Here is a 441,219-nt window from a genome sequence, read left to right as displayed (position 1 = left end):
GTTGACCCCAATGGCACTGAAGGGGAAGATGCGTTGCAGGTCTCGTGGGTGCCAATCAATGTAGTGCATTTTACACTGGCCAGAGAATTCGGGCCAGTGAAAATGAATTGTCTTGATTGGAGCTGCATTCATCCTGGTCGAGCATAGTTCTGAATCATGCCAGGTTTTGAGTTGTCACTTGAGTCACTCTGCCTCTGTCTTGCTCTTGACTGGTCTCTGGTCAATTCTCTCCACTCAACTCAGAATGTTTTTAGTGGGGGGACTCAGCAATAGCAATGCCATGAAATGTCAGGGGTAGGTTGTCCCTCTCCGGTTGGAGCTGGTCTTTGGCACTTTCATATTCTCATCCCATACATGAATACTGTCCAAGTCAATGCAGCCATGCACTGCTTCATTCAATCATCTCTATACATGTCTTTATATTTCAACCAATTGCATGGCCATAAGTCAAAATATTTTTTTTACCAGGCATATACTTGTTTATTTAATTCTCTCAAATTCCTGCAGGTTTCTATAATCATCTCAGCAATCAATAATATAAATCGTACAATTTACCAGACTGTCCCTGCTACACATCTCTAAATTGTGTCTCTCTGGGTCAGAGTTGATTTACACTAGCTCAATGTCCAAACATCAGCATTTCATGCCATCTCTTAGTTTGACTGCCTTTTTTTCCTGTTTCCAATTTTTCTAGTCAACTTTTTCTTCTCTACTCAACTGTCTGCAGCATTCTTGTTGCTTTCTATTAAGATTCCTCTCACTTTAAACCTTTGCACTAGTCTCTCATTGCATTACACTTGCCTCTTTTCACTTTTGGACAAAGTTCTCATTGCGTTAAAACATATAATTTGGATATGGCAACAAATTAATAGATGTATTAGTCTAAAAGTGGGGTTATCTTCAAAAACACCATTGTATCAAAATTAGTTTTTTAAACTTTATTCATTCAAAAAAATATATGACATATACAACAATTAACCATAAATATGAACATTATTTTTTATATATTAAAAAAAAGAAGAAAAAAAAAGGAAAGAACCCCCCCCCCCCCCCCCACTTCAGCCAACTCTCCTCAGGAGAGCCATAAAGAAAGAAAAAATATTAAAGAAAAATTAAATATACATATTAAGATCTAATCAATGTAAATTAAAATGTAAATATTCTGAATATAACAACCACTTATTAATTTTAAAATTATAATTATCATGTGAAACATACATAATTTTTTCCATTATTAAACAATATTTCATCTCATTATGCCATCTATTAATATCAATCATATTTGTATCTTTCCACGTACTAGCAACACATTTTTTCGCTACAGATAAAGCTAAATACACAAAAGCAAGCTGAAACTTATCTAATCCCAAGCCTTTCAGAGGTTTCAAACTACCCAATAAAAATACTGTTGGATCTAAAACTATTTTAATCTTATACAGATATTCTAAAAATGATTGAATTTTCTTCCAAAAAGATTGTATATGTATACATGACGAAACAGCATGAAAAAAAGTTCCAGCCATATCACCACATCTAAAACACAAATCTGATTCATGAAAACCATACATTTTTAATTTTTCAGGTGTTAAGTATAATTGATATAAAAGATTATAGTTAATCATTGCATTACGTGCATTTATCAATCTAGTTACACTATCATAACAGATATCTAACCAATCATCTTTGGAAAAAATAAAACCAGTATCCGATTCCCATTTACTTTTAGATCTATCCCAACCCTTTTTATCCATACCATCCTGCAATATTTGATACAGAGATGAAATATAACCCTTCTCTGGTACCTTCATAAGAAAAATCTCAAATTTAGTCATTTCAGGTAAAATCATATCTCTACCAAACATACATTTTACCAAAGATCGAATTTGATAATAGAGAAACAAAGAGTTCTTATCAATACTAAAACTTTCCCTCATCTGATTAAAAGATAAAAATTTACCCTCTTTAAAACAATCTCCCAAATTTTTCACACCTTTAAATCTCCAATGCAATAAACCAATTATGTATTGAAAAAGAAATAAGTTAATTATTATACAATGGAGTCAAAGCCAATAATTTACCCCTAGAGCTTGTCATTTTATTTTTCTTTATCCATAACTTCATTAAATGTTTTAGTATAGGCACATTATATTGTTGTAACAAATTTATATTCCATCTAAACAAAAATTGATGTATTTCAAATTCAGAAATATTTGCCATGTCAATTTTGGCCCAACTAGGAGGCCGTACCAAATCCATCAATGAACTAATAAATTTAAGTTGGGCTGCTTCATAATAATTTTGAAAATGTGGTAAACATAATCCCCCTAACTCATATTTCCCAGTTATCAACATTAGTTAATACCAATTACATTAGGAAATAAAATCCCGGACTCTTGGCACTGTAAAGGGATCAAGTTTATGGAGCATTGTTATGAACAAGGACAATTTAATGAAGGCATGCTCAAACACCCCTTTTATTTTATGTTAGCAGTTGGGAGGGGGAAATTTGGGCAATCACATGAGTCTCTGTAATTTTAAAATACTATTTAAATGATGTATATAATAATGTTCTAGATGAGTTTGGGAAAAAATAAAATATTCAAATAAAAAGTTTTAATACCAAATGATTAAATAAAGAGGGATTGTCGTAATTGGGGCCATATGCATTAATCAATATGACCCTGTTCATATTCAGTTCACAATTAAATAAGTTTTCCATTCTTGACTTTACCTGTTGATAGTAGTTTAAACCTCAAATTTTTATTAATATGGCTATTTCCCTTGCTTTTGTGGTAAATGAAGAATAGTAAACATGTCCAACCCAATCCCTTTTTAACCCCTGGGTCAGAGGTGAGTCTCTTGAATAAACACTATACCAGTGGAATGTCTCTTTAAATATGTAAGTTTTTCCTCTTAATTGAAGAATTAGTCCCCCTTTCATTCAAGGAAATTATTTTAAGTTGACTAATCATTCCTTAAAGAAAGAAAATAGATACTTCAGAGCATAAAGATAGAGCGAGAACTATAAGTGAATTAAAAACAGAACCATACCGTACCCCATGTGAGACCCATCCATTAACAACCCCTAAACTAAACACCCCGAGGAGAGTAGGCTACTCTCTAAATATACAAGAGATCTCAACAGTTATTAAAAAAATTGTAATGAGCATTAAATCACATTAATTAAGAATACTAGATTCTACAACCGCCAAACAAGTACAATCAAGGCCTAGGAGCACTGTACGAGCCCAGAGGACCTCAAAACCCAACAGCAATAGATATTCACCAAGACAAATGGTTACTTAAACAAAAGTTTTTTTTCAATTATCTTTAAACATTAAAACAGAATCACACTTTAACATCACTATTGACTTAACTAACCTAACTTAACCAACCCCCTTCTAATTCTAAGCGCACGTGTATGTAATGTGTGTGTAAGTTCAGAAAAGTTCTTTGATTCTCAGACCAATCTCACTTCTCATTCCTCCAAGTTCACTGGTTGTAGGCAATTCTTATACTGTGTACAGAATTTAACATTTATAAAGTTCACCAGGTTTTGGTGCTCGAAAGGTAAATGGTTACTGGTCAGGAAGGTTCTTGTTGGTTTTCAGAGAGAGATTTGTTATATGCTAAACACCCAGCCACTTCAGTATCTTGCTGAAGAAACATGCCCCATCAGGGTTCTCCAGATGGTAACCTCTTTCTTTCAAGTCTCAGAGTTCCTTCTTGTTTCTCTTACTCCAAGCGAAACATTAGACAGCCAGTCCTCTCCTCTTGCATAAACCATAAGCGCCTTGACCAGGCTGAACTAAGCACTCACAACCCGTCTTCCAAATGGGGATTTTCCACAAGCTTGCCAGCTTGTCCTGTTCCAGTCCCAGCTGCTATTGCTGACTGTAACACTGCAAAAGTGATCTCTCTCTCTCTCTCTCTCTCTGAGAGAAAACCCTCTTTGACTCTCTCTGCTTGCAAAACCACATGACCCTCTTAGAAAAGCAAGTTCCTCTCCAGACAGAATGCAGCTCTGACAAGCTCTTTCATCTGTTGCCTTTTTGTAAACAATCCATTAGTGAAGACTCTTGGACACTCTCCAAAGCTTTTGCAAAGGCTCTGAGGCCCCAACATGTCTAGCATTAGCAGAGCTCCAGTATTTTACATAAGATCTGTTTTTAAGTGTTTGTATGTGACCTACACTAACAAACCCTGCCCCAATTTATCTCCCAAAAACATATCTATATTCTGTAACCGTATGTACATAAAACATGGTAAAGCAACATGAATAGAACTTAGATAATAACGTATGCAAATGTTTCGTAAAAGAAACATCACAAATCAAATATAACTTGTATTTGTTCAGTCAAACATTAAGGAGATGAATTTTCCATAATAGTCCATAGGAATCCTTGATGTGAAACTTACTCATGTCCTCACATCAGGATCACAGCAGTTCATCCAATGATCACTTAAGTAAATATCATCCAATATATATAGAATGCCTAAGAATCACCGGAGCAAGAAGACTGTCAGTCATTATTGTCAATAGTTTTTAAAAATTCCCCCACTGCAGCAGGAGTAACAAACCACTTGTGACTCCCTAATACATAACCCAAAGTTTAGCTGGATACTGCAGGAAATAATCGATTCCCCTCTCCTGTAGGCTCTCCTTGACCTCCTTAAACTTGTCCTTAAGGCATTGCAATCTCTGGCTACAGTCGATAAATATGTAAATCCTGTTATTTTCAAAGTGAATCTTTCCTTTTTGCCTGGCTAGGTGCATAATCTTCTCCATATTCTTAAAGATGAGGAGCTTCGCAATTATTGATCTCGGTCTCCATGAGTCGTCACCACTGGTGGGGAGGGGGGGGTTCCCAAGTGGGTGGGCCCTCTCACGGGTCATGGGACCAAATATTTTGGATAGGATTCATTCTAAAAATCCAGCTGCATCGCGACCTTCAGCTTTCTCAGGGAGATTAAGTATTTGATTCAGGGAGATTAAGTATTTGAATATTATTTTGCCTGCTCCTGTTTTCCAAGTCAACTGCCTTGTCTCTCAACTGCACATTTTTCGCCAATTCCTCGACGTGTGCAGTGACTTCTATTTATGTTGTTTTCATGGATATCGTCAATATCTCACTCCAGCAGGGCATGGTACTCACCTGTTTGAAACAGGTGTCAATCATACACGGTGCCCAAGAAGAGTGTAGTAACCTGCCTTAATGTCTATTGACCAGTAGCACTTACACCAACAGAGATGAAGTTTTTTGAAAGGTTGGTGATGAAGCACATCAGCTCCTATCTGGGCGGTGACATGGATCCATTCCAGTCCGCCTATTGCGGCAACAAATCTACGACAGATGTCATCTCACTGGACGTACACAAAGCACTGGAACACCTGGATAGCAAAGATGCATACAACAGGATGCTCTTTATTGACTACAATTTGGCATTTAATACTATCGATCAAGACCTGGGAGTTAACACCCACTGTGTAATTGGATCATGGATTTCCTCATCTCCAGACCACAATCAGATTGTGATAAGAACTTTTCCTCCACAATCTCCATTGATACTGGAGCACCACAGGGCTGTATTCTTAGCCCCCTGGTCTACTCACTTTACATGTAAGATTGTGTAGCTTGGTATGACAATAACACCATCTACAAATTCGCTGATGATACCACATGTATAATGGGTAGTATAAAGGGGATGAGTCTGCATGCAGGGTGGAGAATTAAAACTTTGCTAAATGGTGCACCAATAACCTTACATTAAGGAGCTGACTGTTGATTTCAGTAAAGCCAGAGGTATACAATACAGTGATCATTGGGGGAGCAGTGGTAGAGAAGGTGAGCACATTTACGTTCTTGGGAGTCACTAACTCGAAGGATCTTTCCTGGACTCCACACACTAATAGAATTGTGAAGAAAGCACGACAGAGCCTCTGTTTCCTCTGGAGTTTGTGGAAAATTTCTACAAATGTGTGGTGTAAAGTGTGCTGACTGGCTGATTCATGGTCTGGTATGGGAACATTTAATACCTCTGAATGTTAGGGCCTCCAAAAGGTAGGACATTATGGGCAAAAGCCTCCACACTATTGAGAACATCTACACAGGGTAATGCTGCCAGCAGAGGGCAGCATCAAAGACCCACACCACCCAGCACACGCTCTTCTCGTTGCTGCCAACAGGAAAGAGGTATAGGTCCCACAAGACTGGCAGCACCAGCTGCTTCCACTCTACCATCAGACTCCTCAACAACCAACTCAATCAGGGATTAATTTAAAGACTGACTTGTGCACTTTGATTCTCATTGCTCTCCCTGTCTTACAGTTTGTTTGCTTTTGTTATCTGAATAGTTCTTTAGTGTTCATTCTGCTGAACTTGCAGAAAAAAGGAATCTGAGAGTTATATCTGATGTCATGTACTCTGAATCTGAAATCTTCATTAGCCAATAAACCCCTCCATTTCCTTAACTTGGTCAGCTAATGCTGATAATGCAGATTCTATTGAATTAATGAGGACTGGATGTCCATTGTTTTAGTGTCAATTTGTGTTGACATATCTCGAGGGAGAAGGGTTCAGAGAGCTCATTGCTGTATCTGACCCGACCTTGTTGGTTTTCGTGCAGTTGGATAACCATGTTGAGGAACTTTGGGGGGCATCCGAGGCGCTCTAGTATTTGCCAAAGCCCTTTCCTGCTCACGGTGTCGAAGGCTTTGGTGAAGTCAACAAAGGTGATGTAGAGTCCTTTGTTTTGTTCTCTGCACTTTTCTTGGAGCTGTCTGAGGGCAAAGACCATGTCAGTAGTTCCTCTGTTTGCACGAAAGCCGCACTGTGATACTGAAAGAATATTCTCGGCGACACTAGGTATTATTCTATTTAGGAGAATCCTAGCGAAGATTTTGCCTGCAATGGAGAGCAGCGTGATTCCCCTGTAGTTTGAGCAGTCTGATTTCTAGCCTTTGTTTTTGTACAGGGTGATGATGGTGGCATCACGAAGGTCCTGAGGCAGCTTTCCTTGGTCCCAACAAAGCTTGAAAAACTCATGCAGTTTGACATGCAGAGTTTTGCCGCCAGCCTTCCAGACCTCTGGGGGGGATTCCATCCATACCTGCTGCTTTGCCACTTTTCAGTTGTTCGATTGCCTTATATGTCTCATCCTGGGTGAGGACCTCATCCAGCTCTAGCCTTAGGGGCTGTTGAGGGAGCTGGAGCAGGGCGGAATCTTGGACTGAGCGGTTGGCACTGAAAAGAGATTGGAAGTGTTCTGACCATCGGTTGAGGATGAAGATCTTGTCACTGAGGAGGACTTTACTGAGCTGTGCAGCGGGCTTTGGACTTGGGGTGAGGGGCCGTACACAGCCTTTAGAGCCTCGTAGAAACCCCTGAAGTCACCAATGTCCGCGCTGTGTTCTCGCACCAACCCTCTTTTCAATCTTCTTCAGCAAGCCATGAAAGACCTCAACAATGAAGACACTGTTTACATCCGGTACCGCATGGATGGCAGTCTCTTCAATCTGAGGTGCCTGCAAGCTCACACCAAGACACAAGAGAAACTTGTCCGTGAACTACTCTTTGCAGACGATGCCGCTTTAGTTGCCCATTCAGAGCCAGCTCTTCAGCGCTTGACGTCCTGTTTTGCGGAAACTGCCAAAATGTTTGGCCTGGATGTCAGCCTGAAGAAAACTGAGGTCCTCCATCAGCCAGCTCCCCACCATGACTACCAGCCCCCCCACATCTCCATCGGGCACACAAAACTCAAAACGGTCAACTAGTTTACCTATCTCGGCTGCACCATTTCATCAGATGCAAGGATCGACAACGAGATAGACAACAGACTCGCCAAGGCAAATAGCGCCTTTGGAAGACTACACAAAAGAGTCTGGAAAAACAACCAACTGAAAAACCTCACAAAGATAAGGGTATACAGAGCCGTTGTCATACCCACACTCCTGTTCGGCTCCGAATCATGGGTCCTCTACCGGCATCACCTATGGCTCCTAGAACGCTTCCACCAGCGTTGTCTCCGCTCCATCCTCAACATTCATTGGAGCGCTTTCATCCCTAACGTCGAAGTACTCGAGATGGCAGAGGTCGACAGCTGCTGAAGATCCAGCTGCGCTGGGTGGGTCACGTCTCCAGAATGGAGGACCATCGCCTTCCCAAGATCGTGTTATATGGTGAGCTCTCCACTGGCCACTGTGACAGAGGTGCACCAAAGAAAAGGTACAAGGACTGCCTAAAGAAATCTCTTGGTGCCTGCCACATTGACCACCGCCAGTGGGCTGATATCGCCTCAAACCGTGCATCTTGGCGCCTCACAGTTCGGCGGGCAGCAACCTCCTTTGAAGAAGACCGCAGAGCCCACCTCACTGACAAAAGGCAAAGGAGGAAAAACCCAACACCCAACCCCAACCAACCAATTTTCCCCTGCAGCGGCTGCAACCGTGTCTGCCTGTCCCGCATCGGACTTGTCAGCCACAAACGAGCCTGCAGCTGACGTGGACATTTACCCCCTCCATAAATCTTCGTCCGCGAAGCCAAGCCAAAGAAAGATCTCGAGGGAAAGCTTTCCCTCTTTTCCAGGGCTGGTTGCCTTGTTGCAAAATACGAAGGTCTGGTCTTCAGTTAGCATTAAAATGTCTTCCTTGCTTCTAAGGTTATATTGTGACATGCACCTGCAGCAGATAATTTTATTTTTTGTGAAATTTTAGCTAACTATTGAGAATCCAGTGAGCTCTTTTGCTTGTTGCTACGTCGATGCTTGCTTCACGATGACAGTAGTGTGTTGGGTCCAGGAAAGATCCATCGAGATAGCGATTTCCAGGGATTTAAAATTGCTCACTCTCTCCACATCAATGATCACTCACTGGTCATTCAGATCTCATTTTCTCTTCCTAGTCTACAATCAGCTCCTTGGTTTTGGTGACATTGAGCAAGCAGTTGTCGTTAGTATACCATTCAGCCAAGTTTTCAATCTTACTTATAAATGCTGGAATAATTTTTGATACAGCCCTCTACTGCAGTATGAGCAGCAAATGGTGTCATCATTACTGAGCCAGTCCGAAGGGTAAAGCAAGTAGAGCAGAGGTCTAAATCCACGCCCTAAATCATTGTTGAAGATACACCCCAACACAGAGCTGATGGAAAATCTGAAGAGAAATGTTCACTTGCCAAGTATGTGTTTCCTCTGGAGTGGCTCTTTTTAGGCACTTTCAGGAGGCCACTTGAAAGCGCTGGAGGCGAACTCCGTAACCCTCCTCTGGGAGGGATAATCGCCGCAGCAGTGAGGTCACCCCCTGCACATGAATGCAGCCGCCTGGAAGCGGCGGTTAAGGGGATGACAGTCAGCTGGTGAGCGCCCAACAACTCCCCTCCCAGCTGCCCCTGCCCCCCCCCCACCCCCAGTGTGGGGATGTCCCCACTGATGCCACGACCCCACTCTTCCAAAGGCCCGACGTGGGTCCCCACAGCGGGGGGGGGGGGCGCTGCGTGGGCTGCCAGTGTGAGGACATCCTGCGCGGGACGTCCCCATGCCGCTGCCCAGTTCTCCCAGCGGCCCGGCATGGGTCCCCGCACCCACTCTCCCAATGATCCAGCGTGGCTCCCCACGCCCACTCTCCCAGCAGCCCGACGGGAATACCTGCACTGTGAGGGGGCCGGTCAGTGTGGGGACGTCCCCATGCTGCTTGTTGCCCAGCTCTCCAGGCAGCCCGACATGAGCCCCCACACTGTGGGGCAGCCGATCAGTGTGGGAAAACCCCCATTATGGCTGTCGGCCAGACGTGGGTCTCCGCACTGCGGGATGTCCTGTTCGTGGCATCTCCATGCGGGCCGCCCCGCGGGGTGGGGGCTTACGTCAGGCTGTTGGGAGAGCGGGGCGGCGGTGTCAGTGTGGGGAAGTCCTCACGCTGTGAGCCTGCACCGGCTGTCCCAGCTCTGACAGCCCAAAGGGACAGGAGCCAGTGTGCTCAGAGGCGCATCCGGTGGAGCTGTCCCTTCAGGTGGACAGCGCTGCGCTTTTCGCGCTGCCACCTGAATGGCAATTCAAAGGGCCACTTCTGGGGGCACATTCTTGGCAGAGAATGCACCTTTTGTGTAAGTGGTGAAGCAGGGTCACCCTACACTAATTAAAAACCTTTTGTGCTTGTTAAATTGCTGGGATAAAGCAGGAGGTCAGAATCTGAATTACAATGCTTAAATTATGTACCAAGGAGTGTTACTTTTGGCTCATTTGGCTGCAGACGAGATTGTTTTGGCCACTGGTAGATGTGTTGAGTAAGAAATTGATGAGAAATAGGAAAGATGTGCAGCATATGAGAAAGGACCTGTAAGACATGTGAAATAAAATTGATGAGTGGAAATTGGATCAGAGGAAGTTTTGATTGGGAACAACCCTAACCCTAATGTGCAAATTATGTAAATACTGTAGGGATCAGTAAATAAGATTAAAATAAGTAATTTGTTTTGCCATGAATATCAATTAAGGTGTCATGTATGATTGGTGAGAAATGATGTCCCAGAAGAAATTCATTGTGGACCAGCAAGCAGTTCAGAATCATTAGTGTGTTAGGAGTTGGTGCTGAGAGAAAATATTTGGACATTAATTATTTGAGAGGGGAACATGCAGCAAGAAGGGAAAGAATGTGAGCAAGTTAGCAATAGTCCTAAGGATTGGTCAGGTGTTAGTAAGATAAAGTGCAGAGAACTGGTTCACAGTGAATGAAGAAAACAATACATTGAGAAAACAATGGACAAGCATAACATTGATGGCTGAAGATGGAAATAAGTGATTAATTAGTTGACGATAGGATAATATATTGCATGTGTAGAATGCTCACATCTCCTATCTAACATAAGTTTCCCCATCTCAGCAACCCCATTCAAAATTTCTGCGTTGTTAAAACAAGGCAATGAATGTAAGTTTTTCTGGGAATCTGCAGCCAATTTGCCATAGTGATATGGGGTAAACTTATCACTGCTCCTATCCATGTGGGATGAAATAAATGTTGGCTGAGACAATGGAGATTTTCCCCTGCTCATCTTGCAACAGAAAACATTGTTCTTTTGGGTGGGTATTTCATGAAAATGTTTAAAATCGCCTTAATTAGATATGGCTTGAAAAGTCAACACCCTGTATGTGGCAATCAGCATTACATTATTATAGCAACAGTGACCCAGGATCAAATCCAGCACTATAAGAAATTTATTCATCCTCTCCATGTCTCCGTGGGTTTCCTCTAATCCTAAAAAAATGCTCGGGGATTGCAAATTAACTGGGATATTTGGGCAGCACAGCCTCATACTGTATACCTAAACTTAAAAGTATTGGAAACAAAAGAAAATGTATTTAGGATTATTGTCTCAAGAACCAGAGGGTAAATAAATTTTAATTTTTAAGAAAAATTTAGACATGCAGACATATAGCACGGTGCAGGGCATTTCAGCCACGAGACTGTGCCACCCAATTTACCTACACCCACAGAATGTTTTGAACTGTGGGAGGAAACTGGAGCCCCCAGGGAAAACCCATGCAGATACAGGGAGAATGTACAAACTCTTAACAGACAGCATTGGATTTGAACCCTAGTCCCAGGAGCTGTAAAGGCATTGTGCTAACTGCTACACCAATCGTGCTGCCCCATTGTAGAAGGGTTTTCTCTGAAAGAATGGTGGAATTGGATTCAATAGCAAGTTCCTAAATAAGAAAGCTGCACATGCCAGAATCTTGAGCAAAGAATTGCTAGAGGAACTCAGGTCAGACAGCATTCACAGATAGGAATGGTCTGAAATCTTTATCAAGACTGGACTGTATAATTTGTATACAGTATATAGAAAGGGGAGGGGCCCATATTTCACCTCAAATGTTTCAAAAAATGGGAACATTTTCTATTGTCATCTCACACTGCCTCTAATCAGCAGGGCATCGTTTAATGGCACTCAATGGGTTGGAACAGAACATTTCTGTGTAATTCGGAGATCCTTTTGTCAGAACAATAAAAGAATCAAGCCACTAATGACAAAGGTGAATTCTCAAGTTATCACCTTGAAATTTTCTGGAAATTTCAAATAGTGAACATTTAAAAAAATGTAACCATTATTCGCTTTGAAAAACATGTACAGTATTTTAAAATGTTTTATTTTCCATACTTATTAATAAAATGAAAAGCTTAAGATCTTGGTCTCTCCTTTTTGCCTTTATACAGGGCCAACAAAGATACGTTGGCTACTTTAACCACCTTGAAGCGGACACCAGGAATATCACCAACGGCGTGTCCCTTACGACCAAAACCAGCAACCAGAACTTCATCATTTTCCTAAAGGAGACACAATTGCAATGATTAAATAGTTCAAACCATTTAAAAAAGGGAAGAAGGATGAATCAACTAGTTCACAATGTCAAGCTGCTTTTACCATGCAAAGTTCAAATGGAATCAAAAAAGACAGCTACTAAAGACTGGATTATACTCAAATCATATTCAGTATATTAACAGTTAATGGGGGTAGCTTTTTAAAAAAAAACATACAAGATTCTTAAGTTTATTCAATCTTTGATTTGTTGATGTAACAGGTTTATTGCCCAACCGTAATTACTCCTTCAGGACGACTGAGGAATATTTCAATAAGCAAAGACAAAGGAAGATCAAAATATTTCCAAGATAAGATGGTTTGCAAGACTGCAGGTGTTGAGTTTCCACATACTTGAAGAAGGGGTCAAATGTTTTGGACACATCACCTATGCCACAATTTGTATTAGTCAGAGGTACAAGGATGGATTGCAGGAAGAGGGAATGGGAGAATGCTGTAAGGGTAGCCACAACATCACAGCGTGTGCTTTTTACCTTTTTAGTTCAAAGCTAATTTATCAAATTGATGTAACAGCCCTTTAGCATTCTGAATTACATGGAAATCCATTACCTCCATTAAAACCTCCAGTTTTAAATTTGCACAATCATAAAATAGCAGAGGCCATTTGCCAATCTCCACACCAACTCCACCGCAGCAACTCTCTAATACCAACCATATATTTCTGTGTACAATAATATAGAACAGAAACCAAGTTGACCAAGGTCACAGATTTACACAATTGTCTGCAATTGAACTATTTGTCTCTAAACCTTTCCCATTCATATCCTTTCAACTTTTTTCACCAATATGCATTATATATTTAATGCCTTTGAGCTCACACCTTCAAAAGCAAGTTTACCCACCAGCTACTGTTTTGATGCCCAAAAACTGTCATATGCCTCACCCCTGTGTTAAGAAAAGTGTCTCGTCTATCCTCATGTCCAGTCCTTCACCCAGAAGCTATTCTTATAAATCTTTTCTGAATCTGCCTTAATGACTCGTATACTTCCTATAATGAAACTTTCAGCTGATCATGGTTTAAAAGTTCAGCATAAATTGTGTGCTTTTAAACTCTTTCCCTCTTTAAATAAAGCCAGAATTCTGAATGCTTTATTAATTGCTGTCTCCGCCTGTATTTTATTTTCATACTTATTATTTATATCAACATTGATCTAGTAATGTGCCAATGTTGGATTTAAAAACTTGATCATGACAGAATTTTGTGAAAGAAGGGACAGGATCAACACTGCCAGAATCTTGTTTGGGTCAGTAAGATTGGCTCTCTGGAATGTAGACAAGTACACATGCAAGAAGCAGAGTTGACAATTCAGTGTCTTTAGAGGCAGGATTTGAGGGGGAAAAATCGGAGAAACCAAGTTTTTTTAATATAAACTTTATTTAAAGATTTTATTACATGAATAAAGCAAAGAAATTACATTTAAATAAAAAATAAAAATGAAGTAATTATTGCAACACAACATTAACAACCTAACTTAAATCAATCTAACCCTCCCCATTTATACGACCACTAAAAAAAAAACTATATATATAAACCCCCCCCCCCCCAAAAATAAAGAGTGAAGGAGAAACCAGGTTTATCAAAATTACGCCTCAACAAAGTGAAATGTACTTAGAAATATACGTTATTTGCAACAAGTCCCAAAGTCAAAGACCTTCGGATAGGTGGAGATTATATAAAGTACTGAAAATTCAGATGAATGTAAAATATTTGAAAAGTTCAACAGCAGTTGAAGAATATTGTATAGATGGAATGCAATGGCTTCATTTCAAAATTAATATAGTGGTTAGCATAATGTTATATCCTTACAGCAACATGGATTCAAATCTGGCACCGTTTGTAAGCAGTTTATCAAATTTCCCCACTTTAAAAAAAATATACACTCCAGGGAATAAAGTCCTTACTTGTTTAATGTTTCCCTGTAACTCAGTTCCTGAAGTCCCAGCATAATCCCAGTAAATCTCTGCACTCTTTCAATCTTTTTGTTATCTTTCCTATAGTTAGGTGACCAAAATGGCACACAATACTCCAAATCTGGCATCACCAATTTAGAAGGCAGTAACCATACATTATAATTTAAATGTTTCTGGTCATAAGCTTACAGGGTGACACTATAAATGCAATTAATTCGCTTGCTCCTCCTCTCAACAGCAATGAAAATGGATAATGAAGAATACACAAAATAACTTTTAGAAATGATTCCATTTTATCTACACATATCTGGCATTCTAGAACTATTGTTCATTTCCATAGATTATTAGATAAAGCACAACTCCAAAATCAGTTTCTCTGAAATCCTCATTTATCCAAAAAAAAGTTTAAATTTCGGATGAGGATATCAGAAACAAATCAGAAATCCTCATTTATCTAAACTTTTTTTTCCCAGTCAAACTGACCTTACAGGTTGAAAAAGCTTCACCCAACATGAAATTAGAATGACAATTGTCCTCATTTCAGGTAACTCCCTCCTCTCATTTCTTATCTTTCCCTATGAATTTTCTCTCCAACTCTCCCTCTCGAACTGCATGCTACCATCTCCCAGCCGCAAGTAGTCAGAAGAATCCCTTGCCCTGGCATCATCAAGGACCTCAGTGGGGAGCTAGCGATGATCAGCACCCGCCAGAATTTTTATTGTGAGAATCAAACATTATTTTAATGCTTTAAAAAAAAAAAAAGACCAGTTGTCCGAAAAAATGTATATCTGACTTAGGCCCGGTCCCAACCATTTTGGATAATCAGAATTGTGCTGTATGTGGAAAGTATTTTTTGTGGCATCATTTTATTGAACAATTCTCCTTCATAGAAATGGCCCAAGAAAGTATTTCCTCTTAAAAGGCACATCTTAGAGACAAACAAGATTCAGAGAAATTACTTCATTTTCCATTTATAGAAATTAATTCAGTAATGAATTAACAAATAAACACAAATGCTTACCTCAATGAAATTCAAGCACCCATCATTTGGAACAAAAGCTGTGATTTTCTTGCCATTCTTAATAAGCTGCACTCGAACACATTTTCTGATAGCAGAATTGGGCTGCTTAGCCTCAACGCCACTATGAGAGAACAAACCGTTATTTCCCAGATTTCATACTATCTCCCTTCATTAATCTTTGCACCAATATAGACAAATCACGTTGGTATATTTTGCTTTAAAACAGCATAGAAATCGGGCAGTTTTCAATAAGTTTTACAGGTGGGTTCTTGTAAACCATCCATTCTCAACAGGGCTCCCATAGACCCCCAGCACATTTAAGTAAAAGTCTTGTTTTCTTTTCACTTCTCATAATATAAATTTATGTGATCTGTAGAAGAATGAAAAAAACCAAAATATGACTGCTTCACAGGTAAGGGCGGGCCCCATAAACTTTGAGCAGTGTCCTGGGGGGGGTGGCATAGCCAAAAAGGCTGAGAATAGGGATTATAAACAACTAGGTAAACTATTAAACTTACTTAAGTTATATATTAAAATGTTTCATATTTCCATTTGCAAGTCTCAAAATATAGCAAACACCAATGTCAAACTTTCCAAACAAGAGCTTATTTTTCTAAAAACTTTACAAAAGAAAAAGGAAAAGGTGTGTAATACAGAAATATGCCAAGTAACTAGCAGCTATAATACATCTTCTGTTTAAAACTACTTACACTTTTTCCAAGACTATCCCTTTGGCATGGGATGCACCCCCAAATGGATTGGCCTTTAAAGCTGTGCCCAAATGGGCCTTCTTGTACTGCTTGTCATGCCACTTCTGCTCACGTCGAAGGTTACGCAACTTTCTGGCTGTACGGAGACCACGACACTTACCTAAAGAAAAATTACAATCATGAAAAAATACAGCAAGTTCGATACATGGAGTAGGAACAAAAAGTCATCAGGAAAGGGATGAAGTCTGATTCTGAAATCTCATCTAGTTGCTGACTTCCATGGTGAAATATTGCGATACAAAATTTAACCTCAAGCGCTTATTCCACATTTCCTGTACTTGCAGCTGTTTTGAGCTTCTTGAAGACTTTATGCAAGCATTGAGAATTTGAAGTTGTAGGCCAAATTACTCAATATTATTCAATTATAACCCAATTACTCACTAAATCGGCACGTTTAGCGTAGTACTCATCGCATCATTATTACAGCACCAGTGATCAGGTTCAAATCTAGCGCTGACTCTAACTCTAAGGAGATTGTACATTCTTCCTGTGTCTGTGTGGATATCCTCTGGGCACTCAGGCTTCCTCCCATCTTTCAAAACGTACGGGGGTTGTAGGATAATTGGACTATTTGGGCAACACAAGAGCCTGTTACCATGCTGTATGTCTAAATTTAAATTATGTATCAAGGCTATCATTCATAAATCAACATTCCAAAGTGAATTTTAGGCCATCAATTTACTACTATTTTACGTCAAACAAATCCACTATATTCCACTCCCCAGACCTCCCACAATTTTCATATACTGTCTTTACTACTACAATCCATGTACCCAATAGTCACCATGACATTTCAGCAACTTTTGTCAATCACACAAACTGTTTCTCCCACTTGTCCTCTTCTCACCTTCTTCTAGTCTAAGAGCATCCTTATCGTCCCACATTCCAGGAACCAATGTGGCAAATCTCTTCCATCTCACCTATCCTTTCATTTGTTTATAACGTGCAGTACCCTTGCTGCATTAACACAGTTCCCGCAACATTGACACAATTCTCTGATTTTAACCATTTTCTCAATTTTTAATAAACCACACACACAAAACTTCATTTTCCTTGTATGCTTTGACAAAATGTCCCTTTATCAAGATAATACCTTTGAAACAATATTTTTAAGTAAAGCAGGAAAGCCTAGACACCCTTTCCATACCTTGATGAGGGGCTCAAGGCCGAAATTTTGATCATGTTACATAAAGCAAACTGTTTGCCCAGCTGAGTTTCTCCAGCAATTAGATCTATAAATTTTAATGCTTCCTCTGAACAACTTGGAGCAAAATCATGCAGGATCCTCGCATTTGACGGAAGGTGGGGGATTAACAAACCCCTTCAAAAGAGTAGCTTATAAAATCAGCGTCCCGAACTCATTTGCTCAACACTGAAGAGACTTTCGGAAATTATTCTACTTTAAGCTCCCTCCCCCCCACCCCTCTCGCTTCCCCTTCCCCCTTCCTTCCCCCCTCCCTCTCTCCCTTCCCCCTTCCTTCTCTCCCTTCCCCCTTCCCCCCTCCCTCTCTCCCTTCCCCCTTCCCCCCTCCCTCTCTCCCTTCCCCCTTCCCCCTCCCTCTCTCCCTTCCCCCTTCCCCCTCCCTTCCCCCCTCCCTCTCTCCCTTCCCCCTTCCCCCTCCCTTCCCCCCTCCCTCTCTCCCTTCCCCCTTCCCCCTCCATTCCCCCCTCCCTCTCTCCCTTCCCCCTTCCCTCTCTCCCTCTCCCGGTGTGTAAAATGAGGAGCTGCGAGGTGTGGTTTTCAGGGACTAGCAGTTGGAGCGGGTTTTCCACCAAGCCTTGGGCCTGGCGCCAACAACGTGACGCTGGCGCCTCGTGTCCAATCGCTCGGAAACGCTTCGACTTTAAAGCAGCGCCAACAGCCCCTTGAAAACGGCCGCGCCTTCGGCCGGTAGTGCGAGTGCCCGAGGAGGCCGGGCGCCGGGCTCCGCGGGCGGATTGAGCGCGGACGGCCCCGCACGTCCCACTCACCCATGGTCGCTCAGCAGAAAAAAGACCGGAGCGGCTCCGTGACGCGGCTCTTACCAGCGGCCAGGACCCAATGGGCGGCCCTCCTCCGCCTGCCAAAACATCGACGGAATTATAGCCTTTCACAACGCTAACCAACATCTGACCAAAAAAAAACAAACCAAATCTCTTTGTTCGAACTAAAATGATACACTCAGCGAAGTAATGGTCTTCCTGACTTTTAAAAAAAATAAAACGAATCCCGCCTCTCTGGTATCTAATTGGCTTACCGACTACATGCCCGTCGCTGATTGGGCACCATTGCTGTCAATCAGAGGGAATGCAATCCGCTGCTTGCAGATCGATGTGAATTTCTCTGGGAGCTTGAAGCTGTTCAAGGAAGTATTTATAAATGAAAGACTATCTGTAATCTTTCTTTCTTTTTCTTCTTCCTTCTTTGGCTTGGCTTCGCGGACGAAGATTTATGGAGGGGTAAATGTCCACATCAGCTGCAGGCTCGTTTGTGGCTGACAAGTCCGATGCGGGACAGGCAGACACGGTTGCAGCGGTTGCAGGGGAAAATTGGTTGGTTGGGGTTGGGTGTTGGGTTTTTCCTCCTTTGCCTTTTGTCAGTGAGGTGGGCTCTGCGGTCTTCTTCCAAGGAGGTTGCTGCCCGCCGAACTGTGAGGCGCCAAGATGCACGGTTTGAGGCGATATCAGTCCACTGGCGGTGGTCAATGTGGCAGGCACCAAGAGATTTCTTTAGGCAGTCCTTGTACCTCTTTGGTGCACCTCTGCCACGGTGGCCAGTGGCGAGCTCGCTATATAACACAATCTTGGGAAGGCGATGGTCCTCCATTCTGGAGACGCGACCCACCCAGCGCAGTTGGGTCTTCAGCAGCATGGATTCGATGCTTGCGGATTCTGCCAGCTCGAGTACTTCGATTTTGGTGATGAAGTCACTCCAATGAATGTTGAGGATGGAGCAGAGACACCGCTGATGGAAGCGTTCTAGGAGCTCTATCTGTAGTGATATGTACATTATTCCCTACCTGTGTGCTGTTGTAAGCATGAGGCTGGCCTGCCCACTAGTGCTCATCTCCTATGTCTGTCTCCTCCCCTTATGTCCTGGCCATAAAGGTTGACCTCCCCCTCCCCCCCCCCCCCCCCCCCAAACCTCCCTTCTGGCATTCCTGTTCCTGGATCCGGGCCAGCCAAAGTATCATGTTTATTAAAGCCTAGCATTCCCCAGCTCTCGACTTTGTGGTTATTGATAGAGTCTATCAATTTGATAAACACAAGCATCTCTCCGGTAATGGAGAAACTGTGGTGCCCCAATCGCCATGGAGTGGACCCCCAGCTACCAGGGGCCTCCGAGTACTACGAACGGTGAATCAGCTGCCTCAACAGCTTCCTCAAGGTCGCCACCAACCTTGTGGACTCTAACGACAAAAAGTCGTGCAAGCAAGGGTCGGTCAGAGAGCCTTCCAGACAATAAGAGGCTGCACTACTTACGTAGAGGAGATGACTGAACTCCATGCCCTCTACAAGCCTAAGCTCAACGAGGTGTACTCATGCTACCTCCTTGCACCCCGGAAACACCAGCCTGGTGAGTCGTTAGAAGAGTTCCTTCGTGCCCTGTTCATGTTGGGAAGAGACGGTTGGGGTAGTTCTCTAACTTCTAGGAATGAGATGATTCAAAGACAAGGTGGGGGGGGGGGTCCTGTTTTAAAGAAGGGGTGAATGTAGTGATATGTTTTCACCTTGTACATTATTCCCTTCCTGTGTGCTGTTGTATATATGAGGCTGGCCTGCCCACTAGTGAACTCATCTCCTGTGTCTTCTCCCCTTATGACTTGGCCATAAAAGTTGACCTCCCTCCTCCCTTCTGGCATTCCTGTACCTGGATCCGGACTAGCTAGTCTTGTGTTTATTAAAGCCTAGCATTCCTCTGCTCTCGACTTCATGGTTATTGATAAAGCCTATCACTATCTATGCTTCATATTTTCTCTTCTCGTTATGTTTTCAATTATGGATGATCAAATAGTGCCTGTTCTAATGTAGCCAACAGCAAACTTTTACAAGAAAAGTGAATTCCAAATATTTCATTTGTATATTTCTGCCTAATATCAATATGTTGAGAATAATCATTGATATTTACCATGATTATGCACCATATAATAAACACAATAGTGCCGAGTTTTATGAGAAATTGACAGAAAATTTACTAATATGTTGCTGGGGCTTGGGGAGCTGAGATATAGGGAAAGATTAAATAGGCTAGGACTTTATTCCCTGGAGCAGAGACGAACAAGGGGAGAATTGATAAAGGTATTTAAAATTATGAGGGGGATAAATAAAATGCAAATAGGCTCTTTTCTCCCACTGAGGTTGGGTGAGATACAAACCAGAGGACATGGGTTAAGGGAGAAAGGAGAAAAGTTTAGGGGGAACTTCTCACACAGAGTAGTGGGGGTGTGGAACGAGCTGCCAGATGAAGCTCAATATTAACATTTAAGAAAAATTTAGACAGGTACATGAATGGGAGGGCTATGGACTGGCTGCAGGTCAGTGGGAGAAGCAGAATCATAGTTCAGTGCAGACTAGAAGGGATGGAGGGTCTATTTCTATGGTGTAATACTATTAATAAAAAATATTTTTTAGTCCACTAACAATTTGCCTCTTAAGTAACCATTTATTGGACAGTTTATGAGTTTCATAAAATCAAAAATAAAACTGAAAACAGAAAGAAACTAGCTGTTTTGATTGTCAGTTATTGCATGTGTAAAGGGAAGTTGCTGGGAAATGTATTGCTAGCCGTAAGCATAAAGTTTAAATCACTTATTATTTTCTGTTCATATAAAGTTTATTTAAGTACGAGCTTGTTCTCCTGCTTCCTTGGTTCCAGGAGTAGCAGTTTTTAAATAAAACAGAAAATTATTCAAATACTCCAGTGACTAGATTTACACCAGAAATGTTCATCCTTTGAGGGAATCTTTGCGTATAGTGAATATTTTTTAAATTAAATTCCTAGTTCTAACATTTATTCTTTTGCTATTTCCTGTTTACAACTCAAGTTTATATCATCTTGAGAAATGCAAAAAATTATATGAAGTACTTGTCTGATTCTATTTTGAAACCTATCTCTGTATAGCATTCTAATTACAAATTTAATCTGGAAACCTTGTGGACCAGACAGATGGGATCTTGCTGATCATGAGGCTTATTGTAAACATGGGATTCTTTTAATCTTGTACAGGAGTATTACACATTTGGAAATGCTGTAATGAGTTTGTAGTCTTCCAAAGGCGCTATTTGCCTTGGCGAGTCTGTTGTCTATCTCATTGTCGATCCTTGCATCTGATGAAATGGTGCAGCCAAGATAGGTAAACTGGTTGACCGTTTTGAGTTTTGTGTGCCCGATGGAGATGTGGGGGGGCTGGTAGTCATGGTGGGGAGCTGGCTGATGGAGGACCTCAGTTTTCTTCAGGCTGACTTCCAGGCCAAACATTTTGGCAGTTTCCGCAAAGCAGGACGTCAAGCGCTGAAGAGCTGGCTCTGAATGGGCAACTAAAGCGGCATCGTCTGCAAAGAGTAGTTCACGGACAAGTTTCTCTTGTGTCTTGGTGTGAGCTTGCAGGCGCCTCAGATTGAAGAGACTGCCATCCGTGCGGTACCGGATGTAAACAGCGTCTTCATTGTTGGGGTCTTTCATGGCTTGGTTCAGCATCATGCTGAAGAAGATTGAAAAGAGGGTTGGTGCGAGAACACAGCCTTGCTTCACGCCATTGTTAATGGAGAAGGGTTCAGAGAGCTCATTGCTGTATCTGACCCGACCTTGTTGGTTTTCGTGCAGTTGGATAATCATGTTGAGGAACTTTGGGGGACATCCGATGCGCTCTAGTATTTGCCAAAGCCCTTTCCTGCTCACGGTGTCGAAGGCTTTGGTGAGGTCAACAAAGGTGATGTAGAGTCCTTTGTTTTGTTCTCTGCACTTTTCTTGGAGCTGTCTGAGGGCAAAGACCATGTCAGTAGTTCCTCTGTTTGCGCGAAAGCCGCACTGTGATTCTGGGAGAATATTCTCAGCGACACTAGGTATTATTCTATTTAGTAGAATCCTAGCGAAGAGTCTGGAAAAACAACCAACTGAAAAACCTCACAAAGATAAGCGTATACAGAGCCGTTGTCATACCCACACTCCTGTTCGGCTCCGAATCATGGGTCCTCTACCGGCATCACCTACGGCTCCTAGAACGCTTCCACCAGCGTTGTCTCCGCTCCATCCTCAACATCCATTGGAGCGCTTTCATCCCTAACGTCGAAGTACTCGAGATGGCAGAGGTCGACAGCATCGAGTCCACGCTGCTGAAGATCCAGCTGCGCTGGATGGGTCACGTCTCCAGAATGGAGGACCATCGCCTTCCCAAGATCGTGTTATATGGCGAGCTCTCCACTGGCCACCGTGACAGAGGTGCACCAAAGAAAAGGTACAAGGACTGCCTAAAGAAATCTCTTGGTGCCTGCCACATTGACCACCGCCAGTGGGCTGATATCGCCTCAAATTGTGCATCTTGGCGCCTCACAGTTTGGCGGGCAGCAACCTCCTTTGAAGAAGACCGCAGAGCCCACCTCACTGACAAAAGGCAAAGGAGGAAAAACCCAACACCCAACCCCAACCAACCAATTTTCCCCTGCAGCCGCTGCAACCGTGTCTGCCTGTCCCGCATCGGACTTGTCAGCCACAAACGAGCCTGCAGCTGACGTGGACTTTTACCCCCTCCATAAATCTTCGTCCGCGAAGCCAAGCCAAAGAAGAAAAAGAAAGAAAGAAAGAATGAGTTTGTGGCCCGACAATGTTAAACTTCCCTGGTTCTACGTTGCATTCTTCCAATTTCTTGTTTGTTACTCTCAAAGGTAAATGTCAATATCCAGCTTCAGTGCTCCATATAATACAGAACGAGATAGAGATATGAGATAGAGAATGCATATTTTGAGTGGTTTGGTCACCACTCACATGATTTTTTTTCCCCTTATTATCCATCCATGCACGCATTCTAATTGCAAGTTCTCTCCATAACTTCTACCTGAATATCTATTCTGTCCCTCTCACATTTTCTGATTTTAAGCATAATTTCTCAATATGTTGTGTCCTTTTGCACAGTACAATATATGTTTCAGATGTATTTGATTATTCAATAAATTAACACTTCACAAAAATCAAACTAAAAATATTCTGAGGATAAGATGTGTTTAATCTATGCTACTCCACTAACTATTGATTTCAATTGATACATTTGTAATTTGTTCAAATTTAACATTCTTAAACCACTCGCCATCTCACCAAATATATTGTGGATGATCTGTGATTTAACTGAATGAAGTACAATTTCTGCAGCAGTTCTTTAAGATGTCATTGCTGCTTTATATTTGATAATGCACGTCACATTGTTTTCTCACCTGCTCCTTATACTTCCTCGAAATTTCCTTCAGTATTTTCTAAGCCACTAAATTTGTAGCAAAGATAAGATAATAGTTAATATTGGAATTTTTCCCAGATGGCAGAATCTGAAAGTAAAGGACAGAGATTTAAGGTGAGGGGATACCTGAGAGGCACCATTTTCACACAGAGGTTAATGGGTATGTGGAAGGAGTTGCCAGAGGAAGTTGTAGAGGCAGGGACAATTGTAATGTTTAAAAGGCATTTGAACAGTACACGGAATTAAAAGTCTTGTAGAGATGCTGGCCTGATCCATGCAAATGGGACTAACGTACCATATGTAATAAGCAAATTTTGTGGACCAATTTTTTGGGTGAAATTTATGGGGTAAATTATTACACACATACTACTTTTGATTGTGTAAGTACCTGCATCATTCAGGACTTCGGGAACTCAGATCGGCGGGCAGATGGCCAGAACCGGCTGGTATGTCTCCCGCACGCAGCTGGGGTCTTGGCGAGAGATGGCAGTTGAGACATTGGGAACTCTGGCGGATGAACAGCCAGGACCAAAAATTGGTGGGGGGGGGGGGGGGGGGTATATGGAAAATGCCAGATTTTTGAGCCAAAAATAGGATGATCGGCCTTTTACGTGGTATCGACTATTATACATATGTATATGGTAGTAGACAACTTGGTTGGAATGGACAAATTGGGTTGAAGAGCCTGTTTCCCAGGTGTAAAATTCAATTACTCTAAACTTTAAACAGATGCAAGTATAATGGATAATGAAGTTACTGAATTTGAGACGTGAGTTAATCAGTCAGTTTTGATGTGCATCAAACATGCGAGGAGTACACTAAAGAATAGAAGAAACTCAACTGTATGTGATCCATTTGGAAAAGAGACGAGAATGTTTTGGTGTGGCGGAATGTTGGAAACCCTAACACTGAAACAACTCTTTACAAAAATTAACAGATTTATTTGACTATATATTTAGCAACTCCTGATGTTAATTTACCTTCCTAATCTAATTGAGCTTTGCAAATAAATAAAATGCTACTTATGCAGCAAATCATTTTATTGACAATAATATCCTGCTGCTTGATCCTACAATTATCTTCTGGATTTGTACTTTTTCTAAATTAAATTAAATTTACCTAGCAATTTCTGCCTGTCCTTAAAAAAACCCAACTGCAATACACAGGATTGTAAGAATCAATTGATTTCTATTTCTGGATTTCATGAGAATGTCTGATTTCCTTCCATTTAATATAGAGCCCTGTGAAAAACGGTGCACAACTTGAAAATAGATGATAGAAAAGATCAAGTAATTCATGCTTTGCACTAATTAAATCAGATTTACTTTCAAATTGAAATTCAAATGAAAATCAGAAACAATACCAATTATTCTAAATACCCTCATTGAATATTTAATAGATTCAAGAAAAGGTGAAAACACTTGAAAAAGCTATGCTCTGTAACTATGAGAAATACAATAAATATGAGGTTACGCATGATACAATATAATTGGTTACACAGACTATACATCACACCCCAAAAGTTAAATAAATGGGACCCAACAGTATCAGACAGATGTTTTCGCTGTAAAAAGGAAACGGGAACAACAATACATGCAATTTGGACATGTTAGAAAGTGAAAAGATTTTGGGAAGATCTAACCCAGATATTAAATAAAATCACAAAAAGCAATATACCAAAAAACCCAGAGATCTTCCTTCTAAGTAATATAAGAAATAAAGAATTTGAACTCGATTTGGATGGAGCACAAAAAAGATTTATTATGATAGCCTTAGCTGTAGCAAAAAAATGTATTATGTCAACCTGGAAATTAGAAGACAACTTGAGAATACAACAATGGTACATAGAAATAAATAAATGTATTCCATTAGAAAAAATAACATATAATTTAAGAAATAACATCACAATATTCGAACAAATATGGGAACCATACATGAAATACAATAGAGAAATCCTTCCACGGACCTCCACCACCTAAAATGACAGAAGGAGAAGACAACGAAATGAACTGACCCAGTATATAAAAGTAAAATATAAAAATTTCTTGTTTATTTTTATTAAGTGATGACATTATTTAACGGGTTTAATGTATCTTATAGATTGAACTTTGAATAAATGGGAAGGGGGAGAGGGAGGGAGGGAGGGAAGGGAGGGGGGAAAAGGGGAGAAAATGACACTATATCTTTGGCTTGGCTTCGCAGACGAAGATTTATGGAGGGGGTAAATGTCCATGTCAGCTGCAGGCTCGTTTGTGGCTGACAAGTCCGATGCGGGACAGGCAGACACGGTTGCAGCGGTTGCAGGGGAAAATTGGTTGGTTGGGGTTGGGTGTTGGGTTTTTCCTCCTTTGTCTTTTGTCAGTGAGGTGGGCTCTGCGGTCTTCTTCAAAGGAGGTTGCTGCCCACCGAACTGTTGGAGGAGATATCAGCCCACTGGCAGTGGTCAAAGTGGCAGGCACCAAGAGATTTCTTTAAGCAGTCCTTGTACCTCTTCTTTGGTGCACCTCTGTCACGGTGGCCAGTGGAGAGCTCGCCATATAACACGATCTTGGGAAGGCGATGGTCCTCCATTCTGGAGACGTGACCCACCCAGCGCAGCTGGATCTTCAGCAGCGTGGACTCGATGCTGTTGACCTCTGCCATCTCGAGTACTTCGACGTTAGGGATGAAGGCGCTCCAATGAATGTTGAGGATGGAGCGGAGACAACGCTGGTGGAAGCGTTATAGGAGCCGTAGGTGATGCCGGTAGAGGACCCATGATTCGGAGCCGAACAGGAGTGTGGGTATGACAACAGCTCTGTATACGCTTATCTTTGTGAGGCTTTTCAGCTGGTTGTTTTTCCAGACTCTTTTGTGTAGTCTTCCAAAGGCGCTATTTGCCTTGGCGAGTCTGTTGTCTATCTTGTTGTCGATCCTTGCATCTGATGAAATGGTGCAGCCAAGATAGGTAAACTGGTTGACCGTTTTGAGTTTTGTGTGCCCGATGGAGATGTGGGGGGGCTGGTAGTCATGGTGGGGAGCTGGCTGATGGAGGACCTCAGTTTTCTTCAGGCTGACTTCCAGGCCAAACATTTTGGCAGTTTCCGCAAACAGGACGTCAAGCGCTGAAGAGCTGGCTCTGAATGGGCAACTAAAGCGGCATCGTCTGCAAAGAGTAGTTCGCGGACAAGTTTCTCTTGTGTCTTGGTGTGAGCTTGCAGGCGCCTCAGATTGAAGAGACTGCCATCCGTGCGGTACCGGATGTAAACAGCGTCTTCATTGTTGAGGTCTTTCATGGCTTGGTTCAGCATCATGCTGAAGAAGATTGAAAAGAGGGTTGGTGCGAGAACACAGCCTTGCTTCACGCCATTGTTAATGGAGAAAGGTTCAGGGAGCTCATTGCTGTATTTGACCCGACCTTGTTGGTTTTCGTGCAGTTGGATAACCATGTTGAGGAACTTTGGGGGGCATCTGATGAGGAAAATGTCTGTATGTATTTTGGTCAGTGTGGTTTATAGCGTGAAAAATAAAAAAAAATAATAAAACACTTGATTCCGTTACTTTGAAAAACGGTGTCAATCGGGGGGCATGGCCATGCTGGGTGGCTGACACGTTTCTCTGAGCTCTCTAAGAAAATCCTATAAAAGACGACCAAAAAGTGGTTTTAATGAAAAATTTTCAACTACAAAAGTGTGGATACATGACTGGACGATCCCATGGGAGGAAGCCAAAATCCATGATGGAAAAAGCTCAACCTCAACAGAGAGTGCATGTGGAGATGCCACCTCCTCTCAATGAACATCAGACTTTGAAAGTCTGCTGCAAGAGATGGGAGGTCTGGATTAATGTTTTACAAGTGTGGAGAATGCCATTAACAAGCTTACCATGACAGTAAGAGATGTGGGTGAAGCTATTAATGATTCAAAGAGTGGCTAGAACCGAGAAAGATCTTGGCAAACACGATAAACAAGGCAAAGAACTAAAGAAACAAGCTGAACAATGGGTAACAGATAAGCAGCTTCTTTTGGACCAATTGGATCATATGGAGGTGTTCAGTAGGAGGAACAATGTGCGAATTGTTGGCCTGAGAGAAGGGGCAGGAGGCAGAGAGACTGTGAAATTCTTCGAGACTTGGATCCCTCAAGTCCTCTACACCAATGAACTCAGCGATCGAGTGCACATTGAATGCCCTCATCGAACTTTGGGACCAAGGAGACTGGGTGAAGAGCGCCCTTGGCCCGTTCTGGTGAGATTGCTGAGCTTCAAGGATAGAGAGACGACCCTAAGAGTTTGCTTATGAAAATACTCGAAACTCTGGATCTCCCTTGAAACGTGACATCATGTTCTTCCAGGACTTTAGTAACGTAGTGATTCAGAGAAGGAGACAATTTGACATGGTCAAGAGGCAACTCCAAGAGCTTTAAATATACGATGCTGTACCCAGCAACATTGAGAATGGACATTTCCAAAGGCAATAGAAGATATTTTAAATCAAAAGAAGAAAGTGGAAGAGTTTATTCGACAACTATGAAGAGGGACAGTGAAGCCAACAGTGAAAGACTGGTGTAAATCAGATATTTAAGGACAGAGTAAAGATTTATTTTTTTTCTTTTGTGTGGTGGTCATTTTAATTTTTATGGCGAAATGTCAAAATTTTATCCTATCTACGTCTCAGGGAGCTCGGAGAATGGAAAGAAGGTTCTGAAGGTACACCACGGTACAACACTGGCTCAAGGGGGGTAATGTCAATGGGGATAGAGTGTTTTCAAGATGGCACCTTAGAGTGGGGTTCTTGTTCTTTATCCCTGGAGGCTTTCGCGGGCTTTTTATCGTGGGCCTTGGGGACTTCCTGTATACGTCACCGCCAGGGTGGATGTTGCATGATTTTTAGGGCAAGGTCACAGATCATGAAATGGTTTACAGACTTTTATATTTGCACAGTTTTTTTTAAACTTTATTTAAAATTTTATGACATGAATAAAATAAAAATTACATTTAAAGAAATAATAAAAAATAAGATAATTAAAATTAGAATACTACATCATTAAACTACACAAATTAACCCCCCCAATAATTAAAACACAACATTAATCGTCTAATTTAAAATTAGTCCAACCCTCCCCCCAAAATAAAGTGAAGAATTACTTAACAATGTTGTAAATAAAATAGAAAAAACCCCACTTACAAAAAAAGGATAAAACTTAACAACAAAAAAAATTACTAACAACAAAAAAAAATCAATACTAAAATAATACCCTTAAACATATATTTAAATCAAACATAATACATGTATTTAACAAATGAAATCCACTTTAAAACTAAGTTCAAATATTAAAATCATATATCAACCACATATCTGTTATACAAAAAATCATAATACATAAATACAGAATTTCCATTAATACCAAGTTTCCTTTATAATTCTTCTTTGGCTTGGCTTCGCGGACGAAGATTTATGGAGGGGGTAAAAAGTCCACGTCAGCTGCAGGCTCGTTTGTGGCTGACAAGTCCGATGCGGGACAGGCAGACACGATTGCAGCGGTTGCAAGGGAAAATTGGTTGGTTGGGGTTGGGTGTTGGGTTTTTCCTCCTTTGCCTTTTGTCAGTGAGGTGGGCTCTGCGGTCTTCTTCAAAGGAGGTTGCTGCCCGCCAAACTGTGAGGCGCCAAGATGCACGGTTTGAGGCGTTATCAGCCCACTGGCGGTGGTCAATGTGGCAGGCACCAAGAGATTTCTTTAGGCAGTCCTTGTAATTCATCGAGAGAACAAAAACATCCCTTAGAAAAACAATCAGATAAACTTTTTATTCCCTTCCCCCCTTATATAAAAAAAAGAAAAAAAAGTTCAAACTCTTATAAAATTCTCCATATTCTTTATTTATATCATCTTCAAAATTCTCTATCGAAATTAACTTAATTTTATTAAACTCTTCCCCCTCAATGTATTTGTACTTGATTTTCTTCTTTTTCTTCTTATCACCTTTCCCCTCATCTTCCTCTTCATCTAATTCAACATCCTCAATTTTTGGCTTATTATCTTCTGTGACATCATCCTCTTAAAAAAGAGAGAAAAAAGAGAAAAAAAAACCCCAAAAAAAAGAAAAAAAGGAGAGAAAAAAAAACCTCCTAATTCCCTCTCAATTACAATCAGGAAACAAAAAAAATCAATACTAAAATAATACCCTTAAACATATATTTAAATCAAACATAATACATGTATTTAACAAATGAAATCCACTTTAAAACTAAGTTCAAATATTAAAATCATATATCAACCACATATCTGTTATACAAAAAATCATAATAATACATAAATACAGAATTTTTAAAAATTATTATTTTTTTTTTAATTTAAAAAAACCTTCACTTCTTAACCCAAAAATTAAAAAGAAAAAAAAACAGGTCGGAGGTCACGACTACCTCCTCCTGTTTAAACCGCCCAAAGCGGTAACTCCCCCAAAATATTGGGTGTGAGATAACTCACAGGTAGCTGATGACTTCTGGAAACTAGTGCCCACCCAGTTCCCTCTCCCAACTCCCATTTCATTAAACTATCATCATTATTTAAACTATTTAAACTCTTCTCAAAACAAAAGATAGAAGATTTATTTTTTTAAATCAACGTTACCACTTCGATCACCATTGCTTCCATTTCTTTTAAAAATCTGGATCCCACCTTACATCTCTACTCTCTTTGGAGACCTTAAAGGACTACATCGTTCCTGAAACTGCATGATTGGTAGAGACTGAGCAAAGTCCATAACCTACTTAGGATTGTCAAAGAACTTTGGCTGATTTCCATCCTGAAAAATCTTCAGTACCGCAGAATACCTGAATGTTGCCTTATGTCTTTTTTTCCACAACCGTTCTTTCACAGAATTAAATTCGCGTCGTTGAAACATAATTTCTTGACTCAAATCTTGATAGAAGAAAACAGGATTATTCTGAACCATCAAAGGAGATCTATTTTGCTGGGCATTTCTAATAGCCGTACGTAAAATACTCTCTCTGTCACAATAGTTTAAACAACAGATCAGAACAGGTCTTGGATTCTGTCCTGAAAAAGATTTTCTTCTTAAAACTCTATGAGCACGTTCCAGTATTAAACCTTCAGGGAATTTATCCTGTCCTAACACTCATGGAATCCATTCAGTAAAATATTTTCTTGGATCTGGTCCTTCTATGCCTTCTGGCAAACCAACAATTTTTACGTTGTTCCGTCTAGATTGATTCTCCAAATAATCAACCTTTTTTGCTAAATTTTTATTTTGGATCTGCAATGTTTCAATTATTCTATTTTCATCTTGCAGTTGATCCTGTACATCGACTAAACCTTGATCACACATTTCAAATCTTTCAATGGTTTCAAGCTTAAAAGCTCCATTAATGGCTTCCGCCATTGCATTAATCTTGGAAATAAACAGGTTCACAAAATTAGCTAAGTGACTCAATACAGAATACATCTTATCTTCAAGATCCTTAACAAACATTTCAACAGAAGTAGATTCAGGCATAATGGGGTCTTGCTGTTCCTTAGAGACCACGGGATCTTCTGTCTCTTCCCTTAATTTAGTATCTTTTCTAGCAGTTTAACTTCGTATAAAAATCCCTCTCAAAGTCCCTCCAGCAATGCCAGGAGACTGAAGATCAGGATTATCTTTAAGCCAAATCTCTTTAATCATTTTCACTGAATCGATGTCTGGAAAAACCGTTGTAATTGAAGATGCCTTTTGCAGCGCCACCACTGTAGCAGTCGAATGACAGCTCTTTAACTCTCCAGCTGGTGGCACCCCAGCTGATTCAACTGTCAAAGTCTCAGTAACAGCACTCACAGTGCCCGTTGTGTGAAATACTGGCACCCGACCAGCCCTTTGTTCTGAAAGCTGCTGAATGCGACCTTCAGAGAGCCTTAAAATGGAGTTTCAATGCCAAATTCTGTATGTCTTCTTCTGGATCCATTCTACGCTGAGTCCTGGCTTCTTGTAAACAAGCAGGCCCAGACAATTTCGGAAAATGTAGTTTTTTAACAGTCTGTTGATGTTTTCTTTTACCTTTTTTTTTGCATATAAACCACTAGGTACTGATCCAGCACCTCTTATTATTTATAAACTTTTAAAAGAACTTTAATGGGCACTTCCAGGTCTGGAAGGCACGTCTGTTCCCTACGCCATCTTGCCACGCCCCCCGCACAGAATTTTTAATATCTTATTTATGGATAAGTCATTGAAGTTTATGTTTTAATGTCAACGGTTTGAACAAGAGGGTAAAAATGAAAAGAATAAAAAAGATAAAAGCTGACATAGTATTTCTCCAAGAAACACATCTTACTGAAGTGGAACACGACAAATTGAGGTGATTGTGGAGGGGGCAGGTCTTCTCTTCTTCATTCAATTTGAAAGCAGCGGACATGGTAATTTTAATTAATAAAAACGTCCCGATTGCTGTAGAACATGTCTCCATAGACCAAGTGGGTAGATATGTAATGATAAATGGAAAACTACTCAGAATTAATGAATATTTATGCCTTGAACTATGATGATGAGGTCTTTATGAAGGACGTATTTTTAAAAGCTGCAAAGGGAAGGAAAAATACATTGATTGGAGGGGACTTTAATTTTTGTTTGGATCTGATTCTAGATAAATCGGCAAAAATGGTAACAAGAGCCAAGGCAGCTAAATTAACTCTCTCATATACGAAAGATTTAAATTTGTTGGATGCATGGAGGCAGTCTAATCCGAATGAGAGAGATTATTCATTTTATTCAAAAAATATGACTCACATACCATAATAGATTTATTTTTGCTATCGTCGAGTCTGAAAGATCGAGTAGTAAAAACTGAATACTTACCTAGGCTGCACTCAGATCACTTACCGCTAACCTTGGTAATACAGTTATTGGAGAAGCAGGAAAATAAATACAGATGGCGATTAATTATGATGTTACGAAAAAGGGAGGATTTTAAACAATTTATATGACAACAACTTTTTTGTGAAACTAATTTGGGATCAATGGATAATAGCTTTCCAATATGGGATATGTTAAAGGCATATTTGAGAAGACAAATTATTTCATATACAAAAAAGATTATAAGAGAATGTAATGTGGGAATAAATAAATTGAAGATGGAAATAGGAGAATTAGAAAAGGAATATCAAAGGATGAGAAATAAAGACAAATATAGATCACTGGAAAATAAGAAAATCCAATACAACACCTTGCAAATATATAGAATAAAAAATTGTATTAAATACAAAACAGAAATACTATGAATTGGGAGAAAGAGCACATAAAGTGTTATCATGGCAACTGAAGGCTGAAGAATCAGTGAGAGCTATAAATGCTATACAAAAGGAAAATGACACTATTACATACAATCAAAAAGAGATAAATGAAACATTTCAACAATATTACAAAAATTTATATAAATCTGACTCGCCGGGAGATGAGGCTGAAATCGACAAGTTCTTAGATGAAGTGAGACTCTTGAAGTTGAATGATGAAGACAGACAGGAATTAGCTTTATAATTTACCAGGGAAGAAATTTAAAAAAAACACTGGGGACACTTCAAGCTAACAAAGCCCTGGGTGAGGGTGGATTTGCAGTCGAATTTTATAAAGAATTTAAAGAGCTCTTAATGCCCCGGTTTATGGATGTAATAGAACAAGCAGAGTAAACCCAGAAATTACCGGATTCCTTCTCAACAGCAATAATTACTGTGTTGCCCAAAAAGAACAGAGATCCTATGAAAATTTCATCTTATCGAGCGATATCTGTTTTGAATGTAGATTACAAAATAATAGCAAAAGCATTAGCAAACAGATTGGGACAATTTTTACCTAAATTAATTCACGTCGATCAAGTAGGATTTGTTAAAGGGAGAAAAGCATCAAATAACTTGGCACGACTATCTAACATAATACACTTAGCTCAGTCACGGAAGGACCCCTATATAGTAGTATCCCTAGATGCAGAAAAGGCATTCGACAGACTTGTGTGCCTTTTTCCTTTGTTTAAAACATAGGAAAAGTTAGGTATTGGACAAGGATTTATAAATTGGGTTAAGACTCTATATCAAAATCCACAGGCAAAAATAATATCCAATAACCAGATATCAGGAATGTTCCCGTTAAGGCGTTCAAGCAGGCAGAGCTGCCCCCTTTCTCCAGAACTATTTGTTATGGTGTGATAGAATATGTTGTATTTGTGTTGTATATAGATACGTTTTAAAGGATAAATTGGGGCAAGGTTTTAGTGCAGGTCACATACTAACACGTCAAAACAGATCTCACTTAAAATACTGGAGCTCTGCTCAAGTTAGATAGGTTGGCTCCGAATACCTTTGCAAAAGCTTTGGGGAGTGCCCAAGAGACTTCACTAATGGATTGTTGTTTTGTAAAGCAACAGATGAAAGAACTCAAAGGAATAGGTTCAGAGCCGCAGACTGTCTGAGGGCTGCTTGCTGTTCTAAGAGGGTCGTGTGGTTTTGCAAGCAGAGGGAGAAAAACAGATTTTTCTTTGAGAGAGTTCAGTTCTGCAGTTTTACGGTCAGCAGCAGCATCTGGTACTGCAACAGGACAAGCTGGCATGCTTGTGGAAACCACCATTTTGAATATGGGTGTGAGTGCTTAGTTCAGCCTGGTCAAAGCCCTTGTGATCCATACAAGAGGAGAGGACTGGCTGCTTAATGTTTCACTTGAAATAAGGGAAACAAAAAGGAAGTCTATGGTGACCTGAAAGAAAGAGGTTATCATCTGGAAAACCCTGATGGGGCATGTTTCTTCGGCAAGACACTGAAGTGGCTGATTAAAAGGAATCAGTTGTGGGTGTTCAGTGAACAACAAATCTCTCTCTGAAAACTGACAAGAACCTTGAGCGGTAACCATTTACCTTTGAAGCATCAAAGCCTGGTGAAATTCATTAAATGTTAAACTCTGAGCACTGTATAAGAATTGCCTGCAACCAGTAAACTTGGAGGAGTGAGAAGTGAAATTAGACTGTGAATCAAATAACTTTTCTGTTGATTTAATGTTATTAATGTTGTGTTGCAATAATTACTTTATTTTTATTTTTTATTTAAATGTAATTTCTTTGTTTTATTCATGTAATAAAATCTTTAAATAAAGTTTCAAAAAAAAAAGAACTTTTCTGAACTTACATACTCATTACATACATGCGCTTAGAATTAGAAGGGGGTTAAGTTAGGTTAATTAAGTTAATAGTGATAAGTTCAAGTTTGATTCTGTTTCATCTTTAAAGATAATTAGAAGAAACTTTTGTTTAAGTAACCATTTGTCCTGGTGAATATCTATTACTGCTGGGTTTTGGGGTCCTCTGGGTTCGTAACAATGGCGATAGAACCTCTGGCAGAAATGATCAGGGGTGATCCTAAAATCAAAGGCTTCGAAGCTGGATAAGTTCAACATAAGATTAGTTTGTTTGTTGATGATATACTGCTGTATATGTCTGAACCCGAGAAATTACAGGAAATTTGTAATGGAGGATTTAGACTAGCTTATGAAAGAAGGGATGCAGTTGCATCAGAAGACATAATCTCAATTCCACTATGAGGCCCAGGATGTAGTTGAATAGGAAGACATTATCTAAATTACAGGAAATTTAAATAAAATCTGGGAGAGTATCAGGATATAAAATAAGTATGGAAAAAAGTGACATTTTACCAATAAGAAACCAAAATTAAGAGCGCTTTAAAGTAAATAGTATGCTTAAATGGAAAAATTATGGGATTAAATATTTAGGAATCATGCTCAATAACAATTTGAACAATCTATACAAATTATTGACAAAAGTAGAAAAAGATTTGCAGAAGTGGAAGGACCTGGCCCTGGCCTTAATAGGAAGGATTAACTGTATAAAAATGAAGATCATGCCAAAGATCCAATACTTGTTCCAATCAATACCAATATAAGTTTTTAAAATAATAAATGGTATGGTAAAGTCATTTTCATGGAACAATAAAGTGCTGAGGATAGTACTGAACAAATTGATGTGGGATTACAAATCAGGGGGTTTGAGGCTTCTGGATTTTAAGAGCTATCGCAGCTGAGGTTTTTGGCATTCTTTTTTAAATTGAATCACTGAATTTGGTACATATGATGCTACACAGGTTGGAGGAAGCATCACCCAATGATTTTATTTATAGGTGGAAACTAATTAAGAAAAAGTCTTCTAATTCTACATTGATTCATTTGATTAAAATATAGCAAGACACCAATGACATAATAGGGTTCCATTATGTAACAATCCAATGCAGCCAATGATAATGGGGAATGGGATTTTAAATATTTGGTCCCAGAAGGGGATTAGGTATATTGCAGATTGTTAAAAGAATGGAATTTTAATGTCATTTGAACAAATGAAGCAAATATATGATGTCCTGAATGGCACCTTTCTTTGCTATCTGCAATCAAGAGCTTTTTAAAGAGAAAGTTGGGGAAACAATACGACTCCTCCGGGGTCAAGTCAATTGGAACACATTTTATGGGTGGGTAATATACATAAGTTTACTCAAATTTATTTTACCTTCCAGACGGATGGGAAAAGGCTCAGAATTCATAGGTCCAGGGAAAGAATGGAAGCATATTTAACAGTGAACATATCAGAATAATCCTGGGCTGAATGTTGTAAAGAAGGGGTAACATTGATTATTAATGCGAGGTATGGTTTGGTGCAACACAATTTTCTTCATCAAGTATATTTGACTCCGCAAAGATTGCACAAATCAAAGCCTGAAATATCCGACAGATGTTTCTGATGTGGAATAGAAGAAGGAACACTTCTCCATTCCTTTTGGTCCTGTGTGAAAGTAAATGTTTTCTGGCAGGAAGTGTCAGAAGTGTTATCTAAGATTACAGGAGTCAGCTTCTGGCCATCTAGAATTATATTTGTTTGGGAATTTTATAGACATTAGTAATCATTTAACTGAGTTCCAAATCTCATTTACTAATATTGCATTGGCGATAGCTAAGAAATGTATGACCGGCACGTGGAAATCCGAAATACCGATTTCTCTGAAGAGATGGATATCAGAAATGGACAGTTGTATTCCTATGGAAAAGAATGTTTATAATTTAAGAAACAAACACAATACATCCCTGATAACCTGGCAACCGTATTTGAACTTTATTGGTGCACAAGTGTAATATTGCTGCTGTAAATACGTGTGTAAATACTAGTACTTTTACCTGTAAAATAGATTGTAAGTCTCAGCGGTGGACAAAAAGACTGTATCCATTTATCTTGTTTAATTTAAGCGGAAGGGGGTAATGAGGTGGGGGGGGGGATGTTTTTGTTTTGGAATTTTTATATTGGTTTGTTATATATATGTATGTAAATAGCACTTTTTGTATTTTTATAAGAAAAAAGAAAGAGCAGATCAATATATTTATTTGTAAGTGGTTTATAGATTATTTTGGTATATATATGTAAAGAATGTGTAAGTGATATGTGTTTCAAAAGCAAAAATATTAGAAAAACAGTGTCAATCATTCTGGCTATTTAAATTCCAGAAGGATTATATATTTAGTATTATTACAAAATTAGACATTGAAGATCTCCAATTTAATAGGAGGTAGTGTCATTGAAATTAATCTCTCGGAGACCTCGCGCATTATTTCACAGACTTTAGTACGCATGGTATATCATGGAGTGTTGGCAGCAGCCTCCACTGCTTGTCGAATCTAAAATCTGCAAGCACTGTATCTATGCAGAGAGACAAACAAGCTTTTACAGAAATTATGAATGCATCATTTAATTAAAAACTTTGCAAATAATATCCAGGTCTTGACGAGTTCTTTTTATTGAAACTTTAGTTTTGTCTAATTGTATGAGAACCTCATTATTAACTACAATTAGCATCCCTGACTACGTCAAAGCGACAACTTTACTTCAAATACTGTAATGCGTCTCACTGAACACAGTTAGTTTCAGCTGCTGTTTAAAAACAGGCTGTTTGCCAGCTAGGTTAATGTCAACATCTCTGCATGAAATTTTCTTCCCCGGATCCCTCCTTGTTAACCCTTTGGATTAATACGTCCAGCCTACTTTCACTTTTATTCACATTCCCTTGTCCTACCTTTTAAATTCTACAGGTTTATTTATGCTTTGTCGTGAAAAGGGGATCATCATCCACAGGGTATGGGGACATTGTTAGATCTCCTTCTTAATCACGACTATCTTCTGCTGCCTCATTCAAGTCATAGCATTACCTGCTTCTACTTCATTTTAGTCTGACTGTCACTTTAACAGTCAACAAATCAAGCTACAAACATGCATAGCTTTGGAGAGACTGGGGTGGCACCAACTTGTACAGCATGCACCGACTTCACTACTTTTGAAGAGTCATGTGAGTGAAAAACATTAAAGGAATAGCACTCTTTGCGATCAGCAGCCTTTTTAAAGTGTGACAGAATTGTGCTATTTTATTATATATATATATATATGTGTGTGTGTGTAGGTGGACAGGGAAAGACAAAGACATTTACACACAGAAACCATTTTGAGAGAAGACGTGTCTGCTAACTCATTGTCCAGTTGAAGCTGTTTTAACAACTATAAAAATCAGAAGTGATTCTCCATGGAAACTAAAGACAGACATTTACTCGGAGAAACACCTGCGTATACAAGAAAGCAATCCAGAACTTCAAACACTCAGAGAGAGACGCCTGTATAATCTGTATAATGTCCATGATGCTTTTGTAGAAATGAAACAGAAATGCACAACAGTCCTTCTCTTATAAAGGTGACTGCATCTCTAACTTCAGATGAAACTGGTGCAATATTAAAGATGCCTTCCTGCTGTCATAATCATATAAAGTGATGGCTTTCACATAAATCATGATACTGGGTTACACATTTCCCTCCATCAGTGGTTTCTGGCTACTTTTTGGGCTATTTCACACACAACTTGGGCATAATTTAGGGTAGCCTCATTTGATAAATTAGGGGTAACAGGAGCTTTAGATCCAATAGGCATGGGTCATCCCATCAATATCTCGTAAGAGGTTAACCCCTATTTTGCCTATTCCTTAATATGTACATTGCAATGGGCAGGCCCTCTGGTCAGCTAAGCTTATGGTGTAAACAAACCTTTGTTAATGCATCCATTCCAGTATTCTGGAGGATTGAGGCTGTTATGGGATATTCCACCTGAATCCCAAGGCTTAAGCCAGGCCTTTCACTAACATACTAGCAAAATGAGACCCCTGATTGCTGTTCATCCCCAAAGATATACAAAATCGTTGAGGATTCTGTTGGTAGAGGGGTAGCAGGTGTTCCTGAACTTGATGGTACGAGTCTGGTGCCACCTATGCCTCTTTCCTGATGGTAGCAGCAAGAACAGAGCATGTGCTGGGTGGTGTGGGTCCTTGATGATTGCTGCTGGTCTCTGACGGGGCAGCACTCCCTGTAGATTTACTCAATAGTGGAGTTTTGCCTGTAATGTCCTGGGCTATGTCCATTACCTTTTGGAGGGCTTTATGCTCAGACCATGATGCAGCCAGTGAGCACACTTTCCACCACACCTCTGTAGAAATTTGCCACGGTTTCTGGTATCATACCGAACCTCCACAAACTCCTGAGGAAGTCGAGGTGCTGATGTGTTTTTTTCACAACACCATTGGTGAGTTGGGTCCAGGAAAGATCCTCCGAGATAGTGACTCCTAAGAACTTAAATTTTCTCACTCTCTCCACCTCTGATGCCCCAATGATCTCTGGCTTTCCTTTCCTGAAATCAGCAATCAGCTCCTTAGTTTTGGTGACATTGAGTGCAAGGTTGTTGTGGGTGCACCATTCAGTCAAGTTTTCAATCTCCCTCCCTTTCCGTTATACAACCCACTACCATGGTATCGTCGGCAAATTTGTGGACAGTGTTATTGGCATACTGAGCTACACAGTTGTACGTGTGTAGGTAAATTTAGCACAACCTGTGAATCAAACTTCATTTTAACAATTTATTATTGTTGTGACTGCAGCATTATCATTCTCAGATACAATCTCACTTAATAAAAAGATTGAAATCATGAATCTTATTGGATACTTGGATGCTTTGACGAGCACTTCATGATATTTGATGATATTCACAATGTATCATCATCAAGAAGATTGGCTGCAGCACATGTCAGTTATTCTTAAGATTCTGCAAATCATAAATATAAGTGAATATTTTCTTACATCATGTATTCATCTTCTCTTTCTGCACTGAGGTAATTCAATGTACATTATTGGTTGTTTTACAACAAAAAGCACTCATTAAGCTGCAGTAAGTATTTCAGCGGCTGTGTACATTGTATCGTGTGTAACGGAAAAAAGAATCAATGCAGCGGAGATGTGGTTTCTCAGAAGAATACTATGCATATCATCATCCCCTTTCACACTGGCAAGTGGTCTCAGAAGTTAACGGCCAATCGGCCTAAAAAGGATCTAGTGTGAAAGGAAAATCTTCTCAATGCCGATATGAGATGACATAATCTCACACCGGGGATAGAATGCCTTGACCCTGAGTACAATCCCCGGCGTCTGCAGACACCGGCATTGCAATCAGGCAAGTGTAGAATGAGCAATTACATTATAGGACAGAAATGACCCAAGTTTTTGCATGAGTGCAGGAACATGAAGGAAGAAAAGATTAAAATAAAGGTATAAGTTTTGCGTAGTGAGAGAGAGAGAGGAAATAAATAGCAATAGTGGACAATTTTTAAACAGCGTGGGAAAGTTGGTAGCGCTATTGTGCACAATTTATAAAGTCCGTGGGGAAAAACCGATGGCGGACATGACTTCCCAGAATGCCATGGAGCAGTGCATACAGCCCTTTCTTTGCCACACAAAATTGTGGGGGGGGGGGGGGGCAGGTGCGCCATTGCTTTGTCCCACAGTAGTTCTATATTGTGCGCTATAACACTACCAACTTTCCCACGCTGCTTAAACTGTGCACGATTGCGCTACCAACTTGTCCAAGCTCTATAAATTGTACGTGATAGCGCGACCAACTTTCCCGCACTGTTTAAAAATTGTCCACTATTGCTATTTATTTCTAGCACTTTCCCACGGTCCCTTATAAAGGTTTCTGTAGGTCGGCACAACGACAATAGGAGCTGAAGGGCTTATTCTGTGCTGTACATAATATTGAGGCATGATGAATTTTGTTTAAATACAAGATCATAATACATTGATCAGTATTTAGGGCAGGTCCACCATCACTCAATGCGTCATGACGTCACCAGAAGGTAGGACAGTCCTAATCCCTGGGGATGGCTCCTTGCAAGTGTGAACAGTGCAGTGTCCCAGTTAAGAGTGGGACAGAATAACAAAAAAAAATAGTTCTACAAAGAACAAAAACAAAACGTACATCATTTAAAAGAATCAGGAAACTGCAATCAGAATTCTTTAGACAAATCACGCGAAGAGATACATTAAAACATTTAGTTACATCTGGAAAACGAAGCAGAGGCCGACAGAGAATGAATATGAGAGATGGTGAGAAACAGGGGAGGCAACAACTACAATTCGAAGGGACAGAGACTGTGATGGATGGAGAGACGAGAGGGGCCCACGGCAAACTGCAAAGCATCATGGGTAGGGCAATAAACTATCATAAGGCAGCCAACAAAAGAGGCCGTGGTTTCTGTCGTGATATGTTTTCTCCTCGTTCATTATTCCCTACCTGTGTGCTGCTGTATGTATGAGGCTGGCCCGCCCACTCGTGACTCATCTCCTCTATGTCTCTGCCCCTTATGAACTGGCCATCAAGTTGGAGCAGAGCTCAGGCGTGCCGGCGCCGCCCCCCCACGTGGTGTCTCCTCGCGCGCCGCCCCCCCACGTGGTGTCTCCGCGCGCGCCGCCCCCCCACGTGGCGTCGCCGTTGCCCCCCCCCTTCCGCTCGTGGCCGAGCAGGGGAAGCGCAGCTGCGAGCGGATGCTCGCCGCGTTGGGCCTCGCTCTCCGCTCCCTGCGCCGCCCAACCTCGTCAGGCCTCCGTGCGGCGCTCTCCCTGGCCGCAGGCCCGGGCATGCAGACGGCCGTCGTCCGCTGCGTCCCGGGCGACAGCAAGATGACCATCTCGTTTGAGCTGGACGGCGGCCACCGGCGCCTGGAGCGGGAGCAGCGCGAGTGCCTGCGGGCCGCGCTGGCTCGCATCGCCCACAATGTCCTCCGGGCACAGAACAAGCCGCGGAAAAGCCGGAGGGCGGCGGCGGCTCAGGCAGCGGAGCAACCCCAGGCCCCAGAGGTGGGCCTGTACGTGGGAGAGCAGGCCGTGGCCGGCGACACGAGCAACGCGGAGGCCTGGCAAGATGGCGCCGTGCTGCAGGTCGGGGGGACGCGGTACCAGGTGCTGCGGAACCCGCCCACCCTGACTCGCCTGGAGTTGCCCGCTGCCATCCTGGCCGGCTTTCCCGTCTGCCCCCGGGTGCAAGTCGAGTTCGGCGAGCCGGCCAAGTCGCGTTTCGAATGGCTGAAGGAGGCGGCCGGGGCCTGGGAGCCGGTGGCGAGCGGCAGGGTCTTCACCCCGGGCAACGGCCTGATCGGCTCCAAGCTCAAGGTGCGGTGCAGCCCGGGCAACGGGAGCAGGTTCGGGCCGGTGGCCGAGTTGGAGAGTGCGGGCGCCGTGGAGGCCGGACCGGGAGCCTGCACCTTCGACAGTCGTCACCCGTTCACCCGGGAGGCCGTGGCCGGAGCGCTCCTCCGAGTCGTTTCTTACAACATCCTGGCCGACGTGTACGCCCAGACCGAGCTCTCCAAGACCACCCTGTACCCGTACTGTGCTCCGTACGCGCTGCTCACCGATTACAGGCAGAACCTGATCAAGAAGGAGCTCCGTGGCTACCATGCCGACATCCTCTGTCTCCAGGAAGTGGACAAGTCAGTCTTCACCGATAGCCTGGCGCCTGCCCTGGATGTCTTCGGTTATCACGGGTTGTTTCGGATCAAGGAGAAGCAACACGAAGGGCTCGCCACCTTCTTTAGGACCTCCAAGTACAGGCTTCTAAGCCAACATGATGTAATCTTTAGTGAAGCTCTGGCTGGAAATCCTTCGCACGCCGAGCTCCTGCAGAAGATTTCTGCAAATCCAGTGCTCACAGATAAGGTGCTGCAAAGATCAACCGCTTTACAGGTACTGAAAACGTGTTTTAAAACTAAAGTATTACAAAAGCTTCCACACAGCTCTCGGGAGATCAGGAAACAATTCTGGAAATAAACAGTTGAAGTTTCCAGTTGAAAAGTTAACGAGTTAATCAGATTTCATTGTCACGAAATTCAATGTTTTGCAAAGGTACCACATTCCAAATATTTATATAAACCACCTTATAAAATAAAGACAAAGTAAGGCATTGTCTTTAGTTCATTCAGGCATGGCAGCAGGGCAGAAGCTGTCCTTGTGCTGCTGAGGGCTTGTCTTCAGGATTGTGTACCTTCACAGTGGTAGCAGTGTGAAGAGGGCATGACCCGGGAGGATAGAGGCTGCTTTCTTAAGGAACTTGCCTCTTATACAAGTCCTTTATGTCACAGGCCAAATTAACAACCCTCTGGAGTTTTTTTTTTCCTGTCCCAAGTGTTGGCACTTGCACACCTCAGTGATGCAGCCAGACAGAATGTTCTCCATGGTACACCTGTAAAAGTTTTTGAGAGTCTTTGATGACATACCAAATCTCATCAAATGCCTTCATGATTGCATCAACATGGAGTCTCCAGAACAGATCCTCAGAGATGTTGACACCCAGAAATTTTTAGTTCCTGACCTTCTCTACTGCTGACCCCTTGAGGACTGGTTCTCCTGATTTCCCTTTTTTGAAGTCCACAATCAGGCTTGAGTGGCCAAGTGGAGTTGATACTTTCTTGCACTCTCTCACTCTGTTCTTGTAAGGAATTAATCTATTCTCCCAGTGTTTATCTATTATAACCAGTCATATGATGAGATCTTTTCCTAACCCTGGCTTCCCCTCTACTATAATTGTTTGGGGTCTCGGTCTTCTGTTATCACTCTCCTTCCAGGCAGAACAAGGAAGGAGTTCTCTCTCACCAGCCTCCACATTAAACAAATCATCCTGCATTATTTCCATAATTTTAAACAAGATTTTCTTCCCCTTTCTGACTTCCTGGTCTGTTCTTTTCAACCCTACTTCACCGTCTCATTTTTCTGAAGCAGCTGTAGAAGTTGGAACACCTGCCCTTTTACCTTTTCTCTGCGTGTCATCCTGGGCTGTGTCCCTGTGAAGCAATTCATTTGCACTTCTAATTTAGTATATTCTAATTTGTATTGCCCTTTTCATTGGAGAAACTAAAGGCAGGTTGGATGATTGCTTTGAAGAACTGCTCCTATCAGTTTCCAAGAGGGGCCTAGAGCTTCCAGGTGTCTGTCACTTTAATCCTCTTGTTTTACATCTATTCTGACCTCTGTCAGCCTCTTCCTCTTGATGTACCTCTTGGGTCTGAATGTTGATTTCAACAATTTCAGGTCACTTGCCTTTCCTATTTGTGAAAATTAATGCATGATCATTCGCTTGTTACATTAACTCCTTTTTATCTCCACTGATGCTCCCTACTATTTTAAATTTATATCTTGCCTTCTCCCATTCTCTGCAAATCAAAACTTAATTTTTTTTTTCACTTTCGCACTGATTGGTAATGTTTTTCTCTCTCCATACATATTCCCTCAACTGCAGAATATCTCACATTTTTTTTTTATATAAATTTCAGCTCTTGTTTTGGAGAGTCCCGTTGTGGTATAATTCCACTTACCATTTCTTTGGCAACAATCCTTTATCCAGAACCCTTGGACAGTGTGTTCTGAATTTCGGATTTTTCCGGATTTCAGAAAGCCCACCTGAATTGTACTGCTGTATCCACCCCCAACCCCTTCCAGTTGCCCTGCCAGTCTCGCCCACGCGGCTCGTGCTGCCCCCTCTCTCCCCACTTGCTGGATTTTAGATGTTCAGAAAAGGATCATGTACCTGCATTGGAAAATTCTACTGAGGTGCTGCAAAGGAATGTGACTTCTCTTATTTAAATAATTGCAATTTTGTACTTTACAAATGGAATGATAGGATAATTAAACAATAGATCAGTACTGGATTTTTTAAAGTTCTCAATTACACAATGATCAGATTGCAGAAATTTTTCAAGACTGAACTAAACATTGGTTAACTAAAAATAATTAGCTTCTAAACTGCTGAAATGTCATCAATATTTTACTTTGTTTAAATATTGTATTTATTCAGAATTTTTATTATTTGAAACTTTTATTTAGGTTTGTGTACTTCAGTCTCTTGAAGATTCATCAAGGAAGGTGTGTATTGGTAATACTCATCTTTACTGGCACCCAAAAGGTAAATGTAACATTTAATGTGTTATAATGTTAAAACTATTTCTTTCACCCCACCCTTATGTTAAGAATGTATTTAATTTCTCAATTAAAAATAATTTACATATTGTGGATGTGTTAGCAATGACAGTTCAAAAATCTGTTTTGTGTAAAAGCTAAAAAGTAGTTATTTTATGTTTTATCGGTATGTAAAAGATACCCGACAAGTCACACAATCCAACACATTGTGTGGAACAAGAAAAGAAAATGCTGAAAACAAAGTTGAACTCTTTCTGTAAGGAAAGGAAAAATACAGTAAAACTGATCATTTGTGATCTCGCTATTTGCTTCATCTCTCAGATCAGGTGACATTTGCTATGCTGCTTGACCACTCACCAGGTCCCCGGTTCCCACACTTCCTGTCCGTAGATCATGAAGTCCAAGATAGAAAATTAAAGCAGCAGCCACGTGAAAATGCTCTAATTTAAAGTGAAACTGAATGACAGAGTTGAGCCTATATAAAACACTGGAACCCTTCAGGACCACAATTATTCATATTCGATAACAATGATTTTGGTTGATGTGACCCATTGTAACATTATCAAGTTTGAAAATGACATGGAAGTGGGAATGTGTGTTGTGATGCAAGGGGGCTTCAAAGGAATATGAGCAAGCATTAATGTTGCAGATGGAATACAATGTGGAATTCTCTATTTGATTTAAGTGAAGAATATATCCTCTTCTCGGGGGGGGGGGGGGTGGGAGAAACAAAGCAATGAAAGGGTATGGTTCCAATTTGATCTTCATAATCATTGATAAAGTTTGAAAAATCTTCCCAAATTTTTTCTAAATTAGGGCACTCCCAGAACATATGAATCAATGAAGCTTCAAAGATTTTGCGCATCGCAAAGTGGATTGACATTGCATAAAAATGAGATCATTTGATTTTAGACACATGTATCCTATGCACAACTTTAAACTGCAATATAACAATGTTGTGCACAAAATGAAGAGTCAGCCATCAAGTTAAGAGAGAAAATCCAATCTTGGTCTGAAAATGGTGTATTCAAATTGCATTCTGAATCTTTATGCCAGCATTGATACTTTTTAAATCTAATATTAATCCATGCTGGGAGAACTGCAAATCAAAAAGTAAATCAAGAATTTTTTTCTGAAATCAAAGCTTAGACTGAATTAAATGCTTAACTTGGAAAAAAATTTTTAAATTGTCTATTAGGAAGTTTAAATTTGGCTTTCAATTGATCAAAAGAAGCAAAATTATTTTGAATAAAAAGATCTTTATAACTTTTGATACCTAATCTAAACCATTCCTTAAAATCTGAAGGTTGTAAAGGAGGCTGTAAAAGTTGATTATCTGGCAAGAGAAAAACTAGCCCAAAAATTTCCAAAATTGTGTCTCAACCTTCTCAAGGTTATCAACTTTTTTCCTTATCGGATTTTGTGTCAATTTAGAAAAGGAAAGGGGTAAAAAGGAAACTAAAATTGCCAGCATAGATATTTTTAGAGAAATTCAATAACATTTCTACCCAAGGAAGGAGATTCACTGGTTTGAGTGAGACTCGCAATTTTAATGAAATGGAAAGATAATTCTCCATCCACTCATGCTTGATGGTTACATGATGTAATGTCCTACTTAAACTTGGAGAAAATTAGATAGAACGTTAAAGATATAAAGTTTCAATTTCACAAGCTGCGGGGCCCATTCATAAACCCCTTTCACACTTGCATCCCACTGAATTGGCTGTTCAGTATCCTGGGATAGAAATGGGGGTTTGGCTTTTCACACTTGACCACTCCTAACTGGGACACTGAACGCTTTCACACTTGCAAGGAGCTGTTCTACCTTCTACTGGTGAAGTCTAGATGCATTGAGTGATGGTGAATCTGCCCTAAATCAATGTATTATGATCTTATAATTGAACAAAATTAATCATGCATAATTATAACATAATTAACCTTTATGTACAGTATGAGCCCTTCAGCTCCTGTTGTTATGGTTCAGACCTATATAAAGTTTTATAAGGGACAGTGGGAAAGTGTGAGCAATAGCGGACAATTTTTAAACAGGGTGGGAAAGTTTGGTAGCACGATCACGTACAATTTAAACAGCTTAGGAAAGTTGGTAGCACAACAGGGTAGAATTTATAAATACCATGGGGGCAAAAGCAATGGCAGACCTGCCCTCCCAGAATGCCATGCGGCAGAGAAAGGGCTGTATGCCCAGCTGCATACATTGAGCATTCATAGAGGGTTTCTCTGCCACATGGAATTCTGTGAAGTCAGATCCGCCATTGCTTTTTCCCCCTGCGGTCTTTATAAATTGTACGTTATAGAGCTACCAATTTTCCAATGCTGTTTAAAAATTATCCACTATTGCTATTTATTTCTTCTCTCTCTCCCACTGCGACTTTCCCATGACAGAGTTTATACCTTCATTTTAATCTTCCTGCACTCGCGCAAAAACTTGGGTCGTTTCAATCCTTCAATGCAATTACCTCTTTCACATTTGCCTGATTTGCAACGCTGGCATCTGCAGACGATGGGGATTGTACTAGTTGTCGAAGCCGTAATCCCTGGCGTTGAGCTGTTTTTGCTTTCACACTTGCCATTTTAAAGGCCAATTGGCGTTTGATTCCTGGGGTCACTTGCAAGTGTGAAAGGGGCTATAGATTACTATTATAATTGCAAGATTAAACAACAAAAATAGTGGGCCTGAAGGAGGACGAAGAAGGGTCAGACATGAAGGAAGAATCCAAAGGTTTTGGGAATGACAGATTTGCATGAAGAAATAGAAAGAGCACAAGGGAAGATACAACAAAAAGAGAATTGGTGGACAAAAAATAAAATACGAAACACTATAAACGTACAAGGTGGAGAAGAACATAATGAAGACAAAACAGAAGTATTTTGAGCTAGGAGAAAAAACGCACAAAATACTAGCTTGGCAGCTTAAAACAGAACAAAGAACAGTATTGGCATCAAGGAAAAAGGACAAACAAATTACATATAACCCAACAGAGATCAATGAAAACTTCAAGGAGTTCTACGAGCAATTATATCGAACTGAGAACGAAAGGAAAGAAGACAAAATAGATGAGTTTCTAGCTAAAATTGAACTACCAAAATTGCAAGAAGAGGAGCAAAACAAATTGATAAAACCATTTGAAATAGAGGAAATACAAGATATATTAAAAAAGCTACCGAACAATAAAACGACTGGAGAGAACGTACTCCCAATAGATTTCTATAAAACATTTAAAGACTTATTAATTTCTCCTCTCCTGGAAGTAATGAACTAGATTGAAGAAATACAAAACATGCCAGATTCATGCAAAACAGCAATAATTACAGTAATACCAAAGACAGGGAAAGATCCACTAACACCAGCATCATATAGACCAATATCTCTACTCAACACAAAATATAAGATAATAGCTAAACTATTAGCAAACAGATTGACTGACTGTGCACCAAAAATAGTAAAACTAGATCAAATGGGATTTATTAAGATGAACAACGGACAATATCTGTAAGTTCATTAACTTAATCCATGCAGTACAAGGAAACAAGATGCCAACAGTGGTGGTTGCCTTAGATGCAGAAAAAGCCTTAATTATTTATTCAAAGGACTACAGAGGTTCAACCTACCAGAGAAATATATTAATTGGATTAAAGCATTATATAAGGGACCATTGGTGAAGGGGACAGTAAGTGGATATATATCAAACCAATTTAAATTAAGCAGGTCAACTAGGCAGGGATGTCCACTATCTCCCTCACTGTTCACGTTAGCTATAGTACCCATTGGCAGTACTGATAAGAACAAAATAAAATAAGAGGGATAAAAACAAAAGGAATATAAAATCAGTCTATTTTCAGATGATGTCATAGTATACTAACCAGAATTATCAAGAAAAGAATTACATAAGAAATTGAAGGAATATGGAGAAGTATCGGGGTACAAGATCAACACAAATAAAAGTGAAGCGATACCAATGAATAATGTGGATTTCACAAAGTTTAAGAAAGAATCACCATTTAAATGGCAAACACAAGCAATCCGATACCTAAGTATTCAACTAGATAATAATCTAGGCCACCTATACAAATTATCAGCCATTAATGAAGAAATTACAAGACGACTTAGAACATTGGAAAGATTTACCATTAACACTAATAGGAAGGGTAAACTGCATTAAAATGAATATCTTCCCAAGGATACAATACCTATTTCGATCATTACCAATTCACCTAACAGAGAAATTCTTCAAGGAGCTGAAGAAAATAATATGGAAAGGGGGGAAACCAAGGATAGCACTAGATAACCATATAAATTAACAGAATGGTACAAACAAGGGGGCTTACAGCAACCAAACTTTAAGAATTATTATAGAGCAGCACAATTTAGATACCTATCAGATTTTTATCAAACAAGGGAAAAACCAGATTAGAGCTAGATAAAATAGGAGAGAAGAGACTTGAACATATACTCTAATGTGGGATGAAAAGCTGGTGCAACAGGGGAATTCACTAGTACTGCACCATCTGCTCAACATTTGGAAGAAGATTCACGTAGAAAGGAAAAAACAAATTATCAACTACCAAAATTAATATTGATGCAAAATCAACTAATCCCTTTCACAATACATAACCTTTCCTTTAGAGAATGGGAGAGAAAAAAAGATCAAAAGAATAGAAAATTGTTTTTCGGGAAATAAATTACTATCTTTTGAACAAATGAAGTGCAAATATGGTATAACTCACGGTACAATGTTTGCATACCATCAACTGAAGAACTACTTGAAGGGCAAATTGGGAAGCAGGCTGAAGTTACCAGAAGGAAACAGTTTTGAATATGTGATTACAGACACAATGATAATTAAAAGATTTATAACAAACATGTACATCAAACTACAAGAGAAAGAGAACGATGAAATAAGTTGTAAACCCAAACAAAAGCAGGAACAAGATTTAAACATAAAGATAAAGAATGAAACATGGGAAAAGCTATGCTCCGGAACTATGAGAAATACAATAAACACGAGGTTACGCATGATACAATATAATTGGTTACACAGGCTATACACCTCGCCCCAAAAGTTAAATAAATGGGACCCAACAGTATCAGATAGAAGTTTTCGCTGTAAGAAGGAAACGGGAACAACAGTACATACAATTTGGGCATGTGAGAAAGTGAAAAAGTTTTGGGAAGATCTAAATCCGATATTAAATAAAATCACAAAAAGCAACATACCAAAAAATCCAGAGATCTTTCTTCTAAGTAATATAAGAAGGAAAGAACTTGGACTCGATTTGGATGAAGCACAAAAAAGATTTATTATGATAGCCTTAGCTGTAGCAAAAAAATGTATTACGTCAACCTGGAAATTAGAAGATAGCCTGAGAATACAGCAATGGTACATAGAAACGTATCAATGTATTCCATTGGAAAAAATAACATACAATTTAAGAAATAACATCACAGTATTCGAACAAATTTGGGAACCGTACATGGAACACAACAGAGAAGACCTCCACCACCTAAAATGACAGAATGAGAAGACGACGAAATGAACTGACCTAGTGTGTAAAAGTAGATGACACAATTTTCTTATTTTCATTGTGTGATGACATTGTTTAATGTATCATACATGTTGAGCATTGAGTGGGTGGGAGGGAAGGGAGGGGGAAAAGGGGAGAAAAATACACTGTATATTCAAGAGGGAAAAAAATGTTAAACAGAAATAATATTAGGAACAGAAATTTTCCTTGCTGACTAATATTTTCTACTGGTCACCAGACAGCATTTCTTAAAAATAAAAATTCAATTTCGGAAAAAAAAACCTAAAATGTGTAGATTTCATTAACGAGCAATAATACTTTGATAGATCTTTAGTTCTCTTAAAACTTTAACTCTGGCATGATAAATAGACTGGTAAACACAAAAGAGAAGTTTTTTTATATTCAGATCATTCTTGAGAGATTTCCTTTGTGTTAAAGTAGTTGATTAGTTGTGCAATTCATAAGAAAACAATAGGATTTGTCACATATTTATAATTTGCATTTTGGAATTTATTTTTCTTCATAACTGACAACTTTTCTAACACTTGTCGAAAGTGAGTATTTCTTGCACTTTTTTTTTTAAGGAGGACACATTCGTCTTATTCAGATAGCAATTGCATTGCAGCATCTTCAACAAATTACTTCAGAGATCTATCCTAATACACCAATAATCTTTTGTGGTGACTTTAATAGTACTCCAAATTCAGGATTGTATGATTTTGTTACCAAAGGAAATATTTCAACAGAACACCAAGACTGGATTTCAAATGGTGAAGAAGAAGAATGCAGAATGTCTCTCACTCACTCCTTAAAACTGAAAAGTGCTTGTGGAGAACCCGCTTACACTAATTACGTAGGAGGCTTCCAAGGTTGCTTGGATTACATTTTCATGGATGCGAATATGCTAGAGGTTGCTCAAGTTATTCCTTTACCAAGTCACGAGGAAATCACCTGCCATTTGGCCCTGCCAAGTGTTTCACATCCATCAGATCATATTGCACTTATCTGTGATCTGAAATGGAAATGAAAACTCTTGCATTCACTACTAATGTAAAAAAACCAAACTGGAACATGATTACCAATTGTATCTGACCGGATTTGTGATGAATGCAAAGAAGTTATTTGTAAGTAGAAACTTAAAGTAAATTTTAAGAACTGTATAATTTGGCTGATTTCACAACATGGCTAGAATTTACCTCTAAATATTGCTCTGGTCAAAATCCAACCACATGCCTACAGCTGATGAAGATATCAAATATGGAATCAGCATTTATGATTCAACACATTTATGAATACTCATATGGAAACTGAGATTCAAAATTGTCAGTGAAGTTTAACCTTCATATAATTTCCAAATTTATAGTGATTTAAATATAATGAATGTTTCTGGTTTATGCTGAGAATGTATTTTGGAATATCCAAAAAGCACAACAAATGATTGGGTGGCTAATAATAAAATTATTGCATTAAAATAAAGATTTCAAATACGGTACTATGTAATGATCCTAGACATTAGCAGGTAAATATGATTTGAGGAAGTGCAAAACATCAGATGGGTTACAGAAAATTAGCACTTTGTGTTTCAATTTTGTGGAAGAATGCCAAAAAAAATGGGGATACAATTTTGATCTAGTTTTAACAGGAATTTTTTTTTTAATAAATGGTACATGTACAAAATCTTTTATCTGAAAACCTAACATTTTTCCATGGATGTTGTCTGCACACCAAAGCTTACATTTGGTGCCAAACATAACAAGCAAAAAGAATAAAGTATCCAAATTTATGGATAAATCAATGCAGGAAATGAAACTTATGGATATATGGAGGAGACAGCACCCAAAAGAGAAGGAATATTCATATTACTCGAGCAGGCATAAAACATCCTCAAGGATTGATACATTTTTGTGTCGGCTCATATTCAAGGGAGAGTCAGGAAAACTGAGTATAAAGCTAGACTACTTTCAGATCATTCACCCCTGCTATTAGCAATAGAACTGGAGGACATCCCACCAAGAACATATAGATGGAGGTTAAACCCCATGCTACTTAAAAGGCAGGAATTTCTGTATTTTGGAATATCCAAAAATGCAGACACCTTCATTCCTATGTTCCTTGCTCTTTATTACTCAAACTCATCTCCAAGAGTTTCATTAAAACCTCTACATTCAACCAAGTTGCTCACTCTCATAGCACCCATTTAAGCTTGCTGCTAATTTTTTCTGGTTATGTTCCTGTCAAGTGACTGCAATTACCATAACGTGGAAATTATTGTCTGCACAAAACTTAGATTTTTAACAAATGGCACTTGGGTAGAATCTATATTTAAATTTTTAATTATGCATATTGTAATGTTGCAGACAAATTGAAACCCAGTAGTTTTCAAAAGCAAAGACAATAGGACCAGATTTAGAGGTACTAAACTTGTACATAATCAGCTTTGGGTTAGTGGTAGATTTTTTTTTAATATAAAAGTTCTTTATTTTTTCATTCAAAATGCCTGTGGATATTGTGCAAACTCAGCATGTTACACTTCTGTTGAGTGATGTCACTCAATGAGCCTAACCAGTTATACTTCACACTACAACTCATCTTTTGCAACAAGTCCAGAAGAAAAATCAAAGCATAATTTGTTTAAATGCCTTTGAAATGTCTATTAATTGTATCTTGCGCATCATCTTGAATATTAGATTATATTAAATTAATATTCAAATCAATTAAATTGACAATTTCATATAAACTTTTATTTCACAAGATTTATGTCAATAGATTGACATAATACTTTTCATTATCCAAATTTTGATTTTCCAGTTTCATTAAGACTTACCCATTCAAGGGCAAATAAACCAATGTTAATTATATTACACTGAATAACACCACACACTGATATCAAAAGCAACGTGCAACATTTAGAAAAGTTACAACTTTCAATTTAATATCACCCAAGTGATAGAAATGCTAACATGAAAGTAAGTATGCTGAAGAACTGTATTTATGTTGTTAAAAGTTACACTGCAATAATGTGCAGAACTTGTTACTTATCTATTAACAAAAAAACATTGTTTGCAGCGTGAAAAATACAAAATAATGGATGGATGTGGTCTACTGAAACTGGTTATACCTATATTGCCAAAATCAGGTGTCTAACTGTCTATTTTCACCAAGTTAAAAGACCTTCCATGTTGTTGCAACACCACACAACTGGAATGCTCTGGCCAGCATGTTGCACAGAACTATAAAGTCAAAGCAATTTTTGTGCAGTGAATTCTCTGTGAAAATATGCTTTTCCTGATTCCAAAATTTGTATTCACCACTACTCAAATAGTTTCAGAAACCACATCCAATATTACTAAAATTAAATTACCTGGCATTCATTTTCACAAAATTGAATGGCAGTAATACATTTTCCAGAAGTCCAAAAAGAGTAAAAAATGATAAAACAATTGATCATTAGATACAAATGCATTTGATGTTAGTTATGGAATAAAACTTGACTTCAACTGGAAGAAATGGAGGTTTTCACAAGATAATTTAATTATCTGTTTAAACTGGCAGAAATCCATCATGAATGTTGGCCATATTGAAGAGTTCAAAAGTCAAGCTGTGCTGCCCAAATAAAAGCTCCAGAAACCACATTATTTTAGAGTTGAAAACTAGTTAACAACCCAAGGTGAAATTACCAAAGAAGTCCCATTAAATAAAACAGTTGCAAATTAAATTGTGACGCCAGGCCTAGGATTTTGATAGTTCAGTTGACAGCCAGTTAAGTCCTTCATACAAGCCAGTTCCTTTTGTAGCACTAGTACCCTGAACGTACCACTGTTTAAAAAATAAAAAAAAAGGTATCAGATAATAACTAAAATGTAAATCTACTTATCAAATCTAATAGAAAAACATTTTAGAAATGGTAATTAATAGTTTTTTTCTACATTTCTTACAATTAAAGTTGAGAAAATACTTCACAAAATGGATTTATTTTGAACGAGCCAGAACAATAAATGTTACACTTAGAATATTGTAACTAGACATTTTCAAGCATAATAAATCATTGGTATTAAGATCAGGTAACAATATCTGGAATTGTTTTGTTCTTACAGATTAATTTAACCCAAATTGAAAACCTCTTGTATACAACTTTACACATCACCCACCTAAAATTCTTAAATTCATCTACTGAGAAATTGCTGACCATTTGAACTCTTATGTTCAGAGTGAAATGTTTCAAAAAATACACATTCATGACTGACACACCTTTGGCTTGCTAAAACACTAAAGCCAATAAGGCTCTTCAGATTCTACAAATATTGTTCATACTGCTTCATATTTCCAGTGTTTACATCTGTAAAAAGGAAACATCTTCATCCAAATATTTCTCCAAATCCATATTTTGATAAACCAGCTAAATCTGGATTTATGGACCCTTGCAACTAAATTAAATTTTCTTATCTATTGATATTGGTAAGATGTACAAGCAGCACATGATTAGATCACCTGAATGTTGCACCCTAGGAGTGAAAATTTTCCAACCAGTGTTTTGTCATCTTAAAATCTGCTATCGTCTTACAAGCTAGATGAAAGATGACATAGCAATTTATGAAAGCCATTGAGAGGATGGATAGCTAGTGCCTTTTTTTTCCCCCCAGGGCAAGAATAGCAAATACCAGAGGATATCTGTTAAAGATGAGTGCAGGAATATTTAGGGGGGAAACATCAGAAGCAAATTTTTTTTTTTAAATAAAAAATGAGTGCCTGGAATGTATTGCCAGGGGTGGTGATGGAAGGAAGGAATATTTTAAAACTTAGATAAACATATGGATGTAAAAAAAAAAGACTATGGGCTGCAAAGTTGGGAAAATTAGATTGATATGTGGAAGTTTATATAGGTTGTCACAAGGTTGTAGGCTGAAGGGCCCATATTGTGCTTTTAAAATTCTATATAATCACATTAAAGGAACATAGACCGTAAAAAGTTAAATAATACCTGCAACACATACCTTGAATGCTGAAATAATAATAAATACTAAATCATCTGTTAACAGCATGCAAAGTGTTAATTACTAATGTTTACAATCCCACAGTTCTATACAAATTTCTTACAGGATTGTTATGAAGGTTCCGGAGTCCTAATTTTTCTGTTACTTCACTGATGCTCAAGGCATTTGGCAAGTCCTGTTTATTGGCAAACACTAATAAAACTGTGTCTTTCAATTCATCTTCTAGAAACTAGAAAAAAAACAAGTGGATACAAAAATACAGGATGAATAATGAGATTTTACATTTGATAGGCTGCTTATACATCAAATTAAACCTCGGATGAACTAAACATTCGCCTTGGCTACTGAAAGTGCTCAATGCAAAAGTCTTACACTAACGGCCCTGTATCCGGCTGCATGATTCACCCTAATTTTTCCAGCTCCAAACTGAAATTCTTATTCAATTGAAACATCTGTTTCAAAAGTTAATTTAGCAGACTTGTTTGGTACCAAGTCATGACAATGATTTCTGAACAGCCAAATATAAAAGAAATACAAATTTAAGTTGTCTGTTTCATCATTGAGACTCTCTACTTTCCTGCCCAATCTGTATTTTCTATACAGTAAAAAAAAATCAAACCTTAATTACATTTAATGACTCCATATCAAGTGAGCTTACTAGCTGAAAATTCCAAAAGTTCTGAATCTCCCACAAGATGAATTTCCTGCTCATCCCAGTCTCAAGTACAGGCATCCCCAGGTTATGAATGAGCACTTTCCAGGGACTGTTCATAACCTGAAAATGTTGTAAGGTCATAAATGAACAAAAACTTGGAGAGGATCACAATGACAGCTGTGAGGGAAAAGCAGGAAGGTACAAGAAGAGCAACCAATAGTAGGCCTCGATGATACAGTAAGCAAACCAGTGAATCTACTCAACCATGCTCTGCCCGACCCAGCCCTGTTCGAAAGTGTTGAAATATATGTGTGCCTGCAGCAAGCATTTCATTTCACTGAATCAGTGTGTGTATGTATAATGATAAATTATAAACTATCATTTTTTTGAGAACTCTTGTTTCTTCCTCTCTTGAATGCCATTGTTATATTTGCTGTTTTCCAACAAATATTTACATTACTGGCACATGGCTTCAACTTTCCCACAACTCAAATGGAAATAACATTGAATATCTGTACAAATCAATTGAGATTTAATATTGTATCTACAAGAGTATTTATTTTAACAGATGAAAAGGTACCAAACATAAATGTCAATAGGTGCATACCATTTTTCTCAATTCTTCTGCTGCTTCCGGAATTCTTTCACGATCATTACTATCAACCACAAAAATAAGGCCCTGTCACGTTAGAAGAAATATGTATGAGATTTAGTTTGAAAAAAGAGAATAGAAATTCTTATAAATCATATTCACCTATGGGGCATGTGGCAGCACAGTTGGTGTAACTCCTTGACTGGGCCAGCGGTCAGAATCCCACCTCTGTAAGGAGTTTATACATTTTCCCCATTTCTGCAGGGGTTTCCCCCTGGGGGAGGAGTGGGTGGGATGGGGAGGTGATGCTTTGGTTTCCTACCACCATTCGGAAGTAGGTTAATTGGGTGTAAATTGGGCAGCAGACTCATGGGCCGAAATGGGCTGTTACCGTGCTACAGGTCTAATTTTTTTTTTACATTAAATTTAATTTTTAAAAAATCTTTGTACTTAAAACAGTTAAAATGTAACAACATGTTTTTCTTTAAAAAAAGTTAAACAAATTTGCCCACAATAAGCAACTATAATCTGGAGTCATTCATCATGGAACATGCCCTTCAGTCCAACTAGTCCATGCTAACCAATAAGGTAAACTGGGTTAATCCCTCTTGGTCTATATCCCTCCCATCCATAAATCTGTCCAAATGCCTTTTGAATGTTGTTACTATGCCCATTTCTACCAATTCCTCGATCTGCTCATTCCAGATGCAGTCCACATTCTGAGTGGGGAAAAAAAGCCTCTTGGATCCCTCCTACATCTCCCCACTCACATTAAACCCATCTAGTTCAGGAATCATCTACCCTTGGGAAAATTAAAACAGAGTATATACTTGTCTATTTCTCATGATTTTGAATGCCCATTAAGATCATCTCCCTTCACTCTTCTGAATAAAGACCTAGCCTATCTTGTCTCTTCCCACAACTCAACCCTTCCAGTCCTGCCAACATCCTGGTAAATCTCTTCTGGACCCCTCACAATTTATTGATGTCCTTCCTATAGCTTGGCAACTAGAATCCCACACTTTACTCTGTTGCTCACCAACACCTTGAACAGCAGAATCACGAGTTCCCAACTTTTGTACTCGATACCCTCTCCAAGAAGCCATTTTAACTATCTTATCTACCCAAGATAACCCTTTCAAGGAACTATTCACCTGAACCCCTATTCTGTTTTATAATACTCTCCAGGGCCCAACCATTCATTGTGCAAGTTCAACCTGATTTGGCTCAGCAAAGTGCAATGCCTCACACTTGTCACAGTTAAATCCCATTTACCCTCCTTGACCGAGATCTTGTTATTCATGAGACACAATCTGCCATGCTGACTGGACTATCCAAATGTTGACCAATCCTATCCCTTAGAAAACTCAAGCAATTTTTCAAATATTGACTAGCTTGTAGTTGCCTGGCTTGTCCTTGCTGCCTCTTTTAAAGAATGGTACAACAAGACCTCCAGTCTTCCACCAAAGGCCAAACATATTTCAGCAGGAGGCTCTGAAATTTCTCCCGCTCTTCCTACAAGAAGAGATTATAGACTTCATCAGTCCACTTTAATATGCTCCAAGGCTGCCAAGATCTCCCCAGTAGTTTTAATGTGATTCTGTACTTCGTCACTCACTTACTCCAATTCCTTGGCTTGACCTCCTTTCACAGTAAAGGCCGATGAGAAGTTCAAAAATCGCACACATCTCATCTGGCTCCACACCAAGGCGGCCATGCTGATCTTTATTGGCATCACTTTTCTCACTAGCCACCCTCTTTTTTTTAAGATATACCTGCAGAATCTTTTGGGATTCTCATTTGTTCACCAGCTCCATCCCTTACCTTCCTCATTTCCTTCTTAAGCATTTTTCTACATTTTGAACCCCTCCCCCATCCTCACCTACCACTCCACCAGCCTCTGCATACAAAATCATCCACTGGAATTTACAGTAGTTACCACAGAATCCCACCACTCGGCATTTTTCCTTCTCCCCTTTCGGCCTTCCGCAGGGACCAGTCCTTCCGCGATTTCCTCGTGCACACATCCCTCCCCACCCGTTGCACCCCCAGCACCTTCCCTTGCGCCCACAGGAGGTGCAACACTTGGGTCCATGCCTTCTCCATCTCCACAGTCTGGGGCCCCAAACAGGCCTTTCACATGAAGCAACACTTGTCCATCCAGAGAACTTTTTTTAAACTGCATCCAATGCACCCTTAATATTTTCTACATCGAAGAGACCTTTAACCCCTGGTGCATTTTGAAGGGTGGGAAGAAACCAGAGCCCCTGGGGAAAGCCCATGCAGACACAGGGAGAATATACAAACTCCTTAAAGACAGTGTGGGATTTGACACCCAGTCCCGACTGCTGTCACTGTACTAACCACCACACAACCATGCTGCCCCTATGATCTTATGATCTATCCAGTGATGAAATACCTGAGTGTTCTGGAAATAGTGCTTCCACAAGGACCTAATTTTGTCTTGGCCACCAACATCCCACACAGTGAAGCATGTGTTGCAATATTCCACAGTTTCTACATTAAATCCTAAAAAAAAAAGTTTCATAACTAAACTAAAATCATTCAGAATATTAACTAACAAATATCTTATATATTTTTTACTGATAATCAAGTTTGCATTAGCTACACTTTTAGACTTTTTAAAACTTGCATATGAGAAATAGCTCTGTACAAAGATATATTATTACAAGATTACATTGTTTCTTTGTAAATTTTATACATCTGTCAAGAAACATTGGCTCTGAATAAAATACCTCTTTTCAGTAACTGCATTAATCCTTTTATTTTGGCATATTAAAAGGAATAAAGCATTATAGTTCTTAATTCAAATGTTCCAGAAACCCAATATTTAACTTTAATTTAAATTACCAGCTATTTTCAGGATAATAATATTCTAAAACAACCAATTAATTTGATTAAGATCTTTTGGTGCAATCGAAGAATAGTCTAAATAACTAGCACTGGAAATAATTTTCGGTATGCTGAGAGTAATTTCATGTGTGATCTTCCTAATTTTCAATTTCCAATCTTTGAAATTTTAATTTCCTATCAACTGTTCTTATTTAAGAACTAAACTGTGTTCCAGCCAAGTTGCACATTAGTTTTCATGTCAAATCAGTTTCCATTAATCCAGTTTACATTCTTTCTATGAAATGATTGTGGTTATAGATTCTGATAGCTCTGGAGATCAGAAGCTGCCATATTTAACATCTTTCTCACTGTTAAAATTAACACTGAGTGCAGGGGCAGAGCCAAGTTATGCCGAGCTGAGAGATGGGATGCATTCCTTCATTCAATTTGTTCTCGAACAAATTTTGCCACATTTATTTTAACTAAACATGTTATGTGTGTATTTTTTTTTAAATCATTTTTGAATATTTAAATCCATCTCAACTATTGTTAAATATTTCCAAACTTTGCATCTAATCAATTCATCAGCTGGCATTAAAACTTTCTGTCGCTTACCAAGGAAATACATTAAACATCTGCCACATCACAGACATTATACTTGAAAGATATGTCACTGTTATCAATGAACAAATCCCATTTATTCTCCAGGGTTTTTATTTACTACTTTTGCCTTCCAACACCAAACTGCACACTCACCAATCTTCTTCCAATTAGTTTAAAAAAAAAGACCCAACACATGCCCAGCAGATTAATATGTCAAGATCTGTTAAAAACTTCCAATTACTGATCCACTCATCAAGCATCTTAGAAAAGTTCCCAATAAAAATATACAAGGGATTTTGATTGACTCAATAAGATCAATTTGATGAGAAGGGAAAAAAGTGAAGAGTCAACAAATAAAACTCCAATAATATTCAAGAGAAAATGCAAATATATTTTCTTAATAGGTTATTAACAACCTCATATAATTAATATTCCTATACAAAGTGGTGAATGGAGCTTAGAATATCACACAAACCTTCCTCCCCTTCCATCAACTTCATCTACACTTCCCAATACCTTGAAAAGGCAGCCAGCACACTGAAGGGGAAAAGGTTAGAGCATGAAATCACCTATTAACTGGTTCAAAGACAGCTTCTTCTCCCTGCACCCATCTAGCTCCAGAAAGAAGTTTACATGTCCCCAAGCTGCTCGTTATATACTCTTCCATCTTTTCATAGTAAAACTACAAAGTGGATGAACAAGAACCCATTTGTACTGCTGCATGTACGTGAGAGTTGACTTGGTGGATTGATCGCAAAACAAACTTTCATTGTACAAGGAAATGTGATAATAACTAGAACTTAATTCACACTTACCAATAGTTGGAATAGTTGTTACAACATCCCCTAGTTTCAGATTATACAAGATGGTTGTTTTGCCAGCTGCATCCAAACCAACTAGAACAAAAAAAACCAAATAAGTTTATTAAAAATATCATACCATGGTCGATAACAAAGCTGTTTTTTTTTGGTATGGGCCAAAGTGAGTATACCGACAGATTTCACGGAGATAGGTCAAGTCAATGAATGAGAGAACATTGTATATAATGCAGAAAAATGTGCAGTTATTCACTTTGTTGGAAAGGTCGGGCATTTTTTTTAAAAAGTACAAGATGTGTGGACAATCGGTCGGGAGTAATACTTGCAGAAGGCAGAAAGGGATGAGAAGAGGTAGATGTGGCTGGTGGTGGAGGTTGCAGCTTGTGTAAAATGGCAAAGGTTGATGTACTAAATGCAAACACTGATGGGACAAAAGGTGACACCTTATCCTTTTGCTGCATGGAAGGTTGGGTGAGGGAGAAGAGGCAAGAGCAGAATTCTGAAACAGAGGAACCACAGGAGACAGCTTCACTGACTACAGTGGAGGGTTAGCCAGATTCTCTGATAAAGCAGGACATTTCAGCTGTCCTGAAATTGAAGGCCTCATCTTGAGAACAGGTGTGATGGTACAGAAACTGAGAGAAAGGGGTGGCATCCTTACAGGAGACTAGGTGGGAGTCTAAGTAGCTGTGAGTTTGTAATAAATGTCAGTATATAGCTAGTCTACTGCAGTGGAGACCGTTGAGAAAGGGGAGAGAAAGAAAAAAAATTGTTTGTAAAAGTGCAGCCTTTCCCCAGAGGCAGCTAAACTGCAGTGGCTTATCTTTGGTAAAGAGCGTGTAAAGTAAATAAATGTGCCAAATATTCCTCCCTAAACCTGTTCTACCAGATTCATATTGAGTGAAAACTTTGTTGAAATGCTACATCTGAGATATAGGTAGGCTGGCCCAGCTCAATTTGATTCAGGGAAATGCAGCTGGTTGAGAATGAACAGGTCAGGTGTAGTCTGAGGCTTGACCGAGATGGGAGGGTATTACAATTTCAAAGATGACTCAACATCAGGCACAGAACTTGGATGAGAACCATTAAACTCCCCATTGCCTAACAATCTCCATTGTCTCTCAAGTTGCCGTCAGTAGCAATAGGGGAAATATTGTGTACTCTTAGTGCATTCTATAAATTTAAGTTTCAAGTTTACCTCAATGCTGTGCACCCTTGGGCATCATTGACATGTTTGGCTCAGTACAAGCTTGATGATCCAGAAGGGAATGCAGGGTTCACTTTGCCTTAGCCTGTGATGTACTATCTCAGTGTCTGTTCAAATTTGCCTTAATGCCACAAGTAGATAGTGATAATCAAACAGGGAACATTCAGCAAATGCTCCCCAGGATCAGTGAATATTATTGAGGTAGCATTGGAAGAGGTGGGCAAAGTTACAAAAGGCTACTTAGGTAATGGATGTCAAATCAGCATCACACAGAAGCATGATATTTACCATTAATCAAAACAATCAGAAGTATTCAGCCTTAGTTCTGACTTGTTCAGTCCTTAACAGCTCAGAGCAATCTTGTTGCTCCATTCATTTTTCCTTGTAATCTGTGCTTCACGGCAAGAAAAACATCAGGGAAGAAGGTAACAAGAGTTTGAATGGGCAAAGATTGTTCAGAATTGAAGTTTGAAGGCCTACTAACAAAAAAAAGATAGTGAGGAAAGAGCCTGGAGGTAAAAGTTTACACTACAGAAAAATTATGAAAAAAATGCAATACAAGCCAATGTATTTAGAAACTAAAAGTTCAGCCAGGAGTCAAATAGATTTTGAGTAATATGGTGGCAGACCAGTTAGTTTGAGTTTTATCCTGATTCGCGTGCTGCATATGTGGAATCTGCACTTTCACCCTTCCCATAATCGTTTGCAATACAAGTTTTTAAACCAGATTCTTTAGTCACCTCCCAGATCCCAAGGATACACATCTTAAAGACGCTTTGGCAAGTTGTGTGCCAACTGTAACTGACCACTGACCACCTAGTAATCAAGGGAGATCGTGGATACTCAAAATGAGTTTCGGGCCTGCAGGAAAGCATGGACAGTGGACTGATGCAATTGGGCAAGTGGGAGTGACATGGGCCTTTTGAAGCATAGTGCAAAAGATTTCAGAAAGTTAACATAGGAACTCAAGGTTCTGTCACTTTGTTACAGAAAAAATGGTTTAATTTTCCTTTCTTAGCTGGAATGATTTGAAAACTTGTTATAGACATACACAATTGATGAACAGATAGACAAAATAATGGCCACAATAAGAAATGAAGAGTTGGAGATTATGCAGAAAGAAATTACATCCATTGAGGGTATAGTTAATATTTTTATTTTTAAAAAGCACTAGTTTGTGGGTTAATTTTATGTCAGTTATTGCAGGAATAACAAGGGAACTAGGGCATCAGGATATTAATAGAAATGCAGTTGAAAGTGCATTAGGACAGCAAAGATGGGGGGAAAAATTAAGAAAAGCAAGGACCAATTATATGTAAAATTATTAAATTCTTGCAGTTTTTCACTACACAGGTTTGTAAAGTTGCAACTGAAATCAATGGCCAGCCGAAATATGTACAAACATTGTCACTGACAAAAAGTTAAAACTTGTGATCCATCCCAAGTGCAGTGAAAATGATCTCATTCCTCCTCTTTGATTAGTGAATATTTTAAAGGACTGTTAAGCACTTTTAAAGGGATCAAATCAAATACATGACAGCAAGTGGGGGGGGGGGGGGGAAACACTTACAGAAATTGACCAATTTCAGTAGATTTAATAAAAGGAGAGGTTGGCGTTTTGGAAGGGAAGTGGCGAATTAAGTGCGGTGATATATTACAGAATAGAGATCTTGACATCTTGCCAATTCGTAAAATAGCCCGTGGGTGAAGGGGTTTGGTGTGAAATGAGATATGGATCAGAGTTGGGAACGCTTCTCAAAACTCACTTCCACACCACATCTGAACTTTCGATATCTCAATTAAACACCCCTACCAGGACATTCCTGTATTTACTGATGCCTCTCCTGTCTTTAAAAAAAAAACCACACCCTCCTCACCATCGTCTTCATTCTGAGTTCCCATAGACAGAGACGGGAAATCATCCCATGAACACTAAAATTACCCGACTGGACTCCGAATGGGTCTTTGCACAGTCCAGGCTCTGAACACCGAACTCACCATCTCCAGGACAGGCGGGCAAGTTTATCCTCCTAAAACAGGCTGCCAGCCCAATGCACAGGACCTGAAAGTGGAGAGGGCAACGTGGGGTGGGGGGGGCGAGCCCGACCTCACACCAACTCTTCCTGACCTCACGTGAAACGCAGCGGGCCGGGCTCTCCAATCCTGGGCTGGGCAGAGTCAGTCGGCTTTGCCAGCCTTGGTCAAGCCGGCGCAGGAACACCTGAAGCAGCCAGAGGCGCCGCAGTCAGCCGAGCACCTGAACAATGGGGGCGCCGGGGCCTGTTAACCCCGCTCGCCTCTCCGCCAACACGATGCCAGTGACGCCGACAGCTCACCCATCAGTATCCTCATCTGCCTCTTGCCAAAGAGGTTCCTGAAAAGGCCGGAGAGAACGATACCCATGGCGGACCGATCAGCCGTTGCCTCCCGTCTGCTCTGCCACGTCGTCAGCGGTTACCACAACACTTCCAACGGGGACGCGGTGACGTCATGCCGCAAAGCGACTCCAGCGCGTCGTAAAGCAGGTGGTGGGGAGGGAGGGCAAGGCCCGCCCAATTTAACGGTCGTGTGGGTCGCACGTCGTCAGATCCTAACAGTTGAGGGGTCGCTGGAAAAGTTAAAGGAACTCTCGACTGGCTGAAATCCCAATGGCGGGTCTGAAGGGAAGAGTGCATCCCCCTCTGATGGGTCCTCCATTAACGGCCCCGAGAACCGCCCGGTTCGCTCAGTCGGTAGAGCATGGGACTCTTCATCCCAGGGTCGTGGGTTTGAGCCCCACGTTGGGCCGTGTCACTCGCAGGAGACCACATCCTCCACGAGGAAAACCATATCCTATTAAGGGGTTTGGCTTCAAAATGTCAACCCCCATTCCCATTGATGCTGCTTGTCCTGCTGAGGTCCTTCCCAGGAAAAATAAAAAGAATAGTTTACGAAACTTCACCGGGAGGCTGAAAATTGACTGAGAGAAAATTTAACAGACTCCCTTGTTTATTCATTTGGCGAGTTTACCTTTGATAAATTGAACACAAACATGCTGGCTTGAAAGGGCACTGAATGCCCATCTGCGAGGATGTGACTGAGCCGTCCTCTTCTTTAAGGCTGTGGATCGCAGAGCTCCCTCTGTGAACCTTTTGGAAGAAGAAATGTGAGCCTTCTTCACTGGGGTGACTCTGGATTAGATGATGGTCTTGTAGGTGCTCCAAAGTGAAGAGCGTGGCTTGCTGGATCTTCGCCTCTTGGAGTTCCTCTCTCACACTCACGCCTCTCGATTGCAGGCCAGTCTGGAGTTGGCTCAGTTTCTTCTGCCTCTGTCTTGCTCTCCAAACACCCTTGAGGATGAACCTCCTGGTAGTCTCTTTGAGCAGTCTGGCCTCAACCAGTTTGGCTGCAGCTGGGCTCCATCTGCACGGTTGCTGAAGGTGTCGCACAGCTGTGCATCCTTTACATCTCCAGGAGTCTGGAAGAGCTGTCCAGTGTGCTGTCAGCACTGCTGGATCATTCAGCCACATCTATAATGCAGTTGAAATCACCAGCCAGAACGACTGACCTGGATGTCACCAGCAATGGTGGGAGATGCTGGAAGACAGCCAGCCTCTCACTGCATAGGCAAGGGGAACACGATCAGCCAGAGTTGGGTGTTTCAGTACATGAAGTCCACCACGAGGAGACCTCCACAACCACCTCGGTTATTACAAAGTTGGATCCACGTAGCAAGATAGCCAGACCAGATGATCGACAACCCATTAGGTCACCATCATCACCACTTCCGATAGTGCCTGAGGTGTGGCAGTCCACAGTCTTGTATGAAAGTTACATCTACCTTGACTTTGGCAAAGTATTGCAAGGAATGTACATCTCGCTTAGTGGATTGTAAAGGATTTGTGGTTAATTAAGCATTATTTTGTGACATTGCAAAGAATTCTGGGAGTTTTTACATTATTACATTATTGCTAAGGATTATGGGATTGTAACTATAGATGAACTTTTTAACTAAAGTGAACCCTCTGGGTTCAGCCCTCATAGGGCTGTCACATAAACCAGTCGTAATGGCATTTGTACCAAGAAAGAAAAACATCCTTCATTTGTAGAAGACATTAGCTGTGTCAGGATTGAATGAATAATTGAAGCTCACGAGTAATTAAAGGTTTTGGCGACATCTCTGGCTAAAACAAAGAAATTCTAAGTCCATGAACAAAAGTGAAAGCTGTTTCCAATTAGTTAGAACATGTGAAGTCATACATAGGCATTGATCTAAATTTACTATATAAATTGACCCATTTCTGTATAAACTTTGAGACAGGGTAACAGCACATTAGGAATATCACTGATATTTCATAGTGTTGCCTCTCTCCCAGTGTTGTTATAATTGAAGTATTACAACTGGTAAAATTGGTTCTGTGGTTCTTTGCTGTGTTCTTTATTCACAGTTAAGTTTGCACTGCGGGCAGACTTCAACAGTGTTTGACACTGCGCACATTGAGGTTTGCTATTTTAATCTCCATTGTTGTTTCGTGGAGTCTCCAGTTCGCAATCCTAACAGTCCAATGTCAACTCGCCTAAGCCCTTATGCCCATCATTTTTGTGAACTGCAGCACTGATTTCAGGCTCAGGAACAGGATGTGATCTTTCTCTTAGAGTGGAGTCTCCTCAGACAAAACTGATGGTGTCACTGGGAGAGATCTGGATGTGCTCTTGCTCCTCTGACTCTTGGCTAGCTTGTATTCACCTTCTAGAGCTGGGGGGAGAGGGTGGTAGGAGGTAACTGCCTCTGCACTGCTCCCAATCTCATGGAACTGGGGATTGCTAGGTATTGTACATCCCACATTTGACTTAGTTGTAACACATTGTCCTTCTTTCTTTCCCCTTGGTGCTTCCTCTGCCTTCATCCGATGCACAGGCTGGCCTCATCCTCAGACAAGCAGTTTCTGGCTTATGTTTGTGTCTTGACACTTTCCTTCTCACTTGATTGCAGTATCTGTTGCCAGTTTCTGAAGATAATTAACCCCACCCCTCCCCCAAGTTTATAGATAAAGCCTGTGACCGGGATGACTCTTACTAAGCAGGGAAAAGGGGACACTTTAATCTTTTGGACCTTGTCCTTATTTTCAGCTGGTTCGTACTAGTGTTCATACTGTAGTTCACCCATGGGCCAAGTCCAGGGTATATATTATGAAAGGTTAAAAATGGCCAGAGTCCAAAAGGTTAAGTGTGTTACCTTTATGGCGAGTGACTGATGCAATTGCTGTTTCACACAACTTTATTCAAACAGCTGCTATGAGCAAAGCACAACCAAGGCACCGCTGGCTGAATATTTGCCCCCATCTTTACCAAAGATTTATGTTGTGGTCGGTGTACTGTGCAGCAAATGAAAGATAAAAAAAAACATATGGAAGCTGTGAGTGAGTTGAACCAACCAATCAACTTTACTGGAATTCTCTGAGAGCTTATCAGCATGACTCCCGTGATCACTTTGTGGCTCCCCAATCAGGACCATTGTGACATCAGCCCAGTGTGAGCCTGCACCTCTGTGACCCAGTTCGCTTGTGGATCAGTGCAGTCCATTACATGAGCCTTCCCCGCCCCCCCACCCCTGAACTGGTGTTCGGAGGTGCTGAGTCCACAGTTCATACATTTGGGAGGCTGACCTCTTCACCGCAGGGCTGGAACAGTTACAGGATAGTTGAGGTCAAGGTGTATCGGTTTGAGGTGGTCGACCGTAAACGTTTCCTGCCTACTCCCAATGTCCAAAAGGCACATAGTCCTGTTTTGTCTTGTATAGACCCTTGTATGGGTCCCAGGGCATCTGGTGTACGCCTCTCCTTAAGGAGACATAGTCCCAGTCTTCAAGATCCTTCAGGATGTAGGATGGAGCTGGACCGTGGCGTGAGGTTGTGACAGGGGCCCAGATGCCTATCTTCTCATGAAGTCACCTTAGCAGCTCCATAAATGTTTCCTCCTGGCTGTGACCCACTGGCATAAACTCTTTCAGGACTGTCAAAGGGGGCCCATAGACTAAATCAGCAGAGGACATGGCCAAATCCTCCTTCAGCGCTGTGCAAATGCCAAGGAGTACCCAAGGCAGCCTGTCCACCCAATCTGGGCCTCAGAGCCGTGCTGTGAGGTCGTCTTCAACTGCCGATGGAAACTTTCCATCAGGCCTTTAGACTGTGGGTGGTAGGCCATGGTGTGATGTAACTAGGTCCCAAGGAGCTGTGCTATCACTGCCCATAGGCCGGATGTGAACTGTACCCCCCCCTAGCCGACGTGATATTGGAAGGAAGGCCGAAATTGGCCATCCAGTTTGTGATGAGGGCCCTGGCACAGGATGTCGTGGTATTGTCCGAGAGCTTTACAGCTTCCACCATCGTGAACAGGTACATGGTGCCTCTAGAAACCGGCAGCAGCCCAACTATGCCCATGTGGACATGGTCAAATTGTCTGTGTGTCAGCAGGAAGGACTGAAGAAGGGCGTTCACGTGCCTCTACACCTTGGATATCTGACCATGCAAGCAGGTTCTGGCCCAATGGCTGTTTATACAGGCCATTCTACATGAATCTGTTGGGTTGTCACCCGGATGGATGGGTGGCCAACTCATGTAGTGTGTCGAAGATGCAATGCGATGGGAATGATGGGCCTAAGTTGGCCTGTAGACACATCACAGAGAAGTGTGGCTTCAGATGGCCCGAAATGTATGTCTTCCAGCTGTAGCCCTTAGACTGCAGTGTGGTTGGCTGTGGTGTCTTGCTATCCTGTCGCTGCGAGCACTGTATAGTTGATTCTGGGGGACAGGGAGTACATAGACAGGATGGACGTACGTGACAGAGCTTCAGCCATGAGGTTGTTCTTGCTGGAAATGTGCTTGATGGCCATCATGTACTTTGAGAAATCAGAGAGGTGATGCTGCTGCCATTCTGACCATGGGTCCAACACCTTGGTGAAGGCAAAAGTGAGGGGCTTGTAATCGGTGAAGTCCATGAAATCCCGCCCTTCGAGGAAATAGCAGAAATGACATACGGTGAGGTAGAGGGCTAGCAACTCCCAGTTGAACACACTATACTTCTGCTCTGGGCGTTTCAGGTGTCTGCTGAAGAAACCAAGTGGTCTCCAATGTCCACCAATCAGCTGCTCCAGCACGCCTACATTGACTGTGAGGACAGTGAGCACATTAATGCACAGATGCACTAGAAGGGTGGCATTAGCCAGAGCGTCTTTGGCCTGGTCGAAAGCTGCTGTAGACTCCATGTAGCTTGATAAAAGGTCGCATGATCCTGGCAACTGATGGCAGGAACCGATGGTAGAAGTTGACATTCCTAACGAACTCTTGCAAACCTTTGACAGTAGTTGGCTTGGCAAACTTACAAATGGCCTCAACCTTTAACGGAAGAGGGACCGCTCCGTGTCAATCGCTGCAGTGCTCAAGGAAATCGATGGCCATCAGGCTGAACTGACATTTCGTTGGGTTGATGGCTAGGCCAGTCACTCAGTCACTGGCAGAGCATCTGCAAATGTGTTAGGTGCTTCTGTTGCAAACTGGTGATGAGAATGTCATCTATGTAGATAAAAACAAAATGCAGGCCGCGACCCACGAAGTCCATGAAGCTCTTTAAAGTCTGCGCTGCAATTTTGAGGCCGAATGGCATGCGGAGGAAATCGTAAAGGCCAAATAGAGTGATGAGGGCTCTCTTGGGGACATCACTGGGGTGCACAGGGATCTGGTTGTACTCCCTGACCAGGTTGAATTTTGAGAAGATCCGCGCTCTGTGGAGATTAGCCATGAAGCCCTGGATGTGGGGAATTGGGTACCAGTTGGCTATTGGTGCATAATTGAGCTGGTGGCAGTTCCCACAAGTTCTCCATCTCCCAGAAGACTTCATCACCATATGTAGAGGAGAGGCCCAATCTGAGCACTGAATGATTCCCATCTCCTCCATCTTGCTGAATTCTTCCTGCTTGTTGGGAGGAGGCCTGCATGCTCGGGCCTGTAGTGGAGGTCCCTGCTTGGAATTATATTAAAACTGCTCCTTCCCATTGCAAAGAACACAGAACAGGTACAGCTAACTCTTTATTGGACACCAAGTTAATCTGAGAGAACCCTTACTGCTTTCAGCCTTGAAAGCAGTCTCCGGGAGTCTCCTGCGAAACAAAGGAATGCATCAACTTTTATGCACTCAAGTAAACAAGTCAATCTAAAAGATTACATCATTATTCTACATACAAGTTAAGTAACACCCTTTGTTGCCCCCCTCCCCTAAATCCCTGAATCAAGGTTGAATAATATATTGTTTCAGAACATAGAGCAAAACCACACATCCCTTATCTACAATGCCTGCATTCCAAAGCCATCTGACGAAAGTCATATCAGTCTGTAACACATTCACGGTGCTCCCCTTGATCTTTCAAGCATCAGGCCTCCATTTTGCATTTTAATATTCACTTTAATACTGCATTCCTTCCTTTTATCATGATAACTACTAAAAGTACAGTGGAGGATACTTGGACAGTATAGAAACAGTAAGCAAATCATTGTGAAAATGGATAGATGTGATGGTAAGGCATTTTGTATCAATTTCTCGTGAGTCCTTTATCTCTATTTTTGCATGTGCTTTATTCAGAGCTGTTTCTTCAGTAGCCTTGACTTATAATCGTACAGGTCTCCCCCCAACTAGCCAAAATAGTCAGGGTCCATTGGGTTCTGGATTGTCACTATATGGATGGCAACCATCTCTGCTGATAGCATCTTCCCAGCTGCTTGGAACCCCTTAGCCCAGGGGTGTCAAACTCAAATTCACGGAGGGCCAAAATTAAAAACTTGGACTAAGTCGAGGGCCAAACTAAATATTTATTGAAAATTTTCAACAACATCTGCATGTTTTCTCTTCTTTCAACATATGTAATGTTAAACTTTAGGATATAACTTTAGGAGGATAATGTTACAGGTCAGGAGTAGGTAGCTCAAGTTCACCCTTTGCTTGACCTGAGGGAAACCTATTTGGTCCCTGTGGAGATGTAGTCAGCATTCACAGGCTGTGTCCATTTTGGCCTGCATCAGGACTCAGCATTTCCTGCTCACTCCTCAAGCTCTAGGCCTCTATTCACCCTCGACCCACCATCCCTCTACCTGACCAGTCCTTTACCCAACCTTTACCCCTCACTCCACTCGCTCTGCCTCTACCCACCCCATCCTATACACACCCCTCTACTGCCTCTCCCCTCAACCTGTTCCTCCCTCTAACCGTCTCTCACCCTCTAATCACCCCTCCCCTACTCGCCCTGCCCCTCCCCTTTTACCTCTTCCCTATCCACCCCTCCTTCTACTCATCCCTCCCTCTAACTGCCCCTCGCACCACCATAACTTCCCCTGCCCATTACTCCTCACCTACACCCTCTGCCCACCCCTGCTTACCCACCCACTCAGGCCCAGCGCGCTGCCGATCAGCCTTTGCGGAACAGCGGGGGCCGTGCGCAGCCTGCCATGTCCGTCGCGCCGACAGGAAATCACAGGCGCTCGCCAATCCGCCGCACCGCTCGACAGGTGGGAGAAGTGACTGGTTGTGCGGGGAGCCTTCCAACTGGCTTGTCGGCTGATGACATCAACAGACTTCTTGTGTTACAATTTTGTTTTCTCCGTTCTCAAAGTTTGCACGGTCAACCTGCAACACTCTTGCTCCCTCCGCGTCCCGTGGATCTGATGCCCGGGTGTTGTTAGGATTCCCAGCAGAAGGTTTGTGGAACTTTACCATTCTGGATTCCTTTTTGAAAATATCTGGCCATCTTTTAAGGGGGGTGGTTTTAGGGGGGAGGGGATAGTTAGGGGGTGGGGAAGGATGTGCAGTGAAGGGGGAGGATGGTGGGGGTGACATTACCAAAAAACAGCATCGGCTCTTGCTGCAGGGCGGGCCACCTCTAATACATTTTTGAAATGATCTTGCGGGCCAAATATAATTATATCACGGGCCAAATTTGGCCCGCGGGCCAGAGTTTGACGTGTGCCTTAGCCATTTCATTAGCCAATAGCCCCAGCTTCTGAACAAGTGAATCAGCTCCTTTTCTTGTACCGTCAAAGGGCAACAGAATCATAAAGACCTGCTCCATCTTAGAGATAGCTCTCTTTGGGGTGTGGCAAGATGGCGTAAGGATCAGATGTGCCTTCCAGTCCTCTCCTGACTCTATCTTATTGTTTTGTCTAGAAATGCCCGTTAAAATTCTTTAAAAGTTTAGATCATTTCAGTGCTGTTAATTTAACTTATGATGGTACAATTGGTGGAAAAGAGCAAAAAAAAATGACAACAGATCATCAAAAAACTACATTTTCCAAAAGTTTTGGAGCCTACCTACAGGAAAGACACCGGGACTCAGCGTGAAATGGATCCCAGGAGAGAGGTACAGTGTTCGGATGTGGAGCTCTATGTTACATTGGTAGAACCCCCTAAAGAGGGCGCCAAACAGCCTTTAGAACAAAGAGTTACTCAAAGGCATTTGTCATCTGTAGAGGTGGCGCTGCAAACTGCATCTCTTGAGATACAAGAACCTATACAACTTGATGTACTGGGAGAATTTTACATATTATGGACTGGGGAAAACCCCGGCCAGCGTCCTCCAGTCATTGCTGGAGAGGCTGTGGCTGGGGTTTCCACACGCAGTCATACTACAAGGAAGGCAACCAGAATGAAGGAAGGAATAGAAGATCCTTTGGAGAAGAAGCAGGAATCTGTTGAGCCAAAATCTCTTCCAATTGAAAAGATTTTTGTGAATCTTGAATCTAAATGATCTTATACAATGCAGGGATTATTCAAGATTATGACTGAACTTGGTACTAGGTTTAATACTTTGGTGAAAATACATTCTCAACAGATGGCTGAGTTTGGAGCTTTTAAGCTTGCAGTGAGAGATAAATTTAATTCGTGTGAAGAAGATATAGACGAAATACGGGATCAAGTTTTTGATGTGACTAAAATGGTCAAAGACTTACAAACTCAAAATAAAAATTTGGTGAAAAAGATTGATTATTTGGAAAACCAATCCAGACGGAATAATATAAAGATTATTGGTTTTGCCGGAAGGTATGGAGGGACCAGACCCAAGAAAATTTTTTACTGAATGGATTCCGCAGGTGCTGGGTCAAGAACATTTCCCGGAAGGTATAATACTGGAACGTGCTCACAGAGCCTTGCATAGAAGACCTATTTCAGGTCAAAGTCCAAGACCTGTTTTGGTTCGTTGCTTGAATTATTACGACAGAGATATAATTTTACGAGTGGTTATTAGAAATGCACAACAGAGAAAATCACCCTTGATGATTCAAAATAATCGAGTTTTCTTCTATGCGGATTTGAGTCAAGAAGTTATGTTCCAACAACGGGAATTCAATCCTGCTAAAGAGTTGTTGTGGAAGAAAGGTTACAAGGCAACCTTTAGATATCCAGCTGTTTTGAAGGTTTTTCAAGATGGTTGCCAACCAAAGTTCTTTGATTCTCAAACATTTGCTCAAGAGCTGCCAATTACTCAGTTTCAACAGACATAGTCCGCCGCGATCTCTAAGGAGACAAGAGATGGAAGAAAAGAGCCGTGCTCCAAGAAGGAATGGTTGTAATTTTAATCAGTTGGAGCTGATTAAAAGAAGAGTTGTCCTTTTTTTTTTAATGTTTTTTTTTTAAAAAAGGGATATTAAATAATGAGGATGTTAGTTTAAGATGAAGTGAGAGTTGGGGGAGAGAACTGGATAGGCACTATTTCCTGAAAGTCATCTGCTACATGTGAGTTATCTCACACCCATTTTTTTTGGGGAGTTACCGCATTGCGCGGTTTAGACGGGAGGGGGTATTTTTAACCTCCTACCCGTTTATTTTTCCTTTTTTTTGTATTATTAGATTAAAGAGTGAAGGTTTTTTAAATATAAAAAAAAAAGCATAAGAAAGTATTTGATTGTTTAAAAAACTAAAAATTGATGTGGTTTTTTTTGGTAAAGTTTATTCAGTAGATAAGGAATATCTGAAATTTAAATGTGAATTGGATGGATAAGTTTTTTTTAATATTTTTTCTTTAACTTTAAGGTGAAAAGAGTGGTAATTCTGGTGTATATTATTTTGCTATTTTAGTTATAGAACGAAGGGAATAATGGTGAAAGTTATAAATTGAATTGTACAATTCTTAATGAGGCTTGAATTTTGTTTGTGGTTTATGCTCCATTTGTTGAAGATATAGATTTCGTTGTAGATGTGTTTTTATTATTTGGATATCTGAATTTTAATGTAATGATTGGGGATATTTAAATGTGGTATTGGAGCTTTTATTGGATAACTATTCAAGAGTAAAAGGGAAAAATGGTGGAAGAGTACTAAAATTGAATTGTACAATGCTTAATGAGGTTTGAATTTTGTTTTAAGATGGTGGTTTATGTGACTAATATGATGATAGATGTGAAGTTAGTTGATATTTGGTGAAGGTTTATCTCTATAGAGAAATTTTTTTTTCATGCTACAATTTTTTTAAGAATTGATTATTGTTTCATCTTAACTCAGTTTGTTAAATATATGCATTTAAGTTTGATTTAAATATGTTTTTTAAGTCTGATATCTTAGTATTAATTACTTTTTTTTGTTAGTATTTTAATCGGTTATGTTTTTTTTGTAAGTGGTTTTTTTTTCTCACATATATTATTAACTTTATTAATTCTTCACTCTTTATTTTGGGGGGAAGGGGGGGTTGGACTAATTTGAGTTGGGTTATTAATGTGTAATAATTATTGGGGAGGGAATAGTTTATTTAAATTACTGATATTGTATTGTAATTTTATTATTTTATTCTTAATTTTTTTAAATGTAATCCTATATGTTATTCATGTTATAAAATCTTAAATAAAGTTTTAAAAAAAAGAGATAGCTCTCTTTGTCCTGAACCTGGTTACATCTCGCCAATCAGGGTATTGGTGTAGTTTCTGTACATGATGTGTGTTATGAGCCCAGAGGATCCCTAAACCCAACAACAATAGATATTCACCAAGACAAATGGTTACTTAAACAAAAGTTGATTTTAATTATCTTTAAACATGAAAACAAAATCACACTTTAACTTATTGCTATTGACTTAACTAACCTAACTTAACCCCCTTCTAATTCTAAGCGCATATGTCTGTAATGAGTGTGTAAGTTTAGAAAATATCTTTGGTACACAGTCCAATCTCACTTCTCATTCCTCCAAGTTCACTGGTTGCAGGCAATTCTTATACTGTGCACAGAATTTAACATTTATAAAGTTCACCAGGTTTTGGTGCTTGAAAGGTAAATGGTTACCACTCAGGAAGGTTCTTGTCGGTTTTTAGATAAAGATTTGTTGTTCCAGGACATCTGCAACTGATGTACTTTCATCAGTTACTCAGTGTCTTGCTGACAAAACTTGCCCTGACAGGGTTCTATAGATGATAACCTCTTCCTTTCAGGTCACGACAAAGTTCTTTTTTATTCCAAGTGAAGCATTGGACAGCCAGTCCTCTCCTCTCATGAACCACAAGGGTTTTGACTAGGCCATCTTCCAAAAGGCTTTCCATAAGCTTGCCAGCTTGTCCTGTTCCAGTCCCAGCTGCTTCTGCTACTGTAACATTGTACAAGTGATCTCTATCTCTGTCTCTCTCTCTCTCTCTCTCTCTCTCTCTTTCTTTCTTTCTCTCTGACACAGAGAAAGAAAAGCCTGTTTGACTCCCTCTGCTTGCAAAACCACATGACCCTCCTAGAACAACATGTTCTCTTCTAGACAATCTGCGGCTCCAGCAAGATCTTTCATTTGTTGCCTTTTGTAAACATCAATTCATTAGTGAAGTCTCTTGAGCACTCTTCAAAGCTCTGAGGCCCCGATATGTCTAGCATTAGCAGAGCTCCAGTATTTAAAATAAAATTTGTTTTAAAGTGTTTGAATGTAACCTACTCTAACAAACCTTTCCCAATTGATCTCCCAAAAACATATCTATATACTCTGTAACAAGGGAACCACATATCCCAATTAAGAGGACCCCATCCAATTAGTAGTCAGCCACAGATATGCTTTATGTCAAAATAAATGTCTCATGGTATACATGAAGAGTCTTACATCAATGTTCTCCCAGCTTTAGTATGGGTATATGATTGGAGGTACCGTTAATAAAAGATGTCATGTTATATCCTGCTGTCCTTCACATATTTATATCCTTACTTGTCTGTGATCTGTTCTGTCTCAAAATCCATTCTATCATTTCCTATATGGGCCTTGAGGGGATACCTCCCGTTGAGTTGGTTAGAATATGGGAATAGATTCAACAGCTACAAACATTCATCTTATCATATAAGTAAGACGCTTTTAAAAAGATATTATGCTGCCATCCAAAATTCCTCTTTTCAGTCATGACTCCAGTATTCAGTTCAAATGTCATGGCGACAAAAAGGCATAACAAAGTTCTCATGTTGTAGGTGGCCTTTTGTTTCCTCAGTCTGTTATAATAAAAATCTGTATGTCTTAGCTGGTCCTTTTTCCTTAAGTCTGTTTAATGTATCTAGTGAGGATGTCCTTCAAGCTTTACTGTAGTTATTGTTATTAGCGGGACCTGGAATGAGTTCCCAAGTTCCCAATTTCTTCCAATCCTAATTCTTTACCAGAATGTAATTTTCAGTTTTGACATTAGGATATTCACCACTTCGATCTGTTGGATCACCCTTCAATAGGTGTGCTTGTTGAAACTGTGAATGCATCTCTCAAAAAAAATTTGTTAAAATACTCAAATATTTGCCATTGTCATTGCCTAATGATAATAAATCCATCCCTACGGGCAGTGTAGGCTTTGCTCCCCAAGATGTCCATAATGGCTGTACGTGGACCATCTCCACAGCAGGTAGCCTGACTTAGTCTGCTGTCACCTGCATTTTGAACAATGCTAGGGATATCACTTTTTTTCGCCAATTTTAGCCCTGTTTCCTCAGCCAATTTGGCCAGTTTAATTTTTTTGATGTTTCATTTGCACATTCCACTACTCCTGCTGCCTGGGGTTAATGGAACCACTGTCAGATCCAAAATTCCTTATACAATTCTTCATTTATCTTGGCTTCAAAATGAGGACCATTACCTGAACTCAGTGCCTCAGGCAGACCATAGCAGGAAATTATTTCTCTTAACAAAATTTAAAATTAACAGTCAAGGCTATGATTGAGCTTAAGAGTCTGCAGCTTAAAGAAAATTGGAGTGTTTAGGTCATCATGATGTATCTTCAGTGATTATCAAGCATTGTTCTACTTCAAAGCATGTAGTCACTGGGTTGGAGGAGGGGCACCTGTTTGCCACAAATGAGTTCCTCGGGATGTCTTTGTGTCTCTTACACCTGTGAGTGTTGGACAGACAGTGGTTTGGCTAGTTGCTGTACATAGGTGATCATTTTGTTAATTAATGCTTGTGAATTTGAAGTAACATCACATCAGTCTTAGGATTTAACCCTGTACTGCCTTACAGGGTTACACGCATTTCAAATAAATCTAACAGCAGTACCTTTATCCAATTCAACCCAGTTTCTGCTGGCAACTTAGCCAACTTATTCTTTAATGTCCAAGGCAAATCAACAATGACAATACTTATAGTTACATACTTAATTCTACAAAATCACTCTAAATAGACTCAAATTCATGTCCTTCCCTGAGGGAACTTAACTTCTTTATCAGGATTATTTTGTGGATAGATGATACATTCCTTCTTTTGGTAGGTCCCATTTTCTCAAATTAGTGACGTGCCATTCCTCCTTGGTCAAATATATTATTGCATGTTTATAGTTAGGTAGTACAGGTAAAATAATTGCATTAGGTACGCAGGGGTGGTTCATAATTTGATTTCTGGCACACCCCCTACTGTTTACAGAGCTCAAAGAAATTAAAATTAAATTATCAGGGCAGGAGCATTCCTCTGAAGTTATACTTCATTCCCATATCAGGCAAGACTTCTATTTTCAAGCAGTTCATCACTTTCTAAATAAACAGTGAATGGACCGTTTATAACAGCAGCTTTTGCAGTAGCACTGTGCGTATTTCCAAAGGTGACAGGGTTATGGTATGGGTATAAATATTCTTTTCCCTATCATGTAGGCTCTACTAAGGGAAAACAATTCAAATTGCTGGGAAAACTGGAATTAAAGAAGGCAGCCATCTTTATTGCTTCATTTCTGTATTTTTCACAATGGCATAACCTGCACAGTGTAGACCTCGATCTAATTTCACTGCAAACCATCATAATCTGGTTATTCAGGTTCGTCTGGAGGCGGGGTTAAAAAGGCTGTTAAGTTAACAGTAATACAGTCATGGAAGGTCAGATGAATTCACTAAGCGAAAGTTCATAATGGCTCAAAAGTGCTTGAGTCGCCTGTTTGATTAGATGTCAGGAGAGCTGCCACTGAATGCTGGATGTATTTGTAGTGTGCGTGGAAAGAACCAAAGACTTGTTGATCCAAACCAAGGCTTTTATTAACTAAAAGACTGGAGCATATCACAAGTAGGTCGACCAGTCCAGAATGACCTGTCTGGCTAAGAGGAATTCTTTAAGACCTGCCAGTAGGTGTGGCTACATTCTCTCAGCCAATCACAGTCATCCTACACTACCATCTGTACATATATACATATACACATTGGTGATAGAATCTGTACTATCACAGTATTTCACTCTGGGTTTCAAAGGTACCTCAGCTCTCTCTCTTTAATACTTGGTCCGAAGGTCATCACCGCTCTTCTAGGTTGTTCTTTGGTATTAGACCAGTTTCAATTAGTCTTAAACAATGTTGCAGTTTTTTTTTTCACTTATGTCAGGAGCATGGTAGGCTATTAGACGTTTCTTGTAGTTTTCAGAGTATATACTCTTTCTGTATAAGTTAGTAACCAAGAAACAAGGCAGGTGTGGAACACTATTTCTTAATTGTTACTTTTAAAGTTCAACAACTTGTGAAACTCCAGGTAGGTTTCAAATTACTGCAGATAACTTTCAGTTCTTTAACCCCTTCTTCCTCACAGTCTTACTACTGTGAATGAAGGTGGGAGGTAAATTTATCATCAATTTTACATCAAAATCTGAAACCTTCTTCTTGATCATAACTAGTGAGTCACAGGACTGGCCACTGTGGCCGCTAGGGTACATATGGGGGTGGGTTTTTTTTTCCATATAAAATATTTTTATTTATTCATTTAAAAAAGTAACTATACAATAATGAAATGTGCTCCAGAACCAGTAAAAAATAGTTACAGTAATGAGCACACGTAGAAATTCAGAAGTATGATAGCACAAACATAACGATACAATAGAACTGAACAAAAAAAGGATATATTCTAAACCCCTTCCCTTAATCAAGGTTGGAGGATGACATTGAAAAAATTCAAGTGGCATAATCTTGGAGGGAGACAACACCGTGCCAAAACTCCAAATCAACACGAACTCTTAACGTTATGCTTCTTTGGCTTGGCTTCGCGGACGAAGATTTATGGAGGGGGTAAAAAGTCCACGTCAGCTGCAGGCTCGTTTGTGGCTGACCAGTCCGATGCGGGACAGGCAGACACGATTGCAGCGGTTGCAAGGGAAAATTGGTTGGTTGGGGTTGGGTGTTGGGTTTTTCCTCCTTTGCCTTTTGTCAGTGAGGTGGGCTCTGCGGTCTTCTTCAAAGGAGGCTGCTGCCCGCCAAACTGTGAGGCGCCAAGATGCACGGTTTGAGGCGTTATCAGCCCACTGGCGGTGGTCAATGTGGCAGGCACCAAGAGATTTCTTTAGGCAGTCCTTGTACCTTTTCTTTGGTGCACCTCTGTCACGGTGGCCAGTGGAGAGCTCGCCATATAATACGATCTTGGGAAGGCGATGGTCCTCCATTCTGGAGACGTGACCCATCCAGCGCAGCTGGATCTTCAGCAGCGTGGACTCGATGCTGTCGACCTCTGCCATCTCGAGTACCTCGACGTTAGGGGTGTGAGCGCTCCAATGGATGTTGAGGATGGAGCGGAGACAACGCTGGTGGAAGCGTTCTAGGAGCCGTAGGTGGTGCCGGTAGAGGACCCATGATTCGGAGCCGAACAGGAGTGTGGGTATGACAACGGCTCTGTATACGCTTATCTTTGTGAGGTTTTTCAGTTGGTTGTTTTTCCAGACTCTTTTGTGTAGTCTTCCAAAGGCGCTATTTGCCTTGGCGAGTCTGTTGTCTATCTCATTGTCGATCCTTGCATCTGATGAAATGGTGCAGCCGAGATAGGTAAACTGGTTGACCGTTTTGAGTTTTGTGTGCCCGATGGAGATGTGGGGGGGCTGGTAGTCATGGTGGGGAGCTGGCTGATGGAGGACCTCAGTTTTCTTCAGGCTGACTTCCAGGCCAAACATTTTGGCAGTTTCCGCAAAGCAGGACGTCAAGCGCTGAAGAGCTGGCTCTGAATGGGCAACTAAAGCGGCATCATCTGCAAAGAGTAGTTCACGGACAAGTTTCTCTTGTGTCTTGGTGTGAGCTTGCAGGCGCCTCAGATTGAAGAGACTGCCATCCGTGCGGTACCGGATGTAAACAGCGTCTTCATTGTTGGGGTCTTTCATGGCTTGGTTCAGCATCATGCTGAAGAAGATTGAAAAGAGGGTTGGTGCGAGAACACAGCCTTGCTTCACGCCATTGTTAATGGAGAAGGGTTCAGAGAGCTCATTGCTGTATCTGACCCGACCTTGTTGGTTTTCGTGCAGTTGGATAATCATGTTGAGGAACTTTGGGGGACATCCGATGCGCTCTAGTATTTGCCAAAGCCCTTTCCTGCTCACGGTGTCGAAGGCTTTGGTGAGGTCAACAAAGGTGATGTAGAGTCCTTTGTTTTGTTCTCTACACTTTTCTTGGAGCTGTCTGAGGGCAAAGACCATGTCAGTGGTTCCTCTGTTAGCGCGAAAGCCGCACTGTGATTCTGGGAGAATATTCTCAGCGACACTAGGTATTATTCTATTTAGTAGAATCCTAGCGAAGATTTTGCCTGCAATGGAGAGCAACGTGATTCCCCTGTAGTTTGAGCAGTCTGATTTCTCGCCTTTGTTTTTGTACAGGGTGATGATGGTGGCATCACGAAGATCCTGAGGCAGTTTACCTTGGTCCCAACAAAGCTTGAAAAACTCATGCAGTTTGGCATGCAGAGTTTTGCCGCCAGCCTTCCAGACTTCTGGGGGGATTCCATCCATACCTGCTGCTTTGCCACTTTTCAGTTGTTCGATTGCCTTATATGTCTCATCCAGGGTGGGAACCTCATCCAGCTCTAGCCTTAGGGGCTGTTGAGGGAGCTGGAGCAGGGCGGAATCTTGGACTGAGCGGTTGGTACTGAAAAGAGATTGGAAGTGTTCTGACCATCGGTTGAGGATGGAGATCTTGTCGCTGAGGAGGACTTTGCCGTCTGAGCTGCGCAGCGGGCTTTGGACTTGGGGTGAGGGGCCGTACACAGCCTTTAGAGCCTCGTAGAAACCCCTGAAGTCGCCAATGTCCGCGCTGAGCTGTGTTCGTTTGGCGAGGCTAGTCCACCACTCATTTTGGATCTCCCGGAGTTTGCGCTGAAGATGGCTGCATGCGCGACGGAAGGCTTGTTTCTTCTCTGGACAGGACGGCTTTGTAAGGTGAGCCTGGTGGGCAGCTCGCTTCTTTGCCAGCAGCTCCTGGATTTCCTGGCTGTTTTCGTCAAACCAGTCCTTGTTTTTCCTGGAGGAGAAGCCCAGTACCTCTTCAGTGGATTGCAGTATGGTAGTCTTCAACTGATCCCAGAGGGTTTCAGGGGACGGGTCCGTGAGGCGGGTTGCAACGTCGAGCTTTGCTTTGAGGTTTGCCTGGAAGTTTCCTCTCGCTTCGTCTGACTGCAGTTTTCCAACATTGAACCTCTTTCTGGGGGCTTTATTGTTCCTGGGCTTTGGCTTGAAGTGAAGGTTGAGCTTGCAGCGAACCAGCCGGTGGTCAGTGTGGCATTCCGCGCTAGGCATGACCCTGGTGTGGAGCACATCTTGTTTGTCACTTTCTCGCACCAGGATGTAGTCCAGGAGGTGCCAGTGTTTGGATCGGGGATGCATCCAGGTGGTCTTAAGGCTGTCCCTCTGCTGAAAAAGGGTGTTTGTAATGACAAGCCGCTGTTCTGCGCAGAGCTCCAACAGGAGGCGCCCATTGTCGTTGCACTTGCCGACGCCATGCTTGCCCAGGATTCCTGGCCAGGTTTCTGAGTCTTTGCCGACACGAGCGTTGAAGTCGCCCAGGATGACAACCTTGTCGGCTGTAGGGGTACGTTGGATGAGGTTGCGCAGGTCGGTGTAGAACTTGTTCTTTTCTGCTGGTTCCGCCTATGCTAGTATAACTATGCTAGTTATGCTAGTAGTCCATAAAAGAGCCCCATATTGTTTGGAATTTGATGTTTGAATCAATGACAGCATATCTAATTTTTTTCCAGGTTTAAACGAGTAAGAATATCCCTTAGCCATTGTGCATGTGTAGGTGAAATATTGCCTTTCCATTTAATCAAAATTGCACGTCTGGCCATCAACAAAGAACAAGGATAAAATGCAACATTGAATTGAAGTTAGCCTAACATTATCATCACAAAGAATTCCAAAAAGAGCTACGAGAGGGTTAGGTTGGGGGCTTCTGCCTTGTCCTGCCTTTCAGGCAGTGAATTACAGAATTTCACCTTGCTCTTGAGAAAAATTCTCCTTGACTCTCCCGTCGATGGCATTTTATAAATAATTTTAAAAAATTTTCACACTGTGAACGATATCAACCAAAATATGTAGAAACGTATCTCATTAAATTTACGCAGTGGTCTTTTCTCCCCTTTTTTCCTCCCCCACCTTCCCTCCCTCCCCTCTACCCACCCCCCTCCAATACCCATAAATATTTAACATATACAATACAATAAAACCATAAAACAATATTTTCAAACAAAGGAAAATAAACAAGAAAAATGCGTCATCTATTTATTACACACTGATTCTAGTCATTTTGTCTTCTTATCATTTTCATTCTCAATTTAGGGGATGGAGGTCGTAGGCAAGCTCTCTCTGATATGTTCCATGTATGGTTCCCAAATTTGTTCAAACATTGTGACTTTATTTTTTAAATTATGTTATTTTTTCCCATGGAATACATTTATTCATTTCCATGTGCCATTTCTGTATACTCATGCTCTCTTCCATTTTCCAAGTTGACATTATACATTTTTTTGCTATCGCTAAGGCTATCATAATGAATTTTATTTGCACTTTATCCAATTTGAGGCCTAATTCTCCATTTCTTATGTTACTTAAAATAAATATCTCTGGGTTTTTTTTGGTATGTTATTTTTTTGTAATTTTATTTAGTATCTGATTTAATTCTTCCCAAAACGTATTTACTTTCGTACATGCCCAAGTTGCATGTACTGTTGTTCCCATTTCCTTCTTACAGCGAAAACATCTATCTGATAATGTTGAATCCCATTCTTTTAATTTTTGCGGAGTAATATATACCCTGTGTAACCAATTATACTGTATCATGCATAACTTCGTGTTTATTGTATTCTTCATAGTTCCAGAACATAACTTTTCTCATCCTTCATTTTTTATCTTTATGTTTAGATCCTTTTCTCACTTCTGTTTAGGTTTATAGTTTATTTCATTTTCCTTATCTTGCATCTTAATGTACATGTTGGTTATAAATCCTTTGATTATCATTGTGTCTGTAATCACATATTCAAAGCTGCTTCCTTCAGGTAATCTTAAACTGTTTCCCAATTTATCCTTTAAATAAGCTTTCAATTGATGTTATGCAAACATTGTACCATGAGTTATTCCATATTTGTACTTCAACTGTTCAAATGTTAATAAATTATTTCCCAAAAAACAATTTTCTATTCTTTTGATTCCTTTTCTCTCCCATTCTCTAAAGGAAAGGTTGTCTATTGTAAAAGGGATTAGCGGATTTTGCATCAATAGTAATTTTAGTATTTGATCATTCATTTTTTTCATTTCTAAGTGGATCTTCTTCCATGTATTAGGTAAATGATGCAGTACTGGTGAGTTTTTATATTGCACCAGTTTTTCATCCCACTTATAAAGTACATGTTCTGGTACCTTCTCCCCTATTTTATCTAGCTCTATCTTAGTCCAATCTGGTTTTTCCCTTGTCTGATAAAAATCTGATAAATACCTTAATTGTGTGGCTCTATAATAATTTTTTAAGTTTGGTAACTGCAAACCACCTTGGTTGTACCTCTCTGTTAATTTATTGAACGCTATCCTTGGTTTCCCCCCTTTCCACAAGAATTTCCTTATTATTCTCCTTAGTTCCTTAAAGAATTTTTCTGTTAAGGGAATTGGTAACGATTGAAATAAGTATTGTATCCTTGGGAACACGTTCATTTTAATGCAGTGTACACTCCCTATCAACGTTAGCAGTAATTCTTTCCATTGTTCTAAGTCTTCCTGCAATTTCTTTATTAGTGGCTGATAATTTAGTTTGTACAAGTGGCTTAAGTTATTATCTAACCTGATCCCTAGGTATCGGATTGCTTGTGCTTGCCATTTAAATGTTGATTCTGTGGCGGCTCACCACAAGGCAGGCAAACCGGCCCCGCTTGTAAGGCACGCAGTGGGGCAGCTGGCCAAAATGGCGCCGTCGGGTGTTTCCCTTCCTTCCAGCTCAGGCCTCAGAAAACCACACTTGGGGACCACGTGATGCCCAGGTGACGTCAGCACCCTTCAGCGCAGTTCTCAGACAGGTCCAGGCTGGGAGTATAAGTGCAGCCCAACAGCCTTCAATAAACTAGTCTGCTCACTGAGCTCAACCCATCTGGTTGCGTGTGTTATGGCAGGAGCAATGTAGCCGCCACTACAATTGGTGACCCCGACTGATTCAAACGTCTTTGAACCCATCATGAGCGAGTCTGGGATCAATGCTATAGCTGTGAAACTGCCCGAATTCTGGGTTCAGGAGCCGCAGACCAGGTTCGTCCACGTGGAGCTCCAGTTTCACCTCCGCCAGGTTTTGTCCGACATGACCAAATTCTACCATGTGGTCACTGCCCTGGACCAGGCCACCGCCAGATGCGTGCTGCACCTTGTTCAACACCCACCCGCTGAGGACAAGTACGAGACCATCAAGCGAGTGATTACCGGGTCCCTCGGACTATCCAGACACCAGTGTGCCGCTTGGGTGCTGCAACTCAATGCCCTGGGGGACAGGTCCCCAATGAAACTGATGGATGAGATGCTCGCGCTCATGGGTGAGCACACCAACTGTCCACTTTTCGAGCGCATCTTCCTCAAACATATGCCCGGGGACATCCGGCCACTGCTGGTTCGGGAGAGCTTCACTGACCCAAGGAAGGTCGACCAGAAGGCCCAAGAGCTATAGCTCGCACTATTCTTGGAAGGCTCAGTGGTCCAGCAGGTCACGAGGCATGGGCACGGGCACAACCATGCCAAGCCCGCCCCTAGTGCTGCGGTAGAGCACCCGGCCCCTGCAGGGGCCCCCAAGAGCATAACCAAGACCGCAGCATCCACTTCAGGTCTCTGCTTTTACCACAAGTGCTGGGGAACCAAGACCCGGAAGTGTCATCAGCCCTGCTCATTCCAGGGAAACAACCAGGCTGGCCACTGTTAATGGCTGTGGCGGCTGGCCAAGGACACAGCCTTCTCTACCTGTGGGACTCAGTCAGCGGCCTACGGTTCCTCATTGACACTGGAGCCCAGATCAGCGTCATCCTGGCCACAGCCATTGAATCCAGAAACCAACCTCGTGGACCTCCCCTCCGTGCGGCCAGCGCAATGGCAATCCAGATGTATGGAGACAAAGACAATCCACTTCCAGATCGGCCAACGGAATTTCGCGTGGAGGTTCACCATCTCGTCCTTCCCGACTGCCATCCTGGGTGCAGACTTCCTCCTCACACACAGGCTTCTGGTGGACATTCGAGGTAGGCATGTGGTAGATGCTTGTACTTTCCAGACTGTTTGTCTCGACGACGCCCGCTTGGAGCAACCGTAGATGGCCATGATCAGCTCGCCCAGAGACGAGTTCCAGCAGATCCTGGATGAGTTCCCGACTCTCCTCAAGCCACAGTTCTCCACTGCTTTGCCACGCAATGGGTTGTTCCACCACATCCCCACCCAGGGCCCGCCGGTTCATGCTAAGGCACGCCGGCTCCTGCCTTACAAGCTCCAGGTAGCAAAGGAGGAGTTTTCGCACCTGTTGGAGCTGGGGATCATTCGGCGGTCCGACAGCCTGTGGGCCTCACCCCTCTACCTGGTCCCGAAAGCCTCCGGTGACTGGCATCCCCGCGGAAACTATCGATGGCTCAACGAGGCAACCGTTCCTGACTGTTACCCCATCCCTCACATCCAGGACTTTACGGCCAACCTGCACGACGCGAGGGTCTTCTCTAAGGTTGACCTGGTGTGCAGATATCACCAGATCCTGATGCACCCTGAGGACATACTCAAGACGGCCATCATCACCCCTTTGGTTTGTTCGAATTCCTGCGCATTCCATTTGGGCTCAAGAACGCCGCTCAGACCATCCAGTGCCTCATGGTCTCTGTGGGCAGGGACTTGGATTTTGTCTTTATTTATTTGGACAACATCCTTGTTGCCAGCAAGTACTGGGTGCAATACAAGGCCCACCTGCGTGCCCTTTTCTCCCGGCTGGCCAACTTTGGCCTTACCATCAACCCGGCCAAGTGCCAGTTCGGGAAAGAGTCCATGCAGTTCCTGGGCCATACCATCACGGCCGAAGGAGCCACGCCCGTCGCTGCAAAGGTCGCCGCTATCAGGGAGTTCCCACACCCGGACAACCTCAAGGGGCTGCAGGAGTTCGCGGGAATGGTCAACTTTTACAACTGCTTCATCCCGGGAGCTGCGTGCATCATGCAGCTGCTGTTCGCCCTCATCGCAGCCAAGCACAAGACGCTCCCTTGGAACCCAGAAGCCTGCACCGCATTCGAGGCCACCAAGGATGCCCTGGTGAAGGCCGCCATGCTTGCCCACCCGCACACCGACCTGCATATGGCACTCTCTGTCGATGCCTCTGCCACAGCCATTGGTGCCATCCTGGAGCAGCAGGTGAATGGACATTGGAAGCTGCTGGCATTCTTCAGCCGCCTGCACCACCCGCCGGAACGCAAGTATAGTGCCTTCGACCGCCAATTACTGGGCATGTACCTGGCAATGCGGCATTTCCGCTATTTTTTTTGGAGGGGAGGACTTTTACCATTTTCACAGACCACAAACCTCTCACCCAGGCGCTTGCGATGGCAAAGGATCCCTGGTTGGCCCTCCATCAGCGTCACCTCTCCTTTGTGTCTGAGTTTACCACTGACATTCGGCACAAGGCGGGGAAGGACAATATGGTTGCCGATGCACTCTCGTGACCGGCCATCTGCGCGCTGATGCCCGGCCTCGACTTCAACCTACTCGCCCAGGACCAGGAAGGTGACGAGATGACGAGGGCCTTCAAGACCGCCATCACCAGCCTGCAGTTCCAAGACCTCCCGACTCCGAGCGGCAAAGGCATCTTCCTGTGCGACATCTCTTTGGGGACCCCGCGGCCAGTAGTTCCCCAGCAGTGGCGCAGGCAGGTCTTCCGTCACATTCACGACCTTTCACATCCGTCCATCAGGTCCACGGACCAGATGGTGGCAGAACGGTTCGTATGGCATGGGCTGCGGAAGCAGATCGCGGGCTGGGCCAGAACATGCACCCATTGCCAGACGTCCAAGGTGCACAAGTACACCAGGGCGCCCATACAGGAATTCGAGCACGTTTGGGAATGGTTCAGCCACATTCACGTGGATATCGTTGGGCCCTTATCCATTTCCTGGGGCAACCATTACCAGTTTACGGTGGTGGACTGCACCACTCACTGGCCTGAGGCAATCCCGATGCCAGACACCTCCACCGACTCCTGCTCCCGAGCCCTGTTGCATGATTGGGTCGACCGGTTCGGCGTCCCGGCTCACCTCACCAGCGATCGAGGCACCCAGTTCACATCTGCACTCAGGGCACAGCTCGCCAACAGGTTGGGGATATGCTACACTGCACCACAGCCTACCACCCACAGGCCAATGGACTGGTTGAACGTCTGCACCGCCACCTTAAGTCAGCGGCCCGCGTCACCGGTCCCAACTGGACGGACGAACTGCCTTGGGTGGTCCTGGGCATCCGCTCCACTCCTAAGGAAGATCTGCAGATGTCATCAGTTGAGCTGGTCGATGGTGTGCTGCTGGCACTACCTGGTGAGTTCGTCAACACATTTCACAATCCCCAGTGGTCGCCGCATAAACTACTTCCTCACCTCAGGGCACGCTTGGACTCCTTCGAACCCCCACTGCGTTCCAGGCATGGCACTCGCCCGTCTCCCATTCCTGGCGAGCTGCTTGCCACAGTGTTCTTTTTTGTTCAGCGCGGCACCTCTGCAGCGACCGTACGAGGAGCCGTACAGGGTTATACAGCATTCTGGCTTGACGTTCACGCTGGACTTGGGCGGCAGGCATGAGCTGTTTACCATGGACAGGCTAAAGCCAGTGCACCTCGATCCCACTGAGCCTGTGGTCGTTGCCCAGCCCAAGAAGCAAGGCTGCCCGGCAAAAAAGGACATTGGTGCTAGTTCGGGGGGTGGGGCTGTGTGGCGGCTTACCACAAGGCAGGCGAACTGGCCCCGCTTGTAAGCCACACGGCAGGGCAGACGGCCAAAATGGCGCTGTTGGGGGTTTCCCTTCCTTCCAGCTCAGGGCTCAGAAACCCGTGCTTGGGGACCACGTGACACCCGGGTGACGTCAACGCCCTCCAGTTTAGTTCTCAGCCAGGTCCGGGCTGGGAGTACTAGTGCAGCCCAGCAGCCTGCAATAAACTAGTCTGCTCACTGAGCTCAACCTGTCTGGTTGTGTGTATTATTATAGGAGAAGTGTAGCCGCCGCTACAATTCTTTTTAAAATTCTGTATAATCCGCATTACTCATTGGCATCGGTTCACTTTTAATTGTGTTGATCTTGTACCCCGATATTTCTCCATATTCCTTCAATTTCTTATGTAATTCTTTTACTGATACCTCTGGTTCTATTAGGTATACTATGATGTCATCTGCAAATAAACTGATTTTATGCTCCTTCTCCTTTATTTTTATCCCTTTTATTTTATTTTCTATTCTTATTAGTTCTGCCAAAGGTTCTATTGTTAAGGCGAACAGTAAGGAGGATAGTGGACATCCCTGTCTAGCTGACCTACTTAATTTAAAGTGACTCGCTACATATCCATTTACTGTTACCTTCACCAATGGTCCATTGTACAATCCTTTAATCCAATTTATATATTTTTCTGGTAGATTGAATTTCTGTAATACTTTAAATATGTAATTCCACTCTACTCTGTCAAAGGCTTTTTTTGCATCTAGAGCAACAGCCACTGTTGGGTTCTTATTTCCTTGAACTGCGTGAATTAGATTAATAAGTTTGCAGACATTGACCGCTGTTCGTCTTTTCTTAATAAATCCAGTTTGATCTTGTTTTACTATTTTTGGTACACAGTCAGCCAATCTGTTTGCTAATAATTTCGCTATTATTTTATAGTCTGAGTTAAGTAGAGATATTGGTCTATATGATGCTGGTGTTAGTGGATCCTCCCCTGTCTTTGGTATTACTGTAATTATTGCTGTCTTACATGAATCTGGCAAGTTTTATGTTTCTTCTATCTGGTTCATTACTTCCAGGAGAGGATGAATTAATAACTCTTTAAATGTTTTATAAAATTCTATTCGAAATTCATCCTCTCCTGGTGTTTTATTGTTTGGCAGCTTTTAAAATATATTCTGTACTTAGTCTATTTCAAATGATTTTATTAGTTTGTTTTGTTCCTCTTCTTGCAATTTTGGCAGTTCAATTTTAGCTAAAAGTTCCTCTATTTTATCATCTTTCCCCTTGTTCTCAGTTTGATACAATTGTTCATAAAATTCTTTAAAATTTTCATTAATCTCTGTTGGATTATATGTAATTTGTTTGTCCTTTTTTCTTGATGCCAGTACCGTTCTTTTAGCTTGTTCTATTTTAAGTTACCAGGCTAATATTTTATGTGTTTTTTCTCCCAGTTCGTAATACTTTTGCATTGTTCTCATTATGTTCTTCTCCACCTTATATGTTTGTAATGTTTCGTATTTAATTTTTTTGTCCACCAGTTCTCTCCTTTTCGTTATATCATCCCTTTTTACTAATTCCTTTTCTGTACTTACTATCTCCCTTTGCAACTGCTCTATTTCCCGTTTGTAATCCTTTTTCATCTTAGTCACATAACTTATTATCTGCCCTCTAATGAAGGCTTTCATTGCGTCCCATAATATAAATTTGTCTTTCACTGATCCTGTGTTTATTTCAAGATATGTTTTAATTTGGCATTCAATAAATTCCATAAATTCTTGTCTTTTAAGTAGCATGGAGTTTAACCTCCGTCTATATGTTCTTGGTGGGATGTCCTCCAGTTTTATTGCTAATAATAGGGGTGAATGATCTGATAGTAGTCTATCTTTGTATTCAGTTTTCCTAACTCTCCCTTGAATATGGGCTGACAACAAAAACATATCAATCCTTGAATAAGTTTTGTGCCTACTCAAATAATATTAAAATTCCTTCTCTCTTGGGTGTTGCCTCCTCCATATATCCATAAGTTTAATTTCCTGCATTGATTTAACCACAAATTTGGCTACTTTATTCTTTTTACTTGTCTTTTGTCCAGTTTTATCTAACATTGGGTCCAAATTAAGGTTAAAATCACCTCCTATCAATATATTTCCTTGTGTGTCTGCAATCTTCAAAAAAATATCCTGCATAAACATTTGCTCCTCCTCGTTAGATGTGTCTATATTGAGTAAATTCCAAAATTCTGGGTATATCTGACACTTTATCATTGCATACCTCCATGGTGGATCTTTATTTCCTCCTCTATTTTGATTGGTACAGTTTGCTTAACTAGTATGGCTGCACCTCTAGCTTTTGAATCATAGGATGCTGCCATTATGTGTCCTACCCAGTCTCTCTTTAGTTTGTTATGTTCCGCTTCAGTTAGATCTGTTTCCTGCATAAATGCTATATCTATTTTTTCCTTCGATAAATTTAGTAGCCTCTTCCTTTTAATTTAGTTATGTATTCCATTCATGTTTATAGTCATATAGTTCAACATGGCCATCTTATATCTTGCACACATCTCTTTTCTACTTCTTTGCCACCTCCATCCTCCTTTTCCCCATTTTCATCTCTTAGTTTTCTCTTATTACACTTAGTATACAACAACACATTTAAGACATAATGTACCCCCGCAGTTCCCACATCCACTAATATTTTAACTCCAAATGTTCCCCCATACCCCTTGCCAGGCAACCACAACTCCCCTTTTCATTTGGGTTGTGATCTTGTTCGCAGCATCAACTGATTTTTCAGTGACGATTATTCCCCCTCCACCCAGCCCTCTCCAGAAAACACTTTTTTTTAAAACACATATAACAAAGTTTATTTTTTCCCCCTTACTCCCTTCCTTCCCTTCTCTTTTCCCTCTTTAGTTCTTTACATATACATTGCTTTTACATCTTTATATATACTTTATTGCCGTTCTTCATTCTTGTTACATTTCTTCATCTCTCCTCCTGTCCTGCAAACGTTCTGCAAATTCTTGCACTTTCTCTGGATCTGAGAACAGTCTGTTTTGCTCTCTGGGTATAAATATTTTAAGCACGGCTGGATGTCTTAATATGAATTTTAACCTTTTTTCCATAAAGTTGATTTCGCTGTATTAAATTCCTTCCTCCTCTTTAAGAGTTCAAAACTTATGTCTGGGTAAAAAAATATTTTTTAACCCTTGTATTCCAATGGTTTATTATCTTCTCTAACTTTATTCCTTTCCCGTTCCAGTATATTTTCTCTTGTCGTGTATCTCAAAAATTTTACAAAGATAGATCTTGATTTTTGATGTGCCTGTGGTTTTGGAGCTAGTGCTCTGTGTACCCTTTCTATTTTCATTTCTTCCTGCATTTCTGTCATTTCCAGGACCTTCGGGATCCATCCTTTTATAAATTCCTTCATGTCTGTGCCTTCTTCACCCTCCTTCAGGCCCACTATTTTTATGTTGTTTCGCCTACTATAATTTTCGAACATAACAATTTTCTGAGATAACAACTCTTGTGTCTCTTTAATTTTTTTTGTCAGTTTCTTCCAATTTTTCTCTTAAGGCATTTACTTCCATTTCTACAGCCGTTTCCTGCTCTTCCACATTCTCTACTCTTTTCCCTATTTCTGTCGTTACCAGTTCTAACCTTTGCAGTCGGGAGAGGAGAGGACAGAGGACAGAAGACAGAAAAGAAAAGAGTCGGGGGCAGGTAGGAAAACTTTTTTTAAAAAGTCTCTTACCAGGGCCTGAGGGGAGGAGTCGGCGTTGGAGGCGGCCATTGGTCGGGAGGCCGTGCAGGTGAGCGTGTCGAGAAGGTAAGGCGTTTTAAAAAGGCTTTTACCGCGGACAGGGCCTAGCAGTCGGGAGAGGAGAGGACAGAGGACAGAAGAGAAAAGAGTCGGGGGCAGGTAGGAAAACTTTTTTTAAAAAGTCTCTTACCAGGGCCTGAGGGGAGGAGTCGGCGTTGGAGGAGGCCATTGGTCGGGAGGCCGTGCAGGTGAGCGTGTCGGGAAGGTAAGGCGTTTTAAAAAGGCTTTTACCGGGGACAGGGCCTAGCAGTCGGGAGAGGAGAGGACAGAGGACAGAAGACAGAAAAGAAAAGAGTCGGGGGCAGGTAGGAAAACTTTTTTTTAAAAAGTCTCTTACCAGGGCCTGAGGGGAGGAGTCGGCGTTGGAGGCGGCCATTGGTCGGGAGGCCGTGCAGGTGAGCGTGTCGGGAAGGTAAGGCGTTTTAAAAAGGCTTTTACCGGGGACAGGGCCTAGCAGTCGGGAGAGGAGAGGACAGAGGACAGAAGACAGAAAAGAAAAGAGTCGGGGGCAGGTAGGAAAACTTTTTTTTAAAAAGTCTCTTACCAGGGCCTGAGGGGAGGAGTCAGCGTTGGAGGCGGCCATTGGTCGGGAGGCCGTGCAAGTGAGCGTGTCGGGGTTAATTGGGTAAAAGGCAGATAAATAAGAGGCCCAGCGCGTGAGTGGCCCAGCGCGTGAGTGGCCCAGCGAAGGAGTGGGACTTCCAGGCTTTGGCTCATCAGGCTTCGGCGAAAGCAGGCATAGAGAAAGACCTTCCTAGGTAAAGTGCATTGTGAGTACCCTACCATTAAAAGGCTGAGCCATGTCCATGGGGTTGGTGCTATGCTCAAGTTGCCAGATGTGGGAGCCATGGGTGATCTCCACCCTCCCAAAAGACCATATCTGTGCCAGGTGCAAGGAGGTGGGGTTCCTTAGGGGCCGAGTTGAGGTACTGGAGCTCCAACTAGATGACCTTAGGCTTACCAGAGAGTGTGAGGAGGTTGGTGACAAGACCATAAACATTTCCACAGGACATACCTGCAGGGGATGTAATGAGACACAAGCATTTAGGAAAAAAAATTAAAGAAATGGAGATGCAGCTAGATGATCTGAGGATAATCAGAGAGAGCGAGGAATTTATTGATTCAACACTCAGGGAAGTGCTTATCCCTGGATTGGGGGGGTCAGGAAAGTGGACTACTGTCAGGAGTGGGGCAAAAGTTGCTAGCTCTGTGGAGAGCACCCCAGTGGCTACAGATCTTAGCAACAAATATACAGTATTGGATGAAGTAGGGGAAGATAACCTGCCAGAGGTAGCGCCAAAGGAGACAGTGGTACGGAAGGAGAAGAAGGGGAACAAGGTGGTCATTGGGGACTCCATCGTTAGGGGAACGGACAGAAGATTCTGCGAACCTGACAAGTGTTCCCGTATGGTGTGTTGCCTCCCAGGAGCCAGGGTACGTGACGTCTCGGATAGGTTCAGAGTATCCTGGGGGGGGAAGGAGACCGGCCAGAGGTCCTGATACACGTGGGCACAAATGACGTAGATAGATTGAAGGAGGAGATCCTGAAGAGAGACTACCGTGAGCTCGGAAGGAGGTTGAGAAGCAGGACCTCCAGGATTGTAATCTCGGGGCTGCTTCCTGTACTGTGCGAGGGTGGGGGCAAGAATAATAAAATCAAGAGGTTAAACGTGTGGCTGAGGGAATGGTGCAGAGTGCAGGGATTCAGGTTCATTGACCATTGGGATCTCTTCTGGGGAAGACGGGACCTATACAGGAGGGATGGTTTACACCTGAATGCAAAGGGGGCCAATATACTGGCAGTTAGGTTTAATAAAGCTGTCGGAGCTGATTTAAACTAATTTGGCAGGGGGAAGGGAACAGGACTGATAGGGAAGTAGATAGGAGAGAGAATGTAGGGGTGGTTCCGATAGACGGTGAAACAATAAGGAATAAGGGAGCTAAAAATGATAGGAGAATAAGAACGAATGCACCAAGAACCAAGGTGGAGGGAGAAAGGAGGTATGGCATCAAGGTATTGTGTATGAATGCAAGGAGTGTAAGGAATAAAATGGATGAGCTTGAGGCGCAAATGACGATGGGAGGTTATGACATTGTCGGAATAACGGAGACATGGCTGCGGGAAGGGCAGGATTGGGAAATAAGTGTTCCAGGGTACACGTCCTTTAGAAAGGACAGAAAGTTAAGAAGAGGAGGTGGGGTAGCTCTCTTGGTAAGAAATGAGATTCAGGCGTTTGAAAGGAAGGACATTGAAACAGGTGAGGTAGAGTCTGTTTGGATTGAATTAAGAAATTGCAAGGGCAAGAGGAATATAATGGGGGTCATTTACAGGCCTCCGAAAAGTAGCTCAGATATCGGTAGTAGTATAAATCAGGAATTAAGAGTGGCATGTCAAAGTGGTAGCAATACGGTAGTTATGGGGGACTTCAACATGAAGGTGGACTGGGATAATCAGACGGGGGCAGGAACACAAGAGAGTGAGTTTATAGAATGTCTACGAGATACTTTCTTGGAACAGCTAGTGGAGGAACCTACCAGGGGGAAGTCGATTCTGGACTGGGTGCTGTGCAGCGACACAGACTTAATAAGTGACCTTGATGTAGGGGAGCCATTAGGGAATAGTGACCATGGTATGGTTACTTTTAAGCTGCAATTAGAAAGGGAAATGGAAAGGAAGTCGGAAGCATCTGTACTTCAGTTAAATAAAGGGAATTTTGCAGCTATGAGGGAGGAGCTATCCAAAATAAAATGGGAAGATACACTAGCTGGGAGGACAACTGGGGAAAAATGGCAGGTTTTTATGGACATTTTTCACAGGATTCAGGACAAATTTATTCCAAAGTGGAGGAAAGGCTCTAGGAGATGCAAATGGCAGCCCTGGCTAACTAAGGAAATCAAGTGCATTATCAAGTCCAAAGGGAGTAATTATAAGATAGCGAAGCGGAGTGGGAAATTAGAGGATTGGGAAACCTTCAAAGAACATCAGAGGGTAACTAAGAAAGCCATAAGAGACGGGAAAATGAAGTACGAGAGGAAATTAGCAGATAATATTGCGGAGGATAGCAAAAGCTTTTTTAAGTATGTGAAGAGGAAGAAATTGGTTCGGTCTAAAATTGGCCCTTTGAAAATGGGCAAGGGTGAAATTATTACCGGAAACAAGGAGATGGCAGAGGAATTTAACAAATACTTTGCAACTGTCTTCACCAAGGAAGATATAGGTTATAGTCAGTTAGGGAGTAGTGGTCATGCGGTACCAAGAGACTTGGGGAACTTTACTGGGGAGGTAGGGGATCTAATGGATATCCGGATCCAGAAGCAGGAGGTTATGAGTAAATTGTTGGGACTGAGGGCTGATAAATCCCCATGGCCTGATGGGCTGCATCCTAGGGTGCTTAAAGAGGTGGTTATGGAAATTGTGGAGGCACTGGTCGACATTTTCCAAAGTTCCATTGATCCGGGGAGGTCCCTGAGGATTGGAGAGTGGCTGATGTGGTGCTGCTTTTTAAGAAAGGAGGGAGGGAGAAAACGGGAAATTATAGACCGGTTAGCCTGACATCAGTGGTGGGGAAGATATTGGAGTCCATCATAAAAGGAGAAATAGCAGAACACTTAGTCAGTAATAATAGTATAAGGGCTAGTCAGCATGGATTCCTTAAGGGTAAGTCATGCTTGAATAACCTTCTGGAATTTTTTGAGGATGTGACAAAGAGGGTGGACTCGGGAGAGCCAGTGGATGTGGTGTATTTGGACTTCCAGAAGGCCTTTGATAAGGTACCGCACGGGAGTCTAGTGGGCAAGATCAGGGAGCATGGTATTGGAGGTAAGGTGCTGACATGGATAGGAAATTGGTTCAGAGATAGGAAACAAAGGGTTGGAGTAAATGGGTCTTTTTCAGAATGGCAGGATGTGACGAGTGGAGTGCCTCAGGGATCGGTGTTGGGTCCTCAGTTGTTTGTAATTTATGTTAATGATTTGGATGAGGGGATTATAAATAACATGAGCAAATTTGCAGATGACACTAAACTGGGTGGCGGTGTGGGGTGTGAGGAGGATGTAAGGAAAATGCAGAGGGACTTGGACAGGCTGGAGGAGTGGGCGGTTAAATGGAAGATGAATTTCAATGTGAACAAATGTGAGGTTATTCATTTTGGGGGATGTAATAGGAAAGCTGAGTATTATTTAAATGGAGACAAGCTAGGGAGTGGGGAAGTGCAAATGGATCTGGGTGTACTTGTTCACCAGTCACTGAAGGCTAGCATGCAGGTTCAGAAAGCTGTGAAGAAGGCAAATGGAATGTTGGCTTTCATAAAGAGGGGATTGGAGTATAGGAACAGAGACGCCCTTCTGCAGTTATACAGGGCCCTGGTGAGACCCCACCTGGAGTATTGCGTCCAGTTCTGGTCTCCAAACTTGAGGAAGGACATACTAGCTATAGAGGGTGTGCAGTGCAGATTTACAAGGTTAGTTCCAGGGATGGCAGGGTTGTCATATGCAGCAAGGCTAGAAAAACTGGACTTGTATCCATTGGAGTTTAGAAGGATGAGGGGGGACATGATTGAGGTATACAAAATCATCAGGGGGATAGACAAGGTGAAGTCGGATTACTTGTTCCCAATGATGGGGGAGACGAGGACTAGAGGGCATAGTTTAAGAATACAGGGTAGGCCCTTTAGGACGGAGATGAGAAAGCATTTTTTTACCCAGAGAAGTGTGAATCTGTGGAATGCTCTGCCACAGAGAGTGGTAGAGGCGGATTCGCTGACTATGTTCAAAAGAGAGTTAAATAAGACTCTTGTGGGTAACGGAGTTAAGGGTTATGGGGATAAGGCTGGAAAGGGGTACTGATGGTAATGATCAGCCATGATCTAAAATGGCGGTGCTGGCCCGACGGGCCAAATGGGCTGCTCCAGCTCCTATTGTCTAATGTCTATTGTTCTTTTCAATTTCCTTTTAATTGGATTAAATTCTTTTAGTGATCTCATTTGTTCTTCAAAAAAGAATTTATCTATCTTCTGTTCATCAGTTTTACCTTTTATTTCTCTTTGACTATCAGTTTTACCTTCTATTGCTCTTTGAAGATCTTGGCTTCTTCCTCTTCTGTGTCGGTATCTGTGTTTGTGTCTTCTTCTCTTTGTGTCTGTGTCTCTCTCGTGTTTTTCCTGATGAGCTGCTTGTATCTCTTTGTTGTGCCTCTTCTTGCTAGGCCTCTTGTTGCTGTTCCTCCCCTCTTGGGCTGCTCATCAGTTGTGCTTCTTGACATTGGTCTTCTTGTCGATCTTCCCTTATCTGTCTTCCACGTCTGTTTCATCGCACCCTCTTCTCCTGTCTTCCTTATCCTCCAGCTGAGAGCCCTGGTGTCGGGCATCTCTCAGCTGCTCAGTCTGTGACAGCCCGCTTCTCTGCTGAGCCCCCCTCCTGTTGGTGTCCTCTTTCTCCTCTGATTGCGCCGTTGCGCACTTTTGTTTGGTTCTGAGAGCCATTTTTTTAGTGTACCGGCTGGTGGGTCATGACTCTGCAGGGCAGGTACTGACCTCAAGGGTCGAGCTCTCCTCGTCACCACAGCGTCCTGTTCATTCCTGCAGGTGGGGCCTTCTTCCTTCTTCTCCGGTGACTTTTTAACTTCTTTTTTTCCAGCTGTTCTTACTTTCTCCTTCTGGGAAGCCATCTTCTTTCTCTTCTCTCTATCTTTATCTTCTATTTCTTGTACTTTATTTCTGTTATGCTTTGCTTTTTCCTGATTTTTTTTTCTATTTTCCTGGAGAGGGCTGGCTTTCCCGACCAGCCACTTCTCCATCACATGACTCCTCCTCGGGTTGGTCTTCTCATTCCCATTCTCATTATTCTGTAAGAATAGGGTCACCATGCCTGACATTGGGGCCCCAGGGTTTTCTTCTTTTACCTTCTGTTTGTTAACCATTTGGCACCCCATTTCTTTCCTCACATTCAGCCTGCTGGACTTCAGTTTATTTTTCCTTTTTCTACACTTCTCCGACCCTGTTAATCCCTTTGTTTCTTTTCTCTCTTGTTCTTTATTTTTGGAAAAAAAAGATTATTGGCTTGGCTTAGTCCATAACATGTTTTATCTTTGAGGAGTTTCAAGTTGAACATTTAACGTGAACTCAGTGCTGTTTTGAAAAATTAGCAGAGCAGAGGGTTAAGTCAGTCACGAATGGATAGCAGAGAAAAAAAATCTCTATAGGTCTGTGGGCAGGAGAATGTGCTAGCATTTTAATCGTAAATGTGATATCTTTAATCTGAAATGCTAAATCACTTTCACATTCTGTAGTTGGTGCTGGTCTATTCCTTATTTAAATTTTAGCCATTTGTGATCTGCAAACATTGCATTTAATTTTTATTACCTGGAGAAAAGTTTAATTTCAGCCTTAAAAATATACTGCGCAGACAGCTGCCAATCATTATTAATTTTACTTTGATTACTAAGCAATATGCCGGACATGTAATTATCCTTTTTTTTATTTCCACATTAGTTGTTTTGCCTCGGCTATATTACTACCATTACGAGTTCTTCCTCCTGCTCCATGTAATTGTAATTGAAACAGTTCTAGTAAGCTAGACATGGATGGGACAGGTCCCTTTTCTGATATATCATTACCTTTTTAAACTCTATTACAAATATACCCGGCCAGCCTTTTTCTGGCCTCCTGCTCAATTCCTACACTTTTTTTTGTGATGTCCCACTCGCTGTCCAATTTAAATTTCTACCCTTAAGCTTTACCATACTTCAGATACAAATAACACATTGGCTGTCCCAGGGTCCCCACATCACTCATTTCCAACATTTTACCCAAAGGAATGTTTACTCCCGATTTATCACACGCTTGTCCCATGTTGTCCTTTTGTTCCTCTGTGCCCACTTCAGGGTCCTAACTTTCGCATGGGGGATTTCCCCTTTCAACAACCAGTCTAAAACTGGGCATCAGAATGAGGACATGTTGAACAGCACTTTTATTTCCTTCCCTTTGGTGAAACCTCAAACCCTTATTTTTCTCTTCCCATGGGCGAATCCTCGAGCCCTACCATCTCTGGGCAAATCTTCGAACCCTACTTTCTGTGTTCTTGGGATGCAACACTCTTGCTTTGCCTGCCGCCTGTCAGTTCGTCTGGACTCCATCAGAGTTATGCTATAGGGAGGGAGGGATCAGTTGATCTAACACCTTAAGAGAAGAACCGGGAAAGTGTTCAGTGGGTCTGTTCTTTAGTCTCAGCTGGTCACTGACACTATCCAGTAAGCTTTCCTCAATCTCGTACTCCTGGCTGGCTCACCAAATGTTGTATTGAAACTGGCTGCTTCCCATTGCAAAGAACAACATCCAGAACACAACTGGTTTCAGCCTTGAAAGCAGTATCTGGGGGTTTCCTGCTAAACAAAGGGATGCATCAACTTTTATACACTCGAGTAAACAAGGTGGAGCAAAAGATTACATCATTATTCTTTTTTTTTCTTTGGCTTGGCTTCGCGGACGAAGATTTATGGAGGGGGTAAATGTCCACGTCAGCTGCAGGCTCGTTTGTGGCTGACAAGTCCGATGCGGGACAGGCAGACACGGTTGCAGCGGTTGCAGGGGAAAATTGGTTGGTTGGGGTTGGGTGTTGGGTTTTTCCTCCTTTGCCTTTTGTCAGTGAGGTGGGCTCTGCGGTCTTCTTCAAAGGAGGTTGCTGCCCGCCGAACTGTGAGGCGCCAAGATGCACGGTTTGAGGCGATATCAGCCCACTGGCGGTGGTCAATGTGGCAGGCACCAAGAGATTTCTTTAGGCAGTCCTTGTACCTTATCTTTGGTGCACCTCTGTCACGGTGGCCAGTGGAGAGCTCGCCATATAACACGATCTTGGGAAGGCGATGGTCCTCCATTCTGGAGACGTGACCCACCCAGCGCAGCTGGATCTTCAGCAGCGTGGACTCGATGCTGTCGACCTCTGCTATCTCGAGTACTTCGACGTTAGGGATGAAAGCGCTCCAATGAATGTTGAGGATGGAGCGGAGACAACGCTGGTGGAAGCGTTCTAGGAGCCGTAGGTGATGCCGGTAGAGGACCCATGATTCGGAGCCGAACAGGAGTGTGGGTATTCTACATTTCAGGTAACACCCCTTGTTGCCCCCTTCTCTATATCCATGAATCAAGGTTGAATGATATATTGTTTCAGAACATGGAGCAAAAACACACATCCCTTATCTTCATTTCCTGCATTCCAAAGCCATCTGCTGGCACCTCGCAATAGTCATACCAGTCTGTAACACATTCCAGGTGCACCCCCCCCACCTTAATCTTTCAAGTATCCAGTTTCCATTTTGTGTTTTAATTCACTTTAATACTAGAGTGCTGGATGCCACGTTTTGGGATCACGGTGGAGAACTGTGGTACTATAATAGCTGGGAATCCGACCAGGATTCTGGCAAACTCGTTGCCCCATAAGGTGGAGGGGCTGGGAACTTGGCCTCTCAAAGGGTGAAGGTCCTGGAATTATTATGCACCAAGTAGGGGCTGAGACATATCAGCTAAAGTGAAGAACCAGATAAAACAGCAGGAGCTGAATTTGAGTGGGATGCACCCCATCCGTGCATTTGGCGGCAGTGAGGCACGGTCCTGATATCCCTGCGCAGGTGTCTCAGTTTGAGAGGGGGAAGACGCTGACCTCCACCTCTGTCCACAAGTAAACACCGCCCTGAGTGCCGGTCCCATAAATAAAGGAGGCCGTCTTGGTGGCTGACTGTTGTGGCCCTCAGTGACCACCAACCCTGGTGTTTACTAGATGGAAGCAAGGCGGACAGTAGCAGCGGACTCCAGAACCCCATTTCTGATGGTAGAAGCATCACTGCTCCAAGTTTGAGTCTCCAGGTGCTGTGGCTGTCACTGGCCTCCACAGTGGATGGGGAGAGAAATGAGTTGCTGGGTGTGACGCAGCAACTAGGTCAACGGACATCACACCAAATTGCATGGTGTGCCACAGGACATCTGCACGGACTGCTAACCGTCGTCCATGAGGAGTAGGAGGATGTCTTCTGGCATCTGTTTGAGAAATGTCTGCTCAACAGTAAGCAGGGCCTGTGGCTGTCCAATAACACCAGCATATCGTTCATAAGGGAGGATGGTGTGCGGTCACCTAGGTTGTCTATGTAGAGCAGCCATACTGCTCGTTCACAGCCAGAAAGGTCGAATGTGCAGTTAAGGAGCACCTTAATTGCCTCTTACCTGTCGGCAGCTGGCAGTTGATACAAGAAGTCAATAATTCATTTGGCAATTTCCTGGTCTAATGAACTGACCATGTAGTAATATTTTTTTGAAGTCTGTGGTGATCTGCCTGGCCTGAAATTTGGCATCAGCCTGTTTGAATCAGACTAGTGGTTGTGAGGTCTAACGGTCAGCAGCTTCAGCAAGACTGCATTCTGTGCGCTCGTGTCTTTCATCAGTGGGTCCAAAATGGACTGTCGAGGTCACCACTGTGGTCTGTGTGCTATGCAGTGAGCGTAAGAAAAAAAAACAAAGAAGCCGTGAGTGAGCTGAACCAACCAACTGACTTTACTGGAACTCTCCGAGAGCACGACTCCCATGATCCTTCCCCCCCCCCCCCCCCTTCCCCTAGGACCATTGTGATGTCAGCCCAGTGCAAGCCTACACCTCTGTGACCCCGTTCGCTTGCGGATCAGTGCAGCCTGCTACACTGTGTTACTTCAGAGAACATTTACTTTTACAATTTTAAACAAAGGTATTTTTCCCTATTATTTTATTCTTATGTATTTATTTTTAAAATTTATTTTCCAAGATTTTTTTGCTGGTTGCTTGAGGCCACCATTTGCATGAATTCTAGACACAAGGTGTTTTACTGTAATGTACATCATTAAAATATTTAAGATTCTCAAAATTGACATAATGGGCTTGCAAACCCAGGCTTAAATTTTACCTCAAGAAAACAAACAAAATGTATTAAAATAGTGCAAAGTTTATTAGAAATTCTGTCAGGTTGACTTGGTGCTTTGGTAAAACAAAGCTTGGCCAAAGAATGCTTGTGAATATTCTAATTTCATTCTTAAAAGTTAAACTTCATTTAAATACAAATAGTCATTTTTCAACAAATTAGTTCAGTATTATTAATTTGTATGAGAATAAACCTTTATATAAAAGTGTAAGCAAACTAAAATATGCATTTCCAGATTACCAGCAATTGGTCTTTGCACAGCTTCTATACGAATACATAATTTGCATTACAAACATTGATTACAAAACTACCTCTCTTGTTTTGCACTGGTAGTACATTACAAACACCAAGCTTGCCGGTATTTGGCACCATACTGTGAAACTTGATTTGTAAAATAATCAGTTATTTCATACACAAACATACTCAGTTTAAACAGTGATTTGATAGTTTGTCCTACTTCTTTGTCATTCCATGCAATCATACTAGTACTGATGAATCTTCTGGAAAGGTTACGTAATAGTTCACAGTCTTTCCATTTTACAATATATTGCTGTTTATTTTTCTTCCACTGTTCTTTTTTTCCAGTACTGTTCTGGAATGTGTTATGTTAGTGAAATACCTTCAAGACAAACAGTACAAAGATCACGTGGTGCTGTTTTTTAGTAGGATGCCTTGCAGGTCTTCTGGCAATGAGAAAATTATTGCTTCAATGTGCATTTTCAATTTCTTCAATGTGTCTTTTTTTACAGGAAGGCAATGTTGTTTGGCCTGGAGCTTAAAATATACATGAAAATCTCATTATTTTACAAACATATAGCAGACATATTGTATACAAAGCAATAAACCAAAGAATATTTCATGGGAGCAATTAATTTCCTGTTACATGGTGTTTTACACTGTTCCATCTTAATCCACAAGCATTTAATGTGTAATTCAGCTCTTCCTGATTTAATTTCCAAATAGAGCTTTGTATTTTGTAATCCAACTGAAAAAAAAGTGTGGCTCAGAAGCTGATTTGTATAGAAAGTTCTTCATGGGTGGGAAAGAAAATCACGGATTTAAAGAAAATAATTGACAGGAAATGTGAAAAATCTAGCATTTGTTTTCCTTTCTGAACAGTCTTTCACAAGCAGCGGAGAGAAATTTTCTTCTTACTGGTTAAATCATCCTGGTGAAGGTACTGCCACAACAGAACAGATTTGTGGTTTCAGGATTTAGAATCAATGACAATGAGACGGACCACTATATTTACAGACTGGGGCAATGCACAACCAGAGGAGAACCTTCACACTTAATTATAAATGGATATAGTTAGCCCAATGTATAACTGCAGTAAATTTTGTAATCGTACAACCTGCGGGGATGTATACCGGAGTTAGAGGGAATGAAATTTTAGGATGGTGTGCCAATTAAGTGGTAGATGGTAGTGTTCATTTTCAGATAAAAGACATTTATCAAAACTAAGTAAAGAGAAAAACAAAAACGACCTATATTGCAGATATTTTTTTAAAAATTTCATTAGATTATTGATATCAACCTATTGATATAGGTATATTGGCCTCTGTAGACCATTTAATGTGGAGGGGAATGATAGAATCTGAGGGGACTTGATAGAAATGTGTGTAGAATTAAATAGGATTAGCATAATGGAAGCTTACTAGTCAGCACAGACTCAATAGGTTGAAAGGCATATTTCAGAGCTCTCTTTCATTGACTTATAAAGAACTGTCCGCCTTCAGTGATGAACACAATTAAATGTAAAATTCAGTGTCCTGTGAAGTAAATGGATGTCAATTGCCATCTATTTGTAGAAATTGGTGGAAACCTACACAATACCATGGACATGGAAAAAGATTATGTTTAATTGACCAAGTGCCATAGAGCAGTAGATAAAGCGATTGATCAGTAACAAGCAGATTATTTTGAGTTTCAAAATCATTTTACTGCCAGCATTTATGATGAGTTTAATAGCTTGAGTCTGCACTTTTCAGACCATTTTTTTTAAGCAGATTGAGTATTTCCCCATTTTTTTTGCCTGATATTATTTATCACTATAAATATTCATTCTTTTATCAGCGTCTCATGGTTTTAAATAGTTTAAAGTAAAATTATACAATATTACGCTTTAATGTACATTTTGCTGATTTTTTTCTTACCAATTTCTCTTTCAGTTTTAGTACTAAATCCACCACCTCAACTTCTGTGTGCTTCTGAATCCAAATCAGTAAATCCTAAGAAACAGGTCATATTCAAATTAATCAGTAAATCCTCATAAGAAACGGGTCATATTCAGTCTAATCTCCACAGGTGGTTTAATGATTTTCATGGACTGTCTCGACACAAGTAATCATGAGAGAAAATCAGGAGGCGTGAGGAATTCCTGCTGATACTTTATGATCAGCTCAACATTTTCAAATGGTCAGTCATATTCTCAACTGTAGACTCCTCTTTCCTGACAAAGAATATTTAGCCAACTGTTCTATCATTCCTGAGTTTACCTCTCCCACCTTTCTTAAATAAAGGAACAACACAAAAATACTGGAGGAACTCACCAGGTCTGGCAGCATCCACAGGAGGTAAAGATAGACCATATTTTCACTCATATAATGCACAGAACATCTTAAACTATGTAAAAAATATTCTCGTCTAGCACGCACAGGTGTAGTATTCTAAATTCCAACTCACAAGAACAATTTGCTATTACTTGGAACAGGAGACCATACACATTCCATAGTCTCACTATCTGCTACAGTCAATTTCCTGCGATTTACAATTTATTCAATTTCCCCCAGAGGTGTCAATTGCCCAATATATAGATGATATCCTCCTGCAAGGTCAATCTGAGACCACTGTCTTAGAGGCACTTGATATGTTAATCTCCCTCAGGGGACAGGTCTGGGCAATTAACATTGATAAGGTGTAGTGCCCTAGCCAGAAAATTGTGTTTCTTGGAAAACCATGGCACTCAGGCCAAAGAGATAATCTCAAGACTGAAAATTCAAAATCTTGAATGTTGTATGTGTGTGTATATTTTCCCACTTTTGTCTGTAAATTAAACGCCGCTATTACTTTCCCACACTCACTATGAATTGTGTGCATTGTTTATTGTCGATGCGACTTTCCCACACCTGCTATAAGTTGTGTGTGTTGTTTTATTGCTGCTAATACTTTCCCATGCTTGCTAATAAACTGTGTGTGTTATCCCCATCACCATTTTCCCCTCCACACCTGTCTTTTGTAAATAAAATCATTTATTACAAAACTGTTTTTTTTCCCCAATTGAACTGATTAAAAAATTAATTTTAATTTAGAACCAGTTGCTGCTAAATTAAGTTCAATTTTATATTAAAGATGCAAAATAAAAAAAAAATTCTTGTATGGCACTTTAATGCACTGTGGGTTACCCGGTTTGTAAACAACACATATAATGTGCATGAAATAAAGGAATAGGGCAAGATGGCATTCCAGATGAGATCTACAAAGTCTAAGACCAAATGCATTACAGGTGTTCCAAGACATCTGGATTACCAAGGAGATGCATTGTTACAAGGCACTAAACACTGATTCGATACAGTTTGTTCCCTTTAGTTGTACTTACTGCATCACACAAAGCCTCCAGGTGCAAAGCCTCCAATTTCTGAGTCATTTCCTTCCACCTTGATCTAAACCATCCATCAAAGTTTGGCGATTTCAGGAACTGCCTTAATGGAATGAGACATTTAAAAACACAAAAAGCATTGGATGGATATTGTTATACACGTTGGATATATTTCAATATTATTTTGTCAACCACAAACTTGACAGGAATATAACATTGTTGATTCTTGGTGAGCATGGTGTGCTGCAGCTGTATGGTGGTGCAATGTTTAGAAATAAAGAAACAGGAGTAAGGCTTTAGCTCTTGAACTCATCCTGTCCTTCAGTGAAGTCACAGAATACGATTGTGGTTGATTAGTAAAATCTCACTGTTCTTTCTTTGCCCCAAACTCTAATATTTCAAAGTTAACAATACATGTAACATCAGCTATGATCGGTGAGAGTTGAAACTTCTAACTCCCATTGCATGTAGCATTGTTCACATCTACATCCCTGATAAGCCTGGCTAAATTGTTTACGCTATATTTCCCAATATTAGACTCATTAACATAGTATCAATTTCTCTCTGCTTATCCTATATCGGGACCCCCTCATACTTGGGAAAACTGTGGTCAATTCACCCCACAACGCCAACAAATAGAATCCAAGTTCATGTAATCTCCTCATACTTCCACTCTTGGTGTCTTGGTATCATGTTGGTAAATCTCTGCTGCAAAGTGTACATCTTTCACAATTGGAAGGAATTACATTTTGCCCTTTTCGTAACCCAAAAAACATGCAGACCTCCATTATTGAAAATCATATGTCAGTTACGCTTATTCAATAAATCTACTGATACCTTTCGTTCAGAAGAGCAATGGCTCCCAAATTGGAAGAGTTATGGAAGAACATGGTTAGGGTACCCACAAAAAACATTCAAACTTGCTTCCTAGAAAACTCTTATGTTGAAAATATTGGAGGATTTAGTTCATTACCAATACTTTGTTTACATTGAAGTACTTGCATAATTCAATGGACATTACCTGGAATGTCCAGAATGCTGTTCCTCTATTGGAACAACTGACACAAAGTGATCATTAAACATCTGAAGAAGGGTTATTGAGTGCCACCTTAACAAATTTCTCTTTCCACAGTTACTGCTCGACTGCTTGCGTACTCCTGGAATTTCTGCTTTCTTTAATTTTTAAACTTGTCTTCCAATTCCTTGGTTATCAGTTTTCAAGAGGCACGTATCCCAAACAAAATTTTAAAATAGATTTGTGGATTTAAAAAAAAAACCCACAAATTTCACGTTTCCTTCTGAGTTCCAATTTCAGTAAAACTGTTAATTCAGCTTGGTCAGAACTTACGTGGTGTCAGTTTAGTTTGCCAGACTATTGAATGTTGTTTCTCTTAACACTCCAACAGACTTTTCAGATATTAAACAAATGACCGTTAAGAAGTAAAAATAGATGGGTTTAATTGTGGTTTATTATGGATCATAACATTAAATAAGATGCAAATTACCTACGGCTCCTAGAACGCTTCCACCAGCGTTGTCTCCGCTCCATCCTCAACATCCATTGGAGCGCTTACATCCCTAACGTCGAAGTACTCGAGATGGCAGAGGTCGACAGCATCGAGTCCACGCTGCTGAAGATCCAGCTGCGCTGGATGCGTCACGTCTCCAGAATGGAGGACCATGGCCTTCCCAAGATCGTGTTATATGGCGAGCTCTCCACTGGCCACCGTGACAGAGGTGCACCAAAGAAAAGGTACAAGGACTGCCTAAAGAAATCTCTTGGTGCCTGCCACATTGACCACCGCCAGTGGGCTGATATCGCCTCAAACCGTGCATCTTGGCGCCTCACAGTTTGGCGGGCAGCAACCTCCTTTGAAGAAGACCGCAGAGCCTACCTCACTGACAAAAGGCAAAGGAGGAAAAACCCAACACCCAACCCCAACCCACCAATTTTCCCCTGCAACCGCTGCAATCGTGTCTGCCTGTCCCGCATCGGACTTGTCAGCCACAAACGAGCCTGCAGCTGACGTGGACTTTTTACCCCCTCCATAAATCTTCGTCCGCGAAGCCAAGCCAAAGAAATTATGGATCATATCATTAAATAAGATGCAAATTACCTTTTGTTTTGTACAAAGGGATTATATCTTTATTCTATCCAAGATCAATTTAGGATATATTACGAGGAATGGATTAATTGTTAATTATCACAATTATAGAATTCAATGTCTTGACATAAGTTATTTAAACATTATGGGTAGGCTTTTGATTTATAATATGTGATATGTGTAAGATATGATCCATTATGTTATGACCAGACAACTATGTATATAGGAGTTATATATTAAGCTCAATAAAAATATTTTAAAAAAGAAAGACATAAAATATGGAAATGTTTCATGCAGAACAGTCAACAATTATGGATATTGATTCTTTAGAATTTTCGTGTTCTTGAATTATTCATGCAAAATCCCCTTCCTGAACTAGAACTTCATATCTTAAACACATAGAGCTCGAAAAAATTATTTAAAAAATATAAATTTAGACATACAGCCCTTTTGGCCCACGAGCCTGCGCAGCCCAATTGACTTGCAACCCACAGTTCACTTTGAAGGGTGGGAGGAAACAGGAGCCCCCAGGGAAAACCCACACAGACATAGGGAGAACAATCCTGGCTCAATCGGGATTGTAACACTGTTGGCCAACCACTATATACTAATGGTACTGCCTAAAACTAATGGGGTACTGGGGTTTAGGTGATGTGTTAAAAAAAATTCAGATGAATTAATTTCTGGAAACATGATCCAAATTATACATTCAGTGGGAGAAAGGAGCTATGGGAGGAACTGGATGCAAAATAAAGAGATGACGAAGGTTTAATCTATTTAATCTGGAGTCACTTTACTAAATACAAATCTTCTTTCCACATTAGAGAACCATCAACATTCAAAATTAGAAGTGTAAGTATATTTACATTAGGTATTAACAGTTTAAGTAATTGGAGTAGACTACAAACAACAAATATTCAGCTTCAACACAAAATCAAATCTGGCATGAGAACTAAATTATGCTACAAAGAAAAAGCAGGAGGAAATGTTAGCAAAGGAAAAAATGGGACAGAAGAAAAATTGTCCAAGACGATCAAAACCTTTGTACAATTTCATGGATTATATTTTAACATTTGGTCACAATTTTAAATAGATCTCAACTCAGTCATTTTCTTTGGACATTTTAAGAAGAAAAATAGAAACATGGTAGGACCATGTGGGTCTTTGCCCATTTACATGATTCCCTCATCTCCAGTTCAGAGGTCCTGGCAACTGTGAAGAATATGTAGTTCAAGTTCCCTGTGCTAAATACACTTGGTTTGGACCTTATAAACCACATCTATTCCATCATTTTCTTTTGAAGTGCTAAATTCTATTCCTACTGTGTAAGAGTACATGATTAGTGAAGCACAGGTTCAACACCACTTATTGGCTATTTAATTTTAAAAGGTTGAACTTTCCCCACAGTACTTTACTCTCCATTGTTCATGTGGTTTAAAAAGGTTAGTTCCATATACCTGCCTAATGTTCTCATAAAAGATCCTATTGTACACTCCCTGGTCCAACTTCTCCAGGGTCAGCGCCAAGGTGGGGTGGGGGGAATTCATGGACATTGCCCCCCTCAAACAAGGCATTGTGACCCCCCCCACACGCTCGTGGCTATCGCTCCCCCTAAAATGAGGTATTGTAACCCCCTGTGACCCCAGACCACCATCAGACCCATTTGCATCCACTAACTATGGTCATATCCACCCCTGCCACTAGCGTGTCAAGCATCACTAGTGTCCAGCTTGATACACACTAGTGACACTACACATAATATAAGCAGCGCGCTCATTTGCTACATCTCAGGGATGGAGGATGTCCATGTTTGGTAATTAGGCACCACCTCCCTTCCCCCACTGAGCAAGTTTTTGAGTGTTAGACCATGTCGCCGTTACCCTAATGCCCCCACTATGACTTGTTCTGGTGCCAACCCTGCACTTGTCCCTGGTAGATCATTCCCCCCTCAACAACAAGTACTGGTATCCGCTTCTTAAAGTCCAATCGCATATACGTTCGTCATCCGTGGTTCCATAAGGTTATAACAGAGTTCAGAAATCCCGATCGGAGAACGGGACATAACTGGACGTACACAACGTGTGCATCTCATGTCTTATGTATACAAAGGTTTATGCATGGAGGTACTGACTGTACTTTCTATCATTGCTCCCAAATGCTGCAAAACCAGTGATGGCAGCAGCAGGAGGCAAAGGAGAAGTATCAGTTTGGAAGTGAAACAAACAAAAGGTTATTAAACAACATAAAGGCGGGAAAACAGTGAACGCTATTGCTCACGATTTAGGCATGTCTCACTCAACAATATTGACAGTCCTCAAAGACAAAGAAAAAAATTCTCCAAGCTGTTAAAGGATCAGGTCCACCGAAACCTACAAGGTTAACGAAAATGCAAGAGGGACCTACATCAGATATGGAGAAATTGCAAATGACGTGGATTGAGAACCAAACACAAACGTGAGTCCCTCTCAGCACGTGGACAATCACTGCTAAGGCATGAAGCTTGTTCCAGATGCTTAAATAAAAAGCAGGACCAGACGATGAAATCGAGTTCAGTGCTCACTCTGGGTGGTTCAGGGGCTTCAAACAATGCTTTTCACTGCATAATGTGAGAGTGAGTGGTGGGTCTGCGAGTGGTGAGGCAGCAGAAGAATTTGTTGAAACCTTGGGTAAACTAATTGTCGAGGGAGGTTATTTGCCCCAGCAAATTTTTAATATGGATGAAACCTCCTTATTTTGGAAGTGAATGCCTGAAAGGATCTTTGGATGAAGAGAGCTGTTGTCGAAAGAACAACCTGAATGAACCTAGACGTAGATGATGAAGAACTCCTAGAGGTGGTTCCTGAGGAACTAACAAATGAAGTGTTGCTGGAGCTAGAGCAAGAGTGAATAGCTAAAGAAGAGGCAAGGGGAAAGGAAACTGCAGAAGGAGAAGAAGAACAGGTGCAGGAGGTTCACAGTTAAGGGGTTGGCCACATTCTTTACAGACCTTAACAGCTTTCTGAAAAGGGCTGACGAGATGGACCTAAACACTGAACGATTTTCATTGATAGAGAGTGTTATAGATAGAGAATTTAGGTTAAAAAGGGCTTAAGTTAAAATGTGATGATTAATCATAAAAGGGGAAGCCAGAATAGACAGGGAGCTTACCATAAAAGTTCAGCTAGACAATGTTATAACAAACAGAGATTTTCATGGTCACAGAGAGACATGTAGGAGCCAAAGATTGATAAAAAGAGTGAGAAACAGAATTTAGTGTGTGTAGAGTTCGTAGTGTACGTGACAAACATGATAATTACAAATGCAAGTGTACTTAGGATGATTTTGCAAAAACTAACCAATTAAAACAGTGTTAAAAAGAAGGGGAAGGACAAACAAAAAAAGGTATAAAAATCAATGCACTGTATGTATCGGGGCTTGACTTGGCGAGAAGCCAGTTGAGTCCAACTCTGCAGACTTGTAAATAAAGCTTGTCGTGTCATCAATTTTAAAGAGACTCGTGTGAGAATTTGTACTTCTGACAGAGAGGAAAGCTCAAACAGAGTTTGCTGCATAAAAAGACACTTATGAAGAAAAGAAAAAGCAAACGAGGCAAACAACACGGGACATATTCCTGAAGAAGGCAACCCCTCCCCAAGAGGAGCCTCAGCCAGGTCCTTCAGGCATCACAGAGTGACAGTTCATCATGGAGATTATTTGACCTGAAACTCCTCCAGTGGAACACTACGAAGGAGTTGAGGACAGTGACGTGGATGATCCTAATCCTCTTTGCTAAATGGTGTGTGATTTTGGCCAAGAAAGTGTTTACAAGGAAGTTTAAAAAGTGAAAAAAAATTAAACTTTAATTTAGCGCAAGTTCAGTATCCCAATGTCCACATCGGATAACGGCCAATTTCATAGAATGTTTCATGGACATTAAGCAGTGCATATCTGTACACCATTGTGCATACTGTTGGGGTGGCGGGGGTGGGGGAATGAACTACCAGGGACAAGTTGTAGTGATCAGATCTCTGGCACAGAGTCTGCCCCTTTGGCAAGAACGGAAGGGGGGTGAAGAGGAAAACTGTAGTCATTGGAGATTTCATAATTTGGCAAATATATGGGAGGTTCTGTGAACAAGATCGAGACTCCCAGATGGTATGCTGCCTCCCATTTTCCAGTGGCAGGGACATCTCAGATCGAGTCCACAGGACTCTGAAGTGAGAGGGTGAGCAGCTGGATGTTGGTACCAATGACAGATAGGAGTAGGGATGAGATCCAGAAGAGGGAATGAAGGGAGGTTGGAAGGAAGCTGAAAAGCAGGACCTCAAGGATTGTAATCTCAGGATTGCTGCCTGTGTTTCATGCCAGTGAGGATAGGAATAGTAAGTTGTGGCAGATGAATGCGTGGCTGAAGAGAGTTGTGCAGAGGGCAGGGGTTCAGATTTGTGGATCTTTGGTATCTCTTCTGCACAGAAAGTACAGGTTGTACCTGAACTGGAGAGGGACCAATATCTTGGAGGGGCAGGTTTGCTTGAGCTGTTGGAGAGAATTTAAACAATATTGGCAGAGGGATGGGAACCAAAATTTGATGGCAGAAGATAGAGCAGAAGGTGGAAAATGATGCAATGTGTTGTGGGTTTGTGAGGAAGAACAGGTAGGGGAGGAAGGATAAATGCAGTCAGTTGGGGGGTTTGAAATGTGTTCATTTCAATGCACGGGGTATTAGGAATAAAAGGAGGTGAACGGAGCGTGGATCAGTATGTGGATTTATGATGTTGTGGCCATTACATAGACTTGGCTGGCAGAAGAACAGGATTGGCTGATGGAGGTACTGGGGTTTAGGTGTTTTAAAAGGAACAGGATGGGAGGTCAGAGGGTGGGGGTGGTCAGGGATAGTATCATTGCTGCAGAAAGAGAGGACATTGTGGAGGGATTGTCTATTGAGTCCATATGGTCAGAAATAGAACAGGAGCAATCACTGTGCAGTCAAAGTCCACAAGTCCGAAAGCCAGAAATACAGACCACCTGAGAATCCAGACTTTTAAATTTAGTGGGCTTTTGCTTTTTTGATAATATTTTATTTATTATTTGAATATATTTAACAATCAGCAATCGTACCGAACACAAAACATCAAGAGAACCTCTCCCTCCACCCCTCCCCTCTATACAAGTCATTTTAAACAGAGAAAGAACGAAGAAACAAAAAAAAGAGCATCCCATTGTCAGTGCGTATAGTAAAATATATGGAGACACAATAATACCACAGTGTTAACATTTTTAGAGGTCTACTGGCTAGCCACTAGATATAACCCTACATTGGTGCCAGTGAGGTACCCATATAGTAAATAAGGTTGCCATATTTCTTATCACAAAGAAATACATTTGTATCCTGCATTTTTCTTTAACAATGTTCAGTTTTAAACAATTTTAAGCCTTAAAATTTTTTTCACTACAAAAAATGTGTATGTTTACATTTTTGTCCAATGTTGACTTTATTTTTCTTTAAAACTGCTCATTTTGATAAATGAAGCATGCTGTATTTGCTAATGAATAAACTATCAACATTTACCTGTTTATCTCTTGCTTATTCCTCCTTAGATTTAAATTTTAAAAGTACTGCCTGAGAATCTAGAAAATTCAAAAGTCTGTACAATCCCAATCTCCGAGGAGTCCAGATTGTAGGACTTTTACTGTATTGGGAGAAGTCTATAGGCCCACTAGAGATCCTGGAATGGTGTAGAAATAACAGGGTTGTTGTTATGGGAGACTTCAACTTCCCAAATATTGACTGGCACCTCCTGACTTCAAGAGGGATTGATAGGGCAGAATTTGTCAGGTGTGTCCAGAAGGATTCCTGATATAGAGCAGAGGACATACGGGATCTTGTAATGGGTAATGAACCTGGACAGACCACTGTGTCGGGGAGCATTCTGGTGTAGGCGACCACAACTCCCTGAGCTTTAGCGTAACTCTGGACAAGGACAAAAGCAGACAAAATAGTTGTGTTGAATTGGGGAAAAGTACAACATTGGAAACAAATGTTCTCAGGAGAAAGCACAGAAGTAATGTGGAGGATGTTTAGGGACTACTGTGCAGGGTTTTGGATAGAGACAGGGAAAAGATGGTAGGAAAAGGGAATAGTGGTTGACAAAACAGTTGAAGCAGCTAGTTAAGTGGAAGAAAGAAGGGTACATTGAATTTAGGAAGCAAAAAACAGGAAGGGCTCATGAGAATTCTATGGTAGCCAGGAAGAAAATTAAGAAAGGACTTGGGGCAACTAGAAGGGACATGAGAAGGCCTTGGCAAGTAGGGTTAAGGAAAACCTTAAGGCATTCTATGAAGCACAGAGGTTAATGAGAGTGAAGGTAGGGGTGCTTAAGGATAAAGAAGGCAACATGTGCCTGAGGGCAGAGCAGATTTGGCGGGGGCGGGGGGTGGGTGTAAGGTTCTGAATGAATATCTGGCTTCAGTCCTCACCAGAGAATAGGACCTTTACAAGGCGAGGCCAGAATAGAACAAGTGTATGTGCTGGACCGTGCTGACATTAAGAAAGAGGAAGTGCTGGATCTTCTTAAAAACATTAGGATTGATAAATCCCTGGGACCAGATGAGATATACCCCAGGATGCATTGGGAAGGGAGAGAAGAGCTTGCTGGGGCATTGGCAATGATCTATACATCCTCCTTGGCCACAGCAGAGGTGCTGGATGATTGGAGAATGACAAATGTGGTCCCTTGTTTAAAAAAGGTAATAGGGAGAATCCTGAGAATTATAGACCAGTGAGTCTTACATCACTGGTGGGCAAACTATTGGAGAGGATTCTTAAGGACAGGATTTACAAGCATTTAGAGAAATACAGTCTTCTCAGGGATATCATGGCTTTGTGAGGGGAAGGTTGTGGCTCATTAGTCTAATTGAGTTTTTTGAGGAGGTAACTAAAGAAATTGATGAAGATAGGCTGGTAGGTGTGGTGTATATGGATTTTATCAAGGCATCTGACAAGGTCCCTCATAGGAGATTCCTTCACAAAGTCATGAGGTATGGGATTCACAGAACCTTGACTGTGGATTCAGAATTAGTTTGCCTAGAGAAAGCAGAGAGTGGTAGTGGATGGGAAGTATTCTGCCTGGTGGTCAGTGACTAATGGAGTTCTGCAGGGATCTGTCCAGGAATCCTACTCTGTGATTTTTATAAATGACCTGGACAAATAAGTAGAGGGATAGGTCCGTGAGTTTTTGGATTATACAAAGGTTGGAGGTGTTGTGGATAGTACTCTGTCACAGGTTATAACATGATATAGACAGAATGCAGGGTTGGGCAGAAAAGTGGCAGAGTTCAATCTGGACAAGTGTAAGGCGTTGCAATTTGGTAGGTCAAACTTGAGGGCAAAGTACTTGGTTAATGGTAAGATATTTAACAGTGTGGAAGTACAGGGGGACCTTGGGGTCCAAATCCATAGATCTCTCAAGGTGGCCGCATGGGTTGATAGGATAGTTAAGAAGGCCTATGGTATGCTGGGCTTCATTAGTCAAGAGATTGAGTTCAGGAGTCATGAGGTAATGACTTTAGAAATATCTGCTGTGATGACACTTAGCATATTGTGTTCAGTTCTAGTCACCTCATTATAGGAAGGATGTGGAAGCATTGGAGAGGGTGCAGAGGAGATTTACCAGCATTTACCATGACTGGAAAATGTGTCTTATGAGGCAAGATTAGCAGAACTAGGGCTTTCTAGTTCTGCTAGAAATGATGAAGGATGAGAGGTGACTTAATAGAGGTTGACAAGATTATGGGAGGCATAGATAAGGTAGACAGTCAGTACCCTTTTCCCAGGGTGGGAGGCGCAAACACCAGAGGACATCTGTACAAAGTGAAGGGAGAAAGGTTTCAGGGATACATCAACGGTATTTGTTTTAAATAAATGTAGAGAGTGAGGAGTCACGTGATGGAGTAGTGGCCGGACGGTGAACTCCAGCCCTCTCCAGAAAAGTCGGGAAAAACAAGAGAAAATACAAAGGCACAGAAATACAAGTTAAAGAAAAGTGAGTATAAAGGTGGAAAGAAGATGGAGACAAAAGGAGAAAAAACAAAATCAACGGAAAGAAGAGAGGAAGAGAAGACAACGGAGGAAAAAGGTGAAGGCCTTACCTGTCCGAAGAGGCCCGCTGTGGAGAGAAGACCCCACTACCTCAGGTCGGTAGAAAGAGAACTACAACAATGGCTCACAGAGCCGAGTAAAAGTGCGCAACCGCGCATGCGCGACTCCTCGCGCATGCGCGATGCGCATACAAAAAAACACACCGACGGGAGGGGGGACCAGCTGGGGAGTCGATCTCCACAGCCGGCAACGACAGCTGCAGAACACCTGCAGCAAGAAGAGACCACAGAAGACAATAGAAACAAGAAAGAAGAGGAGGAAAGGGCAGCAAAGAAACAACAGATGGTCAACCTAGAGGAAGAAGAAGAGGAAGAGGAAGAGTACAGGGAAATAGAAGAAGAAAAGATAGGCAAGGTAAAGGAGGTACTTGCTCTTGTTAGAGGATACATGGAGTCATTTAAAGAATGGCAAACACAGGAATTCAATGATTTAAGAAGAAGAATAAACAACACAGAAAAGAAAATAAATAAAATGGATATGACCTTAACAGAAATGGGGAAAAAAATGGACAAGATGGAAGAACGGGCAATAGCAGCAGAAATGGAGGTAGAAGACTTAAAAAAGAAATTGGAGGAATCTAATAAAAAAACTAAAGAGACACAAGAATTACTAGCCCAAAAAATAGATATAATGGAAAATTATAACAGAAGAAATAACATAAAGATAGTGGGCCTCAAGGAAGATGTAGAAGGCAAGAATATGAGGGAGTTTATAAAAGAATGGATCCCTAAGGCCCTAGGATGTCCAGAACTACAGCAAGAAATGGAAATAGAAAGGGCACATAGAGCATTGGCCCCTAAACCACAACCACAACAAAAACCAAGATCTATTGTAGTAAAATTCCTAAGATATACTACAAGAGAAAAGGTACTGGAGAAGACAATGGAAAAAGTAAGAGAGGGCAACAAACCACTGGAGTATAAAGGGCAAAAAATCTTCATTTATCCAGATATAAGCTTTGAACTCCTAAAGAAGAGAAAAGAGTTCAATGCAGCAAAAGCGATTTTATGGAAGAAAGGATATAAATTTACACTGAAGCATCCTGCGGTATTGAAAATATTTATTCCAGGACAACAAAACAGACTATTCTCGGATCCAGAAGAAGCACGAAAATTTGCAGAACAATTACAAAAATAGACTGAGGGATGAAGACGGGTAATGAGAGCAAAAATTATCACGATTGATATGTATGTGGGTAAAGACAAAAATAGACTGAGGGATGAAGACGGGTAAGGAGGGTAAAAATGACCACGATTGATATGTATGCGGGTAAAGAGGTATAAGAGTGAATAGAGACAATGGGCATATGTGAAAGTATCTGTAATTAGAGGAAAACATAGAAAGTATAGACAAGAATTAATAAGGGAAGGTAATGGAATAGAGAGAATAAGGAGGGAACTAAAAGAGTGACCTTTGTGACATATAAAAAACGAAATCTTTTCTGGGGGGGGCTGGGTGGGGGGAAAAGAGCGGTCACTGCAAAATCAGTTGACGCTTGCGAGTGGATTCGCAAATCCAAATGGAGAGGGGAGATGTGGTTGTCCGACAAGGGATAAAGGGCAACTCAGGAGGGGAAGGGGAGATTGGGGATAAAGAAGATAGAAATAGGAGAATAAGGAAAATGTTGGATGTTGTAGGAATGTTGTCTGGTAAAGAGTTGAAAATAAGAAAACAGAAATGGAAAAGGAGGAAAGGTAATGAAGGAAAAACGGAAAGAGAAGATAAACAAAATATAAAATGGCTACGCTGAACTATATGACTCTAAATATTAATGGAATACATAACCAAATTAAAAGGAAGAAACTACTAAATTTACTGAAAAAGGAAAAAATAGATATAGCATTTGTCCAAGAAACACATTTAACTGAATTGGAGCACAAGAAATTAAAGAGAGATTGGGTAGGACATGTAACAGCAGCATCGTATAATTCAAAAGCAAGAGGAGTGGCTATATTAATTAGCAAAAATGTGCCATTTAAAATAGAAGAGGAAATAATAGATCCAGCAGGGAGATATGTTATGATAAAATGTCAGATATATTCAGAGCTTTGGAATCTACTTAATATATATTCACCTAACGAAGAAGATCAAAAGTTTATGCAAGATATCTTTTTGAAGGTAGCTAATACGCAAGGGAACATACTAATAGGAGGGGATTTCAATCTGAATTTGGATCCAAATATGGATAAAACGGGGAAAAAAATTAACAGGAAGAACAAAGTAACCAAATTTATAATTAAATCAATGCAAGAAATGAAACTTGTGGACATATGGAGGAAACAAAACCCAAAAGAAAAGGAATACTCATACTACTCGACTAGACATAAAACATACTCAAGGATAGACCTATTCCTGTTATCAGCCCACATACAAGGGAGAGTTAGGAAAACGGAATATAAAGCTAGACTATTATCGGACCACTCACCCCTGTTATTGGCAATAGAGCTAGAAGACATCCCTCCAAGAATGTATAGATGGAGATTAAACCCCATGCTACTTAAAAGACAGGATTTTAGAGAATTTATTGAAAAACAATTAAAAATGTACTTTGAAGTAAATACGGAATCAGTGGAAGATAAGTTTATACTATGGGACGCAATGAAAGCATTCATTAGAGGGCAAATAATAAGTTATGCAACCAAGATGAAGAAGGACTATAATCAGGAAACAGAGCAGTTGGGAGGGAAATAATAAACATAGAAAAAAAATTAGCAATAAAGGAAGATACAACCAAAAGAAGAGAATTGGCGGATAAAAAAATAAAATATGAAACATTACAAACATATAAGGTGGAGAAGAATATAATGAAGACAAAACAGAAATATTATGAACTAGGGGAAAAAACACACAAAATCCTAGCATGGCAGCTTAAGACAGAGCAAACTAAGAAAATGGTATTGGCAACAAGGAAAAAAGACAAACAAATTACATATAATCCAAAAGAAATTAAGGAAAACTTCAGAGAATTCTATGAACAATTATACCGAACCGAAAACGAAGGGAAAGAAGGGAAAATAGATGAATTTTTGACTAAAATTGAACTACCAAAACTACAAATAGAGGAACAAAATAAATTAACAGAACCATTTGAAACAGTAGAAATACAAGAGATAATAAAAAATTTACCAAAGAATAAGACACCAGGAGAGGATGGACTCCCAATAGAATTCTACAAAACATTTAAAGACCTAATAATACCGCCCCTCCTGGATGTAATCAACCAGATTGATGAGACACAAAACTTACCAGATTCATGTAAAACAGCAATAATTACAGTGATACTAAAACAAGGGAAAGATCCACTCTCACCAGCGTCATATAGACCAATATCTTTGCTAAACACAGATTATAAGATAATAGCTAAACTATTAGCGAACAGATTAGCAGAACAGGTACCGAAAATGGTAAATTTAGACCAAACTGGATTTATCAAAAAAAGACGCACAACAGACAATATTTGTAAATTTATTAACTTAATTCATGCAGTAGAAGGAAATAAAGCACCGGCAGTAGCAATTGCTTTAGACGCAGAGAAGGCCTTCGACAGAGTAGAATGGAATTACTTGTTCAAAGTATTGCAAAAATTCAGTTTACCGGAGAAGTATATTAATTGGATTAAAGCATTATATAAGGGACCGTTAGCGAAAGTGACAGTAAATGGACATGTATCAAAGCAATTTAACTTAAGCAGGTCAACGCGGCAGGGATGCCCACTATCACCATTATTGTTTGCGCTAGCTATAGAACCACTAGCAGAAGCGATAAGAAGAGATAATAATATAAAAGGAATAAAAATAAAAGACAGGGAATATAAAATCAGTCTGTTTGCGGATGATGTGATAGTGTACTTAACAGAACCAGAACTATCAATAAAAGAACTATATAAGAAATTGAAGGAATATGGAGAAGTGTCGGGATACAAGATAAACGTAAATAAAAGTGAAGCAATGCCTATGAATAACGCGGATTTCTCAAAATTTAAGGAGGAATCCCCATTCAGATGGCAAACGCAGGCAATAAGATACCTAGGTGTGCAAATAAACAAAAATCTAGGCCAATTATATAAACTCAATTACAATCCACTAATGAAAAAATTACAGGACGATTTAGAGCATTGGAAAGAGCTACCACTAACACTGATAGGAAGGATAAACTGTATTAAAATGAACATTTTTCCAAGGATACTATACTTATTTCAGGCATTGCCAATACAACTGACAGAAAAATTCTTCAAAGAGTTAAAGAAAATAATAAGGAGATTTTTATGGAGAGGGGGGAAACCGAGGATAGCACTAGACAAATTAACAGAATGGTATAAACAAGGAGGCTTACAATTGCCAAACTTCAAAAATTATTATAGAGCCGCACAATTAAGGTACCTATCAGATTTTTATCAAACAAGGGAAAAACCAGACTGGACGAGACTAGAATTAGATAAAATAGGGGAAAAGATACCTGAACACATATTATATAAATGGGACGAAAAATTGGTACAACATAGAACTTCTCCAGTATTACACCATCTCCTCAATATATGGAAGAAGATTCATGTAGAAAGAAATAAAATAAATTACCAAATACCAAAACTAATATTGACGCAAAATAAGCTACTCCCTTTTACAATAGACAACCTTGCCTTTAGAAAATGGGAAAAAAAAGGGATTAAAAGAATAGAAAATTGTTTTTCAGGAAGTAGATTCTTATCCTTTGAACAAATGAGAGATAAATACAATATAACGGGAGATACAGCGCTGGCATATTACCAACTGAGATCCTACTTGAAAGATAAATTAGGAAGCAACTTGAGTTTACCAGAGGGAAGTAACCTTGAATATGTGATTAAAGATACAATGTTAATCAAAAGATTTATAAAAAATATGTATATTAAACTGCAAGAAAAGGAAAATGAGGAAACAAATGGTAAAACTAAACAAAAATGGGAACAAGATTTAAATATAAAGATAAAAAAGGAAACATGGGAGAAGTTATGCTCTGGAACGATGAGAAATACAATAAATACGAGGCTGCGTATGATACAATATAATTGGTTACACAGACTATACATTACACCGCAAAAGTTAAATAAATGGGACCCAACAGTATCTGATAGATGTTTTCGATGTAAAAAAGAAAGGGGAACAACAATTCATGCAATCTGGACATGTGAGAGAGTAGAAAAATTTTGGGATGATCTCAATCAGATATTAAATAAAATAACAGAAAACAATATACCAAAGAATCCAGAGATCTTTCTCCTAAGTAACATAAAAAATAAAGAATTTGGAATTGACTTGGAGGATGCACAAAAAAGATTTGTTAAGATAGCCCTAGCTGTAGCAAAAAAATGTATTATGTCAACCTGGAAATTGGAAGATAATTTGAAAATACAACAATGGTATATAGAAATGAATAAATGTATTCCATTAGAAAAAATAACATATAGTTTAAGAAATAATATTGAAATATTCGAACAAGTATGGGAGCCTTACATTAAATACAATAGCGAAAACCTACCGGGAACAAACATTACCTAAGTTGATGGAAGGAGAAGAGAAGAAAAGAATGGACTCAGTAGAATTTCTGGTGTATTTTTGTTGAATGACAACATTGTCTAACTGAATTAATGCAACCTAGATTGTATAACTAAAATGGATGAGAGGGGGGGGGGATGGGGGGGTGGCTTGGGAGGAGGGAGGGGGGAGGGAGAAAAAGTCACTGTAAATGTGTGGAAAAGAAAAAGTGTATATCATGGCTATTGTGATTTATGGTGTGAAAAATAAAAAATTTAAAAAAAAAAAAAAAAAAAAATAAATGTAGAGAGTTGTGAGTGCCAGGAATGCATTGCAGGGGTGGTAGTGGAGACTGGAACAGTCAAGGCATTTAAGAGACTCTTAGAAAGGTACATGGGTGAAAGAAAAACAGAGGGTTAAGATTTAAGGAGGGTTTATTTTTTTAAAGTAGGTATATAGAGGTCAGCACATCATAGGGGCCAAAGGACCTGTATTATGCTGTAATATTCTTTGTACCTGGCTCCACCACTGTTGCTGGCTGCACATTCCATGAACCCACCATTTTCTAGGTGAAAAACGCACCTCTTTCATTCCCCCATACTTCGTCAAAAGTACCTTAAAACTATGCCCCCTTGTGCTAGCCATTTTAGCCCTAGGAAAAATCCTCTTGCTATCCACACAATCAATACCCCTCATGATCTTTTGCACCTCTATGAGGTCACCCCTTATTCTCCATAACTCCAAGGAAAAAAGATTAAATTCACTTAACCATGCTCTCCAATTCAGACAAAATCCTTGTAAATCTCCTCTGCATCCTTTCACTTGCAACCACATCCTTTCTGTGGTGAGGTAAACCGAACTGAAGACATTGTTCTTCTCCCATAACCTACTTGTGATTTAGCAGTTAAGTAATTCACAGGGTTGTGACCTAGATTTACACTTTCATACTGTATTATTTAATGTTTAGGCCACGGTTGAAAACTTAGAAAGTGAGGGATGTGACCATGTGAAGGACCAAGACAGATGTGTTTTGGTTGAGCTCTCCATAAAGAGTATTAAATAGATAGTCAATACTTAAAAATCAAGATTTATTTAATCAAAAATGGATAAAACTAGCATGAAGAAACCAAGGCAGTCGAGAATAAAGTCTGAAGAAGCTCCTATTTAACCGGGAACATTGGGTGAAAGTCCGAAAGGGAGTGGTGTAAAAATGAGCAATGGGACAGGCAGAACCAGATAAAACTGGGGAGTCGTCAAGAACTGAGCATCATCCTGGAAAAAATGGAGAATTTGAGTAACCGATTAATATGTGTTAAAACAGTGATGAGAGATATGACAGAGAAAATGATTGAAATAAAAGAAATTGCTGAAGACCTGATAGAATGGGTTGAGGCAGAGACTGAATTGATGAAAACACACGAAAAACTCAAAGCTTTGGCAGGGGGAGCCAAAGAATGGGAATCAGATAAACGAGGACTGCTTGACAAAATTAACCTTATGGAGAACTTTAGTCAACGAAACAACATTCGAATTATTGGACTAAAGGAAGGAATCAAGGGAAGACACCCGGTGAACATTTTTCATAAATGGATCCCACAAGTATCGGGAGAAGGCAAATTTGGAGAAAAATTGCACACCAAACACCCGGACCCAGAAGAGCTGGAGATCAGAGACCAAGACCAGTTCCGGTGAGACTTTTAAGCTATCAAGAACGGGAGATAATTCTGGGAGCAGCATATGATACTCTAAGCAGAATAATGGCCTGCCTGAAGTTGATTTTGAAAAGGTACTATTTTTTCAAGACCTTGATTAAACAAAGAAATGAATTTGAAGATGTGAAAAGAGAACTATGTGCTAAAAACTTGAAATACTCAATGATGCATCCTGCAACTTTGACAGTTGAAGTAGCAGAAGGGAACCAGTGATTTTTCAAGAACAAGAACGGGTTGGAAGATTTTCTTTGAAGTATATAAAGGAAAAAAAAGATCAAGGTTGCTGAGGGAGAAGATTGTGAAAATATTTTTAATGGAACTAAGTAAAAGTAGTATTTTTTTTATTTTTACAAAACCGTCTTGTATTTATTGTTTAAAAGTAATAGTGTATAGAAATGTTTTCAGAGAACTCATTATGGGGAAAAGAATTTTGGAAAAGTAGTAGCAAGGTGGAGACTCCGGACAAAGGGGGAGAATGGCACCTGGAAAGGAGTAGCAAAAAAAAGGGAGGGGTTCATCTTCCTTGAGAGATTCCGCAAGTTTTATTGCGGACTATTTGGGCTCTGCGTATACATCACCATTGGGAAAGGGCAGGGACATTGTGAGTTTTTCTTAAAGGGAAAGATCACTATTATTCAAAAAGCCAAAGTGATTTTACTGCTAAAAACTATTGTTTTAAAGATTATGGATAGAGCATTAAAATATTAGTTTTAATGTTAATGGAATTAACAGAACGGTGAAGAGAAAACAGGTCTGGGCATACCTAAAAAAATTAAAGGCAGATATAGTCATTTTACAAGAAATACATCTTACCAAATTGGAACATGCAAAATTCAAGAGGTTGGGTGGGATAAGTTATATTGTATTAATTTGGGTCAAAAGCAAGAGGCATAGAGATTTTAATTAATAAAAATACACCAATAACAATAGAAGAGACTTTAACCAATCAGGCTGGAAGATTTGTAATGGCACACTATAAAATTTATGCAGAATTATGGATGTTTATGAATATTTACACCTCAAATTATGATGATGATGTATTTATGAAAGATATCTTTTTAAAAACCGCAGGGGGAAGATAAAACATATTGATTGGAGATTTCAATTTTTATTTAGATCTGATATTGGATAAATTGGCAAGAAGAGTATCAAGGCCAAAAGCTGAAAAACCAACAATGTAATTTATGAAGGATTTATATTTAATTGATAAGGACTCAACCCCTTAGAAAGAAACTACTCTTTCAATTCACGGGTATATGATTCACATGCAAAGACTGACTTATTTTTAATGTCTGCCCGACTACAAAGTAGAGTGGTAAAAACAGTATTTGGCAAGACTTTTATCAGACCACTCGCTGTTAACTTTAATTATTACTGTAATATAAAAGCAACAAAGTATGTATAGATGGCACCTTAATGCTACCTTACTAAAGAGGAAGGACTTTAGTTCATTTATTAAGAGAGGAGATTGAAATATTTTGTGAAAGCATTCTTCCTTTCACTGATAATAGCTTAACTGAGGGAACAAATATTTCTTATTCTAAAAATCTTAAGCGAGAATATATAAGAGATTTGAAAGGTTTAGAGAAGAATATAACAAAATTGGAAAAAGAATATCAGATATCAGGAACACAAGGAAAATATAGAATATTAGAGAACAAAAAGTTACAATATTATACACTATAAAATATAGAATGCAAAAAATGATTTTAAAATCTCAGGCACATCAGGTGTTATCTTGGCAGGTTAAAGCAGAAGAGTCATCCAGGATGATAAATTCAATAAAACAGAAACTGACATTATAACATATAATCAAAAAGAAATAAATAATACATTTAGACAATACTATATAAAACTATATAAATCAGAATCAGGAGATGAAAATGAGATGGAAGAATTTTTACCAAATATTGAACTTTTAAAACTAGAAAAGAGAGGAAAAAAATGACTTTGATGCACCTTTTACAAGGGAAGAAATAGAGAAAGCTCTGGATACTTTACAAGCTAATAAGTCCCTGGGGGAAGATGGGTTGCTTCACAAGTTCTAAAGATTTGTTGATGCCCGTTGAGGGATGTGTTAGACCAGGCGGTGGAGACCCAGATCCTTCAGGAAACTTTTTCAACTGCTACAATTACAGTGTTACTGAAGAAAGGTAGAGACCATTAAAAACCTCATCATATAGAACAATATCACTCCTGAATGCAGATTCTAAAATCCTAGCAAAGGCATTAGCTAACAGATTGGGATGAGTATTTACCAAAATTAATACATCCAGATCAGGTAGGGTTTGTTAAAGGAAGGCATTCTTCAAATAGTCTAGGCAGATTATAAGATACAGAAAAGGCATTTGACTGACTAGAATGCTCTTTCTAATATAAAATGCTTTAAAAAAAATTGGTATAGGTAGGAAATGTATAAATTGGATAAAATCTTTATTATAAACCATGAGGTAAAATTATAACTAATAACCAAATGTCATCTATATTTCCCTTGAGTAGATCGAGTAGACAGGGTGTCCCCTATCACCAGCATTATTCATCTTAGCTATTGAACCTCTGGCAGAGATTATAAGAAGAGATCTGGATATTAAGGGCTTCAAAGTTGGTCAGGAAGAACATAAAATTAGCTCATTTGCTGAATCACTGATAAGATTACAAATATAGAAGAATATCAGGATATAAAATAAATTTGGATAAAAATGAGATAATGTCATTGCAGAATTCTGATTATGAAAGATATCAAAACGGTAGTACAGTAGATTTAAATGGAAGAAAGATGGAATTAAATACTTCGGAATAATGACGGTTAATAATTTACAGAATTTATATAAGCTTAATTATACCCCTCTATTAGAAAAAATAGAAAAAGATTTGCAGAAGTGGAAAGATCTTCTGATTATATTAATAGGAAGGGTAAATTGTATAAAAATGAAGGTAATGCCAAGACTACAGTATCTCTTTCAATCGCTGCCTATTGCACTAACTAAAAATGTCTTTATTACATGACTGCATAAGACAATTCCTATGGAATAACAAAAACCAAGAATCGCTCTGGAAAAGTTAACATGGGATTATAAATTGGGAGGATTTAGACTCCTGGAGATGAAGAAATATTATCTATCAGCACAAACAAGATTTCTATCATCTTTCTTTGAAGAAAATAGTCCCCCTTCATGGATTCGAATGGGACTGAATTCAATAAAGGAGCAGACAATAAGGACTTTATTTATAAGTGGAATGTCAAGTCAATACAAAAAAAAAGAATAATTCTATACTAATACATATGAGTAGAATATGAGAAGAAATAAATGAATGTATCGGGGAAAAAAGCAGGTATATCAATGAAGACCCCATTATGTAAAAATGTGGTACTGCCTATGAATCTGGGTAACAAAATATTGAATTCATGGTATGATAAAGGAATAAGATATATTGAGGATTGCTACAGGGAAGGATCTCTTATGTCTTTTGAACAATTAAGCAATAAGTATGGAGGAGCTAATGGGACATTCTTCTGCTTTCTCCAGTTAAGATCATTCATAAGAGAAAGATGGGGACCAAACTTGGACTCGCCTAAAATTAGTGAGATGGAATGAACGATTTGGCTGGAGAACATACCTAAATTTATATCAAATATGTACTTTGCTCCCCACAATGAAAGTGCGAAACCACTTTTACAGAGATCGAGAGATGGGAGTCGGATTTAGGAGTTGAAATAATGGAAAATTGCTGTTCTGACTGGTGCTTGGATAGCATGATGTCAGTTATAAATGCAAGATATGGATTAGTTCAATATAATTTTCCACATCAATTATACCTCACCCACAGAAATTACATAAATTAAAATCAGAAATATCAGAGATGTGCTTTAGATGTGGAACAGAAATAGGAATATTTGTACATGCTACATGATCATGTGTGAAGGTGAGGCCTTTCTGGCAGGATATTACTGAAGTACTAACAAGAATAACGGGTGACCTTTGCGGATGACCCGGAGCTTTTTCTTTCGGGTAATTTTCTTGAAATAAGTAACAAACACCCCCCCCCCCCTACAGATTGCAGAATGGAAGACAGAGATGAACAGTTGTATACCTATGGGAAAAAAAAAATCACATAATTTAAAGAACAAATATAATGTATTTATAAAAATATGGCAACCATATTTGGACTATATAGGGGCACAAATATAAATAAAAAGAAAAAAAGTGCTATAATTATAAACATTTAAGTAATCTCCCCAATGTAGATATCTTTTCTTAACTCAACTGTAAGCCCTGATGGAGTTCGGTTTTATACTATGAAGGGAATTGTTGTATTTTGTTTTGTAAGAAAAAGTTATATCTATAACTATCTCTCTCTTAACCATGGAAATTTTTGATATCTATATTTATGGAAAAAAACAAAAGAATTCAAAAAGAAACTTATGAAGTTTCTTGAAGATATACATGATCTCAGCTCCAGAAGGATTTATTCATGCCACTACTTACCTGTAGAGACCTATCCAATCTCCCTTTAACCGAGAGGTGAGTTGAGGTCCTGCTTTTTCCAAAGTTTTCATGAACTCTTCTTCACTGAATGGCTTTAATTGTGGAGGGCTCTGTAAACCAGCAATTTAAAAAAGAGAATTACAGGTTGTTAAAGTATGAGGACATTTTTCTGAAAAATGTAGAATGTTTAAGAAACAGGGCGCAAGTGAAGATATTATATCTATATATTATAAATATATACATGTATGCCCTGCTTTACATATACTCCAATTATGAAAATTTGCTTTAACAGCTGCGTTGACTTTTATGAAAGTTTTTATTTTGCTTTTACAAAAAAGCAGCCGGTAGTGTGTGACCAGCGGGGCGGTCAGCGCGCTGCAGTCAAAACTCTGTCATCCTGATTGTGGTAAATGAAAGTACACTGTAAAAGCATTATTTCTACCATGAGCTCAACTTTATGTAGGCTGTGTATTTATCATATTATTGATGCTGTAACTAAATGTTAGTGTTAATGTAGGTTTTATGTGTTATTTGGAGAACACACACACCCACCCAAAAATGCATATCAATGACTACTTCCTCAGAAGACCAAGAAAATTTAGCATGTCCCCAATATCTCTAACCGATTTTTATAGATGCACCATAGAAACTATCCTGTTCAGATGTCTCACAGCTTGGTACAGGAATTGTTCTGCCAAAAACCACAAGAAACTGCAGGATATCGTGAAAGCAACTCTGGACAGAGAATAAACCAACCTTCTTTCTAGCTTCAGAAAGCTATCTATACATTAAAGGACACATCCCACCTTGGTTGCCCTCTTCCCTCCTTCCACCGGGAAGGTCGATTATCTTGAAAATATGAACCTCCAGATTTAAGGAGAGATTATTTCCTGCTGTCATCAGATTCTTGAATGGACCTCACTGTTAATCTGGATTTTCTTCATTTCCTGGACTATGGCTGGTAACATTCTAACTTTCATCTTAAGACCACATAAATTTTGTTTTAAAATTGCCCTACCTGTGGGTTGACTCACCTGCATAGGAAGCAAAACAAAGCTTTTCACATGACAATAAACAATTACATTTAAAAATTTTAACTTAAAAGTCCTCACTTACTTTCCACGGTGAAATGCTCTTTTGTAAAGGCATCAAACTGGCTACATATCGTTCCTGAAATTAAATTTGTACAGTGCATCAGTAAGAAATTATATTACTGCTTAAGTATCTAGTTCTAAGATGTTCGTCCAAATTATTTTCTTCCTCATGCGTGACATTAAATAGATGTAAACCCATTTCTCCAAGATGTGGGCTGGTTAACTTTCTGCAATACAGAAATAATTTCAATGCACAATAGGTACTAATCATTTACAAGATCCAATAATAACAAACGATCTGACATCCATTTGTAAAACCTCGTCAGAAAGCGGTAGTTAGGGGTCCAAGATTTCATTCTGCGTTATAGCCGAGTCGCAGAACAGCTGCATATAGGTCATGATTCAGAAAGTAGGAAAACAGAATACTGTGACTCAAACCCTATAAGACCTTTATACTCCACATATTAACAATACACATCTTGTAAACGAGTTTTTGACTGTTAGCCACTGTTAGCCCGGCATCCTAAAATCAACGTTTGGGTCCACAGATACCCGCGCTATAAGCGATTCCGCGGATTAACAAATCACGTTCTAACGAGGTTTCACTGTACCAGATTTATTCCCAGGTTTGTTCAATTCAGTACTAAGTTATCTGATGAACAAGAAACAGCTTTCAAGTTCCACACTCTGGAAGTAGGGAAAGGAGATACATTAAATGAGGTGCCAGTTTTCCAGCTTGGCTTCGTGTTTTCAAAAGTTCACAATTGTAGACATTTACAAACAAATCTCTGTTTTGACAAGACACTGGAAAGCTATTGTTAATACCATCAGTTGGGGATCAGAAAGGAGTTAAATGGGAAAGTAAAAATGAAGACCAATTCCAATTGGAAAGATGGCACAGCTCATGGCATTGCCTCACAACACCAGAGTCCCAGGTACAATTTGATCTCTGGCACGGTCTCTCTCAAGTTTGTAGCTTCTGTGTCTACACGAGTTTCTCAGGGCGCTCTAGTTTCCTCCCACATCTCAAAGATATATGGGTGGGTAGGTTAAATGGCTACTGTATCTCTCACCTGGAGTGTATACAAGTTGGTAAATCTAGACAAAGTGATGAGAATATGGGGAGGAGAAGAAGTGAGATTTATGTAAGATTAGTGTAAATAGTTGGCACAAATTTGTTGGACCTGTTCTGTGCTGTACAATTGTCTGACTGAAAGGACGCAAGTAGTCTCATATAAACTTGATTAAAATTCCAATGTGGAAGATTGTGCCAGTCAAATATTTCGTTATCATTTGAGATATCGTTGGCAGATAAAGGAGAAACCAAAAAAATTCAGTGTAAAATAAGAGCAAAAAGTCAACTCGAGAGAGAATAGGTCCCCTTGTGCATCAGTGTGGTCTTCAATGCATAGAGCCATGGGAGATGAGTGAAATCTTAAATGCTTCTTTATTGTATTTACTATGGAAGTTAGGGAATTCAGGGAAGAGAACACTGATGTTTGTAAATTATTGACATATCAAAAAAGGAAGTGATGGCAGTCTTGAGCACCAAGGTGGATAAATCCCTAGGGACTGGCAAGTGCATCTTGGATGCTGTGGGAAGCAGAGGAAGAAACTACTGGAGCAATGGCAGAGATTTTTGCATCTTCCTCAGCCACAGGTGAAGTACTGGCAGACTAGATGGAAGCTAAATAATATGCCTTCATACAAGAAAGTCTGCAAGGATAACCCATGGAACTATGGGGCAATGAGCCTGTCATCACTGGTAGGAAAGTAACTGGAGGGGATTCTAACTGATTTAGGATACTCAGCACGGCATTGTGTTTGACAATCATGTCTCATGATTGTTCTTTGAAAAGGTGACCAAAAAGATTAATGAGGGCCGGACAGCAGATGTTATTTGCATGGACTTTAGCCACACCTTTGACTGAGCCCTGCATGGTGGGCTGGTTTGGAAGGACAGATTGCACATAATCCAGGGTGAACTGCCCCAGTGCTTACAAAATTGGCTGGTGGTACAAGTTAGAGGATGGTAGTGGAGGGCTGATTTGTCAAAATAGAGGCCTGTAAGCAGTGGCTTGCCACATGGATTTGTGCTGGGTCCTGTTTGTCAAGCACATTAAATGATTTGGATTGGAATGTAGATGGGATGATTCCTAAGTTTTCAGATGACTTCAAAATTGGTGTGACAATGGAATGAAGAAGGTCATCCAAAGTAACAAATGGAAAGTGGGAAATGGAATGCTGGAAAGAAATTTAACTCGGACAAGTTCAAAGAGGTGCGTTTTGGTCAGTTAAATATCTGCAAGTCTTGCACTGCAAATATAATATAATATAATATAACAATTACAGCACGGAAACAGGCCATTAGGCCCTTCTAGTCCGCACCGAACCAAACACTCCTCTCTAGTCCCACCTACCTGCACAATGACCATAACCCTCCACCTTCTTCTCATCCATATACCTGTCCAACTTTTTCTTAAATAATAAAATTGATGTTGCCGCCACTATTTCTCCCAGAAGCTCATTCCACACCGCTACCACTCTCTGAGTAAAGAAATTCCCCCTCATGTTACCTCTAAACCTCTGCCCCTATACTCTTAACTCATGTCCTCTTGTTTCAATCTCTCCTACTCTTAACGGAAATAGTCTATCCACATCCACTCTGTCTATCCCTTTCATAATCTTAAATACCTCTATCAAATCCCCTCTCAACCTTCTACGCTCCAAAGAATAAAGACCTAATCTGCCCAATCTCTCCCTGTACTCTAGATGCTTAAACCCAGGTAACATTCTGGTAAATCTTCTCTGCACTCTCTCCACTCTGTTTATATCCTTCCTATAATTAGGCGACCAGAACTGCACACAGAACTCCAAATTAGGCCGCACCAACGTCTTATACAATCTCAACATCACCTCCCAACTCCTATATTCCTTGCAATGATTGATAAAGGCCAGCATACTAAAAGCCTTCTTCACTACCCTATTCACATGAGTTTCTACCTTCAGGGAACGATGTACCGTTACTCCTAAATCTTTCTGCTCTTCTGTATTCATCAATGCTCTCCCATTTACTACGTATGTCCTGTTCTGATTCTTCTTACCAAAATGAAGCACCTCACACTTATCAGCATTAAATTCCATCTGCCATTTTTCAGCCCACTTTTCTAAGCAGTCCAAATCCCTCTGCAATCCTTGAAAACCTTCTTCATTATCCACTATTCCACCTATCTTAGTATTGTCTGCATATTTACTAATCCAATTCACCACCCCATCATCTAGATCATTAATGTATATAACGAATAACAATGAGCCCAATACAGATCCCTGAGGCACACCACTGGTCACCGGCCTCCAACCTGACAGACAATTATCCACTACCACTCTCTGGCCTCTCCCCTTCAGCCAATGTTCAATCCATTTGACTATCTCAAAATTTATACCTAAAGACTGCACCTTCCTAACTAACCTTCCATGTGGTACCTTATCGAAGACCTTACTGAAGTCCATATAGACAACATCCACCGTGCTACCCTCATCCACATTCCTAGTCACCTCTTCAAAAAATTCAATCAGATTGGTCAAACAGGACCTTCCGCCCACAAATCCGTGTTGAGTGCTCTTGATCAGACCCTGTCTATCCAGATATTTATAAGTACTATCTCTAAGAACTTTCTCCATTAATTTACCTACCACAGACGTCAAACTTACAGGCTGATAATTGCCAGGTTTCCTCCTTGAACCCTTTTTAAATAATGGAACCACATGCGCAATACGCCAATCCTCCGGCACTATCCCCATCTCTAATGACATTTGGAAAATTACCATCAGAGCCTCTGCTATTTCCTCCTTTACTTCTCTCAATGTCCTGGGGAAGATCCTGTCTGGTCCCGGAGACTTATCCACCTTTATATTCCTCAAAAGCCCTAACACTACATCTTTCGTAATCACGATATTCTCCATATTTACCCAATTTGCTTTTTTTTAATCTCACATATCCCAATATCCTTCTCCTTGGTGAATACCGAAGAAAAGAAACTGTTCAATATCTCCCCCATTTCTCTAGGCTCCACACACAGTTTTCCGCTCTGATTCTCTAAGGGACCAATTTTGTCTCTCGCTTTCCTTTTACCATTAACATATTTGTAAAACCCTTTTGGATTAATTTTCACCCTGCTTGCTATAGTCTCCTCGTACCTTCTTTTAGCTTTCCTAATTCCTCTCTTAAGATTCCTCTTACATTCAATGTATTTTTCAAGCATCTCCTTAATTCCATGCTTCTTATACCTAATGTACGCCTCCCTTTTTCTTCGAACCAAGTTTCCAATATTCCTTTAAAACCACGGCTCTCTCAAACCTTTTGTCCCTCCTTTTAACCTAACAGGAACATAAAGTTTTTGCACTCTCAAAATCTGATCTTTAAAAGACTTCCATCTCTCTACTACATCCTGCCCATAAAACAAATTGTCCCAATGCACACCCTGCAAGTCCTTTCGCATCTGCTCAAATCTAGCTTTTCCCCAATCAAAAACCTCAACCCTTGGCCCTGACTTCTCTCTTTCCATAATGACATTGAAGCTGATGGCATTATGATCACTGGACCCGAAGTGCTCGCCAACACTAACCTCCGTCACTTGACCCATCCCTTTTGCCAACAGTAGATCTAACACTGCTCCTTTTCTGGTCGGCACCTCTACATATTGTTGTAAAAAACTATCTTGCACACATTTCACAAACTCTAACCCATCCAGCCCTTTCACAGAATGTGTTTCCCAATCTATTTGTGGAAAATTAAAATCTCCCATAATTACAACCCTGTGCTTATCACAAATATCCACTATCTCCCTACAGATTTGTTCCTCTAGGTCTCGGTCCCCTCCGGGTGGTCTATAATACACCCCTACAAGTGTAACCTCTCCTTTCCCACTCCTCAGTTCCACCCAAATAGCCTCCGTGGATGAGCCCTCTAATCTATCCTGCCTAAGCACCGCTGTAATATTCTCCCTGACAAACAATGCAACACCACCTCCTCTTGCCCCTCCGACTCTATCACACCTAAAGCAACAACGAAACCCAGGGATATTCAGCTGCCAATCACATCCCTCCTGCAACCATGTCTCACTAATCGCTACCACATCATACTTCCAAGTATCAATCCACACCTTCAGCTCATCCACCTTTTTTACAATACTCCTGGCATTAAAATATATGAATTTCAGAGATTTCCCAATTTTTAATCCCTGTTTTCCCTCATCTTTAATAACATTATTTTCTTTTCCTGCCAATTGCCCTTCATCTTCTTCCAGAGCATTTCCTTTCTTTATCACCTGCCCATCCATATTCAAATACTTACTACAAACTTTCTTTGTTTGCATTCTAACCTTCTCCTTACTGCTCTGTACTATTTTGCTCCCTCCCCCCAACCATTCTAGTTTAAAGGATCCTGAGTAGCCCTAGCAAATACCCCTGCCAGGATTCTGGTCCCCCTGGGATTTAAGTGTAACCCGTCCTTACTGTACAGGTCACATCTTCCCCAAAAAAAGGTCCCAGTGATCCAGAAACTTGAAACCCTGCCCCTTACTCCACCCCTTCAGCCACGTGTTAATCCTCCACCTCATTCTATTTCTATTCTCACTGTCACGTGGCACAGGGAGTAATCCAGAGATTACCCCCTTTGCGGCCCTTCTTTTTAACTCACTTTTTAGGACCTCTTCTCTATTCCTCCCTATGTCATTGGTACCTACATGTACCACGACCTCTGGCTCCTGTCCCTCCCACTTTAGGATATCCGGGACACGAGCAGCAACATCCCGGACCCTGGTACCAGGGAGGCAAATCACCATCCGGTTCTCCTTGCTGCGTCCACAGAATCCCCTATCTGTCCTCTTAACTATGGAGTCCCCTACCACTATTGCCCTCCTCTTCCTTTCCCTACCTTTCTGAGCTACAGGGGTTGACCCCGTGCCAGAGGCACAGCCACTGCTGCTCCCCCCAACTTTGATGTCCTCCTCAACAGTACTCAAAGAGGCGTACTTATTTCTGAGGGTTACAGTCATAGGGCTCCTCTCTGGCACCTTACGTTTTTCTGTCCCTCTCCTAACTGTTACCCACCTTTCCTCCTCCCGTGGCCCTGGCGTGACCACCTGGCTGTAACTCCTGTCTATGACTTCCTCTGTTTCCCTAACCAGCCTGAGGTCATCGAGCTGCAGCTCTAGTTCCCTAACACGGTCCCTAAGAATCTGCAGCTCGACACACCTAGTGCAGATATGGACATCCGGGAGTCTGGAAGACTCTAGGACCTCCCACATCTGGCACTCCCAACAACACACAGCCCTAACACTCATCCTTTACCCTAATGAAGTAGTAATAAAGACTATCTTACCCTAATGTGCAGTGACTCGTCCTCAACCTGTGCTCCCACTCACTCGCTTGGGCCGCTCACTCGCTGCCGCTCCCAAAAGCCTTTCCTTTACTTTAATACACTACCCAATGTGACCACAAGCACTGTCAGAGCAACTTAGGAATACAGGTACATAGTTCCCTGAAAGCAGCCACACAGTTGGGCATGGTGGTGAAAAAGACATCTGGCATACTTGCCTTCATCGGTTGGAACACTGAGTACAGTAGTTGAGATGCCGTGTTACAGCTGTGAATCAGTGAGACCACATAGAGTATTGTGTGTAGTTCAGGTCACCATGGTAGAGGAAGAATGCGATTAATCTTGAGCTGATGCAGAAAAGATTGACAAGGATGCTATTGGAATTGAAGGGCTTGAGATACAAAGAGAGGCTGGGACTGTTTTCTCTGGAGTGAAGGAAGATGAGGGGTGACCTTCTAGAGTTTATCAAATCATGAGGCATAGTAAAAGGAGAGTTACAAGTCTTTTTCCCTGGGTAGAGAAGTCTAAAACTAGTTTCTTCCTCCCAAAGAGAAAGTAGTGGGTATATGGAACAAGGTACCAGAGGAATCGGTAGAAGCTGGTACAATTACAATGTTTAAAATATATTTAGACAGAGACTTGTATAAAGGCTTAGAGGTTATATAGACCAAATGCAATTAGCTCAAAATGGCACTAGTTGGGGCAAATTTATCAGAAGGGCCTTTTTCGCTGCTGTAAACTCTATGACATTTTGAAGAAATTAACATACTAATGGAATGATGAAGCTTTGAGTCAGCTCCAAGAAGTAACGCTTAAGAATCACGCTCTGTGCTTCTGAAGGACGCTTTTGTTGAATACCCTAAAGGGAGGCAAATAAAGTATATTACTAATGAGCATCATTGAAAGATTTCCACTTCAAAGTACAATTGCAAATTTTTGTCGGCATTGTTTGATTTTAAACTGAGATTTACTTACACCTCCTAGGATAATAAACAGCTTTCAAGGTACATCTAAAGACTGCATCATTTAGGGAACATCTAAGTGAGGCATGCTGATGTGAATTATGCACAATTTTTTTTAAATCATTGCTTGATATCGAGAATTTGTATCAGATTTTAAAAACTGTATTTTTTTTCCTGTGTCTGTCCTTGATTTTTCACATTTAAATTTACAATGAATTGCACACATTATAAAGTATTTTTAACTTTGCCATCTGGGGTGGAATCCGGGTCACTTCAAAAGGAACACATTATTGTCCCCATATTAAAAATTGTACATAATTAGTCTAGGCAATCTCAATATATTTTTAAACAACACCAGACTGGTATTTCCACTCTGCATCTGGACTTGTGCCATTATGAGCATTTCATGAGGCAAATACAGGAAATTACCCAACTTCTCAACATGTTGTCCATGCAATAGCTCGTGAAAAGTCACCAAGAAAAGAGATTAGATGATTTGCCATTTAATCTTTACCTTCTGTAGTTGTTTTATTATCTCCTCATCTCTATTCAGGTATGTTTTATAGGAAGTGTAAACACCTGAAGAAACAAAATGCAATAATGTTTTCTTTAGTGATATCAGAAATGTTACGCTATTAATAAAGACATTTTCAAATAGTTATCAAGAGAAAGCAAGCATGTGCATTTTTCTAATTTAAAAAAATCTTTTACCCCCACCATTGTATTACTTGGTAGTTCATGGTTGAAGTTTATTTGATTTGAAGCATCATTTATTTCGTAGCAAATAACTCAGGAATTAAAGGAAACTAACATCATTCCACCAATCAAAATCTGGACCATTTTCTTGGTCACAGATTTAAGGTTAGTTCAAAAATGTAAACATTTAACATTACGATGTGAATCCTGGCTGCAGTGGTATATTTATTTAATATTAATATTACTGTAAGTAATATAAAGTAATTAATTAGCCAATGGAGAGTGTGTGAACGACTTAAAAGCTTGAGCATTGGTCTGAAACAACAGAGCAAAAATACTTTGATTTTCCTTGTGGGTTTTCCTTAGTTTTTCAGTTAAATATTTTGGATTACTTGTAACTCTGCACATCCGTGATCATAATTTACAGACATTTTTTTCAAACTCCAAATGTTTTAGCAACCAGAGTGAATTTTTGGCCGCTTTCCAACTTTTTATATCAATCACAGATTCATAAATAAATCATACTGTTTTAGGAATCATACTACTCATATTTCAGATATCTTCTTTGGCTTGGCTTCGCGGACGAAGATTTATGGAGGGGGTAAAAGTCCACGTCAGCTGCAGGCTCGTTTGTGGCTGACAAGTCCGATGCGGGACAGGCAGACACGGTTGCAGCGGCTGCAGGGGAAAATTGGTTGGTTGGGGTTGGGTGTTGGGTTTTTCCTCCTTTGCCTTTTGTCAGTGAGGTGGGCTCTGCGGTCTTCTTCAAAGGAGGTTGCTGCCCGCCAAACTGTGAGGCGCCAAGATGCACGGTTTGAGGCGATATCAGCCCACTGGCGGTGGTCAATGTGGCAGGCACCAAGAGATTTCTTTAGGCAGTCCTTGTACCTTTTCTTTGGTGCACCTCTGTCACGGTGGCCAGTGGAGAGCTCGCCATATAACACGATTTCAGATAGATCTTTTTATATTAACCAATATTATGGAAATATTGCAATAACAGCCTGAAAATGTGCCATTAAAAACAAATTCTTAGAAATAATGAAGTCAGGCTGCAATTGTGAAAAAAATTGCAAGGCCCATGTCAGGAGTGAGATGAAATACTCTTGTACTGGACAAGTTTACAAAAGGACAACTCTCAAGAAGCTTGACCCCATCTATGATAAGGAAGCCATCTCTACTGGCATTCCATTAGGATGCGAACTATCCATTCCTTGCACTTAAGTTGTACAGTGGCTTGATGTGCAGAAAACAAAAAATGCATAACAATTGTTCCCCCAAGCAGCTCTGAGAGCACCTACCAAACGCCACATGGAAACAGCAGCACCTACAAACTTCACTCCCATGGTACAGCATCTTCCTATGGAATTATACATCACCGGACCTTTGTTATCACTGTGTACATGCTGGAGTAATGCACAAAATACTGGCAGATTTCAACAGCATCTACTCTAAATTCTGGAACTCCGGACTCAAAAGCATTGTGAAAATATCTTCGCCCAAGGACAGCGACTCTCAAGGGCAATTGGTGACAGGCAATACATGGTGTATTCCATACATGAGTATTATAGGAAACCGATGAGCTATGTCATTTTCATATTTAACTTTGGAGCACAAATGATCAAATAATTAAGTGAACAATTGATTACTTGCTGAACAAAACAATTATAATCATTACCAGGTTTAGAGTCCAAAGTCTTCAGATTTTTCAGTTTTTTCACTTTGACCTGCTTTGGAACATCACCTGAAACAGAACATTTTAAAACAAAAAGAGTTCAGTTCCGTTCAGGGAGCGGAAAAATAGTGCAGGGAGAATGAAATGGGGAAAAAAAAATAATCCAGAGGGACACTTATTATTTTCTCCAAATACAGGCAGCCACGTTACAAACAGAGAACTCATACTTATGAAATGACTGTTCCCCCAGTTTGCACAAATGCATAATTGTGTCCCAATTCGCAATATGCAATAGCAGGAAGTGATATCATCTTCTGTACAATGGTGGACATCAGACAGGTCGTTTTGGACATCCTGAAAATGTGTGAATCTATCACCTGACAGTCAGGTCTTGTCAGCCTCCATGTCTGCAAGTTAGTTCAAACAATAACGGAGCCTAATCTAAGGATTTTATTGATATATTGCGGATAACCTGGGAACGATCCGAGGAGAGTCAGGCTGTGCTGAGAAGCCATTGGAGGAAATGCCTGGTTATAATGTGATAGTTTGAAAAGCTACATAGTAGCAGAAGAATGTAGAAGAGGGAGAGACCTCAGGGACCTGTGTTCTGGAACAAAGTCTGGATAAATACAATGATGAACAGCAATGATGGTGAGAATCTTAGAATATGTCCTGGTACTTTAGATTTTATGGCGGGGATCCTCGAGCCGCAGCTGAGGTGCAAAATCACCAACTGCTGAAAGCCACTGGAGCCTTGGATCAGACTTACAATAGCTTAGTGGTGGTATGCCACTCCTTGTGAGTATCAATCCATCAGTGGTCTGTTCAATGTGGGTATCTCCACTGCATTCATGGTGGTGAGGCAAGTGACTGTTGCAGTGAAAAAGCTCCTCATTAAACATTTCATTGAGCTGCCGAGCGGAGATCTTCAGGAGACAATCGATGCATTTGAAGAAAAGGGGTGGATATCCAATGTGTGCTGATGCCAACAATGCCACGAATATTCTCATTATTGCCCTAAATGACGATCCATTTTCCTACTACAAGGGTGGTACTCCATTCTTCTGCAACTTTTTGATCACAACTGCTGGCAAGGAAGATGAATCCATTAATAGCAGTTGTCCTCACTTAATAATGTAAGCCTTAAAACTCTATACATTGTTCTTTTGTGTTTCCAGGTTGGCCTGGTTGCACCCATGATGGTCGAATTCGTATCAACTCCCCCATTTACAGAATGGTTGAGGATGCAGATAGTTATCTATTTCCTGTGATGCAAGTGAATATTATAGTACATAATGAGGCTTTTAACATGTAATCTTCCAAAGGCCTAAAGTATTTTCTTCTATGCTAATCAGTGTGTAGCTATGCAGAACCTTGCTTTGTACCACGGCCCATGATGAATGAGAGTTCGGACTGTTTCTAATGCCTTGTATTATGAGTAACTCATACCTTCGCATTACTTTGTCCACAGGTTTCCAAAAGCGTTGATAGAGTGGAAATCCCTGCACATTTGATCGGGGACCTGGCCTACCGACTCAAAAAATGGCTGAAGAAAGGGTTCACAACATCATACCATCAATCACTGCAAGCGTAGATTCAACTATGAGCTAAGCTCTTCGTGAATGGTTGTGGAAAATGCCTTTGGGCGCCTCAAAGGCTGCTGGAGGTGCCTGTCTAAATGAATGGATATTAACACCACCTTTGTGTCAGACGTTGTTGTTGCTTACTGTGTCTTACATAACATATGTGAGATTAACAAAGAACACTTCCTGGAAGAGTGGAAGACTGTTGAATCAGATCTCCCTCCACCAGAGAGGGTTCCTTATGAGGATCCAGTAGGCCGGGGTCACCAGGCTATATGTGAGGCTATTAGGACTGTTCTGTGTGGACGTGAAGAAGTCAATTGAGACACGACACCTAAATGTCAATAAAATTTTATTGCGCATCTTAGAACGTTGTGCAACGACAACTTCTTAAAGTCTAAGAATGAAGTTTTGAATGACCATAGGAAAGTCATGTATAACGTGTAAACATTAACATAAAATATCAATAAAAGCAGTGCATCTATAATTTCTGGAATTAACACAAAAGTCAGTGAGCACAGTGTTTGCAACTTGCAATCCCTGAAGTCTGTACGCACATTTAAAAGTAATGAACACAATATCATGTAACTTTAAATTCTAAAACTTTGTAGTGCACATGTCTAAGTCAAGAATAAAGAAATTTAACATATTGAACTGCTCACCAATGATTAGAACTATGAACAAATGTAAACATTCTGACCTTGCAATTAAACATCTGATTACCTAGCAGATCATGTGCAACTTTTTGCTTGGGATTCTCAACCCTCATCCTCTTCCTCCAGAAAAAGGATGTAAGAGGGGAAATGGGAAATGAGAGTCAACTGCCAAACCCTCATCACCACTCTGAAGAGGCTGTGCCCCTCTTGAGGGGTTTATGGTGGTGTGCACGTAGGTGGGGTTCATCATAGGTGCAGGAAGATGGCAGTGGGAGGTGGAGGGATTTTTGAAGGGGCAGGTTGTGGAAGGAGAATTGTATGGGAACAGCTGATGGTGGCTAGAGGATGGAGGGCTATTAAATGAGGCATGTGGTTGCAAGGAAGAGGAAGCTGGTTGGAGGGAAGATCAGGAGGCTGGCCAATGGTGGAAGGAGACTGGATGGCGGAGGGATACGGGCAATTACATCCATCAATGAGGCCAGGTTCCTCACCAAGCCAGTCTGGGCCTGCATCTCCTGCTGAATCCCATTGATCAGGTGTGTAAATCCCTATTGGTGTTTCATTCCTGACTCTCTGCCTGCATCAGCCCCTGCACTATCTCCGCATGCCTTTCCCTACGCTGAGATTGTCAATCCTGGTCCACCAGGTTTATATCACGTCGGCGCCCTTGGATTTCCGTCGTTGTCTCCTGCCTTTTCGTGGGCTTCCTACATTTCTTCTCCTCCTTTTGGTCCCTGGATAACAGTGCAACACATATGAGATTTAGATGCCACGTCACGTGGATGAACTCAAACAAAAAAGTGATAATGAACAGTTTAAATACGATTCTTACCTGCTTCCAGCGAAACGTCAAATGAGGTCCCTCTTTTCTGGGCAGTTGAGATTTGGACAGTTGAGGTCTGCTGGGTGGCTGAGGTAACTGGCAGTGAATGAGGTAGAAAACTGGGTTTAGGATATTGTGCAGCAGGACCTCTCGAGGCTCCAGGTTGGATATCAGGGAGAGGGGCTCAGCTTGCTTGTTGGTTCCGCAGATATTATATGCCTCGTTGAAATAAAGTCAGTCCAAATGGTCCTTCCCACTCCTCCTGATGTGGTCCATAAACAGATCAAACCTCTTCCGAAGTGTCTTCAGCTTATTTTTGACCTGGGATGTGTCCATATTAAACCCCATTGCCTGAGCTTTGATGCTATCTGCCCCTAAAATAGGCCATCAAATTATATCAAACAGCCTCCTCCAACCTCAGTGAGAGGAGCTCTTGCACCTCCCTATCCCCCAGTTTACAGCCATAATTTAAAGATAGTTTTGAATCTAAACTTTTTATACGCACACTGAATTTTTAAACTGCAAACTTTTAAATGACACGCCCAATTGAGGAGAGGATGAGCCACTGTCTGCCTTATCTCAGGACTCCAGCAGACGACTTCATTCAACATGTCGTTAAATGTGCTCACGCAAAAACATGCGGCATTTTTGTCCTGGGATACAACTTGTCCTTTTCACACTGGGTTAAATCAGCCTATTGGTTTCAGCTGATGCCAGGGATGTGAGTAGGGGGTTGAGGCTATCAATCCCTGGCGAGATTTGGCACCGGGATGCCAATTGATTCGCTTCACACTGGACCCTTAGCCAGTAAATTAGCCATCAATTCCACAGACAAGGTGCTAGTGTGAAATGGACTATCTACAAATTCGACTTAAAGACAGACTTAGGAATGGAACTCATTCGTAACCTGGGGACTGCCTGTATACTAAATTTCAATGCAGTTGGGCAAACAGCAGCCTGGCTTTTAAAGTTTTAGTTTGATTCCTTAAATTAGAAAGAGGAACCTTGTTTAAATAGATAATAAATCATCTTTGTTACATTCCATAATGATTGCAATTGATTTCTTTGTGAAAACTGGAAAGTTGAGGGGGAAGCCCAACTTTTTCCTGAAACCAAAAGTAAAAACACAATGCTAGAGAAACTCAACAGGTCCAACAGTGTGCTTTATGTAGCAAAGATAATGTTTTGTGTTTGACATCAGAAACAGTCTGAACTCTCATTCATCATGGACTGTGGTACAAAGTAAGGGTCTGCATAGCTACACACTGATTAGCATAAAAGAAAATACTTGAGGCCTTTAGATGATTACACGTTAAAAGCCTCATCGTGCACTATAATATGGACAAAATGTAGGCAGGCATCCGAACAAAATGGTAATTCATAGATGGGGATGGAGGTCACACCAGCAAACAGGGTGAGGAGGAGCATTTGTTGACTGAACGGAAAGGGAAGGAGTGGAGAGCTGGAGAAAAGAAGAGAGGGATGAGGGAAGAAAGGGAGGACAGGGAGCGGTCTAGCAGAAACTGGAGAAGTCAAGAGAGTATCCAGTAAGAAAATTAGGTGTTGCTCTTCCAATTTATGGGTGGTTTTTTGGTTTGACAGGCCATGGACAGACACGTCAGCATGGGAATGGGGCATAGAATGAAAGTAGTTGGCCATTGAGAGATCCCGGTCATTGATGCAGACGGAGCGAAGGTGATCAGTGAAGCGATCTCCCAATCTGCATCCAGTCTCTCTGATGTAAAGAAGGCCACAATGGGAGCACCAGATGCAGCGGATGGCTCCCTCAGATTCAAGTGTTGCTTCATTTGGAAGGGCTATTTTGGGCCAAAATCATGGTGAGAGAGGTGTGAGCAGGTGCATCTGCAGGGAAAGGTGCCAAGAAAGGGTGAGTGGATCAATCCCTATGGAAGGCAGAGAGTGGAGGAGAGGGGAGATATGTCTGGTGGTGGGACCACAAAAGAGGTGAACAAAATTACGGAGTATAATGCGTTGGATGCGGAGGTTGGTGGGATGATAGGTGAGGATAAGGGGAATCCTGTATTTGTTGTGTCTGGGGACAGAGGAGGCCAGGGCAGGTGTTCCCATTGTGACCTTCTCTACATCGGTGAGACTGGACGCAGACTGGGAGATAGCTTCGCAGAATATTTTCACTCTGTCCGCATCAAGGGAGATTCCAGGGGTCAACTATTGGAATTCTGTGCTCCACTCCCGTGCTGACATGTCTGTCCATGACCCTCTACTTTAAATTAAGATCACCCATAAATAGGAGCTCCAACACCTAATTTTCTGTCTCTCTCCAACCAGAAGGCATTAACATAGACCTCTGGTTTCAGCTAGCCTACTTCCCATTCTCCCTCTCTTTCCCCCAGCTCTCCACCCCCCTTCCCTCTCCATTCACAGAGCCACCCCCCTCCCTCTGTTTGTTGGTGTGCCCTCTCTCATCGACCCATTACCTCCAGCCTGTTGGACTGTGCTCTTCCGCCCCCCCCCCCCCCCAACCCCCCAACCAATTTGTTCAGGCACCAGCCTACATTTGGCTCATTCTTTTACAAAGGGCTCAAGCACAAAACGTATCTTTATTATTATTCTAAAAAGTACACTGTTTGATCTGCTGAGTTTCCCCAGCAATGCATTTTTACTTCAATCATGGTATCTGCAGACTTTTGTGTGTTACTCTTTGTTCTGAAGCTGCTTTCTAAGAGAGATTATCAGTACTTCACAACGTGAGATTTTTTTTTGTGTTGTTATGTTCCTCCTTTCTGGGTCAATTCAACAGAAAGAAAGAGTTCTCAACTTTGAATACTGATTATTTGCAAGCAAAATGTGCAGACAACCTAGGATGCATGTCCATAAAATTGGACTCACCAAAATATTGAAAAAAAAACCTGAGGTGTTGCACTGTGAGCACTGATTAGAAAACTTTACAGCTTTAAGGAGTTACATGCCAAAAAATGGAAGCCCAAAAAAATATGCTTTGCAAAAAAGAAAATATTATTTTTATATATACACACATACATACACTAAACAGATGATACTCTTGCTTCTCCATTGATATTTGTACCAATTAGTATATCACAAAATACAATCAAATATTTATATGGAAACATCTTTATATATTTTCAACATTACTGAGTTTGAAGCATAATAAACAGGTAATGCAACTTGATTAAGCACCCAATTGACACCAGATCATGTTATGGATGTGTCAAATGAAGGCCCACTGCTTCTCTTTTAATTCAAGCCCGTAGGGATGAAAAAGCAAGAAAACACCCATGTCCATCGCAGCTCCGACACATAAAACAGCAGTGCACAGGGTAAAATGCACGACATGAGACATGAATGCCTTGCAATACCTTGCCAAATTAAGGTACATGTGACTTTCAATCTTGACTGTGGGCTGCCACACCTCAGAAGCTATCAGGGGTGGTCATGAAGGTGGCCCTATGGGTTGTCTTTATAGTCAGGGGGTGGGGTATACAACTGCCGCACATCTAGTATGGGTATTTAGCTGCAGTGCACCATCTTTACAATCAGAGGTTACTAAGATGGTTGGAGAGAGGGTGTCTCCTTGTGGTGGACCTAACGTACTGTGACACCCCACTCCAACTAACCAAATTGAACAGCTCACCTGTGGAGGTGGCCATCTAAGCTAGTCATTCTGGCCAGGATGACTCTAAATACATCATCAATGTGACTGGATGGTTCGCAGTTGTTCAGAGAACAAGACAGAGGCACAAGGAACTGAGTCAATTCTAGAACAACTCACAGCAGGCTCCTCATTCTGTAGTCGAGAGAAGTGGTTGTGAGTGAGTGAGTGAATCCAAGTGGTAAAGGTCCAGCAAGTCGTGCTATCTACCTCAGAATCCTCCAAGTTCATCTTCTGATCCAGAATCCGCACTATGGAGCAGGATGAGACGTGCTCACCCTTCCTTCTTTCAAAAGGCTCACCGAGGGAGCTTTATGGTCCATAGCCTTCAGGAAGAGGACAGTTCAGTCACATCCTCCCAGATGGGTACATAGAGGATCAGTAAACACTTTTACGCCAAACTGCAAGTCAGAATGGCCTCTCATAATTTCCTGTCCTCTATCGCAGAATTTTTAGACAAAAGGGAGAGTCTAGACTAGCCAATTACCCTGGGGGAGCTGATGTACTCCATTCATTCCTTTGGGTTGATTAAAACTCCCAGGGTTTATCGCCAGAATTGTACATGGCTCTGTGGGACTGGGTGGGCCCGGACCTGTTGGAAGTATACACCATTATGTTTCTGGCAGGTAGCATGTCAGATTTCATGAGGAAGAGCATCATCTCACTCATCTTCAAATAGAAGGGGGAGGAGGATATCAGGAATTGGAGACCCATATCATTTAAAAAAATATATTTTATATTTGATTTTCCAAGACGGACACAAATCCAAAATAACAATACAATTTCTCAACAATGATATATCCAACATTCAGAGTCTACTTTTGCCCTGCCAACCCCTCTCCCTTCCCTCCTATACCTTAATACCACAAGGAAATTATTATGTAAATTAAACAAACAAAAATCCTTACAGGAATTAAATACAAACTCAAAGTAACATAAAATAGAATGAAAAAGATACGCAGAAAGAGCATATCATCTGCGCCACGACTCACTTCATTTATCTCAGTGGTTCCACCATTAGTACGGATTTTTACCTTTCTTCTATTTAGAAGGGATGTAATTATATCTGCGTACCTGGATGTTGCAGATAAGGCTACTGCACCCTAACAAATATGTTGTAGCGGCAGCTACAATGACAAACACACCACAGGTCCGTACAGGTTTCAGTTGAACTGGTTTATTTGAATCTTAACGCGCGCGCCCTTTAAGGCTGGTGTGAGCTCCACCCTGCGCTGGCGGTGACATCACCACACTGCATAGAGGCACGCGCTGTGGCCTAAGCCACAAGGCACTGTTGAACCCCCGACAGTGCCATCTTCACGTGGCTGCTCCACTAGCGTGTCATTACACGCGAAGCCGGTTCTCCAACAATCGATGTGCACCTTGACGTAGCAATGAACCTTGGAAGTTTGGCACTGAGTGCAGTTAGGTGCCATCTGGGTGACCTGTTTTTTTTTTAAGGCCATGCCACACGAATCGCTCCGCCACCATGTGCACCAAGGTTTTGATGGATGGGTGCGCGAGGTTGTGGACCATTTTGAAAGCTTGCTATCTCCTCTGTTGCGGTACTACTGGATGTGGCATGTTGGTGGAGACGTCACAATAGTGTGTTGGGGCTGTCCGGTAGCTTTAGGTCATCGAGGTGGAGGCCCAGGATGGAGGTTCGGAACGCCTGAGTCTCATCATCCCACTTTTGTGCCTGCGCTAGCTGGGCATAGTTCAGGCCAGGGGCCAGGTTGTGGATCGTGGCCATGAGAGTGCATCAGCAACGACATTGTCCTTACCCGGCAGGTGCCAGATATCAGTGGTGAACTCGGACATGTAGGACAGATGTCGTTGCCGGCGCGCTGACCAGGGACCTTTGGCCAAGGTGAAGGCTTGGGTTAGCGGCTTGTGGTCGGTAAACATGGTGAATGGTCTGCCCTCCAGGAAGTACCGGAAAAGTCTGATGGCCAGATATATAAACACAAAATCCAGGTCCCTGCCCACTGCACCCATCAAGTGCTTGAATGTCTGAGCCGCGTTCTTGAGGCCAAAGAGCATTCGGAGGAACTCAAAAAGGCCGAATGGGGTAATGATGGCTGTCTTACCAGTGTTGTTTGGGTGGACCAGGATTTGATGGTAGTGCTGTACCAGATCGACCTTGGAAAAGACCCTCGTGCCATGCAGGTTGGCCGTGAAGTCCTGAATATGCGGGATGGGGTAGCGGTCCGGTGTGGTCGCGTTGTTCAGGGGGCAATAGACTCCACACGGGCGCCAGCCCCAGAGGCCTTGGGGACCATGTGTAAGGGGGGGATGCCCAGGGGCTAGCCAATCTGCAGACAATTCTTTGGCCAACTGGAGTTTGTCGGAGGGCAGCCTTCTGGCCTTGGTGTGGAGCAGGGGGCCCTGGGTAGAGATCTGGTGCCATATGCCATGTTGGGGCATGGCAGAGGTAAACTGTGGCCATAGGATGTTGGGGAACTCGTTAAGGATGGAGGTGTATTCATCCTTGGGGGTGATGATGGGAGCTACACCTGGGTCGCAAGTGCTGGTGGCCTCGAGGCAGACTATTTGGAAGGTGCATGCATTCACTAGATGCTTGCCTTTCAGGTCAACCAGCAGGCTGTGCGCTTGGAGGAAGTCAGCCTCCAGGATTGCTGTACCCATCGTGGCCAGTATGAACCGCCAATGGAACTTCTCTCTGCCGAGCTGGATTTGCACGTTATGTGTGCCGAAGGTTCTGATCTCCTTTCAGTTGGCCACGCGCAGTGTGGGATCTCATGATCGGGTGCGGGACTCCAGGGCGGTCAGAGGGAGCACACTCAACTCGGCACCAGTGTCTACCAGGAAATATCGGCCACTTGATTTGTTGGTCACGTGGAGGAGACTTTTGGCATGGCCAGCCGTTGCAGCCATCAGTGGTGGCTGGCCAGGTCATTTCCCTGGAAGGAGCAGGGTTGTCTGCACTTGCGAGCTTGGGGCCCCCAGCCCTGGTGGTAGAAGCACCAGGTGTTGTGTGGGTCCTCAGTCTTGTGCTTGGGGACAGTCTGCAGCTGGTTGGGTCTGGGAGGGGGGGGGGGTCACCTGACTCACGGCGGCCTCATTTTCCTGCTTCGAGCGCCATAGTATGTCAATGCGGGCTGCGACCCTGCGTGGGTCAGAGAAGTCCTTGTCTGCCAGTAGGAGCTGGATGTCATCTGGCATTTGCTTGAAGAATGCCTGTTTGAACATCCTTGGGGGTGATGATGGGAGCTACACCTGGGTCGCAAGTGCTGGCATGGTTTATGACCCTCTGCCAGCATGAGCATCTCATCTATGCGGGCGGATGGGGCTCTGTCTCTCAAAGTCCAGGTGCATGGGCCTGGTGGCACGTTGTCATCGGGAGAGGCCGAACGCACTGAGGAGGTGCTTGAGCGCGAGGTATTTACCCTCCTCCGCTGGATCGTGGATCAGGTCATCTACTCTGGTGCCAGTCTCCTGATCAAGGGTGCTCACGACGTGGTAGAACATCATGGAGCCTGAAGTTATCTGCCGGAGGTGAAACTGTGCTTCCACTTGCCCGAACCATGTGCGTGGGCGAAGTGTCCAGAAGGCGGGGAAGTTTCACCGTGATCGCAATGACGGCTGCCATGTCCATGGTTATGAGGCCAGAAAACATCTGCACTCGTTGGGGGTCACCAATGTAGCGGCAGCTACAACGCCTGAAATGCACCACAGGTCAGTACAGGTTTCAGTTGAACTGCTTTATTTGAATCTCATGCGCACCCTTTAAGGGTCGTCATGAGGTCCGCCCCGAGCTGATGGTGATGTCATCATGCTGCCTAGAGGCGCGTGCCGTGGCCTAAGCTACAAGGTGCTGTTGACCCCCCCCCCACCCCCAACGGCTCCATTTTCACGCAGCTGCTCCACTAGCGTGGCATTACTCGCGGAGCCAGTTCACCAGCGATCGATGTGCACTGCCACAGTGTCATATTTTCTCCTTAAATTTACGTGATTTTCTCCAGGGGAATACAACTCTACCTCTGTGTACCATATTGTAATATTTAGTTGGGGGTTGGACGTCCACGTAACCGCTATACATTTCCTGGCTACTGACAAGGCGACCTTCACAAACTGAATTTGATATCTGGACAGTTTAAGACTCATGTCCATGTTTCCCACAAGGAACAATTCCAGATCCTGTGGAAAATCCACTTGTGTAGATTTTTTTCATAAAGTCTCCCAGGTCCTCCCAGAAGGATCTCACTTTTGTACACAGCCAGGTTGAATAGATAAAGGTTCCAATCTCCACACCACATCTGAAGCACATTTCCAAAATTTCTGGGTTTCGATTTAAATAGTTTTTATAGTGCGAGGTACAGTTAATGCAGAAAATTGTATTGCACCAACCTGTACCTGGCATTATTGACTGCAGTGATGCTGTCCAGGCATATCTGACCAGCACTGCTCATGGATTGTTGTGCCCAAGTCCATCTCCCACCTCTCCCTTGACTTGTACAAGCCCAGCTTCGGGCCCTCACTTTGGGATAGGAAATACATCAAAGAGATGAACTTGCATGTATTTCCCTTTCAAATTAGAATCTCCATGGCAATACACATGGGCAAGGCCAGAGACTATCTCAAATTATCCCTTAAGAAAGATCTTAGCTGGAAATAGCAAAAGTCTTATTAAACAAATCATATTTATTTCTTAGTTGTTTGAATGACATAAGCTGCCCTTGCTCATAACAATCCTCGATACACCTGATCCCCTTCCGGCACTAGGTGGCCAGGACTTTATTATCCAGAGTCATAGGTATTAATTTATTCTAGGTCAAAGGCACTTTAGGAGATATCCCCCACCTTTATTCCAATATATGGATTTATTTTTTGCCATGTTTGAATTACATGTTTTAATATGGGGTTATCAGCCCACCTCACTGACAAAAGGCAAAGGAGGAAAAACCCAACACCCAACCCCAACCAACCAATTTTCCCCTGCAACCGCTGCAACCGTGTCTGCCTGTCCCGCATCGGACTTGTCAGCCACAAACGAGCCTGCAGCTGACGTGGACTTTTTACCCCCTCCATAAATCTTTGTCCGCGAAGCCAAGCCAAAGAATCAGTTTTCTTCAATATCAATTTTGTGTCCCATTTACGTATGAACTTTTCTGCTATCTTTTCTTCTACTGTATGTAACCCAATGTGTGTCTAGGAGAGGGCACCACCCCACTTAAAGAGTGAGGTGATAAACCTTGACTGAGAGGCTCAATAACATTTTTTTAAATCTGGCAATTTCAGGCCTCCCAATTTATAGATCCAAGTCAATTCCATTCTATAAGAGGTAGATCTAAATATCACAAATGATGAGAAAAGATTTTTCCCCCACACCTTGATAAAGGGCTCAAGCCCGAAACAGTGGTGAGGCATCTTCACCGTTGCCTCATAAAGGCACTGTTCGACCTGCTGAGTTTCTCAAGCATTTGTGTGTTTTTTCAGAAGAGATGGTCAGATCTTTGTTGCGATTGTATGACAAGCATTATAAATGTAAGGTATAGATTAGATCAATATAATTACCTGCATGAATTATATTTAATGCTGCAAAAGTTGCATGAAATCAGACTTAACAGATAAATGTTTTAGATGTGGTGAAGAAACAGGGACCTTTTTTTTACATTCTACTAGGTCATGTTCTAAAGTAAGGACTTTTTGATTGGACTTGAATTTTTTCTTTTAAAAAGAGCAAATTACAGGTACCGTATTTCCACAAAATCCATACTTATTTTTATTGGGAAATATAGAAGGAATAAGACTCAAGTTGAAAACATCAATATACCAAACAAAATTTATCAAAATAGCATTAGCAATGGCAAGGAAGAGTATTGTAGGAAATCAGACGCATATTTCAGTATAGAGAGATGGAATGCAGAAATTTAAAGTTGTATTTTGGAGAAAATTACGTACAATTTAAGAAATAAATATGCTATCTTTTTGCAAATTTGGAGCCCATTTCTGCAAAGTTTAGGGGTAAATATGTACAAATGTACTTTCAGCCTCTTAAGACCTGTGTTAATCTTATTCCCGAAAATTACCATACAAATACTGTAAGATCCCAGAGTATGAACCAATCCTTTGTGCCATCCAGGAAATTCTCTCTTTTTTTTTCTATACTTCCTAGAACTATATATCTCATTTATATTTTTTGTGTGTTGGGTATAGGGAGGGAGGGATTGGAGGGTAAGGGTGGGGTAAAAATTATTATGTCACCACTGTAATTTAAAAAAAATTAATCCTTACTGCTTTATTTAAAAGCTTATTAATTACATGCAAGGAAAATTTTTAATAAAATATTCAAAAATGATATATAAACCTGAATTCCTGCATGTTAAGATCAAGATAAGATAAAATCAAGAACAGATCTTTCTTTCCACCCCCTCACCAATCAGGTTTTTGAACCTCCCCTTATGACTCTCAGCATGAAATTCCAAGACGACACAAAGATCTATCTCCATTATAAACGACTGCCCCCCCCCCCCACCCCCACACTGAATTTTTATTTATCTAACCCTTTCTTCCTTTCTATCTATCTTTTTCTGAACAGGAGTAATTCAATGTATACTATGGTTTTTTTTAAATAAAATGTACCTGTTTGACAATAAACTCAACATCATTATTATCAGATGTGCAAGTATTGAAATACAAATCTCTGTCTGGGATTTTCACATACTGCGGAAATACCAGCCAATGTTCACAATCTTCCAGTGGCTAATTCAGAAATGTGAGACAAATAGAACAAATTCATGAAATCATCTGACTCCATATCAAATTTGCAATACACATTTATTCTTCTGCCCACTTAACAAATTAGAAATTTATTATAATGTCCACAGATGATTTAATTATTAAAATCGACCATTTTCAGAAATGAGAAAAGCCGCAGTGAATGAAATGGAGAAAAATCACAATTTCACAATTGAAATCACAAGCTACTTAAGAGTTTAAAAGTAATGTAATCTGGATTAATGAATATTGAAATCTCAATGAGGATTGTGAAAATAAGAATATTCCACCAAGATTACCTGCTGGCTTCATGTCCCCTATTCGGATAATGTGGGGCCAGTGTTGTAATGTTTTGGCAAAGAAAGGATTGGTGACTCCAAGAACAACAGATGGTCTATGCAACAAGAACAAATAAAACAGATTTTTAATTCATTAAAACCATTGCTATGCAATTTATTGACATTGAACATATATGCACTCAAATATTTAGAACAATGAAATTTACAAGAAAATGCACTTACGGGGCCTGTGTTCGGGTGGTGTACTCTTTGAATTCACTGTCGTGAATAGTAAAGTATGGCCTGAAATCGCTGCAGTATTTCAATGGCAAAATACAGCTATGAATATCAAAAGAGAGACCATCATGTGAACTTTCCAGAAGGATATTTGTTCTTGAACAAATTGCAGGATTCTATCAGCATCAGTATGCAAAAAAGAACTTGGTCATTTGAAATCTCAACATGTTGTTGACCATTTCTGGAGAGCACTTTATTAACCACAAAACAATTTGTGGCAGCTCAAAATTAAATATTTCATTTTATTTTAAATGAAAAAAATTAATGGCATTAACTTTCTTCATCTGAAGGAAGAGATTGCCAATACAATTTATGGAAATTGCAAATAGTAAATAGTTTGCAAGTTTTGCAGAGTATTACAAATTTAGATTGGCTGTTCCTCCTGAACAAAAGAATGAGTTAGCGAAAAATCGAAGAATTTCAATGTATAATGTAATGTGTCCAAGTGGAAGACAAGAGCTGTTTTACAATTCTCAAGCCACAGAAAGCTGGTGAGTTAAAGCCGGGTGGAGAATTAAGTGGCAGGAACTGAAGTTCACCAACTTGTTTTCTTTATCAGTTCTGACAAAGGGTCTCAGACCTGAAATGTTAACTATTTCCCTTTACACTGACGTTGCCAGACCTGAGTGTTTCAAGCATTTTTTTTGAGGAGATTAAAGTTTTTATAAAAAGCATCATTTATGAAATACATTCTTTGTTTGGGTAACGCAACAAATGAAATTTTGGAAAAATTGCTTTAATAATTTTTCCTTTATTCAAAAAATCTACTTAAACATACTCAAACTGATCAGGATCTATGGATTAACAAGCAGCATCAGTAGGATAACAAAATTGGTTGATAACTCTTCATGAGGACTGAGGAAAGTTCATAGAGAAACAGTGTAAAAAGAACAGAGTGGGAAGGATGAGGCAGGAGCCCCATATGTGAGTGGCCAAACAGGCAGAGATGAAATATGACAGACAAGCAGTGAAGGATTGGGAGTTGATAGATAAAGGATGTGAGAGGCAAAATATAATAAATAGGTTAGGCGGAGAAAGATAAGATACATGTTGGAGTTGGTGATCAAAAAACAAAGGCTGCCAGTTTGGGAATCTGTTTAGTAGAGGAGGCAAGAATGGTGGACTAAAGAGAGACCAGATGGAATCAAAGGTATGGAAGTGGGGGAGGGGGAGAAGAAGAAAGAAGAGAGAGGATGAATGTATGGTAGGCTAATCATTTGAAATTAGAAAATTTTGTATTCCTACCATTGGGCTGTAGATTGCCCAGATGGAAAATAAAAGGGTGTTCCTCCAGTTTGCATTGGGCCTCACTGTGTCAGTGGAGAAGGCCCAGGACAGACAGGTCAGTGTGGGGACAGGAGTTACAGTGGCATGTATCCAGGAGCTCAGGATAGCCATTGTGGACAAAGCATAGGATAGGAAAAGATTGGAGTTGCGACTTCGGCCAGTGCCATCATGGGCATCAGTCTTTACTCCATCAAAAACATCTACAAGAGGGCGGCAGTGTCTGAAGAAAGCAGCCTCCATTCCCAAGCACTTTCATCACCAAGACCATGACCTCTTTACAGTGTTACCATTATGAAAGAGGTACAGAAGCCTTAGGATGAACACCCAACGGCACAGCTTCTTCCCTTCTGGCATCAAATTTCTGAATGCGCAATGAACCATATACACTACCTCACTTTCTCTTCTTTCACATTAATTAATTAATTAAAAAGTAATTCAAAGCAATATTTGCACCTGTAATGCTGCCAAAAAAAAACAATAAATTTTGTGGCATGTTCATGATAATAAATTCTGATTCTCTTCTCTGTCCCTCTTCTCGATCCCAGGTCTGCATTTGGTCTCACTGATGTAGAGGAGGGTACATTGGGAGCAGTGAATGCAGTAGATGAGCTTAGAAAAGGTGCATGTGAATCTTTGCCTCATGTGGAAGGGTAGTTTGGAAGCCTGGATTGTGATGATGGATGAGGTGCAAGAGCAAGTGTTGTATTTCCTGCGGTTTTGGAAGACCAAGTTCTTCATTTAAGTTCAGCTCCACATGCAGAAAGCCATCCATTATCCACCATCTGCTAACAGACTCTTACAATATCCAAAAATTGCAAATGACCATTTTATCTTTGAAATTATATTATCTTACTTGTAATTTTAACTTTCCAACAATGCACATACATATGTAATGAACAGAATGGCATCATTTAAAGGCAGGTTTGGAAAATGTATACATTCCTCATTGGATCAGAAAATCACTCTGAAGAGATTCAAATTCTAATTACTATCACTCAAGATTGCATACACTGATGTGGATGTTTATTAACATTTACTACATTTTGATAATATACCATATGAACAAGTGCTATAATTTAAAATATTTAACTCAGTGGTTCTCAAGCTTTTTCTTTCCACTCACATACCACTTTAAGTAATCCCTATACCATCAGTGCTCTGTGATTAGTAAGGGATTGCTTAAGGTGGTATGTGAGTTGGAGAGGAAGGTTGAAAATCACTGCTCCAGACCCAATTGTTAATGAAATATTTTGTTTGAGAAAAATTGTCAGTGGCCCATTTCCTTTGGAGTTATGAAACCGTGCACATAACGAGTCAATGAGGCATGATTAAAACAGTGGTTTTCAAACGTTTTCTTCCCACCCACATACCACCTCAAGCAATCCCTTACTAATCACAGAGCACCTATGGCATAGGGAATACTTAAAGTGATATGTGAATGGAAAGAAAAAGGTTGAGAACCACTGATTCAACTGAAGGTTCTTTAAAACTAGTTATAGCTGCATGAATGTATGTTGAATCCACTTGTCAAAGTAATGCAAAATGATTGTGGCTTATTTTGAGAAAAAAAGTACATTATATTGCAAAGCTATACTGTAGATTTAATTTTAAAAATGTACTACTTTACCAAACCAAGGCCAGAACAGTTTCAGATGACTCAGCTGGTGATGGTGCCATGACAACAATAGGCTCCCCAAGTAATACCAGCTCCCAAAGCATCTGAATGTGGAAGAATATTGGACAAAAACACCTGCAAAAAGAAATATAAAAAAATAACATGTGGGTCAACCTTCTCAAAGATTTAGGTATGATCCAAGATGATACAGCAGTTGGCATTGCTGCTCCTAGTTCCAGAGACCTGGATTCAATCCCATCTTCAATTTGGAGTATGATTACTGCATTCTTCTCGTAATCTCTTGGATTTCCTACTACATCCAAAAAGTGTGCTGCTTGGTTTAATGGTCACTGCAGATCAGTAACATCTTCTCCTAACAGACAATCAACACCAACGCACCTCAAGGATGTGTGCTTGCCCACTGCTCTACTCTCCTTGCATCCATCACAATTCGCCAATGACACGACTGTTGCCGGCAGAATCATAGAATAGTAGAGCACAGAAACAGGCCCTTTGGCCCATCTCGTCTGTGCCAATCTATTACCTTGCTTAGTTCCAATGACTGCTCCATTTGAAGGTATCCTTCCAGTATCATGATCACAATTGATAATAAGCCAACTTAACTTTCGATTATTGGATTGATTCCAGCTCACATTTACAGACAGCAATGAGGAAGAATACAGGAGATTGATCAACCTTGCACTCAATGTTAGCCAGGAAGGGGAAATCAGGAGAACACAAACTAGTCCTCATTGAGGAGTCAGCAGTGGAGAGGGTAAATAACTTCAAATTCCAGGGTGTCATCTTCTGTGAAGAAGATCGATCCTGGGACAATCATGTTGACTCAATCATGAAGAAGGTCTGCCAGCAGCTATATTTTGTTAGGAGTTTGAGGAGATTTGGAATGTCATCAAAGACTGGCATTTTTTTTTATATATATATAATTGTATCTGGAAAGCATTTTGACTGGTTGCATTACTGTCTGGAATGGAGGTGCTACTGAACAGGACAGGAAAAGGCTACAAAGAGTTGTTATCACAGCTAGCACCATCATGGGCATTGGTCTTCACTCCATTAGGAGGTGGTATCTCAAGAAAGTGCCTCTATCGTCAAGAACCCTCACCACCTCGGCCATGCCCTTTCCTCACTGCTACCATTAGGAAGGTGGTACAGGAGCTTGAAGACACATACCCAATGTTTCAAAAACAGTTTCTTGCTCTCCGCCATCAGATCTCTGAATGGTCAATGAACTTACCGACACTACCGAACTTTTTTTCTCTTTTGCACTTAATATTTATTTTTAAATATTGTATTTATGGAACCATAATTTAGTGCAGTTTTGTACCTGTAAAGCACAATACTGCTGCCACAAAACAACAAATTTTGTGACACATATTCATGACAATAAACCTGATTCTGCTAATTGGTGCTTAGTAAAGAACTTCGCATAGAACAGCACTCTTTTTGGACATGGGGATAATGTGACGACCAGGATGCCAAATTAAACTAATCCCATTTCCTGAACATGAATGGTGTGTGGAGTTGAAATAGTTGACAAACAGCAAGGATAAAACAACATTTCACTTGTGAATCTGTTAAGGTCATTTACTTCATCTGGGGCTTCCAAAGTAACATCCTCAACATCAGGGAGACTAGAAGCAGAATTGAAGATCGTTGCATGGAGCACCTTGACTCTGTCCACTGTAAAAGCAAGGACCTCCCAGAGGTCAATAATTTCAATTCCACACAGCACTGCCACATGGATACATCTGTATATGACTCATGTAATGCAAAACCGAGGCCACCTGCAAATTGGAGGAACAATACTTTATATTCTAACTAGATGGCATTATCATCAACTTCCCAATTTTCATTGCCCCCCCTCCCCCCATGTCTCTTCCTTTCCTCCAGCTTACCACCCCCTTCCCTTCCTTCTATCACAGAACTACTTTTTGTCCTCTTCCCTCATCGCTACTCAGCTTTTTTCTCTTCTACTCTCCCACCTGTATCCATCCCTTACCTCTTAACTGTACCCCTTCCACCTGCCTCTCAACCCCCTCCACCTTTTTACTCAGGTGTCTGGCATCTTTTTTTGCTTCTACTTCACAAAGAGCCCAGGCTGGAAGCGTTGGGGGTTACCTTTTACTTTCTATGGATGCTGCCTGACCTGCTGAGTTTCTCCAACACATTTGTGCATTACATCATTACCCATACACTTTTTTCTCATTTTTTTTCCCCAATGCTCCATTTCACTTTCAGCTAACCTTCAGAAATAATGGGAAATGATACAACAGATTCAAGATCACCTCAACCTCGTTAGACAGGCTGCACTATGCAGATAATGTGCAAGTTTCGGCTTGTTTAGAAGCCGAGCTTTAAGACACTGATGAATTGCTTTGTGAAGCAAATAAAATAGGTTATTCCCAGGGTCACATGCAGAGACAGACATCCAGAATTGCTGCAAGACCATTAACTCAGTGAAAAACATCCTTCGGTCTGCACAAATCATGTTGGTCTTTCAGCACATCGAAATGTCAGTAATAGAATGCAACTGAATGGCACATTCCAGACTACAGGAGTACGTGCTGAGGAACGCACTGACACTTGGTGCAGCCAACACGAGGGCGCTGTGGGGAAGGAGCATAATTGAGAGTCCTTCTGTCACTGGGCATTGAGGGGTTGAGACTGAGGGGAAGTCTCTCAAACAGAGGGGGTAATAAGGACAATGTGCCACAGTGATGGTAATGGTGCAATTAGAAAACATGTAACAATGTACATTGATAGTAATGTATGGATAGGATACAAAGGATATAAAAAGACTATGAACAGTTTTCTGTTTTGTAAATAATCTATTGTGTATAAATTCTATTTTTCAAAAAAAAAATGAAAGGAAGGGCTTTGCACTCAACAACTGCAAGATTAAAAAAACTTCTAACAACTGTCCCTCTGTGCAACACAGCCCTACAACAATAAATATTCATGGGAAAACCATTTCTCATACGTCAGCATCCACCTCTCAGTTAAGGCAGATATTGAGGAGTTTATCAATGTAAAACCTCAAGACTCATATCTTTCATAAACCTCATGGTCAACCAGGTAGTGGTATTCCCTGCCATCTTATCTTCTCCCAAGACCTGGACTACTTGCAGCAGGCACATCAAATCACTTGGAAGAATCCACCAATGATATCTCCACAGATCCTCCAAATTCACTAAAAGTTAACTAACTTGGCCAATATACCCGGCATTGAGGCTCTAATTATACTTGAGTTGGGTTTACTGGATAGACCACATTGACCTCATGCCCAACACCAGACTCTCAAAACAAACATTCTATTCCTTGGTTAAATTCTATTCTTGCAGTTAAATAAAGGGGATTATGCAGCTATGAGGGAGGAGCTAGCCAAAATAAAATGGAAAGATACACTAGCTGGGAGGACAACTGGGGAAAAATGGCAGGTATTTTTGGACATTTTTCACAGGTTTCAGGACAAATTTATTCCAAAGTGGAGGAAAGGCTCTAGGAGATGCAAATGGCAGCCGTGACTAACTAATGAAATCAAGTGTAATATCAAATCCAAAGGGAGTAAGTATAGGATAGCGAAGCGGAGTGGGAAGTTAGAGGATTGGGAAACCTTCAAAGAGCATCAGAGGGTAACTAAGAAAGTCATAAGAGTGGGGAAAATTAAGTACGAGAGGAAATTAGCAAATAATGTAATGGAGGATAGCAAAAGCTTTTTTAAATATGTGAAGAGGAAGAAATTGGTTCGGTCCAAAATTGGTCCATTAAGAATGGAAAAGGGTGAAATTATTACCGGAAACAAGGAGATGGCTGAGGAATTTAACAAATACTTTGCAACTGTCTTCACCAAGGAGGATATAGGTTAGGGTCAGTTAGGGGGTAATGGTCAAGCGGTGTCAAGAGACTTGGGGAACTTTCCTGGGGAAGTAGGGGATCTAATGGATATCCGGATCCAGAAACAGGAGGTTGTGAGTAAATTGTTGGAACTGAGGGCTGATAAATCCCTAGGGCCTGATGGGCTGCATCCCAGGGTGCTTAAAGAAGTTGCTATGGAAATTGTGGAAGCACTGGTCGACATTTTCCAAAGTTCCATAGATTCGGGGGAGGTCCCTAAGGATTGGAGAGTGGCTGATGTGGTGCCGATTTTTAAGAAGGGAGGGAGGGAGAAAATGGGAAATTATAGACCGGTCAGCCTGACGTCGGTGGTGGGGAAGATATTGGAGTCAATCATAAAAGGAGTAATAGCAGAACACTTAGGCAGAAATAATAGTATAAGGGCTAGTCAGCATGGATTCCTTAAGGGTAAGTCATGCTTGACTAACCTTCTGGAATTTTTCGAGGATGTGACAAAGAGGGTGGACTTGGGAGAGCCTGTGGATGTGGTGTATTTGGACTTCCAGAAGGCCTTTGATAAGGTACCGCACGGGAGACTAGTGGGCAAGATCAGGGAGCATGGTATTGGAGGTAAGGTGCTGACATGGATAGGAAATTGGTTAAGAAATAGGAAACAAAGGGTTGGGGTAAGCGGGTCTTTTTCAGGATTGCAGGATGTGACGAGTGGAGTGCCGCAGGGATCGGTATTGGGTCCTCAGTTGTTTGTAATTTATGTAAATGATTTGGATGAGGGGATTATTAATAACTTGAGCAAATTTGCAGATGACACGAAACTGGGTGGCGGTGTGGGGTGTGAGGAGGATGTCAGGAAAATGCAGAGGGACTTGGTCAGGTTGGGGGAGTGGGCTGCTGAATGGAAGATGACGTTCAATGTAAGCAAATGTGAGGTTATCCATTTTGGGGGCAATAATAGGAAAGCTGAGTATTATTTAAATGGAGACAAGCTAGGGAGTGGGGAGGAGCAAATGGATCTGGGAGTACTTGTTCACCGGTCACTGAAGACTAGCATGCAGGTTCAGAAAGCTGTGAAGAAGGCTAATAGCATGTTGGCTTTCATAAAGAGGGGATTGGAGTATAGGAACAGAGACGCCCTTCTGCAGTTGTACAGGGCCCTGGTGAGACCCCACCTGGAGTATTGCGTCCAGTTCTGGTCTCCAATTTTGAGGAAGGACATACTAGCTATAGAGGGTGTGCAGCGCAGATTTACAAGGTTAGTTCCAGGGATGGCAGGGTTGACATGTGCTGAAAGGCTAGAAAAACTGGACTTGTATCCGATGGTTTAGAAGGATGAGGGGGGACATGATTGAGGTATACAAAATTATCAGGGGGAATAGACAGGGTGAAGTCGGATTACTTGTTCCCAATGATGGGGGAGACGAGGACTAGAGGGCATAGTTTAAGAATACAGGGTAGGCCCTTTAGGACGGAGATGAGAAAACATTTTTTACCCAGAGAAGTGTGAATCTGTGGAATGCTTTGCCACAGAGGGTGGTAGAGGCAGATTTGCTGATTATGTTCAAAAGAGAGTTAGATAAGACTCTAGTGGGCAAAGGAGTTAAGGGTTATGGGGATAAGGCTGGAAAGGGGTACTGATGGTAGTGATCAGCCATGATCTGTAAAATGGCGGTGCTGGCTCGACGGGCCGAAGGGCCTACTCCAGCTCCTATTGTCTATTGGTTTATTATGGAATGACATTACCATACAGACATAGAATTAAGAGTCATTTATGCATTCAAGTCTCTTGGGGTGGGTGGCAGGGGGGTGGGAGTGCAATATTTCCCTTGCTTCTGGGTTATGACTTCTCATTGTGGAGAAGCAGCTTTCTAAATGGTTTTGAGAACTTCAAGTCAATGCATCAAGAGCACAGAGGAGTGCACCATTTGAAAAACTATCCACCTGTCCCATCCTGTCAGACAGCTCTTTTCCCAGCTATGGGAAAGTCTGCTGTTCCCTCGATGGCTCATCAATTATTTCAGAATAGAAGCAAGCCATTGCCAGTCCTGAGGGAGTGCCCAACAAGATCCAAATAAATGAAAGGAGCAATGATTTTGTGCCACATTGCAACAAAATATTGTGAAAAATCAACTCTTTAGCTTGTAAAAGTAGTAATTGCTAAATATGGAATGATAGCATACGATATAGGAAGATTGTTTAATTCTACTGAATGTAAATGTCACAAATTCCAGTGCGATTGTGTTTGCAGAAATAAAAGGGCCTCAAATTTGCATTACGATTTTTAAAATACTAATCTCATCTTGTGTCTAGTAAGTGCAAAAACAGATCATGGGTCACTCTCAATCTGATTTAAAGAGGACTTTTTAATTTGGTTGTTCTCATTTATCAAATTCCTAAGTACATACCTGAACAAATCTACTTCATGAACAGTAGGAAGTGCAAAAGAGACTTGCAATTCAGTCTAAAATAAAACAAAAATATGAATGTTGGTATATTTCATTGCATATTGCAAATCAGTGCTATTATATAGTGGCCTGAACAGCCTGCGAGCATCCCAACACACTGAATAATTTGTTAAAAATCATTAATTTATACAAGTACAGAGGAAATACAGAAATTTTAGTGAAGAGCTCAAATTCTCCAAAGAAAATAGTAATTTAATAGAATGGAATATTTTGGAGTTATTTATTTCATAAAAATGTATATTTTTAAATTTAAATTCAAACCCAGTTCAATGCTGCTGTAATAATGTTGCGCTAACCACTACACTAACCATGCTACCTGCCACCCTGGGCTAACCAAGCCATAAATTTCTTTAAATATTTACAGCAAGAGTTAGAATTCCACCTACCACATACTTGTTAATGAAATCCTTTGAAGCAGGCATTTATGTCAGAGGACTGCCAGTTAGTTACCCTTTGGCAGCAAGGAGGAGATCCTAACTTTCAGATACTGTGATTAAAAATGTTAATTTATTGCCCTTTAGGGTATAAATTCAATTTAATCTCAAGGTTAAAAAAGAAAGAGCACCTGTCAATATGAACACAAACTATAGTAGAATTAATCCTCCTGAATTCCTGTGCCTTCTTAATCTTATGTATGTTCCATTAAAATTGTTTCTTTTACTGTGTACAACTAATTTTACTTAAAATTTCCAAGGTTGTTTAACTTCAAGAGACATCCAGATTTCTTTTGTACATTTGGATTACATGAAAGAGAAAGTAGTTTGAGTGGTACTACATCCGGCGTCAGGGTTTTGGAGGAAAAATAAAATTCAACACATTGTTCAGTGGTTCAAAATACAAATCAGTGGACATAGCAACCAAGCCATCAAAAGGATTAAGCTTACTTGTGACATCCCTACAGTTTTGAATAATAGTGATAATTCAACAAAATGCTAGGATGCAACAGCCACATTGAATTAAAGCCCAAAGTGTCACAAGGAGAAGAAACTCATTTGGCACAAAGCAGCAAAATATTCCAAAATATTTCTTTTTACAAATGTCTCTCACCTCATTTCCAGACTGTATAATCTGTGTACCCCCAGGTTTGTCTTGCCCAGTAGGGATTCTAATCTATTGCATATTAAACAAAACAAACATTTTTTGTGATTGGATTGAAAGTCTACACATTTTATAATGATCTAGATCTTCCGATATTCTCTGTGTAAATCTCAAGAACATTGGGACATCATTGAATGTAGATGACCAGAATGTTCCAAGATGAGTTCCTTAATACCTTACTTATTGATTTTAGATTTATTGACAGAGCACTTACATGGCATCACACACAACCCTGAGATTCTTTTTATTGCGGGTGAGGCAGAATTACCACTTACTGGCATTGCAAAAAACTGTACATAGTGTATACATGTAAACAAAGAATTGCAACAGAAAATGAATGTAAACTGTGCAAAACAGAGAGAATAAAAAAAAATCAATGAAGTACAAAAGTAAGGGTCCTTAAATTAGTCCTTGATTGAGTTTGTTGTTGAAGAGTCTGATGGTGGAGGGGGAGCAGCTGTTCCTGAACCTAGTGGGTGTCAGTCTTGTGGCACCTACACCTCTTTCTTGATGGCAGCAGCAAGAACAGACCATGTGCTGGGTGATGTGGATCCTTGATGATTGCTGCTGCTTTCCAATGGCAGTGTTCCCTGTAGATATTCTTGATTGTGGGGAGGGTTTTGCCTGCAATGTCCTGGGCTGTGCCCATTACATTTTGGAAAGCTTTATGCTCGAGGGTATTTGTGTCCCCATACCAGTCCATGATGTAGCCGGTCAGCACATTTTCCACCATACAATCTGTCAAAATTTTCCAGGGTTTCTGGAGTCGTACCAAACCTCCGCAAACTCCAGAGGAAGTAGAGGCACTGACGTGCTTTCTTCACAATGCTATTGGTCTGTTGGGTCCAGGAAAGATCCTCCAATATAGTGACTCCCAAGAATTTAAATTTGCTCACTCCCTCCACCTATGATCCCCTAATAATCATTGAATTGTACACCTCTGGCTTTCCTTTCCTGGTCAACAATCAGCTCCTTAGTTCTGGTGACATTGAATGCAAGGTTATTGTTGGTGCACCATTCAGCCAAGTTTTCAATCTACCTCCTATACACTGACTCATCATCTCTCTTTATACAACCCACTACTTTGGTATCATTGTGAAATATGTAGATGGTGTTATTGTTTTACTGAGCCACACAGGTGTAAAGTGAGTGGAACAGGGGGCTAAGAACGCAGCTTTGTGGTGCTCTTGTACTGATGGAGATTGTGGAGGAGATGTTCTTACCAATCCTCACTGATTGTGGTCTGGAGGTGAGGAAATCCATGATCGAATTACACAGTGGGGTGTTGAGTCCTAGGTCTTGGAGTTTGCTGATCAGTTTTGAGGGTTTGCTGGTGTTAAATGCTGAACTATAGTTGATAAAAGAGTATCTTGATGAATGCATCATTACTGTTCAGATGTTCCAGAGCTTCACTCCAATGCACTGCAATGTTGAATATCTCATGGAAGTACACAGGTGAAATAACAAATTCCTCTAGCTTCCTCTAGAGATGGAATTGTAAAGAAGACCTATCCATGCTTGCCTTCATTGGACAAGACTTCAAGTATAAGAACAAGGAAGGCATTTAGGAGCTATATAATGCTTTGGTTAAGCTTAGAGTATTTCATGCAATTTTGGTCCCCATGAAGGACTTAAAAGTAGAGGCCTTAAAAAGGGTTTAGAATTACCAGAATGTTGCCTGGATTAAAAGGTATGAGCTACAAGGAGAGCTTGAGCAAACTGGGATGCTTCCTTTGGAGCATTAGAGGTTGAGTAAAGACCTAATACAAATCTATAATATTTTGAGAGACATAGATAGGATAGACAAGACAAAATCCTTGGGTAAAAATGTTTCAGGCAAAAGGAAAAGTTTAAAAAAGATGCAAAATGGCAAATTTATTTTAGAAATATGGAGTGGTAGGTGCTTGGAAGAGACAGTCAGGATAGCCGTGGAACTAGATAAGCTCTCATGACCATGGAATAGTGTCAAACATGAGAAAAACAATGAAGGACCAGTCAAACGAAGGACTACGAAGTACATTTGCATCACATGGATTGCTGATTGAACTAGTTTCTGATAATGGCCTATAGTTTGTATTGGAGGCTTTTAAAGAATTCCTGTGCAATAACAGTATTCGACACATCATGACAGTACCCCACCACCCAAGCACAAATGGGGAAGCAGAGCATTTTGAACAAACCTTCAAAAGGACAATGAAAACCAAGAAATACTCAAATGCATCATGGAACCTCAAAATTGCAGATTTTCTGTTGAGCTATAGAAACATGCCTCATTCTACTATCAAGAGAATACCAGCTGAATTGCTGTTTGGACACAACCTAAGACTTTCTACAGTCCACTTAAACATTGGCCTTCAAATGAAACAATCAATGTCTTCCAGTAAACCTACCAGATCTCTAATCCTTAAAAAAAACCCTATCCTTCTTCTTACTCCATACTGGTGGGAACTAAAATATGGAAACAGCACATCGACCACTTGAGGCAGTGGTTGATCCTATGGCCTCGCCCATTGCTCACAACCCAGATGAGATTCCAGGACCTACTGTCAACGTTCCAGAAATATCTTTGGAAAGCAAGTCTCCTTCAACATTGAGCCCTCAACTGAGTCCTACCCAACAGTGCACTCTTATGCAAAGTCTCAAAGGGTTTGCTAAAGATCAAGTTCACAGTCCTTACCACCAAAGGAGGCGTCACCCCAGAAGGCAAAGGGCGTGGAAAAATCAGAAAGTACCCCAACAGCTTCTACCTCTCTACGGCGATCCAAGAGAGAGAGACATCCTCCAGAATGACTGAAGGACTATGTCAGTCTATCCTTTCATTCTTGTTATTCTGCAATTGTAATCCTCACCATTTGTCTAGGGGCACCATGTAGTTATTGTAGTTTAGTTTTAGTGTTGCCCACATTATTTTACAGAGCATTTATTTTGGGGGGAGGGGGCAGGAAAGTGTTCAGTATATACGCCTGCGTGCATAGGACGTTCACGCTGACTATAATGACGTTGTCACTCATATATACTGTGTACTGGGGAACCATCTTTAACTTTTATTAAATCATGAGATAAGCATCTCGTCTCTGTGTACTATGTATTACTAAATCACAAATACATAACAAATCCCATTTCAATTGTCCCTTTTGCCTTATCCAGGATTCTATTATCAGTCCAAACTTATAGACCATGCCATTAACAAGAACTTGTGAAAAACAGTGGGTTCAGTAATGATTCCAATTACTTTTGGTAAATAGTCCCCATTCAAAACCATCACCAAACTGTTTATTAAGCAAATTTTTTCAACAATGATCAAGTGTATAAGGGAAGTTGACAACTCAGCTTGGCAACTTTTCATCAGAATGACCCTGTGAGATGAATTTGTCAGAGTGGAGCACTGTCTCAATTTCTTATTTTCCAAATGTGACCTCAGCTGCCAAATGTTCCTAGAGTATCAACAGTAATCAGAGGAGCCATGATCTTATTCAATGGCAGAACAGTCTTTACAGCCACATGAACTTCTATGTCTTATGTACTTAGTTAATAGTGCAAGCAACTTTTGAAAAATCCAAAATTTATCTGCTCCCTATATATACACTAACAGATATTAGTTTGTGACATTTACTAATTTCTTTTTAACAATTTATGTCTATCATACCATCTAGGCATGTTATACTCAAGATACCTTTATTGCCATTCAACAAAACAGGTAAAATTATACACAAAATTTGCTTTTTCTACCCTAAGGCAGACAGATTGGCCATTGACAGAAATTGCCAGGCGGCTTTAACAAAGAAGAGGACCCCCCCCCCACCCACTCCCCATGAGTCAATGAGTGTCCATGGATTCGCCTCCAGCGTTCCCAAAGCCTCTGCCGCCACACAGACTCCCTTTTGTCCCATTGGCAACCCGAGATTCAGACCTGAATCTCTGACATGATCAGGAAGTCTTCAGTGCCCTTGGCATCTTCTCAGGTTTCCAACCTGATGCAAGTCCTTTGACCGCAGTTGCCAGCAGCCTATGGGTGGGTTCCCTCGCCTTGAGTAACCAACAACTTGCTACATGTTCTTCAGTTGCAGAGCCCTTCACTGGTCCGCCACTATTGTCACCATCGCATAGGGTCATCTCTTCTGCTTCTCCTTCTCAAAGAGTGGGGTGGGGGTGGTCTCCCCGTTTTCTGGTACCTTGCATCATTCCTCTGTTTCTCTGGATTCTGTAACCCCTCGAGGCCACTGCCAGGGACAGGCTCTGCCATCTTGGACCTATACCAATAGGTCGCAGGATTTTAAAATAAAACAGTCATCAGCTCCTTTAAAAAGCCATTTAAAGCCTGTAGGTAGCCGCCAGTAATTGGACTGGATGGTAGAACCCAGTGAAGCAGCGCCGCCGTCTCTCCTCCTTGCTCGCCGCACGTCCGCACCAGCACTGTCGACGCAGCAGGTCCAGCAATGCTAGTCATCATTCAACAAACTTAGTAAGATTGGAACTTCTCCAGGGGCATGGTCACTGATTAGTATCACTCACAATCGCATGCCCATCTCGCTTGGGATCATTTTCAAATTGTATTATAGAATAATTTTGGTTGGAGAGGGATGTTCATTTATGTGAGAAAGATTAATTGATCACATCCTTTGGTCTTTTTGGGATTGTCAACATTTTAAAACAAATTAGAATAACTTTTCTTTCTGTTTATGTTCCTCTTGTTGACCACATATTGAATCAAGACAACAAACGGATTGATTACCAAAGCAAATGACTAACAGAGTGAAATACAACCACGCATGGTTGTATATCTCTCTCTCTCTCTCTCTCGACTGATCAGAGTCAGTAGATTTCTAGATGAGATCATCAAGAATTTAAACACCCTTAAGAAACAAAACAATTAAAAAAAAGGGAACCCTATTCAATTACATTTAAGATTTATGGAACTAACCCATGGTTAATACCAAATAACTTTTGAAAACTGTACCTTGATAACAACCCCCATTGTGGGAAGGTTTAGAGTTCTTCCTGGAATTGGTGCAGGCCAATGATCTAGATCATGACAAACTGGAGAAAACGAAAATTTAAAATAAATTATTGATTTTTTTTTTAAAATAAGTGAGTGTTTGTGAATATGAATAATGAAAAATATTAAGATACATTGCTGCAATGAATTTTGCTAGTTGTAAAAAGAATGTGCTAGTCAAACTAGCTGTTAATACATTCTCCAATCACAATGAGCAAGTACAGGTATAACGAAAATGCAAATATTGAAGGTTCGTCTGGATTGTTGGCACTTGGATTCAGTGAAAATACAGTGAAATCATGATTATTGATGCAGTATTAATGGAAAAAAGCAAATAAGGGGATTGAGTGCTTTCCAAGAGGATTCAGCTGCACTTCCTAGAAGACAGTCGCAGGAAAAAAACGGAGTGAAACACGACAGTCCGCAGCTGCTGAGATTGTAATAGAAGCACAAATGCAGGAGAAACTTAGCAGGACACACAGCATTCATAGATAAGGTATGAAACCGATGCTTCGGGCCTGAGCCCTTCTTCAAGGTAGAAGTGAAAAACAGGCAGGCGCCCACATTAAAAAGCTGGGGATAAGGAAAGAACAGGTAGGGGGAGAACACAGACCATCAGGCAAAAGGTAAGCATTGGCCATGGATAGGACATGAGGAAATACGAGAAGAGATCGGGGGAGGAGACATAGAAAAAAGCAAAGAGAGAGAGACAGAACTAGAGGAAAGGAGAAATACAGTTTGATTGGGGGAGGAGGGGTGGCTAACAGAAACCAAGTCAATGTTAATGCCATCTGGTTGGAGGAACCGGAATACACCCAGAAGGAATACGAGGTGTAGTTCCTCCAGTTTGCAGTTGGTCTCCATCTCATTCTGGCAGTGCATGAGACTATGGACAGATATGTTGGTAATGATTTGTGGAGAATGCAAAAGACCGTGCTTTTTAAAAAAAAATCTAATTTTCTCTCATAGCATACTTTCCTCTGGGTATGATACAAGCCAGGAAGACACTTGCTTATATATTGGGTTCTCCAGGCAGATATTTGCTGCTTCAGCTCTGAAAATTGCTCAATTGTGAAGTTAATTTGCAAGTCATCACTGGATGTAATAATAGTAAATGCAGGAAGAGCTCAGCAAGTTTAAACTCAAATACTACATTCAATGCACAAACAAATAACAATACTCACCAGCTTCCAGAAAAGGCTCATTTTTGTCAAAATATTCTGGAGCAATCAACTTCAACAGGAAATGGAAAAAATTAACATATGGAAGTTTACTGATCAACACCAGAGACTGCAAGAGGGGGAGAAAACAGTGTTAGCAATTGCATTAGTAATAGTTATTGTACTTTATAAAGTCAAAGAAAATCAATTTTCCCCCTAAAATTTGGATTTCACAATACACGTTTAAAATATAGATAAAAATGCATTAGCTTCTAAGTTAAAGTAAATACAAAAGACATTTGAATTACATAAAATCCCTACATCTTATTGAAACATATTTAATCAGATGAGAAAATGTAAACAACCATTTTCTATTGTTTGTCATAACTTTGGCAATTATCATACAAGATAATGAGAATAAATTTGTTTGTCAATCAAAATTATGAAGGTTATAAAACAGTTTTACTACAGGGATAACAGTTTGGGAGACCCAAATCCAACCCTAAAACACACAGCTTCAAATCTTCAGTTGGATAGAGAACTTAATATCCACAAACTATTTTTATCACTGATATCATGAATGGTGCACTTACCTTAAAGTAACTTGTGGACATCATCCCTTTTGAATCAAAATCATGTAAATGCTAATATAGGAGCAGCACCTTCAAATGCTTTTATAGAACTCCCCAACCCATTTTGAACACTAGTTTAACTTTCACTTCATAATACCATGAATAGTTTTTTTTTTTAAATTGAAGAAGCTATCCAGCTATTTCTATTCTTGTCAGATTTCTTTTATCATTTTCAAATTTTTGTTACATTATCTTAGATTCTGCTAACCAGCATTTCTCAAAGAGAAATCCACATTCTACCAACATTATGTAATCACCACGAACTGAACTAGACTATCAATTCCCAACCCTATTATTCAAGAAGGGAGTTCAGTTGGGAACTTCAAGGTGGTGCACCTCTAATTTGAAAATCTAAGGATTTTTTTTTCTTAAATTACCTTTTCAGAATTCCTCATTATTTTGAGTACTTCTCAGAAAGCACGTTGCTCTTTGTCCTAGTGTAAAATTTAAGTCATGTCTACATTGACCTTGTTTTGCAAGACAATAAGGATAAAAATCCCAAGAAATACCAAGTACTACGATGTGACAAATATATGAAGGACTGAGCAAAGGTTGGTTTGCTGGATTAAGTTTTCTTTGCAAAATGGAATAACTTCATCTTCAACAGTCAACAGTCAGTCATCAAGTGTTTTCGTCAGGTTAGTCAATGTTTACCAATATAGAAAATAAAAATACTGCAGTTGTCAGAAATCTGAAATACAATAGAAAATGCACTGAATTCCAAGACCAGCGGCATCTGCAGTAATGCTGCATAGCCAGCAGGTGAAAAATCACAATTACTTTAAAAAAATCTAGTTATCCATCATCTTTCAAAACATACCCAAGACTGTTTCTTACCCCTTACTAAAATAACCAAAAATTGTGCTTTTTAAATGCAAGAGCAACATGAAGAACCTGAATGATTTTATCTTTCATTGCAAATGCAGTCTTCCTTAAAACAATACTTTTGTAGCATTACTAAAGAAACTACACCTGGAAGAATCAGTTTTAATTTCCAAACCTGCTCTATAACTATCAAACTTGTCTCAGCTTGAAACCATTTGTACTTAATAAACGAAGAAATTTTTGGATTAACAGCATGGTTTGAGAATTGTTTTGAAGAGACAGAAAAAGCATGGGATCAGTGAGATAACCACAAAGATGACTTTTACCCCAAGTATCAATCATCTAAATCAATAATTAAATGTCATTTTTCCAGGGCTATAAGGAGGATAAAAAAAAGGCCTCAAGGGGACATCAAATAACTAAGTTAGTGGGTGTGACAATAATAGTTGGAACATGATATGGAAAATTGTAAAGTCATCCACTTTGGTGCAGAAGGGAAAAGCAAAGCAATTTTTAAATGGTAACATAGTGGGAAATGTTGATGTTCACAAGAGACACAGAAAAAAAGCATATTGAACCTTGCGCAAACAATGTGAAGCTGGAAGGGGTCAGCAGGTCAGACAGCACCCTTGGAGAGAAACAGAGAAAGGGACTTTTGGGGGAAAGTCCAGAGCTCCCTAAAACTGCCAACTTCTTCAACCAGATATCTGCAAACGTTCTTTAAATGTGTCCACGTTACCATGCAAAAGAACAGATCGGGTTGGGGTTCTTGCAAATTTGTTCTTCTGCAAATAGCATCATGTATCTAAGACATGCTGTCTCTTTCTGGTCAGGGAGGAAAAGTAATGTTAAAAGAGACACCATGTTATCATTTTACATCCCTAATATATTTCAAAATTCAGTTATTTCTGAATAATGTAATTTTATATGGATTGGTCAGGATCAATGCAAAGCTACAACTAACCATTTCAGAACTGTATATTGCAGATTGCAAATATACATCCTCCAAGCCAGCTGATTTCCCCATCAATACAATAAACTGATATAAATACCTCTCATGACACTAAGCATCAGCTTGGCATATTAGTGGCGCTAATCTGCGATGTCCCAACCCAGTACTCAACACATATTTGAGGATAATACTGATGACATATAATTAAGACTTGAACATCAAAATCCAACCTTCCATTCAGCTGCACAGCAGCATTTTTCAGATGGCATTTTTTTCCTCCTTCTGACATTGATATATTAACAATTATTTTGTTGTCGTTAAATGGAGAAAAAAAAACTCCATGAAAGGAAACATTCACCTTTTGAAAGTAACCCCTTTTTAAGGATTTGTCACGGACTTGTCTAAAGTAAACATAGCCATAGTAATGTGCAGAATCCTTCTGTAAGATAAAGAAACATAAGAATTAAGAAGGCTAACAGATGCAAACTCTTTGAAAGCAAATTATTTCACATGAATATAGATTTTATTTGCTTTCTTGTTTGGAGGGTCACTGATTTGCAACCGTAAACTTAACAGTGTTGCAGCATAGACTTACAAAGAACAATTCAATGAAATTGTTCTCTCTATGCTCATATATTCACATTCAACCCCAACACTCATGAATCCAATACATACTGGGGACGAGGAGAGTTGTGTCTTTCATACCAACTCACTTTTCCATCGTCCCCACTGACAAATATCATTACAGGCCTTTTATGGAAAAAAAAAGTGAATGTGAATAGAGAAATTCTCCATCTTTACATCGCTGCACTCACCTCCAAATAAAGTCCAGAGGTGAATGGATTGTAGGGAATACACCCAGCTCCAATTTGGCTGGGGGGGTGGTGTAAACTTCAAGGTAGAGCATCGTGCTCCAGCTCCTCCATAAAATGAAAGTGCTGCAAAGGGGAGGGCTGATGACATCATCAATCCGCAACCCAAGCGTGAATTTTAAAGCTCTTGGTGTGTTCAGATACAGGCCAATAGCAACCTGCGTTTTGTCTCTAAAGGATCATTATTCATATGAGCGATGGTTAAAGTTTTTTGTTCTTTTGGGTGGGAGGGAATGTCTATATTAATTTTTCTCTTGCCGGCGTGTATGTTTGACATTCCAGTGATGGGTGGTGCTACTGCACCCCTTGCCCCACCTCCCTCAGCTCCAGAAGACTACTCCCAACTCTGGCCTCCGTAAAGCCAACAATGGATCCGCATTAGAGGTGGCCACCATAAAAAGTAAATTCACCTTTTTTTTTCCTCCTTGAGCCAGCTTTAATGATCATCAAGTTACAGCAAGCTGACAATGCTTGTGATTGTTCATACCAAGGATAGGTTTCAAACTATTGGTGACATCTTCACTAAAATGGATAAGCTGTGCACTCCGCACGAAATGCCTGGAAGACACAGTTCCTTCAAAAATCTATCCCTGATGCACAACATGGCATCACAACAAGTCAAAATACATCACTTCCCATTTCGCAGTGCCTTCAGCTGCCCAAGAAAGAGTATGTGAGGAACATAACCTCAAATCCAGCACCAAATGTTTATCTACCCTCCATGGTTTGCAAAAATGGACAATTTACACTAGTTACTTTAAATGGAGAAGTGCGACTTGAATGGTGAACAAAAAAATCCTCCAGATCTCTCAGAAGGATATGGAAATCAATAGCAGTGACCCTCACCAACTTGTATACTTTTCATTTAACAAATCACTCTGCTTATCAAGTACTTTTCTTTACAGGACAGAGGATGTCTTTGACTAATTCTGAAAGTGAATTTTTACAGAGGGTTTCAGTTTACATATCCAGTGATTCCTCTGACCCTAACCCTCTATTTTTCTTACATCCATGTGAAAACCCAAGTTTTTTCAATGTGCTTATTGTACCAATCTCCATCCTTGTCAATGTATTCCATGCACCCACCAAGCTGTGTGTAAAAAAAAAACCCTACCTCCGCCAACTCCTCTAAATATTCCTCCACTCACCTCGAAGAGATATCCTTTGGTATTTGCAACTGTGCCCCCAGGAAAAAGGTGCTGGCTGACCACACTATTTAAGCCCCTCATAATCTTGTATACCTCTATGAAGTCACCCCTCATCCTTCGTCTCTTCAAATAGTAGCTGACATTTGTGATCTATCCAAAAAGGATGCTGTTTTTCTGCCAACTTTCCACTACATGTTGAGCTTGGCAGCTGCTATGCCTCTTTTATTTAGTGGAATTGAAGAAACCATATTGCAATCTTGGCTTGGTCTGGGAACGTGATATGTGAAGTGAAATGGTTTAATGCAATTACTATTCACTTCAGAGCTGACAAAAAAAAAATAAAATTTCAACTCTCTGCTAACATTTAATATGCATTAACTATCGAACTTTCCAAGGTGACATCCATGATTTTTATAAATATTTTTAATCATGGACTGTAGTAAATTGTATCTGATTAGTGTAATTAATAGCTTGGTCAAATTCAGGATGTTCCAATGCTCAGAGTAGAGATTTTTTTTAAATGGTAGCGCTGCTGGCGCTGCTGTGTATCAGGGAGAACGGGGTGCAGAGACACAGTGCTGCTCCACAGGGTCGTAGAGCACAGTTGAGTTACTGATGGCTATGTACAGGCTTTAAAGAGCCTGTTAAAGGAGCTGACCGTGCTTTATTTTAAAATCCTGCAACCACGTTGGTCTGCACCCAAGATGGAATCACCTGAGCTGCCCATGAAGGATACAGAATCCAGGAGAGCTGTGAACCAGCACAGGGTACCATGAATGATGAGAACACCTCTGTCAAGAAGCAGCATAGGAGATTCCACAGAAATTTGGCCACGACAGCAGACCGAAGAGGGGCTCAGTGGCTGAAGGACCCACACAGGCTGGATGCAGGCTGTTGAAGACTGGCTCATGGGAATCAGGTATCGGAACCAGAATTCAAGAGGGTATTGAAGACAAGAAAGGACTCCCGAAGGGCCTAAGGCAGGGGTGTCAAATTCAAATTCACGGAGGGCCAAAATTAAAAACTTGGACTAAGTCGAGGGCCGAACTAAATATTTATTGAAAATTTTCAACAACATCTGTATGTTTTCTCTTCTTTCAACATATGTAATGTTAAACTTTTTCTTATTAAAATAAATGTTTACTAATAGTTTTGGATAAACTCTTTCATTGTCATTGGCCTATTTCCTTTAGCGTCTGAAACCGTGCACATGACGAGTCAATGAGGGATGATTAAAGCAGTGGTCTTCAAACTTTTTCTTTCCACCCACAGACCACCTTAAGCAATCTCTTACTAATCAGAGCACCAATGGCACAGGGACACGAGTGGAAAGAAAAAGGTTGAGAACTGTTGTATTGTGGTAACTCCACATCTGATTAGGTTAATTGTTAGGCAAGTGGTCAGAGAAGGACCCCCACCCCAAGAAAGACTTAAATCACAGGAACAAAATAAGCTTCCGTCTCACTGCTCCCAATCTTACACACAGTCCTGATGTGGAATGTGGGGTCGCAGCTCCACGTTCACCTGAGTTCAGGTGCTGTCTGTGTGGAGTTTGTACGCTCTCCCCTTGTCTTGGACCAACAGGTCGGTCGCCTGACGAAGGCACCCAAACCCCCCATTGAAACTCCGGCGTCCGGGGTGGTGGAGGAATTGGCTGAGAAGAGCGCGTTGCTCCCACCCCCCTCCCATGGTTGGAGAGGGATTAAACTGCGATCTCACGGCGCCGGGCTCGTCTCCAACAAAAGGAGCGGGAGGCAGGGTCTGCTGCGCACGGAGAGAGGGGGAAGGCATCACCAACGAGACGTTCGGTCCGGCGTCGCCGCTGAAGCGCAGACCCAGTGAGGATGGTCCCCAACTCCAGCTGCATCTGTGTGTCCGGGAGCCGGGCGGGCTGAGTGCGGCGCTCCGATCCCCGGGATTCGGGACTCTGAGATCCCTCCACACCTCTGGCGTCTTCATTTTCACCTTCAGTGTGCATGCACTATACTGGCGCGGCGGCCAGCGGGCCAACTCTAATATATATTTAATATGATCTTGCGGGCCAAATATAATTATATTGCGGGCCAAATTGACATGTGTGGCCTAAGGCACCGAAAGCTTACTGATCACATCAGAGGTTTGGACTTAGAGCTCAGCCCAATGATATGAACAGGAGTCTGTGAGACTGAAGAATGCAGGAATGCTGGAGTCGAATCCACAGATACTCGGCAAGTTTGATGGAACTCACTATTTTCTTCTCTTTCTCTTATTGTTAGGGGTGCTGAGCAATCCTCATTGTGTCTCTTTTGTTTGTCTTATGGCCAAAAAAATTGGTATATTATGCATGTTATATTTTTATCTATTATAATAAAAGGATGACTTGTTGAAACTAGGAATAGGGTTTAAAAGCAGTTTTTTTTAAAAAAATGCAGACAGAAATATCTTCTTTTCCTCAGTTACATCCCTGAGATGCCAAACTGCTGAAGCATAAATGGAATTTTCTGTTACTTGAAATGAAGGGTCCTGTTGCAGGAGAAAACTCGCATTTCATCAACTTATTATCCTTAATACTGAAAAAGGGCGGACAACTTCTGTAAAAAGTTGGCAGTTTTTGATAAAAATTCCCAGCTTCTAGCTTCACGACTGTGTGAAAGTTCTGGATCACTGCACAAATATGTACAGTGACAAACTCTGAATTTCCTCGGAAGCACAAAATGATTAAACCATGAAAGAGGAATATTCAGCCTTTAAAAGCACGATTGTCACAATGGAAGGCAACACAGTCCCATTCACTCAACCTTTCCTCACAACCCTGCAAATCTTTTCCTTTCAGATATTTAACCTGCTTCTTAATGCTTTGGTACAAGAAAGATAATGTGATAAATGCTCGGTTAATACATCAGCCATGCTCTCTGCCAAGAAGAAATATTTTCTTTATGGATTTTGATAAATCCCAGAACCACTTTTGCAACCCTTTTCACATTCATATTTGGGATATACAGTTCCCTCCATAATGTATGGGACAAAGACACATTTTCCCCCTTTTTTAAAAAACCTCTGTACTCCACAGTTTTAAATTTGTAATGAAACAATTCACATGTAATTAAAGTGCACAATCCAGATTTTATTCAAGGGTATTTGTGTACATTTTGATTTGACCATGTAGAAATTACAGCACTTTTTGTACATAGTCCACTCATTTCAAGGTACCCTAATATTTGGGACATAACAATGTGTGCATATTAAAGTTATCGTGTTTAGTACCCGTGATGATGAAATGGGGGGGTCCTATTATACTGATCACTTGCTATTGGCTTTGTCTGTAGAGATACTCCACTCTACTGGTATAACTGATGGAGATGCTTTTCCCACTGGCCAGTTAGAGATGGTTTTAGTCTGTTAATAAAAGCCCTGTATTGGTATAATTCTTGACTGATCCGACATGGCATATCAGTACCTTGCTGCATGTTCCTTGCATGCAATGACTGCTTGAAGTCTGTGATTCATAGACATCACCAGGTGCTGAGTATTTTCTCTGGTGATGTTCTGCCAGGCCTCTACTGCAGCCAGGAGAGGAGGCAGCAGAGGAAAGAAGAGGCCAGAAGGTAAGAAATATTTATTAAGGGCATTTACTTGGGGCCTCATGTAAAAGTCGGAGAGGAGTAAAGAGGAGGGAAGGTAAGGAGTCTTTTTTTTTTAAAAAGGCACTTACCTGGAGGCTTGCTGATCAAATCGGGAGGGGAAAGGAGTCTGAGGTGACCGTTGGAGGAGCAAAGAGGAGAGGGTGTCGGGAAGGTAAGGCATATAAAAGGGCATTTACTGGGGCCTGGTCAAACAGGCAGGAGAGGAGGCAGCGGGTTAATCAGTTTTTTTTTTAATTAAAAAAAAAATTAATTGATTAGTTAGGTGATTGGTTAGTAGGCTAATAAATAGGAGGGGAGGGACAGAGAGTGGCCAGCCAGGAGCAGCCCAGGCGAGTAAGTGGCGCAGCGAAGGAGTGGGACTTCCAGGCTTTAGCTCATCAGGCTTCAGCGAAAGCCGACGAGGAGAAAGCGCCTACGTCGAGCAGGGCTGAGGAGAACTGCTGCTGAAATCAAGTTAAGTAGAAAAGGTAAGGATACTCAGTGTGCAATTATATAAGCTAATGGAGTCAGCTTGGGCTGTAGATTGCTGTAGGTGTGGGATGTGGGAAATCTGGAATTGTATACTTGTCCCAGTTAACCACACCTGTACAAAGTGCACTCAGCTCCGGCTCCTTACAGACAAGAGTTCGGGAAATGGAGCTGGATGAATTGTGGGTTATTCAGGAGGCTGAGGAGGTAATTGAGAGAAACTACAGGGAGGTAGTCATCCCCAAATAGACAGGAAGCAGAGACATGGGTGACTGTCAGGCGGGGTAAAAGGAAGGGACCAGTGATGCAGAGCATTCCTGTGGACATTCCCACCAGTAATAGGTATGTTGTTTTGGATACTGCTTGTGGGGACGATCTACCAGGGACCAGTCGAAGCGGTCAAGTCTCTGGCACCTCAGCTCAGGGACTCATTGGTTAGGAGGATAGACAGAAAGTTTTCTGGAATGCATCGTGACTCCCAATTGGTGTGTTGCCTCCCAGGTGCCAGGGTCAGGGATGTCAACAGCTGGATGTTAAGGTCCACGTGGGGACCAATGACATAAGTAGAGGTAGAGAAGAGTTCCTGAAGAAGGAATATAGGGGGTTAGATAGAAAGTTAAAAGATAGAACTTCAAGGGTGGTAATCTCCAGATTGCTGTCTGTGCCACGCGCTAGACAGGGTACTAATAGGAAGATATGGCTGATGAATGCATGGCTAAGGAGTTGGTGCAGGGGGCTTCAGATTCCTAGATCATTTGGATCGCTTCTGGGGAAGGTCAGACCTCTATAACAAGGAAGGGGACCAATATCCTGGCAGGAGAGCTTGCTAGAGCTGTTGGAGAGGGAATTCAAAATAAGAGTGCAGAGAATAGGAAAGTAGTGAGACAGGGAATTACAACAGGGAGAGAAATAAATGGTGAAGAGTTACTCAATAACAACATAAAGAGAAGGCAGGTGAACAGGCAGGAGAAAGTGCTGTTCAAAAAGAATACGGAACAAACAATATCGGTATCAGGTTTAAGGGCATTATATTTAAATGTACGTAGCATTAGAAACAAAGTGAATGTCCTGATTGCTCAGATTCAACTGAAAAAGTATGACATTGTAGCCATTACTGAAACATGGCTCAATAAGGGGTGCGATTAGGAGCTCAATATCCAAGATTACACAGTCTATTGGAAAGATAGGCAGGTGGATAGAGGAAGAGGGGTGGCTCTGATGACAAGTAATGTGTGATAGAATATTTGTAGATGTATTTGGGAGAAATTGGTAAAATTAGAGTAGTTTAATACAAACACACACTTTAAAACAGATCTTATTTGAAATTTTGAAGAATTCATATTTAGTAACTTTACAGAAACTATGGAGAATGCTGTGCACATTTCAAAGTAGGTGCTAATTGAAACGCATCATCTGGCTGTTAAAAGCTCTTTGCAAGGGTTTTGACAGAGTGCTCAGAAAGGTTGCTCCTGGGTTTTTGTTTACCTACAGACAACAGCTTGACCAAGAAGATTAACTCCTATTGTTTGCTGGAGAAGGTCAGGGGTTTTGCAAGTGAGAGTCACATGGGCCTTCTGGCAGTTGGTATCATTAGTTGGAGAGAGAGAGAGAGAGAGAGAGAGAGAGAGAGAGGGGTGAAACAAGCTCTCACAGCCAATGTGTGTGACACTGAAAGCAGCTGAACAGTGCAAGCCAGGAAGCTTGCTGGAACTGAAACTGAAAACTCCAGAGTGGTAGATGGCTGGAAGTGCTATCTGTCTGATATTTCTCTTGGAATAAGTGGAACAGAAAGGAACTCTGTGGTAGCATGAAAGAAAGAGGTTATCATCTGGAGAAACCTAATGGGGCAAGTTTCATTAGCAAGACAGTGAGGTGATTAATGGTGGTACCTCAGTTGTGGAAATCTGGAACATCACATCTCTCTCTGCAAACCCTATGAGAATCTTCTTAGCGGTAAACATTTACCTTTCAAGCACCAAAGCATGTGAACTTTATACACGTTAAATTCTGTGCACAGTATGAGAATTGCCTGCAACCAGAGAACTTGGAAGAATGAGAAGTCAGATTGAACTGTGAACCAAAGAACTTTTCTTACATTTACACACACATAACTTATACGTGCGCTTAGAATTAGAAAGGGGTTAAGTTAAAGGGGTTAAGTTGGGTTTAGTTAAGTTAATAGAGATAAGTTAAAAGTTTGATTCTGTTTTCATGTTTAAGTAACTACTTGTCTTGGTGAATGTCTATTGCTGCTGGGTTTTGGGGTCCTTTGGGCTCGTAACAAATGACATTAAACCAATAGAAAGAAGGGACATAGGGTCAAAAGAAAGAGAATCATTATGGGCTGAATTAAGACATGTCAAGGGTAAAAAGACCACATTAGCAGTTATATACAGGCCCCCAAACAGTAGCCAGGAAGTGGATAATGAGATACAGCAGGAAATACAAAGGGCATGCCACAAGGATAATATCAAAATAATTATGGGGGATTTTAACATGGCAGGGGATTAGGAAAGACAGGAAAATACTGGAAGCAGGAGAGAGAGTTTGTAGAAAACCCAAGAGATAGCTTTTTTTGAACAGCTTGTTGAGAAGCCCACCAGGGGATCTGAAGTTCTGGATTGGCTCATGTCCAATGAACTCAAGGTTGTTGGGGAGTTAAAAGGTCATAGAACCTCTAGGAAGCAGCGATCACAACATGGTTGCATTTAATTTAACATTTAAAAAGGGAAAAAAAAAATATCAGATGTATCAATTTTTCAATGAAATTACAGTGGAATGAGAAAGGAACTGGCTCAAGTAAACTGGGAAAGCAAACTAATTGGAGGATCAGAGCAGGACTGGAAGATATTTTTGCAAGTAATTAAAGGCATGTAGGATAGATATATTCAAAAGGAAAAAGAAATTTCTCCAAGGAAAGATGGTACCAATGTGGCTAACAAAAGAGATGAAAGGCAAAGGAGAGGGCATATAAGGAAGCTAAAATTAGTGGGAAATCAGACGACTGGGATTCCTTTCTACACTTACAGAAAGAGACAAAGAAAGTCATTAGGAAAGAAAAGATGAATTATGAAAGGAGATTAGTGAACAATATTAAAAACTATACTGTTTTTTCAAATATACAAGGAATAAAAGAGTGACACATGTTGACAGGACCGATAGAAAACTATTCTGGGGAAATAGTAATTGGTTATAAACAGATGGCAGAGGAACTTAATCAATTTTTATGTCTGTCTGTGGAAGACATTAGTAATATCCCGAACAGTCTGAGGCTTCAGGGAGTAGAGTTAGATTCAGTTAGAGAAATTGTGCTAGGCAAACTAAATGGATTAAAGATTGATCAATCTCCCAGACTGGATGAGGTGCATCTGCAGGTTTTGAAAGAGGTGGCTTTGGAGATTGTAGATCCATTGGTGATGATCTTCCAGAAATCGATAGACTGGAGAGATTCCAGAAGATTGAAAGGTCGCAAACGTGGTTCCGCTGTTTAAGAAAGGTGGGAAACAGAAAAAAGGAAACTATAGGCCAATTAGTCTGACGTTGGTGGTTGGGAAGATATTAGAGTTGATCCTCAAGGATGAGGTGATTAAATATCTGGAGATGCATGACAGGATAGTCCAAGTCAGCATGGTTTTTTAAAGGGTAGTTCCTGCCTGACCAACCTATTAGTTTTTTGAAGAAATCTCAAGTAGGATAGACAATGGAGAGGCTGTGGATGTTATCGATTTAGATTTTCAAAAGTCTTTCGATAAGGTGCCACATCTTACGCTGCTAAACAAGATGAGGGCCCATGGAATTACAGGGAAGTTATTAAACTGGATAGAAAAGTGGCTGATAGGCAGGAAGTAAAGGGTTGAAATTAAGGGTTCCCATTCTGGATGGCTGCCTGTAACTAGTGGTGTTCCGCAGGGGTCTGTATTGGGGCCGCTGCTGTTTACAATTAATGATTTGGATTGTGATATGAATGGTTTTGTGGCCAAATTTGTGGATGACACCAAGGTAGGTGGCAGAGTAGGAAGTGTAGTTGAAACTGTAAAGTTGCAGAAGGATATAGACAGATTAGGAAACTGGGCAAAATTTAACATAGAGAAATTTACAGTTGTACACTTTGGTAGTGGAAATAAACAGGCAGAATACTATTTGGATGGGGTGAAAATTCAGACCTCGGATGTGCAAAGGGACCTGGGTGTCCATGTGCAGGGAAACCTATAAGTTAATGACCAGGTGAGATTGATAGTGAAGAAAGCGAATACCATGTTGGCATTCAATTCAAGAGGAATAGTGAAGAAGAGTAAAGATGTGTTGATGAGGCTCTATGGGGCACTGATGAAACCTCATTTGGAGTACTGTGTCCAGTTTTAGGCCCCTTTTCTTAAAAAGGATGCGATGTTGTTGGAGAGGGTGCAGAGATTTACTAGGATAATTCCCGGAATGCAAGGGCTAACGTTTGAGGAGTGTTTGGCAGCTCTTGGGTTGTATTCAATGGAGTATAGGAGAGTGAGAGGATATCTCATAGAGGCATTTCGTATTTTGAAACGTTTAGATCGGGTGGATGTGGGTAAGAGGTTTCCCTTGGTGGGTGAATTGAGGACAAGGGGTCATAGTTTGAAAATTAGAGGTTATCCATATAAAACAGAGATTACGAAGAACTTCTTTAGCCAGAGGGTTGTGGATCTGTGGAACTCACTGCTACACACAGCACTGGAAGCCAGATCACTGGGAGTATTTAAAAAAGAAATAGACAAGTATCTCATTAGTGAGGGCATCAAGGGATATGGGGAAAAGGCTGGAAATTGGAACTAGTGTAGAGTAGCTTAGTGTAGATTTACGGAACAGACTCGATGGGCCTAGTGGCCACCTTCTGTTTCTTTGTCTTGTGGTCTTGAGCTCCTGCTTGCTTTGGGGGATTGCCCCCTTAAATTTTCACTTCAACACATGGAAGGCATGCTCAATTGGATTTAGATTTGGTGACTGACTTGGCCATTCAATAATTTTCCAGATTTTAGCTTTGAAAAATTCCTTTGTTGTTTTAGCAGTATGTTTGGGATCATTGCCTTGCTATAGGATGAAGCGGTAACAAATGAGTTTGGAGATATTTGCTCCAACATGAGCAGATAATATGTTTCTATACACCTCAGAATTCATTTTGCCACTGACATGAACGGTTACATCAGTGAAGACAGTGCACCAGTACCTGCCCAGGCCATCACACCCCCACCACCATGTTTCACATGAGGTGGTATGCTTCAGATCTTCACGTTTCCACATTTTGCTCTTGCCATCACTGATATAGGTTCATCTCGGTCTCATCTATCCACAATACATTTTTCCAGAATTCTGCAAGCTCCTTTAAATAAAATACTTCTAGCAAACTATAATCTGATCATCCTGTTTCTGTGGCAAACTAGTAGTTTGCATCTTGCAGTGTATCGTCTGTATTTCTGCTGACCTAGTCATTGACACATCCACACCTGCCTCCTAAAGAGTATTTCTGATCTGTTAGACAATGCGTTTGGGGATTTTTCTTCATTATGATGAGAATCCTTCAGACATCAGCAATGGAAGTCATCCTTGGAATACCAGACCCCTTGCGACTACTGAGCTCACCAGCTCACTCTTTCTCCTTAATGATGTTCCAAACTGTTGATTTTGATAATCCTCAGGTTTGGGCGATGTCTCTTACTGTTTTATTCTTATTTTTCAGCCTCATAATGGCTTCTTTGACTTTAATTTCCACATCTGGTCCTTGTGTTGAAAAATTGCAAGGTGATCAAAATCTGAGAAGCAAGCCTAGCTGTCTTATACCTGCATCTATGAAGCCAAACGTCTCAAACATTATGATGCCCTGAAATGAAGGGACTAGGTATAAAAAGTGCCATAATTTCTACATGGTCAAACCAAAATGAATAAAAATAATCTTGAATAAAATTTGGAATGTGCATTTTAATCATATATGAATTGTTTGATTACAAATTTAAAACTGTAGAGCACAGGGGAAAATAAAGGATAGAAAAAAAGTCTCTTTGTTTCAAGCATTACGGAGGGCAATATTCAACAAAATTTGCGCCAGAGGGATTTTGGCAAGATTAGTAAGTTAGAATTTTCCAATCACTAATTATGATGTGTTTTCCTTTATCTTTTATCACTTATTTTTGTTCAAACAAGAAAAAAACATCAACTATTTATGATAAGTGGAATCATTTCTAACCTTCAAGTATACTGGAGCATCTCCATCATAAAGGAAGTCAAGGGAGTTCTTCTTGCTAGCTGATTGACGAAATCTGAAACAAAACTGTGTATCTCCAAGGCAACCTAATAAAAACAAATGAAAACAGATTTAATCCCTTTTCTCCCTCACACAGAATTGTGCACTCCCATCACTCTCTGTATGAAGAGGTTCTCCCTTATATTCCCTCTAAATTTTTCTCCTTTCACCCTTAACCCGTGTCAACTGGTTTGTATCTCATCTACCCTCAGCAGAAAAAGCCGACCTGCATTTATTCTATATATATCGACAGCATCGAGTCCACGCTGCTGAAGATCCAGCTGCGCTGGATGGGTCACGTCTCCAGAATGGAGGACCATCGCCTTCCCAAGATCGTATTATATGGCGAGCTCTCCACTGGCCACCGTGACAGAGGTGCACCAAAGAAAAGGTACAAGGACTGCCTAAAGAAATCTCTTGGTGCCTGCCACATTGACCACCGCCAGTGGGCTGATAACGCCTCAAACCGTGCATCTTGGCGCCTCACAGTTTGGCGGGCAGCAGCCTCCTTTGAAGAAGACCGCAGAGCCCACCTCACTGACAAAAGGCAAAGGAGGAAAAACCCAACACCCAACCCCAACCAACCAATTTTCCCTTGCAACCGCTGCAATCGTGTCTGCCTGTCCCGCATCGGACTGGTCAGCCACAAACGAGCCTGCAGCTGACGTGGACTTTTTACCCCCTCCATAAATCTTCGTCCGCGAAGCCAAGCCAAAGAAGGAAGGATACCTCATAATTCTAAATACCTCGACAAAATTCCCCTCATTCTTCTGCGCTCCAGGGAATAAAATCCTTACCTGCTTAACTTTTCCCTGTAACTTAAATCCAAGAAATATCTTAGTAAATCTTTTCTGTACTCTTTCAAAAGTATTGATATTTTTCTTGAAGTTAGATGACCATCTACTTGTGACTCCACTTTCAGGGAATTATGTATCTGTATTCCTGGATCCCTCTGTTCTACCACATTCCTTAGTGCCCCATCACTTGCCACATGTCCTTCCAAAATGCAACACCTCACACTTGACTGCATTGAACTGCACCTGCCATTTTTCATCCCATTTTTCCAGCTGGTCCAGATGCCTCTGCAAGCTTTGAGAACCTTTCGTGCTATGCACACCTCCAATCTTTGTGCCATCTGCAAGCTTGCTGATCCAATTTACAACATTACCATTCAGATCAATGATAGACTGTAGATGACAAAAAAACAATGGTTCCAGTACCGCTCATCAAGGCACTCCACTAGTCACAAGCCTCCAGTCTCCGAAGCAATCATCCACTACCACTCTTTGGCTTCTCCCCTTGAGCTAATGTCGATTCCAGTTTACTACCTCACCATGAATATCGTGCGTCTGAATCTTCCTTACTAATGTCCCATGTGAGACCTTGTCGAAAGCCTTACTAAAATCTATGTAGACAACATCCATAGCCTTTCCTTCATCAACTTGCCTGATGACCTCAATAAACTCTACCGGTTTGGTTAAAGCCAACCTACCATGCACAAAGCCATGGTGACTATCACCCAAATATTTGATTATCCGATCTCTTAGAATGTCTTCCAATAATTTGCCTACTATTGTCGTCAGGCTCACCGACCTACAATTTCTTCTGCTACTTTTGGAGCCTTTTTTCAGCAACAGAGCAGCATTTGCTACCCTCCAATCCTCTGGCACGGCACCTCTGGCCAAGGACTTTTTAACTATTTCGACAAGAGCCCCTGCCATTTCTATGATCTCCTCCCTCAAGGCCCGAGGAACTATCTTGCCAGGTCCTGGGGATTTATCCACTTTTATTTGCTCTGTGCAAATAAGTACACTTATTTAACTGACAAGGACAATGCAAAGGCTCTGCTTTGAAAAAGCAGGTACATGTGCTAGGTGGATATAAACTGTTAAAAGTTTTACATCTCAGTTTATTGCCAAAATTAATATCCTTGCTGAAGTTTGAAAAATTAGAAGTGTCTTCACTGAGATACAGTAAAACTCTCCAGTTATTTAGAAAATCCAAGCAGGAAAAAGGTACTGAATATAGCTATTATCCATTATTATATTGAATGGTGAAGCAGACTTGAAAGGGCAATCCTATTCCCAGTTCATGGGTGGCCAAACTAAGGTCCCCAGGCAGACTACAGCTTGTTAGCCATTTTTAAGTGGCCCAGGATGAATTTTATAAATAAAATGGAAAATGGCCTGTGAGCACATAGACTCCCAATAAATTGCACTGTATGGACATTGTACTTCAAAGTTCCAACACTGTTTAAGGCATTGGTGAGGCCTGGTTTGGAGTACTGTGTTCAGTTCTGGTCTCCAAATTATAGAAAGGATATAGATAAGGTGGAGGGGTGCAGAGAAGGTTTACAAAGATGTTGCCTGGCTTACAGCATCTGGATTACAGGGAGAGATTAAGGAGACTGGGATATATTCATTGGAACGTAGACGACTGAGAGGGGACTTGATAGAGGTATTTAAAATTATGAAAGGAATAGAGAGACTCTTTCCCCTGAGGGCAGGGGAGGATGGAATAAGAGGGCATGAGTTAAGGGTAAGGGGACAAAACTTTAGGAGAAATACTAGTGGATGTTTTTTCACTCAGCGAGTGGTGGCAGAATGGAATGATCTTCCAAAAGAGCGTCCCTTCTGTCATTTAAGAGAAGGTTGGATGTGTACATGGAGGTGAGGGGGTTGGAGGATTATGGGCAGAGAGTGGGAGGGTTGAGCTAGTGGGGTTGTTCAAGTGAACCGGTGCGGACTCGAAGGGCTGTCATGGCCTGTTTCCGCGCTGTAAACGGTTATATGGTTATAGATGTCAATGGTATTTTGAACAACTACCAGACCAGTGGTTCTCAAGCTTTCCCCCCACCCCCACTCATACCACCTCAAGTAATCTCTTACTAACCACAGAGCATCAATGTGGTAAGTAAGTGGGGAAAAAAAAAGCTTGAGAACCACTCTACTGGACTGACCATTGCAATGTAACTAATATTTGAAAACATTTACCTCAGTTTAAAAAAAAAGCACGAATCTCAGTTGATTAAACATGGCGGAACCAAAAAGACAGAAAACAGCAAGGAGGTGCTGAAAATTTCTGACATGGTCTGAAAATGAATACATTTTCACAGATGTCAAGGGGATTGAGTTTATTTGATTTGTGAGGAATCTATTAATTTTAATAGCCTATCTACAGACATACACATTGCATCGTAATCATTCAGATGATGAACTGTATTCACTGAGAGCTGTGGAGGAATGTTGGAGACTGCCGTGTCCCTTTCTTGATCTTTTCTCCTGTTCTCCCAGCTTTTCATTTTGCCCTGCTTTTTGAATGAGAGTTTTATTGTATTCATTTAAATAAAATCTAAGCGCAGCATAGAGAGAAATGTCTACTGTAATGTGTGAATACATCAATAAACTACTGTAATGTCACAGTTAAATTGTTCAGTAGTGTCATAGAGTTTCTTTGATAGAAAATGAAGTTTCAATGGCACAGAGGTTTTCTGGTCGAAAAACAATTTTCCTTGCAGTATAACTCAGTGAAAGCTGCTGAGCTTAACATTGTTTGGCCTGTGACTCTTTATATTTTTCTGTATTTGGCCAACAACCAAAACAGCTTGGCCACCCCTGCCCTAATTTCTACATTTCCATTAGAATGACAGAGTAGTTCCAAGGGACATTTGGCCTAATCATGTTCCTAATTCTGATATTGTGTTTTAATATTGGATTTAAAAATACTCTTCAAATATATAATCCAGCTATCATCATTCTTGAAATGAAAACATCCTTCAATAATGTGTAGTTCCCTGTATATTTAACAAAATATCATGTCCAGTCATGACTGGAATATTGCTCACTTAGCTCAAATAACATCAATTCCAATGAGACATTAATATAATACATTACATTTATGTATCGCATGTCACCACTACAAATTATTGTTCTATGATTAAATAATTTAATATCTTGTACTATACAAGCTGTTGCAAGTCAGATTTAATGTAGTTTATTTTGAGACAAATGCACAAATATTTGCATCTTGAATCAAATTTGCCCGGACCAAATGTAAAATCACAAATCATTTAAATGAAAAACAAAATTATCCCACAGTAAAAAAAAAAGAAACTTAATAGTTTATTTCTCAAGTGTGTCATAAATTAGACCTTGTGGTAGCTCACGCACACAACAGGCGAACTGGCTCACGAAGTCATGGGCAAGTTCACAGCAGATCTGACTGTGAGAGCTCCAGGTCCAAGGCAAGCCCACAGCCTGGCGGCTGACGTGGTAAAGGTCCCGGGAGTCGCACACATCATCCAAGGGAGTTAAGCACACGTGAGAGTTCTATTAAAGTCAGTTGGTTCAACTCACTTTTGACTGTGTGGTTCTTTCACTCGCAGCGGGCCTAGTGGAACTATATTGGTGACCCCGGTGGTCCAACAACATTTGGACCCAATGATGACCGACCAAGCCCGGAGAATGCAGTTTCACTGAAACTGCTGACATTCTGGCCTCACAGCCGTGGGTCTGGTTTGAAGAGGCTAAAGCCCAATTCCAGGTCAGGTAAATCATCTCAGATGCCACAAAGTACTACTATGTGGTCGGTTCACTCGACCAGGAAACAGCAGACTGAATTATTGACTTCCTACACGAGCGACCAGTTGTGGAGAGGTATGAAAAATCAAGGTGTTCCTGATCTGTGCTTTTGGCCTCTCCCGACGTGATCCACATGGACATCCAAAGTGACCGCACACCATCGGCTTTAATGAATGAGATGCCGGCACTAGCAGACAGCCATAAGCCATGTTTACTGTTCAAACAAATCTTTATCGAGCAGATGGCAGAAGATATCCGCCTCCTCATTGCTGACAACTATTTCAGTGACCCAGGCAAAGTAGTGGCCCACACAGATATCCTGTGGAACACCAAGAAGCATGATGGGGCCTCCATCGACCAAGTTGCTGCATCACACTTTAAGGCCTGGGCCTTCCCCACACCACCAACAAAGCTGGTGACGCCTGCCGAAGGGAGCGACCCCAGTTAGAATTGTTGGTGTTTTTAACCACCAAAAGTGGGGTTCAGGAGCCCACTGTTGCCACTCACCCTGCGACCCCAGGAGCTAAAATAGGGTGCCTTCGACAGGGAGCTGCTAGCCCTCTACCTCACTATCCAGCACTTTTGGTATTTCTTTGAAGGATGGGAGTTCATGGTCTTCACAGACCAAAAAGCCCTCACCTTCGCATTTGCCAAAGTATTGGATCCATGGTCGGCGTAGCAGAAAGCCACCTGTCATACATCACCATCATCAAACGCATCTCCAGGGAAAACAATGTCGTGGCTAACCCACTGTCTCGCACCTCCATTCACTCAGTGCATTCCCTGACCCCAGGATTGGACTACAGAGCAATTGTCGAGGCACAGCAGCTGAATGAAGAATTGCCAACCTACCGCATCACAGTCTTGGGCCTGCAACTTGAGGACATCTCCATTGGCCCAACTGGCAGCAACCTCCTCTGTGACGTGTCCACCCGTCGTTCCAGCCACTTGGAGGCGTCGTGCTTTTGAGGCACTACATGGTTTGGCCCACCTGTCCATTCAGGCAACCATCCAACTGGGCGGATAGATTTGCTTGGCAAGGCCTACGCATGCAAGCAGGTCGGGCACTACATGTGAAGGGTCCCCTTCAACCATTCCAGCTGACACACAGGAAGTTTGAGCATGTCCATATGGACATTGTCGTTTCGCTACCAGTCTCCCAGATGGCAAGGTACCTGTTCACTTTGGTCAACAGGTTTATCAAGTGGCCAGAAGTCATACTGCTTGCTGACATGTCCATGGCATCCTGTGCCAGAGACCTCATTGCAAGCTGGGTAGCATTTTTTGACCTACCTGCCAACACCACCTCAGACAGTGCAGGGAGTTGTGTCGCAGTTCACATCCAGCCTATGGTCAGCGCTGGCTCAACTACTTGGGACCCAGCTGCACACACCATAGCCCACCATCCGTAGTACAATGGACTGGTAGAGTGAAGTGCCAGTTGATGAAGTAGACAAAAACGATGTGGTCAAACAATAATCATGGCTTTTATTAGCAGGAACTCATGGTACAATAATGAAAGACAATAGGTGCATGCACAGTTATACCCAAGGGGAGTGTCCTTAACAGTAGAGATAATGCACTGCCAATATTAGTACAGCAAGGCTCACCAGAGGGGAGATAGGTAGCTTGGCAGACATTCACCATATAGAGCTATTCCATCAGCACCTGAAATCAGTTCTGATGACGCACCTCCAAGGCTTGGATTAGGTGGACGAGCTTCCATGGATGCTTCTTGGCATCCGCATGCTCCAAAAGAAGATTTAGCCACACCTTCCACAGAGTTGGTATATAGTGCGCCAGTGACAGTTCCAGGTGAGTGTTGTACAAAGGAGACACCCATGGCAGTGCTCACAAGAATCCGAGATAAGGTAGGAACACTAGCTCTTGTCCCAACCTCATGCCATGGCCCAACACCTTCCTTTTCCCCCAAGGACCTCTGGGACTGCGACTAAGTCTTCGTCTGCAGGGGAATGCACCAGACACAACTCCGTACAAGGTGGTGATCAGAATGGAACCATGCGCGTCCTTGACGTAAGCAGCCATGAGGAGACCTTCACCACTAACCACTTCAAGCTGGCGCACCTAAAACTGGAACACCTTGTGACTGTGCCTTCCCCATGCTGATGAGAACACACCTAAACTTGTATCAAAGATGTACTTTGCTCTCCACAATGAAAGTGCAAAATCAGGTTTACAGAGATTGAGAGCAAGATGGGAGTTGGATTTAGGAGTTGCAATGATGGAAAGATACTGGTCTGACTGGTGTTTGAATAACACGACTTCAATTATTGTATAATATAATTTTCTACACCAATTATACCTCACCCCACAGAAATTACACAAATCAAAAATTGGAAATATTAGAGATGTGTTTTAGACGTGGAATAGAAATAGGCATGTTTGAACATGCTACGTGGTTGTGTGTGAAGGTGAGATCTTTCTGGCAGGTTATTACTGAAATACTAACAACTCCGGACAACCCGGAGTTTTATCTTTTGGGCAATTTTATTGAAATAAGTAACAAACTAACGAAATTCCAAATTTCATTTATTAAAGTAGCTTTAGCTGTGGCTAAGAAATGTATTGTGATTACTTGGAAATCTGACTCGCTTCGATAGCTAGCATGAAGGAAGACAGATACGAAGACTGCAGAGCCCACCTCACTGACAAAAGACAAAGGAGGAAAAACCCAACACCCAACCCCAACCAACCAATTTTCCCTTGCAACCGCTGCAACCGTGTCTGCCTGTCCTGCCTGTCCCGCATCGGACTTGTCAGCCACAAACGAGCCTGCAGCTGACTTGGACATTACCCCTCCATAAATCTTTGTCCGTGAAGCCAAGCCAAAGAAGAAGAAGAAGATTTTAAACAAAGATATTCACATGCATTTAGCAAATGTGATCGTACAGATTCTATCACCAATGTGTATATGTACATATGTACAGATTGTAGTGTAGGATGACTGTGATTGGCTGAGAGTGTAGCCATACCTACTGGCAGGTCTTAAAGGATTGCTCCTTGCCAGACCAGGTCATTCTAGACTGGTCGACTTACTTGTGATATGCTCCAGTCTTTTAGTTAATAAAAGCCTTGGTTTGGATCAACAAGTCTTTGGTTCTTTCGACGCGCACTACAATTTTTTAAATAAAAAGTTTTGAAGGGATGGAGCGTATGCTACGGCTGGAATGCCTTGATATCGACCCACAGTCAGCTACTGCCTCGAATGACTTTAAGCACCGGGTGAGATGCTTCGAAACATACTTACAGCTCTCTGATCCTGCCGTGATAGAGGACAACCATCGACTACTAATATTGATGACTATGGTGTCCCTGAGAGTCTACCAGAGTGTCCAGGACGCGACCACTTACGCCGCAGACAAGAAGGTGCTGAAAGGGCTCTACGAGTGACTGGTGAACAGGGTCTATGCTCGGTACAAACTTGCGACAAGGAGTCAACAGCCCGGTGAGTCCTGTAGAGCTTATATTCAGGCACCAAGGGCAATGGGCAGGGAGTGTGCCTGCACAGACAGAACTGCTGCGGAGACCACAGATGATCTGATTCGGGATGCCTATGTGGCCGGGTTCGATTGAATGAGGTGATGCAGCGCCTGCTAGAGCACGGGGGAGAAAACCTAGAGGACATGATCCGGATCACAGACACGATGGAGGCTGCCGTCTTAAGTATGGACATGTACTCTTGGGGCTGGACCCCACACTCTGATGTGAGTAGGATGCCCTCCCTCTACCCTACTACTGCCGCTACGCTGCCCAATGCAACCCCAAAGTGTTATTTCTGCAGGAGGAACAAGCACAGCAGGTCCCAGTGCCCAGCGAGAAAAGCCAGGAGTCAGGTCCCTTAAAAACAGCCACTTTGCTGTAGTCTGCCGCTCCAAAATGCCCGCCGTTAAACACAGTGCCTTGCATGAAGTCCAATCACCACTCTCCATTTCAAACACTTCTTCCCCAGAGCTCTTGTTCAATCAGAGCGAGGTCTCCACCGCGCGGCAGCGCCTGACGTCACAGGGCAGACGCTGAGCGCGCAAGGTAGAACCCACCCTCGCCACAATGACATTCACCCGACCTCACGAGGCAATGTCCGACCAGGCCCCAGCCCCGACCTCAACGGCTGCGGCTGACTGGGGACCCGCGGCCGACTGGGGACCCGCCGCTGAAACAACCCAGTACATACCGACGCTGCTGACCAGGGACCCACCACCGCTGACCGCCCCACCGCCGACGGCAAGCAGCGACCCCCAACACTTATTGTCGACTGCAGGCAGCAACCCCAACTCCTCGACACTGTCTTTTCAGGCCCAACTGTTTGCGTGACGTCATCATGCATACGTTGCGTGACGTCATCACACAGGACTCCACTGTCCCCACTACAAGTCTCTGCATCAGTAACCCTCGACCAGGACTTCCCCCAACCCCTCACAAAAGCAATGGAACTGATTAAAGTTCATGGACGCTATACTAATTTCTTATTTGGTATAAGCTTATTTGGGTCAACTGACAGTTTTATCCACCCAGACCTGGCCCACCATTGCGGACTGGCTATTCTCCCCACTGAACAGAGGATTTCATTGGCGACCAGATTGCACTCGACTGGAGTAAAGGGGTACTGCTTGGCGACCCGGAAAGTCCAGGGCATCACGAACAGACTTCAAATTATTAGTCCTTCCCCAATTGTGTGCCCCTGCACTGCTGGGACTGGATTTTCAGTGTCAGTTTCAAACTGTTTCCCAGCACTTTGGTGGGGCCTCACGCTCCGCTTTCCGTCTGTAACCACTCCACCCCAGGAACCTCCTGCCAGCAGCAGTCCGTGCCACCCGCCCCCGCACCCCACCTGTAGTCTCTCCACCCTCCGAGTTGCTCCGCCAGTGCTTTTCGCAAATCTCACCCCTGGCTGGAAGCCTGTGGCCACCAAAAGCTAGCAATATAGTTATGAACACAGGAAATTTATCACAAGCGAGGTGCGCAGACTGCTGGATGAGGGCATTATCGAAATTAGCTCGAGTCCATGGTTGTTAAAAACGGGGAGAAGCCATGGATGGTGGTGGACTACAGCCAGATAATCAACCGCTTCATGCTTCTGGATGCGTACCCCACTTCCACAGATCAGGGATGTGGTGAGTCAGATCGCCCAATACCGTGTATTTTCCACCATGGACTTACGTTCGGCCTATCATCAGCTCCCGATCCGCCGAGAAGACCGACCCTTCATGGCCTTCGAAGCGAATGGGCAGCTGTATCAATTCCTCAGGGTACCCTTTGGGGTCACAAATGGCATCGCGGTCATCCAGCAGGAAATGGGCCGGATGGTGGACCAGAATGGGCTGACTGCTACTTTCCCATATCTGGACAACGTCACCATCTGCAGCCATGACACGGAGGATCATGATGCGAAGCTTGAGAAATTTTTTCAGACTGCAACTCGGCTGCACTTGACCTACAATTTCGACAAATGTGTCTTCCGGACCACTCGACTCGCAATTCTGGGTTGTGTGGTGAAGAACGGGGTGGTCATGCTGGACCCTGACCACATATGTCCCCTCATAGACTCCTCCTCTCCCCCATCTCCACCCCCCCCCCCCCCCCCCCCTGCCACAACACACCCAGAAGGCACTCAGACGCTGCCTGGGCTTTTTCTCTTACTATGCCCAATGGGTTCCACACTATGCCGACAAGGCATGGCCACTCATCAAGACCACCTCCTTCCCCCTGTCAACCGAAGCCAGAGCGGCCTTCGACCGCATCAAATCGGACATCACTGCTGCAACGCTGCACGCTATCGAATCCATTCCATTCCAAGTCAAGAGGGATGCATCCAACTTTGCAATGGCAGCCACTTTGAACCAGGCCGGCCGTCGGTAGCCTTCTTCTCCAGAACCCTCCAGGGACCTGAGAGCCGACACTCCTCTGTCAAGAAGGAGGCCCAGGCCATAGTTGAAGCAGTACGTCATTGGAGACACTTCCTCACTGGCAGGCGCTTTACGCTGCTGACCGACCAACGCGGGGTCTCCTTCATGTTTAGCAATACCCAGCGAGATAAGATCAAGAATGACAAAATCGCTAGGTGGAGAATCGAGCTCTCCACCTTTAATTATGACATACTGTATCGGCCAGGTAAATTCAACGACCTGCCAGATGCGCTCTCCAGGGGGACGTGCCAACATACAACTGGACAGGCTGCAGAAACTCCACGGGAGCTCTGTCATCCAGGGGTCATTAAGTTCGCGCACTTTGTCAAAGCTCGCAACCTGCCCAACAAGGTCAAGGAGATCCACTCCATGACCCGAGCCTGCTTGGTGTGCGCTGAGTGCAAGCCCCACTTCTTCCGTCTGGAGAACACCCACATCATCAAAGCCACCCGCCCCTTTGAGCGTCTCAGCGTAGACTTCAAGGGGCCCCTACCGTCGACCATCCGTAACACTGACATCCTTATGGCCATCGTCAAGTACTCCCGCTTCCCGTTTGCTGTTCCCTGCTCGGACATGACTGCCTCCTCAGTTATAGAGGCCCTGCACAGCATCTTCGCCATCTTCGGGTACCCCAGTTACATCCACAGTGACGGGGGTCCTTTTTTATGAGCACAGAGCTGCGGCAGTACCTTCTGGAGTGTGGTATTGCATCAAGCTGGACCACCAGCTATAACCCATGCCGTAATGGGCAAGTCGAAAGAGAAAATGCCATCGTCTGGAAAGCGGTTACGCTTGCCCTCCGGTCCAAAGGTCTCCCCACCTCTCGCTGGCAGGACGTGTAGTGACCTACACTCCATCCGCTCCCTCCTGTGCACCGCGACCAATGCCACCACACATGAAAGGATGTTCTCTTTCCCGAGGATATCAGAGTCGGGTACGACCATACCGGCGTGGCTCATGGTTTCCGGTCCTCTTCGACACCATGTCCGGTACTCAAAAAACGACCCCTTGGTTGACCGAGTGACTCTGCTCCATGCGAACCCGCATTATGCCTACGTTGAATACCCGGACGGGTGGGAGGACACAGTCTCGGTAAGGGACCTAGCCTAGGCTGGATCAGGCGCAGCAGTGCCTTTAACCCAACCTCCCCCTATTCCTTCTCCCTCAGGTCATGTGCTTGAACAGAGGGACCAGCACCACCCCACCAGCTCAGGCCAGACTGTTGACTACGCCAATGGGGAATTGAGCGAAGCAGTGGCCGCACCCTACGGGCCTGCTGGTGACACGACTCCGGTGACCCCAATCCCGGCACCATAAAGATCACTCCAGATGGTCAGGCCCCCTGACTGGTACAGCCCCTAACCTCCATCCACCCTGCTATCGGTTCTCAAAGAAGGACTGAATGTGATAGTACAGATTCCATCACCAATGTGTATATATACATATGTACAGATGGTAGTGTAGGATGACTGTGATTGGTTGAGAGTGTAGCCACACCTACTAGCAGGTCCTAAAGGATTGCTCCTAGCCAGACCAGGTCATTCTGGACTGGTCGACCTACTTGTGATATGCTCCAGTCTTTTAGTTAATAAAAGCCTTGGTTTGGATCAACAAGTCTTTGGTTCTTTTGACGCGCACTACAGCAGACAAACTTGATATGTTTTAGTATTGCTTTTTTTGTTTGCAGATCTACAAACATGCTGTCTGGCCAAGGAATCTTGAACTCACAAATCCCATTTTTTTTCCCCTCAATAACTTCCCTTGGATCCAATTAAAAATAAAATATCTAAATATTAAGTTATATCTATTTACCTTTTTAATACTGATTTTTTTTGTCATTTAAATGAACAGCATTTAGTGCCCAGTATTTTGGAGAAGCATCAATTAATATGTGGAATAGAGAAATAATAAAATTACCTGAATTAGAATCTGGAAAGGATAAATAACAAATGTTCGTTTTCTGTAATAAAAAGAAATGCAGTTTATGGCAATACCACAGTGGTTTCAAATAAGTAAAAATCATATTCCACGTCTTTCTATACTAACCTCTTTGTCTGATAGTTTAGCATGGGAAGGATATATTACCTAAGAAAAATAAACATACAAGTGATATTAACATCTTCACACAATGCACTGAAGTTGCCAAAATGCTTCAATTACCTTATCCTACCGATAGCCTATATTTCATGAAAACCAAGACATTAAATTACAAAATTATCCTGAAAAAAAGTTGCACAACAAAAGACTCATTGAATGCTTCCTCTCATAGTTAACATCCAAAAATCAAGCTATACAGCAGTCAAAAAGCATTATCATTTAGAGGTATGAACTGGCAATTTACCTAATCAGCTATCTGAATGATGTGCAAAATTGATATCAAGGACTTGGATTTTGAGGTCAGGAGCAAATGTGTGAGGTGATTTTTTTAAAAAATCTACCGCATTGTTGCAACCTCCAGGAGATCCAGGACCTGAGTGAATATGGTACAAATTGCTTCTCTGCCAATTATACCGAAGAATCTGATTGAATCTCCCAGACTCTGAAGAAGGAATTGAAAATTAAAATATTTAATTCACTACAAATCATGAACAAAATCAAAATTCAAAACAGAAAAAAAGATGGTAATAAGAAAAATACAAATAAAAATTAAAATCCACTAATCTGAATTCTTAACTTTAAAATGTGAAAGGTGTTCTAAGAAATCAGATATACAATTATTTGGATAGCCAGAAACTGATTGGGGATAGTCAACATGGCTTTGCATGTGGTAGGTCATGTTTAACCAATCTTAGAGTTTTTGTTTAAAAAAAAGGTTACCAGGATAATGGATGAAGGAAAGGCTATGGATGTTGTCCACATGGACTTTGACAAGGTCTCACATGGAAGGTTAATCAGGAAAGTTCAGATGCTAGGTATTCATGGTGAAGTAGTGAATTGGATTCGAAAATGGCCAGATGGGAGAAGCCAAAGAGTAGAGTAAATAGTTGCTTCTCAGATTGGAGGCCTGTGACGAGTGGTGTGTCTCAGGGATCAGTACTGGGATCGTTGTTGTTTGTCATCTATAAGCAATGATCTGGATGATAATGTAAATTGGATCAGCAAATTTGCAGATGAGACTAAGACTGGAGGTGTTATTCGACAGTTTGCAAAGGGATCTGGACCAGCTAGAAAATGGGCTGAAAAATGGCAGCAGGAATTTAATGTAGACAAGTGTAAAGTGTTGCAAACCATGAAAGGACATGCATTGTAAATAATAGGGTACTGAGGAGGTCGAAAGAACAGAGGGATCTGGAAATACAGATACATACTTCCCTGAAAGTGGCATCGCAGGTGGATAAGGTTGTAAAGAGAACTTTTAGCATATTGGCTTTCATAAATCAAACTACTGAGTATAGGAGCTGGGATGTTATGTTAATGTTGTACAAGACATTGGTGAGTCCAAATTTAGAGTATTATGTGCATTTTTAGTCATCTAACTACAGGAAACATCAATAAGATAGTGTTACAAGATCAAACCAGCAACAACAAAGAAGGCATATCACCAAGGTTAAAGATGAACAATTACTTTATTAACAAAAAAACTCACCTTCAAACTTCAATTCAAAATCCCCCCTTTTATAACAATGCCCACTGGTTACTATGCAAATTTCTATAACAGTGTAAAACTAATAAATTCCCCAGCCAAAATAGAACATATATCATTAAAGTCTAAGCTATATTTCCAACCAGCCCACAGTAAGGAGAGAGAGAGAGTGCACAAAATTTGAAGCTGTCTTCTTGTGTTGCTTGCAGAGAGAGGAACAACTGGCTTGGTCCAGATCCTTCTGGCTGCCTTCGGAATGTTCATCCTTTTTTAAGTCCCAACATTCTAAACTGTCCACCAGACCATGACTCATGCTCTGGGCCTTCTACCACTCCACGGCACCACCCAATGGAGATTTATCGTCAAAGTCCAGAATTGTTTTTCATTTTCTGCACATGCTCAGTCTGTCTCCCACTCTCTCAGCAGGCCACTTTCACCTTGGCTCTCTCAGGCAAACTGTCACTTTTTAAACATAAAACCACACAACACAGGCCAATACACAACATAGAACTCTGTAACACCTCCCCTGCTAAAAAAAAACAATTTGGCCCACAAGAACAAATTTTAACAATTAATGGAAGTATTACATAAATAAAATAAAAACTCAATTTTTTTAAAAACTAAGTATGTGATTAGATTCATATCTACCCAGATTAACATCTTGACAAACAATCTGCTATTACATTATCCGTCCCCTTTATGTGTGTAATAATTAAATCATACTTTTGTAATAGTAAGCTCCAATTCAATAACCATCTGTTCTTATTTTTCATTTTAGACAGAAAAACTAATGGATTATGATCAGTATATATTATTAACGGTTTTTGAGCAGTACAAATATACACATTAAAACGTTGCAACGCTAAAACAAGCACTAATAACTCTTTCTCAATGGTTGAATAATTTTATTGATGGTCGTTAAACTTTTTTGAGAAGTACGAAATTGGATGTTCTTCTCCATCACCATCTTTCTTCTGTAACAGAACAGCACCAACTGCTTCGTCACTGGCGTCCATGGCTAAAGAGAATGGTTTTTCAAAGTTCGGGGACAAAAGTACAGGCTGATGGCATAAAATGACCTTTAACTTCAGAAACGCTTCCTGGCATGCATCTGAAGAGTTCAATTTTTCTTTCTTTCCAAGTAGTTTTGTCAATGGGAGTGCAATTTCTGCAAAGTTTTTACAAAATCTACAATAGTAGCCAATCATACCTAGAAATCTCTGAAAAGCTTTCTTATCACCAGGGATAGGGAATGCAGTGATAGCCAATACTTTCACTCCAACCAGTGCCACCTGTCCCTGTCCTAACACATAACCCAGATAAATTACAATGGCATGTCCAAACTCATTCTTGTGCAAATTCACTATGAGGTGTGCTTCCACCAGTCTCTGAAATAACAGCTCTAATTCAAGCATGTGTTTTTCCCATGTATCCGTATTAATTACTAAATCATCAATGTAGGCTCCTGTGTGCTCTAAACCCAGAATTACTGCATTAATCATTCTCTGAAATGTTCCAGGTGTATTTTCATCCTGTAAGGCATAACATTATATACACATACAATCACGAAGGTGTAATAAATGGAGAAATCTCCCTGCCTTTCTCCTTCAAAGGAATACACCAGTATCCTTTTAAGAGATCAATCTTTGGAAGAAACTTAGCCTTCCCCATCTTATCTATACAATCATCTATTCTGAGAATAGGGAACGCATCAGTCTTTGTCACCATGTTTACCTTTCGATAATCTGTACAAAACCTAATTGAGCCATCTGGCTTAGGCACCAGAACACAGGGTGAACTCCAATTTGAAGTTGATTTTCAGATGATGTCATCTTTGAGCATTAAATCCACCTCTTGATCCAACAATCTGCTCTTTTCCTGATTAACTCGGTAAGGATGCTGCTTAATAGGCTTAGCATCACTGACCTCCACATCATGACAAGCCACAGTAATTCTTCTTGGAACATCTGGGAATATATCCTTAAATTTCATAAGTAATGTTTTCATTTCTTCCCTTTCTGATTTAGTCAAATGCATTAACTTGGTGTCTACGTTTTGCAAAACTATAGAATTTTCCAGCCTGGGGCTTATCACTTTCTGTGCTCCATGACCTTCCACAAAACTTATCTCCTCCTTACTTTCCTCTATAACTAGCACCTTGGTTGGAATCCTAGTCTCCTCTTCAGTCATTTTCTCAAAATAAGGTTTAAGCATGTTCACATGACAGACCTGTGTCTCTCTTCGACGATCAGGCATCTCAATGACATAGGTGACCTGGTTAATTTTTGATTTCACCTTATATGGTCCTGAAAACTGAGCTCTCAAAAGATTTGACTGCATTGCAAACAAAACCAATACTTTGTCACCAGGTTTAATGTCCCTAATTTTTGCTTTTTGATCATACTGAATTTTCATTTATCCCTGAGCAGTTTTTAAATTTTTCCTTGCCATCTCGCAAGCCTGATGTAATCTGTTTTTAAATCTGAAAACATAATCCAACAGATTTAATTGTATATCATTATGTATCCACTGTTCCTTCAACAATAGTAATGGACCCCTGACTTCATGACCAAACATCAACTCAAATCGACTAAAGCCAAGAGACTCCTGAGTTGCCTCTCTAACAGCAAACAATAACAAATGGATTCCTTCATCCCAATCCTTTTTATTTTCCACGCAATAAGCCCTCATCATATTTTTCACAGTTAAATGGAACCTTTCCAAGGCCCCTTGACTTTTAGGATGATAGGCAGACAACACAATTTGATGGGCTCCCAATTCATACACCACCTGTTGAAATATTCCAGACATATAATTACTCCCTTGGTCCGATTGAATTTTCCTTGGAAGGCCAAACAGTTTGAAAATTTTAGCATAGCCTTCACAATCGTCTTCACTTTTAATGTTTCTCAGGAGAATAGCCTCTGGAAACCGTGAAAACGTACACAGGAGTGTTAACAAATATTCATTTCCTGCTTTGGTTTTTGGCAATGGGCGAACACAATCCACTATCACCTTTGAGAAGGGCTCCCCAAAAGCAGGGATGGGTTGTAAAGGTGCCACTGTTGGTCCTTGATTAGGCTTGCCCACCAATTGACAAACGTGACATGTTCTACTAAAGTTCACAACATCCTTTCTTAATTTCGGCCAATAAAACTGTTTCCTTATCTTTTCTGCCATCTCCTTCACTCCAAGATGACCTCCCAAAGGTGTACTCTGAGCCAACTTTTATATTTCATTCCTGTACGTTTTGGGAATTACAACTTGCCTTACTACCGCCCAGTTTTCACTGGCAGGTATCACTTGTGGTCTCCACTTGCTCATCAATATTCCATCTTGAACAAAGTAACCTATAGGCACAGTTTCAATTTCCTGGTTAGACAGAATCTTATCTCTTCTCCCAGCAAGATCAGGTTCATGCTTTTGTCTGGCTATTACTTCTTCTCTTGACAAAAGCAAAGCTGGATCCTTAGGTTTGTCTTCAATGCTTGCCTCCACTACAGGATCATCACAGACTTTCTCTACCTCTCCCGTTTTTCTCAACATGGCTCTAGTAATGGCACACGCAGGGTAGATTTCCAAATCCTTTTCAGACTCATAAATCAATGAGTTACTTGTGAATTTCACCCCAGGTATGACTTTTTTGCTAAATCATTCCCTAACAAAAGAGAAACTCTATCCACCAGCAGACTTGATCTTATCCCTATCATAACCAGGCCATTAACTAAGTCTGATTTCCTCACTATTCTATGTAAAGGTATAGGCTCTGCTTCACCACCAATGCCTTTAATTAAATTCACATCTCCAGTATCGGTCTCCTCACCAAAATTCAAAACATTGCTTAATTCAAGCGATTGGGCTGCTCCAGTGTCCTGCAGGATTTTAGCTGGAACTTGATTGGATCCTTCTTTAACCGAAATGAAACCTTCAGTCATGAATGGTTTGAAAATATCCCTAACTTTCTCACTCTGAACACAGGCAGTTGGTACCACCCCTTTCTCTTTCTTCCTTTTCAGTACAGGACAATTTGCTATTATGTGCCCTGGCTTCTTACAATAGTGGCAAATAACACTTGAAAATTTTTCCTTCACCCATTTCTCTTCCTCTCTTCCTTTAACCTCACTTCTAGATTTTCTTTCTACTCTACTTGGATTATCAGCAGTATTCCTTTGAAAGGTTTTCTCTTGTGTCCACTTCGACGTGGGTTAAAGCTTATTCCTCTGTGGATTTAGCCAATTCTTGCCAAGCTTTTATATTTTTCTCTGCCAAGTACACTTGAATATCGTCAAGAACACAATTTTTAATCTCCTCAATCAGAATGATTTCCCTCAATAAATCAAAGTTATTTTCTACTTTCATTGCGGCATACCACCGATCAAAACACACAACCTTCCTATAAGCAAAATTCAGGTAAGATTGGGTTGCTGCTTTTTTTAAACTCCTGAACTTTTATCTATAAGCCTCTGGGACTAGTTCATAAGATCGGAGTATAGCCTGCTTTACAAATTCGTAATCAGCTGCTTGTTGTGCCGTGAGACACGAATACACCTGTTGGGCTTTCCCTTTAAGAACACTTTGTAGCAGGAGTGACCACTGGTCTGATGGCCATTTTAAATTTACAGCTACTTTCTCAAAATGCTGAAAATACTGGTCTATTTCAGCTTCCTCAAGTGGAGGAACTCAGCAGTCTACCTTTACCTTGGCTCTCTCAGGCAAACTGTCACTTTTTAACATAAAAATCACACAACACATAGGCCAATATACCACACAGAACTCTGTAACAATAGAACGAGTACAGAGAAGGTTCACTAGAATGTTGCCTGGACTTCAGGAACCGAGTTAGAGTGAAAGCTTAAACAGGTCATGACTTTATTCCTTGGAACGTAGAAAAATGAGGGGAGGTTTGGTAGAGCTATTTAAAATTATGAGGGGGATAGACGGAGTAAATGTTGATATGCTTTTTCCACTGAGGGTAGGTGAGATACAAACCAGAGGACATGGGTTCAGAGTGAAAGGGGAAAAATATAGGGGAATAGGAGGGGGAACTTCACACAGAATGGTGGGATTGTGGAAAGAACTGCCAGCTGATGTGGTGAATGCAGAGTCAACTTTAACATTTAAGTATTTGGACAGGTACATGGATGGGAGAGGAATGGAAGGCTATGGACTGAGTGCAGGTCAGTGGAAATATGCAAAAAATGGTTCATTGCAGACTTGAAGCTCCAAAAGATTCTGACTCTGTGGTTCTATTTAAATCTGAATATGCTGAAGATTATGTTTTAATTAGTGATGGACAAGGTTGCAAGTAAATTGCCAGATATTTTGCTGTTACTTTACCAACCATAATTAAGATTGTCCTGGATAATTTTACGAATGTAAAGAAGTACCAAGAAATCAAGAGCAGCCAAGTTTAATGACACAACTGGAAGTGATCACCCTTACCACGCTTATTGTTCAACAGTTTTGCTGCGGAGCATCATCTGTTACCCTTTACACGGAGAACCCTTAACATTCTGTCTTTAATACCAATGAAACAAGAGCTCAAGACAGACACAAGATGACAACCTTCTTCTTTCTTTCTTTTCTTTGGCTTGGCTTCGCGGACGAAGATTTATGGAGGGTTATGTCCAGGTCTGCTGCAGACTCATTGGTGACTGACAAGTCCGATGTGGGACAGGCAGGCACGGTTGCAAGGGAAAATTGGTTGGTTGGGATTGGGTTTTTCCTCCTTTGTCTTTGGTTAGTGAGGTGGGCTCTGCGGTCTTCTTCAAAGGAGGTTGCAGCCCGCCAAACTGTGAGGCGCCAAGATGCACGGTTTGAGGCAATATCAGCCCACTGGCGGTGGTCAATGTGGCAGGCACCAAGAGATTTCTTTAAGCAGTCCTTGTAACCTCTTCTTTGGTGCACCTCTGTCTCGGTGGCCAGTGGAGAGCTCGCCATAGAAAACGATCTTGGGAAGGCAATGGTCCTCCATTCTGGAGACGTGACCCACCCAGCGCAGTTGGGTCTTCAGCAACGTGGATTCGATGCTTGCGGATTCTGCCAGCTCGAGTACTTCGATGTTGGTGATGAAGTCACTCCAATGAATGTTGAGGATGGAACGGAGACAACGCTGGTGGAACCGTTCTAGGAGCCGTAGGTGGTGCCGGTAGACGACCCATGATTCGGAGATGAACAGGAGCGTGGGTATGACAACGGCTCCGTACATGCTGATCTTTGTGTGTTTCTTCAGGCGATTGTTTTTCCAGACTCTTTTGTGTAGTCTTCCAAAGGCGCTATTTGCCTTGGCGAGTCTGTTGTCTATCTCATTGTCGATCCTTGCATCAGATGAAATGGCATAGCCGAGGTAGGTAAACTGGTTGACCGTTTTGAGTTCTGTGTGCGCGATGGAGATGTGGGGGGGCTGGTGGTCATGGTGGGGAGCTGGCTGATGGAGGACCTCAGTTTTCTTCAGGCTGACTTCCAGGCCAAACATTTTGGTAGTTTCCGCAAAACAGGACGTCATGCGCTGGAGAGCTGGCTCTGAATGGGCAACTAAAACTGAATTTGACAACCTTCAAATGCCTTGTAAACACACCAGAGGCAGAATCATTTGTCCAAAGCATCGCCCTAATAACATTCCCCAGTTGAACGTTCCGCCCTTCAGAATCAGTCTCATCCTTCGAATGGCATTACAGCGATATTACACAAATTGCACGTTATTGTTCCATAATAAAGTCTGTAATCCTCCGATTATACTGAACACTCAAAGACACAGAAAATTAGAGGTAGCCCATGCGCGGGGGAACAAAAGACCTCGGATAATGCAATCGACACGTTAATTATAAAGCTACTGTAAACGATGGCATTTTGATGTTTTCACATCTTTGAAATCCTCAAGTTATTAGGTTTTGAACCAATCCAACACCCCACCCCCTCGCCCCCCGCCCTTGCAGCGGTCCCGGGTTTCCTTCCCAGAAAAAATGGCCCTGTAACAAAGAGCGGCCCCGCTGCCCTCACATCATTCAGTACCGATCTCAAGACGACGGCAGCAAGACTGAACCGCGGCATTGACTGCAGCTGAAGGAGCCGGGAACAACTCCAGCAAACAAACTCTGTCACTGCGATCAACTCACTTCAACAGCCTGCCCCAGCTCCAGGTCAAAGCCCACGACGCACAGACAGTGAACCCAAGCGTTGAACCTATCCCAGGGCAGGGCGGGAGACCGGTCGGCATCGCGCGGATAATCTTTGTCGAGAAGCGTGCCATCCAACAGGTCCTCCAGATCGTCCCCATCGCCTGTCAGCCCCCGCAGAGCCATGTTCCTCTCCTCTCCCCGCCGCCCCCCCCCTCCCTCCCTCCCTCCCCAACAACGCGGGCCGGAGGACCCACGTCGACGTCAACGCGCTGACGCACCTGTTTGCCAAACGCGTGACGCAATCCAAGGTGTGCGGCATGCTGTCGCACTTCCTCTTCACATGAATTTCTGAACCAAGGGACGTTCAGCGAAGGTGGTGGTCGTAACAAAGACGTGATTCTACATAACTAGCATTAAATGACGACAGTTTCATCTTTGCTCTCTTCAATAAACTTGCAGCAGATTGACAGAACAGCTCCCCACCTTGTGGTCACTCATCCCACCCTCGAGCTCCTGATAGGTTGAACCGGATCACGTGGCTATGACCAGGCTCATTGGCTTAGATGCACGTCAATTGACACCGCAGAGTGGCGTCAATCGAGACCCGCCTCCACGCTCTGATTGGCAGTCCCTTGCCCGCCTATTCGCTGCGTCGGGTGTCAATCGGACGGAGCCGGTGTTTCCGCCATCAAGTTGTTGCCGATGCGGTGAAACGATGGCGGTGGGAGTGATTCGGGGAGGACGTGTTACAGGCTCGGGCTCGGCGGAGAGCGACCGTGCGTGCGAAGCGTAGTTCCTGTTCCGTCTTCCAGCCGTCACGACGGCAGGTGTTGGGCGAGCGCGCCTTGCATTCGCCCGGGCTCGTGTGCGGAAGGCGAGGCTTTCCCCGCTCCCCACCCCCTCTGTGGATTGGTACTGGCTCGGATCCTGGTGTCTGATCGAAAGGATTTGTTTTGATTTCGGGTCACAAGTTCACGACTTTGGACTCGGCTCTCGGGATCGAATCGAGCCTGCGGCCTAGCGCTGGGGTCCGCTTCTCTGCGCACGGGGGGGGCCAGGAGAAAGGCTCACAAAGAGAGGACGACGTCGAGGGCCGTCTCCGTTGCCCAAGCGGAGGGCTGGCGATGTGCGAGTTGTTGCTGTGAGGCCAGCCTTTTTAAAAAAGAAAAGCGTGTTCCCAGCGAGTCAAATGCGGTGATAACCTTGTCCTGCAAAGTAGGGGCAAAACCACTCAGCCTGACTGCACAACGACCGTTCTGTCTGCGGCTGGATGATCAATTTTCTCATGTATTTATTGTGTCGTTTCAAAAGCTAAATGACGGTAAATAAACTCCGACCCGATGGAATAATCAGACGGATCTGCAAGCAAAGACAAGAGATGCGTCGAATTGCTACTGATTTATTGAAATGGATGTGTTAACACATGAAAGATGAGTCTTTCGTTTTGTACAGAAATCGTTCGTGGACGTTGTGTGCAAATATTTTCCCCCTAATATATAAATCCGGGCTGGTTATCATTTTCTAATCTTCAACGACGTTATCACTCTGGATCAGGAAGTGGCTCGGCTCAAGGCGAGTTCCCTCTCTTCACGTTAACTGAGGCTTGTCACCAGTCCCATATGCCTTCGGCACTCGCCATCTTTACCTGTCGGCCAAACTCTCACCCTTTTCAGGAACGCCATGTCTACCTGGACGAGCCTGTCAAAATCGGTCGATCGGTGGCACGCTGTCGACCAGCCCAGAATAACGCCACTTTCGACTGCAAAGTGCTTTCCAGAAACCATGCTCTTATCTGGTTCGACCATAAAACGGGAAAGGTAATGGTTGGGGGGGGGGGGGGGGGGGGGGGGGGGGTGGAGGACAGGACAGTTTTTTGTGCTGCGGTCAATTACTTTGAGAGTTGTTCGCAGAACTATTGAGATGTGGTTGCATCCATTTGTCACGTTTCTTTTTCATGTTGAGCCTTACATTATATGTCGGATATTTGACACGAACGTTGACTCCTTTAACTGTTAAATGTTGTCAGTATAATTTGCCAAATTAGGTTTCACTAAAACCTATAAAGGCAGCATTTCTCAATGCCCATTTTGATACTACACAGCAGGGTAATATTAAGTGTAGAAATTACCTCTATCGTACAAATGTTGACTTTTGGATTACATTCCTTTTGTGTATTATTTTCCATTAGATTTTAAAAGTAGATAAAACAACTCAAAATGTTAGAGTTTGAAATCCAGAAAATGCTGTGAATCTTGGCACATTGGACACCATGAGAAGAGAATTAATGTTTTGGTTCAGTCATCTTTATTTTAAATTGTTCTGATAAGTTATCTATCTAATACATGAACTCTTTCACTGCAGATTATGTGTGACCTGTGAAGGGTTTCCGCATCTACTTTTGAGTTGGTCGAGGGAAGCTATTTTACGGTTTGAAATGTTCAGATGCACCAAAATTCTTGCTTTATTACACCCATTCGTGTATAGAAGATGCACCAACAGTACGAATTAAATTCCCACAATGTGCCACGAGACAAAAATAATTAATAGAAAGGAGAGATAAATGTTAACAGTTGGAGACAATGCTGAAAAAAAAGTGATGTTTCATAACTGCAGGCATTTATTTTGATGGTACTGGACTAGTTTATGGTTGGCTAGTACAGAAAGTTTCACAAGCCTGAGAGTTGTTGGAATAAACTGATCTTGAACCTAGAGGTGCTGAGTGAAAATAGCAAGCAAGATGGGATCGAGAGCAGGGTGATGGGGAACCTTAATGACGTTGGCTCTCTTCTTGAGGCAGCACCTCTTGTGTTTAATGTAATTTACAGATTGCTCCAGGGATGGGCTGTGACAGTAAGTACATTGGCCTTGGTTTCTGGCATAAAATACAATAGCTTCACAATTATGACCTTGACTTTGTTTTTGGACTTCTCAGTGGTCAACATTTTCAATTTCACACCCACTGGGCTGCCATCTAATGGCATGATAGATAGAGTGTGGATATGGCATCCAAGGCAGAGGAATACTCTTGCAGGATGTGGGTTGTCAGGGAAGCCAACAATATCCCTGACGACTTCGACTATGCATGCAGCTGCAGCTCTTGACAAACTGAATTAAGGAATTGGAGTTGGATGAACTTTGGATCATTCGGGAAGCAGACGGTGTGATTGACAGGTGTTACAGGACACTATCACACCTAGAAGGCAGAAGAAGGGTAGGAGGGTGACAGTCAGGAGAGGGAAAGTGAACAGGCAGACAATGAAGGGCATCCCTGTGGGTGTTCCCCTGAATAACAAGTATACCATTTTGGATACTGTTGAGGGAGCCATGGTGATCAGGTCTCTGGCAGAGTCTGGACCTGTGGCTAAGAAGGGAAGGGAAGAAAGAGAGAAGCTGTCGTGAAAGGGGATTCCATAGTCAGGGGACAGTTAAGAGGTTCTGTGGAAGATGTAGAGTATCCCAGATGGTGTGTTGCCCTCCTGGTGCAATCTCTCATTGAGTTCATGGCATTCTCAGGAGGGAGGGAATGTAGGGATCAATGATGTGGGTAGGAAGGGTGAGAAGATCCTACAAGAAGTGTTTCAGGGAGTTGGGTGCTAGGTTGAAGGGCAGGACCTCCAGGGTAGTGATCTCAGGATTGTTTCCTGTGCTACGTACTGGTGGGGTTAGAAATTCCGTCCAATACGACGGCGTGGCTGAAGCCTGCAGTAGCTTCTCCGGAGGTCTGAGTGTTACTGGAACCCCACCCCCAATTAGGTGCTGTGCTCAATCCTTGAGCTGATGAGGATGGAGTCGGACGTTGAAATTTGGGGAACGCCAAGCAAGAGCAGACCTCTGAAAGAGGCCGTGGAGTGTACAGACACGACTACCAGGGATGGAGCTTACATTGTGGACTCGAAAGACTGAGGGGATCGAGGCCTTTGCTGGGGCGATGTGGTCTTCAGTGCTGGAATTGATGTTGCCTGTTGCTGGGTGGTTGTGGAGAAGTATCCCAAGGTGTTCGAAGTGGTGAAACCGGACAGACAAGGTGTACGGAATGGTAGGGTCATGGGTTTGGTTTGGAGGTCCTGAATATGCGTATTCAGGATCGCGGAGTTGCGGTGGCTTCAACCTTGAGAGACGGCAAACTGTTAGTGATTTTTTTTTTCCCTTTTTTTAAAAAAAAAGACAATTTAACATTCAGAGTCCAGCAGATGCTGGGGAACCTGGCCTTGATGGCAGCATGGTAGTATCCTGCAGCGGCCTCTTCAGATAGGGTGATAGTCTCTAGTGGACATTTTAAAACCTAAAGGCACATTTCAACTGGTCTCTTCTGGAACTACCTCTGAAAATCAGTGGATGGTGGCACTGCTTTTTAATATACATTTTAGGTAGTTGTGTGTAATTGGAGATGTGTCTGTCAGAGAGTTTAATTCTGTGATATTTCACTGTGGATAATGGATATAGTGGTGGTTAAGGGCCAAGATGGTGGTGCAGCAGTCGCTCACAGCGGGCACTTGGGGCCTGGTCCTTCTGTTTCTGTGCTGTTTGTAGTTGCGTTGTTTTTATGTAGCACTGCAGGTTCGGGGAAACGTCTTTTTTTTTTCCTAAAGCAACGTATAAAGCAAACTACTACTACTACTACTAGATAGAAGGATAATGCAGCTTAACTTGTGACTGAAGACCTGGTGTTGGAGGAGGGAGTGCTTCAGGTTTCTGGATCATTGGGCTCCCTTCCAGGAAAGGTGGAACATGTTCTGTCGGGACGCTTTGCATCTGAACTGAAAGGGGACTAATATCCTTGCAGGCAGATTTACTAGTTCTGCTCCGTTCCGGTAGGCTTAAGTTAGATTTACAGGGGAGGAGGAACCAGAGTGCCAGAGCCGGTAGATGATTGGAGGAGAGAAAAGATGATGTGAAAATTGCGTGCACCGGTAGAAGCAAGGAGTGTGGAAGGAAAGGCAGGAGAACTTAGAGTGTGGATTGGCATGTAGAATTACAACATTGTGGCTGAAGCAGGGGCAGACTGGCAGCTCCATGTTCTGGGCTTCTGTTGCTTTAGATGCAATAGAACAGGGGTGGGGGGAATGAAAGGGGGAGGAGTGGCATTGCTCATCAGTAAAAATATCACAGCTGTGCTCAGGCAGGACAGGGCTCGTCTACTGAGGCTATGTGGGTGGAGGTGAGGAACGGAAAAGATATGACCACACTCATGGGATTGTTTTATAGGCCATCGAATAGTCAGTGAGAATTGGAGGAGCAACCCTGTAGAGAGATGGCAGACAGCAGCAAGAAACAAAGTTGTGATAGGAGATATTAACATTTTGTATATTGACCTGGACTCCCATACTGTGAAAGGGCTGGATGGCTTAAAGTTTGTCAAATGTGTTCAGGAAAGTTTTCTAAATCAATATACAGAGGGACCAACCAGAGAGAGTGCAGTAATGGATCTTGCATTGGGGAACAAGACCGGACAGGTGACAGAGTTATGTGTAGGGAAATATTTTGGGTCCAGTGATCATAACGCCATTAGCTTCACATTAATTATGAAGTCTGGGCCTCAGGTTGAGATTCTAAATTGGAGGTAGGCGAATTTTGAAGAAATGAGAAAGGATCTAGAATGTGTGGTTTGGGATAGAATGTTTTCCGGCAAGGGTGTGCGAGGTAAGTGGAGGACTTTCAAAGGTCAAATTTTGAGAGTATGGAGTTTGTATATTCCTGTCAGGATCAAATGCAAAGTTAGAAGGTATAGGGAACCTTGGTTTTCAAGGGATATTGAGGATCTGGTTCAGAAGAGGAGAGAGGTTAATAGCAGGTTTTGGCAACTTGGAGCAACTAAGGTACTTGTGCATTTTTTTTTTTAAAAATGCAAGTGAAACCTCAAGAAATAAATCGGGAAGGCTAAGAGAAGACATGAGGTTGCTTTGACAAACAATGTGAAGAGAAGTCCTAAGGGTCTACAGGTATATTCAGAGCAAATGGATAGTAAGGATTTAAAATGTCCTTAGCCACTGGTGTGGTGTCAGAGAATTGGAGGGTAGTTTACGTTGTTCAATTGCTTAAAAAAGGCTCTAAAAGTAACCCTGGAAATTATAGGCCAGTGAGCCTGATGTCAGTTGTAGGTAAATTATTGCAAGGTGTCCTAAGGGATCAGATTATACAATTATTTGGATAGCCAGGGAATGATTAGGGATAATCAACATGGCTTTGTGCATGGAAGGTCTTGTTTAACCAATCTTAGTTTTTTGAGGCCATGGACTTCAGTGAGGCCTTTGACAAGGTCCCACATGCTAGGTTAGTCAGGACGGTACAGACATTAGGTATTCATGGTGAAGTAGTGAACTGGATTCATCAATGGCTGAACGAGAGAAGCTGGAAAGTAGTGGTGAAAGATTGCTTCTCAGATTGGAGGCCTGTGACCAGTGGTGTGTCTCAGGGACTGGTACTGGAATCATTGTTGTTTGTCATCTATAGCAATGATCTGAAAATGTGATAATTGGATCAGCAAATTTGCAAGATGAGACTAAGACTGGAGGTATTATAGACAGCTTGCAGAGGGATCTGGACCAGCTGGTAAAATGGACTGAAAAATGGCAGAGTTTAATGCAGACAAGTGTGAGGTGTTGCATTTTGAGAGGACAAACCAAGAAAGGACATACACAGTAAATGGTTGAGTGCTAAGGAGTGTGGTACAACAGAGGGATCTGGGAATACAGATACACAATTCCTTGAAAGTGGCATCACAGGTGGATAGGGTTGTAAAGAGAACTTTTGGCATGTTGGCCTTCATCAATCAGTATTGAGTACAGGAGTTTAGATGTTATGTTAAAGTTGTACAAGATATTGGTGAGGCCAAATTTGTAGTTTTATGTGCAGTTTTGGTCATGTAACTACAGGAAAGATATCAGTAAGATGGAAAGAGTGCAGAGAGGATTTACGAGGATAAGGCTGGACTTCAGGAACTGAGTTACAGGAAAAGATTAAACAGGTTAGGACTTTATTCCCTGGAGGGTAGAAGAATGAGGGGGGATTTGATAGAGTATTTAAATTCATGAGGGGGATAAGACAGTAAATGTAGATTGGCTTTTTTCAACTGAGGGTAGGAACCAGAGGACATGGGTGAAGAGTGATAAAGGTGAACTTCTTCACACAGAGAGAGTGGAACAAGCTTCGAGCTGGTTGTAAATATGGGCTCAATTTTAACATTTAAGAAGAATTTGGACAAGTACATGGATGGGAGAGGTATGGGTTGGGTGCAGTCAGTGGGACAAGGGGGGAAAAAAAATGGTTTGGCACAGACTAGAGGGGCCGAGGTGGCCTGTTTCAGTGCTATAATTGTTCCATGGTTCAATGGGTCACCCCATTCTCATGACAACATGTCTGTTCATGGCCCCCTGCACTGCCAAACTGATACCACCTTAAAATTGGAAGAACACCACATAATATTCTTCTTTCTCTGTCTCTCCCTCTCTCCAAAGCTATCTCCTCCCCTTTTTTCTCTCCTTCCCTCCTATTGCCAATTTTGACCTATGCTCCTTCTCCCTGCCCTTCTTTCCTCCTCCCCATACCTTTTCATTCCAGACTACCTGCTTTCTGCTCATCCTTCATGAAGGACTCGAGGCCTGAAATGTTGGATATATACATTTGCTTCCTGTGGACATGATGCAACATGTTTAACAGCACTTGTTAATAACTTTGCTGATGTCATTGTAGTTTCAGACATGATGACAGCCTTGACTTAAACAGGGCCATGGAGTTAAATTCCAGAGAGGAGAGCATCTGTCCTTGACATTTGACTGTGAGTGACATTTAGGACCCCAAAATTAAATTGCTCTCAAGGTTAACACCTCAATGGTAGGTCCCATCCTGTCAAGGAAAGTTTGAAGTGGTTGTCGCTGATTCAGCCTTCTTCAGCTGCTCAATCTCTGACTATCCTTCGAAAGTAGCAAACATCCCACTTCGGATTTTACAACGTTCAGTTCTTTACGTGGGTACTTGGCAAAATAACCAAGTGTACAGCAGACCCTGTGAAGGGGCTAATACGTGGCAATAATCATTAGTGCCAGAAAAGCAATGGCTGTCCCCAGTTAGTACAAGTATAATTAAAAATAAAAACAATATTGGAGAAACTGCAGGTCAAACAGTGTCCTTTATATAGCAAAAATAAAAAAATACATAACCCGAGTAAAATGGAAGTAAAGTCTACTTTTGATATTCATTGGCATTAACATAGCTGCATTTCCCATCACTGACCTCCTTAAAGTCCCTGTTGATCCAAAACTCATCAATACCAGTTGCATGCATACTTTGTTTGCCAGAGCAGAGGTTTTACATCTCACAGAAAAAGATCCACTTTTAATACCACAAACCAGCCAAGCATCTGCAAGGTACACAGTGTTGGAATGGTGTTATTTGCTTTTGCATGCACAACTTCAAGAACATCATTCAAAACACAGCAGCCTGCTTGATTGGCATTCTATCAACTCCCTTGTACTTTATGTTGTACTTCCACACTGGTGCTGTGTTTGCAGGCATTTGCTTGCCTGGGCTACTCACCAGCATGTCCCAAAATCACAACCTCTGCTACCAGGAATGATAAGACCTCCAGTGTACGGAAACACCACCAAATCAAGGATTGTTCCAAGACTTATTCCATTGTGACCTTGGAATATTTTGCAGTTCCTTCATTAAAGAATGTAAATTGTGGAATCCCCATTGAACAGAATTGTGAATGTGTTCACCATGTCAATTCAAGAGGATGGCTTGCCCTAATCTTTCAAAAACAGTTGGAGATGGGCATTAAATGCTCCGCTGACCAGTGCCAGCCTCTGAAAAATGATTTTTTAAAAAATGCCAGAGTTTATCGCTTTCTTTAGCCGCTTTCAGGTGGAATAGCGAGGAGAATGTGGCTCCGAAGCCGGCTGCAGGTGTGTGTGAAGTGACATTCAGGTGGCAGTGCTGAACGTGCTGTTCTGGCACCTGAAAGGTTCGCAGCGGGGAGAGGCACCGCGGAGCAAACACCGGCTCCCGTCAACTGTGGCTGTAGTCCCGCTGCTTTCAGGTGCCTAGGGGGACCGCTCGGAAGCAGAGAATACACCTACCTGAGGAGGGTTGGGTAAGTACTCCTCGGATCAGGGTTCTCTGCTTTCAGGTGGCCTCCCAACAGCTGCATTCAGGTATTTTAGGCAGCTTTACATTGGGGTATTCTGGCCACCCGAAAGCGGCTTTTAAACAAACTCAGAATCCGCTATTGGTGTAATCAAGGCAATAATTCATTCTCTGTCTCTTTGGTCTCGTTGCAAACTGTATCTTCCTGTTGAGCCAAGAAAAGCAAGTATTGAGGATGGGAGCTGCAATTAACACAACGGTAGCTGAAAGAACAGATAACAGCTGAACAGTTTGGGGTTTTGCGATTAATGTTTTTTCATCAGCAGAAAGATGTTATTTGTCTTATGGTATTTTATTACTTGGTGTAGTGAAGTGTAAAGTCTAAATATGATCCTTGCAGGTAGTATGCGATGTGCGCAGGTCTAAATGTAACCATATTAGAACATTCAGCAGAAGTCCGAGATTTCATAATTTCATGAGAACAGCAATATTATGCCATGTTTAAACAACTTGTTACCTTGTAAAATGCAACGTAATCTTTAAGGTGGTAAAAATGTACCTAATAAGTAAACACTTTTTTTAGTTAAAAAAATTACTTTTGCTGGTCTGAGAGGTTTATACATTATAAATCGCGTCCTTCCATTCTATGAATAGCATTTGATAAAGGGATAAATATGTATAAGTGCAGTTTATTTTATGTATAATATTTTTAAAAATATGGTTGTCAAACAAGTTTTGAGGTTATGAACATTGGCTAATTATTTCTAATTTACAAAACTTTTGGTCAGAGCATGGAAAATAGTCACCAAATGAAATGTTGTCTCTAACAGTTAAGCAGTTTAAACAAAGTGTACAAGAGCTTGAAAATATTGACCCAGTTCTCCAACCATCTCAACTCAATGGCAGAATAATTTCATGTGCAGGGTTCATACCTCCAGCCAGGGATCAATTTTTAAACAAATGTCTATATTGTTCAGAATACTAGTAGATGATTTCATTTCAGAAAATCCATTTAATTAAAGACTGCAATGCTGTCAAGGAATTAGGCTATCGAGGATATGTTGAGGAATGTTGTTGAGGATTTTTTGCATCAATATCTTGGTATTTCAAAAAGAAAAATCTTTTGCACCAACCCTAACTTTTTCTTTGGTGTATTCATACCACAACTTCATCTCTTCTGATATTTTGCTGAGGTATCTCTGGACTTAACCCACTCCACTCACTGCTCTTGCACCCTCTTCCCTCCCAGTAGGACAGGGTTTCTCTGCCGTCCCAATGTACCATACCCTTTAATTTCTACCATCTTCAAAATGACGCTATCATGAGTTGCATCTTGCTCTGGCTCATTTTTCAATCAGTGCAGACATTTCACGTCCAATTACAGATGATGCAACACATCCTTTTTTTAATACCATCCAGAGATTTGCTCATCCCTTCCCTTGCATTTCACATTTTCAAATTAATTAACCGCATTTGATATTGATGTTTTATTAAAAAAGCAAATGCACACACTTTGAAGGACTCTCCCTTTCAATCGGCTAGGATGACTTTATTTTTCCAACTCCTTTCCTCTTTGAACTCTCTTTTACGTTGATGATGTTCATAATCTTGACTAGCTGCATCTCGTTTTCCACATTACAATCTTCAGGTCCTCACATTAAGTTCAACAATTTCAGATAATGTTTGCGTCAGAACTGGTCACTTCTGATAAAAGGTCATTTTTCTATTTGTGCTGTTTTACCCCTCACCTGTTTAAATATTACCAGCTTTTATATAGTTTAGCACTTGCAGATTTACTACTCCAGTGCTCTGCATCCCACAAATCAGGCATTCCTATTTTCACTGCTTTCATTCACCTATTTTCAAATCCTCTTGACATAATTTGTGCTTAATAAGCCTTCATCCAGTCTCAACCAGAACCATTGCTGTGTGTGATCCATTTTTTTTGTAACTGCCTTCTCACAGTCATACTCATGATCTCTACCACTCCCTTTCCCCTGCAACTTGAAACATGTTTGATTTTTAACCTTTCACAATTCTGATAAAAGGTCCTAGTTTTAAAGCATTTAACTCAATTTCTCTTTCCACAAATACTGGTCAATTTGCTGAATATTTGCAGTATTTTTTAAACTTTCTTTTGTCTCTTTTCCATTTTCTGGATTTCCCAAAGTACCTCTGAGCCCACAATGAAATAAGTACTTTTTTCCCCCTAGAGTATTGTTCTAGTGTGAGATTCAATGCTGCCAATTGAACCAAATCTCTGCACAGCAGACATTGAGATTTCAAATTAGTCAAGAGGTGAACACAAATTGGAAGCTCTGAAAGCTGAAAGTAATAATTGTTGCAATAAAATTCTCATTCTAGATTAGCCCTAATCTTGCAACTTTGAAGGCTGTGCATGCTATTATCACTTCATTAGGTAATTGCATAGATTCAGTGTTCAGAATTGCATTTTAAACCATGATTGTGCTTTCATCTTCTTTCCACATTTTTCTCAGCAGTTCCAGGATTTAAAAAAAAGATTGGGCATGCTTTTACAATATTTTGTGATTCCTAAGAAAACGCCAATATTTTGTCATAAAACCCGCTCTTCGTGTATTGATAAATTGCTTGACTGTTGAGGACATCAGAATTTGTTTCCATTCCAAATGGCAAGAGATGAGTAGGTTTACTGAAATAGAGTGGAATTCCTGGTTATCCTATGCCATTTGTTACTTTGATGCTGTTAAACATTTTTGGGAATGTTGGATATCCTGAGTTGTAAAAATATTACGGTACTTATTTCATTTTCAGGCTGTGGGCAGATGGAGATACTTCCACACCACTTCTGTTCTTGGCTTTCCAAGTGATAGAAATCAAGGTGCAGGATGTGATATTGAAGATGCCTTGGTAAATTACTGAGAGTATTTTGAGAATTAAAATTGTTGTAGCCACAGAACATTGGCAGTGAAGGAGAAGGTTAGGGTAGAAGATTGGGCATCCATTGTATTGCAGTTTTATCCTAGGTGGGTGGCATGGTTAGTGTAGTGGTTAGTGCAACACTATTACAGCCCCAACAACCTGTCTATGAGGAGTTTGTACATTCTCCCCAAGTCTCCGTGGTTTGCCTCCAGGTGCTCCAGTTTCCTTCCCACCTGGAAAACTGTGGGAGTTGTTGGTTAATTTGTGGATTTGGTGGGGACCAGAAAGGTAGTTACTATGTTGTATTAAAAATTTAAAATTTGGATTTTATTGAAGCTGAATTCTCCCAGGTAAATACACAACATTCTATTGCATTCTAGGTCTGCATCTTTGCAGATGCAGGAATACCTTTAGGAAGACGGGAGGAGAGTTATTATTCCAACCTTTGATCTCTTATTACCATTGGTATTGGTTGGTTCATTTGAGTTTCTGTTAGGTGTGAACTAAGAAATTGAGGGGAGATTTCAGCTTGATAAGAGGCTAACAATTTTGCATGTAGAGATTATGAGTACATTGTTGAAATGAAATGAGATTTTTCCAGCAGAAGAAGGTGAGCAATATTGATTACTCTGGTGTCTGACTTGTTTTGCATGATTGCCCTCTTGAATTGAAGGAACGTTCCAGATTTTATTTTCCAAATCTTGGTGAAGAACGATGTGTTTCCTGCAAATCCTTTGATTATCCTTTGATCTGGTGCAATTGATGATGTTTGTTGATGGTATCAAACTGGGTTGGCAGAGGCATGATAGAGAAGATGATCTTTCTTTGGTCCTTTTTCAGCAATATGTGATCTGACAATATGCACTGTTCTTGTAATTTTTCCACAGACCACTTTTTTTTGGAGCACTGTTCATCTTGTACAAATCTGAAGCAGTATGGTGTGGTGGAGTAAAGATGGCTAATCATTTACAAATGACTACCTGTTGGATAAAACTTTGACTATTCTGGATTATGAGCCTCTTAAAACATGGCAAATTTATGAATTGGTCACAGAGGTTGCTTTTTGAATGTGCATCTGATCAATTTGTCAAGTTGCAGCGGTATTGGCTTGGAGAATCAACTTGTTGGGCCTGGGTATGGTTCATTCAAGGATTCTAATCCAGAGAAAATTATCAGAAGCTGGTTTAAAATCATTAAAACTGGTTGATTTATCTAATTTTTCAGCCTATTAATAACAGTACATTTTTCCAGCTCCTGTTCACAATGTAAAATTTTCTGTTACATCATGAACCCCTCAGTACAATTTTATTTTTCATTATTCTCTTAAATGAACTGTCTTGATCGTTGTGGTTTCATGCACACTGGAAGCATTCTTGTTTTTGGCCAGATTACTGTCATATGTACAACATATGGATATAGTAATAGTTGATCTTGGAGTTTCATGCAACAGAGCTTGGTTCTATCTTTACCTGGTGTACATAGCTGGCTTGTACTGATTCTTGGAGTTTGGAGGTGCTTGGGACTGCAAATGCAGGGTAGAATGTAAGGCATAAAAGAAAAACTGCTGGAAGAACTCAGCGAGTCAAGTAACCTTCCATCTTGACAAATTTTGGATATACTGTGCTGGAATCTATTTGCTTGTTAAACACCTCAGAATTTATTGTTGTGAACCAGTCTGAAATTCGTTGTTTTGTGGCAGCATCACAGTGCAAACATTCATATAAACCAGCTTACAAAAATTGTACACAAAGTCAAAGTAGGAAAGTGTCTTTGGTTCATTGATTATTCAGGAATCTGATGGCAATGGGAAGAAGCTGATCTTGTGCTATTAAGTGCTTGTCTTTCGGCTCCTGTACCTTTTTCCCGATGGTAGCAGAGTGAAGAGGGCATGGCCTGGGTGGTGGAGGGTCTTTGAGGATAGAGGCTGCTTTCTTAAGACACCGCCTCTTGTAGATCTCCTCCATGGAGTGAAGTCTGGTGCCTATAATGTCACAGGCCGAGTTAACAAACTCTCTGGAGATTTTTCTTTTCCTGAGTGTTGGCACCTCCAAACCAGGCAGTGATGCAATCAGCCAGAATGCTCTTCACTGTACACCTGTAGAAGTTTGAGAGTCTTCAGTGACATAATCTCCTCAAACACCTTACAAACTATAGATGCCGGTGAGCCTTTTTGGTGATTGCAATCAGGACAGATCCACTGAGATGTTGACATGCAGGAATTTGAAGTCCCTGACCCTCTCACGACTGAGCTCCTGATGAGGACTGGTTCATGTTCTCCTGACTTCCTCCTGAAATCCGCAATCATCTCCTTGGTTTTGCTAATGTTGTTGGTCTGACACCACTCAATGAGCTGATTTATTTCCCTCCTGTATGCTTCATCATTGCCATTTGTGTTTCCACAATAATGGGGCCAGAGATTGAACAAGATTTGAAGGCAACAAGACCAGTTTGACTCTCCCATTACTGCATCAGATTGCATTAGCTCTCTGTTCATAGTTAATGATTGAGAAAATATTGAATTTATTCAGTGGGGGAGGGGGCGTGGCAAGATGGCGTAGAGTCTAGACGTGTGATCTCGACCTCTCTGGCTGGACTTTTAAGTTCTTGTTTTTAACCCCTTGTTTTCAAGTTTAAACTTTTAAAATTTTAGTTTAAAGTATTGAGGAACTGTTATGGCCATTAATGGTAAGAAGATTAAACCTCAAGTGGAGAAGAAGTTACATTTTCGAAGTGTTGAAGATTTGGGGCCTAAACAACTTGCTACAGCTTCAGGTTTAACTTCCTTAGTGCCGAAACCACAAAGATTGCCTGTGGGAGCTGAAAAAAAAATGTCTACTACTCACCAAATGAAGGACAGCGCTGGAATTACTCATTCTCTGGAGGAAGGTCCGTGAGCTTTTCTGAGCTACAATGTAAACAGTTAAATGATGTCATCCAGCCTATAATGAATGAGATGGCTTAAATGATAAGTTCAGAATTGAATAGTTAAAGCAACTGTGAAGCGTCTTGTGAAGATTTAAAAAATATTCAGTCTGCATTTTTGGAATGTAAACAGCAAGTGGCTTCTAATACAGAAAAAGTGTTGAAGGTTGAAAAATTCGTTATAGAATTGCAAGAACGTGAGAAGGAATTAAATAGACTACTTGGAGAATCGAAGCAGAAGGAATAATGTGAAAATTCTTGGTTTGCCAGAAGGTATGGAAGGACAAGATCCTCTTCAATTTTTTAAAGACTGAATCCCACAAGTACTCGGGCAAGAATTTTTTTCTGGAGGCTTGGTATTGGAAAGAGCTAATAGAGCTTTAAGAAGAACACCTTTACCTGGTCAACCACCGAGACCTGTAATAATTCAATGTTTGAATTATTTGGACAGAGAAGCAATACTTCGTCTAGCAGTGCAAAATGTGAGTCGACAAACTCCGTTAATGATTCAGAATAGCAGAGTTTTTTTAAATCCCGATTTGAGTCAAGAGGTCATTCAACGTCGACGTCGATTTAATCCAGTTAAAGAAGTTTTGTGGCGTAAAGGCTATAAGTCTACTTTTTGCTATCCGGCAGTGTTGAACATGTCTTCTGGAGACTATCAATCTCTGTTTTTTGAGAATGATCGTGAAGCAGTGATTTTTGCTGATTCATTGCCAGATGTAAGAGGACAAAGACATAGTCCACCATTGTCTCCTAAAGAAAAATCTGGTTGTTCTGGAAACAGAAGAAATGGCAGAAATGGGAAAAACAGGAATGGAAAGAGTCCAACTTCTCTTGAAATGGGGTCTCCAAGTTTGGATCTCTTGGATGAATAGAAGAATTTTCTTATTCTTATTTTATTTTTTATGTTATTATGATATTTTGATGTTATTCTTTGCTCGGCTGGGGAGGGAGAGATTTCCTCTAAGTTCTATTAGTCATCAGCCTCTGGTAGGTGATCCACACCCAAATTTTGTTTAGGGATTACTACCCTTTGGTAGTTTTTTTTTTGGGGGGGGGGGTTTGATTATTTTTTTAATTATTTTCTTTTTAATTTTTATTTTATCTAGCCTTTAATTTGTGATTTTTTTTTTCCTCCTATTGGAGGGCCTATTTATGTTGATTTGAGCTTTTATATAAAGATATTATTAGTTCTTAGTAATATTAGTAGATATGTCAAAGTTGAGGTTTGCTTCTTTTAATGTTCGAGGTTTAAACAGTCCGATTAAGCGTAAGCAAATTTTGGCGTATATTAAGAAAATGAAAATTGATGTGGCTTTTTTACAAGAAACACATTTGAATGTCAAAGAAAGTATGAAATTGAAGAGGGACTGGGTAGGGCATGGATATTCTTCTTCATTTAATTCCAAGGCGGGAGGTGTAGCAATTTTGATACATAAGAATTTATCCTGAATTACAATCAATGGAGGAAAAGGCAGGATGTATTCTTAAATTGAATTGTAAGATTTTTAGTGAATTTTGGACTTTACTTAATATTTTTGCCGCAAATGTAGATGATGAAATATTTATTTCAGATGCATTTTTATATTTGGGTCAGGCTAATGATAATGTTTTAGTTGGTGGTGATTTTAATTGTATTTTGGAACCTTTATTAGATAAACTTCCAAAGAAAGTTAAGAAATCTAAAATGGCAGTTCAGATTCATGCCCTGATGAAAGATCTTAATTTAGTAGATATTTGGAGACGTCTTAATCCAACAGAGAAAGATTTCTCCTTTTACTCATCTAGACATGAATCGTTTTCAAGGATTGACTTCTTTTTAGTATCGGCACATTTACAAGGGAAAATACAACAAGCGGAATACAAAAGTCGAGTGATTTCAGATAATTCTTTGTTATACTTTACATATGCAACCTCTGAGAAAATTCAAGTGGCCTATCATTGGAGGTTCAATACAATGTTATTTAAAAAATACGAAATTTATTGATTTTTTTTGCAAAAACAAATTTTTTTTGAAAGAAAATTCTAACTCTGTTCAAAGTAAGTTTGTATTATGGGATGCTATGAAAGCTTATTTGAGAGGATAAATAATTAGTTATGCTTCTAAATAAAAAAGAATCGATTAAATCGGAGTCTTGAATTAGAGAAACAGATTGATGAGTTAGAAAATGAATTTCAGAAAGATGCTACAGAAGATCAGAAAATAGAATTATCTAGGTTGAAACTGGAATATAATACTTTGCAATCTTATCAATTTGAATGTATGATTAATAGGACTAAACAACGGTATTATGAATGGGGAGAGAAAGCACATAAGGTACTGGCATGGCAATTAAAGAAAGAACAGGTTTTGAGGACTATTAATGCTGTTAGACGGAATTCTTTTATCACTTATAAACCTCGTGAGATTAATGATGAATTTTGTAAAAAGTTATTTGCATCTGAAGGAAAACAAGAAAATGGATCGATTGATCTTTTTTTTTAAAAATCACAGTTGAATTTACCGACATTTGAGGATGCAGATATACGGGAGTTGGAAGCACCATTTACTGATTTGGAAATTAAAATGGCTATGATGGAAATGCCGAACGGTAAATCGCCTGGGGACGATGGATTTTCGGTTGAATTTTATTAAAAAAATTTATGATGATCCCTCTACAGTGTTTGGAGATGTATTGCGTCAAGTTGGAGGACATTATGAATTGCATGAGTCTTGTTCTAGTGCTTTAATTACAGAAATTCCAAAAAAAGATAGAGATGCTTTGAAAGTATCTTCATATAGACCAATTTCATTGTTAAAATAATAGCTAAAATCTTAGCGAATAGATTGGCTAAACTTTTACCTAAGTTGATCCATATGGATCAGACGGGTTTTATAAAGAATAGATATGCCTCAGATAATATTCTGCGTGTGATTAGTTTGATTAATAGATTTCAACAATTTTTAGATCACCCGATGGTGATATCTTTAGATGCAGAAAAAGCATTTGATAGAGTTGAGTGGAATTTTTTGTTTAAAGTTTTGGAGAAATTCAAGTTTGGTCCTATCTTTATTGGTTGGATTAAGGCTTTATATAGTAAACCGGTAGCTAGAGTATTGATGAATGATTTGATTTCGGAACCGTTTAAATTGACTCGATCAACTCGTCGAGGTTGTCCTTTATCACCAGCTTTGTTTGCGTTAGTGATCGAACCTTTAGCACAGCTGATAAGACAAAATACATAGATACAAGGAATGAAAGTTTTAAATGAGGAATATAAAATTAATTTATTTGCCGATGATGTATTGGTGTATTTAACAAATCCAGCTCAATCACTTTTGCACTTGAAGGAGTGTCTGATACAATATGGATGTCTTTCTGGATATAAAGTTAATTGGGGAAAAAAATGAAATATTACCGGTAAGTGAAGGAGATTATTCAGTTTATATGAATATTATTAATTTGAAATGGACTGATCGAATTAAGTATTTGGGTATAATTTTGAATGTTAATTATCAATCTTTATATAAATTAAATTATGTTCCATTAATTAAAAAAATTAAAGCTGATTTGATTAAGTGGAAATATTTACCTATTAATTTATTGGGTAGGATAAATACAATTAAGATGAATATTTTTCCACGTATGCAATATTTGTTTCAATCTATTCCATATTTACTTGATATTTTTTTTTGAGATTTGAATAAAATGGTTAGGGAGTTTTTATGGAGAGGTAAATTTTCAAGAGTAGCCTTGAATAAATTAACTTGGAAATATGAGTTAATAATTTTCAAAATTATTATGAAGCAGCCCAACTTAAATTTATTAGTTCATTGATGGATTTGGAACAGCCCCCTCGTTGGGCCAAAATTGAGATGGCAAATATTTCTGAATTTGAAATACATCAATTTTTGTTTAGATGGAATATAAATCTGTTACAGCAGCATAATGTACCTATATTAAAACATTTAATGAAGTTATGGAGAAAGAAAAAGAAAATGATAGGTTTTAGGGGTGAATTATCGGCTTTGACTCCGTTGTATAATAATCAACTTATTTCTTTTTCAATACACAATTGAAGTTTATTACATTGGAGATTTAAAGGTGTGGAAAATTTGGGAGATTGTTTTAAAGAAGGTAAATTTTTATCTTTTAATTAGATGAGGGACAGTTATGGTATTGATCGGAACTCTTTGTTTCTTTATTATCAAATTCGATCTTTGGTAAAACATGTGTTTGGTAGAGATATGATTTTACCTGAAATGACTAAATTTGAGACTTTTCTTATGAAGGTACCAGAGAAGGGTTATATTTCATCTATGTATCAAATATTACAGGATGGTATGGATAAAAAGGGTTGAGATAAATCTAAAAGTAAATGGGAAGTGGACATTGGTTTTATTTTTTCTGAGGATGATTGGTTAGATATTTGTTATGATAGTGTAATTAGACTGATAAATGCATGCTATGCAATGATTAATTATAATTTTTTACATCAATTATACTTAACACCTGAAAAACTAAAAAAAAGTATGGTTTTTATGAATCAGATTTGTGTTTTAGATGCGGTAATTCTGTTGGAACTTTTTTTTCATGCTGTCTGGTCATGTACATTTTATAATCTTTTTGGAAGAAAATTCAATTATTTTTAGAATACCTGTATAAGATTAAAATACCTTTAGATCCGACAGTATTTTTATTGGGTAGTTTGCAACCTCTGAAAGGTTTGGGGTTGGATAAATTTCAACTTGCTTTTGTATATTTAGCATTATCTGTAGCGAAAAAATGTATTGCTAGTACGTGGAAAGATAGAAATATGATTGATATTAATAGATGGCATAATGAGATGAAATGTTGTTTAATAATGTAAAAAATTATGTATGTTTTGCGTGATAATTATAGTTTTTTATTAAGTGGTTGTTATATTCAGAATATTTACATTTCAATTTAAATTGATTAGATTTTAATATGTATGCTTAATTTTTTCTTAATATTTTTTCTTTTTTCTTTATAGCTCTCCTTAGGAGAGTTGGCTGAAGGGGGGAGGGGGTTTTCTTTTTTTTCGTATATATATTAAAAATATCATTCATGTTTAGAGTTACTTGTTGTATGTCAGGTACTAATTGTTTTCTGAATGACATAAATAAAGTTTTTAAAAAAAAAAAGAATTTATTCAGTTCCCCATGAGCATGCCATAGGCCAATTGAAAGTCATAAATATGTCTGTATGAACTGCAAATTCTTACTTGCCAGAGAGCAAATTAGTTTGTTACTAAAAATAATTTATTTCAATTGCATTGTACTCTCAAAATTATTTTTGAAACCTCAAAGTTGATTTGCAAAGATCAACAAATTATTAAATGAGCCAGCCTCCCATACCTACTGGTATATCAATTCACGGCCCAGCTGAGGGACTATTACTTCGTTAAAAGGAAGTGAAGAAATGGCAACATGAAGAAGTTTAGAGAGTGTTGTGCTTTCTGAGTGAAGGTTAAAGCTGTTGGGAGAGTAAGTTGATTAGTTAAAATAAATAATGAAAGCTAGTCTATTATATTGCTGTTTCTGGGACTTTTACTGTTCATTGTTTGGCAGCTGTGTTCTCATTAGCTGTAGGTCCATTGAAGGGATACAGTGAAATTTCACCAGACTGGTTTCTGGGATGGCGGGATTTTAGAAAGACTTGAAGAGACTAGGATTATACTCGTTGAAATTTAGAAGAATTAAAGGGGATCTCATTGAGACATAAAAAAATTCTGACAAGATTAGACAGGTTAGATTGCAGGAAGAACGTTCCTGATATTGAGTAAGTCCAGAACAAAAGGTCACAGTCTTAGGATAAGGGGTAAGCCATTCAAGACAAGATGAGTAGATTTTTTTTCCACTTGGAGTTGTGAACTTGTGGAACTTTCAACCACAGAAAGTTGTTGAAGCCAATTCATTAGATTTGGATCAAGTTGGCCCTATTGATGAAAGGGATCAAAGGGTATGGAGAGAAACCAGGAAAAAGGTTCGAAGGAGCTATCATCAGCTATGGTTGTATTGAATGAAGGAGCAGGCTCAAAAGCTTGAATGGCCTTCTAATTCTATGTGTAGTACATTTATTCAACCCCCTCCAAAGTGGTGAATCTCAATTGGATTACTCAAATCTACAATGTCAAAGAAATGCAAGCCTAATCCAGTCAATAAAAATTTATTCACTTGTCACAACTGGCCAAACCAGAAAAACAATCAAGGTGTGACTGGTAACTTTTGTACTTTGCAGCACCTGTGTGAGAATAGAACATTTACTTTGGCTTGCTGTGCCATGACGAATGTACAGTAACCCCCTGCATTATTGGTAGGGGGGTGGGTGAGAGAAAAGAGTTTTTTTCCATAACATGAGGCTGTGTCATTTGTGCTAGTGTCAAGAGATGGGAGTGGAGGAAAATTTGATTTGTGGCACAGTTTAGTGGTTTGCACAAAACTGATACCATGCCATCAATTGGGATTGGGCTCGTGGGCCAAAAGGGCCTGTTACCATGCTGGCTGTCTAAATAGAGAAAAAAATAATAGTTTTTTCCCCTACTGCTAAATGAAAGTAAATTTTCTTCTATAGCTCCTTATTTTTAAATTTTGCTATGTGAATTCTTTAAGGCCAAATTTGTGTGGCCCATATGACTGTAACACTGGTCACCTGTACTGAATTCTTAAGTCAGAAACAACGTGAAAATGTAATCTCACAGTTTTATTAATTGTAATTTTAATTTGCTGTTTACTGCTTAGAATTTGGATGATATCTGGAGTTGAATTGTATTATTTTGCCTCATCTTACTTAACATCCCTCTCTGTAACTGGATCCTGGACTTCCTAATGAAAAGACCACAGTCTGACCAGGTTGTAGCAGAATATCGAGCATAGTCCATACGAAGCACTGATGCACCTCAGGGGTGTATACTCAGGCCGCTACTTTTCATGCTTTTGACCCACAATCGCATCACCAGATCCAGCTCGAACAGTGTCATCAAGTTTGCAGATGACATCATCAACGATGTCATACTGCAGAGAAGAGGTGGAAAATCTCGTGAAATGATGCGAGAGTAGCAACCTGACAACCTGAGACTCAATGTGAACAAGATGAAAGAGATGATCACAGACTTCATTAGCAATTCTGTAGTAGAGAGTCTGGAGTACACTTAGCTAGTGGCCTATTGTGGACACTCAGCAGCTCATCACTTGTCAGGAAGGCACAACAGTGACTGCACTTCCTGAGAAGACTGAAGCAGGTAAAGCTACCAGCCACCATTATGTTACCCTTCTATATGAACTCGATCAAGAGCATGCTGTCTGGCTGCATCGCAGTGTGGTATGGTGGCTGCGGAGAAATGGATGGGAAGTCAATCCACAGAACCATAAAAGTGGCAGAGAGGATCACTGTCGTCTCCCTCCCCAACCATCCCCCTCCCCTCAGCATGATCTACCAGGATCGTTGTCGGAAGAGGGTGCACAACATCATTGAGGAGCCGTTCAACCCTGCACACATCATCTTTCAGCTGCTCCCGTGGGGGGAAGAGTAAGAGCAATGCTGGAGAAACTCAGCAGATCACAGCATAACTTTATAGCAAAGGTAAAAATATATAAATGACGTTTCGGGCTTGAGCCCTCCATCAAGTTATAGGAAAATGTCAGCAGGTATCTGAACAAAAGAATTGGAGGGTATATTTGTAAAGGCAGGAGGTAATAGGTGGAGAAAGGAGGGAGAGGACTGCAGTGAACAAGGGGAGGAGGAACAGCTTGGTGAATAGAGAGGGAAGATGGGAGGAGAGATTGAAGGGAGAAGGAAAGGCGGCGGAGGGGGGGAGGGGGAAGAGCAGGTTAACTGAAATCAGAAAAGTCGATGTAATTCCATCTGGCTGGAGTGTGCCCAGACAGAAAATTAGGTGTTGTTCCTTCAATTTACAGGTGGTCTTGGTGGGATAGTACACAAGACCATGGACAAACATGAGTATGGGAGTGTGTCTTCCAGAAAGGATGTAGTTAAGTGCATTTGAAGATATAGTGACTTCTATTCAAATAAATTTCCAAGGTTAATTATACTTGCCATTTTTTTAAAGGAATTACATGGCTGTTCACTTTCTAATAGAGGTTTTTCTTTTGTAGAATGGAGTGTAATTATTCTGATGACTTATTGATGTTTATTTGTATCAATGTAAGTAAATACATGATTGAAAATTAGAAGAAAAATTAAATCAAAGAGCAATATTTTAAAAAAAATGAATTGTATTTCAAGACTTTTTTTTCTCATCTTTTCAAACAATCTAATGAAATGTTTTGCACTTTGTTTGATAGAAAAGCTGCCTGTCGTTTACCACCTTGTTTAACAGTAATGCATTGCTAAATACCCCACCATCCTCTTGGTGACCTTTCAGCAGGAAGTCATCTGATGGCTGCAATACAGAGCCAGGGATGATGTTTATGTAGTTGAGCCAACGTCTCTCTTCTTCCTTAGACTTGAAATGGTCCACTTGATTAAGATCTCAGCTACTCGTCTAGGATTCTACTTTTGCCAATAATTTCAGCAAGGTCCGATCTCAGGAATGAAACTAATCACCAACCAGCTCCAGTGTGACAACCCAGTCATTGTTGTTGTGGCAAAAAGATTAGAAGATCAACTGCAGTGATCCTTATGTTCTTGAATTCTTCAGACCACTGTAGGGTGTCACTGACATTTTATCTGCAACAAAGTCTAAATCCACTGACTGGATAAATGACCCAGTGTAGGAATCCCTTTCCATTTGACATTGGTAGCATTGCTCTGCTGGTTCATTTGGGCAGGCCACATCATTTGGTTCTTGGCACAATTACTTTCAGGATACTGTTCGTAGATTATTGGATTCTTCATCTTGCTTGTGGGAATTTCTAAGTATTGTTTTAATAGAAGAGCATTGTATTTGAGATTTGGCTGCCAAAATTAATTTTTAGTCAGACAAAATATTTTAGGATAATTTGCTGAATAGGATTATTGAAATCATCCCTGGCTCTGCAAGTTTTAAGCATTGTGTTTTTAAGACACTGATGAACAAAATTTTCACTCCAGAATTCCAGCTGCAGACCCACTTAAATTTCTTGTATTGTTTCCTTTTTTTAAATAACAAAAGTATGTTCGATAAACTCAGTTTCTACTTGCTGCACAAAATCACCTACTAAATGGAAATTTAGTGAAGATTCTTTTTTAAATAACTTGAGAAATTGCTCAATTTTCTATTAAATTCTTTTAGAACAAGAAAGGGAGACTTGCTGTAGGATGCAAGAATAGGCAGTAAATGTTTACCAGCATAGACTTCTTAATTTGATAGAGAATGAAATATTTTTTCCAAAATGCATTTTATAATATTTTAAAATGTAACTGAACATTCAAAGCAATATTTTCATCAAAAGTGTGATTCCAATCACTTAAAACATAAGAATGAAATCAATTATCATTTACACAGAACCCTTTAGCAATCATTTCAGGGAGTTTTAATACAGCCTTCAGCCACTTAGTCCCTAAACTGTAAATCTTTCCTCTGAAAGATTTCTTCTCTTCCCAACCACCCCCCCCCCCCCCCAACCCACAGCTCACCTTTTAGGTATTCTTTTGGATATTGAACACCATCTCCATCTATAGTAAACCAATATGCAACAGAAATCTGCAGACCATGGGTTGAGATATACAGCTAGAATCTTTGCAGTGTATGTGCCTGTGTGCCTAACTTCAACAAATCCCTAACACATTCATGCAAGCTTGCTGCACTCATTCATTGATAACACCAGACATTGGAAGACCAACAAATTTCTTGTTGTTCTTTAGTTGTGGGATGGTGTGCAACAGTTTGTGGTTATGCCTTACAGCTCCTCTGTTTGATTACAGCTTAAGTGTCCTTGGTTTGATCATGGGGTGCTGCCTGTGGAGTTTGCATGTCTCAAGTGCTCAGGTTTCCTTTCAGAAATAGTTTTGGCTTAAAATGATGACCATTCTTTTTCTGCCACCCATGCTGCTAGACTTGCTCCAGCAGATTGTTTAGTCCTACAGACATGCTAATAGGTTAAAGGGCAAAATTATAGTAAGTGGCAAAATAATCAGGAGGAGGGGATATTGGGCACTTGGGAGAGGACGATTACAGGGGTTTAAGAAAATGCAGACAAAGAGAATGAGGCTATTCTGCTAGAAGGTGCCTAGACTAGATTGGCTGTTGTGATTAACAAGGGACATTGATGCAAAACACATGGGCGTCTCTGGAAGTAGCCTATACAACAATACCTTGTTTGTTGCTGTTCAAAGAATATTGCTCATTATTTTTCAGAGCTTCACAGCAGAAGGATCTCCGAGAAATAATGCAGTTTTTTAATAATTTCCAATCCAATTGTCAAACACTATGGCAAGGTATTGCCAAAACTTAACTACTTTTCTGAGCAGACAGTGGGTGTTTCTCACTACCAGGTGCTTATTGGGAAGTTCTTGTCATGAGTCATCCTGCTTGAGAAACCATCCAACAGAATAACCACCTTCTGTTTCCACATTAGTCTGAAGTATTTCATACAGACCTCTGCCAGATTAATTGATTTGTGATATGAATTGTTTTGTGAAGGACAGGTGGTGTGGTATGGTCCAGACCGATCCTTTGCATCACTGGGTACAGATAGCTCAGCACTTTGAGTTTTCATATCAATGGCCTATGCACATCTTGATGCAGTAAATCAAAAGGTAGTCATCAGATTGACAGCCATGTTGGGTATTGTATTTTAAACCCTTGGAAATTTTTACACTGAGGTTCTGCAGACTCGATCTTTGTGACTTTCAGATTCAGATGAACAGAGATTTTACAATTTTACATAAACGTCACCGTGCAAGAGCAGCTAGATCTTGATGTTACATGAGATTTAAGTCCGGTTCATTGGGTTCACAGAGAAGCGAGTCCAGACACACAGGCTAACAAACAAGGGATGATCTTCATCAGAATTTATTGTCATGACATTCGATGTTTTGCGGCAGCATATCATAGAGCAAATATTCATATTATAACTATCTTATGACATTCATTGAATATTCAGGAATCTGATGGCAGCGGGGAAGAAGCCGTCCTTGTGCCGCCGAGTGCTCGTCTTTAGGCTCCTGTACCCTTTTTTCTCCCGATGGTAGCAGAGTGAAGAGAGCATGGCCTGGGTGGTGGAGGTCTTTGAAGATGGAGGCTGCTTTTTTTAAAGACACGACCTCATGTAGTTGTCCTCATTGGAGTGAAGTCTGGTGCCTGTGATGTTGCAGGCCAAGTTAACAACCCTCTGGAATTTATTCTTGTCCTGAGAGCTAGTGCCTCAATACCAGGCAGCTATGCAACCAGCCAGAATGCTCTCCACGGTACACCTGTACAAGTTTCTGACAGTTTTCGGTGACATATTGAATCTCCTCAGACACCTCATAAAGTATAGCCGCTGGCGAGCCTTCTTTGCAATTGGATGATCATGGAGGCTCCAGAACCGATCCTTGGAGATGTTGACACCTAGAAATTTGAAATTCTTGACCCTCTCCGCAACTGAGCCCTCAATGAGGACTGGGATGTGTTCCCCTGACTTCCTTCTAAAGTCCACAATCATCTTGGCTTTGCTAACGTTGAGCGTAAGGTTGTAAGTGTGACATCACTCACCGAGCTGATCCATCTCCCTCCTGTACGCTTCCTCAATGCTGTCTGTGATTCTGCCAATAACTGTGGTGCAGATGACACTGGAATTGTGCCTGGCCCCACAGTCATGGTGTTTAATGAGTAGAGCAGTGGGCTAAGCACACATCCTTGGGTGCACCTGTGTTGATAATCTGTGAGGAGGAGACGTTGTTTCCAAATTGTATTGACAGTGGTTTTCCTATGAGAAAGTCGAGCATCAGGTTGCAGAGTGGGGTTCAGAGGCCTAGAGTTTGTAGCTTCTTGACTAGCACTGGGGGAATAATGGTATTGAAGGCTAAGCTGTCATCAATGAAAATCAGCTTACGTATGACTTCCGTTTTAGAAGTGATCCAGAGCTGAGTGGAGAGTCTGCTGTGGGGAAATTGTAATGATGGGCAAAGTGCAGCAAATCCAGATCTTTGCCTCGGTATGTGCTAATTCTGGCCATGACCAGCCTCTCGAAGCATTTCAGCACAGAAGAAGTTTGTGCAACTGGGCAGTAGTCATTGAGGCACCTCACACTACTCTTCTTGGTGACCGGGATGATCGATGATGCCCTTTTGAAGCAGGTGGGAACCTCTGACTGCAGCAATGAGAGGTTGAAAATGTCTGTGAATACTGTGGCTAATTGGTTGGTATAGGTTTTCTGTACCCTGCTAGGTACACCATCAGGGGCTGATGGCACACACGGGGAAATTGGAACAGGGAAGACAAAGCAACTCAATACTAAAACTATATAGGCATTCACATCAGATACAGTGATCTACAGTGGCCGCCTACTCTCTCACTTTATTACACATGTGCTGTAATATTCAGTAACTAGCACACTCTTACAAGACAGAGACGTCAACACACACTCCAGATTCCCACACAATGCTATTGAACCCCTCTAAGTGTAGTGCACACCTTACCAATGACTCCTCCAGCGATGTTCACAGTTGTGACCCGGCATAGAGAAGTGCTCATAGTCAGGACCAAGGAGCTATATGTGGTGGGCTTTTAAAGTGCAGTAAGGTGGGAAGTCTGACCCAGATAATCACTAATAGGTGGGCAGAGTCCAACCTTGATTGGCTGGAGATGTGATGTCCAAAGAGGTTTCAGACGGAGAGCCCGCATGACCTTCCACAATCAACACTACATTTCACCCCTTGGAAGTCACACCACTTGCCAATAATCTATAAACATGATCAACAACATTATGTATAATGGATAACAGAAAGAAAAATCTTCAGCTGATAGGTTAAAATACATATAAAATGACGTACATAAACCATGCAAATCAAAATATACAATAGTAACACAAGTGCCCTTAAAATGAGGGACATGACACATTGCAGGGGAAGGTAATGTTTCTAGAAATGACAACACTCTACAAGCTCTCCCTCTGACTGAACAGGGTTGTTTTGTTCCCGATGGAGCAGAGTGCTATGTGAATTGCTCCCCAGTGTGAGAGGAGAGTTATTGACTCGCATACGTGGTCTCTCCAACTTGTCTGCCATGTATGTGCACCTTTGCCACCAACATCAGCACCAATACCACCTCCATTTGAGAGCAGGCAATGCAATGCCATCCTTCAAGTGTCATAGCCTTCCTTGGCCAACGCCTCCCACACATTGGTCATCAATCCGGGCATTCCCCTGTCATTGTGAGGCAGACAAACTAGATATCCACTGGTATGCCAGCCCATGGGGAAGCAGGGTTTGGCCCAGCAGGTGTACATAGAGGGTTTGCCGGTACCTCCCTGTGAGTCTCCCCATTTCCTGGGTTACTGTCTGGCACCAGGGTGCTGTTTCTGCTTGCGTGGACCACATATAGGGCTTACTGAAATAGGTGCCACATATTACCTGCCTTGTGTATTGTGTGATTTAAGTTTTATTTTTAAAAAGGTTCCTGAAGCACGCCCCATGGGGAGTTATTGGGAGTGGTGTTATTGGCGGGGTGTTGGGAGGGAAGTGGAGGAACACTGGCATTACAGAAAGGTTGTATTGGAAAAAGGGTTTATACAGACTGCTCCTGCTGCTGCCATCAACTGATGGTGATAGGTGGAAGATTTTCAAAGAGCACAGCAGTCAGGAGTGATGGTGCTGCAGGTGTCTCAATGTTGTCTTCTGTAGTGCTGAGCTTGATGTCTAGTTGGCCTGCAGGGTAGGTGCATGAAAGTATTTCGCTCTCTTTTGGAGAGTGTATTAGTGCGTTGGCATGGCCATGGCGTTTCTCCCAGGAATGCAACCCATCATGTGTCTCCTGGTCCACGTGCAATTACTTTTCTCTTTTTGGGTGGACCTTGTGGCTGCTGCACCCACACCCTACCAGGCACCTCAGGGTTCTGTGGGTTGATTGCGTCTGTTTTTTGTCGGTCTAAAGTGGTCAAAATGTGGTGAAAGTGGGACCCCCCCCCCCACCTCCCTTTTGTGCAGTGGGACACCAGTTTAACTGGTCCACCATTACTTGCAGCACGCTGAGCCACCTCTTCATTGTCTGGTTGAGTGTCATAACACAGAGCATGCTCTGGTTTTGTTTGAGGAGACCATTCCTCTTTTCAATGAGTCCTCATGCCTGATTTGTTTACATCGATGATATTCTGGTTGCAAGTGTGGATGAAAAGGAGCACAAATGCCAACTTATCTCATTGTTCCAGAGGCTTGATGAGTTTGGTATTGTGATCAATCCCAGTAAATGTGTTTTTGGCACCACTGATCATGTATGTAGTTTTGATTGTTGTATTTTGCCTCATGACTCGAAAGTGTAAGAGATTAAAATTTCCTACATCCATTACATTTGGCCTGTTACGATGTTTTTTAGGCACGATGAATTTTTAATCGCTGATTCCAGCTGAATATTACAGCATTATCCCTTAATGAACTGCTGAAAGGATCCAATAAGTTTGTGTATTTTTTTAAAACTATTAACTTTGTGTGTGCTTTCAACGATGTGAAGTCTGTGCTTGTGAAGGCCGCGAGGCTTGTATGTCAAAAGCCCATCACCTTGCTCTCTCTTACCACAGATGCATGTCAGTGTTGTGGGAGCAGTGAAAGCAGAACAAGTCCGTGGGCAATTGGAATGTCTTGCGTTTTTCAGCCAAGCTGTCACCAGCTCAGGCAAATGTTTGGTCAAGAACTCTTGGCCATCTACCTTGCAGTGAAATATTTCAGCTTTTTATTGGAAGATCGACCTTTCACCATTTACACAGACCACTAGCCTCTTGCGCATACTGTGAGTAAAAGTCCACTCGTTTTCACCGGACATACAGTACATCGACTGCTTATCATTCGCACGTCAGTGACCTCGATGAGCATTTTCATCAACCGTCGAAGGCAGCATCAACAGCAGGTGGTGATGCAATTACATGGAGCAAACGTTTGCCCGGTTCGCCTTGGAGTGCGTACTGCTGTTAAGGCAGATCTTGGATGCTCAGTGGGAGAGCTAATATATGGCACGTTAACCTTGGCAGGTGAGTTTGTGAATCCAAGTCCCAGCACAACGCTCTACGGTCCTGCTACTCATGCTGATCATCTTCAGGAAAACGTGAGATTACTCCAACCTACTCCTACGCGGCAGGCGTCACCCGCAGTGTATGTGCCGAATAATTTACAACGTTGTACTCGCATGTTCCTCCGGCATGACGCTGTTGGCAAAGCACTTCAGCCCATATACAATGGTCCTTTTCAGGTCTTATGATGAGACTTTTGTGATCGACAGGAATGGGAAGAGTTGACACAGTTTCCATCGACAGGTTGAACTGTTATATTGACAGTCCATGTTCTGCATCAGAATCAGAGAACGAGTTAAACCCTTGCCGGTTGGACTGTGCATCGCTTGTCTTGCACTATTGTACAAAGTCGGGCTGAAGTGTCAGCCCTTCAGACAGTTACGTACTGGGACAGTTCCAATCAGCTGGCTCCTTGCATGGCTCAGGGGCTTGGGTGGGGGGGGGGGGGGTGGTGGGGGAGGTACTGTCGTGGTCATACCTCCGTCAGGAGCAGTGCCGGATGCTGTTGATGACGTAGGCGATGTTAATTGCAGGGGTGGGTTAAGCGTCAGTGTACAAGTGATGAATCTCAGATACAGGAGGAGAGTGAGTGTCAGGATTACCCATGTGGCAGTGAGCCAATGAGAAGGTCAGAGGAGTTTAGCGGGGTGGTGTTTGGGGAGTTGAAGAATGCAATGTTGTCGAGTGAATAATAAGAGAGTCTACCTCATGGTGTGCTGAAAGAAACATGAGAGTCCCCACACCCCCCCCCCCCCCCCTCCTCGCAATGCTCCTGCCACCATGTGATGGAGGTGGAGTTATCATGGATGCAGGCACGATCCATGCCAGCAGGTCCAGCAGGTGACCGGGCAAAGTACATTTCCCAGCGGGTTAGCGGGAAACCTCCTTGTGGTCCTCATCATTCATCCACCATTCTCTTTCCCCCACCCTCCCACTCACCCTCCACCCTGACTACACACTGCCCTCTCCTCCATTCTTAACAATGGCCCTTAATGAGATCGTCCTCCCAGCTGGATGGGCGGGCTGCCTGCAGCTTTGGCCATTCAGCAGCCAGCCTCAGTATATTTGGCTTCAAGGCTGCCGATGGGTGCCCAAGTAGTGTCCGATGGCTCCTGCAGGGAGCCATAGTGGTGCTTCAGGGACTCAATCTGTTTGTCTTTCCGAGCATCTTGTTTTGTTAAATTCTGAGTGATATCCCACTGGGGCCTCATCAGGGATATCAGCAACAATAGGGCTCCCCCACAACTCCTGGGTTTAGGAAATCCTGAATCCTCCAAGAGGGAGGCCACAGGTTAACAAACAAGGGATGATGTTTATTGTACAGATGGAGACACAAAACAACTCTAGACTAAAACTATATAGACATTCACATCAGATATAGCAATCTCTGATACCAGTGACTACCCACTCTCTCTTTCTTTATTACGCATGTACAGTAATATTTGATAACTAGCACACTCTACAAGACAGGGACTTCAATCTGCACTCACAATTTCCTGCACCAAGGAGGTGCGGCTCAATGCTAAGTAGGCCCCCCTCATCTCCCAACTGAAGCAGCACATGATTAGGTGTTCGCCTGACCACTGGTGGTATTGATCTCCTCCCCAGTTAGCTCCTTAGCAGAGTAATCCCAGGGTTCCATTATCTCACCATGACCTCATGTGTGCCCACCTAATGTCCCCCCATTTTTGGCTACCTTGCTTTGGAGGGTTGGCAACTTGACCTCGTGGCAGACCTGGGACTGTGGTCACTGGTTGGGCTTATATAGGCTCAGGCACGCAGAGAGCAGGAAGTTTGTTATGGGACTCAGTTTTCCTCATGGTCATCACCATCCATCCACACATACCCATTCCCCAACCACATGTTGATCCCCTCCCCTGCTGGGCAATGACTTGGACATTTCCTGAGTCGAGCTGTGAGCCAGACCAGCGAGTTGCTTGCAGCTGCTGTGTTTCAATTAGCTTGGAAGTGGCCTCCATGACTTTAATTTCTAGGTTGGCCACTTGTCCTTGGGCAATCTGCTCTGCCTCTTGCAGGGCACAGCAGTGATGCTGCAGGGATTCTATCTCTCTACTTTTTTGAGCGCCTGATTACATAACTTGGATGTGATATCCAACTGGCACCTAAGTAGGGATATCAGTAACCATAGGGTTCCTCCACAACTGCCCCGGCCTCGGGGAAACCCCAGTAACTCCAGGTGGGAGACCACGTGGTGCCATATCTTCTCTCCGTGGGGTTCCAACCTGTTGATTCAATCGAATGGCATGCTACCAAATGGCTGAACCCTGATGGTCATCATTCCACCTGGGGATTTTATAATCTGACCCCGGGGTCCCTTCCTTATCTGTGGGTCACCTCCAACTGTCCCCGTTGGTGAGTAGGTACACAAACACAAATGCACCCAACAGGACCCCCACACATGCACTCTTTAATATGATCTCCCAAATTATTAGTATGATCTTCCTCTCCCACAGGGTTAAGACTGCATGTGTGTCTAGCTGAAATACTTTGAATCCTGCTCGTGTTGGGAAGAATGTTAGGTTCGGTGGGTTCACAGAGAGACGAGTCTGGGCACAAGTGTTACAACTGGACGTAACTTTAATTAACACATGGGAGACAAACCGGGAGAACGGTACTCAAGATGACTATTTCACTTAAACAACGATATAGACATTCACCTCCAACAATAGTGAACCTATACTTGACATGCCCACACAGTTGAGTACACACACTGCAAACAGGGACTCTTACATACACCTGGTTCCCTGTACCAATGGGGCTATGGCTGTCTGCCAGTGATGTCCACAGCAGTGACCTAGTGTGGAGTGATGGCCGGGTCTTGGACCATGAGGCAGAGACAGAGAATGTGCTGTGCATTGGTGTATGAAGTGCTAATCTGTGCTCTAGCCAATAATGTCCCTAAGTGATTTAAATTAGTCAACAGCAAAGTGTTCAATCATGGGTGGCTGGAGTCCAACCTTGATTGACAGGAGATACGACTTCCAAATGTGTTTCAGGCAGGGAGGGCACGTGGACACCGACAATACCCACATTCCAGACAGGCAAGGAGGCCAAGTTTCCTCCACATATAACAGATGGGAAGTTCTGAGTGGAAGGATTTGGAGATTTCTAATGTGTCAGTTTCAAGTAATCGACTGAATGTTGCTCTTCCGCAAACAGTGAATAATGGCCAGAAAACTTGACTGCCTAGTGATCAAGCATGGATTACCAGTAAATATGTGTGAGAAACACTGTATTTCTAGAGACTGTTCAAAAATTCACTAATCTTCCTCCCAGCTTAGTTTTGGATACTCTGTAAATCTTTGGAGTGGAATTAGGATATTTGGCATATCAAATCTGCTCTGCCATTCAAATCATGGCTGATGTATTTTTCCTTTCAACCTCATCCTCTTTCACCAATAACCTTTGAAACCCTTACTAATCAAGAACCTATCAACCTTTGTTTTAATTATTTCCAATGATTTGGCCTCCACCCCCATCTATGGCAACCTATTTCACAGATTCACCACCCTCTCTCTGGCTGAAGAAGTTTCTCCTTGTGTCTGTCCAAACAGACATCCTTTGTGTCCTCTGATCCAAGACGCCCACTACTGGAAACACCTTGGCCATGTCCTCTCTATCTCCTCTCACCTCACCCCCCACCCCCATCCACTAACAAAAACTGCCCTGTGGCAATTAGTCTTGCATGTTCATTGCAGAATTTTGTTTCTGTCAATTGAAAGTGTCTCATTCTTCAAAACTGAAGAATAATGTCAAAATTTCTCCAATTCCCCCTTTTACAGTTAATCCACTCTTTCCAAGAATTATCTTGTCAATGTCCATTTGTCACTTTATGGTCAGGAGATAACTGGAAATTGAGACCAAAATTATACATGTTCTTGTGAACGTGGTATCACCAATGCCCCATAACATTTATGCAAAATATTTTTTTTTGCTTTGACTCTCAAGTATACCACATGCTTAATTGTTTGCTGTCGTTCACAATCACACTCGCAGTACAGAACAAAACCATCCAGTACATTCTGGCTTCATGTAGTCCACCTCGTCCTTCTTTCCTGACTTGCAAGTTTATTTTTCCTTTCAAAATACTTCACCAAATGTTTTGAATGTCACGATTAAATCTTCCTTAATGTATCTCTTGGCAATGTGTTCCAGATCCTAAAAGGGGTCTGAAATTTTCTTGGCCATTCCAAGTTTGGCATCTACCATCCAATCCCAGATTCGCCTGCTTCTGCAGTAGTGTCTGTAAACTTTCAGACATGATCTAAATATTGGGGCCATCTATCTAATCATGCTGTTAACATTATTGATTTTACTTTGAGAAATGTATATGTTTCTTTCCCACACTAGTTAAAAGGAACATTCCAAGGAAACACATGCTGACAAGAAAATTGCTTTGTATAATTTGTATTGTAACTTTTGACCATACTTGTAAGTGTTCTAGTATCCATTTAAAATTGAATACAAAGCCAAATCTAATGTGAATTCAGAAACAAAACATCAGTTAATTATTACATTCTGGTTCACTGCTACATTGAATGTTGTGACTTCTGAATTAAGGCACACTTTGAAGTTGTCAAAACTTTCTCGAGCACAAATATATCTCTGCAAGTGAGAGAACTGTGTTCATGGAGTGTTTTTCGAAAGTGATTCATGTGATTTTTGTTATGCGAAGCTTTGGCATGGCTTTGGAAAGCGTGGCAAATTTCTTCGGATTTATGGTGGAAAGTGTGCTGACTGGCTGCATCAGTCTGGTATGGGGACACCAATACCACTGAGCATAAAGCCCTCCAAAAGATAGTCGACAGAGGCCAGGACATCTCATGCAAAATCTTCCCAATCATTGAGAACATTCACAGGAAACACTGTCGTCAGAGAGCTCAGGAATCATCAAGGATCCACATCACCCAGCATACTATCTGTTCTCACTGCTACCATCAGGTAAGAGGTCTAGGTGCCACAAGACTCGCACCACCAGGTCTAGGAACTGCTGCCGCCTCTCCACCATCAGTCTCCTCAACAACAAACTCAATCAGAGGCTCATTTAAGGACTCTTGCTTTTGCACATTATTGAGATTTTTAAATTCTGTCTGTATTACACTGTTTGTTTACATTTCTTTATTTATTTACATGTGTAGAATACAGTTAATTTTTTGCACTACCATTAAGTGGTAATTCTTCCTCGCCTGGAGGAAAAAGAATCTCAGGGTTGTATGTGATGTCATGTGTGTACTCTAACCATAAATCGGAAATGTGAACCTAGATGCTCTTCCTTCTGCCAACAGACTTTGAACAACTTTTTCAGTATACTTAAAGCATAATAAGGAATTGATCGAATGAACGAAGCAAGGATTGTGTGCGGATTCTATTGGATGAGCCACAGATTATTGTGATAGTCGTATATTTCATCTATACCCAAAAAGAATTGTTTGGAAAAAGTGTAGTAAATTTATTTTGGTCTTCTAAAGTGAATTATTAACAGCATTATAAACCACACTCAAATTCTTGACAAATTTTGGACTAGTATTTGATTGAAAATATTTTTGCCTAGTGCAGTTTCTTCAGGGACTACTTCAGTTGGTGCATTGAGCATACAATGAACAGATTGTAATCCTTAGTAACAACCCATGGTTCAATTATTTCTCTCAAGTTAATGGGTGTGTTGAAAATCTGATTCAGATACCATTGAGCTTTTTAATATTTTATTTAAGTTTTCCATATTTATATATTTATGTCAAAATACAAAGTGTAATAGTCAATTAACTATAGCTAATCCATTATATACCCCCCGCTTAAAGCCCACCAACCCCCTCCCCCTCAAATAATAACCCCATGAAAAGCAGTGAAAGAAGAAAGAAAAAAGGAGGCAATAAAAGGAAAAAGAAGCAGACCTGGCTGTTCAATTCTAACTTTTTCATATCCATCTATTTATTTATTTATTTGTTTATTTATTTAGCCAATAGCTCCCCTCTTCTGAGTCGGCAAGCCAGCTTTTTTAATGCCTTTCATACCGTCAAAGGGCAACAAAATTATAAAGGGCTGCTCCATCTTAGAGATACCTCTTTTTGTACTGAACCTCCTTTCATCTGGCCAATCAGGGTATTGGTGTAGCTTCTGTACATGATGTGTAGAGGGAACCACATATCCCAATGAGCACAACCTCATCGAATTAGTAGTCAGCCACAGATGTGCCTTATGTAAAAAAAGTCTCAATGTATTCAGAAAGAATTTTACATCAACTTTCTCCCATCTTTGGTATGGTTTTTTTTTCCTCCCACTTCACTTCCCACCTCCTCTTTCCACTCTCTAATTCTGTTTTTCCATTTATTTGATGCCACTTTTTTTTTCCCCACATTAGTTCTGCCTCGGCTGTAGTACTAGTATTCTAAGTTATTCTTCATGCTGGCTACACTTCACTTGTTAGGGTCACACTTAATGTTCTTAAATTCTTTTCATCTCCGAGTGCATTGCCTTCACCAAAGAACCTATTCAACTCTATCCTATACTCACCATAAATTTACCTGGCCAGCCCTTTTCTGACCTCCTGCTCAATTCCTACCCTTTTTTTCCCCACTGAGTGGCACAACTCGCTGTCCAATTTAAATTTATACCTTAATCTTTACCATACTTCAGATGCAAATAACACATTGGCTGTCCTGGGGTCCCCACATTGCTCATTTCTGACACTACCTAAAGGAGAGTTTACTCGCGATTTATCACATATTTGTGCCCGTTATCCTTTTGTTCCTCTGTGCCCACTTCAGGATCCTGACCTTCGCATGGCAGATTTCCCCTTTTAACAACCAGTCTAAGGTAGGGTGTCAGAACTAGGACAACACTTTTATCCCTTCCCTGAGCAAATCCTCAAGCCTTTATTTTCCCCAGAGCAAACCCTCAAACTCTTACTTTTTTATTTTCCCCTGCGCGAATCCTCAAGCCCCACCTTGTTTTCTGTCAGTGAATCCTCAAGCCGACCTTCTCCGGGCAAATCCTCAAACTCTACATTCTGTGTGCTTGGAATGAAACACTTTCTGTTCATCTGGAGCCCGACAGAGTAATGTGCCATCAGAGGACGATCAACTGGACTGACCTCTCAAGAGGAGAATCGGGAAAGTGTCCATTGGGGCCGTTCTCTAGTCTTTGGATGGCGGCTCAGTTGGTCACTTACACTGTCTTGATTAGGCTCCGAGCTGGCTTGCCGAATGTTGTAGTGGGTTTCTGTTCCCAATGCAATCAAGTACAGCACACAGAAATCTCTTTGTTAGCTCTTTATTAGGTAGCTGCCTGGAAGAGCCCTCTACTGCTATCAAACTAGAAGCAGTCTCGTAGGGTCTCCATCCAACAAAAGGGATGCATCAAATATTTATTCATTCAAGCAAGTTAGAAAAAGGTTATATCAGTCACAAACACACGTGATCTCAAAATAAAGCATTACATATAGTAATGTCGGCACTCCTCCCTTCCCCCCCAAAGCCTGCAGCACCATACATTGTAATACAAGGTTTTTAGGACAAGACAGTTTATAATTCTTCAAACTCAACGAAACTAGGTCTTCGCACATTCCTGTACCATCTGCTTTGACTCCCCCAGGCACCCCAAGGTTGTTCCAGTCATCACCAGTGTGAGAACAGCACAAACACATAGCAATGTTTTAACCTTTTACCCTCCCCCCAATACACTGAGTCTCCACAAGCTCCCAAGGGTCTCAATATTCACTTCCATACATCAGGTCCTCTTGTTCTCATGAATTTTTTGTATTTTAAATCGCTTTTAATTGTGTAACTTTTTCACTCAACTTGTAATTCTGTATGAAAAACAGTTAGTATTTTTAGAAGATTCTGAGCAGCTGCTGTCTGCATAACTTATATCTGGTGCCCACCCAATGTCCCTCTGAATATACATGCATAAAGTCGTGGAGTGATTGACTTTGGCTTACAAGATTTAATCTGCATATTTAGGTTACCTTTCCAGGAACTTGTTTTCATTGACTGCTTTTCTGTATGTATTTAAGTTTATGTGCTTGTTCGTTCTTGTTCCATTGTTTTTCCTTCATTCCCCCAAATGCCTACCCCTTCAAAGGCATTTCCTTCCTATTCTTGAATTATCTTCAACTGCCCTCCCTATCCCCACCTCAACTCTCACAATTTACCACTTGCTTGAGCACTGGCTTGTGTTTTTGAGCACTTTCCTGATGCTTTCTCCACGTTGCTCCACGTAGATTAAGTAAATTCCAAATTTTTTTTACTTTCTGAAGATTGACCCTGTGAAGCTTAAAAAAATTTGTGCTGCAAATCTGACTTGTAATGAACTTTATTTAATTTAATAGCAATGCCTTTGCACCTTTACCCTCTTCCCTTGGATATTACTTCGCTTTCCTCTTGAGACCACTTCTAAATATTAAGTAATATCTAATATATATTTGTTCATGTATGTCAGTTTGTTTGTCTGTTCTCCATGCAAATCAATATAAAGCATTCAAGAAAGGTCCAAGGCTCAGTTGGGGTAACATTTGATGCTGAATGTCATGACCACATTGAATTTTACCTTTTATGGTCATATGAAGTTCAAAAATTCCAACAAAAATAAATTTGATCTTGCACCAGGGAAATCTCAATTAGTCACAGTGCTGTGCATCAATGTACATTCAGAATAAAAACAAGTGGGCAAATCCAATTCAATCTGGGCCCAAAAAAGCGAAGCAACATTGGCAGAAGCTCTTCACCAGCCCGTAGAGTTAGACAAAGGGTAAAGCGAGAGACAGCAGAGAAACATCAGTCTCACCCCTCACTGTCAATGTTTCCAGGCGTGCAAGGAGCAGTGCTGATGCCGCCAGGCATTCCATGAGCAGACAATAAGAGTCTGCTGAGGAAGAACAAGCAATATGACCAAAAGCCACCAGTCGAAGGGCAGCACCATTTACTACAGCCAACCTGTTAAATGCTGCATTCATTTACTCAGTTGACATTGAGTATTCTTCCATTAATGCAGTTGTAATTGGCTCCATGATAGAGGCATGCCATTAATATGTTGTTCCAATGGAAAACTTAGCATTGAAAATCCTGCTGCTCACCACCACTGCAGAGTCCAAACATTTCCTAAAGATGTTCCGAGCCTACAACTCAGCATTTCAGATGACATCTTTTGGAGCCAACAGATAAAGTCCCAAGGATAAAAAGTTTTCTGGGTATTTTGTTTCAACCATGCAGTCAACCACAGAGTGTTTTATTTCCCGGTCAATGTGAATCCTGCTAGTTAATAACAAAGATTAAGTAAATTCCAAATTTTTTTTTAACTTTCTGAAGATTGACTCTGTGCAGCTTAAACAAAATTGTGCTGCAAATCTGACTTGTAATGAACTTTATTTAATTTAATAGCAATGCCTTTGCACCTTTACCCTCTTCCCTCTTTATCAACCTCTGACATCTCTTGGATATGACTTCACTTTCCTCTTGAGACCACTTCTAAATATTAATGAACTTTATTTAATTTAATAGCAATGCCTTTGCACCTTTACCCTCTTCCCTCTTTATCAACCTCTGACATCGCTTGGATATGACTTCACTTTCCTCTTGAGACCACTTCTAAATATTAATGAACTTTATTTAATTTAATAGCAATGAATAAAATAAGAGACCTTTTAAAATGTATGATTTGAAAGTAGAATTTTGATTGTCAATTTTTGGAAACAAGCAAGTAGTGTAACCTAGTTTAAGGCCATTAATATTTAAATTGAGAATTATGGATGAGCTGGGGTATTTGATTTATATGGCAACCATTTTGACTTGAAATTAATTGTTGAACTGCTGGTTATATTTTGTCGTACTGTCAAAGCAAATTCTATAATTTACCAGAGGAAGTTTAATTCCTTGATTGCCAAATCATTATCACCTGGTGCTGTGAAATTTTAAGTGACAGGTTCATAGATTGAATTAAATGCAAAAGCAAGTTTGACATTGTTATTATGATTTCCGATATTGGGATAGGAAATTAACATCATTTGAGCTCTTCAGAACAAGGTGTGCTTTATAATTTTATGATGACAATGGATATTAATTCCAAGAAAAATGTCTAGTCCATTTTCTGGATTGTGCTAATGGGAAGAGCTCTTGGTTAAGCCTTCTTGTGCAAGAACTTCATGGAATTCAGAGAATTGGTATTGTTATTGCATTCTGGCACTGATTTTGTTTGATTTTTCACTTGTTGATTGTTTTTAGAGCTGCTTCGTCACCTTTGAGTGCATTATTTATTCCTGATCTCAGATTGCCCTTGAGATGCAAATCCCATTTCCATCCTTGATGGCCAGTTTGACAATGCGCAGCTTTTGCATAACATTAAAATATTTAAAGTAGCTGGTTTACGTGATATTTTATATCAAAGAATTTTGCTTGTGAATTCAGCAATATATCTTTGAATCACCTTCAAGCATTTTTGTGTTCCCCTTGTTACTCAATGTGGCTAAATAATTTTCCAACGTTTTTAGAATTTGTCCTATATCATATTTATTATTTAGTGAGGTAATGCATGATTCACCTTTGTCATTTGAAGAACAAGAAGAGGTTATGTTTTTTTAAATTTTGGCTGGCAGGTGGAGTGTCTCAACACTAAACATTGACAAAGAGACCTGTACCTTGTCACAAATTAGTAATGATTGAAGACGCTGCTGTAGCTTGATATTTTTCAGCCAAGATGCGCACACAACTTGACAGGATACTCCTCCTATCATGACATCTTTCTTCAATATGTTATTTCTGAAAGTTGATGCTGCTTTTTCTATCCAAAGAGTATTTTTTTGGAAAAGAAAATGCAAAAAGATTGTTAACTACTTTTGTAGTTTTAAAATAAAATGGGGGCAAGTTTAATACAGATAATATACACCACTTTAAATGCTTTGATTCCTGAAGTAGCATTTTCTTTTGTTTCTATGGTTACAGCCTAAGCTTGTGCAAATATGTTTTCACCAAAGCCTTGAACAAACTCAGCAAGACTTATCTTTGCACTCCCAAGTCCTTGCAATGAAGGCTAACATACTGCTTGCTCTCCTGTGTGCTCTTGTGAAAACAGCATACAGTGATTATTTGCTTGAATATTGCTTTAATTTTTCAAAAAAAGCTATTCTGCTTTAATATTCTGCCCACCAGAGTACACAATCTCATGTTCTTGTGTTCCAGTGCCACTTGTTGGCCATTCTCTTAACCTCTGCAGACTCTGCCATTTGCTGTCCATAAGCTCCAAAATACACAGTGATTGAAATAAGCCAAAAGCTTCTTCTAGATTAAAACATCTGTTTACTGAAAGATCTTTCAAATTATTATACTTTCTTTCACAACATGCATTTCATTTGGTCTACATTGAGGATGCCAACTTGTAGGAAGTATTCTTGTGGACTGAAAGTGTGTCCCAAACCTCTGTTTATCTGCCTCTTTAATTATGCATTCCCTCCCATACAACCTACTACATTTGAATGCTCAGTAGAATCTTGTGTTGCTTGGAGGGACTTGTGCCAAAGTTATTTGTATTGAATCAGCAGTGTTTTGTCAGTGAATTGTAGCATGTGTTTAAGTTTCCTGGAAGAATTATACCTGGGAGGATTATTTGGAGGTAAGATTCATAATTATTGCAGAGGTGACTGGCTTACTGTAAAAGAATGGCCAGGTAATTCAAAGTCCAACCCCCCCCCCCTCTAAATCACTCATCTCAAAGCAGTTCCCAGACACGATCTCTTTGGGTCAGCTGCTTGAGTCAAGAAATTCTATTGGAAAATGTGTGCCTCCAATGGCATTGCATGGAATAACCAATTTTTTTTAAGAATGTGACATCATGTCCAACATCATCCCTTTCCTTTACCTTCTCATTACTGCAGTCAAATGTTATTCTATAACAACTTTGACATGCAGACAATTTATGGCACTAGCTGTTATGGGCAGGCCATATGAAGGAATCGTCTCAGCTGATACAATCATTACTTTTTTTTTCTAGTCAGCTAATGTGTGTTGTAGACATAATGGTTAAATATGACTGAAATCACAAAATTTCATGCTGGTCTACATCTGTGAACAAACCAGATTTAAAATAATTGAAAATGACTTTATAAAAGTTGTATGGAAGTATTTTTTTGCTTCCTTTGGTGAATGCAAATTACATTGAAATTTGAAACAAATTTAACGTGTCAATTGTTGCCATGGCACTGAAATAAAACTTTAATTTTCAGAGCTGCCTTGAAGAACTCGTTTACTCCATCATAGATTGACCAAGCTTGATTTGTTTCAGTGACAACTTGTGAGGAACATTTGTGAAACCTTTGTTATTGCTTGGCACCATTTTGGCCACAACCAGCAGGAACTCTTCCTCAGCTCTCGGACTTGAATTCCTGATTTCTTAACATTTTTTTAACCATGAGCCATAACCCCTCTAAGAAATATTGGAGTAAGCAAAAAATGGTATATTTGTTTGAGTTAACACCAAAGCAATAAATGCATCATACAGTTCTATTCAGAGAAATAGAGCTATTTCTAAAATTGTAGTATTCAGCAGGAGCAGGAATATTACAGTTTTACTGGAGCCAATTGATTTAGAAAAGCAGGAAAGCTCATTGAGTTGCAAAATTTGTTTTTGTTTAATATTATCAGTTGGTGTTTTTTTTGTTCAAAATGAAGTTTTGAGCCCGTAAGAATGATATAATGGATGAGTTTTCATAATAACATGATCTTACTCACTTGACTGATCATAATTTTTTTTGTATCAGCAATCATGGTGAGAGCAAATCTGATTAATGACCTTTAAAGTGAATATTGAATTGTAGCCTTTCAATCTTTGGAATTAATTGATTAACACAGAGAAAATCAGCCAGGTACATACAGTAATTCTTGAAACAAATGAAAAATAATTTTAATGCATAATAAAGCGTTGCCACTGAATTGTCTAATTCGAAAATAATGCATTTATGGTTTTGGTTTTTTTTTGAAAGATCACAAATCTATTTAATTCTGAAGATGAATGAAATATTTTGCGATTAGCATAATAGGATTCACTAAAATTACTCATTTTGTTTTTTTATTCAGTTCTATTTACAGGACACTAAAAGTAGTAATGGTACGTTTATTAACAGTCAGCGATTAAGTCGAGGATCAGAGGAAAGCCCACCATGTGAACTCCTGTCAGGGGACATCATTCAATTTGGTGTCGATGTGACTGAGAATACTAGGAAAGGTAAGAGCAAGAATCCAATATGATATTACAGCACACTAGCCCAATAGCACCCATGTCTTCATCCAAAGAAAGCTTATCCAGAAGATGTAGATGTGTAAGGGACTTCAGATGCTGGAATCTGAAGCAAACTGGAGGGACTTGGTGATTCTAACAGCATTAGGTGAAAGCAAAGAATGCTTTGTCTTTAACTAATGATATTCAACTTGCTAAGTTTCTCCAGCAGATTTTGTTTATAGAAAACACGCCTCTGTAGCGACTCACCAGAGGCTTAATCGAACCAGCTGGGAGGTTTCAAATGACATCAAGATGTCACAATACGTTGGCGTCATTTGGAATGCACAGGGTTTCAAAAAGCTGGAGGTGACTTTTGAGTAAATGACTTTTACTGAACTTCCCCTTGACTATGTTTGATCATTTTCTCGTTCTTCATTTTTCGCATGGTGACACAGTTGCTACATTTGTGACGCTGACGGGCCCAAACGGATTTTGGACCCAACGTGGACGTCACAGTGGTTTTGCTCAAACTGCCTGTCTTTTGAATGTCAGACTTCAAAAAAATATTGGGCAACTCATTCGAGATACATTGCCTCCCTCTTTCAGGGAGGAGGTGTACCATCCTGGGCACAAATTGATCTGCACTTGGTGGGCGAGAAGATAGCAGAGGATTTAATTTACAAATGGGAAGCCAAATTGCTGTTAGGGAAGAAGAGCAGCCCCATACTAAAACAAGTGATTAGTATTGGGACCAAAACTAACCAGTATCTGAACACTAAAGTGGAGCTGTCACCAAAAACGCCCCTGATCCTATTAATGGTAGATAACTAGATCATGGATATCTGGTGCTGTAATGGCATCAGGTACATCGAGAACTGTTACGAGCAGGGGCAATTAATGTCATTTGAGTAGCTAAAAAATAAATATGCTTCGCCAAATCAGACATTCCACTGCTATCTTTTCTATTATGTCCAAGTATGGCCCTACCTCAATGCAGTAACATAGAGGGCTTGATTTGAAGGGTGAGTGGTAAGAAATGTTTTTCAGCAATGTATTGCCTGCTCCAGTCGGAGGGACCAAAACTGGGCCTTCATAGGTTGAGAGAAAGATGGGAGTCTGACTTGGGCATTGCAATTGATGAGAGATGCTGGTCCGACTTGTGCCGGGAAAGTATGACCACGGTCATCAATGCAAGGTACAAGTTGGTGCAGTATAACTTTTTGCACCAGCTGTATCTAACGCCACAGAAAATAAAAAGGTCAAAACTGGAAATCTCTGACCAATGCTTCAGATGAGGCATTGCGACTGGGACGTTCATGCACGCAACCTGGTCAAATACCAATTTGAGGTCCTTTTGGGTAGATCTAGGCCAAATCCTGGAGAAGATTATAGGCAAGCGATTCCCACAGGACCCAGAGTTGTTCCTGTTGGGAAGCATAATGGACATAAGGCTTACCATGAAGCTGTCCATGTTTCAAATCCAATTTGCGTTAATTGCATTGGTAGTGGCCAGGAAGTACATTGTGGTGACTTGGAAGTCCAACTCTAATCTTAGTATCGAACGAAAGAAAAAGGAAATGCAGAGCTACGTTCCCCTGGAGAAAGTAACTTGTAACCTGAGAAACAAATACAGTACCTTTCGTAAGATCTGGCAGCCATATATGCACTACATAGGCGCAAGGCAGAGATTGGTTTCCCCGCTCCTTGCTGCAGCTTCCTCTCCCTTGCACTGATCCCGATCAAGAAAAGTCAGGAATGAATAATGGCTCAGGGCTGCCCACTGAGCTGCGACAATCCCTGACCCTTGTTTATTAATTATTTTACTGGTGTTAAGGTTTTGTTGTTGTTGGTTGAAGTTTGAGTGAGTAGTCTTGTTTTATGTGTGGGGGGAGGAAGGGGGTGGTTGGTAGAAACACAGGCTTGTATACACAGTCATAAAGAAAATGTATATTTGAATGTGAACTGCCATTGTTGGCATGACATTGTATATGGCTGTACAAGCTTGTGTGAAAATATAAATAAAATATTCAAAAAAAAACTGCCTGTCTTTTCGACCACTTAACCTGAAGTTTGGTTTGGGCAGGCTGAGGCACAGTTCCACATTCACAAGATAGAAGTGGATGCCACTGAGTACTATCATGTGGGAGGCGTCTTCAACCAGGACACGGCCAGTCGAGTAGTGGATTTCCTTTTGGATCCACCAGCTCTCGGCAAGTACGAAGCCTTAAAAGCCCTCCTTCTCCGGATTTACGGTCTTGTGACGCAAGCGAGATGCACAGCTTCTCCATATCGATGGCCTGGGGGACTGTGCCCCTTCGGAGTTAATAAAAGACATGTTGGCAGTGGTAGACGGCCTTCGACTTTGTTTGCTCTTCAAGCAGTTGTTTTTAGAGCATGTGCCAAAAGACATCTGCCTCATGTTGGCTGACGAGGACTTTGATAGCCCTCGAACAGCAGCCGCCCATGCAGATATTCTGTGATGCACGGAACACCAAGGCGCAAGGCCCACAGAAATTAGTGCTGTGTAACACCCATAGGCCCATGCTCCACGAGTACTGGCGACAAGGTTGCATGTTCCCCCAGACAAGCATGACTATGGCTATGGCGGATGGCCTTCGTAATAGCCTACTCTATGTCTGGGATGAACTCACCCAGCGCAAACTTTGATTTGACAAAGGTGTGGAGGTTAGTATCCTTCCTCCTTCAAGCTTTGACACCTATACCAGGAGCGCAGGTCTGGCACTCACTGCGATGAATAACAGTTCGATATGTATGTTCAACACACAGACTATACCCCTGAAATTTGGTGACTATAATTTCACATAGATGTTCATTCTTGCTGCTGTGTCCCAGCTGTTGCTGGGTGCTGACTTCCTAAGAGCCTACTCACTGTTGGTGGTCTTAAAAGGGCACTGGTTGGTGAACACCACAATGTTCCAGACTTTCCACCTCGGAAAAGTCATCTGGACACCATGGAGTACTCGAACAACGAATTCACCAAACTTCTTGCGGAGTTTACAGACATTGTCACTCCCAGTTCTCCACTGCCGTGCCCAAACATGGCTTCGCACACCACATCCTCCCCTAACAACCTCCTCTACAAGCCTGAGCCTGATACCTGCTGCCTGACAAGTTGCAGCTTGTAAAACAAGAGTTCCACAAAATGGAAGAACTTGGAATCATATGCAGGTCTGATAGCCCATGGGCTTTCCCACTACATATGGTTCCAAAAGCCACGGGATGCTAGAGACCTTGTGGGGATTACAGGCATCTCAATGACGCTACCACTGCAGACCGCTACCCTGTGCCCCATGTATAGGACTTTTCAGCTAATTTTCATGAGGCCAGGATATTTTCTAAAATTGATTTGGTTTGTGGGTACCACCAAATACCTGTAAACCTGGAAGATGTGCTCATGACTGCCATCATAACACCATTTGGCCTCTTTGAATTTTGAGAATGCCTTTTGGGCACAAACAGTCCAGCGACTAATTGGCGCAGTAGGGTGTGGCATGGACTTACTTTTCGTATACTTGGATGACATTCTCGTCGCCAGCCACTCCCACAAAGAGGAACTGCAACATCTGTGTTTACTCTGCCGCCGCCTATAGGAGTTTGAGCTAACCGTGAACCCTGCCAAATGCAAATTTGGGCAGTTCTCTATCGAGTTCTTGGGGCATCAGATCAGTAGCTGGGGTGTTGTTCTATTGCCAAACAAGGTGGAAGCCATCCTCAAATTCGCAAGGCCTGATACCATCAAAGGACTCAGGAATTTGTGGGGTCGCTTCCTACCTTCTGCAGCTCATATTATGAAACCCCTCTTCGACCTCGTGGCCAGTGATGCCAAAGAACTTGAGTGGACAAAGGAGATGACGGTAGCACTCCAGCAGGCCAAAGATGTCCTAGCGAAGGCAACCTTGCCGCTCCATCCACAAATGGATGCGCCAACCGCCTTGACAATAGACGCTTCCGACGTGCAGTAAGTGGAGACTTGGGACAGTGCACCACTGGAAAATGGAAACCTCTAGAGCAGGGGTGGCCAACCTTTTTAATTTAAAATTTTTAATTAAGACATACAGCACAATAACAGGCCATTTTGGCCTATGTGTCCGTGGCGCCCAATTAACCTACACTCCTGATACGTACACATGGCCTGAAATGGCCTGTTACCGTGCTGTATGTCTATATTAAAGATTAAAAATTAAAAGGTTGGCCAACCCTGTTCTAGAGTTTTTTAGTAGGCACCTCAACTATGAATGCAGGCTTGGTATTGGAGAACTGAAAGACTGCTAAAGTGACTTCTAAGTTGTTTCAGCAGATAGAAAGGGATGAAACCGATAAATTACAAGCCAGTCTTTGAAATTTTTTTTTTCAGCAAGTAATGAGGAAAATCTGAGTATATTTATTTACCAAAATAGTGAACAAGGTTCTGTTAAAGTAGACCTGAAGATGCTTTAAAGCAAACACGAATACAGTTACAAAAACAAACTTTAATCACTTTTCAAAGTCTAATAACTCAGTTACAGCAAGAAGCTAGTCCCACAACCTGAAAGTCCCCTCCTAGCTTACAAATCATATATTTTATACCTTCAGACACCTGGGTCTCCAGATCATTAGAACAGACTGTTCCATATAAGTACATATTCCTTAGAATTCTCGGGATTTGTTAATCAGGGTTGTGTCCTTTACTCTATAGTACTTTACCAAACATGGAGCTCCACCTGATAACAAGAAAGAATGGAATGCAGACAACTGCCTTCTAGTCAGTAGTTTAAAATTTACATTCTCAGTTCAACATGCAAGACTGTATTGAACTGCAAAATCCCTCTATAATGCAAGAAAACTGTCTAGCTGGATCTAAAATTAACTCCGCAAAAGTGGGGGAAAAAAGGGTAGTGGTTCATGAACATTTGGAGGCTTTGTGCACTGGTGCCCCACAGGACTTAGTGTTGACATATGCGTTCATGATGTATGTCAATGATCTGTTTTTTTAAAAAAAAAAATGGGAACGATTATTTTTTCACTTCTAGGTTGTAAGTATTATTGACAATGAAATGATTTACTATTTTAGAGGGGTAATGCTGAATGTTATGGTGAGCACAACTCTATTGCAGCACCAGTGTGACGGGTTCAAATCTGGCAATATCTGTAAAGAGTTTGTACTTTCTCCTCTTGTATGCATGGATTTCCTCTGTGGGCTCTGGCTTCCTCCTGTGTTCCAAAGTCAGATGGGTTAGTAAGTTAATTGGTCACATGGGTGTAATTGGGCGGCATGGGCTCATTGCCAGAAGGGCCTATTACTATGCCCCTATCTCTAAATTTAAACTTTTAAAAGTGATGGTATTGAGTTGGGAACTCCAGCAAAACATTTTCAGTGATAGATTCTGAAGTTCGTGAGATATGTCCCCAAGATCTCTCATCAATTTTTACAGATGTACCAGAGAAAGTATCCAATCTTGGATCCACCTTGAGAATGATGCCTCATACGCCAGGCTGTTGCACATTGACCAGCTTGGCATTTATCAATTTATACCTCAGTGAATGAACTGTCCTCACTGGGACTTGGTACCCCTCTCTACAACTCGATCCTGGATTTCTTGATTGAAAGACCAGTCACTATGGGTTGGAAGCCAAACTCTAAGCCTGATCACACGGAGCACTAACACACCTCAGGGCCGCGTGCTCAGCCCACTACTGTTCACGCTACTAACTTACAACTGTACTGCCAAGTTTAGCTTCAACGAGAACATTGAGTTTGCGGGTGACACAATGGTAGTTAGCCTGATCAGCCATGATGTTGAGTCTGCTGATGGAGAGGAGGTTGAGAGGCTTGTACAGTGCTGCAGGAACAACAACCTTTGTCCCAAAGTAGACAAACCAAAGGAGATGATTGTGGACTTCAGGAAAATTAAGGCGTCCATTTAAAGGACAATCTTTCCTGGATGTACATCAATGCCTAAACTTGCAAAGAAGGTTGAGGAAGGCAAATCTACCAGCCACCATCCAAACAACATTGCACAGCAGCACAATAGAGAGTATCCTTGCTGGCTGGCTACATTATTAGTGTGGAACGGTAGCTGCAAAGCAACAGATTGGAGGTCAATATGGAGGGTGATTAAAACTGCTAAGAAGATCACTGGAGTCTCCCTTTCCTTTATCGACAATATCTACAAGGATCGGTGCTTAAAGAGAGCTCAGTATCATTGAGTCTCGTTGTCATCCAGCCCGCAGTCTCTTTGAGACGTCACCTTCAAGGAAGCGGTTCAGAAGCATAAAAACTAGGACTGCCTGGCTGGAAAACTGCTTTTTCTCACAGGCAGAGACTATTGAACAATTTTAGAACCCTGTAAATTATTTTTATGTATATTTATTTTGGATGCCTATGTTTACATGCCATTTGTGTGTAGGTGCACTATGGTCTGGAAATGCACTGTTTTGTCAGGTTGTATATGTTCAATCACTGGACCATGAACTTGAACTTGTACCCACCAGGATTTGGTGCAAATTGCATTCATTCTTTAAGTGCTTGGGCATTTTTTTTTTATTGTTGAACTTTTGCTGCTTCATCTTCTCCCCCCACCCCCAGGTCAAAAATTAGCTGCTCTGCTGTCATGACAGGAAGGGGGGAAATGACAAGTCTTTGTAGCTAATGCAATGTAATAATGAAGAGGAAACAACTGTTACTTAATTTCAAAATTGTGTCAACTGCAAATGGCGTTACTTGAGGGAAAATTAACTTCATTGTCAATTTTAAGATGGTGCAATATCAAATAATATTTTGCCTAGAATATTTCAGGTGAGGTTTTAACATTTAGTTTGATGCACTGTCTTTTTTTATGTTTCTTCCTAGTTACACATGGGTGCATAGTGTCTACTGTCAAGCTGTTTATGCCAGATGGCATGGAGGGCCAGCGGAGATCTGAGTAAGTGTGCCTCCAGTTGAGTATGACTATATGCCTGGCCATAAATTAGTGGGTTTTTTATATATGCACTGGTAATATCATTATTTATAATTTAATAGAGCTGTTGGGGAAGAGCAAACTGAAAATAGAGCAGAAATTTTTAAAGACTTTTTACTTCCATGTTCAGGTATCTGCAATAATTTGTTTTCTGCTTCCCACCCCTCCAAAAAGAAACCATTAAATAATGCTAATATGATAGCATTTTTATTTTCTTAAGATGTTGCAAGTTCCCAAAGCAATATTAGTTAATTACCAATGCTTGCTGTTTTTAGAGAAGTGGTATACTTGAACATTATCTGGTCAAAGTAGCCTTCCAGTTCCGGACAGAATTTTTTTTAAATTAAAGGGTGGGGGAAAGAAATACTTTTTTTTTTGAGGAAGTTGTATTTTGTATTGTAAACCCATATTTAAAGTTAAGAGATATTCATCAGATATGATGCCCTAGCATTATCATTATTTAATGTTTTCAATAATTTTTGGCACCTGAAGTAAAATCGCACCTCTCTAATTTGATGGACTAACTGAAATTTCAGATGAATAAATTGTTGACATGACATTCAATGAAGTATCTCATTACCATATTTTAAATCCAAGATGAATATTTTCTTTACATATCATATTTTTAAGTTGAAATCAACAATTAGTTGAGAAGTGTATGTCTTGTGTGTTTCTATAGTACAGTAAAATCCCCTGTATCTGGTACCTACAGGAATTGCGGATGCTGGATATAAGAATTTTCAGGTTGCCTGAGACACAGACTTATGATGCTTAACTAATCCATCTATATTAAGAATAAACAGTTTAAAAGACAGTACAAAATGTAAAGTAATTTGAAAAGAAAATCGGTATTGTACTCCTTAATTATCACTTGAATCAGGTAATTCCCGTAATTTAAATTTGAACTCCAGTCACTGGCACTGTAGCATCATTGCACTAAACTAACCATGACTCCATCATAATTAACCCCCCTCTCCCCCATGTTCACAGATAAAGCCTTAGAAATATACTTGATAATATACTAATGAAGATAAAGACAGAGATAGAGAGAAACTTTGGGAGAGTCGCTCCAGCATCAGCCATCTCTTATCCTGGGCGCCACCATTTTATTCAGACACAACTTCATTGAAACTTTATTCAAACAGTTGCTGCGGTTGGGGCACGACCGGGGTGCTCCGCTGGCTGAACGTTTGCTCCCACCTTCACCAAGGGGTTGTGCGCTGCTTGGGAGAACCTTTGCTTTTACAATTTTGAACATTCATTAAAATTCTTATTTATTTTAATTTTAAACAAATCTATTTATTTCTTCAATTTTTGGGGGGGCCCGTTAGTTGGGTTGCCAGTTGCTGGAATTCCAGATACCAGAGATTTTACTGTATGCATCTGTCTTATCTAAGCGACTATTATATCCCACAGAATTGTCAGGTTTTTTTTAATGGAGCAGTCATAGATTTGTCTTTGAAATATGTTGAGGCCTCAGTTCCAACTTACCCCAAAGTCTCCTTGTTGCAGTTAAACGCTCCAGTTTCAGTAACATTCTTTTCTGTAGTTGGATGTTCTCTTCTGGTCATTCTCATCAAAATAAATCTGCTTCTTGGTGGAAAAGCCAATATTCTGTTTGTAGTGGCCAGTTACAATGGAACTAAGGGTAGTCCAGGTGCTGTGACACTCCTCTATCAGCTGGGAATCAACCAGTTACACGTGAGAAGAGCTATATTTGAGGGATTTTGACTACATTTTGGCAAGTCAAATCAGTTGGCTGTCCTCCTTCTGCCTTCCTACAGACAGCCTAAAAAAAAGCTCCAGAGATCAGAAATTCCAGAAGGTGGTCGCAAGAGGCTGAAGAATGGTCATAGGACTGCCTTGAGTCAGTGGTGTTCAAGAACTTAGCTGGGAATCTGAATGATTACATCAAGGTTGTTACAGATCGTAACAGCTGTGGATGAGTCTATTTCCATCAAATTGTTCAGGGTTTTCCCTAACCAGAAGCCCTCTGAGTGCCAGATTGCAGACATGCAAGTCCAGAAATGCAGAACATTGCAGAGAAGGTACGACTTGCGAAAAGCCATCTCACGGGTGATGTGGAGATACTGGACAAGAATGGAAACAACAAAGGATATCCAACAGTTGTGACAGGGCCTAAATGACCTAACCTACTCCAAAACCAAATCAGGTGCAGCAGGAGACAGCAAAGCTTCAATCCCAGATGATAGTTCAATGCCTTCCATGCTCGATTTGACCCCCAGAACATGGAAGAGACATTGCACACCCCCATGTTCTCTGATGATCCTCCTAGTATTAATATCCAAGAATGATGTGCAGGCTGCCTTCAGAAGAGTGAATTCAAGGCAAGCATCCAGTCTGGAAGGAGTACCCAGCTGAGGACTGAAAACCTGTGCTGACCAACTGGCCATTATATTCACGGATGTCTTCAACATCTCACTCTGTTTCAACGTGATACGCATCTATTTCAAACAGGCCTCAATCGTACCTGTTCCCAAGAGGGTGTGGTAACCTGCCTAAATGACTACCGACCAGTGGTGCTCACATTCACAGTGATGAAGTATTCTTATTTAAAATATTTTATTTAAAGTGATGAAGTGTTCTGAGAAGCTGATGTTGAAGCATATCAGCTCTTGTCTGAGTGGCGATGTAGATCAGTTCCAATTTGCCTACCGCAGCAGCAGGTGTATGGCAGATGCCATCACGCTAGCTCTGCACAAGCCCTGGAACACTTGATCAGCAAGACACATGCATCAGGATGCTCTACAGTTTGGAATTCAGCATCCCATCAAAATTAATCAGCAAACTCCCAAGACCTGGGCCTCAGTACCCCACTGTGTAATTGGTTCCTGAATTTCCTCTCCTCCAGACCACAATCAGTGAGGATTGATAAAAATATCTCCACAATCTCCATCATTACTGGGGCACCACAGGGCCCATTCTTGGCCACCTGCCCTACATAGCTTGGTATGACAATAATACCATATACAAATTTGTTTATGACACCACGGCAGTAAGTTGTATAAAAAGGGGTGATGAGTCAGCATACAGGAGGGAAATTGAAAACTTGGCTGAATGGTGTACTAACAACAACCGCACACCAAAACCAAGGAGCTGATTGTGGACTTAAGGAAGGGAAAACCAAAGGTGTATGATCTAGTGATTATTGGGGGATCAGAGCTGGAGAGGGGAGCAAATTCCTGTAAGTTTACTATCTCAGAGGGCCTTTCCTAAACCTAATCATGAATAAAACGCGTCAACATCTCTACTTTCTCAGGAGTTTGCAGAAGTTTGCAATGATATTGTAAACCTTGGCAAACTTCTACAGATGCGTAGTGCAAAGTTTATTAACCGGCTGAATCGTGGCTTGATTCTGAGTGGAAAAGCCTGCAAAAGATGGTAGATGCATCATAGGCAAAACAATAAGAAAATGTACATGGAATAAAGCTATCAGAGAGCATGGATCCACAGCACCCTGCTGCCATCAGGAAAGAAGTATAGATGCCACAAGGCTCATACCACTATGTTCAGGAACCCTCCACCATCAGACTTTTAAGCAACAAACTCAATCCGAGACCATTCAAAAAGCAGGATGTTTCTCCCAGAGAACTGATCTTCCCCTTATTCTGTTTCTTTGTTCATTTATAAGAGTACAGGAAAAGAAAATTTTTAAAAACCCCCCAGCATTTTGATGCTTTGCTTAATAGTTCTGCAATTGGTTGCAGTTGTCATACCAAGCTCTGTAGGGCAGGTGGCCAAATATTCCCAGTATGCTGTAATGATCACAAGATAGATTAGCATTAAAACATTTGGAACTAGTCTTAATAGTTTAATCCTTAAACTAAAAGCAAGCATACATACAGCTTTAAGTTCTCTGATCCTTGCAGAGTAAGTTATTAAATGGGGTAGTATAAGCAACCAAAAAAAAAAGTTTTTTCTTGGCTCCTTTCTAAAACTACAGTTTGACAAAAAAGCTCATTAGACTGCTATTGAGGACTTCACAATTGCTGCAGGACAACTTCTTCGGGGAAATGGTATTTGCGGTCCTTGAGCAGAGATGCAGTTGTTCAGTAATTTTAAAAAAAATTTTAACTCTTATTTTTTGGGTTTATCTATTGCATACTATTCGCCAGGATTAGCAATATAGGAATATATTTGAGATTCGATATTTTTACTGTATTATTTTGTGTTATGCATTTTGTCTTCCAGTGTTATTCAGGCTCCTCTCCCTCTTCCTATTGAAAAGGTGAGTGATTCGTTTATAATTAGTTTATTTATCAAATGTATTTATCATTCAGTACAACTTGATGAAACAGTGTTTTCCAGTCCACATTGCAAAACAGTGCAAACACACATACAGACACGACACATACAAGCAATAAATATACACAGTACATATATGAAATTAAATTTTTTACTAAACAGAGCAGTTCAACGGTCATTCAGCAATCTCTTTCTGATGGGAGTAGCCAGAATATGCTTCATGCATAGCGGTAGAGGTCCTTTCTGATATTTAAAGCTCTCCTTAAACAAAGCTCCTAGTAAATCATAGTGTCTTTTTTTTTGGGAGGAGGGGCACAAACCCCAGTGATCCTCTCTGCCGCTTTTATTTAAATTTAGACAAATAGCACGGTGACAGCTCCTTTCGACCCATGAGCCCGTGACGCCAAATTGACCTAAAACCCCCAGTATGTTTCAAACAGTGGGAGGAAACTGGAGCACCTTGAGGAAATCCATGCAGACACAGGGAGATCGTACAAATTCCTTACAGATAGCGTGGAATTCGAACCCTGGTTCCAATTGCTAGCGCTGTAACAGCGTTGCACTAACCACTATGCCAACCTTGATCTGATGCAACACTGTGATGTATCCACCCAGGATGCTCTCAAGAGAGCTCCTGTAGAAGGCTGACCAGGATGGTGACCGGTAGCCTTGCCTGCTTCAGCCTTCTAAAGAAGTGCAGTTGCTGTTGCGCCTTCCTGACAAGTGAGATGTTGTGCGTCCTGTATAGATCGCTTCTTAAGTATATGCCAAGGAACCTAGTGTGCTCCACTCTCTCCACTGCCAAGCAACTAATGTGTAGTGGAGGGTAGTTGGCCCTGATGCTCCTGAAGTCCACAAAAATCTTCTTTGTCTTGTCGTCACCGAGAATCGAGTTGTTACTCTTCCACCAGATCACGAGAGTTTCCACCTCTTCTCTGTTGTGCAACTCATTGTTGTTGCTGATGAGGCCAATTACTGTCGTGCCATTTGCAAACTTGATGACTCTGGACCTGAATCTGGCATTGCAGTCGTGGGTCAGTAGCATGCACAGGAGTGGACTGAGAACATGGCCCTGAGGTGCACCAGTGCTCGGAGTAATGGTGCTCAACGTTCTGCTGCCAACCTGGGCAGACTGCAGACTTTCCAATAGGAAGTCCAAAATCCAGTTACAGAGGGTGATGTTGAGTCCCAGTGAAAACAGCTTCTCCACCAGCTTCTGAGGAATGATTGTATTAAACACCGAGCTGAAGTCGATGAATAGCAGCCTGGCATATGAGGCATAATTGTCCAGATGGGTAAGGACGGAGTGGAGAGATGAGGCTTTAGCGTCGTCAGTGGAATGGTTCCATCTTCTGGCAAATTGAAATGGGTCCATTGTCTCTGTGAGGTACAATTTGATACATTTCACCACCAGACACTCAGCATTTCATAATGGTGGAGGCCAGTGCTACTGGGCAGTAGTCATTGAGGCCTGTTACTGTCACCCTCTTTGGACTCAAGATTACGATGGCTACCTTGTAATCTGCGTGGATGATGGATTGCTACATTGATGTGCTGAAGCTCCCTGTAATGATCTTAGTCAGTTGGTCTTCACAGTCCTTCAGTACCTGACGAGGTAGGTTGTCTGGTTCCACTGCTTTGTGTGTTCACCCTTGATACCCCACCTCAGCCGTGGCTATGCAAGAATTCTTCAGGGGAGACCATGTTTTTCTCTTTCTCGTCAAACCAATGATTGGTCTGTTTGGAAGGGAGGTGTCATTGTTGACTCAAAAGATTGTCTTGTAATCTGTTATTGTTTTGATAGTTTGCCACATGTACCTTGTGTCGCCAGTGTTGCACAGCTGACTATGAATCCTCTGTGTGTACACGGATTGCCTGAGAGAGTTCAGCCCTAACTGATCTTAGTGCAAACGTCTCCTGTCCTGAAGGCCACAACACAAGCTCTGAGAAGTGCAGCAACCTCTGTGTCCAACCATAGTTTCTGGCTATCCTGTTTGTGCAGCATTTGAGCTCCATGGCACCCTCAATCCACTTGCAAATGGAGCCAGTCACTGAGCTTGTTGTAGATGGGTACCTCCCTGAAACAGTCCAGTCTGTAGTCTCATAGCAGTCCGGCCATGTCCTGATCTCCCTATGAACTGGCTTTGTTTGTTTTGGCAGCGGTCTATATGCTGGGGCTAACAGGACTGATATGTGGTCCAACTGTCCAAGGTTAGGGGCAAGGGGCAGCCTTGTACGCACTAGAGATGTTGGTGTACACTTGATTATAGGGTGTTCTCTCCTCGGGTGGTGAACAGTTTTCAAGATGGTGTGTTTAAAGTCGCTAGATACAATCATGCAACCATCAGCGTGAGGTATCATAAATGGTTCCATAAAGCACCTTCATTACTTCCCCTTCATTTGCTGATGGTGGAACGTAAATTGCAGTAATTAACGTGGTGATGAATTCCCTGGGCAGGTAGAAGAGTCTGCATTTCACCATCAGGTACTCTCTGCTGAACAGAAGGTTTTATTCAACAGGGATAGTTTTCACTGATGTAAATGTACAGGCCACTCTTCGAGTCTTACTAGAAGCAGCTTTATCTCTGTCTGCCAGAAGGAAATTAGGCCATGTAGCTGCATCGCCCATTTGGAATACTTATACCCTGTTAAATCGCTCAGGTATTTCATTGAAAGATACTGATTGGCATTATGAGTTACTAACAATTTAAGTGTAAAGGTTTAAAAAAAATCATTAAGCTTGTATTGGATTTGAATGCTATATGTATAAAAGAGAGTAGCTTCATTGTAATAACGTGAGGAACAGCTGGATTTGATGTACTGGAGTCTTTTAATGCTCGTGATTCGCTTTTGAATAAAATATTAGAATAATTCTGAAAATCTTAGTCTTTGCATTTACATTTACTCACTCTCTTCGAATGCTTTACTTTAAACAAGTGTCTCCTTCACTTCCCCAGGTAGCTGCTAATTCTCCCAGTATGTACTCTCAGGAACTATTCCAGCTCTCTCAGTATCTACAGGTAAAACACACTGGTGGCTGCCTCTCTTTAATATTCTATCAATGTCGCTTGTTTATTTTCATATTGTTCACTGAAGCACCTATTTGTAATTTCAACACCCTTTCCATTGTATTTAGTGGTGCAGCAAAGTGGATGTTATATGGAATTTGGAGATGATATTTGAGAGAAATGCAAAGAAAGGCCATGTGATAAATGACAGGAGTTTTCAATTCACGCAAATCATTTGAAGAGAATGGTAGTGATGATCTGTTGCTTTAGGAAATGTAGATGGGTATTAAAGGAAACCAGAATAGGGGTTGCACAGGATAAGAAAAATATGATGTTTCAATGCGTCTCAGATGTGTAAGGGAAAAGATGCATACAATAGAAGAGCACAATGTGAAATTATTAGATACTCAGAGCTCTTATGATTAGTATTCACATGAGATGAAATTAGCTATTGAAAGGCTGAAAATAGTAGCAGAATAAATGAAATGGAATAAAACCTCCTGAGGGAAGGGATTGGTAATTAGGATATTTTGGTTTTCCGGGTTAAGGTTATGAAAAGGTTATGGGGATGCTGAATGTCGAAAATAGATTTATTGTGAGAGGTTTCAGTTTTCTGGAATGGACAAAACCAGAAAAACTCCTACCTATCACATCCGGTCTCTTTTCTCTTTCTTTCAGTTTCTTTTTTAATGGTCAGATTAATTTTAATGAATGTTATTGTACAATTTTCAATATTGAAGTGTTGTTGATTTGTTTTCAAATGTCAGGAGGCCTTGCACCGAGAACAGATGTTGGAACAGAAGTTAGCCACCCTTCAACGGTTACTAGCTAATACTCAAGAAGCATCGGACAGTAGCTGGCAGGTATTTTCAAAATATATGATGCTCAGTAAGTTGCTCATTTTTAGGATATGGAGTATAACTAATTTAGTTTATGATTGAATCCTGAGGAACTGAAAGTACAGTATTGTTAGAGGTATGATTCAATTCAGCATAAAAAATTTTGAAATAAATAAAAAAACAGACTGCTCCCCTATATTTCATGTTGATTTGAAGCCATTATCCTCTCAATATCTGAATTTCTTAACTTTACTGAGATGTCACCTGAAATCCAAACTTGCAATCAGCAGATGTGAAAGGTGAAATAATGTTTCATTTGCCAACTTGGATAAAGGAGAAGGAAAGAAATTTCTAAAGGAATTTCTGAAGATGCCACATGAAGGGTTATTGCGGAAAATGTAAACACTTAAATAGGCCTTAAACTGATTGCCATGAGTTAGAGTGCCAGAGGTATTGTTCTGGGGTCTCAATTGAAACAGACAATATTTACTTTATTCTTTCTCTGCTTGACCAGTTCTCTTCCCACAGATATTTGTGACAATCTTGATGGCTTGCAATACTTTTACACTTCCCACTTCCCTATTCTCTAGTCCCAAACAACTAATTTTTATGATGTACGCCCAGTCTCGCTGCACCTCATTCCCACACTAGAATGATCTGATGGACTTTAAATTCTTCCTCGAAGAGAAGCTCAACCAGCACAATCTTCATGATCACTATCCTTTTCATGGCCATACATGCCCTTGTAACTCACTTTTAATAAATCAAAGATGTAGCAGTAGGAACTTTCATGTGATCAAGCTTTGGAGACACAAGAGACGACAGATGCTCAGATCTGAGGTTAAGTCTGCTCTACTAACTGGGTATGCCGAGCAACATTTTTTTGAATACTTTATTTAAAAATCAAAAGCCACAATTACATCCAATTATAATAAAATACATATATAAAAGAACATGTGGCAATATATTTTAAAAAAACCAAACTCCCTCTCCCTTCTCATTACTCCCCTTCCCTCTTCCCCCTACATTTACCCTCTTAAAGGGAGAAAAGAAAGGAGAAAATCAATCATAGATCATTCAACTTTGTTGCTAGAGAACTAAGAATCATCACCAGAATAGATTGAGAGTTCACATCTTCAAACCAACAGTTTTTTTAAACATGGGCTCCATAGTTTTGGGGAAAAATTGATATGTATCCTGTGAATTATGTTATCTTTTCAAGAGGAATACAAGATTTCATTTCAGCATGCCACCAAATCAGAATTAAAATAGCCAAATATTTCTTAGATACAGCTGGAGTTAATCGTAAAAATTCAATTTGATACATAGTTAATCTTAATTTTAAACTCATCATTTTAATATCTCCCAATAAAAACAACATTGGATCAAATGGGAGTTTAACTTTCAATATTTTATCCAAAAATAATTTAACTTGTAACCAAACAGTTTTAACTTTAGAACATAACCAAACAAAAATCTGAAGACATTAAATTAAATCTTTTTAATTTTTGAGGGGTTAAATACAATGATGTAAAAAATTATATTGAACTAACCTATATCTCACATTAATAAGTTTAATCATATTATCTTTACATAAATTCCTCCAGTCATTTTCATCTATTTTCCTATTCAAATCAATTTCCCATTTCAATTTTGATTTATGCATATTAATTTAGGCATTTTCCTTTGTGGTAATTTATCTCTAGCACTATTTGTTTTGGTAATTAGACAAGAGAGTAATATTAAAGGAATTAAAGCGAAGAGTGAGGAATATAAGATTAGTATGTTTGCTGATGGTTTTAATTTATATAACTGATCCTGAACAATCTTTACATTTATTATATAGGAAGTTAGAAGATTAAGGAGAAATATCTGGTTATAAAAGTGAAATTATGCCGTTAGTTGAGGGGGATTATAATTGGTGTAAGCAAATTGCTTATTTTAAATGGACACAAAATCCAATTATTTAGGAATTAAAATTGACAAAAAAATTGAATAGTTTGTTTAAATTATTTGCCATTACTTTATAAAAATGAAGATGATTTAAACAGATGGAATGATTTATCTCTAACTTTAATAGATGAGTAAATTATAATAAAATGAATATTTTTCCAAAGATTTAATCTCTTTTTCTTGCCAAAATCTTTAAAAAAAAAAAATTTGAGGATCATAATTTAGCTATTAGAAATGTTTATGGAAAGGGAAAATGGCTAGAGTATCTTTGGAAAAAATTAACTTGGAAATTTGAATTACAGTAAATATTCATGTATAATGCGACCCCTCCCCCCCATTTTTTGAGGGGAAAAAGGGGGAAAATTTTACCCTCGTGTATAATATGACTTCCCCTCCCCTCACCCGCCTGAGTCATGCTGCTGTCTGTCACGACCCCTCTCCTCTCACCCGCCTGAGTCACGCAGGTGTCTCTCCGCCCGACCGCCCGAGTCACGCTTCCATCTCTCATGACCCCCTCTCCCCCACCCACCTGAGTCGCACTGCCATCTCTCACAACCTCCCCTCATCCGCCTGAGTTGTGCTGGCGTCTTGCCGCCCGAGTCGCGCTGCAGTCTCTCACGACCCCCTCTCCCCTCACCCGCCTGAGTCACGCTGGCATCTCTCCGCCCGGCCGCCCAAGTCGCAGGTTGCAGAATTTTTATTTTTAAATTTTACTCCTGTGTTTAATGTGAGACCCACCCCCTCCTATTTTTGAGGGGAAAATTTTTTCGCATTATACTCGAATATTTATGGGTAGGTGGTTTAGAACTTACGGATTTTCAGAATTATTATAAAGCTGTTTAATTAAAATTTATTAGTTCAATGTCTTCTTTTCTTTGGCTTGGCAATAAACCTTGAGTATGGGTAAATATAGAATCAGCTAAAATTGGTGAAGAGGATATACAAGAATTTATTTATAAATGGAATTCAAAATTATTAATTGGTAAAGATCCACTGATACATAAACATTTAATTGAATTATGGAATAGAGTTGATTATGAGATGGGTGGAAAGGGTATGATTTAATCTAAAGCACCTTTATATCAGAATAAACTTGCTATTTTCTGTTGGTAATCAGTTTTTAAAGGTTTGGAATTAAGTAGGGATTAAAAAGGTGGAGGATTGTTTTGAGGCTGGGAAATTTATTTCTTTTAATCAAATGAAGGAAAAAGTACCTCGCAATACTTTTTTTGTTATTATCAAGTTAAAGCTTTTTTAATTGATAAATTCGGTAGTAGTTTAAAATTACCCAGACAATTTGCTTTAGAATTGTTAATTACTAAAGGAGATATAAATACATTTATTTTTGAAATGTATAAATTACTACAAAGGAAAATGCTTCGCAACATTGTAGGGAGAGAGAATTGTCGTCGTTTCTAGACAAGACTTGATGAAGGGTTTCAACCTGAAATTAAGTTTCAGACAGTTTCTTTTCTCTCTCTCAGAGCTCGTCAACCTACTGAGTTCCTTCACCAGGTTGTTTTTTGCTTGAATCCAAGCTTCATGTGTCTCCTTCCTCACCTATTTTTGCTGGTTCATTGATGATTTATGGGTGCCACCATGACCTTGCATAGAGCTCCAACTTGTCATCATTTTTGCTAAATTTCACTCTGTTTACTTAGTCCAACTCTGACTTGACTTTCATAACTTGTGTTTCTCCATATTGTGGAATAAGCAACACCCAATGTCCATTACAAACCTGAGGACTCCCAAAGTGATCTTGCCTAAATCTCCTTCCACCTTCCTTACTTCCTGAAGGACTTCATACCATTTCCTCAGTTGCATCTGTTCTGATAATGACATCTTGTATCAGTTATCCTGCGATGTCTTCCGATTTCCTGAACTACGCCTTTCACTCCACCAGATTGAACAAGTCTCTAAGCTGTCTGTTCAATTTCCTCCAACATTGAGTAAGGTTCTTCTTGTCCCTTCTTTTTCAAGTCCACCATCATGTCTAAGGCATTTCTTTCCTACTTGACCAATTGTCTCTAATGAGTTTGTCTATTTTCCCCATAACTGGGTGGTTTTCCTTCAGGTGCTCCGGTTTCCTACCACATTGCAAAAATGTACAGGGTTTGTCAGTTAGTTGGTGTATTTGTGTGGCAACAGTTCGTGGGCTGAAAGTGCCTGTTTCTGTGCTGTATGACTAATTTTTTTTTAAAGTTCTCATTCAGTGGTAATGGTGCCAGATAAGTTCCTGTGCTTTCAGTGTTTGGTATGTTACGAACTAACAAATTTTGTTATGAACTAACAAAGGAACAGCAATGGAAAACTCATCAGACAATGGTAAAGTCAAAATAATAGTTTTTATTAAACTATCAATAACATTTCTTACTTAACTCTAACTTGATTCCTACTATGCGCAAATATAGATATGTGTGTGTCAAAATCCAAACCATTACAGTTAAGCTTGAGTCTGAAAAATTGATTTTAACCTTCAGCATCAAACATTTTGTGTTGCTTTAAGATTTTTAAATCGCAGTTCAGAAGTGATTATGAAGCACTTTTAAACATCATATCTTCAGATCTCTTTAAACTCGTGAGTCTTTTGATGAGTTGTCTTTCAAAGAGATTTTTCATACGAGTGTTTTCACAAGTTTCCCTCTATCTTGTTTGGATTATTTAACTGCGATCTTCATGATAGTTTCTTTCTTAATCAAGAGCGAAGTCGTCTTACTTTAAAGCCATTTATTCTGAGTATCTCGTATGCTAAGGATAATACAGTACAGAATAGCATCTCCCTCTCTCTCCAGAGACTACAGTTTCACCTCTGTGTCTTTCACAGGATGGTCAATTTCTTCAGACTGGTTTCCAAATGTCTGTCTCTCCCTTCAGTTATAGGTTTCTCTGAAATCAAGTGACATGACACCACCACTGTTTCAGTTTCATTTTTCTAAAACAAATCATAAAAGATGATATTTTTCCTTCCTTTAAATTATCAATTCACAACCATAAAAACATCTGATCTCATCTCTGTCCAAAAGGTTTAAGTGTAAATCCTGAGCATATGTCACTCAAGGAAGAATTGTTTAATTTCATAGCTGTTAGAACAATGCTCGTGTGTGTGTGTGTGTATTTATCCATTGTCCTGGAATCAATTAAGACCTACTTCAGTTCCATTATGATCTTATTATTGTAGACTTGGTGACTCCGAAATGAACACTCTCTCTGAGTCTCTGTAAATGTGATTGATATGACCTATGTGTGACCCTGTTCCTCATAACTAACTATCTATATCTATCTATATATATATATAGATAGATATAGATATATTTATTTATATATATCTATATATAGATATATAGATATATAAATCTATATCTATATTTATTTATATATCTATATATATAGATATATAAATCTATATCTATATTTATTTATATATATATATATGAAATAGAGTTTGGCATTAAACTAAAAATTACCACAAATCTGTTACAGGTAAAATATAAATGATCACTTTTCATTGCTAAATAACTGCTCATGTATTTAGAATGGAGATGAAACAAATTTAGATTTTAAAAAATAAACTGTTTCTTCCCTGTAAAATAAAACTTGCTTGCACTCTGCATTTCAGGAGATTATGCAGTTGTTAGTCTGAATTTGAATGGATTTTTGATGGTATTTACATTTATCAATCTGAATCAGAGAATTGTTTGGGGTTTTATAAATTATTTGGGCAACTTGCATTGAAGCTACATTTTCTCTGCAATTTTTCTGATTCTATTGCAGGCTTTAATAGATGAAGATAGATTGCTATCAAGGCTAGAAGTCATGGGCAACCAGCTACAAGCATACTCAAAAGTAAGCTGTATCCATTTTTTACCTTAGTACAAAATCTGAAATAAGTATCTGTGTTTGTAAAGAAGGGCTCACATTGTGATTCTTTCAACTGAATGTTGAAGCTTAAGTGGGATTTCAGTCTTCACTGGTGTGAAATTCCATGAACTTTGGCTGGTAAATAGATTTATCATAGAGGGAAGTAAATGTATTTTTGGGAAATATACGAATTGTCATTAGCTTACAGAATGTTGTGAAGACTTTATCCTTGCTTAAAATAGAATAGGTAACAGATTTGAAAATATGAATACAAAAAGAAAGGAAGAAAATGCATGGAAAATTAGCTTAAAATAGCTTCTTAAGATCTGAACCAAAGAGCAAGTTGACTGCTATTTTTGCTCTTGGTGAGAAAACAAGGTTCTGATTGAAATGCTCTGTGCAAAAGTAAATCAAGGAATTATATTTGTTGATACTCTGTTACCTAAAGGTTCTTGCTCTTTTTTGGTTGCTGCTTGATTTTTATTCTCTTTTACTTGGCTGCTTTGTCAATTTGAAATAATTTGCTTTATTCAGTTATTGTTTTATTTGGCATAACCTTCATTTTCAGTTAGATACAGTAAAAAAAAATTCAAATGCACATCCGAAATGCAGGTGATCCCTGTACCTCATGGTTGTATGGAAATTATTAAATCTCTGACTGTATGAAGAGTACCATTCTAAAATATTTAATTTTTTTTGTCATTTAAAATTATTCTCAACTCTGTTTCAGTTTTGTCAACAGTTCTTAATTCAACACCTAAGTAAAACTTCATGCTGCAGAAACAAAGTGTTCACATGTTACAGAAGTATTATAGCTTGTTTTTAACTAGCATAATTTAACAGTGTGAAAAGCAAGTTAATTGAATAATTGATGTACATTAAGTAAATTATTTGGATTAATTTGAGGTTCTCCACCAGGTTCCTTTGTGCTGTCAGATGATGATTATTGTAGTTTAAGGTCGCCTTCTTATTTCCTTCCAAATATGTAGCATATTACTACAGAGACATTTCTTCTGGACTTGAGGGTCTGCAATCAAAAGTGGATGCATGGTTTCCTAAGTTTTGGAAAGGATTCAGCAAATGCAAAAATCACTATCACTATTTAAGAAAGGAAGGAGACAGAAACAGTTCAAAGTTTTTACATCCACAAGCAGTCGTTCAGAATTTACTAAAAGTAGTAGCAGAATGTTTAAACAATCACTTATGCAATTAAGCAGAATTCATTGTTGTTATGAATGATAAATTGTCTTTAACAAATGTATTAGTCATTTTGTAGATACATCTGGGTGGATAAAGAGAAATCATTTGATTTTTATTTCAATTTTAAAGAGGCATTCCATAGATACCACATATAAAGTTATTACAAAAGAGAAGAACTTGTGTCACTGGGAGTAATATATGAGAGTGGATCAAGAATTGGCTATTTGAAACCGAATTTGGACATTTGGGGTTAATTTTAGGTTGACAAACTATTTTATCGGGCGCCACAGGGATAGTGTTTAATGGTGGAGAATCTGCTGTAAATGTACAGGGTTATGGTGAGGTTGCTGGGAATTTCTGTCACCTTATTTAAGTAGGGATATAGTTGCATTGGAAAGAGCTTAAAGAAGGTTCATCAATTACTGGGATGAAGAGGCTCTTCTGTGGGAAAGTTGTATAGAAAGAACATAAATTTATTGGAATCTGGATTGAATCCAGGTTGCTGTAGCTGTAAGGTGGCTGCACCATCTGTTCCATCCTTTCTCCTTGTTGCCAACCTCAGCCAAGGTTTGGTGACAAGGAAGTATTTGTCTTTTTTCAAATAGTATTACAATTTGATGATTGATTCTTGTGGAATATGAGAAGTAGAATATTTAGAGTTTTGAGTCAATAGAATAATGAAAGGTTTTTAAAAATTTTACCGGGAGGAAGAGCAGTGGAGAACAGCAAGTCTGAAAAGGAGAAGTAGTATGGTACTTTGGGCCAGGACAATGCTGTGGGAGGAACTAAAGGTTCAATGAGAGGGTCGAAAAAAAGAAGCTGAAAAATACAGTTGCTCTCTTAAATTAAGTTTAAATTTAGCTGGAATAATCTACACAATGGCAAGTTGGTGTAGAAAGCTGCGAGGATCCCTTGCCTAACACGTGAAGTTCTCGTATCCTATATACCTGCTTTGGAGGGGGTACAGAGGAAGATCACCAGATTGATTCCAAAGATGAGGGGATAAGCATGAGAGAAGAGATTAAGTCGTCCAGACTATACTCGCAGGAATTAAGAAGAATGACGAGATCTAACAGATTAGATATCTTGTTGATTCCTTTCGTAATTTCATTTATTACGGCAGGATGCAGGAAAGTTGTTTCCACTGGTCAGTGAGACTAGAAATCCGGAACATAGTGACAAGATTCAAGGGAGTTAAGGAGGAAGTTCTTTCCCCAGAATCTGCAGAGTTCTCTGCTCAAGGAAGCAGTAGGCTGCCTCGTTAAATATATTGAAGGCACGGATAGATAGATTTTTTCATGGAAGGGGAAAAAGCCAGGAAGGAAGGTGGAGCTGGGTCCACTGCCAGACTAGCCATATTTTTATTTGAATGGTGAAGCAGGCTCGATGGACCAGTTAGCCTATTGTTCCTATTTCACATGAGGCACTTCCATACAATAATGTGATCTCATTGTAAATTGTTAGGAGGAGGTTGCAGAACAAGCTCATCCTCAAAAACAGCTCAAGCAGGTACAACAACAACTACAGCAGGTATAATAATAACTCCACCAGGTACAGTAACAATTCCAGCAGTGGACCCATGAGCCAGGTAAAGAAGACCCGACCATGTGAAGGCAGAGGTGGGGGTCTACAGGTCAAGCTGAGACACCGGGACCTGAGGCTTTTACTCCCTACCATCCTCATGGCCAACGTACAGTTCTTGGAGAACAAACATGATGAACTCCAAGCCAGACTTCAACATTGGAGGGACATCAGGAAGTGCTGTGTGATGTGCTTTACGGAAACATGGTTAAAGGTGGACATTCCAGACGGACACAGCGCTGCAACCCAAGGGCTACACCCTCCATTTGTGCTGATTGAACACTGGTGTCTGAAAAAACCAGGGGAGACGGTGTTTGTGTCATCATCAGTTCATCATGGTGCACAGACATAACAGTCATATCCCAGACCTGCTTCCCTGACCTGGGACATCTGGCGATCAAGTGTTGTCCATTCTGCCTGACGAGGGAGTTCACGGCCATCATCCTGGTTGCAGTGTACATTTTGCCCCAGGCTAACGTCAGGCTGACACTGGAGGGACTGAGCTCTGTGATAAACAGCCATGACATGGTACATCCTGATGCTTCCCTGATCATTGTGGGAGACTTTCATCAGGCCATTCTGAAGAAATCTGAGGCATGGGGCTGCCTCAGCGACTACCACCCTGTAGCACTAACTTCCACTGAGATGAAATGTTTTGAGCGGCTGGTCATGGGCCAGAATTAACAAGTACAGAAGTAAAGATCTAGACTCACTGCAATTTGCCTATTGTCAGAATTGCTCCATGGCAGTGGCAATATCGCTGGCTCTCCACTCAGCTTTGGATTACCTCGAAAACAGCAATTCATACGCAAGGCTGCTCTTCATGGTGAAGAAGCTACAAACTCTAGGCCTCTGTACCCCGCTCTGCAACTGGATCCTTGATTTTCTCATTGGAAGACCACAGTCAGTTTGAATTGGAAACAACGTCTCCTCCTCACTGATCATCAAGACAGGTGCACCCAAGGATGTGTGCTTAGCCCACTCTTCTACTCGTTATATACCCACGACTGTGTGGCCAGGCACAATTCTATGCCATTTACAAGTTTGCCGATGACACCAGAGTTGTCAGCAGAATCAGAAAAGGCAGAGGAAATGTACAGGAGGGAAATGGATCAGCTCATTGAATAGTGTTACCAAAACATCCTTGAGCAAAACCAAGGAGATGATTGTGGACTTCACGAGGAAGTCAGAGGAACACGGCCCAGTCCTCAAGGGCTCAGTAGTGGAAAGGGTCTTCAAATTCCTGGGTGTCAACATCTCCAAGGATTTGTCCTGGAGCCTCCACATTGATGTAATAGCAAAAGAGGAGATTCAGTATGTCACCGAAGACTTTCGTAAAATTCTACAGGTGTTATATGGAGAGCGTTCTGGCTGGTTGCATCACTACCTGGTACGGAGGCACCAACTCTCAGGACAAGAATAAACTCCAGAGCGTTGTTAACTCAATCTGAGACATCACAGGCACCAGACTTCACTCCATTGAGGACATCTGCAAGTGGTGGTGTTTTAAAAAAAGCAGCCTCTATCCTCAAAGACCCCCCCACCACTCAGGCCATGCCCTCTTCACTCTGCTACCATCAGGGAAAAGGTACAAGAGCCTAAAGACAAGCACTCAGCGGAACAAGGACGGCTTCTTCCCCGCTGCCATCAGATTCCTGAATAATCAATGAACCAAAGACACTGCCTTACTTTTTGTGCATTATTATTGTTTTTTTTTATATATAGAAATGTTGTAAGATGGTTATAATATGAACATTTGCAATATGGTGGTGCAGCAAAACAAATTTTATGACTTGTTCATGACAATAAATTCTGATTCTGTAAAATTATGAAAAAGCATTGATATTCAGCAAAGCATTGCCTTCTGGCTGATGTGGAACTCTCATTTCTATCAAATATTTTGAATTGTTTGAATGTTTCTCATGTTCAAAAATCTGCAGAGCTATCGAAAGTTAATTTTTTTTTAATCCCAGAAATATTTTAAAATATTATTGCAAAATAACTAATATTCACCAAGGTTCTTCAGTCATTTCTGTCTATTACCCAGTCCTTGTTATCTGAGAGGGATAGAGTTGTGTACTTCAAGTGGGAAATCAAAAGATGAACAAATGCTACTTTGAATTTAATTCACCCCCCCTATATAAACATATATATATGCTCTAAAATATCACAAAAATATTAATATGCACAAGTAAACAGATTAGAATATTTAATTTTCCCATAAAAGTAATGGTATCACCAACAGACTTCAATTGAATTCATTGATACTGATGAGCAGTGATCAGTTGTGAAATCTCCAGATTCAGATGTGAAAATAAGACTGTTTGAGTACAGCATGGAGCTATTTGACACAAGTGGTTTGGTAACTGTTCACCAAATTTATTCCAATAATGACTGTTTCCTCAATGTGTACATGTATTTCGATGTATTCATTCAAAATTTAATTGAGGTTTGAAGCTGACTTAACGAGTACAGTGAAATCCCATTATAATGTGATAGTTGGGGGTCCAAAAAAAATCACATCGTGAATAAAGAGGGATTGTGCTAAATCGGGGTTCACGAAAAACAGTGGTTTCAAAAAAATAAAGAACACATGTACAATACTGTATATCCAATCATCTTTTTTATTTCTTACAATCATCATTTTATTTCTTAAAAAAGCGATCGAGTGTTCATTGCTTGAACGCAGCGTGTTGCTGGCGGCAAGCGAAATCCAAAATGCTTCAGAACTGGAGGATTTTTATTTGGTCCACTTCCTGGGTTTCCAGCCAATCTCGGCCAGCTTTGAAGTACTGAATGGCTTCAGACACTTTTGGGGGTGGGGGGTGGAGGCTCCTCCTGTGGTTCAGGAACCAGTGTTATGGAAACATTAGGGATAATCTCAGAGTCTATTAGGTGTTCATATCTTGGGCATGTCATCGGCAGTGTACCTCTGGTGTAAATCCTCTATTAATTTCAAACAGCATCTCTGCCTCACGCACCTCTTCATCTCTGAAGCCGTAGAATTCCTGCTCATCGTCATCATCTTCTTTGGTGGATTGTCAGAATGAAAAGGCTGGACCCCAGCATTTTTCCACACATAAGGAGCTGACTACTGCCCAGTCCTTCCCACCTAAGTGGCAAACTTCCTACATGTTTATGCTTTTTAGATAGTCTTCCAGCATTGTTGGTTCATCGATAATTCTACAAATTAATTCACGCCTGTAATTCTGCTTGAACGCGGAGGTGATCTCCTGATCTATAAGCTGGATCTTAGGTATAATGTTCTTAGTGATCTTTCCATCTCGGTTTATTAGGTTGGCAGCTTTGAGATCTAGCTTTTGCTTGCGCAAATGAGCGCAGACAGCAGGGACAAAAGTTTGTAAAACCAATCTTCAAAGATGACACTGGTCATCCAAGCACTGTTGCTATGCAGGTATTGTGCAGCAATATTTTAATCTACCTTATTACTTTCCATGCCTAACAGAACCAAACTGAAGATGGCATAAGGAAAGAGTTGGTGACATTACAAGAAGATAAGCATAGCTACGAGACAACAGCCAAAGAGTCCTTGAGGCGGGTCCTTCAGGAGAAAATAGAAGTAGTCCGGAAGCTATCAGAGGTGGAGGTAATTATTATTGATAAATGTATCTCTTTGAACAATATCTTGGAATATTGGATTCAGGCCAGTAAGATAATCTCGAAATGTTTAAATCTTGAAAATTTTATTTTTTATTTGCATCAATACATATATATATAATTCTTCATCATATAACAATACAATGTAATAAAAAGATACAAAATGATATATAATTTTTTTTATCCCCCCCAAAAATGGAGAGAGAATAGAGAAAAAAAACATCTGAATTTATTTATCATTCATTATTCATATATTCCTAACATATTATTCTATCCTGTACATATTAATTGGGAGGAGTGGGTGCTGTGGATGATGTGGATGGACTCTTACTGATGAAATCCATATATGGTTTCCAAATCATATAAAAATTCTCAGGATGATTCCTTAAATTATAAGTAAACTTTTCCATAGTATACAATTTTGAATTTCCGTATGCCATCTATCCAACCTTATAAAATTATCTGACTTCTGTGTAACTGCCAATACATTCCGTGCCACCACTATTGCTACACTCAAAAATTTTCATTGATATTTGTCTAACTTCAATTTAGTATCACCAAGCAAAAATATTCTAGGATATTTTGATATCTGGTATCTGTATCTTCATAATTTGTCCCAATAATATATTAAAGTCTTCCCAAAATGTCCCTACTTTTTCCCACTGTTTCTTTGTTACATCTGAAACATTTGTCAGAACTATTTGAATTGGGTCCATGTAATTTATATGGAGTGTAGTATAATTGGTATAAAAAATTATATTGTACCATTTGATATCTAACATTAATTGTACTGGTTATATACTCTCCTGGTACAATCTTGACTTTACAATCATGAATTTGTATATTTAAATCTTTTTCCTATTTTTTTTACTTGTATAGTTCATTTTTCTGCATTGTGTCTTGTAATTGTGTGTGTGTGTGTGTGTGTGTGTATGTATATATATGTATGTAAAAAATTTCTCAATAAATGTATAGATTATTAAATACTCATGGACTCTATTCTGGAAGTCTAAAATTCGCACCTAATTTCTTTTTTAAATATGACTTAAGCTGATAGTATGAAATAATATTTTTGGTATATTGTATTTCTCTTTCATTTGTTCAAAAGTCAAAAAAAAACCTAAGAAACAATCTTTTATTCTCTATCCCGTTATTATGCCCGATATCAAAGAAAGGATTATTTAAAGTCAAGGGAATAATGGATTCTGCTTTCACATCATCTTAGCTATTTGGTAGTTCTTAATTCCTTTTTCTATATGAATTCCATATCTTGAAAAATGTGGTTTAAATCTTGATACTTAAGCATATAAATCTTTTGCTCTGATTTATAGATACAAAATTGACATGCCTTATTGAAGTATAGATAAGAATAATATTTTTCTCCTAAGAACTAGATGCATAAATGGTTCACTGTCAAATGTAATTCTCTTAAAATAGTTGTAAGAATAATATAGAAAATTGTGATTTTTTTTAGAATATACATAATTTTTTTTGTAGTATGCATATGGCCAAATATTTGGGTAATTTCTACAATGGCATTTGTTTCTTTGTTGTGCTTTTTATGATGAATATTTTTTGAAGGAGGCCGTGTGTTAATGAAAGGTATTAAAGCAAGTAAATGGAATTGGGTCACATATCCTTGAATGACAGAGTAGCTTCAAGGGATCAAACAGCACACTGACTTTTCTGTGCTTTTGTACTAACTAGGTAATTGGCTTAGTTTTGAACTATTTCTGAGGGGCCTCAGATTTTCAAATTGAGCAGATTAATTAAAATGAGACCAAAATTACCTTGCCTATTTTGACATAGCATTTCAAATTGTGAATGTTCTCCCCTTGACTTATTTTTATTGAGATATAAAGAAAAGCGATATTTTGTGCCATTTATAATTCCTGCAAAGGGCAAATGAATGCTAAATTGAAATCATGCCTGTGTGAGTTTAAGAAGGTAACAGATGTTCTTTTTGGGGTCTGGAAGTATCCCAGATTAATGCATATATGCAATGTATATTATATATAATTCTTTATTTTAACGTATAGCGAAGCCTGAGTAACACTGAGGATGAATGCACCCATTTGAAGGAAATGAATGAGAGAACGCAAGAAGAACTAAGAGAATTGGCAAATAAATACAATGGAGCTGTAAATGAAATAAAAGAATTTTCAGACAAATTAAAGGTGAGCTTGAATATTTACATTGTTGACAAATTTTAAAATGAGGTCTTCCTCAATGATGGGAATGTTTTTCAAGTTTTTTACTTTTTAGGAAAAGAATGAGATGGTTGCTACATTAAGTTTTTCTGTTCAGGTGGATGGAAGGTACTTCAGCATTCAGTTTCTTAGTCTTTGTGGTTTTGATGGTGCATGATTATTGATTCGGACCAAAACAGAAACTATGGAGCTAAATACAATAAAAATGTTATTTTTAGTTTGTTTATTATAATTTGACTGTACATCTACAACCTGACGAAACAGAGTTTTTCCGGATTACGGTGTGCAAAGATACAAGCACAATACAGTACATAACCACCTAAAGGTATAATTTAAAATAAATATAAATATTTTTAGATGATTTACGCATACTATTCATCAATCTCGCAGCCTGTGAGAAGAAGCTATTTCCCAGCCTGGCAGTTCTGATTTTGATACTTGTGTAGCTCAAAGATACTGTGTGCTGGATGGAAATGATCTTCAAAATTATTTGAGCCCCATTTAAGCAACACTTCCAGTAAACGTCATCATCAGGGAGGGAGATCTCAATAATCTTCCCAGCGCTTTGATGATCCTCTCTATTGAGTTCCGGTCCAATGCTTTGAAGTTACCATATCGCACAATGATGCAGCCAGATAGAGGGCCCTCTTCATTGTGTTCCTGTAAAATGTTGTCAAGATTTGTAAGACAACTGACAGATGCACTAAACTGAAAGAATGGTTAGTGTTGAGCAAAAAGAAACCGCTAAAAGGCAATGCTGGAAATACAATACTGCAGATAGAGCTAAGAAAACACTGCAGGAAGAACTTGGTGACTCAGGCAATATCTGATCCAGGAATTGGACATTGATTCAAAACTGAAAGAGTAGAGCAAAGGTACCTAGTATAAAATGCTGAGAGGTAGAGTGGGACAATAGCTAGAAAGTGATAGATGCAGGTGAGTTGGAGTTAATTGCCAAATAGAACCAGGTGGGGAAGGATGGTGGAAATTCAGGTTAGGAGGTGATAAGTCGAGGTTGCAGATTATGGAATCTGATGAGAAAGGAAGGTGATGAGTTGGGTGACATGGAAGGCTGAGGGAAACAGTTGGGCAGGGGATTGAGAACCCTCTAGGTGATGTTGTGATGATTGATGGGAAAGGGGGAAGAAACTTGGTAAGAAGGGCTGTGGGACAGAGTTTGGAAAGAGGGACCAAGTGGAAAAAGTGTTTTGGAGTTCCCAATTGGAAGCCATTTTAAATTCTCTTCCTGTTCCCACACTGATCTATTTGTCCTTGGCCTCCTCCTCTATGTGGGTGAGGCCAAATATAGATCAAAAGAACATTGTCACATATTCCCCCTGGGTAGACTACACATAAGAACACGAACATTGAATTCTTCAGCTTCAAGTCACCCACCCTCTCTGTCCCTTTTTCTCTTTCCTTCTGATTGACCTAGGTATCAAACACCAGTCCTGTTTTCTAACACCTCCTCCTATTGTTCCCATTGGCTCACTATCCCTCTTTTATTTGGTTCCACAATTTGCCTTCCTTTATTATCAGTTTCTGTCATCTGCAATACTTTGTCTCCATTTTATCACCACCAGCCACTGTTGCTATTTCCACAGTTCATACCTCCATCTGACTCTATTTGCCCCATTCCATGCCCTCACCTCTTTGTTACTGAGTAACTCTCCTCTTTCAGTCCAAATGAAGAGTCTTGATTTGAAATAGTGGCTGTCCATTTCCCTGCACAGATTTAGTATGACCTCTGAGTTCCTCCAGTAATGTTTTTTGTTGCTAAAGGACAATGATGTACTGCCTTGTAATTGTAAAAAGGCAGCTGAGACGATTAAACAAGTTTTTCTCATTCTCTTTTCTGATCATGTGTTTTGCGTGATTTATCAATATTCAGTTGTTGAATTTGAAAAAGGATCGAGTTCGGTGTTGAGAATTTTGAACTGTCAAAAAAACCTGGGAGTTGGTTTCAGTGGAGGAAGGTGAATAATGAGCAAAACATTTTGGTTTGAAAAGAATTGACAAAACTGATTTGGGCAAGCTGAAATGTTCAGAAAGAAAAGCAAAATTGTCCACCAGAGAAATAAGGGGGACTATTGAATAAGATGCACAGAAAGCTATTAAATTAACAGCAGCAATATGCGTTCAAAAGAAACGTTAAAATTTTTTATATCAATCATAAGTGAAAGGGTGCAGCACCAACTATTTTTCTTGTGGCTTTAGTGTTGAAAAAAAAAATTTTAATTGATTTCTATTGGACTATTAACAAATGAAATAAATTCAGTTTAACATGAAAGAAAGCTGATGGTTAAATTACACTCACATCTTCAAAATTAGTTGATAATTTGTAAAACATTAACCAGATTTATTTCTTTTTAATTTAATGTGTAATTTTGTTTGTCTATGAGCAGCAAGCAGAAGGGAGACAAGAGGAGATTCAACAAAAGGGCCTATCTGAGAAAAAGGAGTTGCAGCACAGAATAGATGAAATGGAAGAGAAGGAGCAGGCACTTCAGGCTAGGATTGAAGCTCTGCAGGCTGACAATGACTTCACCAATGAAAGGCTTACTGCTTTACAAAGTAAGTTAAACCTGCAGCTATCCTCATGTCGTTGCTTAAAGGAAAATTAGTTTGAAAGAACCTCTGCCATCATCCATTACTTCACTCAGTGAAGTAATGGAGAGTATTTTTTTTTTAGCTAACAACTTGACCTCGCTGCTGCTGCTCTTTCTTTCACTTTGGCCTCACAACTTATACATTGTGTGTTCCATTCAACAAACCTTTTTCCTTCCTGATGCATTCTTGAAAATAGCTAACTACAATGTATATACAAGAAACTTTCCAAATTGCTTTTTCCTGTTATTGAATTCAATTTCTATCCTGTTGTTCTCTTTCACGTTGTTTTTGTCTCTCTAGTGAGAGAAAATAAATCACTCCTGATCTTGATTCATGACAGTAAACTTCCTCATGATCCTCTCAATTGTAGGTAACTTGAATTAGTGTTAATTTTTTTTTAAATGTTAAATTCTGCATTGTTTATTCAGACATTGACCTAATGTCATCAGTCATTGATAATACAATAATTACAATGGAAAAGTTGCATTTTCCATTCCATCTCCGATGTGTAACTTTTTCATTTGTGATGTATTTTTACTTCTGAATATAATTGAAATAAACTCAAATTCTCTTTTTTTTTCAATTGCAGTGAGGTTAGAACAACTTCAGGAGAAAAATATCAAAGAACACAACAGTATAGGTGAGTTTAATGGAAATGATTGAAATGTATCTGAGTGGTGCAGTGCTCAAGGTAATTGAATTGTTTTATTAGTTTACAAACCAATATCAATTTTGGACTACAATCTAGAGCAGTCATTCTCAATGTTGAGGCCACAGCACGTTAAGTAAAAACCTTGTTTTCACCTCACATAACATAAATATTTTTAATGTTTTTTTTTAATGTAGTGGGTAGGAGAGAAGTACGGAAGAAACCAAAATTTGATAGCTTCACAGGGAAGGTGGCCCGTAAACTTTGAGAAGAGTCCAAGGGGGCCACACCTGAGAAAAGGATGAGAATGGCTGATCTAGAACAGATGATTTTAATGTTTTTTAAACTTGGTTTGTGTAATGTCTTTTGTTTCAAACATCAAGAAAGATTTCTTATGCCATCACTGGTTCAATTTGCAAAATCATTCACTGGATGATATTGTGAAATTCTGTTATTATTTCCAAATATGTTGTCTAATTAGGGCCAAAATTAATAAAATTATTTATCTAACACAACCTGCTTTTAAAGACTGCATCTGACAAAACCTTGAGAAATTTATTTGATTTCTCCAGTCTATGGAAATGTTCGTGACTTGTTCACCCAAGACACCCACTACTGTGCAAGGTAAATTTATTATCCATTGTGCTGAGATTGAATGATCAAACAGAGTTATTGCATTGTTATTTATTGTATCTGAGGTTGCTCAATAAGCAGCAGAGAGGTTCTGATGTAAGATGGTGTGTTCAACTTTATCGAAGGCTACAGATAAGTTGAGAAGAATGAGGACCCTGTAGTAGTAATTTTGGATGTTATTTGTTGTTTTACTAGTGACTTCCGATGATGTTGTACAGTGCAGGGGTAGGTGTTGATATCCGTTTGGTGAGGTTCAAATGTTTCATTGTGGGGCTGATGAACACAAATTTGGAGACACTAACTTGCTCAGGTACTTGAGGGACAACAGCCATAGTCCAACCAGTCACAAATTCATGCCAGTTGTCTTTGCGTAACTGATAAATTTTCAAAGCTCAAATGATTTTGATGATCTCCTTAGTAGCTGAAATGTAGGAATTACTAATGGGAGACAGGAAAGTATCAGAAATGCTGAATCAGTATTTCGTCTGTCTTCACAGAGAATATTTAAATGAAATGGCAGACAATGAACAAAAAAAGAGATTGAAGATTGGTTAGCTTGTAGTAACTAAAAAGAGCTACTTTGAAGTTGTCAAACTGGAACTCGTGGACTGCATCAGGGATTGGTGCTGCAATCTAAATTCTTTGGATTCCATGTTAACAATATAGAGGCAGAGTGATGTATCCAACTTTGTCCACAACACAAAAAAAAGGTTAAAACTTGTATCTTCTCCTTTTCCTTTATTTTTAATGTATTCAAATGCCTGCAATTTTTTTGTGATAATCCAAACTTTAAGTTCCCCACCACAAGCCCCATTATTTCCATTGCTACTTATTTTATACTTGCATAAATAAAAGCTTCCGCAATTAACTTTAATATGCATTTTCAAATATTTGTTCATAACTTACTTTTGGACTTTGTATTTGCCTTTTGTTTGCCAGGTTTCCATGTTACCCAGAAGTCGAGCTTCAGCCTTTTAATCTATGTACTATTCCTTAATGGAGTACTATTGTACTATTCAGAGCATTTCCCATGTTTGTCATAGTTTACCCATTCAATCTTCTCATTGTCATTTTGTTTCTGAGCCAAAATTTGCTTCATTAAAACTTTAAATCATGGTTACTAACTTTTCCTTGTACTTCTCAAGCCAAATATTAAATTCAAATTACGTAGAAGTGTAAAGTTTCCATTGTTGTCACGTAATATTACATTTAGAATGTAACATACATGAAATTCTTTAACTTTTGTCTATCGTAATGCAGATAGTCGCCACTTTGTCCAGCTCCCCTCACAGAAACCTACAGGCCCTGGTGTTCCTAGGCGGTCTCCCCTCCAAGTACTATCCAGGCCTGAGCCTGCTTCCAAGATCAGGCACTCAGGCATATTCAGGCTATTAGGCTTCTGCAAATCAATTTGTTAACTAATGTTAACTTGAAAATGTATGACAAAATTAATTGCTGAAGCTTTTATTTATGAGTATAAAATAGGTAGCAATGGAAATAATGGAGCTTGTGGTGGGATACTTAGAGTTTGGACTACCACGAAAAAAAATTGCTGGTGTTTGAATTAATTTTGGTTTGGCACTCCTTACTCAGTTTTCAAATATGTTGTTCTAAAAATGACATTGATGACATTAAGTCAGTCAGGAATTAAAAATCACATTTGTTTCTTTTACTTTCTTCCCTTTTTCTTCATTATTTTTTCTCCTTGTTCATCTCATCTGTTGTATGGGTTTTTGTATATAAATTTTATCAGACGTTGGCATCCTTTTTATTTGGATCGATCAGTGTTCCTTATTATCATTTGAAATAATTTTGGATGCTTCTGATTTAAGTTATTGCTGCACTGTAAATTTCAAGCATGTTATTTCTCATTTGTGAAGTTGTGCAAATTCAGATGGAAGTTATTGATCAATTTTGGGGAAAGTATTGCAGGTTGGTTTATACAAAGAATGTAGCTTCAGTGTTTGTTGCTATATCTTTGGCTTGGCTTCACGGACGAACATTTATGAAGGGATATGTCCACGTCTGCTGCAGACTCGTTGGTGACTGACAAGTCCGATGCAGGACAGGCAGGCACGGTTGCAGCGGTTGCAAGGGATAATTGGTTGGTTGGGTATTGGGTTTTTCCTCCTTTATCTTTTGTCAATGAGGTGGGCTCTGCGGTCTTCTTCAATGGAGGTTTCTGCCCACCGAACTGTGAGGTGCCAAGATGCACGGTTTGAGGCGATATCAGCCCACTGGCGCTGGTCAATGTGGCAGGCACCAAGAGATTTCAAGCAGTCCTTGTACCTCTTCTTTGGTGCACCTCTGTCTCAGTGGCCAGTGGAGAGCTCGCCATAGAACACGATCTTGGGAAGGCGATGGTCCTCCATTCTGGAGACGTGACCCACCCAGCACAGTTGGGTCTTCAGCAGCATGGATTCGATGCTTGCGGACTCTGCCAGCTCGAGTACTTCAATGTTGGTGATGAAGTCATTCCAATGAATGTTGAGGATGGAATGGAGACAGCGCTGATGGAAGCGTTCTAGGAGCCGTAGGTGATGCCGGTAGAGGACCCATGATTCGGAGCTGAACAGGAGTGTGGGTATGACAACGGCTCTGTACTCGCTGATCTTTGTGTGATTCTTCAGGTGGTTGTTTTTCCAGACTCTTTTGTGTAGTCTTCCAAAGGCGCTATTTGCCTTGGCGAGTCTGTTGTCTATCTCTTTGTCGATCCTTGCATCAGATGAAATGGTGCAGCCGAGGTAGGTAAACTGGTTGAACGTTTTGAGTTCTATGTGCCTGATGGAGATGTGTGGGGGCTGGTAGTCATGGTGGGGAGCTGGCTGATGGAGAACCACAGTTTTCTTCAGGCTGACTTCCAGGCCAAACATTTTGGCAGTTTCCGCAAAACTGAACGTCATGCGCTGGAGAGCTGACTCTGAATGGGCAACTAAAGCGGCATCGTCTGCAAAGAGTAGTTCACAGACAAGTTGCTCTTGTGTCTTGGTGTGAGCTTGCAGGCGCCTCAGATTGAAGAGACTGCCATCCGTGCGGTACCGGATGTAAACAGCGTCTTCATTGTTGAGGTCTTTCATGGCTTGTTTCAGCATCATGCTGAAGAAGATAGTAAAGAGGGTTGGTGCAAGGACGCAGCCTTGCTTCACGCTGTTGTCAATGGAGAATGGTTCGGAGAGCTCATTGCTGTATCTGACCCGACCTTGTTGGTTTTCGTGCAGTTGGAAAACCATGTTGAGGAACTTGGGGTGGCATCTGAGGCGCTCTAGTATTTGCCAAAGCCCTTTCCTGCTCACGGTGTCAAAGGCTTTGGTGAGGTCAACAAAGGTGATGTAGAGTCCATTGTTTTGTTCTCTGCACTTTTCTTGGAGCTGTCTGAGGGCAAAGACCATGTTATATATACACAGTGAAAACCTCATTATCAGGTACCTACAGGCATCGTGGATGTTAAAGATGTGAATTTTCCGGTTGACTGAGACTTGCTCTTCCAATGCCTAACGAAGAGACCTGCATTAAGAATACCATATTTTCACTCCTATTTCTTTGGCTTGGCTTCGCGGACGAAGATTTATGGAGGGGGTAAAAAGTCCACGTCAGCTGCATGCTCGTTTGTGGCTGACAAGTCCGATGCGGGACAGGCAGACACGATTGCAGCGGTTGCAGGGGAAAATTGGTTGGTTGGGGTTGGGTGTTGGGTTTTTCCTCCTTTGCCTTTTGTCAGTGAGGTGGGCTCTGCGGTCTTCTTCAAAGGAGGTTGCTGCCCGCCAAACTGTGAGGCGCCAAGATGCACAGTTTGAGGCGTTATCAGCCCACTGGCGGTGGTCAATGTGGCAGGCACCAAGAGATTTCTTTAGGCAGTCCTTGTACCTTTTCTTTGGTGCACCTCTGTCACGGTGGCCAGTGGAGAGCTCACCATATAACACGATCTTGGGAAGGCGATGGTCCTCCATTCTGGAGACGTGACCCATCCAGCGCAGCTGGATCTTCAGCAGCGTGGACTCGATGCTGTCGACCTCTGCCATCTCGAGTACTTCGACGTTAGGGATGTAAGCGCTCCAATGGATGTTGAGGATGGAGCGGAGACAACGCTGGTGGAAGCGCCACCAGCGTTTCACTCCTATAACGCACATGCAATTAACACACAGAGATGCATGCAACGCATAATATCTGAAATGATGTAAAAATGTTCTTGTATAGTGCACATGCATATACCACATGCGTGTAGTATTAGTTGGTTCTGCCCAGCACCTTCGTAATATGTCGTATAAAAGTCACAAAAAACAAAGCGATACCTGCGCAAATATTATCAGCCTGTATAGCTATCACCTATATTCCGTCTAGCCTAATCAGCCATAATCCAAAAATTTGTATAAAAGGCCCTCGCATTTTGTGCTCCACACATTTTACCTTTGAGATCTAGAGTAGTTTTGACAATGTGAGGAATCAAATGCATATCTTACACCGTCAATTTCAAACTGAAAGTAGTTATGAGAGCAAGAGAGTTCGAGGTTGGCGAATCATCCATTCGTGAATGGAAGAAAGAAAAATATATACTTGAGAAGATGAATTCACGAAAAAGTGCATGTCGTGGCCCCAAAACTGAATGGTCCCAGTTAGAGTCTGACTTGAAGGAGTGGGTTCTTAGTTGTAGAGAAAAAAATCAGGGTTGTTTCTACTGTAGATGAAAGTGAAGCTTTTGGCGTGTGAAAGAGGCTTCCCAGATTTCAAGGCAGGTTTCCCCCTGGATATCAAAGTATGAAGCAAAACGGATTGTCAGTCGGTACTAGAACAACTATAGGTCAGCGACTTCCCGATGATTGGTCACTCACAAAAGCCATTGATTTTCACCACCAATGAAATTTTTGAACTTAGAATCACACCTGCAGATATCATTAATGTGGATGAAGTCCCGATCAGTTTGCAGATGATCATGAAGAAGACAAATAAACAATGGTATTATTTTATTTGTTATTTCAGATGGGTTTTTTTTTAACCTCAACATGTTGTTCAGCATTTTACTTGTTATTTCAGATGCATTTTTTGACTTCAGTGTTCTTTTTCGATAGTTCCATTCAAGCGATTTAAAAATAAATTTTAATGTAGAACCAGTTGATGCTCAATTAACTTTAATTTTATATTCAACATGTAAAAAAAAGTTCTGGTATAGCACGCTTACAGAGATAATACGTGGTGGGTTACCCAGTTTGTAAAAAAACATATAAGGTCTGTGTTATGTGCATGAAAATCTGGTTAAAAGTTTAAAAGACAAAAAGTAAATTGAAAAAAAATCTGTATTATACTCTTTAGTTATTTAAAGTTCACTTTAATCAGCTAAATCCTAAAACTTGCAAAATTTAATATCAAAATCCAATTGCTGGTGCTGTAACAATGTTGCACTAACTGCAATGCTAACCATGCCACCATCGTAATTAACCCCTCCCTCGCTCTGATAACTCCACTCACCTCCATGCAAGTGTCCTAGTCAGGCTCTTGGTGCACCTTCCTTCAAATTCGAATCTCTTTCGCAAGCGCTGTAACAGTGTTATGCGAGCTAACCACGCTACTGCCATAATTAACTCTGCCACTCTCCCCCCCCCCCCCGCCCCCCCCAGGTTACAGATAAAGCCTTACTAATATATGTAATAATATTCTAGTAAAGATGAAGACTCTTACCAGGCAGGAATAGGGAGACACTTTGGGTGAGTTGCCATTAGTGGCGAGTGACATCGGCTGGCTCTTCATCTTGGGCGCGGCCATTTTATTCAAACAACTTTATTGAAACTTTATTCAAAAAGCTGCTATGGGCAGGGTATGACGTGGCACTCCGCTGGCTGAATATTTGCTCCCATCTACACCATGAGGTTATGTGTTGCTTTGGAGAACACTTACTTTAACAATTTTAAACTTTTATTTAAAACTTTATTTATTCTTATTTATTTTAAATTATATTTATTCGTTTATTTCCTTGATTTTTTTTTAAAGTTTCCAGTTGATTGTGTGCTGGATAATGGGAATTTTACTGTACCAAAGTTTCTTGCATTACTTGGTGAAACGTTATTACTGTGCGGTAGAATTAAAATTTATGATCCTGCATGTGACATTGTAGAATTAAAGTATGGTTACCAGCAGAGGGTGCTATATACTCACTACCATTATCACAACTCGTATCATTTTATTCCTATGCCTGCTCCACTTTCTTGGAACAGTAATTAGAAAGACTCAACTCAGAAGAATTTGGAAAACTTAAGCCTTCATTAATAAATTTGCCACTTTTCATCTTCATGGTCTCTGATTATTTTGTTTTCTCTCTTCTTCCCCCACTCCTCCCATCTCTAATACTACTTCAGTTCCCTAACCCATATCTATTACCACCTATATACTACTACCTTTCGTAGCCTTGCTATTTTATTTAAATCACAGATTAGATTAGCATACTGACGAGCTTGCATTTCTCACCATATCCCCCTTCTCCTGCCCACACCCACTTCCTTTCGTTTAATCTGCTGGGAGAAAAAAATACCCCACCCAATTCACTTATTTTTGTACCTCCAAATTCTTGGCAGCCTGGTCATTGGTGCACTATCTCTTCAGTTGCTAGTATGCTGAATGGCCTTTGTAACTCATTCAAACTATTGCTCCCTCATCATGACAAATCCCTCAGAGCAGCTGCCTCTTCTCTCCCTCGTCAAAGGGAAACAGCATCATGGAATATAATGCATTCCTAGGCTCCATGACAGATGATGTTGTTGACAATGAGAAATGAAAAGGTAGAGATTTTTTCTAATTCTGTACATTTATTTAAAAATAAGAGACTGGTGTGGAACATGGGTTCCTGACAGATGGACAGAATTTATTAAGGGGAGTAAAGAAATGAAAGAAACTGAACTATTTTTTGTGTCTGTCTTCAGAGAAGAAGATACAAATAGAAACTGCCATCAAAACTGGCAGATTACAAGTTAGGGAAGATTGAGAAAGTAAGAGAAGTCAGTATCTAAAAATAAATGTATTAGTGAAGTTGGTAAGATGGAAAAGCAATAAATCCCAAATATACAAATGGTGTCCATTTTGGAGTATTGAAAGTGATGGTTATAGATAATGGATGCATTGATTATTGACAAATTAGAGCCCATGAAATTGGGGACAATCTACTAGCACGTAATGAGAAATGGTTAATCAACAGAAACTAAGGAGTAAGAACATGTAAATCTTTCTCGTATTGGCGGGCAATTACTAATTTATTATCACCAAATAGATGCCTGGCTTGTTACAATCTTATCAGTGATTTCTGTGATATGGTTGTGACAAATGTAATGTTTCTAAGTTTTCTGATATAAAACTAAATGCCTGTTAAAGAAGTTGCCATATTGAGAGAATGCAAGAAATTACGTTTTTGCCCATAGATGCTGCCTGATCAGCTGAGTTCCTCCATCATCTCTTTGTTTGCTCCAGATTTCACCATGTGCAGTTTGAGGAGAAGTTGAGAAAACTGAACCCATATAGAACCGTAGAGCGCTACAGCACAGAAAACAAGCCATTTGGCCCTTCCACTCTGTGCTGACCATTATTTCACTAGTCCCATTGACCTGCTCCAATTCCATAACCCTCTAGACTTCTCCCATCCATGTAATTATCCAATTTATTCTTAAAATTCAAGGTTTAGCCCATATTCACCATACTAGATGGCAGCTCATTCCACACTCCCAGAGTGAAGAATTTTCCCCTAATGCTCCCCCTAAACCTTTCCCCTTTCATCTTAAAACTATAACCTCTTGTATTTATCTCCCTCAATCTGTGGAAAAACTTACTTGCATCCACTCTGTCTATACCTCTCATAATCTTGTTAACCTCTATCAAATCTCCCCTCATTCTTCTTTGCTCCAAGGAATAAAGTCCTACCTGTTTAATCTTTCCCTGTAACTCAACTCCTGAAGATCTGCAACATCCTAATAAATCTTCTCTGCACTCTTTCAATCATATTGATAACCTTCCTGTAGTTAGTTGAACAGAACTGCACACAATACTCCAATTTGGTCTCACCAATAGCTTAAACAATTTCAACATAACGTCCCAATTCATGTACTCAATACTTGGATTTATAAAGGCTAAGATGCCAAAAACTTTCTTTACAACCCTATCCACCTTCGACACCACCTTCAGGGAACAATGTATCTGTTTTCCCAGATCTCTTTGCTCCTCTGCACTCCTCAGTGCCCTACCATTTACTACCTTGGTTTGCCCTTCCAAAATGTATCACCTCACAGTTGTCTGCATTAAATTCTATCTGCCATTTTTTGACCCATTCTCCCAGTTGGTTCAAATCCCTTTGTAAGCTTTAAAGATTTTCCTCGCTGTCCACAATGCTTCCTATGTTTATGTCATCAGCAAATTTGCTGATCCAATTTATCACATTATCATCCGAATTGTTGATATAGACTACAAACAACACCAATCCCTAAGGCATGTTACCAATCTCAGGCCTCCAGTCTGAGAAGCAGCCTTCCACTACAACAATGTTTTCTCCCACACAGCCAATTACAAATCCAGTTTACAAAATCTCCATGGATACCTAGTGTCTGAACCTTCTGAACTAACTTCCCATGTGGGACCTTGTCAAAGGCTTTTCTAAAGTCCATGTAGACAACATCTACAGTCTTTCTTTCATAAATAAAAAAAAAACTGAAAGATTTGTTAAACATTATCTACCAAGCACAAAGCTATGCTGACTGTCCTTGATTACCCCATGGCTGTCAAAATACTTATATATTCTGTCTCTCAGAACTCCTTCCAATTATTTACCTACTACTGACGTCAGGCTCACCGACCTTTAATTACCTGGTTTATTTTTGGAGCCTCTTTTTAAACAATGGGACAACATGAGCTTTCCCTCAATCCTCTGGCACCTCATCTGTGATTAAGGGCATTTTGAGGGACTATCATATCCAGCCCAGGTGATTTATCTACCTTTATTCACTCTTACAAATGAGCAATAATCTCATTAAAACTAAGAATTCTTACAGGACTGACATATCAGATGTAGATAGTATGTTAATTCTTGTAGCGGAGTCTTGAACCAGGGATTAGAATTTCTGAATAAGTGCTTAGTCCAAGGGTCTCCAAAGTAGTTAATATCTATCCCTGGGGCTTGATAGAGCAATCCAAGGGCTTTACGGTTTTTAAAATCTGTACATTGTTGAAAGCATTTTTATATCTGAATTTTCCATAATCTGTTCTTCGTGAAATCAGTGATTCTTGTATTATTATTGTGGGAACAATCTCCTTGATCATCGTCATATAGATTGCACTTTCTGTAGAGGCTGTAGAATTGTGCAGTTTTCTCTTTTGATTCTGAATAAATTCGACTTCACTGAACTTCATCATTGTGAAGCTGATGAAAAGTTCTACTTCAATCCAACTACTTCATAGCTGCAAATGGTGGTGAGTGAGAAACAAAATCACTGACTAATAGCTCACCAATCTCTTGACTTTTAATCAGAAGTTAAGTTCTATCTATTATTGTACTCTTGTCAGACTTTGGTTAGGTTGGGAGAATTTTATTTTCCCTGAGAGGCTGTTGATCAGACAAATTAACAGCTTTGTATGTACCTTTTTTTTAATTCACTTTTCTTTTTAAATTCACCTTAGTGAGTTTGAATTTGCATTTTCTTAATTATTATTTTGTTAATAACCTGAATAATAATATATCTTAATAATCTCTTTGGCTTGGCTTCGCGGACGAAGATTTATGGAGGGGGTAAAAAGTCCACGTCAGCTGAAGGCTCGTTTGTGGCTGACAAGTCCGATGCGGGACAGGCAGACACGGTTGCAGCGGTTGCAGGGGAAAATTGGTTGGTTGGGGTTGGGTGTTGGGTTTTTCCTCCTTTGCCTTTTGTCAGTGAGGTGGGCTCTGCGATCTTCTTCAAAGGAGGTTGCTGCCCGCCAAACTGTGAGGTGCCAAGATGCTCGGTTTGAGGCGTTATCAGCCCACTGGCGGTGGTCAATGTGGCAGGCACCAAGAGATTTCTTTAGGCAGTCCTTGTACCTTTTCTTTGGTGCACCTCTGTCACGGTGGCCAGTGGAGAGCTTGCCATATAACACGATCTTGGGAAGGCGATGGTCCTCCATTCTGGAGACGTGACCCATCCAGCGCATATAATCTAGTGTCTACATATCTCATAGTGTAACCCAAATTATAGAATCTTGATGTACAAAGGTAATCATTCAGCTCATTATCCCTGCGCTAGCTTTAGAAAGAGCTACTCAATTCATGGTACTAGGAGTAAAATACGAGAATCTGCAGATACCGTGGTTGAAATAAAAGCACAATGCTGGAAAAACTCAGCAGATGAAACTTTATAGAGCCAAAGATAAATAGCCAACGTTTTTGGCTTGAGCCTTTCATCAAGGTACGGAGAAAATGTGAGTAGGAGCCCGAACAAAATGATAAGGGGAGAGGGAGGCAGGGGAGGAGCACAGTCTCACAGGCAGGAGGTAAGAGGTGAATAAGGGAAGGAGAGCACACCAGCAAACAAGGGGGGGGGGGGGGGGCGATGGCTATGAATGAAGAGGGAAAGGAGTGGAGAACTGGAGGAAAGAAGACGGGAGATGGAGAAGAGAGATGAAGAACATGGAGTAGGCTAGCAGAAACCAGAGAAGTCAATGTTAATGCCATCATGCTGGAGAGCGCCTCGACAGAACATTAGGTGTTGGTCCTCCAATTTACGTGTCGTCTTGGTTTGACAGTATATGATGCAGACAGAGCGAAGATACTCAGCGAGGCGATCTCCCAGGCTGCCTTCATGCTTTCAGTCTCTCTGATGTAGAGAAGACCATGACGGAAGCTCTGGATGCAGTAGATGAATCCCACGGATAAACAAGTGAACTTTTGCTTCAATTGGAAGGACTTTTTAAGACCCCTGAACAGTGGTAAGGGAAGAGGTGTAGGTGCAGGTGTGGCACTTCCCGCAACCATGGGGGAAGATGTCAAGGGGCAATTAATAGGAAGGGATGAGTGGACAAAGGAATCACAGAGGAAGAGGTCCCTATGAAAGGCAGAGAGGGGAGGAGAGGGAAGATATGTCTGGTGGTGGGATCATGTTATAGGCGGGGGAAATTAGGTAGAGTAATGTGTTGGATATGGAGACTGGTAGGGTGATCGGTGAGGGCAAGTAGAATCCTATTTTGTTGCATCTGGGAAAGAGGGGGCCAGGGCAAATGAATGGGAAATGGAGGAGATGCAGGTCAGCGCTGAGTTGATGGTGGAAGGGAAATCATGTTTTTAGAAGAAGGAAGTCAATTTGCATGATCTGGACTGGAAGACCAAATACAAAAGAGACAGAGAAATTGAAAGAAAGGAAAAGAAACATTGCAGGGGACTGGATGAGAAGAAGTGTAGCTGAGGTAGTTGTGGGAGTTAGATGGTTTGTAAAAAAAATTCATGTACAAAGCTTGTCTCCCAAAATGGAGGCAGATCAAGAAATGGTAGTGTTGCTGGAAGATGGACCAAGTGAATTTGAAGTTGGGGTGCAGAAAAATGAATGGAGTTGACGAGGTCATCAAGGGTGAATGAGGCAGCATCGATGTAATCAATATAGCGGAGGAAGTGTTGAGGGGCCTTGTCTGTGGAGGCTTGGAGCATGAATTGCTCTACAAAGCTGACAAACAAGCAGACATAGCTCAGACCCATTCAGATATCCATGGCAACTTCTTTGATTTGGAGGAAGGGGATGAATCAATGGAGAAGTTAAGGGTGAGAACAAGTTCTGCTAGGCAAAGGAGGGTGGTGATGGAGGGTGACTGGTTAAGTTTTTGTTGTCAAGAAAGAAACAAAGAGCATTGACCCCTTCTGTTTAGTGGATGGATGTGTAAAGAGATTGGATGTTCATAGTGAAAATGAGGCGATCAAGTTTGGGAAATTGGAAGTCATTGAAGAGAAGGAGGGCATGTAGGATATCGTTGATGTAGATGGGAGGAATTGGACCATGGGAAAAAAGATGGAGATGAGATAACATGATTCTAGTTCAGAAGGGCAAGAGCATGCAGAGAGAATGGGTCTACCTGGATAATGGGGTATCTTGGATAGGAGGTAGAAATGGGCAATATAGGGATGGGAAGCAAAAAGGTAGGAAGGAGGTGACCAGAAGTGATGAGGTTAGAGATAGAACTGGAGACTGTGGCTTGATGTTCTGTAGTGGGGTCCTGTAGAAGGGGTGTCTGAGAGCTGTCGTCTTGCCTCGGCAAGGTAGAGGTCAGTGTATCAGACCATAATAGTAACACCATTGTCTGCAGGTTTGATAGTGAGCCTGGAATTGTAGAGGAGAGAGCGTTCAGAGGTCAGGAGTTTGGAATAAGAGAGGGAATGGTGAAGTTGAGATGGTTGATGTCTCGGCGACAATTGGAAATAAAAAGATCCAAAACGGACTGTTGGCTGGGCGAGGTGTCCAGGAGGAGGAAGAAGGCTTGAAGCAAGAGAAGGGGTCTTGAGTTGGGGGAGGTGGGGTGGAGAGTCATGGTCGTGGAAATGGGCAAGGAGACCAAGATGATGGAAAAAGAGTTCGGCGTGGTGGCATGCACAGAACTCGTTAAGGATGGAAGTGGACAAAAGTAAGGTCTCTACTGAGGACAATGCGTTCTGTTTCTCAGAGAGGTGGGGAAAAACCAAGCAAGGGTCAGAGAGGGAGTCAGTGTGGTGGAGGAGGTGGAGTGTAAGGGAGGTCAAAGGGAGAGGATGGTGAGTTGAGGAGATCAAAGATGGAGGATTGTGGTGGTCAGAGATTGGAGATGATAGTTCGAGGAAGTCAGAAGGGGGAGGTGGAGCATTGGGGAGGTAAGAGAGTGGTGGTGGAAGGTGGAGGGCAGGGAAGGTTAGGGGGGAGGTGGAGGGTGTTGAAACGTGTAGCAACCCATGCTGCCAGCCTGTACAACCAAGGCTCCTCAACTCTTCCTCCCAATTTTGACGACTACATCAGGGCAACCTCAAGCACCCGTGATGAGCTCGACAGCTTCACTCACTTTGCTGCCAACTTTTACTCCGACTTCAAATTCACTTGGTTCATCTCCAGTGACACTTTCCCCTTTCTTGATCTCTCTCTGTCTCCTTCTTGGGAGATGAGCTTCCTGAAGGCATTCTTTACAAACTCGCTAAGTCCCACAATTACCTTGATTGCACTTTCTTCACACTCAGTCCCCTGCAAGGATTGTATTCCTTTCTCTCAATTTTTCTGTCTCCATCGTGTCTGTTCCCAAGATGAGCTCTTCTAGTCCACAATAACCAAAATGGCTTCCTTCTTCCAAAATCATGGCTTCCCCTCCTCCACCATCAATTCAGCCCTTTCCCTCTTCTTCATTTCCTACTCATTTGCCCTGGCCTCCAGATTCAACAAAACAGGTTTCCCCTTGTCCTCACCTACCACCTTACCACCTCTGTATCCAACACCTTACCCTTCCTAATTTCCTCCACCTACAACATGTTCCCATCACCAGACACATCTTTTCCTCTCCACCTTCCGTCGGGACTGCTCCCTCTGTGATTCCTTAGTCCACTCATCCCTTCCTATTAATCATCCTTTGGCACCTTTCACTCCCTAATCTACCTATTACCTCCTGCCTGTGGGACTGTGCTCCTCCCCTGCCCCCTCCCCCACCATTTTGTTCAGGCACCTGCCCATATTTTGTTCGTACCTTAATGAAAGGCTCAATCCCAAAATGTTGGTTATTTAACTTTATCTTTGCTCTATAAAGTTTGATCTGCTGAGTTTGTCCACCATTGTTTTTATTTCAATTCATCCTACTCTACTGCTTCTTTCCTCCAATTCTTTCTTTTCATTTATTTTATTTCCTTCAGAAAGGTAACAGTGAAAATACCAGTACTTCTATTTCTAGTGTTTTATACTATTCATGGTTCTTGTATCACGACACATTCACGGTGATTCTGCCTTAAAAAATTGCTTTAGGATGCCGTTAAAATATTAGGATTAATGTTTAGCTGAGAATGATGTCGGTTCTCTCATTCTTGCAGATTCTATTTTGTATATTTTTTTTCTCCAAAATATCAAGGTGATATCTGCACTTAAGTTACATAAACAAAATTAATATTGTAAACCATCTCTAAATATACAGAGGATCAATTAGAACGTGTAAAGAAAAACAGGTAATACTTTAAGCTGATGACATTTCCAGAAATAACAAAATTTGTGCTTGTCAGTACTGAACATTTCTTTTAATCCCAATCCAAATTTGGCTTTGTTTTTCTTGACTTTTTCTGCCTATTGATGGGTTTTAAATAATTGGGAATCGTAATAAGTTGCATGATATTTCATTTGTGCTTTTATCTCTGGAAAATTAATATTGATAACAGAATGATGGAAGAAATCATTTCATAAACACATTGAGAAAAGCATAGTTTGAAATGGAGTAAATTTTCTTGCATTAAAAGTAAATCTTACAAAAGCTAAGATGATGTTAGGTTTAGTTCTGGGCATTTTTATCACCTTTCATGTCTTTGTACTTCAGTCAGTGTTAAATGCCATAAAGAAGATGTTTTGTCCTTTTTGCAAGTGTGTTACAATGCTTCCAGATATAGTTATTTAAATGGTTTGTTTCATGCTGTTGTTAACTGTAAGACGACCATCCATTATTAGAACTAAAGTGAATTTTTTGTTTTGGTAACAATAGGAATCCAAGTTGATGACTTGTTATCTAAAATTAATGGAAACACTGATAAAGGTAGTGTACCAATGCAACTTTTAAGAAACTATTAATGAAAACCAAAGAACTTACTGATGGGACTATTGATAAGATTGAATTTTTAAAAATGTATTAAGTTTTGTCTTCATTGAGGAGAGGAAGTGAAGTGCAGAGAAATGGGACACTTTCCCATTTCAGGGATTCATTGTCTGCTCAGACTAAAGACAGGTATAAACCATGATCTGTTTCAGCATTAAAGCCCTTGGTGTGAATCTCAGAACAGCACATCTTATGGTACATTAATTTTCTACATAAGCCTTGTGCTGTTTCAATAAGCAAATACCAAAATATGAATAGATTTGTGCTTTGGATCTTGGAAGAGCTGGGATTGAGATTTGAACTTTAATTTTTCAACATCCTTTATGGCCTTCAAAAAGTGATTATCTTCCTGTTAGTTCAAATCTCACAAGTCTGATATTTTAAAAATACTAAATCAGAAAATCTGTATTGATTGCTTGGCTGTGTGTTTCTTGTGGACATGAAGCTGATTTAAATGCTATGACATCAGGAACCTTTTTTTTAATCTAAGAATTAATCATTTAAGGTCTGTACTGACCTGCTGGTGGTGCAATTTTCAGATAGTTGTAGACTAAAGCAAAGGAGTGAAGTTTAAAAGTGAAATGGCTGTATTTTTGATCGATAAATGAATTTGTGGTGGGGTGAGATGTCAAATGTGAATTTGGTCTGCAAATCCATTTAATACGCAATATGTCCCATTGCATTATGTTCACCCCAGTTTTGTGAATTTCATTATTTGTTGTGAGAAAAAAAATTATCTTTCAGTTATTGCTTCTATGAAGGGAGTTATTCATGTTTGTTCAGCATGAAACTTTATCCAAGTACTTAATTGAAGGTTCTTTCTTTCTAACAGAGCATTTTCGGCTAAAGAGTGGAGGGGACTGCTCTGAGCTATTCCAACAATTCATTGACTGCAAGAGTGAGTATCTGTACAATACACACTGACAAATAGGGTTCTGAATAAAGACGTAGCATCATTAAGATAGCTGCAGTTCAAGACATTTGGGTACATCCAGAATTTCAAGGATAACTTGAAATTAAAAACTTAATTATTTTACTTATCTGGTTACACTTCCTGTTCTTAGTCTTTTTCCTTTTTAAAGCCAAACTATTTAAAGTTGCATGCAACAAAAAGGAAATGATGAATTTAGCAGTAAATCTTGCAGTATTTGACTTAATTCTTTTTTATTATTATTTCTATAAGGTAATAACATTTGACATTTTACTGATTAGGTTGTGGATTTTAACTGTGGTAATGGAGTTCCTCAGGGTGAGAATTTCTCATTCTTGGGGGACATAAAATTATTAAAATACACAAAATAAAATCTGATTTCAGTGCTAAAGTTGAATACTTAATAATTCTTAAAATTATGATGTTATGTAGTGCCATGATATCAGAGTTGTCCTTCACAAACTTTCCAGGGCATGTAATTTTTAACAGGTTAATGAGGACTGAGAAACCTGACTATTCTAAACCATGAGCCAGAATGACAGGAGGTTGATTCATATCTGTAATTAACAGATTTAAAATGAATTTCTTTAAACTACTCAAATCAGATTACATTTGTTTCTTATTAAATGTATATGGGCTTTTAATTTATCATATTGTTAATTTAAGTCAGCTGCAGATTGGGTCATAAACCATTTTTTTAAAGTTATCTACATACTAAGCAATTTTTAACCCAGGATAAATTATTGCCCTGCCACCAAAACTCTGTCACCCTATTATAAATATACAATGCCCTTCATAATGTTCGGGACAAAGACACTTTTTTTCCTTTATTTACCCTGTGCTCCACAGTTTTAAATTTGTAATCAAACAATTCACATGTGATTAAAGTGCACATTCAGATTTAATTCAAGGTTATCTGTATACATTTTGGTTTGACCATGTGGAAATTACAGCACTTTTTAAAAATAGTCCCTTCATTTCAGGGCACCATAATATTTGGGACATCTGGCTTCGCAGGTGTTTGTGAGTACTCGGGTATGTTTAATTGGTTCAATAGTACAGGTACAAGAGAGATAGACTTGCTTTAAGCTTTTGGGGAGTTAGGGGGCAGAGGCTTCACTGCAAGATGCAAACCACTAGTATGGCAGTGAAAGGATTACCAGATTATAGTTTGCCAAGAAGAATTTAAAAGAGCCTGCAGAATTCTGGAAAACGATCTTATGGATAGATGAAACCAAGATTAACCTGTATCAGAGTGATGGCAAGAGCAAAGTGTTGAGGTATAAAGGAACTGCCCAAGATACAAAGCAGACCACTTTTGCCATGGTTTACTTTGTAGCCTCTGTATTTCTGTTCACCAAGTCTTCTGCAGACAGTGGTCATGGACACATCTACACCTGCCTCCTGAAGAGCGTTTCTGATCTGTCGGACAGTTTGAGGATTCTTCTGTCATCAGCAATTGAGACCTTGGAATACCGGTGCCTTTGCGATTATGGTACCGAGCTCACCAGTACGCTCTTTCTTAATGATGTTCCAAACTGTTGATTTTGATAATCCTAAAGTTTGGGCAGTGTCTCTTGCTGTTTTATTCATGATTTTCAGCCTCATAACGGCTTCTTTAACTTTCATTGGCACAACTCTGGTCCTCGTGTTGAAAAACAACAACTACAGACTCAAGGGTGATCAAAAGCTTAGAGGCAAGACTATCTCTTAAACCTGCACCAATGAAGAGTCCTCACAAACACCGGTGAAGCTAAATGTCCCAAACATTATGGTACCCTGATCTGAGCAGACAATGTATAAAAAGTGCTATGATTTCTACGTGGTCAAACCAAAACATAAACAAATAACCTTGAATAAAATCTGGAATATGCACTTCAATTACATGTGAGTTGTTTTGATTACAAATTTAAAACTGGAGCACAGGGGCAAATAAAGTTTAAAAAAGTGTCTTTGTCCCAAACATTATGATGGGAACTGCATATATATATATTTTTGAATACCAAAATAAATTCAGCATGAGAAGAGTTGTTCTAAAGAGTAAAAAACACTTTTCATTTTGATGAGCTGCTTTAACCTAGAACCAAATTGTAAATGGACTTGAGCTTATTTCTGGTTACAACAGTCATAAGACACAACTATGCAACCAACTTGGATTATTATGGGTACCCCTTAAAGTGTTGGTTTTCTTTTTGTCTTGGAAAGCTTGTTTAACATTTGTCAAGGATTCCACTCATCTGCTGAGGATCTTGATGCAATGTTTTGAAGGAAAATGAACACCTATTGACATTGTTTCTAGAAAAGAAACAGCACAAAATAGAATGATTTAGCTCATTAGCCTAGAGCTGTTACATTATTCTGATTGTATCCCTCGCACTTTTTTCATGCAATGGTCTAAGCTCTCTTTGAAGAACTTGTGGGCATTCCTTTAATGTTTAGTAGTAATGACTTCCAGGCTCTGATCAACCTGTGTATAATTAAGTGCTAATTATCTTTTTAGTTAATTTTCTTTTGATCTGTTTCCCCGAGTCAAAGGAATTAACAAACACAAAGGACATTATACATAGTGAAGGGAGGAAAGTTTAGGGGAGACATGGGGGGTAAGTTTTTTTTACACAGGTAGTCGTGGGTGCCTGGAATTCCTTGCCAGGTGGTGGTGGAGGCTGAAACATTAGGGATGTTTAAGACTTAGACAGGCTCATGGATTAAAGAAAAATAGAGGGTTACAAGGTAGGAAGGGTTTAGATTTTTTTTTGGTAGGAATATGTAAGTCGGCAGAACTTTGAGGACTGAAAGTAAGTCCTATACTGTGCTGTTCTTTGTTCAAATATCAATCTCATTATCTGCCTCACTTTCTCCTTTATCTTTCTTGACATTTAGTGACATGTCATTTTCATCCCATGTTGGACTGACTTCATGCTAGTTAAGAAAATATTTAATTTGCTCATGAGATTATGGCCAACTGAAGTTTATTTAATTTTGAATATTATCTTGCTGTTCTTCCATATCTGTCAGAATGTGAAAATGTTTGCTTCCTTTATGTTAATATCTATTTATGCTGTTATTTCAGAAAGTCAGGCACCTCCTCTTAAGGTCCCCTCTGCTATCAAAATTTCACAGTTCAATTTCTTTTGCACATTCTTTATTCCATTGTGTTTTGTGCTAGATCATGTACAACCCAAGTTTTATTGTATGATAAGCTGTCCCCTTGTGAAATTTCTGTGCCCACACTAACCTTTACCAGCCCAGCTAGGTCTTGCAAATGTCTCTATCAAATGTCCGTATCTGAGTACGATGTGCGCTCTGCCATCAGGAGAATGTATCCGAGGAAAGTATAAGGCCCAGACGGAGTACCTGGCTGGGTATTTAAAATCTGTGCTAACCAATTTAACAATATATTAATGGAAAGTTTCAATATCACATTCCAGCAGGGCATGGTACCCACCTGTTTCAAACAGGTGACAATAGTACCAGTGCCCTAGAAAATTGTAGTAAATTGCCTTTATGACCATCGACCAGTAGCTCTTACATTAACAGTGATGAAGTGTGTTGAAAAGCTGGGGATGAAGCAGATCAGCCCCTGTCTGAGCAATGACATGGATCCATTCCAGTTTGTCTATGTGGTAAATCTGTGTCATGCTTTGTCACAGCAACAGGTCTGTGGCCAGATGCCATCTCACTGGTCAGCAAAGATGCATTCTCAAAGATGCTCTTGACCAAAAGTTCAGCATTTAACACCATCATTCCCTCAAAACTGATCTGCAAACTCCAAAACCTGGAAGGTAGCACCCCATTGTGCAATTGGATTATCTCCAGACCATAATCAGTGAGGATTAGTAAGAACATCTCCTCCACAATCTTCATCAGTACCAGAGCACCACAAGGCTATGTTCGTCACCCCCTGCTCTATTCACTTAACACCTATGACTGTGTGGTTTGGTACGACAATAACACCAAATACAAATTTGCTGGTGGGTTGTATAAGGAAAGATGATAAGTCAGCATACAGGATGGAGCATGAAAACTTGGCTGAATGGTGCACCAACAACAGCCTTGCATTCAGTGTCACCAAAACTAAGGAGCTGATTATTGACTTCAGGAATGGAAAGCCAGAGATATACAATCCAGTGATCATTGTGGGATCGGAGGTGGAGAGGGTAAGCAAATTTAAGTACTTGGGAGTCACTGTCTCAGAGGATCTTTCCTGGACCAAACACACTAATAGCATCGTGAGGAAGACACTTCAGCGCCTCTACTTTCTCCGGAGTTTGTGGAGGTTTGATATGGCATCAGAAACCATGGCAAATTTCTACAGGTTGAAAATATGCTGACTGGCTGTGTCACAGACTGGAATGGGGACACCAGTGCCCCTGAGTATAACACCCTCCAAAAGGTAGTGGCCACAGCCCAAGACATCACAGGCAATACCCTCCCCACTATCAAGAACATTTGCAGGGAACACTGCTGTCAGAGAGCAGCAGCAATCATTAAGGATTCATACCACCCAACACATGCTCTGTTCTCACTGCTGCCATCAGGAAAGAGATATAAGTGCCACAAGACTCACACCACCAGGTTCAGGAACAGCTGCTACCCCTCCACCATCAGACTCGTCAACAACAAACTCAATCAGGGATTCATTTAAGGTTCTTAATTGTGCACTTTATTGATTTTGTTTTTAATTCTCTCTGTTGCACAGTCAGTTTGTTTACATTTGTTATCTGCTTGTAGTTCTTTATTTGTTTACATGTATACACTGTGTACAGTTTTTTTTTGCACTACCAATAAGTGGGTAATTCTGCCTCACCTGTAGTAAAATGAATCTCAGGATTGTATGTGAAGTCATGTATGTACTCTGACAATAAATCTGAAATCTTTCTCACTGAGGGCTATGGATCACAAGTCAAGTCACAATAAATCCCAATCACCCTGATGACCTTTTTATAACTGTTGATAAATATGTGTGTGTGTATTTTTTTAAACATATTAAACTGATGTGAATTTAACTTAAATAAAGAAAAATATAGTTTTTCCATACTTGTGAATATATGGTTAGCCATTATCTTTGCTGAATCTTCGATATTGAAATGATGCGTGTAACAGTTAATGTTACTGGTCTAATAATCCAGAGGCCTGGAAAAATAAACCAGAAACCCAAATTTAAATCTTTGTAATGCAACTGTGGAATTCAAATTTGGTTGATAGGCTGAGTATCATGTATGAAAGAAATGAGTTATTAGTAATAATGAGAACACAAAAACTTCAGTATTGTTCCATATGGTGTTCTTCAGTCCTTCGGGGAAGGTAATGTATTGTTCTAGCCCAGTCTGACCTGCTGGTGACCCAGCAATGTCATTGACTTTTCAATGCTGCATGAAGTGGGCCAATCTCACTGGGAATGAATGATTCAACCACGCTTCGATTGAGGGTAGTTAAAGGATCCTTGCCTTGATAGAAAAACCCCACATCATAAAAATTTAATAATTTGCTTTGGTATTTTTTTCAAAAAGGCGAGTCTTGCTGTTGGTGAGTTTCGGGTCCAAGGAGTTGGTGAGAGCATGGGAGGAGTTTATAAAGAAATTAAAGTCTCCAGTTGCTAACAAGCGATAGTGAACAGAGGCAGCAGCAAAGAGTGTTTGAAAAGGGTCAGGTGACACAGCAAACTGAAGGGAAGCTCTAGTGGGGCTGCCATTGTAGGAGCGACTTGGTGTAAGAGTGGGACTTGGAGTCTATGGCTTGAGAGGCTTCAGTGGGAGGAGGTGGAGTAATTGGTCAGGCTTGGGAGTGACACCTGCTCTTTGGAGGAAACAAGGCTTTAGTAAGATGGAATAGGTAAGGTTTTTGGATCCAGGCTGAGAAGAAGTGCCTGGTGAGGAGAAGTATTGTGGTCTTTGAATGAAAAGTCTACAGATGCAGTGACAGACATAAAAACTCAGCAGGTTACACAGCGAACTTCATATAGCGAAGATAAAGATACACAACCAAAGATTCAGGCCTGAGCCCTTCATCAAATTATAAGCAAAATGTACGCAGGTGTCTGAATAAAATGATGGGTGAGAGGGGCAGGGGGAGGAGCACAGGCCCACAAGCAAAAGGGAATAGGTGGATAAGGGAGGGAGGGCAGAAGAGAAAACAGGAGGAGGAGGAGGAGGAATGGAGAGGGAAGGTGGTGGCAAGCTGGAGGAAAGAGGGATAGAAAAGAGAGAGAGTGGGGAGTGGTCTAGCAGAAATTGGAGAATTCGGTTAGTGCCCAGGTTGAATATTAGGTGTGCTCCTCCAATTTACTGGTGACCTTGGTTTGTCTGTGCATGAGGCCATGGACAGACATGTTAGTCTGGGAGATGGGCACAGAATTAAAAGGGTTGGCCGCTTTGAGATCCCCACTGTTACTGTGGACAGTGATAAGGTCCTCCGCAAAAACCGCCTCCCAATGTATGTACAGTCTCTCCGATATAAAGGCCACAGCGGGAGCATTGGATGCAGTGGATGATTCCCACAGATTCACAAGTATTGGTTCATTTAAAAGGACTCTTTGATGTTTTGAATGTTGGTGAGGGAGGAGTTGTGGTGGCAAGTGTGGCACTTCCTGTGTGCAAGGGGGCGATAACTGGGAAGGGATGAGGGAGTCACAGAAAGAATGGTCCCTCAGGAAGGCAGAGAGGGGACGATGTGGTGGAATCATGTTGTCGGTGATGGAAATTATGGAGGATGATAGGTGGTAGGTGATGACAAGGGGAATCTCGTTCTTGTTGGGTCTCGAGGCAGATGGGGCCAGGGCAGAGGTGTGGGAAATGGAGGAGATGCAGATAAGGGCTGAGTTGAACATAGGAGAGGGGAAGCTACATTCTTTGAAGGGGGAATCTCTTGGTGATCTGGAATGGAAGACGTAGTCTTTGGGGCAAATGTGGCAGAGACCAAGAAATTAGGAGACAGGATTAGAGTCCCTACAAGGGACTGGGTGTGAAAAGGTGTAGTCGAGGTAATTTTGCGACTTGCCAGGTTTGTAAAACGTGTCTGTAGAATGTTTGTCTCCTGTGATGGAGGCAGAGAGATTAAGAAAGGGGAAAGATTTGCCAGAGATGGACTGAATGAATTTGAGGTCGGGGTGAAAGTGAGTAGCAAAGTGAATCAATTTGACAAGCTCATCATGGGTGCACAAGGCAGCACCAATGCAGTTGTCAGAGTAGCAGATGAAGAGTTGAAGGGCCTTGCCTGTGTAGGTTTGCAACAAAGCAAACAAAAAGGCAGGCATAACTGGGACTCGTGGGTACCAATTTGCTATTGTAACCTTTGGTTTGAGAGCTACAGGAAGCTGAGGTGAGATTTAACTAAGCTTTTTCTTTTCTTTCAAGAGAAGAGGGAATGGCAGTTAGGATAGCAGAGTGCTCCTCCTGCAAAATATGGGAAATCAAGAAGATATCCCGTGTATCTGATGAGTGAAAAACAACAAATTTCGTGTCTTGTTCATGACAATAAAATCTGATTCTGTCTTAGTAGCGAGAAATGCATCCAGCTGCAGCTCCCTACAGACTGCATTGCAACCATCTGGTGGGCTGATAGAGGAGAGTTAGAGGGAGGCAGTGACATCTCGAATGCAGGTAGCTGTGTGGCTGTAAGGAGATGGAAAGTGAATAGGCAGTGAATGCAGGGTACCCCTGTGGCTGTTGCTCTCAATAATAGGAAAAACTGCTTTGGATGGTGTTGGGGGAGGGGGGAGCTATTAGGAGAAAGCCACAGCAGTCCAGTGGCTCAGATAGGTAGGGGTGGGGTGGGGAGAAGGGCAGAACTATAGTGAATTTTACATGATAGAGGGATTAGGGGATATGGGGAGAAGGCAGGTAGGTGGAGTTAGGTCATAAATTAGATCAGCCATGATCTTATTGAATGGCGGAGCAGGCTCGATGGGCCATTTTTGGCCTACTCCTGTTCCTACTTCCTATGTTCCTATGAATGAGGGCCTATTGTTCAGGGGAACAGATAGGAGATTCTATCAATGAGATCAGAGGTCCTGATGGTATGTTGCTTCCCATGTGCCAAGATCAGAATTGATTCTGATCAAGTCAACAACATTCTTGCAAGGGAGGGGGTGAGCCGCAGTGAGCAATCAGATGTGGTACGCATCAGTACCAAAAGCATGGATGAGAAAAGGGGTGAGGTACCGAAGAGTGAATTTAGGGAGTAGGGAAGGAAGCTGAAAAGCAAGATCTTGGGGTGGTAATCTCTGGATTACTACCTGTGCTACATGCCAGTGATGGCAAGAATAGGAAGATATGACAGATAAATACAGAGTTCAAGGGGCAAGGGTTTAAATTTGTGGACCATTGTGATCTCTTCTGGAGTGGGTGCAGAAGGGATAGATTGCACCTGAACTCTTGAGATTAATGTCCTTGTTGGGAAAATATGCTGGAGCAATTGGGGAGGGTTTAAACTAAGTTTGCAGGGGATGGGAACCAGAATATTGGGTCAGATGATGGACCAGTTTGGGGATGGTAAATTTGATGAGCCGGGAGACTGAGGATTGATAAGCAGTGGAAAAGGCAAAAATGCAGGCAGTTGTATGGGTTGAAATGTTAAAAAGTATTGAAAATGAGAGTGATGAACTGGGGCCATGGATAAGTGCATAGAATTATAATGTAGAGGTCAATACAGAGACCAGGCTGACACAAGAGCAGAATTTGCTGTTTAATCTTAGTTTCAGATGGTTTCAAAAAAACAGAGAAGGAGGTAAAAGCTCCGGAAGAACAACTTCTTTCCACAGGAAGTGAGAATGTTGAACAACCAAAGGAATTGCTCACACTAACCTTCCAAGACTCTCACTTTCACAAAACGATATTTATTTATTTGTATACATGAAATACTTGCCCTGCATATGTATTGTTCTTCTGTATGTGTGTTAAGTTTGGTTGTGTGTGTCCGCATGCTTTACACTTGAGGACCAGAGAACACTATTTCCTTGGGTTGGTTGCACAATCGGATGACAATAAATTTGGCTTGAAAGGTAGGGGATGTGGCATTGCTAATCAGGGATATGCTCACAGCTGTCAAAAAGGAAGATGACATGGAGGATCTGTCCACCATATCAGTGTGGGTTGAAGACAGAAACAGGAAGGGAGCATCACTCTATCGGGAATACACAGTAGACCCCCAAAGAGCTGCTGGGCCACTGAGGACGAGATAAGTATGCAAATTTTGGAAAGGTGCAAAAATAATAAGGGTTGCTGTCATGGATGACTTCACCTTCCCTAATATTGACTGGCGTATCTTTAATGCAAAATGTTTGGATGAGGAGGAATTGTTAGGAGTGTCCAAGAAGGATTCCTGACAGTTTGTGGAGGCAAGGCCATACTGCATCTTGTACTGGGTAATGAACCTTGCCATTTGCCAGACCTCTGCAGGTGATTATTGAGAGATAGTGACCACAACTTTTGCATACCCATGGACAAAGATAGCAGGAGATATGGCCATGGCAAATAAACTAGTAATAAAAATTTAAATTGCCTGCTGCCTTGTACATTTGAAGAATTTATTGTAGCTTTTCCACACCTATTTATTTGAAAACTACCTTGGGGGAATAGTAAATGTAAATAATAAATGTCAAGTAAGATGGAAAATCAGTCATTCTGGGTAGGAAGTTATAGAAATTCTGTCTATGCAAGATGCCATTATCTAAAACTGGTCTGCCTGGTAGTGGATGGAAAGCTGAGATAAAGCATTCACTGTTTTTTCATTAAATAATCTTGAGTCAGAATGGAGATTATACTAAAATAAGACCATTAGGAAAAGGGGCTGGGCAGCCTGGTCCTGCTCCTTTGAACATGCTACGCTATTCAATGGATGAATTGATTTTTATTTTCCCCATTTCCACTTTCCTTCCTCCATGTAATCTTAGATTCTTTAGCTGATTGAAAATGTATCCATTGCAGATTTGAATGTATTCAAGAAATCAGCCGCCTCCTCCTCTGTTTTCTTGAGTAATGAATTCCAGGAACTCTCAGTTCTTTGAAGGAATAAATTCGTCACTTCGTCTCCAGAAAATGTGAAGATCTGCTGGCTCTCCCTTTGTTTTTTTTTTGAGACTTCATGATCTGTTCTTGTATTCTCCCATGAGGGGCAAGATCCTCCTGACAAACTCCCAGTTAATCATATACACTTTGATAAGATCACTTCTCATTCAGGGATTATTGATAGATCCTTCCTCACAGAAGTAATCTGTCAATACCTGGAATCATCCCAGTGTATGCTCTATGAATGCTTCAAACAGTAATGAATCTTCCCTGAATATGTGGTTTTCCAGATGCAGGCTCACTTGTGGCAGGGACATCCCTAATTTAACACTCCAACCTTGAAATAAAAGCTGGTGTTCCCATAGCTTTCTCTTTCACCAGCTGCGCGCATATTAGCTCTTTGTGTTTCATGTCCCTTGACCCCCCCCCCCCCATAAATTGCTTTGTGCTGCAGCTTTTTTGCATTCTTTTACTAGTAATGAACACAAGTGAACACAATTTTGACCATATGTTCTATTTTTCAACCTTCTTCTCAATACTTTTATGTGAACTGAAGGTGCAGGAGACTGCAGATGCTGGAATCTATAGAGGAAAAAAAACCAAAATGCAGGGATTCAATGCGGAATGTGGACTGTCCATTTTCCTCCATGGACAATGCCTGAACAGTTGAGTTCCTCGAGCATTTTTTTTTGCTCTTTTTTAAATTTGGACATACTGCACAGTAATAGGTCATTTCGGCTCACGAGCTGCCCAATTTACACCCAACTGCATGGCAGCTTGTCTTACTCTCTTTGTATCATGCACAAATTTTGTCACGGTACCTTTGCTTCCTTCCACCATTTGTATACTTACAAATATACATTTGTAAGCACATGCTGTGCCCGCATGGATTCCTGAGGTACCCAATTATTTACTGATAGCTAACCTGACTGACTCCCTCGTTTCTATTTGCTCTTTTCTGCTGGTTAGTCAATCCACGACCATTGCGCTTGCTGCCAATAACATGAGCTCTTAGCTTGCAAATTAATCTTTTCTAAGGCACTTGGTCAAATGCCTTTTGAAAATCTGAATGCATTCTATTAGCTGGTTGTCTTCTATGTTCTCTGGCTGATAGTTCCTCAGAGGTATCACAGTGATATTACAACCTTGTATCCTTCACCGCCCCCTCTCTCTCTCTCTCTCTCTCTCTCTCTGTCTTTCTATCTCCAGCTATTTCTGCCTCTCTTTCCGACACTGTCCATCTCTCTCTACCTCTGTGTCTCTAGCCACTTTCTGGAGCTCGGATGCAGATAATGCACCGGCAGACACGGCTTGGGGAGTGCAGCTGGGACGTTCAGATGGCTGCGAAGAAGATGCCTTTCAGTTACCTGAACATGCTGGCTGAAAGAGAGCCGCTTCCGAGTGAACGCCAGCTCCTGTGGACTGTGGCTGTAGTCCTACTGCTACTTTCAGGTGCAACGGGGGATTCTCCGAGCCAGAGAATCTTCCTAGAGGAGGAGGAGGGTTAGGTAAGTGCTCCTTCTGGCCGGGTTCTCCACTTTCAGGTGGCCACCCGACAGCCACATTGGGGAAGATAGGCGGCTTTACAGTCGGGTATTCTGGCCACCTGAAAGTGGCTTCTGTCTCTCTTTCCATCTGTCTGCCTGTTTCTCTCTCTGTGTCCTTCTCCTCCTCCCCGCCACCCACCCCATTTATTTGAGGATCGTACTGTGCAGATAATTTGTAAATATGAGGAGGTGGGAGAAATTGGAAGTAGATTTAATTGTGTGAGGAAGGATAGAACTGTCTACATTTAACTACAACATTCTATAAATTGTACTGACAATAACCACAACAGCAGTGCGAGTATAAGACAGCTTTAATAAACTAATATGTACACTGAGGTCTTGTCTCTGCAAGACAAACCTGGAAGGCTACACTGTAGCTCTGGACAGCTTTATAGACAACGTAACCGGGATGACCCCTGGTGAACTAGAGGTGTAATTACATATCACCACAAGAACAGTCGCTGGTCCTTTCAGAAAGGAGGCACTCATGCAACAGGCTGAATGGCTGCCTCCAATGCTTTGCTATTCTTTTTCATAGATGTATTTGTGTGTATGGTAACAATAGCAGTCAATACAGGCTGCAGAAGTGAATGATTAAGTAGAGGAAGGTGCAAGTAGCCTGGAGGCATGGATCAGTTACTGTTGCTTCTGCGAGGCCCAAAGGAAAAAGGAGTTTGAATTTTAAATGTGTAAATTGGATAATGAGTTTGACCCTTGGGATCTTGAGCTAGAGCCATGGTTGAATGAAAATAATATTTTTCCTCTGCCTTTAGAGGTTGTGTTGCGTGTGAGGAAGTAGTTGAATGTTGCAGTTACCAAGAAGGCAAGTTTAATAGTCTGTGTTATGAAATGGATTAAAGGTTAGGGATTTCTTGTTGCTTCTTTCTGTGGTGACTGCAAGTATCAAATTGTGTCATCTCACTGGTCTGGAGAAAGGAGATTAAAGGAGTGAATGGAGTGAACTGCTGGGTGAATATTCGGGAAAAAATGGATAGGATTGGTTTGGAGAGATATGGGCCAAATGCAGAAGTTGGGTGGGGGGGGGGGCCTCTTGTGTGTGAGACATTTTGGTGAACGTGAGCAAATGATGCCATAGGCATTGTTTCCATGCTGTAATACTTATGGCTCTATTAGAGCCATCATTGACTAAAGAAGCACAAAATCAATAATATTTCTTTTGTCAGTTTCTCTGAATTTAATTATAAGCACATAAAATGTCGAGTAGGTTGCTCAGTCCTCAAGCCTGATCTTCCATTTATTTAGTGGCGCATGATGACTCTTTGTTGTCTTTGCTTTCCTGCTCTGTCCCTGGATTCACTTGGCATCGCCAGATTCTTCATTCATCAAAATTCAATTAAATTTCCTTCACGCTTACTCCTACCTGCCCCCCGCAAAATAAGATTGTGATTTCAATTTAGTACCATTTTACAATTTTGAATCCCCCTTGGTTAAGCAACACTCATCTCTATGCATGGTTTCTCCAGAGTCCATGAGGTGTCAACTGTAGCTGACTGAATTGCTAGCACTTGTCTCTCTGAATCAGAAAGTAGAGATCCTATTTTCTTCAGGTGCAAAACTGAAAAGATTAGACATAAACACTGTGCAAATAAGGAGAATTATCATCAGTCAATATTTATTGCTTAGTGAGATTGCTGAAAAAATTACAGATGCCCTTCAGTGATGGCAGGGGGCAAGAAGGATGTTTTAATTCTGAAACAATGGTCTGTATCATAAGTTTCTGTGACGTAAGGCAGCATCATCTGCTCATTCACCAAGTGTGAATCGAAGAAAAGTCTTTTTTATTTTCTCTCATTAATTCATTGAAAATGAATTTTATTCTGCATCTCAAAATTTGGGGTCATGATTTGCAAATCCTGGAAGGGTAAACTTTTGTTACCTGAATGGTTGTAACGGGGGGGTGGGGGGGTTACCTATATTAGGTGCTTGCATTTTTTGATATTTTGCAGGATCCATATTGGGAGTTGTGATTACAGGTGCTACAAAAATATTTAATTGGATTTGAAACATCAAAGAATTCTGAGAAGTTTTTTGCCTTTTGCCATTTGCAATTGCAACAGCACTTTCAGACATTTTTATTCAAACCACATTTTGTAATAGTCAATATAAAATTGTTTACTGAGTTATTTACCAAACTGAGTTGTTAACAGCTTGAACCACATCATCAAATTCGCGGACGACACTACTGTGGCTGGTCTTGTTAGTAAAAATGAAGAGTCAGAGATGAGGTGCAGTCGCTAACAGACTAGTGCAGAGTCAACAACCTGTATCCAAAAGTTAATAAGGCAAAAGAGGTGGTTGTCAACTTCAGGAGGGCCTGGAGGGACCACGCTTCGCTGACCATTGACAGCTCGACTGTTGTGGTCATCAAGAGTATCAAGTTCCTTGGTGTGCACTCGCAGAGAATATCATCTGGTCCCTTAACACCAGCTACACATTTGCAAAAATAGAGTTAAACAGGAAAGTATGCAGAACTGTGATTGTAGTTTAGGACAGAAATGTGCTGCAGAAACTCAGCTGGTCATGCTGTATTCTTATGTCACAAAGATAACCAGTGTTTAACTGCCCACCCTTTATCATGGTATGAGTAAAGAAGTAGACAGGTGCCTGCTCCTCCCACTTTGTTCAGGTGCTCGCCTGGTTTTTGCTCATACCTTGACAAAGGGCTCACACCCGAAACGTTGGTTATTTATTTTTGGTATGTAAAGAACGCAGCGTGGCCTGCTGAGTTTCTCCAGCACTTTTTGTGTGTATTGATTTACAAAAACAAGCTTGAGAGAAAAATAAATGCCTCAGTATCAGCAGACAGGGTGCTCCTTGGTGCATTATAACCATCAGAATTTAGCTTCTTTGGCTTGGCTTCGCGGACGAAGATTTATGGAGGGGTATGTCCACGTCTGCTGCAGGCTCGTTGGTGACTGACAAGTCCGATGCGGGACAGGCAGGCACAGTTGCAAGGGAAAATTGGTTGGTTTGGGTTGGGTGTTGGGTTTTTCCTCCTTTGTCTTTTGTCAGTGAGGTGGGCTCTGCGGTCTTCTTCAAAGGAGGTTGCTGCCCGCCGAACTGTGAGGTGCCAAGATACACGGTTGGAGGCGATATCAGCCCACTGGCAGTGGTCAATGTGGCAGGCACCAAGAGATTTCTTTAGGCAGTCCTTGTACCTCTTCTTTGGTGCACCTCTGTCACGGTGGCCAGTGGAGAGCTCGCCATAGAACACGATCTTGGGAAGGCGATGGTCCTCCATTCTGGAGACGTGACCCACCCAGCGCAGTTGGGTCTTCAGCAGCATAGATTCGATGCTTGCGGACTCTGCCAGCTCGAGTACTTCGATGTTGGTGATGAAATCATTCCAATGAATATTGAGGATGGAGCGGAGACAGCGCTGATGGAAGCGTTCTAGGAGCCGTAGTTGATGCCAGTAGAGGACCCATGATTCGGAGCCGAACAGGAGCGTGGGTATGACAACGGCTCTGTACACTCTGATCTTTGTGTGTAAAAGAATTTAGCTAATACATGAATAAAATTGTAAGAGCCAATGTGGTCCATTTCACTATGGCTTTATGAGCCATCTGCAGATCAGTCTCCAAGAAGCACAATCAGTTCTGAGCTCCATTCTTTACCTGTAAAAATAACACATTAAGGTCATTATCATGATTCCCCATCACTTCGTTCATTTCATTCTTTGTGTGTCTGCTGGGAGTGTGTGAATTTCATGATTGCTTCCTGATAATAGTAAGATTGTTTTTTTTTTATGACTATTTTGCCCATTTCTAGAAATGCTTGTATTTTGAATTTTCATCATAATCAAAGGGAGTTTTTACTGTGGTCTTTCAGGCACCACGGAATTGGTCTTTCACGTGCGTAAGATCACTTGAGCACCAAGCTGTAATATGCAGGCATTGCCTATATTTAGAGAGTGGGATCTAAATTATTATCAGCTCGTCAAACAGAAGCAGATGAGAGGTTGGCCTTGCATATGGTTTGTGTCCTCTTAAAAACCTTGTCTGCTGATAGTAAAGGTTAATCCAAGGCCCAAAAAAAGTGGACATTCCACATCTTAAAAATTGCCTCCCAGCAAAGATGGTCATTGATTGAGAAATTCACCTTCAGAGTGCCAGCATAGCCTTTGACCAAACTGAGGAAGATTATTTCCTTAATTGGTACAGAACTGGTAACAGTGATCCCTTCCTTCTATGCTTCTCAGATGAGGACTACCTGCAGCATGTATATCAAGGCATTGCAATGATATGACCAGTTTTGCTTCTATAATATCCTCTGAATCCATTGAAAGGATCATGACCTCACCAAGGCCATCATCTCCAGCAAAGAAGCCCCAATTCCACTGTCATCTCCATAAAATGGAATCCATTGTTTGCATGTCTGACCCCTAGACCCCCTTAAAAGATGCTGTATTCTGAGTTGTGGTAGATGTTAAGTATGTTCTCAAAGCCTCTTTTGGGGGTGGGGGTGGGGGTGGGGGTGGCTTGGAATTCCACATCCCCAAAGACTGCTGGAAATCCTCAGCTCGTGAGGATTTACAAATGTTCTGTTAGGGGCCACACAGAAACCCAGTGCATTGTGATACACAATCCACCTACTTGTCTTGTTGGCAGTTCTTGCCCCTCTGTGATTGAGTCAGTGAGTCCCACATTGGCCTCATCAGTCATCTCGGAATCAACAGGATCCCAAGTGACTGCCAAAAATAGAATCCACTGCTTTGCATTTTCTGAACTTGTAAAAGAAATAATAGAAAATTTTGGCCCGGGATAGAAGATTTCTTAAGAAAAATTTAAATCTAAAGCTTGTCAAGAAACTTCAAAAATTCTCTAAGGACTCTTGATTGAGAGTGGTCAGTCACTTTTTTTTCCCAAAGGCCATCTATCCTTCAATTCACAAATAATTACTAATTCAGAGCTCTTCCTCAAATTAATATGTTACCCATTAGACTGTGTTTGTGTGTGTTTTCCCATTTCCAGCCATTCAAATGTAAAGGTTCGATTATTGTCACGTAATACTACATTTAGAATGTTGTATACATGAAATTATTTAACGTTTGTTCTCCATAAGGCAGACAGAGAGTCGCCACTTTGTCCAGCACCCCTCACAGAAACCTACCGCACACGGTGCTCCCAAGTGGTCTCCCCTCCAAGTACTGACCAGGCCTGAGTCTGCTTAGCTTGGAGGGGAGACCGCCAGGAACAAAATGACATTCTTTGCAAGTATGCAAAGCAAATTATCCTGACCTGGTAAGAAATGAGGCTCACCAACATTGCATGGTTTGATCTGACACACAGTCCTGCAGTATTCTAGTTGCACAGCCACCTGGTCTTTTATTTATTGTTATTAAAATATTTTAAATTATGGCATTCACCAATATCCATATTAAATAAAAGCAAAGTAATAATATTCTATTTGAAATAACTGTTAGCTGTGGTGTGCTTTAAATTGTGTTCCATGATTTATTGCATGACAAAGGCATTTGTCTTTAACTAAAAACAAAAATTAACTTCATTGTTGAGTTGGGTATTCTTATTAACAATTTGGTTCTATCATATAATCAGCTATTAATGGTTTCAAGTTATCATTTTGGTTTATTTAATTTGTTTTGTTCCTTTAAAAGTTGAATGCCAGTGTGAACATCTAAATCCTATATTTGGGAGTGCACGAACAAACCTCTTCTTATTAACATTTTTTTTTTCCAAAATACATTTTCTTTCATAGAATCATAGAGCATAGAAAACCAGTCATTTGGCCCTTCAAGTTTGTGGCCAAACATCATTCCGCTAGTCCCACTGACCTGCACCCATTCTATAACTCTCCAGACCTCTCCCATCCATGTATCTATCCAATTTATTCTTAAAACTTGAGAGTGAACTCACATTTACCATATCAGATGGCAGCTCGTTCCACACTCCCACCACTCTCTTGTGAAGTAGTTCCTCCTAATGTTTCCCTAAATCTTTCCCCATTCACCCTAAAGCCATGTCCTCTTGTATTTATCTCTCCTAATCTAAGTGTAGAGAGCCTAGTAGCATTTACTCTGTCTATACCTCTCATAATTTTGTAAACCTCTATCAAATCTCCCCTCATTCTTCTTTGCTCCAAGGAATAAAGTCCTAACTTGTTTAATCTTTCCCTGTAACTCATCTCCGGCAACATCCTAGTAATTCTCCTCTGCACTCTTTCAATTGTACTGATTCCTTTCTGTAGTTTGGCAACCAGAACTTCATACAATGCTCCAAATTTGGCTCACCAAGGTCTTATACAACCTCGCCATAACATCCCAACTCCTGTACTCAATACTTTGATTTACGAAGGCCAAGATGCCAAAAACTTTCTTCACAATCCTATCTACCTGTGATGCCACTTTCAGGGAATTATGTATCTGTATTCCTAGATCCCTTTGTTCTTCTGCACTCCTCAGTACCCAACCATTTACTGTATATGTCCTACCTTGGATTGCCCTTCCAAAATGCAACACCTCACACTTGTCTGCATTAAATTCCATCTGCCATTTTCTGGCCTGTTTTTCCAGTTAGTCCAGATCCCTCTGCAAGCTTTGAAAGCCTTCCTCGCTGTCCACAATACCTCCAATCTTAATGTCATCAGCAAACTTGCTGATCCAATTTACCACATTATCATCCAGATCATTAATATAGACAACAAACAACAATGGTCCCAGCACTAACCCCGAAAGAACACCACTAATCACAGGCCTCCAGTCTGAGAACCAATCATCCACTACCACTCTTCTCCCATTCAGCCACTTTTGAATCCAGTTCACAACCTCTCCATGGATCCTTGTCTCTGAACCTTCTGAACTAGCCTCCCATGTGGGATCTTGTTAAAGGCCTTACTGAAGCCCATGTAGACAACATCCACAGCCTTTCCTTCATCTACTGAAAAATTCTGTCAGATTCGATAAACACAACCTACCACGCACAAAGCCATGCTGACTATCCTTAATCATCCCTTGGCTGTCTAAATATTTGTATACACAATCTCTCAGAACACCCTCCAATAATTTATCTACTACTGACGTCAGGCTCACTGGCCTATAATTGATTTACGAAGGTTTACCTTTGGAGCTCTTTTTAAAGAATGGAACAGCATGAGGTACCTTCCAATCGTCCGGCTCCTCACCCGTGGCTAAGGCTTTAAATATTTCTGCCAGGGCCTCTGCAATTTCACTTCTCTGACCTCACAAACTGTTGACTAAAATACCAGTTGCAATACGTTTTCTTACTTTACAAAAAGTATCGCTCCACTTAACAAATTATTTTGTCCTGTAACTTTCTTGTTTGAAATGCATTTAGAAAACAACCAAACAGAAAATGGATTAAACAATGATTCACAACGGCTTGTCATGGAGGTGGGAGGGGAGAAGAAAATAGCCGTTGTTAACATTGTTTTGCTGCTCTTGACCAAAAAAGGAATGTTCAAGAAGCAATGACAAACTTGATGTATTGTGGTCTGGTTTTTATCACAAAGCAATCAACTTTTCAGAAGAAAAAACATTTCCTGACTAACTTTTCATTGACATGAGGATACGATCTTAAAATAGCAATGAAGAATGTCACTTAAAGTAAGCCTTAATAAGGTAAAAACATGTGCATGTTGAAGGAGAAAGTTTATATAAAATGTTCCAGATTTTGCTCTACATTGTGAAGATAAATATTTTCCTGTGTCCAAACCTCCATGTATGTAATATAAATGAATGGAATTAGGTTATTTTGCTGATCTGCACTAAATATTCAATAAACTATCACATCAGAAAAGCTATCTATAAATTACCCAACAATATTTAATCTCAACTTTAATACCTACCAAGTTGAAATGTTCAAAAAAATATATGATATAGATATATATATATATAAACGCACACACCCCTACCCACCCACCCTCCATGCTATTCTTATGACAAGATATATTTTTATCGTGTACAGAAATGACCTAGATAGATGTAAAAATTACTGGTGATAATTGTTGGCCTCCAAATATAATTGCACTGTTTTGATTGCACTAACTTCTAAGATTCTAATTTTCAGCTGTTTAAAAAGTGAAGGATCCATGCAAAATTGCCCCTCCTTTCTCTGGCAAAATGGATGTGTTTCCCAAGATAGCAGAGCTCTCAACTACCAAGTGCTCATTCTTCATGTGCAATTACACGTGGAAGCAAAATCTGTGACATGTACACACAAGGAACTTGTTTTCTGAATGAATGAGGACTGGAAGTCACTTGCAATTTGCAGTTTCAACTGCAAGAGCAGATGGAAGTTGAGCCAATTGTAATAGCAAGTCTAAAATAGTTCTGCACATGTTATGGATTAAATCTGGGATAGGCAAGTCTGAGATCCATTTTTCCAGTTGACCCACGTGAGAAGCCTTAAAATGATAGTCATACTGTGAAGAATCTTCTGAGAGCTGTTACAGGATACCAGCCAATCTTGCAACATGATCAAAGAGTCGATCATTTACTTTTGATTGGTTAGCTCTTTTGGGAGTTGTCAGCTGTTATGGGTTTCCAGATTTGCAAATAACTGTAACTGAATACTTTATCTGCTGTGATTTTCAAGAGTATGTCATACAATACATTATTAGAACCATTGGTTTAGAGCAATTATGATCTCCCTGGACTCTAACTCTTTAATAATGTGTACTTTTGTATAGATATAGTAATGCTCAAAGGTTTTAAGTATATAATTTCACAAAATTTTGTGAACCATAACACTATAGTTGCAAAATTTTGTTGCAAGTTGAATAAAATTTCTCCTTTACATCCAGTGTAGCTCCCATCATGTCTTCAGGACATCAATAAACTCTGGTATGCACAGAGATACTTCTTCACATGTGCACTGTTGGACTGCAGAAAATGCAATATCCAATTCTGCAGATGCACTGGCATCAGATCAATCTCTTAGTGCCTGCCACATTGACCACCGCCAGTGGGCTGATATCGCCTCTAACCGTGCATCTTGGCGCCTCACAGTTCGGCGGGCAGCAACCTCCTTTGAAGAAGACCGCAGAGCCCACCTCACTGACAAAAGACAAAGGAGGAAAACCCATCACCCAACCTCAACCAACCAATTTTCCCTTGCAACCGCTGCAACTGTGTCTGCCTGTCCCGCGTCGGACTTGTCAGCCACAAACGAGCCTGCAGCTGACGTGGACATTACCCCTCCATTAATCTTCGTCCGCGAAGCCAAGCCAAAGAAGAATCACCAAATGACTGAGATAGTGGAAATTTTAAATGAATACAGAAAATGCTGGAAACGCTCAGCAAATGGGACATCGGTGCAATTGTCCAGAACGTGAAGCCCCCCTCACCCCAACCTGCATCATCTTTTTAGCCACATATTTATAGCTGTATCAACTTCCTATTTCTAGCCTCACCAGCACATGACGCATGATGTGAAAGGTGAAAAGTTTAGGGGGAAGATTATGGGAAACTTCTTCACTCAGGGTGGTGGGAGTGTGGATCAAACTGCCATCTGATGTGGTAAATGTGGGCTCACTCTTCAGTTTTAAGAATAAATTGGATAGATAAATAGATGGGAGAGGTCTGGAATGGGTCCAGGTCAGTGGAGCTAGAGGAATGATTTTTCAACACAGACTGGCCTATTTTCTGTACTATGGTTTTCTATGATTCTATATGAAAATCTTGTTTCATGTCAAAGATGCCACTTGATATCTTGTGTGGCTCTTGGGGAATCAGAGCTTCAGTTTTGAAGTTTTGAGTAAAAGATGCTATTAATTAATAGTCCCTGAATGTTGCACTGAGATGTCAGCCTGAAAAATGCTTTCAAGCCCTTGACGTATAGGCTTTTGAACCCATAATCTTTTTCCCCCCCAAGGCAAAAAAAAAGATAGGATGTAAGAATACCCTGCTTAGAAAGAAATAATTGTTTGCTGATCTACTCTTCTGCTATCACAATGTGGAATGAGCAAGTTCTGGGACCACTCACTAGGAGAATATAGTGTATTGGATTGGATTTCTCTAACATTAAAAGCTCAGGGGTGGTAGATTTTTTGAGCTGTGTTCAGGACATATTTTTGATACAGAATATAGATACTCCAATGAATTAATGAGCATGACTGGGACTTTCTTATCTTGGGGAATGTAAACAACCAGTCAAGTGGGGGAGCATTTTGCAGATGGTGAACATAACTATATCTATTTCAAAGTGATTATGGGAACAAATAGGGATGAACCATGCATAAAGGCCTTAAATTGAGGAAGGATAAATTCATTTAAATAAGTAGCTGTAGCCGACTGCTACGAAGAAACACACACACTCGCAGTGTGGGAGGTTAAGCTCCGAGATTTATTGAGGCTGGAAAGGCTCCTTTTATACAGTTGGAGTTCCCACCATTTGTTTGATTGGCCGACATCAGCTGCATGAATAACAATGGCAAGTGGGAACATTCTTGTATGTGAATACCCTTCTTCCCCAGCCTGTTATTGATCTGTTAGCTGGGCAACTTGGCCAGTGCCATTTTAGGGCTGCTGGTCTTGACTGCTCCAGCTTTCAATCGTGCCAGCTTGCTGTGTTAAGGGACTTGTTACAGTGTGTTATGCTGTTTTTTTCTACTGCGTGTGCCGGCTTGATCTCCGCAGTGGTGGGCTGCCACATGACACCGCCCCGCCCAGAACTGGCGCTACTGTTCATAGTGTCTCTGGATGCAGTCTCCAATGTCTTTGGCAGTCTGCCTCTGCGTTGAAGTGCTGGTGTCTCCATGTGTTGTGTCGGGTCACGTGTGTCGGCTTGAGCCTGTCTGTGGTGAAGACCTCTGGTTTGCCATCTATGTCCAGTTCAAAGGTGGACCTGTTGTTCCGGGTGACTCGGAAGGGGCCTTCGTAGGGCTTCTATAGTGGTGAACGGTGTGGCCCTCTGAGCACGAACATTTACTCACAGTCTTGGAGTTCTTTAGGGATGTTGAACTTGGCTTGCCCTTTTCTGGCGAGTGGGATCGGAGCTAGGTTACCGACCTTTTCCCGCAGCCTGACAAGGAAGGTGATTATATCCTCCTGTTGAACTCTGGCCGTTGGGACGAAATCCCTGGGGACCATGAGTGGAGTTCCGTAGATGAGCTCAGCAGAGGATGTGTGGAGGTCTTCCTTCGAGGCTGTATGAATCCCCAGCAGTACCCGTGGCAGTTCGTCCACCCAGTTGGGGCCCTTGAGTCTGGTCATAAGGGTGGTCTCGAGGCACCTGTGGAAGCACTCAAACGACCAATTAGGTGGTTGTGTGGTGTAGCTCAGCACCTCACAGGTTGGCAAAGTCAGTCCATAGGTTGGAGGTAAATTGTGCGCTTCTGCCGGAGGTTATGTGGCATGGTAGCCCAAGCCTCACTACCCAGGACGAGGCGAGTGCCTTGACACAGGATCTGGTGGATGTGTCGGCCACGGGGATTGCTTCTGGCCACTGGGTGAAACAGTCGACCACCACGAACAGGTAGCAGAAACCCTGTGAGACTGGTAAGGGTCCTACTATGTCCACGTGAATATGGTCAAACCTTTGTTCCATTGGCTCGAAAGGCTGCGGGGGGACCTTGATGTGCCGCTGTACCTTGGCTGTTTGGCACTGCATGCACGTCTTGGCCCACCCGATGGCTTGTTTCTGCAACCAATGCGACACATACTTGCTGGCCACCAACCGGACTCTAGTCCTGATTGATGGATGTGCCAACCCATGGATGGAGTCGAAAATTCATCGTCTCCATGCCATTGGAACGATAGGTCGAATCTGCCCGGTGACCAAGTTGCACAGGAGGGTACTGATACTTTTGCCGACTGGGATGGCCTGAAGCTGCAAGCCCGTTACGGCAGTCCTGTACTGAGGTATCTCGTCGTCCTGCTGCTGTGCCATTGCCGTGAAATCCAGTCCGTTATGCAGAGAGTGGATGCTCTGTCTTGACAAGGCATCCGCGACCACGTTGTCTTTTCCCGAGATGTGCTTTACATCGGTGGTGTGCTCTGAGATATAAGACAAGCACCTCTGCTGGCAGGCTGGCCAGGGGTCGGAGATCTTGGCCAGGGCAAATGTCAGTGGTTTAGTCCGTGAAACCCTTTCCCTCTAGGAAGTGGCGGATGGCTAAGTACAGCGCCCAGTAGTTTTCTGTCAAAAGCACTGTACTTTGGCTCAGGGGACCGCAGATGTTTGCTGAAGAAAGCTAGCGGATGCCAACTTCCTTCTATCTGCTGCTCCAGAACTCCACCAATCGCCTTTTCTGAAGTATCGACTGTGAGGCCTTTGGGTGCATCTGACCTGGGGTGGGCCAGGAGTGTAGCATTAGCCATTGCTTCCTTCGCTTCCACGAACGCTCATACAGAGTCATTGTCCCAGGTCAAGTCCTTTGCCTTGCCGGTCATCAGGGTGAAGGGTGGGCGCATGGTTCAAGCCACTATGGGGATGAACCTGTGATAAAAGTTGACCATCCCCACGAACTCCTGCAGTCCTTTGATCGTACTGGGCCTCGGGAAGTTGCGGATAGCCTCCACCTTGCTGGGTAGTGGTGTGGCCCCACATTTGGTAATCCTGAGGACCAGGAAGTCAATCGTACTCAGCCCAAACTGGCATTTAGCCATATTGATAGTAAGGCCGAACTCATGTAGACAACTGTAGAGGCTTCAGAGGTGTTGCAGATATTCCTGCCGGGTTCTGCTCACCACCAAGATATCGTCTAAGTAGATGAAGGTGCCGTCCAGGTCTCGGCCCACCGCATCCATCAGTCGCTGCATTCTTGAGCCCAAATGTCATCCTCAGGAACTCTTAATAGCCCAAATGGAGTGATGATGGCCGTCTTTGGGATCTCGTCAGGGTGCACCACGATTTGGTGGTACCCTCACACCAAGTCCATTTTGGAGAAGATCGTCGCTCCATGAAGGTTTGCCGCAAAGTCCTGGATATGCGGCACAGGGTAACAATCTGGAGTGATGGTCTCATTAAGCCGACATAGAAGCCCATGGACTATCCGACCACTGAACAATGCCTAACTCCACAAGCTTGCGGAACTCCTCCATGGCCAGTTGGAGCTTCTCCAGGGGGAGTCGTCTTGACCTTGCATGGAGAGGTGGACTCTTGGTAAGGATGTGATGCATAACGTCATGTCGGGGCTCCTCCACCATGAACTAAGTGAAAGGATTTCCAGGAACTCGGCCAGCACCTTGGACAACTCATCCAACCGAAGACTAACGCACGTGCACAGGAATCAAGATGTAATTGTTAGAAGGTTACAATCCCTGGGTTTAGGTGGGAGAAAGTGTTCGGCATGGACTAGAAGGGCCAAGTTGGCCTGTTTCTGTGCTTTAATTGTTATATGGTTTTATCGTCCAAGCTGTGGACAGAATCCAGGTGCAGTACCAGGAGCCCGGCGTCCCTCAGCGTGAAGGTTTAGAACGTCTGTGCATCCACAAGTCTCTTGCCCTTGAGCTCTACTAGGAAGCTGTGGGCCTGTGGGAAGTCTACTCTGAGGAGTGGCTGTTCCACTGGACCCAGTATGAACTCCCACAAGAAGTGACTGCCTCCGAATTGCAGCTCGCCCCTACCTGTGCCATCGGTCCATTTGCTGCTGTTGTTGGCAACCCTCAACGTGGGGCCTGCTTGCCTGCATCTAGTGTCCAATCCTGTCAGGGGCATCACCCTGACCTCTACTCCTGTATCCACCAAGAATCGTCTACTGGAAAGGCGATCCCTTGAGTACAGGAGGCTCTCTTGATGGCCAGCTGCCATGGCCATCAGCTACGGCTGGCCTTGTCGCTTCCCTGGAACTCGCAGAGTGACTGGCATCGTCAGGCCTTGGAGCCCCATCTTTGGTGGTAGAAGCACCATCTCTCCCTATACTTGTCCCTGCCACTCCTTCCAGGGCCTGCCTTGGTGTGATTGAGAGACTTCGTGATGAACCCCATGGTAGCCGAGCACTTCTGTTTCTGCTTCCACAGAATATCTGCCCGTGCTGCGACTTTCCGGAGGTCGCTGAAATCTGCATCTGCCAAGAGCAGTTGGATGTCCTCAGGCAGCTGCTCCAAGACTTCTGCATGAAGATGATCCAGGGCTTATGGTCTCCCAGTAGGGCCAGCATCTCATTCATGAGCGCTGATGGAGATCTGTCCCCTAGCGGATCCAGGTGGAGCAGCTGCGGCCCTCTCTCTTGCCGCGAGAGCCCAAAGGTCTCAGTTAATAGCTCTTTGAAGGCAGTGTGTGCCTTCCAATGGTGGCCTGTGGATGAAGTTGACCACTCTGTCTGCAGTCTCTGGATCCAGGGCACTGACCATGTGATAGTACTGTGTGGACTCAAATGTGATGCCCCAAATCTGGAGCTGAGCTTCAGCCTGGTCGAACCATACGCCAGGTTGAATTGTCCAGAAGGTTGGGAGCTTGAGGCCGACTGCACAGATCATTGCTTCGCTATCCATTGCTGGATTTAGATGCCTTCTAAGCCGTCAGGGTCACCAATTATAGCCAACTGCTACAAAGAAAGCCACACACTCACAGTGTGGGATGTTAAGCTCTGAGATTTATTGAGTCTGGAAAGGCTCCTTTTATACAGTTGGAGTTCCTGCTGTTTGTTTGATTGGCTGACGTCAGCCGCATGAATAACAATAGGGGGCGGGAACTTTCTTGCATGTGAATACCCTTCTTCCCCAGCCTGTTATTGATCTGTTAACTGGGCAACTTGGCCAGTGCCATTTTAGGGCTGCTGGTCTTATACTGCTCCAGCTTTCAACTGCGCTGGTTCGCTGTGTTAAGGGACATGTTACAGTGTGTTACACTGCTGTTTACTACCGCTCGCGCCACCTCAATCTCAGCGGTTGTGGGCCACCACACAGTCAAAGAAGACTAGGATCATTTAATATGCATGTCTGCATCCTTATGGTAGGAAGCATTCATAGAAACATAGAAGATAGGAGCAGGAATAGGTCATTCGACCCTTCAAGCCTGCTCCGCCATTCAACGAGATCATGGGTGATCTTAAAGTTCAGTACCCCGTCCCCGCCTTCTCTCCGTAACCTTTAATACCCTTATACTGAAGAAATAGATCTAATTCCCTCTTAAATATATTTAATGAACCTGCCTCTACTGCCCTCTGTGGCAATGAATTCCACAGATTCACCACTCTCTGAGTCAAGAAATTCCTCCTCATCTCGGTCCTAAATGGTTTGCCTATTATCCTCAAACCATGGCCCCGGGTTCTGGATTTTCCCATCATTGGAAATATCCCATCTGCATCCATTCTGTCCAGTCCTGCCACAATTTTATATGTCTCTATGAGATCCCCTCTCAATCTTCTAAATTCCAGCGAGTACAATCCCAATTTGCGCAATCTTTTCTCATAAGTCATTCCTGCCATTCCAGGTATCAGCCTGGTGAATCGCCTCTGCACTCCCTCCATTGCAAGAACATCCTTCCTTAGATAAGGTGACCAAAACTGCACACAATACTCCAGGTGTGGTCTCACCAAGGCCCTGTACAGCTGCAGTAAGGAATCCTTGTTCCTATACTCAAACCCTCTTGATATGAAGGCCAACATACCATTCAAAGTGAAAGCAAGAGTTCAAGGCAAACATGTTCCTGTAAGGGTAAAACACAGGGTTTTAAGGGATGTTAAGGGTTCAATAAAGAGAAAAAAATAGACACATAGCAAGTGTAGAGAACTGAATACAGGGGTGGCCCATCAAGTGTTTAGGAAGTGCAGGAACATGCTGAAAAAGGAAATTCAGAGAGCAAAGAGAGTTCACAAAATATCAATAAATTCAGTGGGGACAATTCTGTTTCTGACCACATTTGTTTGACCTATTGCCACATTCTTTTCCTCAAACCAGAGAGCTAATTATTTATCCCTCTATCTTTAAACAAGAAAACTTTCAAACAGGTGTTCCTTTGCAATGGGAGGTGGAAATTGACCTGAGGTAAGATCACAAAGTGTATCTAGTTAAACTTAGGTTTATGGTCAACTGCATTATTTTTCTGCACTCGTGCATTGCCTCTTTAGCATCATATAATATTCATCTCTTATTTCAAACAGCCACCCTCATTGCTGAAGACCATCATACCAACGCAATGGAAGAAGCTAAAATGTTGAAAGGTTTGTTGTGCATTTTGTGTGTTTCATTAGAGGGCTTTCGCAAGGAGCACGTTATTAACCTTGTATTCTATCTTCATAATTTCATTTTGGGGTTTCAGTTTCTCCCAAAGGTAATGTGAATCTAACAGAAATGGACAGCAATAGATTCTGACAAATTGGAATTCAGAAAGAATGAAATTTCCTTCCATTCATTTAACCATAAAGGTCCTGAGGTGTCCCCAATTAATGGCCTAATTGCAATTTTTTTATGTTAGTTGAAATATTGCCTGAATTAAGAATGAACATCTCTTCTTTATTTTATGTTACATGTAACTTGCTGTAATAACCCTTTTTCTTTTCCATTGACTATTATGTACTTCTGGAAGATCACATCTCAGATACTTAATTGAAGTGCCTTATTCATCCTCAAATTTTTGGCTATTAGCATTTGGGCTCAGATATGGTCTGAATTACCATATAGCTTGCTGAGAAATCAAGGGGAAGCAAAACTTGTTAACATTTGAGGTTTCTTGGCCAGAAAATAAATTTGATGGGAAAGTGGGGCCTGGATTTGGAATGAAATAATACTTCCAGTATCTTTCAGAGGTAGAGCACTAGTTTTCAATGACTCAGCGTTTAAGGGTAGTTTTAAAGAAGAAGTGATAAAAGTAGTTTTAAAAACAGTGAAGTCAGGACTTGAAGAATGGGGCTATTGACAAAATCTGCTAGCCTTGGTATCAAGTTGGGAAGTTTGATGGAGAACAATGTGTGGAAATGGGGTGGGTGCTAATAGGGGTGTATTACAGACCACCAAATGGGTCAAGAAAACTAGAGGAACAAATGTGTAGAGAGATAATGTATATGTGTGAGAATCATAAGGTAGTGATCATGGGAGATTTTTAACTTCCCTCACATTGATTGGGATACCCATACAGTTAGAGGGCTGGATGGGCTAGAGTTAGTTAAATGTGTTCAAGATTGTTTTCTGAATCAATTAGTAGAAGAACCGACTCGGGACAGTGTAATACTGGATCTCCTGTTAGGGAACGAGCTAGGTCAGGTATCAGACATTAATATTGGAGATCCAATTGGGTCTAGTGATCATAATTCTGTTAGTTTTAAGGTAGTTTCAGGGAGGAGCAAGGAGGGACCTAAAGTTGAGGTTCTGGATTGGAGAAGAGCAAATTTCGAAGGAATAAGAAGGGATTTGGGGAGTATTGAGTGGGACATGATATTTTCAGGTGAGGGTGTGAATGAGAAATGGAGGATATTCAAAAAAGAAATTTTGAGGGTACAGAGTAGTTATGTCCCAATGAGGATCAAAGGAAAGGCTGGAAGTCATAGGGAGGCTTGGTTTTTGAGGAATATTGGAAATTTGGTTAGGAGAAAAAGGGAGGTGTACAAGAGGTATAAAGAACAGAGAGCTGACAATTTGAAGGAGGACTACAAGGAGTGTAGAGGGAATCTTAAGAAAGAATCTAGAAAGGCCAAAAAAGGCACGAAGAGGCTTTGGCAGACAGAGTAAAAATAAATCCAAAGGGTTTCTATAGGTACATTAAAAGTAAAAGATTAGTGAGGGATAAAATTGGACCCCTTGTAGATCGTGAGGGTAGGCTGAGTGAGAAGTCAGAGGAAATGGGGGAAAATTTTGAATGATTTCTTTGCCTCGGTATTCACTAGGGAAAAAAAATTGAACCAGTTGAGGTAAAGAAAAATAGTGGGGAGGTAATGAAGCATATAAGGATAACCGAGGAGGTAGTGATGGCTGTGTTGAAAAAGATAAAGGTGGATAAATCTCCGGGACTGGCAAAATATTCCCAAAGACACTCAGGGAGGCTAGTGGACAGATAGTGGGGCCATTAACAGAGATATTTAGAATGTCACTGGCCACGGGGGTAGTGCCAAAGGATTGGAGGGTGGCGCATGTGGTTCCGCTGTTTAAGAAAGGGTCTAAATATAAACCTGGGAATTATAGGCCCATGAGTCTGACGTCTGTGGTGGGCAAGTTGATGGAAAGTGTTCTGAGGGATGGTATTTACAAATATTTGGAGGTACGGGGATTGCTAGGGAGTAATCAGCATGATTTTGTCAGGGGTAGATCATGCTTGACAAACCTGATTGAGTTTTTCAAGGGGGTTACAAAAAAGGTTGATGAAGGTAAAGCTGTGGATGTTGTCTATTTAGACTTTAGTAAAGCTTTTGACAAAGTTCCCCACAGGAGGTTAGGAAAAAAGGTGGAGGCATTAGGTATAAATGAGGAGGTAGTGAAATGGATTCAGCAATGGTTGGATGGGAGGTGTCAGAGAGTAGTGGTAGAAAATTGTTTGTCCAATTGGAGGCCGGTGACTAGTGGAGTTTCTCAGGGATCGGTCCTCGGTCCACTATTGTTTGTTATAGATATTAACGATCTGGAAGTAGGGGTGGAGAATTGGATAAGCAAGTTTGCGGATGATACAAAGATTGGTGGTGTTGTGGACAGTGAGGAAGATTACCGTAGATTAAAAGGTGATTTAGGAAGGCTGGAGGTGTGGGCTGAGAAATGGCTGATGGAATTTAATACAGATAAGTGTGAGGTGTTACATTTTGGAAAGGCAAATCTAAATTGGTCATATGCATTAAATGGTAGGCTATTGAGATGTGCAGAACAACAAAGGGATTTAGGAGTTGTGGTAAATAGTACCCTCAAGGCTGATACTCAGGTAGATGGTGTAGTGAAGAAGGCATTTGAAATGTTGGCCTTCATAAATCGGAGTATTGAATTCAAGAGTAGGGAGGTTATGATGAAATTGTACAAAGCATTGGTGAGGCCAAATTTGGAGTACTGTGTACAGTTTTGGTCACCAAATTATAGGAAAGATATAAACAAAATAGAGAGAGTGCAGAGAAGGTTCACGAGAATGTTGACAGGATTTCAAGGTTTGAGTTACAGGGAAAGGTTGTGCAGACTGGGGCTTTTTTCTCTGGAGCGTAGAAGATTGAGAGGGGACTTGATAGAGGTGTTTAAGATTTTAAAAGGGACAGACAGAGTAAACGTGGATAGGCTTTTTCAATTAAGAGTGGGGGAGATTCAAACTAGAGGGCATGGTTTAAGATTGAAGAGGGAAAATTATAAGGGGAACATGCGAGGAAATTTCTTTACGCAAAGGGTGGTAGGGATGTGGAATGAGCTTCCAGCAGACGTGGTGGAGGCGGGATCATTGGTTACATTTAAGGAAAGACTGGATAGTTACATGGATAGGAGAGGACTGGAGGGGTATGGACCGGGTGCTGGTCAGTGGGACGAGGAGGGTGGGGATTTGTTACGGTATGGACTAGTAGGGCCGAACTGGCCTGTTCTGTGCTGTAAGTGGTTATATGGTTATATGGGTAAGCCCAAGCATTGCTGTGAGGACCAACTTTAGAGTTGGGGCAAGTTTGGAAGAGAGGTTAGCTTGATGATCTGATGGAAGGATGGGAGCATGACCTTAAATGAGGAAGTACAAGAGCTCCTAGCGTGCAGAGAATTCTAACCGCGGCGCAGACCATCACACAAATTTTACTTCCCTCTATCGACACTTCCTGTTGTCTCAGAACAGCAGCCAACATGCTAAAACATTTGTTCCACCCTAGCCACGCTCTCTTCTCCCTCAGGAAGAAGATTCAAGAGCATGAAATCACACTCTATTGGATTCAAAGATGTTTGCTTTCTTGCTACTTTCAGATTGCTGAATGAACCACACACTAGTAAAGAAATAGTTCCCTATTCTGTTCAAACTGATCTCCCACTATAACTCTTCTCTCTGTGTTGTTTATTTCTGTTGTGTTTATGATTTGGCTTACTGGACAGCATGCAGCACCCACCTTTTCATAAACATAAACTTGAAGTTGAAGTTTATTCCAATGCTGATGTTTATGGCACCTGATGTCACAATACAACATCATTATCACAGTTTATAAAAAGCAGTACGTTAGAGGCTTGCCAGAATGCCATCTTATCAATGGACAATATAGGAATTTGATGATGTCTTCTCCAGGATGAAAAAATATATTGTTATGCGTTTTTGAAATTTAGAAGAGAATTATTTATTTGGTTGGTTGGGTTTGTTTCCAGAAATGTTTTGGATACAAGTTGAATTCTTGAACTTCTCTATGTCTTCTGCCACCTTATTGGAGCAGAGTAATAATGTACTGTTGAACTAATTTTAATTTGCTGTTTGCCTAAATGGAGTACAGTATTTAGGATCATACATGGTAGCAACTGTGTCATGAAATGAAGAATTGTAGATCTTGATTTTGATACTGTATCTTCCAAATGACGAAACAGCAGCAAAGATCTTTCGATCAATTTTCCTAGAATTGGTGCATACACCCTTATTTTTCATCAACGCTATTTTGTAATGAAATATGTTACTTATGTAGAATCTACAAAACTGACTATTGATTGAAGTAATGTTACAAAACGATTATTTATACCAAGTGAAATCCAATGAATTATAACCATATCACCATTTACGGAGCGGAAACAGGCCATGTTGGCCTTTCGAGTCCGCACCGGTTCACTGATTTTGTGCGCCCTCTTCAGGCATTGGTCCTGGTAGATCTTCATTCAATAACGATGGACGAATTCAATGCAGGTGGAATCAGTCGTTCTCTTGCCCGTTTGGATTTTGTATTTCTGCGCACTGTTGTTGTTGTTTCTGATGAGATTCTGAGTGATGGTCAAACCCATCTTTTTTTTCCCCATCCAACTATCTTTCAAAATTTGCAAAGTTTGGGGTCTTGAAGGATAAAATATTTTTCTGCTTTCGTTCATTAAATATTGTATATAAAATGATCTCTAAAATTTCATGGGCCTTAATTTTTCTTGCATCTCTATTATGTATGTTTTTTTTAGGACATTGATCACTCTCTCCCTTCATCACCTACAGTGCCCTCAACAATGTATGGATCAAAGACACTTTTTTTCCCTTTATTTGCCCCTATGCTCTGCAGTTTAAAATTTGTAATCAAATAATTCACATGTAATTAAAGTGACATTTCAGATTTTATTCAAGGTTACTTGTATACATTTTGGTTTGACCATGTAGTCCCCTCATTTCAGGGCACCATAATGTGCGGGAGATTTGGCTTCACAGGTGTTTGTGAGAACTCGGGTTAATTGCTTCATTGGTGCAGATATAAGAGAGCTGGGCTGGCTTCTAAACTTTCGATCACTTTGGAGTCTGTAGTTTCCAATTTTCAAAATTGTGCCAATAAAAATCAAAGAAGCCATTATGAGGCTGAAAAACAAGAATAAAACAGTAAGAGACATTGCCCAAACCTTAGGATGACCAAAATTAACTCTTTGGAACATCATTAAGAATGAACTGATGAGCTCAGTAATCACAAAGGAACTGGCATTCCAAGGAATAACACCACTGCTGATAACAGAAGAATTCTCGTCATAATGAAGAAAAATTCCCCAAACATGTGTCCGACAGATCAGAAACATAGTTCACGAGGCAGTTGTGGATAATGCTAATGACTACTGTCCATAGAAGACTTTGTGAAAAGAAATAGAGGCTACACTAGTTTGCCACAAAGGATGGACAGTCTGCACAATACTGGAGAATTGTGGACAGATGAGACCTGTATCAGAGTGATGGCAAGAGCAAATTGTACAAGCGTCAAAGAACAGCCAAAGAATCAAAGAAGCCATTATGAGGCTGAAAAACAAGAATAAAACAGTAAGAGACATTGCCCAAACCTTAGGATGCCATGATTTGCATCTTACAATGTAGCCTCTGTGTTTCTATTCATGAAGTCTTCTGCTGACAATAGACATCGCCACATCCACATTTGCCTCTGAAGAATGTTTATGATCTGTTGGACCTGCATTTCGGGATTTTTCTTCCTTATGATGAGGATTCTTCCGTCATCAGCAGTTGAGGTCTTCCCGGTCCCTCTGTGATCACCGAGCTCACCAGTACACTGCTTCATCTTAATGATGTTCCAAAGAGTTGATTTTGGTCATCCTAAGGGCGGGTTGTCTCTTACTGTTTTATTCTTGTTTTTCAGCCTCATAATGGCTTCTTTGATTTTTATTGGCACAATTTTGAAAATTGGAAACTACAGACTCCAAAGTGATTGAAAGCTTATAAGCAAGTCTAGCTCTCTTATACCTGCACAAATGAAGCAATTAAACATACCTGAGTTCTCACAAACACCTGTAAAGCCAAATCTCCCACACATTATGGTGCCCTGAAATGAGGGGACTACGTAAAAAAAAAAGTGCTGTCATTTTGACAGAGTCAAACCAAAATGTATACAAATAGCCTTGAATAAAATCTGGAATGTGCACTTTAATTACATATGATTTGTTTGATTACAAATTTAAAACTGTGTAGCACAGGGGAAAATAAAGGAAAAAAGTATCTTTTTCCGAAATATTATGGAGGGCACCATATGTTATTCATAAAATTAGTTACTTTGAGTTATTTACCTTTTAACCAATCCCTGATTAATTATTTTCATCATTTGTATTAATTGTTCCTGTACTTGTGATATCCAAGTTGTTCACTAAAGTATATGTTTTCCTGGAAAATACACTTGTGAAATAATTACCGAGTAACTTATAAATATGTTGAGATTGTGAAGAATGAGGTACTACAATTTCCTTTCCTTTTTAGGATATTATGTGATGTTATGTGAGCTGCAAAAGGTTATGTTGTTGTATTATCTACTCAACGTGGCTTGCTTAGCATATTTATGGAAGGATTACCAGCTTCAGAGGCATTTTAAGAATTGTAGTTGTTACTGATTGCCCTCGTACACTGAATGGATATTTTGGGGATGACTGTAAGATAGCCTGTGCCTGCATTGTTGAAATGTTTTTTTCCCAAGACACCCAGGGTCATATGCCCCATTAACACCAAGTGTAATATGATATGTCATTACCGTGCTTATTTGTGGAATCATGAGTGGAGCTTGCCAGTGAAGTCATTTGTTCCATTTGTTCTGTTTTTACTTCACAAATTGGATATGAACAGTGTGAAGAAGGGTACAGGATCTTAGGCAGAAGACATTTAAGTTAGAAGGACCAACAAGGAGGGGGAGGGGTGGTACAAGGTGGAGGTGATGATGAAAAAGCAGCTGAAGCTGGAAGAAATAGGTTGTTCATGAGCTAGCCTTGATTGATTGTGACAGACCTGTATATTGTTTTTATAAGGCTGACTTTGGGAGACCAATAAAGGAGAAATTGGGATTGTCATGGAGGGGTAACCTGAGACAGAAAATGTTGTTTGGAGCAAATTGGTGTTTACGCAGAGCTGGAAAAACTAATTTGAGAAATAGCAGGAAATGTACACATAAATTTGGGTGGCAACATAATATTCAGGACTTGGAAAGGAAATTTGGAAATGTGTATTCATTTTCAAGAGGCTTTGTTTAATTTTAAAGTTTTCATGATTTACATCGGATGTGTCCACAATTTGACCCATAGTAACTCTTGAATCAGGCTACTGAAATATTGTATAATACTTGAAATGCAGTGCCCCTTTTGCAAGCTAGTGCCCACCATGGTTGAAAATGTAGGCAACAATTTCAATTCTTGAACTTCTGCGCTGTCTTGAAAAATGCCTCTCCAGGTCCAAAATTGTGATCATCCTTGAGCAAAGGAATTTGGGGATCAGGTCGGCAAGTTGCACGAAGCCTTGACCTTTCAAAATATCTTAATGAATGAATAGAACTTAATAGAATAAATAGAATTTATTATCTTCAAGGAAAGTTTTCTCAGTGTAAAACCTGAGCATGGTGTTTCATTATTAGTGAGTGATATACTGAAAAATCAGTGTTTTTTGAAGGAGCTTTGTACAGCTTTGAAAGTAATAAGTACTATTAATTAATTCAAAATATACTGCACAAATTGATTTGGCATATCACTTGGATTAAGAAGCAGTATATTTTATTATTTGTTGTTGCTCTTTTGTTACCTCTCAGACCACAATCTCTACCCTAAAGAAAGTAAAGCAGGATAGATTGTTCTTAATCCTTAGACAGTGCAATCCAATACAAGCTATCATCACTGAGTTCTCCCGAGTGACCAAGCATCCTGATTTGGAAATGTGTCACTATTCCTTCATTGCTATTTGGGTCACTGATCCAGACTTAGCATGCACTCTGAGAATATCTTCCCCATATGGCCAGGTTTAAAAGAACATTAAAGGATAGATATTAAACACTAGAATTGCCAGCAAAATCTACAACTAGAGAATGAGTTTTTTAAAGATGTTGATGCTCTTTGGTTTTCTCATAAACATGTCCATTCCTCTCTTCTCCCCACTTGTGTAGTTCAAAACATAAACCTGCACATTCAAGGATAGTCTCTTTTCAGCTATTATTCTGAAATGGATTTCACACAGACAAAATATGATGCTCTTCCACTGTTTCTTGATAGAAGTTTTCTCTCCAGCACATTCTGTCTAATTGTAATGCCCTACACTGTTGTCTTATTTATTTGTTTCTTCTATCTTTATTTACTCTTATTGCACTCCCTGCTGTATGAGTTGACTTGCCTGGATAGCATGCAAATCAAAGTTTTTTACTGTCTCTCAGGACACATGACAATAAAACTATTAAATCCATTTCAATGTGTTGCTAGCTTAATTAGCTAATTAATAGCAAAGCTAATCAAAGTGAGATCTTAGAGAATGTGTTGCAAGGATGAGTACAAATAAGAAAATGGGAAATGCTGTTAATGAAATGGACCCAGATATCCTTCTTTGACATTATAAGCTCTGTTGAACATCATTCTAATTCGTATTGTTCATATTATCTTCCCAGTCCCTCATATTCATAATTTCTCCAAAACTGTTTTGTGACATTGACTTATCTCAAGGCACATTGTGTTTTGGTTGCTATTTCCTCAATGTTATTCCAATTGATCTTAGCTGCTTTAGTTAATTCTCCATTGCTGGATTCTGCTGCGTCAGTTTTCTTACTGAATCAGAAAGGAATGTGTTGTAGATCTGTTTGCCCATTTCTTTAAATATATTTTCAAATTTCTTCTTTCAATTAGGTAGTCCACAGACTTCCCTATAAATGTGATTTGATCCTTAGTTACCTTTTATCTTTTTTATTCATTCAATGGGCATTGGCTTCACAGGCTGAGCCAGCCATTAATTGCCAATCTACAATTGCCCTTAGCTGCCTTGAACCAATGTTGTCCTTGAGGTGTGGGTATACCCTCAGTTTACAGTATACACTCCTGTTCAGGAGGAAGTTCCATGATTTAACCAATCAATGGTGAAAGAACAACAGTTATATTTACAAATCAGAATGAGGCATGGTTTGGAGGTCAACTTCCAAGTGGTGGTATTCCCATGCTTTTGCTGCCCTTGTCCTTCTAACTGTTGGGGGTTATAGATTTAGATGGTGTTGTACAAGGAGACATGGTGAGTTGCTGCAGTGTATCCTTAATGGTACAAACTGCTGCTGCTGTATGTTGGGTGTGGAGTGAGTAAATAGTTGTGGATGGGGTGCTTAACAAGCAGATTGCTATCTCCTGAATGGCATCTTGTTTTGTTGAGGCAAGTGGAGAGTGTCCCTTCATACTCCTGAATTGACTATCATAAATGTGAGTTGCTCACCATAGCATTCCTAGCCTCTGGCCTGTTCTTGGAGCCATATTTTTACATGGTTATTCCAGCTCATTTTAAGTTCAATAGGATATTGATAGTGAGGGAATCTGTGATGGGAACACCATTGAATATCAGAGGGTGATAGCTGGATTTTCTGTTGTTGGGTATCATCGTCGCTCATTTATTATTTACCACCCATCAGCTCAGGCCTGGCTATTGTCCAGGTGTTGATACATTTGGTTATGGACTGTCTCATTATCTGTATAATCGTCGGCAAGTTTCCTTATTCCTGACCTTGTGATCGAAGGAAGGTAATTGATGAAGCAGCTGTAGATGGATGGGCTGAGAACATTATGTCAAGGATCTCTTGCAGAGATGTCCTGTGACTGACATCCAACCCACCACAAATGTCTTACTTTGTGCTCTGTATGATTCCAACCAGTGGAGATTTTTATCCCAAATTTCCATTGACTCTGGTTTTCCCAGGGCTTCTTGATGCTCTCTGATGTTCAAATGTTACTTTGCTGTCAAGGGTGGTTATTCTCACTTCATCTCTGGAGTTCAGCTTTTTTGACTATGTTTGGACCAAGGTTGCAATGAGGTCTGGAGCTGAATGGCTTTGGCTGGTGAGCAGGTTGTTGCTCAGCAAGTGCTGTTGGGTAGCATTATTGGTAATAATTTCCAATGATGTCTGATTGAGAGTAGATTAATTGGATACTTTTTGGTTGGGTTGTATTTGTCCTTCTTGTGGACAGGACAATTTTACACATTGTCACAGGGATCACAGTGTCGTAGCTGTCCTGGAACAGCTCGGCTGAGGCCATGGCATGTTCTGCAGAACTATTGCCAGAATGTTATCTTTATCCATTTGGAATCCCTTTCTGACCTACTAATAGCCAACCTACTCTTTATCCTACATCTTTTTTTTCCAAAAGTATGTGTCCTTCAATGTTCAAGTGACCTTTCTCTATCTGTCTCTACGCGTTCCTGCTGCATTTGGTTCATCACAATGTGTTATTCTCCAAAGGCCCATGTTTTATTATATCCTGTGAGCAATTTTGTACCTACAGTTTAACCCATTTTCAAAATTAGTTCATTTTTATTTGTACTTTTACACGTGGAACTATTCATTTCCAGGCTTTTTATATCCCTTTCAGTTCACACTGTTCTGAGTTCCTTTCTTGTTTTGTTTATTTTCCAAGCAACCCTCAGCATTTAAAAGGATGCAATACAAAATTATGATGAGTACAGACAGAGGTAATGCAAACAGGCTTTTTCCACTGAGGTTAGGAGAGATAAAAAATGGAGGACATGGGTTGAGGATGATTGGGAAACATTTTATCAGGGAACTTCTTCACGCAGAGTGGTGGGAGAGAAGAACAAGCTGCCTGCTGAATTGGTAAATTCGGGCTCAGTGTTGACATTTAAGAATAATTTGGGATGGATGGGAGGGTTATGGAGGGATGTGGTCCTGGTGTAGGTCAGTGGGTCCAGGTGGAATATTAGTTTGGCACAGACTAAAGCCAAAGATCCTTTTTATGTGCTATAGTGTTCTATGGTTCTGTGGATGAGAAGTATTAAAGTTAAATGATTTGAATATTTTATTCCAACGCTGCTCTTAACACCTCAGAATCTTACTGCTTCTCAAACCAATGAAAAAAAAATCACCCCAGTGTTTGTGGACCCTATTGATCTGATAAATTATCTGATGATTTGATGAAAGAATTTTAAGTAAATTTATTTAGTATCTCGAGATCCATTTACAAAATAATGAAACACTTGAAATTGAATGTCGTTTATCTAAGATGACCACTTATCAAAATTCTGCTCTGAACTGTAAGGTCTGCATCTTCAGCCAGATGGCAGGAAATCAACTTCCTCTTCCAAACAAAAGCACAGCTATTTTAACCCAAGCAGCTGCGCCCTTTAAGCTTCAGCTTGATAACGTGACCATTTGTGGAAGATGAGAGAAGCAGCCAGCATTTTGAGAGTATGTGGAAGTGCTCATATATTTTAGAGACAATTTTTTAAAATTGAAACTTCAGAATTCATTCCAAAATTCTTACTAAAGGCATAGTTTTCATTGTGTCTCTCCAATTTAACCACCAGTTATTAAATTGCAAGGAAACAGGTGGCTTAGCTTTGTGAATGGAAGTTTAGTATGTGACCCTATGATGATAGTGGACTGTTCTGTCTTCTCAGAAAATCAACTGGAAGCAAAGGAATCTGATATGTCCGATACACTCAGTCCAAGTAAGGACCGGAGCAGCGACGATACTACAGGTAATTTTGGTTAAATATTGAAGAGTTTTTTTAAAGCCGATGTTTTATTTGTAAATTGTCTCCAAAAAAATTTAGCTCTGTATTCTAATTAAATACTAGTATAATTGATATCTTAATTTTGGTAAACTTATAATAAAATGAAAAATATCTTAAGTTTTATTCTGCTTATCTTTAAGTTCGTTGAGGTTTGTAGTTTTACAACGAAGTGTGCATAATCAATGTATTTTGGTTCTTCATAAATTTGGACCATTCTTATTTTTTAAATTCTGTTCTTTTTGCTTTAAACATTTTTATTTGAATAGTTGGTAATCGCCATCTCTAATTAGCTAATATAGGACTAATAATTTCACAGCGAATCTTTTCTGTTAGAGGAAGTACTTGAACTTTTTTATCTGTTTCTTACAGAATTTCAGATAATATTTGATGTTTCAATTGACACATGGTTAATTTTTAAATGTTTCCAAATATTTATTGAACTCAATCTTCAAATTTTTGTTATGTTAAACATGTTTCTCTCTGCTCCTCATCTTAAATCGAATGAACACTGAACTTCAAATAACTCCGATTCCAGTGACAGATCACTGTTCGCATATTTTATTTGTCAAAATGTCATCTAAAATTAGCATTGCTTTTGAGGGATGGGTGCTAATTTTAATTTCTTCATTACCAAATAAATATAATTGCTGTAACCTGAACTTCTTGTGCAGCTATCTGTTGTTTTTAGAAAAATTGTTTACTGCTCCTATTGTTGTTGCATTAATTTAAACTCATACCTTTAAAACTATAAACAGATTGCCAAATGGATGAACAGGAATTGAATGAATCTCTAACAAAGGTTTCATTGTTGAAAGGTAAGGTTTTTATCTAGAGGTTGGGCTGGGGTGAGGTGTTATGCAGTGTTTGGTAACTCTTGTCTTTCCATTCCAAAACTGGCTTTTTTCTATTCAATACATTTATGGTTATTATTCAATAACTCTTTAATTTTTATTTTAAATCAGCATTATGCTTCCATCGTATAATTGTCTGATCTCAGTTACTAGCTTTCACATTAAACTTTTGAATGCTGTCATGTTAATAAAGATTTTTGTTGGTTCATGATTTGCGTTCTAATAAAGTATGGTTGGTAAGTGTGCCATAATCTTTGAGGTAGTTTTTAAATTATTATCATTGCTTAATTCTACATATTTTAGGTGCATGGATAAATTAACTCTCACCTTTGCTGTTCATAAGAAACATTCATTAATATTCAGATCAATCTGCTCATTTGGTCTGCTTTTACTGCTGATGCAGACCTCCAAGTAACATCTTGTGTCAGGATAAGAATATGATATGCTATGAATTGCACCATTGGGTTCCATGATTTTTTATTCTAGGATGTGATCATTCAACGTTTTAGGTTGATTCTATACAATCTGCAGCATAACTTGCTCATACCTTCTAAAGCTTTTGGCATTGTAGAGCAGAATCTGCTCGTATTGTATGATGAAATGTTTTTCTGTATTGGAAAACATTTTTTATCAACATTTTTTCATTTGAAAGATCTTGGAGTTGTGTTCATGAAACAAGACAGCACTTGAATATGGGGGAAAAATGCAATCGTGTTGTGGCAAATTGTCATCTGACCTGCAATAATATTTCTTACTATTTTCTGAAGATTAAAGGGTCCTGAAACAGTGATGTATTTTGGGCCATGAAAGTTTAACCAGTAACAGAAGCTGCTTGTCTTTTGGCCCATATATGGACTTGCACAGTGCAGTTTACATTGCATGGCAATTCTACAACTAATTGCTTTGCATGACACAATTATACTTGAAATAGCTGCAAATTTAGTACTGACTGCATTTTCAAGAATTATATATTAAAATTGTTCTCAATAATTAACAATCTGGTTCATGAGATTTAAAGATTCAATTATCAGAAGGGACATTAATTTGAATACTTCTATTTGCATCTGTTATTTTAACAATGTTTTCACTGAAAACTATCCAGTATAGCAGATGTTACTTTAAGGAATCCAATTGGAATAACAGCATTTGAAAAAGATGATAAATATTAGAAGTATAGTTTGGCAAAAGAATAAAATGACTGCTATTTATGATACAGTTTAATTCGATGTACATTGATAAATGTCAATACGAGATCGAGGGCTTGAATGAAACGATGTAAATACTGGTGCAATGCAATGAAATCTAAAGTAATATGTTGTATTTCTACTCTCAGTAATTCAAAATGGTAGTAATTTCCTATAATTATTTAACCGCATTCCTTTATTTCCCTTTTATCTTGCTTTGCTTAAACATTTTAAAGCACATTTGTTCACTATCAACAGTTTACTTTAAATGCATTCAACCTACCTCTTGGAGGATAAATAATGAGCAGTTTTTGTTCTTAGCTGGTTAAGAGTATAAATATTATTTCTGATATTGATAATACTGATACAGTATAATTCTGATGTTTTGATTGTAATTGTTTTTATAAATCAATCCTACTGTTTTCAAATGGTTCCAGTGACTATCATATTTTAACTTCAGTGCACAAGCACGAGGCTAATGATTATTTGATAGTTTTGTTCCAGGGAATGGATTAAGGTAGTTTGCTTGAGAAAATTCCACCTGGTAATTCTTATGCCAATCTGTCTCCTGCCTTCCACCCCCTGCACCCTGATCAAACATTTCCCACTAATAAAACTCCATCTGGGATCTTGCTAAACAAGATACACTTCCCAAATAGTCACAGAGTTCTACAGCACAAGAAACAAACACTTCAGCCTAATTTCTCCATGCCAACTAAGTTTTCCACCCAAGATGGAGTGCTCTTTGACTCGTCCCATTTTCTTCAAGTCAAAGGGGTAGCCATGTGTACCTGCATGGGTGCCCCAGATGATCCTGCCTTTTTGTTGGTGATGTGGAGCAATTCATGCGGCAAGCCTACGCAGGCAAGGCTCCTCAACTCTTCCTCTGCTACATTAACAACTACATTGATGCTCCTTCATGCACCCATGATGAGTTCATCAACTTTACCCATTTTGCTGCCAACTTCCATCTTTACCTCAGATTCACATAGTCCATTTTGAGCAACACTTTGCCCATTCTCAATCTGTCTCTATCTAGGGATGTAAACTCTCAACAGTCATTTTCTACTATCCCACCATATTCTACATCTACCTCAACTACACCTCATCACACCCTTTGCTCTGTAAGGATTCCGTTCTTTACTCACAATTCCTTCATCTATCTCCGTTACATCTCCACCCAGGCTGAGATCCTCTCCTCTTCTCCCATCCCATGTCTCCTTTCCTCTAGCTTTTCATTCATAGAGCCATGTCCCACCCCCAATCAATTCTCACTTTTCCTCTCCTGTCCTCCCCTGCCCTTTCTTCCCTCCCCCAGCCTTTTTTGTTCGGGCGCCTGGTTGTTTTTTTTGCCAGACCTTGAAGAAGGGCTCAGGCCTGAAAATATTTTACATCTTTATCTCTTTGGACACTATGTGAACTGATGAATTCCTCCAACATTTTTGTGTTGGTCCTTTTTGCCTGCGTTTGTCCATTTCTCTTTAAATCTTTCCTATTCATGATCCTATTTAAATGTCTTTTAAATATTGCAAATGTAACCACCACAATCATTTCCTCTGGTCGCTCGTTGCCCCTTGAGCCCATTTTAAATGTTTCTCCTCTCACTTTTAGTATGACTTAGAACTCAGATTTCCCTACCCTGGGAAAAAGACTCTCTAATCTCCTTGTTTATGCTCCTCGAGATCTTATAAACCTCAATGTATTTCTTCACTCCCCCCCCCCCCCCATTCCCTCAACCTACCACAAATGCTTAAGTGAGAAAAGTCCCTTATCTGTTCATAAAATTGGCATGGCAATGGCAGTGAGGAAGGATCTCCGTTTACATCATGATTTTGATCAGTTGGGGAGGTGGGGCAGGGAATGTCAAATGGAACTTAACTCTCACAAGTATGAGACACTTGACTTTGGTATGTCAATCCGGGGAAGGAACTGCATAATAAATGTCAGGGCCCCTGCAGAGGGTTTTTGATTAGAGACTCCTGGTGGTACAGGTGTATTGTTCCAAGAAAGTGGTGGTGAATAAGGTATTTGGGTTCTTCATTGTCATTTGGTGTGCTATTGAGAACAAACATTGAGACCTTGTGATACAGCTGTACAAGGTATTGATGAAATAACACTTGGAGTAGTGTGTGCACTTCTGCCTGTCCAGCTATGGTAAGGAAATCAATATGTTGGAAGGGGTACAGAAGATATTTAACAGGATGTTCAGAATGGAGGGCTTGAGTTATAGGCAGAAGTTGGGTAGGCTTGGACTTTATTCTTTAGAGCATTGGAGGCTGAGGGATGATGTTAAGGAGGTTACGAAAATCATTATGTGATGTTTCTTTCATTTTAATAAAGAATCGTGTGTACTTTTAAAACAACTATATTAGCTATAGACTTGAGACCATTTGGAAGCATCCATTCTTGAATTCAACTGAAGCTGCAATAAACTGGTCTCCAACTCCCTCTAGTGGTCAGGAGTATCATTAGCAATCTATCACTACATCCCCTTTCCTTGAGATGTTTAATCTAACAACATGACACCCTAATACAGTATTCATTTCAATTTAAAGTTCAACACAAACGTAAGCACACATCAAGTGTGCAGTTCTTTTTCTTTTAGAGATTGAGTCTGTCAGGTGCTTTGATAACATGTGTGGATCTTCTTAACATAGGTGCTTGTGTCAGCTCTGCTGGCTCACTTTTGTCTAGCACTGATGATGTTTCTTCTGTTGCTGTGCAGGCTGGTTCTTCTTCATTTGCCTGTTCCTGCAGTGTCCCTTTCGTTTTCAGCAAGCTCTTTCGATTATTCCTCTTCAGTATTTGACCATCCTCGTTTCTGACCGTGTAGGATCTTGGATTTACTTACTCCAGAACAGTGGCCTTTTTGACCCAAGTGTTGGAATCCCTGAGTCTCACTGAGTCACATTGTGTCAGTGGCCCTAAGCTTCTCGCTGACTTGTCATAGTTTGCTTTTTGTCTCCATTGCAGACACTTTTGTTTCTGTTCGACATCTCTGTTCTTGTTTGGGCTTGCAGAGTAGGGAAGTGTGGTGAATAGTCCACATCCCACCAGAAGCTCAGCAGGTGACATGCCATGTTCAAGTGGCAAAGCTCTGTAACTCTGTAGAGCTGGATACAGAACTGAGCCACTGTCTAGTGCTTTCTTGAGCAACTGTTAACTATGTGAACTCCTTTCTCTGCTTTACCATTTGACCGTGGATGTAAAATTCTGGAATTCTCTACAGCTGTAGAATGATTCATTGTCACTGTAGGCAATCTGAGGAATTCCTCTGTTCTTGGCTCCATTAGCCACTTAAGAACCCATCAAACTGGAATGGAAGCACGTCATCCTTGACCTCAGTCATGTTCAGAGAATAGTTGAAAACTTATATATGCTTGACATACTGTTTATTTGATAAATTTTGATTAGGGGTGTATACTCTGTTGTTCCATCTATTGTTTCCTCAGTAAAACAACAAAATTGAATCTTTAAATGAATTATCCTTCATCTGAAGGAGGCCCAATGATCATTCAATAAAAGAAAAAAGTCTGCAGACACAGTGATTGAAGTAAAAGCACCATGCTGGAGAAACTTAGCAGATCAAACATTGTACTTTATATCATAAAGATAAAGATACATAACCAATGTTTCAGGCTTGAACCCTTCATCAAGGGGTGAGCAAAATATAGGCAGGTCCCCAAACAAGGACTATTTTTAAATTTTTGATACCGCAGCCTAAAACATTAATAAGATTGTTCATTAATAAGATTAAATGTCACACAAATAATACTACCTGTATTATAAAAGTAATATCATTGAACCAGACAGTGAAATTCAAATATCTGCTTGTGTAAAAAGCAAGTTAGCAAATGTTTCTTAAAATCATTTACTGATCGGAAAGAAGTTAAATTAAGCAGGATCCATACAAATCTATTGATACAGTATTACTGATATATTTAGAAAATGGCTTTGTCTTTGGGGGGGAAATTCCATCTAAGTGGACTAGATGTGTATTTTTGGAACTTCAAGTACATCGTTTGTAATTATTAATTTTTAAATGTAATTATAATTGAGAAAGTTTACCTCCAGTTTGCACACACTTTTTTAATTCTAGAAATTTTTTGTTTTGATTACATCAGACCCATTAATGATGCATCATTAATGGATCTGATGGGGCGGCATGGTTGGCGTAGCGTTTAGCGCAATAACGCCTTTACAGTGCCAGCGATTGGGACCGGGGTTTGAAACTGCGCTGTCAATAAGGAGTTTGCATGCTTTCCCTGTGTCTGCATGGGCTTTTCCAGGGGTTCCAGTTTCCTCCCACCATTCAAAATGTATGGGGTAGGGGTAGGTAATTTGGGTGTAAATTGGGCGACACGGATCTATGGGCTAAAACGGCCTGTTGCAGTGGTGCACGTCTAAATTTCAAATCATTCATGCCAGTGCAATGATACAGCTATCTGTGCAATGCAGTTGCAGGCACGATATGCAGTTATACTATTAACTCCCCGGGCGACAATAACAAATACCAGAGGACATCTGTTTAAGATGAAGGGTGGAAAGTTTAGGGGAAATGTCATTGGTGAGTTTTTTCGCACCGAGTGATGGATGCCTGGAACGCATTGGTGAGGATGGTAGTGGCGGCTGGTACAAAAGGGGCATTCAAAAGATTCTTAGATAGGCATGTGGATACAAGAAAAAGTGTACTATAGGCATGAGATAGGAAAGGATTTTTTTGTTGTGGAGAAGGTTCACCTAGATCAGTACAGTTGGCCGAAGGACCTGTACTGTGCTGTAATGTACTTTCTTTTTACTTAATTTTGCTGTAAAATAGCAGGTATTGATGAATGTAGAAACAAATAATTTGTGGGCTCTTCTGCCATCTTTTCAAATAATTGAAGAGAACCTGTTCCTCCACCAAATCTTGTAATTATATGGTCAGGTGAGGGATAAACATCAATAGGGCACCTCCAGAGCAGGGACAGTATTGAAATAGTCGCAACAAGAAAGTTTAGTACTCTGTCATGCACTAGAGTTTCGATGTAGATTTTGGGCAGGAGTTTTTGAATGGAATACATAACCTTGTGACTGGTGACTGTTAAATAACTGAATACTTGTGTTTATATAGAGCAATAGCCGTCTACCCTACCCATACTCCCCCACGCAGCTGGAACTGTTCTGGGAAATGCAGAGTGGTTCCAGCTGCATGGGGTATTACGGGTAACAAAGTCGTCCATTGCTCGCCGCGTATGTATGATGTCGTGGCACCAGTGGCCCCGCCTCCTGAAAGCCGCACCAACACCCCAGCTGCCTCCAGGCTGAAAGGGGACATCGGACCAGGCTTTTCTGGGCCTGCATGAAAAGGTAAGAATTACCTTTTCGTTCGACTTTTAAGCCAGCCTCCATGCAGAGGCCAACTATGAAAAGGCCTAATATCTATCATTGCAAATGTTGTTATCAGGATGTCATTCCCAACAATACCCACTGGGTAGCATTGGTCAGCAATTTCAAAAGATTTCTGAAATTCCACTGTTCATATTTTTTTCTCTGTTTTTCTTTTCCTGTGTGTTTTGAACCTAAATTTTTAACCATTGCTTTGCAACTCTCCTATCGTTGTTTTCAGTTTGTATCATTTTAAATTTCTGTTGTATTATGGTTGAAGCTTTCATATTTCCTGATTCTCGGATTTTTCTTGTCTTATTTAGCAAAATCCAGATACGATCATTCAAGATTGTATGGATTTTTATTCACTTGTCCAGTATTTTGTTAAATTTATTAGTATTGTACAAATAACCATTCCTGATGATTAACAGAAGATTGGACATTAGTATTTTAATCTGAAGATAAACTCTTCACTCTCTCCATCTAATAGCTGTACTTTTTACCATCTGAGGTTTACCTCATTGCAGAGGTTAAAGTTGAGATTCTCTTTTTCAAGTGCAAAGGAACTTTTTATTTCTTGTGAAGTTTGTTTGTATCCTTTTTATTTCAAGTCACCCACAAATTCTATTGACCTTATATGGGACTAATCAATATTGTTTCATGCTCTCCCAATCTCTGACTAATTTAAAAAATATACCATGAGAATGTATATCTCAAGTTGTGAATTATGAGCAGTTTAATAAGAAGTAAATGTAACATGTGGAAAAACAAATAACAGATTTCACCAGATTACAAAACTTTATTTGAAACGTTTACTCCAAAACTGAAAGCTTTAAGATTTGCTTTAATAACATTTCGAACAGCTTCTGTAATCTCAAGTTTCTTAAAATAAAAGAATTTTGAAAAGTTTCTTTCAACTATCTGAGAATCATCTGGTGAAACATGAAAATTGTGAAGAGTGCAGGTACAGTCAATGGTTACATTTGCAGGACCTTTGAAATATCAGAATGGTACCTTTCATAATTGAACACACCTTAACTTGTGGCTGAATAATCTATATACAATTGTCAGATGTCTCCCCTTATCAGGGCCATTCAAAGCTGATAACCAGGACCTCTGCGGCTAACCATTCGATTCCCTTAAGTGTCTTGATTTCTTTCTATGCCCCATAGCATGCTGGTTGGTAGTTTAATTGGCTACTATTCCTAGAATGGGTGCGTGGAAAAAGAATCAGACAGGTGCTGAAAGGCTTGTGAGAAAAAAAAAACATTACCAGACAATGGGTTTGCTCGGAAAGTTGGCATAGAGTTAAGGGGAGAATGGCTTCCTCCTCTGTTGTGAGAGTATATACAGTATGAAGTGTTGGTATATGTGAAGTGCATATGAATGTTGGATATGTAATGGATCTTGTTGGACTACCTGCTTCTATAAATGTAGATCAATGAACTGAACCAGGGTGGAATATGAATGTTAAGCAGGATTGGAACTTAGCAACAAACCTATTAAATTGTCTAATTCCAGTGAACAAAGAATGTATGGAGCAATCCCATTTCCCCATCTAAACTTTCCTGTAACCTTTTCTCCCTTCATTCCCACACAATGTCCCCAGATTCTGCAACTTGCCTACCCACTCGGCAAGTTACAATGACCACATAGTTTATCTACCAAATTTCATTCTTCTCTGATCTACTCTTCAACATGAAGCCTATCCATTGAAGCTTTCAATCAAATTGAAGTCAGTTTTCAGGCTGATGACATTAAAATAAATTAATCAAATTTTAAAAAAAGAACATGCTCCATTCACAAACACTTACTAAGATTTCATTCCAAAAGATATACAGTTAAACCTCTGGTTTCCAGCACCTTTGAGGATTGGTCAATGTGCATTTAAGTCCTGTTTTGTGTTTGAATTTTGTGCTTTAATTTTGTATTGTGACGTGCATTTTAATTGATAATCCATGATTGAAAGTAATCCAAAATGTGGCAAGGATTTCAATCCCAACAAGATGAAATTCACAAGGGTTCCTATATGAAATTAATAATCAAAATGAATAAAGGTGCACCAACACTTCAAGTTAGATGTGGGAAATTTATGTAGATTTTTAAATTCTGCACCTTTTCCCCTTTATAAAAGATAGATTTGACCCAGCATTTTCAGGGATAAGGCTTTCCTGTGGCTTCTGTTTCATTCTCACACAGCTTTTCTTGCTTTTCTGTGTTCTATGTTTGCTGGCTTCTGTTTCATCTGCACTGTTCTTCTACTTCTCTTCTGCTTCACCCACCGCAGACCTATTGGCAGAGGCGAGGGCCTCCAGCAGAAAGCATGAAAGTGAGCTGGATCATCTCAAGTGTAAGTACAGGGTGCATTCATTTGACAGCTGCCACAGTTTGAGCCTCCCTTGATAGGGCAATTATTGATGGCCAGTTTCTGATTTCTCTTTTCCCTCGTTCCTTAGATTTCTGAGCACTGAACAGATCATGAATATTATCTGAACTTTCTTATGAAATATGATGAATTTCCAATAGAATTTTTCTGTTCATTGAAATTGACATTTGATGTTGAAGTTATCTTTTGATTTTTATTTTTAATCCTGCCAGAAATAATTTCAGTTTGATTTTGAATGCATTTCAAGTTTAGTCTGCATAAAATTATGACTATAATGATGGTTGTTTGGCATTTTAAACAAAATGCACATCAAGGATGAGATGGCAGCTTTTGTAAATGAATTGCTTGTGCATGAGAAATTATCTTTTAAAATTTGTCCTTGGGCCAGCACACAGATTTCCTTAATGCATCTAAATATGATTTACACATTTTAGACCATAGCAAAATTTGGAAGTACCATCTGCCAAGAAAAGTTTTTTGTAGTCTATTCAAATATTCTGTTGCACTGTTGTTTTATCCTTCAAACCACCTCAGTGCTATTTCCAGTATTTTGTTTGGTAATGCTGCCTGTTTGTGTGATATTTTACCCAAGAACACCCTAAATTAGTTGAATATAGTTGGCAAATTGGTTTTTAAAAAACTGGCAGTATACGATCCTCTTTTTTCAGGCTATCTGGATTGTAAGAGAAACTCTTCAATATTTGTATTCAGATTCTCCGTCAGCACGAACAACAGCAGAATGCAGCCTGCAATTGGATGCTGATGGACAGGTGTTTGGAGATCTCGCTGTGGCTGACTGATTCAGCCATAAGCACACTGAGAGGAAAAATCCATGGAACTGCATATAATTGTAGTATCAGTTCTGTATTGAAACAATTCAAGACTGATCCTATTGCCTTGCTCATTTGTTCTTTTTTCTTCTTCAAATATGTGTCTTTTTTACCTTAACAATGCAGTGATACCTGTTGCAGAGATACGATGATATAGAGTTCCTATGACAAAGCATTCCATGAAAGCTCTACTTGTAGTAATTTGTGGAAATGCCTCTTATTACCCCAGCAACTATTTGATTTGGAAAGCTTTTGTATCTCTTGCAAGCAATCTAGTTTATTCTGAGGCCAAAAAAAATGAAGGGCTCAAGACCAAAATGTTGGTTATGTATCTTTATCTCTGCTATATAAAGTACACTGTTTAACCTGCTGAGTTTTCTCCAGCACTGTGCTTTTACTTTTCTGCAAAAAAAATTGCTGGAGGAACTCAGAAAGGTGGGGTGGGTTCAAACTGCATCAAAGGGGGAAGAAAGAGGATTATTGAAGTTTCAAGTTGAAACCCTTCATCAAGTATTGCTGAAGGGTTTTGACCTGAAAACTGACAATTCCTTTTTTGCTTCACTGAGCAGATTCATTTTTTTGCTCCAGATTCCAGCATCTCTATTGTCTTGTGTCTCATTGTAAGCCAGTAGTCAGGAAGAGAATTGGAATCATTAGCTTTTTAACAGAGTGTGTTAATTGGAGATTTTAGCTCATCTTAGTCATCACTAAGGTAGAAGAGGACTTTGAGATTCCAATGCAGCCAAGTATTGTCAACATACACATGGAATATTTGAATGATGTTACCAAGGGGTGCAAGGTGGATGAATAATAGCCAATAGTGAATTGGTAAATTGCGGAGATAAAAGAGTGTGGAAACTTGTAATACCTATTGAAGAAAATTTGGCTGTGCTCCAATAGGAAAAGTTAGCTCAAATGCTATGGCTTTCAAGTGGCACAATCTGTTTTCTGAAACATTAAATAATATGTATTAGAGATTTGTAACCACAAAATTTGGATTGAGTTTACTCATTATCTTCAAAGTTAAGTAATTGAAATCTCCAGTTCCATTCGCCTTCTTGGATGAATAACTCGAGTTCATTGAATTGAAAAAGCATTGTACCACCTGTCTTTTGCTAATGTTTTTGCAGTGTTCTATTTCTAGGTGTGTTTTATGGAGCATCCAAGCTATTAGCTTTCAAACCTTTGTGTTTTCCTTATAGTATGAAGTGCTGAACTGATGTAATATTCTTATTTACTTTTTGTGAATACTTTGATTTTCTCCTTGCAATTCAAGTAAAATCCACAGCATAGTTATGGAAAATCTGATATCTGTGTAGTACACAATGGATATTTGCATTAAAGTATCTACTGTACACATTAGACAGTAGAAGCTCTAATATTCCAGGAGTCATAAGTAACTGAAATAACTTATTGGAAGTTTTATACAGGTTTTTTGGGGGGGAATAACTGCAACTACCTGCTTTTATTGACAATGAAATCCAACTTCCTCCATGTCTGGGTTTTGTACACATTCTTGGGTCTGTGTGACAACTCAAGTTTCCTCGATGGAGATTTATTTCTTAAGAAATAAAGTTGCAACTAAGATTTTGAGGAAATTATTTTGAACAAATGATTAAAAACTGAAACAAGTGATATTTTTTTTTCCCTAAGTTGCTGTATGGCCTTCATAATGATGAGGCCACAGAAGAGCAAAGTAAGGTTGACGAATGGGTAAGAAATAATGGAAAACAATTCGAACAATTAGGGACCATGAACTGATTATTTGTAGCGCCCATATTTTTTTTTAAAAATTCAGTTAATCTGTAATATTTGCTGAAATGCCTTTATTTCAGTTGACCTTGAGTCAGAGAAAACTGTATCTTGCATCTCTTAAATTAACAATCTTGGCTCAATTCAGGAGAAAATATGACATATTCGTTAGGGTGTGGCAGCCTTATTTGCAACATATGGGTACCCAGATATAGTTACATCCCTTCTAAATAAAAGAAAGGTAAAAATCTGTACTAATAGTGGTACGGGTGAGATTAATGAAGTGGGTCAGGGCACAGATGATGTGCTCTTGTTTTGTATCTTTTTCATTCTACTTTATGTTACTTTGAGCTTATTTGGTTCCTTTAAGGGTCTGTGACTCTATAGATTTTTGGTACTTTATGTTTGTTTAATTTACATCATACTTTCCTTGTGGAAATGGGAAGGAAGAGAGAGGGGTGGGCAGGGAGAAATGGACTCTGAATGTAATATATCATTGTTGAGAAAGATTGTATTGTTTTCGATTTGTGCGAGTCTTGGAAAATCAAAAATAAAATATTCAAAAAACAACCATGAATCAGCAATCAGAGTTTTATTTGGTACAGGAATGTTGATTTCCCATGCATTCTGTATCCGTTGTGGACATTTTTTTGAAAATACGAAAGCACATTATGGATAGCATTATTCAAATAAATATCAGGTGAGCAACTTGTATTCAGTAACGTGTTTCCCCTTCTGTCATAAATATACCAAAAGTTCATAGCTTACCTTTGTCTATTAAATTGGTTCATCTATTTCTTTAACTTAAGGGTCTTTATTGTTGGTGATTAAAATTCCAATGGTTATCAGGATTCCAATTGTTTATCTTTATTTGTTTGAAATTATAAACATTTAAAAACTTCTATTGCAATGGTGCAGTTTGGTACCAAAATTGGAGCATCATTTGTCTTGTTATGTACTCAATAAATTTTTAACAGCTAGGGTTATTTTGTCTTCCAAATGCTTGTCTTTGTTCAGCCTGAAAATTCTTTTAACAGAAAAAAAATCTGTTATTTTTACTGGCTTAATGATAGCAGTAAAGTCTCTGCAGATTTGACAGTCTTTGATCGCTATAGTTTATATAGCGATCGCTATATAATAGATCGCTATAGTCCACTTCAGATAGCTGTTCATTTGTTGAATGTTTTCATTTATAATATTTCCAAATCAAATGGCCAAAGGTTTATTATAGATTCATAAACAGGTAGAAAAGACGTCGGATAGCCAATTATTTGTGAAAATTGGATGAAAAAACATCTGCAAAATTTGTATTTTTTTTCCAATTGAAAAGCTTCAAAGTTTGTTTTGTAACTGGTTGATCAAGTTTTTACCCCTTCATTTTAATAATTTCTGGTATTTAAAAGGCCGATTTAGATTCTGATACATCAGTAGTGAATGTGAATTCATCGTTGAAAATTATTCAGTGTAACTTTCTGTTGGGCAACTTGTTATGTCAAGGTGGTCCTCTCCCATGTGAGTGGTTTTTTTTTCAGTGCAGGACTTGACGAGTCCTCAAATGGAAGACATCTGTCTTCAACTACAGATCTGAATGCACTGTCTCGACTGAATATTCAAGAGAAGAACTGAGTCTGTGTTTATTTCTTATGAAGTGCAAGGAAATTCTTAATAATATTGGAAAGAATGTTTTCCATTCTTGAGTGAACTGAGTGTAACTGGTGATCCTGGTTTTCAGAGTTCAGGAAGATTTGGATGTTTGAAGATTGTGAAATCAGCAAGAGGATATTGGAAAATAGCATCAATTTAGATTTTCTAACTGAAGAATGAATTAATCATTGAAGAAAAATAACATATTGAAAGTGAATAATTATGATGAATAGAATACAAATTTAGAATAAAAATAGATGTTGAGGTTTCATTGTCATTTCATGTGTGAGACTGTTCTCATTTGGAGACATTTTATTGTCAGTGATGACACCTACTCGATGGGTGAGATATTTTGAGGACTGGGTGCTGTCAGCACAGTAATGCAATAAAAGACAAAGTAAACTGATGCAGGCTTTCTAAGCAAACTTGAGCAATAATCTTAGGGTGGCGCGGTTGGCAAAGCGGTTAGCTTTACAGCGCCAGTGATCGGGACCGGGCCTGGGTTCGAATCCTGTGCCGTCTGGGGTGGAGGTTAATGGGGTGTAAATTGGGCGGCATGGACTCGTAGTGCCAAACTGGCCTGTTACAGTGTAGTATGTCTAAACGTTGTAAAATTAAAAATAAAAATTAAACATTTAAAGACCAGAAGTGCTTCCCTAAAGCAGAGAACTCCTTTTTTTCTTTTGAACTCAGCAGGTTTTCTCTGACTTGGGACCAATATTGTTCAAGTCTGAACACTTCAGAAAACTATTGTTCACCTCCTGATTTTTAACCCCAAATATAATTCTGATTTTGGCCAGTTTTGAAAATGGGATTGAATGTTGATGAATTGTGTATTTTCAGATGAGCTGCGACGTGCCCATGCAGAAACTGGAGATTCAGAACATGAGATAAAACAACTGCAACAGGAACTGAAGGGAGCACAGGATTTGGCCCGAACCAACAAACAGAGATGTTTTGAAGTACAAGGTGAATTCAATTTGATGTACTTTTATATGATGAGTAATGGCTAACTTGAACAAGTATAGTGATTTTTAGCAACACACCTGACTGTCAATAATGATTTATAGTTTATCTTGAGACAATGTTCACTTAATTTAAATAAGACTGTCTATTTTAATGATTTATGTAAAATAAGTCAAGCAGTTGTTTGTGGGAATTTGGAAACTGACAGAAATATGCAAATTCTCTAAATAGTTTGTTCTTATTCAGCTATGTTTATATCTAGAAACTTTATTAATTCAAATGGATTATTGCTTTCAATATATTGCTGCTTTGTTAAGTAATATGATTTCTCATTATCCTGCTTTTACTGACTTTCTGCACATACTGAATGATTTGTGAGGAACTGAATGAGAAAAGATAAAAATCAAAACTCTGACTTTCAAAGCGAAATGACAATCACATTTTATTTCAAAGCTCCTAATTAAAGTGATAAGCTACAGGAAATAAAAATTAAAACCACTTCAATATTCAAGGCAAATGCAAACTATTTGTGCCATAGTTTTCTGCGAGAACCATTGCTTGAATTATTTGATAGATGCCTACCCTGAAGAAGTTCTCTTCACAGACTTAACGACATTAAAATATGCAATTTTATTGAAATAAAGGAATAGCGGTTCAAGGCAAATTGAGATATTCCCTTTCTACTCTCTCCATCTTTCCCACTTTCTTGCAAATGAAAACATGCTTTATTTCTAACTAATATTTGTTCTGATAGAATATCGATCTCCGACATTAATTCCTGTTTCTCTCATCACAAAAGCTATCCAAAGTGCCATTTCATGAGAAAGAGGAGTTGTGAAATAGAACATGGGAAATATGAGGAGAGTTTGAGTTGCCTGGGACTATACTCATTAGAATATTTGAAATATAAGAAGAGATCTGGTAGAAACATGTATGATTATGAGAGAGATGAGATAGAAGCAGGTGGACACAACATTGTGGGTGAAGGGGGCCTTTGCTGCACTGCAAAGTTCTTTAAGTAGTTTTCACTTGTAGATGAAACTAGAACCAGAGGACTTTGCTTGTAGATTTGGGGGAGTAAGCGTCAAGACAGATGAGGAGGAACTGCTTTTCTCAGAGAGTAGTGAATCTGTTCAAATCTCTGATCAAGGACTCCGTTTAAGCGGTCTCATTAAATATATTTAAGGCGCAGTTAGGTTATTTTTCTCCGAATAAGGGAAATGAAGTTTGTGGTGGGGGGGGAGGGGGGGGGAGGCAAGTGAGTGGAGCTGAGTCTTTGGCCAGGTCAGTTGTGATCTTATTGGATGGGAGAGCAGGTTTGACAGGCCAAGAGGTCAACTCCACCACCTATTTCTTGCATAGGAGCAGGAGTAGGCCATTTGGCTCATCAAACCTGGTCCCCACTTGTTCACCAATTCCTCATATCCATTAATCGCTTAAATCTATCCATCTGTTCCTATATTTCTTTTGCTTATCTCTGGCAGCTTTTTGAAGATATTGAAATTTTTAAAAACTTGGACCCATTTAATAGATTGTTAATTTGTATTCTGATTTTTTTTCCAAGATGCCAATTTTACCTGTTCTAGCATGAAAAATTATTGTGAGGAATCTTTTTCAATTTGGTATCCATATTCCAGACCCATGTACTTAGAACATTACTACAAAATACAAGCCTTTGGTCCATGATGTTGTGCCGATCTATATATAGCTCCAAAAAAGAAAACAAAACCCTCTCTACCTCATAACCCTCAATTTTTCTTTCATCCATGTGCCTGTCTAAGATTGTCTTAAATGCTCTTATTGTTCCAGCCTCCACTACCACTCCTGACAATGCATTCCAGACACCCACAACACTGTGTGAAAAAACTTACCCCTGATGACTCCCCTAAACTTTTTTCCCTTCACTTTGGCAGATGTCCTCTGATGTTTGCTGCTCCTGCCCTGGGAAAATTGTGATGGCTGTCTACCTTGTCTATGCCTCTCATAACCTAGAAGTCCTGTATTAAGTCACCTCCCATCCTTCTTTGATCCAAAGGAAAAAAAGCCTTTGCTCTCCTAATCTTGCCCCAGAAGATATATTTTTAAAAACCAGACAACATCCTAGTAAATCTCCTCTGTACCATCTCCATTGCCTCCACATCCTTTCTGGAATGAGGTGCCCAGAACTGAACACAATATTCTAAGTATCGTCTTACCAGAGTCTTGTAGAGCTGCAACATTAGCTTGCAATTCCTGAACTCAATCTCCCAACAAATGAAGCCCAACGTATCACAGGCCTTCTTAACTATCCTATCAACCTGCACAGCAACCTTAAGAGATCTATGGATTTGGACCCCAAGGTCCATCTGTTCTTCCACACTGTTAAGTATACTACCATTAACCATGTACTCTACCTTCAAGTTTGACCTTCATCACTTCATATTTATCTGGATTGATCTTCATCTGCCACTTTTCTGCCCAACTCTGCATCCTGTCTATACCCTATACCCTATGACAACTTTCAATACTATCCACACCTCCAACCTTCGTATAATCTGTAAACTTACTGATTCATCCTTCTAATTCTTCATCCAGGTCATTTATAAAAATCACAGAGCTGAGATTCGAGAACAGATCTCTGTGGAATTCCACGAGCCACTGACCTCCAGGCAGAATACTTCCTGTCTACTGCAATTCTCTGCTTTCTACAGTCAAGCCAGTTCTGAATCCATGTAGCCAAGGTTCATGAATCCCATGCCTCATGACTTTCTGAATGAATCTCCCATGGTGTACCTTGTCAAATGTCTTCCTAAAATCCATATACACCACATCTACCACCTTACTTTCATCAATTTCTTTGTGACCTCCACTAAAGAACTCAATTAGGCGCATGAGGCATGACCTTCCTCTCACGGACTACCCCTGAGAAGACTGTACTTCACATTTGTATAATTCCAATCAACATCTACTTAGTAGAGTTAAACTTTTAAAATGATATTTGCCTTAAGTCTCCTAGAACTGGTAGGATCATGCAGTCCTGTCCTAGATTGGTAACAATATAATGTTAGATATGGAACGTACAGCACACTACAGGCCCTTCAGCTCATGATGTCGTGCTGACCTAACAATCTAATTTTCCCTATATCACACCAATAACCCTCTATCTTTTCTTGAGCCTATCTCTTTTTGAATGTCCATATTGTACCATCCTCCATCCCCACCATTCTCTGTGTTTAAAAAAAAATAAATAAACACGACATCTCCCCTAAACTCTCCTCCACTCACATTAAACAGATGTCCATTTTGTATTTTTTATTGTTGCCCCAGGAAAAAGGTACTGGCTGTTCACCCTATCTTAACCCCTCATAATCTTGTATACCTCTTTGTCGGTCAGTGTATTTAAGTCCTGCAGTGTGGTTCATTGAAACAGAATAGAACAAGAATATATTGTCACTTTCAGCAACCAAATTATTTGTTTGAATAAAAGGGGTGAAAATTAAATTAGTCTCTTCATTTAATATTTCATAGTGGTAAATAATTAATCTCTAAATTCTTGGTAAGAATGGTCGTGTCATAAACAAATGAAATCTGAAATTACCTATAGTTAACTGTGAAAACGTCCAGTTGTAAAAGCCTCAACTGATGCCATTTATGTTTTAGGCACCATATTCGTTGAATTTCATTTCCATGTTCTTCCTTGCATTAAGTCCTTCCCATGTATTTTTAAAAATACCCAATTTGCAGCTTTTTTCTTACTAATTGAAAATATTTCCTGGTCAATTCTCTCCAATTATTTTATTATGGTTGTTTTATACATAAGCAATTCTGACTAAGAACAACGCATCAAAAAGTACAGTTTGAAACAATAAAGATTATCATGTATATTTTATCTGTTTCTTTACAGCACTTCTCGAAGAGGAAAGGAAAGCAAATAAACAGCAAGCAGAAGATTCAGACAGACAAATCCAACTGTTACAAGGTACACTACAAGCATATTAGGGCAGAGAGTCGTCGTAAATTCATAAGGAACAGGAGCATCAGATGGAGAGAAATAGAGATAGAAGGACATAGTTAGAGAGGGTGTGTTAGTGAGAGAGTGAGTTAGAGCGTTAGACGTGGCAGCCAAGGCAGGGGAGTGCTCCTCTTGCAGGCTGTGGGTTGTCAGGGAAGCCAGCAGTATCCCTAATGACTTCATCTGCAAGAAGTGAATCCAGCTGCAACTCCTGAAAGAACCAAGTTAAGGAATTGGAGCCGGAGTTAGATTAATCCGGAATATTTGGGAGGCAGAGGGGGTGGATTGTTAGGAGTTATAGGGACATTATTACAGATGGGAAGCAGGAGGAGGATAGATGGGTTACATTAAGGAGATGGAAAGGGAACAGGCAGGCAGTGCAAGGCACCCCTGTGGGTGTTCCCTGAAAAACAAGTATACCATTTTGAATACTGTTGGGGAGATGACCTACCAGGCACAAGCCATAGTGATCAGGTTTCTGGCACAGAATCTGGTTCTGTGGCTAAGAGGGAAGGGATGAGCAGAGGAGAAGGATTCCATAGTTAGGGGGACAGTTTAGAGGTTCTGTGGAGGAGATCGAGTATCCCGAATGGTATATTGCCTCCCTGGTTCCAGGATTAGAGATATCTCAGATCGAGTTCATGGCATTCTCAGGAGGGAGGGTGAGCAGCCAGATGTTGAGGTCCATATAGGAACCAATGATGCAGGTTGGAAGGATTGCTACCTGTGCCACATCGAGTGAATTTAGAAATAGGAGGATAATGCAGCTCAATACATGGTTAGAGACATGGTGTAGGTAGGAGGTCTTCAGGTTTCAAGATCATTGGTAAGGTGGGACCTGTATTGATGGGACGTTTTTCATCTGAACTGGTGGGGAACAAATACCCTTGCTAGTGCTGCTTTGGTGGGTTTAAACTAGATTTGCAGGGGGAGGACAACCAGTGTGTTCGAGTGGATAGTGAGGTGAGAAGGATGAAGGTCATGTGAGGACTGCATGTAACGACAGAAATTAAAGGTTTGTAAGTGATAGAAATATTCTCAGATGTATTTATTTCAATGCAAGGAGTATTGTAGGAAATACAGACGATCTTAGGGCATGGATTGGCATGTGAGACTTAGTTGCAGGAGGGGCAGAACTGCCATCTTAATGTTCCGGGTTCCATTGTTTTCAGACATGATAGAGGAGGAGGGATTTTAGTAAGTCCTTTGACAAGGTCCCACATGGGAGGCTAATTCAGAAGGTTCAAACACTAGGATCCATGGAGAAATTGTAAACTGGATTCAAAATTGGCTGAATGGGAGAAGACAGAGTGGTAGTGGAAAATTGCTTCTCAGACTGGAGGCCTGTGATTAGTGGTGTTCCTTCGGGATCGGTGCTGGGACCATTGTTGTTGTCTATATTAATGATCTGGATGATAATGTGGTAAATTGGATCAGCAAGTTTGCTGATGACACTAAGATTGGAGGTATTGTGGACAGAAAGGAAGACTTTCAAAGCTTGCAGAGGGATCTGGACTAACTGGAAAAATGGGACAGTAAGTGACAGATGAAATTTAATGTAGGTGTGAGGTGTTGGATTTTGGAAGGACATGTACGGCAAATGGAAGGGCACTGAGGAATGCGGAGGAACAAAGAGATCTGGGAATTCAAATACTTCGTTTCCCAAAAGTGGTGTCACAGGTAGACAGAGTTGTGAAGAAAACTTTTGGCATCTTGGCCTTCATAAATCGAAGTATTGATTACTGAAGTTGGGATGGTATGTTGAGGTTGAATAAGGCATTGGTGAATATTTAGAATATTGTGTGCAGTTCTGGTCACCAAACTACAGGAAGGATATCAGTAAGATTGAAAGAGTGTAAAGAAGATTTACTAGGATGTTGCCGGATCTTCAGGAGTTGAGTTACAGGGAAAGATTAAACAAGTCAGGACTTTATTCCTTGGAGTATAAAAAGAATGAGGCAGATTTGATAGAGGTTTACAAAATTATGAGAGGTATAGCCGGAGTAAATGCTAGTTGGCTCTTTCCACTTGTAATGGGAGAGATAAATACAGGAGGACATGGCTTTAAGGTGAAAGGGGAAAGGTTCAGGGGGAACTACTTCACTCAAGAGAATGGTGGGAGTGTGGAATGAGCTGCCATCTGACGTGGTAAATGCGGGCTCACTCTTAAGTTTTGAAAATAAACTGGATAGATACATGGATGGGAGAGGTCTGGAGGGTTATGGAAGGGGTGCAGGTAAGTGGGACTAGCGGAATGCTGTGTTTAGCACAGTTTAGAAGGGCCAAATGGCCTGTTTTCTGTTCTGTAGTGTTCTATCGTTCTGTGGTAGTCATACAATGCATTGTTAGGCAGAATCCATCAGATCACTTTTATATCCATGGTTGCCATTTAAAAACCATTTAGAAATCAGAAGAATGTTATAATCATTTAACTTGGCAGTAAATGAAATTAATGTCTTATTTGAAAACTATTCCAATATTCTTTGCATCATTTTAAATGAGCCCACAGACAAGTGAATTTGAATTATTCCAGAACTGTTGTATTTAATATGTAACAATTACATTTTTTTCTAATATTTCAAAGAAAATATTCATTTAACTGCAGTACCTCTTCATTCAAGTGAAAGTTTTGTTTTTTATGTGCAGCTCAGCTGTATGATTTACAGAAGGATATTGAGATACTTAGAGAGGAAAAGGAGATTGAAATTATCAAGACCCGTGATCAATTGGCAAGTACCCAGGAAGAGATTGTGGCTTTGCGACAGACAGCCATAGAAGCAGCAACAGGTCGTGAAACCGACATTGCCATTCTCCAAGGAGAGTTACTCAAGGTGCACACTGAGCTTGAACGATGGCGGCAAATTGCCTCAGAGTACGAATCTGAGATCTTAAATCTTCAAACCAAGCTCCAGCTTCAGAACCAACAGCAAATAGATAAGCAGAAAGGAGAAGCAATCCAATTACAAGGTGAGTGAAATGATACTTCATTTGTGCGCACGAGGTATCTAAACTATTTTGTTTGTGATATCCCTATCTATCAATGATAATCCCACGTAGGAAAAGCAAAAATGTGTCATTTGGACCATGAAATATTCTGTTATTCTGTAATTTAAAGGCTGATCTGGTATCTTGACTTGATTTGCTTGATTTACTGCCAAATTTCTTCCATAATATATTGCCCTCAATCTTGAATATACTCAGTGACTGAGCCCAGCCCCTTATTCAAAGGAATTTCATGAATTGCATTTAAATTTAACTTCTGCTTCATTTGATTTGAGAATTTTCCCTGTGAATCATCTGCCCTGTCAATCCTTCTCAGAGCCTGTCACATTTCAACATGGTCGCTATTTTCCTAAAGTTCATTGAGAGGAAATCATTATTATGAAATTTAAAATGGATTAAAATTAGCTCCATTGATATACCATTGTTCATTCATTTAATAGGTTTGATTTAGTTAATTATGCTTAACTCCTGGGACAAATTGACTTGAATTTACATTGTTTAAACAATATCTAAACATTTTTAAGTAATTGTGGATAAGAGATAAATTGCTGGAAATGGCAGGAGGAATGCCCCCTGTTCCAAACTTTACAGGTCTATTTTTTTAATTATTATTTCCTCTATTTCTATTTTAATTGATCAACATTCCCCTTCACTGCTCTTTTCTCAGTTTTATCAGCTGTAAAAAAAAAAATGACTTTAAATTATTTTTTCCATGTTGGTTCTTTTTATTTTTTTTCTTTACATTCCCTTGCCTTGTATCTACCCTACTGTGCTGAATTTCCACTTGCAATTTCACACTGTGCAGGTTTATGTTACCTACTCTTGGCCAATAAATTGATTAAATTTAAAAAATGGAAAGATTGTTGTTTAATTAGTTCTTTTGTGAAATTTAAGAGTTTTGCTTTTCTAAATTATTGCTATTCCATCACAGAAGTGACAGAAGCAAATGATTTAAGGGGAATAATATCAATTGGTGTAACATTTATTGTATGAAGGATGTTGACGATGAGTTTATTGTCAGACATGTACAATGATTGTACATTGTATATGATGTTTTTGTTAAAATTTAACTCCCATTCTGCCCTTATTGGTATGCAGGATTTTTTTTTGCAATAAAGTATACCTTTATATTAATAGTACATTTAGTAAATATACAAGTTCAGGGAGATGCACTTCCAATTCTGAGACTAGTTTCCAAAGATCCTGAAAATGGCTTAAGAAACTAAAAGCTAATACTAACTTTCAAAATAATTTCACTGAAAATGAAAAATGGCTAAAGCACAAGCAACTGAGATTCCGTATTGCATATTTTGTCCTTTTTTTTAATCAGAGGTAACTTCTATCTAATTTTATTTCGACTTCCCCAGTGACAGTTGATGACAGAAATGACATCATCTGCTTTTTACCCTAGGGAGCCAGCAACTCAACAATGCTATACGGTTTCATTCAGTAGAGGTTGTGAAAGTGTAGAAAATATCTGGTGAAACCAGTTCAAGAACTGAAAAACAGCAAACATGGTTAATAAAATGTTAAGCAATGAGCTCTCTGAACCCTTCTCCATTAACAATGGCATGAAGCAAGGCTGTGTTCTCGCACCAACCCTCTTTTCAATCTTCTTCAGCATGATGCTGAACCAAGCCATGAAAGACCCCAACAATGAAGACGCTGTTTACATCCGGTACCGCACGGATGGCAGTCTCTTCAATCTGAGGCGCCTGCAAGCTCACACCAAGACTCAAGAGAAACTTGTCCGTGAACTACTCTTTGCAGACGATGCCGCTTTAGTTGCCCATTCAGAGCCAGCTCTTCAGCGCTTGTCGTCCTGCTTTGCGGAAACTGCCAAAATGTTTGGCCTGGAAGTCAGCCTGAAGAAAACTGAGCTCCTCCATCAGCCAGCTCCCCACCATGACTACCAGCCCCCCCACATCTCCAACGGGCACACAAAACTCAAAACGGTCAACCAGTTTACCTATCTTGGCAGCACCATTTCATCAGATGCAAGGATCGACAATGAGATAGACAACAGACTCGCCAAGGCAAATAGCGCCTTTGGAAGACTACACAAAAGAGTCTGGAAAAACAACCAACTGAAAAACCTCACAAAGATAAGCGTATACAGAGCCGTTGTCATACCCACACTCCTGTTCGGCTCCGAATCATGGGTCCTCTACCGGCATCACCTACGGCTCCTAGAACGCTTCCACCAGCGTTGTCTCCGCTCCATCCTCAACATCCATTGGAGCGCTTTCATCCCTAACGTCGAAGTACTCGAGATGGCAGAGGTCGACAGCATCGAGTCCACGCTGCTGAAGATCCAGCTGCACTGGGTGGGTCACGTCTCCAGAATGGAGGACCATCGCCTTCCCAAGATCGTGTTATATGGCGAGCTCTCCACTGGCCACCGTGACAGAGGTGCACCAAAGAAAAAGTACAAGGACTGCCTAAAGAAATCTCTTGGTGCCTGCCACATTGACCACCGCCAGTGGGCTGATAACGCCTCAAACCGTGCATCTTGGCACCTCACAGTTTGGCGGGCAGCAACCTCCTTTGAAGAAGATCGCAGAGCCCACCTCACTGACAAAAGGCAAAGGAGGAAAAACCCAACACCCAACCCCAACCAACCAATTTTCCCCTGCAACCGCTGCAACCGTGTCTGCCTGTCCCGCATCGGACTTGTCAGCCACAAACGAGCCTGCAGCTGACGTGGACTTTTACCCCCTCCATAAATCTTCGTCCGCGAAGCCAAGCCAAAGATAAAGAGTAAAACAAATTTGTGAATTGAATTACTGTGCATTTTAATTACAAAATACCCCAGAAGAAGAAAATCTTTAGAATAGAGTATAAACCTCACATCAATGAAATTCCTACTTTTATCAGTGTGGTTTATTGAACAAAAATATGCATATTATAACTTCAACTGTAGTTTTTTTTAATTTTTTTTTATTTTTCACACTATAAACCATATTGACCAAGATACATACAGACATTTTTTCTCTTGAATATATAGTGTCATTTTCTCCACCCTTCCCTCCCTCCCTCACTTCAACTGTAGTTGAAGGACTTTGAAAGCATGAATAAACTAGAGCTAATTTAAAACTTTAGAGCATTTTTTTTTAACATTCCTTAATCCTGCAGTGTTTATGCTAGGAATGAGCCATCACCATCATTCTCCTCTTCTCTCTGTATCCACACTGCACATTATGCTATCTGCTCAGATCTTTAAAATTCCTAATTGTTTGTGGTTCTTTTATGCAAGACTTGCATATTTATTCTTTCCGTTTCAAGACAAGAAGGGGCATGCTTAGCATTGCTGTTAGTGCAACACTATGACAGCACCGGCAACCCAGGTTCAAATCCAGTGCTGTCTGTAACCAGTTTGCATCATCTCCCTTTGACCACGTGGGTTTCCCCTGGGTGCTCTGGTTTCCTCCCACCCTTCAAAAAAAAAGTTTGGGATTTGTTGATGAACTGGTACATTTGGGCAGTACTGTTTGTGGGCTGGAAGGGCCTGTTACCGTGCTGTATGTCTAAATTTTTAAATAAATAAGAGCAGAACTCAGTTATCTTGCCTTTTGAGCTTCCTCATCCATTCAATACTATTTTCCAGCATTATCCAAATATCCCTTATTTATATTACTATCCTCATCCTCTTTTGAAAGATTTTTCTAAGCCACCATCATTGCCAAGATTGATCTGCCACTGCACGAACATCACCCAATATATAACCATCAGTAAAGCTATTTTTGTGTTGCGCACCAAAGAAGATCATTTTTTTTCTGCCATATCATTGACTTCTCAGTCTGCAGCTGGTCTTTATCTATATGAAGCTTCTTGACATCCTTTGCTTTGCACACAATCCCACCAAAGCTATCAACTGCCAATTTGGAAATATTGCAGTTGATTCACTTAGCCAAATGGATTGTGAATAGCTGGGCCCCAAATCCAGTGAACTCCCACCAGTCGCAGTCTGCCAACCTCATCAGAGATCCATTACTTTGTGTATGCTGACCAATATGATGATCAATATACCATCCCAAGATATGTGTACTATCGTTTATGGAAAGCTTTGTGAAAATCCAAATACACCGCATCAAAGAAGTGAATGGGGGAGGGGTGTGAAGGGTGACCTCAGAGGTTTATAAAATAATGAGGAGCATAGATAAGGTGGATGGTCTTTTTCCTGGGGTAGGGGAGCGTGAAACCAAAGGGCCTAGATTTAAGTTTTTCACACAGAGAGTGATGGGCATATGGAACCAATAGAAGTGATATAGGAGAGGATAGTGTTTAAAGTCATTTAGATAGGTTCAGAGATAGAAATATCAAGAGTGGTATTGGCCAAATGTCAGCAAATAGGTCTAACTCAGGAAGGCACCTTGGTCAGCATGGACAAGTTGGGCCAAAGGGCCTCTTTTTGTGCTATATAACTCTCTGACATCCACCCCACCATCTTATCCATTAAAATATTATTTATTTTTCATATATCCACATTGATGTTGGTCAGTCTCAATTTTCTTTTCAAGGGGTTCTGTTGGTATTTCTTTCATTAGAGATCTCAACATTTCCTCACAACTGGCATTAGGCTAATGGGTTGTGTTCTTTCTCCATCATTTACTAAATAATGCAGTCACATTTGCTGCACACCACTACACAGGGATAATTCCAGAACCGATAAAATATTATTTGGTAAGAACTAAAGCATTCATCATCCTTGCTACCTCTTTAAAAACTCTTACATGTCAGTTATCAGGTCCTTGGAATTTATCAGATTTTGGTCTTACCAAATTCTCTAATTTCACTTGTTCACCCTTACTTCTTCAGTTCTCTCTTTTTGCCAGATTCTTGGACCACTGGTATTTTGACGTTTATTTTGTTCTCTGTGAACACTAAGTAGATGCTTCATTCTTTTGCCATCTCCTTCTTTCCTATTTCACATTAAATCAGCAAGTTATTTTTAATTGCATATCATGCTTGTCTTATTATGAAAGTCTCTATTCCAGGTGAAGTAATTGACTTCCAGATGCACATTCAGCAAAAGAGGAGAAAATGACCATATCTATTTAAATTATTCGTCTTCCATGAAGCAGCCCCTTAAATAAACTACTAATTTTTAGCACTGAATCATAAAATGCATTGGCTGCAATGCATTGTTCCTGCTGATCAATTAAGTAGACTTCCATATATACCACAACTTTCATGCATGTCTTCATTACATCTCTGCTAACTGGATAAACACATTTATGCACAGCCAGTTGCCACAAACTGCAATGAGAAATGACTGCCTAATGAGTATTGTTTGAGAATGCCAAACCAAGAGTTAAATTTCCTCTCAGGCTGTTGGGATTCTTGCAATGTGGGGGACATTGACTTCACATAATAGTGAAGTCATTAATATGTTAGAGTTCACTGCCATTTCCAAAAAAGTAATTAAAATGCATTCATCATTTTTGTGAATTATTCATAAAGCCCAAGTTTTATCTTTTATAGGTATTTCAATTTAATGTCTTATTTAAATTGGCAGAGTTCTTAAGTTGGTCATTGGTCATGAGCAAACATTACTGGATAGGGTGCATTCTGCTCAGTAGCCATACTCTGAATCAGCATACACATGAAAATGAGTGTGAGAAAGTTTAGATGTCAAACTCTTGCCAAAATTCTTGTACAATGAGGAATGGGGTTTTTTTTCTCATTGTTGCTCTTCTGTAGTCTGATGGGGTTTTTTTCCTTTATCTAAGTAAATACGGAGTTCAGTATCTTTTCTTTTCTTTCGGGCTGAAGTTTTCTCTCCAGCACTACTTTACTTGAATGAAAATGCAAGTATTAATTTCTTCTCTTTCTGCAACTGACAGCATTGTCCCATAGGAACGGCACATCTTTGCTGCTTCTATTTTGTTTTCGATGTGTGCACCAAAAAAAGCATGATGTAATTCCTAACCAATTAAAACCAGAATTTTGTGGAGGGAGAACATAATGTTCAAGTCAAAGAATGTCATCAGTGCATTTCGGCTTGGCAAACATTTGGTCTTCATTCCAAAGCATTTTATACATGACAAATGTATTTATGTTGCAGGTACAGAGATTACACTTAACTGAAGAGACATTGTAGTAAAGCCCGAATTTTAAAATAAGAACTTTGAACAAAGAAATGTAATTTGTTGCTACATTGTCGAGCAACTCCGATCCCCCACATGTTTATACTTCACTTATCAAAAGTTAATTATTGAAAACTATGTAAGTTTGTTTCAGCAATGAAAATGAAATTGGTGATAGAGAAACTCGCTAGCTGAACGACATCTCAGTATATGACTTTTTTTAGCTAACATTGTGACTCAGTATGCCAGGCACAGTTCCAATTATCGAAGTACCAATATCAGCAGCATTGTGATAAAAACTGAAATACTAGAAAGATGGCATACACATTTAGATTTCATTTTTACCTCAATGTACCAAGCTACTTAATAATTAGTAATATTTTAAATGTGCTGGCATATATTTGAAAAATGAAGCAACCAACTTGCATATTGTAGTGGTAAGTTTTCTTCTGGTATCTGATATTTTCTTTATCCCAAGAACATTCTCACCCATATAATGAAGTCCTGTCATTGTTTAATTTGCATTTACCTTTAACAATGTGCTCTTTTCTTTCCTCTAAGGGAAAGTAAAATTGTAAAAATTATGGAACCTGGAGAGGGCAGAGTTCTCATTGTCTGGATACATGTGTTGTAATAGAGTTTTGAAATCCAATCATGGTGTTTCAGTCTTTCTCAATTTGTCCCCGATAGGAAAACTGGATGAATTGCAAAAGCGGAGCAGTATTCTGCAAGATGATTGTGATTTGCTTAAACAAGAGAAAGTTACTTTGTCCAAAAAAGTGCAGCAATATGAGGAAGAACTCCAATGGCAAGTTTCTACCATAACCTTTTTGTTGTTACTTGAAACATTGCTTTTTTTTTTAACATTTGATACTTCCATTCTGATAAGACTTCAATGAAGCAGCTTCTGAATTAAATTGTTAAATTTACTTCATTTCTCATAAATTCCTCACCCAAATTCAGCAGATAATGAGAAATAAAAATTTCTTAAAAATCATTTGATTCTAAATTGAATTGTTTAAAAACAATGATCGATTGTCACATTTTTTAAAATTATTCTCTTTTTTCATAACTACTTGCATTTTCTGATCAGGAAGTAAATTTGAGTACCACTTTAATGCACGTTCACAATTTCCCAGACTCAGCCTGAGCTGAGGTGGCTCCCATTTTGCTTGTTCTCTTGAAGTATTATATCTTGGAATATTTAGCTTTCTGTCTTGGCCACCTTGCAGCCATGCCTCTATAATGGCTACAAGGTGGTTTTATTCCTACTTGTGCCATTAATTTATGTCTTTTGGAAAATAATTGACGTGTACAGGTACTCCCTCACTTGCGACCTATGCACATGTGACCAAAATTTTTTTTTAAGGGCATGTAAGAGCCAAAATGTGCTTACTTACCTTGTTAGTCAACGTCCCGGGGCTGGGCACGGCCATCTTGATTCCTATCAGGGAGTACCTGTGATCCAAATCTTCATAAAATATGCTGCAAGTTATGAAGTGGGATTGTTTGAATTTTGCTCTTGGTTTTTAAAAAAGCAAAAGAAGAAAATATTAACTTGAAGGAATATTTTAGTGTCTTGTTTTGAATATAAAATGTATGTTTTTATATATCTTCTGAAATTATCACAAAATACTGTTCTCTGCCACTTATTCCAACTATTTGTTCAGAAATCATGAATCAAAAGTATTAATAAATTAATTTGTTAGTTTGTTCTCTGAAGCCATGAACATAGGTCCAAAGTCTACTATCTGTCTAATGCTAGGGTAAAAATATTCCTCCATGGATTAGAAGGGAAATAATCCAGTTAGGATGGCAACTGAAGAGTGTTTGGAAAGGACTTGATGTAAAATGTCCAGAGTGCAACGGTGAATGCATTACAATGGCTAAAATTAGAAATTAATGGCACTTTTTCAGAATGAGTGAAGTATTGTTTGCAAAATATGTAAATTAATGGCTCAAGTAGGAATAAAACTATCTTGTAGCCATGACAGAGGCATGGATGCAAGGTGGCCAAGACAGAAAGCTAAATATTTCAGGAAAACAGCCAAAATGGAAAAGGAGATGAGGAACTCTGCTCACGAAGGATGACTTCAGGACAGTAATGAGAAATGATCTTGACTCTGGAAATAGAAAGTAAAATCAATTTTGGTGACGAAGCGGCAAATGGAAGAAATCACTGCTGGAAATAACAAGATAGCAGAACTATTGGACACAGTATTCATCAAGAAATCCCGCAAAGTACAATGTATTTTTTTTTTAACTTCCAGGATAGATAATTCTCAAACCAAAGGGCATAGGTTTAGGTAAGAGGGTTGAGATTTAAAAGGAAGCTGAGATATGACTTCTTCACCTGGAAGGTGATAAATGTTTGCAACAAACTGCCAGAGGAAACTGTAGAAATGGATACAATTATGAAGTTCAAAGCATATTTATAATCTATTATCTTTTGAAGTTAAGATGTAGATGGAAAGGGTTTGGAAGGATTTAGACGTGTATAACTCTAAGCAATAACAGAAGTTTGCAACAGAATGCAATTTTTGTTGATGGCTTTAAACCCTACATGCATGTGGTAAAGATAATCTTGAGTGAAATTTAAGAATTTTTTGTGGAACAATGTATTGAGTACTAAATTGGAGAATGGGCTATTTTAGCTTTCATAAAAACACAAAATGCTGGAGAACTCAGCGTCCATTATAAGCAAAGGTAAAAATACGTAACTGACGTTTCGGGCTTGATCCCTTCATCAAGGTATGAGAGAAAGTCGACAGGCGTCCATACAGTAAGATAGATTGGGGAAAAGGCAGGAAATGATAGGTGTAGAAAGGAGGGAGGGGACAGTAGCGATCAAGGGAGGAGGTATGGCTGGGAGGGTAGAGGGGGAAGGGAGGGGAGAACTGAAAAGGGGGAGGGGAAAGAAAAGACAAGCAAGTTTAGAAGAAAGCAGAGAAGTTGATGTTAATGTCTAGATGGAAACTATGGTGTTGTTTCTTCAATCTGCAGGTGATCAAGGCGGGATAATATACAAGGCCATGGACAGACGTGTGTGTGACTCATAATTAAAATGGTTGGCTACTGGGAGGTCTCTTGTGGTGGGCTGAGTAGAGGTGCTTAGCGGAGCGATCTTCCAATCTGTGACTGGTATCTCTGATGTAGAGAATGCTACAAAGGGAGCACCGGATACAGTAAATAACACCTGTGGATATACAAGTGAAGTATTGTTTCACTTGAGAAGCCTTTTTGGAGCTCCGGACTGTGGTGAGGGAGGAGGTATGGGTTCAAGTATTGCACCTCCTGTGACCAAAGGGAAGCTGCCGGATGGTGATGAGTGGGGAGGGAATCGCGGAGGGAGTGGTCCCTGCAGAAGGCCGAGAGGGGAGAAGAAGGAAAAATGTGTCTAGTGGTTGGATCCTGTAGTTTAAGTGCCGGAAATTCTAGAAGATAATGTATTTGATGTGGAGCCTGGTGGGATGGTAAGTAAGGATGAGGGGGATTGTTGTGTCTGGTGGCAGATGGGGCCAGGACAGATGAGCGGGAAATGGAGGAGATGGTGGTGGAGGGGAAGCCACGTATGTGGAAGAAGGCAGACATTTTGGAAGAGCTGGACTGGAAGACCTCATCTTGGGAACAGATGCGGTGGAGACGGAGAATTTGAGAGAAGGGGATGGAATCCTTGCAGGGGACAGGATGTGAGGAAGTTTTTTTAAGTGCCGAAATTCCGACGGATAACGTGTTGGAAGCAGATTTACAATTTACTACTTCTAATTTACGATTTACTATTTTAGCTTTCTCCTCCCAGGATGAGGTCTTCCACACCAGATCATCAAAGATGGCTTTCAAACAATGTGACTTCCTCTCTACTGCCTCCATATCCTCCATTACCAAAACTTCTGCCTTGGCCCCTCCACCCCCACATGCAACAAGGACAGGAGTCCCCTTCTCTTCACCTACCAGCCCACCAGTCTCCGCATCCAAAAATTCATCCTCTGTCATTTCCACCACTTACTGCGTGATCCCACCACATCTTCCCTTCTCCTCCGCAGTAACTGCTCCCTCCGTGACTTCCTTGTCCACTCCAGCCTTTCCACCAATTGCACCTTGGCACCGCAGAAGGTGCTCCACTTGCGACCACACCTCCTCCCTCACCACCATTCAGGGCTCCAAACAGTCCTTCCAAGTGAAGCAACAACTCACTTGTGAATCTGCAGGGGTTATATACAGGATCCAGTGTTCCCATTGTGGTCTCCTCTGCATCGGAGAGGCTGGACACAGACTGGGAGATCACCCTGTTGAGCACCTCAACTCTGTCCGTCACGAAGAGTGGATCCTGCCAGTGGCTACTCATTACAGTTTCCAACCCCATTCTCTGCTGACATGTCTGTCCTTGGTCTCATGCACTGCCAGACTGAGACCACTCATAATTTGAGCATCATCACCTTGTATTTTGTCTGGTACCCTCCAATTGGATGGCATTAACACTCTCTCTCTCTCTCTTTCTCTCTCTCTGTGTCTCTCTCTCTCTCTCTCTCTCTCTCTCTTGCTCTCTCTCCCCCCCTCTAGCTTTCTCTCTCTCTCTCCCCTTTTCCCTCTGTTTCCTTTCACAGAACCAAAAACTGCCCCACTCCTCATTCAATCTCACCTTTCCTCTCTCCAGTCCTCATCATATCCAATTAACATGTTTTGTCTGTTTGTCTGTTGGTCTTCCCTTTTCACCAGGCTTCAAATATACGCTTGCCTTTGCTCATAACTTGAAGGCCTTGGGCCTGAAATCCTAGTAATATAATCTTTACCTCCTATGGTCATTGTGAGTTCCTCCAGCATTTCTTTGTTTTAACTATTTTAGCTTGGAACCTGTGTAATGAAGCAAAATTAATGAGTCATCTTGTCGTAAATACTTCTCTAAGAAAAAAAATGATCATAATGTTGTAGAATTATCAATTCAGTTTCAGATTATCAAGCTGGGTTCCAAAATTAAGATCTTAAACCTAACTTGTTTGTTGCAGAGTAGCAATTACCTCTTAATAAATCAAGTGGGCAACGAATAGGGAGAAAATAGTAGGGTAATGTTCCCTAGTCTTCAGTGCTGCCATCTTCTGTGGTACCAATCATAACTGTTCAAGAAAGTTTTGAAGGCAAGCTGATACAGTAGAAGCCCTGGTATCTGGAATTCAAACAACCTGCAACCTCAAGCAACTGCCAAAAAAATTTAGGAAAATAAATATTTTTTAATAAATAAGAATAAAAGTTTAAAATTGTAAAAGTATATGTTTTCTGAAGTAACACATAAACCTTGGGTGAAGATGAGAGCAAATATTCAGCCAGTAGAATGCCTTGATCGTGCTTTGCTCATAGCAGCAGTTTGAATAAAGTTGTGTTTGAATAAAAACACGTTGCCCAGGATGAAGAGCTGGTTGATGCCACTCACCATTGGGGTGACCCTCTTAAAGTTTCTCCTTGTTCCTTCTTCCCTTCTCATCGTAAATGTTGTCTCGGTCAGAGGCTTTATCAGTAAACTTGGGGGAGGGGGGTTAATTATCTATAACGTTATTTTGAGCGGCTCCATGGAGGAGGAGGAACCTGCAGATGCAGCGACGGTTAAATGTTTTCAAAGAATATGACTGAAAATAAAGTAAAATCCTTTAAGATTTATATATTCATGCAAGAGAAGTTTGTTCAATGTGAGTGCAGTAAACTATTTTTGTCTTTTAAACTATTTATTTTGGATCAAAGTGTATTAGTTAGGCATTGTAAGAGTTAAGTCTCAGGCAATCAGAAAATACACTTATTCGGCATCTACCTATCCCCATAGGTGCTGGATACCAGAGGTTTTATTGTATTACTCATTGTAAACAAAAAAAATGAACTTCCATTATAGTGCCCAGCAAGAGAGTATCAAGTTGACCAATGATGTCAGTGGATTAGAAACTTCTCGCAAAGAGCTGGAACTTCAGGTTGGAATTTTGAAGGAGCAGCGGGTACAGGAGACAAATGGACTGAGAGTAAAACTTGAGCATGCTGAGAAAGAGACAGAGAAATTTCAGAAACAGGTAAAAGATTTACAACTATGTCGTTTATTATGTTCTTTGTATTTTGGCCTTAGATTGTTCGATGGTGTGGTCAGTCGCCAAAATATTGATTAAAAGATTTCCTGTGCTGCTTGTTTCAATTATTTATGCTTTATCAGGAATACTCACAGTGACAGAGACCCTGGTTCAATTCAGATCCTGCATGTTGTCTGTGGGGAGTTTGCACATTTTCCCTGCAATTGCATGTGTATGTAGATTGTTAGATTAACTGACCTCTTTAAGTTGCCCCTGGTGTAGGCAAGTGGTAAAATCTGGGGGAGTTGGGAATGTGAGAAGAATTAAAAATTGGAATTATTGTAGGATACTGTTTTTTAAAAAAAAAAAGGTGGTTGATGGTGTGCAGACTCGAAGGCTGAAAGGCCTGTTTCTGTGCTGTATCTTTTTATGATATTAGCATAGAATAGAAAATTGTGTAGATACCCTCACTGAGAACAGTTCATAAAATGTGCTTCCTGTTGGCCTGGTAGGAGCCATAAAAGGCCTCTATTTTGATTGTCTGTCCTCATTAATGTTCATCGAGAAGAACAGTAGGCAGCACGCTGGCACTGCACGTAGTACAATTGTCCCCCAGCTCCAGTGAAATCAATTTGATTGTAAACTTTCATACTCTGTCTGGAGTTTGTATGTTCTCCCCACGATTGTGTATCATCCCCCACGATGTGAAGGGTGTGGAGTGGGAATTGGATGTGGGGTGGTGGTGGTGTTATGGGGATCCAATAATTAACAATTGCTCAGGCTCGTTTTATGTTCCTTGGAAGAGCATTCTGCTGCTCTTATTATGAGTCAATTTATCTTTTGGGCTTCTGTTTAAGTAAATTGCCTCTTGGTGCTAAAATGGCAAAAGACAGGCATAGGGGAATTGCAGTGGGAATAGAGTAATAAGTAATTCCCAGTATATTTGGATCTTTACTCCTAGCAGAAACCTCAAATCACCATTTTTTCCCTTCCAGTTATGATTAGGATGAGATCAACTCCTTCAGTCCATTCATGAAATGTGTGTTTTCATATCTATCTGTCAGATCAGAGCTGCAGTGAAAGTTATACACTCAATAACACAAGTGCACACAAAACTAGAACTGTCTTTGGAAGATAGGAACATGGCAGTGAAATTACTTCAGATTGTTACAGGTAGTTTGTATTCAAACTGGGCATGCTTTCCATACTGTCTTAATGCTGAGTAAATTTTTAATTTTTTTTTATCTTCCTGAGTCACTCGGTCTGCAGGCATGGAAAACAGCAATTCTTCAACACTTTTCCCAAGTGACACTCTTTTTATTGCAATTCTCAATAGAAGACAGTATTAATTACTCATATCTTTCACAACTTAGTCTGGTCCACTGAGTTTATGCTAGCTCTCTGAGCAATATCATAAATCACATTGTCCTTGAGATGTTTATTCAGGATTGGTAACTGCGGACATTTAAGTTGCATCACACAAATGGCATTGAGCTGAATGAATAAGGTGCATCAGTGGTCTCATTCTGTGCAGACGAAGGGGAGAATGCTAGAGAGAAAATTTGAGAAAGAAAACAATTAGCTATTTTTAAATAACAGCATAGTTCCAGAGTGCATTCAACTGTAGTTGTGCTTTTTACAAAGATAGCGTAGCCCACACAAAGCTTTTGTTGTGCAAATTCACTAAAAATTGTTCACTTCGTCATGGTGCAATTTAAAACAGTATGGCATGTGTAATAGAATTTGTGAAATTCTTTCATAATTGATTTATGTTTTAGTATGAAACAAATCAGACCATCTATGTGGAGTTGAAGGAAAAGCTAGATAGAACTCAGAAAGAAAACGAGTCTATTACAAAAGAACTTGAAAGTTGTAAAGAAAATCTAAAATTGCTGGAACAGAAGGGAGACAATGTAAGTAATTATCAATTCCTTTCTCTGCCATAATCTTTTGGGTGTTATTTTATTTCTAGTCTCTTGAATTGTGATTTTATCTGAACTAATAATACATGTTAGTGGTGGTTTGTAAAGCATGATAAATCAAATCCATATACTACTTCCAGTCATTGCTGTATAAAATGTAAATTGTGGCTCATATTTTAATACAAGTATGCGCCACTTAACATCCGTTTGGATAACGTCTGTCCGCATGTGTATCCCATTATTATTCAATTATCGCGAGCAAGTCCACAGCAATTTAGAAAAAGCGATTGCTAGGTGTAGGAAGTTGTATACTGTATACCCACACTGATCCCACTGCCCCGCTCTCAGCCCACAGCTCTGTCAGTCTCCACACTAATCCCACTGCCCAGCTCTCTGCCCCCAGCTCTGTCAGTCTCCACACTGATCCCACTGCCCCGCTCTCTGCCCCCAACTCTGTCAGTCTCCACACTGATCCCACTGCCCTGCTTCCGGCCCACACTTTTCATGCCAAATTGCTGTTGAAGTATAGTCTTTATCACCCTTGGCCAGTTTTTATTTCATAATTGGGTTCTTGGTTGTGTGCATTTAAATTGAGTTGAGATGACGGTGGTCCAAGTTCATCTTGACGGTGATCCATTTTGTTTTACCTTTAAAAGTAGCCATTTCTTAACTATTTGTGTCCTTTTGCCTGTTTACTTTATGCTATAAAATGCATTTCCAAAGCTAAAGGGAGAACATTTTTTAAAATCCTGATGTCCATTATTGTGTTACATCAAGAGAAGCATCAGCTATATATCAGTTATCAGTTAACCCGGGCAGCAAACTAACTTAGAAAATAGGAATATAGGGTCAGAAATGTCACACGGCTGGTCTCAATTTTGTTTTCATATACGTATGTACTTATTTGTTCTCTGTGGTAAAACAGCTTTGTAATTTGCCCTTGTACCTACAGTATTTTAATTCAACAAGGCAGCTTTTTTTTGCCGTGAAAGGAATCCCATCATAGAAAATTCCTTCAAAACTCCATACATGGCAGAACTTGTGCTAGCTTGGAACATCATCATGTTATTGATTTATATAAGTTAAGTCAACAATGTTTTAACCACGTGTTAACAATGATGGCTTTTCATTAGGAAAACTTGCATTTTTCATCCTAATTCGCTGTTGCCAACATCAAACAACTCTCTCATCAGTCAAAAAGTAGGTTTGGAACCAAATGAATCCTAATCAAAATCAATTGCGGGTACAATAGGAACTAGGAAGACCTTGCTTTTTTGATTATTGTGCAAAAAAAACTGAGGCAAAATATATTTAAATGAATTATTCATTTTTGGAAGTAACTAGGATTGGTTTTAATTTGGATGAACTTCCATACTACCTTTGCCAATTAATTTCTACCCACCACCAACAGCAGACAGCAACCATTTTAACCTTCACTTGAGAAGAAGATGCAGAGTGATTGCACTGGAGGAACAATGGTCATGTGTTATAGGATAGAAGAGAGTGCAAGGAAGGCAGGGAGCCTTGTGTGGCATGGCAAGGAGGTTCTTCTGGTGGTAGAGTTGCAATAGACACCCAAATAAAATGTTGGCTCCTAACTTCCATAAATTTATGAAGGTTCTACAATTCGTTCCCATTTCAAATGTAAAAAAACAAGTTTTACACAATGTCAGAAAAGAGAATTCTGTGCTACGAAGTGCTGACTTCCAATCAGGGGCAGAAAGAGTTAATTCATCAAAAACCTGAGGTTCAACATTGACTGACAATGCACCAATTTTTTTTCTCAATGTAAATAAAGAAGTGTGAGAGTCCTGCCATTAAGACATTGAGTAGGGATCCCTCAGTGTAATTAGGAGCTCATTTTAAAAAGCATTTGAAGTTCAAACGAAAAAAACAAAAGGGGAGCAGGATCTGATAGCTCAACCAGGTGCATGCCTTTACAGGACATCTTGTGAGTCAGATAGTGACCTTAAGGGAAGTATCTTGTGGCCGGTTGCTCTCCCAGTTGCTGATCGTTCCAAACCCTGATATCAACTCCACACACGAACCCCTTGTATTCCACCTCTTTTACTTTGATGTCCATTCCACCCCCATTACCAGTGCCAGGGATCATTCCTGGAGGCCTCCAGCTACTGACACCTACGTGTAGATTAGTCCCGAATACCAGCCTAGAAGTCAATTTGACCAGCTATTTGACATAAACAGATTCAAAATGAATAGCATATCATTATGTTAAGCAGATTATTTGATCCTTTCTTATATCCTTGACCTTCACAATATTCCTTTGGCCTCCACTGACAATATGGTGTGCAGAATTTAAAATGATTTTTAAAGTCTGTTTGATGATTGCTTTTAAGTGAGAACTGTTAAAGGGACCTGAGAGTCCATTGTAAAGTTTGATTCTACTGGATGGATCAAGTGGGCAATTATGGTGTTGCACCCTCAATCTTGAATAGTTTATTGCAATGTTGAATCATTCAGTACTAGCCCAGGAGCATGCCAAGTCTGTGACAGGATTTTGGATTCAAGAGTCAATACATTGATAATGGCTGTTAATAGGCCATCTCTACCTGACAGGGATCAGATTTGCCAGTGTACTTTCAACATTTGTGTGACTTTCTCTTACAACATGACAACGCATTGCACTTTACAGTCATTGGGGCACATTTGAAGAGTCACAGATTTATTGTAGAAGTATGTGCAATTGTTTTAAAATCAGTCTAAGTAACTTCCATTGTAGTTAAACATATTTAGAAATTTAATCTATTAAGGTAGTCAGATAATTAATTCACACTTAGTAGCTGATTCATGATTCAAAGGTATTAATGTTTTCCATGGATCCTGTGATTTGTAAAAGTGTGGAAATGTTTTTTTTTTATCAACCAAAAGGTTATGTTCAGAAGAATGTACTTGGATGAATTTGGACCTTGGTCTGATATGAATAAAAAATGTTGAATCATTTTGCAACACATTGTTGTGCCACAGATTTTAAACTCCACCTGTGAGCTGTGTTCTTTCACTGAACATCACTTTGGCAAAGTTTATATCCCACCTATGTGTTCCCTGAAAATCTCCACTGTCCATTCTGCTGCTTTGCACACAGTGACTGTGAATATCCCTTCCCTCCCTCAGCCTTCCACCATATTGCAACCTATCCCTGCTCTAGGCGTCGCCCTAATCCTGGCTTTCCTGTACTGGTGGTCCGGTTACCTATGGTAGATCAAGGTACACAGCTACTGTTTCTGTCTGTGTGTTCCCCCAGTAATTTGTATCCCTTTTTCACAACATGCATGAACAGTCTTGATGCACTTTTAGATGGCTAATATGTACATTACAGGGTCTTAATTTGTATTAACTGTTTGTTAGAACTCACTGTCCTTTATTCCTTAATTTCTAACGTTTTTAAATATATATTGCAATCTCTATTAATTGCCTATTTTCTGACATTTTGTGCCACTTGTGCCTCTCTAGTATATGTGTCCAAACACTGAATACTATAGTTTTCTATTGTTTCTGCTGGCAGATCATGCTCGTGGAGCAGATTGGGGTAACACTTGATGAACGTTTATTTAATTTAATAGTCAATATTTTAATATACTTTCTAATACAAGCATTCAGGTGCGCAAAATAAGCTCATCCATGATATTGAAGAAAAATTTTGAAATAAATTTAGACGTTAACAGAACAGTGGATATAAGCTGGAAGGATGACCCCTATATAATAGTACTTTTATATATTTTACTTGGCTAATGAGACTTTAGATCAGCTATCAAAATATATTTGTGATCTGAGCATTATGAGTTATTTTCTCATTTGAAATATTATTACAGATCAAATTTGCATTGTGAACATTTCTGCCAATCACTGGACAACAATTTTTTTTCAAAAGGTCTGCTTCCTGGAAAAAAAAAGGAATTATGACAGGCAACTTCATGCTGAACACAGATAATTTCAGATTTTCTCCATCACTTATGAAGTTAGAGAAACATGAAATGAATTTTTATTGAATTTAACTTGTTTAATTACATAATGACGATGACACATTGCGTTAGTTCAACTGACCAATCATTTGTACTCACCATCTGATGCCTCTCATGTCAATGTCCAACAATAGTCAGCCAGCATTGATGGATTCCAGTTGCCCTGCTACTGTAGCGCCCCGCTAACTGGGACGCGACCCAGTGCACAAGATGGCGACCGTGCAGACCCCACAGAGGCTAACGACCTTTGGTCCAGGTGATAACCCACCGGCAGGAAACAACTATCAATGGTGGTAACGCCGACTAATCCGACGCCGGCACTGCTGTGACATCACTCTTGTCATCAGCAGCATGGAGAGAATATAAGCTGAGTTGCCAGTGCAAACAACCGACTTCTTGGGTGTGTGTCATTCTTTCCACACTTTGCGGTAGTGCGCACGCTACAATACCACTTTTCCATGGTCACCATGCCCTGGTGAAGCCTTTCACCATGTTCGTCACTGACTGCACCAAGATCAGCAGGGAAGAAGTCCAAGTGCAAATGCGGAAAATGAATTTTTAATGACATGATGCACTTCATGGTTTTGTATGCTTGGAGTACACATAAAATATGACAGCAAATCACATAAACAGGTTATATCTAAAAAACAGTTCAAGAGAGGAAAATTTTAAGAGGATTTTTGTGATCAGCAGCCCAAACTGCATAAAATACACCCAAAGTGTCAGGAAGCAAAATCTTCATTGTCCAGTGATTTGATATCAGTGTATGACAAGGGATGCGCATCAGCACAGTAGGAGCTCTTGTTTTACCCCAAACTGCTGTTGTATCAATTTGGAGAACTGTGGTCTATAAAATGATAAATGAGATCTGTTTAAATTCCAATTTTCAGGGTGGATTGTTCAAGTGGATGCCAGTGATGGCGGTACTGGTTGCTGTGACGGTCGTCGTGTTGTATCCAGCATTGAATAGGGCTTCGCCCTGAAACTGCGTGATTCTCTTGAACTTCCGAATGTCTCCTCATTGACTTTGGCTTTCTTTTACAACAGGGAAAAGCAGATCTGTTTCCATCCTTTTTGCCTCTAACAAAACACAGCTGTTTTAAAGTACGACAGTAGGGTCTTTGCTTGAACTGTATAAAATGTAATTGTATATAGAGAGAATAAAAATGGTGACTGAATTCTACTCTAGATAATGTTTTATTTGCAGTTTTCCATTATATTAAAAGGATTTCTTTGGGATTATGTAAAGAGTTGTGGTAGCCTAATCAAGGCTTCTTGGTACCAAAATTTAAGGAAATGTGAAATTCAATTTGGTTTCACTTCTGAGTTCTTCTGTTTCCTTTAGCTACAGTGGTACAATTCCACCAACTGATACACATCGGCTCAAAGAGTGATCACAGTGTGGCAGAAAAGGGTAACTTGCCATCAGTTTGATTCACCTACAAGAGATGAAATGCTGTTAAAATCCCTGTTAAGTTTCAAAAAATATAAATGCAGGCTGGATGGCATGACTTTCACAGGATTTCAACCTCCCCCAATCATTCTTAAACCTGTTTAATGAAAACTTGAAGAAACAGCAGTAACTTGCATTTTATCAGTAAAAGTACAAGTTACTCTTTTTCTTCTACTCAGTCATTATTGATGACCACTTGAATTGATGTGGACCACGCACTCTTCTGCAGCATCATCCTTGGTCCTTTGTGCATCAATTGATGGGAGGCTGTGTATCGTTGGGTAAAATAGAATGAATGTTTGTTTTCCCTAGGAATGGGGATATCTATGTTAGAGGCTGACTGAAATATTTCTGATGCACAGAAGTAAGCTTTTTGCTTAGATGTTAGCCATGACTAGGACTCAAATCTGCAATCATAAAGCAGTGTACTTATACTGCCTTAATCACTACATTCCCAGGACAGACCTTCAACTGTCTTTCAGAGAGCTGATATGTTCACTTTTGGAGTCACACCAGCAAGCACTTTGTTTTGAAGCAAAATACAGGAGAAAAATCACCTTAATTTTTTTCATGACTATTAGCCAGAATAAGTTCGATATTGCCTTATTTTAAAACAAATTAAATGTATACATTTTCAACCACAGAATGTTGGTGCAGTTGTACAATGTAATTACAAATATTGGTACAAGACTCAGTTGTCAATCAAATGGAAAAAGAACACTTTAAAAATATTCTTGACAATAAAGATAGATCTTCAGGAACATATTGACAAATCTGCGATATAATTTATCTTAAGCACGTTGAGGGTGAGTGTAGGGTTTACTAGGTGTCCCTTTCATCTTGGGATTTTTTGTTTAAATGGTTGTGGGGAAAGAAACACTTGTGTATGAGGAAACAAACAAATCTACTCTCAAGTTTGTTAGTCTGGGCAAATATTTAAATGACTATTAAGCTACGGTATTCCACCTCAACTGCACATACACTCTCATGCCAGTGGTCCTTGGTACCTCCTGTACATAGGTTGTTTGCAAATATTGTTCTGATATGCTAAATTGCAGAAATGAATTTTTTAAAGTTAAATAATTGTTTTAAATCTATTTTGTAAAAAAGGTTGAAAAGTAAAGTAGAATTTCTGGAGTACAAATTAAAGTATTTGCACTAACATATGTGATGTGCATGATTTAATAAAATAAAATTTGCTCTCCCTTTGTGCATTTGAGTTTATTGTTGCGAAGATACATGGCTGCATAGCATTCAAAAAATACTTTCAAAATGCAATAACCTTGTATTTTTGCACAGGATCTTAAGTGTCGCTGTAAGGAACAGCATTTAATGTCCGTTTCTAATTCTCATTCTGAAATCAATATTGAATGCCTTCAGGTAAAGGAACTGTGCACTTCCTCCTTCACCATTTCTGGTTAAGTTAAATTCCTGCAATTCACGAAGGTTGCATTTTCAAATTGGTATTATGTGTGACTTGGAAGGGAAAATCCAACCGTGATTCTTTCAGAGCTTTTGTCATTCTAAGAGGTAGAGATGGTAGACTCAGAAGGTGCTGTTGAAGAAGCCTTGTTGAGTTGTTGCCTGTAGTACACAGAGACTCTCGGATGAACAGGTGCCCTTCAAGAAGATCGCGTTTTCTAGATTTTTGTCGCCTCTGGCTTCTTTTGCTGGAATGAGTTCATTCTCCAGTGGTTCTCATTTATACTTTTGGGAGAAGGTTAGGGGGGGTGGGGGGGAAATGTGGTGGGCCATTTGCACATAAATCCAGCTGCTCAAGTAAGCTTCACAATAGTATTTGTGTAACCAATCCACCTAAGCCTCTTGTCAATGGTGATCCCAGAAAGATGACTCTGAGATATTTGATAATAGTAATATCATAGAACATCCAAAAATATGCTGATGGTCGTCACTAGCTTGCAGTTGTGTGGTACAAATGTTTCATTTCAGTCCATGGCTAAATGATTAAGTCCTCTTGACGAGGATGTGGACTGCTTTATTATCTGAAGAGATTCAAATGTGGCTGAACATGATTGAAACATCGAGCTTTTGACCTTGTGAATGGAAGACTACTGTGGATCAATACAATAATAAAATGGTGCAAATGCTCAGCATTGACCAGAAACATTTGACGGTTCTCTTTCCACATATGGTGCCTGACCTACTGAATTTTTCTAGTATTTACTGTTTCCATTTCAGATTACCAGCTTCAAGAACCTTTTGATTTAATGGACAGCAGTTAGACCCTGAACCCCTTCCCGCAGAACTCATGCATCAATGTCCTCGGGCAGGAATCAACTACTTCAATCCTCCATTTTCATACTGAGTATGGCTATTAGTTCATGGAGAAGGGTGAGCAAGAGTAAATTATAAAATATGAAGAGGTCAAATTTCCACCAAGTTCTGTTCGGATTCAGTTCAGAATCAGCCAAGCTATCGTAAAGTATTGAATGCAAATTACATGGAGGAAAATTGGTAATCCATGTTGGCTGTGCTTTGAAAACATTTTTTTAAAGTATCCTTGCCCACAGAATTGCCTTGTAACCTCACTCCCCATGCGCAATATTGACACTTTGTGTCTTGCTCATTTGTTTATCAAGGAAATTAGTTAAGAGTTTACTGAAGGCCACTTCACGGAGAAGTAGGGTTTATTTTTTTTAAAAGGAAATGTCGTGCCAGTATGATTGGAGATCAGAAACATACCATAGTTCAGAAGAGATTGTGAAGTTAGACTGATAACACTGGACAATGAAGATTTTGTTTGCTGAACATGTTGGGTGTATTTTATGGATTTTGGACTGATGATCACGAAAGTCACTACATTTCCTATCACTTGCCGTTTTTTAGATATAACCTATTTTTGTGATGTCCTGTCATATTTTTAAAATGCTCCAAACATGCAAAGCCATGAAGTGCCACGTCATTGAAAATTCACTTTCTGCATCCGCACTTGGACTTCTTCCCTGCTGATCCTGGTGCAGTCAGTGACAAACATGGTGAAAGGTTTCATCAGGGCAACTGGAATCCATCAATGCTAACTGACTATTGTTGGACAATGACACGAGAGGCATCATAAAACCATAGAATACTACAGCACAGAAAACACCCCATTCAGCCCCTCTAGTCTGTGCTGACCATCATCTCCCTAGTCCCACTGACCTATTACCTTCCAGGCCTCTCCCATCCATGTAGCTGTCCAATTTATTCATAAAACACATGATCAAGCCTGCATTCACCACATCAGATGGCAGCTCCTTCCACATTCCCATCACTTTCCAACTGAAGAATTCCCCCTAATATTCCCCCAAATCGTTTCCCGCTTCATCTTAAAACTATGACCTCTCGTATTTATCTCCCCCAATCTTAGTGGAAAAAGCCTATTTGCATCCGCTCTATCTATACCTTTCAAAATCTTGTAAACATCTAACAAATCTCCCTTCATTCTTCTTCACTCCAAGGAATAAAGTCCTAACCTGTTTAATCTTTCCCTGTAACTCAACTCCTGAAGATCTGGTAACATCCTAGTAGATCTCTGTACTCTTTCAATCTTATTGATATCCTTCCTCTAGTTAGGTGACCAGAACTGCACACAAATATTCCAAATTTGGGCTCACCAATGTCTTAAACAACTTCAACATAACATCCCAACTCCTATACTCAATACTTTGATTTATAAAGGCTAAGATACCAAAACCTATACAATCCTATCCACATGCAACACCACCTTCAGGGAATAATGTATTTGTATTCCCAGATCTCTCTGCACTCCTCAGTACCCTATCATTTACTGTATATCTCCTACCTTGGTTTGCCCTTCCAAAATGCATCACCTCACACTTGTCTGCATTAAACTCCATCAGCCATTTACTGGCCCATTCTCCTAGCTGGTCCAGATCACTCTGCAAGCTTTGAAAATCTTTCTCACTGTTCACACCTCCTATCTTTGTGTCCTCAGCAAACTTTCTGATCCAATTTACTACATTATCATCCAGATAATTGATAATACAACAAATAACAATGGTCCCAACACCGATCCCTGAAGCACACCACTGGTCACAGCCCTCCAATCTGAGAAGCAACCATCTACTACCACCCTCTTCTCCCACACACCCAATTTCTAATCCATTTTACAACCTCTCCTTGAATACCCAGTGTCTGTATCTTCTGAACTAACCTCCGACGTGGGACCTTGTCAAAGGCTTTACTCAAGTCTATGTAGACAACATCCACAACCCTTCCCTCATCTACCTTCCTGTCCAAATACCTATATATCCTGTCTCTCAGAACTCCCTCCAACAATTTACCCACCACAGACATAAGGCTCACTGGCCTATAATTACTTGGTTTATTTTTGAGCCCTTTTTAAACAGTGGGACAACATGAGTTACCTTCCAATCCTCTGACACCACCCATGGCCAATGACGTTTTGAATATATCAGCCAGGGCCTCTGAAATGTCTACACTAGTCTCCCTTAAGGTCCGAGGGAATATCATAGCTGGCCCAGGTGATTTATCTATCTTCATTGTAAGACAGCAAGCACCTCTTCCTCCTTAATCTCCATCTGTTCCATAACCCTTCTGTTTGTTTCCCTTCCTTCCTTATGCACTATGCAAATTTCCTGATTAAATACCGATGCAAAGAAATAGATCTCCACCAGTGTGTGAGGCTCCACACATAGTTGACCACTCTGATCCTCTAGGAGACCAATTTTGTCCCTTACTATCCTTTTACTCTTAATATATAGAATCCCTTCAGGTTTACCTTCACACTATCTGCCAGAGCAACCTCGTGACTTCTTTTTGCCTTCCTGATTTCTTCCTTTTTTTGTACTCTTCAAGTACCTCATTAGCTCCTTGTTGCCGATACCTGCCAAACATCTCCCACTTCCACTTAGCCAGATTGCCAATATCCCTTGAAAACCAGGGTTCCCTATGCCTGGTAATTTTACCTTTAATCCTAAAAGGAACATACAAACTCTGCACTCTGAAGATTTCTCTCTTGAAACCTACCCACTTACCTATCACACCTTTGCCATTAAACAATATATCCCAATTCACTATTCCTAGATCCTTTCTCATTTTCACAAAATTTGCCTTCCTCCAATTTAGAATCCAAACATGAGGACCAGACTTATCCTTTTCCACAAATAACTTGAAGTTAATGATATATAGTCACTGGACCCAAAATGTTCAACTGCATATACATCTGTCACCTGACCAGTCTTGTTTCCTAATAGGAGATGAAGTACTGCATCCTCTCGAGTTGTTACCTCTATATATTGATTTAGAAAACTTTCTTGAACACATCAAGCCCTTTACAGAAAGGGAGTCCCAGTCAATATTTGGAAAGTTAAAATCTCCCATTATCATAATGTTCTGCTTCTTACATCGGACTGCTACCTCTCTACAGATTTGCTCTTCCAATTCTCTCTATTGGGTGGAATATAACACAACACTGTTAGTGTGGTCACTTCTTTCCCATTCCTCAACTTCACCCATATGGCTTCTATAGACAAGTCCTCCTGGCTGTCCAAATTTTGCACAACTGAGATATTTTCCCTGACGAGCAATGCCACGACTCCCCCTTTCATATCTCCTCCTCTATCATGTCTGAAGCAAGGGAACCCCGGAACATTAAGATGCCAGTCCTGCCCATCCTGCAACCAAGTTTCACTAGTACCAACAATGTCATAACCCCACATGTCAATCCATGCCCTAAACTCATCAATCTTTCTAACAATACTCCTGAGAAAATTTTATCACATACAAACCTATGATTTCTGTCTATACATGCAGTCTTCACATGACTTTTATCCTCTTTCTCACTAACTAACATACTGGTTCCCCTTCAAATTTAGTTTAAACTCATCGGGACAAGGCTAACAACCCCACCCACAAGGATTTAATCCCCTTCCCGTTCAGATGCATTCTGGCCTGTTGGTATAGATCCCACCTTCCCTGGAACAGAACCCACTGATGTTAAAACTTGAAGCCCTCCCTCCTACACCATGTCTCTAGCCATGTGTTAAAACGCCTTATCCTCCTATTCCTAATCTCTCCAGCAATCCTGAGATCACTACTCAACCTAGTGCCTAACTCCATGAATTCTCCTTCCAGGACCTCCTCACCCTTTCTACCTATGTCATTGGTCCCTTCATGGACAATGACATCTGGCTGATTAACCTCCCATCTAAGAATGTTGTGAACTGGATCTGAGCTATCCCATACTCTGGCACCAGGGAGGTCCCGATCTCCACAAAACCTCTCATCTGCCTTGCTAACTAATGAATCCCCTATCACTGCAGCCAATCTTTTTATTTCCCCTTCCCTTCTTAGGCATAGCACCAGACTCCATGCCAGAGTCCTGATTGCCATACTTGTTTTTCAGGGGGACCAACGGGGGGGCTGCTCTGCCTGCCTGCTCCCTCTCTTGACTGTAACCCAACTACCCTCTAACAGTGTCCTAAGTGTAATAGTGTCCCTATAACTCCTATCTCTCACACCCTCTGCCTCCTGAATGCTCCATAGTTTATCCACCCCCTGCTCCAAAGCTTGTCAGGAGCATCAGCTGGATGCACTTCTCACACTGTCTTTGGCTTGGCTTCGCGGACGAAGATTTATGGAGGGGGGTAAATGTCCACGTCAGCTGCAGGCTCGTTTGTGGCTGACAAGTCCGATGCGGGACAGGCAGACACGGTTGCAGCGGTTGCAGGGGAAAATTGGTTGGTTGGGTGTTGGGTTTTTCCTCCTTTGCCTTTTGTCAGTGAGGTGGGCTCTGCGGTCTTCTTCAAAGGAGGTTGCTGCCCGCCGAACTGTGAGGCGCCAAGATGCACGGTTTGAGGCGATATCAGCCCACTGGCGGTGGTCAATGTGGCAGGCACCAAGAGTCATCAGGGAAACAACCAACTTCCCTAACAATCCACATCCTACAAGAGGAGCATTCCACTGCCCTGGGATCCAATCTCACACTTGTCTTCTCTACCCTCTCTACTCTCAAACCCGCTCTCTCCACCCACTCTACTCTCAATCCTGCACTCTGCTCTCAATCCCGTTCTCTCCACCCTCTCTACTCTCAATCCCGCTCTCTCCGCCCACTCTACTCTCAAACCTGCTCTCTCTACCCACTCTACTCTCAATCCTGCTCTCTGCTCTCAGTCCCGCTCTCTCCACCCTCTCTACTCTCAATCCCGCGCTCTCTACCCTGCTCTCTATCACCACAACACCACCACTCTCTGCCTATTTATGCTGGTAGTTTGGCTCCTGGGGATGGCACAAAACCTAAGAAAAAAAACCTGCAGCTAATTACAGGAAAAAACGTTGGAAAATTCCTCCCGGCTCCGTAGCGGCAATTGAGTGAAGCTCCAGGAGATCGCTGAAAATAGTGATACACCACCAGCAAAACTATTTCTAATGTTTTATAACTATTATGTTCCTCAACAAAATCAGATGATGAGTACAAACGAAAATCAGTGGCTAAACATTTTTAGTTCAGTTGAACTAACGCCATGTGTCAGCATCATTATGTGATTAAACCTACCAAATTCATGTTTCTCCAATTTCCTGCATGATACAGCAAAACTGAAATGATCTTTGGGCTCACCTTAAAGCTGTCTCTCGTAATCTCCAATTTTTTTTGCAGGAAGTAAATCTTTTGAAAAAAATTGTTATCTAGCGTAATCTAAGGTTGATGATGGCAAGAATTATATTTGTGTGCAAATAGTATTTACTATTTCATTTGAGGCATTTAAATTATACGTCGATAACAAATTATATTCTGTATTTAAGCATGTAATAGTTTATTTAAATCTTCACACCTCATTGGATGTTGGGCCACTGAGGCCCTCAGTTCCGTCTGCTGTAGCAAGAACAGATGCATAAATGAGGGGGAAGAGTGGCACTAAATAGCACAGCTTCAAGATCATGATCTGTATTATAGACGGAACTCAGGAAGAGTGGGAGTGACCTCTGCTTCCTCAGGAGTTTGCGAAGGAGCTAGTGGAGTTGTTCAAGTGAACCGGTACAGACTTGAAGGGCCGACATGGCCTGTTTCCGTGCTGTAAACGGTTATATGGTTATTACAGCCTATGCAATTAGACACTACCGAGAATAATGCTTAGTTTTGCTCACATGGAAATTGAACGTGACTGTCAAAGCATCTCTCATTGAAAATAATGTATTACAAATAAGGATGCTTGTGCCTGCAACCATTATTATGTCTCCAACTTTGCTCTTTTAATCTAACAGTTCATTTTTCCTCCCAATTTCTTTTCAGTACCTGATCTAACACATTTCAGGCTTGCAATTTCTGGGCAAACAATATACTGACCATTTAACCATACTCAGATATAATTCAGGAGCCAGTGTAACTAGCAAATGAGAGGAAAAAAACTGCAGAAGCCGAAAGAGGGATTTCTTTTAATGGAGAAGACACATTCTCTAATCTCCTGTTTCCTCTGCTAGTCTGCAGACTTCAGATGATTTGATCTACATTTTGAAACACTTGCCCTAAAACTTTCCACAATTGCTACCATACTTGATCACTTTCAACAGTAATGCCATCCTTAAACACCTCCAACATCCTTTGATCACCTTTAATACTGCTGCCTGCTTTTAAACACTTCAATATTGGTGCCATTCGTAACCCTTAAAAAAAAACCCTTAATCTTTTCCTTACCAATTTATTAGTGTGAGGTGTAATTTACACAGATTATGAAATTGCATTTTGTTAATTTGTTAGGAATGCTGTTCTGAACTAACAGCGGGAGAATGAATATACATTTTAATACAGGTATGCGAAAGCAATATGTACAGGTTAAGTTTTTAATTGCTAAAAGAGACTTACTTCCAGAAATAAAGAATATTATTTCCCTTTTTTTGGTGATGTCAAAGCTTCTAAAGTAGATTACTGTATATCCTTTAATTCTCACCACCTATCAAAGGCATTATTGCTGAATAAATAGCCTGTTCCATGATTTATTGCAGTTTCAGCAAACTGCTCATCATTGATCCAATAAAAAGAAAACTCCTTACAAATCATCTAAATTATCCTAGGAGATGAAGCAAGGATACAAAAATTTACAGCTGAACTTGTTTACCCTTGGGTAAAGATTATTTTGAGGAGATTCAGATGTCTGAAGTAGGAAGCAGAAAGCTTGGTTGTGGTTAAAGAACTAAGAGGTCACGTACAATGAACAGGGATCAAGTAATAGCAGAGATGGAAATGTCCCAGAGGTATCATAAATATCCCAGAAACAGCATTAATACTGATTAGCACCTTTTACAGTTTCTAAAATAGATGTAAGTAACAACAATAGATTTAAATACTTAATGCGATCTCTTTCCAATGTTGTACAGATGTGTACACTTGGTCAAGATGGACAAGATGGATGGATTTTATGCTTGGAATAGTTGGAATACATCAGGGAATCTACAATAACCAGCAAGGCAATAATTCCCATTTAATTATAGCAATCTGGGATTCCTTAAATATACGCAAACGGTTTGCCTTATTTGGAAGTTTAAGAAGGTCAAGACTAAAATGGAAAGTAGAAATGATGCCCATGGAAGATGGTCAACAGGGTAAGTACTTAAGAAGCTGCTTCAAAACACAGAAATAAAAGCTAACACAAAATATGGTGGCAAAAACTGTGAAAATGAAAAATCTCTGCTGATTCATGGTAAAACTCCACTAGATATCATTAGCCCCTTTCTCACTGCCAACCCTCCGAGGAAACGGGAAAATTTGCAGGGCAAGCTGACCCCAGGAACCTTTCACACCGCACCATTATTTGCAAGTAATTCTTCAACTCAGGATTTTAAGTGGGGGGGGGGGGGGGGTCCTGCCTCCAGCAATGGCATTGCAGGTGACTCAGTATGTACTCACTGGAAGTCACACAGAACCCTAATCACTCAATTAGTAAGGGAGAACTAATTTGATTTCCAAATGATGCTGGCCCTGCAACTCTGTGGTTGTATTATAAACCAGGCAAGTCTCGTCAGCACAGTTATCGATGCTGTGTTGGAAACATTGGCCAAAGAAGGCCGCTGTTTCATGGAGCATGTGAAGAGAATCAGGGAAGAAGAGCCAGATAGGCAGGCTGAGTTGTGTTGTCGTAGACATAAATGGAGGCTTATTCTGACATTTTTTGAATGCCAATTTAAAACTAGAGCATGGACTGATAAATTTCCCGCCACTGTGAGGCACGCACACAGGCGCTGACGTCACTAATCATACCTGGTTGGACTGGTTGTCGTTTCACACCGCCAGAAACCGATTGGTGAGTTAAGTCGGTCGGGCTCTGACACTTGCTCCCTCCATGTATCAGAGCCCTGATTGAAATCTTCTCACCCCGCCCAGTTATGTTATTTCACACTGCGCGACTCGACCCGCGATATTGGTGGGTTAACTTGAATGTAATTGGCGGTGTGAAAGGGGCTAGTGCTAATGGCACGCTTCAATGGCCTGACTTTATTTTGCAGAGTACTTGCATCTGAGAAAGAAAGGAGTCTTGAGAGTTGGCTAAAGCTTTTAGTATAGTGTGGGGTCTCTAAAAATATGAAGAATTAGAAAAACAGATATTTTGTATCCTCATTTGTTGAAAGACTAACCTAAGGGAGCCGTTGATCACTGTTGGATAATTGGAAAAATGAGAAATATGCTGGTTGCCGTGGCGACATGCTATTTTGCTCCTTCTCCTACGAATTTCTACTGGCATCTTTTCCTTTTCTGATTTGGCAGTCTGACTCTCCAATAAAATGTTCAACTTTCTGAGGAAGGAGAAAAAGACTTTCAGTAGAGAACAGTTGATACAGTCAGCATTAGAAAACACATTGATGAATGTGCAAGTTTTATTTTGCTGCACAATATGAATCCAACCACGATCTCCATTTTTTCCAAAGCACTTTTTTTTATATGAACAAGAATAAACGCATAAAACCAGACTGATCTGCTTGAAGGCACAAGAGAGTAGTCAGCTTCTACTGTGGGAAGGTTGGTAGAATAATCAGCACGAAGAAATGGAGCAAAGGAGTGGAGACAGGTAAAGGAAATTGCCACACCCTGGAGTGGGAATTCGGAGACCAAAGTGATCACGTCAGCATTTGGTCATAATATGGAGGAAATGGAATGTTAGATTGGAGAAGGTGCACATCGTTGCTGTTTTCTGGTGGAACAAGATTAGATGTGGGGAAAGGGTGTGGTTAGATGTTGAATCTCCTTCGTTTGCAGAGCAAGGTTTCAGAGAGGGAGTAAGTGCTAGGTCCAGCGTATCACACATAAAATGGTCCCTGGAGGAATTGGAGAGGTGGTGGGGTCTGAAAACAGTCTGGCAAATGGGGAATGGTGCTCATAAAGAAAGCCATCAGGAGGAGTGATTCTGCAAGAGGAGAGATGGATATCGTTCCCAGTTGCAAAATTTCTGCTAACAAATGCTATAGCTTGTAAAATATATTGTGTACAAGACAATTATGCGAAAGGGGGAGAAGAGCAGAGAACAGAATAGAGTTGTTATTGGGTACAAAGAAATATAATCCAGATGATTGTGGAGGGCTTTTGAAAATGTCAATGGAATATTTATCTGCATAAATGGGGAGAATGGTTAGATAAACCATTATGAGATAAGGAATGGGTCAATATTGAACATTACAATGAGATTTTCAACATCTGTTAGAAATAAAACATTGATCCAACAGAGTCATCTAAGGGAGGACGGATGAGCTCATCAGGATTGAGAGGAAAGTATATTCTGTAGAAAGGCCGACTAATTTTCATGGATGAGCTCAAGATAGTGGGTGAAGTATGGTCCTGGGGTATTCTGTACAGAGGTGCACTTTGTGTGTTAGAAGCTTGGCAGTAGTCACTGAATGTTTAAAAAGGTTTTTAGAACTGAACTCCTACCAACTTTATTCAATTTAATTTACCAACTTTCAGACAGCACTATTATTTTTTCTTAAAAACGGTTTCCAATTGAGATTGATGCCCTGAATTCATCCCAGTTAAACTTGGTAACAATTTGATGACTGACCAGTGAAGAGGTTACATAGATGGCTAACAACCACCAGGGGGACTCACTGTGATGGTCTGTTGCCTCTTTCGCCTTCACACACTTTGGAAATTCTCACAACCCTCCTTAGGTACAAATTGTGTTCTAGAAAATGTAGTACAAGCAGAAAATGTTACCTTCGTTTACTACAATCAAATAGAATAAATCCACCTGCAATAAGCACAGAAAAGGCCACAATATGGAGTTCACTGTTGTTCCCAGTGTCAGCTGTAAGATTTATATTATCAATGTCATAATAAAAAGAAAGAAACATAGAGCAAAATTAATTAATGACATCTGTTCACAATGATTGAACAGATTTACCATCACTTGTTGTATGATTTTGTCGTAATTTTTAAATTTAGAGATAAAGCATGGTAACAGGCCCACAACCAAGTGCCCCCCTCCCCCCAATTAACCAACAATCCCTGAAGGGTGGGAGGAAACAGGGGCGCCTGGAGGAAACCTGGGGAGAATGTACAAACTCCTTACGAATAGCACCAAATTCAAACCTGCGGGGCTGGTGCTGTAATCGTGTTGCACTAACCGCTAGTTGCACATTTCCATCCATTCCCTCCTGCACAATGTCACTGCCATTTCTTTCTGAGAATCATTTGTTTCTAATATGACTCTTGCCAATCCATTTGCAGTCCAAATGCACATGTCCAATACTCATAATGATGAACTCTCAATAGAGTTTATATTGAGCTTGCACGTTGTTGTTTAGAGCTCATTGCCAACATAAATTTCCTTTAATTCTTACATAATTTCCTATGTGTTTTTCCCTCTATTGTTTTACTGTGTCCTTGGCCATAGATCCATTCTTGCATAGCAATAAAAGTATTTCTGCCTTTGGCTTCCTATACAGGAGGATGGTTGTATTTCCCAAACATCTGTTTTCACGTGAAAGAATGACTGATGAAATCCAATGCATTTTCTGGTACTCCATCACTTAAAACTAGGTTGGGATATATTTTTTTGAGATCAATGGTAATTTTAAGTAAGTGGTTTCACTCCATTTATTGCTGCCCAGCCTACCTGCTTTTTCCTGATCACCTCGTGTGGATTTGAAGGATTGTAGAAGCATGGAAAGGTGGTGTTGATCTACAATAGAGCAGGACAAGTAATACCAATCAAAAGCTTTAAGAGATTACAGCTGATCAAATACAAAATAAAACTCTTAATTTCAGACTATTAATAGCATCCTATCAGTGCATTCAACAAATCCTGAAGATTGTATATTTGTGTTCACATCATTGGGAAAATAAGCGACTATTTCACAATATGAAACATTCGCTGAACAGGGAGAAGTTAATTTTAGACTGATCTCACTAACATGAATTGGAATGGAACAAAATTATTTTAAAGGATGCAAATAGTAGACAAGTAATAAAAGGAATGGGCAGAGGTCATTGCTGAGGGACTGAATAGGAAATCTATTGTTAACGAAACATTAACTGGGGACAAGATGGAATCCACTGCTGGCAGTAGTGGTAGAGCTGATACAAGAGGGGCATGAAGAAGACTCTTAGAAAGAACATGAATGTAAGAGACCATTAAGATTTGGCTGACGTGGAATAGGTTTATGTAGGTCATCACAACATCATGGGCCGGAGGACCTGAACTGTGCTGTGCACTATGTCCAATGTTTGGCTTCACCCAAACAACGGATGAGGCCAAGGGCAGACAAGTCACTTGTATGAATGGTTCAGAGAATTATAATGGTTGGTCAAGTTCTGACCCACAAAACCAAACATAGGTGTGGGGCAAAATGATCTGATTGATGAAATGTTAGGATAATTAATGCCTTTCCTATGTGTAGTCAAGAGTTAGGAAGATGATGATAAGACATTGTAGATAGGATGGTGGAAAGGACAATAATACTGAGAGGAGGGGAGGAATGAGGAGTCTTGTCAAAGAGAACATGTCATTGACAGCTGTGTCGGGAACCTGAAGATAGAAGTGTAAGGTGATTGGCAACTATTAACATCATGGGGATGTTCTTTTGATGTAGCAAGTGGCTGCAACCTGAAACTGCAAGGTAGACCAATTGAAGCAGATTCAAGGAGGAACTAGCAAGTCCTTGAAGGAAACCATTCACAGGGCAATAGGAAAGAAGTGGGATACAAGATGAACTGAAATCCTCTTTCAAGAAAAGACTGTGAGTTTGATCAGCCAAATGCCTTACATATGTGCTGGAATGATTCCATCAAATTGATTTTAGTCATTAAAAAGAGATAGTGAGAGAAGAAAAAAAGTGAGAGAAAATATCTCAGAAACCAGGATGCTTCAGTCAAAAAATGGAAGATTTATTCACTCATTCCCATTGAACTTGATCTGAAAACCAGTGGTCAGTGCACTTTAATGAGTCTCTGCATTAGGAGTAAGTCCAGCGATCTGATTAAGGAAGTTGGTAGTTCGGTAATAGAAACTAGTAAAGTTCCAAATCTTTCTAACTTCAAGCAGGAGAGCATGAGGTGCTCAATTGTCTTTCGAGCAAAGAGGCACAAATAAATTATCATAGTTTCCCACGATCACCAACCTGTTATAGGAGCTCATGTAAATCTTGATTCTGACACATTCCCAGTTAACTTATGATACCCCAATTTTTTTTTTTAAAAAAGGCCTTCCACCAGGAAGGATGACCCTTAGTGGGCAGGATCCCACACCACAACATCACAATAAACAAAGACAGAAATTGATGATGTGAAGGAACTGCTGTCCCAAGAGGGTGGTGAATGTGTGAAATTCGCTGCCGATTGAAGCAGTGGAAGCTACCTCACCACATATATTTCAGGCAAGGTTGAATTCATTTTGATCATAGTAGGGGAATTCAGTGATATGGAGAAAGGCAGGTAGGTGGAGATGAGCCAATCATCAGATCAGCCATGGCCACATTGAATGGTGTAGCAGGCTCGACGGGTCGAATGGCCGACTCCTGCTCCTATTTTTTATTTTCTTGATCCCGAGATGTACAGGCTACAAGTTTGAAATAGTAGTTCACACTTTAAAGATCGCTTCTGAAAATTGTTTCTATTTGAAGTCAATAGAATTGCATTTCAGGTACAAGAGGAGAAAAGCAGACACGGACATGCACTGAAGATTAATTTTTAGCCCAAAATATCATCAAAGTGAAGTAAAGAAATTGCAGGGGACCTTGATTTTAGACCCACTTACCCTCAAACTATCTGGGAACCTGGCAATGATTTCTCTTGAAACTGGCAGCAGTTTGGAAGTGTCTGCAGTGCTTTTCTCAGATGCACATGAATGATGAACATCTGTAGGAAAACCTTACTGTTTGTACAAGTGAATCTTGCTGAACAACCTGAGTCAAGTTAGAACTGTAATGGGTACAACATCTCAGCTCATTTCCACATGAAGTCTGAAGTAGGATTTTTAAGAACATTTTGTAAGTGTTCATTTAAATGATAATTCAGTATATTTTTTAAATTTTAATATTTCATTAGTTTCTGATTGTTTGATTTATGAGAAATATTTGGAAACATTCCATCTTTTAATTTAGACATACAGCACCGTAACAGGCCATTTTGACACACGAGGCGTGCCGCCCAATTTACACCCCATTAACCAATACCCCGGTATGTTTTTGAATGGTGGGAGAAAACTGGAGGCCCCGGAGAAAACCCACGCAGACACGGAAAGAACATACAAATTCCTAGGGGACAGTGCGGGATTGACGTTCCTCCCCTCCCCTCTCCCGGCCCGGGCTGGGTCGAGCAGCGTCCGTGGAGAGAGAAGGGGCAGTAACACGACGCCCAGGATGGGCACAGAGCAGCCCATGTCAGTGTCAGAGGAGGACAGGTCAATCGTGTGAGCCGACAGGGCTCCTGTGGGACCAGTGTGGGTGGGAGAGGTTTAGGGGGACATGGGCAGTGGGACAGGTCCATGGGTGGGACAGGTGTAGGGGGACATGGGCAGTGGGGCAGGTCCATGGGTGGGGCAGGTTTAGGGGGACATGGACAGTGGGGCAGGTCCATGGGTGGGACAGGTTTAGGAGGACATGGGCAGTGGGGCAGGTCCATGGGTGGGGCAGGTTTAGGGGGACATGGGCAGTGGGGGAGGTCCATGGGTGGGACAGGTGTAGGGGGACATGGGCAGTGGGAGAGGTCCATGGGTGAGACAGGTGTGGTGGACATGGGCAGTGGGGCAGGTCCATGGGTGGGACAGGTTTAGGGGGACATGGGCAGTGGGACAGGTCCATGGGTGGGACAGGTTTAGGGGTACATGGGCAGTGGGACAGGTCCATGGGTGGGACAGGTGTAGGGGGACATGGGCAGTGGGGCAGGTCCATGGGAGGGGCAGATTTAGGGGGACATGGGCAGTGGGGCAGGACCATGGGTGGGACAGGTGTAGGGGACATGGGCAGTGGGACAGGTCCATGGGTGGGACAGGTGTAGGGGGACATGGGCAGTGGACAGGTCTATGGGTGGGACAGGTTTAGGGGGACATGCGCAGTGGGACAGGTCCATGGGTGGGACAGGTTTAGGGGGAAATGGGCAGTGGAACAGGTCCATGGGTGGGACAGGTGTAGGGGGACATGGGCAGTGGGACAGGTGCATGGGTGGGACAGGTGTAGGGGGACATGGGCAGTGGGACAGGTCCATGAGTGGGACAGGTTTAGGGGGACATGGGCAGTGTGACAGGTCCATGGGTGGGACAGGTTTAGGGGGACATGGGAAGTGGGACAGGTCCATGGGTGGGACAGGTGTAGGGGGACATGGGCAGTGGGGCAGGTCCATGGGTGGGACAGGTGTAGGGGGACATGGGCAGTGGGGCAGGTCCATGGGTGGGACAGGTGTAGGGGGACATGGGCAGTGGGACAGGTCCATGGGTGGGACAGGTGTAGGGGACATGGGCAGTGGGACAGGTCCATGGGTGGGACAGGTTTAGGGGGACATGGGCAGTGGGACAGGTCCATGTGTGGGACAGGTTTAGGGGGACATGGGCAGTGGGACAGGTCCATGGGTGGGACAGGTGTAGGGAGACATGGGCAGTGGGACAGGTCCATGGGTGGGACAGGTGTAGGGGGACATGGGCCGTGGGCCAGGTCCATGGGTGGGACAGGTTTAGGGGACATGGACAGTGGGACAGGTCCATAGGTGGGACAGGTTTAGGGGGACATGAGCAGTGGGACAGGTCCATGGGTGGGACAGGTTTAGGGGGACATGGGCAGTGGGACAGGTCCATGGGTGGGACAGGTTTAGGGGGACAGGGCAGTGGGGCAGGTCCATGGGTGGGACAGGTTTAGGGGGACATGGGCAGTGGGACAGGTCCATGGGTGGGGCACGTTTAGGGGGACATGGGCAGTGGGCCAGGTCCATGGGTGGGAGAGGTTTAGGGGGACATGCGCAGTGGGATAGGTCCATGGGTGGGACAGGTTTAGGGGGACATGGGCAGTGGGACAGGTCCATGGGTGGGACAGGATTAGGGGGACATGGGCAGTGGGACAGGTCCATGGGTGGGACAGGATTAGGGGGACATGGGCAGTGGGGCAGGTCCATGGGTGGGACAGGTTTAGGGGGACATGGGCAGTGGGACAGGTCCATGGGTGGGACAGGTTTAGGGGGACATGGGCAGTGGGTCAGGTCCATGGGTGGGACAGTTTTAGGGGGACATGGGCAGTGGGGCAGGTCCATGGGTGGGACAGGTTTAGGGGGACATGGGCAGTGGGACAGGTCCATGGGTGGGACAGGTTTAGGGGGACATGGGCAGTGTGACAGGTCCATGGGTGGGACAGGTTTAGGGGGACATGGGCAGTGGGGCAGGTCCATGGGTGGGACAGGTTTAGGGGGACATGGGCAGTGGGACAGGTCCATGGGTGGGACAGGTTTAGGGGGACATGGGCAGTGGGGCAGGTCCATGGGTGGGACAGGTTTAGGGGGACATGGGCAGTGGGATAGGTCCATGGGTGGGACAGGTATAGGGGGACATGGGCAGTGGGACAGGTCTATGGGTGGGACAGGTTTAGGGGGACATGGGCAGTGGGCCAGGTCCATGGGTGGGACAGGTGTAGGGAGACATGGGCAGTGGGACAGGTCCATGGGTGGGACAGGTGTAGCGGGACATGGGCAGTGGGACAGGTCCATGGGTGGGACAGGTTTAGGGGGACATGGGCAGTGAGGCAGGTCATGGGTGGGACAGGTTTAGGGGGACATGGGCTGTGGGGCAGGTCCATGGGTGGGACAGGTGTAGGGGGACATGGCAGTGGGGCAGGTCCATGGGTGGGACAGGTGTACGGGGACATGGGCAGTCGGACAGGTCCATGTGTGGGACAGGTGTAGGGGGACATGGGCAGTGGGACAGGTCCATGTGTGGGACAGGTTTAGGGGGACATGGGCAGTGGGGCAGATCCATAGGTGGGACAGGTTTAGAGGGACATGGGCAGTGGGGCAGGTCCATGGGTGGGACAGGTGTAGGGGGACATGGGCAGTGGGACAGGTCTATGGGTGGGACAGGTTTAGGGGGACATGGGCAGTGGGGCAGGTCCATGGGTGGGACAGGTTAAGGGGGACATGGGCAGTGGGACAGGTCTATGGGTGGGACAGGTTAAGGGGGACATGGGCAGTGGGACAGGTCCATGGGTGGGACAGGTGTAGGGGGACATGGGCAGTGGGACAGGTTTAGGGGGTCATGGGCAGTGGGGCAGGTCCATGGGTGGGACAGGTTTAGGGAGACATGGGCAGTGGGACAGGTCCATGGGTGGGACAGGTTTAGGGGGACATGGGCAGTGGGTCAAGTCCATGGGTGGGACAGGTTTAGGGGGACATGGGCAGTGTGACAGGTCCATGGGTGGGACAGGTTTAGGGGGACATGGGCAGTGGGGCAGGTCCATGGGTGGGACAGGTTTAGGGGGACATGGGCAGTGGGACAGGTCCATGGGTGGGACAGGTTTAGGGGGACATGGGCAGTGGGGCAGGTCCATGGGTGGGACAGGTTTAGGGGGACATGGGCAGTGGGACAGGTTTAGGGGGTCATGGGCAGTGGGGAAGGTCCATGTGTGGGACAGGTTTAGGGGGACATGGGCAGTGGGGCAGGTCCATGGGTGGGACAGGTGTAGTGGGACATGGGCAGTGGGACAGGTCCATGTGTGGGACAGGTTTAGGGGGACATAAGCAGTGGGGCAGGTCCATGGGTGGGACAATTTTAGGGGGACATGGGCAGTGGGGCAGGTCCATGGGTGGGACAGGTTTAGGGGGACATGGGCAGTGGGGCAGGTCCATGGGTGGGACAGGTTTAGGGGGACATGGGCAGTGGGACAGGTCCATGGGTGGGACAGGTTTAGGGGGACACGGGCAGTGGGGCTGGTCCATGGGTGGGACAGGTTTAGGGGGACATGGGCAGTGGGATAGGTCCATGGGTGGGACAGGTTTAGGGGGACATGGGCAGTGGGATAGATCCATGGGTGGGACAGGTTTAAGGGGACATGGGCAGTGGGACAGGTCTATGGGTGGGACAGGTTTAGGGGGACATGGGCAGTGGGACAGGTCCATGGGTGGGACAGGTGTAGGGAGACATGGGCAGTGGGACAGGTCCATGGGTGGGACAGGTGTAGGGGGACATGGGCAGTTGGACAGGTCCATGGGTGGGACAGGTTTAGGGGGACATGGGCAGTGGGACAGGTCCATGGGTGGGACAGGTTTAGGGGGACATGGGCAGTGTGACAGGTCCATGGGTGGGACAGGTTTAGGGGGACATGGGCAGTGGGGCAGGTCCATGGGTGGGACAGGTTTAGGGGGACATGGGCAGTGGGACAGGTCCATGGGTGGGACAGGTTTAGGGGGACATGGGCAGTGGGGCTGGTCCATGGGTGGGACAGGTTTAGGGGGACATGGGCAGTGGGATAGGTCCATGGGTGGGACAGGTTTAGGGGGACATGGGCAGTGGGACAGGACTATGTGTGGGACAGGTTTAGGGGGACATGGGCAGTGGGACAAGTCCATGGGTGGGACAGGTGTAGGGAGACATGGGCAGTGGGACAGGTCCATGGGTGGGACAGCTGTAGGGGGACATGGGCAGTGGGACAGGTCCATTGGTGGGACAGGTTTAGGGGGACATGGGCAGTGAGGCAGGTCCATGGGTGGGACAGGTTTAGGGGGACATGGGCTGTGGGGCAGGTCCATGGGTGGTACAGGTGTAGGGGGACATGGCAGTGGGGCAGGTCCATGGGTGGGACAGGTGTAGGGGGACATGGGCAGTGGGACAGGTCCATGTGTGGGACAGGTGTAGGGGGACATGGGCAGTGGGACAGGTCCATTTGTGGGACAGGTTTAGGGGGACATGGGCAGTGGGGCAGATCCATGGGTGGGACAGGTTTAGAGGGACATGGGCAGTGGGGCAGGTCCATGGGTGGGACAGGTGTAGGGGGACATGCGCAATGGGACAGGTCTATGGGTAGGACAGGTGTAGGGGGACATGGGCAGTGGGACAGGTCCATGGGTGGGACAGGTTTAGGGGGACATGGGCAGTGGGACAGGTTTAGGGGGTCATGGGCAGTGGGGCAGGTCCATGGGTGGGACAGGTTTAGGGGGACATGGGCAGTGGGGCAGGTCCATGGGTGGGACAGGTGTAGGGGGACATGGGCAGTGGGACAGGTCCATGGGTGGGACAGGTTTAGGGGGACATGGGCAGTGGGGCAGGTCCATGGGTGGGACAGGTTTAGGGGGACATGGGCAGTGGGGCAGGTCCATGGGTGGGACAGGTTTAGGGGGACATGGGCAGTGGGATAGGTCCATGGGTGGGACAGGTTTAGGGGGACATGGGCAGTGGGACAGGTCTATGGGTGGGACAGGTTTAGGGGGACATGGGCAGTGGGACAGGTCCATGGGTGGGACAGGTGTAGGGAGACATGGGCTGTGGGACAGGTCCATGGGTGGGACAGGTTTAGGGGGACATGGGCTGTGGGGCAGGTCCATGGGTGGTACAGGTGTAGGGGGACATGGCAGTGGGACAGGTCCATGGGTGGGACAGCTGTAGGGGGACATGGGCAGTGGGACAGGTCCATTGGTGGGACAGGTTTAGGGGGACATGGGCAGTGAGGCAGGTCCATGGGTGGGACAGGTTTAGGGGGACATGGGCTGTGGGGCAGGTCCATGGGTGGGACAGGTGTAGGGGGACATGGGCAGTGGGACAGGTCCATGTGTGGGACAGGTGTAGGGGGACATGGGCAGTGGGGCAGGTCCATGGGTGGGACAGGTTTAGGGGGACATGGCAGTGGGGCAGGTCCATGGGTGGGACAGGTTTAGGGGGACATGGGCAGTGGGGCTGGTCTATGGGTGGCACTGGTTTAGGGGGTCATGGGCAATGAGACAGGTGCATGGGTGGAACAGGTTTAGTGGGACATGGGGAGTGGGGCAGGTCCATGGTTGGGACTGGGTTAGGGGGACGTGGGCAGTGAGGCAGGTCCATGGGTGGGACAGGTTAAGGGGACATGGGCAGTGGGGCAGTTCCATGGGTGGGACAGGTTTAGGGGGACATGGGCAATGAGACAGGTGCATAGGTGAGACAGGTTTAGAGGGACACAGGCAGTGGGACAGGTCCATGGGTGGGACAGGTTTAGGGGAACATGGGCAGTGGAAAGTCCATTGGTTGGACAGGTTTAGAGGGACAGGTCCATGGGTGGGACAGGTTTAGAGAGACATGGGCCGTGGGACAGGTCCATGGATTTGACTGGTTTAGGGGGACATGGGCCGTGGGACAGGTCCATGGATGGGACAGGTGTAGGGGGACATGGGCAGTGGGACAGGTCCATAGGTGGGATAGGTTTAGGGGTACATGGGCAGTGAGACAGGTCCATGGGTGGGACAGGTTTAGGGGGACATGGGCAGTGGGACAGGTCCATGGGTGGGACAAGTTTAGGGGGACATGGGCAGTGGGACAGGTCCATGGGTGGGACAGGTTTAGGGGGACATGGGCAGTGGGACAGGTCCATGGATTGGACTGGTTTAGGGGGACATGGGAAGTGGGACAGGTCCATGGATGGGACAGGTTTAGGGGGACATTGGCAGTGGGGCAGGTCGATGGATGGGACAGGTTTAGGGGGACATGGGCAGTGCGATAGGTCCATGGGCGTGACAGGTTTTGGGTGACATGGGCAGTGGGACAGGTCCATAGATGGGACAGGTTTAGAGGGACATGGGCAGTGGGACTGGTTTGGAGGGACACAGGCAGTGGGACAGGACCATGGATGGGACAGGTTTAGAGCGACATGGGCAGTGGGCTGTCCATGTGTGGGACAGGTTTAGTGGGACATGGGCAGTGGGGCAGGTAAAAAAATAATAAAAAAGAGAAAAAACAAAAAAAAATATAAAAAAGAGAAAAAACAAAAAAATAAAAATAAAAAAAAGGACAGTGCGGGATTTGAACCCTGGTCTGATCCTGATTGCTGGCACTGCAATGGCGTTGTGCTAACCACTATGCCACCCTGGTTTAGTCACCAGCCGAAGCTTTGTCAGTAGTTTTGCCAGAAGATTAAATTCTCACAATACAAAGTGGATTGCTAAAGTCCTCTCACCTTTTCAGCTGATGCTCTATTACTGGAGCTTGCACCCATGGGAGAACAATATAAGGTAAGTGCAACCGTTGTTTAAAGAAATGTGACTGCTGGGGTGACTAACTTCTGGCTACAAGTTCTTAAGCCACACTTCTGGTTATAGTTCTAACGAAGACACACACACAACCAATATAAAACAGAACTGAAATCTTCCAAAAGTCAACCATATGCAAGCCGCAATAAGAAATTAGGTTAACGTATGTTTTGATTTTCTTTATCCAAGATCATTTTGACTGTCGTTACCTGTCCAAACTGGTGAAGATAATTTGTTACGCAAGCAAGCCTGTTGTAATCTTCTCGCCAGCCCTGACAGTCCAGTAACTGATCAGCAAAAACTCCATGTCGACCAAAGGTAAAAGAGCACTAAGGGAACGAGAATTGTTATTGTCAACTTGAGTTAGCACTACTGTACCCACATCACCAATTTTACCATTTCCCCTAACATTTGACCTCCCAAAATGCAACACCTCAGACTTGCTCAGATTAAACTCCAAATGCTATTTGATTGCCTTTATCTATAACTATGAACTATGTCCTGCTTTATCATTTGATGACATCAATTATACATTGTTCCATATTATTTTTTTTATGATTTTATTTTTCACACTGTGAACCATATCAAATCAAAATACATACAAACATTTAAATATACACAGTGGCATTTTCCCCCCTACCTTCCCTTCCCCCCTCCCCACCCCCCTCCAAAACCAATAAATATTCAACATATACAATACAATAAAACCATTAAACAATGTCATTACACAATGAAAATAAACAAGAAAATTTTGTCATCTACTTTTACACACTGGATCAAGTCATTTTGTCTTAATTTAGGGGTGGAGGTCCGAGGCAAGCCCTCTCTGTTATGATCCATGTACGGTTCACAAATTTGTTCAAATAATGCGACTTTATTTTTTAAATTATATGTTATTTTTTCCAATGGAATACATTTATTCATTTCCATGTATCATTGCTGTATTCTCAGGCTCTCTTCTGATTTCCAAGTTGACATTATACATTTTTTTGCAACAGCTAAGGCTATTATAATAAATCTTTTTTGCACTTCATCCAGTTTGAGGCCTAATTCTTTACTTCTTATATTACTCAGAAGAAAGATCTCTGGATTTTTTGGTATGTTGCTTTTTTGTGATTTTATGTAATACCTGATTTAGATCTTCTCAAAACTTTTTCACTTTCTCACATGCCCAAATTGCATGTACTGTTGTTCCCATTTCCTTCTTACAGTGAAAACATCTATCTTTTTTTTTAAAATTTTTTATTTTTCACACCATAAAACACGTTAGCCATGATATACACTTTTTCATTTTCACACAAATACAGTGACTTTTTCTCCCCCCCCCTCCCTCCTCCCAAGCCACCCCCCCACCCTCTCATCCATTTTAGGTATACAATCTAGGTTGCATTAAGCCAGTCAGACAATGTTGTCATTCAACAAAAATACACCAGAAATTCTACTGAGTCCATTCTTTTCTTTTCTTCTCCTTCCATCAACTTAGGTAATGTTTGTTCCCGGTAGGTTTTCGCTATTGTATTTAATGTAAGGCTCCCATACTTGTTCGAATATTTCAATATTATTTCTTAAACTATATGTTATTTTTTCTAATGGAATACATTTATTCATTTCTATATACCATTGTTGTATTTTCAAATTATCTTCCAATTTCCAGGTTGACATAATACATTTTTTTGCTACGGCTAGGGCTATCTTAACAAATCTTTTTTGTGCATCTTCCAAGTCAATTCCAAATTCTTTATTTTTTATGTTACTTAGGAGAAAGATCTCTGGATTCTTTGGTATATTGTTTTCTGTTATTTTATTTAATATCTGATTGAGATCATCCCAAAATTTTTCTACTCTCTCACATGTCCAGATTGCATGAATTGTTGTTCCCCTTTCTTTTTTACATCGAAAACATCTATCTGATACTGTTGGATCCCATTTATTTAACTTTTGGGGCATGATATATAATCTGTGTAACCAATTATATTGTATCATGCGTAACCTTGTGTTTATTATATTCTTCATAGTTCCAGAGTATAACTTTTCCCATATTTCATTTTTTATCTTTATGTTTAAATCTTTTTCCCACTTTTGTTTGGGTTTATAGCTTATTTCATCATTTTCCTTCTCTTGCAGCTTGATGTACATGTTCGTTATAAATCTTTTAATTATCATTGTGTCTGTAATCACATATTCAAAGCTGCTTCCTTCTGGTAATCTCAGTCTGCTTCCCAATTTGTCCTTCAAGTAAGTTTTCAGTTGATGATATGCAAATATTGTACCGTGAGTTATACCATATTTGTACTTCATTTGTTCAAATAATAATAAATTATTTCCCAAAAAACAATTTTCTATTCTTTTGATCCTTTTTTCTCCCATTATCTAAAGGAAAGGTTATCTATTGTGAAAGGGATTAGTTGATTTTGTGTCAATAATGATTTTGGTAGCTGGTAATTTATTTTTTTCCCTTCTAAGTGAATCTTCTTCCATATATTGAGTAAAATGATGCAGTATTGGTGAGCTTTTATATTGCACCAGCTTTTCATCCCACTTATAAAGTATATGTTCCGGTACCTTCTCCCCTATTTTATCTTGCTCTATCTTAGTCCAATCTGGTTTTTCCCTTGTCTGATAAAAATCTGATAAATACCTTAATTGTGCTGCCCTATAATAATTTTTAAAGTTTGATAACTACAAACCACCTTGTTTGTACCACTCTGTTAATTTATCTAACGCTATCCTCAGTTTCCCCCCCCGTCTATAAGAATTTCCTTATTATTCTCTTTAGTTCATTGAAGAATTTCTCTGTTAAGGGAATTGATAACGATTTAATTAAGTATTGTATCCTTGGGAAGATATTCATTTTAATGCAATTTACCCTCCCTATCAACATTAGTGGCATTCCTTTCCAATGATCTAAGTCTTCCTGTAATTTCTTCATTAATGACTAATAATTTAATTTGAACAGGTGGCTTAAATTATTATCTAATCTAATACCAAGGTATCGGATTGCTTGTGTTTGTCATTTAAATGATGATTCTTTTTAAAATTCTGCATAATCCGCATTACTCATTGGCATCGCTTCACTTTTATTTGCGTTGATCTTGTACCCCGATATTTCTCCATACTCCTTCAATTTCTTATGTAGTTCTTTTATTGATATTTCTGGTTCTGTTAAGTATACTATGACATCATCTGCAAACAGACTGAATTTATATTCCTTCTCCTTTATTTTTATCCCTTTTATTTTATTTTCTGTTCTTATCAGATCTGTCAATGGTTCTATTGCTAAAGTGAACAGTGAGGGTGATAGTGGACATCCCTGCCTAGTTGACCTACTTAATTTAAATTGATTCAATACATATCCATTTACTGTTACCTTCGCCAATGGTCCATTATATAATGCTTTAATCCAATTAATATATTTTTATGGTAGGTTGAACCTCTGTAATACTCTGAATAAATAATTCCATTCTACCCTGTCAAAGGTTTTTTCTGTGTCTAAAGCAATAGCCACTGTTGGTATCTTATTTCCTTGAACTGCATGAATTAAATTAATAAATTTACAGACATTATCCGCTGTTCATCTTTTCTTAATAAATCCAGTTTGATCTTGTTTTACTATTTTTGGTACACAGTCGGCCAATCTGTTTGCTAATAATTTTGCTATTGTCTTATAATCTGAATTAAGTAGATATATTGGTCTATATGATGTTGGTGTTAGTGAATCCTTCCCCGTCTTTGGTATTACTGTAATTATTGCCGTCTTACATGAATTTGACAAGTTTTGTGTTTCTTCTATCTGGTTCATTACTTCCAGGAGAGGAGGAATTAATAACTCTTTAAATGTTTTATAGAATTCTATTGGGAATCCATCCTCTCCAGAAGTTTTATTGCTTGGCAGCTTTTTTAATATATCCTGTATTTCCTCTATTTCAAATGGTTTTATCAGTTTGTTTTGCTCCTTGCAATTTCAGCAGTTCAATTTTAGCTAAAAACTCTTCTATTTTATCATCTTTCCCCTCGTTCTCAGTTTGGTATAATTGTTCATAAAATTCCTTAAAGTTCTCATTAATCTCCATTGGATTATATGTAATTTGTTTGTCCTTTTTCATTGATGCCAATACAGTTCTTTTAGCTTGTTCTGTTTTAAGTTGCCAGGCTAATATTTTGTGTGCTTTTTCTCCGAGCTCATAATACTTTTGCTTTATTTTCATTATGTTCTTCTCCACCTTATACGTTTGTAATGTTTTGTATTTTATTTTTTTGTCCGCCAATTCTCTTCTTTTTGTTATATCTTCCCTTGTTGCTAGTTCTTTTTCTGTACTTACTAGCTCCCTTTCCAACTGTTCTATTTACCGATTGTAGTCCTTTTTCCTCGAAGTTACATAACTTATTTTCTGCCCTCTTATTGCATTCCATAATATAAATTAGTCTTTCACTGATTCCGTATTTATTTCAAAGTACATTTTAATTTGGCGTTCAATAAATTCTCTAAATTCCTGTCTTTTAAGTAGCATGAAGTTTAATCTCCATCTATATGTTCTTGGTGGGATGTCCTCCAGTTCTATTGCTAATAACAGGGGTGAGTGATCAGATAGCAATCTAGGTTTATATTCAGTTTTCCTAACTCTCCCTTGAATATGGGCCGACCACAAAAACATATCAATCCTTGAGTAAGTTTTATACCTACTCGAATAATATGAATATTCCTTCTCCCTTGGGTGCTGCCTCCTCCATATATCCATAAGTTTCATTTCCTGCATTGATTTAACCATAAATTAGGCCACTTTATTTTTTTTGCTAGTCTTTTGTCCAGTCTTATCCAACATTGGGTCCAAATTAAGGTTAAAATCCTCTCCTATCAATATATTCACCTGCATATCTACAATCTTCAAAAAAATCTTGCATAAACTTTTGATCCTCTTCATTTGGTGCATATATATTGATCAAATTCCAGAATTATGAATATATCTGACACTTTATCATTACATACCTCCCTGCTGGATCTATTATTTCCTCCTCTATTTTGATTGGTACATTTTTATTTATTAATATAGCTACACCTCTGGCTTTTGAATTATATGATACTGCTGCTACGTGCCCTATCCAGTCTCTCTTTAATTTATTATGTTCCATTTCAGTTAGATGCGTTTCCTGCACAAATGTCTTTTTTCTTTTTTCAAGAAATTTAATAGTCTTTTTTGTTTAATTTGGTTATGTATTCCATTAATATTTATAGTCATATAGTTCAACATGGCCATCTCATATTCTGTTTACACCTCATTTCCACTTCCTCACCACCACCTTCCCCTTTTTCCCCAATTTCATCTCTGTTTTCCCTTTTTGAACTCAATGTATGACAACACTTTTATAACATAAAATACTTCAACAACTCCCACATCTAAAATTCCCTTAACCCCAAATCTCCCCCCCCCCTCTCTGAGTTGCCCTTTGTCCCTTGCCAGGCAACCACAACTCCCCTCTCCATTTGGATGGCGAACCCACTCGCAAACGTCAACTGATTCCGCAGTGACTGTTATTCTCTCCCACCCAACCCCCTCCAGAAAAGACTTTTATCTTCACATATAACAAAGCTCACCCTCTTTTTCTCCACCCCTTACTTCCTTTCTTCCCCTTTTTTCCCCTTCTTTAGTTCTTTCTTATACATTATTTTTACATCTTTATATGTAGTTTGTTGTCGTTCTTCGTTCTTGTTACATCTCTTCATCTCCTCTTCTGTCCTGCAGGCATTCTGCAAATTCTCGTGCTTTCTCCAGATCTGAGAACAGACTGTTTTGCTCCCCTGGAATAAATATTTTAAGCACAGCTGGATATCTTATAAATTTATAGCCTTTTTTCCATAGGATCGATTTTGCTGTGTTAAACTCCTTCCTCTTCTTTAGGAGTTCAAAACTTGTCTGGGTAAAAAATATTTTTTGACCCTTGTATTCCAATGGCTTTTTGTCTTCTTTAATTTTATTCCTTGCCCTCTCCAGTATATTTTCTTTTGTCATGTATCTCAGAAATTTTACTAAAACGGATCTTGGTTTTTGTTGTGTCTGTGGTTTTGGGGCTAGTGTTCTGTGTGCCCTTTCTATTTCCATTCCTTCCTGTACTTTTGGCATTCCCAGGACCTTTGGGATCCATTCTTTTATAAATTCTTTCATATTTGTGACTTCTTCATCTTCCTTTAGGCCCATTATCTTTATGTTGTTTCACCTACTATAGTTTTCCATTATATCCATCTTCTGAGCCAACAACTCCTGTGACTCTTTAACTACTTTGTCACTTTCTTCCAATTTTCTTCTTAAGTCATTCACTTCCATTTCTACAGCCGTTTCTCGTTCTTCCACATTTTCTAATCTTTTCCCTATTTCTGTCATGACCAGCTCTATTCTACTCACTTTTTCTTCTGTACTTTTCATTTCACTAAATTCTAATGTCAACCATTCTTTTAATGCTCTCATTTGTTCTTGAAATTTTTTAAAATCTATATACTGTCCATCTATTTTACCTTCTATTCCTCTGTGCAGAGCTTGGTCTCTTTATTCCTCTTTTTCTGTGTCTGCACCTGTGTTTGTGTCTTCTACTTCTCTTCCTTGTATCTGTGTCTCTTCTGACTTTCTTGTTGAGCTGCTTGCCTCACTTTTCTGGATGTCTTCTTGCATGGCTTCTTGCTGTTGGTCCTCTTCTTCTGGGCTAGTCATCTGTTGAGCCTCCTGTTGCTGTTCTTCTTTCCTATCACTCCCTTTCCTGTTGGTTTCCTCTTCTTCCAGCTGAGAGCCCTGATGTCGGGCATCCCTCAGGTGGTCACGCTGTGTTAGTTCACTCCTCAGCTGGGTCCCCCTCCCGTCGGTATTTTCTTTTTCCTTAGTGTGAGCATTGCACATGCGTGACTCCTTGCGCATGTGCAGTTGCGCGCTCTTGTTTGGCTCAGAGAGCCATTTTTGCAGTCCAGCGGTCAGGAGGTCGCGACTCTGCTGGGTCGTCACCAACCTTGGGGAGCGGGCTCTTTTCTCCACAATGGCTCCCTGTTTCTTCATGCAGGTAAGGCCTTCTCCTTTCTCTTCTGGCGTCTTTTCTTCTTTTTTTTTCCCATTGTTTTACTTTTTTCTTCTTGGGTGCCATTTTCTTTCTTTTCTCCACAACTTTATCTTTTATTTGTTGTGTTTTGTGTTTCTTGAACTTTGTATTTTCTTCACTTTATTTCTTCTTTTCTGGAGAGGGCTGGTATTCTCCTACCGGCCACAACTCCATCACGTGACTCCTCGTCCATTGTTCCATATTACAGTTCCATTTCAATAGTTCTTTCTAAAAATGCTATTGGTTTCCTGGATAGGAGATTTCTTTGCATGCACTTTCTGCTACTATTCATATTTGGAAAACAGTTTTTCTCTCATCTGGGACATAGCCACTCCTTTCCACAGCCGATCTCAGAGATGTGCCCCTCCAACTCCTCCCCTATCACCTAATGCCTCCCATTCCACCACCAACAGACTGTTCCCCTTTACCCAGCCCACAATTCTACCCCATGCGCCACCCCTCTTCCCCACCTTTAACATTAGATGCAATGCCTGCTGCCTGGTACTGAGCCAATGTTCTATTTAAAAGCCAGCATACTTCAGTGCACTCAATAACATCATCTCCATAAATAAAACTATGATTTCACCATTGTATAAGAAACGTGAAACTCTGTCCCCAAACTGCTCCTCCCAGCATTGTATGTGCATAGATCTGAGAACTGCATTTCTTTTTTCAATCTGCAACCTTGCACCTTGCCACTCTCCTTACTGGGGAAAGGACAATAAGCTAAACAATTTTTTATTGTGAAATGGCACATCCTTTGATTCACTGTAACCAGAACCCCTTCACCAGCAATAACTCCTCCAATTGACACTGATGGTTCTGATTTTTGGACCAGCTGCAGAAGGTTGAAGGAACATTTTGCAGAAATTGTCATCCAAAATGTTGAGGGGCCTGGATGAAGCAAAGTCCCATTGTGGAGGGATCAAAAACATGGGGCATGGATCTAAGATAATGGGGAAGGGAATTTGTAATGACATAAGGGGAAAAAGTTATGCAGTGCTTGGAATCTGGAATGCGCTGTCTGCAGATGTGAAGGAGCCAGGTTCCACTGTGGCCTTAAAAAGGAAACTGGACAATTTTCAACGCGGAAAAATGTACAACATTACACAAAAGCTTGGAGTGGGAGGTGGATCGAGAAAATGATCGTGTGTACTGTAGAGCCATTACAGACTTGATAAGCCAAATGGCTTCCTTTTGTACTGGAACCATTCAACAACTCTTCATGTGTTAAAATGTATAATCAGCACAGTTTGTTAAATTGCTTAAATAATTTACATTTTGCCCATCGCACTGTAATTCCCAACCTCCCACCACTAAAGGGACTGGTTCTGTATATACCAGGCCAGCCAGAATCACAGACAGCAATGAGGAGAGAGATTGATAGATCAGCGAGTTGAGTGATGTCTCAACAACAACCTTGCACTCAACGTCTGCACAACTAAGGAACTGACTATGGACTTCAGGAGGGGGGGATTCCAGGAGATCATGAACCAGTCCTCACCGAGGGGTCAGCAGTGGAAAGGGTAAAGAACTTCAAATTCCTGGGTGTCAACATCTCTCTAATCTGGGGCCTTCATGAAGAAAGCTCACCAGTGGTTAAACGTCATTAAGAGTTTGAGGAGATTTGGTATGTCACCGAAGACTCTTGCAAATTTCTACCGGTGTACCATGGAGAGTATTCTGACAGGTTGCATCACTGTCTGGAATAGAGGTGCCAATGCACAGGACAGGAAAGGCTGGAGAGAGTAGTGAACTCGGCAAGTGCCATCGTGAACAATAGGTCACTCCATTAAGGACATCTACAAGAGGCAGTGTCTCAAGAAAGCAGCTTCTTTCATCAAGGACCCTCGCCACCCAGGCCATGCCCTCTTCCAGACTGCTACCATCAGGAAGGGGGTACAGGAGCCTGAAGACGAGCACCAAACGGCACAAAACAGCTTCTTCCCTTCTGCTGTCAGGTTTCTGAATGGACAATCAACCACAGACATTATCTCACTATTTCTTTTCCGTTGCACTAATTTACAAATATTTACTTTTTTAAAAGTAATTTATAGCAATTTTTGCACCTGTAATGCTTCTGCAAAACAATGTTAACATAACATAACATAACATAACAATTACAGCACGGAAACAGGCCATTAGGCCCTTCTAGTCCGCACCGAACCAAACACCCCTTTCTAGTCCCACCTCCCTGCACAATGCCCATAACCCTCTATCTTCTTCTCATCCATATACCTGTCCAACCTTTTCTTAAATAATACAATTGACTCCGCCGCCACTCTTTCTCCCGGAAGATCATTCCACACGGCTACCACTCTCTGAGTAAAGAAGTTCCCCCTCATGTTACCTCTAAACCTCTGCCCCTTAATTCTTAACTCATGTCCTCTTGTCTTAATCTTTCCTCCTCTTAACGGAAATAGTCTAGCCACATCCACTCTGTCTATCCCTTTCATAATCTTAAATACTTCTATCAAATCCCCTCTCAACCTTCTACGCTCCAAAGAATAAAGACCTAATCTGTCCAATCTCTCCCTATACTCTAGATGCTTAAACCCAGGTAACATTCTGGTAAACCTTCTCTGCACTCTCTCCACTCTGTTTATATCATGACAATAAATTCTGATTCTATTTGTTTCTTCACCTAGATGAATCTAAGTACATTTCATTATAGGGAGAGATGTATTTAACATAGTAATTAATGAAGAATACAATGTTATTAGTCATTAGATTATATAAAGCACTAATCTCTAAATAGTTTTAGAAATCCAGCAGAAGAATCATTTACATAATCACATTGAAGGTGAAACACCTTATTCTGAAATCTGTTCCAACGTAACTTGTCTGAATGTGAATGTTCCGATTCTAGATTGGTAATTGAAATCAGGTTTGCAACACCCCTCCAAACCAGTTGTTTGTGGTTTCCTTCGTCACCGCAGGCACAACCTTCCAGTAGCACAAGGGATTTTGCGTGGCTAATAATCTGTAAACTTGCTGACTTCAAAATATGGGCTGGAGTTAATGTTGGAACTAGTCGTCAGTTGGGAGCGTTTCCCCACCACACAACTAGAAATTCAGCTGCATCTATTTTCATTTTGTTTTCTTACTCCTTTTAGCAGTATCTCTGAACCTTAATTTTTCGTTCTTCTCACCTGCTGACAATTCACCAAAGCTTGTTCATTCTCCATTATCACTGCTTCTCCTCTGGAACCATCAATCAACTGAACGATAACCTGATGACAGCAAACAGTTTCCAGTTAAATAAGAAAAGGAGAGCTTTCAGAGTCTTTCCTTTCTGTATTTCCAGGAATGTAATTGTGTTGTTGTTGGTTTAACGCAAACGAAAAATCTCGTAAAGAACTCTTTAATTGTCATTTGTGCCTCTTTCTCAAAAACACAACTCTTAAACTTTATAGAGATTTTCTTAATTGAGATGAATTCTTATCGAATTATAGGAGCTATTTTATCTCCCCAAGTTAACTAACTAGAGCCACTTTCAAGTGCTCGGACGCAGATAATGTGCCGGCAGACGTGGCTGGGGGAGTGCAGCTGGGACCAAGGAGAAGACTCCTTTCTGTCTCCTGAACATACCAGCTGAAGGAGAGCCGTGTCCGAGCAAACACCGGCTCCTGTGGACTGTGGCCATAGTCCCACTTTCAAGTGCAACGGGGTGTACTCTGAGCCGGAGAATATACCTACCCGAGGAAGGTTAGGTAAGTGTTCCTCCTGGCCGGGTTCTCCACTTTCAGGTGGTCAACCAACAGCCACATTGGGGTAGAATAGGCAGCTTTACAGTCGGGTATTCTGGCCACCTGAAAGCGGCTTTTGAGTAATTACATTTAAAATATTTCAAACAATGCACTGATAGGTTTCCTGTTGAGAACGTTTCTTTATTTTGTTTTACAGAGATCAGACTTTCTCTCTTACTGAAATGAAGTTACTTTTATTAACTTAACATGAGAAACAGAAACACAGTTTGCTATTAGGTACCTTGTGCTTGTTCTGCAGTTTACGAAGATTGTAGCTAATCTTTGACCTCAGTGGCACTTTACAGTCCAAACACTGTATCCCTTTTATGCTCATAATTTCCAAAAATATATCAATCTCTGTCTCAATGACCAAGTCTCCACTACTGCCTTGGGCAGAGAATTCCTATTTTCTAGACGAACAATTTTTTCTTCCTCCTCATAGTCCTCTTACTGTGACCCTTTGTTTCAGATAACCCATCCTGGGAAACCATTACCAACACATCAATCCAGAGAAGCTCCATTAGATTTGCTTTATTTCATTGCGGTTGCCTCAAGAGAATGGCACGATATTCTTAATTTCTTTCTGTAGAATGAACCCACCACCAATGTTCCCTCTAATTTTTAATAGTCAGTGCACTCAAAGATCTTATGTTGTGCAAATTTTTTTCCAGTGACAAAAGTATGCGTGCATGAATACTTGTGCAAATTTGAAATTGTTTCAAGATCATTTTGGCACAGCCTCTCTCTCATGGCTAATAAACTGTTGGCATGTTTTGATATAATACAAGTATGATTAACTACTTGTTTAACCGACTAACTAGTTAACAGAAACAGTTAGCGAAGAGATTATTTTCAATAAGTATAATTATACGTTATTTTAGATAGCTAGCCTTTTTGTGCGCACATTAATTTCCTTTGTGCACTGGCTGTAAAATGTGTGTGTGTCCATGCATGCGCACATCTACGAGGGAACAATGACCACCACCCCATAAATCAACCATTGCTGCACTCCCTCTGTACCAGTATGGAGCCCCAATCTGTACCCAATCTTCCAGGATCTGCCTCACCAGATTCTTATATAAATAGAGCAAGATGCCTCTGCTTATATTCAAAACGTCTTGCAATCTGCTTTCCCAGTAGCTTGTTGTACCTGCACACTAACTTCTGGAGAGTTGTACAGCACAGAAACAGGCCCTTCAACCCAAACAGTTCATGCTGACATATTTGCACAGATACCTAGATCCTTCTAAACACAAAAAAACTGCCAGTCTCTCACTTTTTTCAAAAAGTCTATATTTTTCTACCAAAATGGATGACCTTAAGTTTCTTCAAATTATATTTTATTTGTCACTAAACCTGTCCATGTGATGCCTCAAGATTCATGATTCTTTTATTGTCACGTAATAAAACAGAAAATGTAATATTATATGAAATTTCCTTCAATCTACTGTCAAGCCAACAGAGTCATCATGAGCCTTGTCCAGTGCCCCTTTCAGTAAGAGAAAGAGAAGCAGAAGAGAGTCCCTTCAGAGTTACTGAGGGTCTGTGGATTCACCCTCGGCACTCTTGCAGCCTCTGCAGCCACACAGATCTCTGTTCGATCCATTGACAACCTGAGCTCCAGATCCAAACCTCTGATACAGTCAGGAAGCCTTCAGTGCCCGTGGCCTTCGGGAACCCTTCTCAAACCCTCTCAAATCCTGGTTTCAATATGTGGTTCCCATGAGCAGTCCATAGCCAGTGTGGGTCCTTGGACTGCATCATCAACATCCCACACCCTGTGTGAGTCCTTCAACCTTGCACTGCTTAACTGTATTTTCTTCTGTAACACTTTTTTTCTTGCACTATCCGTTGTACAACATGTGGATTGACTTGCCTGGATAGCATGCAAAACAAAGTTCTTCACAGTATCTCAGTAATTAAAATTCAATTCAATTCAACTATGTTCCCTTGAAATATCTCTATCTGTCTTGCAGCCTATGCTGCTACCAAGCTTAGCTATAATCATGGAAGCGTAGATATATGTAAACGTATATATATAATTTTTTAATTTATTTATAAAGTCCCCAGTATAGATTGTAAACAGCTGGCACATCTGCACCAAATCTTGTAAAATCCCACTAGTCATCGCCTCCTCATCCAAAATGATCTGTTTATTCCTACAATATTTTCTGTCTATTCGCCAGAAGTCAAAACATTTCAGTATATTATTCCCAAAAATCATGCGCTCTAATTTTGTTTTATAATCTCATATGACACTTTAAGATGTTCAGTTGGTTCTCTCATCTTTTCAGATGAGAAAAGTTACAACCTCAAAAGAAAGCCCAGCATATTTTTCAATCACAATTCTCTTTTCATAAATCCCTTTTGACTCTGTTTGGTCCTATTCTTAATTCCCCAAGTCTCTGTTACAGATTCCCTAATTTTCGGTTCCAGTATTTTCCCTAAAATTGATGTCAGAACTGTGTTCTAATTCTACAGTGGAACTCCAAAAATCTGGATGCCGGAAATCCAGACTTCCTGAGAATCGGGACATTATAAAAACTCTCAAACTTTTTTAATTTACCAGACTTTTGAGTGCATGCGTTAGTGCCACAAATGCACACTGGCAACAAGCAACCACTTAATACAGGTCATCATCTCACAAAGTAATTCGTCTGTATACTGTATTTTTCTTTTTCGGTGTTTATTTTTAAACATAATTTCAACATTGCATGCATTTTTTGCAGTGAAAAAAAATTATGTTTAAATTTTTTGTCAAGTGTTGCCTTTATTTTTCTTTAAAGCTGCTTGTTTTGATAAATGAAGCATGCTATATTTGCTCATAAATAAACTGTCAAAATTTACCTGTTCATCTCATCTTTATTCCTCCCTAAATATGAATTATCATCGACTTCTTCAGTTTCTAGTAGAAGGCATTAACACTGACTTCTCTGGGTTCTGCTAGACCACTCCCCATTCTCCCTCTCTTCCTTCCATCTCCTGTCCTCCGGCTCTCCACCCTCTTCCCTCTCCATTCACACAACCATTCCCCCTCATTAAAACTGGAGTGCCTTATCCACCTATCACCTGCTGCCTGTGGGCCTGTGCCCTTCCCCTCACCATTTCATTCAGGCACCTGCCTACATTTTGCTCATAGCTTGTGATGGACTCCAACCCAAAACATTGGTTATGCATCTTTACCTTTGCAAGAAGGAAGACACTGTATGACCTGCTGAGTTTCTCCAGCATTGAGTTTTTGTATGTACTGAGATCGCTTTGTTACACTAATCCAACCAGCTTTGCACCTTTCATGTAATATATGCTCTTTATTCTTCTCACCAAAATATACTATGTTTATTTCTAAATGAGCTGTTTTATATTTCAGTTAATACCAAATAGAAAAGTTAAAAGGAAACATTATATATTTCGGTATACACATTCAATTTTGGGTCTACACAAAGCTGGACTGAGTTTCAGTTTGAATTTGCCATTCTTACCTTGATCTGAACACAAGGAGAAAATATGTCGCCGTCAGAATTGCAACTGCTTCGACCAGATTCCAAGCACAGTACAGTTTCCAATAGTGAAATTTAAAACTATTGTTGGGGGGGGGGGAAAAAACTGTTATACAAAAGTGTACTCACAGTCATGTCACAAGAAATTATTTTTTAGCAGAAAGATTACCTTAAATAACGGGGAAAACCTGCCACCACAGATTTGCTGGCAGATTGGCCCAGAACTGGGGGCTGTAGCATGTTCTTCAGTTTAACAGGTGATGGCTGCAGGACTTTGGCATTGTCTGGAGCCCAACACAGCAATGCAATTATCCACACATTCCCAGCTCTCAGATGGGTGGTTCTCCCTGCAAAATTGGTGTCAAATTCATTTCATTTAATTTCATTTCGATATATAGCACGGTAACAGGCTCTTTCGGCCCACGAGCCCAAGCCACACAATTAAATCCAATTGACCTACAACCCCTGATACATTTTGAATGATGGGAGGAAACCAGAGCCCCTGGAGGAAACTCACACACACACATGGGAAGATCGTTCAAACTCCTTACTGATAGCGATGGGCTTGAAGTCCGGTTTCTAGCGCTTTAACAGCGTTGTGCTGCTATGCTAAATGTACTGCCCAACTCTCCAAATCTTGCTACCTTTTGTCTGTGCTTTTGTGAAACATGCTAACAAATATTTGCATTGCATCTTTGGTATAGAAACATAAATTTCTGCATGTAAAGGGAATGTAAAATCCAGTGGCCATCCATTTCAATTCCCCGCCCCCATTCCCATGCCAACATGATTGTCCATGATCTTTTGCACTGCCAGATTGAGACCTCCTGCAAATTGGAGGAACCACACCAAAAGGAAGCCCTGGCCACCCGCGCGTGAATTCCAAATATGGTTTTACAATTTCTAGAACAATTGGGCTTCAACTCTTCTGAAATTCTCATTTCAATGCAATCCTTAATTTTGCATACATTTTCTAAATTAAATTGTGTGGTATCAGACTTTCACTTTTAGCTTTAAAAATAATATGTGTAATCTCACCTTTATGAAATGGTCTCAAAATATAAATATCGAATAGCACTGAAAGTAACAGAAGCATCAGAGCCACGGGAGCCAGGAAAACCAGTGGGAGCTTTAATTTGTCAGCAATTTCTTCGCATCTGCGATCCGCAGCAGATAAATTTCTTCTCCTCTCTGCCCTCCGCTCCGCCTTTTCGGATCTAGACTTTCCAAAAGCTGTGCATGGCTGCCTGGTCGTGTTCCCCTCCTCTCCATTATTGCTACCTAGGAAAATTGAGCTGGGGAGTTGCAGGCTAGTGAAGAACATGGTGAGAGTAGCTTGAAATCCTTAATCGTGCTCCGTTTCTGGAAAGTTGAAGGGCATAGTTTGTAAATGGTGCTCATACGATTTCTTGTATCAAGATCGTGACATCTTGAAATTGCACCAAACTGTTGAAAGGGGCCTGGAAAGGAGAAATGTAATTAAATAAAACATGCAAGGGGCATACAAAAAGACAACAATTTGTTGTCAAAATAATGACCAGGCTCATGGTACACAAATTGTCAGCAAATACTACAATACCAATGTTCTTCACAAAATTTGTCTCTCAGATGCTCTGCTCTGTTAGAACCTTGGTTGGATTGACATCCCACTATCTGACACACCAGTTGAAGAGAAGTGAAACTGTTTTTTATTCAGTGATTACAACTTGCACTCACCAGAGTAATTTAAGTTTTGTCCATTTCCGCCCAAATACATTGGTGAAAATTTGCCTACAAACATCTTGAACAGCAAAAAAAAAAGAGATGCTGGACATTTGGAATTAAAACCAAACAAAAATGCTGGAAATACTCAGCAGGTCAGTAACATCTGACAGTGATGGGAGGAGGGGTGGGGATAGAATAAATGTTTCGGCTTTATAACCCTTCATGGAACACATTGACCTCAAACGATACCACTGTTCTTCCCCCATCTCCTGTGTGTCTTCAGCATTATTCACACAATTCTGTGATGTTGAAAATTAATGATTATAAGAGTTGGATCTAATTTGAATTGTTGGAAATATTAAAAATGTAAAGTGTTACATTAATTTTTTTCATTAATTTCATCTATTTTCACCCTCTATTTGCACCTTGTTTGACTTTCAATTCACCTCTTTAACATTCCATTGTCTATTCTGTTTTGTGGTGAAATCAATGCATGGTTGATTGTTCATGTCTGATACCAATTTTCTCTTACTGGAAGCAAGTTGGCATGAAAAAAAAGTAAATATACAAGGTTAAACATGATGGCAGAAACTGTTAGGTTCATATCCACTGTAAATTATGGCCATTATAAATACACGAGGTGTGAACATGGAAGCCCATTCTGGTGAACTGATGACCCCATTGTTTTTTCTTGAGGGCCCTCCTTAGGAACTTTGTACAAGAGGATAAAGTATCAGTTTTACTTGCAACATTGGAAAATCTTAGGTTTTAATCAGCGATATTAAACAAACTTTTAAGACATTAATGATTGGAAGAAAACCGCCAAAGCCACAGAATTTGCAGAGGTGATGTTAGGTTTAACAGACACAGCAGCTGTTAAATAGAATTGCATGACAAATTAGATTTGATATTATTCTTCATCCAAAATCTTGTAGATGCATTGATTGTTGTACGTCAGTGGTTCCCAACCTTTTACTTTCCACTCATATACCACTTTATGCAATCCCCTTGCCATAAGTGCTCTGTGATTAGTGAGGGATTGCTTAAGGTGGGATGTGAGTGGGAAGGTTGAGAATCACTGCTCGAGACCCAATTGTCACTGAAATATTTTGCTTGAGAAAAATGGTCATTAGCCCATTTCCTTTGGAGTTCTGAAACCATGCACATAACGAGTCAGTGAGGTACGATTAAAACAGTGGTTTTAACCTTTTGCTTTCCACCCACATTCCACCTTAGGCAATCCCTCACTAATCAGAGAGCACCGATGGCCTAAGGGTTGCTTAAGGTGGATTGTGAGTGGAAAGCAAAAGGTTGAAAACCACTGGTGTACACGACAAAACTACACACCAAATCACTTTCATAGATTGGAAATTGATGTTCAACCCTTAGGGGAAAAGACGATTGTACAATTGTGCATTTCTGGCGTACTTGAGCTATTTCTGTCATATGTTTAACACTGTGTTGGAAATGAGAAATAACAAAGAACACTGTAATTAGCAATCTTCAAATAGCATTAATTATAAGAACCCCAATACCTGCAAGAACTTATTCTCCCCATTTATGAAAGAAGAATGTTTGATGATGCGGCAGCTCTTTTATCATAAATGTATTTTTGTACAGAATATTTCTCGGCGACACTAGGTATTATTCTATTTAGTAGAATCCTAGCGAAGATTTTGCCTGCAATGGAGAGCAACGTGATTCCCCTGTAGTTTGAGCAGTCTGATTTCTCGCCTTTGTTTTTGTACAGGGTGATGATGGTGGCATCACGAAGATCCTGAGGCAGTTTACCTTGGTCCCAACAAAGCTTGAAAAACTCATGCAGTTTGGCATGCAGAGTTTTGCCGCCAGCCTTCCAGACCTCTGGGGGGATTCCATCCATACCTGCTGCTTTGCCACTTTTCAGTTGTTCGATTGCCTTATATGTCTCATCCAGGGTGGGAACCTCATCCAGCTCTAGCCTTAGGGGCTGTTGAGGGAGCTGGAGCAGGGCGGAATCTTGGACTGAGCGGTTGGCACTGAAAAGAGATTGGAAGTGTTCTGACCATCGGTTGAGGATGGAGATCTTGTCGCTGAGGAGGACTTTGCCGTCTGAGCTGCGCAGCGGGCTTTGGACTTGGGGTGAGGGGCCGTACACAGCCTTTAGAGCCTCGTAGAAACCCCTGAAGTCGCCAATGTCCGCGCTGAGCTGGGTTCGTTTGGCGAGGCTAGTCCACCACTCATTTTGGATCTCCCGGAGTTTGCGCTGAAGATGGCTGCATGCGCGACGGAAGGCTTGTTTCTTCTCTGGACAGGACGGCTTTGTAAGGTGAGCCTGGTGGGCAGCTCACTTCTTTGCCAGCAGCTCCTGGATTTCCTGGCTGTTTTCGTCAAACCAGTCCTTGTTTTTCCTGGAGGAGAAGCCCAGTACCTCTTCAGTGGATTGCAGTATGGTAGTCTTCAACTGATCCCAGAGGGTTTCAGGGGACGGGTCCGTGAGGCGGGTTGCATCGTCGAGCTTTGCTTTGAGGTTTGCCTGGAAGTTTCCTCTCGCATCGTCTGACTGCAGCTTTCCAACATTGAACCTCTTTCTGGGGGCTTTATTGTTCCTGGGCTTTGGCTTGAAGTGAAGGTTGAGCTTGCAGCGAACCAGCCGGTGGTCAGTGTGGCATTCCGCGCTAGGCATGACCCTGGTGTGGAGCCCAGAATCACAGTGCGGCTTTCGCGCAAACAGAGGAACTACTGACATGGTCTTTGCCCTCAGACAGCTCCAAGAAAAGTGCAGAGAACAAAACAAAGGACTCTACATCACCTTTGTTGACCTCACCAAAGCCTTCGACACCGTGAGCTGGAAAGGGCTTTGGCAAATACTAGAGCGCATCGGATGTCCCCCAAAGTTCCTCAACATGATTATCCAAATGCACGAAAACCAACAATATATACAGCAATGAGCTCTCTGAACCCTTCTCCATTAACAATGGCGTGAAGCAAGGCTGTGTTCTCGCACAACCCTCTTTTCAATCTTCTTCAGCATGATGCTGAACCAAGCCATGAAAGACCCCAACAATGAAGACGCTGTTTACATCCGGTACCGCACGGATGGCAGTCTCTTCAATCTGAGGCGCCTGCAAGCTCACACCAAGACACAAGAGAAACTTGTCCGTGAACTACTCTTTGCAGACGATGCCGCTTTAGTTGCCCATTCAGAGCCAGCTCTTCAGCGCTTGACGTCCTGCTTTGCGGAAACTGCCAAAATGTTTGGCCTGGAAGTCAGCCTGAAGAAAACTGAGGTCCTCCATCAGCCAGCTCCCCACCATGACTACCAGCCCCCCCACATCTCCATCGGGCACACAAAACTCAAAACGGTCAACCAGTTTACCTATCTCGGCTGCACCATTTCATCAGATGCAAGGATCGACAATGAGATAGACAACAGACTCGCCAAGGCAAATAGCGCCTTTGGAAGACTACACAAAAGAGTCTGGAAAAACAACCAACTGAAAAACCTCACAAAGATAAGCGTATACAGAGCCGTTGTCATACCCACACTCCTGTTTGGCTCCGAATCATGGGTCCTCTACCGGCACCACCTACGGCTCCTAGAACGCTTCCACCAGCGTTGTCTCCGCTCCATCCTCAACATCCATTGGAGCGCTTACATCCCTAACGTCGAAGTACTCGAGATGGCAGAGGTCGACAGCGTCGAGTCCACGCTGCTGAAGATCCAGCTGCGCTGGATGGGTCACGTCTCCAGAATGGAGGACCATTGCCTTCCCAAGATCGTGTTATATGGCGAGCTCTCCACTGGCCACCGTGACAGAGGTGCACCAAAGAAAAGGTACAAGGACTGCCTAAAGAAATCTCTTGGTGCCTGCCACATTGACCACCGCCAGTGGGCTGATAACGCCTCAAACCGTGCATCTTGGCGTCTCACAGTTTGGCGGGCAGCAACCTCCTTTGAAGAAGACCGCAGAGCCCACCTCACTGACAAAAGGCAAAGGAGGAAAAACCCAACACCCAACCCCAACCAACCAATTTTCCCCTGCAACCGCTGCAATCGTGTCTGCCTGTCCCGCATCGGACTTGTCAGCCACAAACGAGCCTGCAGCTGACGTGGACTTTTTACCCCCTCCATAAATCTTCGTCCGCGAAGCCAAGCCAAAGAGATTTTTGTACATCCTAACATACTAACAGTGGGGATTATAGCCATATCCCAAAAGTCCAGGAAGAGTGTATGGGGAATCTCCAGTATTACATAGCAGTGACTGTCCTTTAAAGCGAAGGATGGGGGAGATTTGTTCCAGGTATATAAAACGATGAGGGGTCTGAACAGAGCGGATAATTGGAGGCTGTTCCCATTGGTGGAGGGCTTAAGGTCACAAATATAAAGAGGAAGGAAATTAAAAGTATTATGAAGAAGTTCTTTTCATGCTGTGTGCAGTTGGGATCTGGAAATCACCTCCTATTGATACAATGGAGTCAAGTTCCATTTAGGCTGAAAAAGCAAACTGGATAGATATATGGTGAACCAAAAATGAGTAGGGTGGGATGAGCAAATTCCTCTGGTAGATATGTGTTAGGTTGAGTGACCTTCTTTGCTGTTGTAACCATCTTATGATTACAATCCATGATTCTTCGTTCATCCATCGTGAAGGCAGCTGACTCAGCTTCTCAAGGGCATTTAGGAGTAGATGTTAACTTGTGACGTTATTGCTGCAACTGGACACCAAATTAAGTAGGGATCTTTGATAGCTCCAGTGTCTAAATCCTTGTCTTGTGTCTCATTTGGCTGGACATACTTCCCAGCATTAAAATTCATTAACATTTCCTCCAGGGGACATTTGGCCAGTGAAGGCCATGCCAGTGCTGGGAGCAATCCCATTCCCCCCCCCCCCCATTTACTTTTCTGTAACCTATGATGTCCCTCAATCTCACACCAGCACCCTGGACCAGGGGTAATTTATAACAGCCAATTAATCTAAAAATCTGCCACAACTATGGAACATAATGGAGAAAGCCAGAGCACTGATGGGCTTATGGAGAAAACATGCATAAGCCCACTGGAGATCAGGATCGAAGACTGGATTTGGACGCCTGAGCTATGATTTAGCGGCACTATCTGCTGCACGATTGTACAACACAAATTATTTCCTTCCGAGTCATATTTCTCCATTCTACCGAAATGGTACAACATTATTCGATGGCTCTGTTTAACTGCTGTTCTTTAGTGGTTAGTCATTGGGATTATCATGCATCACAGATGTTCTTCAACCCATATCCTCAGATGTTTCAATACTATTCCTATGCAATGTGTGTTAGGCATGACTGCATCACCAAATGAATATTAATACCGATGATATCTAAAGCCTTGGCATTACTGTATAATGCATTGTCCAGTAAACTTCATTAAACTAGAGAAGAATTATCAACACAGTTGTGAAATTCTCCAGATATGGCTAATACTTCAATAATCTACACCCCAATCATATCTAAGATTTTTAAAATAGCAAAATAAATACTATTCCATCAGGGTATTTTGTGTTAACTCAGTAGTTATCTGTTTCAGGGTCAAACCTACTGGTATCCCTATTGATGCAGTATTGCTGGTATTACTATAAAAAATGAACAGTCCTTTCTATTTAATTGACCTGTGCCTGCATTTGTATTGAACACACGGTTCCTCCACTGTAATTGCTTCTTCCAGTGTCGATACAAAATAAAATAGAGGTCTATGGTGTGAGGTTGGGAAGGTTTAGATTGTTGAGTAGATTTATATAGGTCACCACAACATCATGGGCCAAAGATCCTGTATTGTGCTGTACTGTTCTATGTTCCCAGCCTTCACTAATTATTTTTTTCGATAAGCACATTTTTCAACACTATCAACTTCACATGGTGCCAGGGAATTCAATTGTGCCCTGTTTGAAAATCCTATATTATTATTAAATTCGTTCTGGTTTCTTTGACTTGGTATCCTGTTCCAGTGGAAATATTCCTTTCACTATTATCCACTGATCTTCTTCTGCTGACATTTCATTTTGCAGCTTCATGGTTTTTCCATTCCCTGTTCTTTTGTTACTGGTGACATTACAAATGGCAGAGCTTGAAAAGATAAGGAAATCTTATCCTTTTCCAGTTGGCTACTGGTTACCAGTGGTGCTCTGCAGGGGTTGGTGTCCGGGCCGCTACTTTTTATGTTGTACATAAATCATTTGGATTATGGAATAGGTGGCTTTGTGGCCAAATTTGTGGATCGTACCAAAATAGGTGGTAGGGCGAGTGGTACCGAAGATACCGAAAGGTTTCAAAGAGACTCGAATGGATTAGGAGAATGGGCAAAGAGGTGGCAGATGGAATGTTGGAAAGTATACGGTCATGCACTTTGGTAGATGAAATAGATGAGCAGAGTATTTTATTTAGATGGGGAATAAATTCAAAATTCCAAAGGGAATTGGGAGGCCTCGTGCAGGATACCCTAAAGGTTATCCTCTAGGTTGAGTTGGTGGTGAAGAAGGTGAACGTAATGTTGGCATTCATTTCTACAGGAATAGCATACAAGAGCAGGGATTTAATATTGAGACTCTATAAAGCTCTGGTGAGACCTCACTTGGAGTACTGTGTATAGTTTTGGGTGCCTTATATGAGAAAAGATGTGCTGGTGTTGGAGAGGGTTCAGAGAAGATTTACTACAATGTTACCAGGAATGAAAGGGTTAGCATATGAGAAATGATTATCAACTCTTGGACTGTACTTGTTGGAGTAGAGAAGGATGAGGGTGGACCTCAGAGACATTTCGAGTGCTGAAAGGCCTGCACAGAGTAGATGTGGTGAGGATGTTTCCCATGGGAGGGGAGTTGAGGACATTAACTTCAGGATAAGCAGGCATCAATTTAAAACAGTCACGGAAAAATTTCTTTAGTGAGAGGGTCGTGCACCTATGGAACTTGTTGCCACAGTCGGCTTTGGAAGTAAGGTTGTTGGGTGTATTTAAGGCAGAGATTGACAGGTATTTGATTAGTTCAGGCATCAAGGGTTACGGGGAGAAGGCCAGAAAATGGGGCTGAGTGGGAGGATGGGTCAGCTCAGGATAGAATGGTGGAGCAGACTCGATGGGCCAATGGGCTCCAAGATCCTGTGTGTGACGTTGTGTGATCTTTCTAAGCTGAGATTGATCTGTGCTAAATTAAGTGGCATCTTCTAGTGTAAACACAGTCAAAGAGGAAGTAATGGAAAGAGAAATTAAACAACATCTTCATCCAGATCTGATACTTCCGCCATCAATACAAATTAAAATGGTGAAGACATCACGAGGGTTGGTGTCAGATCTGATACTTGCACCATCAACACAAATTAAAATGGTGAAGACATCACTAGGGTTGATGTCACCCAATGCAGTCACCCTGAGTCCATGCAGGGGGAGGGGCATGGACCTCCTCCTGAACCAGACCATACAGAATCCTTAGTAATGTTTTTTGTACTAATGTTACTTGTAAATCATAATTCCTGTATAATCACTGAATGTAATGGCAATAGTAGTGAGATAAACAATGAGCAAAATTAAAATTACACCTTTAAATTACAAGATCATACGCACAGCAGCGCCAAAAATAACAGTACGCGCTTGTGGCGCATGCAGACGAAACCACGTGATTCGATGCATCATTGTAATTGGGTAATAATGACAGCTCTGACCGGAGCGCATTAGAGGATTCAAAGGTAAATTAGCATCGAGTTTTAGCCTTGTAGGAATATTGAAGTATGTAAGCTGGGTTTACGAAAAAAATTTTTGTTGTTATAACTAACTGCAGGGATATTTTTATAAAAAATAATACGTTTCTGCTGAACAAAAATTTTATAGACAGTCATTTTTGTGTCACCCCCTCTGATGGTGTCACCCGGTGCTGTCTCCACTCCCCCCCCCCCCACCACCGCCCAGTGATGCCAGTGGTACACACACGCACGTTTCCAATTGCAATCATCAAAACATGAAAATGTAAAAGGAAACCTGTATCATAAAATCCTTCAAGTTTGAAGTGCAAGTTTCATTCCATCTCCCTTTCATTCCTCTCCATGAGCCACAGCATGTTGAAGCAAAATTATAGAAGCACTTTGTATTTTAATAATACTCACAATGACATCATAAACATTTTTAAAGGAACCCAAAAAATTGAAATCTGTAGAGATAAATAGTAACATACTGGACCGAAAAGCCCTGAAGATAACAGAAAATTACTATATTTTCTGCTCTTCCAGAATCGTTGCCTGAATTTTACACCTATGTTTGTCTCGTTGTAATTGCAGGACTTCAGCTTTATGTCCTGGTGTGGGAGCAATTAATATGTTTTCGGGCTCAGGGATTTGTAGACTGCTGTCAAAGAGTGAGGAAGTTAAAGACAGAATAATCATGTGCACATTCTTGTATCTTGATCCTCTTTGTCTGGCTTTATCCCCCGAATAGAAGTGTCCCTAGGTCCAAATATGCATAATTTAAGGTGGCATGTGGGCAGGGTTTTCCATTACTTGGCTGAGGATGATTGGGCAGCCTATCATGACATTGAACTGCATACTCACAGCTCAGTGTACCGTCTGGAAGGTAGGAGAACTTAAGCAGTTCATCCTTGGCATTGGTGTTTGCGGATGTTCAGTCCTCAGCACCATCTCCTCGATTCATGCCTGCAAAGCAAATGTGGTTTTTTTAAAATGAGGGCCACGGATTGCCAGTTCTGGTATCAGCTGGGTAAGTAAATTATTTTGAAATCTTTTTAGTCAACATCATCCTGAGGGAACATAGGTTTCAAGAACCTTATTCCAGTACTATACATGCTAGCGTACACATGCTTGTGTATAAGATGACACCTGAATTTCCATCTAAAATGCAGGTTTTGTGCTATTCAAGCTGTATAAAATGACCCCAAGTCTGGCACATACTGCTGATCAGTGGAGTGATGCTGCCAGGGACATTTAATATACTATATATATGACCATCCGAGCTCCTAACATCCCAAATGTGGACTTAATACCCACCTGTCCATCTGAGCTCCAAAAGCCCAAACCATGGACTCTTGCCTAGGCCTTGGCTGCCCATCCATCCAAGATCCCAATACCCCAAACACAGATTCTTGCCTAGGCCCCGTCCACCTGCCCATTCGACCTCCTGACACCCCAAACGCACTTACCACCAGCCTGCCCATTTGAGTTCCTGACGCCCCAACTGCGAACTCTCGCCTTTGCCCTAGCTGCCTGCCCATCTGAGTTCCCGATGCCCCAAATGTGGATTATCACCCAATACCGGCTGCCCACTCACTCATCCAAGCTCCCGACACCTCGAATGACGCGGGTACTTACCAGATTCAAAAATAGTTTGCATGCAATGGTCGATCCCCTAAATTTTATCCTAAATGTAACAGGCCGTTTAAAGCCTGTGCAGGGCCAAAAACAGTCAGACTGGGTGGATGTACCCTGCAGGAGAGTACTGGGGCTTTACTGTTGAGGTTCAGATTTTATACTGGTGAAAAAATTATCCCTGGTTTTGGGCTGACATTTTTAACATTCAAGGACTGCCTTATACTCTGGCATATATGATATACAGTTCTTTGTTTAGCCCCTAAAATTTGTTCCTTTCTGAATCTTCCAGATTCAAAGAAATAGCCCTCAGGTCAAACTTAACAATAAATGTTCCATGCCTATCTGTTGAGACCCATGCACTTCATCAATGTACATAGGCGATCACACCTCATTTTGGCAACTGATTTGTGCTTCTCAGGGCTCAACTTTCCAAAATAAATTGGGAAGTTTTCAAGCATACCATCAGAATATATGAAAAATTGATTGTTATATTCAATACTTCTTCAATATCCTTCCAATCACAGAATGGTCATGCTTTTCATGGTAATGGATGTAAAATCTATGTTAGAAAGATAAAAGGTCACCAGCCTTTCTCCAGCCCTGCACATTCAAACTGACAATGACTCTTGCAGACTTATCATCCAATGGTCCAGGACTGCAGAAAAGCAAAAAGTAAGAATGTCTGTAACTACTCAGTGGCTTCCAGCTGTTGTCTAAAACTTGGCTGATTCCCTCTATCAGCACAGTGTGATGCTGACCTCAGATGATCATGCTGTAAAGTGCCTCAGATGAACTTCACCTCTCAATTACATCATGTGGCACAAATTATACTCCAGCAGCTGTTAAACACTGATTCTTTTTTCTCGCTTGATTGTGACCTCAAAACCACCCAAAGCTCTCCTTTGCTTGTTGTTACGAGCCCAGAGGACCCCTAAACCCAGCAGCAACAGAAATTTACCAAGACAAATGGTTACTTAAACAAAAGTTACTTTTAAATATCTTTAAACATAAAAACAGGATCAAACTTAACTTATTACTATTAACTTAACCTAACTTAACCCCCTTCTAATTCTAAGTGCACATGTATGTAATGTGTATGTAAGTTCAAAAAAGTTCTTTGATTAACACTCCAATCTCACTTCTCCACTCGTCCAAGTTCTCTGGTTGCAGGCAATTCTAATACTGTGCACAGAATTTAACATTTATGAATTTCACCAGGATTTGGTGCTTGAAAGATAAATGATTACGATCAGGAAGGTTCTTGTTGATTTTTAGAGAGAGATTTGTTGTTATTGGACTCAAACTGATCCCTTCTAATCAGCCACATCAGTGTTTTGCCAAAGAAACTTGCCCCCTTCAGGGTTCTCCAGATGATAACCTCTTTCTTTCAGGTTACCACAGATTTCCTTTTTGTTTCCCTTATTTTAAGTGAAACATTAGGCAGCCAGTCCTCTCCTCTTGTCTGGACCACAAGGGCTTTGACCAGGCTGAACTAAGAACACACAACCCATCTTCAAAATGGGGTTTTTCCACAAGCTTGCCAGCTTGTCCTGTTCTAGTCCCAGCTGCTGCTGCTAACCTGTAGAACGGAACTCTCTCTCTCTCTCTCACTCCCAGAGAAAAGCCTGTTTGACTTTCTTTACTTACAAAACCACATGACCCTCTTAGAACAGCAACCTGCACTCAGACAGCCTATGGCTCCAGACCTAATCCTTCGAATTCTTTCATCTGTTGCTTTTCAAAACATCAATCCATTAATACAGTCTCTATAGGCACTTCCCAAAGCTTCTGCAAAGGCACTCTGAGCCGAGTCTGTCTGTCTTGAATAGAACTCCAGCATTTCAAATGAGATCTGTTTTGAAGTGTTTGTATGTGACCTACACTAAAAAAAACCTGCCACAATTTCCACAATTTATCTCCTTTAAAACCTATCTACATACAATATAAAATGCAACATATTCTGTCACACTGTGCTTTTCCTGTCCTGTACCATTCATGATTCGAGGTGTATCTTCAAAACGTCTGAGAATATAGTGACACCCCACTAAACATGCTTCCTATCTTTTAAATTTTGCTTGCACATAATTCCTCTGTCATTCCAATCCAGTATTCATTAAAATCCTTTTCGGAACCTTTGTCAATGTATTATCCTTTCAACAGGCTTCTTCAGGTGCATTCTCCGCTAAGAATGTGCCTGAAGAAGCGGAAGCGGCCCTTTGACTTGTCATTCAGGTGGCAGCGCTAAAAGCACAGCACTAAAAGCGCAGCAATGACCACCTGAAGGGACAGCTGCACCACTGAAACAATGCCGGAACCCGACTCAAGCACCGGTAACAAATATCATAGCGTCAGCGTGCTCGAGCCTTGAAGGAGGAAAGCAAGGACACGGACACAGTATCCCCGAGTTCCCAGCCCCATATTCACTGACGGCCGTCCCAGCCCCATACTCACCTGCTGGCCACCCCAGCCCCCTTCTCCCCCGCTGGCCGCCCCAGCCCCCTTCTTCCCCACCTACCGCTCCAGCCCCCTTCTCCCCAACCTGCTGCTCCAGCCCCCTTCTCCCCCCGTTGGCCACTCCAGCCCTGTACTCACCCACCAGCTGCCCCAGCCCCCTTCTCCCTCACTGGCCGCCCTAGCCCCCTTCTTCCCCACCTACCGCTCCAGCCCCCTTCTCCCCCACCTGCTGCTCCAGCCCCCTTCTCCCCCGTCGGCCGCTCCAGCCCTGTACTCACCCGCTGGCTGCCCCAGCCCTCTTCTCCCCCACCTGCTGCTCCAGCCCCCTTTTCCCCCGTCGGCCGCTCCAGCCCTGTACTCACCCGCCAGCTGCCCCAATCCCCTTCTCCCCTGCTTGCCACTCCAGCTCCCTTCTCCCCCGCTGACCGCTCCAGCCCTGCAGTCTCCACGCTGACAGCCCAGCCAGCTGCCCCTGCCCTGACGTCCTGCACTGGGGGAAGGGGCAGCTGAGAGAGGAGCTGTCAGGCGCTCACCAGCTGACTGTCATCCTGAATGCAGCCGCTTTTAGGCGGCTGCATTCTGATGGCTGGAGAGGCCACTGTGCTGCGGCGATTATCCCTCTTGGAGGAGGGTTACAAAGTTCACCTTGTGGCCGCCTCCTGCGCATTCACGTGATCTCCCACAGCCGCATTTGCCAAAAAATGCGGCTTTACAAGCGGGGCAATTGGCCACCTGAAAGTGCCTAACCATTCAATTTTCTGCAAGTGCATCTGAAATCCAATAGCTATATACAGTAAAACCCCTGGTATCTGCACCTATGAGGATTTGTAGATGCTGGATAAGTGTATTTTCTGGTTGCTTGAGACTTTTATGATGCCTTACCACTACATTAAGAATAAACAGTTTAAAAGACAAAATACAAAAATACTGTACTGTACTTATATTGAACAAACTTCACTTGCATGAATATATAAACCTTAAAGCATTTTACTTTATTTGCAGTCACATTCTTTGAAAAAATTTAACCACCGCTGCATCTGTAGGTTCCTCCCCATCCATGGAGCCGCCTGAAAGATGAACAATAACATTATAGATAATTAACCTCCCTCCCCCAAGATAAAGCCTCTGACTGGGATGACTTACTAAGCAAGAATAAGGAGACACTTCAATATTTGCCAAAGATGCATGTGTCACTCCAGAGAACATTTAATTTACAATTTTAAACTTACATATTTTAGCTATTATTTTATTCTTATTTTAATTTTTTTAATTTATTTTCCTTGTTTTTTTGCTCGTTGCTTGAATTCGAGATACAAGGGGGTTTACTGTTGAACAATGTTCAGGTTAAAGTTTAGATTGTGTCCTTAGATAGTGTTTAATTGTTATTTTGGGAAAAACTATTTATTTGCAACCAGAACTGATTTGAACTTCCTTCTATATCCATGCACAAAAATCCATATTTTTGAAAATCTAAACAGTAAGCAAAGAAATTAGGAAGTATATACCTAATATTTTATTTCACGAATGTAATAATTTATATTTGATATTTTTAAAGACTAACCACATTTGCATTTTGCATGTTTACAAAGAAAATCTAAAATCTTATGATTTAATACTTTATCTTTAAATTGACAAAAAAGATCTTTGTTTTATTTGGACCGAGGTGCAGGACGATTCTATCACTCTCTTTTCCCAGTGCAAGTTGTTTGATAAACAATGGCCACTGAATCAAAGGGTGGAGTTATATAGCCACAGTCCTAAGTAATTTTTTGAGCTGGGCCCAGTTGGTTTTGGCATCAATGGCAAATTATGAAAAGGAAACTTGCAAGAATAGAATATACGTCATAAGGCACTCTCTCTGGTCACTTGAAAATGTGCTTAGTTTTATTCATTTATGATGACCAAGTTGAGTTTCTTTTGCCTGTGCCAGTAGGTTGTGTTGATTTCCTGACCCAACCTCTGATGCAGTTGCTTCATTTGCCAGGATTTAAAACTGATATCTCAAGGTCTTTTTTTCCTTGACTATTGCACTAGATTGCTCATTTTCCTGTCTCTTGACAGTAAATACATTTCCACCTTCAAAATACAATGTTGAATTCTTTTTGATGAACACCAGATGCTGTTGGGTGATTTTGTTTTAGCTCAATTGATTTACTGGGTTTTTATATAAAAATCATTATAGTTAATATGTGCTAATACCCAATCATGCACCCAATTTTTAATGCAACTTTTCTCCCGATAAATTGTATTTCCCCATGTTTGGGTAATTGCATTAAACAGCCATGACTCTTTAAAGATAGATCAAGATTCCTTTTGACGTTGCAACTGATTAATGTATACTTCGTCCTATGGCATTTTCAGTGTATGGTTATCAGTTTATGGATGAGGAAATAAAGTACTCTTATCACTCCTGAGCCTGGAAATGAGTGTAAGAATTGCTGGCTAGAAACATTAATGAGAAATCAAAGATCTGTCACATTTGGTGATTACCATAATATTTTGGGGAAAGTGTTGGCCTGCTCTTTTGCTCTCCATTTGTCATTCTGATATTTGAATAGAAGGAGGTGGAACCCCAGTGTTTCTTTCACAAATTAACCTAGGTGTTGGAAGTCAAAAGAGCAGAATCTCATAAGCCCATGAATAAAGAAGGAAGCAACTTGTTTTATTTAGTTGCTCTCTGGGTTTCACAGGTCTGAGTGACTCATAGTCAATGAGTCATTTGCTAAAGTAGTCTCAAAAGGCCCTTTCAGGTGGCCCAAACCCCACGTAAAGCCCCAAATTATCCCCCCCCTTGTGGCTAAATACCTACTTACCAGAGAGGGGGGGGTGCCACGTGATGATGTGGGGTAAGACTGATAATCCCTGCTCTCCTCGAAAAAGTTGAATAAAAGTGATAAAACAAACTATAAGTTTCAGAAAGTATAAGGAAGAACTGTCTGAAGACATTAACAATGCCACCAAAGAAGGATAGAGGCCTTCCTGTTGTACAAGAAACTGAGCAAGAAAAGGAACAAGGAAGAGAAAGGATCCTGGAGCTGTCCGCAAAGTAACATCCAAAGGAGAGCGGCCAGAAGCCGAGGAGACCTTAGACAATGCTGCACAAGGTCTCCTCCGACAATGACCACTGACACCGGGTGAAGAAGTGACTCTGCGCATGCGCGAAAGCATATAAAAAAACGGAGGAAATTTTTTTAAAGTTTCCAGACATTCACAGCTCCAGGGATCAAGGGGAGGACCTGGGAAAAGGAAAGATCAAGAATGACCGACAATCAAGAAAAAAGCAGAAAAAGGTTTAGAGGCTTCTTTATCCTCTGGAAAAATGAAGCAATTTTTAGATTTTTTTTGACAATCTATGGAAGTGTTAACTGATGAAGATAAGATGGAAAGATTAATGCAACAAGTTGACACTAGATGTGAAATAGTGGATGGTAAAATTAAAGGGAATGAATTTGAGATTCAAAATCTCAAAGATCAAATGAAGAAAGTACAAACAGAGGCTGCTGCAAAGCAGGATCAGTTCGATATGAAGTAAGAGAGAAGATATTGGAGTTGGCAGCAAAGGAAGCTAAAGAGAGACCATCACCTTTGATTTATAATGGAAATAAGATTTTATTTTATCCAGACATAAGTTTTGAATTGTCGAAAAAGAGAGAAGAGTTTAATCCGGTTAAAGATGTGTTATGGAAAAAAGGCTATGCCTTTGTTTTGAGATTTCCAGCTGTATTGAAAGTATTCATCCCGGAAAGGAGGAATAGATTTTTTACTGAGCCTAATGAAGCAAAGGTATATGCTGATTCATTGCATGCTAAAGACCAACAGATAGCTGTTGATACCTGAATTAATTACACAACTGAAAGATTTTTGCTGTAACTGAAAGTATATTGTGTTTCAAGAGAGCTTAAAGGGGGAGGAAGATTAATAGATATGCCCAATCTATTATATTTGATAAGATTAATGGATTATAAGGTCTATTGAAAAGATTATAGTAAGGGATGGTCTGGTATTTCGAGTGAGTTAGTGGGGAATATGATGCTGACCACTGCAGAGTCATGGGCACTAATGTGATATTCTTTGCATCCCGCATAGATCAGGGGAGTAGAGACGCTTTAACATCATGCGCCTCTGGGGATTTTCTTTCCTTTTTTCTTCTCATTTCCTTTCTCTATCTTTTTTTTTAAGCCTGGACTGTCTATATATGTAATATGTGATATAAGAAGGGTTGGATGAGTGAGGAAGGGGATGCTGGGTGGAGATATGCTTTAATTTTGGTGTCTAATGGCAGGGAAACTGTGTTTTATTAATATTAATGGAATTCAAAATCCGATAAAGAGAAAAAGGTTATTAAGCTATATGAAAAAGACTAAAGTAGATGTGGCTTTTTCACAAGAAACTCATTTAACGGAAATAGAACATGCAAAATTAAAGAAGGTTGGAAGGGTTCTCTCTTCATTTAATTCTAAAGCTAGAGGAGCAGCAATATTAATAAACAAAAGTTTACCAATCAAAATATTGGATCTAATTATTGCTCAAGTGGGGAGATAAGTGATGGTAAATTGTAAAATTTATTCTGAATGTTGAACGTTGATGAATATATATGCACCGAATATAGATGATGGAAAATTTATAGAAAATGTTTTTATGCAATTAGCTAATGCAAAGGGGAAAATAATTATGGAAAGAGACTTTAATTTTACTTTTGATTCGAAGTTGGACAGATCAGGTGGAGTTATGGTTGAAAACAAGGTAGTTAAAACTATGAAGAATTTTACGAAACTTGTCAATAGTTGGAGGAGAATGCATCCTGATCTTAGAGATTATTCATTTTATTTCTTTAGATATAAGACATATTCACACATAGATATGTTTTTAATCTCCTCTCATCTGCAAGCAAGAGTTCAAAATATTGAATATCAAGCAAGGATATTGTCTAATCATTCACCTTTGGTTATGTCTCTTTTATTGGAGGAAGAGCAAAATATGTTATAGATGGAGGTTTAATGCTGCATTGTTAAAAAAGCAAGATTTTTTGTGAATTTATAAGACAACAGATAAAAAATTTTTAGACATTAATGAACATTCTGTAACCAATAAGTTCATGTCATGGGATTCTATGAAAGCTTATTTAAGAGGACAAATAATAAGCTATACAGCTAAGGTTAAAAAAGAATATATGTCTGAAGTTAATTATTTGGAAAATGAAATAATAAAGATGGAAAAAATAATTACTAAATCAATGATGAAAAATGAAGAGTATTGGATTTTTAAAAATTGAAATTTAATACAATGCAAACATATAGAGTAGAGAGAGATACAAGGCAAACCTGACAAAAATATTATGAGTTGGGAGATAAAGTTTTAGCATGGCAATTGAAGACTGAACAATTATTGAGAACAATAATAGCTATTAAAAAAGATTTGGGTCATCTTACATAAAACAGAGGGCATTAATGATGTTTTTATGAAATTTTATAAGAAATTATACCAATCAGAATCTTTGAAGAATGGAGATAAAATACATGAATATTTGTCACAAATTATTTTGCCACAATTAAATATATAAGAGAAAATTGAATTAACAAATCCTTTTACAGTAACATAAATATATGACATATTAATATCTTTACCAAAAAATAAGGCTCCAGGGGAAGATGGTTTCTCTCTTGAGTTTTATAAAGAATTTAAAGAGTTATTGATTCTTATATTTATGGGATTGTTAGATCAAATGGAAGATTTTTGTGATTTACCTGAGTCATTTAAAACTGCATTAATAACAGTTCGTCCTAAAAAAGGAAGGACCCTTTGCTTCCATCTTCATATAGGCCAATTTCATTATTGAATGCAGATTATAAAATTTTGTCTAAACTAATAGCTAATAGATTAGCTAAATGTTTACCTAAATTTATAAATATGGACCAAACAGGTTTTTATCAAGAATAGAAGATCAGCTGACAATGTTGTTAGATTTCTAAGTTTGTTAAATATGGCACAGAAAAGAAAAATACCATCAGTAGCTTTGGCTTTAGATGCAGAAAAAAAACATTTGACAGATTAGAATAGGACTATTTATTTAAAGTATTGAAGACTTTTGGAATTCCAATAAATTTTAAAACTGGATAAGAGCATTATATAATTGCCCAAAGGCTAGAAAAATTACAAATAGACAAATATCAAAATCATTTTTATTGGAAAGATCATATCCAAGGTTGTCCTTTATCTCCTCTTTTATTTGTGTTGGCTATAGAAACTTTAGCAGATGTGATCAGAAGAGATAATGAGATTGACGGATCTAAGATAAATGACAAAGAATATAAAATTAGTCATTTTGCAGATGATGTAATACTATATCTTACAAACCCTAGTGGAGTATGGATTAATATCAGGTTATAAACTAAATATTGATAAAAGTGAATTACACTCAAGTTAAGAAAATGGCAGAACGAGGCGGTTAAATATCTAGGAATTAATATTGATAAGAATTTAAACAATCTATTTAAATTAAATTATATACCTCCATTGAAGAAAATTAAAGAAGATTAAATAAGATGAAAGGATTTGCCAATTTCTTTAATAGGAAGAGTAAATTATGTGAAGGTGAATATTTTTCCTAGAATACAATATCTATTTCAATCATTACCAATTTTTTGTACCAACAATATTTTTTCAAGATTTAAATAAAAGTGTAAGGAGATTTATTTGGTGAGACAAAATGCATTGGAAAAATTAACATGGAAATATGACCAAGGGAATTACGAATGCCTAATTTTAAAAATTGCTATAAAACAGCTCAACTTAGATTCTTGCCTTCCTATTATCAGACTGATGAAAAGACAGCGTGCGTACAGATTGAAATGAGTAAAATAGGAGAAATTAATTCTGAGCATATTATGTATAAATAGCATGAAGGATTGTTGAGAAGGCAAATAGATACACCAATTTTGAAACATATGCTTAAAATATGGAATGGAATCCATGTAGAAAGGGGAATGAAGAATTATCAGTTGTCTAGAATGTTATTAAAACAAAATCCTTTGATTCCTTTTAAGGTTAATAATGTTTATTTTGATATTTGGTACAATTGTGGAATAAAAAGGATAAAGGATTGTTTTTTAGATTCTGTTTTTTGACTTGTGACCAATTGAAAAATAAGTATAACATACCAAATAATACCATTTTTTCTTATTATCAGCTTAAATCATATTTAAAAAGAAAGTTAGGGTTGAATTTTAGATTACTGAATCCAAGTCAATTTGAATATTTAACAACTGATATGTTTATCAAAATATTTATTACTAATATGTATATAAAATTGTAAGAGACTATGCAGAAAAAGGATCTCTTTAAATCTAAATTGAGATGGGAAAGAGATTTAAATATAGAAATTCAAGAAGTATGGTCAAAATTATGTTTTAAAAGTGTAACTAATGCAATTAATGTCAGATATCAAATGGTACAAATTAAACTTTTACATCAACTATATTATATTGGGTCGAGTTATGAAGATACAAGTTTTGAAAGATCCCAAAATATTTTTATTAGGAGATATTTTTGTTTTGAAGTTAAGATATTTACCAGAAGTTTTTAAGTGTAGCAACAGCAAAGAAATGTATAGCTGTAACGTGGAAATTAGACAATAATGTGGGGATTAATAAAGGGCAAACAGAATTTTAAAATTGTGTACCATTAGAGAAAATAATGTATAATTTACGGAATCAACCAGAAAAATTTGATAAGTTTTGGAAACCTTATATGGACTTTATTGTTCGAATTCATCTCCTGCGTCCGCCACTCCTGCTCCAACTCACCTTAGTTAATTCAAGGTACAAGATCATAATGTAAATTTGAAATGTAACTAATCAAGAGGATATATGATTATCAGGCAGGGTTTCTTTTCTATTTTTCCTACTTTTTTGGGGAGGGTGGGGGGAGAGAAAATATGAAACGTATTCTTTTTGTATTGTTGGTTTTTATTATTTTCTATGATATGGATAGTGAACTTTTTAAAAAAAATTTATTTTTCACACTATGAACCATATTAACCAAAATACACACAAATATTTCCCTCTTGAATATACACAGTGTCATTTTCTCCCCTTTTCCCCCCTCCCTTCCCTCCCCTCCCTCCTTCCCACCCCCTCCCTACCCACTAAACGTTCAACTTATACAATACATTAAACCCATTAAACAATGTCATCACACAATGAAAATAAACAAGAAAATTGTGTCATCTACTTTTACACACTAGGTCAGTTCATTTCGTCTTCTTCTCATTCTATCATTTTAGGGGGTGGAGGTCCGCGGTAGGCCCTCTCTGTTCTGTTCCATGTACGGTTCCCAAATTTGTTTGAATACTGTGACTTTATTTTTTTAATTATATGTTATTTTTTCCAATGGAATACATTTATTAATTTCTATGTACCATTGCTGTACTCTCAGACTCTCTTCTGATTTCCAGGTTGACATTATACATTTTTTTGCTACAGCTAAGGCTATCATAATAAATCTTTTTTGTGCTTCATCCAATTTGAGGCCTAGTTCTTTACTTCCTATATTACTTAGAAGAAAGATCTCTGGATTTTTTGGTATGTTGCTTTTTGTGATTTTATTTAATGCCTGATTTAGATCTTCCCAAAACATTTCCACTTTCTCACATACCCAAATTGCATGTACTGTTGTTCCCGTTTCCTTCTTATGGCAAAAATATCTATCCCATTTATTTAACTTTTGGGGCGTGATATATAGCCTGTGTAACCAATTATATTGTATCATGCGTAACCTCATGTTTATTGTATTTCTCATAGTTCTGGAGCATAGCTTTTCCCATTTTTCATTTTTTATCTTTATGTTTAGATCTTTTTCCCACTTTTGTTTGGGTTTACAGCTCATTTCATCATTCTCTTTCTCTTGCAGCTTGATGTACATGTTTGTTATAAATCTTTTAATTATCATTGTGTCTGTATTCACATATTCAAAGCTGCTTCCTTCTGGTAGCCTCAGCCTGCTTCCCAATTTGTCCTTTAAGTAGGTTTTCAGTTAGTGGTATGCAAACATTATACCGTGAGTTATACCATATTTGTACTTCATTTGTTCAAAAGATAATAAATTATTTCCCAAAAAACAATTTTCTATTCTTTTGATCGCTTTTCTCTCCCATTCTCTAAAGGAAAGGTTTTCTATTGTGAAAGGGATTAGTTGATTTTGCGTCAATAATAATTTTGGTAGTTGGTAATTTGTTTTTTTCCTTTCTACGTGAATCTTCTTCCAAATGTTGAGCAGATGGTGCAGTACTGGTGAACTTCCATGTTACACTAGTTTTTCATCCCACTTATAATTATGTTCTGGTACCTTATCCCCTATTTTATCTAGCTCTAATCTGGTCCAATCTGGTTTTTCCCTTGTTTGATAAAAATCTGATAGATATCTTGATTGTGCTGCCCTATAATAATTTTTAAAGTTTGGTAGCTGCAAACCCCCTTGTTTGTACCATTCTGTTAATTTATTTAGCGCTATCCTCGGTTTCCCCCCTTTCCATAAGAAGTTCCTTATTATTTTCTTCAGCTCGATGTTAAGGGAATTGGTAACAATTGAAATAGGTATTGTATCCTTGGGAAGATATTCATTTTAATACAATTTACCCTTCCTATCAGTGTTAGTGATAAATCTTTCCAATGTTCTAAGTCATCTTGTAATTTTTTCATTAATGGCTGATAATTTAATTTGTATAGATGGCCTAGATTATTATCTAGTCTAATACTTAGATATCGGATTGCTTGTGTTTGCTGTTTAAATGGTGATTCTTTCTTAAACTTTGTGAAATCCGCATTATTCATTGGCATCGCTTCACTTTTATTTACGTTGATCTTGTACCCTGATATTTCTCCATATTCCTTCAATTTCTTATGTAATTCTTTTATTGATACTTCTGGTTCTGTTAAGTATACTATGACATCATCTGCAAATAGACTGATTTTATATTCCTTCTCCTTTATTTTTATCCCTTTTATTTTATTTTCTGTTCTTATCAGTTCTGCCAAGGGTTCTATAGCTAAAGCAAACAGTGAGGGAGATAGTGGACATCCCTGCCTAGTTGACCTGCTTAATTTAAATTGGTTCGATATATATCCATTTACTGTCACCTTTGCCAATGGTCCATTATATAATGCTTTAATCCAATTAATATATTTCTGTGGTAGATTGAACCTCTGTAGTACTTTGAATAAATAATTCCATTCTACCCTGTCAAAGGCTTTCTCTGCGTCTAAAGCAACCGCCACTGTTGGCGTCTTATTTCCTTGTACTGCATGGATTAAGTTAATGAACTTACAGATATTGTGCGTTGTTCGTCTTTTCTTAATAGATCCAGTTTGATCTAGTTGTACTATTTTTGGTACACAGTTGGCCAATCTCTTTGCTAATAATTTTGCTATTATCTTATAATCTGAGTTAAGTAGAGATATTGGTCTATACGATGCTGGTGTTAATGGATCTTTCCCCGTCTTTGGTATTACTGTAATTATTGCTGTTTTACATGAATCTGGCATGTTTTGTGTTTCTTAAATCTGGTTCATTACTTCCAGGAGAGGAGGAATTAATAAGGCTTTAAATGTTTTATAGAATTCTTTTGGGAGTCCGTCCTCTCCAGGTGTTTTATTGTTCAGTAGCTTTTTTAATATATCCTGCATTTCCTCTATTTCAAATGGTTTTATCAGTTTGTTTTGCTCCACTTCTTGCAATTTCGGTAGTTCAATTTTAGCTAGAAACTCATCTATTTTGTCTTCTTTCCCTTTGTTCTCAGTTCGGTATAATTGCTCGTAGAATTCCTTGAAGTTTTCATTGATCTCTGTTGGGTTATATGTAATTTGTTTGTCCTTTTTCCTTGATGCCAATACCATTCTTTTAGCTTGTTCTGTTTTAAGCTGCCAAGCTAGTATTTTTTTTTTCTCCTAGCTCATAATACTTCTGTTTTGTTTTCATTATGTTCTTCTCCACCTTATGCGTTTGTAGTGTTTCGTATTTTATTTTTTTGTCCGTCAATTCTCTTCTTTTTGTTGTATCTTCTCTTGTTGCTAGTTCTTTTTCTGTACTTACTATTTCCCTTTCCAGCTGTTCTATTTCCCGATTTTAGTCCTTCTTCATCTTAGTTACATAACTTATTATCTGCCCTCTGATGAAGGCTTTCATTGTATCCCATAATATAAATTTATCTTTCACTGATTCCATATTTATTTCAAAGTACATTTTAATTTGGCGCTCAATGAATTCTCTAAAATCCTGTCTTTTAAGTAACATGGAGTTTAATCTCCATCTATACGTTCTTGGTGGGATGTCCTCCAGATCTATTGCTAATAACAGGGGTGAGTGATCTGATAACAATCTAGCTTTATATTCCGTTTTCCTAACTCTCCCTTGGATATGGGCTGACAACAGGAACAGGTCAATCCTTGAGTATGTTTTATGTCTACTCGAATAATATGAGTATTCCTTCTCCTTTGGGTGTGATCTCCTCCATATATCCAAAAGTTGCATTTCCTGCATTGATTTAACTATAAATTTGGCTACTTTGTTCTTTCTGCTAGGATAAATAGTGTACTTGTACTTATATTGATGAATGCACCCAGATCACCTCCGAGGCGCTGATGCCAACCCTCCTCGGGGAGGGATAATTGGCAGGGCCCAGATCTCCGTGACACACCTGAATGTGCAGCCGCTGTAAGTGGGTGCTTAGGGATGGGCTGATGACTCCATCAGCCCGCGACCCAACTCCCCCTGGCTGACAGCCACCCGCTGCATGATCTGACAGCCCCCTGCCTCACTGGGGAGGGGGCTGCTAGGGCAGGTGATGTCTGCAGGCGACATCAGGGCTAGGGAGGCCAGTGGGGGATGTCGGGGGTAACCAGTGTGGGCTGTGAAAGCCCAGCTGGCCACTCCAGCACCTCACTGGGCGCTTTGGTCCACGGCCACTCTCTGCTGCTCAAAACGCGGCATAGCAATGGTGGTCTTCCCTACCCATAATCCCCCACGCAGCTGGAACTGTTCTGGGAAACACAGAATGGTTCCACCTGCGTGGGGG

The 441,219-nt window shown here is 40.7% G+C and overlaps 5 protein-coding genes, 2 long non-coding RNA genes and 1 other non-coding gene across 21 annotated transcripts; 4 read left to right on the top strand and 4 right to left on the bottom strand.

Annotated features, from left to right (window-relative positions):
* Positions 1-12,117: 12,117 nt before the first annotated feature.
* Positions 12,118-18,130, bottom strand: rps23 (ribosomal protein S23). The gene is made up of 4 exons (XM_069939620.1): positions 18,042-18,130; positions 16,011-16,170; positions 15,301-15,421; positions 12,118-12,316 (listed from the first exon to the last, which is right to left on the bottom strand). The coding sequence occupies exons 1-4, from the start codon at positions 18,043-18,045 to the stop codon at positions 12,170-12,172; spliced, it is 432 nt and encodes a 143-aa protein (XP_069795721.1). The 5' UTR covers positions 18,046-18,130; the 3' UTR covers positions 12,118-12,169.
* Positions 18,131-41,322: 23,192 nt separating this feature from the next.
* Positions 41,323-141,060, top strand: pde12 (phosphodiesterase 12). Of its 3 annotated transcripts, XR_011358001.1 has the most exons (4): positions 41,323-42,599; positions 44,733-44,811; positions 92,369-93,050; positions 140,295-141,060. XR_011358001.1 is itself a non-coding variant. In XM_069939618.1 (3 exons), exons 1-3 carry the CDS (start codon positions 41,403-41,405, stop codon positions 140,309-140,311), a joined length of 1,293 nt encoding a protein of 430 aa, XP_069795719.1. In that variant the 5' UTR covers positions 41,324-41,402; the 3' UTR covers positions 140,312-141,060. The 3 variants fall into 3 exon arrangements, 2 of the variants coding, with proteins under 2 accessions (XP_069795719.1, XP_069795718.1); XM_069939618.1 differs by lacking the exon at positions 92,369-93,050 and having other exon boundaries at positions 41,324-42,599; XM_069939617.1 differs by lacking the exons at positions 92,369-93,050; positions 140,295-141,060 and adding an exon at positions 50,954-56,408 and having other exon boundaries at positions 41,328-42,599.
* Positions 53,281-64,556, bottom strand: LOC138764145 (ADP-ribosylation factor 4-like). Its single transcript, XM_069939619.1, has 6 exons — positions 64,425-64,556; positions 60,879-60,959; positions 59,027-59,136; positions 56,623-56,694; positions 55,464-55,589; positions 53,281-54,185 (listed from the first exon to the last, which is right to left on the bottom strand). The coding sequence occupies exons 1-6, from the start codon at positions 64,489-64,491 to the stop codon at positions 54,099-54,101; spliced, it is 543 nt and encodes a 180-aa protein (XP_069795720.1). The 5' UTR covers positions 64,492-64,556; the 3' UTR covers positions 53,281-54,098.
* Positions 64,803-64,875, top strand: trnak-cuu (transfer RNA lysine (anticodon CUU)). The gene has a single exon. It is a non-coding gene; the product is annotated as a tRNA-Lys (tRNA).
* On the top strand, positions 100,475-110,717 carry LOC138764148 (uncharacterized). Its single transcript, XR_011358003.1, has 2 exons — positions 100,475-102,261; positions 110,345-110,717. It is a non-coding gene; the product is annotated as an uncharacterized lncRNA (long non-coding RNA).
* On the bottom strand, positions 102,480-205,525 carry dennd6aa (DENN/MADD domain containing 6Aa). 2 transcript variants are annotated; one of them, XM_069939615.1, is made up of 20 exons: positions 205,329-205,525; positions 196,677-196,715; positions 196,548-196,590; positions 184,070-184,173; positions 172,109-172,189; positions 169,366-169,471; positions 168,143-168,222; positions 163,135-163,197; positions 162,028-162,083; positions 155,765-155,887; positions 152,797-152,892; positions 152,575-152,669; positions 138,827-138,892; positions 136,970-137,034; positions 136,263-136,352; positions 129,137-129,190; positions 128,021-128,130; positions 106,070-106,172; positions 104,628-104,702; positions 102,480-103,245 (listed from the first exon to the last, which is right to left on the bottom strand). In XM_069939615.1, exons 1-20 carry the CDS (start codon positions 205,512-205,514, stop codon positions 103,114-103,116), a joined length of 1,767 nt encoding a protein of 588 aa, XP_069795716.1. In that variant the 5' UTR covers positions 205,515-205,525; the 3' UTR covers positions 102,480-103,113. The 2 variants fall into 2 exon arrangements, with proteins under 2 accessions (XP_069795716.1, XP_069795717.1); XM_069939616.1 differs by having other exon boundaries at positions 169,366-169,414.
* A 456-nt stretch (positions 205,526-205,981) lies between these two features.
* Positions 205,982-379,909, top strand: slmapa (sarcolemma associated protein a). Of its 11 annotated transcripts, XM_069939604.1 has the most exons (25): positions 205,982-207,148; positions 248,463-248,610; positions 255,455-255,527; positions 259,776-259,812; positions 262,787-262,849; positions 263,605-263,700; positions 269,401-269,472; positions 275,735-275,875; positions 277,926-278,063; positions 280,502-280,670; positions 281,296-281,346; positions 296,656-296,706; positions 297,599-297,664; positions 325,293-325,352; positions 337,130-337,210; positions 338,002-338,061; positions 346,936-346,998; positions 352,104-352,229; positions 356,110-356,184; positions 358,864-359,184; positions 366,000-366,117; positions 371,185-371,356; positions 373,129-373,263; positions 376,405-376,497; positions 378,143-378,230. In XM_069939604.1, exons 1-24 carry the CDS (start codon positions 206,951-206,953, stop codon positions 376,489-376,491), a joined length of 2,601 nt encoding a protein of 866 aa, XP_069795705.1. In that variant the 5' UTR covers positions 205,982-206,950; the 3' UTR covers positions 376,492-376,497; positions 378,143-378,230. The 11 variants fall into 11 exon arrangements, with proteins under 11 accessions (XP_069795705.1, XP_069795704.1, XP_069795709.1 ...); XM_069939603.1 differs by lacking the exon at positions 376,405-376,497 and having other exon boundaries at positions 205,983-207,148; positions 378,143-379,909; XM_069939608.1 differs by lacking the exon at positions 346,936-346,998 and having other exon boundaries at positions 205,983-207,148.
* On the bottom strand, positions 310,856-316,622 carry LOC138764147 (uncharacterized). The gene is made up of 2 exons (XR_011358002.1): positions 316,347-316,622; positions 310,856-312,886 (listed from the first exon to the last, which is right to left on the bottom strand). It is a non-coding gene; the product is annotated as an uncharacterized lncRNA (long non-coding RNA).
* Positions 379,910-441,219: the final 61,310 nt, after the last annotated feature.

The sequence above is a fragment of the Narcine bancroftii genome, chromosome 5 (assembly GCF_036971445.1).
Source record: "Narcine bancroftii isolate sNarBan1 chromosome 5, sNarBan1.hap1, whole genome shotgun sequence".
Lineage (NCBI taxonomy): Eukaryota > Metazoa > Chordata > Chondrichthyes > Torpediniformes > Narcinidae > Narcine > Narcine bancroftii.
This window is presented reverse-complemented; position numbering and strand designations above follow the sequence as displayed.

What these genes read in the sequence shown, in the direction of transcription:
- rps23 (XM_069939620.1), bottom strand. An exon ending in GGGATAGTCTTGGAAAAAGT is followed by an intron (nt 15,422 to 16,010) that starts GTAAGTAGTTTT and finishes GTTCTCTCATAG; the next exon opens with TGGCGTTGAGGCTAAGCAGC. An exon ending in GGTGCTTGAATTTCATTGAG is followed by an intron (nt 12,317 to 15,300) that starts GTAAGCATTTGT and finishes TGTCTCCTTTAG; the next exon opens with GAAAATGATGAAGTTCTGGT.
- dennd6aa (XM_069939615.1), bottom strand. Translation starts at nt 205,514, where the DNA reads ATGGCTCTGCGGGGGCTGACAGGCGATGGGGACGATCTGGAGGACCTG. An exon ending in AGCTGGGGCAGGCTGTTGAA is followed by an intron (nt 196,716 to 205,328) that starts GTGAGTTGATCG and finishes TATTTTTCTTAG; the next exon opens with GTAATATATCCTTCCCATGC. An exon ending in CATGAAGTAGATTTGTTCAG is followed by an intron (nt 155,888 to 162,027) that starts GTATGTACTTAG and finishes TTCTTTTTGCAG; the next exon opens with GTGTTTTTGTCCAATATTCT.
- slmapa (XM_069939603.1), top strand. Translation starts at nt 206,951, where the DNA reads ATGCCTTCGGCACTCGCCATCTTTACCTGTCGGCCAAACTCTCACCCT. An exon ending in GGAAGCTATCAGAGGTGGAG is followed by an intron (nt 275,876 to 277,925) that starts GTAATTATTATT and finishes TTTAACGTATAG; the next exon opens with CGAAGCCTGAGTAACACTGA. An exon ending in TGAGCTGGATCATCTCAAGT is followed by an intron (nt 346,999 to 352,103) that starts GTAAGTACAGGG and finishes GTGTATTTTCAG; the next exon opens with ATGAGCTGCGACGTGCCCAT.
- pde12 (XM_069939617.1), top strand. Translation starts at nt 41,403, where the DNA reads ATGCTCGCCGCGTTGGGCCTCGCTCTCCGCTCCCTGCGCCGCCCAACC. An exon ending in AAAGATCAACCGCTTTACAG is followed by an intron (nt 42,600 to 44,732) that starts GTACTGAAAACG and finishes ACTTTTATTTAG; the next exon opens with GTTTGTGTACTTCAGTCTCT. An exon ending in TCTTTACTGGCACCCAAAAG is followed by an intron (nt 44,812 to 50,953) that starts GTAAATGTAACA and finishes TTTTTTTTTAAG; the next exon opens with GAGGACACATTCGTCTTATT.
- LOC138764145 (XM_069939619.1), bottom strand. Translation starts at nt 64,491, where the DNA reads ATGGGTATCGTTCTCTCCGGCCTTTTCAGGAACCTCTTTGGCAAGAGG. An exon ending in AACAACTATTCCAACTATTG is followed by an intron (nt 59,137 to 60,878) that starts GTAAGTGTGAAT and finishes TTTTTTTTTTAG; the next exon opens with GATTTAATGTAGAAACTGTG. An exon ending in ACTATTTCCAGAACACTCAG is followed by an intron (nt 56,695 to 59,026) that starts GTATTTCATCAC and finishes CTAACGTGACAG; the next exon opens with GGCCTTATTTTTGTGGTTGA.